Below are 495073 nucleotides of genomic sequence, written 5' to 3'. Positions count from 1 at the left end.
AATATTGACCATAAGTTTTAAAAAAGTATCATGTTGCATTCATTACAGCTTGAAACTAGCAACTGAGACCATGAAATAATGAGGACGGTGCTTACTGAGGCTAAGGTCTGATTTGACTAGAGGAATCACCCCCTCCTGGCTTTTAGAAAGAATGCAGGTTTCAACCATTTCCACATTGGCTTCACTTTTAAGTCCAGGAAGCTACGTTCATTTGGATCTTAATGCAGGTTAACAACCTGCATAAAATTGAAACAAAGAATAGCAGGCTATAGAAGAGGATAGCTACTGCCTTTGTGTGTATAGAGCTGCAAAAAATCCTGTTGGAGATGACAGACAAAGAGGAGACAGTATGCACTATACAAAACTCCCAAATTACAAATTGGCTTGCAGGTTTGGGGCTTTTTTGCATACTGTAAAAAGAAAGGATGTTAACAGATGCCTAAGTATACATGAAGTACTCAGTAAGTAGTATCCTTAAGGAGGGTACAGTACTATCAAACTGTTCTTCTGGATCCTTTGCCTCCATAGTTCAGCACCAGAGACGAAGGGGTCACTTGATCTGTTTTGTTTGGTTATTAATTTACACATTACAGTCACAAAGTCAACTGATTCAGAAAGGACAAGAAACGCATGGTGTCAGATGTTTCTAACTTTCAGACTAGCCAGTTTTTTTAAAAAGATGTTTCCATCTTTTCGTATTCCTTAATTTTTTTAGTGCCATTGCAGATAATCTTAACCCCTTATGGGCGTAGCGTTTTCGGTGCGAGAAATGCTTCGTCACTCATCCAAGTGACTTCTTCAGTCTCAGTCTCCATTCCTTACCTGGATCATTGCGCATGCATCAAGACATCGTAACCTCTTATGTTTCTCCACCTATAGTTTTTCTCAGATTCATGTAAATATTAAACACGTTTTGCATTGCTTTTTTCAGCATTATTGTGCTTACATGCAGTTTTAGACTTACACTGTCAGACCTGCATCAGGTCGATGTATCCACATCGTCCAATAAAAATTAATACATTTCCATAATATTCCTACATAGTTTATATATATTTATATACATATTAACACGCTTAAATTCAAACTGTTCTGTTGTGAGACATTGCAGGTCTCATTCTGTACTTGCGCAAGCTGTGCATGTGTGATTTGGGGCTGTAATGTATCCCAGCAGCACTCTGGTTCAATTGTTAGGCTGAGTGAGAGTGTCTGTAGCACAGCAGAGGGACTCCAATCCAACATTTATGAGGTCTGTGTGTCTGTGTGCAACTCTCTGGCCTCTTGTAGTCTCAAAACACAGGTTATAACACGGGAAGAGTTACACACATGGCTGTTAGTGCTCTTGAAAGCACATTTGCCAGACGTGCTTTACAACATGCACTTAAAAAAACACAAAAAACCCCAGACAGATGCACACACAGACACTGCGGGGATAGCAAGAACAGTGAGCTGGACTCTAACGAACTAATCAGTCCGTGCGTCGTTGTATACCTGTCTTTGTGTGTGTGGATAGGGACAGAAATAAATGGGCCGAGGTCAATTTGTGGAATGGAGAGTTTTGCAGAGGGAGCATCAGGAGACAGAAAGTGAGAGAAGGCAATGGATAAAACGTGAGAAGTTGAAGTGTGTATAATCTTTGAGCAAAGTGAGGAGTAGCTGCAGAAGTTTTGTCTCTCCATCAGTAGTCCAGTTCCTAGTCCCTTGGTGCGCCTTTCTACCCCCCAGAGGGCCTGTTGTTTAGGGCTGCAGAGCCACCTAGGCCTTGATGAATTTCTCCCCGTCAACAAATTAAGAGTTGCTATTGTTGCTGTGACAACAAGGCATCCCGGCCGCCGTGGGGAGCACCATGGAGACCAGTGACAGAACTCCAGAAGTCTCCTAATCATCCCCAGCTGTCAGGAAGCACCTGGCCTGACACCTCTGCTTAAAACCTGTCTCCCAGGCATAAGATAATTACAAGTGCCAGCAGAGAAAGAGAGAGAAGGCAGGGAGAAGGAGAACTGGTGGGAGAGGAGAGAAAGAGAGAATTCTTTCTTATAAGTGGCTGTGTGAGGAATGGAGTGCAGGAGCTTTTTTATACAAGTTCTCATTGAAGTAGTGGAAGTGTTCAAAGGCAGAAGTGGAGTTGAGTGTGGGGAGGTGTCTGGGGTGTCTCCCCTCTTCCCTACAGAGAAGGCCTGGGAGGAGGTCCCTAGATAGCGCTGTGGGGGACAGGTGAGGGACGGAGCTGTCACTGGGCCCACATTCACATACATTTAAAAGACAGGGACTGTTTGACTGGTCCAGTACAAATGCTTCACGGATTGCACCACATTTGGGAACTAGCTCCTTTTTTCAATATTGTTTAAGAAAAGTTACACTAAAGTTGTGGAAGCTCTGGTGTGCTGTACATACAGGATAGTTTCAGGGGTAAATAGAGTAATGACTTGGAGAAAGTGTGCACAGAGCTTACAAAACAAAAACCTCGCTGCTGACATGCCAAATTGCCTCTCTGTTTCTGACAAAAAGGAAAAACACACTGAGGAACAGCAGCGCATTTCACCCACACGTACACACTCACACGGAGACACGTGCGCGCTTACGTTTCATTACAGCCTCTCATTTCTCAAGCAGCGGGGCCTTCCTTCAGAATAACACTCCTGTCATCCCAGCCACAGGGGGCTAAATTATTCAAATACTCTAATTCTTCCCTTCTTCCTCCCACCCACCCTCTCTCTCTTTCCAGCACTCTGCCACTCATAATTTGTCTTTTCATTGTTGCCAATTTAGAGGCAATCCCTCCCATTAATGATGCCAACTGTTCTAAATGGTGTCGGAGCTGAGTGAACGCAGGAGAAGGAGGAGGAGGAGGAGGGAGATGTCAGCGAGAAGGAAGCAGTGCACGTGTGGCAAGGACAATGCTTGGGATTTTACAAGCTGCTGTGCAGATATAAATGGATGATATACCGACTTCTACCCATCTCTCTCTCCTGCCCTCCCACACGCTCTGATTGTTAAACAGCCTTTGTTTTATTAACTGTTTAAATGTACATATGTGGCTTTATTTGCCTGTCACTAGTAAGCATATTTTGGGAGATTATGAAATATATCTACATCTGTTTTCTGTGCAGGCTGTACTCGGATGCATAAAACTCCGGAATATATTTTCACTACGAATCAATTAGATCATATACTTTTATGGTTGTGCCTTTGTATTGGCAAGTGGCGAGCTATCTAGAAGCCACTTCCTTTTTTGTATCGACTGAATGAAAAGCACAATAAAACTGAATACATCAGCAGGGACATTGATGATGCAGCAAAATGGTACTTAGAAAATTGTTATTGTCTTTTTATGTGTTCTCCGGAGACTCGCTGCATCTACAGAAATATATAGAAAATTACATTTGAATCATGAATATTTGAAGTTGAGAAATAATTTATTCACTTTCATCAATCAGTGTTATGAACAGAAGAAATGATGTCAATATTTCATCTTTGAAAAATTATGCTAAGATAGATGGTACCGTCTGTCAAAGCTGAATCTGCACATTTAAGGACAAAAAACAAGCAAAAAAAGCAAAATAACACACTTGAAAGTGAACTGCATTGTTCTCAGTTTTTTTTTTTTTTTTCAGATACATACATACATATATATATATATATATATATATATATGTATCTGAAATAACAAGACAGTATTGAAAGAAAAATATAATTTTTATCTCCAGCAGGTGACGTATGGAACATCTGACCTTGTCTAAATAAATCAAAATTATAGTAAATAAATTACTTGTTGGCTGAAGGATGATGGATCAATGTATGAAGCTCATTAATGTTTTTTTCATAATACCGCTCTTCAGTATTCACCTGCGAAATATTACGATATTCTTTGTTACAAACACCACATATTAATTTTGAGTTTGTTTTTTAAGACATATTGCAGTTGCTGCACATTTTTTTTCTCTTCACGCTGAGACCAAGGTAGAAGTATTTTCAAATCGTGCTCAGACGTGACCAAAAGATCACAATCAGAGTAAATAAAGAGCGAAGGTGTAGATACAGGAAGAGAGAGAGACAGAGCGAGAGAGAAAGTGTGAGGAAATATTGATTGGTATGAGAAAGATGAGGCAGAGACAGAGAGAGTGGGTGAGAGAGGCTTGGTACAGCTGTGTGATGGAACTGGGTTGCTATCTTAAATGAGGAATCCCATATGAAGGTCTGGATTAACCAAATTTAATCCCTCATCAAACAGACAATAACAGTGCAGCCTAATCCCCCCCAATTCTCAGATTAGTGCGCTCCTGCTCTCGTCTTGGCAGCGCAGTGGGGACCGGTGCCGGCCCGTTGAGCTCTCCTCCACAATGACCTCTGGATGAGAACAGGCTTACAAGCTGTACGCCTGAAGCTTCATCGCAGCGACTGGTAGTCAACAAAGTTTCACCAGATGAACGGTTATAAGGGAGACTTTCACAAGAGATGGGAGGGTGAAAGACAGGACATTTAGGAGTTTACCTAAAAAAAATTTAAAGAGAGCTGTTCTCAAAGTGTGCAAAGAGGTTTGTACAAAATGTTAGGTTATGGAATATGATTAACAGCAAATTATATTAAATAAAGCTCATAAAAAGGTGTTTCATTGCAAGTGACTTTGAGGACCTTGATTGTAATACAAAACCTGTAATTAGAGGTTGAGATATGGGGGGATGTAATTACCTCCAAGAGCGAGGACCCTGGAGTAAACAAATATGTTCGTCAAGCAAATAAAGGATTACTGCGTATGTGCTCACTTCACTTCTTAACCCATCTGATTCATCTGGGAAATGCAAAGCACAACATAAGGCAAGAGGATGAGAGAGACGGAGAGAAACAGTGAAAACAAGAAAAGAGAGAACGGACCAAAACTGCTGACGCCCGCTCTTCTGTGCCGGCTGGATGAGTCTTTTCCTCAGATAAAACATAAATAGGCAAATTCTCGTTGGGAATATGTGTTTAGTTGAGAAATATTTATTTATGTTTTTGTTTACTTTTACTTTGAAATTTGTGAAGTACCCCCAAACAATTTGATCCCACATTTTCGCTTATTTATACATTCATATGCTCCAGAATAATTTAAAGGAGTTGACCATATTTGAAGCTTGAAGATAATAATGCAAGGCTCAAGTCAAGGGCTTGTTAACTAGTTTAGTTTTGCTGATGAAATCTTCCACCACAAGTTCAAGCACACAGCTTATATTTTGATTTAAACCTCTGTTGACTGTCTCCAGCATTTTCTGTCGCTCGTGCAAATGCTGAGTTTTAGTTTCTCTCTTCTAATTAAGGTAATTGTGATTGAAGTGTGGCCTGTTTTACTGTAGCCTTGAGGCAGAAAAGGTTGTGTTTTTGCAGCGCTAAGCTGATAGTTGGTGGAGGTTGGTGGAGGTACCAGGTCAAACCTGAGACCCTCCACCACCAGGAGACAGAGAATGGAATCTCAGATGACCTGTGGACAATAAAGATGCGGAAAGACAAACTGAGACATCTCTGTCAACAAGCTGGCATACCTGAGAGGGAAACATGAAGAAGCAGAGCACATGGATGCTGTTTGAAATAAGATCTCATACTGTACAGATAAGACAGCAGATATACTGCTAGTTACTATTGTATAGCAAAAAATAAACAATAAAAATAAGCATCATGCTTAATTTTTATATTACCTCCAAACTGATGATGTGTCTTTGAACTACAATGTCAGCCTTTCCTTTTTTTCTCTGTCTTCCATTTGTACCCATGTACAGTTATGTGTGTTTTTCCTTTTAATGTTCAAATGGTGTGCCTTACATTTTAAGGAATTTTCACTGGAATTTGAATAAATAACCAGCTAGCTCTACCAGCATTAAACTGTTTTTCATGGAAGTACCTGTAATCCACAACAACAGTCAGAATGTGAGCTAAAAACCTGCATAAAGTGATGTCACTTCTTTGTTTACTGGCACTGTTTCATTCTGTGTGTGTGTGTGTGTGTGTGTGTGTGTGTGTGTGTGTGTGTGTGTGTGTGTGTGTGTGTGTGTGTGTGTGTGTGTGTGTTCTTCACCTGTGACAAGATATCAGCTTTGTTGTAAATGCACTACACTTCGACCCACCTGGATACCTTTTTAACAACTATCCTGAAGAGGAATCGCTGCATGATAGTAATGGTGGTCTTTTTTATGGTATATCATAAGGCTTTTCTCTGTCACACATAGACTGAGAAGCATCACACATTCACAACAATCTGCATTTAAAGAAATAAAGAACTGAATTCAAATTAACAATGCTTCAAGTAAAGTAAAAAGCATTTTTACATTTTCATATATATATAACATTATACTTGTGTGTCTTAATAAACTTGTCCACAAAGTCATCAACCTTTCAGTATTAAGCTATATTTGCACAAAAGTACATTACTGTACAAAACTGCCTGTATTTTAGAGCATGTTGGTGAAGTGTATTATTCAAACGTGATTACTGTTTCCATATTCGGTAGTACAATAAAATAAATAAATAACTTAAGATCAGATGTTTTGTAGTGCTTACAAGCATAGAAACAGGAATCTACATTCAGAATAAAAATCTATCTTAGTCATATTTTATTTTCAGTTAACAAAAAAGAATGAAACCTTTTCACATAGAGAAAAACAAACAAGCAAAAAACACCTGCACTCTCTGGCCTACTTTTAGTTTTCCCGAATTACTTTACCTTGAATTCTTTTGTGTTATGTAACTTCAGATTATTTACCTTCAGGAATGAGCTTTCTCTTTGTTTGTTTTTTTAAATAAACAATACTTGTAACAGTACGCCTAACAGAGTAATACACCATTTCTCTGTAAAATAGCCTTTGTGTCTCTGCATTGTGTGTGTGTGTGTGTGTGTGTGTGTGTGTGTGTGTGTGTGTGTGTGTGTGTGTGTGTGTGTGTGTGTGTGTGTGTGTGTAAGCATTCTTTGGAGCAGGACCAGTGCAGTAGTTATGGAGCTCAAGCGGCCAAATGTTGTACCGCTGCCAAAAACAGTAAAGCAGCCCCCACTGATATCAGTTATTAATATTTAACTGTCCACTATTAAAGTTTAAGGCGGTTGAGATGGAGCTAGGGGGAAAAGAGGCTACTTCATGATCACTGTCCGCACAGCACTGTAAACATGTTCACTAAAAAACCCCTGACAGTGTTACAGTGTGGATTTAGGTAGTGGGAGGCAAAAGTGCACAAGGCTATAGCTGTTCTGTGTGTGTGTATGTGTATGTGTGTGTGTGTGTGCATACAGTATGTGAGGAGAAGACACTGGACATGATAAATGCATTTATTTCTTGCATGATCCTGATTGTAAAAAGTCTTAGCATGACAAGCAGAGGAATATAAGCACGCTGGCAAACCGGGGGCCAGCGTCAACAGCGTGCATGTCTTGTAATACAAATGAATAGATGCGGTGAGCAAAAGTCATGTTCAGAGGTTACAGTCTTGGCTCCTGATGGTCATATTTACTGTCCTCAGTCATCAGGGTGCAGCGAGCCACGTGCCATTTCCTTTGTCATAAAACACCTTTAGATTTACTTTTATTTGTCACCGTAAACCTGCGCCAGAAAACAAATAAAAACGCCATATGGTTTATTGTGTTTTATATTCAGGACACAGCAATAAATACATGGCTGAATATAAAAACATATATGAAAATATAACACATCTGACAGACGTGTGTGCATATTACACATTGATCAAAAATGGTTTTCAGAGCTATTTCTCAATAAATGTTTCGTTTGGTGTAAATTCATTTTAGAGAATCGTGTTAGTCTACTGTATACAGAGTGAAAATAATTTTGTAAAACTTGTTGCCCCCGTCACAACATGCTGTTTTTAGTTTTTAGAGGGTTTTTTTTTTTTTTTGTCTTCTGAGAGGCTCGAGCGTGACCTCCTCTTGAGGTACCGAGGTAAACAAGTCAAACCAAGGTTAAAACAGGAAGAAATGCAGCGTGAGATTCAGCGATGTTCCAACTTGCTCATGAAGAGGTTCTAAAAAAGAATAGGCTGGCTGGCTAAAAGTGAGCATGAAAAATACCCCACCTCCACGTTGACCCATATCATCCATTATGTGTGGTGATTATGAGAATAGAACTGCCTTATGGGTAGCCACAGTTCCAGGAACCAATAGCTCACTGTCAGGCTGTGTTTTAACCGTAGGGTGACCAGGTTTGTTACAGTTTGCTTTATTGAAGCCTCACTGAAGTCACAGCAGACGTGGTTAATCTGATTGCGTGGCTGAACTGCTGGATCAGTCGGTGACCTGCTTCAATTTATATTCAGATAAATGGACCAACAATTGTACCACACACAGGCATCTTCAAAGAGGTCATGACCACAAAGAGAGCACAGCTGTACATGGGGCCTGCGCATGATGCTGGATCATACACGCGCTCTTTTCTCCCATATAAATCAAGGGCTTGAAATAAAAGGTGTGTCTCTCCCTAAACTGCTTTATGTCACAGTGCTTCTCATGCATAATGCATTCATTCAAATGGCAATGGTCTGCTTTAAGAAATAACAGGAGAACCTAAATCTTTGCAAAAATTAGGCTTTTAATGAAATTTCCATGAATGCAAATGCAGGCCAGGTTTCAGCGTAATTCTGCCCAGGAATTAAACTAAGTTGGCCCGGTTTATCTTAATAGCTGATCTCGGCCCAGTGGGGCTGGTATTAAGTCTGTCGGTCGCAGCACAGTGCTCAACGCAATCACAGCTTTGCCTTCTCTTGCGTAGCTTCCTCCAGTGACCAGCACAGAATTTACATGTGCGTGGACATGCACTCACACACACATACGCACTCACCCCGGCGCATACACAATTGCACACACACACGCCTCACTGGATTCCAATATGATGTTCTTCCATTGATATTACGGATGTAATTATGCTGTGTTGATTATTAAAAGAGATTTGTCTGTGGACTATACAGTATTGTTTAGGAAGCGACGATCAGTTTCAGCCACAGTTCAAACTTCTGTTTTTGTGTTTAATTATTTTAGTTGTCATTAATTAATAAAATGTTTACGGTGGTTCGGGAATTTTACCTTTCTTAAGTTAGTACCAGTATATCGTCTTTTTTCTTTATATTTTATGTAAAATCTTAAAATGAAAATGAGCGGACAACAAAGGTAATTGATTTCAGATTTATCACAGGACTGTATTCATGCTAAATATTAGTGTAATTATGGAGCTTGCGTGTGCGCACGTCTAAACTGCTGCTTTAGTTATGTGACATTTACTCAAAATAAGTGGGATCAGAACTTCATTATCAGACCATTTGAATTCAAACTGATTAGAATATTAAGGTGTGCAAGACAGACAAATGTCTCACTGATTAATGCACTGAGATCACAGTTTGTGGTCTGTGATGGTAAGCGTGAGCATGTGTGCACGTGTGTGTGATCTGCATGTATATACAGTCATTTCGCTCCATCTACTCGCACAGATCCTTCACAGGTTTTCCGTCTTTGTTGTCCACGAGTATCGTCCTTCACAGTTTTCACTGAGTGCATGAAGTGGATCTCTGTGCTGACATAAAGTGTCGTAATGGTTCTCCTCACTGAGCCATTGTGTGTTTGGTATATAGCTTCCAGTGAGAAGTGAAAAACCACTGGTGCCTTTACTCTATTCTAGCACAAAGTGACTCGGAGTAACTGCCAATGATAACTAGTAATTACATCCATTTAAAATGTGCATTATTTTACCCCTGTACTGAATAAACTAGTGAGGCAGAAAATTGTCCAGTTTTATCCTCTCTCTTATAAACACGCATTTTTCGAAGGAGGCATTTATTTTTGACAGGTTTTATCCTTGAGTGAGGCTAAACATTCTTCAGGAGTTTTCATACTAATATTCACTGTGACAGACTGACAGACACCAGGACAGACATACATTTAGTCACAGTAAAGGTACCATGGGTCAAAATTAATGTCTCCAGTTCACTAAAGTGACTCTTACTCTGAGCCATTGAACTTTGATAGAGGATTCATCTTTTGAACTTGAGGCATTTTGACAAAAAATATTATTTGCACCAGTCCACAAAGAGAACATGATTTCCTGGGTGGAAATGTACTTGAATGGACATGTGCTGTCTATTCACTGAGGGAACTTTCTCTTAATACCAGTCTGGCTCTGTCCCTATATGTGTGGACTCATTGTATGCATGTGGCACAAAGAGTGATAGGAGTCTTTAGAAAAGAGCGAAGCTCTCCACAGATTAGACTCCATTAGCATTTAAGGTACTGTCATAAATTCCTCCCAAAGTGAAGGGGAGAGGCAGGACAAATGAAGTAGGATTAATAGGGGCCCGAGCCTGACCGATAGTGGGGATTGTGAGGCAGGGTCACCTTGGGATAGAGGGGCAGGGTGGCAAATGTGTATGGGGGAGACTAGTAGAGGTAAAGTTAAGATGGACTTAGACATACAAGACTGACATATGAAATGTTCTGAACAGCTGAATTTTGATAAAAGAAGAAAGAGCATGGAAGGTAAAAGGTAAAAGGAGGAGATATGAGTTAACAGTGCAGAGGAACAGAGCCAGAGTTTGTTAGGTCTCTGACCTTCCCTGCAGCTGACCCCCCAGATAGGTAATGAGGTCAACATAAGGAGACAGATAGCTGCTATGTGTCAGGGGGGATGAAGGTGAGGGTGAACGGCTGTAAATGCACACTTGTTAGTGCTTTTTTACTTATCAATAGCCCAACTTGTTCCCATATGTTCAAAACAAGTTTCAAAAGTTGATCTTCGTAAGTCTAGTAAACCTACAATATTATTAGCCTCACTTAGTAACAATAACAAAAACATAGAGCTGTCACCATTCTATGCACAGATACACAGATTCTCACTAACTGATATCATGCATTTAGTTGTTGGCATGTTGTTACATAGAGTTACATACACAAAGGGTGCAATGTGGAAGAGTAATGTTTGTATAATAACAAATTTAATTTAAGAATCAGATGGCTGTTGATATTAATTTGGTCGTTAGGGGTTTGTTTGTTTTTTTTTGAGTATGTTGCACATTGTGCAAATGTTTCATGTGTTAAACTGCTGATTGTTTATGTGGATCTGATGAAGATGACCTTAGCTTAGTAGTGTCTGTATGCTAATGCTAACATGAAAATTGATATATTGCTGAAAACGTACTTTTTTTTTCACAAGTTCTGTTAGTTCGTTTCGTCGAACTATTTTGAGACGGTCCCTAACTGCAGCTTTTCCTGTCTTCTGCGGTGTTTGGCGCTACATCAGCCAAACTTTCCTCGGTGATCTAACGTGAAATCCTCGACAACCATAGTACCTTATTAAACCAAGGTAGGCTACACAGCTGTGTTTGGAGCCTTAATAATCTAGTTGTGCTACTTTAGTTATTTTGTAGTGACATACCACAATCACCTGAAGACTAAATAAGAATTTTAGACATCTGGGATTCCAACAATGTGACAAAGAGTGATTTTCAGTAACTGCAGTAAGGTATGGCTGACTCTGTTGCTTTTTATGACTTTATAGCGGCAGTGATGTATCTCTGGTGGTCTGGGGAACTCGTGGCCAGTGAAGTACGTTTGCTCTTGTTTTACTTGTACACGACCGCAGCTACAGAAAACGCTTTGGGCGCAAAAAGGAGCTGCTATAGGTTCCATGAGTAAAGTCAGGTCAGCATCACCATTTTAAGTCTAAAAATAGTTGAACGCACTTTGTGTCACTGCAGCTTAAAACCACACTCATGAAAGGAGTCCAAGTTCAGAGTTCATTTGTGGTCCAAAACAAAATGCTGAAAGACACTTAACCTTTCAGACAAGGTCAGAGGAACAGCAAAGATGGAGGCCTGCAGTAGAAAGCAGGAAGGCAGCCACGTTTTACAGGTTTACATCTCCATAGTTTTGGCGCTGACCAAGTCAGGTCTGGAGCCATGAAACTAATGAAACACCAATTTGTTCTCTGGAAAATAGCATCTCTATTCCTGGAAGATTCTTTCTTATTCATTCTTAATGAGCATCAGTAAGAATATACTGCAGATTGTTGGCAACTTCTAAACAACTTTATCCTTTCCTTTTTTTTCCGTTGGCTACAAACAATTTCAGTTTCCAAGTTTGAAAGTTCTAAAAGAACCAATATATGGTTATGCAATCGGACACCTATTTGTGCTTGTGGATCTTATATCAAATTTCTAAGTAGACTAAAACTATATTTTAATGCATTTTTTTTTTTATTCTTTACTCTCAAACAAGGATCAGCAAAAAAAAATCCTGAAACACATGTAAACAGATGAATAATAGAGTACATATCTGTAGTATGGTATGTCTTAATGATATAGGCTAGATCCTGACAAAACTATTGACTTACACATTCAGTTACCAGATTTCCATTCTGGCTCCAGATTGTCCAGAAAGGAAAGCCAGCAACCTAGATAAAGAAAAGATGTCCTCAGTGTATTGAACTTTCTTCATAGTCAGGACCCCAGCTCACAGTTATTAATATACTAGGTCTTTTTTAGTGTTACTTGCCCAAAGCACCCAAAGCATAAACACATATAAGCAGCCCGAGATGTGGGGCAAATTTTATGTACAACACTTTTCCTATCACACAAACACACTCACAGACTGCTAATTTTTCTGGCATAGCTTTGTTGCAGTATTGTGTTTAAAGTTGTATTTATATTTTTCTAATATCATAGTTTGATCTTGTCTTGATGCATGCTCAGTCATCTAGGTAAGTAGATCCCAAAAAGTGGATTCTCTTCATCAACGTAGCGTGAAACAGCTAGTTTCATCTTCTTTATAAGCTCTTTCTTTTTATAGTCGCTCTGCTGCCAGTAGATGTGTTTCTGTTTGTGATTGGCCAGATGCTTCCAGCAAGGATGCCTTTCATATTAAGGCACTTGCAGCCAGATTGGAAAACCCCGTATTTACTTATAGACTTGATAATGAATGTTCATGTAACCGTTTAGCCTCACTGCCGATGTAAACCCAGGTAAAGAAAATCTATCCTCGGTATGTTGAACTTGCTTCATAGTACAGCGCATTTCTGCACATGGTATCATTCTGTGTTGGCCACTAGATGCTGAAGCTTCTAAAAAAAGTAGTCTTTCCTTTTTCATTGATTGTAGATGCTCTGAAGTAAAGATGACTTGACTCTTTTTGAAGTTAGGTGTAATTCTGCAGTAAGCCAAAGTTGTTTTAAGGCCTTTAAATACATCGTCTCTCTTTTTCCTGTTGCTTTGTTAAGCAAAAAAAAATAATAGTTGTCTGTCTCTGGGAGCTAAATTGAAACGAAGAAAAGAAGACAACACATGTTGTGCTGTACAATATTGATTTGACAAGCTATGATTAAACTCTACTTACTGGGTTCCCATCCATTTTAGGTTGCAACTGAAAACCACAATTAGACTAGATGCTGAATCACTGACTTGCAGCAAGTCTGTAACAAAGTTTCCCCCCTTCTCTGATCTGCAGTTTGAATTGACTTTCAGCCAGCCAAGGAGGTGAGGGTGAATGTCTGCCTTTATGCAGCTTAACTCCCAACCTTTACAGTAGCAGGGACAAGGTGACTTACAGGTAATCTATAAGAATAAGGAGCCAGGCAGGCGCCCTGGGCTTTTATTAGATCTCCAATACTCCCCGGCCCCAACCCCAGTCCCAGGCTCGGCCCCAGATTGGCACTTGCTGGCTCCACCTAGAGAAGGGCTACGTCGCAAATTACTCCAGACAGCCACAATGACATCCACCTAAAAACCACCTTTCCTTTAACAGGGCGGCTAGGGCGGCAGAGGATAGAAGATGTCAGTGTCTCCTCGTATTCAACTGTGGAGAAAGTGAAAGAAAGGCAGAGAAGGACTAGAGGGGTCTATCTGTCAGAGCTTAAGGAGTTTTCTAACAGTACATTGACCTTGAGTGGTTGCCATTGATTTCCAGTAACGCCTCCCAAACTGCGTTGCGAACCCCGCCGAGCACTGCGGGACCCTGATTGGGAACAGATTTCCCAAATTCCGATAGCGTGCCACCTGCCCAGGATGATGGATAGTCCTCCTGTATCCCATCAATCCTCACCTGCTGCCGAGGAGGTGACACCTGGGCCAGATTTATCATCATATACGACATCAAGGCTAGGAGCCAATCAGGGAGAGGTATACTAAACTGAGGCCCCTCCCCCACGGAGGGCTCCATTATGTTTGAAACAGATTTATTCCTGCAAAGTAAAAAGAGGAGGAGAGAAAGGAAGAAGAGAAGAGAGGGAAAGGGCAGAGAGATGACTCTCTGGGATAAACAGACGTAGAGTAAATGATGCTTTAAGGGCGTAGTATGCTATTAAGTATTGCACATTCTTAAACTTGAGGAAATCACCAAAACGAAGGATCTGAGGCAGCTATATAAGACTTTTAAAACAGCTTACCAAAATAAAAGTTTATTTTCTTTTTAAAAAGCATCATCTTCAGTGGTTTACAGCTGTTTCTGTACATCTGTGGTATAGATTCACTTTAGGTCTTCAAATTCTGAGGAATGGCCCTTTAAAAAATAAAGCCAGCAGACACTGATCCTGTCATTGCTGTCGTGTAGCCTACTAATATTGATATGTGTGATACGTGAAATGTTTTTGTCAGTATCGCTTTAGGGCCGACCAAAATACGGTTTATCACATGATGAACTGATCTAATTCCATCGCTCAGAAATGGTCATCGAAGCAGAAGAGGTGATCACGGGACCATGAATGCGCTAATCCAATTAATATCCTCCTGTTCCTGCCACTGATTTTACGACTAGTTAAAAACCTTCTGCTGCTTTTATGGCTATTAGAAGCTAAGTGTGAGCTATCTTCTACTCCACTCTGTTTTTTTCTCCCCACCAGCATTTGGTGACCCTAAAAATTAAGAGCCTGTAGGGAGCGGAGGGTTCAACAGAGGCCAACCACCTCTGGTTCACTGCAACAGAAATCTAAAAAACTATCCAGAATGAGACCTGACAGTTGTGATAATGGTCCTTGAATTGCCAGGAGTTTTCGCCTCTACAATTAACCTACCCTCTCCCTCCCCACCCCCAACCCTTTCTTTGCCCTCTTCTGCTCTATAAACCCCTCGTCCTTTTCCATCCTTCCCTCCCTTTTACTTGGCGGAGCTACAGCGGTTTCTCCAAGGCTCACCAGGCACAGTGCTTTAGCCCTGTGTAATCCTGCCAACCCTATTCCATTAGCCACGCGGACTAAAGAGCTTAACAACACAGCCCCATCGCAGTAGAGGGAAAGAGAGAGAGAGGGGGAAAAAAACGACACAACACAAATTCCTCAGAATACATGGCTGCTCAGTCAGTATTTACACTTTCTCTCTCTCCGCACGCCTTGCCATACCTCTTCCTCTGTCCCTTCATCTCCATGTTGCAAAGAAGCCCAGAATGGATTAGAGATGGCATCAATGGGATGAGACGTATTACCAATCGATTTGGAAAGAGCGTGGTGTGTTCTTATGAGTGGAAAACTTTGGATCTGGCCATTGTGCTGATGCCAAATGCAGCTGATTTGAAGATGAAGTTGTGGCTCTCTCACTCTCTCTCCCTCTATTGCACTCTTCTGTCTCATTTCATCCAAAGCTACTGTTTCTGTTTAATCACTGAAGTCACTAAGAACTGTTTTGTGGTTCCACTGTATTGCCAAGGAGAAACGTGTTTGGTTTAAGAGGCTGTAAAGTAGCTTTGTACTGTTCTAAGGAGAAAGGAGGATAAACAAGCAGATTGGGAGAAACCTGATCAGTATTAATGGCGAAGGTTTAGTCTTTTGTCTTTCACTGACGCCTTGTACCTGACAGCCAAAAACGCCATTCTACTGATTAGATGGCTCTACTGAGAGAGTAAGACAGGCACGAGAGTCTCAGTCATGCTCGTGTGTTTTTTCTTCTTCTGTAGGATGATTGTGAACATTAAAATTTATTTAAGTTATGTCAAATCATTCTTAAACGTTATAACACATAAACACTTGTCAGATGAGGGTCCTCCACCCCCAGCTCAGAGATTATCGCGGTACGGCTGATAGCAGCATTGGATGAGGGGCTGTAGGAAACAGGGGGGACCACCGAGGGGTCTGGGCAGGTTGTCAGCTAAGGGCAGAGGGTGTGGGGAACAGGGGCAGAAGCTGCTGCCATATTTCTTCATGAAGGCGACAGTGACAGAGGAGCGACAAAACGAATGGCCTGTCAAAAGAAATGAGAACAAATAGTTCTTGCACTACATAGTAAGAAGACCCTTCAAGCATCAAGGGCTGGTTTGTTTGGAGGCAGAAACCAGAACCCAGACTACAACTAGCATAACTGCTGGCTATTTTGAATCCTGAGTCTTACTATAGTAATGCTCAACAGTGATGAGGCCTTTAGCAGTGAATTAAATGTTTAGAAGTTTTTTTTTTTTAGTCAAATTACATGGATGATATCTCGGCACCAGAGTCGGAAAACAAGTGCAAATATGAAACTTATGATGGCTGAACTTTCTTATGTTTGGCCAACATCTATTGCTCCTGTTTCTGAAGCCTCTGGTGTCTCGGAGATGTGCACAAGTATCCATTACTTTTGGTGCTGTGGTACAGTAGCAGCAGCAGCAAAAACATCAACACTTTATCTATTATTTAAAAAAAAAAAAGTCAAAATATGCTCTGAAAAGGGCAACGTGGTTGTTAACATTTGGTTTATAAAAAGAGGGTCCTATGCTCCAACCCTGACAGGCCCTGTTTGTGTGGCGTTTGTGTGTTTTCTACATGCCCGTGTGGGTTTTCTGTATGCATGTGTAAGTGTACAGGACCGACAGGACATTCATCTTTCAGATTATTCTCCATCACCTAAGATAAAGTGATCCTCTAAATACTGAAACATCTAATTCAGCCTGATCTTCTGTCAGAAATGGTGACCCATTAACTCTGAACAATCTTCAATGATAAACAGAGTTAAACTGAATATGCCTTTGGTGTAAAGTGGATAAAAATAAAGTGGATAAAAAATATATCAGCCCTGCGTCAAATTGACAACCTGTCCAGGGTCTGCCGGCCAAAAATATATATTTGAAAATTTGCGATAATGATACAACGGACGCGAGATAAAATACTTTACAACTCCACAACTTTATTAGTGCAAAAAATAAATGAAAGGCAAACCAGTTCCACACCTCTGAAGTTGCAGCATTTTTACAAACCAATTCTGGTTCATCTGTTTCATTCAACAATCCGCTTTCGCCTTTCTCATTCTGCGTCACTGCCATGCTTTTTTCGCCATGTGGGTATGAATACAAAGGCACTGCGCATGCGCGTTTTACCCATATTCTATCGCGATATTTGATTTTCTTATCATTGCCTAACATTATACCGGTATTACCGTGAATGGTATGATATGGCCCAGCCCTAGTTGGATGGATCGATTTTTATGTTAAATAAAGAAAGATTTGACCAATTACAGAAGATAAAAAAAGAACTCGGAATGAAACAATGAAACAGGAATATTTAAATGTACATGTCATGTATAAATGTGTCTGAAAGACGGATGCCTGGTGTACATGGAGTGAATGTTCTATGCTAATATTAACCAGCTCTTAGTCAAATTTGATCATTTTTGCCCCCTCCCCAAAAAAGATACATTTATTTTCTTCTGTCAGACCACATTTCCTGGTTTGTAAGTAATGATCTACCTGGACCGCTGGACATGAAAAGGTGGGCCCTCTATTAGAGTTTTAGTGTTCTGACCATGACCTTTTTTGTGTCACTGTCTGAACAATGTTTGCTGGACTCTTGAATTAATAATTAGTAATTTGATAAAGCGTCAGTTTGTGCATATTGCACATTATCTATTTGGCACAACAAACTGTCCTTTGAATGTGCTGTCACTCCATTTTCTATTTGTCTTTATGTCTTTCTCCCCTCATAACATGACTGTCTTTTGCCAAATTGCAGCTTCTCTCCTGGCTGTTTTTTTTTTTTTTTTAATATATATTCTTTCCTCCGTCTGCCTCTCGCCACTTCTTTTTCTGTTTCATCATTAGGCTGTCCCACGTTGAGAGGAGAGTAATCTGAACTATGTGTCCCAGGGGCCCATTCCTTTACTTCCTGCTGTAGGAATAAGCGACCTATTGATTAGTTATCAGCCCGTAATTGGGCTGCGATCTCTCTCGCCCTCAGATATCCCCTAGATATATGACACTCCTGACAGCCTGAGAGGTGGGTGAGGAGGCAGGGGGTGAGCAGTGGCGAGGGTTTCCTCCTGCCTGCCTGCCAACACTTTACTCAACAAAATGCCTTCTTGACCGCGTAGATGCCAATTGCAGCCCACTTCTCTTCTTGCGAAGGGATTTTCAACATCATGCCAGGGAAAGATTATTCAATCTTTCAAATTATACAGCCAGCAAGAGGTCCAGCAGGATTTTATGCTCTGTGTTAACTATGAGCACCCATTTTTGCCATTTTCTCATAGGAATAAACTCTGAAATTGTAATCAGAGTTTTAAAATGAAAATGGTGCGGCTTACTGAGAAAGAAACTTATATAAGCTCAGAGTAAGTACACCATTCGCATATGGATAATTGCCTGTGAGGGATTTCAATACAAATTGAGGCTCAGGAAGCGGATAAGCAACAGGAAGGGTGTCTCTGCTCCTGTGTAAGCATCCAAATCTACTGTGAGTGTGCAAAGAACCATGACTAACTCTGACTAAGTCTGTTTGTGCGTTTTTAGGGAAAGCTTAAAGATACTTTCCTCTCTTCTTCATCTCGCTTCTTCTTGCTGTCATAACCTCCTTTTTCCCTCTCTAAAAATAAGTAAATAAATCATCTGTCGCTCTTAGGATCTCTTTCCGTTTGACTGTTAAGTGTATGTATTACTCGCCACGTGCGTCCACATTTTCCAGTCATTTCCCTGAAGTGTTAATTGTGAGTGTTTGTGAGCGTCATCAGAGTTTACAGAGCACCTGTTCCACTGGGTTCTCCAGACAGACACAACATGTCAAACCCTCCATTTAGCAGGGAGATTAAAGCTTAGCACTGCCCTCCCCCTGCTCCCTCGCTCCTCCCGTCTCTTCCTCAAAACCACATCTGATAAACATCTCATTTCCACACTCAATATTGCCATAATCAAAAGCCCACCTATTACACGAGGCTTGTTCATCATCTCGCCTCACTCGCCCTCAGTCCAGTAACGGTCAACCCTTTTCCCCCTCCGTTCCCCTTCCCCATCCCTGCCCTCCCCCAGAGAAGAGAATATCACAGTGGAAGTGCATTTGTCTCATGGCATTAATCTAGTGGAGATGTAAAGGATTGCTGTATGAGGCCATGGCGCTCTGTGGGCTGTATTGTCTCTGCAGCTTCCTCTGTGACAGAGTGCAGAATAACGCAGAAGGATGTGAGTTTAGTTTGCCTGCACACTCACACACACTCCTCCGCTCCAAATTATTCTTCAATTTCTGGGGGACGGATGAGGGGATTATCACAGCGAATTTAAAATTAATATTTGCATTCATCTGCAATAATCTTAAATCACACTGTACGCAGAGGTGTTTATATTCTCATCTCTCTTTTTTTGTCTGAATCTTTAAATACTCTCTAGAAGAGTCTCTCTGGAGAAAAGAGGTTTGTGTGGGAAGACTTGGGTCATGTGATCTGTTGTATCTGTAATGTACTTCACATCTGTCTGTTATGGCTGCTCCCTGATGTACACAGAGGTCTGTGTACATCAGCCTCTTGGAAGCTGTCTGTATGTGTGTGCGTGCAAGACTGAGAGTACCACTGCAGCCTGTAGTCATCTTCTTTCTTTTCTTTATATTTGTGACTAAGCTTTTGTTTGTGTTTTTTCCAGTTAGATTTACCATAGTTACCATGGCACATAGCATTTACTTCCACATTCTGGTCCTTATATATCAGCACTTAATTTCTTTTTTCTAACTTTACACTATTCTTTTATATAACCTAACTCAGGGTGGCACAGTGGCTAGCACTGGCACCACAGAGAAAGATGGGTTCAAATCCAATCTGGGGGTCTTTGTGTGTGCAGTTTGCGTGTGTGGGTTCTGTGCGGGCTTCCCCCCACAGTCCAAAGACGTACAGGAGGTTAGGGTAATTGGTGATTCTAAGTTGACCATGTGTGAGTGAATACTTGTTTTTCTCTATGTTTTGGTCCTGCAACAGATTGGCCTGTCCAGGGCGTACCCCACCTTTCACGTTGTGATAGCTAGGATAGGCTCCAGCACCCCGCCCTACCCCCTCGATCCTGAATTGGAGAAGCAGAACAAACTGTGCTTTAATATCAGGGATATACAGTATATGCATGGAACAAGTGCAACATTTTACAGAATTTTAATTAGTTTAAATTATTTATGTTTACATTGCCAACCAGCTTAATCTTTAAACAGTCTACCAGCACCATGGTAACATCATTACAGCACTTTTGTCTGACAAAAATAAATATATATATTTAATTTACACTGATGTAAAACACAGAAAATCCTCACATTTCAGGCGTCGTCAGTGACCGTTCTTGGCTCTGCTGCTTAATAATGAACTTAAAGAATTGATTATTTATTTAAAAATGTTTTTTTAATTATTTTTCTTTCAATTCTTTCTACACACACATGCACACTTTGTGAGTGTGCATGTGTGTGTTGATGAAGATGAGGAGGAGGGGGGGGGAGAAGGAGGACTCTTTGCAACTCATCTATGTATGATGGCACAGTTGCACTCTGACTAATGGGGAAACTCTTTATGTATATGAGTCACATTAATAACAACACGGAGTGGACAGTGTGGACATTAATAACAGTGTACAGTTGCAGAGAGCATATAGCGCAGTACATATACTAGAACAGCCACATCAATAATAACTCATAATCTCCAACTAGAACATGAATCATCATGCCATGTGGACACTGGAAGTCACACAGGCAAACCCTGTGTTCATGTAAACACCTAAAAATAGAAAATCACAGTCATTAGCCGCAAAAGGCTAAAATTGTCCCAGTGTGTCTCTCTCAGTTCAGCAGACTATTAGAAACCATTAGCTTTAAGGGGAAATGAATAGCTCATGCACACTGTATTGTTTTTGTTATTTACCTGCTTCTCCGCATGCTGGGTGATGCACGGTGGGGCTAGTTAATGAGGCCAATAATGTAGCAGTGTGTGCCTAATGAGAGAAGATGAGCCCAGGTTCCATACAATTCACATTTAATTTTTGTGTATCTGTGTGTAAACATTATTACATTCCTGAACCAGGACTGTTGAATCCACAATTAACTACTTCACAGAAAACCTGCTACGTCCGGCGTCACGTATTTGTGTGCTGAAAAAGCCTTTAAAAATCATCAGCGCACAGACTGCGCTGTCGGCACACTACCGATATCCCACTCAAACTGCACTTGACATTTTGCTGTTTTTTTTTAACATATATGATAGAAGTGTATCCCATGTTGCACAGAGCCAGAGAGCTGATGAGACCGCTCAGACGACGCCTGTGATGTCCACCTGCTGTGAGAGACAATAACCAGATGTGAAGAGGAGAGTTTGACACATGCAAGTCTGCTCATTGTGGCTAATTACCAGGCTGAAGCATCTTTCTGTCAGCCACAGAGCCACACAGAAAGGGTGCTACAGTACACGCTGCTTTTTTTTTTTTCCCCCTAATCAAATTCATCCACCCGGGTGAAGCCGAAACTCGTGTTTACTTGTGCTGGATTCTCAAAAATCTTCACCGCCATCTGAGTTCAAACAGCAGAAATAGACTGAAGAAAAACAACAAAGCAACCTCACTTATATCAGGATGCCCTGTCTGTCTTGATATAACAAACTCACTTGTTGAGGGCCTGCTTCTTCACGATCAACCTGGAATATTTTTTTAGCTTATCAAATCCCCGCACTAACCAACAGTTATAGCAGCTATCTGCTTCCTGAGCAGGTAAGTGAATTGAAAGGGTTGTAAAAGTCTGATTAACTCAGGGCTGGGGAGCTGGGTAGTCAGATAGTGGGTGGGGAAATGGCGACCGAGACCGTTCTGTCAGATGTTCCTCTTTGCAAATATGCCACCGTGTTTCTGTGATGTGGAAGCTTATTATCTTATTAAGCATTCTTTTATTTCCCCCTATAAAACACTGGCAAAGGGAAGCGTGGAGCTCTTCTTGCTTCTCCTTGTAATAGCTTCTCACGGCTCCTCATTCTATTACAAAAGATACAACGGTTAGTTAAGACCCCACGAAACATTTCATTTTCTTTCCCTCTAATTAAATGTGTCTCAGATGAGCCCACTGAGCCCACTTGTCGGGTTGTCCTCCATTTGGAGTGCCACCAGAGTTTAATATATGGCATTAAACAGGGATTGAGGATGAAAATGAAGCCTACCTCCCATTGGGAATGTAATGGATGATTAGAAGACATAATCTTAGTAATACAGAAATCCTTTAGTTTCTGTCATTTTATTTAAGTTACTGTCTTTTAAATGTGGTAATGACTTTGGCTATTTTTGGCACAGTTAAAATTTCAACACTGAGGTTATAAAATTCATATTTTGAAAATGCATAGAGTGCGTGTAATGAGTTTCTCCCCCCCCCCAAATTTCTCATTTAAATGAATATACTGCAGGGGTTTTGTACATGGTTTTTCTATATGTTGTGTGAAAATGATGTTTCTGCATGATATTTTGGAGACACAACTAGCCTCGTCTTCTCCAAATAGGTACAGCTGAGCAAGCATATAAGCAAACCATTTCTACTGTAGCAAAGCACGAAACAACCACATGAACATTATCTGTAAATGCAGAACGTGAAGGAACCTCAGAGGCAAACAAAAGGTTAACGTGCTGAAAATAAAAAGTGAGGTCTATTGCAACATGCACATAAGTCATACTGTAATGAGGATGTTTTAAATAGATGTAACAATTAGTAAAGTCACTGTACCAGTAAATCATAAGGAAGTCCTGGAGCACTGGTTATCAGTTACCCAGAATGCCTCAGTGTTCTCCTGGGGTTAAACTCTGAAAGGTCAGACATTGTCTCATTTACAGTTTCTGTAGCTTCCAAATGTAGGCGACGGACAATTAACACGAAGCTGGGTTGTAAACGTTAGGCTGCGACAATGGCATTTGTAACACACACAAAAATGTTTTGTAAAAGCCTCCGAGAGTTCAATGTTTCATTCTTTAATGTATTTAAAGCTATTGATGAGGTTTAAGCATTTCATGCTCCCAGTGGGACACTTAAACTTTGACTGGAAGGAGACACTTGTGTTCATTTTATCTGCACTTAATTCATTTGGAGAAACATTTCTAGTAGGAGCCAATCCTGTAGTGTGTTTTTATTATTCTATAGTCAAGCATGTGATTACGGTATAACGTTTAAATTCATGTGCTCTTAACTTTCCTCTCCACTTACACTGTGTGCAAAGCAAGTTTTTATGATATACACTTCTGTGGACCCCCTGTATTGTGTGTGTGATGTAACAAAGACGGCAGTAAACTTCGTGTGTATGAAACTCCAAAGGGAGGCAGAAAGTGATGCACACAGGACTATTAGCCCTCAGTAATGCAGTTGATGCATTGGCTCTAGTCTTCTTGTTAACCCTTGAGACTCCAGGCAGATAAATCCTGGTTTAAGAGATCTGGCAAACCCAGAGCTCACGCAGCAACTTGTGTCTACTGTTGCATCAACTACAGATCTGCCCAGACTCGTATATGACTTGAGAAGCTCTCTGTAACCACACATATTTTGAGCATTCAAGCTTATCTTAAATGCAAAATTCTAATTTTTATTCACTGCCTCATTTTGAACTTTCTTGCAACCCTTGATTGTAAGATCGTTTTCTACATAGCTACTATTCTATAGGACACTGAGAGGGTGTAATGCCATTACAGTGGTTCAAAGACCTAAAAATGGCTTCACCTTAAACATAAAAGCAAATATTCATTGTTGTTAATTTAATGTTTGCTTCCTGTACGGTCCTGCCAGTCTGAAATTTACACTCAAGCAGCAAAAGCATGTAGCAGCATCAGATGGGACATCTCATCTAGCTAATATTTATTCAAAAGCATCAGAAGGGCCCCTGATGTGTGCTGTAATGAATAAAACACGATGTTTATCCTTCCTGTTTAACGTTAAGTCCCCATGAACAGTCACGGGGACCAAGAGAATATTTACTTGTGTTGGGACACCGGGGAGTTGGATTATCTGCTGGCGGCTTTGTAGTTTTCTGAAGTTTCCCCGTGTGACATGTTCCAGGGAGAGTGCTCTTATTTACTCTCCGGTCCTGTGTGTATAGCCCTGCTCATTGTTTGTTCTTATGTGCCACCACTCCTGAGGACTGCGCTTCAGGAGAGAAAGAGGCGTACAAAGAGATAGAGAAAGGCCCGCTAATGCTGTGATCATTACATGGGAGGACACAGATGAAGATGTTGTCATTGCAGACTGTTTCACAAGAAAAGGATTTGATATTGACTTGCATTTAGTGTAAATGCTTTATCGCTTGACATGTATAAGAAAATGGGTTTACACCGCCTGATAAGAGTCGCCTGCAGTATCATTTTGCACCGAATGGTGGCGACATTGGGTTTCCAAACAGTGTAGACGAGCCAGACCCGTGCCGTGCTCTTTTCAAACTGTTTCGCCTTCTTACTCAACCTCCCGATTCGTCTCATCTATTTCTGCGATTAGACTAAGAAAAGAGTGTGAACAATTAACGTGACGCTCATTTTGCAAATGTTTTTTTTTTTCCATACAATTACTTTGTGTTTGAGCTGAGAGTTAAAACGGTAGGTAGTGTGTAAGAAGAGTTGGAGATTTATTCGCTTATTAACAAGAAACCTGTGAAATAAATGGGATAAATAACTAATTCAAAAGTCTATACAAGGTTTTACATGCGGCCAGGGTCAAGAAGGTTTGTCTAATTAGTGTTTAAGAAGAGAGGCTGTAATAAATCTGACATAATTCGACTTGAAATATTTAAGTTGGTTAAGTGAAAAAATGAAAAAATAACTTAAATGTCAAAAATGCGCTACAGACCAGTTTAATTTATCGTTAAACTCTTAAGCGTAATTTATTTTCTTTTGCTTGCTTTATTTTCATACGCATGCTAGAAAAAAACATTAAAATGAATATCAGGTTTCGTGTGTAAATTTGTGTATGGACTTGGACGGTCCGAAAACTTCGTTTCTTTACTATTATGCTAATTACGTCCCGGGATCGCGCTGCTCATTGGCTGCGACTCAGTCAATTTCATATTTCAGTCCTGACGTCAGGGCGCCTATAAAACTAAGCAATGCTTTTTAACTCGTCGGCTGACTGATCCCTTAGAAAAAAAAAATCTATCAATCCTTGGGTGGAGTTTTTTCCCCCGTCTCCACAAGGCAACTATTTGCCCGGGACACGAACGTGAACCTCCTCAAATTGGCGCACTAATCCTAAAAGGAGCCATGAAGTGTTAAACGGTAGAAACGGAGAGAGCGGCGCTCAGATACCCGCACGCTGGGAGAGAGGGAGGAAACAGCGCTGCTCCAATGCGTCTGTGCAACACAGACTGAAGAGAGAGAGAAAAAAAAAAAACTTATCGACTCACAAAACCTGAACCTGCGCTGCGCAATTAGTGCGAGAAAATTCACTTTTTCCTCCGGTTTTGAAGAAAATAAATAAAGAAATCAAGCTGGCTCAGTGCGTGTCTCAGCAGCCCACTTTGACAGGTGCTCCTCACCCCCTTTGGAGGACTGTCAACAGCAAGAGGATGGCATCAGAGCTGGCAATGAGCAACTCCGACCTGCCCACCAGTCCCCTGGCCATGGAATATGTTAATGACTTCGATCTGATGAAGTTTGAAGTGAAAAAGGAGCCGGTGGAGCCCGATCGCAGCATCAACCAGTGCAGCCGCCTGGTCGCCGGGGGATCCCTATCTTCCACCCCGATGAGCACGCCTTGCAGCTCGGTTCCCCCTTCTCCAAGCTTCTCGGCGCCCAGTCCGGGATCAGGGAGCGAACAGAAGGCGCACTTGGAGGATTTCTACTGGATGACCGGGTACCAACAGCAGTTGAACCCCGAAGCTCTGGGTTTTAGCCCGGAGGACGCCGTAGAGGCGCTGATCAGCAGCAGTCATCAGCTCCAGACCTTCGATGGCTATGCCAGAGGGCAGCAGTTCGGCGGCGCAGCCGGCGCGGGGGGCGCAATGGCCGGGGAGGAGATGGGATCAGCGGCCGCAGTGGTGTCCGCGGTTATCGCTGCAGCCGCAGCTCAGAACGGGGCTCCCCACCACCACCACCATCATCACCACCACCACCACACAGGGGCACACCACCCCTCCTCCGGGTCTCAGTCCAGCGGCGGCCCGGGGGGAAACCACCAACACCTGCGCTTGGAAGAGCGGTTCACGGACGAGCAGCTGGTGACCATGTCGGTGCGGGAACTGAACCGGCAGCTGCGGGGGGTCAGCAAGGAAGAGGTGATCCGTCTGAAACAGAAGAGGAGGACGCTAAAGAACAGAGGCTATGCCCAGTCCTGTCGGTACAAGCGGGTCCAGCAGCGGCACGTTCTGGAGGGAGAGAAGACGCAACTCATGCAGCAGGTGGACCACCTCAAGCAGGAGATCTCCCGGCTGGCCAGGGAGAGGGACGCCTACAAGGAGAAATACGAGAAGCTGATCAGCACCGGCTTCAGAGAAAACGGAGGATCCAGCAGCGACAACAACCCTTCTTCCCCGGAGTTTTTCATGTGAGTCCCGGCGCTGAAAAGTTTTAATAAGCGAACCTCACCAAAAAAAAAAAAAAGAAAAGAAAAAGAGTTTGCGCGCAGCTAAAATAGGTTGTGTGTGATTGTGTTGAAGCTGCTTTTAGTTAAAGACTAAACCAGTTTTTCCCAATTTGTGTCATTTTAAAAGTATATTGTTTCAGAAACCCAGATTTGTTTTGTTTTGTTTGTTTTTTACTTTCTAAAGAATACAAATTAGGAAAGGACTCTGGATAAAAATACAGTACCCATACAATTTTTTAAAAGGATTTTTCTCCACTTTGTGATGTTTGCCTTTATAGACACTGCATAAACTTACCATCCTGCTGCGACCCATCGCATAGCCTTCCTCCTGCGCCTCATCCATCCTGTTCCCTTTACACCCATATTTGTTTTGTGAATTAAAACAAAGAACTTTTCAGACTCAACAGCTTTATTTGATGTGATTTTGATTTTGTTTGGTTGTTTAAAGTCACTCTGTTTTAATATGCTTTACTTCATTTTCATGTCATTCATCCTGTCTGATGAAAAATATCCAAACTGCGCCAAAGTTTGGAGAGACTTGTGTGAGTTAAATGAAGCCATGCATGCTGGTCATGTACGGATTGTTTGTTTGTTTTTTCTTCTTTTTCTGTTTTTGGTTGTTTTTTTTTATTCTACCTTTTTGTGAACTTGTGTATAATTGTATTATACCGTGACTGCATTGCTCAGTTTCACTATCATTTTGATTTTTTTTTAATATGTAAAACAAGTGAACAGGGCTATTTATGCGCCTCTTTTCTTTAATGAAAGTTCACCGCGTTTTCGACCCTTTCAACATTTTATTGGCTTCTTTTGGAGCCTTGTGTGTGGGGGGGGGGAGTGAAAGGGGACTTCATGTAAAGCAACAATGTGCTCAGTATTGATTTTTTCTGTTAGGCAATATGGCATCAAGATGAGCAGCATCTGCATATTTACTATAAGCAATAATTATAAAATTTCCAACACTAGCACTAAAATTATTGCGATCAACAAGTGGAGCTGAAGATAAAAACAAAGCAGATTTCCTGAAAATATGTGGAGGACGGGCTACTTTATGCAACAAATGATCTTTGTCTTGTAGAAGTTCACTGTTCATGTGTTTTCCTTTCATTTAAGGAGGCTGATTAAGTTCACTCGGAGCCCTATGGGTCTTTTTTCCTCTTTATTTTCTGATAAACACACTGTGAACTGTTTGGAAATTGAAGTTTAAGGTTCCCCCGGTGTTGCAGAATATTTAAGGAAAAGCATCAAGCAGCCATTCGTCTTTTTGTGACGCCCTGATTATCTGTTCAGTTAGAAACTGAACAGGACAGGTAAAAGGCACACGCCCTGTTCACTTTAAAAAGCTGAATCTAATGTTACCATTCGTCAATAAACCTCCATGAATGGAAACAAATGCACCTTCCTGATGATGTTCGTTTTTGTTCTGTTCAGTTTTACTGCTTGTTTGTCTCTGTGTCTTTGAGGCGACGCCACACACTGAGGCTTGTAACGAATCCGAATTTCCTCTGCGGGATTGCAATAACAAAAGCATCTCGTTCATAAACGTGTTGTTTGCTTGGAAGCCGTGTAATTATCGCAGCTCCCAAACATCAAGTAGACTGCGTATATTCCAACTTTGTGATCTGGTGCAGTTTATCCATGTGTTTTCCTTTAAATGCGGTTTTATCTTTTTTAATTTTTATTATTTTAAATTATCTTGGCAAATAATTTTAAGGGGTTTCTTTTAATGGCTTTTGCTTTTTTTGCTTTTTTTCTTTGCTTTTTTTTTTTTTTTTTTTTTTTAGAAAAAAATGACGGCCTTCACCTGTTGCGTATTTAAAGACAAAATCTTCTTGTTCTTTTTAAGCGTGTGTGAAAATGAAAAAATAGCGCTCAGTTTTTCTTATATAATTTTTCGTTTTTCGCCCTGTGGCCTGATATCTGTGCTGCAGGTCACCTGCAAACGCTCAGTTAATGATTGATTTTAGAGTAAACTTGCACTTTTCACTCGGTACATGTGCACTTGTTGAACATTGCCTGTGGAAGGGTTTTAATTCAGATCGACCGCAGATAAAGCGCTGCGTGGCAAACGTGATGCATTTAGTCGTGTGTGCAGGCAAGTGTGCGATTGAACACAAACATGTCGCAATTTTTTTTTTTCTCTGACGTGTCATTTGCCAGTCCACAATAATTCCGCAGTTTTGCATATTTTTTCTTTTCTTTTTGGAAATCAAATCACGCCTCATATTTTTAACCAAACAATTTTTTTTGAAATGCCTCACTTTCATTTCACTGAAAAAAAAATCCTTCGACTTATGACATAAAAATGCTGAAAAGATTGAATTTAAAGGCACAGGAGACACTCGGGGGGTAATTTGATTTGCTAGCGAGTGACAGGTCTTGTAGCCCTCCAACCTGCCGGCAAATGTGGCCTGGGACGCCTTTCCTTCCCGATGAAGTCGGTGCATCCCTAAGAGGAGTATGGCTGCTATAAAAGCTGCATGGGGTCTGGTTCAGGCTCCCATACAAGGTCACTACAATGCATGCTGCTGGAAATCTTTGTGGTTGTGTGTGTGTGTGCATGTGTGTGTGTGTGTGTTTGCGCATGGGTGTATGTAGAGAAGTGCTACTGGGTTGTCCCTCTGAGGGACCTTTTGACAGAGTGTGTGCAGACTAGGAAAAGTGTCCATCTCGTGGAAACCTTAAAATGCACCACAGTGGTGAATGTTTCAGTGTCGGGCTGAAAACAAAGACTGTGGACTGTGTATTTGGTTCTAAGTCTCACTTGTACAACAGTGACACTGTCACCTGGCTCATATGGATTCCATGAAAGCCTGGAGTGAGGGACAAGATGGCAAAGCATGATCCACTCATGCCTGAAGGAAGGATTTTCTCTGTGATTAAAAGAGAGTGAGAGACAGGGATGGGGCCCAAGGAGGAGAGAGAGAGAGAGAGCAATACAGAGGAGAGGGAGGAGAGAGAGAGAGATATGCTGGCTGCCTTCCTGCTCCTTTCAGATGATAAACGATCAGAGATGCATCCTAGCTGAGAGGAGACGGCCTTTTAGTGAGCATGTGTCCACTAATTTATGGCCCTCCTATCTGATTAGGTCAATATAGTGTGCTATTTAATTACATTTGTGTTATAACCTAGAACTGGAGATACTATACTTCTTTCATGTCACCCCTTTCTTATGTGAGCCTGATAGGATTAGCGAGGTTTCCTCTGGACTTTGCTCAGGACGGCTCTACCTGTTTGTACAACAACAGTTTTGTGAATTTGTTAAGTAGCAGATCGAGGGCCGCTTCTGTGTCACGGTTCGCAGGCTTCTAGGGTTTGTGCTCCGGCATCAATGCGTAAGAAGGATAAAACGGAAAATTGCTGATCGTTGTAGGGCTGTGGAAATTGTGTGGGATGCCGGTTGTTTGTGGGTGTGTTTTGACCTCTAGACACACCGAGGGGCTGCGGGATTTAGTAGTACTGATTCACTTCCTGTTTTGGAGGAGGACAGAATGCACAGGAAACAACAATTCAGGGCTTCCTTCTCACTTCTCAGCAGCCGTAATCACTGCTTCTTTCGCTGTGTTTTGCTTCCTCTGTTATTTGCACAGCATGAAAAAGTGTGTACACGCACCATATAGACACTCCACGTTATTAATCTTATCAGTATGAACTGTAATTCTGTTCTCTGGCCCAGCATATTGACTTCTTCACTGTGATCATTTGCAGTCTGTCCAATGATTAGGTTATTAAAGATAATGTAGTTGTCTGCTGTCACAATATTGGACTCTCTTTCAGGTCAACTATGGGAAATCACTCTGAAATTTATCAGTATTGACATTTAAATCATCATCATGTACTTTGCTTTAATGTCTCAGAATTAATAGGACAAAAGGATATGCACAGTGGTTAGTGTCTGTTCGTGTGAGTGCTCAATAACCTGCCTGCATTGTCTTTTATGTGACCTTGTTGCGGAAGCGTGTATGTATGCTTTAAGGGAGGGTGGTAAATCTGTAAGAATGAGTCGTTGTGTCATGAAATTCAGATATTTGTAGTCTTCATTGTGCAATGCTAAAAATAAGAAGCTATGCATTTAATCTTTTTTTATAGTAAAATACAATTGCAATTAATTTAAGAGCAACACAGTTAAAGTTCAAGCCCTTGCAGTAGATCTTTACAGTTGTACCTGTGTTTGTTTTTCATAATGTAAAAATATATGTTATCATTTCATTCAGAGCTATCACCAACCACTGACTTAAAACAAACAAAAAAGCTGCTCTTTTACTAAAATAATGTTAGGATTGCATGTCTCTGCATGTCTCATTCATTCAGCACAGCAACACGGCAGTTTTTACGTGTGCACGTTCATTCTCTGTCATTCCCCTGCGAACGCTTCCTTCCCAAGCGTGGCAAACCCCTGAAAAGGGTTAAAAACATTTTCGCATTCACAAGAGGAAACAATTTCAATCTCTCCTACTCATTCCGCATCTGCATCACTCCACACGATAAACATTTACATTTAAAGTGATTTAAATCGGCTGCCTTTATGCTCCTCTGTGGTCCGTCCATCATCTAGACCCGCAGTGCCCGAGCTTCTCTTCCTCTCTCACCCTCTCGCAGTGTCCTGAGTTATGTCATTTATTTAAAAAGCTTAATAATTTAACTTGTCCGTCCTGTCACGGCTATGCATGTGGTAAAAAAGCAACGGCCGTAAAACGTTGGTGGTGTTTCCTGTGAATGTTTCTGATTGGCTTTGCATGCTTGTATTTTTTTTTCCACAGGCCAAATACAATCATGGGCAGAGTGATTGAAATGTGATTGTGTGGATCCAAATCTACAGTGTTGCGCGTTAAATTGAGACAGCTTTAAATGCAGAGATGCAAAAGAATGTGCTTATAGACACTGGAGTAGATTTGCATTTGCTTGTGGAGGAAGCTGTCCTCAGAATGCATAACTAAAGGGCAATAGATGAAAGCTAATTATGATTTAATTATAGGGGATCACAATATTCTGACTTGCAGATAAACATAACTGAGGCTGTGTTGATGTTTTCAACAGTGAGTTGAGTTTCAGGGCACAGAGTCAGTGAAGTGGTGTGTTTTGGACCGCGGCGAACGTGGTTTCGGGGAGGGGGGGTGTTTGACAAGTGAGTGCATTATGCGACTGTGTGGGTGGGTGTGTGAGAAGCTGTCTGTGTGCATGTTTAGGTCTGGCTATGCATGAGTTTGTTTTATGCAGGGTGGAGCTGGAGCCGAGCCCGACCCCTGTGTGTTTTACCTGCATCTCAATGAAGCAAGAGGTGATTTACCCTTCTGCTGCAGCCACTTCTCTGTCTGTCTCTCTCTCCCTGTCAGTCCAGCAGACATTGATCTCTTTGCCAAGCAAGGTGACCGACAGTGTTTTCAGCTCTTCCAAACTCTCTGCTTTCCCTTTCATTTGTACCTGGGAAAGGCCTTGACCCCACACGTTGCCGCTATGTGTGTTGCCTTCTGCACATGGACCTCCCCTGTACAAAGCCCTGTTTGCATGTGTGTGTCAGTGCGTGTCTGTTTGAGTTGGAAAGTGGACGTGCATGTCGACGCTATGTGTCTACGTGTTTCTGACCCTGTGCCTAACCAGCTCTGTGTTTACTTTCATGAACAGGTGCATGCAGTTCTTTGCAGATTCACCCAGATGTACAGCAGTTTATTTAAACTGCTGTACATCTGGGAGTCTCTCCATACTTTGGTGCTTTTTAAGGTCTTCTCTGTGCTGCAGGTCTGTAACTGGGAGCTGCTTCATACCCGAACGCGTCAGAGTTCATTTGGTGCCAGTGTGAATCGGATTACAGGGAAATGAATGGCTTTCATTGTTGCTTAAAGATGGATTGAGGGGCATTAAACATCCTTCTTTTGCCTCGTTTCTCACTCTCAGAAGCAAAAAGTTTTTTTAAATTTTTTTTAGTGTGATTCATTACTCAGGTTTCCTTTATTCACCCTCATCGCTGCCGTGTCTTCATATAATGTCCACAGGTGTGCAGATCATGCATGCATATGTTTGCAAAAATATGCAAATACCCTGCTGTGGGACACCTATAAACACTGATGAATGTAAGCATGACCTAATGTAGGATTTTATCATTTATGATACATCTAATTATATTCTAATGAAATTATTTGCAAAAAAAGAAGCCTAAATTTGGATAGTTTTATGAACAATGGAGTAGAAATTAAATTATAGGAGATTACAAAATAGTTTGAAAAATATTATAACAATGTGAACTGCAGTGATTTCCTTTTTGTATTAAACTGTTCTGTGCATACAGTTTTTTTTGTGTATGTTATTAAAATAATTAAGTTACGTCTCATTGTCAGCATATTTGAATGCATCGGTCTGTATCCATGGTTTAGTAAACGAGCTGGATAAAAACTGCTTGAATTTAAACCTTTTATTCAAATCTACTCCTGATGTTTAACTGATCAAAATATCCCTGCATTTAACACATTAAATACAAATAAAAAAAATGAATATGAATAAAAATTAGCTCAGAATCACTTGATATTATTTTAGTAACATAACAGGTTGGTTTTGGGGAACTGTACGAGCACTTCATATTCATTATTCAGTCACAGCATTACCAGTTTTCTAAGCCGACTGAAATTACCCCTGACTTTTACAGTCATTGCCAGTTTTGGGAACCAGATAGCCATTACTTAATGTCAGATATACGTTGTGTTTACACCAGTGTGCACTTCTGTTTCATCAAAAAAGTGTGTTAATGTTTCATCCTGTTTTGTTTGTTGCAGGACGTCAAGAAAATTCCTCCATCTGTGATAGAGAGCTGTGCCCTCTCGGCCCCGCCACCCTGGAGTCTGAGGTAATTTGATGCTCATCTTTGACACTTTCAACAAAAACAACATCTTTAAAACATTTTTTGCTGTTTTTGATGCAAGGTGAAAATAAAATTTAAATTAAAATTTTAATGATTGGTGGCACTGGAGACTAAATCCTCCTGCAGATACAAACTAAATACAGACCATGTTCTTACTAAGATTTTAATGATACAGCTTTCAGTCGCCATTAAATATCCGCAGCAATAATTAGTTTTTTTATATTTTATTGTCCAAATTCTAGAGTTATACAAAAAGGTCTCAGGATTAATCTCCTTTACTCGCAGGTTTCAGCACAAAACAAAATAGATTTAAAATGAAAAGAAATGCATCAAGTAAAACATTAATTATAAACAACAACCATACTAGAGAGCTGCTTATGCATTGTTTTAACTCCTGAAAGCTCTTTATGTTTTATTACATTATTGTAGAGAAGTAGAAAAGTTGAAAGCTACTATAATATTTCTGTTACCTGCTTTGTGCTCTTAATTGAAGCACTTTAAATACAGACAGGATCTCCTGATAAAAACTATTGAAACTTCAAATCTTTAGCTCTGATCAGTATTTTGATAATCAACATTTCAGTTCATCTAAAAGGTTCATCTTTGCATCAGATATTAGGTAAAATGATTTGCTTTAACAAGGAAAGCAGACACCTGCTGATTATCATTATTTCTCACTTCACAACCAAACTCATCACTCTCTCACAGCATCCATTGCATGCGATGTTTGGCATCACTGTGTTGGGGCTCTGACAGTGCTGCTTGAATGACGGAGGGGTGACATGCACCGAACTCATGGGATGAGACCAAAACCTTTCACCTCTGTCTTGACCCCCTGACTTCCTGTGTCCCCCTCTGCTCACTCTGCAGAGACAGACACTATACAGTATTTTTTTGTTTTGTTTTGTTTTATTTCTGGCAGATACACAGATGGAGGGATGTGGGATTGATGGAGTGAGTGAGGGATAGCGAAGACTAGATTTTATACTGTGACACTTGTAGTAGGAAAACAGAGGCTATAAAAGCAAAAAAAAGGAAGGATGGATGAAAGGAACTGAGAAAAACTTAAGACTGAAGGTAAGAAACTGTGGAAAGTGTGGCGCCTGCTTTTGAATGCAGACACACACGCCGGGACGAGAGGACAGAAGGAGGTTAGGAGGCGAGGTAAGGGAGGAACGCATGGCGGGAGGGCTCCTGGTCGTGGATGCAGACAGACAGGCAGGGAAACCAGAGGAAGGCGGTGACCTTCTCTGCTGCTGGAGGATCGAAGGCTTTATTTAAAGGCCTGGTCAATGCTGGGTGCTGCTGAGGTATCAGCCTCGCAGCCAGGCGACTCATCACCACTGTAATACAACTCTCTAATGCTAACCCCCCCTCCCACTCTCACACACACACACACACACAGACACACACACACACACACACATGCACAGGACGGGACACTCTCTGGACACCTCAGGTTTTACCCTGTACAATCAGGAGGCTGGACAGAGGAAACTACCGCATCAGCATCAGCTAATTTTACCATGCAGCAGGCAGCACACTCTACTTTCTTCATGTGCTCAGCATTGTGAAGCGCACGCCAGCTTTGCTTTTGACACACTCTCCATCACCGCCTGTTATTTTGCTCTTGACTGATAACGGCCGATGTGAACATTTTTAAATGTGAAAGCATGGCCGTAGCGTGGATGCAGGCGGGGAAAGAGTTAAAAGCTGACAGAATGCAGCCTGCTAAGGCAGGACTCGTGCATCTGTTGGTGTGAGCGGAGCACGTGTTTGCGTTTGCGCATGTGTGTGTGGCTGCAGCGCGAGGACACCTGCGTGCTTCAGCACTTTCTGGCTGTCGGGAGCTCTGAGGTCACAGGCAGAGGGAGTGGAGAGGGCACATTAGAGTAAGCTTCAGAGCCCCCACCCACACACCACGCCTCTGCCGTTTCTTCCCTCCCACCACTTCAACCCTCACTTTTCCTCCTTCTTCCCCCTGTTATCCCCTCTCCCCGTCATCCCTCCTCCTCTCCTCTTCCCGCTCACTCCGGCTCGCCTTCTCCTCATGGTGAAGGGGTGAGTCAGCCACTCAGGGGGGGGAGGGGGCGCATAGGGGCAAGGTGCCTCTGTGGCTGACAGCAGGCAGGTCAGGTTTTTGTAGACATGGCACAGGAAGAAGGACACGTGTGCACGCGGAAGCTTTAAGGTGCGAGTTTACGGTGAGGTAGTGAGCACATCTTTAAATGGACATATGGGGTGCATACGTAAAAACCCGAAAAGCTTTTGCAAAAGATGGTGGATATTACCAGTAAGGTTATAAAATAAGGTTGGCTGTTTATGAGAAAAATTAAATCGGTACATGGGCACAAAAAGTGATATGTTGTATCTCCTGATAACTATTCAATATTTTGCAGCGCATATAGTAAAACCTCAAATCAAATCACCTTTTTCAGCTTCTCAGAAAACATTCTGGAGGAAATCTGTATTGAATTTTAAATTTAGATTAAGCACAACTTAATTTAAAGTTCAGGTGATTAACAGTGCAGTTCACTGTATGCCCCAACATGGAAGTGTCATTTATAAAACACTGAAGTTGTGTTGCACTCATTTGTCATCAGCAGCAAACGGGATTTTTTTTTTTTCCATCCACAGTTTGACACACTTCACTATCCTTCACTGCCTTGGATATATATAACTACTAGCTGCCTATAGTGAGACTCATTACAGTGTTAGAGTTTCGGTAGTGACACAGACGTCATCGCTCCATCCAGAAAATCCAAATGACAGTGAGGATATGAACAGGATGTATGCTCATTATTAGGCCTGGTCTGAAAAGAGAAGGGACCAAGTGGAACTGGGTCGGTGTTAGAAATAACAAAAAGACGAGAAATTTCACTCCGTGCAGTTGTAAAGACACACAAGACGAACACAGAATAGCCGTGTTTTAGATTCGGATTGTTTTTTCTAAAGCGTGTTTTTATTTCTAAGCCACAGATTAGATGCTACTTGATCAGGATAAAGTTTCACCCCCGAGCCAAACCTCTGAACATCAAGCCACTTTTCTTTTCAACTAACATTAATATATGAATTTTTTCCTCCTTTGTTTCAGCTGTTTAAGCCTGATTTGTGTTGTTTTATTCAAACATAATTAGTTGTAAAGCTGTTACTGCTGCACGCATGTGTGTGTTTGTGTTTGAGCCTCAGAGCCACTGTTGTCCTCTGGTTGTTACTGTGTGTTCACAGCATGATTGAGAGTGGAACTTGCGATGAGCCGGAGGTTAGTGTGATATAATGTATTCCCCTGAATCACCGCAGCCAGCAGCCCAGGGCCTTCCTCTTGCCCGCAGCCTCCTTTTCCTTACACACACACCTTCCACACTCCCCTCGCATCACCGTCCTCTCCCTTTCTTCCCTGCGGTGACTACCCAGTGTTAGCTGCTTAGCACTGCACGCAGTGTCTAATTGAATTCCAACGCTTAGGCGTTAGCTCCTGATGCTATGTTAACACAGCACAATACTAACAATCCTCAGGACGTGTTCAACACTCTTCTTTTAATGAGAAAATTAGTGCTAAGCTCATTTTGGCAACACATGATTTATTCAAAGCTCCAAACTGTGTCTTCTGTATCCCCTAAAGGATCATTTTTATAGCCATCAGCAAATCAGCACTTCATATACACACATCGAGAACATGCAGAATATGTCTTGTGGATACGCCGCTGGTACACTTGTGTGTGCGTCTCCTCCTGCTTCTCATGCTTCCACTTGAGTGTATCTATTGTCGCTTATATAAATGTGTCTGCTGGTCTTTCTGCATCCATATTGCTGGCGATGCCGTCCATCCCCTCTCCCTGACACCTTCACTTTTATTCCCTGGCTCTCAAACATTAGCTCTGGGCTTTAATGGCACATATTTCCTGGGCCCGGCTGAAACGGGATGCATCTTCTCCTTGTTAGCTTGATAAATAACCAGGCTGCTGCGAAAGTGCTGAATTTTAGCTTTCAGCCTCTATTTTCTGCTGGATGACATTAATTTTAAGTGCTGAGAAGGAGCTAACTAATACAGACAAATAAATAAGGAGGTGGGAGGGAAGGTGCAGAGGTGCTGGAGTCAGTGCTGTCCCTCCCTTCCCCCCCTTTACCTGTTTACACACAGGCATTCATAGACGCAATATGCAAACCTGCAAAAATATACCATACACACAAATGGTGCAAAGTCAAGCAAGCGCACACACTCGGTTTCTCAATAGGCGCCTCTGTTGTTGTCCAAACTGTAAAATCAGCTTGTCCTGTTATAAGCACAGCTCCGGCAAAGTCAAATGTTTGACATATTGGAAGCAGATAGTTGGTCAGTCAATCAGTAAGGAAGATTGGCTTCATTCATCTCTATTTATTATTTGCATTTCTTATTTTCTCTTTCAGTGTTACTGATTTTTTTGCAATATGGTGGGAAAGCTCCATCTGGAGCACAATGATCTGGATTAAACTGTATTTATGTGTATTCAGAGACAACAAAGCAGAATAATTAAGTAGTAATTTTTTTTTAATTTTCTTTTTTAGAAAAGACCCCCAAAAATGGTTTCTAGCTTTAGTAGTTGGTACCGATGAGTTTTAAACTGTATCTTTTTATATCCCCTCTTGCTCTCTCAATTCCCATTATTAATGGATTGATCTGTACTGTTTGTTTTCATGATTGTTCTCTTGACATACAGCTATACACCTCAGTGTCAGTTGAACCTTTGTTAGCTGTACCTGGTTTGCTCCTGAGAACAGAAGGGTGGGGGGGGATTAGAATAGTAAAATTAGGTTAGAATAAAAGGTTAAAGATGAATCTAGTCATGTTTTACTTTTATCCTGATGTCTGTCCATTTTTTTCCTTTTTTTTTTTGCCGTCCTTTATTCTTTATAATTATTTTTATCATTACATTTCCAGTTTCGCAATTTATGATGCATAACTTCACTTTTGGAAAAACACACAACACAGGCATGGCATAAAGGTGTTTTACACCTGATTTATAAACAAAAAGCAAAGAGACATCAACCAAACACATGAGCCAGAAAAGCTTTAACGTGCAAAATTATTCGCATGTATTTGATATGTTTATCTTAAATGTTTTCCCCCCAAAATCGGTTTAAGCTGAGCACACACACAGACACACATACACACATGCACACACCATGAAGTGGCTGTGGCTTAGACACCTCATACATTATTTTAACAATGTATAGTGCAGTGAATAAAAAGGTCAGTGGTTGGGAACTAGCTTCATGTAACAATAAGATGCATGGACAGAGCGCTGCAGACCCTTCAGTCAGCATCTTGCAGCTGAGCGCTGTGAGGATGACACACATGCAAACTGGAGTGACAGATTCAACTCTAGGCTGTGTGTGTGTGTGTGTGTATTCACCTAGTGTTGATGGGTGGCCACAATGAAACACTTTAAAACAATAAAGATGTGTGGGCTGTCAATGCTGATTGCACAAATTTCCCTTTTGCCCTTTGTATCACTTTGATAAATGTCTTTTATTATGGCATTTTAAAGCAAAAGAGGAGCAAAGATTTAGGGTTTTTTTAAAATATATTTATTTATTTATTGTTAAGTGGTGCTTTTATTAGACCATTTCTATTTTTGTCACTATCAAAACACACTCTGTCCCTCTCTAGATGCAATGCAAGCAGTGCATGTTTCTGTTTGCAACGCAGGGCCTAATCTTAAGGGTGTATTTATCACATGCTGTCATGTTGTGGTCACATGACCACACGAACCACTGCCAGCAATTAAGGCTGATAAATCACTCATTTACAGCGAGCGAAGGAGGGACAGAGTTGGGTAAAGCGGAAACAAGAGAGTGATAAGAGAGAGGGAGAGGAATAATGGATCGCCTGTACCACTTCACAGAGATTTTCCTCTTTCATTTCTTTAACAGCGTTGAATGTTTTTGTGTTCGGGCGTTGTATAAACTCTTGCCAGTGAGGCTCATTGACTCATACAGGCAGAGACAAAGAGGCAGATGGTAGTTGTTTGTGGGGTTTACTGTAATTCTGACCTGACTGCACTGCTTTATTTATTTGTGTTCATGTGTGCAGCTGTGTGCATGCCTGCACGAGCAAATGCAATAGTGTCATGACAGAGAAAGAGATTCAGAGAGCACGAACGCAGAACTGTCAGTTCACCCATTTCGTTCACTGCTGATGGATTTCTTCCCAGCCTAAGCAGGAGACTAGCTACTCCAGATACCAAACTATACTACAGCATGCTTTATTGTTGTCAGCGCATGAGTGGAAATTCTCTTATAGTTAAAACTTTGGCATGCTTTGATTTTTACATCTTTGTGACCTCACCTTATAGAAATTGAGCACATAAGCTCAAGCTTAGGTCTGTTCCTGGATGTGAAGGTGCTCTAAGCTGCGTAGCATCTGTATAAGTTACATCAGAAAGTGTGTTTCAGCAGCAAGGGTCAGCGCTATGCTGACAGTCAGCCTGCGCACTCACTTGAAAAGGCTGATTAAAGATTCATGACAAAACAAAATAAAAGAAGAAACAGCCCTCTTTTAATGGGCTGAAGACGGGAGAGGAGAAGAAGAGAGGAGACAAGCTGTGGTTTCTCTGCCGACAGTCGGAGCTCTCATTCATTAAAGACAGCAATCGCTAACTGGCTAAAGTCTTTACAATGTGACCATTGAGAGTCAGTTGAGTCAGTCAGGTTTCCTGCCACAGAGTGAGTGTTGCAGCAGAAGATTAGGATTCAGCAGTTGCTGTGTGTGAGTGTGTGACTATGTTTTTGTTGTTTAAAGAGTTACAACTTTTTCAAATCAACTGCCTGTTTGTGTACTGTGCAGAAAGACCTCTATGGTATAGTGTGCGTTTGTGTGTATGTGTTAACGCTGCATTCAACAGAGGCAGGGAGGGCCCTGCTGTCTGTGGCTTTACCAGTAGAGTGATTCTGAAAGCTGGTTCCTGCGACAAAAGTAGCTCTTCTGGGGAGAAAAATAATCTGTGTACACATTAACTGTACCAGAATACAAAGTCAACACTGAGTGTGTGTTTGGGGGTGTGCGTGTGTTTGTACTTGTGCAGTAAGTAAAGTATTGCCAAAGACTGTGAAGCATACTAAAATCTTCCAAAGCAGAGGACAGATATGTGAGTCGCTTCATTCTCTCTGACTTGTTTTCTAGTTTTGGCAGAAATGCCTTTTAATATGTTTATATTACCGTGATTTTATACCATAATGTTTGTGTGTGTGTGTGTTTTCAAATATATATTAATAAAATGACGTAGGTGGAAGGATTAGCATGTGCAGGGGATTTCTTGTGCTTTAAACATCAACATCCTCCACATTTCACATCATATACATATAAATCCACACACGCGCGCGCACGCACACACACTCGAGCATGCTCGTGTGACATAGGAAGAGTGCTGACCTCTTTCTCACTCTCTTCGCCTTCCTCATCTGCTCTGGTTCAAGGTTGAGACACATTTGAGTACAAAAAGGGGAGGAGACGCAAGGGAAGGAGGAGCCAACGGGCTAGAGAGGCACAAGCACGCTCACTTTTGGCACGTTTGAACATATTGTCCTACCTATATAAACCACCACCTCTCCACTGCCCTCTTTTTACATTCAAACGCTACTATGTGAAAGTGCTAGTGACCTCTTTGTCTTCTCAGAAGTTATTTACCTCTTATATACCTCCGTGTGAAGTCTTAGAGGCGCTTTATTCATAATCAGTGCGTAATAAAGAAATAAATGAATGTAAGGGAAGTTCAAACTTGCATCTCTGACCGTGTTTCCCTGATCCGGATAGGTGCAGCAGTGTATCCTATACTGTATATTTTAGGTGGTTTTATCTCGAGTGAATTAAAGGGCTTGTAAAGAGTGGAACGTTATTAGCGTCAGACCACCTGGGGTGAACATCTGCAGTCTCAAACGGCAGACCCAACATACATCACTGTTCCTCCTCTCCATATTCACTGTCAAATATGTGCACGCACACACACACACACACGCGCACACACACACGTGCGCACATGCACACAGCTCTCCTTTCAGATGACTCGTGTTTTGGTGACATACACATGCAGTCGCCCATTTCTGCAGCGATGCATGCTGTTTATTAAAGAACCTACACTGTCACAAGTTAAATGCATGTTCTGTGCCTCTCGTCAGCCAGAGGTCAAAGGTCAGCAGGTTCACGTCAGAGCCTAGCTCACAAATGGTCAAACTTTAGGTTCATTCGCGGAGCTCTGAAGCACTCTTCTGCGTTATTCTGCAGAGTGTTTGCATTAAACCTTTTTATTTGTTTATCTTATTTTTGTTGTGTTATTCCTATAGTAACTAATCTCCTTTGAATAATTAGATGTTCGTTTCATGTTCTATTAGGACTGTTTTTCTTCACGTCTCTGCTCGAACACTATATTTTCATCTTCAAAGTGAAAGCTAAAATAGGGCGATCATTGCAATTTAATTACTACAAATCCCTTTGTGAATTTGCTCCTGTGTTTGTTTACATGCATAGATTTGCCAGCTTCTGCACTTTTGTGCGCGTTTGTGTATGCTTCAGTGGATGCCTTTTACGTTCCTGTGTCGTTCCGTATATGCCCCTTTATTTTTAGTGTGTGTGAGTGTGTGCAAATGAGGTCGCAGTGGGGTTTATTTAAATAGATAAGATGGTGTTTTATTCCCAATCAGAGGAATCTCCTGTCGCATTTCAGTCTCTTCATAATAACCTCCAGCATTGCTCCACAACCCCCTGACACACATGCACATGTGCACATATACACACACTCACACACACAGTATTGCAGACGCTGCAGTTTTTTCTCTCTCTGGGGTAAAAGGCTTTGATAAATGAAAATAAATACTTTTCTTCATATGAGTAACAGGAGGGGAAAGAAGCAAATAGCTGAAATGACAGGAGGCCTCTGACAGTTTGATGCCTCAGTACAAGCAAATATATGACAAAGAAACATTTTCCAGTAGTGTGTATGAGTGTGTGTGACACACTGTGTGAGTGTGATGCAGTTGAGCACTAAAACACAGGTGCACCCCTTAGTCACTGAAATAAAAGAGAAAGGGAAAGTGATTCAGGGATGTGGGCCGAGGAGAAGGGAGATTCAGCAACTGGCATGTAGGCTGACATGTTAATTGAGTAACAGTAAGAGGGGAAAACACAGCACAACACATGATTTAGAGGAAACCGGTTCTCCTCTTCAGTTTGTTTCTCTCACTGCAAGGTCATGTAGGAGCCTCCCGCTTTCTCTCTCTCCACCTTTGTTTCCCTCTGCTCCTCCGGACCTCATTTCATTCAACACTCCCGAACCTCCGACAGCTCCATAACTATAACTCTCTCCTCGCCGTCTTCTCCTCCTCTCTTCTCTTCATCCACAGCTAAATGACTCTGTCAGAAATAAAGAACGCTTATCTTATCTACTGCCTCCACTCTGCTGTCTCTTTCCCTGCCAGTGTCACACACAAAAATAGGCACACACAAAGAGAAAAATAACATCGAATGGGCAAAAAATAAAAAATAAAACAGCCAAAAATTTTTAAATGCACTTTGAATAATTTTTAATATTTTATGAAGCATCTTAATTATTCCTCTGAGATGGAAGTTTCACTCTTGTTCAGCAGCATTCAGCTGGTTGCACTGACTCAGTTTTCACCCACATGCCAGAAAGAAAGATTTACAGCCCACAGTGTGGCAGACAGGTAGATGGAGGCTTGACAGAGGACAGGTGTCCACTCATTCTGTTCTGCACAATGAGTGGAAACCCCACTCCAACAACACACACACACACACACACTCTTCCTCTTCTTCTTTTCCTGTCACTCCCTTCTTCTCTCTTCCCCGTGGTGTGGAGTAGAGAGAGGGATCTACAGCTATATGCAGCCTGTGGAGGGCTTACTGTCTGTTTTTGTCTTTGTGTGTGTGTGTGTGTGTGTGTGTGTGTGTGTGTGTGTGTGTGTGTGTGTGTGTGTGTGTGTGTGTGTGTAAGCCACCTACCAGCCACTCAGTAGGGGGCCACATAGGGCTGAGGATAGAAAGAAAGATGAGGGGGTGGGAAAGAGTGTGATAAGGATAAAACTCTCAGCAAGAACAAACACATGGTAACAAACAGAGAGAGAGAGAGACACACACACACACACACACACAGCTCAGCACGTGCTCCAGCAATCTGTTAGGTCTCCCTGAGCACTCCATCACTAATAGTCACGATACAGAGTGCAACATGGATTTTAATCAGCATGTATTGTGATGACTTTGCCTTTCTGTTGCCTAAAAATGCGCACACAGACACAAAGTTGGCCTACAAACAGTCTACAGTTCAGAGGGATCAAAGGTTATGAGTATGCATCGACTGGTGCGCACGTATGTCGAGGTTATGCATATGTTTATTGAACCTCGTCCAGTTCGGCCACCTTAGTCGAGTAAATTAGCTTCGTGTGCTCTATATTATTCAGGATCGTCCTTTGTTCGCTGTTCTGGGAGCTTGTGCAGCAAGAAAACGACAGAGGAAAGGAAAGAATGAAAGGGAACACGCTCGCACCAAACAAACAGCAGATAAGTCTGTATGCAAGGATGTGTGAGAGACGGAGAGATGAAAAGAGTGATAATTCCTCTGCTACCCTGAGGCCTCTTGCAGCCTCGCGGGCTCCCTATAGGTCCCCTGACACATGCCTGAGCAGAAAGCTGGGGCCCGCTAATTGGCCCCTGTGATAACACCAGAGACAAAGGTAAAGTGTGTGTGGAGACGTTTTCATATTACAGCAGTGCTGAAAGCTCACATTTTCTACAAGTAATACATTGTTGGTTTGTTATTCTGCTTTGAAGGGTGTTTGATTTGTAAGCTCTGAGTACATTTAAGATCTGCTAGCTTACTGAAGTCGGAAGGCACCGAACGACAATTAAAGCATATACACTAGTTCAAAGCGCAGCTCCAGCCTTTAAACGGCTTGTTTCTCTAATTGTTTCATTATCTCAGTATGCTTATTAAATGTGCGATAATTGTTAATTACCACATGAGGATTTGTAAAGGATTTGTCTTGAGTATCAAAACAAATTAATTAAACTGAACACATTTAAAACAACAGCAATGATAACAGCAGGTGCAGTGTTTGTGTGTCTGTGTGTGTCTGTGTTATTTTAGATGCTGCGCTTGTTTGTTTGAATCTCTGTTTAATTGAGATTCATAGGAGGAATTTAAATAAGATTCAAATGAGATTCATAGCTAAGTGTAGCAGCACAGGTAATATGCAGATTGGTTTAATGATGATTCAGTGTATCTTGCAGTCTAACGAGAGTTAGATTAGACCATTGGAAGACGTTGGCTGAAATCATTACTGTGGTTGGAGGGAAAAGCAGTGGAAGAAAAGGAACTGTTGTTAAAAGGCATTTAAATGTAAATGGAATTAAAGTAGTCTGAAAGGCAGATTTCTCAAAGATATTCTGTAATGTGATTTAGGGAAATCCATGCTTAAATACAGCATGTGTCAGAAAGCAACAAAAAAGCAGTTTATATCTAAATGCCTTTAAAAACAAAAAGCAGTTTCAAAATGAATACAGTCTGTAAAAGAAAAAATAAGACTTGGATCATGTAAAATTTCAGGCTGTGAAGCTGTGCATGGTTTTTGTTTTGTTTTGTCTAAATTGTTGTCTGGGATAAATTCCTCTGGTTGTTTATCTGACAGCAAAGACACTGAAGGCTACTGTACATCTGATTTCATACACTTACCAGTTTAATCTGTGTAACATCCAGATGCTCACGACAGCTGGGACATTATAACTAAATAAAACGTGGCTCCTGAGCTTGCACATACAGGCATGCACACACGTCAACACTTATTCCTCGGTTGCCTTCCAGACATGCGCAACGAGTTGTTTCTTTTCCCTTCTCCTGCTGTACATACGCCTGGACAGATGTGCACTGCTGGATACTTTATATTTATCTATAGTGGGCTCACCATAATTAAATTGATGGGAAAAGGCGTTACTAGTGTGTGTGTGTGTGTGTGTGTGTGTGTGTGTGTGTGTGTGTGTGTACTCATAATTCTCTTCTGTGGGATGTAATCAAATGCATTCACTATTATATATACGTAATCCTGAACTTTAATATAACAAATACCAAATGTATTATATTAATTACTAAATAATATTCATGATATTACACTGTGAGACAGTGTGACAGTTGTTTGACCATTTTCACAAAGTAAACAGTATAATAACAAAAAAAAATACATATTGACAGCATTTGCTTATCTAAGCGTTCATTCTGGTTCATCTTGCTTGCTTAACCACAGATTTTAAATAGCAGGCTAATGCAAAAGTAGTAAGCACTTAGATGCTGAAGGACTAAATAAGGAAACAAGTATTCTGAGGGACTGGTTAAGGCACAGCAGTAGGCATGAGACTCTCTCTGCTGTACAACTGCAGTATTGATATATGCTGCAGAGCCTGAGCTTACCGTCCCACTTTATTTCAATTAGCTCACAGGAAGCAGGAAATAACCTGCAAATCAATTGTCATTTCTATGGGACTGGGGCTGGAGGCTGAGATTCACTTTGTCCACCAATAAAAGATGATGTAGCCGTGAAGAAGATTAAAGGGAATTTCCTCTTCACATACCCTCACGCCGTTGTACAGTATATCATTAGCGTGTGATGTTTAGTGCTTCAAGGTTGTTATGGTTTTTCTCTGAAGTGCGGAAATTATTTTTCATGGTACAGATTCTCTAAAATAGCCTGGCCTCCTCAAATAGTAAGTGATCTTTTACATAACCCAGAGTGCTACTCTACAGCCAAAACATGTTGCAAGTCAAAATGCAAATGTTGCTCGATTGCACTTTGGTCTTTTGAGCATCGTTAAGAAGATGTTTCAACGCAGGATTTCTCCGGGGCCTCGGGGCCCAATTTAAAGAATGTATATAATAACCAGTGTTGGGCAAGTTACTTTGAAAAAGTGATTAATTTATAGTTACTAGTTACTTCTTCAAAAAAGTAACTGAGTTACAGGATTCTAAAAGTAATTAATTACTGGAAAAGTAACTATTGCGTTACTTTTTAAAAAAAAAAATGTAACCCTCTGGGGTCCAGGGTATAATTGGCCATTTTTCACTACTTTTGATTTTACCTCTACATTTCACTGTTAAAAACTATTTACTTTGCCTTGTTTGGTATCATCCTTTTCAACCTCGCGTGTCTGAATTTACCGTTATGTTTTCATTTTGACATACTGTATTAACAAAATTGTTCTAAAATCAGAAAAAAAACCCATAAATTCCAAGTAGAAAAGTTTTTTTACTGTAACAACCACAAACACGTTTAATGAATCATATTTCATAACTTTAAATGCAAATATAAATTGCCAAATCCTATGCACAAGTTTTGCAAACAAAGTTATTTGCAGCCATTTACCTTTTACCCTTTTTTAAGTAACCATTTCAAACTATTTACAGAACAACCAGCTGTTCTGCATTCAATAAGATGCCACACAAATTATTTGTGCCACTCCAAAAAAATAATTTCTGTCCACTATAAAGGAGAACATCACAGCCTGATACCTGCAGGTCTATCACTGCAGCAGGTGTATCACTCCTGTTTCTACCTGGAGACAGCAGTCGCCTCATTGTTCTGACACACAACACAAAACTATCCACAACACTACACACTAACTACACAAGACAACACATTAACTACACACTCCAAACACGCTAAACGTCACAAATCTCTCACATCTCAAAACTCGCTCTCTTTTTTTTCTGCTCTCTCTCTCTCGCCATCACTCCTAAAACTTCCCCCTCTTTCTAAACAACCAAACGTCATGTTGCCATATCATTGTTTTGATTGATCGACATGGTACATTTTTCCACCAACATGACAGGGCTGGGGTTTTTTTGCTCATAAGCAGAGAGTGCTTGCTAGCACTGTCCTTAGACAGTAAACGTGACAAAAGTATTCAGGAAAAACACACGCATATATATTGTTTATCATGACTCTGGTTTTACGTGGCCTATCAACACAATTTAAAAACTGGTATATATCACCTTGTTGCTTTGTCATCTTGAAGTGGTCATGTGATTGGCTTACCACGACTACTTTATTCTTCCTCAGTCAAACAGCAGCACTCATGTGATTGTTTTGCCCCTGTGCTCGAAAGTGATCGTCGGGCAGAAAGTGATTGCCGAACGCGGGAGCGCGCGCAGCTGCTTAAAGCTGTAGCGCCCAGATTACTTACAGCTACTTCCGTGCAACTGATATGAACACAGCTTCAACCGTCTGTTTGTTGAAAAATAGTAACGCGACCACACAGCATTTTCTTGTTAGTAACGGTAACGGCGTTGTAACGATTGGAATAGTAATTAGTTAGATTAGTCGTTACTGAAAAAAGTAACGCCATTTGTAACGCTGTTATTCCCATCACTGATAATAACAATATGAAAAATTAAAGTGCTGCTTTCAGTGCAACTCTTATTTTTACACTGCTCAGTGGAAGCTCTGACCACTTGCCTTCTTGTTTTTAAATTCACCGTAGACTTCAAACTTGCAGATGAAACCTCTCCTTTCTTGTCAAGGATTACCGCTGGTTGGAGTTGGGTTTCTAGCTATGATCCGAGACCAAAAAGCAGAGTTTAGTGAAGAGTTTTATAGTGCGAAGCCCGAAGCCAGCTCATCAGGTGAGGAGTGTTGTGTTTTTTTTAAGCAGTCACTGTGTTGTACATTGTGTATTTATCTATCTGACTGTCAACTTGCAGTTAGAACCTTAGAATATTTGCACACCCCATAGGAGCTCCACCACTTATGGGGGTTATGCAAGTCTGTGGGTCATTCTCAGAGATGGGCAGTAATGTAATCCAATTACTTTTTTAAAGTAACAAGTAAAGTAAGAGATTACTATTGCAAAAAAGGTAATTCGATTACTGTTACTTTCCCAGCACTCTGCGTTACTGCGTTACTAAAACCGTGATTTTTTTTTTTTGATGATGTCTCATGACAGTGACGTAAGCAAGTGCAACGTTGGTGACAACAGCTGTGTGCAGATCAACAATGGATAATATATCGAGTGCGGGAGAGAGTATGAGCGTGCAGCGTTTAAAGCGTGGAAGTACTGACCTTATTTTAAGTTTGATTCCATAAAAAGTGACAAAAACATTAGCATCCGTTGTGCTTTGGAAGAAAACTTATTTTTACAGCGAAAAAAACCCCTAAACTTCCAAGCAAGCGCAGAGTGCGCTACGACGTAATGGGAAATTCACAGAGAAACTCACGGATTCTTCACCTGCACCAGGGTAAACCTCCGCCTACCCTACTCCTGCTTTACAGGTGAAAATAGAGCAAAAGAACCGCTAGTCTTTGACTTTATTTATTTTCTGCTGTGTTTTACTTGCATCTATTTGAAAGAGTGAGTGTAAACACACACAAAAAAAATTATTTTATGTGCTGGAATGTGCAGAAAATAGGTTTAAATATTAAACAAATTTCTTCCGGTCAGAGAATGTTGCACATAATTAAATTTTTGCTTGATGCATAAAGTTAAAAGATTAAAACTGATAAAACAAGTTTTAAAAAGAGACTTTTCCATTTGATTACATTTTGTATGATGGATTATGTAGAAAAAGTAGAATTGGGCTGAAAGATCTATCGCTTTATCGCCTATTCAGGTTGTAAATCGTGTTTTTAAAAAGTAACTAAGTAATTAATTACTTTTGAAAATAAGTAATCAGTAAAGTAATGGGATTACTTTTTTGGGGGAAGTAATCAGTAATTAGTTACTGATTACTTTTTTCAAGTAAATTGACCAACACTGGACATGACCGCTGCAGCACACCTGCACCAGGACAAACCTCCGCCTCCGCCTGTCCCACTCCTGCTAAACAGATGAAAATAGAGCAACAGGACCACTGAGTCTTTGATTTTATTTATTTTCTGCTGTGTTTTACGTGCATCTATTTGAAAGAGTGAGTGTAAACACAAAAAACTGTTTTATGTGCTGGAATATGCAGAAAATAGGTTTAAATGTTAAACAAATTTCTTCCAGTCAGAGAATGTTGCATATAATTTAATTTTTGCTTGATGCATAAAGTTAAAAGGTTAAAACTAATAAAACAAGTTTTAAAAAGAGACTTTTTCATTGGATTACATTTTATATGATGGATTATGCAGAAAAGGTAGATTTGGGCTGAAAGATCTATTGCTTTATTACCTATTCAGGTTGTAAATAATGTTTTTAAAAAGTAACTAAGTAACTAATTACTACTGAAAATAAGTAATCAGTAAAGTAACAGGATTACTTTTGGGGGAAGTAATCAGTAATTAGTTACTGATTACTTTTTTCAAGTAACTTGACCAACACTGCCCATTCTTGAAAGCGCAGCTGGAAGAGATCCAGCGCTGACCAGTGAGAGAACCTTGAAGGTGGAATTTAAGGTGGATGTGGTTCAGTTTTTTGTTAATAGGCAGAGTTTTGAAACTTTATGACTGCACCTCTTCCCAGTGAGAAATGGCAAAGGGTTGAAAGTTGTTTTTTTCAACATGGGGTATTCAGTAGAAATACACCACTAACATTTCATCCCAGTAGCTTTCTCATTCATAAAAACATTTTTGTTTTTATGATATAAAGACAATCTATCTTTGTGATGGATAGTGGCGCTTACATTAAATCAGACTTGGAATCACACCACCAAAATAAATGTGATGAATGCTGATGTGTGCTTTTAATGACCAAGCACAAAACTGTGCAGTGACAGAAAGCAGAGGAGCAGGAAACTGAATATGCTCCGTGAAACACACTGGAAAGCTTTTAGCGACGGAGGTGGGGAAAGGGAGGTCAGTATGGATTTGCAGCTGAGCAAGATATAGAAGGTTATATGGTGTATGATCATATCAGAAAACACAGTTATGTATGCACCCCACTTTACACCGTGTCACACACACAAACCAGAAAACACTGGGACGCACCACCGAGTGATTTGTTTCTGTTGTTGGTGCAGTGGACTGAAGCTATGGAGGTAGTAACTGTTTGATAGTAGGCTTTATGGAGACACTATATAATGCCTGTGACAGTTTATTCAGTGCATGTCAGGATGAGGGGATTTGTGACACTACAATGGTTGGAACACTCCTGCAGCCTTATGCACTTATGCACCCTCCATTCACAGCTCCAGTGGGAAAAATGAGGGAAGGATATGTGAATCTGTTTGCATGTTAAATGCTGTAGAACCGTGCGCTGTGCGACGCTGAAACAAGGCTGTATTTCTAAAATAAAACAAGCACTAAAGTCAGATGCTGTGGAAAATGACAGAAATATCTCTTATTTCATTTAAGTTTCTGATTTGAATGGAACATAATATCCATCCCTCTGACACACTCGAGTAGACACAAATGTCTGAAACAGTTTAAAGAGAGATTTTTTTTTCCTCTGCTTTTCAGCTCCGGTGGCAGGCGATTGCAAACCAGACAAGATCGTTAGACGGTACATTTTCTTTAGAGGAAAAAAAAAACATCTCTCTTTTTTTTTTTTTTTTTTTTTTTTTTTGCACTAACTTTTTGTCCAGCTAGTTATTCCCAAAGGTCCATTAGCCGAGTTCTCATTGGTTCTACTCTTGGCTGGATGCTATTAGCCCTGTGATTGGGTATTGAATTAGCCTGCTGATTTTGTATTGAAGGAGTGAAGACTGATGAGAGGATTTGGCTAAGCTTTCTTCTCTAAACCTCATTACTCACACTCAAAGAGAGCAGAACTGGAAGACACACACAGAGACACACACACCACTCACAAAGACATGTACACACAGAGGTTTCTTTCCTACTTAAATTCACGCTTTTCTATCGAAGCTTTAACAGTTTAAACCACGGCCCGCTCTCTGTTGCCTCCAGGTAGAGGAGGATTTCTTTTTTTCAAAAATACACCTGCATTGCTTTCTAAACTCACCTTTCACATCTGCTGTAGATAAAACAGAGTCAAAACCACCAAACTAATGTGTCGTGCATGTATGAGCAAGTGCTGCAGAGGCTCGAGACACTGGGAGACAACCTGTCTGCACTGAAAAGAAAGCCTTCAACGGCCCAAGAGAGTGCTGCATGCAATTGGAGGCTGCTAAGGAGAGCGATGTGTGAAAGACTTTGTGCTGATTTATGCTGTGTTTCATCCCACAATAAAGATTATGGATGATGATATTGATTTAGCCGGGGCTATGGCCATGACTGGACTCGGGCTCTCAGGTTGGAAAGAAGAGAGAATTTAGCTCATTAACATTCTCAGACATAGTGAGGAAGCCTTCTGTCGGTGATTGTGTGCAGATGAATGTCTGTGTCTGTGTGTGTGCACGAGACTTAGATCATCCTCTGTATTAGCGGCACGACTCTTCCCTCCTTTAGTGTTTGTGAAAGTGATGAACCCCATCCTGTCCTCCTCTTTCCTGAGCCCGAGAGTGAGCAGCAGGCGTTCCCAGCAGCACGGCGCAGCAAACCAGGAGGGAGGGATGAAGTTATTGACTCCACTTTGATTTAACCTCTCCTGCCTGATCCTCAGAAGCTCGCAGACACATGCAGATTTGGGAATTCTCAGAATACCAGCCGCCTTCTAAGAGATGAGCATGTTAAAGATGCCATTCAGAATATACTACTGGCTTCAGATCCTTTTTATTTTGATGAAAGTGGCTATACCACAGTGTAGAAATCAAAACACTGCTCTGAAAAATTTACAAGTATACACGTTTGTAGCTAATAATCAAAGGTGGCAATGCTTTATTGTGCAAATTTTTTTAATTTATAACATTTTACTTTGTTGACAAGTGCATAAATAAATGTTTATATTTACTTACTTATTTACATTATGTTTACTTAGTCATTCAGAAAGTGTTTAGGATGTCACCATTTCAGAAGTTATATTATTTATAGCGATGGGGAAGTCACCTCAAATATAGACTCAGTTACCTGTTTTATTGCTTTGCAGTGAAACAAAATCCTTGAAATATCTGTTTCATTACTTTTGTTAAGTTGATGTTTAACAACTCCGAAGCCTCCGTTGTTATGTTGTAAAAATAGAAAACACTATATTACAGTACATCCAGGTCAGGATAGCGACAGGCAGGGGGTTAAAATGGGCCAGAATGGGCACCTCCAGTTAATGAGCAATTAAATAAGGAACACGCTCCATTCTCTCTCTTTTTAAGCAATTATTTTTCCCATGCTGCACTGCTACAGCTGATCTCATCTGCCAAATCCCATTTTAAACCCCTGGAAATAGGCTAATACAGACTGGTTTCAAGTTGAAGGAAAACCAACACAAAGTGGACACTGTCAAACAGCCAGTGCAGCAAGTCTGTACTGCAGGGATGAAAACCTTCCAGAAGGCATTCGCTCATTTGCTGTGGTAGTAGAAAAGCCATAAAGTTTTTTTGTTGAAAAACGTGCTGGGGGACTAGAGAAGCAGAAAGTAACTGAAGCAAGTGCTCTTGAGCAAATTAGCTTGTACAAGTCTGGTGTAAATGTGTTTCGTAACTTGCACATATATACTGTACACTATGCTTGTAAGTATGTATGTTTCTCTGCACGTGTTGGCTCGGCTAAATGCTTCTGCACAGTGCTTAAATATCCGCAATTTGAGACCATTTCAGACTGAAACAACAGCTAATAATTAGGAGTAATATCACTGAGTGCTGCTATGCTGAACACTGTTAGAGTTGTTGAACAGGACAATGGCGCCAAAGTGCACTTCTCTTTAATTAATTACCCGCTTTTGTTTCTGGAGGCAATACACAAACACACACACATGCACACACATGCACAGACACTCAGAAAGAGGCAAGAGTTTGGTTTTTAGAGGAAAAAGGAGGAAACGAGGGAGAGAGGAAGAGGGTAATATCAGCAGGCTATCTATCCTCTCTTCCACTGTGCATCCCAATCCTCTTTGGAAATAACAAATGCATAAAGGAGCCACAACACAAATATATCTGCCTGGCTCAGATAGATAGTGCTATGCTAGAGTTTAATACCCTTATGTAAACCAGTAACAATCAAGCCCTAACACACACCCCCACATCACCACTAAGGGGACAATAAGGAACACGCTCCATTCTCTCTCTCCAGATATGAACAGTGAGGAGTGATTGTGTGTGTGTGTGTGTGTGTGTGTGTGTGTGTGTAAGAAAGAGAGAGAGAGCGAGAGACCAAGCTGGGTTTTTTTTTCCTTCAGCAGATAGTGAACAATGCCGTAGCCCAGATTGGTTGGCTCCCCGATGCTTCTTGTGGTGGTTGTTGTTTCAGAAGCAGAGTGATATACGCCCTGACCTCAGAGACCACAGCACGTCTGAAACTCTATTTCATTCATCCCTCACCATCCACTCTTTTGATATCTCACTTTATCCCTCTGTGCCAATTTGTTTTTATACTTTGCCTCCTCTCTCATCCTCCTGCTTCTCCCTCTCTCTTTTTTTTTTCTTCCTCGCTAAAACTGACAATTCAGTAGACAAAGAGAGGAGTGACGCTAAAACCGAGGAGCCCATTTGTCTAAAAATGTTGCACTGACAAGCAATCTAAACCAAGGAAAATACTTGAGGACTTACACATTTATCAAATTAATTTGTGTAAAATATACTGCACCTATGGCAGGTTTACTTACTTTGGGATGCTCGTGGAGGGGAAAAAAAAGTGATCTGACAACTGTAATATATCTTGACTTCCTAAATAAAATATGAGACAATTTTGCATCATTTCCTGACAACTCACATGCACATTTTGACCAAGAGGGAGAAAAACAACACAGTGTCTCTAGAGGTGGATCAATATGATTAGTATGCCACGCATGTATGTGTGAGTCTAAGTGTGTGAGTGGGGGGTGGTATAGACAGGACTTACAATAGCAAAGGTTAATATCATATATCAACTGCCATCTGCATACAGCTCCGAGGGAGAAAAACACTCTTTGTCTCTCTGCTTGTAGGGTTGATCACTCTAGGATTATATGCCGGTTGACATTTCACACTTGAAAAATTTGGACAGTTTCTTGTAGGGCTGTGGAGAGGGCAGCCATCGCAGTTCTGCAGTTTAATGCCACGTATTGTCCAAGAAAAAGTCATTGTTAACTCATTTGTTAACACTGTTCCTAACAACCATTTTTGGCAGACTGAGAGCTAAAGGAAACTACTTTTCTTGTATTGCATTATCAAAACTTTGCAGAGGCTTTCTAATGCTTGCAGCCTCTGCATACAATCAAAGCATTTTCTACAGTTTCTGTCAAACAATAACAAGTTGCAGTGCGCAACTGGCCGTGGTCTCAAAGATGTAAAGAATCTCTCTTTTCACTGCAAGCTCAGCGAGACATGAGCAACATCTGTAAGCCAAGCACACGCCGAAAGTGAAACCCAATGCAGACGCAGACAGACAGAGAAGTCTGGATCGCATATATGTGTGCGCGCGCATTGCCGTTAATGTGTCTGCATGTGTGAAAGCATGCCTTGAAGTTTTCCCTGATCGTCAGCCTTAATGCTGCACTCCCTTGCCATATAGGACCCTGCTAGGAAACCATCAAATATTTATACAACATTATCCACGATCCTATAGGCTGTAAGTACGGCAAACACTCTGCTGACTTTCTGTAGCATTACATATGTTCGGTATTCAAGCTCCGGCCTTGGTTTGGAGCCGTTACAGATTCACTTTGGCTTTCATCCACCACCAGGTTTTCTTCGGGGACCCTTGGCTGGTTATGCTGAGGACCCACTGGGTAAATTACACAGTGACAGTCACAAATACAGTTTATAGCTCTCACTGCTGGATTTGTGACAGCTTTTTTTTCTTTTTTGATCTAGTGATTCAAAAACAGGATGGCTGAGAAATAAAGAGGGACAAAGCGAGAGCGTATTAATTCTACATCCCAGACGCTGAATGGCTGCTGCTATTCTGAAGGTTGTTTTATGGAGCAGAAACAGCCACATCTTTGTGTTGTTTTCTCCCTGATTGATTGCAGTGGCCCGAGGCTCCTCGGAGCACGCTGGATTTTGTCTGAGTATTTACTAGAATGTTGGGAGGATAAAAATCACAACCCTAGACATCACACTACAGAGGCAGAGTGGCAAATACAAACAAACAGAGAGGCAGAGGAAGCCCACACAGACAGATAAAGGGGAGCGCAGGAGAAAAGATGCAACATACGGCGCACTTGCAGCACGTGTCGCTGCAAGCATCCTGCTTCTGTTCTGTGATTAAAGAAATTTAGAGCATTTTTCTTTAAACCATTAGTTCAGAAAGCTATTAAATATATCCGTCTTCAAATAATATATGAATCATGCTTTCCTGAAATTGAACCATTTGCAAATAAATTAGATTTAAAGGCCTCGTTGTTCACAGCAAGTATCTATAGCTGGAGAATTACAACCTATGACTTTATAGAGATTTTATCTGTTATTTCAATAGAATTGGATGGCTTTGGTTCAGGTGGTGGAGCATTTTGATCCGTGGCCCCGCCACATGCAGAAGCATCAGTGGGCCAGTTGCTGTACAGTAAGTTACTCCCGTTGTGTTATTAGTGCGTTTGCGAAAGAGTGAATTCGTAGAACTCCAGAGGTCAAAAGGTGATGCCGAATGCCAGCCACAACAGCAATGAGGGGGGCCGTCTGATTTCAGTCAACGATCTGTGCTGATTGTTGAGTCTAAATGAAAGGACAGTTATTTCAGCAACACAAAAGAACCATAAATGTCAGCAGAAGCATAAAAGAAACCTTATATTTGTGACTAACAAACCACAGCTTACCTTTCATCATCTTCTTTGATCTTTTTCCCATTTACCAGGTCAACAGTGTTTGTTATCTTCAAGTTCTTCTATGCAGATAAAAAAGAATGCTGTGACAGTCACAGTGCTTTCAAATAGGTGCATCTAGAAGACACTGGGAGAATATATGTGACAAACATGCATTATAAAATATAAATAGAAGATGGAAAAGATGTTTATTTTAACCAGGACAACTGTACTTACTTTCAAATATAAGAAATGTAGGATTATTCCATCCATATTCACTCAGATTGACTCATCATTGACACTCATTATAAACATCTTCTGGAAATTTCATGTTTTATGTTTCGTGACAATTACAGACATGCAAAATTCTCCACGACAGCTCAGGCTGATACGCCAACACTTATTCTACATCCAGTTGGTTTCTGTGTGCATATACAGTAGGTGATGAAAGAGGGAGGTGGCCTGTTGGAGCTAAACTGGCACTCAGCGTGCAGGCTGTGATATGCTGTGGACAGGACAGCCCTTGGCTCTGTCTGTCAGCGGGTGAAGCCCCTGTGTGCAGCAGGGTGGATGAAGCTCTTTAGGGTTCCCCGCTGTTGGAGGCCTGTCATGATGACAGAGACAGACTGACACAGAGGGGCAGAGCGAGGCTGCAGCCCTCCAGTTTTCTCTTTTTATACCCATCCATTCATGTTTCTCTGGTCTTCTCATTCAGCGTCTAGTCTCTCGCCTTCCCCGCTTTGTCTCGGAAGCTGCGATGGAAACAAACTGTGGGTGTTGTGAAATTAGTAATGTTTGTTTTTCATTACTTCCTGCTCTAACTGATGTGGTTATACTAAAAAACTTATTTCATGCCGTCTCCGTTCGTATCGTACTCATCCTACGCTTAATTCAAATCAAAGTGATCTGTAACTAGTTCTGTTTCATTTTTTTTGTTCCACGTTATGAAACGTTTTGTGAAACTAAGTGTTGCACTTTTATAAAAGACAGAAAAAAAATTCTGAAAATCTTAGAAAAGTGCACAAAGAAACTGCGCGTAAAGTGTGTCAGCCCCAGATGCCATACTGGCGTCAGCATTAAATGCATGTGCGTGAGTTTGTGTGTGTTTCCATTGTATGTCAAGCAGTGTGATTTACTGTGGGAGGGGAGCTGATTGCGTAATCTTACAAACATCAAAATGGTGCTGCTCAGATGAGGATCTGCCCACACTGCAGATTACTGCTCAGATTAACACAGGATGAACACTGGGAGGGTGTCAGAGGAAACAACCCCAATTTCTACATCTCATTGTTTCCTCAGTGTCTCAATATGTGTCATTGAAAATTTATTCTGAAATGTGTCAATATGTTTTGTGCGCTACTATAGCTGTTTGTGTGTGTGTGTGTATGTGCACGTGTGTGTTTGTATCGCTGCTCCTGTCTGTCTGTGGTGTGAGGGAACACACACACACGCTCACACACCTCCTCCTATAGCCTGAGGGGTCTAGCAGCTTATTATGAGTCCTTAGTGGGAGAGTGAAGAGAGAACAAGAGGCCGACTACACTTAAGTGGCAGCACAGAGCACAGACAGGGAGATTTACTTCTCTTATTCCAGCACACAAAGATTTAAAGGAGCTCAGTATGTGATTAAGAGAAACTACTTCTATAATACTATAATGCTTGAATGTCTGCTGGCGAATGTAATGATTAAGAGTGTGTGTGTGTGTGTGTGTGTGGTAACATTTCCTCCAAGAGGCTGAATATTAGTGGGAATCTGCAAACAGCTGCATTTGTGGCTGCTGTGATTGTTTCCATTTGATGAATGCCAAATTTCTCTCTGCTCGTGTCTTTTTTCCGGTCTGGCCCCTGTCTGCTGTCTTTTCTCCCCATCCCCATTCTGTCAGCAGCCACGCTGAGAGTGTGTGTATATGTCTTTGTGTGTGTGTGTGTGTGTGTCCATTCCCACTCTGTCAGGTTTATTTCTGTTATGTTTCTTAATTAGCTAATAAAGGTCATGGCATCTCTCAGTCGGGGGGGCCGGCGCATGCAAATGAGCCAGAAGGTCAGATGGATTAGTGACCGCCTCACACCGGCCAAATATAGACACAACCGTGCTGCCATACAAATACCTGCAGCTATTAAAGCATCGTGCCTGTACCAACACGGTCCCAGACACACATACTGATATAAATCTGACTGGTTTACTCAACTGTGTTTATAAGTAGACAGCGTTAGTGCGGATGTAGTCTTGGCAACTGTAAGTGTTTGGGGGTTTATTTTGTTTGTTTTTTTCTAGGTCACTGTGTTTCACCAGAAAAACAGTGATCCTTAAACAAACTATTTAGATATTTATTTAGCAATGACACCGTGTGGCAGTGCAGCTTGGAACAGGCATCAAGAAGTGCAAGAAGTCTTCTGCAAATTTTGTTTGTAATACTGAACATTTCTAACATTACATGTCACAATCAGCATCCCTTACTATGTCACATTAATGCTAAGTGTGCATTGTATCATAGGAATTCTTATAGTCGCGGTTTATAACGTTTGCGTAAAACTGGATCTTTGCTGCTTCTATTTGCCCAGCAGTCAGGTGGTTCTTTAACCATGGCACAAGTTTTCCCAGCTAAACTATTTGAACATTTTTGCACTGGAAGATACAAACTATTATTTTTCTAGCCCATTTGACCGGAAACAGGTTTTGTTCCACAATTTAAAAAAAAAACTTAGTGGTATTTTTAGTTATATACATAAATGCTTAAATGCTTTCATTTGTGTGTGTGTGTGTGTATGTGTGTGTGTGTGTGTGTGTGTGTGTGTGTGTGTGTGTGTGTGTGTGTGTGTGTTATCATTTCATCCTGATGCACAAGATAAGCACGTGCTTACTGCTTTTACTTGAAAGCACCTCTCTCGCGCTCTCTCTCTGCTTAACAGTGGAGTGCTCTCGTGATGCACTTGTCTTCATAACATGTGGTGCATGAATGCTTGCGTAGATAAGATAAGAGAGGAGGTGCAGATGCTGACACAGTCGGCGCTGTAGTGTTGCAGTGGATCTGTTACACCTCTAGGTCTATCACCTTTCGCAGCAGAGCTCGTCTCAGTGTCCTTTAGCCCTAAATCACCGGGCTGTCTCAATGTGTGAAAGCTCTCTCTCTCTCTCTCTCTCTGTCCCCCCTCAGGTCTGTAACTCATCCTGTCTGTCTCGTCGCTCTCTTCCTCCCTCTCGCTCTGCCTTTCCCATAAGTCACTGGGTTTCTCTTCATTTCTAACCTGCTCGCTCACTGCTCCCTCATAGCCATTCATAGTTATGTCTTTGTACCACTTGGCTCCTCTTTCTCTTTTCTTTGCTCTCGCTCGTCTCGACGAAATTTTCATATCCGCTGAAGATCTGAGTCACAGAAAAGACTCTTGTTGTGCACTTCCTCCAAATCCCGCCATTCATCTCTTTCTCTCCTGTGGGAGGTTGTCTGGCTGCCTGCCTGACTTACAGCAAGCTGAGTGATGGACATGAGCCGAGACCCAGTGCATTACGCTCCTCTGCAGCAAAGCACAACAGAGACCAGACACTACTGTATAATACTGTGCTGAATACAGAACGACGCACACAGGAGGATGATAGACAAAAACTGAACTCAAGTAGTGAAGGAGTGATAAACAACTCGTCACTCTGAGGGGAAGAAGGGTGGTGGGATCTTAGGTCTTTGAGCTCATTATGTTAATGAGCGAAGATAAACGCAGCGCGAGAAGAAACTCTAATAACAGAGATGAGTATTAATGCCAAACTTTCACACGCATGATGAAAACAGATGTGAGAAAGAACACCTACTATCTTGAGTTGCAGGCTGTTTGGCCTGCAGCATTAAAAGTGCAGCTAAGAGAGTCAAACTGTCAGCATCATATCTTGTGCTGAGCAGACCTTTGTAGGAGATGATAGAGAGAATGGGACTTTCTTTGTTTATATCCTTTCCTCCTTCACCACCTCCTCCTCCTCCTTTTCTTTCCCTCGGCGTTTATCCCAAATCCAGCTGTTGTTTCCAACACATCCTCCGAGCCTTAGCTGCCCTAAAGTTAAGAAACAAAACACATTCATTCTGCAACACCTCCTGCAACATACACATATCCACTATAAAGAATGCACTGCTCCAGGAGTGCGTTTTACAGACGCTCCATCGAACCCTTCTCACTCTTTAAAAGTCCAGCATTTTTTTGACGCTCTCCGCGATATTAGATCCCCCCTGAATATTTTAACGACCCTTGCTTCCCGTTTGTCATTTCGCTTCCCTTTTTATCTTTGAATATGCCAGTTATTTCACACCCGTGACCCCTACTCCCTTAAACCAGAAGTCATTCTTTCCCCAAAGCCCTCTCTGACTTTGTCTCTCTTCTCTTTTCCTTCTCATGATTTTCAAAATTCAAGCGTGTCTCCCCGTCTTCTAAACGTGTCTGTACACCCTCGGGGCGCGTAAGATTTAAAGCCATTTTCAGAGGAGTTGAAAAAGGTCCGATCCATAATCACCAAAAGTACCTCTGCCTTCTGCAGAATTACAATAGCAAGCATTTAAATGACCGACGTCCGTATCTGTATCTCCCGTATATCACTGCCGGTCATGACTCATATACTGCGGGCCGAGCCGAACCACACGCTTGGTTTCAGTTTCACGTTAATATCCTTCAGATTAAGTGGTGGGGTGGCCACTCCATCGCTGCGCAGCATGTTCTCTTCTTGTTTTCCATGCAGACACAATGGAATATAATTAGTCGATAGCTGCTTTGCACTCAGGCCTCTGCATGTTGCTAATAAATGCTAACAACAGAGAGTGAAGCCATATGTCATTTGCTGCATTAGCCACTGTACAGTTTTGTCAGGGAGACTGCTTGCAAGTACATTACATACATTAGCAACATTTCCAGTCTCTATCAGTCCTCTGATTACAATAAATGCTCCCTCGCATTGTAACGATGGGCTTCACAATAATGGGCCATAAATTAATACAGTGCTCAGCAGTAAATACTATTATGCTGTTAGTGTTTACAGCATACCCATGTATATGTAACTGAATCGGTGGATAATCACTATTCACAGAGGCAGTCCTTCCAACACAGCAGACACTTACTGTCCATTTGCTGGGACAGTGCCCCTAAATGTCACTGATTTCAACAAGGGACTGATAAGTGCATCACAAGCTGAGCCTTACGACTGTTACGATACACCAGCAGTACACCGGATCTCTCTTTTTTTTTTTTAAATCTTACAGAACAGGGGGCAGCTGTGAAAAGCTTGTTAAGGTATAATTCACTGCTCTGTCTGTGTCATTTGGGCCTTGTATTATCACTGAGATCATTCCCACACGCACAGGAGCGCGGAAGCCCTGTGAGTGAATGGCAAGCAAGCATGTATGTGTGTTGGGGGTGCTTCCATATGAAATGTACACGAGGGTGAATCTCAGTGGTGTTAATGGCTTTTTAAATGTCAGGGAAAGTCAGGGAATGATAAAAGAGAGATCTGTTATCCATGTCCTCATGATCACCACGGAGCACGCCGCTGTTCTCACCTCGCTGAGGAGCCTTCAGCTTGTGTGTGTGTGTGTGTGCGTGTGTGCAGGAGTAGTCCAACTTCAATCCCTGCTGATGCCAGCATGATTTATGCACCAATCAGATTAGCTCTGAGAGAGAGGGCGAGACAGTGCGAGAAAGGGAGTGGGACATTAGATATTCGGCGACTTTCTGGTTTATAGTGATTTTCGTTGGGTATTTGGCCGAATACAGACTTTGAACAGCTAAAAATCAATTCATTAATACATTTTTATTCTTCTGCTCGCATTGCTGTGCATTCATCACTGTTAATTTTTTGCTCAATACAGATGGATACAGTAAAGACGAGGTATTGTGCCTGGAGGAAAGTATTTATGCTTTTGTGCTGAGTAACGACCCAGCTGAATTGGGGGGGAAATTAAATCAGTAGGTTTATTGTTCATAAAATATATCTATATCCAGATGTAAAATTAAATGACTTAGAAGAAGCTACATTCAGCTGATCCCTTATTCATAAGAGGTAGCTCCACATGTGTGATTTGCCGATCTTTTTATGCAGGAAGGCCAGCCTGATTCAACTTGGAATCAAACCGGAGAACTTTTGCTTAATAATACATTAAAGGGTCCATAACAGATAATTGTTTCATAACTTTTTAAGTGCTCTAGGTTTATGGTGGACATTCAGGTGAAAGAAGCTCAAAAAGATTTAACAGAAATGGTAATAATGAGTGCAAAATGATATACACGGGAAAAAGTAAGTGTAAATAAAGGAGTCTAAATGATGGTCAAAGTTAAAATACAATTTTTAAAAGCTAAAATAAAATTTCTTGGTTTGTTTTATTGAATAGTGTTTCACTTTTAACTTTGTGAAACAAAACATATTTTTACAATGTTGCAAACTGATAAATAAATGATAAATTCATCATTCAGGCATAAAAGAGACACATGAAACTTCAGTTTGGAATTTTAAAATTTTAGTTGTAGGTCTTTTCAGTTTTATGTACACAAATAAACACATAAAACACAAATAAAGGTAGAAAGTAGTGCAGTAGCCTTCTGCTGTTGATGCAACAGATTTAATGCATCATTAGGGCCACCATTGTTTCCTTTCTCCCCTCGCTCTGGCTCTTTCATGGAGACAAAATCAGTTTTCGCTCAGTATCTCGAATCCTCATTAAAATCAACACAAACTATGCTCTCTAAAATTAAATCTTTGTATACGTGTGTGTGTGTGTGTGTGTGTGTGTGTGTGTGTGTGTGTGTGTGTGTGTGTGCGGTTTGCACAGCACCCTGGCCTGCTCTAACAGAGGGTTGAGTGATGTCACAGCAGACTGCATTTTAATAGAGAGGGAAGCAATTAGAGAGGGGACAGGCCGAGAGGTGGAGAGATGGAGAGGCTGTCTGTGTGACACGTAGTGCGCTCAGTTCACACACACAACACACACACTCATTACTAAGGATGAGTTAATTAATTGCACAGTGATTCACGGTACTTGTAATTAATCTCGTAGATATGTGAGTGTGTTTTTGAGAGGTGACTCTTCTCCCTTCCATTTATAATTTACACACACACACACACACACACACACACACACACACACACACACACACACAGAGGTACAGACAAGTCTTCCTTAAGGCTACAACACAAAAATTCTATTATCTGCTTATTAGAGTTGTTGTTATTATTGATTATATTGTTCTTAAATATATTTATGGCCAATAAAACCTATTCAATCAGTGAGCTGACATATTTTGATACTTGACACAGGGTTTGGTATGATTTGTTACTTTTCTAATTGTTTAGTAACTTAAAACCTATGCACTTTCTTTTTCTAGTGTTTTCAAAATAGTGTATACCTCTCACTGTGTAATAAGTGCTGAAAAAAAACATAATAAGACATTTTATGTGTAATTAAAGGAGTTGGATATGTCTGAATAGAAGGTTTCCAGAAATGCTGTCTTTGTTTTTTTTTGGTTAAAATACTTTTCAATCACGTATCTGATATTGCTGTGCTGCTGCTTTCACACAAAGTATCTTTGCAGTTTGTATATCAAGTTGTTGTGATGCAAAGCTTTAGGATTTAGAGGGAAAATACTTTACAATACCCCATGAGGCAGTATAAGGATGAACATGAATAGTTCAAACACGAGGTTGCAGTTGCTTTGAAACCTAAAGTAAGTCAAAAGTTGAACTGTTGTGTTGAGTTTTCCGTTGCAGATTGTCGTGATAACACCAATAAGGTGATATCACATCATGCAGTGATTGAAAGAGAGAAAAGCATCATGTTATCATTTATTTACCTTGTAGTGCTCGCCTTCATCGTGTCCCTGCAGAAATAGCCCTCACACTCTTAGCCCTCACAGTCCTGTCCCTCTCTCTTTTTTCATTTCTTGGGAGGAGATTATACAGTTAAAAAATTAACTGTATTAATCTTGCTCTCGTTTCTACCCATGATCCTTTGCATTCATCAGCAGGAGTGGGAGTGGTGGAGCAATCGCATTTGGAAATTAAACAAATAAAAAAAGTTGAAGATAGCTGAGTGAGTGATGAAGCCAGCCAATTGCTAGCAGCATAAATCTCCCCCTGTCACCACCCCACCTCTGCCTACACACATTTGGATATTGTTATGATTTTACCGTGTTTGCATATATGAGCCTAATTTATTAGAATCAAACACCATCAAGATTATTTACAAGCAACTGCTGGTCTGCTGCCAATAAGCCCATTAAGTGCATTGTTGGAGAGTGGTTATATGATCAAATACACAATAGTAATTGTGAGTGGAGAGAGGCCAGAGTGATTCTCAATGAGGTGATTATCTGCGTGCAGGTTATTGTGCTATTTCAGCATGACATGTAAATCTGCATCGTTCCATCAATCACAGAGCCGGCTGTCAGCAGAGTGATGTGTGAAAATGACAATGACAACCCCAAAGGATGAAGAAGGAAAAATCTGAATGACTAGTGCTCAAAAACGAATTCATTTTTATGTTTCAAAGAAAGATAAGAGTTTTCTATACTGGATACAAACTGGGTTCCAGTGTCTTTGTCCTTCTGTTGGACATTTATTAGTACATCACAATGTAACTTGTAAAAATGCATGCAAAAAAAAAAAAAACGCTACAAAATACAGAAACACACCGACCAGCTGTGATGGCAATGCTTCAAGGGGGCAACAAACAAATGATATAACAATAGCTGAGACATGCTTGTTACTATGGCTGTTTTGGTGGTGTTGAGGTTATGTACATATTTGTTTTTCTTAGCTTTAATGGCATGATTCATATATTGGTTTAGTTTAAGTAGTTTTTTTATAGGGACAAGTCTGTTACATGAACCAGGCAGTATACCACAGCCTAAGGCAGTTTGCACTGCCCGATTGTCTCGCTTGTCTTTAAGAGCCATTTAAAGATATGATATTTTTAAATGACCCCTGTGCTTATTTAATAGATAACTAGTAAACAAATCAAGTAAATTATGCGGTTCCTAAGAGTAGCTAAAAAAGTAAAAGCCTGTTCCACAGTTAAATATGCAATAGTAAATGAGCTAATAATAATAATAATAATAAACCATTCCTAACAGCAATGAATAATACAAAAAAAAAAATCAGTAACTTCCAAAAGTTGTATAGACTAATTATTAGTTTTAAAGTTGGTTGATTACAGTATGATGTTCATTTTGCAAATTATGGTCATACGTTGAGTAAAACACATTATATGAAGTGGGGTATGCTTTAGGGTGGGGCTCCTCTAAGATTGACCACATGAGGAAAAAAAAATATAAGCTCGGCTGTTCACGAATCAATGAGTGACATCACAGCGACTGTGACCATCTTTTATATACAGACTGTCACACTTTTTGTCTTTTGGTATTTTGGTGCTTTTGGTATTTTTGACGTGTTGTTGAGCTCAGCTTTCAGGGTTCTCATGCCCACCACTATAGTGCATTACATGTATTTAGCTACAAGGAGATATGAAGGTATTATTGGTGGAAGTCTGTAATATTGTTTTATTAGTCCTTGGATCACATAGTTTCTCGGCATGTGTGAGAAATGTTACCATTTAGAAGACTGCTAAAGAAAACTTTATAATAAAACAACATCTTTTTTTTCTTTTCTTTTCTTTTTTTAAATAAACTACAAGTTGTAAGAATAGTTAACCGGCTCCCAGCAACTTGAACAAACCTAATGTATTTTCTTTCCCATTTGGGTTTCCAAAAATATTTTGCACTGTTGAGCTGCTTCAGTCATATTCCCATGACTGTACACCAACAACAGGCACTCACACATACAAACACACACACAGCAAGTGAGAAAAAAAGTGACATAAAGCAGGGGTCTGGGGCTAAGTAAGCAGTACACCAGGTTATGCGTCATTTACCGCGGCTCAATAACAACCTTTCTCTCTGCCCGACACACCTGGTCACACAAAATGACACATGCTGTCCTTTGAGAATGCTCACAGACACACACACTAAGCATATCTTTTTTCACCCCATGGCGGCCTTAACCAGACACATTACATCCCCACTCAACTATCTGCTCGTGACAGATGTATTTATGTAATGGTTTTGATAGGTATTGATCCACACGGCGGAGCCAGTTAAGAAAGCGAGAAAAATGAGATTTTAAAATCAACATGGCTGAGGGGGGTGTTTGGTGGAGATGATAGCTAAACAAGAAGATGAGTGACATGAGTGAGAGAGAAAAAAAATCATGTCAAAAGTAAAGCGAGGAAAGTCGTGCCAGCGAAACCTTCAGAGGAAGACGCTCAGGTGGAAAGCGCTCGCGAATTTGATTCACAAAAAGAAAGATCTAAGAAACATGCACAGTGTCTCTGCAAGTGTGTGTGTGTTTGCAATGGCATGATCGTGTGTGTGTGTGTGTGTGTGTGTGTGTGTGTGACCTTGGCTTGGCCCGGTGGTAAAGTGGGGCGTCAAGAGAGTCAGTGTGTGAGCAGTCAAGCGTTCTCCCTCAGATTAGCAGGCTTTATTACTGCCACCAACCACTGGCCTGACAAATCCTCTTATTTCATTTTACCTTCCTCTACCTCTGCCTTGTTCTTTTCCTCTCACTCTTTTATTTCACCTAAAACCTCCTCCCTCTCTTTCCTTCCAGCCCTGCATACGCTAGCTTTGCATGCTTCACCTTGCACCTCTCCTGGCTCCCTCGCAAGTTTTCCCTCACAGCATAACAGCCCTATTTTCTATTTCCTCCCTCTTTTCTCCTCATTGTCTTTCCGTCTTCCGCACGGCTCTGCTGAAAGCTACACATTTCTTTTTCTACCTTTCTCCACTCCACCTCTTGCTCTGCTCCTCCCTCTATCTCCTTCCCACTCCCTGGCTCTCTATAGTGTGATGAATCTGTAGACAGGGGCTAATAATTGTACTTCAGCCCAAGTGCTCATTTTTCTTTGTGTTTGAAAGCTGTGACAGGCAGGAGCTCCTTTTTTTTCTCCCCTCCACCCCCCTGTCCCTTGTCTCCCCCTTTCTCTTTCCCTTTTCTTCCTATCCTCACACAATGGGTGAGTAAAATAACTCAGGGTTTACAAGGTCATGCTGTCTAGCGGTGAGGACTCGCTGGGGATTTGGGAGTGGAAGGATTTCCTCAAAGGTGCCGTGTTGAGACTTCAATAAAAAACAGAAAGTTATAGATTGCACGAGCAGATCTACAGGGGGAAATAAGTGCATTTGATAGTGAACAAGCTCAGTAAACTTGGATTCAAATGTTACCATGACTATGAGTCTTCATGGAAGAATAAATGATAAACTGAAGCATTGCCATGGATTAAAAACATCTACATTTGCATGCATGTTACACATTTTTTTTAATCATTTAAAAGAGAACTCACCTTAAAATGCTCCACTTCCTGCCATATGTGGCAGCTGCATGATCTTTACAATGCATTCTTTTAATAATAATAATAATGTGCCCAAAAAATAAGTCTTTTTTTACTGCTTTTTATTCATTACATCTCAGAAATCAATGGTACAGTAATGGCATGGAGAGACCGGGGGAAAAAATGTCTGTTTTTGTAATACTGCAACAGAATTAAAGTATTTCTTTAAGAATCTGCAAACAAGACATAAAAAACATTTTGACAGGCAAATTTTTATATTAAAGTGGGCTAATTAAGTGGAAAGGAGCCTGGGGAAATAATCTTTTAATTTTAAAATATATATAATTTAAGGCTCTATCAAAAAAGCAGCCTGCAAGCAATCCAAATCGTGAGATATTGAAAGAAAATCATATTTCCATTGACTCTGCTGTGGTACTTTATGAAAACTGATCATCAGTTTTCATCCTAATGCCGTCCTCAAAAGAGAGAGATTAAAAGAGAGCAGTGGGGAGGGAGGATAACACAGAGTAAGACTTTATTGCCTGCTGTAGTTAGATGGTAAATTTCCTCCTGGCAGATATTTATTGGGTTAGTTGAGTCTAGAGAGAGCTTTAACATTGATTGTGATCATTAAATATATCCGCTCGAAATGGCAACATGGCATTCCTTCGGTCGATGGAGCCAATAGGAGCAGAACAAAGGCATAATCAAATCAATCCTCTCATAATTATTCTTTGAGAGGTGAAATTAATCACAAGAAGAAATAAAAACAATAATGGAAAATGAAATGATCAGTCGTAAACAATTACTGCCCAAATTGAAATGAACTCAGTGAAGGGGGAAAAAACTCAACTGTAAATCCGACTAATTAAAATAACATTCTAATGTATATCGGTTATTTGCTTTACACGGGCTTTCAGTTATTACATTGTTGGGTGTCGTTATTCTAAGAATTGGAATAAAGAGAAAAAGAAATGAAGGGAAACAGACTGTGACTGTGTGTGTGTGTGCGTCTGTGTGTGTCGAGCTTTAACTGTTGGGTCAAAGGATCAAGGTCCTCCTCTTGCGAGAGTCGTGCTTCTCCTTCTTCTCTGCTCGCTGAGAGGAAGTGTAGCATATTGATTAGCTATCAGATGATTCCGATAGGGCCCGATCGATAAGACTTTGCATGAAAGCCAGGCAGGACCCTCCCACTTCACTCAGGCACACACCCACTGATCTGCCACTGCAGTGCACACCCGCATACAAGTCTAGTTGTTTGTAATTCTCCTGAAGATTCTCCTTTGAGTTCTGAATCTGGCCCTTCTGTCAAAGGCTTTCTTATAAGCTCGGCTTACATAGAATTGCGACTGATAGACTAAGCCTGCACTTTTAGTCGAGAGCGGCGATATCTGTAGGCCACAAATAGTCTACGTTACATGATCGCACGTGTATAAAGTGCTTTAGCTGGTGTCAGACTGTGATAATATAAAATTTGCAGCACTTCTGAGATGTATCAGTCAAACTGATGTGTTTCCAGCATATAGCCTTCATCATTAGCACCAGTTTCTTGATATATAGTCATAAACAGCATTATGGTTATTTTATTCTGAGTTTCTCCTCCAGCAGAGAGGTTGGGGAAAGCGGGCTAACATTACAGAAGTCCCAGGTGTAGAATTACACTCTTTAAGATCATTTCAGGAGGCTATAAGAGCCTACAATAACATAACTATTTGAACAAGTCAGAATCCCTTTGAATATGATTATATTTCAGTAGTGGTGAAGTGTGAGAACAAGAAGTGAGACCTAATTTTTAGAGACCCAATAGAGCAAAAAAAAAAAACCCCAAACAATTTTAATAAACCACATATGAAGTCAACAAAGACAAAACAACGGAACACATCAGGACAGACAAACTAAATCAAAATAAAACAGAGGGAAACTAAACAGCTGACGTGCTTAACACACTGGCGAGTACGTCTGCTCACGACTTGATCAGTCACACACTCGGGAAGGGAAAACGTCTCTCACAGAGGCTCATGTCAGCACATACACAAAATGCTCTGTAACTGATTGGCAAGTAGGCGAATTCTCATGTTTGCCAAAGTATGACCATGAAAGGGCCTGAGCCTTATCAGCACCATGGACAGCAGCTGGGAACATCCTTTATTACTGTTCAACTCCTCGTCTGTGTATGACAGATTTCTGTATTTTTAGTTTTTTCAGACACAAACAATTTTTAAACACACGTTATTTATACCGTTTGTTCAATCTGATGCAAAATAAAGAGGCAAAAAGATTCTGGACAGTTTAATAAAATGTTGTTTTGCTTGCTGTACTGTACATGCGGGTTGCTGACTGTTCCTGCTCTGTGTGTGTGTGCGCACGTGAGTGTTTGTACTGCATCTCTGTTCCAGGTGTGTGCAGTGCTGTGAAAGGACAGCGATAAGACACCTGTACTCTGGGTACAGAACAGATTATAACAGCAGTATCAGTTTCTGTGCAGGGCACAGCATGTTTCTGAATGTTCTGTCTGTTCCTGTGCTTTTTTTTTTTTCTTCTCTTCAGTATGTCTGCCAGGAAGGGAAGAAAAGAAACAATACGTGAACAATGTGTGAGAGTAAATTATATTAAGTATAACTGTGGTGCTGTGTCATTCTGATGATTCTCTACAGAAGGAAACACAATGAGGATTCATGTGTGAGGGTGCTGGTCAAACGTGCGATTGCATTGATTGATCTGTTCTTTGAATACATGATGAGTGCATTTCCTGTTCTGTCAGAGGGGAAAAAATACTGTAAAAACAGCTTTTAACTCTGTGATGTTCATACCTGGTTAGTACACTCTGGAAAACTGGAAACTGTCGTACTTAGACTTGTTGCGTACTTCTCAGCTCCCCACACAAATATCCCCCCTAATGGTCTTCAGATGAATGGACTTCTATAGAAGGAATTCACATATTTCTGTACAACAGATTTTTATTGACTTGTTCTCTCTTTGTGTGTTTGTGTTTTTTGCAGATATCATGACACTGGAATGCTGTTTCAAGACCAACCTACGGCATCCGGACTGCCATAAAGCACAATGTCTCAAAAGCGTCCCACCCCCTGTGGCTTCAGGGCAACCAATCCACAGCAAATCCAAAGCCGGAGTTCAATACTAAAGCGGATGATTTAAACAAAAAAAAAAAAAAAAAAAAAAAAGGGAGAACTGAAGAAATTAAAGATCCTGGACTCTGTAAATAAAATTCTCCACCTTCTGTATTTGTCATTCAAATGGACAAAGATTAACCCGTAAATATCTCCAAATTGTAACTTACCAGAGCATAGATTGTCAATACTTAGGTTGAGTAAAATAATAGAAAAAAATATGATGTCCACCCCCCTTTAGCACATGGCCAGAAATCAGGATGTTGTAAATACTGTACAGAAAACAAATAGGGACGTTGATAAGAAATATAATTATTGCAAAATTGTGTACATAGCCATTAGAATCACACCTCTACTGTGTTTGTAATTCAATAAGTTTCACATTCCCATTACTATTTATTTCTTCTTGCCCAAAAAGATTTAGCACAACGATTAGCAAGCGCTCTGTATCAGAATAGGAAACATAAACACCAACATAGAACTAGACAAGAGGATATTGAACTTAGAGGCATTAATTGGGAAGACATTATATTTGCTGATAGCCCACTATTGCTGGAATCAGATGCATATGCCGTAGAGTGTATGCTTACTAGTTAAACCTTGTATTGTTAACAAAACAGGTCATTTGCATTTTGTTTACATCTAATTTAAGTAGACGTTTGAGAAAAAAAGGACTTTAGGGCCTAAAAAGGTTACAGAGACAAACAGACAAAGAACAAACTGTGACAGGTTCGGCTCAGATCTTCACCTTTCCCCCACTCCCGGTTTTAAAATACTACAGCAGAGCTTAACTTCACTTAAACTTTAACTAATTCAATAGATTGTATATGAAATCCCCTCCTGTGCTGTATATTTAGTGTTTTAGACGCTGTAGTGATGTGACATATCCAGATGGGCTTCCATGGTTTGGCAGCTCTTACAGTTAGTCCACACCTAACGAAACATCGGCTGTTTCCTTTCTGATTCCTCTTTGGCTAGTTGCCCTCCTCTTCCTCTTCGTCTTCTGTCCATTAGAGGGCCTGTATGCCCACTGACCTCTCTGCGACCAGGCGCTCGCTCAGCTCCCACAGGCTCGTAGCACTGCTCGGATCCTGGGCCTGGGCGGATGTCTGGCAGCGGAAGCAGTTGTTGAAGTACATGCCGCCCAGCCCTTCCAGCTCCGGTGCTACCGCACAGTACACTGTGGTGGCCGCCCCTTGTTGCTGTGGACAGACAAAAAAAAAAAAAAAAAAAACAAAAACAAGAAGAAGAATCAGTGGACGAATCACGACGCTGAGACAGCAAGGCGGCGTCGGCCTGCAGGAGCAGACAAAATATGGAGAACTCGTCTAACGACACGCAGACTTTAGGATGTGTGCTGTATGGAGGAAAAGACAGAGGACATAAAGCAGACTCTGACCACATTCCTTTGTCCTCTGTGAGACCCACACACACATAGACAGACACACGCATACACACACAGACAAAAAGAGACAGCAGGACTGTGTCTACAGGGGGGGAAAAAAAGACTCGTGCACACGCCGTCTCTCCCCTCTCCCTGCATCCCGATGACTGGGTCATATAACTCCTTACTGTATATATATTTATATACATATATTTATTTATTTATTTCTCAGCCAGGTGTGTATAGGACATCTCGCTATGTGGGACCGTGTGAATGCTACAGATGTATAGACTCACAGAGGATAAGGCGGGAACAAAAATATTACACCAGCTCCTGTCTGGATGGGAGTCACCAGGGAAACTACAGCTCTGATGTGCGATGTGTGAACAGCAGGTTTCAATGCCATGATTATCAATATGTATATTTTTCACGTGATGTTTATTAATATTCAAGTGCTGGAAAATACAAGTACAACTAAGTATTTAAATCAAAAGTTTTTTGGTTGTTGCGTACAACACACAAACACGTCGCACGGTTTTCCCTCCAGTTCTTTCTCAGTAATTCTCTCAAGGCAAGTTTAAACCTGAAGATCACTCAGCCCGGAAAACTCACTCTGTTACACGTCGTCTCAAGCCGAGACGCGCTGTAAAAGTGAAACAGTATTTTTACGCAACCTGCTAAGTTCTCTAATACACCCCATCCCATCAGTCAGTAATTAGCAGGGATATTCACGGAGAGAGATTTCTGTGACATTTGAAAATGAAAGCTGAAACTGCGGCAGAATAAACACGTCAGAGAGAATTACACACATAACCCGACCGCTCAAAGAGGGATCTTTCATGCTGCAGCTCCGGCTAAAAGCTGCTGTGACAGCTTCCCTGCAAACTCCAGGGCTGGAGACGACTTCTATGCGGCCACATGAAATGGCTCGCCTCTTTATCTCCTGATGTGAGGGAGCGAGAGTGAGACGGGGGTGGGGGCAGAAAGAATGAGAGGGAACACTGATGTGATGACTGAAGGCTAGTGTTTAGCACAGAGCACTGGCACACACTGAGACAACCACGTATATGCAGTAGTCAAACGCGGGCGACACACACAAACGTACACACATGCGTAATGGAGGCACATTACAGGCCAACTGTTTGAACAGATTCCCAAAGCACAGGCCAGCACACTAAAAGTGGCAAGATCCTATGTCATCTAAAGCTTTCACAGCCTAGTACAAAAATATGCACCAAAATGCAAATGCTACGAACACAAAAACACACACGCATAAAGCAGATTCCAGGAAATGTTTCTCTCATCGACACACGCAAACCAAAACGGGCACCCACACACAACTCCCTCTAAGCTCTGAGTAAAGTTCCACCAGGAGGAGCCCTGGTGTGTAACGTCGCAGAAGCAGATTGAGCGTGTTTGAAGTGCTCCGTGATGAGAGAGCTCGTAAACAGCAGATGAAAAAGGCAGCATCTCTCTGTGTGCCGCTGTCTGTCTCACCTGCCAGTGAGGCGATAACTTCATCCACATCACATGTCGCCATATCAAAGACCGACAAATGCCAAGCAGTGTCTCTGAGTTGCAGGTTCACACGCACTCAGTTCAACTCATCTCTCTCACTTAGGGCATCTGATTTAGCTCGCCTGAAAGCCAAACGCCTTTTAAACTTCACTGAAGATTTCAGCGCCGCCGGCTCTGACTCCCTGACACCACCTTGAACTTGGCTGACTTTCAGACAAGTTTGTTTGCGTCCAATTACCAGACAGTTGGGTTTAAATATTGATAAAAAAAAAAAACAACTTTCATGTTCAGAATCCAGATTTATGTGGCTGAAATCTGAAAGGTATTTCTATTCTTTAGAAAAAGCCTCTCTGCTGGCTGCCACGCATGCAGTTAGTGACAAACGGAGCAGTACACGGGCTGTTTGTGCGGTGTGCCCAGCAATGTGCTATCTTATTGGTGTTTAGCTCATCCCCCTCGCCACTTGACCTTGTGACCTCTGTAAAAGATAAGGCTGATGAGATTAGGCATTAACATGCTCAACCACCCACCACAGCCATTTATCACTGTGTGTGTGCGCGTGTGTGTGTGTTTGCAGATACCAGGCAAGTAGGTGGCGGGCAAGGATTTCGCTACACTTACAGTTACACGCTGCCTGAACGCAAGAGCGTATCTGCGCACAAGCACGAACAGATACACATATGAACAACCCGCACGGAAGGTAATGCCACTAAACCAGTGTGCATCGAACACATCTGTGCCGTCCAAAGATGATTTCTAATCCAAGTTAAACTGTAGATTAAGTCTGTAAATTAAGCTGTCTACAAAATGATGGGTGTGTGTCTTTCTATACTGTGCACCTTAATGTGAAGCATTACCTTGACTACAGTAGTTTTATTATCAGAGACATCTATGGTACCCAGAGCTACGACGTCTGCCCAGAGAAGCTGACTTGACACTGACTTAAGCTCCAAAAAATAAGACTTGTCCTTGGATACTCTTTCGGAATTGGCCTCTTCAGGCATTTTAGTCCAAAAAATAAAAAGTGAGACAAGTATAGGAATGCAGTTACAAATCTAACTTTAAATGCTTTGAGAGGGAAACTCTTTAAATCCTTTAGACGACCATCTTGCAATTCCACTTTAGAATTAAGCATGACTTCTTTGGATGACTTCAGACTTCACTTTCACATTCCCCAAAACAAAACTAGCTCTGTTACCACCACACTGATTCTAGGAGGGAGGGAGGGAGAGAGGAAGGGGACAGACAAGGAGGATCCAAACCAACCAAAACATCTCCAAACCGAAAATTTTTCTCTATGCTAAAAATAAAATGCAAAGATCTCAGCAATATGATAAACCAATGCCAAGTGCAGAAGCAGGTTTTATAGATTACGTGTGCGTAGATCTTCCTTTGTGGGTAATAAAAATAAACATAAATACTGAGGAAAGACTTACAAAACACCCTGCAATAAGCTGACTGCTGATAAGTGGCAATAAGCCTGTACTTAGCCTGGGATTCAACACTACGGTTCTGGAACTGCTCTGGGACCAGATCCAAGTCTTCCAATCTCAGCATTGACTCAATACCCAAGGACCTCATGGACTTGCAATAGAAATGTCCTTGTATAGTGTTACGCAATAACCCGTTGTTGAGAACATCTTGCTGAGCGTATCAAAAGCAAAAAGGGTACGTGGGGGAGATGTGATGTTGAATTAACAGTATTGTTACTTTGCCGTGTTCTGTTTTGTGTCTTCATCGTCCGAGTTGTATAAGCTTTCTCTGACCCTGTGCATGTGACCCTTTGACCCCCACATCTGTAGTTACATCATTGACCTCTCCCTCTGACCTGGATGTAAATAACCCAGTACTGTAGAGCAGTCTGTTTTTGGCCCATCCCTGTACATACAAACCTGTAAATACTAATGGCTATGCATGCTGAACACCTAGCAATTCTTTCAGGTACTTTTATAATCCCCAAATTCTCATATGGCATGTGCTATAAAAAATAATATAAAAAAGTAGAAAAAGTAAAAGATTCAAATAAAAAAAAAAAAAGTTTAAAATAAATGCGTTGGTAATATTGTCAGGCAATATCCTCTCTTGGACAGTGTGTGTAGAGTCTTCCTGTTTTCTTACTCCTGTGGGTGGTTCTCTCCCTTTGCCTGTCCTGTGTTTCTGCTCACCATCTGTGTCAGTTGTTGTCAGTTGGCATTTGTACAGCAGCGAGGGTTGAGGCAGAGAATAGAAGAGAGAGGGGAGTGTCCACCAGCTGACCTCTGTGATGGCACTCCAATTCAGCAGCAGTGCTAAGTTTTGGCAAAGCGCTTTGCGCCTGGGACACAATTTAAAAAGTTCGTGCCTGGCCCGAAGCACACATACTGTACAGCATACTGTAAATCAGTGTTTGCAGTGTGAAGGCCCTCTATATATGTGCAAAGGTACAAATTGGGTGTTTTTCTAAGTTTAATAATCTGGAGAACCTACTATTTTTAGCCCATTTTAGACAGTCGCATTTTAGGAAAACTGACATGTTTTCTGTCCTCATTTGTAACTAGTAAAACATCTGGATTCTAAAGACAAGTACTTTGAGAAAAGTCGTTTTTAACCATCCAGTGTCATAAGGCTACGGCACTCAATTGGAAAAGTATTTCCTGGCTTGTAGTCTTAGTAAAGAGGAGGAGTGCAGTTTTTGCCTCAGCCCTCTGCCACGCCTCGTGGAGTAACTATCCTGAAAAGTGGGACTCCAAACTGATTGTGATTCTGTTCCAGGAATGTTTTTCTTTTTTTTTCCACCCTGAACCTGTGATGTTTAAAATAGATGGAGGTGTCTGATTTTTAATCTGTGCTAAAGATATTTTACATTTAATAAATAACCATTGAAATCAAAGCTTGGTTTTTGTGCAGTTTATGTGTGTACGACGGTGTGCGTTCAGAGCCATCTTTGCCCTCAGCTGTAGTAACCTCTGCGAGCTGACAGCTCAGCTGAGCGTGCCCGGCCCAGCTGTAGAGGGAATCCTGGGTAATGCGGTCCCCACAGATAAACAAGCTGCCCTTCTATTCAGCTTGAGCACTCAACCAAGATGAGAAGAGATTAGCACCTAAAACACCCCAGCGCACACTTCAGAAAGCACCCTGACACTCACAACCATGAATCCGAGGTGGCCTCCGTCACCCTGACTGAGGTAACGTTAGATAACCAAAAGTCAAAAGTGCTCTGTTCTTTAAAAAAAAAAAACATAAAGAAAACTCTATTATGTATAAACTGAGAGCCTGGTTAGATCCCCAGAGAAGATCAGATCTTCGCATCATGGTTCGTTCCAGTGACTAGTGTACTTCTGGTCATCTGTATGCACTAAACGCTATTTCATAATGTCGATTAGCGCACAGGCTGATGGCTAATACTCACCTACAGGCATCGTGCTCCCCTGAGGGGCATTAAGGATTGGATGGAGGGACCGGCTTCCCCCCTCCCTGCTTCACATTCCCTTCCTTTATCCTACCTCCTCATTCTCTGTGTCTATCTGCCTTACCCCCTGCTTCTTTCTCAGCCCTATCTTCTCCATCAACCGTGTGTAGATCCTTATTCCCCTGCAACTTCATCCTCCTCCATCCCCATAACTCACTGAAGTGGGCGTACAGACCCACTGTAACTGAGGCCTCACGGGTAAATGGTCATAGTAGGACCTCTTGGAGGTAAAAGGATCTCTTTCCCTGGAGCCCTGAATCACAGATGAGCACTGTCAACGGTCTTTCTTTCTGTAATACAGTGAAGCATGTGAAGGCAAACAGAAAAAGGAGCAGAGGGGTAAACTGCAGGAGTGACAGAACACAACACAAAGCGCAGCAAAACCCCCAATGCCTCTGCACTATTTCTCTCTCCTTTTTCTCCACGGCCCTCCCTTTACCCCTTTTGCGCCAGATAAGATCAACCAAGTGTCAGTCATCAACAGCCTCCTGTCACACAGTGATTGTTCGACTGTTATATGCTTGTGTAAATGTGCAGTCCAACGCGACATCGCTGCATACATTTAATGCTCCCATGTTCAAGGGAACAATAGAAGAGGAGGTAAGAAACGAAGTGCAGGGAATGCAAAGGACAAGGAGGGGAGGGGAGGGCATAAAGAAGTAAGGAGAGACCGGTATGAGTAGGAAACGAAGCAGGAGGAGGAGATGAAGGAGCTAGGACACAATGCATCCAAGGGGAAAACGACGGGGAGTCAGAAGGACTTGCGCAGCGACTGTGAAACTATCTCATTTTTATCTTGTGAGAGGACTTCCGAAGTGATCCGCACAACCTAATTATTTTCCCCTAATAAAAGCAACATATGCTAAGACAATAAAAGGCCTTATTGGACACCTATTCATTAAAAAGGAGCAGTAAAAGGTGTAGGACTCTGGCGCAGGGATTAGCTTTTAACAGGGTTTTTCTCTGGCTCGAAATAGCCTTAGTCTTCCTTTAGCATGTCCATATGGGTGCATTGCCCACCATAAAAAATCTGAATTATACATGAAGAGGCCTGGCTGCTTTATTGGCTGTGATCTTCCTTTTCACTCTCACCTAATTGCATCAGTGCATGATACCTGCAACTCTGGACTCAATCCCTCTGTGATTTCGCCTACTGCACATGAGTGCGACAAGGCATGCAGATGCACTTTAATGTGAGGAACTGCGCAGAAATAAAGTACATATAGCTAAAGACAACCAGCCAGATAAGCTGTAATTCACACAAGTTTGTTAAGTTGGTAATAAGTTAGTTGGCATAACGCATGCTAGTGAGTCACGTCTGACAGTTTGACACAGTGAAGCCATAATTCCATATGGTCAACGTACTGTAAGTGTCAGTATGTTTCTATTATGAGCAGAGCAATGCTGTCTGTCCGTATGTGATTGTGTGATGAGCTGGTGTAACAGGGCCACACACAGGTGTGTGTATGCTCACCTTCCCACTGATGCGCCAGCTAATTGGTCTCCTGCGGCAACCTGACATATTCACACACTCCACCGTACGCACACATACACGCAATGTAGCTTGCAATAGTCATACTCACGTGTAAACTGACTGTGCAAATGCGCACATGTGTGTGAACACAACCATGCATGTGTCTACATTCACAGGCAGCCTGCAGAGTGGACCTCCACATCAACTCATTATCACAGTGCTGACTGAGTGAAGAATGACACCTGAGCAGATACTGCTTATAATGTACGCTCTCCTGCTTAAAAGCACAGCAAAAGAAAATGAAAACCACAGACTACAACACTGTACTGTAAAACACACAAGTCACCGGCAAGATACTCCTCAACAAAAAAAAGGAAACTGCCCTCTAACAAATAAAAGATCAATGCTAGCACACTATTTTCCAGTCAGCCCTTATCTTGCTGGAAATCCAATCTTACTGTAACAGTGTTCTGTGTTGTCGTGTTTGTTTATCCTTAGATCAAATGAAACTTGAATATTCCTGTTCTGATCTAATATTAGTTTCTTGCTGTCAAACTTAACAAACTAGTTCGTTCCTCTCATCTATCTCCTTCGACTGTGGCTTAGAGAAAAATCATCTGGACCTATTGTCTGTCTTGTTCAGTTAGTCATTTCCTCTAACCGATTCTCCAACCACCCCCTTCCCTTGTGGTGGAGGTAGAGAGAGAGGGATGTTCTGTTTTAAATAAGAAGGCAGCACTGGCCCATTAAACTCTGATAGTAATGATATTAATTTGGCAGGAACGTGTCATTTTCACAGGAGAGCAACTAGCTGAACTGTCATTATACACACACACATACACACACATAGGGAAAGCATTGTCTCATTCACACTGTGTCTGCACACACACACACACACACACATGCACAAACTCCTCCTGTGTGTCTCTCACAGACACACACACACACACACACACACACACACACACACACACACACAAACCAAGAACATGTCACAGGAGAGCAGCTAGCAGTAACATTATGAGAGAGTCAGAGAGATCTGCTAATGGGATAGATTAGCGTGCCCTTGGTCACAACGGCTACAATTGAGCAACTGGAGCTGTGACTTATATCCATGTCCCCCATCGACTCCATGCACCCTCTTTACTCTTACACTTTCCTCATTTTCTCATGATGACTTCTTCATCTTCTTTTTTTCTTCCTTGTCTTCTTCTTTTTCATCCTTCCCGTTCTTCTTCTTCTACTTCCTCCTCTTTTTCCTCTCTCAGCTTCACATTTTACTCGGCCTACTTTGCATTCCCCGGGTTCACGAGGTTCATGGAGTTCATGACCGCCTAGCGGAAACTTGTCAAACACAAAGGCTGCAGTGTCTAGGGAAGAATGGCAGAGGTGTTTGTGTTGCAACCTGACTGAAAAGCATGAGCTATTATCAAAATTGTCTTATTGCATTAATGATTTTGCTAATTGAGCATAATGAGCACAGAGGGATGGCAATCTTTAAGTGTTAGCAGTGTGCCACTCTCTCGACCCATCAGCCTGTCTGATGAATTGGCTTTTGAGGACAAAGGTCACTTTTGGGGGGGCTTCTGGTAGCCATGATACCTGATATCCCCTGCAATACTTCCTGTTCAGTCTATTGGTCATTGTTGGCAAAATAAAAATTAAATTAAATTAAAAAGTTGATGCTAGCTGATGGTTTCAAGGCTGTTTTTTTTTTTTTTTAATGTAATCACGCTTTTACTGTCTTATCGGTCAGTAGAAGACGGACTAGAATCAGAGTATAAACAGAAACTGGAAAGCGTCTGGTACCCAGAAGCAAACACAGAGAAGCTGCACTTTTCTTGGAAAAGGATGGCAGTGTTGTTTGTATTGTAACCAGGCTAAGAAATAGGGACAGAGGAGCTTACTAATCAGCGTGCCAATTACATTGCTGGGTATCTTGAAGTGTTAGCCATTTAGTGAATGAGAAGCTATCACAATCTACAATATTACATTCAAATACTTTATTATTATTACATGGCAATTATTACTGATAGTATTCATCTTCTCCTCATCTGATGGGCTTTTATTCAAAAAACAAAATATGCGGAAGTTTTATCTGTGAATATGTATATACTGTACATGCATTCACTGGACACTTTATTAGTACAGCTCTTCAAGGGGGGAGAAAAGTGATTTTGACTTTAAATGTGGTAGAGTTGTTGCTGCCAGACAGACTGCTATGAGTATTTCAGAAATTGCGGATCTACTGAGATTTTTCCACAATCATCTCCAGGGTTTACAAAAAGAGAGACTCTGAAAACTTCACCTGGTCTAATAACTCCTGATTTCTTCTGGAACACTCAGAACACTATAGCCTACCTGTGTATTCTCGTGGACCACGTCCATCACTTTCTGACCACAGTGTATCCCTCCTCTGAAACAGAGCTCAAATCATCTCAGACGTGTTTCATTAATGTTACAGTCAGGTCACTGTACTCAAATGACCACCTCGGTCAACAGATCTCAATTCAATGGAGCACCTTTGCGATGTGGTGGAACAGGAGAGTCAATTTGCAGATGTGCAGCCGACAAATATGCCATTTCAACATGTTTGAATATTTGCAGCACGTTGGTTGTTGAATCCACGCCACAAAGAATTAAAGCAGTTCTGAAGCTAAAAGGGGTTCAATTCAGTGCTGGCAAGGTGTACCTAATGAAGTGGTTGGTGAGTATTTATGCTTTTATAGCAGCGCAAGCCTACAATCATTCTGCAGCAGCTAAGCAGACCTGTCCAGCACCTGTCTCGATAACACCGCTAAATATACTCTCTCTCTCACACACACTTTTTTGCACACACACACACACAACCACAGAGTGTCTGGAACACACAGGTCAGGCACACATGCCTGCATACACTCAAACACGCAGTGACCCTTAAAGCAGTAAACACACTACAGAGGGATTGTGTGTGCGCATTGTGCTACTTAAAAGAATCATATTTACCTATTTTTACTGGTATGTTGATCCATGTGCATGGGTGTGTGTTTGTAAGGCAGGGTGAGAGTGTGCATGTGTGCATGCCAATATGTTCTTGAGAGAGAGAGAGAGAGAGTGTGTGTGTGGGTGTGTGTGTGTGTGTGTGTGCCTTCTGCGTGTCCACGCTGACCCCATCTCGGCACTCCTGACCGGTTGAATGCAGGCTGCATAAATTAGTGCTGATGCTCTGCGATGTAATTATGCTGCTGTCAGGATGGCCCCTCTACTCAAATTCATTTTAATAAAGTTGGTCTCCAAGGTTACCAACCCGGGGTCACCTTCGGTGTCATTCCCTATGGATCGCATTCTGAAAGTCTCAGGCCGGAGTACAGTAACACCTTCACACTCGTGGCCCCAGCATCACAACACAAACACACCTCTCACTGAATCGCTCAGGGCAGAGAAAGACAGGAAGCAGAGAATAAGAAAGAGGAAACAAGAAGCGCAGAAGAGACAAAGAGGAGGATCAAAGTGTAGTAATGTCATATAGAAAATACAAGGAACACAGAGGGAGGGTTGTAGGCTGAAATGAGTAGGTGGGAGCGTGAAGGAATAAAAATGAGATGAAAGGAATAAAAGGAGAGAAGGGACAAGGGTAGAGGGACAAGGAGAGGGCAAGGGAGTGTCTCTCTTGGGCAGATGGCGGGGTGTATTCTCATTTGTCCTGTTACGGTGTGTGTGTGTGCCAACACTAACCTCCAGGGCAGCACAGAACACGCTCTCAATTAGCCAACAACACAGACTTGCACATACAGCCAGGAGAGAGGGAGGCACAGCTTTGTCTTGACACAAGAAATAGTTAAACATACAGAAACAGTGGACACAGCTACAACAGCAGCCCATCGAGAACCCACATAAATTAAACATATTTCTAATTACTTCAAACGCCATTTTATCATTAACATAATAGTCTGAGTATGATCTGTTTTCTCTTAGCTTATGAGAGAAGACGATGATGCACCATTTGCAGTACAAAAGAAGTGGACGCATTTTGAAATTCAGTGCTGGAGAAATTCACAGATATCCTCTGAGGCTGTAACTATATATTATTTATCATAATATAATTTGGTTTTCATTGTAGATTGTTATTTCATCCTCATATTTCAGGAAGGATTTGCTTTTGAAAGCATCATTTGCAAAGGTTGATGGGCTGAGTTGTTCTTCTTCTACAATGATATTAATTCGAAAGGTTATTAACGTACACACATTTATGTTTAAGCTGTGTACAAAGACCAGTAACAATAATAATTGTGTCAGTTTAATTTTATAGTAGCAAAGAGATAAGGTGAATATAGTTTTGCTGCCCCGCTCTGTATTATTAGCTTTTACCATCTCTGTTTGACGTTGTATGAGAATATTGACACTTCAGTGAGTGACTGGCCACGTTCACACAAACACTCTCCCTGCACTTTCATACACTGTGTGAGATGGTGTAACCTAGCAGTGTGGGCCGGGGTGACTTTGACTGCCTGTTTAATAGTTACAGCATCACGCTTTGTTAGCTGCAGGTAATTTATGGTTGAACTGGCCTGATAGTCTGATACGATCGAATGCCCTGACTGTCGTTACCAGCCAGCCCCAAAGACACAGAAGAAGCCTCTATCTAAGCGCAGGTAAGAGAGAGACACAGAGGGAAAGAAATGAAGACGGCAGACTGCGGGGTGACTTGAACTGTTGCTACAAGAGGAAGAAATCAGGATTTACCCTGCAGAGAAATAAAAAAGTAAAAATGAGCGTGACAAAAGCATACCGGGGAATGAGTAATGCGGATAAAAGGCGTCGACGGGCGGGGGCGCGGGGGAATTAAAGAGTTGCAGAGCAGTTAAGTTCTCGGCTTTCTCTCTTGAGGTGTGCTGAGAATGAGATTGCATTAAATACTGACGGTCTATTCATCTGAACCGCACCAAGAAGGAACATTTAGTTAATTGAATGATTAATAAATTCAGCTCAGTCACACATTTCACTCGGGTGTTTGCTTTGGATAAAAATGTCTGCCAAATGGGACGAGTCATTACCAGCAGCAGCAGCAAGGCTGGCATTGTTTTCACCTTTAGCGTCTGTGTGCTTTTTTTGTTTCTTTGCCTGGTCCTGGAGGCACACTGTGGAAGGACCTATGACAAAGATGGTTTTGTGCTTTGAAAGGAGACTTTCTTTACAACCGTGCAAAACGATTCACCGCGATTTACACGTGTGACGTTCAGAGTAAAGTTTGGTGGCTCTTGGTGGTCAGATTAAAGCCTGTTGTGCACGGCTGCAAGAAGGATTTGGAGATTAGTGAGGTCCAGTATCATATTTAAGGTCTAACACCTGCACTTCAATGACCTGCTGCAATCCAGCTTTCACTGGTTAGCCGAATGTGTAAACCACTACACTACAAAACTATGAAATATGAAAAAATAGCAAAATAGTACACAGAATTATTCCCTCACTCGAAATACAAATATCACAAGGTGAAAAGGTTGGTTACTACTAGAGCATCACACTGATTCATGCCAATTTTTACGGTATTGTTTAGAAGGAAAATTCCCGAAGTCCAAACCTCAGTGACCCCCGTCAGCATACTGTTGGGGAAAGGGTCCCAGAAATATAACCTTTTACACCTCTGCTCTACATCCTTTTTCATTTGTGATGTATTTGTATGACACGCATTTATCTAATAAGAGTATAAACATACACAGCATCATAAAATGGGCTCATACTCATCCCTTTATCTTGACTTGTACGAAGCATAAATATAACTCAAACAAGTTTGACCCCAGCAGTACAGTGACTGCTCCTTGTGCTCTGGTGGTCTGTCTGTCTCCCTCTCGGTTTCATCAGTACGAGACGTTGTTTCGGCATGCAAAGTTTCCTGTTGCTGGCTCATCGTTACGTCTGTCTGTGAGACACAGGCTCTTCAGCTCAAACCGAAGCCCAAATGGGAAACCGACCTGCACCTGTCTCTCTAATATGAACGGGCATACGGCTCTCCACGCCCACTTTGCTACACCTGTTTCTCCTAATAAAGACAGGCAGAGACCCTTGCTCTACATACACCTTTCCCTCACCCCCTCTCCTAATCCAGTTAGGCAGGAACATCCTCGCCCTCTCCCCTCCGACACTCCTCCTTCTCCGGGATCGGCAACTATAATCTAGTCTGTCAGGCCGACCAGGTCCGGGACTGCCATTCTCCTTTCATCTGCCATCTTCAAACAGAATGAGCAAGCTTTCATATCACTGTTTGAGTGACAGGTAGGGGAGTCAGGTGGAGACAGGCCCGTGATATGGACGGGCACTTTGTCCTGTTTAAATACACTAATGGAGGATAAGAGGCCTGTCATAGAGACGGGTGGAGATAGGATGGGACAGAAGACACAGACACTTGTCTAAAGGATGATTTGTAAATGCAGTGAAGGGGATGTGCAGTGTGTTACATCAGATCACAGAGGATGAGGTAGAGGGCAAACACCTCTGGTCTCACCTTACTTTGGGTTCATTTCACTTTTAGAAGACAGTCTGAATTTCCAAAACAAAATTCAAGTTTTTTGCCTTTAGAGAAGAAAAAAGAAAGCTTGTTGGTTAGTCACAATACAACTGACTAATGTTGGCAAACAAAAGGAGTCCAAGAACAGTGCTTCTCTTATTCCTGCATGGACTACTCCAATTTCAGTGTTACATTACCGCACAAATCACTGGTGAACACACACAAGCACACACACAAACACTCATCTGAATCACGGCTTACACACTCAGCCTTTTGGATGGATGGTACCTGCATACAGGAGGAGGGGGCACACAAATAGGATTCGAAAGTGGTATGGGGGTGTGCAGCGGCAGTGGGGTGGGGTGGGGTGGGACTGAGTCCATAAATAGGATTGTGTAGGAAGCAGGGCGAGCTAAATAGGATTGTAATGTACAGGAAAGGATGTATAAATAGGATATGAGAGTCAGAGCTGTGTTCTCACTAGTTCTGCGTCCCTGTGGTATAAGAGTTCTGTAGGACTGGCTTGCAGCATGTATGCATGCATGTGTGTGTGTGTGTGTGTGTGTGTGTGTGTGTGTGTGTGTGTGTGTGTGTGTGTGTGTGTGTGTGTGTGTGTGTGTGAGAGAGAGAGAGAGCGTTTGTGTGTGAGTAAGTAAAGGCTATTAATGTGGAGGCTAATCTTAAGGCACCTGTCTCCTCAGGCAGAGTATGACCTCCACTAGCCAGGTTCACCCATGTTTGTCCTCCCATCTCATTTCTCACTTCCTCCCCCTCTCTCCCTCTCCTCAATCTTCACCTCCCTTTCTTTTTGCCCAAGCCACTACTCATATAATATAAAAGCACCGCTGACTTATTTGAACAGGTAAACTGTTCAACTCATGCTGAGTGTGTGCTGTTCCCTTCCAAGAGAGGTCGACAGTCAAATCTGTCTACCTCTGTCTGCGGCTTTCTCTCTCTCTCTGTTTTTGGGGTCAGTGGGCTTTGGGAGCTGTCAGCGCAGTCCTGGTGTCTGGTGCTTGACAAACTAAGGTTAAAGGTCAGGGGTCAAGAGTTAGAGGCCAGGACGTGACCCTAAAGACAAACAGCGTGGGGAGAGGGTCATACCCTCGAAAGAGCTTGTCATTCTCCACGCAGGGGGTGATGTAGCGTGAGCATACATAGACTGTGTGCATGAAAATGTGGATCTCCGCTGTTTACATGTTGATGCCCTCTCTCTTTGTAGACACACACACCTGTCCTTAAAGCGCCGTCTGTGACATACGCTGTGACGTGACGTGCGATATGTGTCATGTTTGCATGGCCTGCTTAGCCTGTTTATGGGTCCTTGTCAGTATTGCTCCTCTCCTTCACTTATGGTTACTTTACAAACCTGTTTACACAGCCAAGGTCACAATGGACCGCTATGAAAACATCATCTTCTATATAAGCCAAGGCAACAATGCATAAGAAACTGACAATGACACAGGCAGTCACACAAGGCGAGTAATACTCTCACAGTCATATCATCATATTTTAAGCGCATGGCGAGTGTGTGTGTGTGTGTATTTGTGTGTTTGTGTGCAAGGCACAAGAGAGCACACTGCCTCCTCAGATGGGTAATGGATGGTCGGACTGAAAGAGACTGAGGGGAATTAAGATAAACACACTCTGATAAAACCAACCTGCCTGGCTGCACTGCTGTCTGCTTACCATGAATTAAAACATATCACATGCGCTGCGTGCACATGCGCGCATGCAGGCGTGTGCACATAAACACTGATACACCGAACCTACCTTCATGCATGCAAACACACTCATGGTTCACACTTAGGATTTGATGATGGATTTATACACAAAGGCATGCTTAAACAGTAGAATAAATGTTTGGACAGTGGTGGCTCTTTGAGTAATTGACCTATGAATCACACACAAGAGATCTTGTAAATTATGAATACAAATAAACTCTCCATATATCAAACTCCTATTATAAATTCTTAAGCAGATTTAAACAGAAATGTATCTGCTTAGACAAGGGCATTTATTTGTGGCTCCGAGGTGTCCTGCATACAGATTATGCAGCCTAACCCGGTAACAATCATCCTGAGTTCATTGCCAAGCTTGAGACGGAGAAAGAATAAAATTGGTCACAAAGCTGAAAGGTGAATAACTGAACAAATGAATACGTCTCTGCTATCGAGCACTTATTAGTGCAGTCTCTTTCCATATTAAGGCATAGGACACAGCCTGTCAGTGTGCCATATAGTTTTATTAGGTATCAATACAGTTTTGGTTCACTGAAAACGTCCCAAAAGAAAACAGTAATGCCCATCGGTCTCATATGCAAGGAGAGAGTTGCAGCCAAAAGTTGTTATAGCTACACACTCCCTAGTGAAAATATGCTTCATACATGCACGCACACTTTCCAAGTTTACGCACCAATGATTTAAGTACATAATGAAGTGTGACATATCAAGCAAAGGCGCTAATGGGGTGTGAAGTCATTAGTGAACTCTCTCTCTCACACGCGCACAAAAAAACCTTGCATGTTCATAACAACAGATCTGTTCTTTCAGTCTACACTTGTGAGGTGTAATAAGCCTGTTAAGCAATCCCGACTCCTGGGTAATATTAGCGAACTGCACTTTTACTGCGCGGCCTCTCAAAAACAGATTTCCACAGCACGAATGTATCACACACGTTTGTGTTAAAGCAAGCTTTATTGTGTGCACAAATTAGATGGAATGTGTGGGTGAGAGAAATAAGAGCCGACGCAGTTTGCAGGGTTTCTCTCGTGTAGCTGGCACTCGTGCACCTGACAGTCGCAGGCTTCTAACAAACACGTGTGTGTGTTAAGCTGACATAACTGACATAGTGTTGTCTGACATACTCCACATTTACAGCTGGAACATGAATGAGAGAGGAAGAGAAAGAGAGAGGAAGGGGGAGAGACTCTAAAAGCTTGTCAGTCCCTCTTAATTATTCTAATTGCTGAGCTCAAGCATCATGCCAAGACTTAGGCATTCCCCTGGCACAACAACACAAGCCCCCCTATCGCACGTGCACGTCAACACACACAGACACACACACACACACACGCATGATTCAGCCACCGGATTGCCTTGAAACCTCTCCTCGCTCCTCATTTTGTCCTCTCCCCCTCATCTCCATACAGAACTCACCCATCTCTCTCGTTTCCTCAGCTCCCTCTATCAGCATTCCTCCACCCTCAGAGCACTCTCTTATTCCTCCACTCCTCCTCCTCTCCTCCCATCACAACAGACCCTTCTGCTTCCTCTCCCCAACCACTCCTCTCCTCCACCCCTCCGTTCCTCCGACTGGATTAAAAGTACTTTTCATTACCCGTGCGGGAGATATGGCACTTAAAAATCACCCCATTATCATTTTTCACCCAGCAAACAGCACACACTCTCACAGAGACATAATTACCACACCCTGTCATACCAGGGAGATGGAGGCTGCTGATTTCCAGCCAGGCCGTGTGTGTCACTCTGTGTGTATGTGTGAGAGTGTGTGTGTGTGTGTGTGTGTGTGTGTGTGTGTGTGTAAGAAACTGCTGCCTGTCCGCCTGCCTGCCTGCTTCTCTTATTGATATTAAAAGCGCTGCATAAACGAGTGTTTAAAATGGCTGTCAGAGGGGGAGAGAGAGAGGATCCACTCCAATCACAAACTGCAGCACACATCACTGGATCTCTTTCCCAGCCTGGCACATGGTAATGGCCTGGAATAACAGAATACTGCTGGATGATTCCCATTCCCACTTTTCCAAGTCGTGTGAGGCTACAGCGGAGGCAGCTGGAGTGTGAGTCGGTGAGTGATAGAGCTGGCTTTAACCAGTCAACACTTAACACATAATGAATTGGGAGTCATATGATGAATTGGATTTGTTAATACCTGAAGTGCTTAAATTGTGAAGCTGGAGAGGGACGAGGGACTAGACTCATTCACACAAATACTCATTTAGGAAGAGGGTCCGCATGTAAGAGTTACACCGGTTCTGCAGGGGCCATGCCTTCACTCACAGCAATCACAAGGGGGTGTAAAGTATATACATGTTTAAAACACTCCCCGCACCACTAACACATTCATCACAGTGACAACGCTGCATGGCGGCCTCCCAATATCACTCCGCAGGGGCCTGGCGTTGGCCTGTCAGAGGAATGGGTGTCTATAATTATGCCTGTAGATAAAGTAGGAATAAACGTAGGTCCTGCATGATTAACTGGGTGGCTGTTTGATCACATTTGACTAATTTGTGGCATAAATCTTCAGGCAGGCACCCCTGCTAGAAACCATTAGCCATGACACTGATACCCCTGATACTCACACACACGCAGGAGCAAAACTTATGCGGTACCTTTTAGAGGAGCTACAAAAACCTCTCAGTGTCACTGTGTTGGTGGAGAAAACAAAATACAGACGCTCGCTAACAGTTTCTGTTAACATAAACTCCAAATCTCTATCAGCATGAGGTCAAAGGGGGGGACTGGGGGTGTTGTTGCAGCTGATGGTACACCGATGCACTATGGAGAGAGAAATGCAGGTGTACTAGATTATAATATTAAGCAAACATGAGCTCTGAGGTCTAATTATGACACAGGGGAGGTTAGAGTGCGAGAGAGGGAGACGTTCATTGCTGTGTGGTGAAGTGGATGCTGAAGCCAGCAGAACCAGCCTGGTCATTTGTAAACAGGTAACGATGCAGACCAGGTGTATGAGCATATGTACCAATGAGCAGGGGAGGAGATTGGGGGGGGGGAGATGGAGGAAGAGAGTGGGAGGAGAAGAGGGAGGATCTAATTAGGGTGAATTTACAGTGCCCCGTGCCAAACAGCTAAAATGGCCAACTGGGCACAGAGATTTATTACTGGGTTAAATTAGGTTGTCTGGTGAGGGTTGGTAAGACCACCTGCAGCTGTCAGTTGTCACAGTGATTATTATAACTGTGGGGAAAGAAAATAGTGAAGCAACATCAGTTACACAAACACACAACAAGTGCAGCTCGTGCAGAGGAACTAATATTCTTCTGGGTTTAGGACAATATCAATTAAATAAAGTGAGTGATTAATAATGATGCCTGAACCCATTTAGCATGAATCAATGAACCTCTGGACATAAGGTTTCCAGAGCAAGGAGCCTTTGCCTCCATTTGCATCAGTATCCTTGATCAAATCTGCAAGGTAAACAGGTTTAAAACCTGATGGGGGAAATTAAACTTGCAGATTGAGCCCGACTCGCCCTCCCCAGGCTTGTCTGGAGCTCGGGGCTGGAGTTTGGGTCTCTGAATTTGACTCTAGCTGCTGAGAGCAAGGACGTGGCACAGGCAAGCCAGCCCTGAGCGGCCATACTTTCATGGTCGGTTTCCATTTAAATATCTGACTGACAGGGAACATGGCACCATTAAGGCATCCCGAGGGCCCAGCACGAGAGGAGGAAATGGGCAGATAAAACCCCCCCAGGGGAGAGGAGGGGGTGAGCGAAGGGCCACGCTGCCTACAAAGCCTTTAACAGCGGGATGTGCTCTTAAAACTGTATAGGCACCACTCCATTCATCCAATCCTCTCTCCATCTGCACCCAAAACAACCTTGTCTCTCTGGTACAAAAGCAGGATTTATCTAGCATGACTTACAGCCCCTACCTGACTTTCTTCCTCTGCCGGCAGTAAGAGGTCATTTAGCATGTGTGAGTGTGTCTGTGTGTTCACATAAAACAGCATAAGATTCCTCCAAGCCCCCACAGCAGATTCTCAAACATCGAATCCACACAGTGCTGCACCTAAATGGCACGAGACCACAACATTAACACAACGTTAACATGTTGCACACAAGGTTCAGTAGACCAGGGGGATGGCGTTGTCTTTCGCTTGGTCTGGAACTTCTTTTTTCATTGACTATAACGAATGTTTGTGTATCGCTTGTGCAACAACCAGCACTAGCAGCACTCCAGCAGTTCGGTAATTTCCTGACCTTGAAACTGGCTTTCTGCTCTGTGGTATGTTGCCAAATGTACACAGGTGGGAAGTTTAATCAACCTGCAGCACAGTTGTTCCTATTTTGGTGAAACGAGTGTCTTCGGCAGATAGAGGCCTCAAAATACATCTGTTTCTAACACGTCAATCTGCTGCCACCCACTTTAGTGATTTTTGTCAACAACAGGAAATGAATACCACAGCAATGACTGGAAAATGCTTGAACTGCACCATCCAGACAACAACAAGCAAATATTTCTGTCTGTTGAGCAGCTGTCGTCATGCTTCACCGTGATTGGCAGAGCCGTTTCAGATCCGATGATGTGACTTTATATTTAACTTCACGGAGCCCTTTTGTACATTGTGCTGCTGCACTTATGGTACATGAGCTATAGCTGTGCTGCATGGAGGCCCCATACATCTGCAGACCAACAACTTTAAAGCAGTAGGCAGTTAAAATAGTTCAGATAGTCTCGCCTTTGTTGTTTTGGATCTCTGTCTGGATTCAAAATGATCGAATCTTGGCTACAACAGTGGTGCTGATTAAGCTGAGCTTCAGTTCATTGGGTCAAGAACCTTAATTGTGGATACTTCCAGACCTGGAGGTTAAGTGGCTGTCACAGTGGGTGAAACACAGCAGCGAGTGGCTCTGACACAAATGAGCTAAGCCAGAAAGCCAGAAGGCCGACCGGCTAGGCAAGACAGCCGCATCACGAAGACACTTATCCAGACTGAGAGAGAAAGAGAGGAAGAGATAGAGTCTGCCAGTGATACACTTTCACCCATTCACTTTCCACAATTCAGCTTTCAGATGGTGGACTCTCACCCCTCCTTCCTCCCTCCGTGCCACTGTCCATACTGCCAGGCCCAATAAGGGTCAAGTCCCTGCTTTCCTCTTAAGGAGCTCATTTGCATCCCCCCGGCAAACAGCCAGTCAGGGCTTGTTCAAAGAGCCTCCTAATCCAATCAGATTGCCCAACTGTGAGGCCTTATCGCCACAGACACCAGCATCTGCAGAAACAACATCACAGGGCATCACGGAGCTGCTGGTTACGGCTGGTGGAGACAGAGAGTCAGGGGGAAGTAGGCATCACACGGCTTCAGCACGGCTCGAAGTTAGTAGGGAGTGACAGTCGGAGAGCGGGAAAGGCTTAAGCATTTCCCATGTTATAACGGCTGCCGCAGGAACGGCAGAGATGCATATTGGGTGTGAAATACAAATTAGACTGGTACAATTTCATCTTTATCTACTGTGGAGCATATAGCGTGGAAACTATGTGTTTAATATGGTAGATAAATGCCAAAAAAAAAATATTGCAACAAACCTTTATGAGTATATTTCAGGTTCAATAGCAAAACAACAATAAAATAAAGTTAAATAATTAGAAAAAAAAAGTTCAGATGAATTATTTGAAAAAGAAGGCACCTTGAAAACACACAAAAGGCCCAATATAGAACAAATGAATGGGTATAAGAACTGTTCTATACCCTTCATGCCCCAGGGAGGCAGAAAAACCTTGCTTGTGTAGGTTAATGTCTAACTTTCAACACATATATACACAGAGCTGTATCGTCAGTACAACTGCAGCCACAGGAGTAAAAACACAGCTTGCTCATTCAGTATTACAAGCTACAGAGGTGATCTGAGCTAAGGCAGTGACTTTGCATCCAGAGACACATGGCGGGGGACACAAAGGTACAAGGGGATGGAGAAACCAACTTGGCCGTCCTTGCACACAATCCCACAGAGACCCGAGTCTCATCCGTCTCTCCTTCTCCTGCATTTCTGCTCCCAGTAATTTTTTTGTTCTTCCAGCTCTCCCCTCATCTCTGCCCTCCTCCTCTCTTGTTCCTTCCTCCCTTCCCACTTCTTGCAGTGCACTCCCAGGCACCTAACCTCTATTGTCTCACCCTCACGCGTGCTCTCGACCCCACTGGTGTCACTATTAGCAGCATCATACTAGGATCACATGGCTGCTGAGGTATGGAGGCTGAGTCAATGGAGCGTGACACACAAAGACATCCCATCGCCACCGCTTCCTCCTACTCCCTTCTCTCAATAATTCTCTCTCCCGCCCTTTCCCATCCCTTCCTGATCATTACCTTGGAATACAGCCAGATTGGATTTAACCAGAGAGAGCGACTGTTTCTATCCTGAGCAAAAGCTCATGAAACTCAAAAGTAAAAAATAAATAGATGAACATAATGTATCCTGAGCCATCATTTTAAAAACAGAGGCAATATTATCAGTTAACAAAACCCCAGTTTGTCAGTTATGTGACCTGCTCTTTGTCCCAGTCTTGGCAGACTATTAGGCCTGGAGCAAGGAGTCAGAGAGGTGAGGCAGGTGAGAGTAGGAGGCAGAGGTGGATCTATAACAGCTCTCCAAACTGAGTGCTGCTTCAGGAGAGGCAGCTATGGATTCAACCCATCCCTCTCTTTTCTCTTACCCTCTCCTTTTGTGTCCAAGTGTACAAGGCTGCATGTGTGAAGCGTGTTTGCGAGAGGCAAAGAGTGTATGTGTGTGTGCGTCTGCAGCCTGTGCATGTGATAAGCCTGTGGTAGTAGTGGTCCTGTGAGGGACCTAAGGCCCTGTTCTCCTGATTAGTCATTTATCAGGCCTGGCAGCCAAGACCCACCATAATCACTCTTCTCTTACCCCCTCCTCCTTTTTCTTTGCTGATCTCCCTCTATCCCTCCAGATCTCCCCTGTATCCACCCCTACAACAATGCCTTCCATCCCCCAACCAAAGTGTACATGGCGGTGCATGTACACATATATCCAACCTCTACCTGCCTCTATCCAAGCTGACCCATTCCACCAACCTCACCCTCTTCTCACTCCTTTCTGTCCTCTTGTCACAAGCTGCCTCTCCTTCATAAGACCAATCCAATTTCCCCTCTTGTCTCACTGCGTGTAGTGCATGAGCTAAAGAGCCAAGCTGCAGTTAAAGACAAAATTTCCAATTTGTCTGTAGGAATTTTGTGAGCTGGAGCTGCTTAACGTTGAGGAAAGAATAGAGGGGTACATGATGAGAGGAAGATGGGAGGGCATGTGTCTACCAGAGCGGCAGGAGGACCTCCCTATCAACCAGTGCCACACTCCCTCATCCTGCCATGTCAACAGACAGGGATTAGGGCACCGGATGCATTCAGGATGCCAAAATAAGCTAATGCAGTTAACCAGCAACGTCTTCTCAACCTGTCTTCCTTCTGCCTGGGAGAAATTGGAAAAGCTGTCTAACCAAAGAGAAGGAATGTAATCTGGACTATGCAGACCAGAGGATACGGCCACATGAAAGACTAGCCTTCCTGCTTCCCGTGCCTCTTTTCTCTTTCCTTAAACCTTCCTTACCATCATTCCTACTCGCTTTTTTCCTGTTTCGTTTAGAAAGTGAAGGATGTAGAAAGAGGAGGGGGGGGGGAAATGCGGACAGAAAAATGAACATGTGCAGAGGAGGCTGAACTGAAGACAGGGTTAAAAGACAGAAAATAAGGAAATTTCACAAAGCTGAGGATAAAAGGGGGTGTACAGATATTGAAACGAAAACAACGTAAGTGTACGTGTGTGTTATTGGAGTGCATGACAGCTGTTTGAACCCCCAGGGAGAAAACAGCTGGGGCTCAACCACGAACACACACTTCTTAACATATCCCACTTCATTTCTTCTTAACCATCTCCATATCCCTCCTTCCCCAGCCTCATCTTTTCCTCCCGCTTCTTCTCCTATCCATTTAATTTTGAATCTCCTCCGTCACTGGTCTTATATTTTTCATTTTTTCCCTCTTTGTATCTATTTGTGTCTCACAACCAGCCTATTATTATTTAGAAGACTTCTTTGTCTTTGTGTAAAACTGTGTGTAAAGCCAGTGAAATGCAGCAGAATGGTGTTGTATGCCTTCAATAATGTAAGAAAAACTCTTCAAGAATAACATTAACAAACAAGTCCTTGCTGACATCTTTTCCAGGTTAAAAAAATCATTTTGAGATCTTTATTAAATCTATATGTAAACAAAACTGGCATTGGATTAAGAGAATTTAAACAGAGGGTGTCACGCTCCAATTACAAACCAGGCTTTTAACCACACCTCTCCCCCGCTGACTGTGTCCCTTTATAGAGCAGTCTGTGTAATAGCAGCTCTCTTATAAAACACAGCGCCGTGTCACACACACATTACTCAGCCCACCGCCCCTTTAAATGATCCAAAGATGTATGAGGCCATCTGTGGGCTGCAATTAAATACCAACCCCTTTAATTCAGCTGCATGCTACATTACCGCCCTCTGTCCAAAACCCTGTAGACCAGTCATACGACTGGGTAAAGTTACACAATAAACTACGCTGCACAAATTGTCAATATTAACATGTCATTTTGAGCTTCAAAGTCTTTTTTTTCCTTGTAATTCATATGAATCTGAATTTTTTCTTTTTTAAATATGTTTGATAGCAGCAGCAAATAGAGGAGAGGACATGAGGAACATGATGGGCAATGACTTTACAAAGACTCTTTGTATGCACTGGAAAGCAGAAGGCACCTTGTCTGAAGGGGTGATCGCAAATCCACATATTTAGTGAGTAACAGCTGCAAAACTGTAAAGTCAAAGTGAACAACGTTTGGTTCTGTGGGTGTGAGAGAACAGCTATCTGAAATCCTTTTGCTTATTATCAGTCTAGAGCAGGGGTAGGCAACTCCAGGCCTCGAGTGCCGGTGTCCTGCAGGTTTTAGATGTGTCCATGATCCATCACAGCTGATTTAAAGAGCTAAATGACTCCTCAGCATTTAAGTTCTCCAGAGGCCTGGTAATGAACTAATCATTTGATTCAGGTGTGTTAACCCAGGGTGCGATCTAAAACCTGCAGGACACCGGCACTCGAGGCCTGGAGTTGCCTACCCCTGGTCTAGAGTGCATTTTGAAAAAGGACCATCACATGTTGACAAAAAATAAAACCATGAATCGGTGACTTTATTAAATCTGATGCAAAAGTGTGAAGCACAACAAATCCCGCATCCAGTTTAAGCTGCAGTAGTAGTTCTGTAGGTGGTGCTTTCTGTGTTCTGCCAGTCTACAACAGTGCCAGAAGACTATTCTGCTCATTTTCAGAAAAAGTCAGCCAAGTTTAAATGACTAATCATTGCTGATGTTTCCTACTACACATATGAGCGTGTTAACCATCAATCAGTTTTCTTCCAAAGCTTCTTCACTTCAGTCTTCCACATGCAATCAGTGAAGGAGGTTCATGAAATTAGTCTGCTGTTGAACACATGCTCCATGTTTCTTATTTCATATTACTCCTATCTGATTGCCTTTCATTGTCAGACCCATAAAAGTCTCCCTCTCCTCCTCCCGTATCTCATCTGGCTTGCTACAAATTTGAAAAGACCATTCCTCGACTATCTGGCTGTCTCTCCTTCATTTTTCTCTCTTTCTTCCTCACAATGTATTCCTCGGCTAAATTGTCTCTCACCGCATTGCCATTCCTCGTCCATTGAGTGCACTGGCCTTGTCTCTGAGCGCTAATTGTCTCATTCTGAGGACTTAAGGATGCTAGATGAGCGCTAGATGTGTTAAAGAGACGGACTGTAAAACCAGTGTGTGAATGGCAAATTACATCCTTGGCCTTTCTATGGTTGGCAAAGGCACTTAATAAGCTCTCAATGTGTTCAACAGCTAGGTGAATAGTTCACTGGCTTCACAGTTGAATTTGAATAGCTCTGAAAGATGCTGCACAGAGAGCACACTCCCGAATGTATGTTTGTGTGTAGGTGTGCGTGTGTAGTAAGGCGCTGTTTGTATTCTCGATGCAGTCGACCTCGCGTTCTTCTCAGTGACAGGATCGGGGTAGATCAGTGCTCACTTACAGAACAACTCACCTGAGGAAAAACTCCCCTCTCGGCACGTCGCCCTTTTCTCTTTCTGCCTTTCTCCTCCTTCGTTCTTTCTCGCCTTCTCTCTCTGACTCTTCTGTCTCTGACCCAGACAGAGATCCCCCCAAGCTACTGTACTCAGCTCTCCCTCTCCCCTTTCTTTCTCGGTTTTTCGTTCTCTAACCCTATCTGTCTCTTTTTATATCATGCTCTCTGTAAAGATACCCTGTGGGAGGGCAGTATGCAACAAACACAACCGCACACTCTGACTGTACACACTGACATGTATACGAGTGAGCACTCACACACAAACACTTGCTTGGACACATGCAGTATATGCATCACTTGTAACACTACTTTGCACCACACTTTTCACTTAGACCGGTGACAATAATAAAAGACTCTCTCACTCTTTCCCCCTTGTCCCTTCAACTACAAACGCACACGCCTGCGCACACACACAGACGAGAACGCCACCAAATGCTCTATTTTCTGCCGTTGTGTGGTGATTTATGAAAGGTGTTTCTCACAGCAGGCAGATCGTGCTGTTTGGAATGCTTTATTTCATAAATCTATTCTCCATTCTCCTCTCTCTGCATCCCCTCCTTTGCCTCGTCTCTCATATTTCCTCTTTTCTCCCCTGTGCAGGACTCCCTCGGTCTTTGTTGACACATACAGTATAGTGTATGTGTGTGATTGTATGTGTGTACAAGTGATTGTATGGATAGGGAGGGGAAAGAGAGACATAAGTAGGCTTTGTCTGCAGTCGGGGTAATGATGCAGGAACAACCAAAGCCCCTGCAAAAACCCTGTTCTCCTGGGGTCTCCCTCTCTGCCTCTCGCTCGGGCTCTGACCTTACTCTCTCTCTCTTTGCTTTCTGACTCCCACACACACTCACGCATCCACACACAATGCGGGTATGCCTGCCACAGAGCCAAGCAGCGTTAAGTTGTGTAAACAAAAGTGAGACATCACTGAGATCCAACTCCCCAGTGAAGCTGCAAATCTAGTAAACACAAACATTAATAACTTGACTTCATATAGCACCTTGATCACACACACACACACACACACACACACACACACACACACACGCAAAAAAGACAGGAATGGTTAAGAAGTTAAGAAAACAATAAAGGGGTTTTATGTGTGGGAAATAAGGTCTAAGTTTTGTTTAAAAATGTCATAGTTTTTAGTGTGTAAGAATGATTTTTTACCCCTTTAAATGAACTGTTCACTTATAATTCGTGCTTGCATTTAACTTGTGGGAAATGGTGTTACTGGAATAAAAAGCATTTAGAGAATGCAAACATCTTCTCTGTCTTTCTGGGCAGTATTTACATTTTAGGGAATCATATAGTTTTTTTTCTATGTATTCTTAAACATACTTTAAGAAGTTTGTCACATAGTAAAAACAAGTGTAAAGTATGTTTTTTTTATTGTACCCTGTGTAAATCCATTTTAGTATACTTGAAATATTTTTTTAATTTTTTAATTTATTAATTTCATTGTTTAGTAAATTTGTTAAGATTTTTAGTAGTAAATATCAAGTGAAAAACGTTTTCGATCATACGTTTATTTTGTTTTTCAAAAATATTATACTTCTTCAGAGACACTGTACACGTATTCAAATGATTACGTGTTTAAATGGTCATAACCTGTTACTGTAATTTAACATACTTCATCATTCCATCTCATCGTTTCCTTTATATGTTATCAACACAAACAATAGAAGTAAAAAAACATTATCACCTTAACCTTTAGATCAATCAATTGACTGTGAAGGAGAGGTCAAAGGTCAACTGTGGCATGATGTTTTAAATCTTTATATAATTCTGTTATATGTTGACAATAAACACCACATTTCAAAGAAACCTACTTTCTAAGATATAAGACTGTTTTCTGTTAATATTTAACCAATAAATCTTTAAGTTGACCTTCAAGACAGATTATTAACAACATTTTTTGAGCTACTGTGTTTGCAGACATAATAATGACACACACATGTTACCAAAAACAGAGTTTTCTTGGCGTGGGTAATGAATAATGTGTCAGAGATGTTACTGGGGATTTATGCTTCAGCGGGAAATCTACACTGTGGCTATGTTGTAGCTGCAAACCTCTTTGAAACCCTACGCTGCAAGTTACAGCATAACCTGACGCATATTCGGTTTGGCTCGTTCTTGCTTTTTATCAGTGAGAGAAACAATCATCATGTCAGTATAAGGAATAATAATCATAACATCAATAAAAGGACTCACAAATGTCAGCAGCAGATTCCTGGAGGGAGACTGCTGAAACTATCAGAATGGACATGAGGGAATGTGAAAAGAAGTGGAAAAACTGGAGAGAAAAATATGTCTGTGCCTGAAAAAAAATGACCATAACAAAGAGCGGGGACCCAGGAAGGAAAAAGCCCCATCATTTTTATTTATTTATGTTCCACATATAAATAGTGGGACATAATCACATGGCAATTAACACATAATGCACCAGCAAAAGCATAAATGCCGACAACAGTGTCGGCCACTTAACTAAGTTACATCGTAAGTTCTACAAAGATTCTCGCAGAAGTCTAAATCAGGCCTAACTAACCTTACTCACTCAACCTATTCTCGAGGATATGTTCCAAAGCTAGGTTTACAGTGACAGTCAAAGAAAGTTTTCACAGGACTCTATGCAGCTTTATCAGCTCCCAGTATGGCTGTGGAGGGATTTTGCCCCACTCTTTGAGGTTTGTAGGCATTTGTTTTTGCACAGGTCTCTTAAGATCTCACCACAGTGTTTCAATCAGGTTGAGATATGGTCCTGACTGGCACATTGCAAAACCTTGATTTCTTGACTGTAAAATCAAAGGACCCTTCACCGCTGTGCTTGATACTTGATATGAGGTGATTGTGTGCTGTGTTTGGTTTTTCCCAGACATGGTGCTTTGTGTTTTGGCTAAACGTCTCCACTTTGTTCATCCTTCCAAATGACATCGTTCCAGAAGTCTTGTAGTTTGTAGTAACTTTGGACACCAAAGCTGTGCTCCCATATTCTTTTTAGAGAGAAGTGGCTTTCTCCTGGCTACCCTTTCAAACATGCCATACTTGCCCAGTCTTTTTCTGACTTTACTGTCATGAAATAAAACATGCAAACTGAGATATGGAGTCTGAGATGTAGCTCTTTTTTCTAGGAATCATTCATTGGGGTGAACTTTCTGGAATGTCCCCTCCTAAAAAGACCGGCAGCTGTCTTGAATGTTTTTCACTTGTGAATAATCATTTTAACTTGAACCTTTATAGACATGATCACACTTACTGATGATCAGTTAATCAAGTGCATTTGATTAGCAGCACCTCGCTGCTACTTACTATATTCCTATGGAAGCAATAAAGGTATACTTGGTTTTTCACAGGCCTACATGTGAAAACTTAATTTTTCACCCCAATCTTGTGGGGGGTTTTTTCTCCATTCTCGAACAGCCAAATTCATCATGTTTTTACTCATTTCACAAAATCTACTAAATACACAGAGAAATAAAGTAATAATCAGACTAACTAGCTAAAAAAAAAAAAGCAACATCAGACAGAGTATCCAAGACATGTATTGTTCCTCTACATGTAAATCCACATACTTTTGTCTACATATTTCTGGTGCCTTTTTAAGAATGAGCACTTAGTGTATTATAAATAATGACCAAACTACTTAGATAGTTTTTATTTTGGTGTGCAGCTTGAGTCTGACACCAGTATTAATGGGTAATTTGTTTGTATTAGAGAAGTTAAGACTAAAACCTGTCCATCTATATGTGGGCACAGGGTTGTGAGTGCCTGTGGGTCATCAGACAGCAGCAATGGTAAACATTGGGGGAAACACTACTTAAAAGCACCACTCTACATCTGCTGCAGCAGAAACGTGTGAGAAGAAGAAGAAGAAGAAAGAGGAGGAGAGGAAAGAAGAGAGAGAACGAGATGGGGGCCACAGAGTAGATAAGGCAGTCTTGTTCCTTATTTATGTCTTATTATAGCTACAGCGGGGCCAGGCCACAGACACAGTCACCGGGGACACAATGATGAACTACTCGACAAGACAGCCTGCTCACTCCTGGGAAGACACACTCCCTCTATTCCCCACTCCTCCACTCCTTTGCTTTCTTCTTTAACACTCCCTTCTCCTTCCCTCTCCTTCTCCTGCTTGTTTTTAACCCTTTTCCTGTGTTGCTTTCAACAACCTCATTCTGTCTCTGTCCCCACCCCACCCCCGTCCACAACCCTTTCGACTACATCCTGAATTATCTCAGCTCGTCTTCTGCTTTCCCATCATCCAATTCCTGGAGCGCACGGAGCACAGAGGCTTGCACAGTAGTGTAAACAGGGAGTAACCCAAAGGTGCTGCAGTCGAGTGGAACAGCAGGCAGGTGAAATAATTAAGACATCCCTTTTCTCCCTCATGCGCACACAGAGTACCTCTTTCCTGCAACACTTCCTCTGTTGTTTCTAATCCTCTCTCCCTCCCTTTCTCTCTCTCGTGGGGTGACCTGCAGAGGTGGATGTGACTGAGCTCATTACCTGCCTTAATGAGAAGACAGCACCACAGAGACAGCAGCTGCAACTTACCTGAACGCTGCAGACACACGCTCACAGGAGAGTGCATGTTAATACCTGCTACTAACTACTGACACAAGCAAATACACTTGATAACGCCTGAGCGAGACAAAGACTCAAAGTGAGAGTTAGTGAGATGAAGGAGGGAAATGTGTACAGTCTCCAAGGCTTGCTGTTGATAATGCCTGACTCTCTGCTGTATCTTAGCTGTTGTTTTATAGAATTACCCTTGTACTAACATGCTCTTCCTGTGAGTAAAGCTCTTTTTTTTTTTTTTTTTTTTGCCTGGTTCAGGAAAATTAATGTCTATGAGCGCAATACAATCCATCATAGGCTGAAAGCAGAGGTCATTCAGGAAATGATAGCAGGCAAGATAGGCTTCTCCTTCATGTACACACACATACACACAGTCGAAGAAAAAGAGTGTGTGTAAGGAGTAGAGAGAAGCACGGGGGGCATAGGATCCTTCAATGGCTAAACCTTTTTCCCATTTTACTCTTTGACTTTGCTAAGTTGCAAAAAGTAAGAAAGGTGTGTACTCAAGGATGAAGATTCTGGGTATTGTTTAAATGTTTTTGCTAGTGTCGTTACAACACTGGTATTTTGGTACCAACACAAAACAGCCTGTGTTTGATGTGTCAACCTGTAATAGCACATGCCTGCTTCTCACCCAGCATGTCATGTCTTTAGAAAAGTTTGCTTCAATCACACTCGCTTTGTGAACAGCATCTCGGGCAGTATACCATCACTTCCCCTTCTTCTGTTGGTATGACAGTTTAAAAGTCCAAACGGTCCGTGACAATGGTGGCATTTAATTTCAAAGCATCCTGTGGAGACCAGTAACATTACTAGAGTTCCAAAAGCAGTTCCACATGGGAGCTGCCACCCAGATTTGTTAAGCTTCATGGCCAGTGAATCCCTTGCTTGAACCTTGAATTCGTGTTGTCTGTTAAGGCTCTTCCCCTTTCATCACTGGTGCTATAGATGATGATTTACACAAGAATGTGACACCTGAGTGACGCTGTTGAAGACAAACTAAGTAAGTCGCCTGAAATGCTCCAAAGTCGTCAAAACAAAAAAACAGAAAATTTGAAGTTAATATCAATGAGTTCAAAATTTAACAATCATCTATAACATTAACCTCCTAAGACCCGAACTCTTTCATGGCATGAATTTTTAATTTCTCTTTGCTATTTGGGCTGATTGGGACCTGATGAATGTAAAAACAAAGAATTACCAGATTTTTCTTTTTTTACTTGATTTTTGTTTCTGAGAAAAATTTGAGCCACATATGAGGACATTCGTTTTACATTTTGATAGAACAGTGGCAATACAATGTCCTTGTAAGTGGATATCAGGTTCTTTATAGAGCAATATTTTGTATTTTGGTCTAAACAACCAAAAATGTGATGTCCACACATTTGGACGCCAGGTCCTAGGAGGTTTATGTAAGCGCATGAGTGCTTGACGTCAGTCTGCAAAATTCTGTTTAGAAAACAGTGAACGTCAAATATCAGCAAGTTATTTAACTGATATTCTGAATAATACAGCAAGAAGGGTTTGAATCCACCATCTGGCTTGTGTCCTTTCTGTGTCGAATTGCAGGTTTTCCCTGTGTCTGCGTACATTACCTGAATTGGGGTTAGTTTAACTAGTGAATCTAAATTGCCCATAGGTGTGAATGTGAGTGCGAATGGATGTCTGTCTCCCTGTGTTGGCACACACAGACACACTGCCGACCTGTCCAGGGTGTACCTCACCTCTCACCCAACGGCAGCTGGAATAGGATCCAGCACCCCGATGACCCTGAATTAGCTCAGAGGAAGAAGATGGTTGGATGGATGAGTGCATGGATGGATGGAGGTGGCTCTATGCCAAAACATTGGCAGGATACTGAACACCAAGTTGCTCTCTGATGCATTCATTGGAGTATGAATTTGTGTGAATCTTAGAAAGCACTTAGGCCTAGAAAAAAAGTGCTTGTATGAATAGCCGTGAATTGTTGTAGGGGCTCTAGAAAGCAGCGGTCGCCAACCCCCGGGCCACGGACCGGTACCGGTCCGCGAGTCGTTTGGTACCGGGTCGCGAGTAGATAATCCAGGTGGTCGAGAGTTGAGGCTCGGGTGTGAAATTCATGGTTTTCGGTGTTTTTATTGGTTTTTAGCATTTTTTTTTTTAGCGTTTTTATTGTTAACTCGTTTTCCCTGGGTCTTTTCCTGTGTGTTATGAATGAATCTTCTTTTTTTTGGTACCGGTACTGTTTTTTTTTTTTTTGTTGTTGTTGTATTTATCCAAGGCACCTTAAAGGCTGCTCTGTGAAAATATTGTCGGACATAAATATTGTCCGTGGTGCAAAAAAAGGTTGGGGACCGCTGCTATAAAGCACTCTGAGTACTCCAGTAGAGTAGAAAAGCGCTACATAGTAACCAGCTGATGTACCATGGATATATATGGTTTTACTATACTGTGTTTCCCTCATTCTCAGCAGCTGTTTTCCTTCACACGACAGGGTTAATGAGTGTGACAATCCCGTGATAACTGATAAAAAGCATCAACCTTTCAGTTACACTTTTGCTTACACACAGTTACAATTTGTTACCACTTCAAGCAAATCAAAACAATAGAGTGCCACTTTCACTATCTACCAAACAACTACTTAAAACGATTTTAAACTGGATCATTTCAAAGCCCATTAATGACCACATGGGAGAAACGCTGACCTGTTTTACTGTCAGGTGCAAATGAACACACATGAGCACACAAATGACAACTGACACGACAGGAAATATTCCAATACTCAAAATCTTTTCAATTTCCTTCCTTTTATTAAGGAGGAAATCCTCGTAATTCATTCTTCTAGTCTGCGTACCTTTGTGAAGATATTAATTTGACTCCCAGCCACACATGTGACATTGTTTTTGAATGCATTTCCATGTTAGCTGGTACAACACGTGTATATAATTGTAATAAGTGCTGTCATAAAGTTCCAAAGCTTTTTCTCTTACAGAGAATCAAGGGGTCAAGGTCGCACATATTCAAGCACACACCCACACACACGATACCAGCACGACGGCCTTTTCATTCTTGCTCACTTGTGAAGTTGTTTACAGATTAATCACATGCATTAATTATTGACAGTAACTTCATTGTGAAAAGCAAACATCAGTCACCCTCACCCTGTTTGAAATCATTTATACCTTCCCTATACAGATAATCATATGGTTATTGATTACAATACTTAGAGCACAAGGGCATATTGATAGCATATACGTGCGCACAGCCTTACATTCAAGATGAGCTCGAGGATCAAGAAAGGAAGGAACTGAAATCCATCTAAAGGCAAACATCTGAGCATCTACGAAGCACATAAATCCCTGTGTGCGTGTTTTTTTGCAAAGAGAAACTGAAGAAGAAGAGAGACGACGACATGGTTAAAAAGTACATGTTGATATAAAAAGATAGAGACAGACCGAGACAGCTTAGACTTGTCCTGAAAGTCGACAGGTGAAGGCCTCAGTGTCTTTTTCCTGCTCTCTCTTACCCTCTGTCCCTCACTCACTTTCAGAGATGGAGAGAGGGGGCTTTATCTCTCTGACAGAGTGAAGGATGTGTGGTCAGGTTCTACTCTGATGCTCCTGTCCTTTTAGTAAATCAGCCTTCACTTTTGTCACCTGGCCAACCTACGGTCACACATGACAGATGTCACCCTTACATGATGTCAAAACCCCAACCCCCACCACCCACACCCGCAGACACAAATCCCAGATTCAGATCAGACCCTTACTTAAGCGAATGACATGATGGCAGATGAACCTAAGTGACCAAGTGAAAAACCACAGAAAAAAAACATGAACGTTAGGAGAAAAGAGAACAGCAGCCGATGATTTACACTTAAAAATGTCTTTCTGAGTTTGTTAATACTTTCCACTTAACCGTAACAGAAGGTGGAGTCAGCACCAGAAGCTATGAATAAAAACACCACCTGGATGGTCTACTGTACTCACAGTTTTCCTGCTCATATCTGTGTAAAAACCAAGTAATCACCCGAAACCCTTTTTTGTTTTAGCTTAAAAAAATTCAAATAAACTGAAAAGTTAATAAATGAAACGCAACAATTTAGGCATTATTTTGAGCTTTAACCTGGGATAACAAAACCTCTGCAAGTGTCCCCCCAGACATCAGTAAACTATCCATGCTGCAGATAATCACAAAGGTGGGAGGAGGTAGAGGGATCAATACGAAACCTCCCACAAGATCTACAGCCTTCTGATCGATTTCTCATTCTGATCAACCTCTCTGAGATCAACCGCACTTCCTGTTTTGATGGTAGTGCAGTTTGAAGAGAGGTAAGGTGAGGAAGGAGTAATAATGACTTCCTCTTGCTGCTTTATGACATCATCTGTCATTACACCATCACCAGTGTGGCAGGTGAATCCTGGTCTTTCTCTTCGGCATATTACTGTTACTGTGGAAAATATACATGAACTTGAAGAATTTGTGCAGTTAAGAATATTTTAGGATTAACGTGTGCATATATGTGAGACTGGTTCTGGTCTTGTATCTGTTCAAAGTGGGAGGTTAACCCTTTTTGATCAGGGGCTCTTTAAAAGAGACCGTAAATCGTGATAGAGAGAAAATTGAAACAGTCTGAGAAAGAAGAGAAGACGAGCTTTATGGGCATATTTGGTGTATTATGGTAGAACAAACTATTCATGAGGTACTGCTGTCAGAACACACACAGAAAAATCTGCTTTGCCGTTACCATAACTCCTCAACCATTTTGGACCAGAGAGAAAATTCAATTTTTTTGGGCATTATCTTTCCTATTTTCCTATATACACTCTGTATCTGTGTTTCTAATGTGAGAGGTAAAGATGTGCGAGCTGTTTAAACACATTAAACTATCCTAAAAGATCAAATATATCATTTTATAAGCTCATTATTAAAGTATTTAGCTGCGCATGAATATGTGTTAATTTCACCAGATGAACAAAAACTTGGAAAACATGTACAAGCATTAAAAAGCCAGCAAAAGACAAGCAATTCCAATTTTTATAAAATGATAATGGACGTAAAATCAATAAATCGTGACCAATCAAATTAGCTATTTGCAGTTTGCTTTCTAAACTCCACGCTAACCTGTAGTAGAATTTTAACTGAAACAAGTGAAAGATATTAAATAAAAGGTCATTACTGTTCCTATTTTAAAAACGGCAACCGGTACAACAGGGTGGAACCAGTTACCAATCTTACTTTTCTCATATGCATCATGCACGACGCAGTTTTATATACATCCCAGCCATCTCCCCCTCCTTTTCCCCTGGGCTCTCCTCTGTGATTGGAATGAAAGGTAATGGTCCTGAAAGAGGAAGAAAGGAGACTTTCCTCCACTCTTATCTCTTAACACCAACAGTCGGTGGAGCAAACTCACACACAGGCAGTCACAGAGGCATCCCTGTGTGCGCGCACACACATACACAAACCATGTATCCACTGCAGGATGATGGTAGAAATAACATTGGTTTAATCGTGAAGCACATCAAAGGCAAAATACATCTCGCATGAGGCATCGCAGAGGATGAAAGAGTATAGTAATAGTAACAGTTTTGTCTCTTTGAGAGAATATACACGCGCAAAAAAATCCGGAAAGATGTAATGCTAAACAGATACAAAGTAATTTAATAGGGATTTTAAAATATTCATAAATATTGAATTAATCATTTATAATAGATCTTAAATTAACTGCCGTCCTTGAAGTATTAGATGTGAGGAGAGAAGCAAGAGAGAGAGTCTGCGATACAGAAAGAGAACGATAAAGAATGAGCCCTCTAGACATTTTTCCTTCCCTGTGCCAACATCTCCTCAGTCTGATGAATGAATATTCATGCTTGATCCAGACACTGCTGCTCAACAAAGGCTGGGAAAACCCTGAAACAGATATCGCTCTACTTTTGATGTAGCAACCCACTCAGAGAGGCTCCCTACTGATGAGTGGAGATCAGGCCAATAATTACCTAACATCTGTGTGTACTGTGTGTATGATGATGGTATCAGTAATGATAAACGCAGGTATATGTGGGAAACACATTATGCTTCATGGCATCTGGTGTTCCTCTGTGCATGTTTTTGTGTGTGGGAATCAGTGCGGGGACAGTCTGCAGAGTTAAGGACAGTGTAGGCTGCTCTGATCACATCCTCACTGCTGTTTCCCGCTGACGCAGCATCCTGATACTGGAATCTAGCTGGTGACCTGAAACTATTCACTTACTTCCCCTGAAATCCCCCTGCATTAGGGGAACATGTGCACGAGTGTGTGTTTGTGTGTGTGAGAATAAGGGCTGAGTTGGCGTTCTGCGAGTCTCTCAGAGATAGCAGTGTCTTACAGTAGATTACAGTGGATCCAATCCATACGCCAGCTAGGCTCAACTGGACCAGCTCTCTATTCCCGTCTATCCCACAGCATAAGACGGATAATAACGCGGAAAAAAACGCACACCACAAATACAGGCGCGGATGCTCCAAAATAAGGATGCCAATATAGGGTGAACTCGCTAACAAGTAGCGTTGGAGCAATGCTGTGGCAGTGTGTAACGGCAGATGAATATTAGATCAGTTGTCAGGTGTTGTGGCTGTCAGTCTAAATGTGTACTGCATTCATCACCGGTACGTGGAGGTAGAATCCTTCATCTCACACGCATAAAGATGTCGCACACCTCTCTTCCTCACACTACAAAGACATGAATTGCATTCCTACAGAAGGCTGTTCACTACTGGCAGTAATATAAAGATCAGCTGTTGTGGTCAAGCATGCATTATGAGTTGCAGGGGAAAAGTTGTGATTTGGTTTGTCAGTTGCTTAATTTGTGCATTTTTTTTATTTTTTAGTTAAAGTATTTAAAAGTACAAGTAAAATCCATTACTTTTTTTTTTTCTTTTGGTCTGACTTTTCTTACTCAGCTGCCTGTTACTCTTTTTTCTTTCCTCAGCTTCACCGGCCTCGTGTGTCACACCTTTATCCTGACAAGAACAAGAAATGAAAGGCAGCTTTCAAGATTTTAGGTAATTGTTACAGATTCATTTTTGTTTCTGCAAGTAAGCAAACGGAAGAGAAACTCTGATGTCTTATTCCTTGACAAATGTGAGGCGTGTGGCCATGACAGGAGAGGAGAGGTGAAGCTCAAGAGCTCAAGTTTGTTTTAGATATACATCCAGTTCATCTGAGAGTGTGAAAAAAACAGAGTGAGGAAAGAGGGGTGAGGGCAGAGGGGTTAATAAGACAGTGGGAATAATACAGTGTGGTGTGTCACCGGCTTCTAGCCCTCTGAAAGAGCAGGACGGACACACACACACACACACACACACACACACACACACACACACACACACACACACAGCAGGAGAGAAGGACACAGACTGCTCAGTATGCAGCCCTGACATTGTCCACATCTGATACGGGACATTAGCCCCTAACTCCCTCCATACACCACTGCCCTTCACTTTATATTACTTTATGTTAATAGAAAAATATTACATACAACATCATTTGTCTTTGTTACCACGGCACCCCACAACTGATTTAAATGCATGTGTTTACCTCCACAGACAGGTGAAGACAGGGGGAAGGGTGGGTGACTGACTGTGAGTGCCGATGTGTGTGTGTGTGTATCTCAATGCATAAGGTAATGTACGTGCGTGTGTGTTTGTAATAGGGGAGGGTATAAATGCACGCATCTCGTTCAGATTTATCGATCTCACCCCCTCTCACAAGGGCCAATGCTGTAACCTATATATGGGTACAGACAAGTGTGTTGCTGTAAATATGAGTGTTGAGAGCAGGACCCTGACATCAACCTGCCATCACCCACAATTCTGGTTCTCTACTGACCACTGGTTCAACTCTGAGGCAAAGAAAGCTGCAAAAAGAATACAATTTCAAAGACTCACATCATACACTTTTACCTGTAAAGCTAGACAGGATTTTTTTTAAATAGCTTATTTTAGAAGCTTTTGCATGTATATTACCATTCTACACACAAAAGAAAATGTAAAAGTCCCAGTCTGATCTCTTGCAAAAAAGCATTTGTAGTTTCACCACAGACCTTCAAATTATGCAGAGAGTACACAGAGTCAGGGGCTTAGCCAGGAGGATGTGTGTGAATTGTTTTGCATTGTGAATTTATTCCTCACATAAATACAACAGTTACCCGTTAACTACTCTACTTGCCAGATATGGGTCACTGCGTGGCCTCCGCATCCTGTTCTGGGATGAAGCGGACAGCAGAAGGAAGGAAAAACAGCCAACAAGTGCTCAGCATATTGTGGGAACAGATAACATGATGGGGATTAGACATCTGACAGACAAGTCGATGTCATAGTGCCTGACACCACAACATCTCACCCCAGATGTCCTGTCTGACCTGATGGGCTGACCTTGATGATGCTCAGAGGTCACCTAAAACTGCCGCTTTGTGTGTGTGTGTGTGTGAGTGTGCGTGCGTGCGTGTGTCTGTGTGTGCGTTTGGACTATTTGTCATTACCACATTCTCTGTGGGCTATCATCAGTGTTCCCATGAATCCATAAGTCAATGGATCAATGTTGGGTTGAAACTAAGGCTGAAAGCTCTCAGCTATATCGACCTGTCATTTAAAACCCCAATGATCACTTGGACTTTAATGTAAATGCCACCTTAACATCAGTCAAACTAACAATTTACATATATGGTGTCTATCCACGTACATTAAAGGAGGGGGAATCTTCTGCCACGGATGGAGATGAAGGTTATTATTATTTTGACCTTTGTTTTAGTGGCTGCTTGGTTTGCAGGCGCAAGGACTTGGACTTTATACAAGAGCTATAACATGCATAACATATAGTACGGCACGGATATGGCTCTCACACGTTGGTACATTGTCATGCATGTAAATGGTATGGTATCAACAGAGTGCAAGGGCCTTCTACTATAAACAACCCTGCACTTTGTCATCTCTGGGGTGTCAAAGCTCATTCGTTACAATGTTAAAAGACCCCCATAACTCTAACACCCGATGCAAATGCTGCAGCACACTAATATGTACATGAGCGTGGGCTTGCATGTGCTGTGCATGTATGCTCTATGTGTTTGTGTGTGTTATAGTATATATTGCTCAATCCCTTTAGTGCTGATTATGAAGGTGCAGATTGATAGTTGGTCTTGACATGGTGTTCAATCATATTGGCATTCCAAAGCAAAGAAAAATGGCAGTTGCTTTGAATTAGCAGTGACTTCATGTAGGGTCATTCATTAACAGCGGTTCTGGAAATGAAAAGAGGCACAAGGAATCGGAAAGTGTTTGAGAAAATAACCCATCCCTAATCCCGTCATTGGATTCTAACCAAGGAAATATAATCAAGTAGACACTGTGAGTCTTTTTCAAAAGTGGCACAGTATTAGTCGTACAACACTTGGGGCCTTTCACAACCTGCTGGGCATGTCCCCACTAATATGCGCTTCTGCAAGTGCTTGCTACTCACATGGAAACAGAAGGAATCCATGTCTCCCACACCGCTACGCACAAATAATAAATGAAACAGGAAGAAGGCAGAGACGATGAGATGGTGGGAGAAAAGTATAAGAGCTTATACTCATTACAATCAATTAGGGTCAAGTTGGGTGCAAAGTCAGGTGGTGAGCGGGGGAAAAGGAGCCAGAGGAAGGACAAGGGTAGCGGGTGGCATCATGGCAAATATGGAAAGAGGGCCAATTAAATCAAAAGCAAAGGGAAGTATGAATAATTTAGCTGTTAAACACACATGGGGAGATACACGCAGTATGTACGTAAAAGCAAAAATGCTTTAAATATAGTGTCAAGCTCAGTGTTATCCTATTTGGGCTACTTATTATCTCAGACATTAACTCAAGATAATAACTAAACAATAATGAAGAAGCAGCCTACATGAAACTATCTTTATGCCTCCCGTATGAACGCCATGAGCTCTGCAGCCTTCCTATCACACACTTATAGGAGTTTACATATTATGAGAATTTCATAATCAAGATAGGAACCATTTTATTAGATTAAGGACGAGAGAGAGGAATCGCACCATCTTTAGCAACTGAGCTAGATTTCCAATTACCTGGATTAAATGACTTGGACAAGAGCTTAAGATGGAGCTCCTCTAATGGCTGCTAGATTCAAAACAAAACTTCAATTAGCAAGCTTTTTACCGTCTCACAAATGTTTTCCACTAAAAGTAAGCAGGCTTTCCTTCAGAAGATTGATCAGTCTGTCTGCTTTCCACAGAGGTTTTCTGGCATGCATGCTTTGACTAAATACAGCATATAATGTGCTCTCAGCTGCCACATTATACCAGCTACCCGAGCTCCTCAATAAGTTTGTGGACTCTACACAATGCATGGTTTCCATGAAACATTAAGAAGCTTAATATTGAATTTGACAAAACTATATATAGGTTAGAGAAATCTGCCAAACAATTACGCAGTCATCTTACTTTATAATATCTAATATCTCTCATTATTAACTTTGCTAATAACCGAAGTGATGACATTCAAATGCCATCACAACAGCAGAACAGACTGCATGCCTGAAAGACTCATGATGCCGATTTGTTTAGAGAGTGCTCAAGCGTATTTGCCTTGCCTCCAATTTATAATGCAGGCTTTGTGCTTAAACCTTCTAAGGCCCAAATCCAGCTGATACTAACTGATGATATCAAGGATATTTTCTCAGACTTTAGAAAGCTCCATCAAGAAGACATTGACCAACTGCTTTCTTAGGGTCAGCAGTACTCCTTGAGATTAATAGCTGAACTTTAATCAGTGGAGTGACTCTAAACAAATGATAATCGTGCCTAGTTTTAAAGTCTTGGCTTTCTCCCGGTAGTGGCTTTAAAGATGATTTTGTACTATCTGTAAGTCCAACTCGGATATGATCTGAACTTTCGGCACCAAGTTTCACAGAGCAGTCAGATTGTTAGAAAACACAAGGTGCAGCCAAATCGACGGCTCGAAAAGCTGTTAGAGGAATAACCCCGAGTGTGAAAACCCGGTGACTTAAAGAAAACAGGACACGTAACCCCTAAATAAATAAGCACTCACCCACATGCACCTCTTTCCCTCTCCCACGCTTACTTACACACACTGACAAACACACCCACATAGAGTGCAGGACTATGTGTGTTTGAGTCATCTAAGTGAGATAATCCAGTTTTCCGGATGAATTCGCCTTTGTGTCCCGAGGGCAGAGATTAAGATAAAGATATTAAACAAACAAGAAGCCCTACTCTTCCCTCTTCCCCCAGCTGCCCATTTCTCCCTCCGTATCAGCCGCTGCCCTCCTATAGCACATCCTCCCCTTGTGGCCAGGCTTGTTGCTTCACTTTTCCACTACACTGAGGCTCAGTGAGGCCAGTATGTCTGACACTATTTGTTCCAGAGCAGTGCAGGTCCATACCAGTAAATCGGTTAGGTGGGGAGAGAGGGAGGAGAGCTCCTGCTTCCTTCATTTGCTCTGCTTTTGAAACAGCAGTGACTTCATTTTGGAAGAATTTCTTAAAAACATGTTAAAGGCATTTTCAGCAGCACAACAGCTATGATTGTGAGAGGGACAGACTAGCTGTCTCCATCTGCTGTCTTAAAGGCTACGTGGCCCCATCCAGACAATAGCAAGGAGCAGATATTTTGAGCACTGTGAACAAACAGAAACTGAGAAAGACATTAAGTGAGCCCAGACTGAGCGGCTACAGCTCGCTCATTTCTAAAAGTCATCACTGTAAATGGAAACAACTGTTAATATAACTGTTATACTGCCCGCAGTGCAACCGTGGCAAAAAGTATGTTTAAAAGTTAAAATAAAAGATAAAATCTTTCTTTAATGGTTCTCAATTTAAATTAGGATTAAATTACATCTTATCACTGGTCAACATTTGGATTTTTCTTCAGTTATAGTGTACCATGATTTGCAGTGTTTCAGAGCAACAAGAACTTCATGCAAATAGACAAAAACTAAAACAGGCAATATTCTGACATGAGAACGCAGAGGATCATGACAATGTACCAATGCTTATTTTCTAAAAGCATTACTGAATTAAGGACTTACTTCTGGAGACTGTTGAACTAGCTGGAGTACTAATTAAAGCTTACTTTTTCACCACAGACATCCCTAAATATATAAATATATCCTAAATGGAGTGTGTGACTAAATAGAGGTGTAAGCTCATTCCTTCATATTTTGCATTTTTTTTTGCCAGAGCTTCTTGTAATTCCTAGGCGGTCTTAAGCAGTAATTCTCCAGGGTTTCTATAGGGGTTTTTTTTTTGGATACTTTTTTCTGCATCGGCTCCTCCTGTTTGCAGAAGCCTCATCCAAAATGGTCAAGTGGAAGGGTGGCTGTCAGGAAGCCTTCCTTATTAAGAAAGGGAAACAGAAAATGTTGAGGTATGACAAATTACACAAGGCCTGGAGTGAAAATCAGTGGCAACAGGTCTTACAGAGTGATGAATGCAAATTTGAAGTTTTGGGTTCAAGTTGGCGAGAAGAGAAGTACGGTGAGGCACAGCATAGACGTTGCAGTTCAGCCAGTGGGGTTTGGGATCTTGTCAAAACTGACTGAATCATGAACGCAGAAGTACTGTCGGATTTTGATCCAACACGCAATACCATCTGGAAAGCATCTGACTGACAATGGCTTCATTTTTCAGTATGACAATAATTCCAGACACACTGCCAGTGCAGTAAAAGCATAACTGGATAGAAAAACACACAATGGATCACTATCAGTCATAGATTAGGCTCCCCAGAGTCCGGGCCTCTACATTATTGAAGCAGTGTGGAAATATGATGATCGAGAAGGGAACAAACGGCAGCTAATATCCAAAGAAGCGCTTGAAGAAACCTGGAGAACTGTTCCTGAAGACTAGGTAAAGAAAATGAGAAGCTTGTGTAAGAGTGCAGAGTACTTTATATATGAAAATGTAAGCGCTGTAAAACATGCACCGAATTGTTGGTTTTAACAATAGAGCAAATGTGAATTAAAATTTGGGCTCTGGGTCAGACTTTGAATTGTTGAATTCCTTGAGAGAGAGAAAAGGAGTTCTGCCTTATTGCACTCATGTGTAGGAGGCAAGAGGGGAGAAAGAGAGAGATGGGGTTTGAGGGGAGAAAGTCTTTGCTGAAAATCTCTCTCCCTCCCTTCTCTTTTCTCTCTCCACAGGAAGACATCAAACAAACACACCTGCTCCCCAGACCAATCCCCTCAGCACTGCCCCAACTTTCCCTGCCTCCGCCGTACACTCACACGCTCCCATTCCTCATTACACACAAACACACACAAAACACATAAATGCACACACACTCACACATGCGCACACGCGGTCCCATTCCTCATTACACACAGCGAGAGCAGAGCAGTGAGAGATCGTGGAGAGTGAACAGGAGCGGTGCTTTGGTGTAATGGGAGGAAATGTTGGTGTTTCATCTGGAATTGATGAAGTCTTGTTTCAGCGGCTCTCCCCGGAGCAGGGCCGCTGTGCGCTGGCTGTGTAAATGAAAGGAGCAACTGAGACTGGACCAGAGGAGCAGAGAGCCAGTCAATAGAGCTACTGGAGAGTCATACTGAGACACAGCTTTAGGAATAGGTGAGGGCTGTTTCTCACACACACACTCACACACATACACAAAACCCACTGGTATTAGTAACTTACTAGCAGGACTGATAGAGCAGCTGTTACGTTTAAAAAGAAAAAGGATGAAAAAGGTAAAAAAGAAATGCTGCCGCTTTAATTTATTAGGAGTACCGTTTATAAGCGAGGGGCTTGCTCTCTAACAGAATCTGATTTTATTACTCTACCAAACATTGTCTTAAAAATATAAACCCTGAGGCTACAATAAAAAACAATACAGTTAATGATAAAACAGAAAACAGAGAAACAGGGCGATGAAGTCCAAAAAAGTTTCAGTATACAGTCGACCCCCAACTAGTCACGGTTCAGTGTTCGCCGATTTTTCTGAGGAACGTAACTCCAAATCATTACTTGACTATTTGCATATTTTTTTATAGAGCATATCTACAATATTGGCTAATTATTTTCATTGGGATGATAATTTAAGGTACACTTGGTGTTTGAACTATTAAAATAGGCAGCTATAAGCGTTTTTAGAGGGGTCTGAAGTATTTGCGGATTTCAGCTATTCGCCAAAGACTTCATATAAATATTTATAGTATAGTGTATATAGTTTTATATAGTCTTAATTGTTTTAAATGCAGGATTTAGATTTTAAAGAAATTTGAGGGTTTGGGAGGCTCGTCATCTAATTATTTACAAAAATGAGAAACATTACCCAAAGTGACCTGATTTTTCCCCTTTGTAAATTTTTTATAGTCTTGTCTGAAGAAACGGTTAATCAAACGAAACAAAAAGTGGTCAGTAAAGCATGAGCAAAAGAAAACTGGCGGATGAGCACGTATTTCGCATGATGTAAGAGCTCTTAGATCCAATAAAGCCGATGTAGAGGCTGATGTAAATGCTTGTTCCAATAAAACCTTAGTGTTAGGGGGTGTGAAGAAGTAGATTTAAGTGCTTGTTATAATCAGGATCAACTTGGTGTGCCTGTACTCTCCAGTCAGAGAGCGTTGTCTCAGGTTAAGCAGACAGAGATGAAAGGAGGAGGCGGAGGTCACCTCTACAGACAGACTGTAATCTAGAATATTAAGTACTGCATAGACAGAACATACAGACGCATGTTTCACTGTGACAACCATGTAAAATCCTGTTTATCTTAAATTTAATGCGTTTAACCAACTAGGTAAAGGGTTTTTGCACTTTTCTGGTTTAAGAAGACAACAAAATGGTTTACAATGAAAGACTGAAGAACCACAGAAACACATACAGCATCTTCTGCCAGACTGCTAAAAAATACTTTGCAGAAAGGGTCAAACAACTTGACAGAGAACTTCTTAAGGTACCGCAGCAGCCATGAAGCTCCCCAGATTCGAATCTGATCAAGCATCAATGGGATATAATGAAACAAGCCCAATCCACTGAGGCCCCAACTTGTAACACAAAGGAATCCAGAAAGAATCATGGCCAACACAGAGACATCACAGGACACCCCGAGATGTTTGGTATCCATAACCTGACAGGTCAGAGCTTTTCTGGCAACGAGACAAGGGCCGACACATTGTTAGGCAGTTAATGTGGAGGTTAATCAGTTTACGAAAACAACATCAAATAAATGAAAAGTTGCAAGTACGTATGTATTTCCCCACAGCTACCTTCATTAGGTGCACTTGTTCAGCAGCTGGTTAATGCAAATATCTAATTAGCCAATCACATGGCAGCAAATCGATGCATTTAGGCAAGTAGACAACGGTAACTCAAATAACCACTCGTCACAAGCAAGAGAATCTTGGTTGAACCTCGAAGCAGAAGACCACACCAGATTTCATTCTGGTCAACTAAGAACAGGAAATCAAGGCTATAATTAACACCAGATCAATAAAATTGTATAATAGAAAACTAGAAAGATGCTGCCTGATCTGATGAGTCTCAATTTGTGTTATAACCTATAGATGGTAAGGTCAGAATTTAGTGTTTTACCACCACCGCCTACCTGATTATTGATGCTGACCATGTCATCTCCATCCCTTGGTGGCTACATCCACCATGTCAAAAAGCTCAAATCATCTCAAACTGGTTTTTTTTAAGCATGACATTAAGTTCGCTGTACTCCAGTGACCTGCACCATCGTTGGAGAACTGTGAACCCAATCCAGCAGAGCACCTTAGGTAATTGGTGAAACAGGAGATTCAAATCATAAATGTGCCGCTGACAAATCGGCATATCAATATAGACTAATATCTCTAAGGAACGTTTCCAGCACCTTTCTGAATCTGTGACATGAACAATTAAAGCAGTTCTGACAGCAAAAGGAGCTCCAGCCTGATAATAGTAACATGTAACTAATGAAGTTGAACTTGAATTAATAATAGAGCATTAAGTTGCAGCTTAATCAAGCAGAAAGCTTGTCTGCATAAAATGAAGCTATTCAGAGAAGAGAACAGCATTTGATAGAGGATAACTGATTAAATTAAATAGCAGTTCAATGCTGTTCTCACACATGGTCTCATTCTGGATTATTATGAAGTCTGCCAAAACGTTAACACATACAAACCCATGATTCCTCATTCATGACTCATGACATTCAAGTCACCAAAAAAGGAAAAGCGCATCAGTCTCTACACTGATCACATGGCAGATGTACAGTAACAGGGCCATCTCAGCCTGACTGGGCTAAGAGAGACGAGATTAATTAACATTTTTATGTAAATGAGACGTTTGTGTCTAATTATTTCTGTTATTCCAGCAGCAGCAGGCTTTGATGTGCCAGCGGTGGATTTAAATAGAGGGAGATTTCCATCACATCCTCCCTCTGCGTCAGAGCCAGGCAGGAGACAGACACAGCAGAGATAACACACTCCTCTGGGACACAAACACACACATTCACACTGTTATTTTACCTCAGAGGAAAAGTCCTTTTTGCCGCTGCTCACACTGACGGCGTCACGTGTTCGCAAACTCACACTTGCCCCTCCCGCTCCTCCCAGTTGAGGCAGTCAAGTGTTGGAGATGAGCAACGCTTAATTGGCAGAGCGTTCATTAGTGTGTTATCTATCTGAGGGAGAGAGCCTCCATGGCCTGTTTGGTGCTAGTTTATGCCCTGATATTAAAGGATGTTAAAGTACATAAAGGGGATAAACTTTAACAACCTGAACTCACAGCTGGAAATACGGTGTCGTAAAGGGCCGAAGTACACGCTGCTCAAAATGCGCCGCCAGGTCAAAGAGTCTCCGGTAACGCTGGAATATCTGTGAGGAACGGGTCTGCTTTATGTTGACAGCGTTCATAAAAACAACAAAGATCTTATAACACAAGAACAAAATGTTACCATAGTCGCCAACATTTTTGTTAAAGCTGCAAACACATCAAATTCTGAAAGGATTACTTTAGATGTTTATGTTAAATCAGAATTTTTTTTCCTATAAGACAACTGAACTCCAATTCTTGTCAGACTCTTTCCCAAAGTATGAAATTAAAACCCGTAAACAAATGCTAAACACATCTTTAAATAGCAATATTATTGATTTAAGAAATAGTTGATGCATTTAGATGGTTGCAAACATCCCAGGCTCCAAATGTATAGGTAACACTATATTTTCCGTGCCATTACACACCAATCAGCAATACCCTTCACTCCCATTGGTTGTTGCTCTAATCGACTGTTTCAAAGCTGAGAGTGGTTTAACTCCACCACATTGGATTTCACAATTTCACCACATTGCTGGTAGTCTCTTCTTGCGTACATCCCTTTATTCTGGAATTTCTAGCATTCCCTATTTGCTTGTAGCCAGTTTGTAGCCAGTACCAAAAAAAGGGAAGTAACAACACTGTATCATCTGATTAATGAGCGGGACGCAGGGTTTTCGAGAGTGACATAAGACAGCAAAAAAAAAAAAGGAAAGACAGACATAAAGAGGAACAAAAGTGCTGTGACAGTGGGGGGAAACACATTTAATAACTGTGTCCAAACAGATCAGAGGGGCAGAAAAATGAGGACTATCCCTGAAGGAGCTTTTGTGTCTAATCCTACAAATGTTCCCTACATGCTTGCTGGAATAATGTGAAGGCTTGAAACAAATATTGTGATAACACTGTGACAGTGTATTCTGTCACTCTGAGCCTGGGGGAGCCAAAAATACCAGGGAACCTTTGCTTTCGCAACTCCTGACACCTGACAAGGTTTAGTCTGCTCCTGAGTTCTCACAGCTTGACTAACTGGCAATGCACACTTAAACACACATACACACACACACACACACACATTCCTGCATGTACCAGCGTGTGAGTTTTCATGCATTTCAACCGTATTTTTAAGATATCTATTCTATTCGAAACATCCTGCAATGTAGGGGAAGTTATATTCTCCGTTGAGTTCACAGATAAGTGCCTCACTTCAATTACATGTAGTGAAGCAAGCAGGGTCTAATCTGCATGTTAGTATGAGGATAACTAGCTTCCTCTCTCTGTCCAAACTCCCCCTTTTTTCTTTTCCGTCTAACACTTCATGTAGTGCTGATAAGGATCACTGAGTGTATTATCACAGAGAGTATGGGCTGTGCTATCAAAGTGTAAAGTATTACTGGCTGTCTGTGCATGCGTGCACACTTGCCATGTGGATGTGTGTTTGTGAGGGTAATAATAACATTAAAAAAAAAACTATCCACATCTTTTAAGCAGCCAAAAAAATTCTTGATCTGATCACCGCTCCCTGTAGTTTTGGCTTTGCAGACACACAGGTTTATGGCGAGTCCACTCACAGCTCTTTGTTGTCACATAGTATTTTGGGGGAAATATGTCTTGTTAAAGGTCTTTCCAGTGAAATATCTGCAGAGATTATGTGTGCTTTTTTTCATATGATGCAGAGGGATTGCAAATAGGGCAGAGCAACATGAAAACTGTCTCCTGAGAATAAATGTAATGCAAATGAAAATCCAGATGTGCTAAGTTTTCTTCACGATGCTCTCTCTGGAGTGACAGGCTAACTGCTCATTATGTTATATGTTCGGCTTCTCTGAATGGACCATTTTCCATTCCCAGTGTTGAAGTCTGCTCATAGAGGCCATTGATCCAAAGACAAGCTGCGTTGACTGATTGCTGGGAGGAAACGCTGGCATTATGGGCATCTGTGTGTGTTGTGTGTGTGTGTACAGAAGGAGGCAAAAGCGGGTATTAGTCTGATGAAGTCATACAGGAAATCAATGTCGTATTGAAAGAAGAAAAATGCTCTGCCCAGGGGTGGCTGCACACGGGCCCACACAAAAACACACATACACACTTAACAATGAGACAAACTGCGATGCGCTATGAGCAAAAAAAAGACAAAAGGCTTGATACTGGAAAAATGAGCCGGTGATATGTCAAGCTCAAGTGCAATGTTAAGGAGAGGGAAAGCAGAGTGCCGGGGCTTTTAGATACGCCCACTCATGTCCAGTTTCATTCCTCCAGTTTTGTTGGTTTTAGTTGCTTATTAGTGGTGCTGTACACACACTTTAGACAATAGGTATTTCAGTGTATTGTGTATTTCAAAAGGCACAGGGCAGGCTCCAGGAGTCTAAGTGTTTAATAATTTATGAGACCCTAAGACAGGATACTATAGACAACGACGGACTGAGGTACTGAAATATCAAGACACACACAGATCTGTGCACACGTAAAAACAGAACCAAATGCATACATAAACCATCCTACATCTTGTTCCCACAAACATAAAGATACACGGCCACATTTCTCTTGATCTCGACTCCAGTCACATCAATTGTTAATAAAGCGAGGGCCCTGGCTGATTACTAAAGATTATTCCACTGTTCATTCTGATCAATAGAGAATTTCTATTCCTGCAGGCTCTCGTGGACATGTTTGAAGGTGTGAGCGAGGGAGGGAACCAAAGAAGGAAAGACAGTGAGAGAAAGAGCTGGGTCTATATCTTAACGACTTCAGTAGCAGCGGTGTCTACAGTGCCAGCTGGAGCTCACAGCTCAGAGCGCAGAGGGGAAGTTGAGTAGATCTTAGCCGTGGGCTACAGCTTACAATTCCTACCAGCAACTTCAGGCTCAGAGCCCGGCTTAGCATGAAGTGGATATTAATTTCACTGACCAAGTGGCAGACAGAGGTGCTCCATAAGACCATCCGTCACCAGCTTTAAGCTACTCAGCAGCTATTACTATGGTAATCTATACCCTTGGTGCGCGCATGTGTGTGCGTATATATACATATACATGTTTTGTGTATATATGTATGAGAGGGACGGCGAACAACAACAGCAAGGTGTTGAGCAACTACTGCAAGCGCGTATCAACACTCATTAACAGAGACACACAATTACGTCGTCCCACACTTATGTTTCTGTTCAGCCGGCATATGATGTTCACAGAGTAATTAATCATAAAAGGCGGAGAGGGGGAGGAGATGAGGAAAGAGGGAGGGGGGGAGGAGGATGGAACAACATTATGAGTCTGGGTAATTGTCTAATTTTCCTTCACAGAGCCCAACAAGGAATTAAAAAACAAACTGCTAGTGCTCCTTTCCAAGGTTGGAAAAAAGAGGAAGGTTGCTGAAGCATTCACCATTCACTAGAAGTCCCAAACATTAAAAAAATATACGCCAGTTGAAAAAGTTGCTGCTTTTCTGCATCATTACTAGTGATTCAATGAACACTGAAATAACATAAATGCTCAACCCTGGGCTGTCTTTAGGTGTGGAGAAGGGTGTCATTGTTTGCCGGTGATATAAAAAGAAAAAACTAAAATAACAAAACCTTGAGCTCACTCATCTACCTGCTCAGCCAAAGCACACGGGGATAGGACTACACTCCCTGGAAGAGACCCAAATAGGGCAGATATACCTATACACGTGTGTGCACCAGGGGATATCTTCGCCCATGCATGTACAGCAGCTCATATAGATGTCATATAGGTGTGCGAACACAAGTACTCTTAAAGGCAACACTACAACATAGTGAATTCTCTATCGCTTCATGGGAAAAAGGAAATTATCATCAGGGATCAGAGGCATTAGCAGTAATCCACCATTGCTGCAAGGATAGACAAGATTGAATAGGATGGGCCTAAAAGTGACAAATCAGTCAGACATACATTCAGACAGACTGGCACTAACTTGTTAGCCTTCCGGTCACCAATACCCAGTTCTGCTAAGGATAGCACTTTACTTTAAAGCTCTCTTTTCAGCAGGATAAAATAACAAGGTAAAAGTGTGAAAACAACTTAAAGTTACCTGCACTTCAGTAAAAGCTGTTTCTCCCCCCCGAAATTAATTGCTTCTTACTGGGGACATTGAGTGCACATGACAGTGAAAGTCAAAGAGGTAAGAAGGCATCGCCTCAGTCCTCCTTTGTTCGGTAAATGACTAAATATTTAATGTTCCAGGGCTCTTAAGATTAAAGGTAACATGTTGTCAGTAATAGTGCAGCTACTTCAAAGGATGTAAATTATGCATTTCTTCCTTTAGCAGAGAAATCAAAGCAGGTAATGAAGATTAAAGTTTGTGGACCTCCACTCTCCGGTTGAGGAGAAAGGAGGGGAGGAGACGGAGAGAGAGGGAAAAGGACCTGAGTTAAGGAAGGTTAATCTATTCGGTGCATGGGTTATCTGATTAAAGAATCATTGTGTTCATTTAATCTGTTTCAGCGAAGCGGCATTATGGAAGTGGGAGATAGCGGTGAGGCAAAGGCCTAACAACCACTGTCAGGAGGCGCTGGAGCCAGCTAAGGTGACAATCAAAGAAGTGCATGACTCTGGGGAGATTGGGATATGCACACAAACCGGCTACATTACAGTTGTTCTCAATTCTGCTTATTTGAAGTAGACAGGTCGGAAATTGTCGGTGTGAAAACAGAAAGAGCCTCCAGATACAGCAGCACTCAAAGTGCTGGGTAGTTCTTACTCAAAACAGGAAATTTGACCAGTATTGTTCATCAGTGCACTAGAAAGAGTGCCAACAGTGAACACTGAAGTAAAGATATATGTTTGCAACTAAAGCGCGTGACATAAGTATAAACAACCCTCTTGCAAACAGGTTCCATAAAGTGTGCATGCTGTGCGTGATTAACAAATGAAAGGGGAAAAAAACAAATAAAATAAAAAAAACACAGCTGGTTTAAACTGACCTAATCTCCCTTTTCAGGTTATCTTCTTGTGCACCTCTGGATCACTTCCACTGTGGATACTAAAATTTAGATCCATCTGTGCCCTGTTCTGATCTCTGGTTGATATTCTCCACAGTCCACTATTCCACTGTTGCCAACTGCCTAATTCAAGTACCTTATGATGACCATTTTCAATTGAATTTAATTAACTTAAATTGAACTTAAGTATGCTGGTTATATATGCATGACTATTACACAAATGAGGTCTCTTTGTGCTGTATGACTTCAGATGTTAAAAAAGAAAATCAGAGGAGATGAGTTTACCGTCAATGTCAATGCTCCTGACTTGATGCACAACTTTGGATAGTACGGACCAGCGTTAATTTGGTTGGCCAATAATTTTCGGCATGGTCAACAACCTTTTTGTTCGGGCAGAAATAAAAACTAATAAACGAAGAGAACAAAAAAATCATGATGTCATTGACACTTGAATCAATGAATAATAAACAAGATGAAGAAGGGACGGCGACCAATCAAAACTAATCAAGTTGTGTAGAAAGTCGCGACGAGTTTGAAAGTGACCCAATCACAAGTAATCTCCTTGTGCAGATCTCCTTTTTTTTTTTTTTTTTTTAAATGATATAAATACCTCCCATCCTCCCAGCTTCTCAACAAAACGCAAAAATGTCAAGACTTGGGAAAAAGAGAAGAGTAGAAATATGGGCCCAGTTCACATCTGAGGTCAAGGAAAATTCTCACCAGTAAAAACACAAAAACATTTACACTTTAGATTTCAGCTGACTGAATTAACTTTAGATTTATTCTACTACTATCTTATCAATTCCAGTCTAAAAACAATTAACTGAATTTAGATGTCTAAATTTTGACTACGTGTTGACTAAAATTAAAAGACATCTTTAAAATTTAATCAAAATTTGCTCTGAAAATTAAGACTGGTTTGGACGCTATGGAGCATCTGACTGAAAATTGCTTCTTGGACATTCAAATAAGGCCAGCTGTACACACAACAGTGGCTTGCATATGTCATAAAATCACAGAGCATGGATCCAAAAGTTCACAACAAGACGGAGACTTGTAAAGCAACGGAAGTAGACTAAAGTTTGAAAAGGCAGAGTTGCAGAACATTTGATTGCACCTATTGGACAATGAGACAATGCAGCTACCAGTCCAAGTTTTATAAATGGATCATCAAAAAGTTTCACCAGATCTCTTTAACCTTTTACTTCCTCTGATGCATCCAAACACTTTACTGTTCCCATCAGTTCAGGGTATTTTTTGAAGTCCCCCTCAAGGCTAGGTTTTACTCTTCTCCCTTTTTAAGACAGCTAATGATTTCACTGGTTTTCAGAAACATTTGACATTTAGAAACACATTTTTTGCTCCCTAACACTCTGCACTCTTCCAGGAGAAATTGGGGGGAAAAGAATGATGTGCTTAACCCTGTCTTTACATTCATCCAAAATGAGGCGGGTATCATTTAGGGTATCCCACAATGCATCACCTACAGGTCCAAACTGAGGTGTCAGACCCATTGTGCATCACTAATCATCATGTTCCACTACAGCTGGTGGAAATGTGGTGGCTCTAATGCCCACATTGAAGAACTCACAAAACAGAGGCACACATGAATTATGTAATAAATTATTACATGAGTGCATTCCAAAACTTTGGAATCAGTATCCACATTTCCTCTCACACCCGTTACCTATCCAAAGCAGAACAGCAGCGACTCTTTCTACTGTTTTTAAGGTGCAAACGGCGCTCTTGTGAAGCTGAGACAGTGTTGAGAGAGCCACAAATGCAAAGTGAACAAAGCTCTGTGTTATTCTATTGGAATCAAATTCCTCTTTAACTGAACATAGACTTATTGATCACGTGAAACAACACAAGAGCGGCTTCCAATGAAGGAACGAGTGCGTGAGAGAGGAGTGAGTGAGAGAGAGAGAGAGAGAGAGAGAGAGAGAGAGAGAGAGAGAGAGAGAGAGAGAGAGAGAGAGAGAGAGAGAGAGAGAGAGAGAGAGAGAGAGAGAGAATGGGGTAAATAACATCTTCATCTCCACTCGTGTCTCCAGCCAGTCAGTCAGGCATCATTAATCCAGTGAGGAGCTTCATCCGTTGTGTATTGGTTCATTTTACAACACTACAGTACTGTCTAAATATTGACAAAGCTCTGCTGTCTGGGCAATTGACTGTGATCAGAATGCTCCCCTTCAGAGGAGAGTATAAAAAGGTTCTTAGAATCTGATGCGCCCGTGTGCGTGCATAGGTGCATGTGTGAGTCAGTGCGCTGCTGTCTTCACATTGGCAGCGCAGCTTAGAGCCCACAAAAAGAGAAAAGACATACACAGTGCTTCCAAATGCAAAAACAATATAAAGACATGTGCGTGCATCATAAACACAATATCAATATGGGTCAATATCAAAATATGGGTCCATAAGATCTTGGACAACGACAAGTGTTGTAGTTTTGTCTCTGTACAACAGCTCAACAGCATTTTAACACATATAATCAAGATGTGACTGAAGCAAAAACATAATTACAGCCATTTTTATACGTAGTCCCCCATTTTCAGAGTCTGAAATTAATAATTCTGCAAGTGTCCACGTGGTTCTGTGTGACATAAATCTGCCTGTGCCTGAATGCTGGCAAACAAAAGGACTGTTGGAGGCTGTCTGCAATGGCAACATGTACCCACAAATTTAAATTATGGATTGGATGGACTGGTATTTATATAGCAATTTATACTTGTCTTATTGGCCACTCGAAGCGATTTAAAGTACAAGCTATAGATACACATCTACACCCAAAGTATCAGAAGGTGAACATTATGCATCCATTTCCCAAAACTCCATTAGGTTTGGACGGGTGCAAGCTGGCTGTCTTCTCAACTAGAGTCTTCGGAAACTCTTAGGTTGCTTTTGTAGCATGCTTTGCACCATTAAGTTCTGTCTGCTTAGTTTGGCATCATTTGGCTAAATCGGAGCAGAGAGTATAGAACTGCATACTTCAGCATTTATTTCTTTCACCAGTCACATCGTCAGTAAACACAAATGGCCTGGTCCCACCCGCAGCCGTAAATGCCCACGCTGGAACATTGCTTCCACCATGTTTGACAGATGATGCGGCATTCAGATCGTGAGCGGTTTCTCTAATTATCCATACCTTTCTCTTCCTATCATTCTGGTACAAGTTCATCTTGGTTTCATCTCTCCAAAAAGTTTTTCAGATCTGTGCAGGCTCAAGGATTTTTCTCTGGCAAGGTCTAACCTGGTCTTCCTGTTTTTCAATGCAGCCAGTGGTTTACACCTTGTTATAAACCCTTTGTATTTCCATTTATGAAGGCGCCCCTGTTTTGTAGACTTAAACAATGCGACGCTAACTACCTCGAGAGCACTCAACTCAGATGTTGTAAAGGGTTTTTCATCCCCCAGGAAAGAATTCTCTGATCTCTCTGATTTCCTGTTTAATTCTCATCTGTGGTCTTTCCAGCCTTTTAGGGTTTCTGAGCTGGTCAGGGCATTCCTTCTCTTTAAGAATGCACCAGATTGTTGATTTGAAACCACTCTAGGCTTTTGTCATCTCTCAGCTCTGTTTTGGGTTTGCAGCCTAATGATAGCCTCCTTCACTTGCATCTTCTCTGTGGACCTCATAATGAGAGTTAAAGTGAAAAGCTACCAATGAGCTCAACACTTTCAATGAAGTCCACTCCAGCTCTTTTATCTGCTTAATGTGCCATACAATAATGAGGAAACTGATCTCACCTGGCCATGAAAGGGTTTATTATCAATTGTAAATTATCTAGTTAATTTTGAGCTTCTGAAAATGCACAGTATATAAAAATGGATATAATCCCTAAACAATCACATATTGATTGTTTAATTTAAAATCCACTGTAGTGATGTAATTCATGGACTTCAATGTATTCCTTTTGCAATTTGCTTGATGATAACATTAAATATCAAAATATGCAAATGCACTGAACGGATTTGAATCTTCCTCACAAGAGGCTCGACTTCATGCCTCCTCACGATGGTGCTTACAAAATAAATGATCAGAAAGTAAATGGAAGTTAACCAACTTACTGTGGAGACTGAGAAACTCAGAGGTAAATGGCAGAAAACAGGGTAAAACTAATTAATTATCACATTCTTAAAACCGAATAATAACGAGAGGCCGATGCAACAACACGGTGAATAGATGTGTAACAGTCATTTTTAAGGCAATTCTTTGTTTTTTAGATATTTATGTGTTACAATGTAGAACAATAACACGACAGCGCTGTTACTTGTCATGACAGTATCCTATCTTCAGTTACTCCAGGATTCCCCAGGCTTGTTGTAAACAAACACACAAAAAAACCCACACATGATCCTGGATGCACAAAGAAGAACTGCAGCTTCACTCATCTTGGTTGTCCTCTAAAATTCACTCACCTCATACTGTACTTGATTTCTATGTAAATAATGCAGTGGAGAAAAATACAGCAGTTGAATTAAATCCAAAACACATTTGGTCAAAAATCAATTCTTCTTGTGCTTCGCCGATCCGGACAGACAAGCTACTCTTCGCTCTCCCTATCCCCACAGCACACACTCCTGCACAGGTGATAAATATTAATTTTTTTTTGTTATGTTACAGAAAAGGGCTGTGATGGGCAAAAATAGGAAAGCCTTCCCAACAAGGCCTTCTGCAACACACACGTGCATCCAGAAATGAGAACACACTCACTGAGAGTTTACAAAAGCCTCCATCAGATAACAGATGTGATTCTACATCATCACTGAATGGAGTATAAATTACACTAGATTTATAATATGATTCAACTGTGTTTTACTTTAAACAGATTATGACCTCTGGGATGACATGGTGCTTTTAAAGTCCTCCCACAGCTTTCCACACTGTGGGCCAAAAAGAAAAAAAACAGAAAGAAAAACCACGAATCTCCTAACGCCACTTGAGCATTCTCTCTTTCCAAAGAAAGATGGTAATTACTTGACAAATCACTGCCTCTTTTAAGAGTCAGATGAAAAAGTGTAAATGGGAGGAAATACGCGGGAAATAAAATAAAATCCTTTTTTTTTCTGTTCCCAGTTAAGTGGCCAGCGAGGGAGAACGAGAGATATTTAATGTTGCTTAAATATGCAGTGTGATTCTAGCCGCTGATTAAATTATAGCAGATGAGATCTTCTGTTGGCTGGAAACTTGAAAAAGTCCAGAGCTGTTTAAAAATGCATCAAACATGCTGTTGGATTAGCTCTCTGTCTCTGTCTTTCACTGTCTCGCTGAGGGGAGAGAGGGGAGGGCCCGGCCATGTCAGGGAGGGATGAGGGTGGAGGCGGGGGTGGGCTGAATCAACTCTTTCACAAATTAGACTAACGCTACTGTATTAGACACAGAACAAATATAATGAAGCCAAAGTGCACTTAATAATCAAATGAGTGGAAAAGAAAATATTGGAATTAAGTCAACCCACTGAAAAATGTGGCAGTGTCTCTGTGTGAGTTTGCGTTTGTGCGTTGTTAATTAGCGTGTATGCCGAGTGGTCCAAGTGAGAGCCCACTGGGTCCTGTGCTCTGCACTTTTTACCCTCTTCCTGCTCCCTCTCTCTCTCCCTCCCTCTCCAGAGCAGAGATGTGCATATGTTTTGGGCTGCTTTAATTTCTCCGCTCATAATTGGGCTGAACCGCAGGGAGCCCTCATCCGCTGGGACAACACTGTAAACATGAGTTTACTCTCACCATCTCTTTCTCTCTGGGTGGGAGAGCTGCTCTCAGTTCTCCCTCTCTCTCTCTCTCTTCCTCACACACACACACACAAACACACACGATCTGAAAACACAATAGGGCAGGCTGATCAAACAAATAAACTACAATCCAAGACGACAAGAAATGGGACTTTACTCTGACCCTCTATTCCCAGTGATGAACAAAGAAACACAAACCGCTCGGAGCGCTGCTCCCGCTCAGTCAATGACAGGAAAAATAAATAAATAATCGAGCGCAAGAGAAACCGTTTGAAGAGTCAGAGGCTTCCAGCACACCACATTGCATCAGAGGGCCAGTAGACATAGCGTACTTTCCTGCAGCGATGGGTAATGAAGGCGGGTGGGAAGTTATTCATAAAAATCTGACCATGTAAGCACTTGTGTAAAGACATGATGTTTAATTTTTAGTTTGAGCAAAAGAAGTTTTCAAGTCCAGCTGCATATACAGGCTCAATAATGTCACACTTGACTGGGCAAACAGGTCAAACCACCTCCATTGTGCTCCTTCGTGAGCAGCCGAAATACAGCGTGGGACTCCGGCACACCGAGGGTTAACAGAGTGAATGAGCTTTGGAGCGGTAATAGGTTGACCAAAAATGTACTGCTTATCTTATACAGCATACTTCCATAATTTGGATGCTGTTTGCGCGTCTGTGTGTGCATGCTCCCCATTTGTTTGTGTAGGTGTGCTGTATGTGTATTAAGCATGCTGCTGCCCGTGTATGTGCTCCCGTCTGCGTGTGCACATGCTGTATGTGTGTCGCCATGCTCCCGAGTTCAGAGGTAGTGACAGCTTTGACAGCTATACCTGCCAATGGCCAGATCCTGGCGATAACCCTTGCTGTCGCCACAAAGCTGTCAGAAAGGCTCCAATTTCCCTCCCAGACACTAGGCCAGTCTGTGGAGGCAGTAGGGGGGTAGAGAGACAACCTCCAGCCATTCTCCACAATACACTCTCCTCATTCCACCCCACTAACACATGAATGGGTATCCAATTGATTCTTTTTCACCCTAGTCCATTTTCCCACCCGGCCTGACACAGAGAGAGGATTTTGTGCTCATCTGCCCTTCCTTGTGTACTTCATATCGGGGAGAAGACTTATAGAAAGGGAAGGTAAAAAGGGGGGGGGGATCTTTATCAGAAAGCGAATTAACGCTCAAAGTGCTCCATTTGGAAGGTATATCAGGCCAATCCATTAAAAGGGCCTTCAGAAAAGAGCCGGCACGGAGGACACCTTGAGAATGAACAGAAGACCTTGCTGAAACAGCACTCTTCACACACACACACACACACACACATACAGGGAGAGAGAGAGGAAGAGAGAGAGACAAGTTTGTGCCACGTGGGGCTGCATAATCACCTACAAAATAATGCTTTTATTTGTACCAGAAAAAGACGATAAAAACATACATAAGCTTTCTTATGAACTGCCAAAGCCACTTGTGCAAGTCTGTTATAAAAGAAATTAAACTGATGCCTTTTTACTTTAGATAAGTATCATTATTTATGAATCTTAAAACTATGTAACCAAAAATTGGTAACTTTTGCTTTATTTTTTCACTGTTACACTCTCAAGCCTTCCTGCATTTCCTCTCTCTTTCTCGCTCATGTGCTGCATCAACACATACACGCACTCATATACACACCTGCTCCAGCAAGGAGCTCCATTAATCTTCTCCTGGGCCCCTGTCCTCTGTGGGCTGACCCAGGTGAGGGAGGGGGGAGGCTGGGGTCAAAGGCTAGAGGAGAGCCCCTGTCTGGATGGGGGTCTCCTGAACATTAGCCCCTGGTCAGTGGGGTGGGGTCGTGGAGGGACCACCCCATACTGGACTGAGAGAGGTCAGCGATTAGGAAAAAAGTAAAAGTCTCTAATGGTGGAAAATGCTGAATAGAAATATTTTTTGACTATTAGCAACGTATGATAATTAAAAAACAAAATCCCATATTTCATGCACAACCAAACAAGTGTGCCGTGTCACATGAGTGCGTTGCAGGAAAATGGGAAAAGAAACGCAGATCAGCTTTTTGTTATCAGTCAAACACATTCTCAGTTCAAAGAAAAGTGTGAAAAGTTATACATATATAAATAAATAAGCCACATCTATAGTTTTGAATTCTGCAAGTGTCCACATGGGTCTGTGTGATGTAAATCTGCCCTTGTCCATCTGCTGGCACAATGTGCGATGACAACATGTAGCCACAAATTCAAATTATGGACTGGATGTGGCACTTATATAGCACTTTTCTAGTCTTACTGGCCACTCAAGGTGCTTTATAGTCCAAGCAACAGATACACATACATCCAAAATATTACAAGGTGAACAGTCTGCATCCCTTTCATTAGGTTCTGTCTTCTCAACTTCCATTCATAACTTAAAATCTACTTCAGATCTATCTATCTATCTACACTCAGTTTATTTAAATCCAGGTTGAAGACTCACCTATTCTCAGCTGCATTTGAATAAAGCACCAAATCCACACTTTTAAGCTTAAATTTCATTTAACTACTGATTTTATCTACTGTTCTGATTTTATCTGTTTTGATTTTATATACTGTTTTGTTTGTTTGTTTGTTAATTAGTTTGTTTGTTTGCTTGTTTTAATCAATTTTAAATCATTCTTTTTATTTGTTTTCATTTCTAATGTCTCTGTAAAGCACTTTGAATCACCTTGTTGTTGAATTGTGCTATACAAATAAACTTGCCTTGCCTATGATTTTTGTGAGACAGTAAATGCCCCAGCATATTTTTGTTAAACCATCACTGATGCACACTTCCACTCAGTGGTGATGTGTTATTTAAAATTGCTCACACCTATACACTGTAAAAGATTCATCTGATTTAAAGAAGCATTATAGCTTTTGACAAGTAGCTTGGTGATAGACGCTGATCGATGAGAACTAGAATTGCAGCATACTTTACTTTTTTTTTTAATCAGTGATCATTTAAAAGATCATTTAAAGGATATTGATTGGCTTTGTAATGCACTTTGCTGATCAGCTTGTGACACTCCTGCCCATCTGTACGTAGTAATAAAGCACCAAGACTGAGTAAAAACAAAAAGTCTAGGTATACAGACACAATCAATCATCATAAATGTCTTACACTGAAAAGACAGAGTGGCAACTTTCCAGATACAGTAAGAGGGAAGATGTGGTTTTGGCATCTGCAGACTCAGGCAGCGCCATCGTACAGATCACCCCAGAGCTGACCTCATCCCAGTCTGCTGATGGGAGAACAGAGGTAAGGCCCCAGGGGTGAGACCGCCTTTTTGTGCCTACTCTACCCCCTCACCTCTCATGGGGGAAGACCCTGAACAAGCAGGCCCACTGTCTCGAGCACCTACAAGGAACAGAGGCTCGATTCTTCATCTGGCATTATCAAACAGCTCATTGAACAACGAGCGCTCACAAAAGTTAGAGAATGGGTTGTGAGAGTAAAGAGAACGCAAGAAGAGGGACGGGCAGGATTTTGACATGCAGTAAAGCCTCTTCTGTCCTTCACCTCTTCAGTTTGACAGCGTCATCCTACAATCCCAAAATCGCTTGACGTTAACGCTTTTGAACTTTGAAGTTGTAGCACTAAAAAGAAAAAAAAAGGCCTCCTCAAAATTTTGACTCAAAGCCTGAAGTTAAAAGACAATATTGTGAAAGAAATACAGAAACTTAAAAACACGCACTCATCTGTTCCTAACTACCACATCCCCTCCCACACAGGAGCGCACACACATACACCCTCAGACTTGAAAGCGTCTGATATGCGAGGCGTGTTGACTCTGTTTATAATGGTGAGTTTCCTGGTGTAAGCGGTTGGTCTCCCCTGGCGTTGGTCTCCCTCTTCTCTCCAGCCCCTCATCTCTAATGCATGAGTCAGCCGGAGAGACCGCGGAGGCCAAAGAACGAGCAAAAGCGAGGGAGCGAGAGCAGACGGAGGGAGAGGCTAACCATGGCACTGCGGCGCAACACTTTCATATTCTAATAAACCCAACATGAATACACGCATATACAGAAAGGGAGGAAATTGCATTTCTAAAACTCTCTCTGTATCAAAGGGCATTCCACTGAACATCCCTCACACACACACACACGCACGCACAGACACACACAAACATGCAGTCCGGCATTTTCCAACCCAGAAAAAAAAATGGACTAACGCAAACACACACACACGCAGGGATGGCTCAGAGGGATTACAGTCTGCTGACGACAGCAGATGAATACACACACAGGCATAAAAACAGAAAACTTCTTAAGGGAAGTTCTGTTTGAGGAAGTTTTAACTAGATGTCTGGAAAGAGCAGCAACCGATTTCTCCGATCATAACGTCGCAACACTGAGAAAACACGGGAAAAACAAAGGAGGGAGGTAACAAAAAGAAAGAGACGGAGCGGATCAGAATCCAAAGAGGCAAATATTGTGCAAAACACGTACGCTGAACTCCAGCCCAAACAGGTGCCTCATTTCTGGCCTCATCTCCTTTAGAGCAAGCCATTTAATTTCAGGCCACTGATACCCATCCCTCCTTTCACAAGAGTTAATATCCCATTCTCCCTCCTCCTCTCTGCTAGTGTGTGATGGAGTCTCAGTGACAGCCTGTAATGCAGGCCTGTATGCATTGATTATATGACACCCTCCATTCAGGTGTGCTATTAAAGTTCCCCTCCTCTCTTCCTTTCTGCTCTGCCAGTGGAATAATGTCCAATAATAAGAGGAGCAGGTGACTGCAGCTGAGACAGGAGTCAGGCTCTCAGACAGAAACACTAGTTCACCGGCAGGACTAGATGAAGATACGCCCCTGTTATTCACCCCAGCACGAAGAAACGGGGTGGGGGAATGTATAATTGCATTTAAATTACATGAAGGATGCTTCGACACCCCCTTGTCTAGCTGCCACTCCCCCTGCATATCTGCGCCCATGTAAAATCAACCCACCCTCTCTACCTCCCTTCCCCCATATAGACAGTAAGGACGCAGAAAATTTCAGTCCCACACATGAGCACTCACTAAAACAGGATGGAGAGAATATGCCTTTAATTAGTGCTTGGTGCAGAGTGGATCTCTTTGCACAATAAGGTGGAACAAAAAGTCACGATGTAGAAGACTAAGTGAATTTTTTTGTATGTGGTCATTTTTGTGAGCAAACAATCAAAAAATTATTTTTTATATAAAAAAAAATAGACAGGACCACGTGCAATTCCATTAAATACAAACATTAAATACAAAACTTTCTTTAAGTGTAAAAGTTACTTTACAAACAATACAGTTCACAAGAAATCCCATAAAGCCTGCTACCTAGATATTAATCTGAAAATTCAGATTTGTGGAAAGCAGTAGCAGCAACATCAAGGGCGTGTCCCACTGTGGCTTTGTACCAGCCAAAGGCCAAAATGAAAACCTTGATGGGCAAGTGAGACAGGGAACCTAAAAGTGAGTGACGCCAACAGAGGATTCAATTATGTGCGGCAGCTTGGTAAAGCAAAGCAAGCGTACCGTGGAGAAACAAGCAGCAGATGCCCACCATAGACAGAGTGTGCTTCAAAGGTCTGACATTGTGATGCTGTACATCATCTTTGCACTAATGCCAAGTATCAGTGTTTTTTGTTTTTTTTAACTAAAAAATGATCGAAGCTTGAAGGACAGATATTTTTATCAATGAAAAAACAACCTTTAGACTAAGAGAGAAAAGCGACGCTGATAATTTAAGATATGACAAACTTATTGTCCATCTACCCACCAAAAATCCACCACAGCAAAGGACATTCACACTTCTCTAATCACATATCTGCATATCTCTACACATATGCATGGCAAAAAAATCTAAGCTTATAAAAGTTGGCACTTTCTTCTTTTGATTTTTTCTTTTTCATGCTTCTAACCTCTGCAGGTTTTCTGTTTGCTTTATCATAATGTCTATTAGTTTACTTTCATGTAGACATTATTTTCTGTATGCAATTCATGTTTCTAAACAGCATTTAGGCAGATGCTTCAAGTAAGTCAGCTCGGCGTTCTGCCTTACCGTACACTTTAAATTAACTCATCTTTTTCATGAATCTTTTAAATTCTGCGACACTAGAAAAAAAAAATCCAGCTACAACAATTCTAATTTGAAAAGGTTTAACTTTTTAATCTGTGGTGAATCGGACTCCATAGTGGAGTGCTTAACACATTTGACTTACACCTGAAAGATCTCCAGGTGAAGAACATGAGGAGACACAAACCCAAGTGGGTGTAGTCCAAGTGCAAGTCTGGATAAATGGGAGCTGTGGCAGCTGTCGGATAGAACAAGTCAGCCAAACGTTCCTTTTAGCATTTGTATCTACATTAAGTTCTTAGATTCAGGTTGTTATATATATATATTAGGGGTGCAACAATACACAAAATTCACGGTTCGGTTCGATACTTTGGTGTCACGGTTCGATATTTTTTCGATACAAAAAAAATGTTCATGCCTTTTTAATTTGTGATTTATTAAATTTTCACAGCACATTCCGCACCACATCTCTGTGCGTCCATCATTTGTTTGAAGCCAGCTCACCTCCTGCAACTATTTTTCCGAGAATACGTGCTTCTTTTGTGGTTCGGACTCCTTCTGACATTTCTTTGGAGGTGGAGGAACATCACAGTAATTGCTTAAAGGAGCTTGCTTCTTCGACATCTTTAAGAGTTCTAAACAAATGTCTGTCCTCCTCCTGAAAATCTTATGTACGCAAACATGCGTTGCAACTTCTTATCTTGTGCCCGTTTTTTATTTTGACAGCGAATGCGCACCTGCGGACCACTTATGTGCAGCCCTGGTTATTTCGCTTGTCATATTGCAGCCACAGAAATTCTTTTGTCCATGAAACCATAAAGCTGCCTTATAGTCTGATTTGTCATAACTTTTCCGTTTTGTGGTAAGCTTTTCTTTGGCTGTCACTTCTTCACCCTGACCTGTCTTATTTGGCTCAGCAGAACTAAAATATTGTGGCGAGCTCAGACAAGGAGGAGATGGAGGGTCTTGCTTCCCGTGAGCTAGCCAGGGAGCACAGCCGTTTATTGACATCTGCAGAAGAACACTGCCGCTAGCTAACTGCTCAGGGGCCCGTTCTTCGTACCTCGCTAAGTAGGTTAGCTGGATTAGATTGTTGACGATTTCGCGTGATCTTGGATCGTTCGGTTCCCCAAAGCTCATCCGGGACTTGCTGCCATAGCAACAGAGCCGTAAGCGTAAACCTGCTCGGGAGCAGGTTTACTTTATGTAAACAGGATTAGATCGCGGCCACGCAGGTATGTCCGCTTCATTTATACGAAAGCAACAGCGATATTTGACCACTGTTTCACCATAAATAAATAACATCAATGTAACTAAAGATAATGCAGCACCTGTTACATTTATTGATTTCACACAGATACATACAGGTCAATTCCTAAAAAAGGGAAATGTACTATTAACATTCTATTACATGTATGTGATTATTACAGATGTAATTCATATTTCAGAGTAGTAATTGCAAATTACTTCGTGTAATCAAGATGGGAGACCACGGCTATAAAAGCGAAGGTGGATTTGGGAAGCCTGTCGCAGCCATGTCCTGTCCGTATACGCGAGCCACCCATTGCGGAACGTGCAAGATTGATAAGGAGAGTCCTCAGAATTCAGCGTATATTGCGGGATAGACAGGATCCTTTAGCTCAGCGCGACAGTGTTCTCATAGAGAGATATCGATATTCCCGTGAGGGTATTATTCACTTAACCAACTTGTTGACGAGGGGGTGCAGGACCACCACCTGTCTTTTTTTTGCTCTGCCCTTTTCTTGGTTGCTGTTATGAACAAACAAACAGATTATTTCAGGGTCTCTTTCCAAGAGACTAAAAGCAATATAAGTGATAAATATTACCATTCAGTAGAATATTATTATATTTCACTTTTACTTGTTCCCATGTTCTAGTGGGTCCTGTTGTGGCTCTAATGTGTAAGGGGATATAATATAACATAATATAATATAATGTAATATAATATTTGATAATATAGTGTAATATAATACATCTACCCTACCGCCTACTGGTGTTGGCCAGAGGGGCAGATGGCGCGATATGGCAGCCTGGCTTCCGTCAGTCTGCCCCAGGGCAGCTGTGGCTACAACCGTAGCTGCCTCCACCAGTGTGTGAATGTGAGAGTGACTGAATAGTGGCATTGTAAAGCGCTTTGGGTGCCTTGAAAAGCGCTATATCAATCCACTCCATTATTATTGTTATTATTAAATCACTTACGAGTTTAATTTGTCAGCAACTTTCTGCCAGCCCTCTCTCCTTGCTTTTGCAGCCTTTGCAGTGTTCCCTTGCGTTCTGATTAAACTCTGAAACTCCTGGAATCCCTCACTCAAGAGTTCTTGCGCTGCTGCCGAAAAATACCGAGCGCTCTCCTTCGACATTTTCGCCGACCAATCAGAGGGTTGCCGATCAATGTTTCTACTATCGATGCGTAGCCCCTTTTACGACACTTAGTGATCTCACATTACTTCATCCAGCTGTACTAATCGTCAACAGCAGGTGTGTTCGGAGAACCGGATTAGCGAGCTCACGGTTAGCGCGATGATTTGGTCTTGGATGTGTCATTTGATCTTGGATGTAGTAAGCGACGTACGAAGAACGGGCCCCAGCGCGGCAACAGCACAGCAACAACAACAACAACAACACACAGGGCGCCCTCTGACCCCGGAAGGACACACCGTCGCAGCGAGAGGGCGTCACCCGTCACTATGGCAACATAAACAAAACATAACTGTACAAACAGAACCCCGAACAGCCCTGACCCGCTACATAGCCCCCACCTAAGGGGTCAGTCGTCCCCGACGACCCCATTACCCCACACAAAGTCCTGCAAATGTCCAGGTGCCTTCTTTTGGCGCACCGGCCGGTCACGACCGGCGGGGAAAAGTCACTCGGGTCAGAACATGGGGTGCCACCATCATCCCACTTCTGACACCAATGTGGCGAGCTCAGACAAGGAGGAGACGGAGGTGTCGTTTGGTCTTGCTTCCCGTGAGCTAGCCTGGGAGCACAGCCGTTTATTGACATCTGCAGAAGAACACTGCCGCTAGCTAACTGCTCAGCACGGCAACAGCACAGCAACAACAACAACACCACCACCACACAGGGCGCCCTCTGACCCCGGAAGGACACACCGTCGCAGCGAGAGGGCGTCACCCGTCACTATGGCAACATAAACAAAACATAACTGTACAAACAGAACCCCGAACAGCCCTGACCCGCTACATAGCCCCCACCTAAGGGGTCAGTCGTCCCCGACGACCCCATTACCCCACACAAAGTCCTGCAAATGTCCAGGTGCCTTCTTTTGGCGCACCGGCCGGTCACGACCGGCGGGGAAAAGTCACTCGGGTCAGAACATGGGGTGCCACCATCATCCCACTTCTGACACCAATGTGGCGAGCTCAGACAAGGAGGAGACGGAGGTGTCGTTTGGTCTTGCTTCCCGTGAGCTAGCCTGGGAGCACAGCCGTTTATTGACATCTGCAGAAGAACACTGCCGCTAGCTAACTGCTCAGCACGGCAACAGCACAGCAACAACAACAACAACACCACCACACAGGGCGCCCTCTGACCCCGGAAGGACACACCGTCGCAGCGAGAGGGCGTCACCCGTCACTATGGCAACATAAACAAAACATAACTGTACAAACAGAACCCCGAACAGCCCTGACCCGAAACAATATATATCCTGCTGCTTTTACACACGCACTCACATAACGCTCAGCAATTCTCTGGGCGATCAACCTCTCATATGTTTAAGCTTGCTGCGGGAGATTTCACTTGTCATGTTTGCATAGTAAGCTAACGATTGATAAGACCATGTCAGAGGAATTGGTGCGCAAATTATCATCACTCACCAATCAGTGCTGTCGCTGTCACATATTGACAGTGGCTCACCGATGCCAATGACATAATTACCCAGCTACATTTCCGAAAGAATGCAAAAGCATTGACATATATTTTTCCTTCCTACAATAGCCCGACAGGCAGGGCAGAGATAGATTTTGGTAGCCCAACTGGAAAAATCGCTAGCCCCAGGACGTTGGGCAGGCGATTTTGCGAGCCCTGTATCTGATTGAGGAATCACTCATCTTTGGAAAAGAGAGTTTATTACAGAGAAATGTCTCTTTCCAAAATAAAAGCTATACTATATGCTTCTTCTGGGCTATATTCTCAGCAGCATATTAAACATATCAGGTCCCCATAAGGAGAATCATGTGCTAACGGCTGTCTAAATGACTCGGGTAAAGTTTGTAGCATGCGTGTTTGTTGTTTTTGTCTGCTTCCACTTGTCTTTGCACTAGGATGATGTCGGTGTAAATGTGCAGTCATATTTGTTATGTTCCCACTAGTGCTGTCAGCTTAAATCTCGTTGAAATGACGTTAACGCCACAACACGGCAAATCTCCGTTAACCAGCTACTGCAGATCACCCTGCATGGGGCTGGACGGCAAACACGTTAATGAGCTAACTCCGCTAACACACTAGCTCCCACCCATGTAATTGAGCATTGCGTGACACATCCAACATACTGTTTTACTTTAGTCCATGACACGCTTACCTTCAGGGTCATATGTCACATGAAAACCAAAATAGTTCCAAACGCCAGATCTGAATGAGGGTGGGGGAGGTTCAATTTGCCATGTTGCAAGGAGAGCTTCTGTCTCACTAGCTTGCCCTGCGCTCAGTGAATCTGCGTTCGACTACTCCGCCTAGGCTGCACTGTCGAGCGCAGATCCACTGAGCGCTCAACACAGACAGCATTGTCAGAAGGAAAGTTGATAAAATAAATTAAACATGTATTTTGTATTGTTCGATACATATGCGTACTGAACCGAAAGCACTGTATGAACGGTTCAATATCGATACGAGTATCGTTGCACCCCTAATATATATATATATATATATATATATATATATATATATATATATATATATATATATATATATATATATATATAAAGGAATTTCTTTATTTAACCAAGTAAAGTCAAATTCTTGAGATTATACGGGTCTTTGCCAGTGTTACTCCGGGGTGATCATACATTGAGCATCAGACACTTCCAAAGAAAATCCGAACAAACACTTGGAGAACAAACCCCACACAGAAGGACCATACTGGGTTTGAACCCAGGACCCCTCACTGTGAGGCAACAGTGTTAGCCACTGAGCCACGATGGCGTAAAACTACTTTAAATTTAGTAGGGAAATCGACTGGAGATTTATAGACTATCCTATACGCTAAGCTTTAGGTGGCTGCACAAATCCATTACAGCACCTAAAATGGGGTCATGTTATCGTACCTGTACCAACCCTTAGACCGACAACATCTTTAAGCCCTCTGCTCTCACCCACACAGTGTTCTCGTTGTACAGCACAGCAGGCTACTTTTAGCATCCCTGCCTACTCTTTCTGTCTTTCTGGGAAGCTCCAGGCCCAGAATAGAGCTCAGAGCTCCACGGTTTACATAAATCACAATACCTCCTCAGCTTGGAAGGGGGAAGAAAGACACGAGCATCTGTTTTTGTTTGCATTTTATTTCAAAACATCAAATTGAATCAATCTTTTAATACTCCGGATTGTATAAACATGGGAGAGAACTGCTTGAATAAATATCAAGAATGAAAATGGATTTCTCGTCGACGACTATTATCTCTGTGGTTTATTTATGAATACCACAGCTGGTGCCAAAATAGGCAAAACATAAAAATACAGAGATAATGTGTTTAGCCCTTTTTCATTTTCTTCTCTTAAAGTGAAAGAATAAATATTGGGATTTACATCACATTTACATTTTTATCAAAATCAAGTTGGGAGCCACTAAAGCCGCGTGCACCGTTTTCCTCCATGGTTTCCAGGACAACTGTGAAAATAACAAAAGCAACATGACACCGACATCTTTAACAGGAAAATCATTAAAACCAACACGAGGGGCCAGATGATGCCGTCTGTCTCGCAGTCGGTGTGTGACTGATAAACACCGCGCAGGATCCATAAATAGACTAATAGCTCTTTCTCTGCTCCCACTAAAATGCACTCAGTCATGGTGGTTAGTGGGTGTTTTTGTAAGAAATGATAAAATCCCCTCCATCTCAGGTGCTCGTGCTATGTGATCTCACACAAAGTGGGAGATGCAAACACATGCATGCATATCCGAGGGCCATCTACTGCTGGCCACACAACACCCAGCAATCCTCAACTACTTCTCATGCACACATATATTCATAAGGTATTATGCAGAATAACAGTTTTATGGATTTTAAATGGCATTCATTTACGAACAGTGTGGCTAGCCATCACATGGAAAGGCGATTTAATTCCCTCTTAATGTAGATCAGTCTTCTAGGGTGAGATGCAGAGGGAGGTCCGGGACATTAGAGAAGTGGAATCTGTCTTCAGCTACTGATTAAACATTGGGCCAGGGTGAAGGAATAGAAAGGGATTGCATCAACTGGGACAGATACACAAATGTATAATGGAACCATCACATGAAGGCTTCGCCGCCGTTAATATCTTTTGAGAGCGACTGCTCCAGATAACGAGAAGCTTCCTACATCCAAGTTTGTTTGTTTTTTTTACCTGAAGATTTTTACGAGCAGCGCTGTGTTTATTACACGCAGAGAACCAAACTTCACACAACCACACTGAGAACCCCAGCAGATCCTCCACAGCCGGAGAGATGACTTTCTATAGTCTGTGCACGCTCCGGTGTGTGTGTATGTATGTGTGTGACAGGTTTATAGGAGTCATTTATCCTGCTCAGCGGGCTAGTGTAGTGCGGAATGGTGGCCTGAGTGCCAGGCGTAGCTTATTGTTGTGTAGCCTTTATGGGCTACATTAAGTACAGCTGAGTGAGAGGGAAACATACAGTACAATACCCTGAGCTCACACATGTCATACACACAGAGATTAAGTACCTCCCTGGGCCCAGGGCAGGCCTACATTCACTCAGCACAAGACCCTGGCACACTCACTCCAACTGCAGATGTGTTTGAAGGTGTGCGTGTGTGTGTGAGAACGTGCACTGGCACTGAACCCCAAGATCGTCTAAGGAGGAGACATGACAGGAAATGAATATTAAACAGAAAATTCCATAACATGACAGTAGCTCCACCATGCTGCAGCCAAACAAGGAGCCATGTGAAGCAATCATATTGCATGAGATTTATCACTATTTAAACTGCAGATCTAACTCATACTAAAGATGCGGAAGTGAATTAGCATGACATTTCCTGAAGTTCCCCGAGGCACTGATCACATCACCTTAACTTTCTTCCTTTTTTTAAACTCCTCATCAAACTTTGAACGTTTCTTTTTTGTAAAGTAAATATGACTGCAGGTTCCATGCATGCTGTTTTTTTAAGGTTCCAGAGAACATTGAAATAAAGGTTATGGCTCTCCCACCAGTCATTTAGATAGGTGCTGGGTCTTGTTAGCCAAAATAAGCACCTGGAGGCATTGCTGAGATGGCTGCAGAGTGGCATGAGCTGCTTCTAGAAGGACTTAGCTGAAACTAATTAGAGAAAAGTTAAAGGAAACATTGAATCCGCATTTGAAGGACTGACAAAAAGGTGACGCACTGAAACAAGATCGCATATTTCACTTCTGAATCACTTATTAATATTTGGCAGATTTTTCTCTAAAATGGATGAGGGAATATTTCAGTTTGAGGTACTACAATCCAAACTGTGAGAGATGAGATTAGGTCATTAAAGGCCCTCTTTTTCCAACGTCATTGATCACTTTGAGCAATAAAAACAAAATGGATTACACGTCACCGCCATACTGCTTTTTCTTGGCTTTGTTAATAAAAAAAAGAAAAACCAGAGACAGAAATATGTGTACTCACTCACAGACACAAACACATATGCACACTTGCTCTCAGACACACTGGCACAGACAAACGGGTCCAACAATCAGGCGATTTGAAAAGCAGCTTTATTCTCTCACTTACCCACTTATAACGCCCCCCCGACTTGCGTGTCTGCTTTTTTGAAAGCTTCATAAGCGTCGCCTCTTCAACTGTGTTCCACAGTGTAAAAATAGAGGCCATTATATTGCCTAATGCTTACCTGCCAGCCCTCTTCGCTCCCCCCACCCCTGTACACGAAGGCTTTTACATGATGAGGTGGCTGACATGTTCCACACACACCATCCATTACCATATGTACACTGGATGAGACTCAGCCTGCGCAACTTATACTAATGCATGTTTGGTATGCCCTGTGGGGGTGGGAGACACACGCGCATATGTACACACACTCACACACACATAACGCTGCTTGAACAAAAAGATGTGCAAACTCTCTCCCATACAAATATTATGGCAGCATTGTGATATGGCACTTGTATTAACAGCAGGATGCTTTTAAAGTAAATAAAAACATTATAGCCGTCTCTCTAGTGGAGGCAAGGTCCAGCTTCTCAGGTGTGTGTGCGCGTGTGTGTGCATGTGTGTAAGTGAGGCTGAAAGAGGGGGGCAAACCTCTGTGCTGGGGTGGTGGTTCCTCTCTAATTGCCCCTCTAGGTGCCTGTGTGCTGGAGAGCAGAACTGAGGGTAAACACAGATCTAGAGATGATTAATAGCCAGAGGTCAGGGTGGCGCAAAAAAAAAAAAAAAGAAGGCAGAGAGACTGAGACCTCACTCCAGCCTACCTGGACACAATAACTCACTTACTTTTTTTCAATAGTACATCTCTACATGTACACACACATAAAAACCAAAACCGATCTACTGATTCCAGATTCCACTCAGTGGAACAGTTCAATTTAGACAGTAGATAAACAAAGGAGTTGTACAGCAGGTCAATCAGGGGTGAGGGTGAAAGGTAAAGTTGAAGGGTGAAGGTCAAAATGTCCACGGCAGAAGTCCTTAACAAGCGATAATCAATACGTGACCGGGACGATCCGAGCGCCTCGTTTCTGCTTCATACCTATGCATCTGTAGGTGGTCTTGCAAACATTTTACACTGTAGCGCAGAGAGACGCATCCTGCTTCTATTACTGGCCCACTTTGTCTTCTCTGTCCCTTGACAAACGCACACGCACAGTTTTCTTCCCTACAGTACGTCCCATGCACACATTTCTATCTGTCGCACCAATCTTCACACACACACACACAAACACACACAGAGCACATCCACAGTTGAATGGAGTCAGGTTGGGCGGCCCTTCATTCTTCATGCAAACGGTAATTTAGTGAGACTGCCTATTGATTGAGCGCCGCTTGTCTCCCAAACAATGCCACTTCAATCAGCGGCCCGTCGGGGAGGGGGGAGGTGGGTTGGGGGACAGGGAGGAGATGGAGGGGTGGTGGAGGGGGGGAGAGAAGGGAGGGCTGCCGATAGCTGCAGTGACTGATTTAAGAGATGGATAAAAAGCAGATACGTCCCCCGCCCCTGTACTGATTAATGACAGTGGCCAGAGCAGCCCTGGACTATGCATCATGATTTAACCACCAGCCCCTCATCTAAAGATTAGCGTGCACGCAAACACACACACATACTGTAAAAGCGCCCGCATACACAGCGGGTACTGTACCTCACAGAGAGACGAGACATGGAAGGTGCGAGAGGGGAAAAAGGGGGAAGTGAAGCAGGGAGAAAGATGAGTGAAAGGTGGATGCTAAGGTGGGCACAAGGAGGATTATACTGATTTTGTTTTAGTGAACCATTTCAGTCCAGGACACAGAGCATATGGGTAGGTGCAAAGCCACACACATGGTCACATATCAGTAACCAATTAGCATCTGGAAACTCAAAACATTCAGCTTTAAGCAGTAAGGACCAGGAAGACTTGATATCCACATAATTTTCATACACTGTGCCTTGTACAGCTAAAACTTGGTAGACAGACTCCCATTCTGAGTCGTACAGATGTCTAGTCAAAAATGCTGATTAAATGATTAAATGAAAAGCAGAACATGCTTCATCTTGTGGTAATGCACACAAACAACTGTCCAACTTAATAAAATTAAAGGAAAAATGTAAACTGTTTTGTTTTTTTTAAACAGCATCAATGATGTATGATTTTATGGTTTTTAAAAAAAATGACAAAGTGCCACATTTGTTCGGAGACAGTAAGGTGAGCTGGAAACAAGAGGTCTCTCTCAGTCTAATGCAAATCTCAGTCCTAATTTGGCTCTTCACCAGATTCAGCAGAGTGTAGCCAAACAGCTACGCAAATGGACACCATAAATCTGCCTCAACTCCAACATTAATTTACCCAGAGGCGCAGCATCATGTAGGTGTGGCTTATAGTGTGATGTTACTACCAAGTAGGCGTGTCCTGTAGTAGGTGTGTCTTGTAGTTGTGCAGCTAGAGACTGCTGATACAGAAAGCACTTACTACAGTTCAGCTGTACACTCTCACCTTGTACCTTCTCCAGCCTCTTAAAACTCGTAGCCTAATCAAACCAGAGTCCGTGTGCACAAAACGCAGAGTACAATGCTAAGTTGTGCAAAGGGAAACACTGACTCTGGTCCATTAGTTGTGTTGGATGCTGGGGAAGAGGGCTGGAGCCCCTCCCTGCGGCTGCTAAAATATTCATCAGACTCCCTGAGAGCATGTCTGCTAATAGTTACACATGGAGCAGGAGAAAGAAGTGAGAAGGAGGAGGAGGCGGCGAGGGGTAGGCACAAGGCAAGAGGAGGAGAAATTGGGGAGATGAGCGATGCTCCCTGTGTGCATGTCAGCTAATAGTCAAACATGAAGAGCTGGGAGGGAGGGGGAAAAAAGCAGGAGAAGAAATAGGAGGAAGTGAAGTGAGGGGCTGTTTAAATACTCTGTGGCTGAAATCACAGGGGATGGACCATGTAGAAAAGCAAAAGTGAAGGGACGAGAGAGGAACAGGAGGGAGGGAGGGAGAGAGAGAAGTGGAACAAAGAGAAAGGGAACAAGAGATAAAGATTGAGAGGGAGTAATCAGTCCTTTTCTTCCTCCACTGCCATCACTTGCCCCTCCGAGCTGCATTCCAGATTGATTAAAAGCTCCTCTTGTAATTGTCAGATCTTGTAGGAACCATCTCTGTGTTTGAGGAGTGAGTGGGGGGGTTTAGTGTGTGAGCAGGGCAGAAGAGAAACCCAATTTCAATCACGTCAACCAGTGTAACAATAGTCACTTCAATAGCCACCAGTCGCTATCGCATCAATCAGAAACTCCCCTACTCAAACAAAAATATATGTTGTTTTGTCTTTATGGACGGCAGCCCAGGTAGCTCAGTCCTACATTTGCATCCTTCTGAATGAAAAATGTGCGTGTGTGTGTGGATAAAAACACACACACACACACACACACACACACACACACACACACACACACAGTCTTATACACACACACACACACACACGAGTCATTTCTCTAGTCATTAAAATGAGAAACAGCCGATGGTGTAGGAGCTGTTGAAATACCATTAAGAAATGGAGATAAATGCAGTGGATCCCGGCCTACTACAGCAGCCTCACTACAGTAAATCAGACAGTGACGAATATTACACGGGCCACGCTGCGTGCATAAGAACACACAAATGCACACACAGACAACACACACTCGTGGGTTTACACAGAGCCATCCACACACAAACCGCACAAACAATCTGTGAGGCACCTTGCAAAAAGAAGGGGAAAAAAAGCCCTTTCGGTGGATTAATGAGTAATTATCCTAATTAAATGTTTCCTGATCACCCGTTATGATATATGGATGATTATTATGTTCAGAGATGATTAAATGATAGTATAACAGAGGAGTCTGATATCATTTCAAAGAATTAATGAGCGTTTGTACAGAGGAACCATGTGGAAGTAAGGCGTAAATTAAATATTGGATTAACTTAGATTGAATCAATTCAAGACTAATTGTGAGCCGCAATAATAACAAACTTTCTGCCATTTAATCACAGGTGAAGAGTTATGTTTCTACTTTTTTAAATTATTTAAATATAGAACAAACTGAAGAAACATTATTTTTTTAATTTGTTTTAAAATGCAGTCAGTGGCATCGGGTTAAAAACTACTAGATATTATACAGGTCTGACCTGTATAATTTTTTTATGTGTGTATTTGTGCCCTAAAAGGTGAACTTACAAGCAGAGAGTGGGAGAAAAAAACAACTTCTTCTGATCTTCTTGAGACATAACTGCTCTTATGACCAGTTGATTGTGTCACTCAGCCTAAAGTAAACCAATAAATGAGGCTAACCTCGTAACAGAGGGTCATTGCTTATTTAAAAGCTCATTGATTAACAGTTGTGATTATCGATCACACCATGTGGTCCAGACAGAATTGACACATCTGATATGTCCGACATACAGAGAGAAAGGCTGGTCGGTCGCTGGATGCGACGGTCACGACGATATGAGCGCACACTACTCCTCTTCTCCATCACGTTCTAACTCGAAGAGATTATTTGGAGTCTCAACTTAATATCCGCGGAATATTTGAACCGCTTCAATATTGGGCACTGACCCTGTGTTTCTCGCTCTAGCGTCTGATTCACTTTTCCCATACAGTCGCTGCAGAGCAGTTGCATGTGAAGGAGATAGTACGCAGTAATATTCAATTATTGTATGCACGGCGTCCCCGTCCCGCCCTAAATTGATTTCTTTCAGAACGGGAGGCATCGCTCAGCACTGACACACAGCCATGTTTCCCCCATCTACATCCCACGCAAATTACTCCTCCATCTGCTCTCCCTCTCTGCGTCGTGCATTTACCCCCTCACCTCTCCTCTCCTCTTTCCTCTCCTCCTCCCCTCTTCCTCCTCTCTTCTCTTCTTTCCTCTCGTCTCATCATCTCCTCATCTTCTCCTTTTCCCTGTCAGGACCGCGCCGCTATCGGCGGTTGACACAGGCCCCAGCTCCCATACAGTACGTTTAATCTGCCTTTAATCTCTTTGCAGTGTAATGGGAAATGGTTTTGTGTTTTATTATTTGATTGAAGCCACGAGCCCACCCCTCACCACCGCGGGACACTGTGTTTAGGAGTGGGAGGTGTTTTCAATTTTTGCCCTCGCTCAAATTATCTTCTATCAAAGAATTCGTATCAGTAATATCATTCTACATATTAACCATGCTGTTTGTAAGTGGCCTAATAGGAGGAGGAGACGAGTGGAGAAAGAAAAATCAAGCCAGAGAGAAAAATGAAAGAGGCTTCCAATCGGAGAAAACATTACTCTGGATTACACGCAGGCTGAAAATGTCAACATTTTTATTGTCGCAGTCGAGAAACGATTAAAGCGAGAGTTGCTCATCTGCAAAAAGAGTGTCTTTTATTTTTATTTTGTCATCTGGAGGTAGCCCACTGTAGTTGTGAAAGTTTTCTCCCATCAGCTTATACCATCATCATAAAGACCTAAACAACTGTACCTTTAATAAAGCCACACAGAGAGGGAGCAGGTCTAATCAATACTTCATATAGCAGGGATTATTGTTTGTTCAGCGTTGACATAGATTCAAAACATCTAGGCTCAATAGTCATGTAAAGCTAGAATTGATTTGTTCATAAAAGCAGTGAAATTTTTTAAGTTGGTGTCACATTTATGATTTTCTTTCTTTCTTTCTTTTTCCCAGCGCCATATTTTTTGTTTTGGTTTTTTTCCTCCATACGTTTTAAAAGAACGGGCCTGCTGTTAACGCTGAATGGCATTTATAGTCTATGATGGCTAAAATCAACAAAGAAATCTGAACATACAAATAAATGCACGCATACACATGCACAGGTATTCACAGACACACACACACAGCCTCTTCTCTCTCCTTTTCTAATTAAAGGGACCTCTCTGCCCTGGGTGTGTGTGTGATATTGACACTTAGCTCCGTACAATAAACTTTATTGGCAAGCCCTGCTTGATTACAGCACTAAACTAGAATAACAAGGAATATGGGAGGAGGGAACGTGGATTATATACTAAACAGACATTAGCAGCCTCTATTCCAATATCTGGTGCATTTTAATAGGAAGCTCTGAAAGGCCTCTCTTTCTCTCTCTCGCTGTTGGAAACTGGAATGAGCTCGAGCTCGGCACAAATAAAGAATGACATGGGTGAAATATAGTAAAGGTAGAAAAATACGAAGAGAGGAAAGGAGAGATATATATTGAATGATGGGGTGAAGGAAAGAGAGATAGATTTTCCGTCATTAATGATCTATGGAAAAATACTCTGTCTATTTTCAGATATACTGTTAATGGCTGCTTGCTGCCATTAAAATCGTTGCCGTCCTGAACTCAGCTATTCAAATATTGGCTGCTGCTTCATCTAATATTCATCTACTGGAGGTCAATGGCAGCAGTGGCATGCTTAATTTGTATACATAAATTAAGGGTGGATACCAAGAGTTTAGATTGGTCAAAAACAGAGTTTATATGTTATTACACCTTCAAGTTTTCAGCATTACAAGTCACTTCTATTGTCTTTACATTCAGACACTATCGGCAGACAGAACTGTGTAATTTACTTTAAGAAATATTCATTTGCATGCAGACAGAAACCAGGATTTTTGTTTCCTCTTAGCCCTGGTGAAAGAAAACAAGTGACTCTGCAATTATTTCTCAACACTGGTGTCTCCAACAATACCTGCAGGCAAAGACTTCACAGAGGCTTCCTCATCCTGGACATTAAATTACCAGCTCAAGTGCTGAATCAATTAGGCTGCATCGGCATGCGAAGCAGAAGGTGGTGTCTTGGTTTTTTTGGGGTGCATGCCTCATTTCTGGTATTTTCATGTAAACAGGCACTGAGCTCTCTGTCAGTAGTAACAGTACTGACCCCAGATCACCTGCAAAGATTACCGCAAGTAAAAGGCATCCGATTATTATCGGAAAGTGCAGCACAATATAAATATATGTGTGTTTTTTAATAAATGTGCATGAGAGCCCATGACAGCAGAGTTGCGTTTGCAAATGAACCGCAGATGTAACAATCACTGATCAGACTTCTCTGCTCAGTCAGTTGAACTACAATGACCCCTACTGGCCTAAAATGGTACTGGGTCAGTGCAATCTTCACAAAGAGCCTGTGTGGAACTTGTGGCGTTGCAATAGTTTGGGACCTTTAAAGCAAATAAATACACAAGTATGGTGAGGACCTCAAAGCAAAAAAGTTATTATGTTATCCCTCTGTGACGCATATCCTGCATATTCTCCTTCAAACTTCACACCACCAGTCGTTCTGTTTCTTGCTTCTTTTTTTTTTACCTCATTTCTTCCCCCATTCGCTTCAATCATCTCCTCCCAAATCAAACCTTCTCATCTTCCCCTTTTTCCCCTCTCTTGAGGCCTTGGCACCCTTGGCAGGGTCTCTCCCACTGGGTGTGTTGGCAGAGAAGCTGTCTCTGATTCACCCACAGCGTGCCCTCTGGCTTACCAGGCTGGCACAAGGACGCAGAGCAGAGCTGAGAGAGGAGGGCAGGGCGGTAAGCACGGAGCTCTCCAATGATAGGGCCATTTATTACAGAGAAAAGATGGCGCGGCATTAGTTAAGTTATTTAAGGTGCAGACGGTGGATTTAGGCCTTCGGTTTCTGTGAGCACGGCAGAAAATGTGAGATTGGAGCGGCAGGAACGACTGCCGCTTGCCTGTGTGTCTGGAGAAGAACACCAGAGAAAGAGAGAGAGACACACATGCAGTCTCACCTTGAAGAACCACTGACCCCACACACCTTTATTGCATCGCCAATTAGAAGTGAGGGAGGGAGGAAGGGAGAGTTACAAAAAGGGAGAGGTGGAAAGAGTGAAAGAAAGAGGGGGAGAGATGTATTTCATAAATGTAGTTCCATAAAGAGCACTGACCCAAATGGCATTCAGTAATTCTTCCCTGTGCCAAAGGAGGCTGGATAATCAGAAACTTCATCAAGCTCGCCCCTTCCTTCCCTCTTTCCCTGCGTCTGCAACACCTCCTACCGTCCCACCCTCAGCTGGAACCTCTTAAACAAAAATCGTGAGTAATATAACTGAATAACGTATACGGTGCATCCAGAGCACGCATCAAAGAACATCCCTCTATCCCCCGCCCCCCTCCATCACTTCATTTTAATTAAACAAGTTTCCTCCACTCGCCATCTCTCATCTCTTTGATCTGTTCCCATCCAACTCGCTGGAAAAGAATCAGTCCGACTCCACTTTCAGGAAGTTGTACGTGTTTGATTGCGGCAGCACAGCATTGATTCAAGCTACACCAAAAGGCATCGGAGCACTTACCAAAAAAGAAAAAAAAGTTACAGAAAACATAAAGAAACAGTCCGTTTGTCAAACACTCCACTATAACTACATCCCCCTTTTAGTCCATATGGGTTTACAAATAAAAGCTGAACAAATCCCTTTTTGAAAATGTTCAATAAATTCATATCTGTCTTCATGACACTGACTGCAATACATATCAAATCTGTCACCGCTGCACTGAGATGGATGTGGGAGGACAGAAATCTGAAAGAAGAAAACACAATTAAAGTGTGTCTCAAGCAGCAAGCTCCCATTGATCTATCTGCTCTCTTTTCCAATGCACTATGGACTTAACATGGACTTATTCTTTCTTAAGCACAACTGGGACCACTCCCTCCCCCCTGGGGTGCAGCGCTCACACAATGCTTCAAAAGAACATTTTGTTTATATGTTCAATACCAAAACATCAATAAAGTTATCCATTCATTAATTTCCTATTCAATACAAATTTAATGCAGAACCACGGAGTAGCCAGCTCATATCCAATAAGGACATCTATCCCCGATCACTCAGCCCGGTGCTTCACATCCCACACGCACAGGCACGCACGCACGCACACACACATCAATAGGGCTGTCCCTAAAACAGCTATTCCTCACTGACTGACTCAATACTGTAGACAGGGGTGTGGAAGAAGGAAAACAGCACAAAACAGGAGGAAGGGAGTGGAAAAAAGAGGAGGACTTAGTGTATGATTACTTACAAACAACTTGCCAAGGTGAAAGAATAATAACTGATGGCTGCATAGAGCCAACAGAGAGAATTTCTCATTTTAGTTTACTGTGTATGCATTTGCAAAGTGTGGCTTGGTCACACCTAAACGAGGTGGGAGAAGTGTGCACAAAATAAGGTAAGAGTTGAAACACTGAAAATAAAGTATTTAAAGATTTACTCACCATACTGTCTCAAAAGTGCTCAACGTGCAGCAGAAGTGTCCCTGTCAGGGTTATGATTTTATATTTTATATTAGTGGATGTTTCAACAGTTGGGAATGAAATGTAGGCTTTGTAAAGATACTAACCCTCTTCGTCTGTGTTTAAACCTAGCGACCCATGGCCACATTAGCAAAGAGAGTAAAAACATCCGTATATCTGAGCAAACTCTTTTTGGGTAATATAGGCACCAAGGGAGTCTTTACTGTGGGTCTTTAAATATTGTAGAGGTACAATGCTAAATCAGCGGGGTACTCTTTAACCACCTGAATGCTGCTGAGCAATTTAATCCTGGCAATTTATCACATTTTATTTACTAATCATTTGTTTTGTGTGTAAAAAGCTTAATTTTCAGCATAACTTGCTTCTCTAGTAGCTGTCAGAGCTGTATAAAACAGCATGCCACAGACAGTAAAATATAAGACCGAACTAAAGAGTACACATGTTCAGCGGTTAAGGAGGAGTATACTGAGCAGCTACAACATTAAACCCACTGACGAGTGACGGCAAGTAAACCTGTCCCTCTAGTTCTTGATGAGAAATCCCGGGACTCTAGCATTCATATGGATTTTACTTTGACACAGTGCAGCAAACTACACATCATAGCAGACCCGACAACCCCACTTCCCCCCTCCCCCCGAGGCAGCAGTGCTCCCTTACTACAGCAGCAGCCTCCCCAAACACAACACCTGCCCTGCAAAAGCTGAGGAAGGGCTCGAGGAAAACGACAAAGAGCCCAAGGCATTGACCCTGCCTCCAAACTCTCCAGGTCCCAAACCAACAGCACCACTGTGCAATGCGCTGGAAAAGCCCAATCTACGGAAGCCTGCTTGTGATTCCCTCAGCAACAGCATGATATCACCAGAGAAACCAATAGTTAGACCTGTTGTAGCAGTGCAAGGAGGGACTGAAGAGTGTTATCACACTTGCTTGCACTGTTTCAAGCTCATTCATGTTAACTTTTGAGATCAGTGTTCCAACAGTAATGTGCTCGATGATACAATCTATAGCTCTCTGTTGCATGTGATTAGGAAATGCATGGAAATGCGCAGTATTGAATATGATACAGGTAGTGAACCCATCTGAATCGCGCCTCCCATAACCCTAACATAATACATATCAGATGGAGCTGTGAGCTGCATGTGCTTTTAACACGTTAGAGCTGGCCACATGACACGAGAGCCAGGGTCCAGGGGTCAAGTAGAGTCAAACCAGGTAGGCGATTGGCTGATCAGGTCTGAGTGTAATGATTAATCAATGGTTGAATGCATTAGCCTAATCTAATGGGCCAGGTGGGAGAGGACAACGGTAGACGCATGGAACTCGTGATTGAGCACAACATGCAACAGCAGTGCAATCAATAGCATATAGAGTGGTCTAACCTCAGTGTGTGGTGGCGGCGACGGTGGGAGAAGAGGGCATCCAACCACAGGCATTTAGGATGCGCTCTATACGTGTGCGAGCGTAAATATGTATGGTTGGTTGGTTCTTTTTGGACAAAAAAGGAACCGAGCTGTGTTAGTCTGACTGAGTGGATTATGATATGATCTGGGGGAAATCAGAGCTCCCGTTTTTGGCCAGCACCTCACACACCTGAGTGAGTAGATACTGTTTGTTTCTACTCTGCAGAGAAAAAGAGGGCAAAAAAATGAGACCACACTAGAAACAGTGAAAAAAATAACTAAAAGACTGACACGGAAGAAAGGCTCCTCCCTTCTGTGTTTTACCCAATCTTCCACACTTCTCATTTATAGCATATTAGCCTGCTTGACACTAGTCGGTACACTGAATGCAGTGACTAAAAAGGTGACAAAACACTGATCAATGCATGAGGAGATCAACCATGAAGGGATCCAGTATGAAAAGAACAAAAAGGCAGACAGGAAGAAAGAGAATGCAAGAGAGAGAGAGAGATGACAACTTAGGGACAAGAGCCAGTCAGAGCAGAGGACAGGTCTGGGTCAATACTCGCACCACATACTGCTGACACTGCACCACTCAACACGCACACACATGCATGCCACACAAACACGCACATTGTCACAGACAGACAGACAGACAGACATCAGACCAATCAGTCAGCCGGTGTCAATGTTTCAAGAGGAAGACGTAGAAAAGAAGAGTGTGAAGGTATGTAGCTGTACAAAAAACAAAGTCAGACATGCCGGATATCCACTGCGTTCAAGGACATTTAACAGAGTGAACTAAGTCACTGTGAGCCCCGTCCACCTTTCTTACAGCTGTCTATATATTAAGGAAAAACAGCAGACCCAGTATTTAAAGGGTCAGTTCACCCAAAAATTTAATAAAACAGTTTCATTTAAATTCTCAGCTGTTTCCAGGCACATTCTTTGTTGTGCTTCTAACTTAAAATTTTAATACAAATCAAGTTGAACTTAACTTTTTTCCTTTTCCATTTTTTTTTTTTACATCATGTTTTGATTTTTTTCAAATAATATTTACCAGCTGATCAATCAAAATAGCAGAAAACTAATTAGAAAATATCTAAATCAGTTAAGTTAACAGCAAGCAGTCGCTCAATCTTCAGCGTGAATATTTCATGGCTTTCTTCCCAGATAGCAATTTTTTTTTCCGGATGACTGGAGAACACAAAACATTTGAAGACATCAGATTTATCTCAGTCTTTTATTTATTTACATTTTTCCATTTTCATAGACCGTATGACTATGCGGTTGATTTAAGGATAATCATCAGATTCCCCAATAATGAAAGAAATAATAATGAGCTGAAGCCTTTACCTCATTGCACATGCAGCATACATATAGAAAACATCAAAAAATATATTTTAATGTGATGTATTAGTCATCCAAAACTCTTCTTTGCTGCATCCTGTTAGATTAGCTTTTGGGGTTTTTTTGTTTATTCGGTCATGTGCTTTAGCTTTTTAGTATGTGCATATGTGTTTGAGTGTGAGTGCGTGTGTGTGTGTGTGTGATTATCGCAAAAGAGAGGTCTCTCCATCTTTGAAATGAATTAGCGTGTGGTGCCTTATTGAGTGAGGTGCAGTGTTTAAGTGAAACTGATGAGAGATGTGTGAGCAGCGAGGACTGGGCTATAAGTATGTGACTGAGGTCACAGGTTAATCCCTATTGATTTACTCCACCGTCTGCATACAGCAGCACGGGAAGACAAGAAAGGGGAGGCCTGCCTTACCAGCTACCACACAGAACAAATGCAGTATTTAAAAAAAAAAAAAAAACATCTCACACCTGCACCTCTGCACACATGTTAAGTGGGGTAAAGACAAGAAAATTAAGCATCATTTAATCCCTACAAAGTTAGTCGAACGCCCTCTACTTAAGCATCAATGAGCAATATGATCATTGATTCAATTAAAACATGCTCACATCCTCGTTTCATTGTTTTAAACAAAATAAATAAAAACAAAATATGCATGTTTGCAATGCGTGTATTTGTTAGACAAAGAGAAGCAGATTTTTTTTGCTTTAATCTGGAGAGCAGGTGAACTCACAGCGACCCCAGGCAGAGACCGCCGGGCCCGAGTACGTTTGAAAAGAAACCAGAATGAAACCTAAACAGAGCTGTATTTACAGTACAAACAGCATCCTCACAATCTCATCCCACAGAAGGACAGGTGAAATATTACATTAATATGAACAACTATTAATAATAACGCCCCCCCACCCCCTCCTCCTGCACCACCTCTTGCCCCATCACTCCTTCTCTCTCTCTCTCTCTCTCTCCGCCTCTAATCCTATCATGCGGGCAATAAGTGTATGCACCATGAGCACATTTAATTTCTGCGGTTGGTTTTCAGCGAGCCCAGAGGTGAGCCTTAATAAGGATCAATGGCACTTTATCTGGGACAGCACCCACTTCACAGCATGCAAATTACACAGCAACCCTTAAAAAAAGAAATGGATTTAATTAAAAAATGTAGAACCACGGGCTCTGGAAATTCAATTAAAGGATTTATGCAAAGGTTGGCTAGCTTTTTGTGTTGCAGTTCCTGCTTATATAATGAGCTTTTCATATTAAAAATCAATAGGTAATCTGGGCTAGGGGATCGGCTGCTTATGTACATTTTTGAAATCAATTTGAAAAATAGTCCATCAGCTCTGTGTGACAACAAAGAAGGGAGGGAGTGGTGCGTGCATGTGTGTGTGCGTGTGTCAAGTTGTGAGGGTCAGCAACAGGAAAACGGTAGCAGTGGATGAGTGAGAAAGAGGTGATAGGTTACATCTCTCCTCTCTGAGGGTTACAGGAGAAAAGCTCTGAAGCTCTAAAGCTATGAGAGACCAAGGGTGAAGGAGGAGATGTGGAAGAGTAGAGGGTAAGTGAGTAAGGATGTCTCTCTGGCCAGGTCACTTTCTGGCTCTTTGGCCTGTTCTGATCCCTTCTATTAGAGAGAGTGTCCCTTGGCAGTCAGGGTCTAGCTGATTCTGACCTGTAGCTCTGGGGTAATTTAGCCCAGCCCCAACTCAGACTCAGCCCCGACTCAGACAACCCCAGCTGGGGAGCCGTCCTAATGGTCTCCCTGAGGTGTCTGGAGCTGGAGGAGCAGAGGATGTGGTTGATTCTTTAAATGATGTTTCTTCACAAACAAATCTTAGCCAGTCACAGAAACACGTCTTAGAAAGAGGTACATGCAGAACTCATGCACGCAAAAAAAAAAAAAAAAAGTGACAATCTTTTGCAGACTTAAGCTTTTTTTTGTTTGTTTCATTGTTGAAAAATTACTTCTTTTCTTCTTAAACTTCTTCTGTTTTCAACAGGGATATTGTTCATCCTTCCTTCACACTCATGTTGTATAACTGTACGCAGGCATGAGGGGTGAATGACTGACTGCATACAGCAGCAGACTGTCAGCATTTGATTGGTTCTTTATTGATCCAGACACGCTTTCCATCACATCAACTCATCCACAATAAACCATTTACACAGTTTCCCTGTGCAATGGAGCACATAACCAGGCCTCAGGCCATCTCTGTGCACCAACTGTGCGTGCGTGTGTGTGTGTGCGCCTGTGTGTGTGTGTGTGTGTGTGTGTGTGTGTGTGCCTGAGCATTTGTGTGTTTTCTTTAATGAAATGGTATCTCCATGGCCAATAATCCCAGTAACAGGATTGGGCAGAACACACATGTCAATACAGGCAAATAGGATTGTATGCTTTTATCATGCCACACCAACACATCTTGTTTCTCACTGCCTGCTGATGTCTCTCTCTACGTAGTGCAGCAGCACGGCAGGATACGTCTCGCAGGAATATCACATTGATTATATCTAGTTCTTCAAAAATGGTCTAAAACATGGCCTCTAAAGGAAATCTGAATCATGACAGCGTGTGAACCTCATGCCAGTTGGCATAATATGTAATATTCTCTCTACCCCACTAAAGAGAAACCTACACAGTGTTTCCAGTCAGGCTGGAGCTGACCCCCTCCTGTGTAGCCCCTAATCATCCAAGAGGACTCTATTACAACGGCCTGGCAGCTCATCTAACCTCACAGTGAAGAAGGGTGGGGGGGCGGGCGAGGAGATTGGGACCTCTGCTCCTCTTTCTTTCCACATGGTTGAGCAGCACACACACATACACACAGGCTTCCTAGGTGTACAGCAAAGCTGCCCGCCTCTTTGGGCTACACCAGATAGGAGATGGAGCATCTGACCTTATGTCTGGCTGCAGGAGAGAAACTGATACCGAAGTAACAGTGCCTGCTGTACTCACACATAGCACCAACCAGCCATTCTACGGTGTGTCTGCTAAATGGTAATGCTGATGTCTCTCTTGCAGGATTTGTCTCTTGGGTTAACCCCCAAGCTGCAGGATTGAGCTCCTGGTCACATTAGGCAAGGCTCAGCTGAGAAGGAGGCAACGCCAGTCCCACATCTCGTGCCTGAACCACTGACTGCTGGTGCCTGGTCAAAAGTTCAGCTTGTGCATATGTAAAAAGGTGGCTGGGTGCCCGAGGCAGGATCTTGGGTAAAATAATCATGCAAAAACGCTAAGAAGCATGGGACTAGGCGTGAGCGCTGATGAAACCGGCCTCTGGGAGAATCGAGACGTCTGATTGGACCAGTAGAGCCTCTTAGGCCTGTGCCCACAGCACCCCTCCCCTCTCTTTACCCATTATAGTGGATGATGTACTGGAGCCACTGCCCACACACTGGTCTCCATTCAGCTCAGCACTGTCTCTGCCTATAGTTAAGGTATATATTTGATGGGTATAGGCTGAGCCCAGCTGCTCAGAGCCTGAGGGTATACCGATCTTGAGGGAGCAATCAGTCAGTCAACAAAATGTCACAGGGTCAGCGATCCAGCATGACAGGACGGTGACAACTTCACAAAGGTTACAGCCAAATTAATAACTGCAACAGTCACTGAAATTCATTATGTGCTGTTTAAAAGTGTGCCCAGAGTCCAGATTCAAAGGAAACCATCTACAATCTAGAAAGACCCACAAATCCTACAATGTTTGATCAAATAAATCGACCAAGATCTGCATCAATCAAACTTTTCTGCATTAAATTGCTCTAACTAAATCACTTGATAGCAGATGTTTTTTTTGCCTCTCTCGCTCTCTCTCTCTTAGGTCTCTCTCTCTGTTACACACACATATACACACACAGACACACACACAACTTCAGGCCAGATCATTTGGTGCTGATAATCACACCAAAGGACACAGGCAAAACTCCCACACTAAACACGCTGAATTAAAGAAACAGGAGTTACAGGCCTGGTTGCACAATCTCTGATAAGTAGATCAAGGCACAGGGAGGGGAACATGATGTTAGTGAGAGATAGTTTGGCTGATTAAAATGTCATGGCTCTTTATAGATGTCTTTCTCAACTCAGCAAAATTGAATCAGTTCTGTGCATCAATAGCAGAGTGGGCTGGGGCTCCCTGCTAATAGAGAAGTTTCTTTCTCTTAAGTTCAAACCACAACACAAGGAAAGCAAAAGCGAGGAAGTCACACATGTTTTGATTAGACGTGACCAAAGTACGGCAACAAGAAAAGACACAAAAAAAGCGTGCAAGTTCAAAGATAACATAAAAGAGCAGGAAACAATTAATAAGGGGCGAAAACATGGGTGTGATTAAATGACCGACCACGGCACATATAGCCCTACATGACATTTGATCACCTTTACAATAGCAGTCAATTAATGACTTGGGATCACATGTAGCTCCAGGTGTTCCAGCCGTCTCTGTGTTGCGAATTCATGCGTGTGCTTGTCCATGTGTGTCTGTTCGTGTTGAAAAGCTCTATTTTACCCCACCTGTGCTCATATAAATCAAACCTGTGCTTTAAATGAGGGGCTGGTTATTTGCGCAAGAACACACATGGGGGCTTTGTGATTGTTTTTTGGAGTCAACATTCTGCTTATGTTTGCATCCCAGAACAATCTCCATGGATCCCGCAAGCGTACGCAAGCAATTAAAGCGATAGCATCTTCATATCCCTGCAACCAATAACTGAAATAATATCACTGTTTTATTAAGCCCTTAATGTGGGGGCAGAAGGAGTGAGGAGTGGGATTTTAAAGAGGATACACTTTCAGGGGCCTTATCAAGCCCAGATTTAAATAAGAGCAAATGCTCAGCTTAGGGGTGCGTCTGTGTATCTGTGTGAGTCTGTGCGTAAGGCTGTGTGTCTGCGTGTGGCCTTTATCAGACATGAGTTTTAGCTAATCGCTGTGTCAGCACACCAGAATTTAATTACTAGCTCTACCTTTGTCCTTTAATATTTACTAACATCTACACTTCATTAAATTAATGACATATAAAATTTAAAAAAAGAAAAAGAAAACCCTCTGCTAATTGGTTATGTGTGCTTGCTCCTAAAATGTTAGCACCCATTCCTTAAGATACATGAAAAAATACACAGAAGTATCATCCAGACTAGGGTAGCATTCCAAATAATGTGATTAGAAGGAATGCTGGACAAACTTTGGCTTTTACGAATGAAACACGGGACGAAGTGATTAAAAAATTAATTCTAAAATAAAGAGACGGGACGCAAAAGAGTGCTTGGTGACAGAAAAAGTCAAACTGAGGAAATATTCAGCCTGGCATTTTGCAAAAAGGTGCTGAGGAGCCGTTCCTCTCATCTCTCATCCTATGTCAAATGGCGGAGAGACAAATGACGGCCCGAGGCCTTGCGTCTGTCAAACATGATGGATCAGAACAACGCTTCACTAAAACTCCACCACGCTGCCTTTCAACATCACATTTTCACTTCAGTGCAAACACTAAATTGATAAAGTATGAAGAACAGCTAATGGAAAGATGTAATAGTCAAACTAAAGCATATATTAGGAGGCTATGGAGCCTAAAGGGTAGAGTGCTGCTATCCATTGAAAAGTCTTAGAGAGCACAGGACACAATATGGACTGAAATAAATCACGGTGCTGGATTTTATCGTTCATATCTAAAGCGTGTGAGGACGTTAACCTCAGGCACCTTATATCATCTCGTGCGCACACACACGTGTGCTATTAAAACGTTCCCACACATACAAATCATGCAGATGCTTACACATTCACAACAGTTGGTGTCTGAGCCACACTGTAAAGGTTAAACCCTTCACGGGAGTTTAGCTGTAAGTTGTCCGATATCTTATGATCCAACCAGATGCCACAGCGGATGCTGTATGCATGTGTGTATAGCTGAAGTAGTGCTGGGCAGCTTCATTACTGTAATCCCCAAAAAAGACACTGTATCACAAAAGTGCTGAGCCAAACTCAAAATCCTTCCTTAATGCCATCCTTCCAAAACTGGGTAGGAGTTCTCAGATCAGCCACAACTCAGGTACAGATGCTAGAGGTTCTCCTATACTGTGCGCTTGTGTCTGTAAAACAGCAGTGGCCTTGCAATGGCACCCCACACAAAACTATACCCATCCAAAATATACTGATTGGTCGGGGAAACTTAAATCACTGCAACAACAAAGAGCTGCCACATTCAGTAAAAATGTATTAGGCACAGAACTTTTTTTATTTTAGTACTTAACTGCATAGGAGCTAGGGCTGGGATTAGGCATTAACAGCAGCCTATAATAGTCGCGGTTCTCTGGAATAGAGTACTGAGAGGATAGAAAACTGTCTTTCAGGGTTAAACAAACAGTGCCATGCAGAAGAGGAAAACAAACCACAAATATCTCTCTATCTATTAAACCCAGACTCTTTCCCTGAGCCTTCAGCAGATCTACCCCTCTCCATCCTGTTCCTGTCCTCTCTCCCAGAAATGTGCCAAGACAAATACGCCGGCTCTGTAAGCGCTATATGAGAGTCACAAATTCACAGACTGGCTTTGCATTTAGAAAAATATAACTAGCTGCAGAATTACTCCAGCGCAATGAAAAGTAATGTCAAATGTTAACCAGTCGAGCGTTTCAGCGAGCCTTCAGGCAGGCTGAGCTACAGCCTGCGCACTCGTGAGGTGATATAACACTTTCTCCAAGCTTCTTTTCTCGCTTACCATAGACTTTGTGAAAGGTCTGGCCAGCGTGAAGAGAAAGGTCATCAGCCACCAGCTCCGGTGTATGGACGTGTACATCATGTTCCCAGGATGCAATGCGTTGGAGGTGACACCGTAAGGCGAAAGCCGCCGGTGGAGCTCGTTGCTGAAGAGGATGTTGCAGAGTTTGGCGCGGTTGTAAGCCAGCATGGACCAATAGTCCTTCTTTGAGGGGGACAGCAGCGCCAGGTCCACTTTGCCACATGAGTCTAGGAGGTCTGTGAACCTGAAAGATAGTTTGCATTAAGAGTAGTTAGTGTGAGTCTGCCTCGGCCTGCGCGTAGGCTTTCCGCCGGCAGATGTGTGGCGCTTTCTGCATACAAATCAAAGACGTGACATGATGTTCTTTAATTGCCTGCGACAGAGCTGTTAAAATCCAGATGTTTGACAAGGCCCCTTAAACATTACACTACTCGTTGTGTTATTACACGCTCACACAAAAATCTCAATACACGAAAACTACACTGTGTATTTATGCGTCTGTGTGTGTACGTATGTGTGAGAGGCGCGGGATGAGGCTCCAAACCAGCGGAACACATCCTACATATTAATCCAGTCATTAGAAAACAACCAATCAAAATGTCACCTGGTTTCCTTGTTGTGATTTTACAAGCTCGCTGCCTCTTGTTTACTGTCGCCTTCCGCAACATCCTTGCTTGGCTAAATTACAACATCTGCAGGCTTTTCATTTCATGTGCTGCAACTTCGTAACTACTTCAGCAAGTAGAGGTTAATAAATCAATTGCCTCGACGCTAAAGCCTTTTTTTTTTTTGTAAATCAAAATTTGTTTGCACGACAAGCCGAAGCTGTGCCTCGTTACAATTGAATGAGGTCTCGCAGCGATATTAATGTCGAGGTTTTGGTTTTCAAACATGTCGTTTACTGTCTCTGAGCTGCAGCTTAGATATTTCAGAGGTAATTTCATTAAGGACATGATCTCTCGTTTGACCAGATCTGATGCAGTACTAGAGTAAAGTAAACCTGTATTGGGTCAATTCCACAGTAAGCCCCTGTGGTGGAAACTGATAAAGTGTCCAGCCATTACTCCTGCGTCCATCTTTTCCATTCCTGTCCCTTACAGGTCACTGCTTTACCAAGCGGACAAGGGGCTTAGGGAATACAATATACTGCCAGGTCATGGGTCACCCACTGCCTGTGAGGGGAGGCTAAGTAAGTAAACATGAAATCAGCGGAAAGTGAAAATAACACAAGCAAAAAAGGGAGGGACTTCAGTGGATGTAATATAGGTCTGGAATGAGGTGGACAGAATGGAAGATGCAATATGAGATATTGTCTACTTTTGCTCCTTTATTCCTTCTCTCTAGTCTGTGTTAGTGTGTAACTGACTCTCTCTGGTTCTGCTTTAGCCTGCTTTGAAGGGGTTAAAGCCACTGCTGATTGTTGAGGACAGAAGGAGAGAGGCAGTGTTTGGGAGGCAGAAAAGGAGAGCAAACTGTAGGGTGAAGAGTAAGGAGAATACCTGTGCATTCTTACCACTGCAAATACGTCAAAATAGTACACATCTTCCTTATTCTAACCCGACAGTTTTTACACAATCAAAACTTGCCTGTACCCACTTTTCTTACTGCTTTAGCAAGTTTTGCGTCAATCACATGTCAATATTCCCTTCACGGCAACCTTTCCTTCCATGAGCTTTTCCTACTCCGTCTTCCTCCGACTTTTCCTACAGCTTGTAATAGCAAAGTGACCCCAAGTGAATCTGAGTGTCAAACCATCCCCTCTGCTGCTCCTGCCCAATCATGCATGGCAGCCTGTATAACATAACTCATATGAGGGCCCCTGTAATAGTGCTGCTGTTTGATCTGCTAGAATAACTCTGCGTATGTTCGCGTTGTCTCAGGTCACTCTGCCGAGCTTCAATCAATCACTGCTTGGCCGTCTGACTGACTGAAGCCACGATCAATGCTGCACACAGACAGGGACTGGCTCTAAAATACATGGCTCGGGGTCTGGGCTTACAGATTACTGCAAGACTCTGCGCTTGTCTGCTGCATAACAGAAAAACTTGAGCCTTTGGAGTTCCTTGAGAAAAAAAAAAATGGAGGAAAGGGCTGAGTCAGGGGGGTCAGACATAAAAGAGCAGATACTTGATCAAAGTAAATTTTAGCTGATAAGGCCATCCATCATGCTGATGATACGTTTAATTCACAGTGACAGCATGCGGAAAGGAATGAGTTTGAGTGAGTGAGGCTGTCATGTTTGACAATACGCATAAAGTCTTATCTGTCAACTCGTCGGGAAAACTAGCCAGTGCAGCGGCTTTAAGTGCACGACTGGCGATGAACTCCTGAAGACTAGACAGGCTAGTTCTGGGCAATTATCAGCGTGACTTTAATATGGAAAGACCTCACTGATACAGGCAGCAACCTCTCGACAAACAATCAAACATATTTATACTCACTAACACAAAACTAGTCAATCTTCCCTTTCTTTACCTATGTGACTCAGAGGAAACCACCACGACACGTGCTGGGGCTGAACGACGCAGCACGTCTTGTAGACATTGCACTAGCAGGAAGTGACCCAGATGGCAGATCTGGAAGGTGGACTCCAGGTTGTCTTCAGTCAGCATATAGGGCTGAGTGCACACTGCTGCGTTACACACCAGAATGTGCAGCGGCCTATGGGAGGAAGAAAACAGAAAAACAAAACGTGTTTGACTGATTGTGAAGTGAAAACAAACGGCCAAAGAAAAAGATTTCCTACCATATCAGGATGAAGAAGATGTAATGAGAGACAGAGGGAGGATTTTTTTTTTAAAAGAGGAGAATTAGAGAAAAACGAAAGCAGAGAGAGGAAACGGGGTTTCTTATTCCAAAGTGCGGTAGACTTTAGAGGTCTCCAGAGACAGAGCATCAGTAATGCTGATATGATACAGAGGTTTCCAGTGCAACTCCCAATGGCTACACAGCTACTGTAGATACCGAATACAGCTGGCTGGGATCCAAGAGCAACACCACAATGAAAAGCAATCTCAAACAGTTTCAACACACAGGGGTGGTGAAAGTAATGGATGTTGATACTGGCTCTGTGGAAGCACTTTGAGTAACCAAACCTACCAACACATCGACTCAGAAAGGCCAAGCAGAAGAAAACAGATCAAAGAAAAACCACGCGCTAAGTCATGGAATAAAAAAGGAGCTGGCATTATTAAAAAGGTCCAGTGAGAAAGCATATGTTTTAGGAGACGGAGACATGCAAAGCATTTTTATTCTTGCAGAATCCGTGTGGGCGACTGAGCAACGCTTCCCGCTCACACGGAAAGGGAAGGAGATTGCTGGATTGGTCAGGGCAGCGAGAGATCCTTGTCGGTGACAGCGTCGCTCCAGCGAGCTCAAAACCACAGTAACACAGTCGAACAATCCAAACACACCCCACCAATTTTTAATTTCTTCCATTAGAATTAATTATGAGGCCGAAGGCAATTTGTGTACCCTGTGTTTAAGACTGCCTACTGGATTAATTAAAAACTGGATGCTGGAAAATTAATGTGTGAATTGTTATGCCTTGCTATAATGAGCCATCCCATGCTATTACATAGTAGTGTACTGTACGATCACCTTCAGGCCTCTGAACACACAAGGTTCATTAAAGAGCACCAACCTAGGCACAAGTCAACTTAAAGAACGCCGACCTCAGCGCTTTATCGGCAACGCACACACTAGGAATGTGAGATATTTAAATTTTCGCCCAAAATAAAACAATTGAGGAAGACTCACTTAATTAAAAGAACATTTGTAAATAAACAACCTCTGCGACTTGAGTTTAATCCTGATAACACGAGATAGGAGAGTAAAAGTTGCTGTAATGCTCAGAAATTTGCTCTAAGCTTAAAAGTGGTTGTTTTTGCCCCAGTGTTCACATGTCTAATAGAGTGTGAAGTACAGTAACAGTGTGCAAACCTCTTGGCTCCATCCCTAATTTAGTGGCTAGGGGCAGTAATATCACAGACACAAAGCCCGACCTCCTCAACCTTTCACTGCAGCTGTCGATTTAAACTAACGCTTACGGCACTTACACCTCTTTAGCATTGCATGTTATGACCTGTAAAGGCAAAAGAAAAACAAAGCATCACAAATTGGTGATCAAAAAACTCCACAAATAAACAACTTTCCTCTGGTCAGTGCAGCGATTTCTCCCATGCAGCTCAGATGGGCCTCTGGTGAGTCTGCTTGTAATGTAAAAGGCCTGTTAATTCGACTGCCCACCAGTTAGTCCCTCTCTCATAAGCGCAGGTCTAATGAATGTCTTTAATAGGCCTACTGCTGCACACCACATTCCCTCTGTCCACATTAAGACCTCACACAACACTGTGTGCACCGTGCAATCTCAGCGCTGGTCAAACGAGGGTGTTAACTACCGAACGGGGAGACATCAGTTTATATATTTACTTTAAATAACCCCCCTGGGTATGACCCCTGACCTCTATGATAATGTAGGCCAGCAGGAAGAGATTGCCTGTGTGAGCTTGGCTCGTACTGCTGGTCGTTAACGATGCACTTTGCTCCAAACACATATACAGTGGATATGAGAGCGCCACTCATTTTGACCCACATTTAAACTCGCACTACAGAAGCAACATAAGAAGGGAGCAAGAAAATAATCCAACCCTTACAAGAGTATAAATGAATGGAAGAATTGTGGACGAAGGTTGTCTGGTTTGTATATTATTTTTAGTTATATTCATTTGTTTGTTTAGTTTTTAAAAATCCCCTATTACATTTTAAATGCTTGAAATTAAAACTGAACTCAGTAAAAACAAATCAGAGGTGAAAACAAATTCCACGTGTTAATTACGGACCGTTCAGTAGAAATTATATTAGGGCCTTCTGTCAGTGCCGTCCTCCATCAATTACATCCCAATGAAACTGCGCCGCATTCAACAATATCAATATCCAGGTAATTTCATTTCAATGGACAGGCAATTAAAGCAGAATCGGGGTCAATGGAACACAAAGCAGCGTGAAAGCCACTGACTAAAGCACTTAAAAGCAAGAGAGTGAGAAACGAGAGAAGGAAAAGAAAAAGACTCTGATTACATTTCACCTGTCAATGACACGCTGCAGGAGCATTATTGTGCATGTGCGTATGAGCATGTGTGTGTGTTTGTGTCTGTTTGTCTCTGTGTGTTTACAAGTGTGTGTGTGTGTGTGTGCCCGCGTATGTCTGCATGCACATATTTGTGCGTGCTGTGTTTGCCGCTCCTGTGCATGTTATGCCTGAAGACATACGTGCAGTAATAGAGTGGTGGTAGACTCAGACAGCTGCCCAGTGCCATTCACAGCTCAGAGCTCCCAGCCTCCACTCTGCTCTGTTCGCCTTCTGATGAGAATTAATGTACTCTGACGTCCCCTGGGAGTCCCGCACTCCCCCCCCCAACAGCACGGCTAATGAAGAAATACAACCTTGCCAAAATACTGAGGTGGAGAGAGAACGACACAGACGTAGAGACGACACGAGAGAACGGGAAAGAAAGAGAAACTAAGGCAGATAAAACATTTGTAAACAGTGATATGCAAGAAAACTAAAGTGTGAGAGGACTGAGGAGTTGAAAGGAGGCCAGCATAACTTGAGTGTGGGTGGGAGGGATATATGTAAGCGCAGGGAGGGAACTATAGGACACAGAGTGAGGGAAGCCACCGTGAGGTTTGGCTGTGACCCAAGACACGTGTCCTGGATGGCCATAACCTGCCCCAGGGCTGCTACGGGCGATGACTGCCCGGCCTCTCCCCAAGGGGCTCCCTTGACACCAACACCCCCTGCGCACACACAAAAAACACACTCCCCTGCCTAGAGACCTGCGGGTGGATGAGCCGTATGGATGATAGAAATTATGACCCCAAAATAGCAACCGTACGAGCGGCCACGGGACGCAAGACACATGCTATAAAAGCTGACCACCACAAAATAAGTGCCATAAAGTGTGTTCGACCAATGTCAAGCAAATCGACACAAATAGACACACTCACTCCTGGGGCCTTCCCCATATGGTGTCCATCAGTAACATTTTAGATGTCCTTTCAGTATGGCATAATAAAAGAGATAAATAGTTGCTAGTCCTAAATAAAAGACGCTATTTAGTCCCCACAGTTTTAAACTTAACTGTTTATTTATTCCTGCTCTTAGACTAAAAATAAGTCTGAGCAACTAATAGGAAATGCCATCATTTTTTTTAGTTGGGCACGCTGCCATAACTTTAATTAATAAATCATTTTTAAACTCTTCTCCTGTGTTTTCCACACTGGAGATTCTCCATGTTGTTTGATTGTCCAGGTCCAACATCACGCAGGGCAATTTTCCATATGCAGGGCACCTGCATGAGCATCACCATTTACTGTGTGGTTTTGTGGGACAAATGCCAGCTGAATTCAGTTGTGACCAGCTCAAAGGCAAGAGTAAGAGCAGACAAAATTTATAAACGGCATCTATTACACCACGCCTGCTTGATCCTAAAAAACACACAACCTGCATTTCCAAAACAAGGAAGGGATGAAAATGAACAACATTGTGTTTAATACTTACAGCTTCATTGCTTTGAAAGATTCAGCAAATTCCCTGACGCTGCGCAGAGAAGCCAGGTTGCACATCATTGCTTCAACTCTCGCTTTGTGCTGTTGAGAAAGAGAAAACAATATGATCAGAAAAATACAGACGTAACAGCAAATTAAAAGACATTTCAAAGACTTTTTTTTTTTAGTTTTTGCCCATTTTAATCGTTGTTGTCAAAGGAAATAGTGATCACAAGTAGAGGCTGAATGTTTGCATTCTGTTTTATTCCACAGGACAATGCAGTGATTCAAGTCCTGGAAGAGTGATCGCTCTTTGCTTGTAGTCCCCATGTTTTCCCCACTTTTACTTTGATGAGAATCCAGGTTTCCAGTTACCGTCCTGTCTAAAGACTCTTAAGAAACTCATAAGTAGTGACAGTGTCCTCTCCCTGCATGTTTGTGTGTGGCTCATCTCACACCATATGTTGGCAGACAGATAGCAGAGAAGAAGAAAAAGATAAATGACTTGAGAAGTGAATGCATAGCTGCATTTACACACTGCTGAAGACAGGCTAAATATTCATCATCCCCTCCATCCTACTGTAGCATTGTGCTGCAGGGCAAAGGCCTCAGCAAAAATGCATGCAAGGACCATATCTGTTTAATAAAATCATACAACGGGGTTCATCAAGTCTGTCAACTCACAGTCTTTCCATGCCTTTCTGTCTCTCCCCACTCTTCCCTTTATCTGCTGAGGCCCTCGACCAAAAAAGCCAGATTCGGTCTACCTGCAACATATGAGCTCACATGGGACTCTGGCATATGTTAGCACGAGTGCGTGCCGCATGAATTGAGATGGAGCATGTAGATTCCAGACTCCAGAGCATCCCTCATGCTCTGGTCTCTGGGCACAGTAGCACCAGGTATTCCTCCTTCCTCCCACCCGCCATCCCAGAGGAACACTGTCAGCTCAGATTACACCCGGAAAGGCGTTCAGCTCGCCATCCGCCACCACTGGTGTTGCTCCCCTGCATCCCCTCTGATCTGATCTCCTGTCTCTGGGTGTCATATGGGAACGTCTTTCCTCAGCGTGTCTGTCTCAGCACAGCTAAGTACACATGACACTCACAGCAAGGACGCTCCATGGAGCAGTGAGCACAACGAAAACAATAAAGGGTTAAGAGCATCTTCTGATGGAAATGTGATTCTTCAGGCATTTTACAGACACCTTAACTGCCCCAGGGTGTGTTTATACATGCATACAGAGGCACACGCACGCCCGCACACGCACACAACAAATTCAATGTTGTGACTCAAGGGTAAAACCACGCTATCACACCATTATCTATGCCTGAATTATTCTCTTGATGCCACTCTATGCCATTATATGGATGCTATTACAGAGCATTAAAGGGCTGATTATGGCTATTATAGATATGATTATAGGGTACCTGCTTATATGATCTGTACACAGCAGTAATCACAGGTGAGAGGAGACAACTGTCTGATTTAATTGCTTATATGTGCAGTGTGCATTTATAGTCTTTGCCACTTTCACAAGGTATACATGCACATAAATGCAGGTGGATTGAAAAGTAATATTTGGTCACCAAAGTAACAATATAGTAGGAAAACCTCATTTGTAACACATATGTTTAAAAAAATCATCTTCACTTGTTCATTTTACTGTGAGAAAAATGAGGCATTACCTCCGAACAAGGTCAGAAGAGACAGCAGTGTGATAATTAACAGGTCACTATAAGGCCTCCTCAACAGGATAGCTCTCTATGTGTGTATGACCAGCAGAGAAGATGAGAGCAGGTGTCAGCTTGACGAACACATATCCTCTTCTCTAGAGACATGGAGGGAAAGGAAAGGAGAGATGGAGTAATGGGAGACCAGAGGGAGGATAGAGGGGGGGTTGAAGAGGGGCCACTGGAGCAAATCCAGCAGGGAGAAGGTGAGCAGCCTGCCTGCCCGCCCGCCTACCCTCCCCCTGCAGATTGAAGTCTTGCGAAGAAAATAAAGTTTATTGCCTGGAAAGAGGGGGAAAAAGCATGTAAAAAGCATTAAAGCGATGGAGGTGAACAATTAGACAGATGGCCAGGTTTTGGAAGGAGAAGAAGAAAAAAAGGAGTAGAAAAAGACGGAGAACGCATAGACGCAATCGTTCAGGGTTTTTATGAGGACCCTGACAACTCCTGGTCTCTTCAAGGGCGAAGGAAAAGTGAGAGGCAGCGAAGCCTCTCTGGTTAACTCTGGAGCAATCGCTGAGTAGGCAACACCACAGAGCTCGGCTCAGGGTGACAGTGCTTACCGCCCCCCAGCTACACACAACCTATCGCTACAACTAAAACAGAAAGGCTAATTCTGAGAGAAACGCGGTAAATAAGCTCCAAAAATGAGAAACCGCTGCAAAGTGAGCGTCCTCGTGTCTACGCGTTCGCAAAACAGGCACGTGTTCAGGACAGAAATCGGCAAGGTCACCGTGAAGATAACATCACCTGATGCCTCAGACTACCGCTGCTGCCAACACCTCTCACCTGTCACCTGCCATCAAACCCAGAAGACGAGCTATCTGTAACAAGACAATGACCTTTAGGACTTTCACCATAAGGAAGGAGAGAAGGAAGGACTAAGAGCAAGGATGGAGGCAAACAGTTAAACTTTTCCTCGGTGAATACAGAAAGTTGGCAACTGCAGAGGTTCTCCTTCTCCATCCTGCTCTTTTCCGCGGCGTACCCAGGAATGACATGTGATCACTGCTGAAAGAAAGATGGAGAAGGAGGAGAGGATAGATGGGGAAGCGCTCTAATACAATTATAACCGGGGCCATCCAATCCAATAAAATGAAGAAGTATTAGAGCAGGGGAGTCCCATCCTGTTCAATAAGATACTGGACCACTTTACTAACTCTTAAAACACACACACACGTGTGGGCACACACAGGTGCACACACTTCGCTGACCCCTTTAATAGCACAGAAGCCACCCCTAATGGACGCAAGCAAGTGGAACCACCAAATAATACACTGTCTTAATGCACTAGACTCAATCTCATCCCCCTCTCCCCTTATCCTTCTCAGCCTTCACTCTCATACTTTAACCCCTGCTTCCATCTTCCCTCACCTTGTGCTGCTCACCACCTCAGCGCCTCTTATAGATCACCAATGCGGAGGCAACACTTAAGGAATCAGAAAAACCCCTATATATACACAAAACACTTAGCCCGCAGACCCCGGTTAACGCTTCAGACGAGGAGGAGAAGCGAGTAAAGGAAGACAACGCAGTGTCGAATTCCTGTGGTTTGAAGTATCACTCCTTCTGAATATGAGATTCGTAATATTAATATAAAGCAACAGCAGTATAATATGGACACATCCTAACCAGCAGGTGCAGAGGTAAGGTGTTGTAATGGCGATGAAAGTGAATGAGCAGGGAAGACACCATGTGAAAAGGGCACCTTATAAAAGCAATTAGAGAAATGACTTTGAGCCCCTCTTCTTGCTCTGTAGATTAGAACAGGCCTCGGAGGGAGGAACACCAAGGAACTCAGATCTCTGTGACCTTGGCCGCAACACACCATACTAAATTGGCCATCAGCTTTTAAGACTCATATCATAGATATATATTTTTAGCAAAAAGAAAAAGAGAGAAGGAAGGAGGGGGGGGGGACTGTGGAATGTGCAGGTCATATATCATCCTGTCACAATTATGACGTTTGTTCATAAATACCAACCAATCTCCTCTCCACCTGGCTAAGTCACATGCACTTGTGCCTATGCATGCGCTATACACCGACAAAGAAATTAGACGCACACACACACACACACACACCCCACGTGTGGAGAACGCACATGCACATCGCAAATAAAGAAAAGGACACATCTGGCTGGGTGCCCTACCACGGGTCTGAGAACTGACCTCCACACACAGACAAAAAGACTGAACTGACTCAGGTAACGACATGCATTCGAGCGCCTAACGCACAAATGAAAGCACGCGTTCTGCACATTACAAACACTAAACACACACAAACAAACAAAATGCACGCCCGCACGCGCGCGCACACACATCCACTTACTCACTGGCATGCACGCACACTGCAATTAATAGGGAGGCAGGTCTCTGGTGAGGAAGAGAAAGTGCCTGTTCAGCACATACAGGCAGAATATGCAATTTCCTCCAGTTAAGTCTGTATTAAATTGATTTCTTCTTTCTCTGACACGGACTGGGTTTTTCCCCTCTAATGAAAGCTGGATAATCTACAGGTTTTCCCTTTCCTGAAATCAAGTTACAAATCAAGCAATTGCAGGGGCAGATATGGGAAAGGTGAAGGAAGGACATGGGATGATTTTCCAGATGAGAAACATGAAGAATGAGGCGCCCACGTGCCGCTGCTCCTAACGTGGACATCAGGGGCACCTGACGCGCGCGCGGGGAGCAAAAAGGCCAGGCCTCGGTTAAGTACTCGGTTGACATTTCTGGTCAGCGACGGCCGTGCCATGTTAGTAAGCGCGGCTCTAATAACTGTAATTAATTAAATGCGTGAATTAGTAAGCACTTCAACGAGCTAATCATTCATTCAAACCTGTCAGGGAGTCACGTGGAGGCGGAAAGCTGGAGAAAAGCGCGCTGAGCAGAAAATGACTTTAAAAGAACTTAAAGATGAACAGTAAAAGAAGAGGTATTTAGTTACTTTAATGGGTAAAAGCAGCAGTACAAAAATATACGAATAATTAAATTCAATCTTTTTTAGCAGCAATGTGTAATTTAAATAAACCAAAAGTAGTCATTACAGAGGCAACGTTACATAATTACTTTTTATAACACCTATTAACTAATGTGTAAGCAGAATTTTAATGGTATAGCTGGTGGAGGTGAAGCAGTTTTAAGTACTTTATATGCTGGTGTAATTTAATTTTACTGAATAGTGAGGCGTTACATTTTATACGCTCATTACAGGTTTTCAAAATCTTTAACTTTAACTGTCAAATAAATTTAGTGAAGTAAAAAGTGCAATATTTCCCTCTAATGTAGTAAAGTGGGAGTGTAGAACAGCTTCTGTAATGCATACAATGCATTATAATACAGCATAATATAATTCAGTAAAAACTGTCTTAGAATATGCTGTCATTTTTAGAAAGTGATTCCAAAAATCTAAATTAACGTGCAACCAGATAAAACCAAATTCACACAACAATATATGAGAAATTATGCAGGGAAGTATTGGGGTTTGGCTTTTTTGGGGGGGTTACTGCTAGTAAACATGAACAATGGCCATGTAAATATACAGATGAGCAACTTTTTGGAGGCTATCTGTGAGGTGAACGGACTGCACACACAGAAAAAGAGCGAGATGATTTTGCATTGAAACTTGAGGTGATCGAGCTTGGCGTTATTTTATAGCTATTGAGACTTTGGCTACCTTTCCAAAGAGACAGACAGGTCAGACAAGAGGAAAAATAAAGACAGAGAGAGGGGAAGGCATAAGAGCAGACAACGAGAGAGGGAGAGAGAGACAGCGATGGGAAATGAAAAGGACAGGGCGGTCATCATAATTGCAGAGTTTGCTTTTCGGATGCAGACAGACCAGGGCCATGGGGCCTGAGGCAGATATCGGATTGCACACAAACACACACATAAAGCACGCACGTACAAGCTGACACGTGCACCCATATATACAAACATGCACATTAAAAATATTTCACCACAGTGGAAGTGTTGTTTCATTAAGAAGAAGAAAAAGACGGTTAATATAAAATCGTTTTGTTTTTTGTTTATGTTTCATAAAGAATCAAGTGTGAAGTCAGATAGCAACATCCAGCTTTCAATCCTAACGGTGCTTTATCATAAAGCTTTCTGTGTCAGTGTGCGTGTCTCCATTTCTGCCTCTACTTCCCTTCTCCCCTCCTTCATCCAGGGCACAGCCTGATCAGATTTACATTAAAAAGTGATGGAGATTTAAATAATGTGTCTATGTTCTCAGAAAGACATCAAGAGATTTTCATCTTACTCTTCTCTTCTTCTGTCTCTTCTTCTCCATTTCCTCACCCTCTCCTGCTCCTATCTCCCCCCCTCATCTTACCCCCTCTATCTCCGCCAGATTCGCAGACAGTGCACATTTTCCTGCATGTCTTCAGTGTAACCGATACCCCTAACAACCAGGATTTTAATGCGTTCCATATTGCTCCCTAATATTTCAGATCTCAGAATAAGCACTGGCAATTACATATTTACACCCAACTTATTTTGCAATTCTGCACAGGGACTTTAGTGTCTGGCTGAACAGCGCACGCAGACTTAGCTGCTGATTATGTTGTGGTTAGATAACAAAAGAGATGGAGAAAAACTCCTAGGCCCTGTGCATTTATATTGTATATACAACTTTCTGTTTGGGCGTGTCAGCAATAAAGCTCCGTTCGCTCAAGTACAAAATAATGCGTTCTTTTCAAGTGCGACAGTAATGTGATTGCTTTATCTAAACCTGCTAGTTTTACTCTGTTTAATTTCTCCTGAAACGCTCGTGCTTTGTGCCATCTCAGTATCCAGAGGCCTGGTAAAGCACCAAAACCATTTACACAAATGTATACTGTTGTAGTGAACACACATCGGCTGTTCAGAGATAATAAATTAAGCCCCTTTGATTTGGTTATCCGAGCCTCCTTTTTTGTATCAGCGTTATAAAAACATAAGCATAACATAATTGAATAAGAAAAGAATCTTGCAATTAAGGAACGTGTAGGCCTTTGATGTGAGTAAGTGTATAATAGGCCTTTTGATGAGGGAATGTTTTATACTCCGCAGGGTCTGGTATGCACTTTGATTAAAAGCTCTTTTGTTCGGCAATATTCTAAACTGCTTACCATTTTCCACTGTCACAATAGTTTAGTCTGGAAAGACAGGAGATGGTGCCTTTTGCTCTTTCTCTCTGGGATAGAAAATCTTGCCCTTTCTCGTATGAAATCACACGGTGGAGATACTCTGTTATCACCACGAGTGCAACAAACGGGGAATGTAAGAGTGACCTTTTAGCAAAGGGATAAAAGGGAGGCACCATCTGACATCAGAGTGTTTGTTTTTACTATTAACATTACTTCAATTTCCAAAGTCAGGAGCACGTTCATCAGCAACCCGCAAATGCAGTGTCTGAAGCACGATTTACATGATCTGTCCTGTCTGCTGATAAGGGCAGTTTTGCATTCAGTGAAAATGCTTGGCAGATTTGAATAATAGGATTCTCATCATGTATCTTTAGCCCCTTGTCGCCTGATAATAGCCTAAAAGACTCTGGTTGAAAAATATAATAAGTGCGTCATGTGACCTCAGCAGAGGTCGAGGGTCGGCGAGCCACGGATCGTCAACAGAACACTGGCGTGACAGAGAATAAATGATGCCTTGTAAACAAATTGAATTATTGCTTTAATTCATGCAGTCTGATTCAATTTGCAGGAGGAGCGATCCTACACAGGGGAACGGAGGAGTGAAGGAGTGACAGCGAGCAGGAAGGAAAGAAGAGGACGACGTGGACGCACACCTTCCCCTCCATCACTCCATCCCACGATGTCTTTGGCTCCACTGAAGGAAAGTAACTGCATTAAGAGTCCCGATCATCTCGCAAGCGTGCTGCTTTCTGTAGACGGCGCGTCTTCCTTTTGTCTCTCAGCTAAATGTATTAAGGTTGTGTCGAATTAAGTTCGAGCTGGGACCACTGGGTTGACTTTCTGCCCTGGCGCTAACTGAGTGACAATATCTGAATTTTATAAACTGGTGCACCCAGAGCATGTTGATGAAGAGGTTTCTTCTTTTAGATGTGGATGCGATGGAAAAAAGGAGAGCTAAAATCTGAAGAAATCTGCTTATTGTGATTGGCAAACAGGAAAGCCCATCCTCCTATGGTACAACCCATGAACCTAAAAAACCCCGTCTAAACCATCAGTATTACTTTCGTCTATCACCCAAAGCTACATTAGGTCTCTCCTCAGTTTGCTCCTTAATTCCATCAGAGTAATCCCACATTATTGCCCTCTAACAGTACCCTAAACGGAGAATAAAAAGTTTGCTCCCCTCTAGCAGTGTATTACCAGGAAACAACAGGCCCTCTCCTCATTAAGTTATAGATATAAATGCTCCAAAGCATGAAATTACCCCCGAGCCTCCCTCTCCAAATAACCTGGTTTGCAAACAAATGATCCGAGCACAAGCAGTAAAAGGCAGATTATTAAAATAATAGGAGGGATTTAAATTTGCATCCACAGAACAATTCGGCAAAGGACTATGCAATTACTCCTCCTCTCCTCCTCCCCTGTTCATTCCACCTCTCTATACCGGCAAGCCTTGAGTCCCTCACACTTTATAGTGTCCATCTGTTCTGTCTAAGAAACAGGAGAACATTCTGGTCTCTTCAGGTGCATCTGCACTTGTGTTGATGTAGCTAAATGCAGGGATGTGTGAGCTAACTTGGTAGTTTGTGGAGCTTTTGTCGAGTCAAAACCACGATCAATTCCCATACTCAGCCCTAGCCCTAGCCAAGTATTTCTCTCCTTCTATGATAAATATCTAACTTTATCCCGAGACGATAACAGTGCCTCCTCCTATGCTGGGGTAAATGGGGAGCGATGAGAGAGTGAGGTAAGCAAGAACGGACAAGGCAAAGGGTGCTCAGATCTGCATTACCTCTGAGTTATGGCCTCCATTTGCATCTCAATCAGCCTCTTTGGAGAGCCTAGCACCTTGGTAACACCCCCATCACACCACAGCCACCCCAGGTAATCAGCGAGATTTAGTGGGACTGGCAGTCTACCATGGGCACCCCCTGGCCGGGGCTCGCTGCTCATTCCCAGCCCCTGGTTTCGCTAAGGGCCCTCTGGGCCACATCCAAACACCGGAGAATGGCAGCACTTAACAAGACTGAGGAAGACCAAAATAGACGAGCAGCAAGAACAGGCCATAAAAAAAGAAGGAAAACAAAGCACCCATGTGATCGTAATACATCTTCCCGCATAGATGTCTGCATAGTGCTCTGAATTGCTGCCTCATTATAGCAGGGGGATAAAGAAAAAAAAAAAGAAAACAAATGTGAACTTGTGACCTCAGGTGAGAACATTTTGTCTCCGAGCTGATGATGACACTGACATCGCCGCGCTGCACCCCTGCAGCAACATCAGGCTCTTTCTAACGTGTAATGGGAGTATGCGCACCCACAAACAAGCACACACGCACACAGCCACATGGTGCGATTTGCAGATAGTGAATGCTCCACTTGAGACTTGCCTCTCTAGTTAGCACTGTCTCATGGCTGGACCCTGCTAAGGCATTATTACCTACAGTCAGCCCTATTGATATTGTGACTCCAGCATCTGTTCACCTCCTTGTTACTGCATGGACCCCAGCACACTGTCCTATCTGACTGTGTGCATGGTTTGTGTGTGTGTGTGTGTGCGCATCTTAGACCTCTGGGCATGAGAGTAGTCACTTTGCACAGTAGAAGACGAGAGGCTGAGGAGGCTAATAGAGAACCACTGAACACACCAGGGGCCTAATCAAGTGCGAAGGACACATACCCACAGCTCCAAAGCTCTCTCTTAAACAAACACTCTGGCCTTTCTTTCTCACTCTAATCTCACGGATGCTCACAGATACCGATGCCACATCACACAAACTCTTTGTAAGCAAAACAAAAATATAACGAAGAGGGGCGAGACCGAACTTTATCTGAAAATACAGATGGCTCGGGTGACCATGGCAAAAAATAAATAAAAAAAGAGGGAAACAAAAGGCAAACAGGAGGGGTGCAAGGAGTGAAGATGGAAAGACTAAGAATGAGGAGCTGAGTTTCAGTTATCAGAATCAAATATTAGTGGGGAAAAAATGGGGAGTGGGCAACATTAATCAAAGTGTTCACCTAGTGGGCAGCCATATGGCAGATCAGCACGCCAACAGTGCAAACTTGCTGATCTTCAGTAACGGAGTGCAATTAATTCCACTAGCTGCATTCATCTCTCCCTCACACGCTGAAGGAAGGGAGGTAGAAAAGAAGGGGAGAGAACAGAGGAGGGTTTGTTATGACTCTTTACTCTTCCTTCTAAACTCTTTTTTCCCCCCCAATCTCTCTCAAAGCAGAGGAATCAAACCTTGGTGATGAATGAGGTGGACACAAGGGCCTCAGGTAGCTCCTGTGGCGATGGTGGGGGGGAGCGACGAGGGGTGAGTCAAGAAAAAGCGAGAAATTAGGAAGCGGAGAGGAAACAATGGTGGTGAGGGATTAGCTTATTGTAACATTTGTTCAAGGCATTTGTAAGACCTTGAAATCTATATTTATGTGTCTCGTTTTCCTTCAAAGACTTATTTTTCCTAATGAACACAACCTAGTTTAAAAATCTGAAAAATCCCACTGCATTTACTGAAAGTTTATAGGGCAAACGGTACCAACAGCATCACCAAAATGACTAAATTAGAATGCAAGTCTATTTGCAAAGCATCGTAATGAGTGTAAGGCACGCACAATACCACTGGTCAAAAAATAAAGCCTCATAAACACGATGTAAATCCTATTATCCAGCCCGCATAATAGCTTTTTTACACAAGACTGTGCAAATAAAACATTGTGTCTATTAACGTTTTCCAACTCTCCCAAAAATTTATAGTGGTGCTCATAAAATCCTTTGAAAAAAGGCCGAAAACTTTTTTGTAATTTGCCTGCATTTGTCAGAGAGCAGGAATTAAAGTTTGCCCTCTTAACAAGTGAGGCACAAAAATGCAGATTAACCTCAAAACTCAATCTCAATACATCTACACTGAAGTCTTTCTCCGCAAGATTAAACCAAATACGATGTGTTTTTTTTTTTATCATAAATCAATTCATTAAAATGTAAATTAAAAGAGAAAAATGATAATGATAAGTAATGTCATTCTCAATCACATCTTCTTCTTTTTCAGCTGGGTAGATAAAGCAAATAACGAAAAAAGATGGCAGAACAAAGTAAACACAACCTGACCACACACACACCCATTTCAAACCTCTTTTGGTTTTATGTAAAATTACCGTCTCCCCCGGCTCTTAACACAAGCTCATCTCCATTAGCCGCAACCTAGTAAAACTGACTCCCCCAAATGAGTTGTGAATATGCATTCCCCCGGCCCAACTCTCCCATCCATACAAAAATACTGCACCCGCTCACTTACATCCATATCTCTTGTAAGTCAGCTCATCCCATAGGCCTAGTCACCATACTACCCATACCAATATCATAAATGACTGTGGGGGAAGCCTTCATTAGGGCAGCAATGCCCCTCCACCCGCCTAATCAGGGCATTTTCCTCGAGCACATTGGGATGGTGGTTTATGGCCCAAACGGGGTTCTGTTAATGAGGAAGTATACATGTCTCCATTTCCTGTCTAGCCAGGTCGGCAGTTCCTGTAGTTGAGTCTATTATAATTCTATTGCTTTTTTTAATGAGTTATATTCATCTTGGTAAAGCGTCAGACACCATAAAAGCAAATAATAACAATAAATGCACATAATACAAATCTACTTCTGCTAAACGCTGTTATAGTCACACAGTAGTGAATGTTTTTTCCTCTCTCATACAAACACTGTCGAGTGATCCACTGCACTCCAAGCAACGTGGCTTTAAACCCGTATGATGACAGCTGAATTACTGCAAATGCCACAGCAAATTCTGTTACAGTGTTCCCACAAACGCTCGGCTTTTTCTGCTCATTCTTCTCAATCTCCCTCTCTACACCTCTGATCTCTCGCTGCCCAGGTCTTTCTTTCTCTCCATCATCCCCTCTTCACTCCCAGGCTTCGCTGACATTAACCTGGAGCACTCACTTTTTCCCATGGTTCTCCCATGTTGCTCTCCACATGTCAGCGCGGGAGGCTTTATGGCCCACATCCATCAGCATCACGTGCCAGGATTTATGGGAGATGGAGTCCAAACCCAATAGCTCTGAATCCGTCTTGCTGAAGCTGACCCCTGGGCTCCTGTGCGATGTAATAGATGAGCATCCTTGCACCCTACCCCCCACGTAACCACACCTCACTCCTCCATGCTTCCCTTTCTTCACCCCATCTTCCTCTCTTCCCTTTACTTTCATGACTTTTTCCCTCCCTTTGCACATAAGTCCAGTCTTCTACACTGCCCTAGTTGGCTCTTGTTGATCATTCATTCAAGCCCTAATAGAGATTTGGTTTCCAAAAAATTAATGGAGCAAACTGATCCAAGGAAATATCCAAGTACACATGGCCCCTACACTCACACTTGAGTTATATATCCATTGAGTTGCAATTGGGGTAAAATGTAGAAGTGCCCTTCACAGGATAAACGAGAGGCAGCAATTATCTCTATTCACCGTTCGCTCCCACAAACAGACCTGTAGGAATGACAAAGGGCTGTCATATCATTATGTCCTGTAGCAGAAGATGAGAAGCTAAATTAGACAGAAGTTACAGCTGTTCTAGTTACAGCTCACGTGCAGCTCACAATGACCCTAAAGAAAGATTTAACACAAAGTTACATCAGATGAAGCGAGACAAAAGCAGACTTTCACATTTCTAGTTTTCCAACCAGCCTGATCTCACAGAAATATGTTAAATGACTTAAGAGCACATTATGCTGTGCTGTCAGGTAATCTGTTAATATACCAAGTCTGCATCATAAAACAACAACAACAACAAAAAGTTCCTCGGGAGGTTTGGAGTGGTGGCTGGTGCCAGCAGCCCTACAGATCGGCAAAGCAGATTTAGAGCTGGTTTTTGTTTTAGAGGCAGAAATAAAACACAAAAGTCTCAGTCAGGAGACTCGGGTTATATGTCACCACCCTCAATCACTAGAGACTACAGTAACCTGAATCTCATGGGTTCTTTTTGTATCATAAACTCATGCATAGACAAACTTCTGGTTTAAAGACTTGAGAAGAGGAATGTCCCGATTTCCACTTTTTAGATGGTCGCCATTCTCATTGAGTCTTCTTCAATTTACTTAAATTAACCTACCGTGACACATAGTGGTTAATTTTACTGTAGTCTCTGAGTTATAAATGGATCACCACTATTTGAGAGAAAGGTTTCACAGTTTCCTTAATACACTTTATTAGATGGAACAGAAAAGTTTCAAGCCAAAGTCTGAGACACATACTTCCTCCTCATGGTCCACAGCAGAATTAATCAGCAGAGCTTCATGTGGTCTACATATAGCACTGTGACCGAGGGAGCTGGAGGTCAAAGGTCAAACTGTGTTCACTGGTTTACAGCGGGTTTTTATTACAGAGTTATTTGATATATTTACCAAACCTGTTCACCTTCTAGCCTCCTCCTATATAGAGCTGGTTATCTAAAAAGTTGCACAGAAAACACACTCTCTCTTTCTCACACACACACACCTCAATTGGAACACATGAAATAATATTGCCCTGCGGCCCCCCAAACAGGTCTGGACCCTAATAAATGCTTTACACTTTGAAAGAACAGCAAGGTAGCTCAGACACCTTTGAGCCTCCCTCAACGTACAAACGCATACACACACACACACACAGACAGACAAACACACACACAGGCTATGCCTGGTCACAGGTCAGGAGCGCTTGTAGTTCTCTGAGGTAAAGGAAAGCATAGCCGCTTGAACTTGTAATATGCTCCTCTCTCCCCTGGTGCCACTTGTTGGGGGTTTTAGTGCAGGGGGAAATTACACTAGCCCCCCGTGTGTCAGACTCATGCTGAAAATCAGGGCTACACACCCACAAACACAGACACACATGACCAAACAGCTAAGCCTCAGCGTGGCTGAGACAATAGCTGTATGACAGATGAAGCGGTGGTGAATGTGTGGGTGTTACCTTTATTGCAGAGCATCACTAATAACATTTTTTTTTTTTTAAACAGAGGTAAGTCTGAGCAGTCCAAATGTTAGATGCTAATCATCTAACATTCCCATTGGATGCAGAGAACAAAGGACATAACCTGACTTTTTCCAGTGAACAGCACACAAACAATGCCATACAATTAATCTGGTAAAGCTGTAGTGTAGGCCTAATCACACGCACGTATGTAGGCATAATCGTGCGTCACAATGTTGGCTCTTTCCTCACCAAAATGAACTCAACATATAACGTAGACCACGAGTCAGATGTGAGCTGAGAGATAATCGTTGATATGGGGCAAGAGAGAATGAAACTAATAAAAAGGCAGTGTATCAAAGTATCGCAGCTGAGCATTAGTCACGTGAGGGCAACTACGCCACAACTCTGGTGTTCTCTAAATGAATCCCCCTCGTCCCGCGCTTGATTTATGGACCTGTAAAAACACACGTTGTTTTTAATCTACTGCTGCCTGAATCTGCCTCTCTAATGAAATGTGGATCTGTGTGTGTGTCTGTGTATGTGTTGAAGGGCATGCATGTGTGGGTGGGTGTGTGTTTGATAATGATGTATGGGCTAAGGTCTAATTCTTTGAGCATGAATTTTCTCTCTGATAAATATGCATCCAGTTACACAGACTGATTAAGCTGTAAACCAGTGTTAACTCCGTGTCACAGCACATACAAACACGCAGACATACATACTTACATGTGCACATGCACACATGCACACAAACAACTTCCCAGAAAATAATGATAGCTGTGCCTGGGGCAGGATTATTCGGATGCCTGAAGCAGTTCACTGGTATCATTCCATGAGACCAGACTGCAGAATATACCCTATAAACACAAGTCAAAGGCTCGGAGACACAGCCATATAAGCAGAAAACACTTTGCACAGTCAAAAAAGATGACACGCAGAGTCCAGCATCAAAATCCAACTGCATATATTGACTGTGGAGAAATTAAATAACAGAGCTGCAGGTATGTATTGCTTTTTAAAGGCACATCTTCAAAAGGGTCCAGTCTCATCCAGCTGTAATAACGTCATCCTTTTATTTCGGAGTGCTTTGTGGAAAGTGGAGATGGACGACCAGCCTGACTTTGAAATTTGTAACTTACAGCATCAGAACAGTCGGATATCCCAGCAGTTGACGTGTTATGACACACTTGTCTGTTCATTAGTGAACAAATCCCAATGTCCTTCTCAACCGACACACGCTACTAACATTTACAATCTCCTTCTTCTCCGTTTTCACCCCCTCCTCTGTCTCATATGTGAAATGCAACCAGACATTGTAGGGCACAGAATACACTCATTAGGTTCCCATCTCATGATGACAAGAGACAGCATCCGACAATTTCAATCTCACAGAGACATCAAACACAGAATTACATGTAATTAGCCTACTGCATCGCCTATGAACTTTATCTCGGGATCTGAGAGCCTATGCTAATTTCAAACTGTGCTAAAATGCTAAAAAAGCTCAGGGTAATGGCAGATAAATGTTACAGGCCGTTGCCAGATGGCTCCTGCGCTCGACATTACTATGCTTGCTTGTTTGGCAGACGTCAACTAAGCCTCGGTCTATTTGACTGCAGTCTATTACAATTGGCTCATCTCTTGATTTAAAACAGTGTGTGTGCTGGACGTGTCTCTCTGTGGTCAGCACTTCTCAGACTTCAATAATAACATTCTCTGCTGGCAGACAGAAAAAGAGAGAGAGAGAAAGAGGGAAAGAGATCCAGGCAACCTCTCACCTCTCTCATCATAAGAAGCCCTCATCCCAGGGCAATGGGTCCTCCTTCAGAGGGAAAAGTGAAAGAGAGAAGGATGAAAATCTGTCAGGTTCAAACAACAAAGAGGTGCTGCCTTACACATCCTTCCTGAACCCGTCCCCTTCAGTGGCAGTGACATCATTTAAATCATTTAAATCCTCCCCAACATGACCTATGGCAAGTGACCCATCATTCTAACGCTCACACCTCCTTGTGAGACGCCCGCTGAAGTGCTTATTTAGCAGAAAATATCAACCGGCTAACTACGTGATTTATTCAAAATTATTCCTCCATGGTGCTCCCTCACACAAAGCATTTGCCCATAGTTCACTGTGGTCCAGGCAATTAGGAGCAGGCCACACCTCTTCAGGAGACAGAGCACCTGGCTACGGCAGACAGACATAAGGAGGAACAGAGCTGAGCGGCACACAGCTTTTCACGGTGGGCTGGAATAACTAAGCAGAGCGCTGAGGGAGAGAGAGGGAGAGAGTGAGGAATGCAAGCCAGGCACTTTAGGATTCATTTAGGTTCCCCATCTCCCTGGTCACTTTATTAGCAGTCTGGGAAGAGTGATGCATGTCCCAAAGCTATGCAAAATGCATAATTAAGCATTTAAATACACACCATGCGAATGTGTGTGTGTGCACTGTTCATGTGAGGGCACATACATACTGAACCTGAGGAGCGTATTGCAAAGATGCACAATCACACACTGGTCTACTGTAAAACTTCAAGATATTCAACTCTTAAGGTTGTTGTACTAACAGTCTCTACTACACAAAGCCTCCTTTAGTATTCCCACAAGCTAAACTAGAACCGTCACCTGTGTAATGCAAAGAAATCCTCAGTGGTATATTACAGTAACTCTTATTGCTGTTCCTTAGCCCTGTGTGGTCACTTGCTGGGGAATAAATTTGAGTTAAAAAAGGGGGGGAGGGGGTCTCCTCATCAAATTTACATATCATGGGTGCACCTTCATTCAATCCATCCTTTCTGCTCTTAAGCTAGAGTAGAAAGTAGTTAAAGGCATGGGACTGGGGATCCTAATTCGCAGGCAGCGCTCAAGTAGAAAACAAGCAAATAAGCAAATAAAGAGAGATGAGAAGTTCTCCCTGGAGAGGCAGATTCATGCTGCTAATATGCAAAGAAACAGAACGATTTGTACAATCCTGGAAATAAAAGAGAACCACCTCTACCTCGGTGATTTAGTGGATGCACCTGAGGAGACGATTGGGTGAGCAGAGGGAGGTGCAGGTGTAATGTTGCTGTGGTCCGGAGACAACCTAAGGGGCTATTTAAGTACAAGTCTTGACATCACCAGCAACAATCTCCGTTGGATTTATCTGAGCTCCAACAGTGATATGTAAGCAAAACCCCACACTGAAGAAATTGCCTCATTTCTAGATGAGAAAGAAAATGAGTATCTCCCAGTGTTACACACACATATTGAAAGAATGGGGCAGGAGATGACAGACAGATTGGTGCAGCATCTCCAGGGATGCAGATGCTGTGGATTGTGGTGAAAAGTTCATTTCCTGGTCCATCTACATTTCTACCATCACGAATAGCTATGAGCTGAGGGTACAGACTGATAGAATAAGTGGTGGATATGAGCTTCCTCCAAAGGTGTCTGAGCTCACCCTGAGAGATACGGTGAGGATCTCAGCATTTCAGGAGAAGCTCAGAGTAAAGCCTTATACATCAAAGGGAGCCAGCTGAGGGGGCATCTGTCATAAGGGCTTCCCAGGTGAGGTCTTTTCGGCATCTAAAAGCAGGAGGAGAGCCAGGACAGACAGGACAAGCTGGAGGAATTAGGTCTCCCAGCTGCTGGCACTGGTTGGGAAGGTCATGATTGTCTATTTCTGTCTTTAATTTTTTTTTTTTTAAACATATTTTGCAACTACTTCTTTTCCTCAAATATTTTGCATTACTTTTTTTAAAATCAACATGTGGTCATATTGCTTTACAACCTATAAGCTAACCTTTGAATAACAAAAAAAGTAGAAGGACGTGTTGTTAACAACCACAGTTATAAATTTGTATTTCTTATTAATATTATTTAATTTTTATTTTTAATTCAGTTTAGTTTCAGTTAGTTTCCATCTTTTTTTAAGTTGTAGTTTTTTATTTTTATTTGTTTTTCATATCTAGTTTAACTTAAACTAAGTATAATAATAACCCTGCTAACAATCTAACCAGTAAAACGTGTGTTGTGCGGTGAGATTTCATGCTTTTTACAAACTGAATAAACTTTCAAATGCGAAGACCACTACAGGTGCACAGAACTCCTTCAGTAAAAAAATAATAATAAAATAAAATAAAGTCCACTTGGCAAAATTAGGTAAAACTAGCAAAGTGCACACATCTATACATGTTGTAGCTCCCCAGAAAAAAAAGAAAATATATATGAGCAGTATTTTTGCTTGATATGTTCATCTTTAATCGGCATCCTCCCCGAAGAGGTTGATGTGGGGATACCAGTGTACCAGTGTGAACTCGCATCTGCAAGATAGAGGATTTGAAAATGATTAATTATGATATACTGGTTACTCTGGGAGCAGAAGAGAGTGCTCCAGCCCTGCTCACTGACCTGGGAAATGGGCTGCAATTTCCTTAATCATTTAGGAAGATAAAAGAGGAGGAAAACCTGGTAGGGGTCTGAAAGGTGAGTGAGAAGGGACTTTTGAGGCCCTTCTAAAAGAAGGGAAAATAAAGGAATGATGAAGTGAGGGGAGAAGTGAGGAACACTGACTAAAAGAGCAGCATCCTGAGGCGCTGGAGGGTCTGCGACGGACCAGGTCAGCATTTCACAAGTGTCAGTTCATGTTGGCCCAAACGAGAGAAGCCGGGCTATAGCGTGGCATGTCATGGTGGCCAGCGGGGCACAGGGCCTGTCAGACTGACACAGGAGGTTATGCACTGAGCAAATGGACACATGGAGGCACGCACACAAATTTCCAAACCGGTGTGATTCAGGTTAAAGGTAGAGTGGGAGTGACGGCAAAGGGTTTGAAAACCCTGCATGTATCCCAACACACAGAGTCATGCAGGGAAGATTTCTAGAACAAACGTGGGACTCGTGTAGAACTTTGCCACCTCATACTGCCGTATGTAGGCCATGACGCATAAACATGTGGCATTATCTTATAAATCATAAGCCACCAGCAGGAAGAAGCCAGTGTGCCTCGGTAAGATGGTGCATCGGGAAGTCATGGGAACACAGCATTATGTACTCACATCAAGGTTGGACTGCCTTCTTCCTGTCTGCCTTTTAAAACATTTTCCATTTCCACTTTGTTAAAAAAAACAAAAAATTCAGTTACTCCACCTGAAATAGCAGGTGCTTGGAAAGGAACATTCTGTGCCATTGATTCGGATCTTAATTTATCCTACAGCAGCCCGCAAAAAAAAAGGCATATATACATATATATCTATAGATCTTAAGGACTGAGAACAATGGCAAAGATAGCACTCCATGGTAGAGGGTAGAGGGGTACGAGTGCATTCTCTGCCTGATTTTCATATTCAGTGAAGGACTGTCTGTGTTTTAGGCTGTCTGCCTGTCTGTATAAATGACCGCTGCTTATCAGCTCTCTGCCTGTCTTGCTCTTCCTCTCTGGCCTGTGTTAATGTTGCTGTTTGACATTGCAAGCAGCAGGCTTTTTTTTTCTCCCAGCAGCCTCAGTGGACACTAGGCTTTAGCCTAATTGGTTCCAGAGCAGACCCTGACAGAACCTCTCCTCAGCGGCACACAGCCATATTAACACCCCACCCCACCACCCCAACCCCTCCCATCCTGACGCGCACACACAACAAAAACAAGCACAGCAATCAGTGACTAACTCGCTAATTAACGCCCTTACAAAGCATCTCATTAGCATGTTTTGTAGAGAGGGGCAATGGGGGAAATGAGCATTTTAGATTTAAAAAAAAAAAGGAAAGAAGTTACAAAAAAGGACCTAGGCGCACGTGTGTGTATGTTATATTCTACTCAGGGGCCGAGGGCCTTGGTTGGCCCACCAAGCAGTGGTCTACATCTCAGGGGAGTCCATTACAGCTCTCTGAGGGAGACGCTGGAATCAAAGATAAGCATAAATTTAAAGGCAATCAGGAAAAATACATCTCTGGTATGCAGACAACACTTTGGTTGTTAACCAGCAACTTAACCTGCTTTACACTGTGAGGGGAATAGGAGATGGGTAGGTAAAAGGCTATTGAAAAGAATGCATATAGTTAAAGCGTCAGGCAAAGGCCAAGAGCTGCAGTGCTTAAAAATCTGAACGAGGCTCCCTGGAGAAACTTAGATGACAATACTAGGAAATTAATGTGGATGTGCCAAAAACTGCAGTTCCACCAACGGCCTCTTGGGGCTGAATCTCAAAAGAAAATAAATAAATTATATATATATATATATATATATGTGTGTGTGTGTGTGTGTGTGTGTGTGTGTGTGTGTGTGTGTGTGTGTGTGTGTGTGTGTGTTTCAGTGTTTGAAGCCATTTTCCTCCGTAGTGATAACATTATAGTTTTTTTTTTTTTGTTGGGTTTGTTGTTTATTCAGTTTATGATTTTATATTCTATTCCAGGCATCCAGGCATTATTAGGAGAGATTCTGCTTGGAAAGACAAGTGTGGACGGTTATCTTAGCCTTCAGTTATAGTAAAAGACACTCTAAGTAGGTGGATGTTTAGCAATGTTCCCTCTAAGCTGCGCACGTGCGCAATTGCGCACTGCTGGCACGGTCTCAGCGCACACAAAATCTGCGTTGCGCACAAAAAAACAAACAAACCCTGAATTGAAATTAAAATTAATACTTCAATAATTCTGTATTGCAGTGTTAGCCAGTAAGTGACTGGCTGCTCCCGTATGGGATTAGAACGATGCCACCTTATCCCATTGTCCAGCCAATAATGCGATTCACATTCGCAGCTAATCAACGTCGTTGACAGGCTATGACAGCGTCCTTATGTGCCAACACCGGTGTTTTAGCTAGCAAAGCGGCGTAGCTGATGTGGAGTGAAGCCACGTTAATGACAACGTGTACAACCACTGGAGATGTGAGCAGGACAGACGGAACAACTGATGGAAAAAGTGTGGACTTTATACCAGTTTGGATTTTGTGTTGATAGGCCACGTAAAACCAGAGTTATGATAAAAAAAAATATGCAATGTTTGGTTTTCTTCCTGAATGCTATCGTTGTTTATGTTTACTGCGGGAAGAAACGGTAGAAACGGCGTTTTATAAGGAAAACACTTGAAAGCGCTCTCCACCTGCAAGCAAAAACGAAACCAAAAACCCCACTCTTTCCTATTGGTCCAAAAAAGTACCATGTCGACCAATCAAACAATGATATGGCAACGTGGCATCTAGTTGTTAAGAAACGGGGGAAAGTTTTAGGAGTGACGGCGGTGTTTTGAGATGTGAGAGATTTGAGACGTTTAGCGCAAATCTTGTGAAGTGAGTGTGTAGTGTAGTCAAAAGTTTTGTTGTGTGTGTCAGAACAATGAGGCAACTGCTGAATGTTACAGGTTTTACAGGAGTGATACATCTCCTGTTGTCAAGCCTGCAGGTATCAGGCTTGTGTTGTTCTCCTTTATCTCATAGTGGACAGAAATTATTTTTTGGAGTGGCACAAATAATTTGTGTGGCATCAAATTTAATGCAGAACAGCTGATTGTTCTGTAAATAGTTTGAAATGTTTGTTTAAAAGCGCATTGGCTGCATTTAAAAAAAAAACAGCTGCAAAAAACTTTGCAGCTACCAGACCACATACTCATACTACAAGTCAGAGCAATATATATATATATATATACACATATATATATATATATATATATATATATATATATATAGTTAAAAAGTTCAAGTTATTTTTACTTCCAATAGTGTTAACACAGGAGGAACAATGCGGTTTTCGTCCTGGTCGCGGAACACTGGACCAGCTCTTTATCCTCTCGAGGATACTTGAGGGTGCATGGGAGTTTGCCCAACCAGTCTACATGTGTTTTGTGGACTTGGAGAAGGCATTCGACCGTGTCCCTCGGGGTGTCCTGTGGGAGGTGTTGCGGGAGTATGGGGTGTCTGGCCCATTGCTACGGGCCATTCGATCCCTATACAACCGTTGTAAGAGCTTGGTTCGCATTGCCGGCAATAAGTCGGACTCGTTCCCGGTGGGTGATGGGCTCCGCCAGGGCTGCCCTTTGTCTCCGGTTCTGTTCATAATTTTTATGGACAGGATTTCTAGGCGCAGCCAAGTGGCGGAGGGCTTTCGCTTTGGTGGCCTCAGAATCTCATCTCTGATTTTTGCGGATGATGTGGTTCTGTTGGCTTCATCGGGTGAGGGCCTCCAGCTCGCACTGGAACGGTTCGCAGCCGAGTGTGAAGCAACGGGAATGAGGATCAGCACCTCCAAATCTGAGGCCATGGTTCTCAGCCGGAAAAGGGTGGAGTGCCCACTCCGGGTCGGGGATGAGTTCCTGCCCCAAGTAGAGGAGTTCAAGTATCTCGGGGTCTTGTTCGTGAGTGATGGGAGAAGGGAGCCGGAGATCGACAGACGGATTGGGGCTGCACCTGCAGTAATGCAGACGCTGCACCGGTCCGTCGTGGTGAAGAGGGAGCTGAGTGTAAAAGCGAAGCTCTCAATTTACCGGTCGATCTACGTCCCTACCCTCACCTATGGCCACGAGCTGTGGGTAGTGACCGAAAGAACGAGATCGCGGATACAAGCGGCAGAAATGAGCTTCCTCCGAAGGGTGGCTGGCCTCTCCCTTAGAGATAGGGTGAGAAGTTCGTAGTAGTTCGTAGAAGTTCGAGTAGAGCCGCTGCTGCTCCACATCGAAAGGAGCCAGCTGAGGTGGTTCGGGCATCTGACAAGGATGCCCCCTGGGCACCTCCTGGGTGAGGTGTTCCAGGCATGTCCCACCGGGAGGAGGCCCCGGGGCAGACGCAGGACACGCTGGAGAGATTATATCTCTCGGCTGGCCTGGGAACGCCTTGGTGTTCCCCCGGATAAGCTGGAGGAGGTGGCTGGGGAGAGGGAGGTCTGGGCCTCTTTGCTTAGGCTGCTGCCCCCGCGACCCGGCCTCGGATAAAGCGGATGAAGATGGATGGATGGATAGTGTTAACATACTACACAGGTCAATGACTAGATTTTTTTACATTTTCATTGTAAGTGGGCTAAAGCAGTTAATTAAAAGTAGTCTAACATAAACATAAATGTAAATGCTGTAATTTGATTATTTTAATAAACCATGTAACTTGGATGGATTAGATGGTGGCGTGACCACAGTGCACACGTCTGATGTCGCTCACAGTGGTCCAAGGGATCGCTCAGGGAGTTTGTGTGTTCGCTCAGACACATTAAAAATTAGAGGGACGATTGATGTTTAGTCTATTCTGTAAATATATTATTTTTAAACTTGTTTTTAATCATCCTATTTAATATTACTGTCAATTACGTATGCTCACTATAGCAACAATGTCAAATCCAGTTTTAAAAGCAGCAACAACAACAAAAAGATTCCAGACTCAAAGCTCCAAAAGAGTAGTTTGAATGGGTGGGTGGCATCATAGTGTCTACAGGAACTGGTGTGCATGACTCAAACGATTTTGGCACCACAAATATAACTGTTGATGCATATCTTTATTATCATGCTTAACTCTTGTGCATTTTCTCCTTCTGCCTTCCCATGTCCTTCTGTTCTACCTCCAGTTCCCATCTGCTGCTTATTCCCTTGGTTTTACTGTGGCTTCATCACAGTAAAGACAGCCCCCTTTGAACCCTATAAAGGCAACCAGCATCAGGCTTATTGTAAAACACAATCATAAGGTAAATGTTTATCCCCTCTCTGCCACTCTAAACTCCCCTAATGAGCCTGCTGGAGGGGTTTCACCTCACAGCTCAAATAGAGGCAGAGAAAACAGCACATTCAACTCGGATTAGGACTGCATAGGAGACGCCGCTAAAGTCTAATCGGGAAAACAGTAACGAGCAATAACAAAGTTTTTAAAAAAAAAAAAAAGAAAAGAAAGAAAGAAAACTAATAAAAAGAAAGTAGGAAAAAAAACAAGCAATATAATCACTAAAGTGCCAAACAAGCTCTACAACATAAAGCATTAATGACTGAAGAGTTAAATATGAAGCAGAAGTTCAGGAGCCACTCTTGGGAGAATACATTATGATTGGCTGGGAAGGATGAGCCCTCCGACCCTGCTCTTCCTGCCTGTTCTGACCTGCCCCATTATCCATCAGCGACCCCACTATTATACCTACTGTCGGTACACGGCGCCACGCTGAACCACACCACCCTGCGCTGCGAGCGAGCCATCACTCTCACCCCTGAACAGCAACGCGAGCCCACACGCAGAGAAAGAGAAAGTACAGCGTAATAGTAAGCAGGTAGTTAGAGGTCAGAGGTGCTGCGCAATCGGGACAGCAGTTCCACTCCTGGCAGCCAGAGCGGAACTCTGAGAGGGACCTGGAAGTAGATATGATGACCTTTTGTACAGAGGACCCCAAAATATACCCTCTTATCAAAATGACCTTAACATAGGAGCATGGGAAGGTAAGCACAGCCCATCCATCATCTTAAAGATTAATCCTCCTCTCTATTCTTCTCCTGAATCTATTAATAATGTCGCCAGAAGGGGGAATTTGCAGCAAAGATTTATTCTGATATTGTGACTTTTATTCATTAGCCTATAACAAGGGGGATTCCTTGAAAAGGAAATATAGAGTGGGCTTAGGGAATGCTAATTCTCCATTCCAGCTCTATTTGAACTATACCAACCCCTATTAACTCAGTCATTAATTTTGCTGACAATCTGCATATGCTACATGCCAATGTACAACCAAAAAGAAGGAAGATTAGCATTTATGGCACATAGGTCACAGCTGTTTATTCTTTAAAAGCAATCCTGGGCAGCGTCCATTTGTTAATTTACTAACATGGATAACTCTGTGGCAGGTGTGAAGCTTTAAAAAAAAAAATCAATTTGACAACAAAATCTGGTGCTTGGATCAGAGCTTTTCCTCACTCATTTAGTCAAAGTACTGGATTTCACAGAGTGGAGCAGCACTGACAGCCCCAGGGGCATACTTCAATTAGAGACTTTGGTGAGTTTAAACACTGCAGATCTACTCCCGCTCAAAGGCATTTGTCTCCCTCCCCCTCGCTTTTCCTCTCTCTCCCTCGTTTCCTCCTTCTCTCTTCATATCTACGCTGAGCACCCACTCTCCGTCTTCTTCAAGTCCTGCTCTCTGTAATCAACTCAGTGCTAATGGCTTATTCTTTCTGCTCCAGCACCCACATTTCACTTGTTTATTTTCCCACACTCGTAAATCTGGGGACATGTCACAAGCGCAGCGATATTAGAGCAATAATCTCAGGTAATTATCAGATGCCCTCTCACTTTTTCTCCCTCTCCCTCTCTCCATTTAACACTCTCTCTACTGCTTTAAAGAGAGACACTCATTCAGAAGTTTTTTTGACTGCTCCTGTGAAATGTGGAAGCGGGGTTTGAAGCTTTAAATAAGCACACTCTTATAAAATAAAAGGCCTCTATTTGTAGCAGAGCCCTAAACAGGTAGGTTATGCAGTAATCTAAATTATAAATGTTATGCTTGACACAATTTGCACTTGTGAAGCTCCAAGTCCCGTATTTGTTTGAGCTTTATAATCTAAAACATCCAGTTAACACAAACACTCTTTAAACTATTATGTCGCAAACACAGTACATTCCACAAACCACAGCAAAAAGTAACCCATGGTTCAAGACCGGGAGGCGGCTCATATCCGCGGGACACGTGGGGCTGTGTCAGGAAGGACATCAGAGGTAAAAATTTGTGCCAAATCAAACATGCGGGTCCAGCCACTGAGGCAATCTCTTAAGAATAAGGGAAGAGCCAAAATAAGTTTTATAGTCAACAAAAAATTTCAATTTTTTATTTTCTTTAAATATGTTTCAGTGTTATTATTGTATGAACTCCACAGAAAATGACAACATGTATTATTGAACATCATCCTGCTGCTCCCTGCCACACATTGTGCAAAATTGTACATTTATTAAGTTGTTTATATTTTACTATATCTTAGTACTTTTAAAAAAAACAATTTTAGTATTTGTTCTAGTTATTTCTACTGTTTTATCTACTGTTTAGTCATATTCTGCATATACCGAGACCCAAAAAAATTGCTTTGCTTATATCACATCAAATGTTTTATAAAAATTAAGCTCAGTCTGAAAATGTAGTGTCGGTGTAACAACAATAGGTTTTTTGGTTTGGGACCATTTTTTTCCACGGACAAGCCCTTTTTGGTGTGCTTCGGACTGTTTTGATCCCCATCCCGGGAAGCCTGAAATATCAAGTGTGCATGGCCAAGATACTGAAGCTGAAGTTGTATCCATTGCGGAGGGAGTGCAACTGCGATTTGTGTGTGAATGGGTGAGAATTTGGTTTAAATTTGGTAAAAAAGTGCTTTAAGTGATCGGTAAGGCAAGAAAGGCACTACAGAAATCCCAGTCCATGTATGCTCACTAATACACGAGTGTGGCTCACTGATGTTTAACAGCTTATTCTGTCTAAACCTCAATAAGGAAGTTACTATAAGTCGGTTTATTGTTGGCGTCTTTTTATAGGATTTGTTTTTGTTTGAGAAAGATGTTGTAACTTAACCACACTTTCCAGCTTTTAGAGCTCCAAGAAAACAGGGGATTACTTAGACTGTCACTTACCCACTCTTCCTGAATGAGGCTCACCGCCTTGTTGGCACGGGTCAGGTTTCGACAAGCCAGGATCACATGGGCGCCATGAAGAGCAAAAGACCTGGCTGTCTCAAAGCCTGAGATGGGAGACAGACGGACAGGAAGACAGGGAGACATAGACATGAGAAAAAGTCTACAGGCAAGCAATGCCTCAAAGATGAGGGTTTTTTTTATTCTAAAGATAACTTCAGATCCCCATCAATTTTTTCATATAATTTATTTCATTGAGTAACCCAGTGGTCTAGTGGAGTTAATCATTTCTCTCTGAAGTGATGAAACTGATTGAATTATTGTGGTTCACGACTTCTTCCTCTCGTCTTAGATAAAGTTTTGGATCTGACCGCCAACTCTCAATGAGGTATCGCCGCTCGCTTAGAGTCAGAAAAACGGAGGCTGTTGTTAATCACGTTAATAATTACGGCAGTAATTATGAAAACACGGGTCGTAACTGAACTAAATGAGCAATCGAACAGACATGACATTCACACTGAACCTTGGCGTGATATTTCAGGCACATCAAAGGGCCTCTGATAAGGACATTTCTCCCATGAAACGAGGTCCGCCGATATGCGCAGAATTTATCAGTCCAAGACTACTTCATGGCTCCATCCAAATCATGTAGTCACGATAAAACTGACAAAAACTGAAGATAGAGGGAGAGAAGTTCATTTCTAAATTACAAGTCTAAATGGGTCATTTCATCCCGTAGGTTGAATTAATTTATGAGATTAACTTTCTTTCCTTCACCGTATTTTTATTTCCTTTGACATTTACTACCCTTCATGTGTCACAGAAAAGTTCAAGAGCACAGAGTCGTGTCATATTTTTAATCCTACTTCTATATACAAACCTGTGTGCATGTATATACATATATACACACACACACAAGCACTTATCCACATGCAGTATGAGAGTCCTGACTGACAAAGTGAAAGGCTCAATAACTGATTGTGGCAAGAGGGTCTGAGTGGCAGAGCAGTAGGCAGAGTGTATCGGGTGGTGGATTAATATGGACTGTAATTAGATTATATGTCTTAATCTGATTTTCATTAAGAGCAAAACTGGGAGGCCTAATTGTGAGGAGAGCATTAAGGACTAATATCTATTAAAACTCAAAATTGGAGTGGGATTGGAAGCCCTTTCTGACAAGTGAAGCATGGAATGAAATTATATGACACCTTATTAGGTGTAATGGAGGGGACTGTGACTGTGAGCGGAGATCATTTCACTCACAGGAAATGGAAATGAAAATAAAAACAGCATGACAGAAAAAACAAGCAGAGTGACTGGTGGGGTAAAAATAGGCTTTGAATCCAAATGAGCGGCGGCGGGCTTTAGAAAATGAATGTTAGCGTAACCTCTGAGTGTCACGCAAAGTGTCTGCGTTTTCACTTCGGCATAATCTGAACACTGCTTTTAAAATTGATAAAAATCATACGGATGTGTGCGAAATGATTTTTATATTTTTTTTCCCCACAAACGCAGCTTCATTTAAAGGCATTTTTTCCGGTCTTTATAAATTGGACAAGACTACTGGCTTCTGGTAAACAACAACACCTCACACCGACTGGTTGTGTGTACAAAGCATGAAAGTGAAATTAATCGACACCAGTGTTTTCCATAATGGGGAACAAATTAGAATATGGCAGCGACAACAGCAGCAGCGCCGAAGCCATGTATTTGCAATGACAAATAACAAGGGCTTGACATTAATTGTGAAATAACGAGTGTGGCGTTGCTGTAACAGAGACTCCCCGCCCTCTTGCCCGTGTTACCGGTGGAGAGGGCCGCGACGAAATTAGTTCCTGGTCAGGTGTACAACAAAGGGAGCCTGTTTCAGCATTGTATGCTGATGGTGGAACATGACAAGAGGTCAGACAGGGGTTTCTTTTGCGCTGGTGGATCGACAAACGCCATAAGCTGTTTTACAGCGCGCGGCAGGCCCGCTTGGATGTGATGCTCACCCAGATTTTTCTGTCTAAACAGATGTAGTAGCTGCAGAGGTTTACAGAGAAGAGTCTGTAGATGGGGGGGGAAGTTTCTTTGAATATGTTTATGTTCAATCTCAAGCTTTATAAAGTAGCAAGAATGCACTACATGGCTCAGCTATTGTTGAAAATGTGTTTTACTGTAATGTATAAAATGCATAAAAATGTGTAAAATGTCCATTAAGCTGTGAATGCTCTTCATGGTACATTAGGATCCTGGCCCTACTGATATCCCCCAATAATGAGTGTGATTTAGTGATTTCACGCTTTGTTTGTCCTCCCTGGCCCACTGCCCCTCTCTGGATCCCCCTCGTACACAGGTGTATTGGCTCAATGTAATGAGATCATTACCAGCCTCGTCAGTAAACGTGTTTATTTGGCAAACGGAGCCGCCTGCTCCTTCCCTCTCTTGATCTGCATCCAAAGAGGCATTTAACTAAAATAAGCTCTGCAGTACAATTGGGCAAACAGAAGTCGGTTCAGATCATTACAAGACCTGTGGGTAAACATGTCGGGTTCCCACAATCCCCCTTTTCCAGAGCTGGTCGAAAGACCATGAGAGAAAAAAAAACATGATTATGAACAGAGTACATATCGCCCAAACTCATCATTGAGTTACAAGGTGTTTTTAACTGAAATTGCATTTGGGCTATTTATGAGGCAATTAATAAACATGATAAGTATGGTTTTTATTATTATGTTTATTGCTGTTTATTTCTGTCTTCTGTTTGATTTATTTTAGTTGGTAAAGCGTTTAGAAATTTGTAGATTTTGTAACAACTTGCCACAATCACCTTCATGTGACCCGACACTGCACTGTTACACGGCTTTATCCCACGTGCCCATCTCATCCCAGTTACTATAGATATTATATAACACATGCAGTATGTTTCTAAAAACAATAAGTTAATAAGCACCATCTATTTCACTTTTCAACATAACTGTGATATACATAAACAGATATTCATATTCTATATTTCACACATTTTATTCTATTTTTCACAGTGAGGTGAATTCAACAGAAAACAACAGAAAAATTATTTGACTGTCAACTAATTATTTGAGCTCTAGTCCAAATATTAGTCCAAAACAAATCTTTAATCTCCTAGAACCTGGCGTCCACATACATGGACATCACATTTTGGGTTATTTAGACCAAAATACTCAATTTTGCTCTACAAGGGCCTGATATCCACTTACGAGGACATTATAGTGTTTTTGTTCTATCAAAATTGTAAATGAATATCCTCATATGTGGCTCTCATTTTTCTCAGACACAAAAATTAGGTAAAAAGAAAAAAAAAAATCTGGTAATTCTTTGTTTTTACATTCATCGGGTCCCGATCAGCCTAAATATCAAAGAGAAATTAAAAATGCATGCCGTGGAACAGTTCGGGTCTTAGGAGGTTAATATATGCATGTGTATCTAAGAAAGCAAAGAGTGGCCGGATTTGAGAGACATCTTCAAACTCCTGACCATCTCTGATGTGATGAGTGCACCTGTTCCTGCGGTTACCGTGTATTTCTTGCCCAAGAAGTGAAGAAGGGGACAACTCCCCCGCTCTTTCTGACTTTTAAGATCCCCTCTAATTCCCCTCCATTAGTCCAAGAGGAGGGAGATGTCACCCCAAAAGTGGAATGTATGGTTAGTAATTACAGCCCAAGGTTGAGCTGTTCCAGGTGAGAGCACTGGAGTGGTTCTATTACCCCTCCCTATCCCCTCCTGGCTCCCCCACCACCCCCACTACCACCTCACCAGCCATGCAGCCCTATCTAGCACCCGCCTACCCACCCACCCAGCCACCAACCCCCCTTTTCTTTCTCTGACCCTCTGTGTCAACCTCCAACTCCCAACACAATCTTTCATCATGGCCTCACAACACACTGGACACTCCTGGTCCTCCAGCAGTCAGCCTCACAGAGCGAGGAAGGAGGACAGTACAGCTGATAAACACATAGCGCACCAAATCACAAACGTGTACAATGATAAACACAAACCCCAGAGGCCTGCTCATGCACACATAGCTGCTGAGCATTAGGGCTATTTTCATCACTGTCATCAAAATCCCCCCCGCATTCCCCCGTCATGTAACTTTCATCCCCCTCATCATGTGCAGACTGTAAACTCGATAGGTCTATAAACTACTTGACTACACACAATAACCCAATGCCCCTTCATTTTATTTTACCTACAGCCTTTAAGCACATATATGTATTCCATCCTCTCTTTCTCTAACCACTTCAGTTCCATTATATTAGAGCTGTAATCATTATTGAACCCTGCTAGCCTCCAGCATTATACTCTCTGCACGTTACACCAGTTTGGGTCTGCAAAGCAAATTTCATCTAAGGTTAATAAAGTTGAATAATTTGACTAACCAACCGGAACTGCTTCTTATTACGTAGCCAATAAACACATTCATCAGTGAGAACATGAAATGCCCGATGAAAAAAATAAAAAATAAAACTTCCCTTTGATTTCCTCGGCGGTTCAGTTCACAAGTTGATACGGAGAAGGCAGCGCAGGACACTGGCCGGCCATTCACCCGGTGGACACACACACACACACACACACACAATGAAGACTTAATATAAACACAGATGCACTCTGGATGTCATCTAAACCACACGTAGTCACTGAGAGATGCTCAGAGACAAAAACACACACACACACAGACACCACACACCATCCTCACCAGGAACATCTTTTTATCCATCTAATTCCTCCCACTATGAATAATGCATTTCCCTCCTTACTGAGGCTTGGGTTTAACGCATCGCTGCACGGGTCTTTAAGGAGGTCCTTATTCATAAACAGTAGTGCAGTAAATACCAGAGCTTTGCAACCAATTTAATGGCAGTTATGCTTAACAAATCTGCCTCAATCTAATGATCAGCCACAAAGCTAGGCTATGGGTTTAATCTGCACACAGAGGCTCCCGCAGCTCTGCGACTCACTGAATATGCTTAGGGATCTCTCCATCCAGAGAGAGGAGAGCACCAGCCTGACACTTAATCCTCACAACACAACACTGGGATCAACACAACTATGGAACATTGTTAGTCTTTCATGAATAAGAATAACATTGAAAGTCCTAAAACACTGCAGAGACAATGCATAGAGAGACTAAAACATTACGAAGCGCTCCTTTTTTAAATCCTTGCTATTCCCCGTCTGGACATCCTAAGTCTTTTCTGCTTCTTATTCCTACATTGACCCTGCACCTTAACAAGAAGACCACGCGGAATTTAGTGCATGCATTTAGACTGAGTAAAGCTTTGCAACTGTATGCACTGCTCAACAGCAAGACTCTCCATAGAAGGTGCAAAAAGTTCAGGTATGAAACACGTCAACACTGAAAAGCAGAATAAATAAAAACTTAATTTCAAACTCATAATTTCACTTACTGAATAAAAAATTATAATCTGTGAGAACTTTTTGAAAAATAAAGAGATCTGCATAAGTAAAAACCACACTTGAATAAGTGTTTTCTTTCTTTTGTGCACCACACATGCTGAGCTGGACTAATTTAAAAAAAGCAGGACCATTTGAGTTGAGTAAGACAGGAGGCGGATATGTTATTTCTGACCACTATTAAACATATGTCAACAAGTCACCTGAGAGACTGATGACCCTCCCCAGGTATTTGGACACATAAATGTCCATAAAAACAGTTCCCAAAGGAGCTGTCACTGAGTAAATAAGACCACGTGCCCTGAGAGGGAAAATAGAAATACATTTTTGTGCAATGTTGTGCAGTTTTATATTTAAAAAGCAAGTATCCTCATTCTGAACCCGGTGGGGGCTAGAGACATCAGGACAATGGCCCTTTAAGGACAACTGTTCCATGGACCCCTGGCCAGTAAATAACCTGAGAGTTAGTTGATAGGGGCGAATTAGAGCCAGAGCAGTACTGTGTAATGGGGATGGATAGGAGGCTCAGGCTTGGGTCAAAGCCGCTTAGGAATCAATGCAGAGGTACAGGTGTACAACCACAGGTCTATACGAGTAAGAAAACCTTTAAAAAGAAGGAGGAGGGAGGGAGACGGAGACGAGCGGAGGGGGGGAAACAAACTACAATCATTCATTTCCATTATCACAATTAAAAATTGCCATTCGGGTTGGTACTGGTTTTTAATTTACAAAAGAAAGCAGAGAGAGGAAGACTAATGTTGTAAAGCGAGCGCAGTGATCACACTGGCAAGACAAACTGCATCACTGTCTCGCCTCCCAGCACTATTGCAGTGGAGCTTGAAGACTGGTCACAAAAACAGGAGGCGGTAATATTTCATGCATAAATAATGTTATATATGTGGTTTTCATGTTTATGTGCATTTGAAACTAAATTAAAATATTTTAATGTAAATTTTTGGAATTAATTAATATCCTACCATTACTAATAAAAATGTCACATTTCCTGTGGAGGAATTAAGCACTACAGGAATTGGAAATAGCCTTGACACTTGGATTAAAACACTACTGATGCCATTAAAATGCTAAGTGGGTCCAACCAATTGGCATAACCACATTTCACTAAAGGAATGTCAAAGGAGTACATGAGAAGTAGCAATTACTATTAGAATACTGTTAATTATAGCTGCTGCATATTTAATATGAGCAAAACAAAGGTTATGTTAATATGGGTTCTAATAAGTGTTCATGCACTATATAGTGTCAGTGTATTACCACTACTTGATGCAGTCTTTTGTGAAAAACTGCATTTTTTCCAGCATTTTTTTTTTATTAAATATATCACAACAAATGTTGAATGAGGATTATCTTTTTCATTATATAGTGTTTTTTTTTTAATTAAGGCAAAAATAAGTACATGTAAAACAGCTAATATGATAACATTTTTTAATATCAATAGCATGCACATCACAGACCTCCTGTGCCCTCTTGTGGAGAAAGCTATTAGTAATTTTCTCCATTCATCCTATACAATTATCGCTCAGGCCAAATATCGGATGTATTTTAGAACTAATCCTCTATCCGCGTCTAGTGAAAGCAATACATTTGGAATGAGAGGCTTATGCACTTTTAACCTCTGATGCCTACAGTCGTTCTGCAGCCATACATGTTCACGTTTTCTTTATTTTGATAATTATCCTTTAGTATCTGACTCACACTACACTTTGTTCTGGTAATCATAGGCATTCCCATTTTAATGTTGGCATTTTTTCAGTTCATTACACTTTATTCTGGGTACAGATTTTCTGCATTTCACATGTTCATGTGCATTTTCCTTTGATGGATTTCATAGTAAAATTATTACTTTTTTAACTATAAGTAGAAGTAATCCTAACCCAAAACATTTAAAAAATAATAATTTCTTGCTAATAATGTTTTGATGGATGTCAGTTATATTTTTAATTGATGTTTGTTGTGAGTCTTAATTCAAAAACAAAGAAAAAGAAAAATAGGTTGAACAGATCTTGGTTTAGTGACGGTCACAGGTTTAATGGAAATACAGTCATCAGAGGTCATTTGATACAAGCCAATTATTATTATTAATATTATTATTATTATTATTATTATTAAGTGCTGAAACTGCCTATTGATCAGCTAACGAGTGTCTATTGTGTGTGGCAAGAATCTGAACCTCTTGAGACCTGAGCTCTTTTTAATTTCCCCTAAATTTGGGGCATTAGCTGGACCCAGTAAGTATAAAAACTAAGCATCATCTTTGAACAGAAACTCTTTTTTTAATTAAGAAAAAAACTGTATGTCCTCATATGGGTGCAATGGGTTTATATTACAGAGAAACACAATAAAGTCACCATTGTTTAAAAAAAGTATAAAACACTTTTTAAATATAAAGTGCAGTGTCCACATGAGGACGCACAGTCCCAGGAAACTAAACAATAAATCATTTTCATTTGTGTTACTTTTTAAAAACTGTGTTCTCTTAATGTGTGTAGAGATAAAAGACAGAAGAACATCAGGGTCAGGCAGGCATTTAAGTTCACAAGCTTCTTCCCTCAGTGAAGGTCCCCAGGCTGCTGTAAATCTATGTAATACAGTGCTGCCTTGCTACATCTCATATCACACACATACACAGATACACAGAGTCACACACTCCCACACACAGTGCAATTACATTGCAGGGACTTTCGTTGGGACAAAGAATTTGAATATAAAGACAATTAACGATTTTATGTTTATTTGATTTTCCTCATGCTGTCATTATCTATCTCGAACAAAGAAGCGAGTCTGAACAAATGGCCAGGACTTGTGCTAATTTAAACTAAAGGAAAGAGGAAATAAATTTGTTTCCAGACCATTATATAGTGAGCCATGCATTTGCTGGGTACAAATGGACACCATTCATTACAGTTAACAATGACATCCAATTCAGCCCTGCTAATGAACTTCAATACAGTCATGTTCGGTATTAAGGAGTGATTTGTTGAGTCTAAGTGTATCATTTTGGAGGCTAATGTTGATGAATGCCCCGTTGTGAAGAGATGGGGACATGCAAGGAGTAGAGACAGTCTTGGCAAGCACCCTTCTGTTATAGCGTAATACCATATCACCACCTAGTGGTGTCATCACAGAAACACACATTACTGCAGAGTGATGGTTCCAACTTTTCAGAACGTTTGTCAGACAAAAGAAAAAGATAAATAAACATTAAGCTCACCAATGCCCGCATTGCCTCCGGTAATGAGGACAACCTTGTCAGAGAGGTCACGACCCTGCAGGATCTCGAGAGCAGCAGTGTTTCCATCGTACCGCTTCGGCTTCACCACCACATCCTCTACTGTAAATGCATGACGTGGATCAAAATATGTGCTCCGCTTGTTAATGTGACTGAAAATGACAGAGGAAAGCAGGAATGAAAGCAGCAACGTAGTTTTATTGCAGTCAAACATTTCCACAAATATAAGGGGTTTGATCATAAGTCTTCTTACTCAATGTAAATTATCTGTCCTTTTTCATCAGTTTCCTGCTCCCAACCATATGGTAAGTCTGTAGAAAAAGACAGAGATTTATTATTCTTTAATAGAAAAAGTTTGTAAAAAAAAAAAAAAAAAAAGTGTATATACATTTCAAGCCAAAACTGAATTCTATGTCCTGTTTCATTAATTTTTTAACTGACTGCTTAGCTACTGGCCACTGCATAAAAGTTGTGTGGTTGACAATACTCCAAATAACCAAGTCCAAGTTAGAGAAATATCAAATAATCTCAGCTTTGCATACATGTGAACAATTCTCCAGGGAAAACACAAGTGAGTAAAGCAAACCTCCAGCACAACGTTTCTTCTTTCCTGTCTTGGGGTGTTCCCACTGTGTCTTCATCTCATCATGACTGTTGGCACAAACATAGAGATTAAGAGTGAATGAAAAAAAATCATTTTCTTTACAATATACAGCTGTGGTCAGTAGTGTATTTACACTCATCTTGGGCATGAATGTCACGGAAATTTAGGGATTTTAATTATTTCTTTGAACTATTTTTTTTCCAGGGTGGACTAATTATACAGTATGCATCTTTAATGCCTTTTTATATACAGGATGTATCATCACTTTGCCAAAGTCTGGAAATAGACCCAAACTGTTACCCTCAATGAGATAAAGATAAGATAGATAAGATGAAAATATTATAGAAACCTTGTGAGATATCCATATATGTTTGTAAAAAATATGTGTACATGCAAATATGCACATACATATACAAAAATGTACACATTCACACACAAGCACACATACGTGAACATAAAATACATGTATACGTGTATACACATGCAAACACAAAGACTAAAGCATGCCATGTACTGGAACCTGCTGGTACACCAGCACCACTGTCCACAGTGAAGTGAGTTTTACATCACCGTGGCCCAAGAGGGTGCCAACCAAGAAAGAAGCCACCGCTCCAGAATCGACAAGCCAATTGCCTTCTGGATAAAAGAGACAAAGATTGAGCGTTTTGATCACAATGACCAGAGGTATATTTTGAGCAGTAAATGTGGTGCTTTTAAACCTGAGAGCACTGTACCAGCTGTCACGCATGGTAGTGGTAGTATCATGTTCTGGGGCAGTTTTTTGCCAATGGTGCTGGTACAGAGGTTGGATAAACTCATCAGGAAGGTTCTGCGATGCCCCCTGGACCCAGTGCAGGTGGTGGGAGACAGAAGGAGTCTGGCCAAAATAACATCTCTGATGGTCAGCGTCTCCCACCCCATGCATGTAAATGTTGCTGAACTGCAGAGCTCCTTCAGTGACAGACTGCTGCATCCTAGATGCATGAAGGAGCGTTTCTGCAGGTCCTTCCTCCCTGCAGCTGTCAGATTGTACAATCAAAACTGCTCCCAACAAACATAGAAGTTTACATCAGCACTGTAACTTGCACTATTTTATCAACCGATTCACACTACAACCTGGGTTTGCCTCTTATCTGTAATTAAATTAATTACATTAATTTAATTTTAACAACTGTACAGTACTCTGTTTTTGGTAAACTATTGTCCTTGATGAAAAAAAAAAGTGTATGTTTCTGTTCCGTGTCCTGTTTGTTTGTATATGTGTTTTTCTTGCTGCTGTTACAACAAAATTTCCCCTTGTGGGATTGTTCTATTCTATTTTACACTGCACAAAGTGAATAATGAAGAAATACTACACCCAAATTTTTCAACTTCATGTCAAACCAGCCAAACCAGCTCCCAAACACATCAAAACTTGTTTTTTAAGAGATAAAGCAGGCTAACACTAAGGCTCTAGAATGACATTCCCAAAGCCTGACCACTAATCTACTTAAAATTTGTAGACTATGTTTAAAAGCCAGGTCTGTGCAAGGAAGCCAACCAATTTAAATGAACTCTACCAATTCTGCCAAGAAGAGTGGTCAAGTATCCAGACAGGATCTTGTTGACAGCTACCAAAAGTATGTCATTGAGCTGTTACTTGCTAAGTTTTATATATTGAACATATTTGAACCAGGAAGTAGATTTTTGACCTAGTGTGGATTTGAGAAAATCCTAAATAAATTCAAACAGTTCAAAGAAATCAGCAAAAGCCCCACATTGACTCCATGACTCCTTATGTCCAAGATGAGTGGAGATTCTGGTCGATATTGTCATGATAGCATCACAGCATCAGACAGTTGCTATAGATTTTTCAGCTGCACATCCAAAATGTACATTTCTAATGCATTATCCCATTACTGAGGAGGGTTGTGATTTTATATTTCAGCGTAAGTTTACAGCATGGCAGCTAGTGGATAGTGACACTACAGCAGGATAATTCGAGATGACAAACTCACAGACTTATCAAAGACTAACAACAATTAGCACAAACCCTACAGTGAAATAAGGACGGCACACTTTATAACACAGACTTTACAGTGTAGCTAGCAGGCTGTGTTAGCCAGGTGCTAATAGAAATGGCATGGCCCTGATGTCAGTAAGTGTTAGGACTTATACTTATACTCATACACAGACATGCTTGCTGATAGCGTTAATGGTGAGATCTCACTTACTTTGCATAGTAGACCCAACCATCTTTAGTAGACCTCTCCTCCCATCCAGGTGGTAACTCATCCTCACTATCTGTATCGTCCATACCGGCGTACTTCAGAGCTGCCATAGCTTCCAGTGAATGATGAAAATCAGAGAGAAAAATATCTGCTCTGGAGAATGAATGCAGATGTCAGAGAGCGCAGAAACACGGACACGGCGATCTTCCAGCACTTCCGCAACAACACGATGACGACTGCCGAACTGCATTTTGGGACATTGAGGCGGTAGACCATATGCTGAAGGATCCGGCTTTTTGTGATTCAAATGTTTCCGAAAAAAAGATGGCAGCCAGAAGCCAGAACTAAGTCGAAATTTCGAGTTACTGTCTCAATTTTAATATCGTTGGGTTTTGGTTTTTTTTCATAAGCTTAAAGGCTTTATGTTAGAGAACACTGGCTGGGTTTTCTCTCAGCCTTTGATCTGGATATATAAATTTTAAAGCTAGTAGGAGAATAATGTTGGGAGATGTTGGAAGTGGGCAGATAGAGCTGCTGATTTATGTAATCAGATAACTCAGGCCCACTGAGTTATCTACACAGCTAAAGTTTTCTGATTTTTTTTAATCTCCTCCAAATCCTTTTATTCTACACTAATTAATCACCTTTCCTGTCATAACTACGCTTCTGTACACTTTTCAGACATCTATCAACCAAAGAGGTCACCATGCAGTTGGGCATGTTTTACCAGTTTTACCTTTCCTGTCTATTGTAATAGAAAAGTAGCCTACAGACTATCCAAGAGGGCCAGAGGAAATCTGAACAGATGACAGCCCTAAACCTATTGGGGACAAAGGTAGCATTAAACCACCTCATTAACTAGTCAACACAGTGGAATGACACGTAACAACTAACAAAAGCGAATTAGTTAGAGCTATTCCGCCTCTAAATGTTCACATGTTTAAATAAAAACAATAAATGAGATATAAACAGGTTTCAGATATAGTTAAATTAAAAGAAATTAGTTGTGTTCTGTGTTTTTTTTCCATGCCTTGAAATTCGACAACTGCCAATGTGACCTAACCAGTACAGCTGTTCCCATCAGCTCAGTAGCTCTTTTGTATGCAAAATCTGTGGCCGTCTCTTGCTTCTCTTATTCCTGCCACTTGACCTGCCTGTTGTGTCTGTTAACCAGTTTGTGCACTTGTTACATGTGTCTTGTCCATCTGCAGAGTCTGTGTTTTCCATAGAATGGCTGTGAAATTTCTGTGGAATAGCGCACTGTTGAACTGATAATAAAAATGTAAAACAGCACAATAATCACAGTGATGTACTGAACTGTGGGATGACGTAATCTAATTTCATAAAGGATGATCCAGTACATCTTATACAAAAGGAGATAAAGAAAAGGAAACACTAAAACACTTGATCCCTAAAGGATTTAGCGGGACTGTGCCTCAAAGTCTGTGGATATGGAGACAGGGATTAGGCCATATAGCCTCAGAACAAGGTGTTTAATTCCTGTTTCAAGTTTCAATATGTTTTGGTCAAGCTCTGGTGCTACTCCAACAACAGCGCCAAGAGCAACAATTAGGATTTATAAGGAGCTATTGGCAGGGAAAGAGAGATTTTGTATGCCCATTGCATGAAACGTTGCAGTTTGGAAGGAGGCCCGTGTTGCCCTAGCCCAGACTGCACCACCCAAAGAATGTCTTGAAAACAGTTCCAGGCAGCCTGCCTCTAACAAAGATTCAGGTCAGAAAATGTGGTTGTTCTCTGATAATATCTAGATGAAACTTCCCAGGACCATTTTAAGAGACCATCACCCATCTTTCAGTGTTTCCCAGTTAAAACATAGATCATGTAGTGCACTGTTCCCCGTTTCCAAACCCTTCCACCTGATTGTTTCATAATTTGCCTTCACTGTCCAATGTCGGATGTGCACTGCCACAGCCACTACTCAGTGGAAGGGGTAGTGACCGTGGCCAACTTATCTTTGTTGCCAGCCAGTCATTGCCATCTTCAGCATCATTCACTAATGCGTTTCCCCCTGCGCAGCAGCTCTATATTCAAAATCGTTTGTCCGATAAATCCACACAGCCACACTCCTATCTGTATACTCTCCACTCAGCCACTTGGTTATTCACTCCCCATTGCTTTCCGCCTTCCACCTCCCAGAGAACTTGATAGGTTTGTAGCTTAAACCTATTCGCTGGAACGTTGAAGACAATTTAATTACACAGCAAAAGCAAGACACGAGTAGGCAAAGTTCTTTATGTTTCTCGTTCACGGGAGAGAACTGGACAAATGCCGTCCCTTCGCTTGACCCCAGTTGCTCTCGTCCGCTCCCCCGTAACACTGCTCTTTTATTGAGGTTACATGAATATAAATAGGATCTTTAACATATGATGTCTACATACACACAAAGAGTACCTTGCCTGTGCGTTGTGTAAGTATGTGTGTGTGTGTGTGTGTGTGGGGGGGGGGGGGGGGTCAGTGTGTGACCCAATAAACGACTTCCCTAAACCTGCTGGTCTGGAAGGCCAGCAGTTCATCTAAACAAAAGGCACTTAGACTTAAACAGATATACGTGTGTTTGCTATACCATATATCAGTAAGAGCAGATATAACCTCTCTCCTGATTGTGTGTGCATGCCAGAGTGCTCTGGGAGGCACACAGAGTCTCCACAGACTACTAAGGATCAAACCTCTACCAACATGACATTGATTATAAAACTCTAAGCATATATGAGTAGATATTTCTAAGCATAAATGACAATCCACTATATAAACCTGACAGAACTCCTACTCCCTCTCGCACCTACTCTATTTCATTCTCCTCCTTAAAAAAACAAAAAAAAACTTAATGAAACCTTTCTCTTGAACAGATTTTGTGCTCTCCATTCAAACCATAGAAACTATTAAAAGTTATTTAGTCTTCTTTCGATTGCTTCATTTGAAGGTTACCACAGCATATTGTCTGCCTCCATCTAACCCTAGCCTTGGCATCCTCCTCTTTCACTCTCCTCTATCACTAGATTCATGAATCTTTGTGGTTTTCTGGTTTTCCTCCTGCCTTGCCTACTCCAACATAGCCCTTATCCCTCCTCTGTGCATCCCAAACCACGTCAGCCTTGATTCTCTAGCTTTGTCTCCAAACTGCTCCACCTGAGCTGTCCCTCTGATGTACTCATTTCTAATTATGTCCATTCTAGTCAGTGAAGACCTTAACATCTTAAGCTCTGTCACCTCCAGCTCAGGCTTGTATCTTTTTGTCAGTGCCACTGTCTCCTAACCATACACCATGGTAGGTCTCACTACCATCTTGTAAACCATCCCTTTCAGTCTTACTACGATTTTCTGTCACAAATCACTCCTGACACTCATCTTCACTGACGTCATCGTGCTTGCTGCCTTATGATCACCATGCTTGTGTGCTGTTCATTGCTTTGGATGCTTTACGTCAGATATTGAACAAATGTTGCATGATGCAAGAAAAAGGTATATTCCTTATAATGACCTAGTTTTTAGTCTGTTTGAGCTAGCTTTTATAATGAAGTACTGTTAATAATAATATTTTTTAGCTTTTTCAACAGTATTTTGTTAGGATTGGGGGAGGCAATATCAATATTGATTTTGACTATTGAGCTTCACAAAATAAATGTTACTGTATTGTAAAATCAATATTGTGATACTTTGCTTGGTGATACAGTATCAATACAGAGACAGTAAATATTGATATTGATATGATGCAACCTTACTGCATCTACAAAAAAATCTATCCATAAACATGAAAAATGAAAAAACAGTGGCTGACTGGTTATGTATTGAATTATTTTACATTCTGTGACTTCTTGCAACTTCTTGTGACTAGATGGTTGCCCAAAGCTCAAGGGTGCTCACAACCCCTTATGATTGCAAGGAGGCAACCTTTGTGCAAACAGTCTCAGTCTGACGAGCAATGACTGCAATCACTTTCTTAGAGATTGTCAAATAATTACTATCTAATCGATAAAAACAGACAGACGTGCCAACATGTTGCCATCAGTCTGAATGAGCCTTTGTAAAATAGAGTCAGACTGACCTGTCTTCATCTTACAGTGTTAGTATGCTTGATATGCTTGAGAGGTGATAAACTGCAACATGTATTATTACAATACTCAGGACATCACAGAATGTTAAAAAATATCAATAATATCATACTGAGAATCAAGTATTGTGATAATATGGAATCACGGGGTGTCTGGTGATTCCCACCTTTAATAGTTATACATAAATAAGAAATAAAATGTTTGCATATTTTTCAATTTGTTATAAACAACATAAAAAACTATAACAAGATACCCTTACTTTTACGGTGTAAGTGAAATCAGGATAAATCTATGTAGGTCACACGAGCTGTTTCAACCTGATGTCATTTATCCTAAAATAAGAACGATCCAATACTCCTTTTCTTCTGATGGCTGGAAATCCTCTATTCTCACTCGGGCCACTGCGCATGCTCTAAGCAAAGAGAGGCGGGCTAGGAGGAGGTGGGTCGACCCGCTGTAGTCGAGTGTGTTTGTGTGTCGGTGTGTGTGTTCGTCTCAACGTAGCACGAAACGTGTCTCCTCTCAGCAAAGACACACAAACGTGAGACGTGCTAGATAACGTTTTTGTTTTTTTTCTTGGTTTTGAAAGTTTTCTTTTTGCCGCCTTAAGATTGTTGCGATTTTATACTATGTATATTAAAACATTCCGCTTGTAAAACGTAATATTTATCCGCCAGGAGCAGCCGACTTCGTTTCTACTAAAGAGTGTCCGCTTCTCCTCCCCTCGATGAAGCGCTGCGATGCCCTCTGATTTTATATCCCTCCTTAGCTCGGATATCGACCTCAATTCTCCCAAATCTCTATACTCTAAAGGTAAGATTTATCTAAAGGAAGGTTACTGTGAGGTCGCTAATCCGTTTTGTCCTTGTCTAATGGGAACTAATATGATTGTCTTGATAGCTCATGTTAAGCTGCTAGCTAGCAATGGTTAGCCTCTTTTCTGCTAGTAGCAAGACTAGCTAGCATAGTTAGTCAGCTCGACTACCCTTGCTGGTTAGTTGTCCATGTCACATGCGTGGAAAAGCATGGTATGTTAGAATAGTAAAGTAAATATAACAACAATTATGTGTGTTTTTTGGTTACACTTGTCATGCAGATTGATGACTAGCATCATTTTAGTTGCCTATATGAGCTAACACAGCTTTGTGAGGTCGCTGCCTACCCACCACATTGTTCCGTGGTTTAAGGTACTTAAGTAGTGCTCGGGTTCTGCAGAGGTGTGTATTTGTGTGTGCGCATATCGCATGGATGGAAAAGTAGTGCATGGCTGTCCTGTGTTTTCTCCTTGTTTGGTTTTAGCGAGTGACAGTCCCTCTGTTGTTTTGGTTTGTTTGGTGGAATCGAGCCAGGGTATCCTCCTCACATTCTCTGGTTTCACTGAAAGAATGCAGTTATTGGCCCTTCAAAGCCTAGAGAGTGCTATTCTGCCTATCAGGATAAGGGGCCCTCTAGTGCCAAAATATATTTTGCCTCTAATATCGCTGCACACTTGTCAGCCAACTGTTATGTTATTATTAGGTGGGTGTTGCTGCATCTCTGGAGTGCAGAACCGTTAACTAATGTTGCATTTAGCTTGGTTAGAGCAGCACTTTGCCTGTAAGTCTGTCTTTTCCCTTTTTAAACATCGCCTCAATTTAATGTGCAAAGCAACTGTCACTGAATATGCTTACTCTACTCAGGCAGCTACCATGCATTTGCTTGTTTATGAGGGAGGCTTGTATATAAACTATTGATCCTAAAGTGCAAATGTAACCTGAGACACAAGAATTTATGCATATTACTTTTTCTAAAAACAATGGTGCTATTTCACCCCTTTGGGTTTTTCCCCTTACATTTTAATCACATTAACAAATATTATTCTTTCCTTTTTTATTTTTTTCAAATATTATTTGTACCCGACTGGGCCTTAACTTGCCTGCTGGTCCCACATCTGTCTGGCTGCTATGTATAGGGTGCTCATGAGCCAGCAGAAAGCTTTGCTCTGTGACCCTGAAATTCTCAGTTGAGACTGCCATATGGTCACACTGTATCACATGATGACTGTTTATTTATATCTCTGTAATTGGGTGTGCGCTCTCACGTTGGGGTCAAGGTAACAGACATGCTCATCAACGATCTATTGTGAGAGCTCATGTATGTCAGACGATGTGGGTGAGTAGAGACAACTGACCAAGCTGCCAGAATATATTGCATTATTTAGTGGGTTCTGTTTTTTTGTTTGTTTGTTTGTTTTGAGGAAAATGTGAAATCTCAGAAGTTACAAATAGAAATAGTAACGCAGGGTTTACTGAGAAGCAAGCAGGGTCCTACTGGAACCTGGACAGCTCAAGAACTCGTGCCTGATTTTATTACTGCGACAATACATCATAAACATATAACTAATGATCAAGATAGTGATTTTTGGCTATATTTACATAAAAATTATGCTTACTGGGAGAGAAACAAAGTCTCTTCCCCTTTCTCACAGCAGAGAGACTGTTGTTCCTGTGTGAGGAGAGCAAGCCCTCGAGCAAAACTGTAACGGTGTTTTGTTTTTTGTTTTTTCCCCCCCTTTTGGCTGATTTGAAAAACAATCTGCTAGAGGGAAATGAAAAGTGGCTTCAACCTCGCAAAAAATGAGTTCGCAACAGCAAGGTGAATTGAAACGTGATGAACAGACAGACAAACTGGGATGCTATTTCCAAATCCAAGTGCTGAAATCCCAAAATTGAAAACCAAATACCTACCCAACAGATATAGAGATTAGGGCTGCCCAGTTAATTGATTAATCATGAACATGCTTTGACCCCCTACAGTTAAATAAACGTGTTCAAGGAATATTAAAAATGTTTGCTTTCCCACACAGTGCAGTGCATTAAAGCCACTGAACTTTTATGGACTACCTGGATGACTAACAGTGCATTAGAAGACAGCCAATGACTGAAATTAAATGTCTAGCACAGCGAAATGTGTAGAGCTTGTCCCCCGAAGTGGAGCATGAGTCGTTGTTTGGAAATGACTCGAATTTAGTCGAAATGACGTAATCCTAGAAGAAATTATATGCAAAGAGTGCTGTAGAGTTGTGTCTGCATTGCAAAGCATTACAACCTGGTGATTGAGCCGCATGAAAACACACCACAGACTGGCGTATAATGAATGCACGAAGGATGAGAAAAACGGTGCAGTGGTTGCTAACAAGATCATCCAACACCAACTCAGACGCTCATAAAAGTGCACCTGTACCTTCCTAAAAATTACTTACTTACATACTCGATCATGTCTGTTTGGCCAAAGATAAGTGTCCAGTAATCACAGGACATAAAGAGAGGTCCAGAAAAATTGTCAACATACTTAACAAAAGTTTTGTTCATACCCATCATGCATGTACAGTGAATTGAGTATTTTGCTTTTAGGGAATCCAGTTAGGCTAGGTGAACAACAATTCACTGCAAAGATGTTTTAATTCACAGGAAAGTAGCACAATGTTTAAGTGAAAACACTTATTGGATTGGGTATTGGAGAATGTGTAATTCTACTACAATTGTTACTAACCAATGGTAAAAGCAATAGATATTCTAGTAAGTGGTTGTGATTGGTGTGGGTGGGATATTGGTTTTCTCCTCATTGTTACCTTATGTCAGGACACAGATTTTACATTACTCTCATTACTGGGATTAAAAAAAAAAAAAAGAAGCATGTTTTGTTTGTAGCATATACACAAGGGAGATTTACTTCCACAACACATTTCTCCCACAGGTTACATACAGGATACATTAACCACTTGTCCCTGGCTGCCTTTGCTTTGTGTAATATGTTTACACTCAGTAGAGACATTCACTTGTTTCTTTTTAAAGAAAGCAGGCCCTTCTCCCATTGTTATGTCTCTCAGGTATAAATGTAGGCCAATAGTAAACTCTCCCTTGCTTTAGTGTTAATAGCCCTGCCTTCCACTTTAATGACTGCAGTCTTGTGGGTAATTCTTGGCCGTCCTTTAAAGGTAAAGCATGGGCTGACTTCACTACAGTCTAAAGACAGCAGTACTTTCCAGTGAAACCCTTTGAAATATTTAATTTATTACAAGACACTCAATGAAACCATGATTATTGGAAAGTAACGATACCGTTAAGTGTTGGACAACAAAAAAGCTTGCAACAGCCTATAGCAATGGGACAACAGTGTGCAAGTGCAGCTCTTGCTACTTACTCTGGCTATGTTGAATGAAGGCACAGAATCCCATTCAATGTTATTCACGTGCCACAATATATGATGTATCCTGGTGACTAAGTAAGATGGATGTCAGTTAACTTGTTATTAAAGTTACAAGTAATATCTTTAGTAACAAGTTTCATCTGCTTCTTTCATCTGTGTAAAAGTGGTTTACATTAGGATACATTAGCTAAATTATGGCTTCCAAGAAAAAAAGTCTCAGGGGTGGACGGCGTTTTTTTTGTTTTTTTTCCAACAGGCCATACCTACTTAGACAAAGTAAGCAAAGGGCTACATACTGGAAACTACATCCAAAGTGCTTTATCATCATTTAAATCAGCATACATTGTGCCAATTTTCTGATGTACACCACTGCATAGTCGGCTTTGGAAACAAATTGCATTTGAATCGATTGAAAGAACAGTCATTTGCCTTAAGACTCCTTCATTTAATGTTGCCATTATTGATTTCCTTTTTTTGTGGGGGGGGGAGGGTTTGCCTTTGTGTTTCTTACATGCAGAAATTAATAAATAATAACGCCTACACACACCAGGTGGTATCTGTGGCCCCAAGGACTGCTGAGCTTGCAATAAATGGTGAACTATTAATGAAACTGGAGTTAATTTTTCATTCTGTTATGTGCATGACGTGCATGTGCACATATCTGTGTATTCATAATTACCTGAGACATTTCCTCTTTGAAATATTCTTTTAAAGCATGCTGCCTCATAACTTTAAATCACAATCAAGTTTGTGTTTGCCTTTTCGGTGCACCTTTGGCAGCTTGTTCATAAATGCAGATTGTCTTGTGCAGGAGTAGAAAAGTCAATCATCTCCATATGTTTTCTTTTAATACAATGTCCTTAGAGTTGTTTTTGGACATCAGACAGTGCTAGCTTTTGCTTGGTGTAGAGTGTTGAAATCTCCCCACATGACGCAGGTTTCCATTTTTTTTTATTTTTTTTTTTTTTTTTTTTTTTTTTTTTTTTTTTTATCCTCAAGGACCAGTGAAATTCAGCCTCACTTCCAAAAAGTTATACAGCTTCTCTAGGTGGACAAATGACAGGTTCAGTGGGGACAGGGCACAAGTTAAAGGCCACAGAGCTTCTGTTTTTAAAAGTCGAAATGCGTATGGCATGTATTACATGTAGACTCAGTTTGTACACTGTAGAGACCAGAGACTACTTTTAGAAGCAGCTGATTGTTGCTCAGATATGTAGTTGTCACAAAGTTGCCTACATATATTAGCAGAGGACCATCTTTTGTATGGTATTGTTTAATAATTAATGTGGCCTTGTGGTTTCCCTCTGCTAACATCCACATCCCCATGCATGCTCACCTCTATAGCTACAGCCACAAGCAGAATCCATAAAATTATGATTAGGAGTACAGTACAATCAATTTACACTGTAGAAATGTCGTTTAAGTAATTTTGTTAAACCTCGTTTATCCATCTGATTTGCACTAGCAGGCTGAAAGCAAATAAAAATTGTATTGGGCCATTTCTTGCAGTAATTTAAAATTTAAGCTAAACCGTTAGCTTTAAAAGCCAAAATGGCATTCTTTGTGGTTTAAATGTGGCAAGTACGGTAGCTTTTATGTCGTTACTCTGGCTTGACCATATTGTTATGTGTTCAAAACCATAATTAAAGCAACACTGTAGGTTGTGATGCATTTCCCCCCCCCCCCCCCCTTTTTTTTTTTTAACATGGAAAAAACAAACCAAACATGTGCTTGTCTAATAAGTTAACTGTTCTAAGTCTAGGTTAAAGTCAGTCCACCTCCTGGTAGGTTAGTGTGCTGCAGGCTACTGTTTGGACAAGCTTATAGATTTGTCCAAACAGGCTTGTCAAACATGCTACTGTAAAGCAAAATAAGACCAAAATGTAGTGCAGGAAGTGTATTTTGTGAACTGGAGAGTTAACCTACATTTTAAAACCTATTTTAAGGATTGGTCAGAAAACCTTTAAAGAGGTTTTTATCTGTTTTGACAGAGGGCAGTTCTTAACCCTAGAACACTTATGTGCAGTTTTATAACACTGTCACTAATGTCAGGTATTTTTTACCTGATATCACATGCCTGATAAAAGATACTTCCCATCTGAATAAGTAACCTAATATGTGGCAAATTGAAGTACTCTTGTTACATTTCCCCTTAAACAACGTCTCATGAAATGAAAACAGTATCATTGGGGGACCCTATATAAACGCTTCAAAATGAGTAAAAAATAAATAAACTGAGAATCGTAAACGAAAATATTGTTTAAAAATTAAATAATAGACATAACTTTTTCTTCAGCCCACCTCTTCCTTGTCATGTGAGCCTTGTCCAGAGAAGGCACAGTCTCTTTGCATCGCTGACAACTGTGGGAGAAATAAACAAAAGATGGCATTTGACTACAAGCACGTGGGTGAAAATCATCCGACGTTAGTGTTCTAGGGTTAAGCACAGGTGACGAATAAAATTAAAGATAATTTTCCTGGAGGCATTTCAGGACAGTGATGACTGACGAGACTGGCTTCAAGGACTTTGCTGTACGTGCGGAAGAAGGTGTGCAACAAAATCCAAACAGCAGCTGTTGACACTGCAGCAGTTTCTTAGTATGGTGTTTCCACTAATTGAAGCACTTAGTATACTGTTTCTCACACACATTTAAAATTGAGATAACATTTGTTTTCAGACTTCAGGATTTTTTGTATATGCTGCAAAACGGCTTCTAAGCCCACAGAGTCTGTTTAAAAAAAAAAAAAGTAAAAATAACATTTTCTGGTTTTCCTGAAAAAGTGAATCTATCACCTAGCTTTAATCAGCGCTACTCGTTTGATGTTGTTATCTTTGTAAAGGTATACAGAGTGGTTCCGCCACTGGAGGTTTATATACAAATGGGAAGCTTAAAAAAGAAGCCCAGGTAGCCACAGAGCTGCACTCTTGGGGAAAGTGACGTTTTCACCTACAGAAAGCTTGTTTGGTTTTGAAAGTTATACTTTTGGATAGATTAAATAAGTGAGGTGCAGGTTTATGCAGGGGTGTAGACGCACAACTTCTGCTGGATTTAAATTTAAACGGGAACATTCAAATGAAATTGATTCTAGCAGAATATTTGTTTTACCACATTCATTTTAATTTAATAATCGCCAGAAGCCAAAATTGTACATGAAAATAAAAGCCCTACTTAACATTATGGCTGTTGGACTCTCAACAAAGCATTTGGAAATGCTGCTGTTTAGTTGATGGATTAATATGAGCATTTTTTTTTTTTTTGCTTTAGATGGAATTTTAAATTCAAAGAAAATAGAGAATAAATGGGAGAAAATAACAATATGGCTCCAATTAATCATTTTTATTTCAAGTCTCCACGAGCACAAGTCACAGCACGGTTTGAATATAGACACACTCTTTTGCATATACTGCACACCCTAAACTGGAAAGTGTGCTTCAAAAGTAAAAATGAAATCGCTGACAGCAATCCAATCTGTGCATTTATGAACCTGAAGTGATTGACTCAATAACAATGTGTGGTTATTGGCCTGTGTCACAAGATAATTGAATCTTGTGTGTGTCTCAATCTAATATTTGTGCACATTTAAACAAATTTGTGCTGCAGGTAAACATGCTAATCATTATTTTTGGTTTTTATGATTCATAAAAGACTCCTTAAAATGCCTCTGATTTGAAAACATTTCTTGGGTAGGTTTCCCACCACGAGCAAATCCTTTAGGCTTAAACTGCACTGTGGTGAACTTTTAGAGGGGTAATTTAGTAGAGCTCTGAGTTGTAGTCAAGCAGATTATAAGATTCTGTAAAGTTTATTTCTAATAAACAACCATTTGTAGTGCATGTGTGCTGTGTTTTTTGTTTTTTTGTTTTTTTAAAAAGAAAAAATCCTATGAACAATGAACCCTTTTACAGTTTGACTTTCTGTGGTTGTTTTGTGTTGCTGTGTGACCAGCAAGCACCCAGAGAGAACGGGTGATTTATACCCCTTTCAGGCCAACAGTGACATTCTTTAACACAGTGTGGACTCCTTTTGATCTGTCCAGTACATGTAAGCCTTTTGCCAACCTTGGCAAGAGGGTACCCAGCTTAGTGAACAGCAATTTCTGTCCTTTGTTTTTTATTATGTGTTGCTCTTTTTTTTTTTTAGCAGAAGTGCCATGCTACTCCTGCACATGTGTTGGGAGTCTATGTTTGCATGTGATTGAATACTGAAGCATATACATGGTAGGGCTGTGCGATATGACCAAAATCTCATATCCCGATATTAAGACATCTATCGTCCGATAACGATATAAATCACAAAAATGTAACATTTTCTATAAATTCTGTGAATCTCGGGCAGCTCGACTTGCGTGAAGTGTTTCCAGCAAGGGGATTGCGTACCTGGAGTCGAGTGTTTTAACTGATACATGAAACTATACATTTTTAGACATAAGTTGTAACGGCCGCCGTTTTCTTTGAGTATTTATTACACCGCGTGCTGCGGGGAAAAGCCTGTTCTAACGTTTGAGTCTAAGGTTTATTTTTTTAGCAGAAGTGCCATGCTACTCCTGCACATGTGTTGGGAGTCTATGTTTGCATGTGATTGAATACTGAAGCATATACATGGTAGGGCTGTGCGATATGACCAAAATCTCATATCCCAATATTAAGACATCTATCGTCCGATAACGATATAAATCACAAAAATGTAACATTTTCTATAAATTCTGTGAATCTCGGGCAGCTCGACTTGCGTGAAGTGTTTCCAGCAAGGGGATTGCGTACCTGGAGTCGAGTGTTTTAACTGATACATGAAACTATACATTTTTAGACATAAGTTGTAACGGCCGCCGTTTTCTTTGAGTATTTATTACACCGCGTGCTGCGGGGAAAAGCCTGTTCTAACGTTTGAGTCTAAGGTTTATTTTTTTTAGCACCTGACGGCTCTTTTTTTGCTTCTCATCCGTAAACAATATGCATCTTTTTCATGTGATTCAGTTTATTTTGAAAAGTCTCAACAGGATCTTGAGCTTTATTGTGAAAGGTTTATGTGGAACAAGCGGACACGCTGTGGTTTTACCGTCGTTGTTGCTAACGACAAACGCTTGTCTGTCTGTAGTGTGGTTATATTAAATATAAGAGAAAGAGAGAACTTTAAGAAATTAATATAGCCACTACAGTGACCATCAAAACGATGAAAAAATATTGCCGTAAACAGTTTATTTTGCAACACCACGAAACAAACAATAGTGTAAAATGAAACGATAGATGTTTTTATATCGTCATCCGATATATATCGTTATATCGAACAGCCCTAATACATGGGTTCAAAGCAGGTGACAGCACATGTTCAGTGTACCCACTATGCATGCTTCTATTGTTCATAGGGATACTAGTTAAAGCTGAGGTCATGTCTCGTTGTCAGTCAATCTGTAATGCAATCAGCAACAAAGACTCACTTTCTTCATGCCACGCACCACAGGCAAAGATTGAGGGCTGTTGTGATATTCGTGCACACAATCAGACGATTGCTGGCAGTTCTCTATAGTCTCTGAAGCTCGCTGTGAACAGGTTCACTGAAATCCATTTTTTATTTTTCTAGCTGCACAGGAAACTGATCTCACCGAGATCTGTGAAATATCACAGCTCTTTCTATACTTGTTAAGAAAAAGAAACGAAACTTTCTCTGGCCTTTTGACATTTAGATTGTGCTATTCATTCAGCAGTGCTGTAAGGGGATTTGATGCAAACAATAGCAGATTTTATTTGTTCGTTGTGTGAACTTTGGTGATGCATTGCCACCAGCTCAGCACCATCACTGACATCACAGAAGTGCAAGATCATGTGTCTTGTCAGCGTCATCGCTCTGTTGGGAACAAAATCATAGGCAAGTGTTAGATGACTACTACGCATCCTTGGTGCTGTCGATGCAAAGCTGAAATATCCATATCAAGGTGTTGATAGGTGCCTGTTTCTTAGCAACCGCACTACCTAATCATGTGTTTATCTAGCATCAGATCTGATTTATTCCAGTGTGGCTGCAGTGGTCGTTATGTCTACAAGGAATCATGTTGCCATTAAATATCTTCATGACTCTGTGGGTTTTATTACACCAAACCCCACAGGAGGCTAATTTAGTTCATCATAAGATACCCTGTGTTGTGCTAGTGTTGACTGCAGAATTTTTAAGAGATGTGGGAGGGTTGCAGTATTGCTTCCACTTGTCTTCGGAAAGCAAATAAGGAAACAACCAGTTTTGGTGAGATACTGCAGGAGTTTTGTTTTTGCCATGAAGCTTGCATTAGTGGAAGTGAAATTGACTGTTGGCAAGGTTCTATTTTGCGAAGAATTGTGACGATTTCTAGAACTAAGCTCCAGCGGTTGTATTATTACTTGGACTGTGCTTGAGAGCAGTTCTGCATTAGCTTCAGTTTGAGGCTAAGATGGCTGTTTTCAGTAGAATAAGTTAGAACATTGTGTGCTTCATGTTTCCAGGGTTAAATTGTGACAACACCTATTTGAGTTAACTGGCAATAAAGGCAGATGGGTTTTTTTGTTCTATTTTTAAAAAGTTGGAAGCAGTTGTGACTTGAAGGTTGCTATTTTCATCATGGTCCACCGTTCCTAACAGGTTAAAAGGAAACCTGCTGAAAATGGGTATTTAAAAACAGAATATTTTCATCTAAGAAGAGCGGGTATGGATCTTTTTTTTTTAGTTGCATTGTCCTCTAATTACCAATAATCTCATTTATTTTTCAGAAACTAATTTGTATTCTCCTGCTCATCCTTTATGGCAGAGTCGGTATATGACCTCCTCCCCAAAGAACTCCAGCTCCAGCCATCGTCCACCCAGACAGACCCACCCACCATGAGCCAGAATAGTGGGGGAGAGGCGGGACCTCCCCCCTCTGCAGCCTTGGCGTCAGGTGAGCTACCTGCTCAGTCCATGAAAACCATGATCTGGGATCAGTTTCTCTGTAACAAACTATTACCCAAGTCAGCAGGGGTAAAGAAATGTGGCCTTGTGTGAGTGACTGGGGGCAACTTCACCCTTTCATCAGTTTCCGAGGCAAGATTTGCGACTAAAGGGGATTTATATAGGCTAGTATGTATTAAGTATTTCAAAACTGCTGACATGATGATACATGGTTATTACGTGTCAGCTGGGCCCCATGTTATACAAGGGTACAGCACCAACAAGTCAGTCGGGGGTCACTTCTAAAGCCCTTCTGTGCAGCTAAACACAGGATTTATTCAAATATATGTTGTAACTTTAAATTTTTCCAATATTATACCGTATTGATGTCTGTTGTGTTGTTGTCTGTCAGCATCTTTTACTGTTAGTGGTGGGCGATCCTGTTAACTAGCAGCAGCATGGAAAGTGACGTTGCTTATGAAGCCTGACTTGACACTCGCTGTTTGTGGGCCTAGTGAAAAATTTCAACACCCTTAGCACCTGATGTGAAGATATCATTTAACTCCACACAGCTGTGTGCTCAGTAGTGTTGTGTACTTGGGTACAGAGGCTGGAGGCAGTGTTGAGAGTATTTTAAACAATGGAGTTGAAGCTGCTCTGAACCAACTCTACAGTGGCAACATTTTAACCACTCAATGTTTTGATTTTTTTAGAGTGTTAATAAAAACATTTCAAAACATATCAAGCACCATGACAGCGTTTTACCTTTTATATTCACCCACTCTGCAAACACACCTCCACCACCTCACCTAACCAGTTCACAGTATAAATCTAAATCTCTAAAAAAATATATATATTTATGTAGTGTTTTAGACTAATGTCTTAACTGGTCATTTAACACTCTTTGTGGCCAGGTTCCTGAAAGCGTGGCCCACAGGCCAGGGACTGTAATTTTATGCATCTTTTGAGTGTGACCAGGAAAAAGTGTTCTGCCGTTCATGTTATTCAATGACAGTTCAGATCATTTATTGTATGTATTATAGCTGAGCAGATAAATACCAATTTGAATTCCCCTGTTTTCGCCTTTGCATCTTTGACAACAAACACCAGCTACATGTACAGCTGCATCAAAATTTTAAATTCAGAATGCAGCGTTTGCATGCTGACATGGCCTCTTATTTATTGTTTCACCTATGATTTGGGTTTCTTTTTTTTTTTATAACTTTTTGACGCTTGTACTAAATTTTATTTTTCCCTTGGCTCTTAATGTAAATAAAAAAAACCCCCATCAGATTGTCTCAGCTTTACAGATCCAAATCATCTCCTACAACATCCCTCATGTTATGACGTTATATAGTGTTTTAGAGTTGGCATATTGCATTTCACGTTTTCAATTTCTTTCGCTTTATTTGAGTATTGCCCTCGCTATAGTTTGAGTTTTAAATGCCTTTAACAAAAGTAAAAGAGATGCATCTGTTGCACCGTGAACTGTGCACAAGTGTTTGACTCTCATGTTACAGAGTTGCTAACATTTTCACTAATTACAATGGTTTTGTCTACTCATGAAACAGTGAAGTTGCCCCAGCAAACGTTGGACTGTATTTTTGAATATCACTTATCAAAAGCAAAGAAAATGGCCTGATCTTGGATCATGGTGCATTTTGATGTTCTTGACATCAGTTAAAACTGTGAAGGATTCTAGTCATGGTTTTCATCTAAAAAGCAAACTAACCGGTGAACAATCATGTTGGAGAGAGCGCGCTTTTTCTTTTTTTTTTTTTTTAACGCTGCCTTTTTACTATCATGTCTGACCCAGCTGGCCCTAAGCAGTGCTGATCAAAAGCATGACTCATGTGATGTCTTTTAGATCATCATTAACCAAACAAACGTGCTTCCGAGTGTCTATAAATGATAAACTTCAAAAGATACTCCTTCCTTCAGTATATTAACTCATCCAGTTTACTGATTGACAGAAGTTAAGTCTTGAATGATCAGCTCTCTTGTTGCTCATTGGCTGTCTCATTTTTATTGCAGGAAGTGCCCTCTGAGGCAGGGAGTGTCTGCATATAAAATGGTCTGCAGTTCACTGCTCCATAGGTCAGAGGCTTGTTTATTCTGTCTCCATGGCTACGCTCAGTCCCAACCAAATATTCCAATTGGCATGCGCAAACTACTGTTTACTATTGAATGCACATTGCACAAACTCTACTGTAAACCTGGCAAATTTAATTTGGCGCCACATTATCAGCTTGCAAATTTGGCTGTACAAGAAAGTTTGACCAGATTTTGTTATTTTTCTTTCTGGCAATGTGTATGTAACAATTTGTAGCTTGCTTTTGTTTTTGTAAACAAGGCATGTCAGTTTTGTCACATTGATTTTTAATCAGAGGTTTTGTAGGAAATCAAAACATTGTGGGACCTATAGTACCCTTCTCAACTTTAACTTCAGAACATTTGGTCAGTGCTTGACAGCTCTCGCATGCACAGTGAGAGCACATAACCCACAACAGTTTGTTGAAATTAGAGTTGGGAAGAGGGGAAATCTATACAAATCATGCACAAATTCAGCTGCTTGAATGGGACTGCTAGCCTGCTATGTGGTGAACATCTGTCCTAACTTTTATATCTATATGCACTACTACAGATGCCACCTCTTCCACCTCCAGCCCTTCTGCCTCTTCCTCCCTCGCCATAGGCGTTACATCCTCTGGCCCCTCTACCTCATCGTCAGACCATCTCAAGGTTGCCCAGCATCTCCACTCCAGCGGAGGAGATGGCGCTGGTGTTTCAGAGATGCAAGGTGCGGAGGGTGCCCCCAACAGAGGCAGCAGTGGAGCAAACGCTACAGTAGGGGATGTAGGGCCGGGAGGGTTGCCGGGGCTAGGAGTCCAGCAGCCCCAGAACACTCCATCAAAGCGAAGGACTGTGTTGAGCATATCCCCACCACCCGAGGATCTGTTTGACGACAGCCAGATGTCTTGCCAAGAGGAACCTACCATATCTGGTGCTCCAGGTCCCGACTCGGAGCAAAGCAGCAGCATGTGGGCCGATGAGTCTGTCTCGAACTTCAGTTTGATCAGCTCCATCTCCTACAATGACAACACGGAGGTGCCACGCAAGTCTAGAAAACGCACTCCTCGCCAGCGGCCCGGTCCCAAGCCTGCTCCTCCAGAAGACAGCATGGATGTGTTTGATGCTGACAGCGCCAAAGCCCCTCACTATGTGCTATCCCAGCTGGGCACAGATAAGACCAGTTCCATATCCAGGTATGGTGACACTTACTAGAGTACATTCTGTCTCTTTAGGTCAGAGTGCCTCTCCCCTTTGTAGGAATACATTAAGGTCAATTAAAGTTTTGCTTGGGGTAATTGGATTCTTGGATGTCACACTAATGTCATCATCATTTTTTGTCCTCTGCAGCTCTCTCGAGTCAGGAACTGCAGTGAAAGGTGGGTCACTGTCTGCTCAGTTCCCTCAGAGGAGTGATGGGAAGGAGCTAAAGATCCTGGTGCAGCCAGAGACCCAGCACAGAGCTCGCTATCTGACTGAGGGCAGCAGAGGTTCTGTCAAAGATCGTACACAACAAGGATTCCCCACTGTCAAGGTTGGAGTACAAAAGCTTCCAGCAGCTTCTTAACAAACGAAATATTACCACCTAAGGAAGAAGCTGCCGAATAAGATCGAATATAACCAATACACTGAGTGAGGAGTACTGCACGAGAAAGATTGTACCAGCACTGCCCACGTGCTTGTTTCCTTTCTCCTATTTCAATAGCTGGCATTTAACATGGATAACCTACTTGTCTCTTTGATTTCATTTCTTTTTTTACATTTTTTTTTTAAAATCAACAGTAAATCCAGTACTCACACTGCAAACAACCAAACAAGTACCTTTACCTCTTGATGATAAATCAGGGTAGGGATAGTGAATGAATAGTGATTGCCTTGTATTCATTATTAAAGTAATAAATTCTTGACATCGCTCTTGAATGGCTCAGTGGTTATGAACAGATCACATGCTTCTTTTGTACCATGAATAATGCTCACAGATAAATGATTGAGTTGATTGGCAAATGATTAAAACTTTTATATTTAACTGAAAATCTTTCAGGGCTGAGGTGTTTTGTTTTTTTTGGGTTTTTTTGGTTTTTTTTTATTCGAACCTGAAAAACTAATTTTATATTTTATGTTTTTGTCTGCAGTTGGAAGGTGTGAGTGAATCAGTTGTGCTGCAGGTGTTTGTAGCAAATGATGCAGGCAGAGTGAAGCCTCACGGTTTCTACCAGGCATGCAGAGTGACAGGACGCAACACCACTGCTTGCAAAGAGGTGGACATAGAAGGCACCATAGTTATTGAGATTCCTCTGGAGCCCAGCAATGACATGACACTTGCGTAAGGAGTTCTTACAGATAATTAAAGACTAGTTATTACTTGCAGTGTTGATATTTAAAAAGTATTTGGTATGTGCTTTTGTATATTTAGTTATCCCTTCCTTCTCCTTCCTGTGTTGTTTCTACAGGGTGGACTGTGTAGGAATTTTGAAGCTCCGTAATGCAGATGTCGAAGCCCGCATTGGCGTTGCAGGATCCAAGAAGAAGAGTACACGAGCCAGGTTGGCCTTCAGAGTCAGCATTCCCCAGCCTGATGGATCAACCCTGACTTTACAGGTTCCCTCATCGCCGATCCTCTGCAGTGAGTAACAGCCAACTAGGATTCCTGAAACAATTTGATGGCTAATATTTATAATATGTGTTTTAGTTTTATGTTATGTTATTAATGATAGTTTGAATCTTCTTTTACTCTTCAGCTCAGCCAGCAGGAGTGCCAGAGATCCTGAGAAAGAGTCTCCACAGCTGCTCAGTGAAAGGAGGCGAGGAAGTTTTTATAATCGGAAAGAACTTCCTTAAAGGAACCAAAGTTATTTTTCAGGAGAACATTACAGGTGTTGTAGCAATTTCTTTTGTCAGTAGCATTGTAGCTCGATGTCATGTGTGTGAATGGTTTTCTGCATATAAACCCTTTCAAATCTTTTTGAATTCTCAGATGATAATTCCTGGCAAGCCGAAGCAAAGATTGACATGGATCTTTTCCATCAGGTATATGCAAGTGGGGATGATGGTGATCCCCTTGAGTTATTCACTGAATAATCTAAGCTGCTGTATCAAACCTGTTTTTTGGCATACACTTGACACAAAAATGTGATCTTTTTTTCCAGAATCACTTGATAGTGACAGTCCCTCCGTTTCACAACCAGTCAATCACTTCTCCTGTTTCTGTGGGTATTTTTGTGATGACCAATGCCGGTAGATCACATGAAGCCCAACCCTTCACCTACACTCCAGACTCAGGTAACAGCAAGCAGCCTATGCATGAAAGTTACATAGTTCACGATTTTCAGCCGTCGTGGCATTGATGGCTTTTAAATGTTGACACTTATTGCTAAGTGTGACACTTATGGGCTATTTCTGTTTTGAAGAGAGTGAATAGAGCTAACATAGTACTGTTTTCAGATAGTTATAACAAGTTTTAATTGCACTACACCATTATAATCAATCATATAGACAAATCTAATGGCTGATTAAGCAATGCCGCAATTATTGCTGTCACAGACACATTTACCCTAATGGCAAAAAGAGATGTAGGGATCACTGGCAGTCCTTTGTGTTTCCACTAACAGATGAAGGTTTAATATGTAAATGTGTAGCAGATATAATTGGTCCTGACATTGGAGCATGTCTGGAACAGGTGGCATAGCATTCAGCGATCTTATTATTAACAAGGGATTGTAGTAGCAGGATGGTAGTTTATTTAAATAATCTGAATTATTTGTTTTATTGTTATTTTAGGAGATGTAGCATTTAAGAAATGTATAATTATAAGTCTCAGCAGTTGATTTATTGTAAGTGATCTCTACTAAAAACTCTTGGAATATCATATTGATTTACTTGAAATCTGCAAATGTCAAATACATTTAATAAAACAGACACTTATGGCTTTTACTTTACAAGGTTATTTAATTGTTTTTTCTTCTTGTGTTTCATTTAAAAAAATTAAAGCTCACAATGGCACAGAACTGTCAAAGCCCCCCATCAGCTGAGATAAAAACGGGAATTGTTTAACTCACTGAAAATCCTGTTTAAGTGGATCTATAAGTTCATATCAGCATAATGTTGGAAGATGAAAGGGGACTTTTGCGTGGGTTCAAGTCATTTTAGGCACGGTGAAGCTGGTAGCCTGAGTCTGAGTGACAAGGGGAAAAGAAGAAACTGCACAGAAAATAAAGAGGAGGTGGATCACAGGTAAGAGTGGGAGAGTGAGAGGGAAATGGTGAAGGTGCAGGGTGTCAAAAACAGCCTCCATATTTAAGACACAGAACGCTATCTAATCCGCTGGATAGAAAGGTTTACTAACAAAATGTGTCAGAATGCTTTGCTGCTGTCAGGCCCGTCATCAGAAACATCTATTTCTTGGTTTTAAAATTCCTGGTTGAACTTTGGAAACTCCTTCCTTTTTAAGCTGGATGTTGAAGCTTAGTAGTTTTAGTTGATTCAATTTAAGTTTAAAACAGGAACACAAAGTGGCTGTTTGCCATGCGCAGTCTAACAAGTAATATTCGTAGTTGGATTACAAAAAGCGTTTTGATGGTAAGTGGTCATGGTAAAAGTAGATAATACCCTCCTGGTTTGTATGGTTGTTGCAAACTGCCTTGTGCTTGGTGTTGGATGGGTTTTGTTCTCCACATCATCCATTACAAACATGGAACATGCAGCTTGTCATGTATTGTCATGTGTGCTAAGCTCCTCATGTAGATTTCAAGTGCCTAATCATTGCCATCTCACATTCTAACAGTCCTTTTCTCCACTCTTACCTCCAGCTGATAACTCAAATGTCCTGACAGTAAAAACGGAGGGGATATCCATGGTCAAGACCTGCTTATTTGATACCCCGATCAAATCTATGCCCTCTGAACAAACAGAAATCTCTGACCAGACATCCAAACGGCAAGAGGACACACCTATGGAAGTGTCTAGCAATCCACCATCCACAGAGGTCTTCAAAGTAAGATACCCCCTGCTTTTTGAGGAAGAGATTTTAAAATACTTACTTGAGAAATACGGTCTGTAACACTGTTTTTCTTTCTCAGTCATCCCCTGATCCACTCATCACAGTGCAGCAGACTCTGGACCTTGGCTCTAGTTCTCATCCAGGTGGAGAGTCCTTTCAGAGAACAATGCCCTTACCATCAGAAGATGTGGACCTTCCCCAGGCACCCCCGGTCTTCCCTAGCTTAGAGTCCCTCAGCACGATACAAAAGCAAGAAATTGCCCCAACAACCTCCTTCTCTGTGTCAGGAGACACCACAATACCACCTGTGACACCAGAAGTCCCCCAGCAGTTCCTTAGAGACCCCCAGGAAAGCTTGTCACCTGAGAGTTCCAGTAGTAGTGCAGGGGTGGTGGTTGTGGCCATGCCACAGATAGCACCTTCCTCTCAGGCACAGCCACAGCAGTCCCAGGTCTCCCTCTTTCCCCAGGAAGAGGTGGCCCAGCTGGAAAGGGCAGTTAGAGAACTCCAGGGGGGAAGTAACACCACGCTCCAGCAGGTGTTAGAAGCAGCTGTAGCTCAGCAGCAGCTAAATTCTGTGCTGTATAGCCCCACACCTTCTGCAGAATCCCTTCAGCAGCATGTCCAGGAGAACATGAACAGCCTTAGACTGGGGAGTACAGATAATTCACTGTCAGCACAGCAACAGCTACAGATACAACAACAGGAGCAGCAACAACAAATACAACAGCAGTTTCAACAACAGCAACAAATACTTGGAAACCTTCAGCAGCAACAGCAAGTCATCAACAACATACAGATGCAACAGCAACTTATATTACAGCCACAAGAGCAACAGCAAATTATGGAGAATATTCAACAACAGCAACAACAATTGCAACAAAATCAGCAACAGCAAGTTCTAAATAATATTCAGCTTCAGGATCAGCAACAACAAAATCATATTCTTACCAATTTACAGCAACATCAGCTGCAACAACAACAGCAGCAGCAGCAAAATCAAGCGTTGAGCAACCTACAACAGCAACAGCAGCAACTTCAAGAGCAGCAGGTTTTGGAGAATTTACAGCAACACCTTCAGGCCAGCTCTCTCCTTCAACAGGCTGGAGAACTGCTTACTATCCAGACTAGCTTCCCAACACAGCCTCCTTCACACACATCCCCCCCACAGCAACTCTTCCAGTCGCCTAGGCCCATGGCCGAAACCCAGGGGTCCCAACAGCAGGTCCAGGCTGCCCTCATCCAGAATACCCTGACCGTACTGACTAGTGGCAGTCTCAACTCAGAGCAGCAGTCCACAGGATCAACCCTATACCTGACGCCGAACCATCAGCCCCAGCAACAGCAGCAGCTGGCATTCATCTCCTCCATGGAGACATCAGCCAGCCAACATCAGTCTGTTTCAATGTTTCAAAATCAACCGCAGTCTCAAATGCAGCAACAGAGCACCCCAATGGATCAGCAGCAGTCCCCACAGCAGAACCAACAACAACCAGCGCAGCTTCCAATGGGCCAGCAGGGTTCCTTATTTCAAAGTATTCCCAATCACTCACAGGGCAACCCTGCACCACAGCAAACAGGTCTGCTTCTCTGCACCACAGAGCTGAACCCACAGGCTATCGCCCCTACTATTCTCTTTAGCACCCAGACCCAAGGCCCTTCCCCTATGGGGACCATTAGCGTTGGAATCACCCAGTCAGATACAGCAGAGCCCATGTCCTTCCAAGACCAGAGCTCTTCGGGCAGCAACTCAACAACCACTGAGAACCAACAACAGAGCTTGTTCCAGGAACAGCAGCCAATGCAAGTGGGCCCAAGTTCAAGCTCCGTCCAAAACAATCAACCTGTGGAGCTGTTCATACCACAGACAAATCTGTCCAGCTTGCAGAGTACTATTGGCTCACAGGAGCTTAACAACCAGGCTCCAGCCCCCGCCACAACCATCTTTGTAGTGCAGGGTGGTGTGGGTGTGGTAGCCAGCCCTGGTCAGCAGCCCCCAGAGCAGCTTTTCCAGACATCTGTGGGTGGCAATGTGGCTTCTCAAGGACAGGCCAGTCTGTTTGTTTTTGGCATTCAGAATGGTAAGACAATTTTGATCCTCTACACCTTTTAATGTAGAGTAAATCAAAGTTACCCATGTTAAATTCTTATTTTCTGAAGAATATGGTACTATCATGCTCGACCTATTAACTTGTATATATCCATATCCGGTTCCTGGTGACTATTCTCTTAGTCGGCTAAATGAGAGAGATAAAAAAAATTAATCTGATTAGTCTAAAACTAAGAAACACTCTGATATTAAGTATAATGGACAATGTCAAAATCTCTAAACAAAGGCATTTGAAACCATTAATCACATCTATCAACAATAAATCATGCCTCCTAACTGTGCGGTACCTCACATGTTGCGTTATGAATATTTCACATTTTACTCCAGACAATGAAGAAAAGGCAAAACACTTAAAATAATCCAATATTAAATATAATAAGAAAACATGGTACTAAAAAAGATTTTCACATATTATTAAAATATGACAAATTGACATCCGAGAAATGAATAAATTGCAACTGAAAAGTGTTGCGTATTGGGCTGTGCATTGCGAATGATGCACCTTGTTCGAAAACTCTTGACAACCACTTAATTAAAAGTTAAAATCTAAAAGAACAAATCAGTAAATAATCTAGCCATTTGCTTCTGCTTATCTAAAGTTGGGTCACGGGTCAGCAGCCTAAGCAGAGAATCCCAGACATCCCTCTTGCCAGCCACCACCTCCAACTTCTCAGAAGAAACATTGAGTTGTTCACAGCCAGCCGAAAGGTCTAATCTCTCCTGTGTATCCCAAGTGGGACATGCCCATCTGGAACATCTTACTCAGGAGACAACCACCTCAAATGACCCCTTTTGATGTTGAGCAGAAGCGGCTCTACTCTGAGCCCGTCCTGAATGACTGAACTCCTCACCCTATCACTCAGGGAGAGTCCATCCACCCTTCAGAGGAAGGGTACCGCTCGTATCCGCAAACTCATTCTTTCGCCTTTAAAAGACCTAACCCTAATAGTCTTAACAAAAAAAATCAAGCCTGATTAACAGATTTATGGCATTTGTCAACAACATTGCTCCATCTGGTGATAGATGGCTGCATAGCATCCAGGACACAATATACCGGCATTTGGCATCAATTAAAATTTGAAAGAATTAGATTAAACAGCTAGTATGTCTGATACCCACTAGTGACAGTAGTGATAATTGGTCATCTAGTCAGGCACAGCTCTAATCCATATGCTTCTTGTGTTACTCCATTGCTACAGTTATATGCTACATTTACTGTTTAATGATGGATAAAATTATTTTCTTTTTCTTTTAGACTCACCCCAGCTGCTCACTTCTTCTGGACCCAGCCAACCTGCGCAGAACCAAATCCCGAACTCCGGTCACATGCAGACTCTGCTGGATCAGCCCATGGCCCAGGCTGCCTCCCCAATCCCAGCTACCATGCATGGCAGCTTGCAGAACACCCTTCAGGCACAAATGCAGACCACCTTGGAGAACGCAATGCAGGCAAACACACAAACAGCCCTTCAGTCCAGTTTACAAGGAAACATAGAAGCGAGCCTACCAACACCAATGCAGACCAGTCTACAGACACAGATACAGAGCAGCTTACAGAATCAACTGCAGGCATCCATATCAACATCGTCCAGCATGGATAAAATTGAGGACCTACTGGAAAGCCTACAGAAGCAGTGATTATTGTTTGGACCATTGTCAGCACTTAGGGGGTGAGTGATGTGTATGTAGCTCAGAGTTATACACCCTAAAAATGGCCGTGTGTAGGGGTTTGTGCCAATGCTTAAAAAAAAAAAGTCATTTAAATATTTAAGAATTACTTGCCCTTTTTACTGAAAACCCAAATCATGAGTTCATGTGACCTGTTTTTAAGAAATATTTATCATTAACTGTAGCCTCCATTTATCCATTGTTCTTGAATTAATGAACCCACCTTTGTTATTACCCCTCTTGCAGGATCAGAGAGGCCTGTAATAACTGCTTTATCCAGCCGCACAAATGCAGTGTTTTGTTGCCAGTTGTTGTGTTTTTTTCCTGTTTCTTTTTAAAATAATGTGAGCCTAAGAGATGATGACGGTGGTGGTAATGATTATGATGATGAGGATAAAAATATTTGTGGGAAAAAACAGGAAAGGGATAAAGAATGTCAGCAACAGAGGAACGGTGACAGAGGAATGGTGCCGTGATGGGAGAGTGTTGTGAAGGCAGATTTAAAAATAAAAAACAGTCAGTTACGGAATATCAGATTGCACATAACTGTCAGATAAAGGCAGGATCTCATTTTGAGTGTGTAAACTCCCCAAGATTTCATTTCACTTTGAGACAGTGGGTGTTTTTATTTTTTATTTTTTTTATTTTGTCAGTTTGGGAGATTAGCTGATGTAAAAACAGGGATAAAATCACGTCACAGTAATTCGATTTAAACTTCTTTTGCTGTGGAGAATATGAACAATCATGCTGTTAATACACAGCTTACATTTGCATATGTCAAAAATGCCATTAAATTTGCTCCAAGAGTACAGAATATTAGACTGTACAGTTCTTTGTAGGATAATGTTTCATGTTTTCTTTTAATAACATTTACTGGCATGGGTGGAGTCTGCACTCAAGCGGTTTATTATTAGAGGCAGCGCAGTTTAATATTAGTGTCGGCACCACAAGTATGAAATGAATTTTTATCACAAAAAGTCCGGTAAAGACATTGTGTTACTGAAAGCACCCTGGTGAGTTGAGGGAATATTGCACACTCATAAATGAGATTCATCCATGTGACGTGGCCTTTGTTGGCACTTCCCAGTGTTCTCTTATGTGCAGGCCTTTCTTGGTGAAATTTTAAATAGCATTCAACTATTTAGGGTGTGTTTTTTTGTTTTTTTTTTTCTCCTTTTGTTGCTTTTGAAAAAGTTAACTCTTTATCAGTTAAATGTGGATAGAAAAAAAACCCTTTCCACTAGTGAAAATGGAGTGTTGTGTGGTTTTATAAACATTTTATCTAAAGCACTTTATAACCTCTTTTGTGTAACCTGCTACTCCTTATATCCGTCCACAGCTCTCTACTGATCTAAGATGAATTTGTACTCTGAAACGTCCAGTGGGTGGGGTTAAAAAAAAAAAAAGAAGAAGAAGAGGGGGGAAAAAAGCTGAAAGCAGTCATCTTTGTACAAATAGATACATCATTTTTACATTTTCTCTCATGTCAGAGTATTTTTGAGGTCTAGACAACTTTGTATAGAACGTCTGCTCACTGTTGAGTCCCTCTTTGTATTCAGTCCCAGTGGTCCAGTCAAGTCTATCCAAAAACAGCCATTCCCACAAACGGCATTGTCAGTGTTTGAGTGGTAACTAGGCCTTTTGTGTTTTAGACACTGACAACACATCTGAAATACTGATTCATTTAGTTTGTACATTTACATGAAGGATCTTCATTGTTTTGTTTTTTTTTCTTTTGTACTAAGTCTCTGTTCTTCTCGTTGGAATGTTTTTACTGTTGTTCGTGTTGTGTTTCGATATTAAGTTTGTTTCTGTTTGTAGCCCGTGCAGGTTGGCGCCGCATGAAGCTGGCTCCTGTTCTTTGTGTTGTGAACAGGGGCTCACTGGTAGATGACATCTGTTACATAGAGGTTGCCATTTTTGATTCCATCCTTGGTGCTATGTAGAGGAGTAATGGACACTTCTGTCGTCACGTTAGTACAGTTTGTACTATCAATAGCACTTGCATTCGTTTTTAGTTTGGAAGCAAAATCGAGTCTACAGTGCTGGCTGTTGTTGAGGGATCAGACTGGAGTGCAACCCACCCAGGCATACCAAAGCTCCTGATTGTGAATGGTCGCCATTTTGTCCTCGCCATCGTAACGTTTACTCATTTGGATTTGTTCGTTCACATAATGCAGCTCTCACATGGCTAACAATTCAGCATGCTGGGGGGGTTGTTTTGTTTTGCTCTTTTACAAGATTTCTGATAGTTTTGCGAAGGTACTTTGCTTCATGGATCAGTTTATCTCATTAACATTTCCACCAATTTGATACATCACTCTATTTTTCAATGAAGAGTTGACATTGTTGAACTTTCCAAATCTAAAATTAGCCAATTTGGCGTTATTCCCCCCCCAAAAAAGGACGTGTTTTTTTTTTTTTTCTTGGAGACTTCAGACATTAGTATCTCATTGCTCACATGCATTGTTTACATTTTCATGGTCATACTCTTTTATCTTTGCAGCTGTTAGTGATCCATTTTAAAAGTAACTTATCTTTTTTAGAATTTTGTAATCCATGTATCAAAATGTAGAGTATTTTTGTAAAACTAAACTTTTTTTCTTTTTTGCTCATAGCAAAGAACTATCATTGCTAGTGTTTTGTTGGTTTTTCCCCTGAAATGAAGCGCAGGTTTATTAAGTCTATGACTGAAACTAGAAATGTAAGTGGACATCAAGCGATTATGTTAGACTTAAATCTACTGTCATGATATTGACTTTACGCAAACTGTAGAACATAACGTGAAGTTTACTCCTCTTTTTTTGTGCTCTGTGTGTTTTGTGTGGGCGTTTTGTATTTTAAACTCCTCTTTTGTTTTTGTTTTTAACATCATGCATCTCAAATGGCACTTTGACTCGTCCATTAACTGTAGATCAAGTTAGAGTGCAGTAGTGATGTTTCCAAGCATTCCATCCCTCTCAGTTAGGGGAGCTAAAGAGCACATGATGTTGTGGAAGAAGTGCGGAACAGTAATGCCTCTTAAAGCCATACCAACACAGAAAGCCAAGCCGTGACTTCGGTTTCATGAATGTAAATTTTACCTCATGGTGTGTGGAATGGAGCTTGCTCTACATCTGACATCGGACCAATACTAGGCTTAGAGAAGATATATTTTGAGGCGGAGGGAAGGGGATGGGCAGGGCGGCACCAGCTGTCATTTGTGTCACTGTACATTGGTCAAATTGTTTTTGATTGTGGTGTAATTTCAAAACCGACCATTAGTTTTATTATTATTATTCATTTCAGTCCGACTTTGTCGAATAGCCACTTCACCGGGGGGGAGGAAAAAAAAAAAAAGAAACTGTGTTGATTTAAAGGCGTTGAAAAGAGCACACAAATCTTTGCATAATATTTTTGTCCTTCAGTCATGTAAATGAATATCCATGTATATTTAAATGTGAAATATACTGCAGGGGTATTTTGAATTTCAATTGTGACGCTTTCAACAGAACTTTGTGTGCCTTGATAACTTAAACGTTGCTCTGCTGTGTTTACTGGTGTCCCTTTTGTCTCATTGCTCCTTTTTATTCTCTAAGACTGTTTAACATCCGAAAGCTTTTCCGTTACTCTCTCCTCCCCCTGACACGGACATAACTGTTATACTTTAACATGTTCTCAATCCGTTGCAAGATATCAACATAATATTGTGCAGCTTCACCAGTGAATTGTCACCTTGTTGTTTTCTATTGAAAATGCTTTTCATGCCTCATGAGATTTGTACATGTGAGGTAAAAGGGACGAGACAGTGGAGATTGTTTTTAGCGAGAACTTTGTGTTGATGTGCTTGTCAACATTACTATTGTTGCTGTGAAACGCTTGATCAAAAGGGGCAACCATGATAAATTAAATTGCCAATAGTGTGAGCTGTATCTTGTGTGTAATCAGTTTGCTCACTTTTCCTAGTTCGCTTCTATTTCACATTCTCCAACAGTTCTGTTGTATCCGTTCTGTGTAGCTTGAGCTTTAGTATCTAGCCTTACGACCCTGCAGTAGGGATAAAGGTCAAACCTGGTGTGTTATCATACATCTGAACTATTATTAACATGTAATTTTGCCTTTGTCTGGACATTTGTATACTCTTTGTTTATATCTGTAATCCTGCTGCTACATTAAATGAATTTTGAAAAACTGAAAATATCTTTTTATTTGCATCTTTTCACCACACTGAAAAGTTTATATACATCCTTTCAAACAATTATTACACACATTCATAGAAATTATACAGTAAATTCAATGGGGCTTCAGGTATTGGGGAAAAATCTGTTCATAGTTTACTGATTCTTCTGTGTAGGATCTGTTGGAAGAATGCTAGTGGGTCCTCAGAGTCAAAGCCAACTTCAAACTCGGGTTTCTTTTTAAGAGCAAGGACAGCAACCAGGATGGCCAGCAAGGCAGTCAATCCCCATATGTGATATTGGCTTCCCGAATCAGTATCCACAAAATAAAATGAGTGCAGCAGCCCCGACATCCCAACGACACCATATGTAGAGTGGTGGTCCTCCTTGCTGGTGAAGAAGTCCAATGGGACTGTGAACACAGCACTGACCTCAGCTGGGTTTGGACTGGGACAAAATGACTCCTCTATGAAGCCAACAACTGGGGTCACCAACAGACCGGTCTGTTGACAAAGAACAACAATTAGGAGGGGGTGATTTGAGAAAATGAATAAGACTCAAGTCAGTCAATACTCTTATAGAAAATTGTTTTATTCTACCTTATTAATGATTGGAAACAGCGTACAGACCACCTGAACGTCATCAGGTGATAGACCTATCTCCTCCTCCGCTTCTCTCAGAGCTGTGTCCACATCGTCATGGTCACTGGGGTCTCTCTTTCCACCTGGGAAACACACCTCACCAGCACTGGTCCTCAGCTACAAAGAAAGAAACAAACATAAATAAGATGGATTTACAGGATAGATGAAGACAGTGACTGAGAGATAGCATCCATCTCAGTGTTATCTCAGCTGCTACAGGGTGACAGGAAGGGTACATCTTGGACAGGTCTGTTACAGGGCTACACAGACACAATCATTTGCATTCACCTTCACACCTATCAGCCATTTAGAATCATCCATTAACGTAACCCCACTAACTGCCGTCTATGGGAGGTAGCCATGCAAAACGTCAGACATAAAGACCCCAGCCAGATGGTGGGTTCAGGCCCTGGACCACCTTGCTGTGAGGAAACAGTGCTTGCCACCATACTGCCCGTGGAAAGACAGTAGCAAGACTGAAAGTTGGTAAGATGTTAGTGAATCGACCTATATGTATTTATGTATGTTTTGGAGATGACTTTTTGAGATTTTGGGGGAAGTTAGTGGGATGGACAGGATTAGGAATGAGTACATCATAGGGATAGTTCGGGTTAGAGGCAAGGCTGGGACGGTTTGGAAGTGCAGAGAAGAGAGGGTGCCTGCATTGGAGAAGGATGTTGAGGACATGCACGGGGTTGGTGTGACAGAAAAGGAAGCTGGGGATAGCGGTCAGATAAAGGTAGATGAAATGCTGTGGCGAACCCCAGATAGAGAAGTGAGAAGAAACCGCATTTACCCACTCAAGTTACCTCTTTTGAACGCAGCGTCAGCAAGGTGTACAGCCGCCCACTCCTCACGAACAGCGGGATCAGCACAGAAGCTCTGGGCAGCAATGGCAGATTGGAAAACTTATCTCCTATGTCAAACTGCTTTAAAATGCCTATAATCTCTTCTATAACGTGCATGATAGTGAGTGACCTGGTTAAAGTCCAAGTCTTGAACAATCTGGTACGACTTATTATTAAATAAACACAAAATCTTGGACAACAAACGTTGACAGCTAAAAACAATACTGTAATGCTTACAGTGAAACTAACGTTAGCAGCAGCGCTAAGTCTAATCAGTCCATGGTAGTTCAGAAAACACCTGCGTTGTAGGAAAGCTAATGTGTATATAATGGTAAACTTCCCCAACACCATTCGCCCTTCTTTGACAGCTACTTCCTACCCGAGTTTAAGCTAACACCAGAAACGGATGTGATGTCGAATTGCGACAACTTCCGCTTTAGACACGTTATTCAATTAGCTAAAGCATTTGGTGTTGATGCTTGAGCCTCAAAAAGAGTACAAGTGTATTTTGAGAGTGTTTGATAATTTAAAACGTTCTCTAATAGGATCACGGAGATTATCATGACAGCGGAGAAACTCGAGAGACGGTATTTTTGTCGCGTTCTTCTTCTCTCTGCTGCCTCCTTTAGAGGTCGCCATAGTGTATCATTTACCTCCACATCACCCTATCCGTAGCTTTCTCCTCTGTCTCACTAACCCACTGCACGTACTCCTTCCTCTTTTCCTCCTGCTTGGCAGCTCCATCTTCAACATCCTTTCTCCAGTATATCCGCGATCTATCATCTGCACACATCCAAACCATCTCAGCCTCGTCTCTCCAACCTGAGCTGTCCATCTGATGTACTCATTTGCTAATCCTGTATATCCTGGTTACCTCCACCTCAGCCTCCTTCCTGATACAATCCCAACTGTACTTGTCATTCTTAACCACAGTCTTGCTGCCCTGAAACATGTCCTACACCCCCCCTCACATCCTTTTTTCTTGCCACTCCTATTTCACATAGTACCACAGTCAAGTGTGTTTTGGTAATTAGTTTAAAGTAGGCCTATTACTTTTGTAAAAACATGCATAAATGCAGTGTTACTCCCTCTTCTGGGAAAATAGAAAACAGACTCGAGGTTTCACTGGGATTTGTATTGCTGTAAAGAGATCCTTGGTGAAAACATTGGACATGAATCAAAACATACAGTACATGACAAGTCATTTTATGGCATAATGAGAGGATATGTCTTCAGTATAAATCCAAACTGAAACATTCAAACATTCGAAGGCTACAAATAATCTGACAGCTCACTGAAAATAAAGCAGTAGCCTGAGATGTGTGTACTTCCATAAGAGCAAATTAATTACATTTTTTTTTTTTTTTTATCTCCACTTCTATTCAAAACTGTTATTTACACCTTCAGTCTTAACATAAATTCAATAAATTGACAACCAAAATATTGATAATATACAGAATTAATCCCACTTATAAGGGGGGAAAGAAATGTTCTTAAAGTTAGTTACAACCCACAAGTCACTTTTTGTGGATTCGCATATAGAAAAATAAATACGTTTCAAAACACAGCAAAGCTAACGAGGCTCATCACAGTGGTCCAAGTCTTCAGCGATTCAGACATCGGCCTCTGCAGCACTTCATCTGCTCACACTTTGTACTTCTCCTTTGCTTGGTCATTCAGTATACAGATGTGCTGAAGAAAAGAAGAGGAAAAAACATCAACAGAAATGCTGAATATTATAGCACTGGTTTCACTATAAACCAGTGACACCAAACATGGCAGCCTCATGGTGCGTAAGCAGGCAGAACATCAGGACCCTGAAACTGCAGTTGCCTTTTATTTTATTTTTTTACACCCCTTTTATTCCTACTGCAGCAAATATTTAAGGCCAAGTTATTTTCGGAAATACCGTAACATTTTAATACAACACTACATAACCATATTTAAAAAAAAAAAAAAAAAAAAATCATTTGTTGCCCAATCCTGTAACTATACAAAACACTATAAATATACTTTTCCACTTTGAAGATTTTTGAGGATAAAGTGACTAAAATTAACCTCAACAGTCTGCCTAAATAATGTCATGATTAGGTTAAAAATTGGGCCTCTGGTGGGTGACTATGTATGTAAGCATAACTGGTCCACATATTGTTATGGCACAACTAGTGCACTCAAACTAAGCTAAAGAAAATGTAATCCCACTTAGACCATTTAGAGAAAATGAATTTTTTTTTTCCTTTCAGTGAAGGTCAAAATCAGTTTTTAATGCAGGATAAATCCTGATAATTCATATTAGATGGGTCCTCAAAACAACCATGTAAAAGCAATAATATCTAAAATAATTTCATCTTAGGGCAGACAGATAATTTGTGAAATATCAAGCCAATTACTCATTCAGTATCTCAGGCGCACTTGTTCTTGTGAGCATGTAAAAACATCTAACATTTTCCACACCTCTGTAAATAGAATGGTTTGTCACTTGTGCACTTTGTTTTTCTACTCTGAGCACTCAAAGCACTTTTTAACTACACGCACCATTCACCCTATCACACACATTCACAAACTTGCATGCCAATGGATGCATGGGGGCAAATCAGGGTCCAGTATTATACCAGCTTGCCAGCGATTATTAGAACCACAGCTATCTCCAGTGGATGTTGCAGTAACCCAAACCAGCTAAATCTGTGTTAAAAATCACCTTTATAATAGGAGACCTTGAGTAATCGACTTCCAAAAAACACTTACACTGAGATCTCTGAAGTACTCGTTGTAATCCAAAGCATAGCCAACCAGAAAGGCATCCGGTACCTCAAAACCGATGTCTGGGGGAAAACAAACAAACAAACATACATTATAATATGTATTTATATTATATAAGTAAAATCACATGGATACTGGAGTGGTTGGCACTGTACAAAGCTAATAGTATACCAATAACCTTCATCAGGAAGTCAGTGGGTCTGTGGAATACAACACAGGAAACAAAATCGAAGGCAATCACTTAAGTTGCCATCAAATGCAGAATATACCAAAGTGTCCCCGCTGCTGTTCTGCATAAGCCTCAACCCTCTAAGCCAGCTCATCATTAAGAGCTGATACGATGGATATGAAGGGGTGGAGTCGCCAGAAGATAAAATAGCAGATATATAGAACAACTATAAGTACCTGTATATCCCACAGGCCAACGAGAACCATGACAAAGTCGCACAAAGATCAGCCACAGCCATATACCTCCAAAAGGTATTGTAGGTTCTAAGAAGCTAGCTGAACAGAAGGAATAAGATCCAATAAGATCAATGTCTGTGCCCTATCGATCATCAGATACCCAGTTTGAATAATAAGCTGACCACAGGAGGAGAGAGATGGCACTCATGTCAAGACACCAAAACTCCTCACAATGTGCGGAGCTCTCTACCTGAAGTCTAGCACCCCGAGGGTTTATGAGCAACAGAAAAAAGGAACGGAGAAGATTAGTGAGTGCCAAGAATACCTCAGACAACTGAGGATACTTGGGGAACAGGACGAGGAACTATCATGGATGACCAAACCCCTATGGAAATCTGTTCCTGGAATGTACCATCAACGGATAGAGGAAGGAGCTGGCATTAAGAAACACTACCAGTGGATAGAAAAGGATGGCTTAGAGGAGAGTTCTGATCATAGCAGTATAACAACAAGGTCCTATCACAGCTTGACTTCTAGACAGACAAGCAGCTGCTGACTAACCAACCAGACATAGTGGTGGTTAACAAAGTGCATCTGTGATAGATGTGGGAATCTCAGCCGACAGCAACTAAGAAGAAACACAAAAAATAGAGAACTAGCAAGGGCAGAAGAAACAACTGGAGCAGATGGGAAAGGTAAAGTCTAAAGTGGCTGCAGTGATAGGAGCATTAGGAGCTGTGAGAAGAGGAAATCTCCCTATGTAACATCACTGATACAAGGGGTTATAAATAAGAGAAACCAGAAGCTACTTTTAAGACCACTGGAAGAAAACAAGCAACAAACTGGCTCTGACATAAACAAGCAGTCACTGCTCTTTTATGGTCTCAGCGGAAAGTCAAAACACTTACAGTAACAGCTGTCCTTGAGGGACGATCTTAAAGAGATTACCCAACTCAAACCTAAAAGCATTACATAATCATAGATGGTGTGAGCAGGGGGTTATAAGGCTTGCATTAGTACATAAGTGCCAGGCTCGGCTACATTTAGAGTAGATTTCCCTGAGATTAATTATAATCCTGCTTTATTAAAATTTTCACTGGGTCTTCGAAGAGTCGCAAATGACTGAAAGTCACAAATTGAGCCATACCATTCGTCACTACACAGAGAATGTAGAAGAAAAATAAGAGGTTCTCACAGTCTGGTCTATATCCTGAACTTCTTGGGGTCCTCTTCACCAGGAGACTAGAATGATAAATGCGGAAAGCTTTATGAGGAAGTCAAAGACAAAAAGCTGTCATCAAAACAAAGACTGTTCAGGTCACGTTTTACATCTTTCACTGCCCTGTTACATCCACCCATAGATGGCTATTTGCAGTCCAAGATTAAACTCTTTTTTTTTTTTTTTTTAGCTTATGGACCCATGTACAGACAAAACTGGGGAATCCTATTTCACAAAATTATTTTTTTACTGTGGTAGATTCTAGAAAATGACAATTCTAACTGAAAAAAATAGACGCTTGTGGATTGTAAAAGTGTCTGTTTAGCTGCAGTGTGCTCGAAAGACATTTCAGTGGTAGATATTGCGAAACCTCAGGGGGAACAGAAAATAATCACATGGTTCGAAATCACACTCAAGTGGGAGGAGTTTTATTTTTTCCTGTGGTGAACTACCCCTTAAAAGTCTATAATTCTATTTAAATGGGTATGACAAAAAACTGATAGGAGACTATTACACGGCACACATCAAAGCCACAGAGATGTCCCTCCCAAACTACTGTAAGTGGTGCAAACAGAGGGGAACTGTATCGGCTGAGCACTTTTCCTGTTTTAACCAGCTATCAGGAATACATCAGAGAAATGGCCTCTGCCTCCACAGTGCAGTTAATAGAACTGCAGATTAACTCTTAAGCTGCTCCATCCTTCCGTCACATCACATCTCTAATACAGTCCTAAAGGAGAGTACCCGTTAGCTAGATGCATTTTGTCTCTCTGAAGACATACCAGCCAGTTACTGTGGAGGTCTGTAATTCAGTCTCATGCACTATAAACAGCATCTGAGGGTGCCTACCTTACAACTTTAACCATCTTGGGATTACATTCACTCAGTAGAGAAAGTAGTGTTTCCATCGTCCTTCCTGTCTCCACAATATCCTTTCAACAAGGCCGGAAGTGGTCGAATTAGAGATGTAAGCACAAATAAGCATCTATCAGATATCATGTCTGATATTTAATGTTAAAAGCAAGCAAACATAACTGTAATGTAAAACCACTACAGTAGCAGTAATAAAATATGAGTATTTAATGTTTTATTTAACCCTAATAATAGAGATCATGTTTTAGATGTAGATTTTTTTTAATCCACATCAGCCACCTGAATGATAATAACAAGAGCTTACCTCAACAATCAAAACATTCTGCGGAGGAAAAAAACAGAAGCAAAGTTAATAATTTAAACCTCTATGAAGAAGACAGCAGTATTTCTCTGTGACAGAAAGACTAACCTTGCCTGCGAGATTGGACAGCTCATCCCCTCCAATGACTTTAACATTGTTAGTTGACTTATCATTCTGGGGGGGCACAAAAATGAGACAGTATCCATAAGCTCAAACTCCCTCATAATGAAAGTTTCTATCAAAAAAAAAAAAAAAATCTACTTTTCCAAAATGCCTCTGCACTGCAGCGTTTTTTAACAAGAATGCTCTCATTTGTACTTCTGCCAACTCCATTTCCCTCCGCTCACATCCATGAAATGAGAAAGGCGGCTTACGCAGTAGCTCTTCACCCTAATGAAATCCACTGTCAGCGGGACTGATTTATCACTGTTCTGGTTCAGTGATTTAATGTAGTCGAGGAGGTCTGCAAAAAACTTGTAGCCGCCTTTCAGCACACACAGAGCTACAATGTGGTGTCCCCCCATGTCTCGAATGATGTCGCGGGCCAGGCGCTCTGTCCTGCATCAAAGAGGAGGTGGGAGAGAGAAACAGTGACAGCACTGTAAATCATAATGACGCCTAGTTCTTAAATGATGGGGAGAATATCCTTTAAGTGATTTTGCACTTTAGCACTACTGGCATTGAGTCTTCATATGCCCTCAAACCCACATACAAATCCACCCCTGGTTGTGGGTAGCAGTATTTTGTATAGTGCACACCTGTTTTTCATAGCACACATTCTGAAAACACGAGTCCGCTCCACTAAGTACCTCACGATTGCAGCAGTTTCCCCATCATCAGTACACCTGTGCAACCAAGATGTCTGCTGTGAACCCCAACCCCCCCAAAACAAAACAAACAAAACAAAAAAAAACCAGCCAGAGAGGTGACAAATCACTTTACCTGTCCATGATGAGTCCATGTGGGATAATCACCTTGTCCAAATCGTTCTCATAATGTTTGGGAACACAGAAAAGGTCCAGGTCGTGGCCTTTCTCATCATCAGCTATCTGGAACCATAAATTGAAATGCGCAAACTATTTGGCACTGACAGATAATGTGCGCCAAAGATGCGTTAAATCAAAGTGAAGCCCCCCACCCCCGGCAACACAGAGCCTCTCAACCACCTGTTTACCCAATTTACTGGGCGAATTAGTGGTAGGGTGGCGGTAAGGTAAAAAGGCATGACAGCTTAGATTGCGAGGGAAAAGCTCGTGCCTCCTCCCTTCTATTTAAAAGGGCCTACCGTGCCCCGCGCACAACCACACCCCGACAAGTACGAAACACCCCAGCCCGGAGAGAGGACGGCAGCTGGCAGCCTCACCTGCAGATAGGAAGCCATGACACCACCGGCGGCCGTCCGATCCGTTCAGTCGCAGCGAAAAATCTGAACAGTCATGCTCAGGTCCTGAGAGACGGGGAAGAGGAGGGGTGTGTGGAGGTTTGATGACAGGAGGCTGCACGAGCGGCTCTCCTCTTTTCCTTTTTTTTTTTTTTTTTTTTTTTTTACGGACTGCTTGTGAGCTGGAGCGGCACACGCGACGCTCCTCCGCCGGGTTTTAAGCCCTTTACGTCAGAATCCAGTTTGTCTTTCCGATAATCTGATTTGTCCCACACAACCAGGGCTTAAACGCGCTATGGTGGTGTTACTCCTACTCGTATATTTTGGTAAGTGAAAGAGCGAGAAACTTCCAGCGCTGGGGAGAGGCTGCAGATGACGCAGTTTAAAAAAAACAAAAACATGCCAGGTGACGGCTCCTCCTCGTCAAAGAGCTGTGCGCGAGCGTTTATCACGCATCTGTGCTCCGCAATGATTTCACAGACAAGCCCAATACATTAATTAAACCGCTTTTAATTTGACAATATGTGCTAGAAATGTTTCCTGTAGCTTAATTCAAATTTAAAAAAAAATCAGAAATGTTAAATGATTATCACAGTTGTAATTAAAATGTTTTTATTCTTTACTAATGCAAAACTTGTGTATGAAAGAATAAGTGTGAAAAAGTTATACTGAAACAGGCAATTCACTGGGTTATTACTCATTAAGGTGCTAGCTGTGTCTTTCAGACTAGTCAGAACCTTTGCTGAGGACATTGCTTTGCATCATCTGCTTGATGAGCTTCAAATGTGAAAACAAATTGTGTGCAATTTCTAAAAGATCTAAAGTATTTTCTTTTCCCATTATGCTCTATTAATAAGTTTCTCTACAGGGGAACATTATTCCCCTGGCTTTCTTGCCTTAAGTATTTAAATTAAAGCTTAGTTTTGCTGTATTTATGTAGTATCGCTTTAAAACAAGTCAGCTATATCAGTTGACAGTTGGCAATTTGTCAAGTTAAAACTGCCCTACCAGTTTACACAAACACACACACAGCATAAGCGCTTGAAAATTTGTGTTTCTCCAACTCAACTTCCCCTTCCATAATAAGTGGAGTCACAATTCTAAAATTATAACAGTGACTTTACCACATGTCTGCTTTTAAATATTAAGGATAAACAATGTGTAAAAATGTAAAGACAGAATCAGAACAATCATCTTATAATATGATCCAAGTTTAATGAGTGATACAGAAACATTTCCTCGAACATACAAAAAAAAAAAAAAAAGAAAAGAAAAAAAGCAACACCGGGTGTTTGCAACATCGAGGCTATGGCAACTATGAAAACAGGACACAGCATGTTCTCACACTGGCCAACACCGACGAGCAAACAACATCATCTCTGTAGGATAACAAGTCTTTGAGAGTGCCGTTTGTGACCATGAGACCAAATCTCAAATGACACCGTTCCCCATATAGAGTCCTACTTTTAGCCCGAGACCCACATACAGAGCTGTGCCTGTGGACACAAAGTAGAGCACCATCCAGAAGATGGCGGTGTGATTTGAGAGAGGACCGCAGAGGAAGAATGCTCACTATTTTTTCTTCTTCTCATCTTTCTTGGCACCATCTGCTTTCTCCTTCTCCTTATCTTTTTCTTTCTCCTTGTCATCTTTTTTCTCTTTGTCATCCTTCTTCTCTTTCTTGCCTTCCTCCTTTTCCTGTCCTTCCTTCTTTTCTGCATCTCGGTTGGAAATCTTGTTGTTGATCAGGTTGTGCAGAGCCACCACAGAGCGTATGAGCGAGGCCAAGTAGACCACCAACATCTGGTCATTGGTCTTTAGGTAAAAGGCTTTTGTGAACTCCTGCAAAATAAAAAAAACGTACATATTATCCCAGCAAACATCTTAGTAGTTTATTATGTATAATAAAAGACATTTAATATTGCTATTTGATGCAGTATTTGACCACAGATTTTTACGATAAGACCCCCCCCCAAACACAAACACACACACACACAGAGCTCATATTCACACCCAAGGTTTTGTTTATCACAGCAATTAAAAACACACATTAGTAAGGCATATGAATATTTTATCACGATATTGAAAATGCCAGTTCATTTTTGAGTTTTGTTTAAAAACACTATCACACTAAACACAGTTTTCCTTATTACGTTTCTGCATTGATTATTAAAGTATTTGTAAAAATTTAATGAAAAGAAAAAAGAAAAAAAAAAAGGTAACAGCCACATCTTTAATTTAGTGCAAACATGAAATTCCCAAAGTAACATACAGCTATACGTGTTTTATAATCTCTTGCACTTAAAAAGCTGCCAGATTAAAAATAAAGTAAACAGACCTCAAACATAAACAACTTACCAGTAGATTTACATCAGGCAGCAGGTTGAAAACATCCTGCAGCTGGTAGATGATCTGGTGGTTGATGGGAAGTTTGCCAGCAGCCACCCTCTCTAGGTAAGAGCGGATGTCCAACAGCTTAGAGTTGAGTCCCTTTAGGCCGTGAACCTGGTTTGTGATGCGTTGTGATAGTGTGCCCACCGTTGTATCTTTGATGTCTCTGTAGAGGGGATGCAGCTGTGTCACATTTGGCTCACACATGTGAACAAGAATCAACTTGTTTTTTATTTTCTCCTCATTTGTGTGTTCCCACCCCCAAAAAACCCCCAAACAAACAAACACACAGTGCAGTATAATTATGCATGTTAAGGCCAAAAAACAATGCAGTGGTTGCTAATGTGATGTATCCTCAGCACAACCACATTACACTTGGTCAGAGGCGCATGTTCACTAAAGACAGTGAGTAACAAAGACTGCAAGAAATTGATCAGGACAGTGGACAAAAGATATGTTATTCCCTTTGACAAGAACAACTAAATATTGCATGGGACATGAAGAGGTATATCATAACTCATGAGAACTTTGTCACTTCACATCCATGCAGTTACAAAGTAGGGCTGGGCCATATTATACCGTTCACAGTAATACCGGTACAATGTTAGGCAACGATAAGAAAATGAAATATCGCCATAGAATATGGGTAAAACACGCATGCGCAGTGCTTTTGTTTTCATACGCACATGGCCGAAAAAGCATGGGTAACGGAATGTGAGAGGGGAGAAAGCGGATTGTTGAGTGAAACAGATGAACCAGAATTGGTTTGTAAAAATGGTGCCACTTCAGTTATGTGGAGCTGGTTTGGTGTTTGTCCGTCAGATACCAACCAAAGCACATTTTTTTGTAGAACATGCAAGCGGGCCGTCGTTATTGCCGTATTTGTCGGACTAAGGTACTCGTAAATCTGGGAGTAATCTGGGTCCTAAACTCCGTACCCTTCATTCCCACAGTCAAACGAACACTGCAGCATCACTGAGAGTTATAAACTGTCTAAATTCTTTCATCTTTAATAAAACGATCAGCATTGCTGCTTTACCGGGTATAACTATTAAGTTTAACATCCAGGCATCCATGAAAACAGAATTTATTACATTTAACGGAGTTAGAAGTTAGCAGGAAGTTAGCGGAAGTTAGCTCGCTAGTTACCTAAGCATGATATAGCATGTTCTGACTGAGATATTTCTGAAAAAATTCAAACGTACAGCTCTGCTATCACTTCCAACATAAATGAAGACAGGAAACTAAACAGCAGTGATGTTTGTAGGGTTACTGAAGTTGGGCTAGGTGGTATATAATGATGTGCTACGTGATCGCTAGCAACACAGCTATGTTAGCATAACATAAACAGTGAAGCTGGAGGATGAACACTAACACCTTTCCACTCGATAAAAGTTAACGTGAAGGTTCCTGATGGTTAGAGACAAATGCAATCGCATGGCAGGATGCTGTAAATGCACCAAACTTCAGTCACGAGAACAACTGAGATAATCCATCCACAATACAAGGTTAGTCATTAATATACTGCAACAACATGGGAATAGAGCAGCTGTGATAGAATACAGCATTAATGAATCAATTGTACAGAAGTGGAGGAAGCAAGAAGAATGAGTTGAATAAAGTTTGATTTATCTGACTACTTTGTTTCGCTTAATGTGTCTTATAATCCCGTGCACCTAATGGTCTGAAAAATACGTATTTTACTTTTTTATTTGGCACACTGCAGTTTAATGTTGAAAGGCACCTCTTTTTAACTTCACTGGATATTATACATGGTTATGCTTAGGATATGTCAGCCCATTTCTACTGGAAATGCCTTTTGGTTAAACTTTCAGCAAGAAATTTGCATTTGCACTGTTAAATTTTTATATAGCTTTAATGCACATAAAAAAAACAGCTGCTTGTTCAAGTGAAAATAAATGGATGGGGTTTTTTGTGCTAGTAAAGTTGTGGAGTTGTATTTTGTCTCGCATCAATTATATCGTCAGTTATATCGTTATCGCAAATTTTCAAATATATATCGTGATAAATATTTTTGGCCATATTGCCCTGCTCTATTATAAAGGATTTTATATTTTGCCTTTTCTGCATTTAAGCCAGCTGAATAAACATTTTATATGTCGGCAAAAATGTTTTAATTAAAACAAATGAAGCACAGTGTAAAAGTGAACGCAGTGCCCGGTTAATTTAATTGTGTGTTAAATTTTGGTCCAATTTCTTTATTTCTATTTTTCTTCTTCTGAGAGGTGCAATTTAGGCGAACGAGGATGCATGTTATGTTGATGCAGAATTTTTTACATCAGCAGGAACATGAAAGCAGAGTTATGTTTATATCAAAGTCCAATTAAAACATTTTTGTCACTAAAATCAATTTTTATCTCAACACCAATCAAAATAATTGTGATAAAATTTGCCATAATCATGCAGCCCTAGCAATGCACAGTTGATGCTCTGTACTGTTATGCCACTTATTGTTTGTTTATTGAAATCTCTATTCGACTAACAGTGTAGCATTAATGTGTTTAAATTCAAATGTTTGTTCAGTACCTCAGCAGGTGCTCCACTCCCACTTCTTCTGCTTCCTCAGCTCCAATCTCACTGGTGACATGTTCAAATGTCTTGGACGTAGGAGTGCCATCCTAGAAAGAAGGAATTATCCATATGAATTAAGATTTTTTTTAACCTGATCTGAGGAAAAACAACCAAACAAAGTACTTGTTCCAACTTTTGTTGCCCCTTAGCGATCACTTACATCATGGATTTCCTCCACAGAGATGTATGCTTCTGTGGGCAGACCGAGATCTTTGGGCTTTACGTCTATGATGACCAACACCTGGAAGTGTAGAACAAACGTTTATGTCAGAATGATTAGAATTAAAGCGAGCTGATGTCCACAAACATGCACATTAATACAAGGAAAAAGAAAATCAGTTACTTACCGAATTGGTACAGTACCGCTTGATGAGCTCATTGATGGCAATGTCATTCTTGTGTAATTTGGGTCCTGTGTGGTACCAGCCAACTATTCGTTCTCTGGCTGAAAAAGTGAACGCAAATGTATGAATGACACACTAACATTAAAAACATACTAATTTAAGAGACAGAAGCACTGCTTTTACCATTAACTTTCTTGAACATGCCATACATGTTCTCCAAGTAGTCATGGTCCAGGAACCAAACTGAGTCATCCCTGTCATCCTCATCAAATGGCACTGGGGAGGAAAAAAAACAAAAACAACTTGAGAGTGTGTTTAAAAACTGGCTCAGAATACATATTCTGTGCTGTAGCAGGAAGTAATGAGACATGAGACAACCCTGACTTAATAGATCTTCTTAAACTGGTACATCACTTATTTTTACACTGGTGTCCTGTAATCGCTTAATAGTTAGAACAAAGAAAAATAATAATTAAATGAATAAGGATATGGCGCAGGGGAGGAGAATGTCAGATAAATACTGGGGAGCAAGAGCATATAGGGATTTGTAGGTGTGAAGACCCCATTATATCCACTGTATAGCAAAGCTGAATATAAACTGACGTCACATCTGCTGTCGCAAGTCTGTTTCTGCCAGCTGTGCACCTCTCAATTTTTGTAATCTGGTGTGTTGTGCCACTGCAGACTTGTGTTGAAGACACAAGTGTGTAACTGTCAGTTTTGACCACTGTTTTAATGCTATATCACTACAAAAGAGATTCACAGCTTATACAAAGGGAGATGTTGCATTAGTCTGAAAAGATGAGACTTTGTGGAAAAATGCTTTATTTTTGCTTTTGACTTCTCTTCCTCCTATATCAGCGCTGATGTGGAGATTTTGTCTGATCAATTATTCAGAAGAACACTGCACCGGCTAAATTATACACCGGCTGTGTGCTGACGCTACCGATAGCACAGGAAGTCACCAACGTGACCAGTGTACTGAGCCCTTAAAGGTAGTGATGATGTGTTGTCAGGACAATCTGGGTAAAAACTGGCTGTTATGAACGCACTGCGCCATGTCCAGGCACATACAACTTCATAAAAATGATTCCAAGCTTTAAAATGAAAACAAACATAAGTGTTTGAACAAATGTTTTATCACTGCTTTAGAAGCAGCATTTGTCTATATTAACATGGCAGAAAATGAATCAGGTTGGTCACCCATATGTTTAGTGGACATGCTTGTGTCAAACTTCAAATGACAAAGATGTTTAATGGTTATTAAATGCAAGAAAATAAAATAAAGCAGAAATCACAGACTGTGAGATGCTGCTGGACTTGGTAGACTATAAAGTTAAAAGATATGTGGGAATAAGATAATCAAGAACCTAACACGGGCACTGGAGTCATAAAGTGTCCGTTTCTGACTGTTCTAACTAAAACACATTCCGTGAACACACATTTTCTAAAGATATAAACATATTACAGTGGAAATTGACAGTGTAAATGCTTGGCTTAAGTATTTTAAGGTGAAAAGATGTCTGAGGATGTACTTTACCTGCAAAACTATTTGAGACGTCCAGAACTTTTTTCTGCCATGACCCCAGGAGGACACCGACCACTCGTTTCTGATTTCCCACTTTTCCTATCCTGTAGATTCAAGAATTTAAAAAAGAAACGAGCAGAGGAAGCTGTTATCGTCACAGATTTCTGTAAAAATGTAATCAATGGAGTCTATACAGTCTGACTCGTTAGCTAACCTGTAAGCTAAGCTAGAGTCAGTGCACAGCTCCGTCATGTTTAATGACACCAGATCAAACTGTTCGGGTACGTGGATTAGTTTGTAGAAATGCTAATGACTAACATTGTTTTAAGGATTCATTAACAGCTCATACAGTACCTTGACACTTTAAGAAGCTAACTAGCTAACGGCACTCTGACTCAGCATGGCTAACCTTAGCTTAGCCTAGCTGCGGCGTCACACTTCAGGACACTTTGGAGTCCAATATTGATAATAAGACGGAACTTAAATACAGATCTCACTGACCTGTTGAAATGATCCACCACGCTGAGCAACACAAGGGGGTGAACGACCACATTTTCCACCGCTAACTCCGGCATTTTCGCAGGCAGGATAAACAGAACACAACACACCTCCACACAATGACGGCTACGCTACACTTCCGCTCGCTCCTGACGTCTCTTCCGTTTCTCTTGGCAACAGAGAGACCGTAGAGACGCACAAAAAAGAGCAAGAAGGCAATTGAACACCGACGAAATGGTACGACTTTATGAAAAACTTTTTTACTACATAATGATAACTTTAATAATGTTTATGTTTACCAAACAAGGTGAACAATACATCAACCTGCCAGTACTCATCGGCTACCGTTCTTTTTAAGGGGATACAAGTATTATAACAGCTTTACAACCCGAAATGATACAAACCACTATCAAATAACCGCTCAAAGTAGGAGTCTTGGCTTTATATTTAATTTTGTGTTCATTTATTATGTTATATTTTTATTTTCTCTTTACTACATTTCAGTAATATTATACGAAACTAATCACACAATCACGATGGATTATGAACTATATAAGACAGAAAGCCTTAGTATTTGTTCTGTCATTTGATTCTAGCAAGCTACACTTAGTATCTGAAAATGAATGACACTTCCGATAAGTAAGTAAAGTCAAATGGGGGTGACTTTACTCCCATTACTTGTATGCCTGCTGCCACTTATACTTGTAAGACATTGTTATAAATCATTCCAATTTGTTATCGCACTAACAGTCGAGAAGCAGGGTGTAAATAGGCCATACATTAATAAAAATGTCCTTTTTTTTTCTTTTAGAATATATTTAACATTTTCTAACTTTAAATGGGACACGAAATCCCTCAATCATCAGGTTGATTACAGTTTTATCAGTTCTGGAAAAGCCACATTTTTTATGTAAACGTGCGCCTGATCATGTTTTTGGTTGAGCAGGGTGAGGAAGTTGAGGCACAAATGAAGAGGATTGAAGCCACTAAAGGTGTTATTGGAACGCTAGTCGTCGATCCAGATGGTAAGCAACACCAAAAAGCAGAGCAGTACTGCTCAGAATGATGCTCTGTCGCTTTTTTTCACAGAGGAAATAAAATATTCATGGATGTTATAATTAGTTGCAATGGAAGAAAGTTAATAAAGGTAAAAGACAAAAATAATGGTCTGCGGCAGCTTAAAACCCTCTTTTGGTGTCAAAAAGTTACAATTGGGGTTTTCCGAAGAGGCACGGTGTTAGTTTTGTAGCTGATAGCTATCGACAGTTCATTTCAGTAAATAACTAGCAAGAGCAGCACAGATTAGTGGCTCCATGAAGGATTACAAAGGAGCAAGTTATTGCCTAACAAAAATAACACAGTGTAACTGCATGGTTAACACGTTTTCTTACACCAACACTGTTTGCCATTAGAACGTGAGCATGTGCGTGAAGAACGATCCAAATCGCTCTGTGTACACACTGCTGAAAAAAGGTGTGAAGAGATGTTTTCATTTTGTATTGATCTCTGTGCAGAAATGCAGTTGAAAAGCTGAAATGCAGCTCAGTTTTGCTCAGTTTCAGTAAAATACTATTACTACAGAGGACCAGAAAGGGACTCAGCTCTAAACATTCTACATGAGGACAGAATGAAGTGTTATAGGACAGAGTGCTGTGCTCACAGCTTTGAGTCATCCACCCGCCACAAAGCACTTTCAGTGCTCAGTTAAAGTAGAAAAATGCCGTGTAAGTACCAGTCTATTTCCATTTAAAATTACACACTCTCTGATAACATTTAGCCTTCTCATTTCAAATAACTGAGCACTCTAACTGTCACAAACCCCCAAAACAATATAATGTCAGCTTTTACTATGTTAAATTTACTGTTAAACTGCTTTCAGTACCATAACCGATACCGTGCCTCTTCATTAAATCCCAACAGCTGCTTTTTAATGCCAAAAGATAGTTGTGCTCTAGAGGAGAGCATTAATAAATCTGGTCCATGGACACAGTTATTATTGTAGTTCATTTGTATTTGGTTTCCCTTTCAGAGAACTACAGCGAAGCCACGGTACAAGATGCATTAGGCAACTGAGATATTTTTTTTTTAAATAATAGATTTGCAGTGTTTAAGATTTTTTGTCAAATTATGCAGTCATAAAGCTCTGCAACACCAAAAATCATTTTTATGTAGTTTGTTTTTCTCCTTCTCTCAGATCTGTAATATAGAACATTTAAATATCTGTGAAAATGCAACAGTTGAGAGAAAAAATGACTAAAAAAATGAGAGCAGATTAATGTCTGAATGTTACAGTATTTAGTAGTAATTAAAAAAAAATACATAAGCTCACATGGCATACAGAAGAAGAAAAAATGTGTGCTTAGATCAAGTGTTAGAGTCCAGGTTTACACCGTGGAATAATAATAATAAATAATAATAAAGCAGCTCTCCTCTGGATGAATCCTGCGCTCCACCTGAGCTGTCACATACATCTGTAACTGTGACATTCAAAATTCACTAGAGAATAAGAGAGGGAGTGAGAGGGCCTCAAAGTTAGAGTGTGTGGGCAAGAGTCCCACAGGATAGTGTGAAACAGAGAGAGAAGACATATCCAGGGAGGAGGGAACTGAAAGCACCATGTAAGAACTGATGAAAATGCTCAGACAGATGACTTTATGTTTGTAAATTTAATCTGTTTGATCACTTTTGCTCAGTTATTCCTGATCAGTGTGTGTAAACAAGTAACAGCTCAAACATGTGCATGACTGATGCTCTCAGCTATTCAAATAGGAAGCACTAAACCTCTGCCAAAAAGAATATTTATCCAGGAAAATATTAAAAATACAGTCTGAATGTCTGATGAATTTCTGAATGAATGAATTTCTTTTAAGGTGTTCCCATCAGATCAACTTTGGATCAGTCCATGACTCTACAATATGCAGGGCAACTTCGACAACTTGTGGTATTGGCCAGAAGCGCAGTCAGAGATATTGATCCTCAGAATGATCTCAGTGCCCTCCGAGTCCGCTCCAAGAGCAATGAGATCATTGTTGTAACAGGTGAGTGTAAATTAGTTAGGGTTTGTTGACTTAATGATTTTAGTTGTTGTGATGTAGTTGTTGACTTTTGGCTTAGTTGTTTGCCTGCATTTCCATGGTTCAGCTTGTCTTTTATGTCTCTGCAGAGAACAACTATCTGGTGATAGGCATCCAGAAGCTTCCTGAGCCAGACGTTTCCATGGGCATGGAGGTAGGGGTGTTGGGTGTGTTGCAGCACCACCTGCTAAGTGCAAAAAGAAAAAGAAAGAAAGACAGAAAAGTTTTAAAATGTTTTAAATAATATTTCTGTTGTTATTTATCTTTTCTGCCTTTAAATAACCAGGCACCATGGTCAAATTATGTCACATAGCCTTGTCACCAGGTGCTACAAATGCATCTTTCAACTCACAATTGTACGAAAGCAAATTTTAGATTTATTTTTCAGTTTGTTTGTTTGTTTTTTGAATGATTAGCTTGTAAAAAGGTCATAAAGGAAGAGCAGCAGATTGATGAGCTCCATCCTCATACTCATGGAGGCTGCAAACTCTTTGAATTGTCTCCGTGTGTATCAGCGTCTTCTTCCAAATCATAATTTTCCAACTTCCGGTCATGGTTATGGTCAACGATGATGCCAAAGAGTATCACACATCTGTCCCAGATGAATGTTCTAATGGACTCTTTGAACTCATTGGACATTAGTTCCCAGAATCAGGGAATTTATCACCTTAACCTCTGGATACCAAGTCACCTCTGGATCATTATATAATCCAATAAATGTCAAATACGGTGTATGCCTAGCATTGCATATCAGTATCAAATATTTTGAGAACCAATTACATGAAAAAATTTGTTTTTATATCCACTATATGGGTCACTTTTTAACTGTTTCCGTCATATCAAATACAAATTACCCTTGAGGTAACGTATGTACACACATTCCACTATCTTGACATTGACTCACTATCCACATACTCCCGGTAGGTCTCAGAAACAGCTTCATTGCCCTGATACTTTATTCGTCTTGTTCCTCGTCCTCTTTTTCCTCCTGCTGATCAGACTCTTCCTTATCCTCAGACAGGTTCTCCCTTGGGACTAGAGTATCCTGGTTGGCTACAGAAGGAGTGAAGTGATGGCTATTGATGTGTGCACGCTGAAAGACATGGATGAGATGAATGTTTCAGCTGAGAGAAGAAAAGAAGGAGGCAAAATAACAATGTCTGTCCTTAAAGCCATTTTTAATCACATCATAAGAAGACCACATACATTGTGAGGCTGTGCACACTGTCACCACTAGATGGCAAGACAGCGTTATTTTTTCAGTTCACTGGTGACACGTTTAAATGTCTTGGATAAATAAACTAATACTCGTCTCGAAATGTTTTGGTGCAACTTAACATTCACTGACATCATGGATTTCATCCAGGGAGATGTACACTTCTGTATGCCGGACTGAGATCTTTGGGCTTCACGTCTATGATGATCAACACCTGGAAGTGCAGAAGAAACGTTTATGTCAGAATGAATAGAATTAAAGCGAGCTGATGTCCATAAACATGCAAATTAATAAAAGGGAAAAGCAAATCAGTTACATTCCAGGTTGGTACAGTACCGCTTGATGAGCTCGCTGATATTTTTCAAGAACAGGTTCTCAAAGTTGTCATTGTCCAAGAACCACACTGTTTCTTGTCATCCTCAAGAAATGAGACTGAGGAAAGAAGGTGCTGGCACAGTGAGTTAAAGTATGTATTCACTTTTGATAATTTAGGTCAATACTGTGCTGGAGCAGTAATAACACATGAGTAAAGGCCTGATTTTATGTATATTTTTTCATCTTAAACTGGTACACCACAATGATTGCTTAGTTCAAGAAATTACTCCTACAACTACATAATAATGTCATGCTTTAAAATTAAAAAACAAACAAACAAACAAAAAAACAATACCAAGTAAATACAGGTCCATTATTGCTAATACAATACCAATACTGATACTTTTAACCTATAAAGTGTCAAAATACAAACTATATTTTAAGTTTATTTTGTATTTTTGATTTCTTATGTTAAGTTCCTGTATCGTTATTATTAGTTAGGGTTTAGGATTAGGATTCAACTTTATTGCCAATACACATGTATAAATACAGGGTAACAAAATACAGTTTGCATCTAACCAGAAGTGCAAGAGCAGTAAGTGCAATAAGAGCAGATTATATACAGATAAGTTAAGTGGAGAACAAATATACAGATATATACAGATAAGGGCAGGATAAGTGGTGTAATAGTTATGAACAGAATTATGTACAGAGAGACCAAATATACAGATGAGCTATAGACAAATGTACATTGTGTGTGCATATGTATACTGTTGTATACATATGTACAGATATACAGATGGCCTGTATAGCATACAGATGTTCTACATTGCTATACAGATGGGCAAATATACAGATGTACTATGAACAAATACACAGATGTGCTACATAAATACATACATAGATGTACCAGTGTGTGGCAAACAGATCTACAGAGTGCTATGAATATATCTACAGTAGTGGAAGCGTAGCGCTCTGAACTGACTATAACAGTGTACGCATTATAACAGAGACTATGTATGTCAGTGTCCTAAAATCTATAGCCGTAACCAATGTGAGAATATGGTGAATGTTGAGAATGAATGACAGCAATGATCGTGGTCACTAGGAGGGATAAGGGGAGGAGTGTAGAAGGATTGAGTGAGTGTGGATGAAAAGGTTCAGCAGGGGACTGAGGTCAGTAGGGTGACAGCTGTGGGACAGAAGCTGTTCCTAAACCTGCTGGTTTTAGTCTGAAGGGTCCTGTAGCGCCTTCTGGAGGGGAGGAGCTGGAAGAGTGTCTTGGCAGGATGAGAGGAGTCCCTGAGAATGATGTTTGCTCGGCGTAGACATCTATTCTTGTGGACATCCTCAGTGGCAGCAGGTGGAGTCCCTGTGATGCGCTGAGCGGTTTTCACCACCTGCTGCAGTGCCTTGCGGTCAGCAATAGAGCAATTTATGTACCAGACTGTGACACAGTTGGTCAGGATGCTCTGGGTGAGTTTTAGTCTTTGTGATTCACCCGTGTCTCCTTGTTTATTAGTCTTTTTCTGTTTGTCACGTGTTATCTCCTTGTCTATGTAGGTTCCCTTTGTGTCTCTCTCCTCTGTGTCCCTCTCTCGCTCCCTCTCGCTGTCTCTTGTGTAAGCTTGCGTGTCCCAGTTCATGTCTTTCCATGTTTCCTGTTTTATTTTGAAAGTCTTGTGTTTTCATGTTCAATTTGTTTAGTTTTACTTCCCCTGTGGCATCTTGTTTATTTGCGTTAGCTGTGTTTCCCCGGGTATGTCCACTTCTCTCATTACCCGTCTGTGTATTTAAGTCCTCTGTTTCCTTCAGTTCAGTGTCGGTTTGTCTGTCCTGCTTCATGTCATGTCAGGTTTTAGGATTTTTTCAAGTTACTGTTCATGACAACATTTTGACAACCACTAAATCACAGTGATTGCACAATAATTACTTAATAAAGTAAAACACCTTTCAGCTTTTTATTTATTTTAAAACATCACTTTCTGGAGACCTGGAATATAGATCGTCCTGAGTCTAAAGCATTTTGGGTCAGCTTCTGTTGTTTAAATGTATTACAGACAATAAATAAAATAGTCAAACCAAAAAGGTTCGGACATTATTCATGGTACATGTTTTTAATTTCCAAAAAAAAATTTGTTACACAGTTAAGTGAACTCAAACTAAACTTAGAGGATAGAAACAAAGTATATCAATCGTAATACCAATACCAGCGTTATATACAATCAAAAGTTTAAGAACACTTGAAAAATGGCAAAAAATCATATTTTGCATGGTTGGAGCTTAACAAGGTTCCAAGTAGAGCTTCAATATGCAGCAAGAAGAAATGTGAGTGAGACAAAACATTCTTTTGAGCATGCAGTTTATTGAAAACAACGCTTAAACTGAAACAGGCTGTTTTATAGCTGATCGCAAGTTTAGGATCACATGCCTTTAAAAGGCCAAATCTGTGCAAAAATGTGGATTCATTGTCATTTTCTGTCAGGTATTCACACTGTCATGACGTTCTGATGGCAAAGGCAAAAAAAGTTTCCCTTTTGGAACGTGGTCAAGTTGTTGAAGTGCAAAAGCAGGGTCTCTCGCAGTGTGCCATCACTGCTGAGGTGCGAGCAGTAAGACAGTCATTTGGAATTTCTTAAAAGGTCCTGAGGGTTATGGAACAAAAAAGTCAAGTGGAAGACCCCCAAAAATTTCACCATCCTCGTCTCCTTGAACACCACAGAACTGACCGTTTGGACTTTGCAAGAGTGCACCAAACACGGGTCATTGAAAGTTGGAAGAACGTTTTATTCTCTGGTGAGAAAAAATTGAACCTTGAGGGTCCTGATGGTTTCCAACATTACTGGCAGGACAAGCAGATCCCACCTAAGATGTTTTCAACGCTCCACAGTGTAGGGGGCGGCATAATGGTCTGGGGTGCTTTTTCCTTCAGTGGAACAATGGAGCTTCAGGAGGTGCAGGGGGGTCAAACGGCCACTGGCTATGTCCAGATGTTGTAGAGAGCTTCCCTCATGACTGACGGCCCTTGTCTGTGTGGTAATGACTAGGTTACCACACCGGAAGCACTACACCTCTGCCAAAAAGAATATTTATCCAGGAAAATCTTAAAATGAAGTCTGAATGTCTGATGAATTTCTGAATAAATTAATTAGTTTTAAGGCATCCCCATCAGATCAACTTTGGATCAGTCCATGACTGTATAGTATGCAGAGCATTAGCCCGGAGCGTGATCAGAGATACTGACCCTCAGAATGATCTCAGCGCCCTCCGAGTCCGCTCCAAGAGCAATGAGATCATTGTTGTAACAGGTGAGTGTAAATTAGTTAGGGTTTGTTGACTTAATGATTATCTGTGATATGGATGTTGACTTTTGGCTCAGTTGTTTGCCTGCATTTCCATGGTTCATCTAGTCTTTTATGTCTCTGCAGAGAACAATCTGGTGATAAGCCTCCAGAAGCTTTCTGAGCCAGATGTTTCCATGAGCAGGGAGGTAGGGGTGTTGGCTGTGTTGCAGCACCACCTCCTTAGTGCATAAATAAATAAACGTGTTAAAATGTTTTAAATAATATTCCCATTGTTATTAAGCTAGGAAGTTTTAATAAATAAGCAATAATACTGAATATGTCTTTGCTCTTAATAGCCAAGCATCATGGTCAAATAATGTTACATATCTTAGATGCAGTTGGTTAGAAATTAAAAATTGCACTCAAACAAATCTATTTTTTGAAAGAACGAGCAGCAGATTGATGATCTCCATAGTCATGCTAATGGAGGCCGCAAACTCCTGGAATTGTCCCTCTGTGTATCAGTATTCTCAACCAAATCATTTTCCAACCTGTGGTCATTAAAAACATGGTAACGATTCATCACAATGACAAAGAGACTGAAACACATCTCTCCATGATGTTTGTTCTCAACAGGATGAGATGTTATGTAGAGAAAAACAATCTAAGTCTGATGTTTTGTGGGCGATAGTTTGAATCCCCTTCTCATCTTAAAGAGAGTGATCTGTTTTAGCCAGAAGTTCAAAAAAGTGTTCATAAGTTTTAGAAAAGTAAAAGCAGTCATTTGCAGTGGGGAAATATTGTAGTATAATCAAAGTCCAGCTACCTACTTGACTAAAATTGCTTAGGTGTTATCAAAAAATGCATGTGATATAGGAGTGGTGCAAGCTCTAAGTGTGAACTTGCATTAAATCATGCCTGATGATAGCAAAACTAAAAGTAATCATTTCTATCTTATGTGCACAGCTTTTAGTTTGGCTAAACCTGTCAAATAAATGTCAAGGCAGAAGTTTTCCTTCAGGCAAGAAATATAAAGCGACATATAACATAACAATTACTTTGTGCTTGTGTTTTGAAGTTGAAACATTTTTTTCGAGATAAGAGAGAAGAATCGGTTTAGGATCACACTGCGCTGCAGAACACAGAAACAGTTTCTGTTTTTATGGATGTGAAATTGAACCGCATGTTATGGTCTTCACAGTCACTGCACGGAATGCAGTTAAATAATCTTTTGCTGATTTTGGAGCATCAGGTCATACAGCAGGTTCAAATGTGGTCATCAAAACCTCCCAATCGTGAAAAATCTTTTCAGGAAAATCTCTTGTGTTATTTTTTTTTTTTTTTAAATGAACTGAGATAGGGTTTGTTGACTTAATGCTTATCCACGGTATAGTATTTATTCCATACCATAGATTATTATGCCATCTTATCTGAGCTGGAGACCACGTAGACCCTTTAAAAACAAAAACAAAAAAACAGAGACCAGAGCTCATTTTTCAAAAACTGATGTCCCTTTAATTCTGGGACTAAAAAATATATATATGACAAGTACATTACTGAGTACAGAATGGGAAATAGGTGCAATAAATGGAAATAGGCAGAAACATACAATTCTAAAAACCTTGAAAGTTAATATTTGGTATGACCACCTTTATTCTCCAGCACAGCCTGTGTTTCTTTTGTAATTTCTTGAACCGATGTTCAGGAATAGCTCTCTGGGCTTCTTGAAGGACATTTAAAGGTCTTCTTTGGATGTTGGCTGCGTTTTGTTGCATTCTCTGTTGCAATGGCGCCATACTGCTTTATTAATACTGAGGTCTGGGCTATGGGGAGGCCAATCCATGACTGATGTTCCACCGTGTTGTACAAATGGGTCACACTCACAGTTGTACACATTTCCTGATCTACTTCATACATATTGACGATTTGAGCCGACAATTTCAAATTTGGATTCATCACTTCATAAAACCTGTTGCCACTGATTTTCAGTCTAGTTCTTGTGTAATTTGGCATCTCAGCCTTTTCTCATGATTTCCCTTCCTTGAGGCTGCCTTCTTGACAGCCACCTTTACAGTGAGACCATTTCAGATGGTCCGTGAACAGTAGATAGTAGATCGAGTCGAATCTCAGGTTCTGTGTCAGGTCATTGCTGGATTTTGTTTTCTATGGACATGGCTTACAGATACCGTTCTTTTCTCCTCCACTTGTTTCAGTTTCATTTACGTACTTCAGATTTGTTAATGACACACTACAGACCCTGATAAGATATGTCACGGTTTTGGCTAATAGCGCTCTGGAAATCACCTTGTTGATCAAACTTATCTTTGTTACTAGCAGCCTGTCACAAACAATGCCAAAGTGCATACATTTAAAATTGGTTCCTTGATTAGTTGTTATGTGTAAACATAACACTGGTTCATCCCTTGAGTTAGGTTACTGGTGTAATAACTCATGGGCCAGTGTTAAGTGGTTGGTACAAGGACTAAATTAAAAGTGAGTGAAAAAGTAGGCAGTAATTAAAGCAAAACTTTGAAACACCTTTAGAAAGTCTAGTGAATTGTTGCTTGAGAGTACTTTAAAAGCATTAAAACAAAGTCCGGCTCTTTGGAAGCAAAATATGAATAAATGAGGGGAGTATCAAGACTTTTACACCGTACTAGATATCAGGGCTTTTTTTTCCTGTGCAGACATGCCTTACACTAATGATTAAAAAGAAAAATCCAAACGGTATCCACTTCTGTCGTTTAAATCCCATACACTGAGGCAATAAAATATCAGGTGAAGAAATGACTAAGGGAGGGCTTGCTGTCAGCAGCACATTGATGCGGACTATTTTTAAACCTAGCAATCACAGCAACTGAGAGTGCCTCCTTAAGTGCATGTTAAAGTCTGTTATTAAAACTTGGTAATGCTATCCTTTCAAATATAACCACCAGGTCCACAGGAGATGCTCGCTGTCTGAGAATTACAATGATTAAATCCATTCATAATAATTATGGAGGGCACAATTTGTATGCAAACTTTGAAGACCTCCAAAGGCTTGGGAGTTTTTGTTGCTGCTCTCGGTTTGTTTTGTTTTTTGAGCTATGGAGGGTCAGACATAATGACATTTTGTACATTTTAATCAGCTATTCTGTGTAAGACCACTTGCTGAATAAATGCAAACACAGACCTCTGATAAATATTTCAGAGAAGTAAAAACTCAGATATGCAACAATAACAGTGAGGAGTTTTTACAAGTATTTTAATGTAAATTTACACCCGAATTTACAGCAATATACCGTATGTTAATAAATAATTCATTGCCATTATACAGCCCAAATAATAAATTACATAACAACGGATTGAAGCAAATAGGCAAGATTTCACAGCAGGTTTGCAGAGGAGACGGAAAAAGTGACGCAGGACGGTCAGGTGAACTGGAGGGGAGGGCGGGATCGCTACGGTGCTTGTGCTTGTAGATAGAAACTGAACAAGTGACATTATTTTTTTGTCTTAAACAAAAAGAAGTCTCATCAAAATACCAGTGAAAGGTATAGTTTGTTATTCTGTCGCTTAGGTTATGCATAAAACAATAAATAATTATTACAGGTGTCTTTCTTTAAATTAGTTTTGACATGAATTGGAATAGTGAACTAAATAGTTTGGCTTTTCTCTTCCTGAAAGTAGTTTTCAGTTGAAATTGGACAAAAACTGCAAGAAATCCTCGCTCAAGTGATGCAGAATCTGCATTTCAATGACTTATTTATCTCTCTAACATTTATGGTCATGTTAAGGGCTTTGAGACACAGACTCCCGGGTGTACCATCCCAAAAAAATGGTACATGACTGACGTTTCTCCATCCACAGTGCACCTCTCAATCATTTTAGCGTCACGTAACACCGACTGTGCCAGTCTCCTTAAATTTCTAAACCTTTTCATTCTGACCAGCAGCAGTTTAAACAAAGCATATGGCTTCCCACGACAAATGGTTAAACCGATAAAGCATACAAAACTCTTCATCTATCACAAGTGACATTACCCATTAAAAAAAATCTGACCTAAAAAAAAATGCCATTGATACCATTTGCTGTTATATAGACATTTTAGACGTTCCCTACGCTCCGTAGAGCTTTTACCAGCGACACACACCGCTTCATCTGTCAGATATATAACTAAGCAGACAACATACAATACAGAGGACGGTCAAGTTTTCCCTCTGCTTACATTTCAAGTGCATCCTGTCAAGTTTAAGGCCTGAGGTGTGCTTGATTCCTTGACTCAATTTTTATTTTCTGAGGTCCAACTGGGCGATCATTGCACACCCGGATTACCTCATTGCTGCCCAGAGAAGCTACAGATATGTGCCTGCTGATACATTTATTTAGTGTAGACTGAAACATTTTAAATCCATATGAAAATATGACTGTACACTGGGCATACAGTCTTGTGAAGGAAAAAAAAAAGCACACTCTCTTTCGAATCTAAGAATGAACATATTAGCACATAATAAATGATCTGGTCCTTACTGGGTTCTAACATTATTTAACTATAACCTCAGATAAGCACGCTGCATTACACCGTGTCATTATTAATTTCACCAAAAACTATAACAGAATTTCCAAGCAGTGCATGAAAAACTAAGCACACCCTCACTGCCTCTATAGCAATTAAGAGCAGCTAGGTGCTGGCTGATTGATTGACCATCAGCAAGTGTGAGAACCTCTATAAAAGCAGTTTTGGAAGTTTGCAGCTCAGGAGCATTCAGGTGTGTTTTAACAAAGTGCCAAGGAGATAAGACATCAGCAGTGATCTGAGAAGCAATTGATTTAAAAGAGTTATGAGGCCATTTTCAATTTTTTTTTTTTTTTAAGTGAAAGATTATTAACAAGTGGAATACATCCAAACCAGTTGCCAACATTCCCTGGAGTGGACGCCCCAGTAAATTTACCCAAAGGTCAAACGCTGCACTGCTCAGAGGAACTTCAAAAACCCAAGAGCTGCATCTCAGGCCTCATTTAGCATGTTAAATGTTAAAGTTAATGACAGTACAGTTAGAAAGAGACTGATCTAGTATGGCTTGTTTGGAAGGGTTGCCACGAGAAAGCCTCTTCTCTCGTGGCAGCATGGCTTAGGTTGCATCTGAACAAATTACACGATTTTAGTGGAACAACTTGCAGAGATTGGGTCGTGCAGCAAGACAGTGGGCCTCATTCACAAACAGTGGTTACACACAAATCTGTGATTCATCGATATTTTAATATGCAAACTTGTTTGTAGTCTATAAAGAAATTTAGAAGTGCCCCTGACAAAGTGTACAGAGAAATGTCTCAGAAAATGTAAACACCTATCTTTAAATACTAATATTATTACTGCTCCTGCTACTACTACGAATAATAAAATCAGGATTATCAGAATTACAATTAAATAAATAAAAAATTGAAAAGGTGGAGGTCTTTTAATTTAAATGTATTCCAATATCCCTTTATCTCATCTTACATTAAATGTTCTTTTTTCATTAAAATGACTTCTGTCATATCGCTGGATATGATTCCTTAAAATCCAGTTTCTTGGCACTTCTCCACAGATATTAGAAAAAGAAAGGAGTGAGTTTCTCATCTTGGACAGATCAGCTGCTCCTCGTTCTTCAGCTGTTTTCTTTTTTTTTTTTTTATAGTCTGTTGTTCAAACTTGTTTCAGTTTCTTCAGTCAGACTTTTTCCTGCTTTCTTCCTTAGCACTGCAGGTCTTAACAACATCACCACAGCTGTCTCTACTTCGCTTTGAGGTCAATGCGTTTACATATATATAGAGAAATCGGGCTGTGGCAGTATGAAGATTGCAGAATCCTGTTGGATTCAGATTCAGTAACAAACGTGTGTTGGTTAAAACAAAAAAGGGCGCTGGGCGCAATTTATGATTCCAACAACATTTTTTCATACACGCTTGTGTAACAAAAATTTACATAAATACTAGTGAATGAGGCCCAATGGCCCTGACGATGTCCAGACCTCAGCCTGTCTAAAAATCTGTGGCAGGACCTCGAGAGAGCCATGCATAAACAAATGCAAGAAAACCCCAGTGAACTGAAGCAACGCTGTAAAGTAGACTGAGCCAAAATTCTTCCACAATGATGTAAGAGACTGCTGCAGTCATACAGAAAATGATTACTTCAAGTTATTGCTCCTAAAGGTGGTTCTTCAAGCTACTGAACTGTGAGGTGTACTTAGTTCTGACACACTGCTGTTATTGTCCAACTGATATTGCATTTGAGCTGTTAAGGACCAGATGATTTTTGTGATTATGTCCTGATAAGTAAAACCTTAGAACTGAAAGAGGTTGTACTCTCTTTTTCACATTGCTGTACTTGAAAGCCAACTCAAGTAGGAGTGGTTAGCGTTACTCTAACAACGATGCTGCCGTAGCTACGCAGTGTTGTTGAAATCCATGGGAAGAATCAGACCGTTTAAGCTCTACATGGACACCATGGATTACAGTTACTGTGATACAAATATAGCAGGTAGTAAGGTGTATCTGGGACCAGTCATGTGACAGAATTGACTGTCCAAAAAGGGTAACAAGACAACTGTTGGCTCCGTCGAGTGCTTCGAGTGAGGAGAGTGGCCCGGCTCCAGCCCGTTCTTGTTACTGTTCCTCCGCTGTCAGAGGCTTTGGAGAGTCTGTGTCAGAGGTCACCTCGGCGTGTGCCCGTTCACTTGGCCCCTGCCCCAGTGAATGTTCGGTAGAGTCAAACACCTCCTGAAGTGCTCGAGCTGGGCCTGCAGTCTCTCCCTCTCCTCTCTTACTTTCTGCCTCTGAGTCACCAGCTCCTAATAAACGAAGGATAGACACGGCTGTTATTACAGAAACCAAGGCTTTATGCACCAAGCTACATTGCCACAACAGGAGATGGCAACACTGGCACCAAAGAGTACACATACGTGGAAGACACAAAATGAAGCTTACCCCCATAGTGATAGAGAGCTGCTCTGCAGTTCTGGTCAGATTGTAGTTCTGTGCTTCGAGTCTTTTACACTGACTGTGAAGGACTTGCCTCTCTATACTCCATTCTGTGAAGAGAAAACAGGCAGTTTCAGTTAATTATATTGCATTTTAACTTGTCTTTTACTCCAATTTTAGCCCCCCTGAGCTCACACACACCAGTGTACCCGCTGAGCTATTTACTTTTGATTAGAGGTCTAAAAGATGTCTAAATTGTATGTAGCAGATGACGCTAACTCAGGGTTTAAATTTAGATTTAAAAAAACAAAACAAAAAACAACTTGAGTCTCTCTAAATCATGTTCGTCCATTGTTTCAGTGTCATTTCGATGCCTTTTCCTTCTGCATGTACAATTAGTCCATGCAACCTTTGCACTGTTATCACAGGGACATTATTTCAGAAGCTGCTGATCTACTGGGATTTCCCCACACAACCATCTCTATGGTCTACAAAGAAAGGCCCAAAAAAGAGAAAATATCAGTGAGTGGCAGTTGTCTCTGGGTTGTCAGAGGTCACAGGACAGTGGCCAGAATACTTCACGCTGACAGGAGAGCAGCAGTAACTCATTACAAACAAGGTAAAGGTAACACAGCAGACCATGAAGCAGATGAGGGACAACAGCAGGTGCCAATACTGTCAGCTAGCAACAGGGCCTCCTTTCACCCACTACCCAAGATACAAGATACAGTATCATTGCTGACCATGTCCATCCCTTTATGAACCACAGTGTACCATCTTTTGGTGGCTGCTTTCAGTAGGACAACGCACCATGTCAAACATCTCAGATCATTTCAAACTGGTTTCTTAAATGTGACAGTAATTTCACTGTACTCAAATGGCCTCCGCAGTACTCAGATCTCAATCCAATAAAGCACCTTTGGGATGTCGGGGAGTATCTGCAGCAACTGAGTGATGCCATCATGTCAATGTGGAGCAAAATCTCTGAGGAATGTTTCCTCATTGAATTTTTGCTAAAGGAAAATGGGGGTCCAACCCCTATAGCCCACTGTTCCGACCAGTTAACAAAGAAATAAAAAAAATCTGAATGTTTTTTAGCAAAATATATGAACATCAAGAGTAAATGTTACATATATGCAGTCATTTTTGTAACTATAAATCATGTAATAAAGAATTGAACTGTTTGGGGTTAAATTTATTAATGTATGGTCTCACAATAGGGTTACAATATAAAGCACCTTCTTGTGATTTAGCACAATATAAATAAAACCGAACGGATCTATATTTATCCAGAAAACATAAAGCTCTCCAAGAAATCCATAGTGCTGCACATCTGCCAAGACATTTGATGTTTTCCATATCTCAATTCACAACATTTTGTTCATATGTTAAATTAACAGCCTACAAAAAATTAAGACGCAGGTTTTAGGTGGTTGAGAACTCTTAAGTTTTAAAAGTCAAGTATTTCAAATTCGAGTCCCTGCATCTCCGGCTAATTCTTTTACTGTTCACTGATTTTTGACCCGACTTCTGAGATTAATCTCACACTCTTGCTGAAAACTATTTACATGCAAGTTGTATATGTAGGCATTTGCAGTGCACAACTTTTACAATTATGTATGCAACAAAATGTTTTTACATCATGTATATAAATAACTTTCTCTGTTTTCATCATATCACAGAAAAAGCGACTATTGGGGTAATGCATGTGCTATGTCACTGACTCACCGTCCACATATTCCTGGTAGGCCTCAAAAATAGCTTCAATGCCCTGCCACTTCCTTGGAACATCCTCCTCCTCCTCCTCCTCCTCCTCTTCGTCCTCTTCCTGATCGGACTCTTCCTCATCCTCAGACAGGTTCTCCTGTGGGGCTAGAGTGTCCCGGTTGGCTACAGAAGAAGGGAAGTGATGGCCATTGATATGTGCACGCTGAGAGACATGGATGAGATTTGAACTTTTCAGCTGAGAGACGCTGTGAGGCTGCGAGGGATCGGCCTTCACGCCGGCCTCTGGGACACAATTTGAGAGTCCTTAAGAAGAAGAGAGTGAGACAAAACAAACAAAAAGCAAAGTCAGTCCTTGTAGCTCTTTTTAACAGCTTGATGTGATTTTCACTTAACGTGATAGGAACTGGACTTTTGTTTACATTTTAAAGGCAGTGCAGTGCACACTGACACCACTAGGTGGCAAACCCCTAACATTATAGAACAATCAGGTCATGCACCTATGGGAGCGTGGCTAACCTTTGTTCTGCAGTGTGCTGTGTGTGGACTGCAGCACAGCCTGATGGAAGTGCTGAGCGAAGGCCTCAGGGGTGAACCGCTCCAAGGGTCGATTCCGCCCATTCTGCACTTGACTGGGCTCCTTTTTCTGAGCAGCAGCAGCGCCAGTGCCAGCGCCGTTCTGGAGGCCCTGGCGCTTCCTGTTCGATTGTGTCTCCACGAATTCAACCTTTTCGTGATGTGGGGCCAAGGGAGGAGGGAGCCGAGTCACCGTGGAGTCTACAGGTGGTTTGTGCGAGTCGTTATGAAGGTGTTTATGTTTGCTAAGATAGGGAGGGGAGGGGCTGGGAGAGTCTGGGTACAGGTGTCCATTTGACGGACACGGCAGAGGTGCTGAGAAGGAGTCGCCTAAAAGATAAGCAGAGGTTTTATTAAAGAGTTGTTTGCTGATTAATCGAGAGCGCATGCATTCATGTTTCCTGCGTTTGCCTGCGTGTGCCTCACCAGTGGAGGGAGCCGGAGGACTTCTGCACAGTGGTAAAGGATTATATCTGAGTGTGTCTAACGTCACAGTCTTCCTCTGAATGGCCTTCAGCAGCTCTTCTGTTCTCTCTTTATCTACAGAGAAAAAGACAGAATGAGAACACCCATTACTCATATTTTAAAAAAAATATGTGTTAAAAAAAATGACTTGGCCGGGAACTAATGGGGAAGTGTCAGTAAATTGATGATCTGAGGGTAATGCCCAATTCAGAGAGGAAAAAAATTCAATTTAATGAAGTTCTTACCAGTTTCCCCCCCTCAACAGTCTCCAAATGTTTTCTTAAGGTCAGAATAGCGTACACTGAGTTTAGCTTTTATGCCCCATTTCATCGACAACTAGATCTTACTGAAGCACCGGCCTTACAGAAAAGTCTTCAGAAAATGAAGAGGAAAAACTTTAAAAGAGAGTGCAAGTGAGCTGCTGATTATACAACAGTGTCCCTGCAAGCAAGTAATAATCATTTAACAACAGAGAGTTTACGCTGGTATTTGAAAATCCAATTTTCAGATTGTAGTTATGAGATTCTTTTTAACAGAGGGGTAAAATAAAATAAAAACACAGCCAGTGTGAAAAACAAAGAGCTCTAAGAATATTTAACACTTCTTAGGCAGTCTTTGCATAATAATATTTCTAACTTTTAATATAAAAACTTGAGAGAGCAATGGAAAATTTCTCATTCATTGCATTCTGCCATCAGAGAGGCATCTTATTGGTCCTCATTCATCCTGCAGCATGACAAGAACCCCAAACGTACAGCCAGAGTCACCATCTGTTTTCAGTGACTACTGCAGACGGTATGGACTTGTGGTCACCTTCATGTTATTTTAAAACCCCAAGATTTTTCTATTGTACTCCTTATACATGCCAATGCCACTTTCTTAGGACCAAGTTTTTCTGATTAATAACTGCTTTTGTAGCAAATCTGCTTCACGATTTCATGCATTTTGCTCTTCTGCATACTATAGTTGCACTTTTTGTTGTTCCTGACATCAGCACTTCATTTTCAGGTCATTTTCACCCAAAGAACTAATGCTTACTGATATCTTATCTTTTTTGGACCAGTGTTTATAAACCGTAAAGATGGCTGTGTGGGAAAATCCCAGACGATCCTCAAATTCTGGAGTACCCTGACAACCATGCCTTGTTCAAGTCGCTAAAATGAACGTTCTTCTCTTTCCAATGCTCAGTTTAAACTTCAGCAGGTCATCACGACCATGTCTACACGCCTAAATGCTCTAAGCCAGGGGTCCCCAATCCCAGTCCACGAGGGCCGGTGTCCCTGCAGGTTTTAGATGTGTCCTTGATCCATCACAGCTGATTTAAATGGATAAATTACCTCCTCAACATGTCTTGAAGTTCTCCAGGGGGCTGGTAGTGAACTAATCATGTGATTCAAGTGTGTTGACCCAGGGTGAGATCTAAAACCTGCAGGGGCACTGGTCCTCGCGGACTGGGATTGCGGACCCCTGCTCTAAGCTAATGCCACGCGATTGGTTGATTTTCGTTAACAGGTAGTTTAATAGGTTTACCTGATATAGCAGCCACCCAAAAGTGTACTTGAAGATATTTTTCTACATATTTAGTTTTGCCAGTTTTTTCCATTATACATCTGCAGTTTATCCAGTTTCATAAAATAATGACCTTTTAAACAGATTTCACACATTCTGAAGCAGTACCATGTTTTCCCTGGATGTGGGCTCAAATCTACTCTTGCTGGACAAATCAGAAAATCCCACTCCAGCCTTCAGATTCTTCCTAACTTTATTTTCTTCTCACATGCTTCATTTTTTTTCCCCCTCCACGGGGAATCACCAGAGCAACTCTGAAGAAAGCAGAGTAGCACGTAGGATGTGTGTGTGGATACCAAACAGGTTGTTACCTCTCCTCTGCTGTGGGCTGACGTGCGAGAGGTTGAACATAAGGAGGAAGTCTTTTTTCTTCTCCAGTTCGGGGGTGCAGTCCATCTGCTCGGCAGAGTACGGAGTAGTTAAGGGAGTTGTGGGTGTTGAAGATGTTGAAGATGAGCAGGCCTTTTTCTTGCCCTGCACAGCCGGAGGAGAGACGCTGCGCTCTTTCATCATCCTCCTCCTCTTCCTCCTCTTCTGAGCCAGAAGATCATCGCGATGGGTCAGCGTAGTAAGACCACACACACGCAGAAAATCCACTTTCTTTGGAGAAAGATCAATCAGACAAAAGGGAAAAAAAACTCCCAAAAAACTTAATACCTGTGATGAATGCATATGTGACTGTGTGTGTTTTCGCACCTCTGAAGACGTGTCCAGCTTGAGTGGGGGCTGTTCTGTCACTCTTCTCAGATGAGCTTTCACCTCCTCCTCATCGCTCTCATCATATGACTCATCCAGGTCATAGTAATAACCTGGTAAAGGCAGAGCATTATTAAAACAATTGCAGACCTGTGCATCAGTAATGACCTGATCTGCAGTTCCCTTTAGTCTTCCATCTCCACCTCCTGCTGCTTTCTGTTTTATTCCTCTCACCTCCTTCTTTGGCCTCTTTCCTCCTCTTCTCTTCCAGGTCGAGTTTGCTGAGCAGCCTGCGATGCTGCTGGAGAACCTCATCGTACACCATCATGCTGTCAGGCACCTGATGCGGTCGCTCCCTTACCGCTGGCGGAGAAGCAGCCTGGCACCGTCCCACTTGGTCAGTGCAGGCTCCACTGGAGATAGACGGAGGCATAAAGGATCGCTGGTGGAGGTTATTGATGTGATGCCGGTGGTAGAGGCTCTGGATGGCTCTGTCCTGCTCACTCTTGTTCCAGCACTCCTGTAAACTTGCTCCCCTGAGTGAGGCGAACCTTTCTGGGCTTTTTGCCATCCTCCTGTTGCCCTCTTCCAGCCTCTCCCCCCATGCCGCAGGCGGTCTCTCGGCTCTGGTCAATCCCGGTGGCGGTCGACTCGGTGGCGTTGGGGCGTTTAGTTTTCTGCGGGAGTCTGCAGGTGCGTCAACAAGAGAAGCTGGGTTCCACAGTGTAGTGGCAGGGGCAGGAGGTTGATGAGGAGCTTTTGGGGAGATTAGCGGCGGTGGAGCGCCGAGGCAGGCTGCGACATCTTTGCTGCCTGGGTTGTGATAGACTGAACCGGTACTGCTTAGAAGAACAGAAAGAACCTTTTTTATTCAAATTCTGGACCTAATAAAGAGTGCATGGTGTTTCAAAAGGGATACAAATTGTATTCAAAAGAAGAAGCAGCTAATTCTCACCGGCTGCCGTCTCTCCTCGGTTCCACCCCTTTCCCCGGTGACCTGAGGCCAAGCTCCCTGTCCTGTCCTTGTGCTCGCTGTCGTGTTAACCACGCCTCCTCGCTGGCTCTCTGACTCATCATGCTGGCGGAAAGAGCTCCATGGATCCCACCAACAGCACCAGCATGATGTTTCCCCAGGTGAGAAGGCAACAAGCTGGGCACTGGGTATGGCACAGAGCCCCTGGAGGAGTGAATGCTAGGCTGCAGAGGCTTAGGTGCTGAAAAACCTGGGTGTTCGGAGTCCTTGGATTTATCTGGAGAAACTGTGGAGTTATGGAAAGTGCATGTGTTATGTGCTACGCTGATATATCAGGATGTTTATTTACTTCAACAGCACAAAGTAACGGGCCTTTATTTGATGCAGTCTTTATTTCTAAGTCCTTCAGTTTGATAAGTATAACTGGACATATTAGTCCATTTTCCACTGCAGGAAGCCTTATTTTAGGATCTGCTCCCATTGCCCTTTTAAGTTATAGTATTACGTGCAGAATGTGTTCACAGAGGTTAAAAAAATGAGACAGACTGTGTGCAGAGCTGAGATTTTTAGCCAAAGAGCGAGAGCTTGAAGAGAGAATAAAATGTAAAGGTTTCAACCACAAGTGTGCTAATTTATATGTCAGTCTGCTTGTACTTTAAACAATTTACCGCATCCTTTTGATAGTTTTATTTCAACAACTTGAGAAGTCAGCAAGTTCACCGAAGTCATTAGAAATTCCCCTTTGGGGTATAAATGTTTCTAACAGATTTCATTGCAATCTGGCCAGTAGCTGTCAGGATATGTGGCTCAGGTCCAAAGTGTTGGGCAGACACTTTATTTAAGCAACACAAGTGTTAAAAATTTAAACTACTGCAGATCAAAACCAGCAGTGTTGTGAGCTTCTGTCTTCTTTCTCGATAATAATGAGTCATAATGAGTCAGCTATACTCAGAACAGACTACTCGGGTATTTTAACTGAAATTAAGTAAAAAATAAATAAATAAATCAGTTTCTAAAACTCTGTATACATGCTTGAGCATGCACCTGCAGGCGAGCGCACATACATGTACACGCGTGTTTGTGTGTAGGTACCCAGTCTGTTCGGGGTCAGCCTTTCTCCTGGCCTGGCCCTGTCCTCCGGTGGTGCCCTCCGAGCATGCAGCTCAGCCAGGTAGTGGCCCTCCGCCGCTCTGACCATCTGCTGCTGTCTCTCCCTCTGCCTCTCCTTCTGTCTTTCCAGCTCTCTCTCACGCTCCCTCTCCTCCTCTCGCTCCCTCTCTCTTTCCCGCTCTCGTTCCAGCCCGGCCTCTCGCTCTCTCTCTTTCTCTCGTTCACGCTCTTGCTCTCTCTCTCGCTGGCGGAGCTCGTTCTCCATCTGTAGCCTGTGGGGGAGGTTGACAAGTATGCGTACACACAGACACAGACACACACACACACAAAAAGGGAGAAGGTGAGAGATGCAACACCCAACATGAGGCAGATATTAACCACACACTGGTGAACCTCGCACAAACATTTCTACTAAAACATACACACACACGCAGCTGCAGAAGAACACACACACACACACACTCTCTCCATTTACCACGAGGAAAATAATCCATACACAGCATGACTGAGCAAGAGCAGATGAACACTTAATAGGTATCCACAGGAAAATGACACACACACACACACACACACACGCACAAGCAATCAATAGCACACAAACAAACCTACAAGATATGCAGGAGCCATTACAGAACCAGATGATGAATGCCATCCATTTCAAACACAAACATTTCCCCTGTGCATTATGCCACAGGAAAACAATGAGTATTGTCAAACTGAGAAAGCAGCTCAAAGCGCTGAAAGAAAATAGAGACACACAGAGGGACTTAAAAAATAAAAAAAATACTTCGTTATGTGTGTGCGATTTTATGTAAGCGCTGGCTTGCATATGCATGTCTGTGGGCGTACAGTGTGTGTGAAGGGCAGTGTGTGTGATAAGTGTATAGGAGGCACTGTGGGGTGTGTGCTAAAAATATCACACAGTCAGCAACCTGTGCCTACCCTGCAGAGAGATTACACAGCTCTGCAGACAGTGAAGAAAGAAAGAAAGAAGGAAAGGAAGAAACAAACAAAGTGCTACCTCTCAGATAAGGCTGTGTGGTTTAGGTCTGCAGGGTAGCGGCCTCCAGGCAGGTGTAAGTGGAGGGCAGAGGGGTGCAGTGGAGGGAAGGCACCCCCTGCAGGCACAGAGTAGAACTGTGATCGCAGTGCAGAAAGACACAGAGACTCCTCCATCCTGTGGCAGAAAAAAATCAAAAAATGAGTCAGAATATATCTGCCACCGAGGAGCTGATGGTTATCTGATAAGTGAGTGCAGAATAGATTAAAGGATGTGGGTTTTTTTTTATTTTTAACATTTTGACTTTTATTTGACAGGACTGTGCAGAAGAAGCAGTAAAAGCATGGAGAGAATAGAGGTCGGAACCCAGGCCCCTGCAGCAAGGACTTTAGCTTTTTGTTATGGGGCGCCACCTCAACCCGGTGAGCTATAGTGGACACTGCACACTTCCTGCTTTATTCCAGCATGCTATATAAAAAGACTGTAAATAAAAAATTGGAATAGCCACAATGATAATGCCTACTGGTTAGTAAAGTGAATTCAGCGTCGTGTTTTAAAACCAGAGGAGAAGATTGGGTTGAGAAAACGAGGAATATTGCAGTCCCAAAGCTAGATTGATAACTTGTCAATTGCACTGTAACACACACCCTGCTATTTAGATTACTTACAAAATGATCATCATGTTGTATCCATTAAGACTAGTGATTATGCTATAGACTAATCAGAAAAGATTAAGTGAAGTCATCAATTTGGGGAGCCCCTGACTCCAGCTACATTTCTCATTGAAACCCAAGGAGCCCCCTGGTGGCTATAAAGAAGAATGCAGATCACAGGCATTAACCTAAAAAAAGATAAATGGCAGCTGTGTGGGTTTCTGTTACCTCGGTAAAGACAGAGGGTGGTGCAAGTAGGCTGGATGATAGTAAGCGGCGACGGCGGCGTGGGCTGCAGCGGCCGGGTCGAGGCTCAGGGGCAGAGAGCTCAGACGGAGGTCATCTGAGGTGGCGAACGGCCGGAGTGCTCTCAGGTACTCCTCTGGAACGGCACCTGAGGGCACTACGGGGTGCATCTGCCCCGGCAAACTGCAGAACATATTCAGAGGATAATTTTAAGAATGAATTCTGCACGCAGACTTTTCTGCACAGCTACGCAGTATGCACGTGCCACACTTACCTAATGCTCTGCATTCGGGGGTCTTGCATGATGCTGCTTGGTGTGAGGCCAAAGGAGTGAGCTAGGGGGTGAGGTGAAGAGATGGGAGGAGTCCTCTTATCCTGCTGTGGCTGGGGGTTCTCAGCTCCCACCCGCTCCCTGCTGAGACCCTGAACACTCGGCTCCACCTGACAAAGACATACAGAAAGTGTGAGAGCAGACTTTACTATGTCTATTGGTGTGATTTTTATTTTTATTTTTCCCCAGTGTGTGTCTGTGTGAGTGTGCACGCGCTACATTCAAACAGAGTAGAGGAGTTCTGGAAAAAGACGAGTGAGAAATAAGATGGAGTGATTGCGTAAAAACCTCTGAGCTGCAGCCAGAGGCTCAGCGGAGTGGAAAAGTGGGTCTGATATGTCATAACAGGTCAAGATCAAAGTGGAAAGATGATCCCAATATCTAGCCAACTGCTCCATCCTTCATCACCCACTCCCTCTCTGAGCTTCTCACTCAGATGATTTGGCCACCACAACACTGCATTTGATCCTCGATTGCTCAAAATCACCACCATGACCAAATAGGCCTTTTTTTTGCCAAACCTGCATATAAACACGCATTAAGAAACAAGTACCCCATGCCTGTATCCAAGGCTCTCTCCCACTTTGTCTGGTATGTCATGCGGCATTGTTCTTCATTCTGTTCAAACCAAGCAGCGCTCAAGGATCTGAGAAATGAAGCCAATACTGAAGTAGTCTAGTAGCTGCAATTCACCAAATGGCCACTTGAGGTTGGCTCCAAACCATAGACAGTGTAAGAGATGGATGTAGCTTCTCTGATGTCGCCCACTGGTTTCTAAAGTCCTGTTTCAGAACCTCGGGTGGAGGGTTTCTGCTTCACCAGGGCGGGTCTGACTGTGAAACTGCACGGTCCTTGTTTAAGGACCTGTGATTCACAATTAGTTAGTGAATGATTGTGCAGTCTTATCCCAATCTGCTAGGACTCTGTGGTGGTGAGGGGAAGGAGACTAGACAAAAGACACTGTGGAAGAGATCCAGAGATTAATAATAAAGGATGATTAAATGCAGAGTGGTGTATAAGCACAGAGAGACAAAACGATGTGAGTGATCCAGCTGTAACTATAAGCTTTATAAAAAATGAAAGTTTTAAGCCCAATCTCAAAAGTAAGAGGGCATTTGTCTCCCACGTCTAAACTGGGAGCTGGCTCCATAGAAGAGAGGCCTGAAATCTGACGGCTCTGCCTCCCATTCTACTTTTAAATATCTTAGGAACTACAAGTCAGCCTGGAGACCAAAAGCAAAGTGCTCCATTGAGGTAATATGGAACAGATAATCCTGAATTTTAAAATAAATTTAAAACAGACTTAATGTTTTGTTCAGCATGACCCAAAACTTGTGGTTAAGCTCATAATCTTAGCAGCAAAGTGTTTACAGAGGTCAAGACAGGGACTGGTTTTTCCTTTGATTTCTGTAGGACTTATGTCTCTTTGCAAACACAGCTATCGCCATCTGGTGGCATCCATGGTTTATACTGTTTGTGCTCCAAAAGGAAGTCAGTCTTTACAGTCTTTATATAATTTCCATACTAAAATGCAGCAGGCAAACGTGTTTGCAGCCTGCTATAAGAAAAAGGTGTGGTCACTGTAGCCAGCTGTACTGAGCTGAACTGATCTTCTGTGTTCTAAACTTTAATGTTTATGTTTTATGCTTAGCACTTACTAGTAGGCATCAATATATGTGTTGCACTTATATAGTTTCTACTGTAGCTTGTAAACATTAGCTGCCAAATATCACTTCTAGCTCCAAAAATCACGAAACTCTTCTATAATGAAGACTCCAAAACTAATATTGGCGAATTAATCCATGACTTTACGTTTGTTCCCATTTTCATATACAGTCTATGCTCCAAACTGTAAGGCAAAAAAAGAAAATGAAAAGACTCATAGTCTACAGCATTGATTAAGCTGATCTAACCGTTTGTTTGCATGCTTGCAGTTAGCGATTAACAGATATTAAAACAAAGTAAAACCAGGAACTGAAAATGAAAAAGTGCTGCGATATTTTTGGTGTGACGGAGCCACCGACTGACTAACCAACCAACCAAGAAGCCAAAAGACCACCAGACACTGATTCTAAATAAGAAACAGCTGTCTGGAACCGTTTAGCAAAGTATGTTAATGAGAAAAAGACATACATTTACACTAATGTGTCATATCTTGTTGCTACAGCAACAGACAGCAGTACAGGTCAGGGTGACCACAGACAAACCACAAACAAATGACCTCTCTCAGCAACACCCAATCTGCTACCTTAGTTTAGTACAACACTTGATTTGCAGTATAATACTCGTGTTTTGAATACGTTTGAATAGTTTTGTATATGCCACTCATGGAAAGCAGATTCAAACCAGGGATGAAGAAGCTTTCCTTTGCTATCTCCCAGAAATCCTCACTAGGTCAAAACGAGACAGGGAGGCAACACATGGACGGTCTGGAGAGCAGCCATCGCATTCCTTGACCTCTGACCTCACAGACAGCCAATGGCCTTCACAGACCCGGCAATAAAACTTGCTTCTTTTGGTTAAACGGTCCTTTGCTCTGTCCGCACAGTACGGACAAACACTGAATTAACACACAGCTCTGCTCTCCCGCTCATTCTTACACTCCCTCCCTTCCTTTCTTAACATCCTATTCTCCATTTTTTTCCCTGCCTCCCTCCCTCCTCGATTCTCTCTGAATGTCTGAATAAGAGCCCCAGGCAGGCTGGGCCACAGAGTGGTCTTTGTGAAGGGGGAGAAAGGCAGCTCTGATCCAGGGGGAAGTGGCTACTGTGGGGGCTAACCTCTGCATTGTTTGAGGGGCCTGGTTACTTGCCACAGCTTAAATTCACACACACACACACACACACGCACACACACACACACACACACACACGCGCAGGTCCCCCTTCACATCCTAAGCCTTTTGTGGTGAAGGGTCAAGTACACACACACACACTCTGCAGGAAGCTGAAGACAAAAAGTGCCAGTCTCTGCAGCCGCCACTGTGTGTGTATTTTTTAGACAAACACTTAATGTGTTGCTGAAAAAGACGCAGAACAGCAAGGAAGAGGTTGGCTGGAAGCATGAAAATGAAAGCATAAGACAACACAGAGAAAGGCAGGATGGGGTAAATGAAGAAAGCAACGCTTGGACGGCTGGTTTTGACAGTTGGATGTTGATAAGCACTGGGACTATTTCTTTAATGGAGGGAGCAGCAGCAGCAGCAGGACAGATAAAGGAGACTGAGAGCGACAGACCACTCATCTGTACTGAGAGAACACGAGAGAGAGACGAGGAAGGGCCGAGAGAAAAGAGGAGACCGGCGTGACAGGGGAACAAAAGGTACAGATGCACAGAGAGAAAACAGCAGACATTTTGTCTCAGACTGGCGCGAAACACCCAGAGGTGTGACAGCGTGATGAATGGCACGTCTTACCTGTCTTCCGTCGGCCCTCCACAGGCCGTTGCTTGTCTTTGTGGGGGCAATGGTGACTACTGGAGGTGTGCTGGGGACACTGCGGCCCCTGTTCTGGCCCAGGAGGGGCCCTAAAGAGCCCCGCTTAGGGGTGGTAACCGGCGAGCTGTGGCTGGTGGCCGGGGAAGAGACGGGAGACGATTCACCGCTGAGGGCAGAACCTGAGGAAAGGAGAGAAAGAGGAATGAATGACAGCAAACAGCATCTGATCAGATTAAAAAGATTTCACGATCAAATAATCTCCCCGTGGCACATAACTTTTTCTATTTTTTTGTCAACGTGACGAACTAAACACTGTTTCAGTCATTTTTGATAAAAAGCTTTCAAAAAAATGTGACAGAAACAAAGGAAAGTGTAATAATGATACCGGAAGGAAAAGGGTACGAGATGAAAGTAGGTGTGTGACAATTACGAACACGCACCAAAAAAAAAAAAACTGCTGTAAAAAGAGCGAAGGAAGCATGTCATAAATGACTGTGTTAAAAAGAGGCTGGGGTGTGACACCAAAGGGGAGGTGTGATAAAGGGAGTGTGTGCGTGCTGCCCGTAACATTCACTCTGGCATTACTCCATATTTCTGAGAAACACATACACATGCACACAAACAAACACACTCGGAAACAAGCAGGAAATAATGAGACAGAGAAGGTAGGAACCAATGAGTTCATGTAGAGCTGCAGGTAGAGAAAATGAGATAGTGATGGAGAGTCGGGGACACAGAAAGAGAGAGAGAGAGAAGGGGAGAGGGAGCTTGTTATAATTGGCTGTAATTAGATTCTCATTATTAGGAGATGAATGGAAACGAAGGAAGGAAGAGACAGAGAGGGAGAGGTCAGGATAGGTCAGCTCTTATCCAGCACCTTCATTAGGACAGCAGTGAGCTGAGTGAGGACACACACACACACACACACACACAACCAAATAGCTACCAGGCAGCCAAACATTTCACAATAATTCACAAAATACAACCATACTCTGAAAGGATCTACTTTCACTTTTACTGGCACTGTGTTTCAATACGCTGTCCAATTTTCATTCATTAACATTGTGTTCCTGTCTTCAAGAAACCGCTTTTTTCTCCCCCATTACATAAAAGATTGATACCGCCGTCGTGTCTGTAGTCTAAATACGAAGCTATAGCAGTCAGTTAGCTTAGCTTAACATAATAACTGGAAGAATAAGGACAGAGCTTTCCTAGCTCTGTCCAGAGGCAACAAATTAAAATCTACCATCACCCGTAAGATTACCCACTCTCCTACGCCCTGCTAAAGTGTCCGGGTGCAAACAAAGATTCCCATTTCTCCATGCAAAAGCTGAAGTATTCCACAGAGGAGAGAGAAACAAGGAAAGTCAACAGGATTTTGTACAAACCTGACACCAGCAGTAAAGGTTGGACTGGGTGTGACACACAAAGAGGAGTCTGTTTGTGTGTTTGTGTGTGTGTGTGCTCAAAAATACGTTAGCTCTCCAGGGCTTGAGGCAGCTGGAGCTGTGTTTGGGTGTGTGCAGGGTGGTTAAACCAGTGCTCACCTCTGGGGTCCTCTGCCTGTTTGGCCAGTTTACGAAGGGCAGCAGCGAATCCAGAGTTTGCAGACTGGGCAACTGCGTTCCCATTGGTTAGTGGACTGAGGGGACTGACTGTAGCCGTGGTGCGACTCGCCGTGGAGATCATTCCTAATGATGGTGACTTATTGGACTCATGGTTCATACCTGGCGAGAGCGGAAAGAAAAGATGCGAGGAACTTTATTATTGATTTGATTAAGCGAAGGCCTCGCTCAGCGTTGCACTCGGCTAACTTCCTGCCTAAAAAAAGATTTCTGAACACAGCTGGTACCAGAGTCATTCTGAATCAACAAAACTCAACTGACAAGTGTGTGTTTGTGTGTGTCTGGGGATGATAGGGAGTGCATACGTGGGGGTCAGCTCCACTAGAGACAGTGTGGAGGCAGGAGAGCGGTGACCCTAATAGCAAATCACACACATGAGTGCACACATGTCCGTTTCCTCAAGGGAGCCACCCAACACATCTTAAGACCGCAGGGGCGTCTACACACAAACCACACTGCGCTTTTACACCCTTGTGGTGCATGCAATCATGTACACACATACATGCAGAAAACAGAAACACACACAGAGCGTCCATCGATCTACTGGACAGAGAACACACCGAGAACAAACACAAGTAGGGTAACCTTTGTCTTCACCCTCTACCCTCTTACTGACCCACTAATGTTAATTACAGCTGGAATTAGCCAGCACCCCTCCACCCACCCTGGCTGCTACAGCACTGACCTCATTACCACCACAACACACAATCACACGAACACCTTTAGAACACTCACACAGACACATAAAACCACAAAAAGAGCAAACAAAAGGGCCAAAGCAGTAAACACACTCATGAAAAATTCATATGAACACAATGAACACCATTATTGAACGCGCCGCTCGTCACACTGACAACTTTGATAAAGTGGAAGAATAAAGTAAACGGTGGATTTCAGAGCTTGGAAATCTCAGACTTACAGATTCCAAAACAGGGGAAAACAGCAGAGTGATTAAAAAAAGTATGTAGGAGCATTAAAACAGATTTAAACTCGGTTAAGATTGAAAGAGATAATTTAAAAAAAAAAAAAAAAAAACGAGAGCTGGTTAGAGGTTAACTCTAGGTAGGTTTCCTTTGCACATGCTCCCAAACATAGAAGCCTAGATTAGAGAGAAATGTGCTGTTTCAGGTTTTATGACCCTGCAAGCTGACAAAAAGCTAGACAGTGTGTGATGCATACAACTGACATGCATGTAGCTTCTGACATGCCACGCTCTTTTCTAACAGAACCTGTTTCTATACAGTCCTTCCTCCTAATTTCTTCATGTCTGCGGTCACACATGTATTTACACGTCTTAAAGAAAATTGAACTTGAAACTGTGAATCAGATAGACAGAAAGGGAACGAGAGAGATGAAGAGAGCAAAAGCTCAGATCCTGACAGGCTGTGTGTGTGTCTACATCTCTGTCCCTGCTGAGCCCAGCAGTCAAGGGAGAGATGATAAGACAGTTTCTATCGACTCCTTCTCTCCCTCCCTCTCCCCTCTACTCGTCCACTCTTTCCTCCCCCTCTTTCTCTCCACTCTTTCCTCCCCATCTCTCCCTCTCTTTCTCTCCACTCTTTCCCGTTTATCTCAGCACACTGGAGCTTATTTAACAAAAGCCAACACACATAATCTCCTCTCCGTCTCTTGCTTTCTTTCTTCCTTCTTTCTACAATCTTTTCTTACACGTTTCTCCCTCTGATATTTATCCATGTCGTTCACAAACACACAGACACGCGGGCTGCCGTGTGCATATGCGCATAATTCAATCATGCAAGCACTCACCCTGCCGCTCACTGTTCTCCTCCTGCTTGTCGTCTTTCTGCTCCTATGCGAGTCTCTTTCACTCTCTCCCCTCTCAGCCTTGCAGCTGCTACGTGGTCACGTGACCTCTTTTCTATCCACTTCCCACCTCCTCCACCTCTTCCTCCTCCTCCTTCTCGCCATCTACTGCCCCCCTCCCTCTCCAGCCTACCTTTTACTCCTCTCTTCTCTCACTTTTTTTTTATCCATTTTCTCTCCTCAGACGCACCCTCCACCCCCCCACCAACCGACCCGACCCTCTCTCCTCCTCAGACAGCGCTTTCTGTCGTTTTCTTTCCTCTCTTCATTCTTCAGCCTTCCTCCTTTTGGCTAGCACTCATGGGAGGGTGGCGTGGTGGCTGGAAGGGGATGAGTACGAGGAGGGAGGGAGGGTGCAGGGTGATGAAGGGGAGGGTGTGTGATTTGAGCTCTGTGTGTGTGTGAGGTACAGGGTAGTGTTAACCCTCCATCCATCACTCTGTCTCTCTGTTAGTCAGTCCTGTCTGCTCTGGGATGCAGGAGGTTATGTGGTGGGGTTTACAGTGACCTTTAACCCTTCACCTCTGACCACTGCTGCTCCTGACAGCGGGAGGGCTGACATATGAAACACACAACAGCCCTAAATACAAATTAAGGCTTTTTTTTTTTAACTCCCTCTAGAAATCTTTTTTTTTTTTTTTTTTTTTAAAGAGGACAGATTGAGTAAACATGACTAAAAGGCGCCGTGAGGCTCTACTGCTCACTGCATCAGAAAACAGCTGGGTGTAAGAAGAGGAAGAAGAAGAAATGGAGAGACAACCTTAGGCAGGAAAATGGGAATTTTTGCCTGAGGATGGTGCTATACGAAAGACCATATTATTATCAGCAAACAATAGGCCTCACCCTGTGTGCGCTGTCCATTTCAGATAACCACGCAGATTCATTTAAAAGAATAGAGTGTGTTTGCGAACAAGATTATCATTACAGTTATGACACACACGCTGATATCAAGCAAACATGTTGACATCACATTAAAAATAAACATATTAGCAAGGCTCAAATCCACTGGCTGTCAGCTTTTCTGTGTGGAGTTTGCATGTTTCTCAGTGCCTCCAACGCCCAAAGACCTGCATGTTGGGTTAACTGGTGATTCTGAGTCGGCCGCATGTGTGAATGGGCTTGGCTACAGCACCCCCCACAGTTATGCATATCTACTCCTAATGATCACTGTTAAGCCTGTCGTGAAATAATATGGATAATATGCAGGTCTTTAAACCATCCTCTCTTTAATTAAGCCAACTTTCTTCTCATTGGCTGCCCCTCATAAACAGAAGGTTTGAACAGCAGGTGGGTGGGACTACTGTACTGGCAGATGACCATATTAGGGATATCCGCTCTCATTGACATCATACTGAGGGAAAACTAGAAAAAAAGCTTGAACAAAGCACTTAGGGTGGCCTGAACTTTCGGTTTGGCATTACTAGAAGCTTTGGCTATGTTTTAAATGAGAATCGACCACTGGAACATATAATAGGCAAATAATAACAAAAAGCACAATAGGTGAACTTGAAAAAAAAATCCTGTTGTTACAGTTGCTACTTGCTCAGAGTCTGTGTATTTGGGCTCAACTGTGAGCTTAGTACAGTAGACATGACGCTACTGATAGCATGTAATTTACACAATTTTACAACAGCAAGTTGTACCACGCAGATTGTAAAATGCACTTTTTTACTCAATCCTTTCTTGAGCTTTAGAGATAGTTAAATGCACCCTCTGACCTGCTGTGGCACACCGTGACAAGTCAGAGTCTGTACAACATTTCTTTGCAGTGCATTTCGTTTTCAGCGTTGACCTAAGTGACCAGCGACGCCTCAGCTCCTAAGAAACCCTGTCGAAAAGCAGAAACTAGCAGGACTTCCCCACAGCTGCCAAAATGGAAACTGCAGGAAATTCATCTGCACACAAACACACCTACATACAGAATCCCACCCTGCTCAGCATGATGCAAGAGATATCAGACATGTTGAGGCCTGCGTCTTTAACACCTTTACCCTGCCCCTCTCTTCCACTTTTACTCTTTCTCTCTCTCTCACACACACACACACACATACACACACCACACACGACTCGGGGGGACTGTGAGGACAGCGGGGGAGGTCCTGCTCTGCCCCGTCAGCTCATTAAAAAAAAAAAAAAAAGCAGTGTGTGTGTGAGAGAGAGTGTGTGTGCAAGCAGGGATTGGTCATTAGGAGGAAGAAGAGGTTGGGTTGTAACATACTACCTAGTTATTAACTCCCATCACACTGGTATATGACCGCATATGTGTGTGTGTTCTTGTGCAAGCTACTATTTTAACATTTAAGACATTAAACTGGCTGTTTACAAACTGTTACCCAACAGCAGACCAATAATAAGTGTATATACACACACACACACACACACACTAAATATGCTACATTTAAGCTCTAAGATGTTATTATCTGGACCCCTACGGCTGATAGTAATCACAACAGTGGCTACTGCCGTTGTTACAATAGCTGGCAGACTTGTTCAAATTCCTCTAACACAACACACACACACACACACGAAGAATGAGAGAACGAGAGAGAGGAAAAGTAGCCAAATGTTTTACAGCCTCTTAAACTTGTCTGTAATAGCAGTCAGAGTGGCGTCAACACAGCAGTCTCCTGGGTTACTCCAGGGGCTGCTAAATGGCTTTACTAGCTCCAGTCACTCTGCAGCTTGCACAGAAACACTTAACACATCCTTACAATCCATAAACAACGAACACTCTCCCCGACTCCAGCAACTCACACACACTCACCCGACACAGGAAAGGGTCACAAGTTAACGTGAATGTAAAAAAAAAAAAAGGAACTAAAAAACAAAATAACAAAAAACGGTGTCAAACACATGCAGGCCGTCTGTGCGAGTACATGAAAAGGAAGGCACATTCACAATTAGCTGACTCAGGAGTCGGGAGCTGTGCGTCACAAAACGTATGCATGTGACCCCTAGGGACCAAACAGCCAGCACGCATTTATGGTCCTGGGATAAGTGGAGCAGAAAAACCACGTACTGTAATAACCGACACCTCCAGCAAACAAAAAACAAATGCATGCACACACACACACACACAAAAGGGGAAGTGCATCCAAAAACACGCCAGGGCAGATTGTTAGAAGCACGTAGAGGTATATGAATAACAAAGAAAGTATGGGAAGTGCAGCAGCCATTACTCTGCTTTATGCTTTACAGCGAGGCCGCCAGAGCAGAGCCATGTTTACTGTGCAATAATAACAGAGTCAAGATGTTAGTGAAAGGTCTATAAATTATCAGAACCTCAGCTTAGAGTTGAAATGTGGGCTGCCAGTGGGTAAAAAAAAAGCCTCATGGTTATATATCCTCTTCTTTTCCCTCTTGAACCTAAGGCCTTCCCTTCCACCTTCCTCTGGCTGCAAGGCATTGCTCCTCTTTGGGTGAACCCCTCTTCTCAGTGTGTCTACGAGCCTCTTGTCACTGTCTTTCACATACAGAAAGAAGATATAAATAGTGGCTGCTCTCCTGCCTCACACGTTCCTCTATCTGTCCATACTATAGTTTCTTTGCTTGTCATTTCCCCCTCGCTAGCTCTTCTTCAGCCTCCTACCACTCACTCGACAGCTTCTCCCATCACGTCTGCTGCGTTTCTGCTTTCCCCCCCCATCTGTGTCATCGATCTCTTCTACAGCTTGTGCCTCAGTCTCACCTCTCTGATACAGAAATGATGGGAAAAAAACAATAAAAAATAAAACAATCTGAGGAAAACCAATCTTACTCCCGTCTCAGTTTATTTTGGCGCCTGGCGAGCGCCTGACTCCTGCCTGCAGCCTTTTTTTTTTTTTTTTTTAAACTCGGCGTGTGTCAGGTGTTCATGTGCTCAGCGTCAGTGGCAGAGGTGCAGACACAGAGGGTCGTGTCAGACGGTTGACAGCCTCAGTTACTCCTCCTCTGGCCCGAGGCCCGCTCTGTTTTACCAGGTGCCGACACTGTCGTGGTTAGACGTCGACCATCTGAGCAAACACGAGGAGGATGGAGGGGGGATGGGTTGAAGAGAACACACACACACGCAGTCTCATTGCACAAAGGTGCACAAAGACACACCTGCTAAACAACTGTTGCTGTAGTAAACAATCATGTTGGTGCCCAGAGAGTATTATTCAAACTGTGAAGATGTTCAGCAAATCAGAGCAAAGTCGACACTTGTTGGCCCGGGAGTAAATTAAGCTGAATGGATCTTATGGATTATTTCCTTGCTTATTATCACTATACAGATTAGGCCAAAGCTGCACGGCCGGGGCACTTGATTTATTACCATCAGCACCTGCCCTTCATATCAGCTCATGTAGTCAACTGTTTGCTCAGCTACAGAACAACACCAGATAGCCCTCAGGTCAGATTATGCACTCAAACGCTTGTGCAATCATGAGAAAATATTCTAACACAACTAACCAGCACTGAAGGCGAAGAACGCCACAGAAGAAGCAGCCAATCACAGCTGGCACCGACAGGCTGAACCTGCAAAATGACAACATCTCATCCCATAGAGGACACACCACTTAGTCTAAATCTAAAATAATAATAGTAATAATAATAATAATAATAATAATAATGATAATGATGATGATGATGATGATGATGATGACAATAACAAGTCAACAAAATACCAGCGTAGGTTTTGTAATCTGATTACACAGAAACACTGATGTGAATGGGAAGCCATAGTATGAGCAGCATGAGCAGTGTATCTATATGAGAAGGAGGTAATTAAAGAGATTGGAGGTTTACTCAGTAACACCCCTGCTGAGCAGCTGGTCTACGGCAGGTCAGGAGCAGCACATGGTGCATGAAGCGCACGCGTGCACGTGTGTGCGTGCGTGTGTGTGTGTGTGTGTGTTGAACTCCACCTGCGGGCTGTGTACACACACAAAAGCGAAGGGGATCCGCTTGACTGCTGCTAATGCGCCCGGCGGCATCTATCTCAGCCAAACAATACAGTCGCTGTTAAAGGTCCCGGATTAAAGAGCGACTCTTCTGTCTCCCGTGGGTGCTGTGAGATGAACTATCAGAGGGAAACTGTCCCACACCGCCGCTGTTGCTGTGTGAGCGCTTCCCTCTGTCTTCCTGTCTATGAAGTTTGCTCAGCGCAAACAGCACAAGTGTTTGATCACTGACAAGTTTGGCAAGAAAGACGCATAACAAGGAACCACAAACACCTTTAAATACCCACCCTGCAGCTGCGCCCAAGTTCACCGCACGGAGCAGGAAGTGGATCGGTCTGGCTTCAAAATAAGAGCATTTAGAGATTCCCAACAGGACAGTATATTAAGTAGCTTTTAAATGTCTTTGAATTTTGAGCCTTTAACGTGTCTTTGTGACACTAGGGATTATTTGGTTCCAATATTTGGTCCCAGCATTAGAGTTTAAGATTTTATAAGCTTGTATTTTAACAGAGGAAACCAGAAGTGGCTCGCACCTGCTGTCTGTCAAGATGGACCAGTTTTCCCTATCACATATTTTCAACTTATTCAGCCTTTGAGTGCGGTATGACTAAAAAATAACTTCAGTTTCACTCTTCACTTCTAACTATCCGACTTATGTTGGCGAAGGAAAATAACAAACAGGATATAACCTAACCCACACACACACACACACACACACACACACCAAAGCTTTAACGCAAGAGAAAATATAACACCTTGAAGTCGGTGTAGGCACTGATGGCTACAACAAAGAGAAATAAAATACTGTAAAAGAAGTCGGGTCAGTAGCTGCTCAGCCCCGCAGACAACATCCAAGCAATGTTAACTCAACAGAGACAGGCTCAAATGAAAGACCTCATCACTTTCTCCAGGTAAGAACAGAGCAAACAAAGACTTTTGTACTGAAACTGCAGAAAACACACAACTCACCGCCACTCTAAAGAAAACAGAATCCTTGGTTATCGCGCATCCTTGTGTGGATAAATGACGGCTCTGCCGCTCGGCTTGATCTCACAGAGAGCAGTACGACACTCAGCAATGTGGAGATGTAGGAAGGAGAAGGACAACTCATTAACTGTCCTCACAGAGAGAGAGGGGGGGGAGGAGGGAGGGAGGGAGGCGGGGAATGAGATGGGAGGGGGAAGTAAGGAGGAGGAGGAGGGCAAGCACCTGCTCCTCTGATGCTCCCTGGAGAGATGGAGGGATGGAGGGAAGGAAGATGTGGCCCCAGACTGCTGATACCTCACAGCCCGGACATGTTTACTGTCCACTGGAGACAATCAGATCTGTTCAAGTCAGCTCCTCCTGCTGTTACTGCACACTCACACCATACAGAGAATCACTATCAGGCTCATTTTAACTGATTTACGTTTGTATACTATTTCTTTAAAGTAGCCATTCCGATATAATGTAAAAATACTGCTTAGGGAGGCAGTTAAATTGCAACAAGTCTTATTGCAGTGGATATTAAAGGCTACTTTATGATTTGTTATGTATGAATGCTAAGCAAAAGACATGCAAAGTGTCATAAATTCAAATGTTTCCAAGTATCTGCAAAGGAAGTCTGGGAAGACACCCTGGACTCTGAGTGATGCTCCAACCTGACTGTACGCTGACCTCAACCATGCAGCCAAGGATTATTTTTCAAAAGGTGACAAAGCAGAGACAAAGAGGCTTGTAGCAGCTTGTGTAAAAAAAACAGAGGAAGTGCTGCTTGTTTCTAGTAGAATCGCTGTCACCACAACATTTTTCTGTGAAGTGCTCTGTGGGTTAATTTTTCACAAGCTTTGTGTCAACTTTGTGGTTACGTTAAACAGGTAATGTAGCAGATAGATAGATAGATAGATGGATGGGTTATTTGAAGCGAAAATACCATTAATACACTTCACTTTGATTTTCTACAATATTTGCTGAAGTTATAAATATGCTATGTTAAGTATCAAGTCCTAAACATGTTTAATACCATTCATCTATCATGATGTGCTATAAGCTTGCTCAGCCAGCTTCATTTAGTCTAATATTTCAACATCTCCCCTGGGCCTCTCTGTCTCCGTCTTTCTTGATCATTCATCCCTTCATTTCCTCATCCCTCTCTCCTCGTCTCCCAAGCAGCTGCTCCACTTTGCAGCTATTTAACAGCTGTTTTGCATCAATTTGCGCTTCAGAGTGCAGATTTCTACCTTGTCCATCCTTCTCCTCCCTCTCACTTTTCTCTTTCTCTCTCTCTCTCTCCTTCCTTCTCGTCTTCCTCTTGCATTTCTAAGATGCCAGACACACAGTAGCACCAAACAGCCTTGATGTTTTCCTCAATGAATAGACTTTCTCCTTCAAGTCTTTCCCTTTCCATTCACTGATGAAAGACTCTCACACACACTAGCCTGCATAAGTGCAGAAAAGACACTCATTTGTACACACACACACGCACACATAAACACATATGCATATGCACACAGATTAGCCACCCCCTACTTCCCTACTTTTCTCTCTATGGAAACAACAAGTACTAAAGGAAGCAATGGAAAAGAAAAGAAAAAGTGAGGCTCCCCTATAATCCTCAAATCCCCCTCTCTTGTACTCAAACCTACACAAGAGAAAAGAGGGGGAGTGAGTGTGTCTGTATGTGTGCGCGTGTGCAGAGACTAGTGTAGCCTGACATGATTTATGGTTTGGCTGTGCACTGCAAGCAGACACTCTCAGTTTTCTCTGAGGTGGGTGTCTCACCTCCATCCTTTGTGACCTATACAGGTTGTATAGCTGTGTCTGTGTGTGTGCAGGAAAAAGACAGGGAAAAAGAAAAAAAGGAAGGCGGGAGGACGACACACTGTAAAATATACACGTGCAGGTGCATGAAAGGGAATCCAAACCTGATTGAAAATGGGCTGCCTGTTCTGCTTGTTTGTGTGTGTGTGTTTGTCGGGGTCACTGCACACAGCGGCGTGTATTCTCCGGGTGGGTTACACTTGCCGGTTGGACTGTTGGATCCCCCATTAAGCAGCGTGTAAAAGAGGCCAAGCACAGAGGCCATTATGAACTCCAGCGGTAATAGCTCCAGGAATCTTACTGCCTCTGGAGACCCGGTCATTAGCCTATTCCTCTCTCATAAAGCCCTCTATCCATCACACACGCAAGCATACACACATTTGTATGCAGACGCAGCCACACACAAACACGCAAGCACATGCACCGTTTGTCTCCGTCTCCTGCTCCCTTTCTCTGTCTATTCATCTCTGGTGAAGGAGGGAATAGTGCTGGGGATACTGCTACAAGAGCAATCCACCAAGACATCCACAGATGTCTTTGAAAACAGATGCACCCGCTCGCACATAAACACACGCACACAAACCAGTGGCACGCACGCACACACACAGATGCTCATTTACAAAAGCAGCGAGGCATAATATCAGCCATGAACCCAAACCCCTGATTATTTAAATGTATTCCTCCTTCCCCATCCAGTGAAAGTGAGATGCTGTAGCAGCCTGTTAGCCGCGGTCAGGTAGGAGATTACAAACAGAAACACTGTCACATACAATGGCGCTACGCGGCTGGACAAGCATTATAATAGCAACTAAATCCACCTTCTGAGCCTTCTCTCTCTTACACATAGATGTATGTGTGCATACACACTCTCTGCAGGGAGATTTACTGGCAATTCAAACAGTGGATACAAACTGTAGAGACAACAATAAGATGAGTACAGTCTTTATCCTCAGGCAGCTGCACAGACACACACACATCCTGTACAATGGTATGTTCATAACTGCCATGCAAAACAGCGTCCACGAATACACAAGCGCACACACACACACACACACAAAACTCACACCCTCAAAGTATGCAGACTATAGGCAAAGCAAAAGTTCCTTTTTTTAAAAATATGGGCACATGCATATCGACACACACACACACACACACACACACACACACACACACACACACACACACACACACACAAAGTCATGCAATGTACTGTATGTACTATCACACCCAATTCAAAGGGAGTCCAGAGAGAAAAGATACCTGGGGATGGAGACACATTGGCAAAGGTAATGCTGGAGTCAGTCACTCTGTCCTCGGGCAAAGGAAAAACCAAACCCACACACACATGCACGCCACATGCACACACACACACACGCACAGTGCTGTAAAGATAAGCACTAATCCTGTTTATTACCTCCCTCCTCTCTGCACTCTCCCTCTCTTTTTCATTTTATCTCTCTCTCATTTTCTCCCTCGCTCCCCTCTTCTCTTATTTTTCCTGTCTCTCCTCCTCAAGCCTATTTTAGTAGCGGTCGCGCGCACACACAGACTCACACACACGTTGTCAGTTTACTCCTGTGATGTTTGTTGGCCTGGGGCTGAGACGAGGAAACAGGGAGGGGAGTGTTGATGTGTGCTGCTCTTTTCCAGCTCCAGCTCTGTTCACGTCCTGCAGAGAGAATTACCTTCCCTTTGTCTGTGTGAAGGGGCTGCTGCCTTTACCATCTGTGCAGCGGATACAGTGGCAGGCGTGTGTGTCTGCGTGTGCATGTGTGTGTGTGCCTCCTTGCATGTGCATGTGTTTCCATGCGTGTGTGCATGTTTCTGTGAGACTGTTGAGTAATCCTTTAATATAAAGACATTTTTGCAGAATCTGATGTATTAAAAGAGAGGGAGGGGCGTGTTTGGAGTTAAGGCTTTGTGATAAGAATTGTGTGTAAGGGTCACAGAATGAGTGCCATCACATTCATCTGATGTGTGTGATATTAATGCTGAAAAAATAGTGTTGTTTGGGAGCTTTCAGAGCGTTTTCATGTTATTTTTTTGACCTTGGAGGCAGAAACTGAAAAAAAAAAACCCAGTCAGCATCCTTCTGGTGGCTGACCTCAAACTTTTGATCAAATCACTTGATGCCCGAGTTGCTCAGTTGATTCTTTTTGCATGGTCACTTCCTCAGTTTAGTTCTCTCAGTTTTCTTAGTAGTTTTATTCCTTGAATAAACATCCTGTTTAGGGTTTCTGGGTACAAATCATTATTTATTTCGCTTTTTTTTTTTTCATAGATTGCTTCTAAGTGCGTTGGGAATGCGCTCACAGCTTGATTTTGCTAACTAATTTATGTAAAAACCTTTCTTTCTCTTCCACTTGCTTGAAATGTTTGCACAGTTTTTAAAAACTGATATTGTTTTTTCTGGGCAGCACGGTGGAGCAGTGGCTTGCACTGTTGCTTCACAGCAAGAAGGTCCTGGGTTTGAATCATCTGGATGGAGGCCTTTCTGCATGTTCTCCCCATGCAGTTAGTGAGGTTAGGCTAACTGGCGATTCTAAATTGTCTATAGCTGTGAATGGGTTTCTGTCTGTGTGTGTTAGCCCTGTGACAGATTGGCGACTGGTCCTGGATGTAGCCCACCTCTCCCCCTGTGGCAGCTGGGATAGGCTCCAGGGCCTCTATGACCCTGAGCTGGAAAAGAGGATAGATGATTGTTTGGTTGTTGTTATTTTTTGACTTTTTATGGTTATTCTGGAAGGTTTCAGAGTGAGCCGAGCTCTTTTCATGTAGGTGCACCATCATAGCAAAGTAATCACATTTTCCTCTATTTCACTCTTTTAGGCATCAATTCCACCTCTTGTACTTTCCTCCACCTTCATCTTAAACCACCCACATTCTCTCTCTCTCCTTCTCTCTCTCTCTTGTCCATCTCTCTTCCCCTTGACCCTCTCTCTTTCTTTCTACCTCACTCTCTCTCTCCAGATTGGCATGGCAGAGAGCAGCAGCTTGCCGTGGTCAGGCCAATTATTTACATAATTATGATCTCCCACTTAACCACATGATCCCTTACCTGGGCGTGGGCAATTAAAGCCACCGTCATTATGCAGATTATGCAAATGCAGTCATAAGCAGAACAAGGTGGCGATAGCTCATGTGAGCAAACACGTGCCCTGTAACCGTGAGCGTGCTCTGTTGGTGTCTGTCAGCTGTGTGCAGCAGGATGTGGGAACACACTTGTCAGTTTTCTGATTTGTTAATTGTATTTTTTTTTCTCGTGCCACTTGTTGACCACAAACTGTCTAAATGTTCACAGGTGGCGCTCAGTTTTCGTTCTTGATGCAGCTTTGCTTTTATGAGCTGAGATTTTTATGTGACCAGCCTTCAAACAATGAAGAAGAAGGGGTTTTTTTTGGTTTACAGAGGTCAACATACAAAGAAAATTAAGTTTTAAGACTCAAATGTTGTTCGACCTTAGTAGCACAACCAGCCAGGCTGTTCCAGCTGTCAGGGCGAGAGATGGGTTACATCGAGGATGGGCGTAAACAGAGAGACGCACGTCCATTCATGCTCAGCACGGTCTCCAGTTAACCTAACATGCATGTTTTGGACTGTGGTAGGAAACCAGAGCACCTGGAGAAAACCCACACAGGTAGAGGGAGAATCGTGCCGCCCCTAAGAAGTCATTATTTATTCAAATGGGTTTTGTATATCATAGCTAAAGCAGCCAACACAAAATCTGCTTTGTCTATTGATGCTTACATCAGTTATGCTTAGTACCCCGGAAATAAATTGTTCTCCACACTAGATCAAGTTTTGGACACTAGCTTCTCGGGAGGCGCTCAATATTTCTCTGCTTCTTTTCGTTAACATTAAAATCTCTCTGTTTCAAGACTCAAGCAGTGAAGTGATGAACAGAGAAGAGAAATGCTTAAGCGTTTGCCTCGACATTTGGAGCTAATTAAACGCAGCCTGTTAATGATGCACTGAAATCATGACATATGGCTTCCCTCTACACGCGATGTTAAATTAACGATTTTAATAAATTCATAAAAGGAATCAGTTTTCATATTCACGAATCTGGTGCTCGTGTAATCTAGCTGGGATTAAAATAAAAGTTCGGTTTGCACTCCACTTGTGTTTCAAAGTGACGACTGTCTGGGATAAGTGCGGTGTTGGTTCTCAAGAGCCGAGCATTATCTCTGTGTCTCTGTCCGATTTGGCTCGATTGCCCTTTAGATCGGATTTTATTTGTGGTACCTGCTTGTTAACTCCAGCTGAAACACAATTAAGTGCAGAGACAGAGAAGGGCTAATGAGATGGAGAGGAGAGGGCTATAAGTGACCCTGTGTATGTGTGCATGCATGTGTGAGTGTGTGTATGTGTGTGTGTGTGTGTGCGCATGTGTGTGTGTGCAGTCACATGTGCAAGTTCACTGGAACCTGCTAACACGGCGCGGCCAGGTGGCAGACAGAGCAATGCCCATGGGTAATCAACAGGCTCTTCAGTAAAGTGACATCATAGATTGTGTGTGTGTGTGTGTGTGTGTGTGTGTGTGTGTGTGTGTGTGTGTGTGTGTGTGTGTGTGTGTGTGTGTGTGTGTGTGTGTGATTTGAGCACAAAGGGAGACATGTCCAAACCTATATCTGCATTATAGAGCATACATACCCAGTCTAACCGCAGTTAACCAGCTCTTTGTAAAGACTCCACACACACGTGCACACACACATGTACCAATATACACACACTGACACATTCAATCAATTATGTTTTGACATGGTTCATGAACATGCAGATGGTGCAGGACCAGCAGGAGCAGAGGACTGGGGATGTCTCTCTCTCTCTCTCTGAGCCTCAGTTGTGTAGCTGTGTGTGTGTGTGCGTGCCTGTGTGTGTGTGTGTTTGTGTTAAGAAGTTCACCGTCCTGTAAAAGATATGAATGCTGGCAAATTTTAGTTGCTGTATTTTTATTTGGCTAATCCTCCCTCCATCTGCTCGTTATCGTACACCGAGCTGCTTATTACAGTTTTACTCTCTCTCTCGCTCTGTGTGTGTGTGTGTGTGTTGCATGTACTCTGAGTCTGTGCATTTCCTTTTTGCGTGTGTGTGTGTGTTTGTGTGTGTGAAAATGAGAGAGCGCTACTAGGAGTTGTTGTTATCACCTCAGGTTAAAATCTGCTGGCATTTATCCCAATCTCCCCAGCTCAGTGAGCAGACAGGCTGCATGCGTGTGTGTCCGTGTGTGTGTGTGTGTGTGTGTGCGTGCGTGCATGCGTTTGTTTTCATTGTGTGAATGCGTGAGATCTCACATCAAAGTGTTCTGCTTGTTCTAAATGAATGTAAACATCACAGAGCAGACATGTTTGCTCGTGTGAGCATGTTTGTGTGTGTGTGTGTGTGTGTGTGTGCGTGTGTGTGCGTTGCTGGGTCCACACATGTTTTAAGTGAATCCTGTGTTAATTAAGACCTCATTAGTGACAACAGCTCTTTGACAAATTAGGGTGGATTGCTTACTTGCTCACTTGTTTGTTTTCTGGTGGAGACATTACCAAACACGCTGTTTTATTCATTCCTTTTCTTTTACGTCCCTTCCTTCCTTGAGTTTATATCAACTGTCTCTGGAGGATAGAAATCATAAAAAATAGATTAATGTTGTTTTTCTTTTTTCTTTCTTTTTTTTTTGGTTTTATTCTTTGTATTTTTTTTGGCAAGAGAAACTTATCCAGCTCCCACATGATGTTTCCCCGTGCGTGTGTGTGCATGCGTGTGGTTTTTATCTCCTCTGTGTTATCAAGCTGTTGTCATGGTCTTTTATTCATCTCATTAATAACAGTGCCCTTGAGGTGGAGCACCGCGACCCTGTTTTCATCGGCACACACTAGTAAGCACAAGCCTGCACACACACACACACACACACACACACACACACACACACAATTAAAAGCGCAAGAGGCCCTGACAGCAGCTTCCTTTGAGGCAGCACCCATCTCAGCCTCCGTGTGAGTACACAAAGACTCTCCACACATACTGAGAGGAATTATAGCCAAACAAACAGCATGTGTGCGTGTGTGTGTGTACACACACACACACACACACACACACACACACACACACACACACACATATATATGTATACATTCTCGTAAACACTTATTTCTGTGCTATTTAAAGTAAGGACTCAAGAGCAGTGGTTGACTAGACATATAGGCCAAGTTTATACTCTCATAAAAAGATATACAGTGAACCTTAATTATATATGAATATACTCCTTATGGCTAATTTTTGGACATACATGCACTTTACATATACTGTATGTTCCCAAGCACTAAAAGTTGCAAATCTTCAGACCTATTCAGGTTTGTTATGAGAAGACGTTCTGGCCAATGAAAATACAAATATTTATTTCAGTTATAGATTTGAAGTTTATAGATTTACTGGTTTTAAAAACATTAAAGACATTCTGACAGGTTTCCCTGTGTACCTGTGTTGTATTCTTAGGCTACGTCCAGAATAGCCCGGATTGAAAACGGCGTTTTCGTCTGAAAACGCTCCGCGTCCACACTAACGTTTTCAGTCGTTAGTTGTGCGTCCACGTTGAAAAGGCCCAAAACGCTTACGTTAATTGGTCACATGACTACATCACATGACTAAAATGCAACGTAGCCTTAGTGGATTAGTGGGGCAGATGTTAGATAGATAAACAGTGGTCAGTAAGATTAGAAAAATGCTATACAAATGCTAGCCTAGTACCATTATGATGCATGTATTATATGTCTGTTCCTAACTCCTCCCGCTTTTTCATGACACTCAAATCCTTAAAGATTATATATATTATGTGCAGTAGCTGATCTCAAAACAAACAGAGGGTAGCACCCTGTGTGTTCATTTGGAAAACAGTGAGGGTTTTTATATTTCCTTGGAGAAAAAGAGAAAAAATAACTCAAAAGTAAGGACACAGAAGATTTTTCTTCACTACAAAGACATCCACAGTCTATCATTACTGAGTTTAATGCGCCTTTACTGCTGAACTAGTAACCACGCTGGATATTGTAAACATTCACAGTAAATTGGAGCGATGCTTTTCACCGTTCTCAGATTTCTCGTTTATGCACTTCACTTGTTATTTTGAGCGCATAAGCATGTTAATACCAACAAGGTGAAGTCCAGTGCACTGCGAGTCCCTGGATGGTCAAAAAGTCTCACCCTCAGTCGTCAGATTCTTGGCAACAGAGAAAAAGGTGAGTGATCACCAGCAAGTTTCAAGCCAGAAAGGAGGAAGATACATCATCAACATGAATGCTACATCAGCTCTAGTCTACTAACAGCTGCAGTTTTTTCAGGTGGTGATGTTACGTGCTTTATTCTTGTTTTTTGTTCATGGCTGCCTGTCGTCACTGTAAAATAACTTAGAATTAAATGTGTTTATGTGTAACTTAGTATTCAAGTAGCACTGAAATGCATCTCCACTTTAGCTAGCCTGCTACGGTAAGCTCAACAAGTTGTGAAGGTGCACAATATATACCGTTTGCTTTTAAGTCAACACCACCCTGTCAAAATGAACTACACTGATGAGTACGTATTATAGCCTATACAGTGTTATAAGGCTACTAATGGACATAACTGAACTGAGAAACAAACTCGGTCTTGGGTGTCTTTCTCATCAACGCCACAGCAGCTTTTTGCATGAACTACAATCTTCTTTTTGCAGCTGTTGCAAACATTTTGCAAGGCCGTTGAAGTCATTACTTTTCTGCAGCCTGAGAAATTAGTATTTGTTTGTGTGCTTCTGCCGCACAATTAAGGGAAAATATTTAGAGTGAAGTTACCAAATGCCGTTCTCACAGCGTGAGCGCCGGAGGCTGAATGAGAAGTGTGTGCCTTGCACTGTCTATGTGAGCGTGTGTTTGTGTGTTCATGTGACATCTGCCATAAATCAAGCCACAGTGTCCTTGCAGTTCTAACACATATCATGGAAATCAATGCTGAGGTCAAGCTGAACAGAGCTACCCAACCCCAGAAAATACCACAGCAGCCAATAAATGTGGCAGGCTAATACACACGTCAACACCTTGGCTTTCTCACCCTATCGACTTACCACGGATAATGTGTGCGCACACGTGAGCGAGTGCATGTATGGGCAGAAACACAAACGTCACAGAGTATGTGTCCATTCATCATGTAGACACTTGCACCAGGTTTAAACTGATGGACCTTTTTCAATAAATAAATAATTGTTGTTTTCTTTTTAAAGCAGCTTTTTGTTTCTGATTCCTGACGTTGTTGATATCCAAAGGAGCTCCAGTGCCATCCAGATAACACATGAGTGAGCCCCAGTGTTGGGTTGGATGAAATTTTCTTTCATTATAACAAACATGGACACACTAGTTTAGTCGGATCCTGCTGCGCAGAAAGTTCAAACCAAACAAATGTCTCTGAAATTAACCCCCAGTAAATGCAAATTTACTACCTTCTAAAAACTACAATTAAAAAGCATTTGGCCTTTTTTTAAAGTATAATTTACTTTGTCCTGAGAGCCAGCATCAGGCTAAGAAACACTCGGTTTAGGTCTTTTTGTGGGGATTTGTTTGACAGCAAGAAACACATAGAAACTCAACCTCTTTATAATTTAAACATAAAAGCTGCCTTTTTTCCCTTTTGTTTTTTCCCCTCTTTTTCTTTTCACGCCTCCCTACAGCTTAGATGCACCTTCTCTTGGGAACACATTCTGATTTTAGAAAAATCCGACTTTTGAAAAGACACCTGGACTGTGATCAGCTGACAAGTCACGGAGGGAAAACAGTAAATTGCCTTAATGTGTGTGACACATTTCACCAGGGGGGGTCCAGAGAGTGGGAAGCTAGAAAAAGATGTCACTTTCTTTTCCTTATGATACCATGGTAAGGTCATGGTGTGCTCTGGGTGAGAAGGTGTAGATTTGCTCTCATGCACACACACATCTTCATGTCTCCTATGTCACATGTTTCCCCCCGCTCCAGGATCTAAGAAAGATTTTCATGTATTTTGCATGTATCATCATCTTGATTTTCAATTGTTACCTCTAATCTAGATTCCTCTGTCATCCTTACCCTGCTCCACTTCTTCTACCTTGGCTAATCACATGGCAGTCGCTACACACACACACACACACACACACACACACACACACACACACACACACATCCCTTTACCCCTCACCCCCTACATTGTCAAATGATCATTGAGGAGCGAGTGTGTGGCTGACACAGTCTCCACAGCAACGGCAGTTAGGACCAGGAGGGGGGCTGGGGCATCTTCCAATGTGTGAGTGGTGAGAGGACACACACACACATATACACACAAACACAATGAACACACACACCTACATACAGCACAGACAGGTGCACACAACCACACACATACACAAACAAAGGTGGCAGCTATAACAAAAACCCATTCACACACATGCACAAAACCACAATCAAATAACACACAGACAAGTGCACACACACTACACAGACATTAAGCGAGACCTAGGAAACTGAAAAAAAGGAGGATGAAAGCAAGTGTGGAAGGAGGGTGGGAGGGAGGATGGAGGGGGGGCTGTTGCTTCCTGGAGAGATTTTCTTCTTCTTCCTCTCTCTTGTCACATGCACATGCAGATACAAACACACACAGACTCACACCTACGCACGCACACACAGGAATATACAAACAATGACAAAGCGCCACATAATCACTCAATCATTTATGAAAGCAGATGTATAATTCAAAAAGCAGCATGAAAGATTCACAAGGCAAAGAACATTGTTTAATCTGCCCTCCACCCTCTAATTCCCCCATCACTCCCTCCCCCTCTCCCTCCGTCTCACTTCTATCACACCCCTCTCTCTCTCCCACATTTCACCTTTTACCACAGCAGGTTTTTAATCACTGACCGCTGCCTGGCCCAGACAACTAAAAGGTCAGAGTTCGACTTCAGAGGGAAAACACAGACAGCGCTCAGTGTCAAGCATTATCATTCACATCCTTTCTCTTACCGTTTAAATGAACAAAATCCTACTTTACACTCGGCTTTCCTTTCCTACCTCAGTGTGTCAGTCTTAATTCTCTTCCTCCTCCCGCCGCCTCTTCACTGACCTCCCTGGTGCCGTTCCCGTCACTCTGCTCTCAGGCATGTTTAAGCACCTTTCTGAGGTAACCTCACACCTGTCTCCACACTGACACCGGCCGCACTCTCCTGCATTTCACACAGCTGCTCGAAAGACTGCAGATGAAAACTGTTTGACTGGCAGCAAAAGCCCCAACTGAAACTGAGTGATAAACCACAGAGCTACTGTAGATGCCAAGCACAAAATATCCCTTGAATTACATTAAAGGATTATGTTTATTTAGACTGCATTTCTACTATTAGTAACTGTTTATAATGGATTCTAATGATCAGTTGATCCTTAAATTAAATTAAGAGCTGAAAATGTTCAGGTTTTTTGGAGGGGGAAATTTTTAGATTTTAAATTTTTCCTTTTATACTTTAGTAAATGCTTAAATGGGTAACCAGTGATTCAGTTACCTAGGTGACAATTAATTGTCACCCATAATTTAAGGTCATTTAGCTCTGAGGTTGACTACACTCTGTCGATCAAGCCTAAAAATAACAAAAAGACCCATTCCCAGTTGTACACAGTAGTAACAAGAGAGAGAAAAAAAGCACAACTAAAGTATCAGGGGAGTGCTTCAGTAGGTCAACGCACTGAGCAAGAAGACTCAGAAAATTTACTTCTTCATGAAAGAAAACTAAATTTTGTCTCTCTGTCTTTCTGTTTCTGAAAAATCTAAAATGATGTTGTGACACCGAAAACATCATGAGAAGTGGCTCCTGCAGAAGCACAGCGTAGCCCTCCTTACCTGGCAGAAAACGGTAAATCAATCTGACATCACCCGAGCCATTAATTACGTCTTGAAAGAATGACTGCATGAAAAGGGAGATTCACTCTCTGCGGCGTGTGACCACCCTCCGTGCTGATACAATGTGACAGAACAAGAAATACCACCACAGAGCCATCCGCGGGAACATCAAAGACTGAGTATAATTGGTCTTACCTGGGAGGTAGAAGTGTGGGGTCTTTAATCCGAACATGATCCTGGATCCCTCCTCCACTGACTCAGAGAGTAAGACTCCGGGTTAAAGGAGGCAGGGAGGGGGGGTCGGGCAGAGGGAATGGGCTGCGGTCGGCTGGGTTAAGGAGTTTGTTGTTAGTGTAAGTCATCAGACGACTCCCTGCTCCAGCTCTCTCTCTCGCGCACGCTCTCTTTCTCTTTTCTGGGCCCTGCGGGTGTGAGAAAGGAGGCAGGGAGAGGGGTCAGCCTCTGTCTACCTCGCTCACCTCCTCTTCAGCCTCTGAACTCAACCCGTGTAGAGAGAACAGGAAGTAGAGAAAGATGCAGAAAGAGTGACAGAGAGGAGGGTGAAGCAAAAAAAAAAAATACTCCAAAAGCTGAGGATGGGAGACAGTGTGCTCATGCCATCTTTTACTGAGGAGATCGTCTGGGAGGGAGAGCCTCTGAGAGAGTTGGGAGGGTGACAGGAAGGATAGAGAGGGAGGAGGGAGTGAAGGAAAGAGAGAGAGAGAGTCTTCAGTCGGTGTCCTCTCCTTTTTTTTTTCAGTCCTGCGCTTTGTAATCCCTTCCTTGTTATTCATTCAGCGGCCTCTTGCTCGTTTGCTGTATAATGATCTGTTTTTCTGTGCCTCTGTTCTCCTTTCTGTCTCTATTCTTGCTTTATCCTCCCTCCTTTGCCTCAGTCCCACCACTGACTGCTCAGCTCAGCGAGCACAGAGGAGGAGGAGGAGGAGGAGAAGGGAGAGAGAGAGAGAGAGAGAGAGAGAAAAGAGGGTGAAGGGGAGGGAGGAAGAGAAAAAAGAGGGGAGGAGGAGAATCATAAGACAGATGAGTGAGGGAGAGATGAATGAGTTTATGTTAGTGCAGTGTGCGCACACGTGTTTGTGTGTGTGTGCGTGTGTGTGTGTGAGAAATGTGAAGAGAGGAGGAAGGATGATTTAGCTGGTGCGAGTAAAAGGAGAGAGAGAGAGAAAGAGGGAGGAAGAGAGGCGAGAGGGTGTTGATGCAGTTCTCATTATCAGTAGATTGGACTGGTGCCTGAGTGACAGCTGATTCATCATGAGAGAGAGAGGAAGGGAGAGTGAAGGGGAGGAAAAGTGTGTTTTTGTGTGAGTGTGCGCATGTGAGTGTGAGTGTGTAGAGGAGGGAGGGAGGGGAGGGGGTTAAAACCTGCCCTTAAGCATCTGCTTCATTCAGCTCTCCTCTTCTTCTCTTCTAGTTTTTTTCCTCTCCTCTTCTTCTACACTTGAAAATCAACAGTCTGCTTCTTTGGACCGCAGGCACGCTGGTGCGTACCATGATGTGACCGGCATAGCTGTACCACAAACACATACACACAGCCCCCTAAACCACTCGCATGCTCCCACTGATTAGACAGGCCTCATATGTCTGACACATCACGTTAGCCTAGCTTTCCATCAATTACTGTCCACTCCCGGTGAGCAAACGTCCCCTCTACTGTCACCGAGACCCAATTCTATCACGTTAGTGACGATGCCAGAAATCGCTGCCTACACACACACACGCACGCACGCAGACACGGCATCAAACCGAACCTCATCCAGGGGTGACAATTAGGAACAATTATCTGAGATGGCTCTTTGGCGTTTTCTCCGTAATGTCAGCGTCCACGGCGGCCCAGAGGAACCCGGTTGCTCTATCATCGTCTCCATCTATGCACAGTAGCCTTCATTTCTCTCTGTCACTTCCTCTCTCACACATATGGTGCAGACATCTATGCAGCCACACATGCTCTGCTTCATTTCACACACACATTTGTGACACAGACACACAGACCCCTGAGCCTCCTACCTCAGTTATTTAACCTCTATCTTCTCCTTTCTACCCTACATCTATTTTTCCCATTCTTCATTTTTCTTAATCTTTCTTCTCTTTATTTCTTCTTCTTTTTTTTCCTTCACCTATCTCCTTCCTCTTTGGGAGTTGTGAGGAGGAAGTATGCTGGTGATAAGATTGATTGTGAGGGTCTCACAGAGCTATCTATAACCCTGTTTGCCACCACTGAATCAATGGAGAGAGACGACTGTAGGACACAGTGTATACACTACACACACACACACACACACACAGTGATCAACAGCTGTGAGAGCAGTTGTGAAACATCAGCTAACCACAAACTGACAGAGGGGGCAGACTGGAGAGAAGAGATAAAGAAGACTTAAAAAACAGCGAAGAGGATGGAGAGATGGTGGGGACTAGGGGGAGGAACGAGGGAGGGAGGTGTATGTTACATGTGTGATGGGCATGAATTTTTATTTTTATTTTTTTACAGTTTATTGCACTTTTTTTGTATCTTCCCAAGCTTATATATCATATATACACTTATATATCATATATCATCGCTCTGCAAACACCAGTGACCTCAGGGTCAAGACAGTCAAGACCTTTTGCCCCCCGGGGGGTCATGCTCTGCTGCGTGATGCAGGGCCGACGAGGTCAAGAGAAGAAGGGGAGGAGGAGGTGAAGGAGGAGTGCCGATAAACCAGCCAGCACAGTTTGTGATGATTACAGACAACAGCCAATAACGAGCATCCACCTCTGACCTCATTGCTGTGGAAACGTGAGGGAATGCCTGTCACAGAGGGAGTAGTATAACTCAATCTATCAACAAAAGGTGAGGGGGGTTGGAGTGGGTGGGTGTATCTGTGTGTGTGCGAGAGGGAGAAAAAAAGACTGTGAAGAGGAAGGAGACAGATGATGATGTGGTCAAAGCAATACCAGCCTCGCTCGTGTCACAGCCCTCCTTTTCCCTTATTGGAGCTCTTGTTCTGCCTTCAAAACAGACGCTATCACACAAACACACACACGCACACACACACACCCTCTTCCCTTCTCCTCCCTGCTTCTTTCTCTATCATTTGCCTGTCAGATGCATGCTGTGGCAGAATAAGAGCTGACACCCCGGTCCCAGCAGCAACCAGGGGCTGCCATCAGCACTTAAACATTTTCTCTCTCTGCTGCTTCTCCCCCTTCGCTCCCCTGTGTCCATGCAGCACTCCAACTGCTGACAAGGAGCACAGAGAAGATGACAAATAAATGGAGGAAAATGATGAAAAAAAAAAGATAAGCCCCCTCCTCATCATGCCATTGTTCCTGCTTTCCCTCCCCCTTCTCTTGTTTTCTCTATCCCTCCTCATCCCAGCCCCAGTGAGGTTGCTGACCCCGAGTGAGTGAGCCTCATTACTCTGTATCTACTCTTGTTGCTGAAAAAACAAATCTGTGTGTACACAAGTATGCAATGACAAGAGGAATTGTAAATATATTTGTCATTCCTGGAGTCACTCTGGAACAATGTTTAAAAAGACAACAGACGATGAGCGTCATCACAGAGAGAAGCAAAAAAAAAAAAAAGATTAAAAGACAGGGATGGGCAGAGCGGAGGATGAAGTGGTGGAGAGATGAGGGGATGGATGGATGGTTGGAGGTGGAGGGGCTGGAGGGGGTGGCTTGCATTGGATCAAAGATAATTGTCAGAGGGAGTCATTATGCACATATTGTATAGAGGAGTCGCTTCTTTCAAACAATCCCTCTCATCACTTCTGTCCTCTTAATCAGCCTCTCGTGGTCTTCCACACCATCAGGGATTTTAATTGGACGCTGATGGGTTTGCCGTGACCTCAAGAGAGAAAAAAGTACGTTTGCATTGCTGGGATAGGAATTATTGGGACGTAAAAATGAATCCACATGACTATTGGCATTAATCTAATGTAGTAAAATTTTCAAATGAAGTAGAAAGCAGCACAGTCCCAGGTTGTCTCCTATCCCCCCTAAAAGTTATGACACAGCCCCAGACAACCAGTAATAAGCCCTAAACTACAGTCTCTTTGAGGTCTGGGATTATTTAGATAGCTTTGGTCTGTGTATCTTTGTCTGCTGGCACACTTGTGACGGTGTCAGGCTGATGGAGTTGATGGAGGGAAGTATGCTGTGTGTTCTCTGGGCCCGCATTTCAACCCCCAAGTTAAACTCTGGACTCAGGCTGTCTGGTGCCTGTCTGCCCACGAAAATATCCCAAACATGACACTCATGCATGCTTACATAGACATCAGAACGTGGCCTGCTGAAGCCCTGAATCAGCGCAACACAGACTAGGCGGACAATGTCCCACCACAGCATAAATCAAGACTGTTAATGGGCCTGAGCCACAGGGCTTCACTGTACTTCTCCACCTCCAAAATCTCTCTTTTTCTCTCTCTCCCCCTCTCTCTTGTCCATCTGTCCATTTGCACAGTGACGACACACATACTAAGTGTGAAATTAGCCTGCTGCTGCGACACTGGGGCATCTATCTATCTATCTATCTGCAAGTGTAGAAGCACACTGACACACACACACAGTGAGAAACTGCCCTTCTGTGTGTGTGTGTGTGTGTGTGTAAGATACATGTATTGCTGTGCATGCCTCTGTTTGGCCTGGCTCTGCTTACACAGATGGTGATATCTGGTGATTATCTCTGTATGTATCTCCTCCTCCATCCTGCAGCCCTTCTGGGTCGGTCAGGTCCCACCAACCACAGCACTACATCGATTTTGCTCCTCCAGGAAACTCAGACAGACACACACAGCTCCCCTAGGAGAATTTAAACTCCTCTCAGCATATTTCCCTGCTCTGATCTAACCACTGAAGCGATCTCTGACCTGGCCGTGTGAACTCCAAACCTGCGTCTGTCCCTGCTGATGTCTTCTGACCTCGGAGGATTGTAAATCATCACCTCAGGCGCATACTGACTCTGGAGCCGTTCTCTCTGACGTCTTGCGCTCAAATTGTGAAAAATTTCCTTTGTGAAAATCAGATGTGATCTCTTGATATATTCCTCTAAATTACTTCAGTGATACATCTTCCACTCTAATCCCTCACAAGGAAGATAGGGAACAAAGTGGCGTATGAAGGCGGCGAAAAGTGGTGATGGGGATGTCTATGTGGCATGCATTATTTACTTGAATGAATTTAACATACTTTAAAGCCGCATACGGTGTATGGATGAAAGGTTATGAATCATAGCTCAAAGGGGAAATATACTATAAATATTACAGCATGTCCCACTGGCTGAAAATATAATAGATGAATATTTGGAGCATTGCACATAAGGTGTGATACAATATTCAAGGTTCCCTACCCTCTTTTTTACCAAGACCATTTTAACCATCCAACTTGACATTTATTTTTAAAACTTTGCAAGTGCTGAACATTTAAGGATGGCCAAAATCCATTCAGTTTTATACACTAGCATGTAATACTCCCTTCAAGAATGATAAAAGCTGCCCAGATGGCCAACATAAACCGTTTCACTGTTTATGTTGTTATTTAATGAAGATGTCAGCTGAGGGGATGGATGCTTACATAGATCCTCCCTCTTCCCCTTTTTCTGTAAAGCCACTGTTCTGTGATGGGAGTAGTACACACCTTTGCCTGAAGTCCTTAGAAAAGGACTGTTACTGTCAGTAGTTTTTTTTGTTGTTTTTTTTACTGAAGGTTGTTGTGAAGATTGATATTTTAGACACTGTGCTGGTGAAAGTTTTTTTAATCAATTAAATAGTTGTTTTTTTGTTTTTTTTTAATCTGTGCTAACACTAATGAAAAATATTTTTATGCTTTGTACTGTTGTGCAGTCCAGAATTCATCCCGCTATCAGCACTTACACCATAAATAAACACAGAGTGAACCGCTTCCACTGGCAGCTCTGCATGCCCACATCATAACACTGTCTCCGCCATATTTGACAGATGATGTGGTTTGCTTCAGATCATGAGCTGTTTCTCCCCTGTTCCATGTTCTTCTCTTCCGATCACTGTGGTAAAAGTTAATCTTGGTTTCATCTGTCCAAAGATTTTTTTTTTCCATAACTTTGCAGGCTCGTTTAGATGCTTTCTGGCAAAGTCTCCTCTGGATTTCTTGTCTTGAGTGTAACCAGCGAATTACACCTTGTTGTAAAACCTTATACTCATAATTTTTACACTTTTTATTGTAGATTTTGACAATGTTACACTTATCTCCTCGAGAGTGTTCTTGGCAGGTTAGGTGTTTTAAAGTTACAGTGGTAAGCTAGATGTCAGTAAATTGCAGATTGCAGTCGAGTGAGTTCTGTTTTCCTACCCTCCAAGCCAAGAAAGATCAAAACCTTAAATTTAGGCTGTACCCCATAACTGTCGGCCAGCGTGTTTCTACTACTGTGTGGATTAGATCTGGATCCACCCCAGAGCTTTTCCTTTTCTGTGCAGGCTGTCAGTCTGCTGTTTACCTCAGCTGTCAGTCCCGGGTTAGAAGATTCTATCTGTATTTACTTTGAAGTAGGCTGTGAAACTTTGTTAAACAAGTCAGATATGGGTCAGCGAGTCAGAAGAGACAGAAGCTCATTTCTGACCAATGACAGCTATGCTGAGGTGAGTGCTTGAGGATATGTGGAACATTTAAAGTCCGCCTTTTTTGCCGCTGTTAGCCCCTGTTAGCTGCTGTTAGTGTTTTTTAGCTGTTATTTATGTGTGTTAGCTGCTGTTCGTTGACGTTAACTAAACTTTCTTTGAAGTGCACCGGAGCTTGCAGAATTCTTACGCTTAGTGAATAAACTCTCATACAATGTGAGAATGTATCAGAGGCAAAGTGTGATTTTTCAGAATACTCATGCCTAAAATTAGCTTTCACGTTTATAACCAGCTGTTGTTGTTGTTTAGTCAGCTGTACCGAGGGTCGCATGTCTAATTTCATGACAATAGGTAAATGTGACAATACTGGGAATAAAAGAGCAGGTTTTTGCACACCTATGGCTTCTTTTCTAAACATTTTCTCCTATTTACTCCTATTTATTTTCAGTCTAATGATGACCTCCTGTGCTTGTATGAACATCTCTATGAATTTCATACAGACAGTTCCAGGGAAAAGCTAATAAACGGAAAGCTGAACTTTTATTAAATACTCCATGTTCTTTATTCTTTATCTGTCATGAAATAATAAGGGAACTGGGCTCACGTAGCCATGAAACTGATTCTCAGTCAATTATTGATTTAGTTTTAAGCCTACTTTTAATTGTTTGATTTCAAATCCACTGTAGATAGGTTGAAAAATTGTATCAAATACTTATGGACTCAACTGCAGACTGTTTCCAAATTTTCTGCAAGTCACCACTGCGCCTTCCAGGATATCTGGCATGCTGGTGTGTGCAGTTCTTGTCACTTGTCAGTCAGCTGTCACTTAACATCTTGCTGAATTAAAACACAGAGGAAAGACTGGTGAGATTTGCTGCTGAAGGAGAGCAGCTCTTTAAACATTTTTATCAAAATAATAGTTATTCAAATGTCTCATATTCCAAGGCTCTTGAGGGAAATCCTGGCAGTCTGCACTAACTAACCACATCAAGGCAAACACAAACACCCACACGCTTCTACACCTTCACACGCATGTCCACAGACAGACACATTACCTGGGGGGTCTGAGCTCCCCCTCTATGGGCCTTCACCCCACATGCTCATCTCAATTAATCACCAAACAAAACAGATGTCAAGAACAAAGGAACGATCTCCAGCCCTGTGGGGTAAAGCAGGGAGGAGGAAGGGAGGAAAAGGGGAAGATAAGGAGAAGGAGGAGGGATGGCAGGAGAAAAAGAAAACAGGAGAAAGAAGCCACGGTGCATTTAGATCTAGGTGGTGCATTTGAGGCAAGTGATTGAAGGTTGTCGGGGCCATTAAAGTGGGAAGTGTTAGCTGTTTATGTGCCCGAAGCCCAGTGATACTGTAACTGTACAATACAAGATGAAACTGTAAAAGTGTGGGGGAAAAAAAGAAGAAGAAGTCACGATGCAAGAGGGGGAGAGTTAGAGACGGCAAGAGAGTGAGAAAACAACAAAGCCCTGGAGATGAAAGACAGTCTACAAAACAATGGATACAAAATAATGCTCAGCGGTGTGCAGAAATAGAGCAAAGATTGAAAACCTGCCAAGATAAAGACAAACCCCCGCCTTTGAACTGTCACTTCACTGCGATACTGTCAGAAAACAAATGGCAATCTTGACAGGTTTCAGCTGCTTTGAAAGAGACTGAATCATATTTTATTCACAAACGCATATTTTATAGCTTTTATAGCAAAGATCATAACCTGTTGTTAGGCAGTGAATTCTTGAATCTTGTGCTAAATTATTGACATTTACATAATGTACAGATGGCATAGGGGGGTGGGGTGAAAGCAGGGGGAAGTGGAAGGAAAGGGGGAAAGGAAAGGAGAGGAGGGAGCTGCAAGGGACTTTTTTTTTAATAACGCGCATCCATGAAGAATGCCATGTTGTTTGAGGTCTCAGTATTACAGGGAATAGCCATCAGTCTGCCAGCATTATCTGTTTCTTTTTCCTCCATTCGCCCATCCTTCAGCGGCAGCAGTCCTCTTTCTTTCTGCCTGCCTGTGGAGTGTGGACAGTGAGACTTACAGCTCGCATCAATAACAGGCAGATAACAGCCGAGTCCTCAGTCTTCAAGCACAGCCTTAAATCACATCAGCCCCGAGGGGAAGCAAATGAAGACCGAGGAGGAGGAGGGAAGAGAGGGGGGGAAGCTTACCTCTTACAACAACAACAACAACAACAACAACAACTACAACAGTGCCGTATGGGTAAAATACACGCAAAATTACAAAAACGTATAAATTTATGCAGCTTAGAAATAATCCTTGGTGTTTTAAGTGAGAGTTCCCACACTGAGGAACACACAAGCAGAGGAGAGAAGAGCATATGTGTCTATACGTGTCTTCAGACTCATTTTCTCTGTCTTTATAAAAAAGCAGCACATTGCGGTGCTGAAGTATACAACATGAAAAACGCAACATGATCCAGAGCACACTGGGAAAAACAGACCTCACCTGAATTGAGCAAACGGCGGCACAAAATCAGGTTTATTTGACTTGTATTTTAGACCTAGTGGTTAACCAAGCTACATCATTTAAGAAGAAGAAGAAGAAACACACCCAGTTAGAGTGTCAGATGGATTATACAGTAAAGTTCAAGGTTGTCCTTTGGCCTTTTATTATCACCTTTATAGAAGAAAAAAAGGAAATGGTAAAATTACTCTCTAAACTTAGCTTCCTCAAATTGTAAAATAAAAACACTTTAAATGCCATCATTGTTTACACCAAAAATTCCTGGTTCAACTTTCAAAAGAAAACAATTTCTATTTATATACACCAAACCCTCAGCCATAGGCCCCATAATCCTCATATCAGTCAATTGGTCACAATGTTTTTTTGAAAGGACCTGATTAACTCAAACTAAAGTCACACTGCTAACAATAGAAAATGTTCACAAAGAGCAGACTGCAATGAGCTGGTGATTTCAGAGAGGTGAAAAACATTTAGGTTGGGCGACTGCAGGGTTTCCTCGTGCAGCGAGCGATTATCTATTTGTGACTGCTGTGATCTGCAAAAACTCATTAAAAGACATTTGCCAGGCAGGCATTAAAAGCATCACTGATGAGAGCGTTTAAAACCTACATGTGTGCTGGTAACCATGGTGTACACGATGATGCGCAGCTCTCTCCTGGAAGAAAGGACCAAGGAAAGACCAAGCAAGAGCAGGACACAGTTAATGCTTTGAAATAATTTTTTTGAATGAGTTTTTGGTTGTGAACTGTGAAATGTTGACTAAAGAGGAGATTATTCTCCCCCACAGCTTTGGAAAACATTATTTTCTTCATTCATGTCTATGGTACCATATTCTTCATAAAGATATAATATATTCATATTGCTCATATTCTCACATATATCACTATGAAATATCTCCCCTGTGCTCTCTCTCCCAGACACTATGTCTGCATGTTCATGTGGTTGTTAAAGTCTCTTTTACTCCTCACCTATTATTTCTGTTTTCAATCTCTTCTTGTTCTTTCTGCTTTAAAATGGAGAAATGCCTGCGTGAAGAACCAATAAGCCTACAATAACAATTTGAATTAATTAATTAATTACTTTTTAGTCTATTTAGGGGAAATAGGTTGTGTTTCAACTGTTTAAACAACTTTGCCAGCTATTCCCCAGCTTTTTCTGGTCGTACTGAGCAGGTTTACACTGAAAATAGCCACTTACAATAAAGCTGCGGGAAACTGCGCATAATTTTCTGTTATTATATTGTTATATATTATATGATATACGCTACACCCTTCATAGTGTGTAATTTTCATTTTAGATTTTGAGCGTACAAATATTTTGCCTTGGTTCCAATCTTTTAGCACACTTCTGCTCCCATTACACTAGTTATGTTAAATTGTGTTCAAGCTTGTTGCTGTAATGGCTGAACCAAAAGCAGACTCGCAAGCAAGGTATAAGTCTGTAACTCATCTTTAAAGTTCAAAGCTTGGCTCATATGATGGGTAGGTGGGCCAGGAAGCAAACTGACTAAAAGGTCAAGGTCCAAAAGCAGTCCAAAAATCCCCAAACTCCAAAAAGCTAAATTTGTGAGGATAAGGCAAAAACAGTGGTTAAAAAATACCAAGAGATTCACATGGTCACAAGAGAATGTCGCAAGCTTAGCAAAATGCTGAGACAATCGGACAGAGAGCAGAAGGAACCTGTATAAATACTGGATGGGTAATTAGCTGGTGGGAAACAGGTGTAGCTGAAAACTGGTGGGAAACAGAACAAAGAGAGGAAGTAGAACTAGAGCTAGAGGACGATACTATGAGGGAAGCTCAACACATCGTGGCTTCCTTTGTGTTAACTGACTTGACAAAACCTGAAAACACAGCTGGAGATAATGGTTATGAACTTCCTCTGTTAACCAGGGCTTTTTGCTTCAGGCTCTGTGCACGCTCACATAACAAGTGGTGTTTTATAGTGCATGTGAAAAAACGATCCCTATGAGTGTCCCCCATTACTCCAGTCAGAGACATCATCAGGTGATGATCGTGATTGCACTTGGAAATAAAAAAGAATAATTGAAAACATGGCACTTCCGGGGAATTTTAAACTGAAACCCTGAAATTTTTTTTGCATAAGTTACCATGGTAATTTAGCTAGCTAACAAAAAAAAAAAAAGAGTCACTTGGGTAAAACAGAAAACTCTGACTTCAAGCTTGAAAAGGAGGCTCGCAAACTGATTAATCTTGCTTCATAGTGCATGCCCTGGTGAGTAATTTCAAAAATAAAAACAAAACAAAATGATCAGAATCTGTTGCAATTGCCATGATATATGTTACTCTTTATTTCCCTGAATGTCTAAAAGAGGTGGTAAAGTTACCATGAGCCAAAGCACTACAATCATATTGTGGGTAATGGACAATTTGGACATATTGTGGGTAATGGATAATACAATAAGTTTAAAAGAAAATAAACAGAATTATCCTTTAAAAGAGACACATCTATCAGAATAAATTCAGACATTACTCTGCAACAAGGCCTCAGTTTTAGACAATTTGTGGAACTGTATGATATAAAAAAGGGGATATTCCTAATATGGTCAACTCAACAGCTGTCCTCCCACCTACAGTTTAAACCATCTGTAAACAAGGGGCAGCAAATCACAATAAGCTTCCTTAAGGTTGTTTAAACAGCACGTTTAAGACAGACGCTGAAGACCAGATATAAGATAGATTATTGTGGCATGTTAATCATGCAAAGCTACTCTAATAAAGTAGCTCTGGAAATGAGCATGAATGCTTGCATTCCTGAACTTTCATCTTAATTTATCCCTGTTCTATCTTCCTATCCATTTTTCCTCATTTGTATCTCCTCTCCCTGCTTTTCTTGTGGTTTGCCTCCGCCACTCATAGATGCACACATCAACACCTCTACACTACAACCCACATCTCACTCATCACTTCTCATTTGTTTCATTTTTCTCTTCCCAGCTACCTCCCTCCCTCATATTTTCACTCTCTCGACATAATGATTCAGTGACACTTGTCTTTTCGCTTCAGTGTTATGCCAACAGGAGGAGCACACACACTTACACACTCGTAAACACAGGAGAGAGTTGGAGAGATTTGGAGAGTAATGATAAGTCTACTCCAGTCCATCCTCAACAACAAACAGTGTGTGTGACACGCTCTGAGCTGAGGTCAGGGGTCAGGTGGTGTTTCGATTTCTTTTGTACCCTCTGTGCTGGCGGGGTCACACAGCCCTCACAGACAGCTGCTGTCCATACTGCCTCCATGCTCTGAAGTATGCATCAGAACAGCTAAAGAGATTTAAGGGATTACTTCACTCTCTCTCTCACACACACATATTTTAACACAGTTTTACTGCAGTAGCATATACAGCCCGTACACAATACTCACACTGCACAGAGATAAAAGGTTATGGGTGGCAATTTTGCTGCATTTTTTCATAATGTTTGCTTTGAGTTCGATAGTGTCAGGCCACAGACTAGCTAGCCTCCCGACCTCTGCCCTGCGCTCAGCACCTGTCGACCCTGTTTACAGGAAGGTTCAGAGGTCAAAGAGGACTTGCCCAGTCAAACCCCCTGATGGAGCTCTTTTTATGGCAGGGACAACACCTGTTAAACACACACACTGGAGATATATTCTCATCAGTGTGATAAACTGAGCAGCCTTGTTAATAATACTGGCAAACACATGCGACTTCAGTCACTTATTAATGAATTAATGATGGCCATTCAGACCGCACATACTCTATAGCAAGAATGCCTACTTTAATGCCCATGTGGGCAGACTGTGGGTTGCCCACACTAAGCAGAACAGAGTCCACAGTGGGGGCTATTGTATGGTTGCAGTGTACCCACAGTATGCTTGTCATCTAGGTGGGCTGTCCTACGAGGGCATTTGTTGGTTGAGCACCAGAGTTAGGTTGAGAAACTTGCCAAATCTTCTCGGCCAGGGCCAAACCGTTTATTCTGCTACTGACTCTGTGTTATTGTTGTTGTTTATTGGATTGGGTGATTGAAGTCTGAAGAAACAAGACATATTGTCAATTTAACAATATATTTGTTCAGCAAACATGGGTCTCAGAAGCATTTTTAAGAACTATACAAACCCACAACAGCCTGGTACCTCTTCCTTATGCTGGTCACCTGATTGGTCACACATTGTTGTGGGATGGCATCACATTCTCCAACCAGCATTTGTTGCAAGTCAGCCAGACTGGTTGTGTGGGTCACTCTGGCACGCCCAAGCTAATCCCGCAAGTGTTCAGAGGGGTTGAGGCCATTCCATCTTCTCCGCTTCTAAATTCTGGAGGAAGTTTCTGATAAACCCCACTCTGTCCTAGACCAGATTTGGCAAGTTTTTATTGGCGTAACAATCTGCTGCTCAAGCCACAAATGCATTTTCCTTACAAACGTGGGACCTTTTAAAGGGAAATAAAAAGGCTTTCTAATGGTATAAGATTTGTTGCCAAGAAGCAATGCTACAGCAAAGCAATAATCAAGCAAACATAAATTTAGTTACTTTTTATGCTAAGTTTATTTGATTTGGCAGGTATTTATACTACATGTCCTTCCTGATACAACCTCCCAAAAGATTAATGCATGTATGTAATTTCCCTGTATGATGTTTTCCTTGCCAGCAAACGTGACTGGGAAGGTCCACAGTGGGTATCTGTGGGTGAACTTTGGGGCTTCGTGGGCTGGACAAACCTATACTTGGGCCCCGAGTTGGTGTACCCACACAGGGTCGATAGCAGTTTCATGCTTTGGGACTCCACGGACAAGCCCACTGTCTGTTGCCCACAGAAAACGCTCCCTGGGACCCAAAATGGCAAAACTGCAAACCGTCCCAGATGGGTTTTCATTGGTTTACCTACAAGAAAACTACGGATGCACCCAATTGAGGACCATGTGGGATCAGTGCACATTTGCCCTGACCACAGAGCCTTAAACTTTACCCACTGTGGGCCTGCATAGGCATGCTTGCCGGGTCTCAACACAATGACTGGTGGTCACACAGTACCGGTTGGTGAGTCTGCTTGGTTTTCTGTGTGTGGCTAAAATAGTGTGAGAAACAGTGCATATGTTAACCACAGTGACAGTGTGTAACACATCAGTTTCTACTGTTTGTTGAATTGTTTTATCTGCACCCAGTGATTTGGTTTATATTTTTGATTAATAATTCTTGTCGATGCTTTCAACTGCTATAGAGTGAGTTTAGATGCAGAATTGCAAATATTATTTTGAGAAATCAGATGTTGGCCTGTTTCTTTCGGACAAAATGTGACACAAATAAATGCAAAGAATTGTGCTGCATTGCTTATGCTGTGGTATCATAATGTTGTTCATGAGGACTTCTGAGCAAAAAGCAGAAGTCCACATAGTGTGTATCAGCCTTGGTTTTTGGTTATGGTGCACTAGACTTAGGTATCAGTTGTGGTTTGTGCTAGTGTTTCCATGAAATGACTATAATAGAAAAAAGACAAAGCGTGTGTATGAGTGGGTGCGTGGAGAGCTGTCAGAGAAGATCTGGTGAGAGTGGGCTAATTGGAGTTAATTCACCATCTGTCTGTGTGAGCCAGCACACAGGGTCATTAGCAGAGACAAGTCCAGCCACAGGGGAGGCCGAGAGGGGAATCACCATCCCTCACTTGCTCTCCTGCTGCCTTTAGTGCTCCTTTCCTTCCTGTCTTGTTATGTCACTCTGCACTTATGACTGTTATCTTGTTATGTTACGACTGGACCGTCTGTACACTCCTGGTGAAAACATTCGTCCCTCTGTAAAGAATAAGATGAAAAGTAAAATCATCTGAACTGTTTGTTTGACTTACCGATTCTGTTTTGAAATGTTTATGATCTAATTTGGTGTACCGTGATGGTACGGTGCCACTTTTTTTTTTGTTTCCCCGGTCCAGCACTGCCCTCTGCTGGGCTGAGGTTGTCCCAGCTGAGCACAGAGACTTCAGACAGAAGAAAAATAAATAAATACACAAATATTCTTCAGCTAAAGAAGATGCCACACAGTGCACTTTAAATGTTGATGCTACGACTCACATTATGCAGACAGCCTGTGCAACATTATACAGTAAGACAAAATTAAGTTACATTTTGAGTGATGTCTATTCATTTGTGTGGCTAAACAGTTCTCTGTAGTTCAGATTCGGTTGGTTGATTTTATGTACCCTTTATGTACCCTGACCCCTCAAAGTACTTTACACTGCAACCCACAATAAGCTTTTCACACATGTATTCATAGAGTACCTAACCCTGTAAAGGCAAGTGTATCATATCACTACATTATCAGTGTGATGTTTTTTCCCAAGAAAACTCAAATAACACTCCAGTTTCAAAACATATTTAATTTTCTGGCTATTGTTTAATGGTTCAGGCTTTACAGAGTTAATTCTATACACTTCAGAACGTTATCTGCTTTGTGGGAGGAAAGAAAAAAAAACCCTCTGAGAACACGACTGGTGTGTTTTATAGAATTAAAAATAGAAACATACATGATCTTAAAAATGGTCTTGATTAATTAATGATGAGGAAGGAGAAGAAGATGAGTGTGAGTGTGGAGGTAAGAGGGATAGTTGCTGGCTTGACAGTGTAGAGGACTGTTGAGTATTCTTACTCAAAGGCAGTGTCAGCTTCTCTTCCTTTTCATATCATAATCTCCCAAAACAAAACAGGTCGGTGTACACGTCTTTTTCATTTTAAAGTTGTGATACATTCTTATGTAAATATATATATAATTTTAAATGTTCAAAGGGGTCTTTCATCTGTCTACTTGAAAACAGAAATGCAGTGTGGAGGTTTATGAATACAGTCATGACTCATGCTGACACTCCTCTTTGATTTACCGACTTTTCACCACAGGCTGCTGCTCTGTAGCCCACAACCTAAGGAATATACACATACATAAATCAGTCTAACAGTGCAGAGCACGCATGTATAGCTTGTACTGTGATTTTGGGGGTTTATAGCTTTGCTCTAAGGCAGGGGTGTCAAACATGAGGCCGGGTTGGGGGGGAGAAATCGACCCAGCAAAGACTCTAAACCGGCCCCAGTGGAAGACTTTGAGAAATGTGAACAAGAGCATAAATTTTGGTCTTTTAACCAATTGTGTTTTCATACATTTTACAGCTTTTCCTGCTGAAAAAGACGACCCCAATGGCCACTCATACAACACCGAAGTAACACATTTATGATTCCGGCTGACAGAGCAACATTTCTTTATTGTATACAAATTGCACTTCTTTTTTTCTTATATTAAAATATCTCAGGGATTAAATGTGCAGTTAAACTTCCTTAAACTGCAGAGGGGAGTTTAAAAAGTTAATCACTCAAATAAACAGTTCATTTTCTTCACCACCAGAAAGGAAGTAAACAATACTTGGCATCATGACATAAACTATGTAAAGCAGTACCGAACCGTTTTGCACGCATACAGGAGTAACCTTATCTGTTCAACTACAGAAGAACATTTTGCATTTGTACCTGATTACCAGGCTTGCAACGCTTTTCCCATTAAAACCTACTATAGTCTTCTTTGTATAAGAGCAGTTTCTGTATTTCAGTCCCTTGAAATGCTCTGAAATAACCTGTGAGAGTCTACGTTGTGTGCATTGTGGAGGTTAAGCTGGGGAAGGGGTAGCCTTGTGAGCGACTTAGAGGCCCAGAGACAGTCAGGAGCCCAGAAATATGCCAGGAATTACAGATATTTATTGTTTCAGGGTCTTGGGAGAACTGCAGTCAGTGGACCCTGCATTTCTAGCAGTAAAGGTCAAAGGTGGGACGCTACATTCTCACCGCTGCACAAGCACATGACATGAAATCTTACACTTTGAGACTTTCGGTACAAACCTAATACTGAGATAGTTGGGAATCTTGTTGTCCACATTTGTTTAGATAAATAAATACAAAAAAGGATCTTCCATTTGTCTGACAAACCACAAAACCCAGTTCATTAGAAATACACAGAAGTTTGTGTGTGTTGGATTTCAATCGACCTTTTTCAGCTTTTTCAGCAGAAAGAAAAAAAGAGATATTGTCAGTTTAATGAATCATTAACAACAAATATATTTGCATGGACAGCACATGCATGAACATCTAAGAATAATTAGAATAATCTACATAACAGAAAAGTCATTCCAAAGCAGGAAAGTCTTTACAGTGACATGAGGCTCATCACAGCATCTGAAACTCTCATATCAAAAGAGAATATTTTAAGCTTTGCTAGTTCTCACACAAAACTGTAGACCTTTAGCACGGCAGCTGTTTTGCCATTGCTCCATAAGCCAAGTGGAAGTGAGCCAGCATGAAACTGACAGGAGGCTAAAAGATTTTTTTTAAAATCCTGCTGTACTGGGTCACTGTCAGTGTGTAAATCAGTAAAATGATTTCCCTCTCTCGTCCTTTCTTCACTGAGCAATCAGTGTAATGCACCCGCTGTGTGTCCTCTAGGCAGCCAGAGGTGACCAGGTCAGTGAACGCCTCATTGCAGTAACTCTGGGCTTCCTGCCAGTTTGAGGGCATTAAGGCAAAGTAACAAGTCCACACAGGATGATGGACGTGTGACTATTTCAGGAAGATGGCGTATGTAACACACCAATGATTCATGGCAACTATTTTTTACTTAACTATAATATAATAATACTATAATTACTGGAGGTAAAACACAAAGCATTTGGATACACACACATTTTTTAAACTGACTCGTTTCCGTCTAAGTTGTCATAAGATATACATATATATATATTTACTATTTTCACTGAGCAGCAGCTTGGAGCATCCCTTCATGAGTCACAGATGGGAGCAGGTTACATCTTTCTGTCGTCTTTGTGTGGTGGTGATAGGCTACCAGAACTTCCAGCTTTGCATTTGTCTTCTACATGGATGTAGAATGTGTCGATAATGTATTGCAGAAGAGCTTTTTTGTTTTCTAAACTGATTAAGGGCGTTTAAATAATGAACTAAGATAATTAGGAAATCATATTGGCCACTGTGCCGAGGTTATTGCTTTTGCTCTTTAGTGCTTTGCTCCTGTGTGATGTTTAATATAGCTGCCAAAGAACAAGAATGTTTGTGTATCTAGGTTAAATTTATATTTGTGCATCAACTTTCTCTGTACACGGAAGCCGTATAGATATGTTTATTCATGTTTGGCTTTGCCCTGCTATCTTTGTTTAGCTGTATGTTTATGCTTATTCTTCTGTGTATAAATGTTATGAGTCAGCTTGTCTGCCCAGTAAACTTGCCATTCAAATATTGAGCCATCAGAGTCAGCATTATTAATTATACATGTAAAAAAACAACAACAACTACTTATTGCATTTTCAACTAACAGTCCTACACTGTTGTTTTGGTAGCGCTTCAAATACAACTCACAAAGCATACACTTGTATACTTTGCACATATACTTTTCAGACACAAAGCCCTGTTTTGTCTAGATTTGTCTTTATTTATTTACACATGTATGATAAATTCTGCAGAGGTGTATAAAGTCTTGTTTGTACATGTACAAAGGCTTGCTGTAAGATTAAGTGGTTAAATTATGATGACTAAGATGGAAGAGGGTTTTTATCCGTTGTCCTCTCCACCTCACGTATTGAGACCAGAAGATATCCGTCTTTAAAAGGCCTCACTTGGAAACCTGATAGGAAATGAGCCGATCTGTCGATGAATCACAAATACCAGTTTTAACAGCTATAACTGTAGAAAGGCAATTTAGGTGTGTTTTATTTAACAATAAGGTAATTTAACTTTACCTTATTGTACAATCCCAATTCCAAAAAAGTTGCCATTCTGTTTAAAATGTGAATAAAAACACAATGCAGTGATCTGCAAATCTGAAAACTCAACATCCAGTGTTTAAACTGAGATATTTTAATTTATGAGGAAAAATATTAAAAAACACAAAAAAGACAAAACAACAACAACAACAACAACAACTGGAGTAACATGTTGTAGTTAATTAGGTTAATTGGCATGACTGGGTATAAAATGAGTATATTAGCCAGAGCTTCTCAGAAGTTGGGATGGATAGAGGTTAACAATCTGCAAAAAGGTAACTCTGCAAATTCTGGAACAATTTCAGAATAAAATATTGACTTCTGAATCTGCAGAAATCTCTGAAAATCCATTCTGGATACTTTTAATTGAAATGACTGCATGAAATGAATGCCTGTGAACAGAGTTCGCTGTGCCTCCATCTTCACAGGACCAAAGCTCACTTAAAATGGACTGAAGAAAAGTGGAAAACAGTTCTGTGTTCAGATAAATTGAAATGTGAAATTCTTTTTGGAAAACATGGACCTCTTGTCCTCTTATCTAAAGAAGAGAGGGTCCATCTTGCTTGTTATTAGCGCTGTGTTAACTAGTCTTTCTAATGGTATTGGGGTGCATTAATGCCTATGAAACTGGCAGCTTTCACATCTGCAAAGGCACCATCAATACTGGAAGGTATGTACAGGTTTTAGAGCAACAAATGCTCTCATTCAGATGTTTCAACAAGACAATGATAAACCATATTCTGCATCTTAAAGCAGGAGAGTCAGGGTGCTGAACTGATCTGCCTGCAGCTCAGACCTTTCAGACCATTTGAAAATATTTGCTACATTATGAAACTAAAACTACAACAAATAAAGACCCGGGACTGTTGAGCAGCTAGAATCCAGTATCAGACAAAAACAGGACAATATTCCTCTCCCCAAAGCCCAGCAAATGGTCTTGTCAGTTTCCAGATGTTCATGGACTGTTGTTAAAAGAAGAGGGTGTGCTACACAGTGGTAAACATGGCCCTATCCCAACTGTTTTGAGACATGGTGCTGCCATCAATTTCAAAATAACCTTATTTTTTCTTTAAATGTCGCACTTTCTCAGTTTAAACATTTGATATGTTTTCAGTGGTTTTTATCACTTCATTGTGATAAATCAATTACTGAATTGGAAATGGAAAAATTTAACTCAAACATAGTAAAATTTAGTTTGTGAAAATTTCTGTACCCTTTTTTTTGCTGACTGACACATCTATTTTATTTGTAGCCCATAGCACATTAAAACAACAGAAGGTGACCTAGTCCTTTTAGAGACAGGCACATTTACAGTCCATGTATTTCAAAATACATGAAAAACTGAAAGGAATGTTTTGTTGTGTTAACATGGTATTTTTGGAAAGTAAAACATTTTTAGTGGTGATTGAAATGTGATTAGAATTACATTCTAAATGTGATTTAGAATTACAATCTAATCACGTAGATCATGACACACTGCTCTCCCCTACATAAGCTGCTTTTGTAAGTTAAAAGTATCGGCATTGGTATCGGCAGTATTGGCCCTGTGGTTATTTGGTATCGGATCTACCTAAATTTGTAGTATCGCAAAGCACTATTGAGTTTGTTGGGGTTTTTTTGTTTTGTTTGTTTTTAAATCCATACAATCTTATTTTAAAAAGAAAAAAAGTGTGTCATGGATCCAGTAGGAGTCGCTAGTCGCCGTGCGCTAACAGTTGGTTTATTCATGGGGGAGATCCGGGATGGAAATGCCAAAGAAGATAAAGGAGCCGGGCAGCTGTCGTTGTACGAGAAAACAGCGCGAGAGATAAAAGTTCTTACACAAGAGAGTTTAAGAAAAGCGTCACCATGAGCTGGAGTAAAGAATAAGCTGTTCCGGGCGTCTTGGACGAACGGGTTGTCCGACTTTGAAGCTTACAAGTTTGGACAGCTAGCTGACGCTGCTGTTAGCCTAGCTTTGCTAGGTAACTACTACGTCTCCATCTCTGAGTCTCCTGCCTCTCCCTCCACCTTGTCAGCAGTACCGTGCAGCTAGTGGTCATTTTGCGTGCTCTTGTTTTTTATTGACTCTAATAGAGCATGTTTCTTTTTGTCATTCTACACTTGAAGCTGTCCGGTAGCTCGTCTGTATGCTAGCTGACGTTAGCTAACGTTTGCCGGGCCAGACAGCAACTTCGGCAGCAGAGTTTCGGGGGAGTATTGTCGCTCACAAACAGCCTGTGCTGCCAAAAGGAGTCCGCCTGCAGACATGTTTGAAATGGAGACGCATATCTCGTGCCTTTTCCCGGAAATTTTGGCCATTATTTTCAGTTACCTGGACGTTAAGGACAAAGGGAGAGTAGCCCAAGTGTGCACGGCCTGGAGAGACGCGTCCTACCACAAGTCTGTGTGGAGGGGGGTGGAAGCCAAGCTCCATCTGCGGCGAGCCAACCCGTCTCTGTTCCCCAGCCTGCAGACTCGGGGCATCAAGAAGGTTCAGATTCTCAGCCTGAGGCGAAGTCTGAGTTACGTGATTCAGGGGATGCCGCACATTGAAAGCCTTAACCTGTGTGGGTGTTTCAACCTCACAGACAACGGTCTCGGACATGCCTTTGTGCAGGACATCTCATCCCTGCGAGTGCTGAACCTCAGCCTTTGTAAACAGATCACTGACTCCAGCCTGGGAAGGATCGCTCAGTACCTCAAAAACCTGGAGGTGCTTGAACTCGGGGGATGCAGCAATATCACCAACACGGGCCTGCTGCTCATTGCCTGGGGCTTGCACAGACTCAAGAGCCTTAACCTGCGTAGCTGCAGGCATGTGTCTGACGTGGGCATCGGCCACCTGTCTGGTATGACCCGCAGTGCAGCGGAGGGTTGCCTGACCCTGGAGAAGTTAACTTTGCAGGACTGCCAGAAGCTCACCGACCTCTCCCTCAAACATATCTCAAAGGGCCTAAACAAGCTCAAAGTGCTCAACCTCAGCTTCTGTGGGGGGATATCTGATGCGGGGATGATCCCCCTTTCACACATGACCCACCTGTGCAGCCTGAACCTGCGGTCGTGTGATAACATCAGTGACACCGGGATAATGCATCTGGCCATGGGCTCCCTCCGGCTCACCGGGCTTGACGTCTCCTTCTGTGATAAGATTGCTGACCAGAGCCTGGCTTACATTGCCCAGGGGCTATATCAACTGAAGTCTCTGTCTCTGTGCTCTTGTCACATCAGTGACGATGGCATTAACAGGATGGTACGCCAGATGCACGAACTCAAGACTCTAAACATTGGACAGTGTGTGCGAATCACAGACAAAGGCTTGGAATTGATAGCTGACCACTTGAGCCAGCTGACAGGGATCGATCTGTATGGTTGTACTAAGATCACCAAGAGGGGCTTGGAGAGGATAACACAGCTCCCGTGCCTTAAAGTGTTAAACCTGGGACTGTGGCAGATGACCGAGAGCGAGAGGGTGAGGTGAAAGCTCTCCTGTTCAGTCCACATTTCAGAGGAGACTCTGCTTCCATTCTTAAATTTACCTTCTATGCTGCGACTAAAAACGAGGAGCCGGACTCGGCATTCATCACTGGAATATTGTTCACCTCTGCTGCAATACTCTGACTTTATTTCAGTCTTGTCCTCTCCTTCCTTAAAGTGCCCCAGTTATGCTCATTTAGAGGGTCTGAATTTTTTATTTTAGGGATCTACCAGAATTTATTTCATGCTGTCATTGCTGCTCAGGTTGCATTGACCTAGCCCTCCACAATCTGTTGCCTGATTTAAAAAAAAAAAAAAAGAAAGGAAAAAAAAAAAAGGCTTTAGCCACAGTAGAAACACATGCTTTTCAACTTTCTAAGTGATTGTTTTGTTAGAGTGACAGCCGCTTTAGATTAGTCTAAATAGTCTCCACTATTTTATGCTCAGTCTGCTGGCTAACATCAAAACCAGAAAAATTTGGAAACAAAAGAAGCTTGGTTGTGAATTTGTATTAAAATATGGTGTATATGTGCACAGAGTAAGGATATGAGTATTTTTAAAATGTGATGTAAATTTCAGAGGCAACAAAATCCAGAATGAGGTATTTCGGTCCAGCAGCAATGTTTTCTGTGGGAAAAGAGAAACTGTATTTGTTATAGACAACACAAAAAAAGGATGAGGGAAACCACCCAAAGCATAATAGGGGCACTTTAAATCTCAGCCTGTGTACAGTTCCTACTGTCTAGCTACCTCATTCATTGAACACAGGAGTGCCTGCTGTTGCTAAATACTAGATTAGAGTTTATATTTTTGTGACTCGCATACCAATGGAGATTTTGATTTCTCTTTTTCATCCTTTTTTTTTTTTGGTTTTCTGAGTAACAGCTAGGCATTTAACTTTAAACAGAAGTGCTCGAGTGCTTGAAGTTTTTTAATAGATTTTGTTTGTTTTTTTTCCTTGTTTTTTTTTTATTTACCTGTAACATTTTTTTTGTAATTGAATGACTAAAATTTGTACTTCAAATTGAAGTGGGTGAATCACTCCTGTCTTTGTTTACCTATGTTTAGTGGCCTCTCTTTCATATTACTGAGGAAGTAAGTTATGTATCACGTCTAAGGTTTATCATCACATATACAGTGAGGTGTAGTCATTAGCAACTACCAAGACTATATGCAATACTTTCAACTGGCGCTTCCAATGATAACACCAGAGTATTTCTTTAAAAAAAAAAAAAAGCAGTAATTTAAGATTGTTTTATATTCATACAGGAGTGATATTTATGAATAAAGAGGACAAATGTTTGATTCTTGTCTCTTATTTGTAACAGCTGTACCAACTTTGATTAGGTGTGTGATTATAAGCTTTTATTTCTGTGGTTTGTACAGCTTCTATTGGCTGTGTAGTATGTTCGATCAGTTTTTGGTATATTTCTATAGTATGATGCTGAGTTATATCTGAAGTTGGCATAATACAAATGCTGCATAGTCAAATTTGTTAACTGCTATGGTCAAAATCTGAACCACAGAACATGCGTTTGATGTATTTCAACAAAATATATTTATTTTATTCCTTTTTGAAGCAACCTAACTTTATTGTGGACCAAAGGTGAAGTAAACCTACCACAGCCTTCAGACATGGTCAAGATGACCTGCTGAAGTTCAGCCTGAGTATCAGAAGAAGTGTCTTTGAATGTGGCATGGTTGTTAGTGCCAGACGGGATGGTCTGAGTCTTTCAGGCACTGCTGATATACTGGTATCCTCCCCACAAAATCAGAAAGGTCCAAAAAACAAAATACCCTATGGGTGAAAATGCCTTGTTTATGTCAGAGGTCACAGATTACAGGATGGCAACAGGATAATACGCACTAGTTACAGCTAAGGTCAAACAAAGGACAGATGTGACAGCTACACTACATGTCCATTATAAGTCTTTATTTTCTTCTGTTAGTCAACTTCCCTCCTCTGTTTCAAAGGTAGGAAGCGATTGGAAAGGAATCAAAGTAGGAATTTAAAATTAAAGGGGAAAAAAGAAGAAAATGCCCTCATAACAAGAAAACAAGGCTTATAATTTATTTATTTACATACATACAAAATCCAAATAACTCACTAACATGTTGCTTTCTTTTTACACAGTTTGATTCTTGACATGAATAAACAGAAGGCAGTACATCTGTTATACAAATGCAAAATAAAAACAAACACCATGAACTTTGACAGAAGCCCCTTAAGCAGCTCTATGTTCCACAAACAGGAGTTGAGAAAAAGAAATCATTAAGGCAAGGGCAGGGACACACAGGCCAAAGCAAGGGGGGGATTCTGAAAAATGCTTTTTCTGTAGTGATGACAGGTTACAGATATTAAGGAGAATTTACTGAACAAAAAAACAAGCATCCAAATAACATCTTCCAACACAGGGGGGTGTTTTTGTTTTTTTGAAGTACACCCTCCCTCTCAAATATACCAGTAAATTTACAACATACATAGAAAGTTTAAAAAAAAAATAAAAAAAAAAATCACCCATTTTCAGACGTATACTGGCGCAGTTTCACACTGTTGTGTAACATTGTGTTTCTCTTATGACAGCAGAAGAGCCAGGCGTATTTTTATCCGTCAGGCTCGGTCTGCCTTTGACATCAAACAGCCAAAACCATTGACATAAGAAAAGACAACACTGGAATCTCAGATAATACATTTACATCACCCTCTGGTGAACGATTAGAAATAAAAGTAAGAAAAGTACTCTCCCATCACACAGTCACGGTTTGAAACATTTGTAGTTCACACATTATTTTGACACAAGTTGTTTTTTTTTGACACTTCTTTCCTCCATTTCTGCTGAGGACGTTAACTCGACAGTCATGTTGTTCAGAGCAGCTTGCCCCTTCAAGATTCTGTGCAAACATTCAATGCATATCGATACAGTAAACATTTTATATATTTATATATGTGTTATATTTATATATCTCTATTGAACGCGACTTTCCGCAAATTGTGGCAGTACTGTGTCACACACGCGCACACACACACACGCATACGCACACACATTTTGTCCTGCAGACAAAATAAGACACAATGACAACTGCACTGCTTTAACTTTTCCAATATATATATATATATTTTTTTTATTTATTTTTTTTAAGAGAATGCACGACACCTTCCACCTAGTTACCTTTATTCAGCCACTGCACATGTTAAATATCACGTTATTTACAAACTTATCTAAAAAGTCAAAATCTGCTGAAAAGTGACCTTTCTGGAAATGTAGATGCACTTAGTAATTAAAAACCACAGCCCTGAAGAGTTCAAAAAACACAACAGCAGAGGCATCGCTCGTTTTTGTCAGCGATTCAGTCGACAAACTTAGGATCAGGTGGGCTTTGAGTACCATCTAAAGGAACTTTGGATGAAGACTGAATGTTCAGATCGTAATTTCTTACATCATGCCTTAGCACCAGTATTACAGAGGAATAAATATCCCTGCGTTAGGTCCAGTACTTATCTCTGTGCATGCTCCAAGGCCACTAAAACGTTCGCAAAACAAACATTGCATACCCTATAAACAAGTGGACAAGTGTGCAAAACCATCTAAAACTTAATAATCGTCACCAATAATAAAAAAAGCTCTTTTTTTTTTTCCCCTTTCTTTTTTTTTTTTTTTTAAAATCCTCTCTCTCATCTGTTGAGAACATACTAACTAAAATCTGACCTTTGGTTTATGTCAAAGGTCAGGCCTTGACTCCCCCTCTAATGACCCAGCCACAGACGATGACAGTAACACACCTACATCCTAATCCAAGCTACGTGGACAGACCCAAGGCTTTTGAGAATATTAATGTTGCATTCAGTGTTACTATTCAAGGACCAAACTATTACACAGATCCATGGTTTACCCACTGGGCCCAGCTCCTCTCCGCTCCCTCGAGATGTAGCAGCTCCCCAGTTCTCCAAGACCAAAAAAGTGCTTTCCTGTCCAGAGCAACAAATAAACTTACTACTTCAACTTGAAAGTTCTGTGAGAGAAATCCAAGGGGTTAAAGACTGAGATCAAGGCGAGTGCTCCTGTTATCAATAAAGCTATTTAAGGAGAAAAAGGTTGGCAGTATTCTCCGTTGTGCGTAACTATGTGCAAGTCTGCTTTTTTTCCCCCCCTCCAAATTCACCCGTGTTCAGTTTTTAGTTTCCTTTAAAAAGCAAAAATCAAATTAGGGGTGTTTGCAAATGCTACTTATTTTGCAACAACCGATAGTGTGCTATTGTCTGCCTGACAGTGATGAGGTGTGCACGTAAAATCTATCGGCGGCTGTCGTTACATGTGTCAAGTGCCATATTTAACAGCACGAACATCCCTAATTTAATTTTGCCAGCCTGACAGATTAACATGTGGGACAGGAAAGCACCCAGAGGTCCTGACAGTTTGTTGCAGGGTAGAATGAGGGACACGAAGAAGAGGAGTCCAGCAAGATGTGATAATGCCCCCTACTTTCTCTTCTCTCCAGGAACCTTTCACTTTTTTGGGGGGGTGGAGGTAGGGAGACCTGGACTCAGACGGGTTGTGTCTGAGGTCAGAGTTTTCAGCAAGACTCTTCGAGGGCGTTGACGACCTGCTCCAGGATATCAGGGCAGTAGTCTGCAATCTGCTGGAGAACAGAGTTGGCATATTCCTGCAGCTCTCCGCTCTCCTTCTCACACACCTCCAGCTCCCGCTCCAACTGCAGGAGAAAGGGCAGGAATAGCTTTTTAATAGCATTTCTACACAGCCATCAGCACAATTCACAAAAAGGTGCATGTTTAGGTATATCTGAGGTTAAAAGAGGGTTCTTAAACAACACACAGCTGCATCTACTCCATTCCTCTTTTGTCTGTGATCAGTTTTCCCTGCTGCACCTTTTCCATTTCCTTCATGTTAAGTCATGTTACTGCACTGGAAGTGTGTTTGTTTGTCTCTTGAACCGATTCCCTGATTTCCTCTTTGAATTGCCTCGCCACCAATAAAATCTCTCCAAAAGCATATTTTTAATGCTCCCCCAAAATAAAGCTTAATATGTATCAAAGAAGCGGCTCAGAGATGAATGTCACGATGACTTAAGAGTTTCTTCATTACCTGTTCGGCGCTCATTCTCTGGAGGTCCTCCTCCCAGTCTTCAGGGTCGCTGTGGTGGTAGTGAGCGGGCGGCGTGAGCTGGCTGAGGATGCTGGGGTCTCGATCGTGGCAGAGGTCTGTCAGGTGGGCGATGTAAAGTTTGAGCTTACTGCGGTTCTGGGACAGGGCTAGAAGAGGGGGTATCATCTGCAAGATGTGAGGAAGAAGAAGTGAGAAAGGCGATTTGAAGGAAATGGCACGAAAAAAAAAATTAAACGATAAAATTTACCCCGGTTTAAACGGTTGAAGAGAATGAAAGGAACCAAGCACGAGACACCACTTGTGTTTAAAAACAAAGAAAGCATAAGCCTTGACATGCATGCCCATCACCAGCTCATATGACAGCCAAAATTCCTGCTAAACCCCTAAAGCTAGAAAAGTGGTTCCCAAATAGTGTTTCAAGCCATGCTGAGATACAGCGAGCCGAGTCCTGATCTGCCCCGCGATTTTATGACGATTGGTTAGAGTAGCAAAGCACTGTACATAATATAAATAATGATAGCACATTATAGCAGAGCTCAGTACATCTGAGCAATTTCTACATGTTTGATTTATAACAGCTAGTCATGACAAATAAGTATAGCAAACTAACCACTAACAAAGGAGAAAAACAGTCAGCAGACAGTATCATTAAAGCCTGAGTGAATGGTGCCCAGTGAACCAAGAGAGGCACTTAGAAACAAAACATCCCTTCTGAGAGAAGCTTGGCTGTGCCATAAGAGTCTGGGCGTTTTTGGGGGTTTTTTTGGTGTGTCTTTGGCATTTAAAAAAGAAAGAAAAAGAAAGCCACTCTGACAGAGTACAGATTTGTGCAGCTAAACAAAGTGTCCTACAAAGCAACTAACTAAACCACTGATTAGATCAAGTTTAAAGCCATTATCCAACACCTGTTTGTCTGAGCCAAACGTCAGAAGCCAATCATTAGCATCAGAGCAGTGACATGCAAAGCTAAGCTGCTTTCATTTGAAGTGATGACACTCTGGGCACACACACACGCACGCACACACACACACACACCAGTATATGAATGCTGAAGCACAGGATGAGTTTGTGAGAAGAGATGTGCATCAAAAGCACCCCACAGAGAAATGGAAGACAAGCAAACATGCCAATGGAGCAACGGCTTTTCATACAAGCTCACCCTTCTGAACAAAATGGCTGAGAGAGAGGGGAGGGGGTGGGCAAAAGGTTGGCTACGCCCAGATACCCTCCTCGTCATCCTGTTAGCCACAAGGTAAGCCAATTGCAGCATTAGGAAGGAACATCTGGTTAGTGTGCAAAACAGACAAGAAAAGTAGCAGCAGAAAACTTCCATGTCCGAGTTTTAGAGAGCAAGCCGTGAGTTCAACCTTACTTACAGACGTGGCCACAAATCGACGGAAGAAAAATTTAGCAAAGCGGTTTATGGCGGTTAAGAAAACTACCTGATCTGGAGAGGGTTTGTGATTCGTTTGGTCAGGTGCAGTCTTCAGATGGTCATCCTCGTAGTTGTCGGCCATCAGCTTCATCCTGTTCTGGGTCTGCAAATTGTTAAAAACATCCAACTAAGATGAAGAGGAAATCGTAATTATGGCCAAGGTTTTATATCTAACTGCTGAAATCTTGGGAGTACAGCCTGAAAACAAATTGTTAACAGGACAAATCTAATCTTACTTCATCATTTAATGAACACTGCCTGGCTCAGTTTTCACCACTGTGCACAGACGTCATTTGCATGTTATTGTACACACGCACAGATGCGTGTGGAAACAGAAGGCGCAACAGGAAGTAAGAGCAAATGAGTCTGATTTACCATCTAAGACGACATAGTTTCTCTTGCTATTCACACTCATTGAATTCCTCTCCCTAGATCATCTCAGATTTGTCCCAAGAAATTCCAAAGATTCAGATGATGGAGATGCGACATCAACTCATGCTATGCAGGGTTTGATAAAACAGGCAAGTTCAACATGGACAGGCTCCAACAGGCATTTTCAGACTGGCATATAAAAAGAAACCAGTTTGGTTGACAGCGTGTGTTCAGTTTAACCTGTAGTTATTTCAGTTTTTGCCAAATTAAAAGTAAAATTTTTAAAGATATCTGCTCCTCACAGGTAGAAACACTACAAGCATATGCAAGCACAGTGAGGATTAGACAGGAATGTGGGGAGACAGAATTCTTTGCCACACGTCTTTCTCAACTCTAACCCGAGCTGCTGCATTTCAGCCATTTGGCATATGGTCATCTGGCACTGGCATCCCAAGCATGTGATTTTAAAGACTAATTAACAGATTGAACTAAGATGAGCTCTAACGTGCACATCTGCTCAGTAATTATTAATGCCACAGTGCTTTTAGTGTGAAAGTCAGACCTAAGTATGAGTAGTAGTAGCAGTGACAGAAAGGTAGAGCCATTCACTTTAACTAACAATACATGGTAACACCCGTTTCTTTGTGCTTAAAAACACAGCTGCAGCACATTCTAGACATAGACAGTTTTACTTCTAATCCATCAGTTTCATAGAGCTTTTACTTTTTATTTAAAGAAAAGATCAAAATTATTTCCCCATCAGTCCTGTGAGGATTTATTTTCCTGCATATAGCAGCTGTAAACCTGGAAAAACTTCTGGTACCAGCGTTACATCTTTCACTCCATCACCCTCTCTCTGTGAACACCATCAGCCCCCTCCTCACCTGCTGCTTGAGCTGCTGCACCAGTCTGTCTTTCTCCCGCTTCAGCTGAGCCACTTCGTCCTGAGTCTTCTTCTTCTTAGAGGATGACAACTCCAGTAGTGCAATGTTAGCGTCTTTCTCGCTAATAGCCGCCAACAGCGCCTCCTGCCTGTTAGGTGGAGATGTAACAATGTGGCATTTACCCACAAAAGTAAATAGCTCGATTATCATTTATTATTCATTGCACAACATTAGCCTGCCATCTGGGAAAAGCCAGAATTGGATGACATTTTACAAGATTAAGGCGGTGATCAATAATCCAGAGTCTATGCAATCCCACTGTGTGTGTGTGTGTGTGTGTGTGTGTCTTACTTCATCTCCAGCACCTCCTCCAGGTGTTTCCTGCGCTCGGCTCTCAGGGTTGTGAGGTGAGCCTCTTTCTCACACAGAGACTGCTGAGTGGAGGCCAACTTAGCCCTCATGGACTCAAGCTCCTGCTTCACCTTCTCCATGGCCCCCAGCAGCTCCTCCATCTGGGAACACCGACACACACACACACACAAACAGCTCAATGATGATTGGAGTGGATTACCTGAAATCCACCAGGGAAAAGGATGGGGCTTTTTTTTCCAGAAAAGACACTGGATGATTTGTCAGTCTCTTATAAGAGGGAGGGACAGCAGAATTCACGTGGTCTGATGGGAAGGACTAGGGATCAAGACTGGATTTCATTTACCTGTTATTTAATTTAAACAGGCACTACAGTTATTCCTTATTAAACATTTACTTAATCACAACAGACTGAACAGGGGAATTAATGAATAATTCATGCTCGAAGTAAAAATGTACTTGGCTTTGGATTTCATTAAAGTGAAAACTTTAATGAGCATCGTTTTAAAAGCAAACAGCAGGTAAACAAAGGCGCATAAATTACATGGGCTGGAAACAACACCAACACGTTTCACACACATGCAGTCCCTCCAACAATTACTAAAACTTGACACATGTATCCTGTGCAGGGTTGTTGCATGAGACTGCATGAACTGTAGAGGTGTTGCTTTTATTGTGTCCACCCCCTGTAAGAGTCGCTGCTCACTGACACATACTGGGCTCATACCTTAGACCACTTAAAGTTGGCGAGGTTGGACTCATGCATTGCTTTGAGTGAGTGCTTCTGAGAGGCGGTGTGTAGCGGAGAAAAAAAAAAAAACAAGAGAAAACGACAAGCAGAGATGAAAGAAGAGGAAGCAAGAGGACGGACAGGCAGAGAGGGAGAGAAAGGATGAGCGACAGCACAGTGGCAGCAGAAAAAGGCGACAGAGGAAGAACTGCAGTTTCTTTTAACCGTGCGGTGCTGGGTCATAAATATTGCTTTGCTATATTTGTGTGTTTGTGTACCTGTTTCTCCTGAAGTGACCTGGCAGCCTCCTCCTGTGCGAGCACCATCTCTCGCTCAGCAGTGATTTGAACGCTCTCTCTCAAGGCCTCCTCCAGCTCCTCTATGCGCTCTGTCTTTTGGCGTAAAGTGTCCTTCACAGTAGAAGAAGGAAGGAGATGTCAGATTCGCCCAGTTGTACCCTGACTGAGAAAGGCAGTAGCATTCCTACAGAATTTGCACAGTGCAGATCATCCACAGGCAAGCCTCACCTTCACCTGCTGGGAGTTCTCAGACAGGTTGTCTTCCCTCTTCCTGGCTTCCTCCATAAGTCGAGCATTCCTGCTCTTCTCCACCTGCTCTTTGTGCTTCAGTGATGCCACCTTCTTCGACTGATCCTTCATTTGCCTACAGGAAGTCAGTTACATTAGATATTCTATTTGGAGCAAGAGGACAAATCAGACCTCATTTTGGGCTCCAGTTCCTCTAGAACAGTGAAAATGTGTCTTACACACAAGTGAACAGCAAGCATTTTCAAGATATAGCGCTGTATTTTACTACTTTGAGCTTACGGATGCGTGACACAGATGGCTTATCCATAACTAAATAAAGGAACTCATGCAAATAAAGTCATGGGACCAAAAACAAATATTGTATATTAGGTATGTGCTTGATGACTCAGACATTCCCACGTTACAATTTCTAGGTCATTAATTGTTGTACACCAAGTAAATGTAGTTGATTCAAATATGGACATAAAGAGGTATAATTTGCCATTTTAAACAAACATTCACAATCTTACAGACTTGCTTGGGTGAGATTTCAGGCATCATTTTGACTTTGAGTGAAAAAACAAACAAACAAACCCAAAAACAATAAAGCAAAAAAGGAAAAATGAGCCTGAGCAGAAGTAAGAAAAAGACAACTGCTTGCAGCTCCACAGGAAATTTAGGAAGAGAGAGAGAAAAATGTGTCAAGGTGAGGAGGAGAGAAAAGCATTGTCACTAACCTTGAGGCCAAACTGGCGGGGTGGGAAATTTCCAATGAAAAGACAAGAAAGCAGTAAAGAGAAAAGCAGACTCAGACTAAGAGAATAAGCAAACATGGAGAACAAGACAGAAGGGGTGGCACTCATAAAATATCAGCTCACGGATTATGCAGCATCTTTTCTGGATCTAACAAGGTCATGTTACACAAAATAATAATAAAACAATTGCAGGAACATGAAAAGAAGCTGCCTGTTGCTGAGCATGTCAACACTGAAACAAACCACCTCACAAAACCTCAAACACCAGCTTTCAAAGCACTCCTGCCAGGATGTCAAATGGCAGAAAGCCAATTTAGACTGCTTTTAATGTGCCAGCCACAACAGTCTCTACAGCGATACCACGTCAGATGTTTACATCGCATGTGACGAACAAAGGTCAGAAGTCCCGGAGACAAACTGTGGACCTACATTATACCTCATGAAATACTTGTTATACATATTTATATGGTGCATCCACCCTTGAATATCCACCACATGTACACATGCACACTGACAAGATCCACAAACCCACCTCTCCAGCTCACTGATCTTTTTGTCTTTGTCATTTTTCTCATTCTCCATTTCTCTGAGTATCTCCAGGAGGCGGTCCACTTCAGCTTGAGCTTTCCCAGAATCCTCTCTGTGGCGGGCCACTTCCTGTTCGAGGTTCCTAATGCGCTCAGCCAGCTCAGTGTTGGCTTGAGCTTCCAATGCTGCATTCTGAGCCTGATGGAGAACAAAGGCTGTAGTTTAGACATTTCAGGCGACGTGAGGTGCCTGAAGCTTTATTTAATGTATTTGTATTTAATACGTATTTAATGTATTTCTCACTCTCTTAAGTTGATTCTCCAGTTTGAGGCACTCTTCCTTCTTCTGTTCCAAGGCAATCTCAAAACTCTTGAGTCTGGAGTCTTTCTTCAGCCCTGAGGAGGCCAGGGAGGATGCGTGCTCCTTTAGGTCCAACAGAGAGGTCTGTGTGCGTACACACACACACACACACACACACACACACACACACACACACACACACACACACACACACACACACACACACACACGTAAAGGTGAATCCATTCCAGCTTTAACTAACAGAGCATCAGACTAAGAATACATTAACACCAATGCAGGCATCCATGCCTCAGTGCAAAGTTAGGACTAACAGGGGGGAAAAAAACAACAAAAAACTGATGCCCGTGTCTGACAGCACTGTTTTATTATATTAATAGAATCACAGTAAACAAGAGTTTGCCTGTGTGTTTTTTTGCATATGGTTCTCACCTCTCTGTCTGACAGGTCTCCCTGCAGTAAGCTCAACCTTTCCTTCAACTCTTTCAGCTCCTTTTTGGTACATTCAAGCTCCTCCGTCTTCTCCCGGTCGTCTCTATCTCTCTGCTCTTTTAGACGCTCGATGATCCGCTCCTATAAAGAGGTGGAGGAAAGAATCAAGCAAGATTCTTATACAGATTATCAACCAACATTTGTTTATTAATACAGATGGACTAATACAAGTCTGCAGAAATTAATCCACCTTTTCTGCAAGAGACTCCTCCAGTGTTGTGAGAGCAGTGTCAGTATTGGAAGTGTCAGCCTGCAAAGACTTTACTCTCTCCTTCAGGCTGCTCATCTGCTTCTCCTTGTCCCTCAGCTGTTCCTGCAGGTTCTCGATCTGCAGTGAAAACACAAGTAACCATCAATAAAATTGATCTTGCGTTGGACACATATTGTCATTTCAAAAACAAGATTGCACTATTCTCTGTTAACGTTACCTTCTTCTGAAGCACATTGATCTTGCGCTCCTTAACCTCCAGCATATCCTTAAGGTCGTGGATTTCCCCATTGAGGGTTCCCTTCTCCTCTGACATTTCTTGTATCTGCTTGCTCTTTTTATTCAAAGTTGCTTCCTTCTCTTCCAAACGCAGGCGCAAGGCATCCACCTAGATAGACAAGATGGGTTAGCAGTTTACGGACATGAACTACAGACGTGTCCTGCTACAAGTTAAAAATGAGTGTGGACAAAAGCAAAGATTTAAACTTCTGAGGAAGATTTCAGAGCGGTGTTGTGTTTCTGAGATAAAAAAATACTATTATTTTACTATTTCCATGTCATTGTTTATTCAGTACCTATCAATGTTTTGAGATACGAGGTGTGCCTGTTTATCCAGATTAAAAAAAAAAAGATCAAGCTTGGTTCAGGAAAAAAAAAAAAAAAAAAGAAGCTGCACAGTCACCCAGTTAAATTATGCAATCGGTGTGAATGGTTATGAGTCCGGTGTGTAAAGGCCTCTACAATCTATACCAGGGGTCAGCAACCTTTAACACCCAAAGAGCCATTTGGACCCGGTTTCTACGGAAAAGAAAACACTGGGAGCCGCAAATACTTTTTGACATCTAAAATGAAGACAACACTGTGTATATTGGTTTTTACCTTTATGCTTTAATTAATTAAAAAGCTGAACTCAAATTATCCATGTAGCAAACAAAAACTGTGAGCCGTCATCCCTTCTGGGCTATCGGAGTGTAGCGGAGCCTTGACCAGAATTTTAAAAATAATTGGAAAAAAGCACTATGCTCCTAAAAAATTAAAAATAAATATTAAGTATCTGCATAATATTTATTTTACCTGGTTAATGTGCTTTGCGGGGCGTGACGTACCTGAGTGGCATCCGCAATCACGCCTCACCAGCTTGTTCTCTCTGCTGTTGTTTGTATGTGTTTGTATGTGTCGGGCTGTGAGCTGCAAAGCTACAGCCGGCTGTGTGTGTGAAAAGTGGTCAATAAAGAGATGCTGAAGAGCATGTTCATGTAAACATCGTTGGGTCTGCCGTGATATGTTTACAATCGGACTTCTGCTCCTGAACCTCTGCGCACAGTGCATGCTGTACGATCGGGGCTGTACAAAGTCACTTTCCTCTTTACGCAGGACTGTAAGCTGTTATCTGTGAGGCGTGAGCAGTGTTTGTTTTTAGCATAGTTCATGGTGGAGAATAGTTGTTCACATACGTATGTGGATCCGAAGATCGACACTCCACAAATTAGGCATACTGGTAGGCCACTCTCGTCAGAAGTAAATACAAATGAATCTGCCCAGGCATCATTAAATGTTGTATTTTCTTCAGATATTTTTCTTTTCTTACATTTCTCCATACTTGGCCTACCTGGGGTTGAAGGTCTCGGTAAATGCACGTCGTTTCGGCAGGTATACCGGCTTCCCTGAGTGTGACGCTTATTTTGAGCGACGAAAAATAATAAAATATAACTTTATTTTTATATTTCAAGATCAGAATAATCTTCCAATTTAGAACTAACACAAATAAAAAATACACTTCAGTTAAATACTTATGATTTATTTTTCCAAACCATGCAGAGCCGCAATATAAGGACTAAAGAGCCGCATACAGCTCCGGAGCCACAGGTTGCAGACCCCTGGTCTATACCAATACAGTGGGTGAGAAAGTATGGATACTCTACCTCCGTCTGTAAGATGGCAGCCCGCTGCTCTTTGGCAGTGAGGGATTCCTTGAGGACTTCAATGTGTTGCTTGCTGTCTGAGAACTGGTTGGTAAGCGTCTCCAGTTTTGTCTGCAAACCGAGCAGCTCGGTGTCCTTCCTGGAGAGGTCCTGCTTCACCTGCTCCATCTGAAAAAAGATTAGCCCGAGCGCAGAAAGAAAGAGGAAGGGTTGGACAAATTGTAAAATGGTAAATTGATTCTTATATAGTGCCTTTCTACTGGCGGAGCACTCAAAGCACTGTATACAACGTGGCTCACTCACCCATTCACACAATGACTTTCTATCTACCAATCACAGACATTCAAGTTGGGGTTAGTTTCTTGCCCAAGGATACTTGGCATGCAGATCAAACCACCACCCTTCTGATCAGTAGATGGCTAGCTCTACCTCCCGAGCTACTAGGGGTGGGGGGAAAAATCGATACTGTGTAGTATCGTGATATTTTGTTTGCTAATAATGTATCGATACAGGGACAGCAGAAATCGATATTTTGTTACAAAAAAAGTTTTTGTGGACTGGAACATGCTCTGACTTCAGAGCATGTTGATCAGCTCCTTTTTCTGAGCAAGAATCCTGACATTCCTTCACTGTCCAAATGTGTTTAACTTTTTTTTTGGCAGCAATAAACATGTTTTATTTTAAGTTTAAAACTTTTTTATTTAACGTAAAATTATACTTTGTTTTAATTTACTTTCAAATTCTTCAGTTGCTAAATGGGCTGCATAGTTTTCATAAATTGCATAGTTCAGAATAGCTATAATTGTACCAGATGGTTGCATTCAGTTAAGTTGGACTAGACTGTAATACAAACCGTTCAGTTTGTCAACAATAAAACTGACTGAAATGAGAGAAAGACTGAGTGTGAGACTTTGATATTAGATAAAATGAATATTGATAAAGTTTACCTTTATGTACAGAATCTCAATATCGCAAAATATTTTTAAAAAATTGCAATAATATCGTATCGTGCGTTGAGTATTGTGATAATATCGTATCGTGGGATGTATGGTGATTCCCACCTCTACAAGCTACAGCTACCATGAGAAAAAGGTAGTTTCTAGGGTTTTATGTGTGAACACAAAAAAAACATAAGAATTATTACACAGTCTCTGACCTTGTTCTTCATGAACTTTGTGTGACTGCGGTAAACCTCCATCTGCTTCATCTCTTCTTGACGCTCTTCACAGCTCAGAAGTCCATTCGATTTCAGCATTAGCAGCTCCTCCTCCATGTCCCTGAGGCTCCGCTCCATTGAGTTGATTTTTGCATCCTGGAGTTGATGGAAAAAGGTTATCACCAATAGCATGTTGTCACCAATACACTATAAACACACACACATTTCTCTATCTAAATGTTCACCTTCATGTCAATGACAGTTTGTAGGGCCTTAGTTTTGGTGGACTCTGGAGTTCCTTCGTACCGACGGTGCAGCTCCTGCTGTGTCAGATGTAAAACACGGTTGATGAATATCGATATCTTACCAATCAAACCAAATATGATGGAAAGCCTTAAAAGTAATGCATGCCAAAATTAATAAACTGGAGATTACCTCTCTCAGAGCAGTGATCTCCCTGTCTCTCTGGTCCAGCAAACTCTCAAGGTGATGCCTGTGCATTTCTGCATCAGCCAGTCTCCTTGTCCTCTCCTGGTCCTCCTCTGATGCCTTGGCAGATGGTCCTAACACAGCAAACATAACAACTTGTTACAATTCTGATGTATGTAAAAAGACTATTATGAAGTCTAGATGTTTACAACAGCCAATTGTGTTTAACTCTCAGAGACAAACAAAGAAACAAAAGCACACTATTGTTTAGCAGGTAAGGATATCCGAGGATAGACTCTGCACATCTACTATAAAAGAAAAACCAAACAAACAAAGCACACAACATTGAACCTAATGGGCAGTGTAATTTAACTTACTGAACCCCTGAAGCCTTAAAAACCTGCCAACCTTAAAAAAATAATAAATAAAAAAAAAAAAAAATAAAATAAAATCATAGCGGGGTCTGCGAATGCTGAGGGAAGTAGTGTGCAGAGGTCACCAACTTTCTGCAGAGTCAGTCACTACAAACCTCCAAACTTCATGCGGCATTCAGATTAGCTCGAGCTTCATGGAATGGGTTTTCATGGCCAAGCAGCTGCATCCAAGCCTTATATCACCAAATGCAGTGCTATAATGCACGCCGCCATTGGACTTTAGGGCAGTGGAGATGTGTTCTCTGAAGTGATGAATCACACTTCTCCATCTGGCAATCTGATGGTCTGGGTTTGTGGATGCCAGGGGAACGGTACTTGTCTGACTGCATTGTGCCAAGTGTAAAGTTTGGTGGAGGGGGTATTATGGCATGGGGTTATATTTTAGGAGATGGGGTCAGCACCTTAGTTCCAGCGAAAGGAACTCTTAATGCTTAGTACACCAACACATTTGGACAATTTCATGCACCCAACTTCGTGTTTGGAATCATGTTCTGTTGCAGCATGATTCCACAGCAGTACACAAACCAAGGTGCAAAAAGACACAGATGAGCGAGTTTGGTGTGGAAGAACTTGACTGGCCTTCAGAGTCCTGACCTAAACCCGAGAGAACACCTTTGGGATCAATCAGAGCGGAGACCTCAGTGTTTGACCTCACAAATGTGCTTCTGGAAGAACGGTCAAAAATTCCCATAAACACACTCCTAAACCTTCTGGAAAGTATTCCCAGAAGAGTTGAAGCTGTCATAGCTGCAAAGGGTGTGCTGACATCATATCGTATGAACAAGATCGTATGTGTTTGAAAGCAGACAAGTGAATGTTTTTGGCAATATAGTGTAGTTTCTAGCTCTAAAAACAAGCACCAAAGGTAGAAGTGCCTTAAACCTGCCTATCTATTCTATCCCTCCAAGCAAATTCCCCCTTAAATATTTCCCTTGTAATTACTGTCATCTATTAGACTCAAAAGGGAGGATAAAGCAGGATATGAGTTGCTAACCTGTGAACATACAGTCATCTTCAGATTCGCTGCCTCACTCATGTCCAGTTTAAAAACAAGATGACGGTCAGTTCGAAGACTTCCCAACAGAACTTTGTAACTTTGTTAAGCAACAGGTGACAATATGGAGGTGACATCCATCTTTTACATACAGTCTGAGTGTTTCACCGCACCTGTTATAGGACACCAACCGTTCTGGGGACTGGCCTGAGTGTTTATACTGTGCAAAAAAAAAATCTAGTTATGATTGCCCTGTTAAAATGAGCCCAGAGTGAGTACATATGTGACAGGAGTTTAAAAGAAAGCCCCAAAACTGCTGAGGGTTCAATGGGTTTAAGCTTTTTCTGGAAGGAGTTTTAGGTTTCTTTTAATTTCATGTACCTTTGGGTTCTTCAGATTTCATGTCCTTTGTATTTACACCCTAGGGAAGACGGCATGCAATTACTTTTTAAAAACACCTGAGCACAGGCTTGGAGTGTCTTTAAGCTCCTGCTTGAGTTTAAAGGAGAAATCATGTCTAGAAAATGGAGCAGTGAATGCCACAATTGACCTACAGCTGTGTGAGCATTAAAGGAGCTGAGGAAAATAGGCTGGGACAAGTGATAACCTGAGACCTACTGAGTAATAAAATGTTAATGGATGAATATGATTGGCCTAGAGTTTCAAACAGTTTATTTGTTTCCTAGTGAACCCTATACATGAACCAGAAGACATGCAACAAACAGCTAAACAGTCATTAATAATCAATCAACTGTAAACTTCATTAAACTATTTTGGTTTTTCCTGCTTAAACCCACCTTTGCTCTGCAGCATTTCCAGTAGTTTCTTGATGGACTCATCTCTGGCTGCCAGGGTCTGCTTCTGTGTGTCAATCCTCAGCTCCATCTCCTCCAGGGTCTTCCGAAGAAGGAAGAGCTCCTTGGCCTGCCTCTCATGCTCACCCTGTAGCCGTCGGTAGTTCTCCTCTGTAGGTTCGGATGTCAGGGCCAGGTCCCTTCCTTGACTAGCAGGATCTTGCTGGAGCAGCTGGTTCAGGTCCCTCTGGATCCTTAGCTCATCTTGGAGAGCCTGAACAGTCATCTGGAGATGCTAGGGACAGAGGAGAGACACACATATAACTGCTGACAATTACTGGTTCTACTCTTTGTTCTCTAGCCTTTATTGCAAGGCTATTTATATGACAAGGGAGACGAGGTGAAAATTTTATTGATTTTATGAATGATGCACGGGCTACTTTCTGGGAATGGCTCCTGGTAGAGTATTGCGTTGCATCCAGCCAAACAAAAACTAATCATAACTGAAAATTCAGCAGCGCCACAACTTATAGATCCAAAACATGGAGGCTTTCTGAGCATTGTTGCAATTCATGGCCAGAGAGATGCAAGTGGTGAAACACAATAAGCCCCGTATAGTATTGCATTGTTTGTGGCATCTGACGCCACAGACTCTTGGCAGAGTTGCTGTGAGACAGTAACACAAGGCTGTGTTACACTCTGGTCTGAACCAGCTGCGAGCATTTTCAGATGACAGAACAAAGAGAGAAGTCAGTGTCTGCCTCCCTTCGTATCTCTCCATCCTCCACCTCCCGCGCCCCCTCCCTTTCCTTCCTTTGTTATTCCCTCCTTCTCCTTCCACCAGCAGTCTACACTCCTTCTCTACCTCCCTCTGATACTCTCACCTCTCTTCTCACTAACCATCCCTTTCCATCACCCTCTCCACCCCGTGACTAAGGCTGACTCACTGCTGTGACTGCACCGATCCACCCCCCCGACACAACAGACGCACACACACATGGGGAGATGCATGTACGGACAAGAACTGACACACACACACACACACACACACACACACACACCTCCCTTCCTCAGCCCCCATATTCTCACTCTCTTCTGAGAAAAGACAAGAGTTAGGTGTCTGAAAGAGCACAAAACATTGCGGTTATATGATGCACTTTCTAAATTGATATAACAAGAAGTCAACACATCATCTACAGCTTATCTTCCGCACTGGATAATGTGATACAAACATTTTTTGTAACTTAACTCTGTGGCACTGCCATCACCACATCCAATAATTAAACATCTTTGGCAAATCTCACAAAAAAAGCAGCGTTTAATCAATGTGGCAAGGAATCATTAACAAGAAATAACTGGTGATTATTCTATTATTATCTGACTTAATGTAGGGGATGAAGATGGTCAATTCACACTACAACATATGGTAGTATATAACATTAATATTACAACAGCAAACAAAACAGAGGAAGAACAAAGCAGAGGAAGACTCGCCTGTGGTATGAATTGGGAAACACTGTGTTCAAATTCAAAGTAATCCATTTAAATATATGCATAAAAATGTAGACATCTGCTTAAACAGCTTTACATGAAACTTAAACAAATGCCCTCCAATGAGGACCTGAAGGGAGGCAGCTTACTCTTACAGACAAAAAGCAAGTAGCAATAATTTAAATCATATGCTTTTAAAAGCAAGACAGGTTTCAAGTTATAGTTAAGTAGCATTCCTCTCATTTTTCTGCAAGCGGAAAATCATTCACACCACCTACACCTCACAATTTTTAAAAGCGATAACTAATTAAAAATATCCATGGTTAAATTTCTGGCAGTTTATTTTCTCGACAAAACTAAAATCATATTCAGTCAACCTTTTTTTAGTTACTCTCTGGTCACCTCCTTAAAATGGCTCCACCTGCCCACTTTAAGAACCACCAACGTAAAGTTATCTTTAGGCCTAAGACTAAGATCTAGGCAAGTAGTAGTTAGGGTTAAGGTTATAGTAAGTAAATGTAATAAGCGTAAGTTAATGCAAAGAGTCAGTACACTGCTGTGTGCATGTTTGCGTGTCCATGCTTTCCATTGCACGTGTGCCAGTGTGGGAGGCGGAGGCAGACATACAAAAGCAGACATCTTTAAATTAAAGCACTCGCTGATTACGCAGTGCTAGTCAGGCATTACTGGGAATTAGTCCAGAGTGTGATTCTGTGACTCAGCAGGAGTGAAAACAGCAAATTATACAGGTCTGCCCACCCATTAAGAACCACAGTGAAACAAAGACGATGCCTCTTCATTAACGAAACCCAATTTGCACGAGCCCAACAACCTACCGTAGAGTATTTGAAAAGACCTTATCTGCACTTATCCAATTACACTTTTAGATTTTAAACCATAGAACCATCCTATGCAAAGTTTGTCGACACTACACTTATTTATTAAGAAAGAGGGAGTCGAGACAGAAATACCTGCTTGGATGAACTCCTATTTAACGGTGCCAAAATATGTCCGGTGTATTGCTATATACTTAGTTTTAACAGGTGTAGGTCACAAAGGTGTGACTGCTTCACTAAAATGTTGACAAAAAATTTAAAAAGAGAGATTTGATAAAATCTTCAAATTGCATATATGCAGTATGTGATGATTAGTGCTTAGTTAAACATCTAAACACTAATCATTACATACTGCATAGACGCAGTATTAGTAAATTGTAAATTGCACTATTTGCAAAGCCCTCCTTTATTATTGCTACCTTTTGTAATGTTCTCATCTCTTCTTTTTTTTTCCTCGCACATTTTTCATCCTGTTCCTCAGATGAGACTTCCACCCTTTTTCATCTAAAATGCACAAGCATATAGCTGCATATAAGAGGATTAACTAGATGCTCAAAAACTGTCACTAACCTATGCAGAGAGAGAACAAAAAGAGAAAAGCATTTGTACTAAAGCAGACACACTGCTTGAAATGCTTTTTTCCCCCCTCCTCAAACATGTTAAGCTCTGGAAGTTTGGCAAATCTATCCAGACTGAGAGACATCATATGATGAAATTAGAGGGAAAACCCCCCAAAACAAAACAAAAAACAAAACAGAGGCTAAAAGTCTATTTAAGCATTAAGCCACGCTCACCTGTGCTTCATCTTGAATAACACGATACTGTTCCTTCCAGACGGCGATCTTGGATGCCTCATCTTTCCTGAGAGCTCGCTCCTTTTTTAATTCTGGACTCCAGAAGGTCTTAATAGAGTTCATGGAGGAGCTGAGTTTGCTTTCCTTAACTTCCACTTCTCGCCGCAGCATCTCATTCTCCCGCAGAACCTGAGAACGCAGGATAAATGGTAGGTACATGACAACCCAACATATGACCGGTGAATGCCATAAATTAACGTCTTCATCAAAATTTCAGAATTGAGAAAATCGTGGGAAAAAACTGGCAAAGTACCTCTTTGAGTTGGGCCTGCAGGTCAAGTATGGTATTGTCCCTTGCCTGCCTTAGAGAATGGGGCACTGTGGAGGCCATGTGGTGATCTCCAAAAGCTAGGGCATCTCCAGCCATCATGCCTGCTGGTAGCACAGCATTGGCAGGCACTGTGGTGGAGATATTAGGAGTACTTGCTGCTACAACTCCACTGCTGCTACCTCTCGACCCATAAGTCACCCTCTGTCTCCCCATGGTGGTCACTGTGCCACCAGTTTTGGGAAGGTGGTCACCTCCCATGGCGACCTCATTGTCACTCAGGTACATTGGTCCTGAGGTGGCATACGCAGCATTGAGGGACTGGATGTTCTCCATTGAAAGGGTCTTGCCTCCTGCTCCTCCAGGACCTCCCCCACTGCCTCCAGTGCTGTTGGTACGCCGGTGCCCCATCCGAGGAGAACGGGGGAGCCGAGGGGAACGGCCAGATCCCTGATTACCAGTACCACTTCCATCTCTTCCTCCGCTATGGTTTGTATCCCCTCTGCCAACAGAGCGAGCACTACCGTACATTTTTGACTAAATAGAAGGGAGGCACTACCAAATCTGAAGAACAACCCTTAGTATCTGGTTATATCGTTGTGAATTTTACTAGTGTTAGAGATCCAGCTTAAACTGGTGAGCACAATGTTCATGATACAACAGAGGTCTGAAACACTCCACTCTCAGGGGTTGCTGATGCTAACAGACCTCAAAGATAAACTATCCACTGTTACAAATGAGGACATCAATCTGCAAAGAAAACACAATTGTTCCCAGTTAACTGCATAGCAACAGCACACAAAATAACACATGAATAAAACAACTGAATGCATGCAAAACTGAAAACAGAGTACCAGTACAGACTGAAGGTTTCACTGTCTTAACTGAATACCTTCCTGCAGTACAGACAGTTACGCAACTGTACACAGTCATGTCTAAGAAGAAAATTCTTCTAGTGAAGGGTCCTTTGGAGCGAAATCTTTGCTCTAATCTACTTGAGGCCAAAGGTAGAAGTGATTTTAGGTTAGCTTTCAACAAAATGTTAATCTTGTAACAAGTACTTTCAGGTCACAACCATATAATTTGCACATATAGTCTAATGTTACAAGGTTTTGGTAGTAGTGTAATGTGTCTAAGTAGTCTGACATGTGTGTGTGTGTGTGTATATGTGTGTGTGTGTGTGTGTGTGTGTGTGTGTACATACATACATGTATATATGTCCACCACAGACATTTATCTTGAGTGTGTTTGGCCTTGCTAACTGCTAATGTCACGTTAACAAGCCGGCTAACAGTAATAAAGCATGACACTTGTGCCTTTAATGACGCTTTAACCCCGTTTGTTAGCTTCTGAGTTTTATATTCCATTGTGTATTTTGCCACCAAAATAAATGCTGGCTCTCCGATTCATTCTTCTAATTTGCTATCGCTATGGATTAAAACTAGCAAGGGAGGGAAGGAGGGGACTGTCCATGCTGGACATTGTGGGGGGAAAAATGTCTGAGCGTGAAAATTTGTATACAAACGGAAATAACAGTTTGTCAGATAGCTGGGTAGATGTTTAATGTGACAAGTTAATCGTAAGTGTCGTCAAAATGTGACACGTTTAACGGGAATCAAAGCTTTTTTTCCTATTTTTTTTTTTTTTTTTTTTTGCACAATCCCATCGACTCCGTACGGTGTCTGCTTTGGAGACACCCATATCAAACCATATCCATTTTCCTTCTCCTCAGCTCAACGGTTTTTCATTTCAAGCTACGGTTATTCATTCACCGGTTTACATATATGTAGCTGTGATACTGCTAAATATAAAAGAAAGGGAAATACGACAAACGCTTAACGTTAGCTCGCCGTTACATATGGAGGCTAGTATATCCAATTTATGTGGTCAAGAAGAACCTTTTTTTCTCGCTAACACAATAGCCACAGAGGAGAAAAACCCTCCGAACAAACTACCTTTGTCGTTGTCTGGTAGAAGCCAAATCCTTGCTAATAGTGGATCCTCTGTCAAAAATAAGTCAGCTGCAAAAATCGTTCATTTTACGTTAATTCCTCGATAAATGTCTATCAGATTTTCCCATCTTTTCACCAGCAGTACCAGCGGCTCAGGAGAGCCAGGGCGCCTCAGTGACGTCAAGCCTCCTGCGCGCGTTCACGGCGGCCTTCCTCGCCACGCTTGGATTTTAAAAGCGCGGTCACGATTCTACGTTAGAAGGAGGGGACGTGGACAGCAAGAAATTTACCGACATCTCGAAAAATACAAAGCTTTAAATGAACATAAGGACAGAAGTCAGAGGTGAGGGGAGTATTTTGAACTTAAATGAAATGAACAATCACATAATAATAAGAAAAAGTAGTTTACCACCATTTGATAAAGAATCGGTCCTCCTGATATTAACAACAAGTATTATTCAAATATGAAGGTATGATGGGGTGATGATAAACAGAGCATTTTCATTTCGAGTGAAATTTATGAAAGCAAATACATGTGGTAGATTTGGGGAGTAATCACCAGCAGGGGGCAGGGCATGCCTGCAGGAAATGTTTTAATAAAGAAACGTTAATAAAAAAGAAAATTGCAACTCTTCAATTCATCTTACCCATTATGGTTAAAAAATTAAATATAGCACTTTATAGGCTTCTATTGTAACAAAAGACTAGTGATCAGACTGTTTCTTTCTTTATCAAAAGAGATGTTTAGGACAATGTAAATGGTAAATGTATAGATTGAATATTACAACTTCATTTACGTATAGAGCTTATACTGTTTATATTATTTAGCAAAATGTTTTGAAAAGTCTTACAGGTCATAACCATTTTAGTGAGAATAAAATCCCTTAAAACAGAATACTTTGTGGGTTTATATTCCCCCCAAAATTACCTGGAATGTCCCCAGGAAATATCGTGTGATGTCTCTTTTAGCTCACGTACAAACGTGACCACAAAAGCTGAAACAAATCTCTATTATAACTATACTTATTACTACATATTTAGGAATATAGGCTAATTTATACAAGAACAATATAAAAGGAACTATTAAATATAGTAGCAACTAGAAGTATGAAAGTGTGTGGGATAAGTCGTGTTTTTCTGTGTACTAAAACATATTTTGGTCCATTGTTCCTTTGTGAGCCTTTCTATGGAAATGGAAATGGAAATTTCCATTTTTCTGTCCCTAACATTTACAGAAATATTGCACTCCACACATGCTTTGGGTGTTACAATTTATTTTTATGTTCAAATAAAATAATATGTTAATTGAACAATTACACCTTCTTGAGCCATCAATTTATAGAGATCCAAGCACTACAGGAGTTCTCATCCCCACGGTCAAGTACTGTCGATAAACACTGTGTTATTTTTACTAATTAATTAATTTTACAATTGTAAATGTGATAAACTACATTAGATTGTATGAAAAGGCTATTATTTTTGAAAGAAAACACCACAGTGACTTCCTTTTACATATTTCCTAAAGCCTGATAAAGAACTGGTCATGATTGCTCAAGTTTGTAATAATTTTTCTATTTTATTTCACATATTTGACAAGGTAATAATTTTACATCCATTGAATTATGTTACACACCAGAGCTAAAATATAAAAGATTGCATCATACTTAATTACTCATTTCTAACTGTTTTTTTTTTTTATTTATTTATTTATTTTCATTGTTATAGCAAATAAATGGTTGCACAAATGGACAAAAACACAGTTTTAACAAAGGTGAGTGAAAATAATAAAGATAATCTCCTGAAGTGTTGCATCATCATTGTTATTATTAGTCTGTCATTCTGTCTACAAGGCTGAAAAATCTGAGGGAAATAAATTCCTAAAAGGGTTTAAAACTGCCAAAAGATTAAGGTAACACATGTGACAAGAAGATAGTCTATATTTATCTCTAAAATACATGTATACAAAAGATATAACCAATCATTAATCTGTCATTTTTCTGGAGATCTAGGCCATCATCGATGACGTAACATATAATGAAATACAGAAATTGATGTGAAAAAAAAATCTAATTACAGATCAAAGAGATCAGGAAATTTCAAACAACATGCACAGTCATAAAAAATAAACTGTTTCCACAGACTTATTTGGACTAATTTCACTTCAGATCAATAGTATGCACCCTCACTGTGTAACTCTGTCAGTGTCAAGACTGTCTGATTTTGGATTTCAAAGTAAAGGCCTTCAGAGATGTCATATATGAGCTATCTTTGTATGAATTTAAAATGCTATTATAAGGAAACTTGCTATTTCCACAGACCGATTGTCAGATTGACCTGATATTAACTGTATAATATGTACTGTGGCTCAAAATTGGAATTAAACATTGACAAGAGGGTTTTTCTATATACTGGTGTTCTGAATGCAGGTTAAAAAAACCCCCAACAACAACAAAAAACAAAACTCTAGTCAAGAACCGTGGGTAATCAAATTTCAAAGGACGATACTTTTGTCGTTCATTTCAGACTGACTTGACCCAGGTGGTAAACACTGTTGGGGTGTGCACTGTGGATCTAAAGTGAAATTATTATGTTAAAACAGCATATACTTTTCATATTTTATTATTTCTATTTAAATTTGGAATATATTTGTTTTAATAGTATTTTGTTTTTGTTTTCTAGATTTAATTTATGATTTACATATATCATTAATGACGGACTAAATGAGTAGATTGACTTGGAGATCCCTTTAATTTTGAAACCAGACCTTAGTTTCTCTTACCGTAATACCCATAACACAAAACAACGTGGGGGCTGGCTCAATCGTTTCAGTAAAATGATCCAGCTCATTAAATTCAAGGGTGCACATTAGTCCGCTTTATCTTCCCTCCATTTAACCTTTCAGAAATGGGCTCATTTATTGAGGGGCCCTCTGTGTAGTTGTCCATATTGACCTAAGTCTTTTTATTAATTTAAAATCATTAATTAATTTTGAATATGCTTATTACGTATGATTTTAAGGCTTATATCGTTTAGTTTCGTGGTAAAATCAAAAGCAAATGTAACAGCATCAAAGCCTATCAAAGCGATCGGTTTGTGAGCGTGTGTGTGTGTTATGGTTATGAGGTCATTCTCCGCCGGCGCAGGCGCTTTGTGCTGAAACTGTTTCTCTATCTAACTGCGCTGCTTATTTGAAAAGCGAGCCCCAATAATCGCAGCTTCGGTTCTCACACTGGGGAACGTATCTACCTGACATTTAGCTACACGTGTAATCTACCCGTGTTCTGTTTTTTATCGCTGTGAGGACCGCTGAAACGCCACTGACCGTCACTTGTCTTATTGAGGTAGGTCGCTATCTGCCACCCGGCACAGCTCAACGTTAGCGCTTGGCGAGCTAACCTGCTAGCTACTAGCAATATTAAACTCACAAGCGCTAAGGAGTTAAACTCAGCTTATCATTATCAAACAGAAATTATTTTTTAAATAACGTAAGATAGTCTACCACTCAGCTATGGATATTTGACTTGAGTCAACAAATTCAAACAAACAAACAAAATAAAATTGCTAACTGCGTAATAACAACAACAAACAAGCGCTAATGTTATCAGATGGCGTTAAATTGAATGGAGCAGCCAGGAGGCGGGTCTAAGCGCGTTAGGCCACGAGAAAGACCCGCCTAGCTAGCTTTGAGTAGATGGGTAACAGTCATTGCTTTGGTAGCTGTTCAACCTATTACACCGGTCTAGCGCATCCGGTGTGATGTTAACCACTCGGGGATGGAAACGGGACCCGAATATGGTAAAGTTGCGAATTATAGCTTATTTTTAACGCTTACAGCGGCGTTAAAACGACGAGAGTGGTGCCAATAATGTGAAATTGTAAATTATTAAAAGGGAATATATTTAAAGACGTGACGCGGAAATTGGTCACCGTCGGTTATCGGTTCCCTGTTAAGGATTAGCCAGCGCCAGCTAACTAGCTGTTTGCTAGCCGTACTCGTTAGCTCGCTAACAAAGAGCCTCTCCTCCTCCTCGCTTTGAACGAGAAAGTCGCTGTAGCTATTTCAAATTGATGTGCTGTCGCACATACGCAATGAGGACAGATGTGTGTGCATGAGAGGATTAAATCAACTCCGACTCATATTGTGTTAATTTGCGCAGCCGTTTGTTTTATTTTTCTGAATGTTATTACAGCCAACGTTATCCGGTTTAGTTCTGACATTATGGTTGCCTGGTCAGGTAATGGCTGCAGCCGTGGCAGGATAAAGATGAATAAGTAACAAAATTTTCAACGCAAGGTTGCATGATTAAAGCAGGAGAGGAATGCCAAGCTGCCACTGCTGTCATAAAATGCTAGATGGCCCCTGTCTTTTGCGGATACAGTAAAAATGTTTATGGCCTTATGCGGCTTTAAGAAGTGTATTATAAACTGCGTTAGCCTTTCTGACAATATTAATTGACATTAAAAATGCTAATAATATTTTTCGCTTATATTGAAAACATTGCTTGCATTCTGTAACAAATCTCAGGTGCAGAATCAAATGTCATTGTCGTGTCCCTTGTCATATAGTTAAAATGCTTAGTTTTGCTGTGCAGTAGTTATAGATAATAGCTTGTGTTTAGTTAACCTGTCAGTTGAATTGTATTTTAATGGAGCACAGCTGAACAATACCACTTTAAAGGGAAATTTGCCATGTGTCACATGTGCTAGGGTAAGACCGAAAATCTTTTGAGTGTAGATCTTATTTCTAAACCATAAATGATCTGGTGGTTAAGTGTATTGCACTGTAAATGAAGTCATGTTTTAATTCTTAGATTCTGGTCTATAAGCTGTACTTAGCACTAAAACAGAGTTGTTAAACTTTTGTTAAACCGTATACACTGTAAATTCTGTCTGCAAGACTAGATTAGACTAGATTTTCACAAGTCTTGTTGACATTTGACATAATTTTGGCTACTTTTCAAAACATGTCAGGAAGCTTTTGTTTTGTATTTTCTCTTGCAGTAATACTGGACTGGAACAAATTGAGACTGTCAGCTCATCCCGCCTTTGCCTGGACTGGGGAGTTTAGTGCCTGTGCCTGTTGTAGGCTGTGTGTGTTTGTTCCTCAGCAGTGATTCCTTATGCTTGATCGAAGCTGCACCCTGTGTTGTACAGGATGGATGGTGTGGACTTAAAGAGACCTGTATATCAACATCAGCACTTTGTGTTCTGCTGCAGTGTTCAGTCCCTCTCCATTTGTAAGAGAACGCATCTCGTCTTACACCTTCAGTCCCCGAAATATATTTATAAAGATAGTCTTTGAGCAATAAAAAGGGAGAGCTGGAGATAGACATTGTAAATCTTTCTCTTTTTTTCCTTTTTGAAGCACAGCTAGATATTGCTTACATAAGCCAAAATGGCAAGCATGAAAATATCCTTATTTTAATTTTTCAGTTATCGTACCTCCTTAACTCTTAGTGTGGGTGGTGGGATGTCGGAAAAGCCAGACGACAAAATGGTGAAGTTCCTGGCTCCCCCTCAGAAAAGTGGAAATGCCCCTAGTTCTGGTTCAGATTCGATGGTTGGTGAGGGTCGGCCAGTGGAAGTGAGACGCCGGCATCACACCATGGAACGCGATCGATGTAACCCTGAACACCGTTTTCTACGTCGCAGTGTCATCAGTGATTCTAATGCCACAGCTTTGGCCCTTCCTTTACCCAGCAAGATCCCCATCCCTACGTCTCAGCTGGTTCAGCCACAGGAAGCAGTCCTCCAGCAGCAAAAGACTGCTGGTACTTACTCACCCAAGACTGAACCAAGTTTATCTCAAAATGAGAAGTCTGTGGATGATGGAAAAGAGGGAGAAGGAAAAGATATAGAAATAGCCAGGGTGGCTGTAGTGCCTTCACAGCAAGAGCCTGCTAGAGTGCGTGACATCTGTGATGGAGAGGCAGTAGTAGCAGCTCACACGACACCCAGCCTGGAAACAGAATTGCCAATTCAAGTTGAACCTGAAAGCGGCACTGAGGTGAAGGTACAACACGAGGAAGGAGAGGAGGCAGATAAGGACGCCAGAGCCCGAGCAGAGGCAGAGCAACGGGAAGCTGAGAAAAAAGTCCAAGAAGACATCGAGGAGGCTGAAACCAAAGCAGTGGGCACATCACCTGATGGACGGTTCCTGAAGTTTGACATAGAAATTGGACGTGGCTCTTTCAAGACAGTCTACAAGGGCTTGGACACCGAGACCACTGTGGAGGTGGCTTGGTGTGAATTGCAGGTATGAAAACGATTGTATACAATGATTGTACTTTGTAACACACACATATTGCCTCATTTCCCCCTGCTTTTTTTTTTGTTTTTGGATTATTTTTTGTATGAGTCAAAATAATTTCCGTTCACCCTGTTACCTGAGCTGCAGCTACTATCATTTCCTTTCAACCAAGCATAGCCAGCATTTCCTGATTGTTTCGCTCTACATTTTTCATCAAAACAGCCAAAGAAAACTTCCCATTTCCTGATTTGACTTCACTCTAAGAGACTGGGAAGTTATTTGGTGCTATCAGTGCTTCTTTGATAAATGATTATTCCTTTATGACAACCTCTTTGAACACAGGAAATTACCTTTTGACCAAATGTGTGCAGAATTGTTGTAGTCATGATAATGATTTTCCACACTTACTGTTCACACTGTTAGAGGATACTGCTAGAAAATCTAAACCTAGTTTCTGGTATCTAGTGTAGAAATATAGAAAATGCAACTGAGCAGATTCTTGAAACATCACTTTACTCCCAGATAATGGGACCTTTTGAAGCTTTGACTAAAATTACATAAAAGATTATAAATCTCAGAAATCCCGCTACTACTACTCGGCTAATAATGGCAACAGCAGGAATATTTAAGTTGACTTTATTAACATTCAGCGTTCTTAGTCACAGATCTGACCTTTGACCTACTTTTGAGTGGATTTGTTTTACCCCTTTTTTTTTTTTTTTTTTTTTTTTGGCTCGTAAAAAATTTGTTCTGCTGTCTGTCCAGTTATAGCAGCTATATAGCCCAGAGCAAAGTTTAACCTCATTCACCACATGAATGTTTGCTCTCACTGTCATGCTTTACCCTGCCATGAGAGCAGTAGGACTCACACGGCTGCGGAGAGAACCACAGTAACACATGCTCACTGGTTTCAGAACAATGTGAAGATTACGGGCAAGTTCCCCTCCCCCTCTCACACAATCTCACGCATGCTCAATGCATTCCTTTTTTGAATGCTTGCCTGAATGTAAAATGGGTCAAATTCCTCACTGAGGAATCTCCTGCAGGCTGACCTGCCAAGGCCTGCTTGTGAACCATCAGTCCACCTCCCACTCTCTTTCAGCTTTCTCACATTTTACTTTCCTAAATCTCAAATATCTTATGTATAATACTTGGGTGTTAGTGCAGTATAAGATGGGATACATTTTTAGTTGTGGTTTAAACTGCATTTAGTGGTGATTTTTTTTTTTTTTTTTTTTTAAATTTAATTTGACCTCAAGACAGACTTCTTGCAGCCCCTGAACTTTCCACTAAGGTTGTTCATAGTAACATTTTTATTTTCTTCTTGAGCTCTCAGTTAGTATCACATCTGCAATTTGAGTGAACATAACATCTTACCCAGTAAATTTATGTTGAATTATTCAGAAGAGGGGGGGTTTCGGGGTCTGTCACTTCCCAAGCCAAATATGCAGATCCATCCGCTGTGGCGACCCTTTGGGAAATTAAGGGAGCAGCAAAACCGTTTCCAAACAGCTGAGTTGTACTATTCTTGTTAAAGTCTCTTTCTGTCATTCTGCCTTTAGTTGAGCTAAATCTGCCACAACCTACTAAGAGAGAAGTCAGTTTGGGGTTTTAGAAAAGAGTGAAAGTGAACTGCTGCAATGGAAGGACAGAAACAAAAAACAGAACAAAGATACAGCTTCTAAAACAGAAAAAAATAAATCTTTTATCTCAATATGAGACTGAAGAAGTCACTTGGATGGGTGACGAAATATTTCTCCCACTGAAAATGCTATGTCCAGATGAACAGAATCAACCTTTTGGGTTTTATCGCAATACTTTTGCTTTCATTAGTAGTGAAACCCATAAATGTAACTGAATTCTAGTTAGGTTTTTGTTCACTTGGCACTTTTTGCTTTTTCCTTCCACTGCCACCTCAGAAGTTTCAGAGCTAGAAACTTCAGCTGTACGTGAGAAGCTGAAATCCCCTTTACACGTCAGAGGTTTTTAATGTAGTCCCACGGTCATCCAGGTGTTACCATGCCTTCAAGATGTACAGAGATGGTAACACTGGGTGGTATATGTTTACACACATTATTTTATTTAGATATGTTATCTTACCCTAGTTTCATTAGTCCAGTGTTAGGGGCATTTGATGATACTAGAGGTGCATATATTTAACGTAACAATTACAATGAGATTTAAGATTGAGTTGTTTAAGAAAGGAGTAGAGATCCAAGAAGTTAATTTAATTGGCGTCCTGCTAATACTTGAGTCATTGATGCACAATAAAGCTTGCAACATATTTGTTAAGAATTTGGCGTGCCAGCTATGAGCAATAGCGTATCTTGTGGCTGCTTGCTGGTGAAACGAGCCAGGCAGGTTTCCCCTTGTAGGACCTTCAGTTTATCTCTAACATGATTAAAATGAAATAGTCACATTTGTAGTCCCATGCCTTAATGCTCTTTATATACACACACACACACACACACACACAAATAAACATGTAAATCTTTTTTTTTTTAATGCATACATTTTTTTAGAGATTATGTAGATGTAAATAAACCTTAAATTCTTCTGCAGTTTGATTTCACTCTGACCAAAGGCAGCAATTGCAGGATATGCAGCAACTTTGCCTGAAAACTGTCTTTGAAATTTTAATGAAGTGGCCCTGGCTTTTTCAACCTATAAGGCAATCTGTGCTATAATTGACTGAGAATTTTTATTTGTTCACCTTTATTCACCCACTAATGAACCCCCACAGTTGTTTCACACTGCAGACATGTCTGAAGGATAAGTAGGTCACCCCAGAGAGGAAGTTGAGGAGGGACCAAAAATAAAAAAAGAAGAAATTAAGGAACCTCCCCCTTTGGCTCACTATTGCATTTTCAACTATTCAGTCTTCCAGTTGCTGCTTCCACGCCTCCTTCCTCTCAAATACAGATTGAAAGATGAGTAAGAATACTCCAGGCATCCTGTATAAACTATGGCAGCCCTCTGTCCAGCTGGCCGATGGCATCCGCTGGAAGTGACATGCTACACCAAGTATTTTAACAGAGACCTCATCACATTTCATGAATCAAGGTTTTCAGGTTTACTGTAAGAGTTTAATTTTCTAATTGTGACAAATTTGGATAGAAATGTCACTGAGGAAAGCATTAATGGGATTGCTCACTAAAAGCACAAGGTAGGCGGTAAACCCTATCTCAGCCTGAGGTCAAAGATTGGTGACACGAGGAACAACTATGTTGTACCAGTTTTACAAACAACAGTAGAACAGAAATACTTGGTGTGATACTGGTTCCCTTCTCACTCTTACTGTATAAAGGTCATGTCCTTTTTAGCTTGAGTCACTGATTTAGATTTTGAGAACACTATGGTAATTTCTAACCTTTATTCAGTCAGGGTCATGCAGAATATTTCTTCACAGAAAGAACATTTTTGGGTGGCTTTTTATTTAACCTGTAGGGAGCTGGTGAGGAAATAACTAACTTTGCAGTTGTTTTTTTTTAATTGTATGGTTGGACTTTCACTCTTTGAATGCCAATCTGAACAAAAACTTTATTCCATAGGTTTCAAAGTGATACTATCAAACATATCAAATTTAAAAATACATTTAAAGCACTACATGCTTGAGTTTAGTTTGTAGAAAATAAAAGCAGCCACTTTAGTAGTATTGATCAGAAACATTTTAACAACATTCCCCACATGTTAAGGTTGTTTATTAATGGATGAAGGTTTTAAATACAGTTGCAAACTTAATGTTAAACTCTGCTTAAGTTTCAGATTTTAACAAATAAGAAGGAAGACAGATGACCTTTCAGTGGTTGTTTATCTATATAGTTTAAGAACTTTTTTTCTTTTTGGGGTGGGGTGAGGGGTGATATACTCAGTAAGCACTGTATTGGTTTCTCTTCTAATTTGACTGGATATCTGTTTTTAATTCAAAGGCAATTAAAATGTGATAATAATACTATTAGATTGTGAAAGAGCCTGGATCTGGCAACTTTTTTTTTTTCTTACTCCCTGATAATTTGTGTGGCAGTCACCGTGATCTTTGACCTCGATATCATGTTACATTGTCAAGAGAACACCAAATATTTCCACAGATGCTGCATTTAATGCAACTAAATAGCAAACGGTGACACTTTTTAACATGGCTTTCAGCTGTTTGTCACATCTTAGCCAGAGGGCTCCATCTTGACCTTAGTGTCAGTGTTAGAGTAGGGACCCGATAGAGCCGATCCTCGGCATTATCGTTAGCATTTTTTCCTTTGTCTATTTTTAGGCCTGTTAGGTTATTTATGCCGTCCTTTGCCTCGAAGCAGCATTTTCCACTCTGCTTTTGAGATACTGTAGTTAACTGTCCTTCACATTGCTTCAAACACCTTTTTTTAACACTTTATTTTTATTGGTAGTTTTGTATGTTTTTTTACAAAACATTCAGACCCTTAGCAAGTACAGAGCATCTAGGCTAGCAAAGACGCATTTAGAAGAAAAAAAAAAAAAAAAGACACATCCATTTATGGTACAATCAAATCAAATAGGTGAATTTCAGCAATTCACCTGTAATTCACCGGGAGGTCCGCCACGGCAGACCTCCCGGGTCCGCCGCGGCGCCCCGCTCGCTCTTTCCCAGAAGGGCGTCCTCGGCTTGGGTACGGGGATGCGTGGCATTGGGTCGTCCGCTCCCTTTTCCATCAACTTCCTCTTCTTCAGGTCGTCGGATGCGTCTTGCGCGTTGTTGTAAATCACGGGCCCGTTTTCATAAAACACATGCAGTCTCGATGGATACAGTGTTTGGAAGCGGAGCCCCATCTCTTTTAAAATCCTCCTGATTGTGTTGTATGCTTTGCGTTTAGCTAAAATGTCACTGGGGTAGTCCTGGTCAAAATACACACGTCTCCCATTCAGCAGTATTTCTTCTTTGGTCCACGCAGAACGGAGCACCAAGTCCTTGGTCTTGTATTCCAAAAAATGAATCACGATAGACCTGGGTTTGGAGCCCGGTGGTGGCTTGGGGCTGAGTGAGTGGTGGCACCGCTGTATGCCCAGATTGGTGTCAAAGAGAGACAGTTCCTTCTTTATAAAATTCTCCATGAATTCGAGCATGTTGTCCCCTTCTTCACCCTCTGGTATCCCGTGAACACGTATGTTATTCCTGCAAGAACAGGCTTCCAGGTCAGACAGACGTGTCTGGAGGTCCCCTTGTAACTGGAGAGTATGGCCGAGCACGTCTTTAAGATCGACTGTGACCTCCTCCACCTCGGTTACTCTTTGTTCGACCTCCTCGATCCTGCTTGTTACCTCTTTCATGTCCGTGACAATTTCGTCGAGCCGTTGCCCCACTTCTTTCCTAAACTCCAACATTTCTGTTTTCACAAGTCCAGTCTTTTCCGCTATTTGTCTTTTCAAATTATCCTGGACTTCTTTCAGCTCAGCGACAATGTTAGCTTCAATTGCCTCCATAGCTCCGTGTAGCTTTAGCTTGCTAGCACCGGCAACTTCTTTCGGTGAAAAAACTCCTTCCTCCGCACTTTCTTGCCGAATTCCTCTTCTCTTTCTCTTGTTACCCCCTGGCATACAACTATGAATATTCTTAGTTGTGTTATAACATGTCAATTTTCAAGGGGTAACCAGACCGCCCAGGAGCTGAAAGATTATGCTGCAACCAGTTTCCTCACCATCCGGAAGTCTGCTTCAAACACCTTTTAAACTAAAATCATCACTCAACATAGTGTTATTCTTCCATAAGTCTCAGAAGATACATTTATGCATATTCAATAATCAGTTGAAAGAGCTATGTTGTGCTATTACTGTGATAAAACTGATTAGGTACAAGTAGAATAAAAGGGTCAGTAACTACATCCAGAATAATTAAACATACTAGGAATGGTTATTCTGGAAGACATTGATATTTTAGTATAGTTTATGTTGGTCATTTTAGTTTTTCCATTGTTTTCAGTTTTTCTTGATGGGTTATTACTGTTTGGAAAGTCCCTGTCTGATATCGCTGCTGTTTTCTTTATCTCGTCAGTCACTAATTTTGACCCAAGAATATTTATTTAATTTAATTTGTAAATATCCTAAAGGCAACTAAATATAAGGGGAGAAATACGTTGTTTAAAGTTCCTATTGACACAGCCACTTAAAAATGAAAGAGTTATTTTGACACCATTTCAGTTGATCTCACTGCACGGGATTTCTGGAGACAGTTGGGTACTTTCCCAGTGACAGTATGAGCAAGACATGACACAGACCAGAGAGCTCTTTAAAGTAACAGTCAAAAGAGGGTGTGATGTGTTGTCGTCCCTTTTTCGTTTAACTTTCATTGACAAAGCAAGGGAAAGGCGTGCCTGGAGTATGTGGAAGATCTTCATGTCCCTGACCATGTTGCACAGCCCCACTGCTGAGGGTCTTGTACCACCAACTTCTCTGGTGGGAACCTGTGATAAATAATTCTCAAGCTGAAGGAACATGTCGAATCAGCTTGGTTACCTTGTACCTCTCTGAAATCAGCTCACGGATAATAGCGGACCAAACGGAATGTAGCTTTGGCAGCTGTAGAATCAAAAATGGGAATTCAAAAATTGAATTCAGCAAGGACATAAAGGATGGCTTTCACTCAGTGTTGGCAGAAATTCTGGCAAAACCCAAACACTTCAGAAAGGGGAAGCGGTGCTTTGTACACAGTGCATGCAGTGGAGATTGAGTGCTTCACGCTTCACCTGGACACAATTTGGGGTGTATAGGACATGCTAGAGTGGGGATTTCTATAGACCGATCAATTTTGTGCGTCTATAAAGTGAGCTAGGGGGATTTCAAGCAAGTTAAATTTGATCTTAACTGCAAACTATTCTGTTCTTAAAAGATTGCACCCCACCCAAACTGCTCTCAAATTACTGTGCACAGTTGTTGCAGGCTTGTAGCATGCTGGCTCCAGACTGGACCTTGTTTTTGCCTATTTGTTTTAAGGAGTTTCATGTGGCCCTTTTGAAGGCAGTATTAGACTTTGGCTTTGTCTTTTTATTCAGTTTGTACATCAGCATGTCATGGCCTTTACCTGCCCACCACCTACTGATGCCAACCTTTTTTTTTTTTTTCATTTTTTTTTTTAAATTAAAAAAAAAAAGTTAAATGATAAATGATGGCCTATAGTAAAATCAAAGTAAGTTAAATATAAATATAATGTACATAGAGAGAGCGCTGCATAAACAAAACAAAAAGTACCTCAGTAAAGTCCGGACTTTTAGGGCTAGATCAGATGACCCTGAACTCCTCCCCCATCCTAGTGATGTTCCATAGTGATGCAGCATAGGCTGCTGATGATCTCATACTGTGTTTTTAGTCTGGTCTCTCTATGCTCTATTCTTTCCTCTCACTCCCCCACCCCCCAGCTGGTCGTAGTAGATGGCTGCCCCCTCCCTGAGCCTGGTTCTGCTAAAGGGTTCTTCCTGTTAAAAAGGAGTTTTTCCCTCCCCACCGTCACCAAGTGCTTGGTCATAAGGGGTTGCCTAGGGGTTTTCTTTTTATTATTGTAGGGTCTTTACCCTACAATATAGGATGTTTTGAGACAACTTGTTGTTGTCTCAAAACAATTGGCACTTAGTGTTTTCTCTGGGCTGGAATGGTGATCACTCCTTCAGAGGCATAGGCTACTAAGCCTGTACCAGAGGGGTGGTTTTGTACCTACAATGCAAATGCTTGTATTCATACAAAGGTTTCATATTTGGGCGGGTGGAGGTTTGGGTGTTGCTCTGAGGCTGTGAATACTGCTGTTGATGTTTTGCATGACTGTTTTGACAGAGGGAAAATTACTGTCCAGCTAGATGAATGGATAAATCCTCTGGAAAGTAGGTCATTAGGTCCAGTATCAGTTTCAGTTGGTGGAACCTTAATTCTTCCATCTTCTGTCACTGCTGTTTCCTTTCAGTGATTCCAGATTTATTGTCCTTCCTTACTCCTTATTGTTGCTCCTCAAATTTTTTTCCCCTCAGTTTATCAATTTGTTTCCCTCAGACATTACGCAAACATCCAAGATATCTCCCGTTAAGGCTTTTTGGTCAGTTATGTTTTTGTTCAAGTGATGTCAGTTACTGGAACATTTTTGCTATCACATACTTGCAGTCAAGAGCTCACACTGCACTAAAACAATGGGCTGAATTTCCTGGACAGCCTGGCCTATGGCCAGTTTTACCAGGCTTGTTTAACTTGTATGGGTTTACTGCTCTGTAGTCATACAGCCTATCATGCTGTATGACTACAATTGCTAGCAGGTCATGCTAGCAATTGACAGGAAACTAGACTTTTTTACCCTGCAACATTTTTGTTAATACCCAGAAACTACAGGAGGATTTAATGTCATTCCTTCTGCATGCATCAGTCAGTTGATGGAATTTTAAGTCAGCATTGTTGGTCAAGTGCTATCAGGTGTACATACATACTGCTATGATTCATTGACAGTTCATCAGCTGCCAGACACTTGATTCTTTGCTGAGAATACAGCGTCAGCCTCAGTTGCGCAATTGGCTCCTATATATTCGTTGTTATCTGTGATCGTTCACGTTTTAAATTGTCTTACTGACTAAATTACCATAGTTACTCTCATCTTCGGATGTGTGGCAGTGAAAATCTGAAACCATAACATGGAATCATGTATATTGATCGTGTTAACACGATTTGATAGTGGTGGAATAGGGGTTTTCTTGCTCAAAAAAAGATGACTCTGCACATGAGTACAGATCGTTTTCTTATACTTGACGTAATGTTTTGGGTTTGTTTGTTTGTTTGTTTGTTTTTTAAATTTCCCTGTTATTTTGGGCCATTCAATTAATGTAACAGGAGCCCTGGGCTAAAGTAAATTAAATGCCACTATCTGTCTTAAATCTTTAGTTACAAGGTTTTTACTTTAACTGTGTATTTTTAAAGTGTATTTTAAGTGTTTTTAAAAAAAAATTTTAGCCAAGCTTGATGCATTATTTCTTTGACATGATTGTCTTCACTGTGCTGATATCCCATATTTCTTACTGAGCACTGGCTCTTCTAGCATTTTGTTTTTCTTTACCCAAGGGCAAACAAAGTTGGGTGCGTTTTTTAGTATGCAGTCATCTTCAATAGAAAACAGGCAGCCACATTCCTATACCCTACTGTATCTTTCCTTTTAGAAGAAGAAGAATGTATACTTTATTGATCCCCTTGGGGAAATTCCTCTCTGCATTTAATCCATTCACTCAGTGAAGCAGTGGGCAGCCATTGGGCGCCCGGGGAGCAGTGTGTAGGGACAGTACTTTGCTCAGGGGTACCGCAGGGTAGCCGTTCAGTGGATTTGAACCACCGACCTTCCGATCATGGGGCCACCACTCTACCTACTGAGCTATCCCTGCCCCGCTTTTATCAAAGCATATGTGAAATTTTTGAAAAACTAAAAGCATCTTGAAAACCTTTTCTTAGTTAAACTGCTAGTGGATTAAGAAATACTTTGTATGAATGTGTCTTTGTAGGTTTTCATTCATCCAGCTTAGAAGCTCCAAGCCCCTTAGCCTTTGTAGGAATGGGTGAATTCAGATACTAAAGAACAGATGTAGAGTTCAGGTGTTCCTAATGATAATTTTTTATTACCACACTGTACATTGTACCTTTTTTATTATTCCGAATTACATGTGCATCTCTATAAATGGTGCTGCACTCACTGAGTGAAATCTTCCTTTTTCATCCCTTGTAGGATCGTAAGCTTTCGAAGTCGGAACGGCAGCGTTTTAAGGAGGAGGCTGGCATGTTAAAGGGACTACAACATCCCAACATTGTTCGCTTTTACGACTCCTGGGAAGGACCCTCCAAAGGCAGGAAGTGCATTGTGTTGGTCACGGAGCTCATGACTTCTGGCACACTCAAAACGTGAGTTATGTTGGCAGGGAATTTGTAGATGCAGGGCATATTCAGTATACACACTGTAATAGGATGGGTTCATCTTGTTTTGACTTGCGGTTGATGTACAGATGTAAAAGTTCAGATGTAAAAAGCAAAACAAAAAACCTCAAAACCATAATGTTAAAGTGGACTCTGAAGTTGATGTGGAGCCAGTGCAAGTGACATAGAACTTAGAAGACTTAGTTAGAAGCCTTGCAGTTGCATTCTGAACAACTTGCAGCTGAACACACTTGATTGGTAGTTGACACTGAAGTATTAAATTGTTATATATTCATAAATTTTAACTTGGCTGGTCCGCATGTCATTGTTAGCTTTTTAACTACTAGAAATTAGCCGATAACCACAGAAGCAATGTAGTTAGCAGCTGATACATTAATGTGAAAACATGATCAGTCCAGCATGTGTGTAACATTAACAGACTGTTAATTTCACAGGATAACCAATTCTTTTTTTTATTAAAGTGTTTTTTCTCTCAAGAAAAAGCCCAATTTTTAAGCTGAAAGTATAGAAAGTATTTTACCCTAGTGAATAATATGGTCTGCTTTCCTGTAGATATCTGAAGCGGTTCAAGGTGATGAAAATTAAAGTGCTGCGGAGCTGGTGTAGACAAATCCTGAAGGGCCTCCACTTTCTTCACACTCGGGCTCCTCCAATCATCCACAGAGACCTTAAATGTGACAACATTTTCATCACAGGCCCCACAGGGTCTGTCAAGATTGGAGACCTGGGACTGGCCACTCTCAAACGCGCATCCTTTGCCAAAAGTGTTATAGGTACGAATCCAGTGGGTTTTCTGTTTTCTGTCCTGCAATGGGACAGTACTTTTTCTGGGGCCATGATAACATGTTTTATGGAAAATTATGGTGTGTAGATAAGAGATTGTTTTTCTGACGATGTGGTTCAAAAACAGACCACAGCGTTTCAGCTGTCTCTCAAACCACAGCTCAAAAGGAGGCCAAATACTGTGGTAATCTTAGGAAGATAACCACAAGGTTTTCTCTCTCTCTGCACTCATACAGTAACTAATCAAGTTTGGTCTTTGTACAGAGTATTTCTGTTCTATGTTTCTCCACAAAGAGAGAGTTTTTTTTTTTCCAGGCATCTACTGAATGTAAGTAGCGCCTAACATTTCTACTACTGTTAAATATTAATATTATGGTAGTTGTCGTGCCTTCTTGCAGGCTAACCTGGCCATGGCAAAAGGTATGGCCTTTGCTCCTGTCTTAGACTGGTCTTTGTTCTGTGGTTTGGAAATATGTGGTCTGTTTGCCAGTTTTACCAATGATGTTTAACATCTCTTTCTATGGGTTTGCCTCAACAGGTTTTTTATTTTTATTTTTATTTTTTTGGTGTTTGTCTCTTGATGTTTTTGAAAATATTTGCAGGACTGCAGAATCTTTTTGCTCCATCTTTGTGTCCAGGGAGCTCTCCCCACTTTCTCTCTGTCAGCATTTTGCAGTTTTGTTTTTTTTTGTTTTGTTTTGTTTTCTTTCTTTTCTTTTTCTTTTCCCTTTCACAGTCTTGGGTATGCTTTTAAAATGTAGGCTCTAGCCTCAGCTGTGCCCCATTCTGCTGTTTGGAATGAATAGGGTACTGCTGTTCATTGAGTAAGTATGATCTTTTATGGGCCTGGTAAGTCTGACAGTGTGCTGTCATACGCATCAATATCAGAAAAATACATTCAAATAACCAAATGAGTTTTTCTGTGTAAGACCTGAGATTGAATATAAAATAATCTACTAATATAAAAAGGCTTATGTGCACGGACACACTGTTGAGCACTGTTACTAGCTATGGGATCTGCTTCTCTCAGCCTTGACCATAACACTTTCTTCCTGCAGGGGAGGATGAAATGGTAAGTCAGACATCGAAAGGTGGGTGTACTATAAAAGGGAATGTTATTGTGGCTGTAAGGTAAGGTCTTGACAAAAGTTATTTCCATAGCTAGTCCTGTTTACATTACAGGGTCAATTGGCATTACTGTGAACAAATTCCACTTCGGCATGGGTATTATTCCTGAGTGGTTCATTTTAGAGGTAATATTTGAATGGTGCAATGTTATTTATTCAGGCTAACCAGTGTGTCCTGCACATTGGTTATCTCAGCTACACGTGTATATCCCATCATGTTAAGGTCTTACACAGACAAACACGTGCCTTCTTCTCAACAGTCTAACTGAGCCCAGCTTCTCCCTCCTTTTTTGTTTTCTCTCTTTTTTGCTTTCCTCCCCCTTTTTTCTTTTTTCTTTTTCCTCTTTCTTCCAACTTTCATCTCACAGGTTCTACTCCAGGGGATTTCAACAGGCTGGTCAATCTTCTCATCCTCCTCTTCCTCAACCCCTCATGGGTTAGAGGAGCAGAGGAGCAATGGGTTGTGAGAAGCCCACTCAATCAGTAAGGGAGTTCTGAATAGTTGTTTTGATTTAAGGTACCCCTGAGTTCATGGCGCCTGAGATGTATGAGGAGAAGTACGACGAGTCAGTGGATGTGTATGCCTTTGGAATGTGCATGCTGGAGATGGCCACCTCAGAGTACCCTTACTCAGAGTGCCAGAATGCTGCACAGATCTACCGCAGAGTTACCAGCGTAAGTCGTCTTTTCAACCCTCCAGTCACCCCTCTGCCCTGCGTTCACCTCTTCCTGTGTGCCAAGAAGGCTAATGTCCACTTCTGGAATCATTTCATGTTCCTGCTGACATGTCTTTAGTTTGCATTACTTTTATTTCTTCTGCTCTGATAATACTATTTATCTTCTTATTCTGTTTGAAGAACCTACAAGTTTAAAAAGAACAGAAGCTATTAATCCTAATAATCCTCCCTTGTCTTCCTTCTTTCCTGTATGTTAATTAAGCCATTAGAGTTGACTAATATAACACTAAACAAGTTCAGACCTGCTGTTTTCTGAATAACCAGCATGAGTCTTGTATGATCCCAGAGGGGCAGTGACTGTAAAAGGAAAAACACATTTTGTTTATTCATACGGATCATACTAATAGATGGCAATCCGCAGTCACCTATGGTTCATTTTCATGCAATCACTGGACACTTGGAGATAAAGCAGTTGAACTCACTCTGAGAGTGCTAGCTATAAAATTTCTTTTGAAGTCTATAGCAATACCTTCAGTTTATCATTAACCACAAAATAAAAATGGTCTTTCCACTCCATTGAACAGAGCATGTTCTTTGACATTTACCCCTGTGCTACGCTGAGTCATTGGAGTTATAAAAGCTTTTAAGGATGTAGTGTCACATGCTCTGGCTGTATTGTTAACTGCAGGAAAAATTGACTTTTTTTTTTTTCTTTTTTCTTTCTTTTTTTTCTGGCTTTTAACTCAACTGCTCAGTTCAGTCTTAAATTTTCCGGCACTTTCATTTGTCATGGCTTCAATTCATCGCCTCTCACCAGCCGTCCATTACTTTCTTATGCACCGTTTCTTCCAACCACTTATATTTCCCCTTCCACTCAAAAGTGCATCTTGGTCAGTACCCCCTATTTTTGATGTTTGACCTTTTCTGAACATAGTAAAGTATCTGCATGTTCATGCTCTTCTTTAAAAAGGAAAAAGGTTTCTCTGAGCTCAGCTAAATTCAGAGCTTAAAGGCAAGTGAGTCTGCAGGCTAGCAGTATGACATTAGAAATATTTTAAAAGCTATTGCTTGCCCAGCAGGCATCTTGCACCAGTGTTGAGATTGTACACCTACGTTGCATATAATACTAAGTTTATTGTTTTTAAGGCACAAATGGAATGTGGGAAGTATAACTTGTAAAACTTAAATTTATCAATGAGGAAGGATTGGATGACATTTAAAGAATTTTTTTTTTTTTTTTTAATAAATTTTGAAATGGGAAAAAAGAAAACAAAAGACGCATTATTAAAAGCTGTTGTTGAAAATTCCAAACGGGGTTCTTTTAACTTTCCAGGCAGAAAGAATTTTTTTTCTCTTCACATTATTTGTCAAAAGTGAAAGGGGAAGTTGGGTTAAGATGTTTGTCACTTCAAATGCCAACTGTTTTTGGTAGTGATATCAGGTCTCTGAGCTGAAAAACACAACAAGGTATGGGGCATTATCCAGTATAAGAAAAGATGTGGTGAAGACAATCATTCTCATTCAGAGTTCTGTGTTTCCTTTAGGGGGTGAAGCCAGGCAGCTTTGACAAGGTGGCCATTCCTGAAGTGAAGGAGATCATCGAGGGATGTATTCGTCAGAACAAGGATGAGAGGTCTCTTACTGAGCAAGTTCAGGGTGGTCTGCCTCGCTACAAAAATGTCTTTTTGCTCACTGCTTGTTTCATTTGCCTAGGTACTCGATCAAGGACTTGCTGAACCATGCCTTCTTCCAGGAGGATACAGGCGTGCGTGTGGAGCTGGCAGAAGAGGAGGATGGAGAGATGCAAGCTATTAAGCTGTGGTTGAGAATTGAGGATGTAAAAAAGCTCAAGGGGAAGTACAAAGACAGCGAAGCCATTGAGTTTTCTTTTGACCTCATCAAAGATGTTCCAGAGGATGTGGCTCAGGAAATGGTGAATTGAGCTTTAATGTTCTAGGCAGACTAATTGTGTTGGTGCATGACAAACAATATGTTTGTTTGTTTGTTTGCAGTTTTTAAACGTTTACTGATGAACCTTTTGTCGCATTTTTGTTATAGGTTGACTCTGGTTATGTGTGTGAAGGTGACCACAAGACCATTGCGAAAGCCATAAAAGACAGAGTTTCTCTAATCAATCTTAAGAGGGCTCAGCGGAAGCAGGTATGATCGTTGCCCATCTACTGTTATGGTCACTGTTTCCGTGCATGATTTTGTTAGATTTTTTTTTTTTTTTTTTTTTAATCTCAGCCACATGATCTAGGTGATATGCTTTAGTGTTTTCAAGGTGGGGTTCTTCTGGGTGATTTTATGTGTTCTCTCCTGTCTTTAAAGGTCAGAGAAGATCAGGAGAAGAGAAGGCTTGAAGAAGAACAGCAATCACAGCCCCCACAGCAAACAGGCCAACAGTCTGGCATAGAGGCGACTCAGTCACAGCCCGTTTCACAGCATGCATCTTACATGCCTCCACAGCCTAACCAACAAAGCTCACAGATGTCTGTCCAACCAGCAGCTCAACAGGGCCTTCAGACGTCTAACTACAACACTCAATCGCAGGGCGTTTCTTATGTTCCCCAGTCAACTGGGCAAATCCCAGTACAGAATCAGAGCTTAGCTGCTGTTCAGCCAGAGTCCGAAGAGCCCGAGAGTGACCAGCAGCTGCAGCACACTGGAGGTGGTATGTATCAAAGTAAAAACACTTAACACTTCAGTGTATTGAAAATAAATATTGAGTATAAAAACTGAGTCAAGCAATCCCCCCCCAAAAAAAACACACAAACAAACAAAAACAAAACATGGAAGTTGCTGGTTTGTGTTTGTTTTTCGTTTACATTAAAATAAAAGAGGAATAATAACCAGTTTGGTTTTAGTTAGTACCCCACTTGCGCTCCTGCGTCCTCATGACTCCATGCAGTCACACCTTGTTGCACCAGTCCCCTGCTGCAGAGCCTATACATAACCATAATTTCACAAGCATACCTAGCAATGATTTTTTTTTCAGGAGCTCAGAATAGTATTGTATTTCCCCTGTGCATGCACTACGTATACTAGTTGTTGTACTTAAGTTAATTTATTAAAACATATTCTGAATCTGTTGTTTAAGGGGAAATGGCTAAAACATTGTTACTTTAAATAATTCTACAATCTTGAGTCTTCATAAATTAACCTTTTTGTCCCTTTTTCACAGCTTGGGACATGGGAGATAGACTATCAGGTTCCTCTGTTGTTACTGAGGCTCAGCCCTCTCAGTCTGGAGTATCCTACAGCTCTTCCACTACTCAGACACAGAGTGATCAAATGCAGCAACAGCAGCTGGCAGTGGTGAGACATTAGTGCATAATAATGTGTGTTGTGGGTGATTTTGTTTTGGAATATTGTCTGTATTTTAAACCAAATGTTTAAGTTGCAGATTGGGGTTCTATTTATTGATTATCTATTTTTCCCATATCCCAAATGGCCCTTTTTGTTGTTGTTGTTGTTGCCCTCACCACTGCTGAATGTACTTTTCCCCGTTACATGTAGACAGCTGTCACATGGCCTACCTGCAGTGTGTCTAGAATTCACATGCATGTGTTCATGATACAGTTTAGGGTCCTAGGCTTTTCTAATTTTTAGAACATGTGCTTTTATCTGTTGCAGGGTGGTCAGTCTGAAGTTGTTCCTGTTCCAAATGCCAACCAGACCGTCCCAGTGACACCTGCACAGGTATATATCTATTAGTGTATGTCTAAATGTCTTTGAAGAGTAACTTCACACTACATGAAAACTTTTGCTTCACTGACATCCTCCATAAAAGCAAAGCTTGTGTTAATATCAGGTTCTGCATAACACCCTGGATACACTTCAGTATCACACCTGCAAATCTGAACTTCAACCTGTCAGAGTCAGCAAAAACAAGATACTCACTCACATTGTGTGAAGTTAAACTTTAAAGCCTATATTCTTCGGTTGGGTGGCTGCGAAAGCAGAGCTGAGAGTTTCCTGGCCTGATCTTTTTTTTTTTTTTTCCTTTAGGTCTCTTTTCTTTTATCGGGTTTTCTACTCTTACACTTTGCTATGCTTTGTTTCTTATAGTATGGAGTTTACTACCAATCATCGCTCCCCCCTCAGGTAGATGAATACAATACACCCACAGTATTTCAGACAACTTGTTGTAGAAAACAAAATGCACTTATTATCAGTACTGGTCTGTACGCCAGGCTCTGGTAGGGTTGATGTAGCGGGTTTTTAGAGAAAAAATAATGTGAAATAATAGACCTTTAACATGTCTGCAAAACTCACTTTAGAGTTGACTTTGATTAATCCACACCTCAGTGGTGGCAAATAATACACCTGATTCAACTAACCTGATTCATACAGCTATGTTACTTAGCAGGTAAGTACAAGTCACTCAGCAAAAGAGCCCAAAGGAAATCTCTGAAAGGTTTAGATTGTAGAGAAACCAGACTTTCAGGAAGTTGCCTTAATGCCAGTCTGATGGTATTAGCTTTTATCTCAACCTACCTTTTTAAATCCTGTTTCTTACCCTGTATCATTATGTGATCTGTTCATTTAGATTCCCTCCCAACAATCGACAATGGCCCCATCTTCTCACCCGCAGCAGCAGTCAGAGAGCACCAGTGCTCCACAGAGCTCTCTACAATCACAGGCACAGACAGGAGCTCAGCATTTACAGGTGATTTTTCTCCTCCCTTGCTGCTCTTTAACATGCAGCAGCTCACTTATTTTAAGACGCATTCTAACATGTCCTGTTTTGCTTCACCAAACTATAGTATAAATGTGATTCTGTCCATTTTTTATGTCTTTTTCTTTATTTTTTTCTTGTTCCTTTTCTTTCTTCTCTCTGAATGCTCTAATTACCACAACTGCCCCCCATTTCTTCTCCTTTGCATGTTTCTTATTTTGCATGACTCTTAGTCTTGGGCCAATGATCCAAGTACTCCTATCCTGTCTCCACCACTCAACGCAGAGCACCTATACTTCCTCTATCAGGCCTCATGCCTTTCTGTTGTGCAGGTACTCTGACTTGTGTATGCTGATGTTTCTTGGTCAGGCGTGAACCATTTGGTTCAGACCTGGTTCCTGTTCCTTTAAATGTTCTGTGTCCATTTTCTTTTTTTTAAAAGTATTTATTTTTGTTGTTGCTGTAAATTCATGTAGTTTCTGTCATAGTATCAGTTAACATTACCTTAAGTAGGGTGTTGCTTAATGATGCATGAAACTAAATAGTTTATTTTGAGCACCTGATGGCTCTTTTTTGCTTCTCATCTGTAAACTCTCTCCATACTCTTTCACGTGATTCTTGAATAGGTGGTAGAAGAGAGAGAGAGAAAAGAAAATGGCCATAAACAGTGTATTTTGCGACACCATGAAACAAACAATGGAGTGTAATATGAAATGATAGATGTTTTCATATCGTCATCTGATATTTTTCTTCATATCACACAGCCCTAGCTGTAAGTGGGATTAAACATAATTAATATCCATATAAACACAGCAGTGACAGAGGGCTACATTCAGATAGGAGCTGAAATAAAAGCTCCATATCACAGCAGTATTTACACTCCACCTGAAAGCTAAAAAATGGAGTCTCTTGCAACTGCCAGTTGCATGTTTCACCAGATTAAAGAGCTCCATCTAGTGGATGATATGATTTAAATTAGTGTACAGTTAATGCTGTGTAACCCCTTCAAAATTGTATTGTGCCAAACAGCACTAGAACCTGCTTTTGAGGTGAAGTGTTTGACTTCTTAATGTTTCCTGTGTGTCAGGCTCCTGTGAGTGTTCCTCAGTCCACACCAGTGGAGCAGCCAGTGGGATCTTCTTCCCTAGCACCACCGTCTGTAGATAGGTAAGATGCAAGTTATTTTTTAAAAGTCTGGTTTTCTCAGCACTGCGCAGCTTGTAAAACCTTCCTTTTGTGGATTTGTGTGTTTTAGCTGTCCATCAGATGCAGCTTCGGGTCTTAGTGATGGCAATGATGGTTCTACATCAGGAGGCCGCCATGAGGGCCGCTCCCTGAAGCGGCAACAGCGGCGATCTGTACGCAGTCGCTCTCGCCACGAGAAGACGGCAAAGGCCAAGCTAAATGTTCTTAGTGTAAGAATTTTAACTAATGAGAATGTTTATATTCTTTTTTTAAGCTCTTAGTCACTGAACAGTTTTAATATAAGTAAATGTTTCACAGATCTCTAATATGGGAGACAGAGTAGCAGAGTGCCAGCTGGAAACGCACAACAGGAAGATGGTGACCTTCAGATTTGATCTTGATGGAGATAATCCAGAAGAAATTGCCCAGATTATGGTAGTAGTGCTTCTTTAGTTGTCACTCAAAAGATATTCACATAGTTTATTCAGAGCTATTGATCTTTTCCGTTTTCTCTTCCAGGTTGAAAGTGAGTTCATCTTGGAGACTGAGCGAGAATCATTCATTGACCATATCCGTGAGGTCATAGAAATGGCTGATGAGAAAGGAGAGCGCATGAAGGACAGCTTTCCTCAGGTATTTATTCACTACACGTCTCCTGTTAGGTGAATAACTATGACTGCCTGCGAACCCTCACTATGATTCTTTCTCTTTGCAGATGAGCGACCTTCAACAACAACCTGAGTTGTCTGTTCCCATGCTACCAGGTAAGCAAACGTGTCAGAAATATAGCTTTGTTCAATTCTTTTTCTTTCTTTTTTTTGTTTTTGTTTTTTTGTTTTTGACTTTACACTCATATTTGGACCCCCCCCAAGGTATTTCCCCCAGCACTACAGCCCAGGTGGTGCATTCAGCAGGACGTAGGTTCATCGTCAGCCCAGTGCCAGAGTCTCGACTCAGAGAGCAGTTCTTTGGAGGCGCTTCAACCAATACCTCAGTTGGAGAAGAGCCTGTTACAGGTGAAAGGAGTTTATTTATCTATTTGTAGCTTTCGATTTAAATGTCTTTTTTGTTTACAATTCATCCTCTCTAATTTTTTTACAGCTCCTTTGGTGTCATTGGGCCTGTCTCTCTCTGCTCCATCAGCAACTCTCCAGCAGGCCTTTAATGAAGTAAAGCAGACTCGTATTCAGAAAGGCAAAACATTTGATGCCTCTGCTGCTGAGCAAGAATCAGTCACTCCCCACTCCGAGGCTGTCCCAAGCTCTAACAATATCACGACTTCTGTCGAGTCTGTAGCTTCCACCACTACTCCCACATTTCCTTCTCTGAAGTCTGGTGCAGCATCCTCGCCACCTTCGTCAGCTTCACCTGGGAGGGTTTCCCCTACACCAGTGTCTGTGCCACCCCAAACTGCTGGGAGTGACTGCAGTCCACCACCTCAGTCCTCCCATGAAACGACCCCTTCACAGTATCCAATAGCTGTTAACGTCCCTCCTTCCTCTGTTTCTCCTCCATCTACACAGCCCTCTGTCCCTGCTGTAATTGGATCTCAGCTGGGCAATAGTTCTATCTCCTCTGGCTCATCCAGTACTACTGGAAGTGTTCCAGCACCAGAGCAGCAGCCATTTAATAGTGCTGTTGCATGTTCTCAGCCGGTGAATTCATCCAACCATGCACCACAGAACACAGCCACCCAGCCCCCACTCCCCACCAACCAAAGCCAAGCCCAGCAGCAGCCAGTGGAGTCAGAAGGGGCTGAGATTCAGACAAAGACCGCTGGCAGAGATGACATCCATGCCCTTGAGCAGAAGCTTCGGTCTCTTTTTAAAGACCAGAGCTCTGCCTCCCAAGCACTGGATTCCAGTCAGAATGCAGGGACCTCCTCTCCTCCCACTGGGACTTCTTCCCCTCCACCCGGACCTGCCCCTGTGCCCCCTCCTAATCTTCCCCTCACCTCTGGGGCACAAAGTGTTCTGGGCCCGACAACCACTCCAGGGCAGATTGTAACTGTGGCAGGACATGCCCAGACTCCTCCAACGAAGCCCAGAGCACAGGTTAATGAATAATGCACCATCCTAAAATAAATCACTCACTGTTTTATTCTGATGATGTGTCATAACAACTATGTTTTAATTTTCCATGCTGGCTCAGACTTTACCTGGGGGTTTTGACCAAATTTCTACAGCTTCGTCTGATGTGCCCCCATTTCCTGGACCAAATCAGGTTAGGGCTATATTGTCTCTGCAATGATTCCTGTGCCATTAGCTCTGTTGGTTTATTTATTTATTTTTTTTAAACTAGCATAGGATGCTGATGTACTACTTAACGTGTTCCTTATATCTTTTATGCAACCACAGCAACCCCTAGATAATTTGGATGCCCAGTTGAGAAGAGCTCTAAGTCCAGAGACGGTTCAGGAAGGCAATGGTGTCATTGTAGGACGTTTCCAAGTAAGTTTTAGTTCCAGCTTAAATTAATGTGCCTAATTCATTCTTAGAAGCTTAAATCCCGTAAAACATCAAGCTCAGTTTATTAAAATGATCTCTTCCTTCATACTTAGGTCTCTATTGCTCCTGATGGTGCAACCAGCAGTGCTCAAGATCCATCCAGTGTCGTTTCATCCTCTTCCCAGACGCCGTCCTCAACGTCCTCTTCTTCTTCTTCCACCTCTTCCTCTCCCTCCAGTCCAGAAAATACCTTTCACCGATCATCTCCTCTGCCTAAAGGACTCACTGAAGTTAATGCTGTCGATGGGGGCTCTTCTGTTTCTGAGAGTCAGCCCACCACTATTGGGCGTTTCACAGTGTCCACGAGCACCAGTGCGACATCTGAGCCAACCGCTGCCACTGGCTCTAAAGTGGGACGATTTTCAGTCACAGGTGTGCAGCAGGTTCACAAAAAGTGTGAAATTAAGTAATAAATTATTTAACTACTGATGTTAATAATCCGTTATTTTAATCACACCAATTGATAGAGATTAACCTATTATAACACAGTAATGACCTTTTATTTTTCATGTATTTCTTTATTTTTAACCCAGTGACCCCTGGTCCAGCAGCTAGCTCCAGTCCAACACATGACTGCAGCGTGCAGAATGGACCATCATCCTCAACTTCTGATTCTCATGTCACACATCCACATTATAGTAGTGGGAATGATGATGACTCGGAGACTGATGATGAAGCCTTGCAAAAAGAAATCAGTCGTCTGAGGGAGAAGTATGTTACATATTTGTTGTCCTGTCTTATGTAAACTTTGCTTCACAGCTCAGGGGAAATTTGGCTTTAATTTTCTGTCTCTCCTCAGACACATGATGGAAATTCAGGCCTTGCAGGCTCGTCAGAAAGAGGAGATAGAGGGCCTGTTCACTCGCATGGGAAAAACTCCTCCTCCTTCTGTGCTCTCCCCTGCTGTGGCCATGCCTGGAGGACGACGAAGGCTAAAAAGCAAAAGTCACAAATCTGCTCGCAGTAGTGGACAGCCCAGCCCTGTACACTCGGGTAATATGATACACAATCTGTTTCTTGTTATGCGTCCTTTGTTTTTTCTTTTTTTGAGTATGTCAGTGTTCTCTTGTTTAAATATTGATTGTAATCTGTATTGTGATCTTCAGCTCAGAGCCAAGGTTCAGAGTCCCCTCCAAAGCAAAGTTCAGCCTCAGTAACAGAGACCTCAGAAATTGCAGCAGAGTCTGTAACACGGTCACAGCTCACATCCTCTCCATCCATGCCAAGCCTCAGCAATTGCTCCACAGGTATGTGCAACTCCAGCTTTTAACGGTCAGCTGCTTCATTTGAATTTTATGATGTAAACTGAATTTTCTAGTGCACATCTGATGCATCTTGTCTATATATTTAGGATCAAGTGGGATCAGCTCCACAAATGGTTCAGGACATTTGCAGGCTGAGTGTTCTACCCTGTCCCAGGCCACTGGAGCCCCTCCTGCTGGCTCTAACACCCAGAAGGGTAAGGGGACCTTCACTGACGACCTGCACCAACTGGTGGATAACTGGGCCAGGGATGCCATCAGCCAATCCCAGGGGAAGAGAGGCCCTAAAACTGGAGCACAGGGAGGGTTGGGACTTGATGTAAGCATTTGGTATTCTTTGAATGTTTAAAAAAAAGTCAATGTATTTCATGACTGTGTTTTAATGTTTACTTTTTTTAGTACTAATCGTGCATATTGAACAATAACAATTTTTCTTTAACAATGCAGATCATCCCTCCAGCCAACATTGGCCGTAAATACTCAGCTCCAGGCTATCTCGGCCCACCACATTCCAACACCACGTCCACTCACCTCCCCAACTCAACCAATCCCTCTGCTTCTTTGGGTCCTCGCAAAGGCTCCCTGGGTCCAGTTGCCCAGGGGTACGGATATACTTCAGTCTCGTACAGTGCTCCTCAGTGGGCAGGACCCACACCAACATGCCAGATGGTTAACCCGGGACAGCCACTAACACAGTACCAGCCATCTACAGCAACTCCAGTGTCTCTGCACCAAGGTTACCAAGTGGGAACTACATCAGCCCCCCAGAAATCAGTCAACCCTGGAGGGTCCAACCTGAGGCCTACGTAACCCAGTCTGAGCCCTGATTGAGGCTGAGATGAAGGGCCACACAGGGCAGAGGGGACCAGACAGTTGTAGACTGAGATCACAGCCTCTCTTTGTGGCTTACTGGCTAACTGGCTTGGTATTGTGCATTTTATTTTTAACTTTTATCATTGTGTATTTTTTTTTCTTTAATAGCTGACCTGTGTGGTTCAAGTCCTCTCAGGCAGAACAAAGTCTGTCTGGCAATTGGAGGGAAAGTGCAATACACACCCACAGCACAAAAAGTCTCACACTTATCCTGCCATTAGCTGTGGAAACGAGCTGTGACGTATTGGCCCAAAGGCACAACGAACAGCAGCCAAAGATGTTGCTGGAGAGCCGACCTTTGAAGGGGAGAAGTTGGTGAGGGATTGTGGTTCATATCCTTATTTGGCTGGACTTTAAGCTGAGCTGGGACTTAAGATTGTTCCAGTAGTCCACCACAGAAATCTGTGTGCACACAGACAGACTATACATCGAACTGGTTGGGATTGGTTTGGAGGGTAGGTTAAGTTGTCTGTTAAGGAGGAGGAGAGAATGTGAGTCTACAGAGAGTGGGATAGTTGGTTTGTCCCTGATGGATAATTACTGTGAATGATGCTTAGGAGAAGAAAGACTTGGAAAGTTAGGAGTGTGATGGAGGGTAGCAGTATGAATACATCCCAATAAAAATGCAATAATAGCATAATCGACAAACTGCCCCTTGTAACTGTGGCCTTAATCTAAAAGAAACACATTGGCTTTGTACATAGACATTTCTTCACTGGGTTATGATTCTATGTTAAACATATTTATGTCTCTGTGAAAGTCTGGTGTCGTGTGACTCGAGTTGTCTATCATACTGACTTATTCATGCGAGTAGATCTGCGAGATAATAACACGTGGTCCTGATGTTGACCACCATTCAGAGAATTGAAGAGGTGATGCTGCTGTAGATCACAATCTGAGTATTAGGTGTTAGCAGGGTGACCCCCCCCTCCTCTTTTTTTTTTTTTTTTTTTTGGTAAGGGACACATTAAACCACTTCACTTAGTGCTTAGCTGTGAGATATGTGCAGTTCATAATCTGCTTATCATATCATACAAAGTAAGAGTTTTGTCAGGATAGTATTTGAGGAGGTTTTCATACTCTTGAGGGGAGCGAGACCATCTGATCCATTTTTCTTTTCTTAGATGGTGCACAGTACATGTATAAACAGCTTGTTACTGAACTCATACGTCCCAAAATATTTTTACCCATAACATCTAGCTGTGGCCTCTGAAATCACAAGTGTCTGGGGTTCTCTCTTTCTGTGGTCTGTTTTTTGTATGCGTATATTTAATAAACAACAACGTTCTTTATGGACTTGTATTCAGCCATCAGATTTTGATGTTGTTTCACTGTAATTATTATTAAAGGTTGTTAAACAACATGTAAAGGAATATTAAAAAAAAGTGCAATTGCAGGGTTGTTATTGGTATCATACTCACCATGCAGGAATAATCCTGCAGTTTATTAAGCTTGTCTCTTTATGACTGCCCTGCCCCCCTCCTTTTTTTGGCTTTTTCTTTCTTTTTTTCTTATTGTAAATATAATTGTGAGGTAAATGCTTTCAGTTTGCTCTCACTAGAGTATGCTCGTTGTGACCCATTCTAAATGCACATGCACTCTAACCTGTAAACATGAGGAACACTTTAGTGCCTTGCATCCTCACTAATGAGAAGTTCCAGATCCATCCAGTCCTGTAGCTGTGACTGTATTACAGAAAACCAGTTTACTAAACCAGTATACAGTTTAAACACCACCAGACGCAGCCAGCTCAGAGCATGCAAAACTGAGGTAGGTGCCGCACGCAGGACAAAGAGCACACTGAGTAAAGTGGACAGTTTCTTTCCTCTCTACAGTTACCTTTGTGTTGGTTGTTCGATCAGCTGTGTATTTGTATTTGGCACACGTGTACGCGGGTTTGGATGGTATTTGTTTTTCCAGATTTATCATTAAACCTTTTCATAGAAGAACTTGTTTGGGCAGTGAGCGAGCTGCGCAAAGGTTTAAAATTCTGTCGCGCTAACCCGACTTCTATCTCACCACCTCACGAGTGCCATGCTGTCATCGTGATTTTTGGGTTTTTTGCCTGCTTGTAGATTGAATGAATAGTTGAACTTCTCTAGAGAAAAAAATAAGTTACTGCAATGCAGAATATGCAATGTTCAAAGTTTTGTAGGGACTGAGGGGTATTGGACACATTTGCATGCTGATGAGGGTTGTTACGGATTTCAATGTTTTTGATATTGGATTATTTGTTTTGTTTTTTTATTATTTGCCTTTTTGAGTGTTGATCTGCTCAATTGCTATTCATTAATATCACAGGCACAACTTCAGTATGAGACTATCAGTGTATGAGTTCTGCATGCCGACTTTACTGGTGTTTAATCTTACAAATGGCAGCCAGTGCACCACTGTACAGCACAAGCTCCCCACAAGAAGTTAACATCCATATGCTACTCTGCTATATCAGTAATTATCACAGATCTCTACAGTACTGTTTGAGCCTACTGACACGCAGTTATACTCTTATTTCTGATCCCCCCTTACTGACTTCCTGTGATCCAGTGTCTGTTTTGTGTATGTTTTTCACATTGTACAAAACTTAAAAAAAAATAAAAGAAATCAGGTAAAAGGCACGTTTATGTGTGTTTGTCAAAAATTAGATCATGGTTAGTTTTTGTTATGTTTGATGATTTTGTTTTGTTTTTAAACAAAGTCTTAATTTTTCAACATGAACAAAAGGCTACATTCTAAAGATAATTAAGAAGTTATGTATCAAAAGTATCATTTATTTGTTTTATCTGAAATTAAATTTCACTTTTTCAAATAAATCTGGCAGGATTCCCAGTTTGGTTATGTTTTTATTTTTTAACAAAATCAGAAAACATGCATCCAGATGTATATAAAGCAGCAATTCTTTACAATTTCAAATGTACAAAGTGAAGTAAAAGCAAAATAGTGGCTGGATGTCAGGTGTCCAGCCTGCGTTTTTTCATGAACTGTCCTTGTCTGTACGGACTCGAGGCTTCACCTGAAAATTGGAGTAGTAGTAGTGAGTTTCAGACAGAATTTAGCACTGAAGCTCATTCACTGACTGATCTGACTCACCTGGTCTGCCCTGATACTGGTTCTGCTGCTGAGGTCTGTACTGAGCCTGCTCCTGTCCTCTGCTGTTCGGCGGGGCCTCTGGGCGCCTATCCGCGGTCCTCTGAGGGGTTTTACTGCGCGTCTGCATCTGATGATTCCCAGGCGTACTGGGCCGGGTTCCTCTGGGTGAAGGGGCAGCCGCAGGGACATCCAGATCCTCAATCCCATAAAGAGTGAAATCCCAGAGCTCAGGGTCATCTGCACAGCAAGACCAACTGGAAATGAGATGCAGGCCTCCTCATCACACAGTCCAAGTATGTGGAGCCTTTACAGCACCTGCTAAATACACGTCTCTGCTGCTGGTGGACTTCCTGAGTTCAGCTTCAGCACCTGCGAAGATAGGAACCCCTTTATGACAGAAAGAGGGGGGAAAAAAGGATGTCTCAAACTGTAAGAGCCAAACCAACCTGCAAGACATGCTAAACTATTTTTGTGAGATTATTTTGACAACTTTTTCTTCCATCTCAGAGTAGAAATCTACCCCAAACCTCAGTGTTGCTGTATTACTTTTAATCTCTCCCCTGTAATAAAGTGTAAAAACTGATTAGTGCATTTTACCAGTCTGTAATCACTCTATACCAAGGTTATTAGAGTTAAATAACTACAACTAAAAACTGAAACCAACTAAAACTACAAACTAGACTTAAAAAGGAAATTAAAATTCATAATCGTAAATCCTGCCTCTGACATATACCCTCCATACAATAATCACAACATAACAATAAAAACTAAACCGATAAAAGAAAATCAAAATATTCTCTCTACCTTCACTGGATCCTTGTCCTATAGTGACCTCTTCCTCCTCAGATTTGGCTCGGTCTTGCTTCTGCTGCAGCTTCTTGGCCTCCATCTCTCTCCTGAACTTCTGCTGAAGCTGCTGCTGTCGGAGTTTTCTCAGCTGTTTGGGGTCTGTGTGTGTTTCTGACCTGACAACAACATCCACAGAGTTGACACCAGAGCTTAGAAGAGGACAGCAATTAGGAGATGTCGAGAAGATGAGGAAAACCAGAGCTTTTCCTACCCGGAGCTGATGTTCTCACTCTTCATGCCAGGTGCAGCGTCGGCAGCATTGGGAGTGTGAACTTCTGAATGACTCTGGTTCTGGTTGATGACTCTGGGCTCCAGCGGCGTCCTGACAGGAACCGGTGCTGATATAAGACTCTCCTCTCGGAGCAGACTGCCAAGCCGGGCCTTCTCCACCAACGGCTCACCTTCAGTACGTTTAGTCCGGGCTGGATCTAGAGGAGGTGGCGGCTTTTGTGTAGAGAAGTGACAAGAATCAGCTTCCAAAAACCGACTAGACTGAAAACTAAAAATGATACTTTAAATGTTGATCCTGACCTGCTTGGGGATCTTGTTAATGGCTAGGAGGTATTCTTTATTCAGGATGCAGTTACCAAGAGCATTACCAAAACATCTAAACATAGGAAAAAGAAAAACAAACTTTTTAATGATTAAAATAAAATAATATTTCCAGCATGTTTTTAAATATAAGTAAATTCCCATACTTCAGAGCTCTCTTCATGCCATCAGTGACCGCTTCCTTCCTCGCCTTTTCCAGTGACAGAGCTTTCGACTTTAGTCCTTCGCTGACTCCGTAGCCAACATCCTCATGAAACGATCCATCCTGGAGGAAAAGCAACATGAACTCATATGGATGGAAGAGAGGGAGGCAGAAAAATAAAAGAGGCTCATTTACCCAACCTTGAGCTGCACTTTAACAAACGCGCTGACGCCGACGTAAAACTTCCCATTGATGAGGTCTACGAAATCTGCCAACAAAAATCATCAAACTGTTAGTCTGAGCGTGAGAAGGTAAACCTGGATCCTAAGCTGTGAAACGAGTCATACCAACGTTCTGCTGGGAAATGGAGTGAGACCATCCGTTGTATCCAAACATCTCATTGGCCAAGCTGATGACACGATGGCCTTCAATGTAGCATACCTGTTGAAATCAGAGTAGCTATTTGAAGTTGAAAAATGAAATTATGACATGTTATAGTGAAGAAACATCCCCAGTCTGAGGTGCAGGCAGCTTTTCTAGCTGCAGAGGAAAACAAAGACCTGCCTTCTGTCCTCCTCCGGCCATTCTGGTGCTGATGTACTCTGGTCCCAGCTTCTGTCGCAGAGCATCTTGCACCGCCTGGTACTCCTCAGCTGTGTAGGTAAACTGTCCACACACCCCAGTGTCAGCAAGGCACACAGCGGAAACACCATTAATAATGAAAACAAGCTTACATTGTTGTCACATTTGTATGATCTGAGTGAAACTGGCTGGCAGTTATTATCCTCTGGAGGTGCAGGAAGCTAGGTTTACACTAATAACATAAAGAGTGATTCATCACTGATGCTTTGTGTTCTACTTCATTTCAGACATTAAAAAGCCACCGAGAGTACAAGCTGTTCTCGGCAGCCTTTGGGCCTTCCAGGAAGGTCAGCAAATCCTTTCAACTTAATATGGAAGTGCAGGTTACAGGCGAAATCCAAGGTTGTTAATATTAAAATAAAACTGAACTAAAGGTGGAAGTTAAAAAATTATTTTAGTTACATTAACCTCCTAAGACCCGAACTATTTCATGGCATGCAATTTTAATTTCTCTTCGCTATTTGGGCTGATTGGGACCTGATGAATGTAAAGACAAAGAATTACCAGATTTTTTTTTTTTACCTGATTTTTGTTTCTAACAAAAATGAGATCCACATATGAGGATATTCGTATAAAATTTCGATCGAACAGCAGCAGTATAATGTCCTCGTAAGTGGATATCAGGCCCCTGTAGAGCAAAATTTAGTATTTTGGTCTAAATAACCCAAAATGTGATGTCCACATATGTGGACGCCAGGTCCTAGGAGGTTAAAGAAAATATAATAAAATAGAAAGACTTCTGCAAAAACAGACATACCAGCAAGATCAACAAACTAATCCATAAGACTGGATCAATTATTGCCCAGAATCTGAAGGCATGTGAATCAGTGAGAGACCGGAGGTCTCTGAACAAACCTCTCCATCATCGGCAACCCATCAAACACGCTCCACTCCACTGCATAGACACAGGAGAGCTTCTCCTCCCTCAGACTTATTAAGATTCCTCACACACTGCTGTATTATGGCTTCCTGCTCCTCTTTCCTTTGTTTTCCTCTTTAAATGTATTCTTTAATTTCAATCACTGTTGTAAATATTTTTAAAATTGCACTTCCTCAATTTATAAGGCAGGCGAGTCAAAAATTAGGCAAAGACTCCATTTCAGGGCATAAATTTTGGAATTATTACTGTATTTTCATGCATTTGAAAAAATGTTCCCACTGATTAAAATCTCCCCTACCGCCATTCATATCACATCAGAGTAACTAAGCAATAGAAAAGCATTTAAATGACAGAAAACTATTTTTTCACCATCTACTAAAGAAACCAGGCATTTTCTGTGAATTAACAAAACGTTGTTTTATCGTCTTGATGCATGCTCAATCATCCAGGTAAGTAAATCCCCAAAAGTCGATTCTGTTCATCTGGACATAGACTGAAGAAGTCACTTGGATGAATGACGAAACGTTTCTCCCACTGAAAACGCTACATCCAGATGAACTGAATCAACTTTTGGGGGTTTCTGTTTTATCACTACAGGAGAGTCTAGGCAGTGAGCTACTGGACCATTTTATCTAATTTTGCACATTTATTTCTTACAATTTGAGAGTCGGGATGACAGCATCTTCTTTATGATGTAGAAAAACTGAGACACACTGTTGAAATTGCATTTCTTCTTCTTATATTAAGATCGCCCAGTGATTAAATGTGTAGTTGAAGTCCTTTACAATAATAGAGAGGAGTGTTTCACTGCTCCAGCCCTCTTTATATCAAAGTGCGCCCATAGAGGAGTGGCAGTGATTTTTAACAGAAGAATAGTAGTAAGAATGAAGAGTAAGGTTTAGAAGATGGTCGTGAGAACTGCTACGATGTTTAGTTTGGAGAAGGTGAACTGACAAAAAAGACAGGAGGTGTGACTGGAGCTGACAGAGGTGAAGGTGCTCAAATTTTCATTGGGGTTGACCAAGAATAGACAGGATTAGAAATGAGTACATCAGAGCGACATCTCAGGTTAGAAACGGTTTGACGTGTGCAGAGGACGGATGGTGGATATATTGGACCAAGGATGCTGAAGATGGAGTTTCCAGACAAAAGAGGAAAGACCATAGCGGGGGGTTTAGGGTGTATAGGACCGGAAGAACAATAAAAACTAAACTTTCAAAAGAAATTACAAACTTTGTAGAAAATACAAAATTATGATACTCTACTACATAAATAAACTCGGTTCCCTCTAGTGTCCAGTCACAGACATTCAGACTGACACACATTGTGCTTCAACAGGTTAACCGTTTCAATCAAAACTTTATCAGCAGTGGGACTGGAAGCAAAAACTGGTGTGCTTTATCATTCTAATTTAACTCAACACACCTGTGTCCAATTTAGAATAATTAGCTTTTGAGAAGTCTCATGGAGCCCACATACCTGTCCGAAGCACCTGGATGCAGAGCTGCTCGTCTCCTCACTGGACATGACTGCAGAGATGTTCTTCAGTCACTGGAAAAACAGGCTAAGTTGGCTTCACTTATCGATAAAACAACACGAGATGAGCCTGACACCTCCGTAGACACCCGATAGAAGTCAGTGCATACAAACTAGCCGGTTACAGTCCCTCTAAACTGCCTTCTGTGTTGAATGAGCAACAGAAAACACGAATATTATTTCAAAGAGGCAGCCATCTTTCTGAACTTCCCGCTCGGACTACCGGAGGAGGAGCTTATGGTGCCTTCACGCCTATTGGAAAATAAAGAAGTAACTGAAATCTAGGGGTTACTGGGTTTACATGCAAAATTTAATTATTAACTTATATATTTTAAAGGCAGAATCAACTATTTAATTTTTATTTTATTTATGATAGTTTAAAAAAATATACATCCACTGAAACATAAACGATGCGCCATGAAAGTCATATTTCCTCTCAGAGGGCTAGATATAGAAAATGACGAGGTGGGCTTAAATGCATATTTCATTGTAAATATCTAATAATATTTATGTTTGAGTATGCCCCATCTAATGACTGGAACTGGTGTGCAGAAGAGACAAAGGCAGGTGATACTACCCGTAGGGTGTGGCTAGAGGCACATTCTTTGACCTCACATCCTCAGGTCAAGGTCTCTACAGACACTGGTTTTGAGTTCCTTAATTAATCTTTGAAATCATTATATTCCTTATTCCATAATAAAACAGTGTTTACAACACGAGGTTATTAGAGGGGAGACTTTTCACTGCTTTTGATATGATCTTTTACGCTGGCCCTTGTCTGGTTTGTGTGCCTTGTGGACTGTTTATCTGTTATGATTCCAAGCTTTAAAATAAATAATCAAATGACTACAATAGCACTGTAGGGAAAACAGCTTTATAATAAAATAAAAAAACATAATGCAAGCTTCAGAACTGAATCGGCTATCATGGACACACAAAGCCTGCATATAACAGCATGCAAACCGCATGCAAGCGGTTAAACAGGTTTGGATTCTGCACACAGGGAACATTTTCAGTTCGCCAAACCTCTATTTCAACAAACTCTGATCCACAGACACTAAAGTGACCTCAGAGGAGATTTGCAAAAGAATGTAAGTAGCTATGAGAGATTTGATTAATGCAGTTAAAATTTTAACAGAAGCTAAAGGTTTTGCATTTGTTGTTTAGTCTTCCTTGTGCAGTTAATTAAATATCTGCAAGAGCTCTAGATCTCTACCTGTTTTCCCTGTTTTAGCTGGAATAGCAGGCTGATCAGGCTGGTGTGTGTTTGCACTAAATCTCGTGGGATTGTATGGGACAATACAATCTCCCTTTTATTAACAATCTGAGCTAAACGCACCGTGTTATAAGTTATAACGCACCTCTTTGATCCAACAAGAGCCATTTTCTGTCACATGTATAGGAGTGCCAGGATTTTTGCACTGCAGACAGAAAACAAAATTTATTCCTTACAGTTTCCCACAAGACTGCCCCCACACCCCCACCCTTAATTTTTTTTAACATCTCATCCACGGAAAAAGGGGATTATCCGGAGAACACACGCATCTGCACTCACAGATGGTAAGGCTCCCCCTGTGTGAAACTGCGTGGATTTGGGTCAGAGCTGGAAACTGTGTTTACTATCTTCTGTTTATGGCCATATTGCAAAGCAAGGCCTTTCTCACCACTGACTGCACACCTGTGCACTGCAGTGTTAGCACACTGTTTGCGTATTAGTGTTCCCCCGGTTTGTGTGTTAATCCTTACAGTCTTCGTCTTAATAATAATAAAATCATCCCTCCGGAATTAAACTCTGCCATTATTCTTGTTTCCCATTGGAGTTATCCCCTCCCGCTTACATACAGCTATAACCACGGACGCACGTGCACGTGCTGCTCGTGGCCGCGTCCACGCGTCCAGGTTTCGCGTTTGCATCTCGTCAAAACAAAGCGGGGGCGAGCCGGAGCGAGCAAGCGGCGGTTCTTGCTTCTGGCTTCTTACTGAATGAGTCCCCGCAGGTCGGACCTTTCCACCGCCCGCCCGCCCGCACCCCGATGCCCGTGAGGGTGCGCAGACCGGCGGGTAACAGAACAGGAGGCAGCCGCTGATGAACCCGGACAGTAAACACTTCCCCTCAGCACTACATGACCGTTTCATCCCAGCAGGAGCTACACGACAGGATCAGGAACGGTGAGTGCGGGCTACAGTGGGCGGGCAGAGGCGCATGACATACGGCAACTTTGTGGCCATTATGATACAGTTTTTATCCAAAGGTGGACCAAATGCAGCATCTGCATGTGTTCGTTACACGGTGGCTTTGTTTACTGGGGCACTTTGCTTCATTGTGTTCTGCGCACAGGTTTTTAAAAACATAAAACATCCACGTACGCACGACTGGCGGTGCATTCCTCCCAGTAGGATAAACGTGGACTGTTGATTGCGTGTCTGGCCGATTCAATGGCCGTATGATGTGGAATGGCTCAGCTCGGAAGCACGGGGAGAGATCCATACAGCAGAAAATAAATTTATGTTCATACGGATAATTTTTATGATTTTTTTTAAAGAGGCATCGATCTTATTGGAATCGCCCCTAAAAGACAAGCCAAGGAGGAGGAGGGGTGAACAAAAGCAGAAATGCCCAGACTGGCGTGGCATGGCATTCCGGGTAGACAGTGAGCAGCCAGCGCTGCTGACTCAGATGTGATCTTACTCTAATTAAACTGCACGGCCGGTTCTTCTGAAAACACACGAGGCACCCCCCTCTCTTTGTGCTTTACATGTTGAGGCTAGTGTTGGCTCTTTTGTCTGTAGAGTGACAACCCAGACTGCTGTTCTCCCCTCTGACCAGGGGATGGTGCTTTACTTTGTACAGTACGTTTCTATAGGGAGACACCCAAACTGAGAGCAACTGTAACGCTTTTACAGGAATAACTGGCGCAGACTGATGCGTGTACACACATGCACTTCTCTTTTCTCTTTCCTCTGATGTAATGCGTGTGCAAACCCTGGAGGTCAGCCCAGCTTTGATTGCAAAACACTCCTCTGTGGTTTTGAACTGACAGTCAGGTAGAGAATAAAGAAAGAGAAAGCGCTCATTGTGAGGAAGTCTCAGATGTGTGGTTTGATTTTTATCCTGTGCCCCTTTGACCGTGAATTTCGCTTTACTGTGTTGTGTCTCTTATACCGCTTTAATGTTCCCTGCTTGACTTGCTCTCTCAAAGTAAAGGGCGGAGATGGCTCATGACTGCACTTGAGACATTTCTCATCGATGCCTCACACAGCTCCTTGATCCAATTTTAATCCCTCCTGCTAGCTTTTGTTGACATTTCCACTTTTACGCAAACTTCAGATGCTTGATGGACTGCGGCGGAGGCACGCCTCCCGGCCCTCCCCTCGACCCCTGTCGCTCAACTTCAGCACCTTCTCGCCCCCTCCTCCGAGCCCGGATTTGGACAGCAGCAATGAGCATCCAATCAGGAGGTGAGTCTCAGTTCCTGGGCTTAGCATTTCACAGCGTGCAGCCTCCTGGAAAATGCATGAAATATTTATAAGCATTTACAAAAAGAAAAAAGAAATCACACCATGTCTGTCCCAGAAGATTTCATTAACCAGCTGAAACACATGCTGGTCTAATGGTAATGATGTCCTGGTGGGATGTTTAATTGACTCATTTCCTCATGTATGGGCACCTCATTCGTTTGTGCACTCTGCTTTCCATGTTTTCTGTCTTCATGTGTGTGGGTGTGAAAGGGGGGGGGCTCTGTTGTTTACTGCTGTGTTGTCAGCAGAGAGTTTCAGGACTGCGTGGGTTTGAACTCATCATTTCTTCTTTTTCACCAGGTCCTCCTAAAAATATGCAAACAGTGTTTTCTGTCTCTCTCTCTCTTTTTAAAAACTTTTAGGATATTTTAGATTGATGAATGTGTTAAAACATGCACTTAAATTTTAGGTATACGCGAATTACATTACATTTTGGGAATTGTGCCTCTTAAAGGGGGGGTTCACCCAGAGCTGGTACTTCTGACAGCATTACAAGATGGAAACATCAGTGTTTCCCTTCACTGAGCTGTAATCTTAATGTGCAGCACACGTGCTTCCTTTGCTGGCAGGTGTAGTTCCTACATGAAACTGCTCACACTGAGGTTTGTGGATTTTTTTTTGAGGGTGGTAACAGATGATTTCTAAATTAGAGACGCCAAAACCTTCAGTTGTGCAGAGAAGTTTACAAACACTCATCATGGACACGAATGTCACAGTAATTTTAGAATTTTAATTTCTTTGAACTTTTTCTAGGTTGGGATGATACACCATACATCTTTAAGGACTATTTTCTCTAAGGCAAAAAGTATACATACACACTCGAATACATGTATACTCCCTCACTAATATTTGATTAAATGTCTCTTAACAAGTTGCACCTTGACCAGATGCTTTTGGTAGCTGTCAACAAGCTTCTGGCATAACAATGCCTGGATGTTAGATCACTCTTCTTAGCAGAATTCGTATAGTTCATTTAAACTGGTTCATTTAAACTACCACTGCCAGTACCACTGGCAGCAAACCAACCCCGCAGCATGATGCTATCACCACCATGCTTGACAGCTATTTCTGTGTTCTTAGGTTTGAAAACTTAAGCTTTACTCCTCCAAATATGTAATCATAACAACTAACAGGAAGTTAACAGGCCTTGGCTTTTTTTTAAAGTTAAAAAACACTGTAGAACCTTTAGCACCACTTATTAAAAATTTAAGGGAATATATGTAGATTTCTGACCCTGATTAGAAAAAAATCCAAAATAAGTTTAAACTTGTAAATGCATTCCTTGTTTTTTGATAAGATGCAATCACCCCCCCCCCCCCTTCCCCCTTCATATCTACATATGTTCATATCTCTGCAGTACGTTAATCAACTCCTGGCTGTAGCTGCATATTTAGCTTCAGTGGTTAAAAATATGACATCAATCTTCTCATCTGACCCCACAGCAACAAAAAAAAAGAAAAAAAGAAGAAGATAAGAAATCTAATATTGGTCAAGCTCCTGTCTCACATATTGTGCTACTTTTTACTTTTATCCTGCTGCACTCGCCACCAGCTGTGGGAGAGCAGGAAAAGCCTCTTTTATTGTTCTGTATTGTGTCCGTGCTTCCTATCGCTGTTTCTGCTGTTGTTTAAAAGCCGGACGACTTCCTCCTCCACCTCATCTGCGTACAGTAATATTCACAAAGCCCCGGCTGCTTACCATGCAGTTCCTTCTGGTATCTGTGCTCTGCATAAATATTTGTTTGCATCAATAGCTGTATTGTACCGACAGAGAGCCATGGAGGGAGGAAGAGCTTGCACGCGCCCCCCCCCACACACACACACACACACACTTCCACCCGAGCGTGTGCGTGCTATTGTTTTTTTGCTGTTCTGAGACATGCAGTACAGCGACACTGTGGCCCACCTCTCGGCTGGGCTCCACCCATCCTGCTCTTAATGTGCCGCTTCCATCTCACCATGCATCATTCTGTCCTTTATCTCTCCTCCTCTATCACTGGTTGCTCTTTGTATTGTCATTGTGCTTGTTATGTTTTGGGTTTTTTCCTGTGCATACTCTCTCCTTTTATGTTCTCCTCCCTTCCTCCTACAGCTGCCTCCTCGTGTTTCCTCTCTGTGTGTCTCTGTATGTGTCGGCTCATCGGCTGACCTTCTTTCTCTCCCGTCCTGTACTTAGAATACTCTGTCTCTCTCCCTTTACATTTGCCTCATGAGGACTCTGCACCGGCTGAAGTTGATGAGCTCTCCCAGCCTCAGTGAGCTGGGGAAGAGTGAGAAAAGTTCGCCGGAGGACCGAGGGGAGAAGCAGAAGAGGGCAGGAGCCAACGCCACCTGGAACAGGTACACAAGATATGACAAAGGTAGTGTTTAAATGTGTGTGGAGATTCTTAATTTACACCAGCTCGTGTGTGTGTGTTATGTTGCAGCATCCATAATGCTGTGATAGCAGTCTTCCAAAAGAAGGGCTTGGCGGATAATGAACTTTACGTTCTTAATGAGGGTGTCCGGTGAGTGTAAACAGCCACACTCACCCACTCACTGACTCACTCACTCGCACACAAACACTGCTCTCAGAAAACTTCCTTATTTTAGACCGTTGATGTCATTTTGTGCTGTAATCGTTGTAATTACCGTGTGTGCTGTATGTGTTGACTGAATGTTTTCTCGTGAACGGGTTTGTTTGTGTGTGTAGTGTACAGCATGTAGGCTTGGGGAGTCATGTGGTCACGTCAGATATCTCATTATCTTTCTGAACCAGACCCATCACTTGTATCCGCTTCCATTATAGCTGGGTAAACATATTTCTAGAAAAGTCACAAGGAGGTTGACACATTTTTCTATAACTACACAGACGGATCTGAACATAACATGGCTGCCAAGCACTGTTTTTACAAAGTTATAAACACATAATTAGCCCAACACCACTTATTATCTTTCTAACTGTATTTATTCATTTGTCCCTTTTCCTCAGACATCTTTTAAAGACTGAGCTGGGGTCCTTCTTCACAGAATACCTTCAGGTAATGCACCTTAAATAAAACAGGACGTTTATTTCAGATGTATTAAATTCAGAGCTCTTTGAGACGGGAATTGGAGAGCAGTTCTACAGTGATTCATAATTACTGGCTTCTTTTCACAGAATCAGCTGCTAACGAAAGGCATGGTCATCCTGCGGGACAAAATAAGATTCTATGAAGGTAGGCAATCTTGAAATTAATAAATAAATAGAAATTAGCATATCTCACTGGAAATCAGCTTAATTCAGCTTCGAGCATGTTCCTTTGGGATCCATGCAGGCCAGAAGTTACTTGACTCTCTGGCAGAGACCTGGGACTTCTTCTTCTGTGATGTTCTCTCAATGCTGCAGGCCATCTTCCACCCGGTTCAGGTAGGCGAGCATCTCAAGAGTCTGATCTCCGTCCTAGCCCTTTATTGAATCGATGCTCAGTCTGTCTGCTGTTTTCTGCGCGCAGGGTAAGGAGCCTTCTGTCCGACAGCTCGCCCTGCTGCACTTCAGGAACACCATAGTGCTCAGCGTAAAGCTAGAGGACGCCCTGTCTCGCCCGCGGGCCCGTGTGCCCCCCTCTGTTACACAAATGCTGCTCATCCTACAGGTAGGCCTGCAGGCATCAAGCCAAGCTCATGGCTTCCTTATGTGCTGCTCAGCACCGAGTCTGAGTTTGTTTCCAAACACCTGCTGTTGTGCATTTTTGGCCCAGCTTGTTTCTAACATTAATGATAAGGTTTAATTGTATTGCATTATTCTGAAGGTGTTCATGAAGATAAAGAAGTACTACACTGCTGTTGTTTCTGAGTAAATTACTTTTAGTTGGGCGTATCTTCATAAAATTTACTGATTATTAGTTGATCTGCTGGTTATTGGTTGTGACATACATGTTAATGCATTAGTTTTTAGTCATGCAACCCAAACATTATTCAAACAAATATATATTTTTATTGTCACAGTTTTTTTTCCTCTTCTAAACTTAAGCACCAACAGCCCACAGGGGTGATCTGTGAGTATGATGGTGCTAAATATAAAATTTAATGCCTGTGTTTAGGGGGTCCATGAGCCGCGTGGTGTGACTGAGGAATACCTGAGGTTGGAGTCACTGATTCAGAAGGTGGTCTCGCCCTATTTGGGCACCCATGGGCTTTACTCTGGAGATGATGCTGAAGCTCACTGCAATGTTCTGGGTGAGGCAGAAGCGGGATAAAAATAACAGTTTTCAGGGTTGAAGGGTTGGTGAAGCTTAATAACGTCTTCCCATCTTTCCCTCTTGTGTTTCAGAGAAGCCTTGGGGCTGGTCCAAGTCAGCGGATCAACCGTCTAAAAACCCCGTGGTACGATCAAAGAGCTACAATGTTCCTTTGCTGCTGACCCCAGTGGCTGAGTATGACCCAGATGCCAACTCGGTTGGCAGTGGAGGAATTCGGCGTCACTCGGCCTGTGAGATTACATCGTGCCTGGAGGAGCAAGGACTGGCCTATGCTGACCTGGCCCCAGGATCAGAACTGTCTGGCTCCTCCTCCAACAGACTGTGTGTGGGCTCTCAGTTCAACGGTACGACTGTAGTCCTCACTGTGTTGATTATTATGAAGCATCATTATATGCTAAACCTTAATAATCCACTATTATCTCCTTCATAGGTATAGTACAAGCTGGAGCCAGTGCCATGGACTTGCCTCTGCTGTCTCCCTCCATCCTCCCGCTTCATTCCTCAGGAGCTCTCCATGGCACCGAGGCCACAACAACAATGACTGATCTCAGTAAGGGAGCATCCTCTACGCCTCCCAGTGAATCATCCAGCCCTGAAACCATAATTGGACAAGTGCTAGAGTCTGCAGACTCAGGCCCAGACGGGATATTTATTGATTTCCCATCTCACTCCTCAGAGGTGATGGGGCTCAGCCTCAGCCACGAGAGCAGGCAGAGCACTGTGTAACTGTGGTTGCCTTTAGGGATGCACCCCCCTATTCTGGAGGCAAGAAATCGTACATTTCGAATGGGTACCATCTTACTGTTTAGCTTTGGGGTTTTTGCTGAAGTATGATAAGTTTCCCTGACTAGTTCCTTCCAAGTGCTTTCACTGATGAATGAAATTTTCATTCTTAAAAACAAGAAAAACACGATTATTAGATAAGTGGTACTGCTATTAAAGGACTCGAGGATGCATCTGATGGTACTTCACATTTTCACTGTTATCAACAAAAAATCTCTTAAAAAGACTACAATGAGCAATGAATTGATGATTATGAACAAGTGCTCCATTGTTTTTTGAACATATCAGTAAGCCACACACTTGGACTGTAACATTCCTTATTTCTTTTGTTTGCATTTCTACTTTTATGCACTACAGAAGTGTTGGCTTATATTATATGTAAAGTGAAACCACAGAGCAGTCTCACTATTTCATAGCCACCATTGACTCACATCTTTTAGACTGTTATTTTGAAATATTACCTTAAAAAACTGCATAAAAAGTTTAGTTAAATAATAAATTAATGTTTTAAAAAGTCAACAATATAAAAACTAATAAAACTACGGAGTGTTATCAGACTTATCCGTTGCCCCACAGAGGTGCTCTTAAGTAAGAGCAAAATTTGAAATGATAAGGATTTTCTTATCTCTGCAGAGGAGAAAGCTGCCACAGTTACCTAGAGAAACCTTTCATACACAATCCATTTCGTGGATTTGCTTTGCTTTGTAAATGTGTAATGTCGAACAGTTTCATATTTTTTGCCGGGTAGTAATGAGCTCCTCTGCTCTCATGCGTCAGCGGCACTCGTAGAGTCTTTTCAGAGCAAACATCAGTGTGACGGCATTTTGGCGAACAGGACAATGTTTATTGTTTACATTTAACAAAGATATGAAGATTTTGACTGAATGTTGTCTCACACACTGTATTTTGCACCACCACTATCTTGTAAATAAAACTGCATTGTTTTTATTTGTATTTTTTTTCCAGAAGCTGTAAAGTGAGCATTTACCTTGAAAAGAACTTAAATTTTAATAAGGGCTTTTTAACTGAATCTTTTTCAATGATGTTTTACCTCAAGCGTTTTGTACTTTACTTTTTTGACAATCTATGATGTCTCTGGAGTTGTACTTTGTATTAATTTGTAATACTAGCCCAGTAAAAGAGAAATAAATGCATTTGAGGAATATAAAAAGAAAACATGGTGCATCTTCTTCTGTTTTAAAAAAGCATTTTATTAGAAATAAATGTCTGCTCTGCCTTTGTACAACACATATGTTGGTTTTTAGGAAGGGGGGGGGGGGCTCTGCAGCTGAAGCTGGATTATTATTTATTTATTTATTTAATTTATTTATTTATTTATGTTTAGGCAAGTTCCACTTGCAATCTAGGTTGTAACCAAGATTGTAGAAATCCCCCTCCCTAGTTTAAACCTGTACCACTTCAATAAAACAAAAAACAAACAAACAAAAAGACCAGGAAGAACACATTATTTACATTTTATATTTATAAGTGTGAAATGCTGAAGTCAGTCAGCTTTCGTTTTATTGTTAACTCCCCTCGGGTTAATCTTGGAACTATTAAATCCTTTCAGCTACATCATGTAATCTTTATCAGCACAGCAGATGGTGTTTGCTGAGTTGCTGGAGGGAAGAAATCAAGTAAGTCGACCTTTAAAAAAAAAAAAAAAAAAAAAATCAAGCATTTGTTTGGTTAGATCCCCACTAGGTTGCTATGAGTGGGTGAAGCCCCAATCCAAAAACAGATTGACAAAATCACTGTTTTGTTTTGAAAATGATAAATGTAATTTTATTTAGGACGTGCACTTGTTTTGAAAGGACTAACCGGAAATGCAGGGTAACTGTCGGCTGTATGTAGCTGAAAGCTAACGTTTTGTCGCATTTCTTCGCCGCTGTTTTCAGTCTGTCTGCTATTTTGGTATTTGTCTTCGTTTGAAGAGTTTGTCGTTGAAACCCCGGGTTAAAGACATCGAACTGACTCTGCTGCTGAACTCGGTAAGACTGCGAACAGTGGGGTCAGTTTTACAAGTTAGCTACAGCTTGCTAATATACATTAGCTTCATGTTTGCTTTAATACTGAGTGGAAGTATCAGGAAATGGATTTCTCTACAAGACCCGTGAGGGTCTGCTTCCTAGTGGGGGAGGTCTAGTTTTCAGTCATGTGTTTATAATTAAGGAGTGACGGGCCTGTGCTGTCTTCTGCTGTGTTTTCAGATCACCTTGACTGTGCTTCTCCTCCTCCTCACCTTCTTCAGTCTCTCTGGGTGTGGGTGACACTGGCTCTGTGCCAGTCCTCCACAGATGAAGATGTCCCTGGCCCAGCGAGTGCTCCTCTCATGGATATTTGCTCTGATCTTCTTGATCCTGCTGGTCCTCAAGCTGGACTCCAGAATCCACTGGAATTGGTTCCTAATCTTCCTCCCTGTTTGGACCTTTGACAGTATCCTCATCCTCATGCTGATAGTGAAGATGGCAGGCCGCTGCAAGCCGGACTTTGACCCCAGGGAGGGTGAGCAGAGCTTGAAGAGGAGGCTGTGGTACCTAACAGCCCTGCTGCTAAAGCTGGCCTTCTGTCTGACTCTGTGCTCCCGCATGGAGGGGCACACAAAAGTGTGGATCAGTGTGGTCTGCATCCCTCTGTGGGTGCTGCTGGGTGGAGCACTGATAGAGCTGGGCTACAGCGTCTTCCACTATAGGAGAGACTGAAATTGCCAGAATGTGAACTTTTTTTTTTTTTTGTTGAAATACTCAGGCATCTGTCACGAAGCATACATCACTGAAGGAAGATGCTGACCTTTATTTAAAACACTGTTCCTTTGCTGTAAGTGCAGACTCACTGGGTTAGTGACATCTACACACTGGGGCATGCAGGCTCTGCTTCACCTTCACCTGCTTCAGGCGGCATCAGAGTGTTATTTTGGGACATGTTTTTGGACATGTGTTGCTGCCTTTTAGCTCATTTTTAGTCATTAGTAAGGAATGGATTAAACTTAAGAGCCAGGTAAAAAGTCTGGCTGATCAAACATGTGCTACACAAAACACTGATCTTAACTTTTCTACATTAGCTGCAGTCTGTCAGCAACAGTTTGAATGTAGATGAGAACTTCCCCCATCTGCTCATATTAAATGTAATTTGCACTGTACAACCTGCTGTAGACATCTTTTTGAAAGCCAGGAAAAAAAAATGTCACTGTTCATCCTTTTGTCGACTGTTTTACGTCATGTTTGCAAACAAAATGACCCAGGGAGATTTAAGAGTAAGTGCAACCTTTGCTGCAGGTCAGTATTTAAGTCTTTTGAGCCTTCATAGCAGGAAAAGGCTGAATTCCAGGATGCAGTGTGTTTGTGGTGTCTCTGGATGAAAAGACATGAAATGAAATTCTATCATAAAATTCATGATAGAATTTAATTTTTTAAAAATCCAGTCATCTCAGAGTGACTGAGATATCTACAGCTGATAAGTGAAGCCCATGTCGAAGTACGTTTAACCTGCATTATTTTTAATGGCCACCAGGGGGTGATATCTGTGGTTGCAAGAGCACTTCCAATGCTACAAAGACTGTGAAAATGATTCTTAGACATAACCTCTGTTTCAGGTTATATTGAATAAAATTGTAAATTTTGGGCTGTCTATGTGACAGAGATGTGGATTTTCTGAACACGCTCATTGGCTAACAACTTGTGATTGTGTGTGCGAGTCCTCCTACTACACTAGCTATGTGTCACACTCCTCTTATACACCTTTGTATCCTTTATTGTAACTTGTCCAGCAAACCTATGCTCCAGATGCATTTTCAGGAACCTAGAGATCCTGCAGCACGGCATACTGATTTCCAGGTCAGGAGGGTGTATTAGATGAGAAAATAAAAATTAAAGTTAAGAAGGTACTGCTTCCTTATGCTCCAAGAAGTTGGGATTCTCATGTTTGATTTGGCATAGATTTTTCCTGATGTAACCCTTCAATTTATCCGCATTTGGGATTCCTCCTGGACTACAACACCACAGTACCACCTCTTCTAGGATCCAGTCAAGTTTTGCTCAACATGGAGCCAAAAGTAAGCAGCGACTTATTTTTACTGTTTTTCTCTGGTGGGAGGGGCTTAGAGTTCACACTCACAGCATATTTGGAATACATCCTGCCATAATCTGAGGTTTCATTTTGCCCCTTCCTTTAGGGGTCCCTACAGTGGATCATCTGCCTCCATCTCACCCTATACCTATCATCCTGCCCTCTCACACAAACTACTCATTTGTAATCCTGTCCTGGTCGCTCCCAGTGAAAACACAAGCATCTTCACCTCTTCTCTTGACTTTATGTAGCAAAACCATCTCCAAACCATTATAACAGGTCTAACTACTATCTTAATATCCTTCTGCCCCACCCCTGCCTCCACATTCTTCTTTACCTGCCTTGTGCCCTGACTGTTGCTTTGCATGCCTGACCCAGCAGCCAGAAAGGCAAATGACTGTGACCTCATTGATACAAAACACAGGCGAGACTTTTAACGCTGACCAAGTCAACATTTTGAACCATTTATTGAGAGGTTCTGATCAGAGTATAAATCACACTACCAATTCTTAGGAAATAAAATGTATTTACAACAGAATTTTCACATACATCGGTTTCAAATAAAAACAGACAGTAAATGATATAAATAAGTTCTATGGAAAATAAAACCTGTCTTACAAAAAATATATGCAATTTCTGTATACATTTTCTCACATTGGTGCTAATAACATCTATACTGTACAGTTTTGGTACATACAGTATCATTTACAGCCCTGTGTGAGTCCAACAGTCCAGTCTGAAAACAACTACTTGCTCTGATATGAAGGTTTAAAAATAACAAACCTCCAAATCGGCATGAGCAACGATAAACAGATGATTTGAGAGAGATCACAGGGATCTCCTTGATGTCTCAAACACTGAACAAAGGTCGTTCTTACAGCAGGGGAGTACGGATGGTTGTTTTCAGACTGGCGAGACCAGTACCTAAAATAGGTGCTTTAAGAGCGAAGCTAAGTAGTGCACAGGCACTGACACACGGGGTCACATAACATTTTATATAAAGCCTACGTACATCTGCTAACAAACGTGAAGTGAGCTACTTAGCTTACATTCTTAGACCTTGTTAAAATACCTGCAGAGCGCACCCTCGTTTCACTGCGTCACAGGAGGTCTGGCAATGTCAAAGCAGCTTTCGCTCACTTTTGTGGTATCTGAAGTAAGGATGCACTTTGAAATATTTTACCAAAGCCTTGGCGCAAATTGTACAGTAAAAAGAAAAAAGAAAAGAAAAAAGGAAAAGAAAAGCAGACTAGACATCTAGACATTCATATTAAGAAGTCTTTCTGTGTTTGGGGGGTGTGTGTTTTCAGGGGCTGTTTTAATAAGTGCTGCTGTGGCGCTGTATCCTGTAGCGCTGACCCGGGCTTACCCGGCACCGAGTCCTTTACTTTTGGTCCTTTACAGAGCGCAACAGTCCGACTGTCAGATGCAGGCTTAGACGAGGAGCCTCGAGAGTCACTGTGATGGTGGCTCTTGGGTCTACTGTCCGTGAAGGAAAGAGCCAAAGTTTGATGGGCCTCCATGGGTTTAAAAAGGTCAAAGGTGACCAGTGTCCGTGGTTGTTTGTGTTCTAGTTGGGCAGGACCAGAAGCAGGTTTCTTCTTCTCTTCTTTGCTGCTGACATCTCTGTCCTTCTTTACTTCTTTCTTAACCTGAACGTTCGCAGGTTTGTGAGTTTTTCCGTCTTCTCTCCCCCATTTTCCCAGCGCGCTGCCGTCTTTGCCCTCCCTGTGGCCACTCTTCTCCTTCTTCCCATGGGAAGACTTGTGTTTATGCGTGCAGGAGTCTCGAGCCTCCTCTCTGTCTGGCCGTGGGTGAGCCGCAGCAGGCGTGTTTGCCCGGTCCTTGTCATGCTCCTTCTCTCTCTTGACATGGGGTTGCGTTTTTGAGTCCCACTCCTTGGCCCACTTCTCGTCTCTCTGAGCTGACGGGTTGGTTGGGGCGGTTTTACCGCCCTCTCTCGTCCGTTCCTCTTCCTCTTTTTTCTTCATCTGCGGCAGTATCTGCGTCGTTGTGCAACCCTCTCGTCCTCCCTCAGTCTTAACTTTCTCTTGCTCTCTCACCCGGTCCTTCTCTCGCTCTCTGTCTTTCCCCCTGTCTTTTTTATCCTTTTCCTTCTCTTTACTCCTGTCCTTTTCCTTCCTCTCCTTCTCTTTCGCCCTCTCCTTTTCATCCTTCTCTCTTCTGCCTTTATCTTTGTCCTTTTTGATTTGGGGTGCGTTATAAGTGCTCAGTATACTCTCTTTACTTTTCTCTTTCAGGCCCTGTCCTGATGTTTTGTGCTGCCGCTCTTCTTCCACATCACTTTCCTTCCTAATCTGCTGTGATGGCTTTGAAGGGGCACTATCTGCTCTGTTGCCCTCCTCGTGGTCCATCTGCAGTGTCTGACAGGTGTCTGCAGCTCCTTTGCCTTCCTCTTTTACATCTTCCTCAGCTTGAGGTTCCATTAGTGTGGGACTGAGTGCAGATTCATCTCTTTCTTTCTTGACCAAAGGTAGTGACAGTGCCGCTGACAACTCCTTCACGTCAGCTCTGTTCTCTCGCTCTTCCTCATTGAAAATCTGTGTCGGAGTGTCTGGGGGTGCCCCCTCCCATTTCCCCGTGTCCTCCCCATCCTCCAGCTTCGTCACTGCCTTTACAGCAAGGTCACACTCCGTCGCTTCTACCTCCTCCTCTTCCTCCTCTTTTTTAATATAACATGTTACTTGTCTTGGTGAACATGTCTCCTCTTCCTTAACCTCCTCCTCCTCCTTCTCTTCATGTTGGTGATACTGTTTAAGTCGGATATGCCAGGCCAGACTACAGACAGCAGACACTGTCTTGAATTGGTGGACAACTCCTCTGGGGATGAAGTAGATGTCATTGTGGTAGAGTTGGATACGGGCGTATCGGATCCCCTCCCTCCTGAGCTGGTTCAGCTTGGCGTCATCGATCCACTGCACACACTGTAGAGGCAAGGACAGGAGCACATGACATTCAACAACCCCTCAGAGAGTGAAAACATGCCTGCGGTGATAGCAGATCTGTGTTTTCTTACACTTAAAGCAGCATTAGGCACTCTTTCTGAAAGTTTTTTGAGAAAACCCCCAACAGTTTTTAATGCTGTCATAACAAATATATTAGAATACATTTGCTTTTAACACAACCAGGAGAAACAGCATGATTAGAAACACACTCTTCAATTTTCACTTACAAATGAAGTGTTAGGGTTTTAAATATGGTCTCAACAACCAGAGTGTGCAAATATATTCACGAACAGTTCTGCTGGTGTGCACAGGGGTGAGGTGAGTTAGTCCCACCTCACATATCCCATTTTCAGGAACCGGAATTTTGGAATAACTTGTTATCTAAAAATGAAGCAAACTCATTGATTTGTTTTGCTGTTAATTTGGTCAACTGAAGCAAATCATGAGAGCTTCTCAATGAACAAACAACTTGCTATGAACTTATTTGGGTGAACGATCACTGATACAATTTTTGGTGTAGTTGCCAAACAGTTAAAGGTGGAGAGAAGAGCAACACCCTGCCTTTCATCTGCCAATTGCCAGAGCCGACACGTCATATGCAGAAGAGGAAAACATTAGACTCCACAAGGTGCAACTGAAGGCTGTAACGCCAACAAAATACCTGCCAGCAGCTCAATATTTAAGATTCACAATGCCAGAGCTAAGTTTAGCACCCTGTGAGTGTTAGTTTTCTGTTAATTTAAGTTAATTTTTAGCTTTAGAGTGACACTCATGGGCATAGTGAGTGTCTTATCAGCAGTATCCACTTTAGTCGCCTCCACACTTTTGTTTTTTTAAGTTTGGCAGCTTATAAAAGCCTAGCTTTAGGTTCTATAATTTTGAGTAATGCATCCCATCTGACTGAAAATGACAAAAAGCTTTCTGTGTTTTTTTTTTAGCAGACAGCTGACAAAGAGGCACCGTCACACAATAAAAAGCCAACAGAGAGCTATGAACTGTTTCCCCTCCGCTGTGGGTGAGACTTATTGATGCTCAGTTTCCATTAGTGCAAGATCTGAATTGTGTTTTACAGGTTAATCATTTATGGAGTTAAATTCTCCCAGAGGAAGACCACTGAAATAGCAAATTAAAACATCTACATTTGCCCCGGGGAGGGAAAAATTGGGGATATTCCAAAAAGCCAGCATATGTGTTTTATAGCCCAACAACCAAGTCTGGCTGCTGTTCAGTGCAGAACAGGTGGTGCACTCTGTATTTATCCGACCTTTTAAATTACTGCTGCTGATTTTATGAGCTATACAGTGTGTTGAAAGATATGGGCTGCAAATATAGGCAATCTATTAATTATTATTTTTTATCATTTTAAAATTTATATTTGCACACTTTTTAAAGAAGGCGTGACCTGAGAGACAAAAAAAGAATATTTATTTATATCTGGCATGTACCCCTAGACACTGTTAAAAACACCGCCCCACCTGAGAGAGTGGGGGTTCGTGGAGATCCAGCTGCAGCCTCATAACCACATCTGGAAAATCTCCTGCGTGGAAACACACGACGTCTTTGGTGATCCGCGCAGCAGTGTCGCTGCTGTAAAGAATACAAACAACGTTTGTGATCAATCTCTAATCAGCAAAGAAAAAGACGCAAAAGCTACTGTAGACATATTATTATATAATATCATGATATTTGGAATTAACAGCACACAAATAATAAGCTGACCTTGACTGTAAATGTCAGTATTTTACATTGCCTGTCTTGACTGCTGCCGTTTTACCTTCATAAAATTTGTAACCATCTCTGTTAGTCTAATATATAATACACAGCTGTTCTTATACAGATGTTTAAGTGATAAGCTTAAAAACATAAGAAGATGTCACTTTGAACTCACTCCTCTCCACAGCGCACAGCCTTCAGCACACCGACAGCTGCAGTAGTTTGCCTCTCAAAGCCCTGACCGATGTGGTCAGCGTGAGCTCTCGTCCGGTCCTCAAACAGCATCTCTCTGGGCTCACTGGTTCTAGGAAGGTACTGCAGGTTCTTTATCTCATTGGTGGACCTGAAATACATTTATTTACAAGAGTCACAACAAATTCGAGATGTGCAGGTACCCCTAAAAGATAAATGCAGCTGCTTTAAAGACAGGGCGAACACACCTTTTCCTTTTGAAAGGTGATTTTGGCATGTCTGCCAGAGGTATCATCTGTTCTCCAGGTCTGACCCACATGATGGGGCCGTCGTCACTCTCTGTGGGGCTTTGCAGCCGCAGACTGGAGAAAGTTCCCCAGGGCAGGGTCCGCTGCACAAACACAGGACGAGAAACGTCGGGTTACATAACACCTCGCAGCACTTCACTGGCAGAAGTTAAACAGATGTTGACACGCCACTGACTCCAGTGCTGTGCAGAAATACAGATGCAAGCAAACAAACCTCCAGGAAAGGAGACTTCTCTAACATGCTGATGAACTCGGGAAAGTAGTCTCCGACCTCTTCATCCACAGCTCCGACCAGACTGACCTGCCGCATGGCCCCAGCTCGGTACGTTCCCTGGGAATATGTCCGCTTCACCTGCAGGAGGCGCCGCAGAGGACACAGATTAGACTCAGCAGGTAATAATAAATCTAAATGTTAACCTGACACGCTGTTTTACTGCTGCACAAGATGCTTTTAAGTAGGGCTGCCACAAACGATTATTTTGATAGTCGACTAGTCACCGATTATTTTTGCAATTAGTCGACTAATCAGATCATGCATCCATTGGACATAAAACGTACAGCTTATTGCACCAGCATGCATTTGCTCTTATATAACTATCATTAGTTTACAGCTTTAAGTGTTTAAGATATGTGCCAACTAAAAATAAAGACAAGATGATAGTTTATTACATTTTAATGAAATTTGCAGATTGTTCGGTGAAGTTTAATAAACTCAGCCATCTGCTCCTTGCTATCTAAAATATAACAGGACACCGGAGTATATTCTCGAGCATCTCACACTTCTGATAATCAGCTGTCTGCTTGACGTTATTCAGCTGTGTAAAAACTATAACTTTAATCTCAGCCAAACCGATTTACTCAGGAACAAATAAAATACTGATAAAAGCCAAACAATAACATTTTTAACTTATCTAAGTGACTTCCATATATTTAACCTGAGTAGCGAAAGACTGAGGTGGTTTGAAAACGATTTGCCCACCGGCTCTAGTGAGCCTTGCCCCCGGCTCGCTATCGAGCTAGTGGGTAACAGACGTCTCCGAAAACGTCGGAGCGCTTTTGAAAATATGTGGTGTCTTGATAAACTGAGCAGATATCTGAGGTTTACACCGCTACATTCTCGTCTGAAAATATGCTAAATGTTTATTTTGTGACCCAGAAAGAATAATAAGAGTAACATTAAAACTAACTAGCTGCCGCCATTGTTGGAAACTGAGCAGGGCCACGCTATGAATTCTGGGATAGGTTGGGCCACGAAGTATACACCCGACCCATCCTTCAAATCTGGGGAAACGAAGGGCTCATTTGTCGGAGTCTTCGAATTTGGACAGTCTTCGTCGTGTCGCTGTAACGTAATTGGCCTACAAATGCGGGCACAGGAGGATGCGGTTCCTGAATTTGGACACAGCTACGATACAGGACACCGCTTCTTCTTCTTCGGGGTTTAACGGCAGCTGGCATCCTTGTACATGCAGTGCTGCCATCTTCTGTTTCAGTCCGTTATTACACTCTTAAAACCTACTACTTATTCCTGCGTCTTTTGGGATCTTGCAAAGCTTCAAACGACGCATCGACTATTAAATTAGTCGTCGACGATTTTGATAGTCGACGCAATCGTGACTAGTCGACTAATAGTGGCAGCCCTACTTTTAAAACATTATATACACCTTTTATAGGCATGTTCATCTAGCAGCTGAGGCTAACACAGTCTATGCATTCATAACATAAATGGAGGAACCCTTCCACTTCACCTGCCCTTAAATAAAGCCCTCATTAAGAAGACAAACCGTATTAAGAGGACAAACAGTCTGACAGACTGAAGACTTAAAAATCTGTAACACAAAATGCAATGGAGCAGACATGATGATGTACAGCACTTCATAAAGTTTTATCATTTGTCACAATCTGCCACAAGGCTGTTTGTTTCCTTCCTGCATCATAATGTACCGCAAGTACTTCTAATTTTAACCCCTAACTAATCATTAAGGGTGTGTAGTGATAAGGTTTTAATGATAACACATTGCATTAACAAAAGATCCAACTGGATTCATCTTGGTGGAAATTTTAGAGCAGAAGATTTGTTTATTTAGTAAACATATGTCAGAATATGTCAACAGACCATAAACAGATGATGTTTATATGATAAATACATTACACAGAGATAGTACAGGTAATCTCCCAACACACTTTTCACACAAAGAGTTTAAGTTCTGTTCTTTGAGACAGCCAAACAGCGATAGCACTAATTTTCTATTGTAGGGGGGCTTTTTTTTTAACCAAAATGTAATTTGTTCTGTCACAACAAAGTCGGCACTTTCTGGGTTTTCTCTACATGATTTTTGGAACAAACAATCTTCTTTTCTGCATTTGATGCTGTTCTTTGTTAGTGGATTTATTTTCCTGCTGTATTTCATTATTATTGATAACTCCTGTAATACTTAAGGACACTAAAATGCACTCATTGGCCACTTTAATAGGTACACCTCACTAGCACCAGATTGGACCTCATTTTGGCTTCAGAACTGCTTTAGGTTTTGGAACAAGGGGCTGGAAACGTTCATCAGATTTTGGTCCATATTGATAAGATAGCATCACACAGCTGCTGCAGGTTTATTGGCTGCATTTCCCAAAGGTGCTGTGCTGGATTAAGATCCATGGAGGCTATTTGAGTACAGTGAATCCATTGTAATGTTCAGGCATCAGATGGGTACACTGTGGTCATAAAGGCTTGGACATTGTCAGTAACAATACTCGGGTAAGCTGTGGAATTTAAAAAAAATGCTTAGTTACTACTAGAGCTGGGCGATATAAGATTTTTTCATATCACGATATGTTTTTTTCATTTCAGGCGATAACGATATCTATCACGATATAAGACAAATAACTATATTTGTAAGATTTAAATGTGCCGTTGCTCACGAGTAAAATGTGAAATAATCAGCAGCTTGTTTTTATTTAAATATTTATTTCCCATAATAAGTTCATCCATTAAGCGGACGCGAATGGATGGATGAAGTTCAACAGGGTAGATGTACTTAAGGAACATGAGACTTTTTCAGATAAATAAAGGCAAATATTGCAAACTACACAAAAGGCAGCCGCTAAAGCGTTTAAGTTTCAAAATAGAACAAACGAAACAGACTACTAAATTGTCAATTCCACTTAGAAACAAAATATTAATTCTAAAAATAAATCTTAGTTTGTTTTACAGAAGAACAGACAAAACTAACTTTTGTCAATATCAAATAAACTGAGAACTAAAAGGAAATTCTCAATCTCTCCTTGTTGTATAGCTTAGCTTTTCAAACAGTTTTAACAGTTACTTCAGTCTGACAAAAGCCGAATGACGAATTAGCGCTTCCAGTCAGAGACTGAGGCTACGTCCACACGTACACGGGTATTTTTGAAAACAGAGATTTTCCGTTTTCGTTTTAAAAAATAATCCCGTCCACACATAAAGGCAGAAATGAAGGAAAACGCTGCTATGAACATGCCAAAGCAGCAGGTGGCGCTAGATTCCTAACCGTGCAGAAATGTTGGCCAATCAGAAGTCTAGAAGCCTCGGTGGGAAAAAGTAAACAAAGCTGGGGCATAGAAGCAGAACAGAGTCGTATGTGTGGAGGGACAGTAACTGTGTGTATATGTAAGCATTTAAACACTGCAGAGAGTAGAATTAACAGTAACAGTATTGTAGAAATTCATTTCACCGAAACAATAACGTGGCGCACAGTGTGACGCATGCACCAGTTTATTGTATTTCCAGACTTGCTTTCGGCACAATTTACAGTGCGCGCTGCTCTGTTTTTTGTCAGACTTGAAATAGCCAAAATACCTTCACACTACGGAACTTCTATGGCACTTCCGTTCGACAATCTCTCCGGCATTGGAACCATCATCTGTTTTCTCTTCGTACCTTCGGTCACGCTCGGTTGATTTTTCTAGTCGGCACACTCATTTCCTCCATTACCCGGGCGGTACGGTGGCTGGCTGCTTCCCAAACAAATACACATGTGCGGCTTGGCACTTGTGCTGTACGTAACAAGTCACGCGACGTGACGCTGCGGCTGTGATTGGTTCGGCTCTGCGCTACTTAATTTGGATTGGCTGACCTTTTTTTTTTTTTTTTTTTTTTTTTTTTTTTTAAAAGAGGACAAGAGCGGCGAGGTCTATCGCGATAGCTTTAATTTCTCTATCGAGTAAAAGTTATATCGCGATACATATCGTTATCGTTCTATCGCCCAGCTCTAGTTACTACTAAGGAGACCAAAATGTGCCAAGAATCTTCTAAGCTCTAAAGACGGTTTTGTTGGAAAATCCCAGAAGATCAGCAATGCATGTGTCTATGTTATGCATAGAAAGTTTTTACCCAGAGCTGAAGGAAAATCAGCTGCATGGTGATAAATTAATTATTTAAAGTCATTTTGTTAATTGGAACATTATTCACTGAACCATAAAAGTCATTCTGCTTATCAGACAGTTAAAAATGGCAGGACACTGCATAGATTTCTGTCAAATAATAAAACAGATTCAACGTCTTTAACTCCACAGGACCTAATCTTGCATACAGGTGTAGTTAACCACCAATTGGCCCTTAACCAGGAAAAACGGTGTTTACACAAAGGGGAAGACAGTTAAACATCCTGCAAGGGCTGAATAACAGCGTTAGAAATTACAATCAATTAACGCAGCCCTGCGGTTTCAATGTCGAGGCGCAAACCATTAACTAAATGACCCTAGCTTGTAACCAGCAAAGGACTTTTCACCCATTTCCTGTCATCTCTCCTCTGCTGTTGTCTTACCAACCACAGAAAATAAATGGAAATGCATAAAACAGCATATTATAGAAGTACATCTCCATGCATCACACCACAAAGCGGAGATGTGATAACAGAGGCAACAGGAGTTAGACGATTTGAGTTTTTATTCATTTACAGGTACATGTGTTAAATGTTTAAAAAAAAAGTTCAGCATAATGTGCAAAGATTTGCAATGAGGGAACGTGTAATAGCTAAACAGACCAAATGTTCCCCTAAAACATGTTCTCACCAGCCAAAACCATGTCCACCAAAACCTTCAAGAATCTGTATCCCATTTTTCTTTTATTAAAAGATTTTTTATGCATTTTTCACTTTGTTAACTATGTAAAATGATTTGAGCCCAGAATAAGTCACATCATAAACCGTGATCTAAAACAGGGATTCCTAAAGTGTGAACTGTAGACCCATGTCTACTCGGTCTGTGACACAAAGCACTCTCTAGTCAAGCCGTGCAATAAAACACGTGCAATACTACAATCCATTACTCCCACATGTGAGCTTAGTGTCTGGAGAAACTCCGACATGTCTGACAGCGACACGGCCGCGAGTACATCGCTCACTTTACTCAGGGGGGCTTCACCATCTCACTGTGCCATGAATACAACGACAATAAAGGCTTCCTATTCTATTATAGTCAGCTGAAAGCATTTTTTAATAGTATGTAAGAAAAAAAAAAAAAAATCACCTACACAGTTCACTAGAAAAGAGCTCTCATTATTCCTGTTTTCAAATCAGGGGGAGAAAACAGCTTCTCATTTCCAATTTTCATTTCTAATTTCCACAGAGGTAGCAGCTCAACAATTACTGACACATTCAGAGGATAATAATCTAATTAAATAATTGTTATGGCTAAAAGGGAGAGTAGTAAAATAGTAAGAAACAGTATCATTCAAGATCTTAAAGCATTTGAAGGCGATCTGTGTGTGACCTGGTTTAATTATTACTGCTCAAAGTGGGGCTTAAACCTACATCTTGAGACACTAAAGCAGATATTGCACAAGGACAAATTAGCTTCTATATTAATGACATTAATGTGTGTAACACAGGTAATGGATTACAAACACATGCTGACACTTCAGTTTTATTTGCATTTCTGCAGCCAAACTAACAAATTGCTTGGACCAGGAGGTACACTGCTTACAAACAGTTTCTTTGTGTTTCCAGTAACAAACATAATGGAATCATTTTGGTTTAACAACGATGGACAAATGCATAAAAAACAATTAAATTAAATCTGAGCAGCACTGTTAAGAGCTGGTAAGCAGGTTTAGAGATTGGCTTCACCATATTGTATAACCTCCTGGCCTCGGGCATCTGCCTCTTATCAAACCACTTACATCTTTCTCTAATCACGCTATCAAAGTTCTGAAACCAGAGGCATTTCATTTCTATAATATTTCTTAAGCTATAATTTTCTCTGTTTTATTAATTTCACAAATTACTGCAATACCAAAATAAAGGCTGGAGGACAAAAGTGCCCACAGTACATTGTTGCACAGTTTTAACACAGTTTTACAACTGACACCACTGAGGTAATATAACATGTATCAATTTACTGTCAGTAATATGTATCCTTTAGAGATTTAAGACATTCAGAAAGTCTAAACTCATCTTAAATGATGGCTAAAGAAGAACCAGATCTGTGACCATTAACTTTACGCTGATGTGTGTTATATTTAATGCTGCATGCTTGCATTTTTATTAGTTGCTCTGTGTTTTCTTACTCTACTGTGAACTTTCATGTTGTAATTTGTTGTGTGGGCTACATTGTTGCACATGTTACTTACAGACTATTTATTCTATCCCCTTCGTATATTTTATTTATATATGTCTGTGTATTTATATATGTGTGTGTGTGTATATATATACAGGGAGTGCAGAATTATTAGGCAAATGAGTACTTTGCCCACATCATCCTCTTCATGCATGTTGTCTTACTCCAAGCTGTATAGGCTCGAAAGCCTACTACCAATTAAGCATATTAGGTGATGTGCATCTCTGTAATGAGAAGGGGTGTGGTCTAATGACATCAACACCCTATATCAGGTGTGCATAATTATTAGGCAACGTCCTTTCCTTTGGCAAAATGGGTCAAAAGAAGGACTTGACAGGCTCAGAAAAGTCAAAAATAGTGAGATATCTTGCAGAGGGATGCAGCAGTCTCAAAATTGCAAAGCTTCTGAAGCGTGATCATCGAACAATCAAGCGTTTCATTCAAAATAGTCAACAGGGTCGCAAGAAGCGTGTGGAAAAACCAAGGCGCAAAATAACTGCCCATGAACTGAGAAAAGTCAAGCGTGCAGCTGCCAAGATGCCACTTGCCACCAGTTTGGCCATATTTCAGAGCTGCAACATCACTGGAGTGCCCAAAAGCACAAGGTGTGCAATACTCAGAGACATGGCCAAGGTAAGAAAGGCTGAAAGACGACCACCACTGAACAAGACACACAAGCTGAAACGTCAAGACTGGGCCAAGAAATATCTCAAGACTGGTTTTTCTAAGGTTTTATGGACTGATGAAATGAGAGTGAGTCTTGATGGGCCAGATGGATGGGCCCGTGGCTGGATTGGTAAAGGGCAGAGAGCTCCAGTCCGACTCAGACGCCAGCAAGGTGGAGGTGGAGTACTGGTTTGGGCTGGTATCATCAAAGATGAGCTTGTGGGGCCTTTTCGAGTTGAGGATGGAGTCAAGCTCAACTCCCAGTCCTACTGCCAGTTTCTGGAAGACACCTTCTTCAAGCAGTGGTACAGGAAGAAGTCTGCATCCTTCAAGAAAAACATGATTTCCATGCAGGACAATGCTCCATCACACGCGTCCAAGTACTCCACAGCATGGCTGGCAAGAAAGGGTATAAAAGAAGAAAAACTAATGACATGGCCTCCTTGTTCACCTGATCTGAACCCCATTGAGAACCTGTGGTCCATCATCAAATGTGAGATTTACAAGGAGGGAAAACAGTACACCTCTCTGAACAGTGTCTGGGAGGCTGTGGTTGCTGCTGCACGCAATGTTGATGGTGAACAGATCAAAACACTGACAGAATCCATGGATGCCAGGTTTCACAATGAACTCACCCGTAACTCTGGCTGATTGGGACCCACACCCAGTTTCACACCTTGGCTCAGGCGATTAGAGGATCATCAGGGGGTCCTTTTGTCCCTCTGTGGGGGGGTTACTCCCACTAGGTTTATATCTGGGACTCTCCACCATTTGACCTTAGAACTGAAGAAGCTTCTCGGATGAGAGGTGAAACGTCTTCAAGTAACTTAAAGAAGTCCAGACGCTTTTCTTTGCAAGCTCCTTTGACTAGTTTTTAGCTTAGGTAGCTACCATTTTGGTGCTTCAGATAACATTATTTGCATACAAATTTAAAATAAAAACATACCAAAGGTGTTTTTATCTCTATTCTTTGTTAATTTGGTCAAATTTGTCAAAACGATTAGCATCAGGAGATGTCTGTGCATATATTTACTGAGGCTGGCGTGTCTGCATGGCTGAGAGTCAGCTGGGGGTGTTTGTGTTGTGCACCCTTCTGAACTTTTTACATCGCGCCTAAACTAGCACTGAACTAATAAAAGCTCAGCGGAGACGAGAGAACCCACAGTGGAAACAAACTTGAAATAAACTGAATTGAAAACATGAATGGATGAATGAATAATTATATAAATAAATCCAAAATATAAAAGCTACATCGCAGGTGCAGCGATTTGTTAAAAACACGTACAAGCATGGAAATACAGTATATCTGGCAAAAACAGAGTTTGCTGATAATCCCAAACTGCTCCAATTGAGGTCTGGACTCTGGGGAGGCCAATCCATGACTCGTTGTGTGTTTTGCTATCCCATGTATGCTTTTTCTGCACTGGCAGTGAGTTTTGGATCATTGTCATGCTGAAAAATGAAGCCTTGGCAATCAGAGGCTTTCCAGATGGTATTGCAGAGTGGATCAAAATCTCAAGGTACTTTTCTGCATTCATAGGTCTATGTTTACAAGATCCCCAACACCATGACAAAGCCTCCACCATGTATTATAGATGTCTGTAGATACTCGTTTTGTACATCTCGCCTCCTCCATACATATGAGCCAAAAGTCTGGCATACCTCAGAGGCGTTTCTCCAAAGTTTTCAGCTTTGGGAATCACATTGTTCCAAAAATACAATTTTACACCTGTCAAACTGTGTTATCTTTGACATTTCAAAATTTGAGAAAATTTCTCATTTGATTCAACTAAAAAGACCTTTGGAAACCATGGAGAACTATTGCTCAAGACCACTTTAAAGATTACAAGAAAATCTGGCTCCTTTAAAGCAAAATACAAAGAAGTGGGGGCTGGCTCAATATTTTTGCACAATACTGTGTGATAACTCTGTTCCAGGATCCATATCATAAAGCAACATTAATCCCAGAGGAGATAAATCGGGAAAATCTGCTGACAGTTGCACAAAGTTTGGTTTTAGTGAGTCTAGCAACAGGATGAAATGCACCATCTGCCTTATGTTAAAGTCATGATGCCAGACAAGCAGAAGCAATATCTGATTACAAAGCACTTGGAATATCAGTCCAATCGAGAAAGCGAGAGCGAAGGAGAGAGAGCCCTTGGAATAATTTTCTTCCCAGCGAGGGGTCTCTGGCATGAATAATTTTTATTTTTCTTGACCTAAATTGATTCCCCAAAATTCTGCGAGCATGTTAAACTGATGGCTGAATATGAGCTGGATGTCCTTTAACTCATGATTTCTTCACTAAGACACTGTCAGTAAAAACAGATGCAGACCGATTACTGATAAAATGAAAAGTTAGGTCCTGGCACTTCTTCAGACACCTGAAACTCAAATTAAGAGTTAATTTATTCTAATGCATGGACCATGTTTTAAAGGAGCAATTCATGCCAAAAATCACACATACATATTTTTTTTGCTCTGGTCTGTAGTGCTTGGAAATATATTTGGAGATATCTGCCTTGAATATAACGAAATGGAAATCGCCTACCTGAGCAAACACTGTTTTGAGCTATTTCTTATAGGAAGTATTTTCTTTCTATTGACTACATCCACCAGGCAAAAGCTCAGCTGTCCTCATTTATGTTTCCATCCAATCTTGTTGTTGCTACCATGAAATTCTGGCCATGGGTAGGTGGACACTTCTTATGCAAAGTGATGCAGCTAACAAGTTTAATAATTTAAAAAGAAAACACTTCCTGTAAGAAACTTTTTTTTTTTGACCGACTGTAGAAAATGCTTAAGTGTCTGATTCACAACAAATGATGTGCAAAAAAAGTCTGATCTGTTTACATCTTGTCAATTTTGAATTATCTGAGTAAAAAGGAATCTAGAACAAAACCAAAAGGAAACCTGCTAAGTAAACTGATAACAACATGACCTATGATCTGCTGAAATTCAGCCAGAAGAAAGCAAAACTTAAGAGTTGTGTTTACCTGACACCTCAGGAAAAATATAAGTATCTGAAACACTGCTATAACCTTTTTTTCCTGTTCTCTTCAAGCACCTGAACTAAAGGTGTGAGTCCACCTGAAGGTGCCCTTGAAGAGGTTTTCAAGACACACACCATTCGCGCTCACAGCTCAATGAGACCACTTGAAGACAGAAACCCTCTGACAGCACGAGTCCCGAAAAGCTCTACCCGGTAACAGTGCGGACAAAGACTGTTGAAGTGGTGTTTCAGCCTGTCACTGTTTGAGTCTGAGCTGCTCACGCCTCCAGACTACAAAGTGACACTTTACAGTATCAAAGCAGACACTTGAGCATCCTCTCCTTTTCATGCTTTCCAGCACAGAAACTAAAATTAAAAACCAAAACTCATTCTCACCTGAGAATGGAAGTTGGCCATGGTGGTCGTCTCTATGTCCTTCTTCCCGAGCACCTCCATTTTCACCGGTGCGTTGGGGAACTTGTAGGAGAAGTAGTCCAGGAAGTCTGGGAGGTAGGACGCCGCTCCGTGGATGATTCCCATCACGAAACACGCTGCCTGGGCCTCGTCATCGCTGAACGACAGGGTCACAAATTCATCGGCGAAGCGCTGCATCTCTGCCGGAGAAAGGCAGGCCAGCTCCTCGTTGTAGGCGTGCACCACAGACGCACCTCCGTTGGCCTGCTGCTCGATGTGAATCAGACGTCTGAACTCCAGGCCAGCCGTGCCCGGGGCCGGGCTGCAGTGCAGCGGGGAGCTGTAGCTGAGCCTCTCTCTGACCATGGAGGAGATGGAGGTGGAGGTAGCCGCAGAAACAGCAGCATCCTGGTGGTGTTGTGCGGCACTGTGGTTGAGACTGCTGCTGTCGCTGTTCACGTTAATCTGATTGAGCAACTCCGGCAGACCCAGGGACACCCCTGAACACACAGTCTGGCACGAGCGATGGTACATTTTGGGTCTGCCTTGCCTCTCCTTCGTCCGCTCGCCATCTTTGTGCTTCTTTTTCTTCTTCTTCTTGAGCTTCTTCAGAAGGAGGTCTTCCTCCGAACCAGCCTTGGGCTTCTCCTTAGACTCTGTCATACAGACAAGATCGTGTTTAAAATAACAAGCAGCTTTTGCAGCCTGTAATCTCTAGCTAAACTGATATTACGAGTAAAGTTTACTTTGAAACAGCTGATCTTTTGGCAACTCTTCAAAGGTGAGTTCATTTGCTCTGCTGTGTTATATTTCCATGTTTCTACATTGCATTTAGGACATTTACTTCCTTTTAAAACTGAAAACACTTCCAAAATTCTGGCATAATATCTAAAATAATGCATTTAGTCACATGGAAGCCACCTGCTTTTACATTTGAAATACAAAACACGTTTAAGGGCTTGAAATAACCTGAAATTATCCCCCCAAAAAACAATCGGTGCTGTAGTTTCTCACTTTCAGCTCCCCTGCCCAATGCTGGATTTTATTCCTACCTTTCTGCGGAGAAACCACTTCTCCGTTTTCTCTGGCAATCTCGTGGACAGGTGGCAGTTTGTGATTTTTCCACTCTTTATTCTTTTCCTTCTTCTTCTCCCTGTCTTTCTCCTTCACCTGGTGATCTGAGGAGGGGAAACGAGAGAGGACAGCGAGGTGAAATGCTGCTGCATCCATGCTGGGAGACATAAGTGACGGACAAACAGCTCCACGTGTGTGTTTATATATCACCATCTGGGCCCAATAAACACTGGGCCCGAGCTACAGTAAATTATGTAATAATGTCTAAAATGTATTTTTATGACCAGTACTGCTTCGCGGGTGGGTTTTAATTTGCCCATAAAGTGTGTGAACGCGGTTCAAACAGGGCAGCCCGGCTGGGCTCTCCTACCTCTCTGTAGCATTTTCACGTCGCCGTTCTCGGGCTTTGTATGGCAGCTAGCTGGGCTCACTCTCTCCACAGCAGCGCCCGGGCTCTGCTGCGCTTCGCTGCTCTTCTCCTTGTGTCGCTTCTCTTTCGCTTTTTTTACTTTGTGGGGCGACGCGAGGAAGTTGCTGATTTTGAATATTTTCCGGACAGGGGTGGCGGGCACTGCGGCGGCGGTGGAGTGGCTCGCCTTGGCCGGGCCGAAACTCCATTTCGCTGGGCTCCCACAACTCTGCTTCCCGTTGTGTTTTTCCCCTGCGCACACCTCTCCGTTCAGTTTCCTGTGCTTCAGGCCCTTCTCCTCCACCCGGACCTTCTTTGGGGGCGGTGGGAAAATGTCGCTGGAAGACTGCGGACGACTCTCCGGCGGTCGCTTAGCTATCAGGGGTTTAGGGGAATTTGTTTTGCTGTTTGCTGCGAAATGCATGGAGTCCACGGACTCGGCCATCTTGGAAGTTTCTATTTTTTACGGTCAGACGTAACTGGTGCGTGAGAGACAGGCCGGGGGCGGGGCTTAGCGGGTTACGTAGGACGGAAGGAGATGAGAGCGCAGCAGACGGTAGCGTGTTTACGGGCTGCGGGACAACACTGCAGTGAGTGGAGGAGGGCCGCTGACAGAGGCGGCTTTATGGGCTTAATAATGTCACAGTGTTCTGCTTTGCTGGGCTGGACTATCAGCTTTACTCCTCCAACACGGGTGGAAAGGGTCGCAACTACCTTCATCCCACCGAAGAAAGAATTCAGTCATTTTTCAATTACCTATTATCAGAGGACATTGCAGCAGCCCCCAGTCTATCCGAGGAGCCAAGAAAAAATATTTTATTGTACTTCTTTAAAGTGTTCTGGAGCAATAGCTCCCCAGGCTTACTACTACTACTATTACCAAGGTCAATATAGCTAACTACAAGTAAATTAAAAACCAGGAGTGAAAATATTACTTTTTAGATAGATAAAATAAATATAAATACTAGCCCTTTGAGAAATAAATAAATAAAAAATATTTAAAATTATTTAAAATTAAAACTAACTTTCAGTTCAATTTTGCAAACTTATCAAAAAATCCTTTGCCTAAGTGTTTGTTACTTTGTTGTTATCTGTGCTCAATATACAATAATAACTAATGGAGACTTGAGAAAGTAATAGAAACTAAAATAAACATTTTCAAAACATAAAAACTGAACTGAAACAAGGGAACCCAATATGAAAACTAACTGACCTCAATTAAAAGCAAAAAGTCCAAATGAAATAAAAATAAAGACTAATTAGAAATTACAAAACTATAATGACCCTGACTACTACTACTACCACTACTGTTACTATTAATAAACACTTTAGTGTCAGTGCACGCAAAATAAAACCGATACAACGAAATTTACTCAGCTGTCACCTCAGTGTAAAACCCATAAAATAACCATTATGAAAAAAAGAGCCTTTCAAAGTTTTTCTGTGGACATTGGCTGCTTTTTCCATTTTTTTTCCGATTTCCAGTCCAGTCCTTATACCATACAAAGATGAATGTTTTTGTTGTTGTTTCTTAAGCCACGTAACACTGACCTATGAATCATTCAAGGATAAAAGGCACCATCACTGGGCCTCCATTTTAGCCACACAATATGAACTTTTATTGTGTATACATATAACAGAAGCTATTTTTAAATTGTATATATAGGCAATTTTTTACTAGCAGTTCGCTGCAATAAAAGGGAATTTGTTCACTTTCCTTTAATTGAATCTACAAAAAAATGTCAAAGATAACAAAGCTTTACAGGCATAAAATAGTTTTTGCACCAACGAAATTAAACTTAGCATCTTTTGCAGTGTGTCCTTAAAAAATATGAGGAAACTGGACAAGTGGAGGACCAAAGAAGAAGTGGCAGGGCTAAAATAAATTATCATAGTAGATGGACAAGTTGCTATACTGTATTTCCATTTTTATTCACGTTTCAGTAAATTACTGCAACTATGTCACCATAAATTACTAGTTTAAATTAGTTTTTTTTTCATTAATTATGGGTCATGTCAGATTAGTTTTAACATGAATTTTCGCACACTGTCATAGTTAGACTTTCCTGTCCAGACAGATATACAGAAATAAGTATGAATTTTATAGTTTCGTGAGTCCATTTTGTTCATTCAACAACAAAAATGTTTTTAATCAGAATCATAATTTTGCAGTTTTTATCTCTACCAAAAACATCTGTTATGTTCTTGTGGTTTTAAAATGTTTTTTGTAATGACAGAAAATTCAAAATCCCCATAAATGCATTTATCTATGGGGTTGTAATAAAAAAAAAAAAATCTGTGAAGGATTCACTTATGTTCTGTCTTTTTTTTTTTTTTTTAATTGCAGTTTCTCCAAAGAGTTGAACACCTTTTTTTAAAGAGTTTTATTATCATTCTTCAATGCAGCGTTTCTTAAATTAAGCTATTAGCACCCCCTAGTGGTACACTTGATTACTACAGTCATCCATCCATTCACTTCCGCTTATCCTAATCAGGGTCGTCAGGGCCGCAGGATTTTTTTCCTTTTACTGTTAATTTAAAATATGAGTCATACATAATTCCTAAATCGATAAAAAAACAAAAACAAAACTAAAATGTTCTTGATTAACCACACTCTATATACACTCTATATTTAAAATTCTCATTCGGGTCAAATGGTAATAAAGGACAAAAACCAAGCAAATGGATTAATGGTTGAAACGTAGCAGCAACGTGTGAAGGTAGAGATAAAAAAAAAGAAAAAGAAAGAAAGAAAGAAGAGAGCTACATGTCTGCGTGAGACCAAAACAAAGCAGTGAAATTGATTTTTAAAAATCCAGCTTCAGAGGAAAAAAACGTATTTCAGGACATGGTGAAAAAAATTGTTTGCCATTATTTTAACGATGGAGCATTAAAGGTGTTTGTTGTGCTCCTTTAAAAGGGCGTGTGTTTTTTCTCCCACAAGATTTCGCCCTTGCTGGGGGCTATTATAAAGGTTTTAGAGCTATTATTGAACAGGGTTGTATGTAAACTTGTTTTCACTACTGAAAAAAAAAATATCACAAACTAGCCATAAGTCAAAATTTAATGATCTCAAAATCTTAAGGCACTGAGAAAATAACTTGAAACTCAAGGCTTTTATGTCGACATTTGGAGACGATAATGTGAAATTTTGAGTATGATGAAATGTTGTTTTTTTAAATTTATGAGACACTTCTAGCTTGTGCCAGCAGGTGGCAGTGAAGTAGTGGGAATGCATTGAAGGGCTTTTTATGAGTGTTTGTTTTCCTGTGGAAATCACCCTGCTCGCTGACCCTCACCACTGTGCCATCAAACCTTACTCATGTTGGGAGTGGTCAGCTGCACGTGTTTTCATCACTATTGCACAACAACAAGTTAGTCACTAGTTTAATTAAATGCAATATCTAAAAACTATTATTCATTTAATGTCAATGTTGGGCAATTAAAATTAAAATGCTGTCTTTCGTCACATACTAATATTAGATGAAAGAGATCTCTCTGTTATGGCACTGAAACATTTCAGTCTACATCCACTGCCTTGAAAGAAGAAGTCTTAATCTGTGCAGAGAGATCGGAAAGGTAGTGTACACAGTGTTCAGGAGCGCTTACTCAAAAATGAGATTTGTTTATTTCTTTTGGCTGACATAGCTCATTAGATTGCACACTGACTCTTTAAACAGTTTTCACAGAGAAGAGAAGACAGTTTGAAGTATATAGAGCTTATTTCTGGTTCCTATCACACAAGTCAGTGGAAAGACGATAACGCTTTGCAGCATCTTCAGCAGAGGCAGAAAGTCCAGCTACCTGACTGCTATGCTCGAGGACAGATTTGAGGTATCATTTTGTAGTATTCTACTCCAACTGGGAGGGAAATAGCTCAACTTTTTATTTCCCCACATTTGGCATCTTCAGTGACTTTATTATCGTTTTAAACATTAAACTTGGAGTAGATCAAATTCTGAAAATAAAGACCAGCTCTCACAGTTTGGTTTTCTGCACTCTTACTCGTGGCACGCTGGAATAATAAACAGTTTTATTGTTTTAACATTGTCAGGCAGCCATACTTTGCCTTTTCACGTGCAGTGAAGTATTATATGGCAACACCTGACTAATGTCATAATGTTTAGCAGTCTCTAAAAATATGACTGTGGAAGTGGTGCTAAGAAGAAGAAGGTTTAGTAAATAAGGGGTTTTTGCGGTGCGTTCAGGCACACCTTTATGTGAGTTTATCTCTAGGCTATTGTCTGTGTATGATGCATGGTTTCTATTAAGCGCAGCTGGGACATTTACAGTATGCAGCACAAATCTATTCAGTATGAACATCAGGTTATGATGGAAAACCGAACGGCTACGTCTCTGTAGAACCTTTACTACAACACACGCTTCACACGTTTTTAAAAGAAAAAGCACCTCTCCTGCAATGGAAAAATACCTCTTTATTCGATGTGCATGCCAGGGTCTCAGAAATGTCCGCTCCTGGTGGGCAGGCAGTGACAACAGCAGATAAGCTGTTCCCATGTTAAGCCCGTTTTCCATATCCTTTATCAGGACGAGGATTATTAAATATAAGTTTTAAACAATTTCTTAACAAATTCCAGGATTTTGGATTAGAAACTAATTGACCTGACGTTATCTGGTGTTGGCTAGCTGCAGGAAATTCAGCCCAGATGTGAGGGACATTTGATTGTTTCACTTTTAAGAGTCACTATCAGTGTTCGATGAAAAACATTCTCACACATGGCAAAGGATTGCATCCGTTACTGCAGAATTAAAGATCCAGGCAAATCATGTGAATATGACTGTAGGCGCATTTTTATAACAGCGAGGGATGAAGGAGACTTTACATTTGGGCCCATTCACATGATTAGGCCAGGTATTGCATCACAGAGCTGAATATTTATTTATTCTTGGCATGCGAGCCGAGAGACGGTGGAATAACGCAGGTAGGGTTATACCTTCAGGCAGGCAGACTGAGTGTGGTGTTACAGGAGGCTGGCTCTGCACTACAACAGCTGTTGGGTTCACTCCAGTGCAGCTGGAAATGGGACACTTATGCACATAACAGACGCAAACGACGACACTGGCTCCTCTGCCCGAAGTGGATGGAGATGAAGTGGTCTGCCAGGACGCCCAGGCAGCAGAGCCCGGATTGATGGTCAGATGTTTGTTCTAGTCCCTATGGGAGAAGAAAAAAAAAAAAAGCACAGTGTTTACATGATCAGGGACAGAGAGTGGGCCCAGCCAACTCACCGAGGGAATTCAAAACACTGTATCCCAAAAGGGCACCATGAAGAGAAAAAAGCTGCAGTCCATAAATGGATAAAGCAGGAGTGAGGTTATTATCGGGAACAATGGAGCTGCTGACTGGGATCTGGAGCTGTCAAAGAAACAAAATGAATTCATTCAAATGAATCTAGGCCTTTACATGTCGATCGACTGCTCTAAAAACTCCAATCGTTCTCATTTCATCGTGCGTCAGGCTACTTTGTTGTGGTTAAGCAGTAAATGTCTGAGATTTAGGGTTGGCCGCTCTGTAAAAGATGCAGCCCTGTGATAATAAATCAATACAGCCTAATGCTAAGAGAGCGTAAACATTTATCTCACACCATTTCCCAGTGTAAGTGTTGAAGTACTGAAGTGCCTGTGAAAGGTGAAAGGACACTTATTCCTGGCTTTTATCCTGCCAACAGTTGTCAAACGTCAAATGAGCTCATAGCTGCATTAGCACAGCAGGAGAAGGAGGAGGAGGAGAACCATCCAACTTGAAATTTAAAGTTAGACAGAGAAGGGTTACACAGATTACAATAGCCAAAACATTTTAAAATACTCCTCTCTGAGACCAACCGCAGGATTTAAAGCTGTTACGCTCTTAGACAATGCAGTTTCTCCAGATGCGTTCGTGACCTCGCAGACCGGCGATGTGCCGCATCCAGCCTTCTACTTCAATCGTTTTTCATTTCTAACCTGAGGCTTCCCACGGTGCTCTCACTAAACAAATGGTTTCCTTTGTCATTATTAAAGGACAGCTGAGAAATCTCTCAGCTGGTCAAATAGACACAGACAAAAAAAGTGCGCAGAGATCGTGTCTCGGTCGATAAGTAAGATCATTTTAGTGGTCTAACAAACATTAAAAACAGACACATTTCTGAAACATCAAACACTGGCATTGCATGCTATCACTCATATCTCATATCCTGTTGTGGGACTGACATTTACACCCGTGGTCCGAGAAAGTAAAGCCTCATTATCCAAACTCCCTGTGAAGCAGATGCCTCATTTAGCTCATGTGACTCGGTTTTCTCTCTTTCCTGTTTTCTGACTATATGTAGACAAAACGAATTAGCCAAGACCCCAAATACAGATGAACAGTCTGTACATAGTCAGATCAACCTCTCCACCCAGAGATTGCCTCACCGATCCCTGACACTTGTTGGGGATTAGAAATGTCCGAATAAAGTCAATAGTACACGAGATATTTATCTCTTCTGGAACTGTGTTTTAATCAAATGGTCTTCTTAGATAAATCAGAAATTCCTGCCCACCATTAATCATGAGCTGAACTAAGCCTCACAGTTTACAGTAAAATGAAGCATGCCCATTCAAATCTGAATAACAGCCTCTTGGCTTCAGTCCAGCAGCAGCTTTTTTGCTTCAAATGTTACATGTGCCATTCACATGTTTGTGTACGCATTGTCAGGAAGCTCGGGACGCTCTTGCCAAAGCAACTGCGACACACATGCATATTCAAGTCCGTGATACATTTATCATTACAGCATAGAGGGAGAATGTGTTGCAAATGTTCTTCATTAATGGAATTAGAATCAATTGTAATCCAATAAATTGTTAAGACATGTGCTTTCTAAAGTTTCCGTATTTTATAATGTTTCCCAAGTGGTTACTAACTGCTGCAGTTAATTCTGCTTATATTATGAAGCAGAAATATCTTCGGATTTCCTCACGCTTCATCCATATCATTCACTATCTTAAAAACGTACCTACTCTCACTTTTCTGTTTTATTTTCCCCTCTTTCTTTCTTCCTTCCTTCATTTTTCTCAGATATCTCACAGATTCACTTTTCACTGCACAGCTCCATCATTTCCCACTCCCTCCTCTTCTCCCTCCCACCTTTCCTCCTTCTCTTGCTCTCGCTGCGCTTCTCACAAACTGAGGTGGGTGTTTTTACACTCTCTCCCTCCTCTCCCTTCACTCTTTGCTCTCAGGCTGCAATGAGGTTAACAGCCCTGTGCGTATGTGGGACCCTGCTGGCCTTCTCAAGTCTTTCTTGGATCACAGCAGACTCTGATGAAGGAATACTCCTTGTGGATAAAGGATTTGGTCCCTGCACTGTAACACTGACGCCTGGGGGGCAGTGCAGACAGGTGCAGCATGAGAACACGTGCCCTTACTTACTCACTTTGCCACCGCTGAGGATTCACCTGCCACAGCAGCTCAAAGAGCTGGAGAAGATCGTGGAGGACCTGCAGAAGCTGAAGGACAGTGTGGATGAACTGCGGGAGATCTGCGCAGACTGTACAGTAAGCCAAACTGAGAGAGAGTGTGGAAGGCAAAGAGAGAATGAGCGTGAGACGCTGAGTGAGGAGACGGATAGACGTGAGGATGACAGAAATTGGGTGAATGAGAGACTTCAAGAGAATGGTTTTAAACAAGAGTGCAGCACAGTCAGTGTTATGGAAGGAGATGGAGACTCAGAAAAAACAGGCACTCTGGAAGAGAAAGAAAGAAAGAAATGGGAGACAGAAAGAGAGAGCAATGGAGCACTCATAAAAGAAAATGAGGAAGGAGAAACTCTGACAGAAGTCCTGGAAACTGACGGAACAACTCAATCAGACAGAGGAAAAGGAAAGGACAAAGTAGTTCCAACAAAGGTAACAACTGGTGGTGTAAATGAGGGAACAGTAGGAGAAAAGGTTGCTGACAAAAACAATAGGCAGGGGGAGAGAGACAGAAATAAAGACACCGCCGGAGAAGAGAATTCAAAGGGATATCAAGAGAATAATCTGGAGCATGGAAAAGAAAGAAAGACTTTCACTAATGTAAATAAAACTGAAGAAAGTGGTCATCACGTGTGGCAAGATAAAACAGAGGAAACAGAGACCCAAACTGCAGCCAGTGATAGGATAAAGATGTCAGAGAACCATGATGAGAATACAAATCAGGAGCAAGAGCAGAGCAGGGAGGAGAAGAAAAAGGAAATGGAAAAGAGAGTAAAAGTAGAGCAAAATAATGAGGAACGAAAACAGACCGAAAGCATCAGGCACACTGAAAAAGAAAAGACTATAAAAGAGGGGGGCGAGGGCAGAGAGACGGGAAAGGAGATCAAAACAGAAGACGAAGAGACAGAGAGTGGAGAGGGAGACGATAGAGAATTACCATCCAGCGAAGCAACTAAAAGGACAGACTTTGTTTCAATCAGCCCAACTCCTCACTCTACAATTAACATAGCTCTAGGGGTAGACTCTGTGGACTCGAATGAAGCTACGTCATCTATTCCATCTCCCCCAATGCCCAGCTCCACCTTGCATTATATCACAGATGTCAGTCACGAGATAACAACCCAAAACACAGGCCTTGTAGCAGCTGGGATTTCTAAGCCTCCAAAAGCTGATGCAAATACTCACACAGAAACTACAATGAGCACAGGGAGTGGACAACACATAACCAATCAAACTACTACATCCAGGCCAGGCCTCCACAGTCACATTAGTTCAACTATGACAACTACAGTCACCACAGCTCATCATCAGGATTCAACTGTAGGAGCTATAGATGACAGCCGCTGGACAGCTAAAAAGAACATCAGCTCAAATACTAAGATTGGAGCAAAACCTCTGCCAGGCCAAGGACCAAAGCCTGGCAAAAGACCAAAATACAACCAAAAGAAGCATCCTTTTCACCACAAACCCAGAATCGACCAAAGACCTAAACCTCAACCTGGCAAAGACCCAAAAGGAGTCGAAACTTCAAAACCTAATCAAAGAATTCCCCCTCATATTTTACCCACTGATCAAAATTTGAATAACAATTCTATACCTAAATATGGCCAAAATTATACATCTGATCAAAACAAGTTACCTACTCAAAAGTCAAAACCTAATGAAAAGACTGTGACTCCTATTTGGACACCTCCACCACATCACAGACCTCAGAATGCAAACACGGCCGGATCTGATGAATATCCTTATCAAGTTACTGCTACTAATCAAACCGAGATTGAACCGAAATCCGAGAAGGAAATAGTCCATAATCCAAAAACTGAGAAGCCAGACCAAAATCAAAAAATAGAAAAATGGTCAAAAGGTGGAGAAAAAACAACAACTGACCAAAAACCTGGCTACAGTGGGACATCTGATGAAAATCCAACGCAAGTGTCTTATTTTAATCAAGATTCAACACCGCGAAAGAAGACCACACCTGATCTAACGAAAACACCCCCCAACCAAAAGTCTAAAATCACCCAGATCATCCCTACAAAACAAAAACCTGTCCAAGAGCCTGAATCAAAAGAAAGTCCAACAGATAGCTACACAGAAAAAGCTAAACAAAATGAGACATCTGATGAAAATCCCTCGCATGTGTCTAATTCTAATCAGGATTCAACACCCCGAAAGAAGACCATGCCTGATCTACCAAAAACACCCCATAAGGAAAAGCCTAAAACCAGACAGAACATCCTTACAAAACCCAAACCTGTCCAAGAGCCTGAATCAAAAGAAAGTCCAACAGCTAGCTATGCAGAAAAAGCTAAACAAAATGAGACATCTGATGAAAATCCATCGCAAGTGCCTTATTCTAATCAAGATCCCATATCTGGAAAGAAGACTATACCAGATCTACCAAAAACACCCCCCAACCAAAAGCCTAAAACCAGACAGAACATCCCTACAAAACCCAAACCTGTCCAAGAGCCTGAATCAAAAGAAAGTCCAACAGCTAGCTACACAGAAAAACCTAAACAAAAGGAAACATCTGATGAAAATCCCTCACAAGTGTCTAATTCTAATCAAGATTCAACACCGCGAAAGAAGACCATGCCTGATCTAATGAAAACACTCCCTAATGAAAAGCCTAAAACCAGACAGAACATCCCTACAAAACCCAAACCTGTCCAAGAGCCTGAATCAAAAGAAAGTCCAACAGCTAGCTACACAGAAAAAGCTAAACAAAATGAGACATCTGATGAAAATCCCTCGCATGTGTCTAATTCTAATCAAGATTCAACACCGCGAAAGAAGACCACACCTGATCTACTGAAAACACCCCCTAAGGAAAATCCTAAAACCAGACAGAACATCCCTACAAAACCCAAACCTGTCCAAGAACCTGAATCAAAAGAAAGTCCAACAGATAGCTACACAGAAAAACCTAAACAAAATGAGACATCTGATGAAAATCCAATGCAAGTGTCCTATTCTAATCAAGATCCAATATCTGGAAAGAAGACTATACCAGATCTACCAAAAACACCCCCCAACCAAAAGCCTAAAACCAGACAGAACATCCCTACAAAACCCAAACCTGTCCAAGAGCCTGAATCAAAAGTAAGTCCAACAGCTAGCTATGCAGAAAAAGCTAAACAAAATGAGACATCTGATGAAAATCCATCGCAAGTGCCTTATTCTAATCAAGATCCCATATCTGGAAAGAAGACCACACCAGATCTACCAAAAACACCCCCCAACCAAAAGCCTAAAATCACCCAGATCATCCCTACAAAACCCAAACCTGTCCAAGAGCCTGAATCAAAAGAAAGTCCAACAGCTAGCTACACAGAAAAAGCTAAACAAAATGAGACATCTGATGAAAATCCCTCACAAGTGTCTAATTCTAATCAAGATTCAACACCGCGAAAGAAGACCATGCCTGATCTACCAAAAACACCCCCCAACCAAAAGCCTAAAACCAGACAGAACATCCCTACAAAACCCAAACCTGTCCAAGAACCTGAATCAAAAGAAAGTCCAACAGCTAGCTATGCAGAAAAAGCTAAACAAAATGAGACATCTGATGAAAATCCATCGCAAGTGCCTTATTCTAATCAAGATCCCATATCTGGAAAGAAGACCACACCAGATCTACCAAAAACACCCCCCAACCAAAAGCCTAAAATCACCCAGATCATCCCTACAAAACCCAAACCTGTCCAAGAGCCTGAATCAAAAGAAAGTCCAACAGCTAGCTATGCAGAAAAACCTAAACAAAAGGAGACATCTGATGAAAATCCCTCACAAGTGTCTAATTCTAATCAAGATTCAACACCGCGAAAGAAGACCATGCCTGATCTAACGAAAACACTCCCTAACGAAAAACCTAAAACCAGACAGAACATCCCTACAAAACTCAAACCTGTCCAAGATCGTGAATCAAAAGAAAGTCCAACAGCTAGCTACACAGAAAAAGCTAAACAAAATGAGACATCTGATGAAAATCCCTCACAAGTGTCTAATTCTAATCAAGATTCAACACCGCGAAAGAAGACCATGCCTGATCTAACGAAAACACTCCCTAACGAAAAGCCTAAAACCAGACAGAACATCCCTACAAAACAAAAACCTGTCCAAGAGCCTGAATCAAAAGAAAGTCCAACAGCTAGCTACACAGAAAAAGCTAAACAAAATGAGACATCTGATGAAAATCCATCGCAAGTGTCCTATTCTAATCAAGATCCAACATCTGGAAAGAAGACCATATCGGATCTAATGAAAACACCCCCCAACCAAAAGCCTAAAACCAGACAGAATGTCCCTACAAAACCCAAACTTGTCCAAGAGCCTGAATCAAAAGAAAGTCCAACAGCTAGCTACACAGAAAAAGCTAAACAAAAGGAGACATCTGATGAAAATCCATCACACATGTCTAATTCTAATCAAGATCCAACACCAGGAAAGAAAACCATGCCTGAGACCATGAAAACACCCCCCAACCAAAAGCCTAAAACCAGACAGAACATCCCTACAAAACCCAAACCTGATCAAGTGCCCAACCAACCAAGACATACAAAACCTGGGACAAGCTTCAAGCCAAAACCGAATGTAAGGCCCAAAACTGGCCCCAAACCACCAGAAACCAGTCACAACTTTAAAACACCTAAGCTTGGAGAAACGCCTAATCTTAATGCCAAGCCTGCACCTCGGGCAGAGTCCAATAGAACGTCAAAACCAAGGCTTCCCTTCATTTACCAACCACGAAGCATGCCTACAGTTAGGCCAGGAGCACCACCAGTTCAAAGGCCAAAACCAGCAGTGCAACCAAAGCTAAGTCCAAAGACCAAAACAGATCCAGCTAACATCAGCTGGACTACTTCAGATCACACCCAAACCTCTCAAATCAACACGCCTTCTACATCTGGCCCCATAAAGCATACTGCTGAAGTGACTCATTCCCCAGGGGACAGAGAGTTCAATCCCAGTCTAAGGAAAACTGTCACTCCAGGTCCAAAGACCTCCAACAGTCTGGAAAATGGAGCCTTCCCTCACCTTCAAAGTCAGCCTGAAGATTCCACTATGAGCCCAAACAACAGGATTGTGTCTGATCTGAGGCCACAAACAGCCAGTCAACCAGCATCAATCCCAATGACAACAAAACCAAACAAAATCATCAGTGGGATCCTCACAAGTGTTATCCCTAGCACCACTCCAGGATCCTCAAAGTCAAAGACACATTCTGGCTCAGACACACAAACTGAGAAACATCACAAGATGGAAGAAATAACTCCTGCATTCTCTACATCTCCTTCTCCCATATCTCACACTATCTCTCCACCCAGCCCTGACTTCAGGTCAACAACTGCGACCACCCCTGGCCCCAAGCACCCCGAGCTCGCTGCCGAGGCTTCCACTCCCAGTGCACGTGAGTTACGAGTGAAAATCAACCAGGTGGCTGCTTTCTTCAATAACAGCCTGAGTCCTAATGGCAGACCACCAAACATACACCACAAAGACCACTCAGAAGAGAACCAGGGAGGCATCAGGCCTGACAACACGGACGGCAAACTGCCAACAGACAAACCACCTAAAGGCAAGAGATTCTCTTTTATTCTATCACACTGATCCTGTTTTGTCTCTGTGTGCTTGTGAAATGTAAACTGTTTCTGCCAGTCAGCTGCAAGACATGTTAGTGATCAATGCCGATTATACTGGGCTTGAAATGCGAAGCACGCATACATTCAAGGCCTCAAGGCCGAGAAATGTGCAATGAATTGTGCCACATTAGTATCTGAATGCTTATTGCTTTATTACTACTCAAAAAGACATAAATAAGACCACTAATAATGACTTAAGCTGAAAGGAATTAAGCAATACAATCTCATAGTAAACTCTAATGATCCTCATAATATAATTATGTGGGCAGATTTGTATCATACATCACTGGCTATTATTTGTCAAAGGAGGAATCTGCATGTGTGTGAAATGTGTCGCTCCTAATGAATGTCATGACTAAAGATAAAACCACAACTATGCAAAGACCAACAGCTTTAAACCATCCTTTTGTGGAGAGCTGTTTACAGAGAGTGAACTCAACAAGTGGCTATTTTTCCCCCAGCAATTAATTAAAATAACATTTACCAGCATCCATGACATAGAGTAAAAACAGAAGGTTAATAGGATTTTAAATGCACGCTTTTCTTTCTCTAACTGCCTGTTATTGCCTCATTTCACCTTTTTTTTTTAAAAGTCAGGAGGAAAATATAGGAAAGTTGAACTAGACAATCAATTATTTTAAAGGTGAAATTATTAAACTTCCTTCACGTGTATGCCTCCAACACCATTTCTGTTTTAAACGATATCTTTTCATCTACCGTGGAGGTCCACTTTGAAGGCCCTCACACACAGTAACTCTTTTTATGGTGGAAAAGCCACTGACCTGATGCACTCGTGACCTCAGCCAGCTCATTTCACGAATAAATCCCAGCTGCGAGATGATAATATCACCTGGAATATGAGAGAGAGAATATGAGAGAAAAACAGGGCTTAAATAAATCAGGGCTTACTGGCTTTTTAAGAAATGTGTCATTTCTTCCATTGTGTTACAGTTACCATGCTACCGAGAGACTGCTCAGATCACCTGCTCAGGGGAAAAACAAAAAGCGGGCTTTACCTGGTGACCCCTGACCTCCGCACTAGTAGCTTCTCGGTGTACTGCGAGATGGAGCAGGAGGGTGGAGGGTGGACCGTCCTGCAGCGCCGCCAGGACGGCAGCGTGAACTTCAACCGCACCTGGGCAGAATACCAATCCGGCTTCGGGGAGCTTGACAGAGGGGAGTTTTGGCTGGGCAACAACATCATCCACCTGCTGACCCGCGACAGGGAGATGGTGCTGCGGGTGGAGCTGGAGGATTTTGACGGGTTGACGGGGTATGCGCAGTACGAGCAGTTCAAGGTGGCCAGCGAACGCCTGCGCTATAGACTGACAGTAGGCAGTTACTCGGGCACCGCAGGTAATGCTCTCCGCTTCAGCAAAAAGTACGATCACAGCAACAGGGCGTTCACCACGCCGGACAGAGACCACGACCGCTACCCCTCCGGGAACTGCGGGGCCTACTACAGCTCCGGCTGGTGGTTTGACGCCTGCATGAGCGCAAACCTTAACGGGAGATATTACGACGGGAGGTACAAAGGTGTGCGGAATGGGATTTTCTGGGGGACATGGCACAACATATTATCAGAGTACTACCCCACCAATGAGAGACAGTCTTTTAAGAGAGTGAGGATGATGATCAGACCTAAGGACTTTGTGCCATAAGATGTGCTGGGGAAAGAAAACAAGGGTTTAAATACCATCGTCAACGATAAGCCCGCAGGATACTCCATAAAAGTTTAATGAAATCTAGTGTAGGCTCCACACTATTTAACCAGTGAGGCAATACTGCCGCCCTGTGGTGTTTTCTATAATGTGTTGTTTACAATAACAGGATGTATATACTAGTGACAAAAGCAGGGTTGCCTAGTTTCTTTTATAACCTTTCCATAATAAAGTGATAACATTGCTTTTGTCGAGAGGGGGATTTGAAAATGAAGGAAATTTTCATGTGAAGAGTTATTTTTCTACCAGTGATATGAATCCAAGGTGACCAGGTGCCCCACTTCACGTGGGACTGCATGGCATGTTTATCCTTTTGCCCCTCTCCACTCCAACCAAGACCCCGCATTTTAAGAAACATATGGCTCAGACAGAGATGTGGCGATCCGTGGATGCGTCCTTATCAAACAGAAATGACAAGTAGGAGTATTAGGACTGTAGAATAAGGAAATATAGGAGTGCACAAAGACTAGAAAACTCGTTACATACGCATCGGTTTCAAATAAATCGTCATTCCTATCACACCGATGCCAACCCTGACACCAGCATAGTTTTTGTGTAATTATTTGTATTTATTTCGTCAGTAACAAAACAAATGGTTTGCCCCACATGTAGTATGTTGGGATCTGGTCACCGTGACGGGTATGTAGCATAAGAGACTTTTATTACATGTACTGGAAGGGCAGTTCATAGATTGAAGCTGTCTGTGGTGTGTTGAATGCTCTTGTTTTGTTAAAATGAATAAAATGAGTTTACAGAAGCATTTGCATTCAGTTCGTTTTCCTCTGTAATAATCAGCAGCACAGATTAGCGAAAATACAATAACAAATATAGCTAAATTAAAAATAACTAGAAGTGCAACACCAGGGTCTTCCGACTCATGACGGGCTGCTCCACCTCCACCATATTAGGCTTCGGTAACAGGGGTCCAAACTAATTGTTTCATACACCCTTTGCGACTAACCTAACGTCACTTCCGACCTGATAGCGTAATCCTACTGATTGGACAGGACCGGTAGAGGGGCGGTTCTAAGTTTGCGCCGTTTACGCAAGACTCTACATCCGGTTTGTTAAGCGTATGAGAGTGACACGGAGCAACACCAGAAGTCAATTACTTTCCCTTCAACCCAAAATCATAAACTTAAATAAAAAGTAAGGTGATGTGGAAAAGTATGATTTTTAATATTGGACAGTCCACAGAGCATAGAGAGTAGCAGAGGTTTTGGGAAGCTTGAGCTTAGTGCAAAGCAAATATGTTTCTTTTGAAAGATTGTTTAGAAATATTCAATAAAGTTTGTCAGCCGATGCCTGGCAATAGGTCCTGTTACGCTGACTTTGTGTCAGCACCTGAGAAATTACTAGTAGATTTTGGTATGATCCAAAAGTTTAATGACCATAAAATCCCTGTGATTAATAATTAGTTAACAAAACGTGCTAATTATGTGCTATAGACTATAACTAAAATAGACATGACAGTAAACACAAAAAAGGTTCAGATGCTTTTCATAGTGGATGTTTGAGGTATATTTTTCATTAAAACAAATAAATCATTAATTTCACACCGTTCAGTGGACGATACACTGAACTTAGATGATAGAAACAATGTATCGATCCTACAGTGCTACAATGATATGATACCAACATTGGTATCGATAATACTGCTATTTAGATCAATCCGCCCACCTCGAGAAAATTAGTTCAATCCTGTGACGACATCTTTGTGATTAATTAATGCATACAATAAATGACTGGCAGATGCCAGAGTCAGGATTTAATGCGGACCGGATTTGCGAATGTGCCCAGAAAACTGTCTTCCTGAAATAAAATTATTTTTTTCTGAACCCATAACGAAGCACTTTCTCACTGCAAACCTCAGGACAAGTGTTTCTGCTTAAAACATAAACATATTGCACAGAAAGGTAAATGAATAAGAGTTTAGTGTTGAAAGAGCTATTACCGAGGTGCTGTAAACACAGTATATACAGTTTTTAGTATCTCTTGTGCACATATTTTTCATGAAGCTTTTAATCTGAAATGTCATACCGGAAACGTTTTGTCTTGAAACCGTGCTTGCGCGGATCTCGAGTGAATGGCGTGTTTATAGTGGGTCTTGTGGCTACAGTCAGGCGTGGATTAGTTGATTTACCGAGATGTTTTGGGGATCAGCAGGTCAGCGGGGGTCTGTCGGGCTTCTCCGCTGCTGGTCCCTGACGGTCAGCCCCAAGACTCTCACACCCACCCGGTGTCCTCTGCACACTCCACGCTCGCTCTCGTTCTCTGCCCCTCTAAAGTCTCCTGCTCATGAAGAGGTGAAGCAGCCTCTGAGGCGGTGGGATCTGTCAGTGAGCCCCTTCACCACGGTGCGCGCACAGATAGGCTGCAACATATCCATCCACCCGCTGGACCCGCACACCTACCCCGAGGCTGATCGAGCCTTCATAACAGTCCACGGGCCAGACAAGGAGCAGGGAGTCAGTCTGGACCGGTTAAAGGTCCACTATGATGACCGGAGCAAAGAGCTCCTAATATCCGCTGAGACGGTGGACAGCGACGTGTCCATCGAAATGTCTGCACCCATCAAAAGCAGTGAGTGTGTCTATGACAGGGGATCCACACTAAAGTGATTCTGCGCTCTGCGTCTTTGAATAATTTCTGTATGTGAAATTTTGTCAGATCTCTTCATTACTACTCAAGGAAAGGGAAGCGTGCAAGTTAAGAATATGGAGTGTGATATCTGCAAGGTGCGAACAGAAAAGGGGAACTGCCTGCTGCACTCTGTCAAGGTGGGTATTGGCAACACATGTCAGGCCTGCAATTAGTCGGTCCTACTTGTTGGAGCAATTTACCCACACTATGTCTTTCTCAAGCCTGCTTATCTTACAAAGACAAAGCCAAACCACACACTCTTCTGCTAAAACAGCTCGGCCCTGACCTTCATCTATCAAAAAATTTACTGACTGTGACTGTTGATCCTTAAACACTTGAGCTGAAGGCAAGTGGACTTCTTCACTGGCCTGTGAATCAGGTTGTAATTCCCCTGCAATTAAACTGATTTTCCATGTATTTTACCTGAATTTACGATGCAGTTATATTTACCTGCAAAGACTTGGCTCAAAATTCAAGTTTTTACAGGAACAAAGAAATAAATAAACTCCAAGCAATTTTCAGTAATGTGTAGTTTCTGGGTATTTTAGTGAAAAGACAAACAAAATTTCCCCATCTTACACTGTAAATGCACTGCACCTTTATATTGTAGTGGCTTCACCTTGCCTTTTTACATTTTGCATGATCCATTATATTGATGTGCATCATGCATGCTCCACTATTCAGCTGTCCTCTTTTATTACATGGTTCTTATTTGTTTTTGTTTTTTAATGTCTCTGTAAAACCCTTTGAATCACCTTGCTGTTGAATTGAATTGCTATATAAATAAACTTGCCTTGCCTTACATATAAAATATGTCATGAGGACTTGTTTTTTTTTAACAATCCTGGAAATTATGCACTACTTAAATTACTAAAGTAATACTTGAAATGGCTCACAGTATAATTTGTCTTTTTTACTTCAAAATACCTGAAGTTACACCCTTTAGAGGTAGTCCTGAAAATTGTCCTGTGAGTCATTAAGGTCACACCGGTCAAGGTACAAGTTGTTGGAAAGACATCTCAAGACTGGATCACAGGTGGCTGGCAGTTTGTGTTGTAGGCCACCACCTTTGTTCAGTGTCAGTTGTCCCTTTTCTGTTATTTCAAATCATCTGTCTTCTCTATGCAAACTGTGAGCATCCTGAAAAGAGCGCCCTTTCTCATCTTTTCCTGTCTTATTTCAGGCTCATCAGGTTGAGGTGCAATCCCACGAAGGGCATGTTACAGGTGTGGGCACAATCAATGGCAACGTGGTCATCAGTACTGGCGGAGACAGTGTAAGGATGACTGTTATTTCTACGTGTTAGTCCTTATACTCAGCAGTCATTAGGGGGCAGCAGTACCCTGAAATATGCGTTAGCAGTGTTGAGTTTCATGTTTTCCTTTTTTTTTGATTTGAGGCTATTACTTAAAACAAACAACAAAAAAGCTGCGATTATACATCGTGTACATCCCTGTGTAGTGATCAGTTGTACGTTTACAGGCAGTGGATGTCAAGAAGCTCCAGGGCACCAAGATGAATGTGTCAACAGAGCACGGCCCTCTGAAGGTCAAAGCCATCTACGCGGAGTCCACCTGCATCTCATCCCGTTCGGGGAGAGTGAACCTAGGGCACGTGCACGGTGAGCAAAAGCGAGCGTCCATCATTCATTTTTAATAAAAACTTGTACCTTAATGAAATTACATGTGTGGTTATTACGAAAGCCAGAGTCCAATGCAAAGTGAGCCAATAAGCAATTAAATACTTTGACTCTACTACACATTAGATTGTTTAGATTATGATAGTTTAGTTTTTAAGTAAATGTATATATTTTTTGCCAGTGGATAAAAATATCAAATGAAGATCTCATTGCCAGCTATTGATCCCAACAGTGTGTGAAATTGGAACAAATACAACCGACCTGAGTATTAAAATACTGTTGGCAGGTTAACACACAGGCAATAATAATCTAAAGTAACACAAAATGGGTAAATCTGCACAAAGAGGTTGCTATTTTTTGCACACTATATTACATTACAGCACATTTTGTACTCAGCTGCTTTATGTTACTTGCTTGGTAAAGCAGGACTTTGGTATGTCTGGAATCCCGGGCTCAGATCAGAGGTGATTTTAACTGCAATGTGGTTGTAATTTATCCGCTTATCCAGCTTATTACTCGTTTCTGAAAAGCTATGAAACAATGTAGTTTTAAGAAGACTAATTCTTCAAAGTCAAGATGAGATCAGAGCTTTGTGATGTGTAGTAAGAAAAATGCACCATTGATGCAGACGTTTCTTTTTCTTCCTGATAATGATGAGCCTCAGACTCCAACACATGCATGGAAACAATTATCTTGTTGACTTAGAGCTGCAGGCTTGTGATATCTACAGTCTTAGAAGTGTTATCATTAATTATGTGCTTTCATTAATTAAAGGTGAGACTACTGTGAAGAATGTGTGTGGAGATACAGTTATAGGTGAGCAAGTCGACCGACTGCACATTGCCCTTATATGGTCTCCGTCAGTGGAAGCAAAACAAAACACCCGAGGCTTTGCTTTGCTTTTTCAGATGGTTCAAATAGCTTCCTGAAGGTTTCCTCTGACAGCGGAGGCATCGATGTCTACGTGGGAGACGGTGGCAGTGCTGAGCTTCACAGTCAGCAAGGTAAACACACATTACAAGAACAACTTTGTCTTTATTTGACACAACTTTCTTTGTTACATCTTTTGAGTCATATTGTTTTTCTCCTTCGTTCTGTGTCTTACGTAGGAGCGGTGAGCGTGCGTGTGCCGTCCTCATTAAGAGCTGGGGTGAGGCTTTGTGCGACGTCGGTGGATATCAGCCCAGAGGTTGTTCTCCATGGAGTAGAAAACAACATGTCTGAAGGCCACACCACAGTTACTGGTAAGCTCGTAACCTTCTTTATAACGCTTCCCTGTGGCACAGTTAATGCCATATCCTAAAACAAATAATCCCATACACAATGTTCTGTCCATAATCCGCCTCTGCTTTGTTTTCCTCCTACTTTTATGTGCCCTGTTCTGTGTTTCTTACAGGCTACATGAATGTAGAGTCTCCGGCTAATCAGTGGGTTAAAGCTCAAGCAGACAGAGGCTCCATCAGACTGACCGTACAAAGCTGGTTTGAGTCCCGGAGGCTAGTCAGCTGAATGTCCCGTTTTTTTTCCTAGAATCATAATGATGCATCGCTGAACTGGGACTTAAAAAATGTACAAGAAAGAGCCAAACATTACTGCAGCTGTAAGAGACTGAATGCTTATTTAACGCAGGATATACTGCATTATAATCTGAAGCATATTACAAATGTTGTATGTGTGTAAGAAGCCACTGTACACACAGACTGCAGTGAGATTATGTGTGCACAAAACCGTTGGAGTGTTTTGGATGTTTAAAAAAAAAAAAAAAAGTTTTTCTCATATTTTCTTTTTTTTTTTTTTAGTCCAAGTTTACCGAATGTTACTGGAAGCTACCTCAAACTATGAAAGCACCGTTGAATACCTTGCACCTCTCCACTGTTACCCTTGTGTTCAGCTCTAATTAATTATAGAGTCACATATTTGGAAATATTACTTTAAAACTGAATTTTGCAGCTAGCAGCATGTCAGTAGCATGATTGGGTTCAAGTACAACATTTTACGCAGTTTCCCAGAAGTAAACACGTGCAGAGGTTTACCAATCTGCAAACTGTGGAACGATTTTAGAATAATGTTCCTGAACATAAAATTGTAAATATCTTGAATATTATAAAGAGACTCTGGAGAAATCTCTGTTGCGCAAAGGACAAGGCCAAAAATTGATGCTGGCTGCGCATGGTCTTTGGGATAGCACCGCATTAAAAACAGACACGATTCTGTCATGAAAATCAGTACGTGGGCTCAGGAGCCCTTCCAGAAAAAGGTCATAGTTTGCAGCGCCATCCAAAAATGCAGGTTAAAGCTCTGTCGTGAACATAATACAGAAATCCCACTGTCTTCTTTGGACTAAAGCCCATCAAACATGGATTGAGGCAAAGTGAAATACTGTTCTGTGGTCAGACAAATTTAAATTTGTAATTGTTTTTAAATTACATGCTGTATCCTCTGAACTAAAGAGAGGATCAACCATCTGGCTTGTTGTCGGTGCTCAGTTCAAAATCCTGCATCTTTAACAGTATAAGGGTTCATTAGTGACTGATGGCAGCTCGCACACGGAAAAGTACCGTCAACGCTGAAAGATGCATATAGGTTTGCGAACAACATGCACCGCCATTCATTTTCAGGAAGAACTACAAATTTCAGTAAAGCAAGTTCAGCATCTGTTAGAACAGCATGACTTCATAGTAGAAAAGTGCTGAACTGACCCAAAGTCCAGACTTCACCTATTAAAAACATTTGGTGGATCATCATCGTCAGACCCAGCAGTGCCGAGCAGTCAGAATCCTATATCAGTCAAGAATGAGACAACATTCTTCTCCCAGACGTCCAGCAGCTGGTCTCCTCAGTTCTGAGACATTAACAGACTGTTGTTAAAAGAGGAGATGCTACACAGTGGTAAAAATGGCACTCTGTCAAATATGAGATGCTTTTCTGCCATTAAATTCAAATTGAGTAGTGACTCTATAGTGTGGTCCACGCCAAATCCCTTTGGAGTTGTGTCAGGAAGGACATCTGGTATTTAAAATAAATCAGATGGGAATAAGGGAGCAGTAGAAAAAAGCTTCACCATCTATGGGATAAAATGTACATCACCCAAAATAGGAACAGTAAACTTCTAAAGCAGGGGTCTCAAACTTGCGGCCTGGGGCCCACTTGCAGCCCACCTCACCCCTACTTCACGTTTGCAGTTTTGTTATACAATATTTGAAATTAAAACAAAAAAAACGAAACACTACATTTTTGGAAATATTTGTGGGTGTTTTCTTGTTTGATTTTGTACTACTTGAAGACTAAAGTGGTCCTCCAATGAGATGACAGTGCCAGCAGTGGCCCACGACTCATTTAAGTTTGAGACCCCTGTTCTAAAGATTATGTTGAGACATTTCTGAATTTGAAGCAAACTTTGAATTCAGTCATTGCAGACCAATGATGGCCGGCAACATCAAGTCCATGAGAAACTGTGCATATAAATATGATTTCCAGTGAGAAAAGGTTGCTATATTATTAATAGGTAGGACCGCAAACTGGCTCCTGAAGTAAACTAGTACACCACTTCAACTGTGCTGTTGGAAACTGATGAAATGTGTCAGCAAAGCAGGTAAAACTTTGTGTTGTAGGCTTCTGTCCCGACAGGTACAGACCAGAAAGCCCACACAAGTAAAACTCTGTTTATTTCCTGCATGGACTTATTGCAGTTGTCATTACTGATTACTGCTTTGCTACTTCTGATGGATCATCACTTGCTGGGTTTTGTGACCAGATGCCCCATGTTGTATCCAAACCAGTATGGAGGGGTGTCGCTGCTGTGCTCCCAGTATGTCACACGTGGCTGAAGTTTTGAGGCAGCTGCCCTGAGGAAACACACCTTCATCGATTGGTGAAAGTTTTGGGCAGGAGTTTAGCTTTGCTGTGAACTTTTAAGAGCATGCCGTACCTCGAGATGCCGCTGCAGCAGGCCATCGTGATGGAACTGAGTGGAGGACAAATTCTTTCCAAGTACCAAAGTGTGAGATCTGTGAGAAGAACACAACCACTCACATCAAGCTCTCGCAAGTACTGAGATCCACTTGTCAGATACTGCACGGCCATATCGGTCATCTGAGGCAGGGGGAGAAAAATGAAAAAATGTCATATGAAATGACAAGAAGAAAGGCAGTTCCTTCAACTGGATAACATTAAATGCCTTAGTAATGTGCATGTTTATACCTTAAAACAGCCGACCATCCGCAGTGCGACCAGGCCTCTGCAGTAAAACGAAAAGGCTCTGACGGCTGCGTCAGACAGAGCCACACAATGAGAGATATCGACATGTTCCAGGTCTGTCACATTCTTGCACAGCTTCTGCTCATTGTGAGAAACAAAGAAAATGAGAGATGTGTGATGAAGTGTTACTGATTAGAAAATAAATGAGGACTAAACATGGAGGAAATTGGAAATCATTTCTTCAATGGTGTTGGCTTGTTGAAAGCAAAAGATTCATTGAAATAGCTGTGGAAAAAGAGAAGGGTTTCATTTTGTAAAACCATTAGTCCAGGAAAAGGTTTGGATACAAATGTAATTCCCATCAGTTGTCAATGTTACAAAACAATGTGAGAAGAAGAAAACTTGGACGCTGAACAGTTGGCTGAAATTCCAGATAAATATGCACCTTAATTCCAGCGTCTGTGACAGAGAAGCACTTGGCAATAACCAATTTCCTCAAGGGAATTCCCTCAAGAGTGGCCAGTCCCTAAAAATGCAAATACCCAAGTTACAGGCTGTTCTTCAAATTCCCAAAATTCAAATCTTCAGCAATGCGTGAAAACAAGAGCAAACATGGTAACAGTACTTGATCCTGGATGTTGCAGCTGCTGAGGTCAAGTGAGCAGAGAGAGCTCCCACCCAGCCACTCCACGGCCGAGTCCGTCAGCCTCTCGCAGTAACTCAGATTGAGATGGAGAAGTTTACACAACCTAACAAGTTGGAAAAAAACGCAAACAAAAGCGGCTTTATGATAGTATTTAGGCTCAGTTCTGGGTAAATACTCATGAAAAAAAACTGTCATATAATCAGAGACGTAACTGTGTGTACCTTTGTGCAATCCTCATGACAGAGATGTCGGTGATGTGACTGCAGTGACTGACATTCAGTTCTTGCAGTTCATTCGCCGAGCAGCCTTTAGTCAAATACTGCACCCCAACATCAGTCACCCTGAAACACATTATTTAAAGAAATGTAAAGAAAAGGTATGAAAAGTGAGACTTCGGTCATCACAAACAAGCACACACCTGTTGCAATACGAGATGTTAAGATATCGCAGATGTTGGAGGGAGGCTACAGATTTGAGGCTTGCGTCAGTCATCCCGGGGCATTCTGCAGCGTGGAGCCTGCGGAGACCTTGTGAGCTTCTGAACAGGGCGTTCCAGCTCAAGTCTGTGAGCTGGTAGTTGCCTAACGCACAAGCATTGTGTACAACATAGTGGAGAATAACTGGAGCAGTATTAAAACTCTTCACACAATGGGGAAATAATTATTTGATCCCCTGCTGAAATTTTAAGTTTGCTCGCTTGAAAAAAAATGAACAGCCTCTTAATTTTTATTGTAGTTCCATTTTAATGGAAAAAGACAGAAATCAACCAAAACACATTACATACAAGTTATAAATTGATTTTTTAATGTCATTGAGTGAAATGAGTATTTCCACCCCAAGCAAAACATGACCTAATACTTGGTGGAGAAACCTGTGTTAGCAGGCACAGGTAGGTCACCAGGTTAGGACACATCTTAGGAGAGACTTTGGCCAACTTCTCAGTTTGTTGGCCTCTGCTTGGGCACTCAAAGCTTCAAGTCCTGTAGAATTGTCCTGTACCAGTGTCAGAAAAAAACAGTCCCAATGGATAATGTTTCCAAGTCCATGCTTCACTATCGGGATGGTATTTTTTGGGTCATACTCAGTACTTTTCTTCGTTCAAACGTAACGGGTTGAGTTAATACTGTAAAGCTTGATTATAGTTTCATCTGACCACAGCACTTTCTCCCAAGCCTCATTTAGATGTTCACTGGCAAACTTACATGTGGCTTCTTGAGCAGGGGGACCATGTGGGTTCAATCCATTATGGCGTAGTCCAGGGGTGGGCAACTCCAGGCCTCGCGGGCCGGTGTCCCTGCAGGTTTTAGATGTGTCCTTGAACCAACACAGCTGATTTAAATGGCTAAATTAGCTCCTGCAGTTCTACAGAGGCCTGGTAACGAACTAATCATGTGATTCAGGTGTGTTGACCCAAGGTGAGATCTAAAACCTGCAGGGACACCGGCCCTCAAGGCCTGGAATTGCCCACCCCTGGCGTAGTCTATTGCCAAGCTGATTAACAAGGTCCTCCTGTGTAGTTTTGTGCTGATCCACACACAATTTTCACCCCATGAGGCATCGTCTTGTTTGGAGCTCCAGAATGAAGGACGAGCAATGATCGTTTTATAGTTCTTCTATTTCTGAATAATTGCACTAATAGTTCTCACCAAGCTTCTTGCTGATGTTGTTGTACCTCATTTCAACCTTTCCCAGGTCTACCATCTTGCCCCTGATGTCCTGTGGCAGCTCTTTGGTCATGTCTATGATGGTGGAGAGGTTGGAATGGACAAAACTGATTATGTGGACAGGTGTGCTTTGTACATGTAATGAGTTGCAATCAGGAGTATCTTTGTTTGACTGACTGAAATCTGTGTGCAACTTGGGCACACAACCAATCTGTGGAATCATGAATTATTCAAATACTTGTTTCACTCAATGGCACTTAAATCAATTTGTAACTTTGATGTAATGTGTTTTTTCTGGATATTTCCTTGATATTCTGACTCTCCTTCTAAATGAAGCTACCATAAAATTTAGAGACTGATCATTTCTTTATAAGCCGCAAACTTACAAATACAGCAGGGGATCAAATAATTATTTCCCCCACTGTGCGTGTATTGAAATGAAGACTGTGGGATGTGATCGCACCCTCTATGCTGAAAGACTTCAGTTTGGCTGCTTCAGCAACAGCTTTGAAAGCGATATCGGAAAGATGTGGTGCATCCAGCAGAGAAATAACAGACAAGCAGTGACATCTGGTAAGGAGGGCCTGTTAGAGAGGAGCAACATGGGGTTAAGGGTGTGGGTACAAAGAATTATGCACAAGACACATTCATGTGCCATGATTTACACTCACCAGGACACAGCTATCTGAGAGCGTGAGCATGTCGTTGATCACAATCTCTTCAAGTGCAGGACATCCAGCAGAAATATATCTGAACCCAGCCACGGTCAACTAGGAGGAGAGGGGAAAATCTGTGTCTATTTCATAATCTCAATCAGTCTCCTGGATGCACTTTTCCTCATTCACAGAATTTTCAGGGCCCCATAAAACTATACATCTGGAAGCAAACTAATACGCATTCCCAGAAAAGTGTCTTTCATGTTGCAGTACGTGGGTTACGTTACAGAGTGTACACATGCTGAGTGGGTGGGCCAACCCAAACCTCTGCTTGGCCACAGCTGCCTTTTCCTCTCTTCTGCTCATTCGCTCGGCGCTTTCCCCGAGTGCAAACCCCAGCAACGCCAGGAACAAGAGAGAACACGTGCAAACAGACGAGTGACTGGATTTGTTCAAGACGGACTGAGGAGGTCAAAAGCCATTTGCTGTTTTCAGCTGAATTTGAGTGGAGCAGCTGAGAGAAACGCATCAACTGACCTGGGTGCAGCCGGACAAGTTGAGGTGGATGAGATTGTGGCAGCCCTTCCCTGTGGCCAGGTACAGAAAACCTTCGTCTGTGAATCTGTCGCAGTAGGCCAGACTCAGATACTGAAGGCTCAGGCAGTTTCTGTTAGATGTAAGAAATGATGAAGGCAAATTATTTGTGTTAATGAGCCTTGTACGGATCATAGTTGGTTGTTTGTTTGGTTGTTTTTAGCACAAAAAAGTTACATTTGAAAAGAAAGCCTTGGCATAAAAAAGGAAAATGTCATTGTCAATTAAAGGTGAGCATCCTCACATTATTCTGTGGGAAAATGTGAATCAGATAGCACTGCATAATACTACAAGCTGTGAGAGATACTACAAGCTGTGAGAGAGCAACACCATCATGGAAATCGATCAACCTGTCATACAATTATACAGTGTAGCATCTGTTTCTCTAAATCATTTTGCTGGCACAGACCGCATTCATTTCGGACATGAAATAAAAGCCAGCTGTGGGCTCCAACTGGACAAACAGACACGTAGATAATTCTGGAACCTGAGGGGCGGGATGCCATCAGAAGGAAACATTATGCACACCGATACACCGTTTGTAGCATATTTTAAATCTATTCTGGTGACAAAGTCTAAATCACTGATGGTTTTACCACAAATGGAGACCTACCTGGACAGCTCTTGTAGAGTTTTGTTTGTTAAGAGGGTGCAAGAAAGGTTCAAGTAGAGCAGGCAGGGACAGCCCTCCAAAATTCTCTGGACCATCATATCCTACAAAAGGAGAGATTGAAATGTTACTTCCCATCCAATCAGGAAGGAACCTGTTACTAGAATCTATATTTGGAAAACTGACCATTGTCTGTTTATTTATCGGTGGATGAAACCAATTAGAATCAGGGTTTTTTCAAGGTTTAGAAAGTCAAAGTCAAACTTTAGAAAACTGTAAATGTGCACATACAAAAGCAAGATGCATTTTTCTGTAGCTTTAAGATGTTCATTGTTAACATGTTCACTTACTGTAACATTAAAGCACTCAGACACATTGAGCTCCTGCAGGTTTCTGCATTCACCTGCAATAAAACAGTAAGCAGTATAGAACAGATACATGTTTACTTGGACTATGCTGAATATTTTTTGAAATACTTGACTGTATCTTAATGAATGAACAAGTATTGTCATAGTAATCCACTGTATTTTAAAGCTGTACATACACCAGTCAGGAATAACATTTTGACCACCTGCCTAATATTGTGTTGGTTGCTGTCAAAACAGCCCTGACCATCGAGGCACGGACTCTACCAGACCCCTGAAGGTGTTTCTGTGGTATCAGACACCAAGATGTTAGCAACAAATCCTTTAAGTCCTCTAAGTTGTATGTTGGGGGATCCGTGGATTTGACTTGTTTGTTCAGCACATCCCACAGATGTTCAATTAGATTGAGATTTGGGGAATTTGGAGACCAAGTCAACAACTTAAACTCATCGTTGTGCTCTTCAAAAAGTTCCTGAACCATTTTTGCTTTGAGACAGGGTGCATTATCCTGCTGAAAGAACACAGCAGAACATTGCCCAAAGCATCACACTGCCTCCACCAGGTTGCCTTCTTCCTACAGTGCGTCCTGGTGCCGGGTGTTCTCCAAGTAAGCGACACACCTGGACCCAGCCAACCATGTGATTTATAAGAAAACATGATTCACCAGACGAGAACACCTTCTTCCATTGCTCCATGGTCCAGTTCTGATACTCATGTACCCCTTGTTAGTTTATTTTTGAGCAAACTGCGATGGACTGTGTATTCTAACACCTTTCTATCAGGACCAACGCTAACTTTTTCGGCAGTTTAAGCTGAAGTAGCTCGTCTGCTGGATCGGACCACACAGGCCACCCTTCGCTCCCCACAAGGATCAGTGAGCCTCGGCCTCCCATATTCATTCCTTGAACCACTTTTGATAGGTACTGACCACTGAAGACCAGGAACACCCCACAAGCTGCAGTTTTGGAGATGTTCTGGCCATCATAATTTGGCCCTTGTCAACCTCGCTCAGATACTCACGCTTGCTTGTTTTTCCTGCTTCTAACACCAACTTTGAGGACAAAATGTTCACTCACTCGATAACATAGAGATAAGTGTTATTCACTTCACCTGTGATTGGTCATAATGTTATAACAGATTGGTGTGCTACCTCTCACTTCTGCAGGGATGACAGCTCCTGTGTACAATCAACAATACCAAATTTGCCCTTTGACCTGTTATTTCCGTTTCCCAGTTTGAAAACTTTCATCAGAAGCTGATTTGACTCCAGTTCATCTTGCTGAAGAGACAATCCCCCCTGCAGGGTTCAAGATGCGTGCAATCCCCCCTCTCCTCTTATTCTGCCTTTTCCTCCTGCTGCTCCCATCCATCCAGATGAAAAAACCAGGAAAGGGCAGAGGCCTCAAAGGAGCAAGGCACAAACTCACACGGGACAGGTATGGATTACTCCTACATTTAATTTGATTTCTGCAGCCCATTTTTCACAGATTAATCAGCTGTTTGTGTTTGAATCGTCAGGGCAAGAGGTCCTCGCCGTCACAGCAGGTCAGGCCCATCTGGTCTTGTGTCACCCAACTGTTTAGAGTCAACAGAATCTGGGCATGTCTTTGTAGACTGCCAAGAACGGCGTCTCTCTTTTATTCCCACCGCAAACACATGGTCCAACAAACCCAAGCACCTCCTTCTAGCCCGTAACCGAATTAAAGTCCTTCATGATGGAGCCTTCCTCGGATACGAGAATTTAGATAGTCTGGACCTGCAGCAGAACCAGATCTCTCTAGTGGAGGATGGGGCCTTCCAGGGTCTGACAAAGCTTACCACCCTGCTGCTTCAGCACAACCGCCTCCAAACACTTAGTGAGGAGGTTCTCATCCCCATGCCAAACCTTGGCTACTTGCGTTTATATGATAACCCCTGGAACTGTCTCTGCCCAATTGATAGTCTTGTACGCACTCTTCAGGTGCCAAGCAATCGTAATCTAGGAAACCACGCCAGGTAAGTGATTCCAACAAAACTCAATATGTAGTGTGCACTTTTTAAGTCATTACTCAGTGTCCAAATGTCCCCTCTGCTAGGTGTGCCAAGCCCATCTGGTTAAAAAACATGAAGTTGAAGCACGTTGATCCTGAGTTACTCTGTAAAGAACCAGACCCGGCCAACAACCAACAGAGTGATGAAACGGGTTACACGGGCGTTTTAGAGCCCAGTTCAATTCGAAGCAAACCAGATGCTACTACAGTCTGCTTCACCTACCATTACCCCCAAATACGGATGGACTGCAGTAACCGAGGCAAGCTCTCTGCACTCTACCCTCCTCTCCTCTGAGCCATTTCCTGAGAGGTTTATCACATGTGTTTTTGTTATGTAAGAGAGGGGTTAGGAAAAATACCTGCGACTGTCAGAGAGCGCGCATGCTCATGATTAAATATTGCTGTTGCTTGGCTGGGACGACTAAACAACTCACTCAAAGAATTTTCACAACCTAACGTAAAACAAGCAAACATGCACGTGTGGGTTTGCAAATGTGTGCTTACTTAATCTCTTATATTATCACTTTATAGGAGTTTGTCACCTTATAAATTTGAAAAGAAAGCCAACATCTGGCTTTTTTATGAGAACAGTCCTATTAAAATAGAAAACCATTTGTAGTCCAAAAAAGGACTAAATTAGATGTACTACTATCATCCTGCTGGCCCGAAGCCTGGATTTTAGCGTTTAACTCATTTTCTGGATAGAAACAGAACTCCAATTTGTCTCTGCGCTACATTTTAGTTACTAATCATCCAGTAGTGGAACTTGTGCTGACTTCTTGGAGCACTCTTGGGTTTGACCAATTTGAATTGAATGCATGAAAAATTGAGCTGAACATATAGATAAAGCTTTTTCTGCATTTATTTATGCTCAGGTTTAACTGAGGTGCCCTCAGGTATCCCCGACAACGTTGTCCACATCGACCTGTCGCATAATTCGATCAGTCACCTCAAAGCTAGAGACTTTCATGCCGCGAAGAGTCTCCGAACCCTTAATCTCAGCAATAACAACATGGAGCAATTGGACAAAGGTAAGCATGCTATTATTACCTATTTTCTAATAATCAGGGAATACAACAGCATGTACGGCGCTCAGTAGGTTTGTATCCACATGCACAACTGCAAATTTGTATACGCCACTTTCTTTATGTGATGGATACCATATGGATATGCAAAGTCAAAAGGTTAAGAACAGTTATACAACTCTTGCCGCCTTCTGTTTCCCATTTTGTGTTTTCAGAGACAGCGGGCGTTCTGCCATCGTTCTGTATACTGTAATAATTTAATTTATGGTGGGGAAAGCTTAGGAGGTTGAAGACAAAGTGATCAGTGTGGTGAAGTTATTCAGACACACACTGAAGACAGGCTGAGCATTTATATTAAAGTCTGACTGCACTGCTTTTGCTCTTCATATATTTATACTGAGAGAGTCAAGAAGCTAACGGAAGCTGTGCCCATGAACCTCTGCTTTCTCTCTCTCACTCTCAGGCTCTCTGACTGGGCTCTTGCATCTCCAGGAGCTGGACTTGTCAAACAACAACCTGACGTTTGTCCAGCACGGGGTTCTTGAAGACCTCTACTTCCTGTTACATTTAAAACTGGAAGGAAACCTCTGGGTGTGTGACTACAGGTGGGTTCCTCAGCTCAAATTTTTATAAGCATCTTTTTTCAATGTTAAATGCTGACAAGTTAACTAAAAACTCCCTGCCTTTTTTCAGCATTCAATACATGGTTTACTGGCTAAGCCTCCATCCAGGAGTGAGTCCTTCAGGCCTGGTGTGCTACTCTCCTCTGGAATACGCTGGGGAGAGCGTGGAGGAGTATGTGAAAGCTTACAACAGAGAGTGTCCAAAGCAGCAAAGCAGGCCAGATCAAGACCAGACAGACCCCGAGCTCTGGAACACACTGATGGAAGCACAGGCAGAGCTGGAGGAGGAGGAGCTGGAGCCGAGCGCCTTGAGGGTGCCGCAGAAATACCAGATCATCAGATTGTCCTGACTCAAGTTAAAATATGAACCTTAAAGGCTGTTTGTTTTGCCTTCATTAACCTGTTCTGTAATTTGTAAAGCAAAAAGTCTGCATCAGATGAAAAAAACTATTTTTTTGTTGCTTTTATGTGTTATCGGTGTTGTGTTTGTAATTCAAATATATAAAGATTGACATTTTGATTAGTTTGACTCATTATTGTGGTTATAATAATAATAATAATAATAATCATAATGATAATGCAAATTGCATTGATCATTGCACACCTGCATATAAACCACCTTAAATCCAGCAATGAACACTTACTGACAAATCTCAGGCTGGACCACTGCAGGGACGTACAGCCACGCAGGTTAAGATGGGTCACAAATAAACGGTAACTCTGCAGAATGTTCTTCACTGTGCTGTCTGTTATCCAGTCTTTGGCCACAGATAGGTTGATCTAGTAAGAGCAACAATTAGGGGATATTCAGACTCTTGCTATTTAAACTAAAAAATTTTTTTAACAGCATCATAAATTAAACACAAGAAGTAATCTCTGAGTGCAGACCTGACTCCACAACACGCCCGACTGGATGATAGATTTCCATATGCAGCATACTTCAGCACAGTTTAGCAGGTCTTGTAATTCTAAGTACTGAAAGATCTGAGGATTAAAATAACAAATCATCTTTTTTTTAATCACATGGAAAAACAGCAGACAAATGACACTTGACTTTTCTCTGAATGCTTAAAGGGAGTTACAGTAAAACTCTGGTTTATAATGTTGTTGCCATGAGGTGATGAAATATTACAGTTAGGTTTGTAAACTTTTAACCAAACATTGAAGCATACTTAAAATAAAAACAATATTTTTTATAAAACACAAATGTGGACATAGGATGTAGACACCATTTTTTGTATAAATACAACTTTCTCGCTTTCTGTTTGATGTTATTGGCCCTCTGACAGGGTCTGCTGGCACCTCTGCCAGATGTGAACAAGCACCCAAAGCCAAACATAGTCATGCTGAAACACTGTTCATCAACCGAGGACAGAAACAAATTCCACACAAACAGACGCTTCAACTGGTGAGTGGAGTCAGTGTTGGCGAGTGGCTATAAATATATATATATATATATATATATGCATACATGAATTCACAGGTCAGTTTATTAGGTACACCTTGCTTATACCCCTTTTTGCCTTCAAGATGTTCTTAATATTGGAAATGTCTCATTCCGTTACATCCCAAAAGACGATGCATAGTGGACTCATCTCAAACTGGTTTCATGAACATGATAATGTGAACTTTGTGTGTTGTCCTATTGGAAGCAGCCATAAGAAGATAGGTACACTGTGGTCATAAAGGGACAGTGAGCAACAATACCCAGGTAGGCTGTGGTGTTTAAACTGTGCTGTGTTAGTACAGAGAGTGTACCAAGCAGCAGCAGCAGCCCGAGCAGTCAGTGTTGCAGACGAAATTGAGACTCAGAGCAGCCAATGGCTGTGCAAATTGCAGCCTCGGGTCCCTGTTGCCAACTTACAGGAGTGGCACCTGATCGTCTGCTGTAAGGATCCATGTGTTGTGCATTCAGAGATGTTTTTCTGCTTGGTTGTAATGAGTGGTTGTTTGAGATACTCCTGCCTTCCTATCAGCTCAAAACAGTCTGGCCAGTCTCCTCTGACCTCTGGCATGAACAAAACATTTTCTTTTCCCCCACAGAGAACTGCCGCATGCTGGATATTTTCTCTTTTTTGGACCTTTCGCTGTAAACCTTAGAGATTGTGTGGGAAAATTGGAGTGCATGAGCAGTTCCTGAAATGCTCAGACTATCCTGTGTGGCACCATAAACACACCACAGTCAAAGTCATTTAAATCACTTTTCTTCCTCATTCTGACGCTCGGTTTGAATTTCAGCCCTCACCACGTCTACATGTATAAATGCACTGAGTTGCTGCCATATGCATTAAAAGATAGTTGAACAGGTGTACCTAATGAAGTGGCCTGTAAGTGTATATACACACGCACACTCTGGTATGTATTTAGATTAAAGGAAAATGATCTGCAAGTGACTTTAATCAAATACCCTCAAAGAGAGTGGACTGTATGTTTACAGTGGAATCTATTTAAAGAGTTATGTAACTGAAATCTGAGCTCATCGCTGACTGCTCAGAGAACAAGGGGCTGTTGCAGCCTGAAAAAAAAAAAACAGACTTGCCATCATCTTTCTGTGTAAAAACTCCAGGCTAAATACAAAGAAAACTGAGACAAGCATGCTGCTCGCTGTAAGAGAATCTACCTTCAGTAAGAAGCTGCTTGGGAGCACAGAGAGTGCACCACATCCTTTTTCACTCTGCTGATGCTTGTTGTCCATTTCAGTAAATCCCACTAGTAACATCAGAGGAAAATTCATACACACACAAAAGATAAAAAGTGTTCATTCAGTTTTGAAGTAGTCTTCTGTCCCTTTCAAGTCCTATCTTTACACCATGGAGCAGTGATACACTTAAGGCTGAGGCATCTAGCCTTTACAGGGGTCTCCAGTTTCTCAGTGAGAGCTGGAGTGTTCATTCATTTTTAACTTAGGAAAATGTACATTTCTGCACAAAAGTATGACAACTGAGTTAAAAATATAAGTAAAAAGGTGCACAGGGACAAAATGAGTCACGGCAGTGGGAGGATACAGCATGGGAACATGACTTTTAGTCTGGCAAATTTCTTAACCTCAGTGAGTGTTTTCTCTGGCTTTTTACATGAGGGAGCGAGAAAAAAAAACAGCCAGCAGACCTCAGTATAATTTCTTCAGAAAAAAACCCTAAAATGTTGACCTACCAGCTTTCATCCTTGTGTAATTTGACCCAGCTCAACAGTTTGGTAAGTGCAACCTGTCAGCATTTCCTCTCAAAAGGCTTTTTTTGTCAAGTCCATCTGCAGAGTCAGCTCCAGGGTATCTCTCTTGCTCTGTGCAATGAACCTTTTCCACTTCCTGTCACCCAACAAGAAACAGCTCATCATTAATTCAGCAAACAGGGAGGCAGGCTGTCAGGAGCCAGGCTTAACTAACAAAGGATGGGAATCAAGTAACAAAAAAATAATAATTTATATAATTCACAATTTATAAAACAGTTTATTATGATTATAATTTCAGCCAAATCTGGACTGACAAATACTGGCCGAGTGAAACAGAACACCCTGATGACTTTACCTACTTATTACTTATTAACAGTGAGAGAAAGTCTTTAGGTTCTCTGAAGCTGAGTTACTGTTTCGCAGTAAAAATGCAACCAGAACCAATTTACTGTGCACCACCAGTCTGAGGACCTGCAAGAACTAACTCAGCAGCTGCTTTCAATAACTTCAATTGCAATCAGTGGAAGCAGAATGTGCGAAGGTTTTGTGTCCCCTCTGGTACCTTTCCTGCCGCTGTGGCTTCACTCAGAGCATGAGTGATTATTTTGCTGGTTAGAAGCTTTAATCATTATTCTGCTGCAGGTAGAGTCTGTGGTTGAACTCACCCTCATGGCTCTTTCATTCAGGTAAATAAAAATGTCATTTTATTCTCGGTTCTTTTAGATTTTTAGTATTTCAATTTTTATTTTTATTTCCAGGCTCTCCTGGCTTTGCACTCTGTTGTGGAGCTGCTTGTGCTTTCCTCCTCAAGAAGGTATGAATTCCAGTACTTTCATTTGTATAATTGACCACGAGTTTAATGCGATGTTTATTTCCTGATAGGTTACAGTACTGCACATGGCTACTATCTCTATGAGAGCCCCCAAACCTCCAGCACATTTCATTCTGGACAATCTTTGAATACAAACAATGAGAATGTTGGACGGCAAAGCTTTGTTTCCCGTCAGCCAGAAGCATTTATTTATGATAAAGGACAGGATGCTAACGCTGAGATGAAGCAAAGCCAGCCTGATAAATTTCACGGGGCCTCTTCTGCTCCTCTCATAGGGCAAAATGAGCAGTCTGGTTATCACCATCCCTTTGACTTGTTAGTGAGGGGACACACGCAGGAGCCTGTGAAGGGTGTCGCTTTCCCCACAATGAGTCATTTAAAGGAGTTTATAGAAAACATGAAGCGTTCCTTCTTAGTACCAGGAAGTGACTTGAGTAGACATTTTGAAACTGCACGGGAAAAAATGAAAACTCTCGGAACACCCATGGACTATGGACCAACTCCTGACAAAGGAGGTACTGCCTCTGGTGACAGCAGGATAAATAACGATCGGATTGAAGAAGGTGCCAACTACCAAACGCCAAATAAACGCCTCTCTTTCCCTGATCCTTTCGACTCCTCTGCAAGTCTCATTTCTTCCAGTGTTTATGACAACCAAAAATTTAGGCCGGGCACCACTTTCTACCCACACGATCATTTAGCAGCCACAGGTCTTGCTTCAAGAAATTTGGCGCACGGTTTTCCCTGGGGAAACAATGACTTATCTGTGAGTGTGGAGTCAGAACGATACAAACCACCAGAAAAAACACAATTTCCCTCCAGCTCCTTTCACAGGCACGGTTCTTCCTATAATGAACATGTGACTGCACCCCCTGTGAACCCTGCAAACAGCCCATCTCAAGATTTCAGCCAGTATTCAAGTGAGACCTCAAATTTAACACCTTATTGGAAGGATATGCTAAAACCAGTACATGCCTCTTACAGTAGAGATCCTTTAATGGGGTACTGGAGACCACCTGGTGGCTTTGAACTCACTAAAGACTTCCACAGAGCAAGTCAAACTGACGTCCCACCTGCAAAAAACCTACCATCTGCATATTCCTATGGCAAAAAGCATCCCCCTTCCATGCAGCATTATTGGCCCAAATACAAGACAAGAATAGGTGCTTCAGTCCAGCCGGGTAAACCCACTGACAGCAAAGAGTTAAGGACTGTAAAATATGCTTCCAACATCCACTGGCCTCCATCAAGTGGTTCTGTCTCTTTAAGCTTTAATGACCCCTTACCCCAATGGAGAAGAGGTCACATGGGTTATCAAAGCAGCCCACAATACCCGCAAATTCCTCATTATAAGCAAAAACAGATGGACAGAGCTCGCTGGATGTTTACCGCCAAACCCTTGAGTTTTGTTCCCGGATACCAGAAAGTCAGTGCTGTTCCCGTCGTCCTAAATGCCGGTGCAAAACATGAGAATTCAAACCTCTACAATCAAGAACTCCTTTTCTGCCTTTCAGAAACCACATTACAATAGATTGAGAAATCCACCCCAGAGTGGGCTTACATCTTATGGAGTAAGAAACACACTGGGCTCATTTTCTAAACCACAAAGGCAAACTGTGAGGTCTGAACGTTTACGGCCTTTCATGCAATCAAACAGGCACATGCCTCGAGTCAGTGTGAGTCGACGGCCCAGACACTTGGCCAACTGGCCTTCTGAACAGCAGCCTAAACCTACAGGTTTGATGCCCAAGTGTGTCATTAAGAGGAACACAAAAAGCCTTCTTCCTCAAGAGTCCCGTAATACATCTCCATCATCGCCATACGTTAAATCCAAAAACCGCTTCACACGGGCCGTAGCGTATCTGTCAAAGGTCTGTTTCACACCCCGTACGGTGCAAGGGAAGAGTAATAACAATCAGTGGAGACTGGTCAGAAGATGGCATGAATGAAAGGACACGATAACTCAATGTGCAAGACCGGGAAGAATGATGAACACATTTTTTGAAGGTATGAAAACCAAGATGTTGTAGTGTTTTTGTCTGTGAACACATCTGCTGTCCTGGAAATCTGTCCTTTAAATAGAAAACAGAGCATCGCATTACTAAGTAAATACTAAAACTGAGCACTGAAACTGGACTGACCTTATTCAACTTTAAAACATCTGTATCAGTCTTGTATGGAAGTGTAATGCATTCAGTAGGCAGTTTCTCCTGTGTTTCTGAATTTGATTTTTTTTTTTTAAAACATTAATTTTATTTATATAGCACCACAACAACAATTGCCTTGAGGTGATTTACACTGTAACATTAAGACCCTGCAATAACACAGAGAAAACCCAAACAATCAGACGACCACATTTTGAGCGAAGGTTTGGAGACAGTGGGAAGGAAAAACTCCCTTTAAATAGGAAGAAACCTCCAGCAGAACCGGTTTCAGGGAGAGGTGGCCATCTGCTCCAACTGGGTGTGAGAGAGGGAAGACGGGACAAAAGACACGCTGTGGGAGACAGTCAGAGATGGATAAATAATAATTAAATGCAAAATGGTCTATAAACACAGCGAGTGAAGAAGTGCATCATGGGAAGCCCCCAGCAGCCTAGGCCTGTTGCAGTGCAACTAAGGGAGGATTCAGAGTCACCCGATCAGGCCCTAACTATATGCTTTATGAAAAAGGAAAGTCTTAATCCGAATCTTAACAGTAGACTGCGTGTCTGTCTCTTGAATACAAACTGAGAGCTGGCTCCACAGATGAGGGAGCTTTTTATTTACCTGAAGGTTTGATTTCATAAGCATATTGACTTATAATACTAAAACTACTGTTGCAGACTTTCTCCTGGATATTGCAAAGTTTCTCCAGGATCATGCGAGCTGCTACAGCTTCAGAATATAAGACGTTGCATGTAAAATGCATTAAAGTAGTGCAGGTGACTCTGATAATGAAATCAAGCTTTTAGGTCCACAAAGCTCTTTTAAGATTTTTATTATTATTATTATTATTATTATTATTATTATTATTATTATTATTATTTCTTCCAATGTCTGGATTTTATTTGCGGGTAACATTACTGACAAGTGGTCTATGTAAATAGAAGTATTCGTAATCTTAATGGCCATTCTTTAACACCTAAAAACTTATAGATTTATTGTAATAGGATTGGTCTTCAGCTTCAAATCAATTTCCTGTTCTTCTACCTACATCGACTATTTCAGTAAGAACCTGAAAGTGTTACAATTTTGACTTGTCTTGATTGCCACATTTGATGGTAGTCTTTATTATAAATCTTCAGTGTAAGGATTAAAAACAGTTTGCTGGATATATTAGCAGTCCAGAATAAATTCTACAGTCTATATCCATTTAACTTTGTGGACAGAAAAGCAGCTGTAACTGTCTAATAGGTCATCTGCATTTGTTTTAGAGTTGACATCATGTTGGACATGACGTAAATATTGGTGTGAAGATCAGTCTGAATTGACTTTATGGTTCTAAAACAGGATTAAATATTTAAAATGAGTTTTTAAATCCAGGCTGTAGGTCTGATTATATTCTGTTTGTAATTTATACTGCAATAGGTTCAGTCAGACATCATGTTTAAATGAAAAATTAATTTCTGAAATGTGTAAATTGAAATTGTTTTCGAAAACAATCAAGGTAATCCGATTTACAGGAGAACTACAGTTTTTGTTTGTGTGTTTGTTTGTTTTTTTCTTTTTCTTTTTTTTTAAGTTCAGATTTGTTTGCTTGCATCTGTATTTGTTTCACATCCGGCTGCAAGTAAATAACGAAAACTAAAATGTGGTAGGATTCATGCTTTATGAATGGATGGTGCTGACTGTTTTTCTTTTTTGTTGTTGTGTTTTTTGTTTGTTTGTTTTTAAAGAGAAGTCTCCCTCTACATTAAGATGCATTCACTCAGTCCAGTGAATACATGGAGGCTCTGCTCTTTGCCTGTTGCCATGGTGAATCCTGGTACTGGAGCTCTGCTGATGATGGCTATTTTTCACTGCTTACGGACAGACTTAACTTGAGCTGAACATATTCAGCTGATTGAACTTTCTAGAACCACAAGCAGCAGCTCAGCATTAATCAACTTGGAGTTTGTTGAACCTGTTTCTAAAACAGATCCCATTAAGGCTGTAGCTGAAGTCTTGCTTTTGAAAGTCACTTTAATGGTAACTTAAGCATCGAGACAACCTAATTAAAGCCACTTGAAAAGAACATTGGTGGGGAATGCAAACAAGCAACGCATGAGTCATTGTTTGCATGTGCTTGAAACATGTTGAAGTGTGGGTGAAAGGGGGGGCAGGGGAATATGAACGTGATCTTCTCTGGACCTCTTCTGGTGGCCTAACATGTCTTCAGGGGTTAGGAGTAAGGGCTAAAATTAAGAGAAAGTGAGCCACCGTGTGTTCGTTTCAAGAAAAGCCGGGGGTCTACGTGCCAGTGCACAGACTGGAAATGATAAACTGTACTGATTCAACATGACATACATGAAGCTGTCATTAAAGCCCGTAAAAGTAAAATAAATTGGGATCTCATCTTTTACATTCAGCGGGGGGTTGGTGGGGTGATATGCCCAATGTTTATCATTGGCAGTGAAAGGATGGCTTCCTTTTGAAAGTAAAATGATCAAAATGCATCAATTTTCTTCACCAGCATATGTTTGCCATCTGACACAAAGGAAAATCTTGAAAAGCCCCAGTCTCTGAAATTCTAAAGTCATAAATATGAAGGACGATAAACTGCTAGAATTATTTCACTTTATAAAGCTGGATTATATGCATATGCGACAATGACTTTGATAAATTCGTTGGTGGGTAATCCTAATTTCCGAAACTCAAATGAGATATTTCAGATTAAAATGACTAATAGACCAGCAAGTAAAAAGCAAAACTGATACAAGTAGAGAGCTTCTTACAAAATCAACATTGAATCTTAGATGTGATGTGCTCTTTGCACAAACGTTATACTTTTTAAGGTAATGTTATTTATTTACTTTTTGTATAATTCTGATTTTTTTTTTTTTTTTTTTTTTTTTTTTCCCCCTTTGGAAATCTTATCTGAGGAAAAGCTACACTGGTGCTCCTCATTTTATTTTTTTTGTGTCTTTCACTTTACGACTTTTAAGTGTGTAATCTCGTTTGACGATCCACCGTTGCCAGGTAACGGATCAAGTAAACCTTAAGTCCGGTTAAATGTTGGACAACTAGTGAGCAGCAGACGTTTTTAACGGTAATATGCAGAATCGGATGCGATCGGTTTGCTCGCGGTTTTTCAGTTTCTTTCTGGTTATTTTAAAAGCTTCATAAAAACGCTATGTTCAGACAAATTATACCACACTCTTTAATGACATACAAAGCCATATCAGTCACGCAGCGAAAGATTTGTTTGGCCACCCCAAGCTGGCCTCAATATCGACTCGGATAATTGTTGACAACTGTGGCTTGTCGGCAAACTTCTCCACTTTTTAGAATAATGAATCTGTTGAAACGGATTTGCGTTGCCTTCGTTGTGGTTTCGATGGCGTGTCATTAGTTGTAGCTAACTAAAAAACTTGACTTGTTCGCAAGTAAGGTAAATGATTTATCCATAACGTGTAGCTTAACGCTAGCCAGCTAGCAGAGCTTAGCTAAAGACATAGCAGCTAGCAGCATGGGCGATATAACTCCCAGGTTCGGCAACATGAAGGCTTTGTTAGGATTAGTTGCCGGAGCTGGAGCCTCTTATGGCATATACAAACTTATTAGTTTCAAGAGGAACAAGAAAAATGCCACAGGTGAGAATCCTGGGGTTAAAGGCAGTCAGCAAAGTGAAGTGAAGATACAACCGGGGAGTCTGCTGGCCAGAGTGTCCGGACTGGATGTTATCTGTCCCCGACCAGCAGATACGGCATCAGGTAAGGACCCCAGAGCCCTTAAAGCTGGACTGTAATCCCAGCTGCTATGTAAATCTGAATATTCCAGAAAAATCTTCAAATATTTTTGTTCGCTGTTAACTTGTGAATATTTCATCATCTTCGGACTTGGATAAATTAAAAATAAGCCTTTGAATCAAAATGAAAAAGAAAAGGGTTACAACTGATCCATAGTCTCATCTTTATGTTATGCTTTATAGGGGACATCATCCACCAGTCCCCTGACAACCTGGAGCCACAGCACTTGAAAATGCTCCTGTCCTGTTTGCAGACCAGCAATAATCCCTCAGACAGGTGTCGGATTCTTCTTACATTAGGAAACAGTGCTGCCTTCACTGTGAATCAGGTACAGTAAATTTACTGTATCCGAAATGTATAGATTGGAGCAGTTATTGGTTGACTTTAATGTTCTTTTCTTCTCTGTTAATCCCTCAGAATCTAATACGGGAATTTGAAGGGATTCATATCATAGCTGGGTTCCTTTCTGATCCTGCGCCTGAAGTTAGGGTGCAGACTCTGAATGCTTTAAATAACCTCTGTATGAACATCCAGAACCAGGAACAAATAAAGGTATGTTTGTTGTATATTCATTTCCTCTTAAGATGTGTTTTTTCCATGCATGCACGTGAATGAAAGAGAGAGACCGGTGAAAGGATGAAGATGCAAGGAGCAGAGGTAGTGGATGTGTTTAAATACCGGGGTCAAACATAAAAAGCAAAGGGCAGCACACAAGTGAGGTGAGTAATGAGAACAGGCAGTCACACTGGTTGGGAGTGACCAGGATGGACAGAATTAAATACATCACAGGGGCAGCTCAGGTTGAGCAGTTACAAAGTTAGAGAGATGAGGCTGAGATGGTTTGTCTACGGTTTGTTTATAAAAAATTATTTAAAAAGATAAGCAAGTCATTAAAGGTGGGCTGTTATAGGTACATTGTGATCATCAAACTAGGTAACAATTTTACAGTCTTCTTTTATCCACTCTTGAGCCAGTGCAAATTGCCCATTCAAAATCTCTTCTGCTTACCTTCAATTGTAACAAGTGGTTATTTGAGGTACTGGTTTCTTATCAGACCATTTTCTTATCTGACCATTCTCCTTTGACATCAGCAAGGCATATTCGCCCAAAGAAGTGCTGCTGAGTGGATATTTTATCTTCTTTGGACTATTCTTTATAAGCCCTAGAAATGATTTGTCTGTGGAAAATCCCAGTAAATCAACAGTTTCTGACATACTCAGACATTCCCTCTGGTATCAACCATTCCGCATTCAAAGTCACTTGGTCTCTTAAATAACATACTGTTACAATGGTGGATGCTATAATTAAACATACCGGTAGTCAGAATTTCAAATAATGTGGTCAGAGTATGTAGCAGGTAATCGTTGTGAGCCAAAGATTTAGGTTTCAGGTAGCTTTAAAGGCTCCAGACATTTTTTTCCTACTCTTGGATCGATTTCAAAGAGTAGGGTTGTTTGTTTTTTTTTACTTTTTGAGAGAGAGCTACCTTAAGCACACAGCCCTGATTGTGAACACAGAAGCCCCACACAACTGCTGCCCTAACAGAGTTGTGTGGGGCTGCTCCAGTCTGCATACCACAGCATCCTTGGGCAAGATGCTGATCCCTGAGTTGCTCAATCATCAACACTTATAGCTCTTTTCCACTAGTACCTCCGCAGCTTGGCTTGGTTAAACTCAGTGCAGTTTTTAAGGTTTTTCATTAGGTGATAGCACATGGTACCAGGTACTTTGTTAGCATCTGCTCAGCTGAAGTTCCAAGTCAGCTCAGTCAGTCTGAAAATGTGGCGTCAAAAGACTGAATGCCACCGATTGGCCAGTCAATGGCATCATTCAACGAGTCATGAGAGTGACTCCTTCACAAATATCGAAACCACGATTTTTATAGCTTGGCAACAAGAGTTTTAAAAATCTCTTTCATTGTTGTGTTGTTTGTGTCGCATACAAAACGTGTCACGACTTTTGGCCGTGATGCTGTACATAAGCAGTACTCAATTGTAATGGAAAATGGCCGAGCAGAGTAGGTACAAGTGAAAAAGAGGCTTTTGATGTAGAAAAGAGTGTCTGTGAATGAGACATGTTGTTTAAAGTGCTTCGAATGTTCATGTAGAGTAGAAAGGCATTATTACTACACTCTGTTTAACATCTACGAGGTATTGTTTTCATTTTGCTTCATTTAGTCATTATTCTCTGTAGCTGTTGGCAGACAGCTCTCTTGTTTTCATTTGTTTATATAGCTGTGAGTTTTTTGAAGATGCATTTTACTGAAAACGTCATCCTGTCTGTCAGGTTTATGTTCCACAAGTGCTGGAACTCATTGAGATGTCACCAGTGAACTCGGACCTTCAGCTCGGTGCTCTGCGGCTGCTCACAAACCTTTCAGTAACAGACAAACATCAACACTTGCTGAAGGAATCCGTTACTCTTTTACTGTCCTTGCTGGTCGTGAGCAATGAAGCCTTACAGGTTTGCAAGTTTAGGGCGTGAACTCTTTCACTTCCCATAAGCAGATTGTTAAAAGCTATAAGGATGAAATAATCTTTAAATCTTAACATGAATGTGTGCCATATGTAAAAGCTGCTCTGGTTGTTTCAGGTTCAGACTCTGAAAGTCCTCGTGAATTTGTCATCGAACCCAGATATGATGGATGACATCGTTCAAGCTCAGGTGAGACCAAAAGGAAATTAAAATCCAGCCTTTTATCTGACCGTCTTCATGAAAAGGTTTGCATGTTTTTGTCATACACAGGGACTGAGCAAGCACCGTGCAGCTTAGTCTTAAGAGGCCATCAGAAGAAACAGAATTGCAGTTAGCAGACTTATTAGAAATTTTTCTTTGCTTTCTTACCCCAGGCGCCAGCTTCCGTGGTGCTGCTATTTGATGAACGAACAGCTCCTGCAGTGCTTCTCCGTCTGCTGACCTTTGCAGGGAACCTGAAGGCCTGGAGGCCATCAGCCCAAGTGGCTGATGAACTGAGGCGCAAACAAGATTGCCTCTTCCGGGTCATGCTAGACGAATCCTCCCAGCTACACGGCAGATTGGTTCAGCTGCTTTCACACCCGGATGGAGAGATCCAGGCCCAGGTCGCCCGTATCTTGACGTAGACCTCCTTCCCTGCACCCCATTATGCTTCCAAAACCACCAACCATCACATCACCATCGCATTTCCCTTCTTAACTTGTATGTAAGTTGCCATTAATCTTGTAGAAGAGTAGGCTATGTGTAGCCTAAAGCTTGATTTGGAGATCTCTGGGAAATCTGTCCCCCAACTTGCGTAGCAGCGTCGACATGTAAAAAGGATTAAAATGGGGCTCCAGTTATGACGTAGATCGGACGCAGAAGTATAATTCATGTGTACGTGTGGATGCACTGCTTGCACTCCTTCCATATCTGCAGCGTTCCTTGAATCTGTATTTTCAAACACAGCTACATAATTTGTTCTACTTCACTGGCCACTCTTCCCTCATTCTAGCGTCTAACACCACAATTAACTGATGGGCAATAAGGGAGCAGGAAGCAGGAGGAACCCTTTCATTCAGTGGAGTGCAAACAGGCCACCTCTTCCTGTTTTTCCTGCTGCCAGAGACTGTTTTCCTTTCTAAAATATCCACAGTGCCCTTTTTTTCTTCTGAGAACTTTCCCCTAAGAATATAAAAAAAAAAAAAAGCAAACACAAATAATCTCTGAAGCTACTTTCCAGGTGAAAATTCTTAATCCAACTCCACTGCCAAAAGTTTTCTAGAGAACGTTTTAGTATGACCTACAGCATGAACCTGTGCACTGCACCCCCACCCCCTCCCACCGTGGTTCAGAGAGACTTTTAGCTGTGTTTTTAGTTTAAGAAGCAGGGTGTTGTGATTCTTAGACGGGCCAAAGTGAATTTAACTTAGAGGGGTTCAGTGTATCAAGATGAGACACTGACCCGCCAGTATTAAGAAGTGCTAGCTGAGTTATGTGAAACATCTAAGAATTACACCATTTCAGGAAAACTTTTATCTTTAATGATGTGCTGACCACAGCTGCCTGAAAGGGTTTGATCCAGGCTGTGTTGGTGTCACTGAATGTCTCTCTCACTCTGTGAACTGGACTCCAAATACCTGCAAATCCCCCTGAGGGAGGAGCTGGAGGAAGTTAGAAAAGGAAAAGGATGTTTGGACTGCTTCGATTGTTCCACAGACGCCGCAAGTATCACAAATAGCTGTCAGACTGACAAAGCAGTGTCACAATGATCATCTGAAAGCTTTCTCATTTACAAAAAAATCATGGTATTGAATGTTAAATACAAGCCTTGTTATGTTAAGCTATGCACTGAGAAGACTGATTCAGCTGAGAGGTTGAGCGTGCATGAAAAATGTAACTGTGATCCCAGAAGATGACGATAAATGCGAGATTTTTACTGCATGGGTCAGTCCAGGTGTGTTGAAATGCTGCACTTTATTTTATGTTTAGACACTGATTTTTATTGAACCCAAAACTAAATATATCTCAGGCGAATAGGGTTTACCAGACATGTGGAGTAGGAGGTTGATTTACTTGTGACCTGGATTATTATTATTATTATTATTTATTTAATTAAGCGTTTTGCCTATAAAATGGAACATATGTTTGTCTGTTTGAATGGTTCAATAAATACCCAACATGGTAAAAACTTTTTTTTCTGTCCTCTTGTTGTTTTGGATGAAATTTTGAATAAAGAATGTAAAAATCAGATTGTTCATGTTCAGGCACCAAGGTTGACAGTGTTTTCATTTTCATCGGTTTGGTAGGTCGCAGGAAAAATGCTGTTGCTAAAGTCTTTCACTGAGGAGAAACCTGAATGCATCACGTCACTCACTGCTTCTCAGGCTTTTAGTGCGTCACTGACCAGACGCTGAAATTGATGCTGTCTGTAAATCTGTCAATGGCCAAGAACCAAAATACGTATTTTCTTCTTTTCTTTTTCTTTTTTTTTTATTTTTTATTTATGGTCTCCAGACTAAACATGTAGAAATAGCAGTATCTTTTGCAGAGGTAAATATGCACCAGAGAGCTGGAGCACACAGGGTGTGCCCCGACTTCAGCACAGGTTTAAAGACTTTTATGGTCTCCACCAACTCTGACTTAAAGTAAATGGAGTGTAAAGTTTGAGATCTCGCAACAGACAAGTTTAAAAAAAATAAAATAAAATAAAACATCAGAATAAAATACACACTGCAGACTAAAGACAAAGTCCATACTCCATTTAATCATTTATAACTGGGGAGGTATTTGGCAAGCATAGCGACTAATAGAGATAATGAGTTGGAGTTCAGTTGCTTCGACTGCTGATGGTTAGGCTCTAAATGTGGATGACTGATGGTGTCTTTAGTGCCTGTGTGTCAGGGAAGAGTGTGAAGTATTATCTAGCAGTGGGTCTCAGTTAGTGATTAATGACTTTTGGCAAGTGTCTTTATTTGTTAATCAAACATGAATTAAGAAGTGTTCCTGTAACTGTCTGGCTCAGATGGCATCCATCCAACCAAAACAGATCTGTGTGAAGAGGGATTTTTATATTTATTTTCATAAAATCACATTTTTAGGACATGATAAACAAAAACACATCAAGTTGATTAATCTTAAAATTAAGCTGAGGTCACTTATTCTTGCGCTGTGACATTAAATTCATGTTACTTGCTAACTAACACAACTGCAGATTTTTAATAAAACTATGTATTTATTTATTTATTAGTTAGTATCTCGACTTAGTATAGCAGGGATCAAGCACCAGAACCATTTGATCCTACATTTCCCACAAAAACATTTCCCACAAAACTTCCCATCATGCATTAGTCATTAGTCATCCCCTGACTGGTAAAATAAGCTCGTGACTTCCAAACTCCATGCCTAAAGTTGGCAACACGAACTTCCCATAAAAACTTCCAATGAAACGCTGAGGTCTAAAGTGTTTTCTCAGATTTTAGGAGGCTCCTGCAAATCCACAGCCAACTGTAGGGCGCACGACCGTTTTCACAGTATTACTGTAATTAGTAAACGGTAAGTGGAGTTTTATCCAAAATGTCGAAAACGTTGTTTTAATTTCTTTCTTCAGAGTTTTCCCGCCCGTGATCTGCATTTGTGTAATAAATAATTGTAATCATCTCCACCGACAAAAATAATAATTATAAATGAGAACCCTGATGATCTATGAGACTGATTGTTTTGCGCTACAGATGAATTTCGTAAACATCTATGTGAAAATGACGCAGACTTTAGCGGGGGACGCTGATGCTTTTAAGCCTTTGTCTCCCTCCCTCCCTGCCTGCCTGCCTGTCTCCACACAGCCTCCTCCCCCTCTGAACAAACTGGATGACCATCCCCGGATCACCCTGACTCCATCAGAGTCACAGCGCGGTTCAGTGGGTGCGGATCGGGACGCGCAGCGGGGAGCTTCGAGGATTTCGGATTAAAAACCAGCGCCAGCTATGAACACCTACAGCATTAAGCAGAAGTAAACGGAGCTGTGTCACACCGTCAACACAACGCGTCGAGGATGAACACCGCCGCCGCCACAGGATCGGCTTCTTGCCGTTTCGCCCACTATTTTGTTGTGTGTGGAGTGGACACGGAGACGGGCCTGGAGCCGGACGATGGAGCAGGTAGATGATATTTAAGGACAAAAAGACCCACCCGCCAATACACAGATACGCAGCATGTTATGTTGGATGACAGCATTAGCCAGGTTATATATTTAGTAATTCATATAGGCCTATTTGTGTTGCCCAATTGTGTCTCTGTTTGTGTGGGGAGGGGTGACAGCCATTTAAATATGATTTTTCTTCTCCCTGTCAGTGCTCTAAATAATATGTGTGAGCAGCCTGTGCAGAATATCCTCAAATATATGAAAAATGTGATAAATATAAGGTTATATTTGGGCAGGATTTGTACATGTCTCTGAGCATGTAGTATCAGTTGGACGGGAAAGCAAAGACAAATGATGTGCATTGTATCATTTCCCAATCAATCTTAAGCCATTGAAAGGAATATTTCTGATATATTGTCTTTTGTATCCCAGGTGCGGTCTGTTTATATTATACCCCTGTTTAGGACACATCACTTGGCGGCTGTGTTCATTGAGTTTTCATCATATTTTCAGTCTAGTATTGTGTCACATTAGATTTTATTTTATGGTTTCTGCAAGTCATCTACTGCTACACCTGCCTCGGGATCACAGGAGAGAAAGGGCAGAATCGAGGGAAAACAGCAGCGTCCTAATTCTGCTCGTTAAAGCTGGAACACAGCTGGAACATCCAGGCAGGGCTGTTTGCTCCCAGAATACACTCCTCTGTGAATCAAAACGCACTGATTAATCCACGTGATTTGGGGTGGTCTCAAACAGAAAGTGACCCATCATTCTTATTTTCCTCTTTTAACCAAGAAGGTGAAAGGGATGTGATGTCATATTTTTGGCTGCGGTGAAGTCTCCTCATCTCAGTTGCTTATTGGGGTTTATTTGTGGTTGACAAGACTCTAAGAAATAGAGAAATATCAGGTGGCGTCACCTCCTTTTGCAGCCAGTTGTTGACACTGAGCTGAGAACAACTCTGCCCAGGAGGCTCGTGTGACGTGCGCTGCGGTGTTTGTGAGAAAACGGTCACATCGCAGGTGTGCTGAATACCTTGAGCGTCACTTCCAGATCTGGAGCAGCAGTCACACCCTGTATTCTCCTCATCTCTGGAGCAGCTGTTGTGAAACAGCTCCTCATGGGGGGGCTTTTAGCAGGCATGCTTGTTATGTTTTTTTGCTCTTTGTTTTGTTTTGTTTTGTTTTGTTTTAAAGCTCTAATTAACCACTGGGTTAGAAAGCTGCCTCCTTGGCTACTGTGTCTGAGCTACACCATTGTACTTATGTAACAGCAGGTCATCGCAGACCCATCGCTGCAGGGGGGCTCTGCTCCTTTAAAGGATTTCTCTCCCTGTGTGAGGGTTTTTCTCCTTTACTCACAAGTATTCCACAAGTTATAGCCCACTCTGTGCTCTAAATGTGTCCCATATACAGTTCCTCTTTCTGTGAGAGTGTGTAATTGGTGAATGCCCACCGAGAGACAATCTGCCCTTGTTAGCCTCTCAATACATGCCACTGTGTTTCTGCAGCCTAATCAGATTTCACATGACGTTGCCTGTTGGAATGCTGAATGGCCGACGCTTCAGCGCCCGTGCAGGCACGATGATGGTCACATAGGGGAGAGATATGACATCAGTGGAGTAGTCCCTGATCGCACAGAGCGAGCTTTATTGTGCAGGGAGATGTAAAGCCTATATCTCATTATATAATTAGACATTCTGCTTGATTCATTTGTTTTTTTCAACATATTTTTAGGCGCTCGGTGCTTTCTTTGTTCCTGAGCTTCAAGTCTAAGATAAAAACCAAAATTTCTTTTCTTTTTTTGGTCATGCGAGTCACCTTCAGTGGTCAGGCGCATCAGTGGTGGAGTGATTTAAAGTGTCATCAGTCAGTACCAGCTGACACGCCTGTCATTTTAATATGTCTCTACTTTTTATGCATGCTCATGTAATGGTGTGATGAATGGGACAGCAAAGGTAATTTAGTTGGTGAAAGTGATGGATGTCTGTCTTTATTGGCTGCTCACTGGTGGCTGATGGAGTTGGCCTGTTTTAGGGATAGTGGAATGAATATGAAACACTAAAAACAAGACACGGCTGATATTAAAGTGACCATTGTAATGAATTTGGGTACTTGGATGAGACATTCGTCACTGTTTTTGTGACAAATCTGTGTGAAAATGATAGTTATTCTCACGCCTACAGATGATTTAAAGCATCCAGCACATTTCTTGGATCTAGTGAGTCTGTTAATGTGCTAATTACAGGCCTTTAAGCTTTCGTTCAAACACTAAAACAAACCTCCCTCCACTCCACTCCACTCCACCTCCCCTTGCTCTGTTACCCCGTGAAACACACACAGGCTGCATCTACGTCTGTGAAAGCTGTTTGGTGGGAACCCGTGTCAGGAGGAGAGCCGGGGGGGGTGGCGGTTTAATTAGGTCAGCTGATAAAACCCAGGCTGACGTAACCTGTGACGAGCACAAAAGCTTTGTCTCGATGGCGATCATCGAGGCCACGGCGGAAATGGAAACCATGGCAACTCCTTCAGCGATGCTCAGTTGTGCCTCTCAGCGCCGACACTAATTTGTATTCTTAGTAAAGAACACTGCCATTCCCGCCCCGCGTCACTCTCGTCCATTAGCTGTCTCCCACCTACCGGTCTGAGTCAGTTTGACTTGAAGTGGCTCGCTCCTCGCTCTGCCTGCAGCGCAGTTTCTTGAGGTGGCGTGCGTCATTTCGTGGGCAGGTGATGTGGATGTTCCTGAAGGGTCGAATGAGTGCTGCAGAGCTGGTTTGGCATTTACAGATGATTTTGTTCTTGTGCAGCGATTCCAGTGAATGTCTCTGAGAGTTGATGGTGTACTAGTAAAGCAGGGAACACAAACAAGAGTACTGTTCAAGGGCATCCCCCTTAGAAAGAGGATAAATAATGAAAGTACCTCGGTGATTACCCTCTGTGAATCATACACCCGTTTTTTTTTTTTTATTTATTCATTTATTTATTTTTTTGCTCCAGCTTCATCTACTCGCACAGACAGCATTTTCTACGTAACCCGAGCTAGAAGCTGACACATGGTGCCGAGATTTAAAAAGGAGATACTTTAACCACACGAGGCAATGCATGTGTTCACTGCAGCAATTTATGTGGGATATAGTTCTCTTGCATGCACTTTGAATTCAGCACCTCTTATCAGTTTAAAGAGTTCCCTCCTGCAGTGTCAGGGATGAGGATTGTTGCATTGCTTTTCTTTATGCTAATGAGTTGAGTTACATAACTCTTGGAGTGGCTTTTCCCACTTTGCTGCAGCACATGAACTTCTTTTTACTATCTGTCAAGGTTGTCCTGGTCGTTTTTTATTAATCAAAGCTGCTGTCATGTTCTGATGCCCTCTGGTCTGTCCTTTCTGTCTCATTATGAATTCTGGTTCAGCATCGATCAAGGTCACCCTGCATTAATAGAATAACCTCTTTACTCAATTTGTCTGTCTGTCTGTCTTTCAGGTGAGGGCTTTGAGCACAGCCCTGTTCGACGGTCCTTCAAATCGAAGGTTTTGGCTCATTACCCTGAAAATACAGACAGGAACCCCTTCAATAAAGATGCTGTCAACATGGTGAGATGTTGGATTGCATAGTGTTGGTCATTTTCTGTTACATCTGCAGCTGAAGGACAAGATGTGCCTGTTAGAAGGCCAAATGATTTTGTTGCTCTTCCAGAGAATAATGGAAGAGGCAAAGTCAGCTGGAGGGAAGTGTAATAGGAGTTACGTGCTGGCTTATTTTCTGCCCCTTTTCATCAGAGTCTTGTTTTCATCTAAACATGCAAAACAGGTCCGGATGATGAGAGCAGCATCAGCCTCACAGTTACATGAGTAATCAGACGGAGTGGAATCAGTGTTGGTTTGTTCTAGACCATTTCATATATTGTGCAAAAGCACCTTCCTCTGGCTTTGCTTTACTTTTTGGGGTCTTTTTAAGCATGTCATTTTTATGTAGCTAATCCACACTCTTTTTTTCCCCCCACTCCTCAGGCCAGGGGTCGATTTTTGCTCTGATTACATTTTTAGGACAAAATCAAGCCTATGCTAGCACAAGAATATTTAAAATAATTGCCATTTTTGATGGTGGCAAACTTCAGTTTTATCAGGTTGAAGTGTCTGGAGGATGCTGATGTTTGCTGTTGTATATTTTGGTTTAACCCTCCATTTATATACTTTTTGAGGTCGGTATTGAACATTGTCACTCTGTACTAAAACATCTCTTGTTTTCTCTCCTCTGTCCTCCAGCTCTGCATGCCCAGAGGGCTGTCCTTTCGCACTCAAGCAGACAGACTCGATCCTCAGTTTCACTCGTTTACGATTTCTTTCGACGATGGCACGCGTTCCTACGGCTTTGTTCACACCTTCTACGAGGAGGTGACCAGTCCTCAGATTATCACTGCCATGCAGACACTCTGTCAGATGCACCATGTGGAGCACCACTCCTCTTCATTGGCCTCCTCTCCCTCATCCTCCTCTTCCTCTGCCTCCTCACCCTCCACCTCCAGTATGGACTCACTTGCGAGCAGCTTGGATGAGTCAGACGCTGAGTCTCTGGCTGGGGTGTCTGGCTGCCTCGGATGTGTAGGCTCCTTCGATCCAACGCGAGACACCCTGTATGTGTCCAAAGCCCTCTGCCTCGTCACGCCGCTCCCTTTTCTTCAAGCTTCACGACAGTTTCTGGTTCAGCTCCACCAGGCTGTGACGTCACAGACAGCCCCACCACTCCCTCTAGAGAGCTACATCCATAACATCTTGTACGAGGTGCCGTTGCCTCCACCTGGAAGGTCGCTGAGGTTCCATGGGGTGCAAGGGCCCATCCTTTGCCAGCGGCCCGGGCCAGGTGAGCTTCCTTTGGGGGAGTATCCTCTTGGAGATGCGTTCTCCCTCCTGGGTGTGGACAGCATGGTGAAACTACTTACCTGTGCACTTCTGGAGACACAGGTCCTGCTTTACTCTTCAGGTAAGCACTGAAATTACAGATTTTATGCATGCAAGATATTTTGGCATGTAACAGGAAAAGCAAAGCCGTAATTAGGAAAATAAATGACAGCGGAGTTCCACGCAGCTGCTTCAGTTTCAAGCTCCTGGTGCTGTGCGTGCTTGCTTTATGTCCATGTGTTGACTTATTGGGACAAATCAACAAAGCCCTTGTTCATAAAATGTGTTTTTTCATACTATGACCACCATAATCATCATTAAGGAGTCGTGATTTGGAGGCTCAGCCACCATGTTAGGTTTTTCTTAGTGGCCAAGTTTGGACAAGAGGGTTAGGGTTAGATAGGGAGTGCTACGTTATCAGTTAATGCCAATTAATTTGGTTAGATAGCTGCATCCATAGACCGTATGGGGACAGATACCTGCCATGGTAAGTAACAGACAAGGTAAACAATATAATGTGTAACTTCAAGCTTAAGTAGTTTTTAAAGGGATGATTTCAATAAAAAAATAACTGCAACATAAATTCGCTGTAGATCCTAAAGCCATAAGCAGGTTGTAAAAAGTCTTTTATTGCTGTAAAGTTGGCATTTTAACACAGGTGTCTGCAGGGATAGACTACAGACTGTACTTAAAAGATGGACATCATCACGGTGATGTCACCCACTGGTTTCTAAACTCTGTATTTCGTGTTTAGGAACCAGAAGTGACCATATTTGGGCAAGAGGGTGGAGAGTTAACATGTCACTCAGAGATCATATCAAGTCTGTTTGTTGACATCATTAAAATATTGATTTAACTTTTGAAGCGCACACATGCTGGATATGAAAAACATATATAATGACACCTTTGAACTCTAATAATAATGACTGCACATACAGAAAAGCAGCTGTTCTTTGTATTTAACACAATAATATGACATGAAGCCTGCAAGTGGTTTGTCCTAAAACAAAAAGTAGTGGGAAAGCCCAGCCTATGTGTGCATAGTTCTAGGATCGAGGGGGTGCTGGGCTTGACAGATGGGTTTTTGTGGGTAAATGTTGGAAGCTCTGACAGTGCAGCTTAGTGATATGGTGATGAGACCTCCGTAGTCATTAACTGTGCTGTGTAACAGGAATATGAATGAGCTCAGAGACGGCTTAACGCTTTGTTCGGATGTCTCTGTATACAGACTACCAGCGTTTGATGACCGTGGCAGAGGGCATCAACACACTGCTGTTCCCATTTCAGTGGCAACACATCTACCTGCCCATCATTTCTGCACCACTACATCACCTGCTCGACGCTCCTGTGCCATTCCTGATGGGTATCCAGCGCAGAGATGGAGCTCAGCGATCCTCCCTCAATCTGCCACATGAGGTACATCACTCAGAGGGGAAAATTATGCGTAAATGTCTTTGCCGTTTCCCGTGTGAATGTACCAGTCAAAACTGCAGGATGCAGACATTTTAATAGAAGCTAAAATAAAAGGATCTAAAAATATACCGTAAAACTGAGACGATCTTGCAGCCATTTGCTTATCCGCTCCATGGTTCATGGAGCGCACCCTTTGCCTCCAGCATGTCGAACTGGGATGATGCATTTCCTCTGAGCTGCCTCCCCCTTTCAAATCCAATCCTGCATCCCAGATCACTTTATGCTGCATGAATATCTTGCCTCTGAAGCTTCTTTGAAGTCTCTCTGCCCCAGAAAAGAGGCAGCGGTAAGACAGCTCTGAGGGGATGAAAGCAAAAGTGCAGAGCTCCAAAAATGCAGAATAATGGGGCTGGATGAATTATTAAACAGAATTAGAGCTCACCACTTATTTCCCCCAAGGCCCTGCAATTTGAAGAAAATGAGGAACATCTTAATCATACATATTTGAGTGTTTGCAGTTAATTAGTAGGCCTTCATTTTGATATGCATTAAAAAATCCAGTGTGTCCACTGATCCGGAGAATAATCAGGAAACAGAGCATAACTTAATTCTGGTGAAATAAACGTTTGTGTAGTCTCTGAATGTGAAACAACCCTCCCCGACTATTCTTTCTCCTCTTCGTCTTGTTTGGTTTAAAGATGTGTTAAAAAAAACAAAACCAAACACTTGGAAGTGATGGCACTTGGAGGAAGGATGAAGCTGAACAGAGTCGACTTTAACAGTCCATTCTGCAGTTCATCTCCCCTGAGGCTAAAAACTCACTGCCGGAGGTCACTGCTGAAGGTCGTGTGGCTGCTGACTGTCGAGCACTGCTGAGCTCCGCTGCTGCTTACAGAGGCAGTTTTAAAAAAATAATCTTTCTGTGGTTTGTTGCTTGGCAACTTTATGGGCACAGTTGTTTTTTTATTTTTTTGCAAAGGTTTCACATCGCTATCGCCGACTGATATTGCACTTTCCACATTGTCTCCTGTTGCAACGACAACAGATAATCTTTCACATGCTAATATCCTGTTTGCGTTTTTGCACTTATCAAAGTGAAATGCTAAGAATCTATTAATTGTGTGTAAATCTCCATCTCAGAGCTTAATTAGAGGGTAAAGCTCAGCTCACTCTGTCTGGATGAGATAACTGTCTGTACATTGTGACAGGATAAACCTATTATGATTATCTGATTGATGGGCACACTGAAAATTGTTTGTCGTGTTGTAACTGTCTGGTTTGTCTCATATTCTAACACAGGCTAACCTGTGCTTCGTGGACATTGACAACCACTGCGTCGAAGCTCCTGAAGACCTTCCCCAGTTTCCGGATCAGACTGAACTCATTCAGGAACTGAGTGAGGTGTTGTTGCAATTTGGGCTGCCTCCACAGGGCGGTGTGATCGCTAAGCCCACGACCACCTCTTCCTCCTCCCCTCGGCTAAGCAGCCTGGTGCTGGAGGATCTGATGGAGGACAGAAGGAACGGGAACCTCGGAGGCGAGGAGTTGGCGGTGCTGGAGAGGCTGCAGGCTCTGGCGAGGAGGTGTGGAGGAGGAAAGATGTCAGATGGAGGGAAGACACTGGGACACGTGTTTGAGGAGGAGGAGGAAGAACTGAAGGCTGCAAAGCTGAATATTCAGCTGAGGGAGGTGTTTGCAGGACGTTTTGCTGCAATGTTTGGCAGATATGATGACTTCGTCATCCACAGCGCTCTGGATTTGGACTCTTGGTTGACCAACCGAGAGGGGATGTTCAACTTTGATAAGGTACTTTAGTGGATGACTGACTGATAGATTGCATTTATCTGAAATAAGTCATATTATTGTTATATCTTCATTCAGTAAACCCCTGCTTTTCAATGTTTTAGGGTTCCTTTCTCTCCGTTCAGCCAGCGAGCCACTTGCACTTCTTATCCCGGTTCTTGGAGACATCCATGTTTTCTTCTTTTGTGGATGGGAAGGTTATATCTCGCTGGGCAGATAGGGAGCCACTACAGCAGCTGTTCGACAGCCGTTTAGAGCGAGAACGACTGTATGACACGGGGAGCGAAGATTCCTGTAGTTGTCTTTACAGGAAATGCACTACCCTCTTTGAATCAGGTACTGTGAAGGTGCCCAGGATCACAAAGGGATGGGGGGGAAAGTGAAATGTGCCATGAAACATTTTACATGTTCTTATAAGTATTATTATTATTATTATTATTATTATGATTATTATTATAAATACTGTACTGTCCAACAAGGAGCACATACAAACACCAGTTTAGATGTTGGTGTCCTAACGAGAGCTGACTTTATTTTCATAGATATTCATGCAAATTAGACAGTAAAGTTTATATGCTGAGATAAGTTATTAGCTCCTGTAAGTTTAGTGGAGCTCTGACAAGCCCTAATATATATGCATACACAAATAAAGGAGCCTCATCGTCACTTTAATAATTACATATAGTAATTTAAATAAGCTGGACATGCTAATGAAACCCTGTGATAAGCCACTGGTAACATATTATTATTATTATTATTATTATTAATAATAAATCTTTCATTTAAATGGGTACTGTCATTGCAAAGAGGGACTTATGTATTAAAATTTTTTTAATTAAATTAGAAAAAAACACTACAGTTTAAGGACACACACACACACACACACATAAAGCATAAATATACAGTATATTTTCTGACAATAAACAGGTTTTTTTGGGGGGTTTTGTTTTTTTTTTGTTTTGTTTTTTAGATATTTTATGAAAGTGATACTTGTAAACTAATGGAATAGCAAAAATGTTCTGAATCACATTTTGTGTTATATTAGATCATCTCAATGCATATTTGAGATTCAGGTATTTGTTTTAGTTTGATATTACAAACCACCATTTGCTAGCAAAGGTTAGTGCTGCTCTCCCAAAGTGTGGGGTAGGATTAGGGTTAAGACTTTGATCCCAGAGGGTTAAGGAAGGACCACTGTTGTATTTCTAATAGGACAAACTGAGAGTGAAACGTGCTAGTGCACTGTGGCGCACCGAGGCTTCAAAGAAGGTGGGAAATGCATGCATATAAACAATGTCAGCTTGATCAAGTCCAGACAAAAAAATGCAAAAAAAAATGTAAAGTCGTTCCAGGTGGGTCTTAGAAGTATTTATAACACTCAGCACAGTTCCAGTTTTATAAACATCAAGGGTTTAGATGTTGAAAGTAGGCTGGATACTTTCAGGTGACTGAGTGAGTTGCATACACTGTGTTTTACTAGACTTCAAAACAAGCACAAATTGTATAGTTTATGCATTGCGTGTGGAAGTAAGGAGGACCAGGAGTGGACCCCTGTGGAACACCTATGATAATACAAGGGGGGCACTGAGTTTTATCTGAAACCCTTTATTAGACTCTTCCATACCAGCTGAACGCAGTTATTTCAGTACAATAGCATGATCACATGGTTTAGATAGGTCTGTAAAATATCCATGACTTTAGTTGTATTTTAAGTAGATGCCTGACGCTGTTTCACCAATGTTTTTCCAGAATATAATTAGGATATAGCAAAAATATTACAGGAAATCTGAGCAAAATTATGCAATGAAGCTGGATGCCAGATTTCGCAGAGGGAATCTGCAAATCTGACACCATCTGCCCGTCTGTTTGGGTTTATATGGTGATTATGCTGCTTGGCCTTTCTCTCCCTTTTGTGATAAGCACTGAGGATTTTGCATAAACTGTGCTTAGGGGGATTCTTGCACCAGGTTATGCAGCCATATAAACTGTAATTCATTCAACATTACTGAAATGAAATAAAAACCAATTACCTGGTGGATAACTGGAACACAAAAAGCAATGGGATCGAATGAAATGTAAGGGGGAAAAGATGGGTAGAACTAGTAAATTAGAGAAGAATTAGGCACATGCTGGTCTGTGAGCATTATATAAGCAGAGGACAGCAGGGCTCTGTGTCCTGTGAAAACTGCTGCAAAGCTGCAGCTTTGAAGTGGTGCCAGCCTTTCATCTCTGTGGCTGGTCTGTGGCATTGTTCACAATTCACAAAGTCCATATGTTAGACTCCAGAATAACATAACATGGTTACTTTCTTTTATACTGTGTTAGGGTGTTATGCACAAGCCATTCATGGAAATAACTAATTTAATTGAAATGTGAAATCCCTTTAAAAATTAATTAATTAATACAAATGAAAACAAACAAAAATAAATGTTTTTGTTCACTTTTTTCTCTGCAGGTCAGGCCATCGAGCGGAGGCTGCTGAAGGCCGACCACACAGCCATACACCCCCACCTGCTGGACATGAGGATTGGCCAGGGTCGTCATCACCCGGGCTACTTCCCTAAGCTGCAGGCGGATGTCCTTGCCCAGGCACAGAACACAAACAAGTGAGATTCGTTTCCTGCTGTTATTAAGATTAAATTAAAATCTGTTTCTAGTGAGTAATGAAAATAATTAACACTTTATTTCCAGGCGTGACTGGTTTACTCTGACTTGTGTAAAATTCTGGATTTTATTTTGCTGTGTCATCAGGTGGTCCAGTCGTGTCACAGCCTCTCGTAGGTCTGAACCCAAGAGATCCACAGTTTCTGATCAGTCAGGAGTGGACAACGAGCAGAGACAGGTACCTACAGTGTGTGTGTCAAAAAACACACACACAGATTAGCATGCAGGCTTCAAGGGGTGTGTGTCTAATATGTTACCTGTTTATTCAACAGAAATACACCTTTGCGAGGAAGAATCTCCGCCAGTCTAAACTACTTGACCTGACGCCTCAAGCTATTACTCAGACGCACCGGGAGTTTGTTGATGGGCTGCTCAGCGAGTGTCGTCTAAAGGTAAGCGCTCTCGTTAGGTGCTTAAAATAGGAATGTTCCTAATTATTTTACTCAAGGTTAATGCAAAAATCTTCTTCTTTTTAGACCAAACGGATGCTGAAGGAAAGGATGGGGAAGGAGAGTGTGGAACTGGGTCAGGGAGAGGCCAGCATCACAGGCCTGCAGGAAAACACACTCATCCACGGCCTGTGTGACCTGCTGGAGAGAACATGGGGCCACGGTCTGCAGGTGAAACAGGTGAGCTCACGTGGCATGCTAAGACCGCGCTGTATGTCTCCATGTGAAGAGACTGCCTAGAAAAATGTCTGGAACGGCAGATGATTGCATGCATGCTGGGAATTAACTACTGCTTATTGTGAACAGGGGAAGTCTGCTCTTTGGTCCCATTTGCTTCACTATCAAGCTGCCCAGGGTAAGACGGAGGCACCAGCTGAGTCTCCAGGTCAGAGCACAGCCCCCCGTCTGTACTGAGCTACTTTTGGAAATCACTGAAATAAGAATGGACTCATAATTGGTGCTTTTTCTGCCTTTTCAGGATCTAACTGTTCAGACCAGAGAACAGTTGATGACGGCGCTTTGCCCCTGAGAGGATCGTTAATACAGGATATGAGGTAATGAGGCAGTTGATGAAAGGGGCTTTTAGTTTTCTAGATGAGCTCAGAGGATATTGTTAGTGTAAAAGTTGAATATTGCAGCTCCTTTTAGCCGGTCTGTCGTTCTTCCAGGTTTATCCAGACCATGAGTGAGGGTCTGTCTGATGTGGGTCAGGCCCGAGCCTGGATCCACCTGGCTCTAGAGAAGAAAATACTATCCCAACACCTCAAAGAGCTGCTCACAAATCAGGAGCTGCTCCGGTAAGAGTTCACAGTTGATAAATAAACAGAAATATTGCTTTTTTTATTAATTTAGTTTGCAGTATCACTGATATTGTTCTCTCTTGGGCCCCTGACAGGCAGCTGTACAAACCTCATGCATTCCTGCTCTGCGAGGAAGAAAGGGAGCAGTTTTTGTTCCACCTGCTCTCTCTCAACACCGTGGACTACCTCTGCTTTACACGCGTCTTCACCTCAGTCTGTAAGTCGTGCGAGCTTGAACAGCAGAAAATTTTTTCTTTTGTGCTGTTTATTACGACAACCACACTAACTTCCTCCTTATTAACACGGATTAAAAGTGTCCCTGCTAAAAGACCCTCCCTCCAGACATCAAAGAGAAAACATGAAGCCTAATGCCAAAATATATTGCAAGAAGAGTTGGGCAGTGGATAAAAAAAGAGGGACAAATGCATAAAACGTGATTTTGCGTGTCTCTCTCTAGGTATTCCATATCGTGTTGTTATAATACCCATGAAGAAGCTGAGCATCGCCATGGCAACAGTTGATCCTTGGGTGTGTGTGTCAGGAGAGTTGGGCGATTCTGGAGTTAGACAGATCCCAAAGAATACACAAGAAATTTTTTTCCAGGTTGGTATTCATCCCTCTGTTGTAACATCACAGCCGATGGAGACACAAACACAGAGAGCCACTCTTACTGTGATTTGTGGTTTTGATTTCAGTGCAAGAACCTGGGCAGGCTGAGCACTCTGCAGCTGGGACAGGAGAACTCGGGCCTGCTGGCCAAGTGTCTCATTGACTGTGTGATGGTGTACAATGAGATTACAGGGCACACCTACAAGTAAGATTCGTCCTCTGATATTCTTCGGTCGTTGAAAGCTGCGTTTGACCTCGCACAGCATTTGATACTATGTTTATGAACATCAGCTCACAGGCTGATAATGTGTTAAACAGATAATAAAGGCTAGATGATCCAGCTGTTCAAAATCTGATGTCTGAAATCTCTAAACACTTTAACCCAAAGGTTGCTTAGAAAAGCTGATGTAGAAAGTATGTAGCTGTTTTATGCAGAGCAAAAAGACTCTGTGAATTTGAATTTTCAAACCACTTTGATAGCTGAAGTTACATTATCTATAATATGTTGTTGTTTTTTTCGTTTTGACCCTAATGACTGCCTCAAGTTAAAACACAAAACCGTAGCAGATAATAGAAGGCTCTCCCTTCAGCCAAATCCTTCATTTTATTTTTTTTTATGTAGTCTTTATTCGTTTTTAAAATCTTGAATACAATGTAACGCTCCGTCTTTGTTTCTTGGAAGGTTCCCTTGCGGCCGATGGCTTGGTAAAGGCGTGGGGGACGGCAGCTTGGAAAGAGTCCTCATTGGTCAGCTGGTGTCACCTGGTGCGGAGGAGGATGCTGGAAGGTTGACAGGGACACCTCCTCCGGAGCTGGCCTCTCCTTCTCAGAGTGTGCGGACAGTCCTCGGATCACTTGGCAGCCGTAGCAGTACGTCCTGACAAAGAACACATTCTTTAGCACAATAGTTGACCTACTTGTTGAAAGAGCAGATGATTCTGCTCCTGGATCACCTTTCTGTTCCCCTCTTAGTTTCATTATTCATCCTCGTGTTCCTGTTGCTAACTGCACTTCATTCATCTTCTCAGGGATGCTGTTTGTTGAAGTACAAGAGGACATGAGGGAGGCGGTAAATAACCTTGTGAAGCATTTCCACAAACCTGAACAAGAGGTGTGTGTATGCGTGTGTGAGACAAGTGCTATATTCGTTTTACTTGCCGGCTCACTAAGCTGAAAGGGTGACAAAATAGTTAATGCAGACAGGAGAATATTTGCAGCAACTGTCAGCCTCCCGCTGTGTTATTTTTATCTATAACATGGTTCATTACCCCAGCCTCTCCAGCGCGGGCCTCATTTGTTTCTCTTGTGTATCAGGCTAGCCTTTCTCATCTCCGTTAAGAGCACAGCAGAGACCTGATGCATCACTTGAGTTTGGCTATAAATGCTTCTAATTCATTTTAATAACGTCTTTAGTACACAAGCTTTAATGTACATGCATACGTTCTGTTTACTTTAACAAATATGGGACTGTTATAAACAGTAACATGAGCTTTTGTTTGAAGTAGGTCTATTAACTCTCTGCTCCCATTCCTATCACCCCAGAGGGGAAACCTGACAGTCTTGCTGTGTGGTGAAGGAGGTCTGGTGCTTTGCTTGGAGAAGTTCCTCCTCCATGGTCTCAAATCCAACCGACTTTTTCAGAGGAATGTGTTCGTTTGGGACTTTGTGGGTAAGTGTAAATCAAAGAGGTGACGTCTATTTCCTGTCTTCATCTAGTGGGGAGTTAATCTGCATCTCAAGTTGCAAACTAAACTAAAAAGGGCCACCAATGCTTTCCCACAGAAAAGGCCGTGGCTTCCATGGAGACTGCTGATCAGATGGGTGACCTGCACGGATCAACACTGACAAAGGGCCCGCCCTGCGACCTGCTGTGCCACTACGTCAGTGCCATCAACGCCTCTCCTAGAAATATTGGAAAAGAGGGCAAATTCCAGCTGTTTGTCTGTCTGGGAATTAGGTGAGCAGATTTTGAAACTCCCTTTGAAATCTGCATTGATGTTGTAAGAAAACATTTTGCAAGACACCCTCGTTCCTCAGGTGGAAGATGTTGTTAAAGCAATCACAGGCAGGAAGGTTATTTTCTTTTCTATTCTTTTATATAAAGCAGAATAATTTAAGCGGTCGTCGTCATCGTCGTCGTCTTCTTCTGCTTTTGGCCAGATCATCTGTATCCATCTCACCCTGTCCCTAGCATCCTCCTCTGTCACACCAACCATCTGCATGTCCTCCTTCACTACATACATGAATCTTCTCTGTGGTCTTCCTCTTTTTTTCTTCCCTGGCATCTCCAAATTTATTGTCCTTTCTTCCACATATCCACTGTCCCTCCTGTGTCTAAATCATCTGGCCTCTTAACTTTGTCTTCAAACTGCTTAAACTGAGCTGTCCTTCAGATGCACTCATTTTTAATCTTGTATGAGTCACTCCCATTGGAGATCTTAGTATCTTCAGCTCCACCTCCATTTGTTTCCCGTTTGTGCTACCACCTTCAAACCATACATCATAGCAGTTTGCAATGATAACAGTATAGTAGCTCAAGAATATTATTAAAGTTTAAGAATCATAGTTGACGCCCTGAATACAATTGACCTTGCAGTGCTTGAAAGCTTCAGCACGTTCTACAAACTTTATTTATGACCCCGTTATTGACCATCGGTGTTCTCGTCTTGGCAGGGACCGGCTTCTCTCTCTGTGGCTCCCCCTGCTGGCAGACTGTCCCCTCACAGCTCGGACATACGAGGACGGTGCTCTGCTGCGGGACCGTGCTGCTGTACACTCCCTCTCTCGCATGCTGCACACACTAAATGATTTTGCCATCACTCTGGAGACAGCACTGGTTAAAGGAGTTGACCTCTGACCTCTGAGTTTAGCAGCTACGCTGACAGATTCAGATATTCATCTTCCCAAGAGTGGGGAAGGGAGGTACATTCGGACATTTGGCGAAATGTGACTCTGTCATATCATCACGATCAGCAAAATGGACAGTGAGCTAGACAAAACCGCTGGCAACTCAAGCACCAAACATATTGCCTTGTTCACTGATGTACATGTCTTATATACTCTGATTGCTTCAGGAAATAGTCCTGTGCTTGTTTACACTGTGAAGTTCTGTTTCCTCGAGGAGAACTGGAGGGTCATTAATAAACTCACATCTACAGTCAATATTTTCCCTGCTCACGTCATTTATACTGTACCTAACACTAGGATAACCATACCTGTCCTACTGCTGTGTTGTTTGCACTTGAATTTTAAACTAAGCACATGCATGGCCAGAATACGTTTGTTTTTGTTTTTTTTATGTCTTTTGGTGTTGTATTCTCAAACGTCAGTTCTCAGGCCTTATTGTTATTACTATTATTACCATAATTATTTTTGATTTCATTTGATATTTTAGCAAATATAGTCAAAACAAATTATTCTACCCCTCTATAATGTTAAATTTATATATATATAGATATATTATGCTATTATTATACTGCGTAATGTCTGGCCTGTTTCTCATTGTTTATTTCAGTTTGGGGTCACATGTGACGCAGAGTTGTGCTCACGAAATCCTCAGTTGGTAAAACACTGGAACCAAACTGGTGTCCTAGTTGTGTCAGTTTAAATAGTCCTTGTCATTTTGTCAGAAAGCCCCCCCCCCCCCTCCCCTTCACTTCTCTCTGATTGTAAATATTTTGCTTCATCAGATCTTTGATAGGATTGTTTCATCCTTCCATCCCATGTTCCTATTTGTTGTTGGTGTACTGAATTTGTGACATATTTTTTTTTCCTCTACAAAGGCATCTTGTTTGTGTCTGCGTAACAACAATGGATCCCACTCCAGACACACTCTCTCGTGTGGACAGTAGTCATGCTGTTTTGTTTTTAAGCTCTTCAATTGTCTGCAAAAAAAGGGAGAGGGGGATAGAGGGGAAAAAAAATCAGACAATGAATAGAGTACATGTTCTCAAAACCGCTAGGTATTATGTTGATGTTGCATCCAATTAAACAGTTGAGGAATTATGAAAAATGCTGTCTCCTGCACTATCCCGCAAGCACTATGTAACCTATGATGACCAAGCCTCTTTTCTCCTTTAAATACAGATTAGAGAAAGCAATAAATAATGAACTGTTATTTATGAAGTGTGTGGTCAAGATTAAAGTTAAAATTGAAATAAGTGCCATTTGTTGGTGTTTTTTGTGACGCTTATCTGAAATATCTGATGAGACTCTTGGATTAAAATGATTGCCAGCTATTAAAAGGTTGACTTTACTACTATTACACTGATGCCGATGAAAAATCTTGCTCTTATAAACTTGGTAAATGTAAAAACAAAAATACAACTGTGATTTTTTTTTTTTTTTTTTTTTTTTTTTTTTTTTAATACTCAAGGCGCTAATATATATATTTTTTTAATTTCTGCATTGCTGTTAGCCTTAAACTGACCACTGGATGGAGACTTACGTTCACCCACCTTTTATTTACTACTAATCTGATCCGTTTAAATCAACAAAAAGCCCCATTGCCGTGCAAGACGCCAAGCCCCCTGAAAAACCGTAGGCCTCCAGACGAGCCATCTGGCGTCCTGTAGTAAAACAACAGGCGCCGCCCCCTTGCTTACATTCTCCAATGTGCCATAGCAACCGGGGCCGAGCCCCCTGTTCCCGCGCAATGTTCCCATCCTTATAAGGCCAGTAGAATGCAGACGCACGCATACGTCATACGTCGTTTATGTAAATAGTTTGATTGAAGAAAAAGAAAAAAAAAAGACCTCGTCTCTACTCTGAAATGGAGGTGTGGATACCACGCATGCGCACAATAGTCCACAACTCTAGTCCCGTCCACAAGCGCAGACATCAACAAGAGAGCGGGTTACCGATGAGGGTAGATGTTCATAAGTCACAGCGCAACGACGCGGTATTCGGACTGTTATTACTTTGGATCAGCTCCACACAACTCGCAGAAAGGTAACGATTGTCTGTGTTCGTCTGGCCTCGTCTTTAAAAAGCCTTTTAAAAGTGTTCGCCGCGCTTTTCAGGGCCGTAATTCAGAAACAAGCTTCGAGATGTCTCACGAACAATTGCTCTTTTTTTATTTTTAAGGCCTGCTGCGCGGACCCGACTTGGTGGTCAGCGGTATTTGTAGGTCACCTTAGAAACAACGAAACTAACCGGGCAAAGTGGGAGGAAAGCGGGAAAAGCGCAAATGTGCGTTTAAAATGCGTTTGAAGGGGCTTTCACGTGCGGGCACGAAGAGGAGCAGGGGGGGATGGCTGCTGGTGCTCGTGCTCCTGCTGTTATTATTATGGGTTGGCTCGGCGCATTTCGGCGACAATTTATCGGTAATGTAAACGTGGTAAAGTGGGTTAATGTGAGCGTCTGGGCTGCAAATGTGTTCTTGTACAGAAGGAGACAAGCGTGGATGCAGTGTGCCGCACATTTTCTGTCTGCTAGACAAGCCAAGTTGAACCTCTCACGCCCACCCGGAGCGGAGATGCGTCTCAGCACGCGGCCACCGCTGTCAACAAAACCGCTCCCGCGAGCGCAAAGTAATCCCCAACCAAAGCAGGAAAGCCAAGCTGGATAAAAAAATGTGGTTTGTGGGAGAAACCGGAGAGAAAAGCGACTTTCCGAGAGCCGCCGCTTTGAACTTGCCGCACATGTAGCCGATTGTGGATTGTTGCAGTGACGCGGCTCTGGAATAACAAAGAGTAAAGATCAAATTACACATTTATTTCAGAGCAGCTCCCCTTTAACACCAAGCCCGCCGATTTTATTTGTTATTTTTTGTGCTCTCGAAACACGTTAGTCCGAGTTTATCCCTTAGCATAAAGTTGAGGTATAAACTCGGCATCGTGGAAGCGGAGGATGATCATCATAAAATGGGTGCGCATGAAGCAGGTCGTGTGGCATGCCATGCTTCCTCGCTGGCGGAGTGGGCGGTGAAAATTGGCGACTTGCACTTTTCTCTCGATGAAAAAGAGGACATTGCTCGGTGTCTTCTTTTATTCTGAAAGGCGAGGGTGTTATTCGTGCGAGTTCGGCAGCTTTTCGCGGTGATTTTTCTTTCTTTTTAGCGTTTGTTTTAAATGTTGCAGTTTTTGCGGAAAATCGCATCACACCCCCTTCGCCACATTGCCTCCGCCTTTGAAGTGTGTTGCCATGTTGAGTTGCGTCACGTACTGTATTTTGCTGCAGAGATCGTCTGTAATTTACAGATGAGGCACGCGAAGGGTAGAAACAAATTAGTTTCTACCCTTTATTATTTAGTTTTATTATTTAAATTGCTTGGTTACATTTTCTTTTTTGAATGAATGCTGCTTTCTTAGCTTTCGAAGTGCAAGTTAGGTGCACGTCTTGTTTAAAAGGACTTTAGTATAGAAAAACAATGTTTGCACTTCACTACAAATAAAACTGCGCAACAGTAAAGTGCTATTGAGTCTCTTCTGTTGTTATATAGGAACTATACCACGCGAAATCGTTTATAAATTAAGGTATAGCCCATTTTCCCCCCACAGTTAATATATTAGCTGTGTCACAGGTGAGAATAAGTGCCAGAGTTGGTATTCCTTTCTCAATGCAACTTACTTCATGTCGGCTTGTGTTGCTTTTTAAACTGACCTCTCCACAGAAATGCCCAATATCTAGTATCTGATTTAATCATGCAGAGTGAGAGTTCTTCGCCATTTTCCTGCTCTTTTTTACTCTCTATGGCACCGCACTGTCAGAAGACCCCGAGGACTGATGGCAAGAGGAAAAAAAAGCCCAGTCTGGGGGGCGCGGCTCACAGTTTTTGCCGCAGTTCAGGTCTACATGTGCCGTAGAGATTAAATTTTGCCTAGCAACATAAATCATAATTCCTGTGCACGCTTATTACATTTCGAGTAATTTCCCCCGGACGCAGTGATGTATAATATTTTACTGGCATTTCTCTAGTAACGCGGTACACATTTTGCAGTTTGTCTTTCCACCTCGTGACGAATAACGCATCTTGTGCGACCCGGAGGCTCGCACTGATTGCGTGCGTAAAATCTTATTTTGGGTTTCCAAAACGAAGCGTGAATCCTGTGAGCGCAGCATGGTGACATTATCTGTCTGACACGCTGTCTGACTGTTGACCTACTTCCTCCACTCTGTCTCTCCTTCCATGTGGGTCAAAGCGGAGAGATGCTCCAGCAAAACTGCTTTCCGTGAACATTGTTGGCGATTAAACACATTTTTGTCCGCTCACTGCAGACTTAACTGAAATTTGTGCTTCACCTCTGACCTGCACTGCAAATGTAGGGGTGAAGGGAGTATTCTCCTCCACCCCCACCTCCTCCTGCTGCTGCAGCAGTAAACACTCGGTGCACACTGATCATATGTAAACATTTAACCCCCCTTTTTTTCTCCCCTGAATGCAGATGTTTGGCTTTCACAAGCCTAAAATGTACAGGAGTTTGGACGGCTGCTGCATCTGCCGTGCAAAGTCGTCAAGCTCTCGTTTCACAGACAGCAAGCGCTATGAGAAAGACTTCAGGAGTTGCTTTGGGTAAGAGATACACCTGAGCATGTGCGGGGCTGCAGGCAAACCATACCTGTCATGGTTTTTAGGCTGTGCATGTCATATTGATGCTAAAGATTTTCCATTTTTTCCTCCTCATCACAAACTGAAATTGTCTTCCAGACTGAGCGAAAGCCGGTCTGGAGAAATCTGTAATGCCTGCGTGCTCCTTGTGAAACGGTGGAAAAAACTCCCTGTGGGAACCAAGAAGAACTGGAACCATGTGAGTTTCAGTGCTGACAGCATGACCGGCCTATCACTTTATGGTGATGATAAAACCCAAATTATACAAATTCGTCCGGTTTCCTGTCCCTCATCCAGGTTGTTGATGCCAGAGGAGGTCCCAGCTTAAAGTTAACTTCCAGGCCCAAGAAAATAAAGCCCATCTCCAAGAAAGCACGGCCAAGCCAGATCAACAGGCTTCAGAAAGAGCTGAAAAGACACAGTAAGTAATTATGATGTATATTTGAGGAAAATGGTAAAGTCATGACAAAATAATGGCTAAAAAAAGGTAGGTTTGGAAAGGTGTTTATTTCTGTGGGATCGGGACATTAAAAATACACCAGCACACATCTGTTTGTACCACAACATTTCAGTTTTACTTTACCTTTCCTTTCCAGGCGCACTGGGTTAATGGATTGTAGTAGCACTCCTGTTACTTCATTCAGATTTTTTCAGGTTTTAAAAAAAATATACATATATATATATTATTTGTCCTATTCTGTCCTCTAGACTCAGATGCCCATAGCACCACCTCCAGTGCCTCCCCTGCTCAGTCTCCCAGCTACAGCAACCTGTCAGACGAGGGGTCCGACACAGAGCTCAGCCCAGGATCCAGCCGCTCCCCCGTTTTCTCATTTCTGGACCTAACATACTGGAAGAGGTAAGGCGGACAGTGAAGCACTTCTTTAATCTACAGGTTTAATTTTTAGAATAATCTACTACAAGTGGTTTAACTGTATATAAACCTTCAAGCCTTCGCCTGCTTTACATATACAGGTGAAACTCCCACCGATGCCCCACCCTGCTGGATTACAGTGACATTAAAGGGATTTCTTTATGTATTTAGCTTAATATTACTAACTGTTACTTGCTTATTACTGTATGTAAATAATTTTTGTTTGTTCGTTTTGGGTCATTAACTAATAGTTGCATTTATTTTTAGTGACAATTTTCCAGGTTTGTTATAAATGTATTTAGGATTTGAGTTTACTTTTACCTTCCAGACAATCTGTAATGTTTTATTGGCAAAGTTTGTAGAGATTTTGAAACTTGCTTGAGACCAGTAATCTATCAAAGCATGAAAATATATTTTACAAAAAAAAACTAAAATGTTGCCTTTTTAAAATAGATTTAATAACTGACTTTTGATCTTTGACTTGTTTTTCAATACATTTTTAAAAATTTCATTTTTCTTAGAGCATTTTTTGTGGTGCCTGATGTTTTATATATTAAGCCTAATGCACATCTTTTTGTTTGTCAGACAGAGAAACAACAGGAAAATGCATTCATTTCTGTCAAATACTCAATACTACCTTTAACACATGAAGTGCCATGCTAATCCAGGATAACCCAGATTCAACACTGAATGCATTTTAATGCAATTAAATAACAGTAAACACACAGAGCCATAATGGTTTCTGTCTCATTTCATGCTCTGTGCAGGCAAAAGGTGTGCTGTGGAATAATCTACAAGGGGCGCTTTGGGGAGGTGCTCATCGACCCCCACCTGTTCAAACCGTGCTGCCGCAACAAACGACAACAACAACAACAACAGCAGCAGAAGCAACAACAGCAGCAGGAGGAGGAGGAAGAGGAGGAGGAGGACGAGGAAGAAGAGGTGGAGGCAGAGGAAGGTCGGGTGTGTGTGGAAAAATCCCAGATGGGAGAGGAAGTGAAGGAGATGGCAACTTGTGGTGAAAGTGCAGAGTCTGCTCAGCTGCATGTTGCATCGCCACCAGTCAGGAGTGAGGTGGTGGGGGAGGAAGGGTGGTAAAGTCACCCCCCCACACACACACACACATCTCTGAAGAAATCTTGAGGTGCTGTTTTTTTTCTCTCAAGCACTTATAGAAAAAAGTGGCCTCAGATTGCCTTCAGTTACAAAGCAGCTGAAAAATCCTTTCTCCATAATGAGGATTGTTGATTGCATTTAAATGATAACTTATGGACTGTTGTGTTTCTCCGTTGTCTGTCTTTACTTTGTATTTAATATTTTTGCCATCCCGACGATGGACCATCATACTCGGTGTAATTGATCTACTTTGAAATGCTGGAGCTCCACTTTGCTGGTACATTTTTATCAGATTTTATTCCAAAACGCAATACATCCACTTATTTACAGAAAAAAAGGTGCTACTTTAAGCTCTCAAACACAGCTGAACCCATCTCAGTGAAGATGTTTTATAAGCATATATGTTAAGATGACTAATATAATGAGGTTAATTAATTTTGGTTTCTTTGTTCAGAGTTGATATCTGGGTTTGTTTGGGTTTTTTTTTTTTTTTTTTAAATGGTGGATATCTCCCGTTTTGGAATGAATGACACTTTACACTGATGGAGCACAGACCTGTACAGTAACCCTCTGTTTTTCTGTCTGCTCACGACAACATCCCCTCCTAACAAAGAGTTTGTGGTTTTTAGACTGGATTAGCGTTTCTGTGTGTAAATACGTATGGGTCCCATTTGAATAAGGCCTATTCACAGCTTCAACAGCAAATACACCAGCCTTAATTATGTGTTACAGACAGCGCTAGTGTTAAATCTGCATTGGTATTAAGGAACAAAAAGGGACAGTACAAATATTTATTGTGGCCTCAGCAACACACACAGTGCATTTTTGCATGAATGGCAAGCCCACTCATCCAAAAGACCGACTGATCTGATGTATGAGTCTTCTAAAAATTGCATGGCCTTATAAAAAATTGTAAATCTTACTTTTATTTTTTTGGATCCATTTTTCTGAAGTTTTAACTTATTTTTATATGTAAAAAAAAAATACAAATAAAAGTGTCTTTGCATAATAATACCACACAATACAACAGCAAAACACAAAAATCGGTCTATCAGTCATTTTAGCAATATCAATATCAGTGATTTCCATCATTCCCGGGTCAGTATACGGTAAAAGACTTTATACAAGCTAAAATTCTATGCCATTGCCTCTTATATACCACAAATGTGTTGTGATATATTGCCTAATATTACTTTATTTATCAAATGAAAGCCAAAGCACATTGAAATTCACCCAATGTCAAATCAATGCAGGTTTTCTATGGACACTTGTGCTTGTCCGAGGTCATTTATATGTATGTTTTAAAAATAACACTAATATGAAATTTCATACATGTGATGTTGTAGTCAGGAGCAGCGGGTGTGTTATGTACATAAGGGGTTGGATGAGTCATATGACTCTTTATATAGGTTTCATTATTTATTTATTTCATATTTATTTGTATCCTTACTTAGAGAAGTGAATTCTTTTCATCTTTAGCTTACTCATAGTACGGTTTTATTCATCAGAAGTCGAATGTTATTCTCACGCAGGCTTTGGTTAACATTGCATTCAATTACTGGTTGTCAATATTTGTGAAATGTTGTTAAATATTTATTTGCTCATCGGTTGAGTTGCGTGCAACCTAACTTATTCTGTATCATCACTTTGGATTTTTATCATGTAGACTGAAAAAGCTGATAGATTGCAACCAAACTGTACTTCTCCCTTTTTACCTTGTAGCTTAAAAATGTCACAGAATAGTAGGATACAATAGTAGGATACATAACTCTAGATTTGCATGTATTGTTGCTATGCATTTACTTAACTTACAAGTTAGACAAAATGGTTTTGTATTTTTTATACATCATGTACTTTTTTTTTTACTTTTCCCTTAATAAAAAGTAATTTTGTGAGCTTTCTGGATGTATGGAGTGACTGAATTTATTGGTGTAAGACGGAAAGGGAGAGAAAGAGGGACGTTATCTTCTAAATATGGGAGTGCATGTCATAATTACATTATACATATACACCTGTCTAACTGAGGCAAATCTCTAATCAGCAAGCCAGATTGCAAATGTAGCACATTTCCCACCATGTTACGTACCAGTGTGAACATTTCAGCTGATCTGCTGGGATTTTCCCGCACAAACATCTCTAGGGTTTACAGATAATGATCTTAAAAAGAGAATAACCAGTGAGTGAAAATGTCAGACTGCCTTGAGCTGATAGGAAGCAACAGTGACTCAAATAACCACTCATCGTTACTATTAAAGTATGCAGTAGAGCATCTCTGAGTGCATAACATGTTGACCACCAAAGCAGATGGGCCACAGCAGCAGAAGACCTCAACGTGTGCCACTCCTGTCAGCTAAGAACAGCCTATTTGCAGAGGCTCACCAAAACTTGACAGTAAAAAGTTTGAAAAAATGTTTGCTCTAGTTTTGCTGCAGTGGTAATGGTGGAGAGTGGTAAGGTTAGAATTTGGCATAAACAGCATGAACCCATTCTGCCTTGTATGAAAGATTCAGGCTGCTGGTGTTGTGGTGACTTATTTCCTTAACACACTTTGAGCCACTTACCACCAATTGAGTGCTATTTAAATACCACAGCCATCACGGGTATTGCTGCCAAACCTGTCCATTGCTTTATGACCACAGTGTACACATGTAATGGCTGATTTCCACAGGATATGTCACAAAACCAAGTCACAAAATTCAAATAATCTTTGACTGGTTTCTTGAGTATGACAAAGAGTTCATTGTACTCAAATGACCTCCACATGCATCAGATCACGATCTAGTAAATCTTTGGGATGTGGTAGAACAGGAGATTCACATCATGGATCTGCAGCTGGCAAATCTGCAGAAATTGTGTGATGCCATAATGTCAATCTGAACCAAAATATCTCAGAACTGATTGAAGCACCTTGCTGAATCTATGCCACAAAGAAGCAGTTCAGAAGCAAAAGCAGTTCTGAAGCAAAAGCAATTCTATTACACTATTACACTATTTTTTAAAGAGAGAGAAACATAGCAGTTCAAATGTACATGAGGCTAATTATGTTGCTGCTCTTCAAGTTCACTGTAAGGCTTAAACAGAAAAGGTCATATACACTCTAAATATATTCCATGCATGCATCCGTTTTTCCTTGCATAGTTGTGCTGCAGCCTATCCTAACTGTCACCGGGCGAGAGGCGGGATATATCCCGGACAGGTCTCAAAATATGTCGTGTATTTCATTGTCACTGAAGCTTCCGTTCATGACTTGCAAATAATTATGCAATTAATAAGTTTCTCTTCTGCAGCGACCAAAACAAAACACACTCTGTCAGAAAGTACCTTAAATAAAGAACAGCAGCTCAATAAAATAACATTATAATGACAAAAGAAGACATTTCACTAAAGTCAAAAATGATCTCAGTTAAACAGAAGAAATTGGCTGGAATTATATTAGCTCAGTAGGGAAAAAACATAAAATTGCGGAAGAATGGCACGTAAAAACGAAATAAAACACAATGACGTGGCTCAGTAGAATTAAACATATCGATTTAATTTTAATTCACTGAAAACTATATAAGTGAATATAAATAGCTTATTAACGAAAACTAATGAAAAAACAACAACGAAAACAAACAAACAAACAAAACCTTAGACCGGAAGCGTTGGTCTCGTGACAGGAACTTGAAAAACATATGGAAGTGGGTTGTTTTTGTCTCACAGCCAGGTGTCAAATATAGTCTTAATCTGCTGCGTAGTCGTCCAAACTCTACAGATAGCCATCGTCCGAGCTCAGGTAAGTAATGTAAACTTTGTAGTTGCATTTATTATTATTACGGCTCGGTAGCTAGCGTACTAACCTTGCGGTGGTTGGTTTGGGGTGCTAACAGGGAGCTGGAGGGCAGTTAAACACCGGCACAGCATGCGGTGAATAAACAATTCACAGCTGGAGTTGACTGTCTCTGATTTAATTAGCGTTTACAAATCTAGCTTATTTCTTTCTCGTTGATTAAATGCCTGTGTTTACATTTCTGGATATTTTGGCTCATGCAGTTATGAATAAATGTTTCCAATTGCAGTTTTTTCGGCTTGCTCGTCATCATGGTGGAGCACACTGCATCTGACGTGTTCTGCAATCGGATGCTGAGCATGGTCAACTCTGAGGATGTTAACGCCATCATCCAGGCTCAGAGACACATGTGAGTACCAGACTGAGCCCAGTGGTGCCATGAAATATAAACTATGTCTGCTGTTTGGGGTCGTTTCATTTGTGTCTGAGATTAAGATTTCTGTTTCTCTGGTTAACTGTTGTGAAAACAGGCTCGACCGTTTTGAGAAAACCAATGAAATGCTGATCAACTTTAATGGGCTGTCTAATGTACGCCTGCAGCAGATGAACGAGCGTTTCCTACTCCACACTCGCACTCTTGTGGAGATGAAGAAAGATCTGGACAGCATCTTTAGAAGGATCAGGTTAGTGTCTACTACTCCCACCATGCAAAAAAAAAAAAAAAAAATACACCTTTAATCACAGGCTTTCTCTGCCTCTCCAGGACACTAAAAGGAAAGATAGCTAAGCAGTATCCAGAAGCTTTCAGCAGTGAGTTGTTTGATTTCTATTCATCACAACTTGATTTCTTTCTTCTTTTTTTTCACATTTCACACTTCCATGTTTCAGATTATCAAGTAAATGGTAATATTACACAAATATAATTAGAATAAATACAAAATGCAGTTTTTAAATGATGATTTCATTTATTGGGGGGAAAAAGCCATCCGATTTCACCTGGCTCTCTGTGGATATTTAATTACCCCTTCCCTCTCCCCACCCCTTGAAACTTGAATTAACTGTGATTAAGTTCACTTTCATTAGCCTCACTAGTGGCCTGATTACTGCTGGAATTGTTGAATCAGTAAATTACTAAACCTGACAAAGTGAGGTAAGCTTAAAGATCTCAAAAAACGGCAGCTCATGCCACAATATAAAGAAACAGCTGAGAAACACAGTTGACTGATATTTCAGGTTACCAAACCATTTCCTGCGAACCACAAAGAGAACCAAAATCTGCAAATGGAGAAAACGATGGTGAACCTTCCCAGGAGAGAGTGGCCTACAAAAATTACTTGAGAGTAAATCAACGACTCATTCAGCAGATCAGAGAAGGCCCCAGGACAACATTTGAGATCAGTTATAGTCAGTGTTCATGAATCAACAATAAGAAAGTGACTAGAGAAAAATGGCATCTATGGGAGAGTTCCAAGGCTAAAACCACTGCTGACCCAAAAGAAAACTCCAAATCATCTTCTCTCACAAAAATATTTACATCAAGAAAATAATCTGAGGATTGATGAGACTTAAGTTAAACTTAAAAGGTTGCAGTCCCTTTTTATTTGGTGTAAAACTAACAGAGCACTTGACTGTAGTTCTTGCTGCCAAGGGTGACAGTTTATACGTTTATCAGGTTTATTTATTCACACAGGACCAGGTAGGTTTAGATGGCAAACATGCATTTTGTACTTAGTCGGATTATCTTGGTCTAATATTAAAATTTGCTTAATGATCTTAAACATGTGTAACAAATATGCAAATAACTAAGAAATCAGGAAGAAGCTAAATATGTTTTCGCGGCACTGTAAATTGAATTTTTAAACAATGTATTTTTCCTGACAGACATCCATGAGTCGCCCATTTCTGAGGAAGATGACGATGAATTTGACCCAGTTCCCCCAAGCATTGCCACAACTACTACCACAGCCACCTCAGAGCAGAGCACAGAGTCATGTGACACAAGTCCAGATGTGATCTCGCCCACTGTGAGCAGATGCTCTGAAGAGCTCTCTCAGGAGCCACCTGACACGCCCACCTCTGACTTCCTAGAGACAGCTGTCCTGCAGGACGAGGGTCCTGACTCAGTCCCTGCAGAATAGCGAACAGTTAATGGGTCACTTTAAACTTTTTTTTTTCAGGAAGACTTGTTGTATAATTGCATGTGCACTTGCCACTGTAATGTTTGCGGTCATTTGTTTGTTTGATGTTTTGAGGTGGCTTTGCACTGTCAATGAGAAACATGCTTTTTTTTTTTTTTTGCCATACATAATTGTGTTGTGCTAGCATAGCACCACAATAATGCAGAAAATACTTGAACTTGTATAATACACCACTGTATATCTGTATGTGTATAACTATACAGCAAACCTGAGCAAAAGCCTGTGTGTACGAAGAAGTTCTCATCATGTCAACATAAATAACAGATACAAAATCTAGTCTCACTCTGAATATTGGTAGTTAGTTTTTGCAAATGTTTATTGCACTTGTTGCAGCATTGTTATTCAGCAGTCTCCTGTTAACCCTATATAATTTATTTCCCATAAAACCAGGAAGTATGTTTATCAGCACCTTCATGAGTGCGTCCTACTGCTAGTTACAGATATCATTTGGTTTAAAAGTGTAAAACTAAATATATTTATTTTTTTATACTGCTACATAACAATATTAATTTGAAAAGCAAAGATGCTAAAGCTAAAATAAGTAATGGTACACGGTTATGGAAGCGCTGGAGAGTTTTAGTTGTTGCAATTTTACACTTGAATAAAATTGCATTTTTCTGCTGAACAGTGTATGAGCCCTCATTAACAAAACTCAGTTTGTATACTAAACTTCTCACATGTTAATAACAAGGAATCTCCTGATGCTAATTTCACCATTGAGAATTGTAATTGTGTCTTTTTAAAATGGATCTTTGTCCATGTTAAAATATGTGTGTGTGTGTGTATATGTATATGTATATATTAGGGGTGCAACGATACACAAAATTCACGGTTCGGTTCGATACTTTGGTGTCACGGTTCGATATTTTTTCGATACAAAAAAATGTTCATTGCCTTTTTAATTTGTCATTATTAAACTTATAAATATATATTTTAACTCAAAAGTACAGTTTTTAAATTTAATGTTGCTGAAACAAAAGTAATTTAAAAAATTAATATATCTCAGGGCTCTCAAAATTTCAAAATCCCTGGTAGCCCTTCGGGCAGGGACTCTTCAGTTTTTGGTAGCCCAAAATAAATGTAAGTAGCCCGAATAAAAAAGAGAGCAATTTTTTGATTGATGTTTTGTTTCCTTTACAATATTATACATTAAAGTATAATATTATAAAGGAAACAAAACATTAATCAAAAAATTGTTGAAAAACAAATTACAACATTGTATAAAAATTACAATCATCAACTCAAATACTTGGTTCTAATTGAACAGAAAGTTCTATGAACTTGTAAGAACTGTGTAGGACATGAATCAGTCTGTGTCAGATCCTGAATTTGAAATTTCCACTGAAGTCACGGGTAAGAGACAAGTGGAACCAAGATCTAGGCCATTGCTTTTTGAAGTTTGCAAAGACTGCTAAATTTTGCCAGTGGTAGTTCACTCTTTGCAACATAGTACGCTGTTCTAAACAGATTTTTTCAGGTTTATTTTTAGTATGTTATTTGCAATTGGTGTTTGTTCTGGGAAAGATATTGCAGACTGAGCAATAATGCATTTCTTGCATTTCTCATGGGTTCTAATGGGGGCCTTTCTTAAAATGACTGGTCCCAGTAACAAAGGCGCTTGTCGACTCAGAAATCGAGGGAAACCAACAACACACCTGGCAGAACATTATGTTATTTACACGGGTGCACATAAGTGGTCCGCATGTGCGCATTCGCTGTCAAAATAAAAGACGCGCACCAGATAAGAAGTTGCAACGCGCGTTTGCGTCCATATAAAAAGCACTGTTTTTGTCCGCTAGAGTGGGATTTTCACGGCACATTCCGCACCACATCTCTGTGCGTTCATCATTTGTTTGAAGCCAGCTCACCTCCTGCAACCACTTTTCCGAGAATACGCGCTTCTTTTGTGGTTCGGACTCCTTCTGACATTTGTTTGGAGGTGGAGGAACACCAAAGTAATTGCTTAAAGGAGCTTGCTTCTTCGACATCTTTAAGAGTTCTAAACAAATGTCTGTCCTCCTCCAGAAAATCTTATGTATGCAAACACGCGTTGCAACTTCATATCTTGTGCGCGGTTTTTTTTTTTTTTTTTGACAGCGAATGCGCACCTGCGGACCACTTATGTGCAGCCCTGGTTATATAGCTCGTCATATTGCAGCCACAGAAATTCTTTTGTCCATGAAACCATAAAGCTGCACTTTCTTTTTGCCTTATAGTCTGATTTGTCATAACTTTTCCGTTTTGTGGTAAGCTTTTCTTTGGCTGTCACTTCTTCACCCTGACCTGTCTTATTTGGCTCAGCAGAACTAAAATATATATCCTGCTGCTTTTACACACACACACATAACGGTCAGCGATTCTCTGCACGATCAACCTCTCATATGTTTAAGCTTGCTGCGGGAGATTTCACTTGTCATGTTTGCATAGTAAGCTAACGATTAATAAGACGATGTCAGAGGAATTGGTGCGCAAATTATCATCACTCACCAATCAGTGCTGTCGCTCTCTAGCGATTTTGCAAGCCCTGTATCTGATTGAGGAATCACTCATCTTTGGAAAAGAGAGTTTATTACAGAGAAATGGCTCTTTCCAAAATAAAAGCTATACTATACGCTTCTTCTGGGCTATATTCTCAGCAGCATATTGTAGCGGGTCAGGGCTGTTCGGAGTTCTGTTTGTACAGTTATGTTTTGTTTATGTTGCCATAGTGACGGGTGACGCCCTCTCGCTGCAACGGTGTGTCCTTCCGGGGTCAGAGGGCGCCTTGTGTGTTGTTGTTGTTGTTGCTGTGCGGTTGCCGCGCTGAGCAGTTAGCTAGCGGCAGTGTTCTTCTGCAGATGTCAATAAACGGCTGTGCTCCCTGGCTAGCTCACGGGAAGCAAGACCAAACGACACCTCCGTCTCCTCGTTGTCTGAGCTCGCCACATTGGTGTCAGAAGTGGGATGATGGTGGCACCCCATGTTCTGACCCGAGTGACTTTTCCCCCGCCGGTCGTGACCGGCCGGTGCGCTAAAATAAGGCACCTGGACATTTGCAAAGTGAAAGCAAAAAACAAGCGCAAATTCAAACGCGATTTCAATATGTCACATATTGACAGTGGCTCACCGATGCCAATGACATAATTACCCCAGCTACATTTCCGAAAGAATGCAAAAGCATTGACATATATTTTTCCTTCCTACAATAGCCCGATGGGCAGGGCAGAGATAGATTTTGGTAGTACGACTGGAAAAATCGCTAGCCCCGGGACGTCGGGCTAGCGATTTTGCAAGCCCTGTGTTACAGGCATGGCCCTTTAAGGATGAAGCCTGATGGGAAAATGTATTCGGGATGTGTGTAGCGGGGACTGCCTGGTGTGTGTGTGTGAAGAGAGAGAGCGGAGAAGGGGAAAAGGTAACGGTTAGCTACAGAAGAGACGAAAAGAAAATAAATAAAAGGAATATAATAACTCCCTCGACAGCCAGAGTTGTGTCGGCGATGCTCGCTGTGAGTAAACTGTTTCAGCCCACTGTAAGCGGTGTTCGTGCCTTAGAGAAGAAATAAAGTTCGGTGAAGCAGTTTCCTATGCCTCCTTCGATCTTTTTGCTAGCGGAGTTGACCTGTATAGTAAGCTGTTGCCGGCTACGAGTCAGTTACGGAACCTTCAAGTAACTTGCCAGAGGTTTCCTTACTACGGTTCGGGGCCGCGGATCTGGCGCGGTAACACCTGTAGCTGATTGAGGAATCACTCATCTTTGGAAAAGAGAGTTTATTACAGAGAAATGGCTCTTTCCAAAATAAAAGCTATACTATACGCTTCTTCTGGCTATATTCTCAGCAGCATATTGTAGCGGGTCAGGGCTGTTCAGGGTTCTGTTTGTACAGTTATGTTTTGTTTATGTTGCCATAGTGACGGGTGACGCCCTCTCGCTGCGACGGTGTGTCCTTTCGGGGTCAGAGGGCGCCCTGTGGTGGTGTTGTTTGTTGTTGTTGCTGTGCGGTTGTCGCGCTGAGCAGTTAGCTAGCGGCAGTGTTCTTCTGCAGATGTCAATAAACGGCTTGTGCTCCCTGGCTAGCTCACGGGAGCAAGACCAAACGACACCTCCGTCTCCACCTTGTCTGAGCTCGCCACAATATTAAACATATCAGGTCCCCATACGGAGAATCATGTTGCTAATGGCTGTCTAAATGACTCGGGTAAGGTTTGTTAGGCATTTTGCATGCTTGATACTTGTGTTTTTGTTGCTTCCACTGTCTTTGCACTAGGATGATGTCGGAGTAAATGTTGCAGTCATTATTCGTTGTGTTCCCAATAGTGCTGTCAGCGTTAATTTCTCGTTTGAAATTGACGGTAACGCACACAACAGGGCAAATCTTCCGTTAACGAACTACCCCTGATCGCCCCATGCCTGGGGCTAGACAGCCAACACGTTAACGAGCTAACTGCGATAACACACTAGTTCCCACCCATGTAATTGAGCATTGCGTGGCACATCCAACATACTGTTTTACTTTAGTCCATGACTTCAGGGTCATACGTCACATGAAAACCAAAATAATTCCAAACGCCAGATCTGAATGAGGGTAGGGGAGGTTCAATTTGCCATGTTGCAAGGAGAGCTTAACTTCTGTCTCGCTAGCTTGCCCTGCGCTCTTCCTTCTGGCAATGCTGTCTGTGTTGAACGCTCAGTGGATCTGCACTTGACAGTGCAGCCTAGGCGGAGTAGTCGAACGCAGATTCACTGAGCGCTCAACACAGACAGCATTGTCAGAAGAAAAGTTGATAAAATAAATTACAAATTTTGTATTGTTCGATACATATGCGTACCGACCGAAAGCACTGTATCGAACGGTTCAATATCGATACGAGTATCGTTGCACCCCTAGTATATATGTGTGTGTGTGTGTGTGAATAACACTGGAGAAAGTTGGAGGCCTCCTAATCCGCAGCTGCAGGTTAAAAGGCTACCACAGCACAACATGAATAGTATTAAAAAGATCAGTTAGACCATTTTAATAACTGCAGATAATCTAGACATTCACTCTTAAAGTCTCCATGGTGAGAAGGACTGATGCTATGTAATCCACAATTGGGGGTCTTGTAATAATCATGTAATAATCACATAATTAGCCTGGCACTAGAGTGCCACAACACCTAGACACTGTGTAGGAGCTGCTCTTTAGTAGTTATTGCTAAATAATTCTCACAAAAAATGAATTGTCACACAGCAACCGTCTCATAACGTC

The 495073-nt window shown here is 41.7% G+C and overlaps 24 protein-coding genes and 1 long non-coding RNA gene across 53 annotated transcripts; 15 read left to right on the top strand and 10 right to left on the bottom strand.

Annotated features, from left to right (window-relative positions):
* The first annotated feature begins 11562 nt into the window (after window positions 1-11562).
* On the top strand, window positions 11563-70808 carry mafb (v-maf avian musculoaponeurotic fibrosarcoma oncogene homolog b (paralog b)). 4 transcript variants are annotated; one of them, XM_040025449.1, is made up of 3 exons: window positions 11563-11568; window positions 25801-26672; window positions 26990-28426. In XM_040025449.1, the coding sequence occupies exons 2-3, from the start codon at window positions 25873-25875 to the stop codon at window positions 27090-27092; spliced, it is 903 nt and encodes a 300-aa protein (XP_039881383.1). In that variant the 5' UTR covers window positions 11563-11568; window positions 25801-25872; the 3' UTR covers window positions 27093-28426. The 4 variants fall into 4 exon arrangements, with proteins under 4 accessions (XP_039881383.1, XP_039881379.1, XP_039881382.1 ...); XM_040025448.1 differs by lacking the exons at window positions 11563-11568; window positions 26990-28426 and adding exons at window positions 33476-33546; window positions 44011-46551 and having other exon boundaries at window positions 24716-26672; XM_040025447.1 differs by lacking the exons at window positions 11563-11568; window positions 26990-28426 and adding exons at window positions 33476-33546; window positions 70626-70808 and having other exon boundaries at window positions 24717-26672.
* Window positions 69431-206357, bottom strand: wwox (WW domain containing oxidoreductase). 2 transcript variants are annotated; one of them, XR_005694973.1, is made up of 10 exons: window positions 206046-206357; window positions 203815-203879; window positions 203482-203539; window positions 203211-203380; window positions 194549-194655; window positions 168210-168298; window positions 164123-164308; window positions 161627-161891; window positions 70325-71956; window positions 69431-70272 (listed from the first exon to the last, which is right to left on the bottom strand). XR_005694973.1 is itself a non-coding variant. In XM_040025444.1 (9 exons), exons 1-9 carry the CDS (start codon window positions 206150-206152, stop codon window positions 71765-71767), a joined length of 1239 nt encoding a protein of 412 aa, XP_039881378.1. In that variant the 5' UTR covers window positions 206153-206357; the 3' UTR covers window positions 69431-71764. The 2 variants fall into 2 exon arrangements, 1 of the variants encoding a protein (XP_039881378.1); XM_040025444.1 differs by having other exon boundaries at window positions 69431-71956.
* Window positions 206358-210558: 4201 nt separating this feature from the next.
* On the top strand, window positions 210559-234434 carry nfat5a (nuclear factor of activated T cells 5a). Of its 4 annotated transcripts, XM_040025441.1 has the most exons (13): window positions 210559-210653; window positions 210790-210925; window positions 221075-221203; window positions 223838-224459; window positions 224614-224797; window positions 225396-225586; window positions 225714-225886; window positions 226002-226136; window positions 226238-226290; window positions 226410-226542; window positions 228069-228253; window positions 228339-230340; window positions 231625-234434. In XM_040025441.1, exons 2-13 carry the CDS (start codon window positions 210853-210855, stop codon window positions 232005-232007), a joined length of 4263 nt encoding a protein of 1420 aa, XP_039881375.1. In that variant the 5' UTR covers window positions 210559-210653; window positions 210790-210852; the 3' UTR covers window positions 232008-234434. The 4 variants fall into 4 exon arrangements, with proteins under 4 accessions (XP_039881375.1, XP_039881374.1, XP_039881376.1 ...); XM_040025440.1 differs by having other exon boundaries at window positions 210564-210925; XM_040025442.1 differs by having other exon boundaries at window positions 210564-210925; window positions 221037-221203.
* A 904-nt stretch (window positions 234435-235338) lies between these two features.
* nudt7 (nudix (nucleoside diphosphate linked moiety X)-type motif 7) lies at window positions 235339-238696 on the bottom strand. Its single transcript, XM_040025451.1, has 3 exons — window positions 237645-238696; window positions 236794-236952; window positions 235339-236697 (listed from the first exon to the last, which is right to left on the bottom strand). Exons 1-3 carry the CDS (start codon window positions 238032-238034, stop codon window positions 236344-236346), a joined length of 903 nt encoding a protein of 300 aa, XP_039881385.1. The 5' UTR covers window positions 238035-238696; the 3' UTR covers window positions 235339-236343.
* A 101-nt stretch (window positions 238697-238797) lies between these two features.
* On the bottom strand, window positions 238798-245129 carry hprt1l (hypoxanthine phosphoribosyltransferase 1, like). The gene is made up of 9 exons (XM_040025452.1): window positions 244605-245129; window positions 244184-244290; window positions 243616-243799; window positions 243350-243415; window positions 243245-243262; window positions 242917-242999; window positions 242044-242090; window positions 240429-240505; window positions 238798-239375 (listed from the first exon to the last, which is right to left on the bottom strand). Exons 1-9 carry the CDS (start codon window positions 244620-244622, stop codon window positions 239328-239330), a joined length of 648 nt encoding a protein of 215 aa, XP_039881386.1. The 5' UTR covers window positions 244623-245129; the 3' UTR covers window positions 238798-239327.
* Window positions 245130-245812: 683 nt separating this feature from the next.
* On the bottom strand, window positions 245813-252096 carry psmd7 (proteasome 26S subunit, non-ATPase 7). Its single transcript, XM_040025450.1, has 8 exons — window positions 251979-252096; window positions 251490-251581; window positions 250133-250225; window positions 249953-250050; window positions 249766-249846; window positions 249561-249652; window positions 246981-247179; window positions 245813-246464 (listed from the first exon to the last, which is right to left on the bottom strand). The coding sequence occupies exons 1-8, from the start codon at window positions 252050-252052 to the stop codon at window positions 246195-246197; spliced, it is 999 nt and encodes a 332-aa protein (XP_039881384.1). The 5' UTR covers window positions 252053-252096; the 3' UTR covers window positions 245813-246194.
* LOC120729678 (dynein light chain roadblock-type 2-like) lies at window positions 252091-256179 on the top strand. 2 transcript variants are annotated; one of them, XM_040025454.1, is made up of 5 exons: window positions 252091-252212; window positions 252922-253000; window positions 254846-255013; window positions 255139-255203; window positions 256071-256179. In XM_040025454.1, the coding sequence occupies exons 1-5, from the start codon at window positions 252210-252212 to the stop codon at window positions 256086-256088; spliced, it is 333 nt and encodes a 110-aa protein (XP_039881388.1). In that variant the 5' UTR covers window positions 252091-252209; the 3' UTR covers window positions 256089-256179. The 2 variants fall into 2 exon arrangements, with proteins under 2 accessions (XP_039881388.1, XP_039881387.1); XM_040025453.1 differs by having other exon boundaries at window positions 256067-256179.
* A 6912-nt stretch (window positions 256180-263091) lies between these two features.
* Window positions 263092-302579, bottom strand: LOC120729671 (genetic suppressor element 1-like). Of its 7 annotated transcripts, none has more exons than XM_040025432.1 (16): window positions 301815-302579; window positions 281131-281310; window positions 279563-279762; window positions 276091-276257; window positions 275799-275999; window positions 274939-275094; window positions 273900-274189; window positions 272790-273093; window positions 272069-272676; window positions 271835-271947; window positions 271450-271738; window positions 269531-269644; window positions 269048-269434; window positions 268532-268834; window positions 266810-266913; window positions 263092-266673 (listed from the first exon to the last, which is right to left on the bottom strand). In XM_040025432.1, exons 1-16 carry the CDS (start codon window positions 301849-301851, stop codon window positions 266536-266538), a joined length of 3591 nt encoding a protein of 1196 aa, XP_039881366.1. In that variant the 5' UTR covers window positions 301852-302579; the 3' UTR covers window positions 263092-266535. The 7 variants fall into 7 exon arrangements, with proteins under 7 accessions (XP_039881366.1, XP_039881367.1, XP_039881368.1 ...); XM_040025433.1 differs by having other exon boundaries at window positions 272069-272673; window positions 301815-302578; XM_040025434.1 differs by lacking the exon at window positions 301815-302579 and adding an exon at window positions 288924-289071.
* Window positions 302580-322153: 19574 nt separating this feature from the next.
* LOC120729656 (F-box/LRR-repeat protein 14-like) lies at window positions 322154-325181 on the top strand. Its single transcript, XM_040025418.1, has one exon. The coding sequence runs from the start codon at window positions 322738-322740 to the stop codon at window positions 323947-323949; it is 1212 nt and encodes a 403-aa protein (XP_039881352.1). The 5' UTR covers window positions 322154-322737; the 3' UTR covers window positions 323950-325181.
* Window positions 325182-326707: 1526 nt separating this feature from the next.
* Window positions 326708-347020, bottom strand: LOC120729651 (ELKS/Rab6-interacting/CAST family member 1-like). 7 transcript variants are annotated; one of them, XM_040025407.1, is made up of 21 exons: window positions 346820-347019; window positions 344850-345614; window positions 344537-344725; window positions 341419-341710; window positions 339200-339327; window positions 339010-339087; window positions 338765-338920; window positions 337609-337776; window positions 335907-336074; window positions 335669-335806; window positions 335419-335559; window positions 334972-335112; window positions 334673-334866; window positions 334123-334134; window positions 333386-333521; window positions 333137-333268; window positions 332111-332271; window positions 331760-331907; window positions 330511-330606; window positions 329048-329233; window positions 326708-328655 (listed from the first exon to the last, which is right to left on the bottom strand). In XM_040025407.1, exons 2-21 carry the CDS (start codon window positions 345393-345395, stop codon window positions 328518-328520), a joined length of 3348 nt encoding a protein of 1115 aa, XP_039881341.1. In that variant the 5' UTR covers window positions 345396-345614; window positions 346820-347019; the 3' UTR covers window positions 326708-328517. The 7 variants fall into 7 exon arrangements, 5 of the variants coding, with proteins under 5 accessions (XP_039881341.1, XP_039881342.1, XP_039881343.1 ...); XM_040025408.1 differs by having other exon boundaries at window positions 339010-339084; XR_005694969.1 differs by lacking the exon at window positions 326708-328655 and adding an exon at window positions 330228-330306 and having other exon boundaries at window positions 329119-329233; window positions 339010-339084; window positions 346820-347020.
* A 2928-nt stretch (window positions 347021-349948) lies between these two features.
* LOC120729646 (serine/threonine-protein kinase WNK1-like) lies at window positions 349949-378682 on the top strand. 5 transcript variants are annotated; one of them, XM_040025397.1, is made up of 29 exons: window positions 349949-350157; window positions 351818-352053; window positions 352250-353072; window positions 362767-362939; window positions 363525-363745; window positions 365400-365557; window positions 367104-367192; window positions 367273-367492; window positions 367618-367719; window positions 367891-368233; window positions 368744-368877; window positions 369196-369261; window positions 369631-369666; window positions 370112-370231; window positions 371328-371407; window positions 371496-371655; window positions 371744-371860; window positions 371945-372058; window positions 372141-372189; window positions 372298-372441; window positions 372527-373479; window positions 373577-373648; window positions 373783-373875; window positions 373986-374304; window positions 374466-374643; window positions 374732-374925; window positions 375039-375179; window positions 375284-375513; window positions 375642-378682. In XM_040025397.1, exons 3-29 carry the CDS (start codon window positions 352287-352289, stop codon window positions 376002-376004), a joined length of 5655 nt encoding a protein of 1884 aa, XP_039881331.1. In that variant the 5' UTR covers window positions 349949-350157; window positions 351818-352053; window positions 352250-352286; the 3' UTR covers window positions 376005-378682. The 5 variants fall into 5 exon arrangements, with proteins under 5 accessions (XP_039881331.1, XP_039881329.1, XP_039881332.1 ...); XM_040025395.1 differs by having other exon boundaries at window positions 351818-353072; XM_040025396.1 differs by lacking the exon at window positions 349949-350157 and adding an exon at window positions 350192-350611 and having other exon boundaries at window positions 351818-353072.
* On the bottom strand, window positions 357026-357530 carry LOC120729669. The gene is made up of 2 exons (XR_005694972.1): window positions 357251-357530; window positions 357026-357205 (listed from the first exon to the last, which is right to left on the bottom strand). It is a non-coding gene; the product is annotated as an uncharacterized LOC120729669 (long non-coding RNA).
* Window positions 378683-378864: 182 nt separating the features above from the next.
* Window positions 378865-384009, bottom strand: rad52 (RAD52 homolog, DNA repair protein). 2 transcript variants are annotated; one of them, XM_040025416.1, is made up of 11 exons: window positions 383699-384009; window positions 381262-381363; window positions 381045-381138; window positions 380898-380965; window positions 380702-380820; window positions 380535-380610; window positions 380215-380447; window positions 379959-380119; window positions 379470-379541; window positions 379155-379391; window positions 378865-379077 (listed from the first exon to the last, which is right to left on the bottom strand). In XM_040025416.1, exons 1-11 carry the CDS (start codon window positions 383744-383746, stop codon window positions 379016-379018), a joined length of 1272 nt encoding a protein of 423 aa, XP_039881350.1. In that variant the 5' UTR covers window positions 383747-384009; the 3' UTR covers window positions 378865-379015. The 2 variants fall into 2 exon arrangements, with proteins under 2 accessions (XP_039881350.1, XP_039881351.1); XM_040025417.1 differs by having other exon boundaries at window positions 379470-379523.
* Window positions 384010-384750: 741 nt separating this feature from the next.
* On the top strand, window positions 384751-393452 carry prr5a (proline rich 5a (renal)). Its single transcript, XM_040025415.1, has 12 exons — window positions 384751-384846; window positions 385753-385924; window positions 387084-387214; window positions 389488-389613; window positions 389700-389780; window positions 390245-390293; window positions 390413-390470; window positions 390570-390661; window positions 390747-390887; window positions 391335-391470; window positions 391565-391837; window positions 391924-393452. Exons 3-12 carry the CDS (start codon window positions 387084-387086, stop codon window positions 392217-392219), a joined length of 1383 nt encoding a protein of 460 aa, XP_039881349.1. The 5' UTR covers window positions 384751-384846; window positions 385753-385924; the 3' UTR covers window positions 392220-393452.
* Window positions 393453-394073: 621 nt separating this feature from the next.
* tmem60 (transmembrane protein 60) lies at window positions 394074-395903 on the top strand. The gene is made up of 2 exons (XM_040025431.1): window positions 394074-394267; window positions 394487-395903. Exon 2 carries the CDS (start codon window positions 394574-394576, stop codon window positions 394976-394978), a length of 405 nt encoding a protein of 134 aa, XP_039881365.1. The 5' UTR covers window positions 394074-394267; window positions 394487-394573; the 3' UTR covers window positions 394979-395903.
* LOC120729650 (lysine-specific demethylase RSBN1L-like) lies at window positions 394997-414230 on the bottom strand. The gene is made up of 8 exons (XM_040025406.1): window positions 413625-414230; window positions 413233-413358; window positions 412163-412836; window positions 401735-401872; window positions 401461-401603; window positions 401196-401363; window positions 400783-400894; window positions 394997-399286 (listed from the first exon to the last, which is right to left on the bottom strand). The coding sequence occupies exons 1-8, from the start codon at window positions 414106-414108 to the stop codon at window positions 397607-397609; spliced, it is 3525 nt and encodes a 1174-aa protein (XP_039881340.1). The 5' UTR covers window positions 414109-414230; the 3' UTR covers window positions 394997-397606.
* A 7897-nt stretch (window positions 414231-422127) lies between these two features.
* LOC120729647 (mucin-2-like) lies at window positions 422128-429241 on the top strand. Of its 2 annotated transcripts, XM_040025401.1 has the most exons (3): window positions 422128-425139; window positions 425347-426699; window positions 427715-429241. In XM_040025401.1, exons 1-3 carry the CDS (start codon window positions 422187-422189, stop codon window positions 428422-428424), a joined length of 5016 nt encoding a protein of 1671 aa, XP_039881335.1. In that variant the 5' UTR covers window positions 422128-422186; the 3' UTR covers window positions 428425-429241. The 2 variants fall into 2 exon arrangements, with proteins under 2 accessions (XP_039881335.1, XP_039881334.1); XM_040025400.1 differs by having other exon boundaries at window positions 422128-426699.
* A 1300-nt stretch (window positions 429242-430541) lies between these two features.
* Window positions 430542-434531, top strand: fam185a (family with sequence similarity 185 member A). The gene is made up of 8 exons (XM_040025419.1): window positions 430542-431067; window positions 431155-431264; window positions 432311-432403; window positions 432610-432748; window positions 433541-433582; window positions 433675-433770; window positions 433876-434010; window positions 434163-434531. Exons 1-8 carry the CDS (start codon window positions 430632-430634, stop codon window positions 434273-434275), a joined length of 1164 nt encoding a protein of 387 aa, XP_039881353.1. The 5' UTR covers window positions 430542-430631; the 3' UTR covers window positions 434276-434531.
* A 33-nt stretch (window positions 434532-434564) lies between these two features.
* On the bottom strand, window positions 434565-440078 carry LOC120729661 (dynein regulatory complex subunit 6-like). The gene is made up of 9 exons (XM_040025422.1): window positions 439945-440078; window positions 439737-439857; window positions 438028-438190; window positions 437831-437950; window positions 437589-437712; window positions 437409-437489; window positions 436967-437101; window positions 436695-436858; window positions 434565-436611 (listed from the first exon to the last, which is right to left on the bottom strand). The coding sequence occupies exons 1-9, from the start codon at window positions 439972-439974 to the stop codon at window positions 436497-436499; spliced, it is 1053 nt and encodes a 350-aa protein (XP_039881356.1). The 5' UTR covers window positions 439975-440078; the 3' UTR covers window positions 434565-436496.
* Window positions 440079-440411: 333 nt separating this feature from the next.
* LOC120729653 (leucine-rich repeat-containing protein 17-like) lies at window positions 440412-445699 on the top strand. Of its 2 annotated transcripts, XM_040025414.1 has the most exons (8): window positions 440414-440526; window positions 441996-442105; window positions 442733-442934; window positions 443017-443493; window positions 443574-443788; window positions 444404-444559; window positions 445017-445158; window positions 445247-445699. In XM_040025414.1, exons 3-8 carry the CDS (start codon window positions 442810-442812, stop codon window positions 445524-445526), a joined length of 1395 nt encoding a protein of 464 aa, XP_039881348.1. In that variant the 5' UTR covers window positions 440414-440526; window positions 441996-442105; window positions 442733-442809; the 3' UTR covers window positions 445527-445699. The 2 variants fall into 2 exon arrangements, with proteins under 2 accessions (XP_039881347.1, XP_039881348.1); XM_040025413.1 differs by lacking the exon at window positions 441996-442105 and having other exon boundaries at window positions 440412-440526.
* A 3170-nt stretch (window positions 445700-448869) lies between these two features.
* LOC120729652 lies at window positions 448870-453592 on the top strand. The gene is made up of 4 exons (XM_040025412.1): window positions 448870-449033; window positions 449106-449161; window positions 449230-451186; window positions 453057-453592. Exons 1-3 carry the CDS (start codon window positions 449017-449019, stop codon window positions 450708-450710), a joined length of 1554 nt encoding a protein of 517 aa, XP_039881346.1. The 5' UTR covers window positions 448870-449016; the 3' UTR covers window positions 450711-451186; window positions 453057-453592.
* An 803-nt stretch (window positions 453593-454395) lies between these two features.
* Window positions 454396-459756, top strand: armc10 (armadillo repeat containing 10). Its single transcript, XM_040025423.1, has 6 exons — window positions 454396-455072; window positions 455291-455436; window positions 455526-455660; window positions 457395-457571; window positions 457701-457772; window positions 457958-459756. The coding sequence occupies exons 1-6, from the start codon at window positions 454829-454831 to the stop codon at window positions 458207-458209; spliced, it is 1026 nt and encodes a 341-aa protein (XP_039881357.1). The 5' UTR covers window positions 454396-454828; the 3' UTR covers window positions 458210-459756.
* A 1188-nt stretch (window positions 459757-460944) lies between these two features.
* Window positions 460945-478500, top strand: LOC120729649 (DENN domain-containing protein 5B-like). The gene is made up of 22 exons (XM_040025405.1): window positions 460945-461117; window positions 461405-461719; window positions 465188-465297; window positions 465970-466684; window positions 467831-468018; window positions 469315-469821; window positions 469923-470154; window positions 472274-472424; window positions 472570-472660; window positions 472755-472874; window positions 472959-473111; window positions 473238-473316; window positions 473410-473485; window positions 473600-473728; window positions 473827-473948; window positions 474189-474334; window positions 474427-474545; window positions 475023-475210; window positions 475369-475451; window positions 475883-476009; window positions 476123-476297; window positions 477014-478500. The coding sequence occupies exons 2-22, from the start codon at window positions 461614-461616 to the stop codon at window positions 477195-477197; spliced, it is 3801 nt and encodes a 1266-aa protein (XP_039881339.1). The 5' UTR covers window positions 460945-461117; window positions 461405-461613; the 3' UTR covers window positions 477198-478500.
* Window positions 478501-479134: 634 nt separating this feature from the next.
* Window positions 479135-485784, top strand: LOC120729665 (SIN3-HDAC complex-associated factor-like). Its single transcript, XM_040025426.1, has 6 exons — window positions 479135-479290; window positions 481726-481853; window positions 481989-482088; window positions 482187-482310; window positions 482598-482748; window positions 483531-485784. Exons 2-6 carry the CDS (start codon window positions 481726-481728, stop codon window positions 483859-483861), a joined length of 834 nt encoding a protein of 277 aa, XP_039881360.1. The 5' UTR covers window positions 479135-479290; the 3' UTR covers window positions 483862-485784.
* A 1735-nt stretch (window positions 485785-487519) lies between these two features.
* On the top strand, window positions 487520-490563 carry LOC120729666 (kxDL motif-containing protein 1-like). 2 transcript variants are annotated; one of them, XM_040025428.1, is made up of 5 exons: window positions 487520-487654; window positions 487938-488057; window positions 488179-488331; window positions 488412-488458; window positions 489530-490563. In XM_040025428.1, the coding sequence occupies exons 2-5, from the start codon at window positions 487960-487962 to the stop codon at window positions 489784-489786; spliced, it is 555 nt and encodes a 184-aa protein (XP_039881362.1). In that variant the 5' UTR covers window positions 487520-487654; window positions 487938-487959; the 3' UTR covers window positions 489787-490563. The 2 variants fall into 2 exon arrangements, with proteins under 2 accessions (XP_039881362.1, XP_039881361.1); XM_040025427.1 differs by lacking the exon at window positions 487520-487654 and adding an exon at window positions 487708-487785.
* Window positions 490564-495073: the final 4510 nt, after the last annotated feature.

Source organism: Simochromis diagramma, unplaced genomic scaffold, assembly GCF_900408965.1.
Source record: "Simochromis diagramma unplaced genomic scaffold, fSimDia1.1 OVJJ01000293.1, whole genome shotgun sequence".
In the NCBI taxonomy this organism is placed as follows: Eukaryota; Metazoa; Chordata; class Actinopteri; order Cichliformes; family Cichlidae; genus Simochromis; species Simochromis diagramma.
Note: the sequence above shows the minus strand (reverse complement) of the source record. Positions and strands in the feature narration are given on the sequence as shown.

Coding starts and splice junctions, on each gene's coding strand:
- mafb (XM_040025445.1), top strand. CDS start 25,696: ATGGCATCAGAGCTGGCAATGAGCAACTCCGACCTGCCCACCAGTCCC. Junction 26,673..26,989: donor TCTTCCCCGGAGTTTTTCAT/GTGAGTCCCGGC, acceptor TTGCCTTTATAG/ACACTGCATAAACTTACCAT.
- wwox (XM_040025444.1), bottom strand. CDS start 206,152: ATGGCAGCTCTGAAGTACGCCGGTATGGACGATACAGATAGTGAGGAT. Junction 203,880..206,045: donor GGTTGGGTCTACTATGCAAA/GTAAGTGAGATC, acceptor TTGTGCCAACAG/TCATGATGAGATGAAGACAC. Junction 168,299..194,548: donor GCCTCATTCAGGAAGAGTGG/GTAAGTGACAGT, acceptor CTTTCTCAACAG/CACAAAGCGAGAGTTGAAGC.
- nfat5a (XM_040025441.1), top strand. CDS start 210,853: ATGCCCTCTGATTTTATATCCCTCCTTAGCTCGGATATCGACCTCAAT. Junction 210,926..221,074: donor CAAATCTCTATACTCTAAAG/GTAAGATTTATC, acceptor CCTTTATGGCAG/AGTCGGTATATGACCTCCTC. Junction 221,204..223,837: donor CTCTGCAGCCTTGGCGTCAG/GTGAGCTACCTG, acceptor GCACTACTACAG/ATGCCACCTCTTCCACCTCC.
- nudt7 (XM_040025451.1), bottom strand. CDS start 238,034: ATGGTGTTGGGGAAGTTTACCATTATATACACATTAGCTTTCCTACAA. Junction 236,953..237,644: donor TGACGCTGCGTTCAAAAGAG/GTAACTTGAGTG, acceptor CTTTCTTTGTAG/CTGAGGACCAGTGCTGGTGA. Junction 236,698..236,793: donor TGTTTCCAATCATTAATAAG/GTAGAATAAAAC, acceptor CTTTGTCAACAG/ACCGGTCTGTTGGTGACCCC.
- hprt1l (XM_040025452.1), bottom strand. Junction 243,800..244,183: donor CATGGACTCATCATGGACAG/GTAAAGTGATTT, acceptor TCTTTGATGCAG/GACAGAGCGCCTGGCCCGCG. Junction 239,376..240,428: donor AGTACTTCAGAGATCTCAGT/GTAAGTGTTTTT, acceptor TCTTTTCTTCAG/CACATCTGTATACTGAATGA.
- psmd7 (XM_040025450.1), bottom strand. CDS start 252,052: ATGCCGGAGTTAGCGGTGGAAAATGTGGTCGTTCACCCCCTTGTGTTG. Junction 250,226..251,489: donor CGTCTCAAATAGTTTTGCAG/GTAAAGTACATC, acceptor TTTCCTCCCCAG/TGCCATTTGATGAGGATGAC. Junction 249,847..249,952: donor AGCGGTACTGTACCAATTCG/GTAAGTAACTGA, acceptor CTACACTTCCAG/GTGTTGGTCATCATAGACGT.
- LOC120729678 (XM_040025453.1), top strand. Junction 255,014..255,138: donor TGAGATCATTGTTGTAACAG/GTGAGTGTAAAT, acceptor ATGTCTCTGCAG/AGAACAACTATCTGGTGATA. Junction 255,204..256,066: donor ACGTTTCCATGGGCATGGAG/GTAGGGGTGTTG, acceptor CCTTATCCTCAG/ACAGGTTCTCCCTTGGGACT.
- LOC120729671 (XM_040025432.1), bottom strand. CDS start 301,851: ATGTTCGGATTAAAGACCCCACACTTCTACCTCCCAG. Junction 276,258..279,562: donor GGAGGGCCGACGGAAGACAG/GTAAGACGTGCC, acceptor TGTCTTTGTCAG/GTGGAGCCGAGTGTTCAGGG. Junction 276,000..276,090: donor CCCCGAATGCAGAGCATTAG/GTAAGTGTGGCA, acceptor TATGTTCTGCAG/TTTGCCGGGGCAGATGCACC.
- LOC120729656 (XM_040025418.1), top strand. CDS start 322,738: ATGTTTGAAATGGAGACGCATATCTCGTGCCTTTTCCCGGAAATTTTG.
- LOC120729651 (XM_040025407.1), bottom strand. CDS start 345,395: ATGTACGGTAGTGCTCGCTCTGTTGGCAGAGGGGATACAAACCATAGC. Junction 339,328..341,418: donor GGAAATGCTGCAGAGCAAAG/GTGGGTTTAAGC, acceptor TTGCTGTGTTAG/GACCATCTGCCAAGGCATCA. Junction 339,088..339,199: donor AGATCACTGCTCTGAGAGAG/GTAATCTCCAGT, acceptor CATCTGACACAG/CAGGAGCTGCACCGTCGGTA.
- LOC120729646 (XM_040025397.1), top strand. CDS start 352,287: ATGTCGGAAAAGCCAGACGACAAAATGGTGAAGTTCCTGGCTCCCCCT. Junction 362,940..363,524: donor ACTTCTGGCACACTCAAAAC/GTGAGTTATGTT, acceptor GCTTTCCTGTAG/ATATCTGAAGCGGTTCAAGG. Junction 367,493..367,617: donor AGGATGTGGCTCAGGAAATG/GTGAATTGAGCT, acceptor TTTTTGTTATAG/GTTGACTCTGGTTATGTGTG.
- rad52 (XM_040025416.1), bottom strand. CDS start 383,746: ATGTCCAGTGAGGAGACGAGCAGCTCTGCATCCAGGTGCTTCGGACAG. Junction 381,364..383,698: donor CATCCAGGTGCTTCGGACAG/GTATGTGGGCTC, acceptor GTGTGTGGACAG/TTTACCTACACAGCTGAGGA. Junction 380,611..380,701: donor GGCATGAAGAGAGCTCTGAA/GTATGGGAATTT, acceptor TCCTATGTTTAG/ATGTTTTGGTAATGCTCTTG.
- prr5a (XM_040025415.1), top strand. CDS start 387,084: ATGCTTGATGGACTGCGGCGGAGGCACGCCTCCCGGCCCTCCCCTCGA. Junction 387,215..389,487: donor AATGAGCATCCAATCAGGAG/GTGAGTCTCAGT, acceptor TTGCCTCATGAG/GACTCTGCACCGGCTGAAGT. Junction 390,662..390,746: donor CCATCTTCCACCCGGTTCAG/GTAGGCGAGCAT, acceptor TTCTGCGCGCAG/GGTAAGGAGCCTTCTGTCCG.
- tmem60 (XM_040025431.1), top strand. CDS start 394,574: ATGAAGATGTCCCTGGCCCAGCGAGTGCTCCTCTCATGGATATTTGCT.
- LOC120729650 (XM_040025406.1), bottom strand. CDS start 414,108: ATGGCCGAGTCCGTGGACTCCATGCATTTCGCAGCAAACAGCAAAACA. Junction 400,895..401,195: donor GCTGTGCGCTGTGGAGAGGA/GTGAGTTCAAAG, acceptor TATTCTTTACAG/CAGCGACACTGCTGCGCGGA. Junction 399,287..400,782: donor ACGAACCCCCACTCTCTCAG/GTGGGGCGGTGT, acceptor TTGCCTCTACAG/TGTGTGCAGTGGATCGATGA.
- LOC120729647 (XM_040025400.1), top strand. CDS start 422,187: ATGCCCAGCTCCACCTTGCATTATATCACAGATGTCAGTCACGAGATA. Junction 426,700..427,714: donor AACAGACAAACCACCTAAAG/GCAAGAGATTCT, acceptor ATTGTGTTACAG/TTACCATGCTACCGAGAGAC.
- fam185a (XM_040025419.1), top strand. CDS start 430,632: ATGTTTTGGGGATCAGCAGGTCAGCGGGGGTCTGTCGGGCTTCTCCGC. Junction 431,265..432,310: donor GCCTGCTGCACTCTGTCAAG/GTGGGTATTGGC, acceptor GTCTTATTTCAG/GCTCATCAGGTTGAGGTGCA. Junction 433,771..433,875: donor TGAGCTTCACAGTCAGCAAG/GTAAACACACAT, acceptor TGTCTTACGTAG/GAGCGGTGAGCGTGCGTGTG.
- LOC120729661 (XM_040025422.1), bottom strand. CDS start 439,974: ATGCTCACGCTCTCAGATAGCTGTGTCCTG. Junction 437,102..437,408: donor TCACAGACGCTGGAATTAAG/GTGCATATTTAT, acceptor CACAATGAGCAG/AAGCTGTGCAAGAATGTGAC. Junction 436,612..436,694: donor TGCTGCAGCGGCATCTCGAG/GTACGGCATGCT, acceptor GTGTTTCCTCAG/GGCAGCTGCCTCAAAACTTC.
- LOC120729653 (XM_040025413.1), top strand. CDS start 442,810: ATGCGTGCAATCCCCCCTCTCCTCTTATTCTGCCTTTTCCTCCTGCTG. Junction 442,935..443,016: donor CACAAACTCACACGGGACAG/GTATGGATTACT, acceptor TTGAATCGTCAG/GGCAAGAGGTCCTCGCCGTC. Junction 443,789..444,403: donor GATGGACTGCAGTAACCGAG/GCAAGCTCTCTG, acceptor ATTTATGCTCAG/GTTTAACTGAGGTGCCCTCA.
- LOC120729652 (XM_040025412.1), top strand. Junction 449,162..449,229: donor GTGCTTTCCTCCTCAAGAAG/GTATGAATTCCA, acceptor ATTTCCTGATAG/GTTACAGTACTGCACATGGC.
- armc10 (XM_040025423.1), top strand. CDS start 454,829: ATGGGCGATATAACTCCCAGGTTCGGCAACATGAAGGCTTTGTTAGGA. Junction 455,073..455,290: donor ACCAGCAGATACGGCATCAG/GTAAGGACCCCA, acceptor TATGCTTTATAG/GGGACATCATCCACCAGTCC. Junction 455,661..457,394: donor AGAACCAGGAACAAATAAAG/GTATGTTTGTTG, acceptor CCTGTCTGTCAG/GTTTATGTTCCACAAGTGCT.
- LOC120729649 (XM_040025405.1), top strand. CDS start 461,614: ATGAACACCGCCGCCGCCACAGGATCGGCTTCTTGCCGTTTCGCCCAC. Junction 472,875..472,958: donor TCAGCGAGTGTCGTCTAAAG/GTAAGCGCTCTC, acceptor TCTTCTTTTTAG/ACCAAACGGATGCTGAAGGA. Junction 475,452..475,882: donor TCCACAAACCTGAACAAGAG/GTGTGTGTATGC, acceptor CTATCACCCCAG/AGGGGAAACCTGACAGTCTT.
- LOC120729665 (XM_040025426.1), top strand. CDS start 481,726: ATGTTTGGCTTTCACAAGCCTAAAATGTACAGGAGTTTGGACGGCTGC. Junction 482,089..482,186: donor CCAAGAAGAACTGGAACCAT/GTGAGTTTCAGT, acceptor TCCCTCATCCAG/GTTGTTGATGCCAGAGGAGG. Junction 482,311..482,597: donor GAAAGAGCTGAAAAGACACA/GTAAGTAATTAT, acceptor TCTGTCCTCTAG/ACTCAGATGCCCATAGCACC.
- LOC120729666 (XM_040025427.1), top strand. Junction 488,058..488,178: donor ATCCAGGCTCAGAGACACAT/GTGAGTACCAGA, acceptor TTGTGAAAACAG/GCTCGACCGTTTTGAGAAAA. Junction 488,332..488,411: donor AGCATCTTTAGAAGGATCAG/GTTAGTGTCTAC, acceptor CTGCCTCTCCAG/GACACTAAAAGGAAAGATAG.